Below are 471,931 nucleotides of genomic sequence, written 5' to 3' on the forward strand. Positions count from 1 at the left end.
TTATGGTCGCAAAGAGTGCAGTTATTTCGGTAGTAGAATATTTTATGCAAACTAACAAATATCCCGTCACTACAGGGTGTAAAACCAGCTCACTCTGCAGTTTAGACCTCCCCAAACATCTGAAATGATTCTTGTATTAAGTAGTTCACTCCTCTCTCCAATGATGATGTGCAATATGAACTGAACCTTGATATAAAAACATTGAATCTATCCCTAATGTGTTGGCCTAAAAATCCGCTTTGTAATCACTCCCGTCTCGTTGCAGTCGCTCTGGTTGTTCCGCAGAAGCTACATTGACCATAAAAATGTGCAGTGTCAGACAGAATGTGTTTTTATCCCCCTGATGTTGAATGAAAAGTAAATACACAAATCCAGATTTATATCAATCATATTTTTTCTGCAATCATGTGATTTAAGTGCAATATGAGAAAGACAACCCAGACCTTTCGAAATCAAATAATGAATAATAATGAGTAAAAGAAAAAAAGAAAAAAAAAAAAAAAATCCTTTATTTTTGTAAACGCCAGAGTTCATTAGTGTGGACATAGCCTTCGAGGGTTCAGTAGCAGCCTGCGATGAAGCCATGAAATGTGCCTGCTCCGGCGGCTGTTCGACCCCGTCCCGCGTCCCTGTCTGACAGTGCTGACAGTCAGTTTGTACTATACTCATGCCTTTATATATTTAAATTATTGTACCTATTTTGTAAAGTGACGACTAGCATGCTTCGGTCTCTGTTAGTGACAGTGCATTGAGTAGTACTGTACAAGTGTTGTGCTAATAGCAAGCCATTTTAAAGATTATCTGGCCTTTTAATAGGTTTTTTTCCCCTTTCACGGGAGGGGGGTTGGGGGCGAAAGATGAAACTATATTTTGTTAATTCTAATAATGTACAAAATGTAAACTTAGTCCTGTTTTGTTCGGTTTGAGAGGTTTTATCGCTATGTGTATAAAATCTGAAGTCTTTTGTAACAAGAGGCAGCTTCCTGTTGAATAAATATGTCTAAAGCATATCGCAGTGTTTGTACTCTTAAAAAAAAAAAAAATACTCCTGTGTGGCAGAATTTAAAAATATATATATAATAAAATTTAGCCCAAAGTCGATATTTTACATAATGCCTTCAAAGCTACGTTTTCATTCCATCTGTAGATTTGTTTTCTATATCTTTATAAAGTGTTTCTATTTTACTGAAGAGTAGAGGACTAGCGCCTGTGAATATAGACCAAACTAAGCTAACGGATTTGCATGTAAAACGCGCCTTGTCCCTGTGTTTTTCTGTTTATATATTGAATAATCCTGCTCTTTTGTAGCCTTTGTACTGTACAGAGAAGAGGAGCAGAGGACGGGAACAACCTGGCTTTGTGCACACGCAAGAATGAACTTGTATTTATGACTTTTCTCCTTTTGTCAGTCACATAAATGCTGTACATTTTAGCATAAGAATAAATTATGATTGACCATGTCCCCGATTCCTCTTCTTTGACTGAAATGAGAATCAAGTGGAAGTACTTCTTCTACAAAATACACATAGTACGACTTAAATTCTCCCATATACCTTGACTACTATTGCTACTGTTGCTTTACCATACGCTCAGTTAATACACTTTCTTTTGAGTATGGATATTTTAAAGTTGGCAGTTAATAACTAACATTATAGCACTATCACAGAGTAACTAACTCAACCAATATCTTTCTCAATAGGAGTAAACCACCAGCTAACAAATAAATAACTTTTGGCCAAAGATCTGGAGAGGACAATTTTCTTTAAGGTACAATAAAGAAGACATTAACTTAACTATGTGTACAATTACATGAAAGAAATCTCAATAAAACAAAGGTTTTTTGGGGGGGTTAGTATAGAAGTTGTAATAGTGTATATTGCCGATACCGTGGACACATATTCTATTATACAAAAATCTCATAAATGTATAGTAGGCCTAATTTAAAATGGACAATAATATAGGCCTAATTTAAAATGGACAATAAATATACAATCACTTCTAAAATGCAATGTTTGTAATGTGCTCTTGGTCTTATAAAGGGTCTATAATTTAAACATACCAGGCCTCGTTTGAAGTCTGGACCTGGTCAGGACTGCTCTAAGGAGGATTTGATTGGGATTGCGGAAGTGAAAGGGAGAGTCCCTTTGCGTTCATTTCCAAGCTTGTTTTAGTCATAGAATCTGGCAACCTTGGAGTGTGGGCTCATTCTGTTTGGATAATCATTTTGAGAACCAAAATAAAACATGTAAACGTATATATTTGTAATGTTTTTGTAATTTGTGCACTCAAAACCATTACACAAAACCAAGATTTGTCCTGTCTACATACAAAAATCTTACTGTATCTTTAAGTAATGAGACTAGGCCTACAATCTTTTTTTTTTTTTACATATTTAACAAACACATTTCCTTGGGTTAAAGTGACAAAATTACATTAACAGTTCTCTTTCCTAATAATATGTCTAGTTAGGAGGCACCACAGTGATCTTTGACCTGTCAGTGGTCATAATGTTTTGGCTCATCAGTTTGCTCCAGTCCCCTCTGCTGCAGCTGCATGTCCAGTTCTCGGAGCTGTTTGAGGAAGCCCCAGTTGGGAATGATGCGGCGGCGGCGCTTCACGGTTTCCACGGCATCCACCACAGTCATGCCTCGGCAGATCATGAGGTACGCCAGGAACAACGTGGCCGACCGGCTGCGGCCCATCACACAGTGCACCAGCAGCTTATCTGCGCACACAGAAATATTACACCGTGAATATTACAATCATTTATTTAATGATTAATACCACACAAAACACCACCATGACTCGCCCCAACCTTACTGAAGGGGGCTCCAACCGTTATTTATCCTATGAGCTACTTGCACAAAACAAAAATGTATTTAAGATAGACTGTGAGATAGACTTACTTTATTTTTCTTGACTTAAGTTTCCCCTTTACATTTCACCATATTTATTTGATAGGAAATTATGTTTAGAAGGTCTTGGCGAGATGGCTGAAAGGAGCAAGAGTGCACACGGCACACATTTGCTCTATGGACACATTTGAGCTTTATTTAGCCAGGAATGTCCCACTGAAATTGAATATTCTCTTTTTTAGGAAAGTATTGGCCCAGAAGTAATCTTGTTCATTATACAGTATCTGTTGTTGAAACCAGATTATGCAGGAGAAACACACAGATATATAGAGCAGGGGGTACCCAAACTTGTTGTCGCGTCCCCAAACTCACTGACAAATGTAATTTGCATTTATAATAATTTAAGGAGCTGAACCTTTAATGGGACTAGATGCAAGTTGTCCATTGTATACTCACTACTGCCACCTCAGGTCGTACGTGTAACTGCACCTTCTATATTAAGCTTGTGCATGACGGCACTTTGGACCCAAAGTAACAACTTTTTGAGTGACAGTGCAGGATTTTAGAGGCAGTTGTGGTGAACAGCTCATTCTACACATTAGAACATTGCTGGAACATAATAGGGGAGAATAATAGTCCCTTTAAAGTCTGGTTAGTTTGGATACTTAATTGTTATATTTGGTTTAATTTCACTGAAATATGCTGCTTTCAATCAGAAAATAGAAGTAGAAGAGCTTTATTTGTACAGCGCCTTTCACAGACATGATCACGGAGCGATTTACATGAGACAATTTTACATTGACTCCATACTCAGTGGTAGTAAGCCACATATGTAGCTTCTCCTGGGGGAGACTGACAGAAACGCTGTTGCGACTGCACACATCTGCCCCAACGGTCCCTCTGACCACCACCATTTATTCACGCACACATCATTCATGACCTATTGTACATGATTTAGTGGTACCCAGAGAAAACATTCGCAGACACGGGGCCAACATGCAAACTTCACACAGAAAGACCCCGTGGGAATTGAACCCGGGACCTTCTTGCTGTGAAGCACGAGCGCTAACCCCTGCACTACCATGCCGCCTAAATACATAAAAATCAGCTTGAATGTCCTGCGACCCCCACTTTGGGAACCACTGATACAATATCCAGAAAGTCCACAGTCAACCCAGGAATCAAACCTGGGACTCTTTTGCTGTGAGGTCAGAGCCCTAACTATGGGCAAGTGCAATGGTCTTTCTTTCTGTTCAGGGGTTACACAACTGAACAGTGTTAATATTATTTGTGACCTTTAGCCTCAATGTTCCGCAGTGTGGCTTTAACTGATCTTATGGTCAATATAATTACAACTTACTTTGTGGGTCACTCAGTGTTTTCTCGATGAAAGCGGCCGCTGAGTGAAAGTACTGGCTGAGGTCAAACGTCGTGGTGTCCTCCGCGACCACGCCGTAATAAACAACGTCCATGTCGCTATAGTAACCAGCTCCCGTGTCCACGTTGTTCCACGTCCCCTCGGCCGCGTTGAAAATGTGCGTGATCCCGAGCTCCTTCAGCTTGTACTTGTCTTTCGCCGTCTCCCTAAAAACAACAACCACACATTTTATTTGGAAAAGGGAGGTTTTATTTGCAAAAGCAGACAAAATAAATCTACAACTTTATTATATTCTCTTAGTGTATTTGTGTTTCCAATGACCAAATCTAGGGCAATACAAATATTAAACCAATTGTTCCAGATAAATCTGTTGTCTTTTGCGTCAACATTTTTGCTGGTTGGAAGAATTTTCAGCAGATTAAATGATTTTTGTTTTTTAATTCGGTCTACATAACAACATTATTTCATTCAAGTGATCGTTTTATCAAATGTTGTTATGCATGCGTTTTCAATGACATCACGCATAGTTCCGGCGGCCATTTTGAATACCGAAGTAGATTTATGCAGTAGGCTACTACAATATGTAACAATATCTCTACTCAGACAACTGATTGACAGTGGCATTTTTATGTACCATTGCTCAAGAAGGCAACGGTAAAAACACGGCCCCAGAGAGAATTATGTGATATAACCAGTAAATGTGGCAAATGTGACGTAGCAGCGCTGTCTGTCGAGCTACAGCAGGATTTACTAAAGATCTGCTTCACTCCTCACACTAAATTAACTTAAGTCTCAGTCTGAGTCAGTGTTTAAGCTGCTCAAGATGCTACCAGTTAGCACAGTGGTTCTCAACCTTTTGAAGCCGCGACCCCCATTATAACAGGTTAAGGGGTTCGTGACCCCCTGCCCGGGTCTTACCGTGAAAAATAGGAACATTTGCCTATATAATTCTTAAAAAACAAAGAAAAAAACAAATGGCTGAAATAAAATTCATCAAACTACGATCAAATAATGGACATGCACATGACACATGCAACAATAAAACATTTGATTATATGCTAATGAAATATGTATATTTTATCTGAATGATCTGGCGACCCCCCAAATTTGTCTCGCGACCCCCAGGTTGAGAACCACTGAGTTAGCATGCTAACAACACATGTGTGACTCACATCTATGAACACTGAGGAAATACTACAGTAACAGCTCAGCTCTGACCTCTGCCGCATGTTGTATCCAAGGCTAGATGTTTGTGGTTCAGGGCTTTCTCTTGGAGAGGTCAGAGCTAAGCTGTTGAAGCTAAACGCTAACTGGTAGCATGCTAACATCTTGGCGTAGCTGGTTTCTTCACATAAACGTGCGCTTTTCTAGGGCCATGTTTTTACTGTTACCTTCTTGAGCAATGATTATGAGTAAATAAAAATGCCACTGTCAATCAGTTGTCTTTCTTTTTCATCCTGAGTAGAGATATTGTTGCATGTTGTAGTACTGCATAATTCTATTTTGTTATTCAAAATGGCCGCCATAACAACAAAAGTCACATGACTGAAAGGCATATATACGGTATTTTGTGGAATAGATACAGAAAAGGGACAACAACAAAACAACAGACATTGAGACAAAACTGAGAAAACATTTCTTTTTTAAAGATTCCTAACTTTCCCAACATATTCGTAACATCCCAAAGTTTGTAGACAAATGTCACTACATTCAATTTTACAGAAATGCTTGAAAGCTGTAGCCCGCATGTTCTTGAGAATGAAACAAAATGCTAGAAATAAATCAGAGATAGTGCCTTTGAGTATCTGTTCAAAATTGATGTGAATTGACAATAATCTCCAGTCCCACCACCATTTCTGTCCCTTTCCTCCTGTTTGTTTTTTTCCATTGACTCGTTCTGCTCTGTTGTCAAATACTCACTCGTCTCCAATGTAGACATTGGGCCAGACCTCGTTGACGTGGGTGTAGGTCACACTGCCGCGGTTCAGAATCTTCTCCAGCTCGTATCCTCCCGGTGTGACGTACTCCTCCTCTGTCTGCTGCTCCAGGGGCGCTTTCATCTTCAGCTTAGACTTTTTGCAAGACATTTCTGACGTCACTGCAAACGTTTTTCATACTTTGTTTTCTGAAAAGTTGTAAGTAGGGTTGGTAAAGGGATAAGCTATTTGATACAGCCTGTTAATTGTGTAGGCTAAAAGATTTCTGATTTGACACTACATGTAGGCAGCTAACATGAATGAGCCAGTTTAGCCAATGCAATAAACTTTCGAGCTAAACTATTTAGAACACGGACTAAAGCTCAATCAAAATATGGCGTCGCGTCTGCTACTGTCATGTTGGATCCGTCAATCAACTTTAAAAAAAAAAAAGTATCCGTAAACAAACTACAAGCTTCCGTATAGCGAATAGCTGGTCATCGTCTTGCCATTCCTCCTCGTTCTGTGATTAGTTCCCAAATCCATGCAAAAATTTCGGCCATGGTCCCCAGGCTCGAAATGATTCGCTGTCTGGCGCTATATGGCCATGTGCTATCATCAATAGAAAAATTGATTCACAAGTTTATCTTGCAGAGTAGGCTGCATATAGTGCTTTCATTGTGAAAATCCCTTATATTAAACTCCTTTTATTGTTAAAATCCCCATTTAGTTGCATTGTAATGTAATTGTGAATGTGAGACATTCACAACACGCTCACAATCAGGATGAATCTCTTCATTCCTCTTTACAAAACTGCTGCAGTTCAGTGAGATTCAGGAGGTGTACTTACTTATTCCACGTTAGTTTAAGCAAACACTGTTTAATCATTCTTATGATTTTGACCACATTTAGTGGCCAATTTAGGCAGAAATGTGAGAAATTTCAAACGGTGTACTTACTTTTTCTTCCCACTATATATTCAACTGGACAAAGAAAGCCTTTGGAAGAGGGCTCCATGTATTCAAACCTGTTGCTTGGGTACATATACATATGTCTATTGACTCAATTAAAGCTTCTATTCTATTATACTTATTGCTGCATGTCTACATTTAAAAGCCTTACAGTCTTTTGTTCCCTCCTCTTCACTGCCTTGGTGCAGATTTTGTTTTTGTTCCGACTCAGGACACGGCCTAAAGGCTCTGGTAATATCCAGGATATCGCTGTGCTTGTATGAGAGGGGTGACGTGCAGATGGATATTTTTAGGTGCTTCCCTTCCCAGCTGACCCAAAGCCTGGGGCAGCTCGTGTCTGCTGCCTTCAGGGACCACTGTGTCAATTCCATGTTGTTTATACGATTCATGTGCGTGCAAAAAGCAATGAGCAGGCTGCCGAAAAGTAAATGATGTGCTAGTTTTTTGCCAATGTCTGTAAACAGAGAGGTAGATCAGTGTGTTGTTAGTGTCCTTCTGTCCTCTGATGCAGCTGTGAGTCCAGTTCTCTCAGCTGGTTTAGGAAGCCCACGTTCGGGAGGATGTTTCTGTGTTTTCTGACCGTCTCCACCGCCTCCATCAGAGAGAGGCCGCGTTTTATCATGAGGAAAGCCAGGACCAGAGCGGCTGAGCGGCTGATGCCCCGCGCACAGTGGACCAAAATGACTCCTAAAACGAAGCAACAGGATGAATTCACAAAAGTTCTTTATATGAACTAATTTTATGCATTACCCTTACCATTTTGAGTGAGGGCTGCGTGGATGAACTCCGCCGTTTCGCTGAAGAACGGGCTGATGTCGAAGTCTTTCCTGTCGTCCGCCTCCACGCCCAGGTACGCCACACCTGTGTCGCCATAGTAACCAGGTATAAGTCTCGCATGCGTTACCTCAAGCTACAGGCCTCGTCCCACCTGTGTCTTCGTAGTACGCAGCTCCCGTGTCGATGCGCTCCGTGCCGTGTGCCGCGTTCACCACGTGAGTCACCCCCAGAGCCAGCAGCAGGTCTTTGTCTTTGGCCACAGACCTGAAATAATATGTTCATAATGAGGATTTGCAATAATTTATGTCTGTAATTCAACTTAAAGCAGTACTAAGTAACTCATGCCCCTAGAGGCCATAAGCGCAACTGCATGTGTTGTAGCATCATGTTACGGTTTTTAACTCATTAATTGTCCATGAGAGTAAATACTACGTTGACAGAAAAGACAAACGGAGAGAGGGATATTGTACATCCACTTACACAATGGAGATAATTTTTTCCACTCAAACTTGGCTGTAAATACAGTTTTAAGTGGTTGCTCGTTAGCCTGTTCTTCTTCTTCTTTGGAATTCTATTAATGTGTATTGCGCCTCCGACCCGGTGCAGGGAAAGTTGCAATTGTGGTTTTCTGGCCAGAGACACCAAGGGGAGATGAGATACCCCCAAATCATCCCATTAACACTCTTATTACCACCAAAGAGACTATGACAAGGATTTATTAATGTAAACAAGTTACTTAGTACTGCTTTAAAATGTGAAACTATGATATAGACAGGTGGGAAGCCTTTTGTTTGTTTTAATTTAGATGATTATGGCTTGCAGCTTGTAAAAAATAAATAAATAAATCAAAATCTCTGAATATTAGAATATTACATAAAATCAATAAAAACATCATTTTAAACAGAAAAATGTTGGCCCTCTGAAAACTATAATCATGCATATTCACTGAGTACTTGGCTTGGGCCCCTTTTGCTTGAATTACTGCCTTAATACGGCGTGGCACGGATGCCATCAGCTGAGGTGTTATGGAAGACACCTCTTCTGTTTGGTTCGGTCTCATGTCTCTGATCTTTCTTTTTTCTGTGTTTTCTTAGCTGCTGTATTAAAGTGAGATATTGTCTTATCAATATTACCAGTGCGGCCAGGCGTCTTGAGCCCTGAGGAGTTGACTCACGTGTTGCTGAGGTACAGCTGGGGCCAGACCTGGTTCACCGCTCCGGTGGGACGTCTGTTCTTCAGCAGGACGTCCAGCAGGGCGGAGGTGGGCGGGGCTTCATATGACCCCTTGTCTTCTCCCTCCATTTACAAAAAACCTTATGGATATTATAATGTCATAGGCTGCAGCATGTTCAGTGTTTTTGTTGTGTATCTGCTTCAAAAGTCCCATTGGAGAGATGACAATAAGATTTAAAAAATGGCAGTCCCAAGCCAAAATAATCTAAGGGCCTATCCTATCTTGAACATTCTAAAGATAATGTCACTGCAAACCAAAAATCCATCCAGGATTTATTTTGACTGTAAAGGATATACATTAAAATAATGTAATTCCAAAGTCCAAATCTTCTTAGTCTTCCTCCACTTGTGTTTGTAAGCAGTTGAAACCGTGCTGCCATTTTGTTTTACATGCAGCGGAGAAACAGCTGAAGATGCCAGAGCAGGTCACGTGACCAAGACATATTTATTTCCCACAGTCAGGGACAGAAGCCACACTCTGCTGACTCTGCTCCGTATAAACCATCAGCAAAACCCCAATCCCACACTGGAAGTGAAGCACCCTATTTTAAATCAATTCATGAATCATTTTCTATTTCACATTTATTTATCTTCTTAAACATGCTTTGGTTATCAAGATCAGCAAAAGCAATTTACAAAGATGAAACAATTAAAGTAACAGGCAACACGGTGCTCTTATGTGCAATATGAAAAAGCAATTCACTTTTTATATCGTGCCATTTTTCTACTAAATGAAAACCAGCCCTGATTAATCTAGAGCTACAGCATGTTTGCATGGAGGAGTGCAGACTGGATGCAGAGAGCTCCCTAAATGTTTGGCATTTTGTCCTGAGGGGGGAAAACTTAAGGTTACTCACGTAACCCCGGTTCTTTGATAACAGAGTGAGGTGTTTCACTATGGGAATCGCCTCGGGCGTGACCATCCACGGAAGCTCCAATGGCACCACGTCTGTCTATGACAGACAGGATGACTGTACCTTGGGCTACGCCCCTTCTCCTAGGTACAGCCAGCCTCCTCCTTCAGTAAACATTCTAAAGCGATTTCTGACCGCCTTGCAAGGAGGGCAATGAAGGTGAAACACCTCACTCTGTTATCAAAGAACCGGGGTTACGTGAGTAACCTTAAGTTCTTTTTCTAACTTCGTTCGGTGTTTCACTATGGGAGATATGGCCTACTCCCGGATTGCAAATAAAGCTCCTGAAGCAGCAGGTCACAACGGTGACCTCAAAAGGAACCAGCAACCCTTGGCTGCAAGACTGCCAGGGCCAAAGAGGGACCAGAGACGTCCAATCTGTAAAACCGCACAAAAGTGTGTGGTGACGCCCAGCTTGCTGCAGCACATATATCTTGAACAGAGACACCTCTGAACAGGGCCCATGAGGTAGCCATACCCCTTGTGGAGTGAGCCCTCAACCCTTGTGGAGGTTGTAGGCCTCTACAGGTATAAGCCAACGAAATGGCTTCAACAATCCAGTGAGAAAGTCTCTGACTGGACACAGGCTTCCCTTTATGGGGAGTGGCCCAGGACACAAACAACTGGTTAGCCTTGCAGAAGCCAGCTGTCCTGGCCACATACTCATGTAGTGCCCGCACTGGGCACAAAGTATTAAGCCGCCGCTCCTCTCCAGAGGAAAAAGGCGGAGGATGAAAAGCCTCAAGCTCGACCGTGGAGGAGCTAAATGCAGAGTCCAATACCTTCGGCACGAAGGCTGGATTAGGACGTAAGCGGACTCTAGAAAGACCAGGGGCAAACTGTAGACATGCAGGACTAATAGATAAGGCCTGCAGTTCGCTCACACGCTTTGCTGAGGTCAAAGCCAGAAGCAACACTGTCTTGAAAGCAACATACTTCATGTCAACAGCCTCCAAGGGCTCAAAAGGATGCTGGCAAAGTGCGTCTAGCACAACCACCAGATCCCAAAGGGGTACCAGGGGTTTAACCACTGGAAGTTTGCGGCGCGCTCCTTTCATGAAGCGACATATCAGAGGGTGTTGGCCGACTGATTTGTCCCCAAAACCAACATGACAGGCCGAAATTGCGGCCAAATAGACCTTGACAGTCGAAAACGCTCTGCGCTTCTCGACTAACTCTTGCAGAAAACACAAGACGTCAGCCACAGAGCATTGAAAAGGAATGGTCTGCCTTGCCGCACACCACTCCTCAAATACGCGCCACTTACAGTCATACAAAGACCGAGTGGAAGTGGCCCTGGCACACTGAATAGTATCAATAACATGTGCAGGGAGACCGGCAGCATTTAAGTTCCACCTTTCACGGGCCAAGCCCAGAGAGCTACTCGGTCTGGGTGAGGATGATAAATTTCTCCGCCCGCCTGAGATAGGAGGTCCCTCCTCACAGGGAGGGGCCAAGGCTGTCCCCGAAGGAGCTGCATTATTTCCGCCATCCAGGGTTTGGACGTCCACCGCGGGGCAATCAGGATGAGTGAAAACCCCTGCTCCCTCACCCGAGCCAGGGTGGGTGGGATTAAACTGATCGGTGGAAAAGCATAGAGCAGGACGTCCGGCCATGGGTGGGCTAGAGCGTCCATCCCGAGGGGTGTGCCCACGTCCGTCATGGAGAAGTACAGCGGACACTTTGCGTTTTCCTGCGAGGCGAATAGATCTACGTCGGCCTGGCCGTACATCTGCCAGAGCTGCTCCACCACTTGAGGGTGGAGAACCCACTCGCCGTATAGGGGATTGCCCCGCGACAGCAAGTCCGCCCCCCTGTTCAGGACACCTGGCAGGTGTGTTGCCCGGAGAGACAGCAGCCTGGTGCTGCTCCACAGAATCAATTTCTGTGCCAGCCTGTGTAGCTGCAGAGAGCGTGTGCCGCCCTGGCGGTTGATATACGCGACAACAGTTGCATTGTCCGTTTTTACAAGGACATGCTGGCCCTGAATATACTGTAGGAAGTGTTTCAGAGCAAGGAAAACAGCCCAAAGCTCCAACATGTTGATGTGTAACAGAGCCATATGCGGACCCCATGTCCCGTTCACCGTCCTGCCGGACAGGGTGGCTCCCCACCCTGACAAGGAGGCGTCCGTTGTCAGGGTAACCCTTGCGGACACTGTGCCCAGTGGGACTCCCGCAGCCAGAGCGTGCGTGTCCTGCCATGGGCGAAGCGCCATTACGCAGCGCTTGTCCACTTCCACCCTGCGGTAAAGGTGTCGGCGGGGGCACAGACGTAACGCTGCGACCCAACGCTGAAAATCTCTCATCATTAACAGACCCAAATGAACGACAGATATTACTGACGCCATAAGACCAGCTAGGCGGAGGCATGTTCTGAACGTGACCCGTGCGCCCTGGCGAAACAATGAGAGACACTGGCTGAGAGAGCAGAGCCTCTGAGCCGTAAGAGTCACTCTGAATGAGAGGGAGTTTATGCTCAAACCCAGATACTCTGTATTCTGCGCGGGTTCTAACCGACTCTTCGTCCGGTTTATTCTGAACCCAAGAGCAGTGAGATGACAGACGACAGTGCGCGTGTCCGTGAGTGCGCGCTCGCGTGAGGCGGAGCACACCAGGTAATCGTCGATGTACGAATAGATCCTGATCCCGCTGCTCCGAAGAGGAGCCAGTGCGGACTCCACACATTTGCTGAACACCCTCGGAGCTAATGACAGCCCGAACGGAATGACTTGATATTCGTAAGCTGTCCCTCCGTGCGCAAACCGCAGATATTTCCTGTGCGCGGGGTGTATTGGAATGTGAAAATACGCATCCGACAGATCGATTGTGGTAAACCAATCCTCTCTGCGTATCGAGCGGCAGAGCACTTTGTGAGTGAGCATTCTGAACGTAAATCTCCGTAAGTGTATGTTTAATACGCGGAGATCGAGAATGGGACGTAAGGCTGAGGACCCCTTCTTCGGGACGAGGAAATAGCGGGAGTAAAACCCCTGCTGACACTCGCTGTGTGGAACAGCTCGTATTGCTTGTTTGCTCAGTAGAGATGTGATCTCGTCCGCTAGGACAAGAGCTGCATCCCCTTTCGCCACTGAAGGCAGAACCCCGTTGAAAGTGGGCGGTTTTATTGCAAACTGAAGCCTGTATCCTCGAGATATAATGGAAAGAATCCATGGATGAACTGCGCATGCGCGCCACTGCTCCAGCTGGGCAGTGAGCGGCCCCATGCAAATGCTCGGTGACGTCACTCCCCTGAGAGGAGTCTCGACGTCTGCATAGGAAGGAGCGTGAGCTCCCTCTTGTGGCGTAAGCCGGAGAGTTTTCAAATTTGATTGAGTTCTTATTTTTTGAACCAAACTCGCCCTTAGCCCATGGCCTGGATGCGAGTGTGAAAGCTTTATTTTTGAAAAATGTGCTTTGTGACTTTGACATTGCCCCCGACTCACCTCCTGCAACATATGCGGGGTGAGTGAACAGGAGAGGACGCCTGGCAAACTGCACAGGGCCTCTGAACTGGGGCTGGGGTCCAAGGACACTCTCCGTCTTTTGCATGGAGGGGCGCTGAGAGAAGACACAACTGTTAGGTTGTGCGCTTCTTCTTGCCCTCCCCGGGGTGTGAGGAGCGGTTTTTAGCTGCTGCTGCTGCAAAAGAGTGCTTGCCCCATGGTTTGGGATTTCCTGACCGCTGCTGTTCGTTCTGCTGTCCAGCCGGTTTTTGCTGCTTAGGGCCAACTCTGTAGCCCTTGGCACCGGTTGCTGCAGTGACACCTGGTCGCTGAGTTTGTGCAGGACGGGAAGGCTGCTTGCGGGGCAGGCACAAGTTGAAGGCTTCGCCCTCCTGCTTACGGAGGGTGCTTGTCTCCTTCATTTTGTCCAGTGCTGGCCCAAACAGACCCTTGGTGGGGTCATAGGTCGCGTCCATGACGTCAGCCTTCTGTGTGTCGGTCAGTCCTGAGTGGTTTAGCCATAGACCTCGCTCACCTGCCACAGCCAGTCCCATCACGTGGCCGCAGCCCTGGACTGCCCCTCGAGCTGAGCGCAAAATGAGGTCATTCACCACACAGATTTCATCCCAGAGGACCGGGTTGGGTGCCCCCGAGTCCAACTGCTGGCCCATTTCCTCAAGTATTTCCCCCTGGTAAGCGGAGAGCAGAGACACTGTGTTCAGTACACACACCGACTGAGCGGCGTATTTGTACGTCCGCTGAAAGATGGAGGATGTGACCCTCTCCATCTTGTTAGGCAGGGAGATGTTAGCTGAGGCTGAGACGGCACGGCGATTAGGGTGTAGGTGATATGCCAATGAAGGCTCCACCGCTGGGGGTTCGGCCAACCCCAGCTCCTTCATCCCATGTACTTCCAGCTTTGAGTAGCCCTGGACTGGGAGCTTGCTCTTAAGTGGGCTGGACCAGAACCGGCTCATCTCCTTCATGCATGCAGGTACAGCAGGAAGGAGCTGCTTTGGAGGTGCTTGGGCCGGTGGGAGCCGCTTGCCATCATAGAGGTCCCTTATCCCTCCTTCTGCGTCTACAGCCGCGGGCCAGGGTATGTTGAGCCTGGTGGCGGCGCGTTTGCACACTTCGTACAAACTGCTGTCCACAGGGGACGTCGTTTCTGACGCACTCGGGGGTCTGGATTGGGACAGTGGAAATGTGGAGTCCTCCTCCACATCCTCCATATCCACAGCCTCGAGGAGGTCAGAGGCAGCATCGCACTCTGCGTCCTCACTGCCTGGATCCATGTCGAGGAGGTCCTCAAACAGTGGCGGCATAGCGTCTGATACATCCAGCGCGCTGCCCCAGCTAGTGGCAGCTCGCTGATGGGTATCGGCTGTGGGCTTAGCGGTGGCCTCTGCCAGGCACGGGTCCTGAGAGTTAGCCACCGCCACTCTAAGTCTCCTTTCCAGTATTTTCTCCGGCATTGATGTACAGTGATGGCAAGAGTCACGGTCCGCCAGCGCTGTCTGAGCGTGTTTAGCGCCCATACAAGCGATGCACATCGGGTGAGGGTCCCTCCCTGAAATAGTAGCCCCGCACGACGCGGGGCAAGGGCGGGATGCAACCTCCTTGGACTTCGGGTCCGACCCTTTGGCGGGGGTAAGAGCCGAGGACATAATGCCTAAAACCGGGAAAAAAGACCAGGTATAAGTGCAGTGCTAGTCGTGTCGTGAAGTAAACACGACCGGAGAAGCCGGGACACGGGTTTCAAACCGTAGCCGGGTCCGGGAAGCCTGCTCGCCGTAACGCGTTAGCAGAACACTGCACTATCGAATCAGTCCACAAATTAATGTCAACCGATCAAAAGAGCGGGTAACAAGTAAATGTCACCCGCAAGAAGCTGCCTTGACGGTAGCCGAATGCAAAGGCTAAGTTAGTCGACAAATAAATGCTAACTAACTTGGCTTATTATAAGCTATACGGTTAGCGGTGCGTAGTAAACTAATACAAGCAGCCTAACAAGCAGCTCGCCTCGACGCGGTCGCTGCACAAACTAACCGTGTAATAGCGGTATCAAGTCCGTGAGAACTTACTCAGCGTAAACGAGCCAATGCCGGCAACTGTGCTCGTCAACGATGTCCTTTACGGCTCGTCTGTGAACAGTTAAACAGTAGCTAGCTTGCTGGCAAGAAAAGCGCTGAGGGAGCTAGAAAGATGTGGCTTCCACGCGGGAAGAAAGCGAGAATGTTTACTGAAGGAGGAGGCTGGCTGTACCTAGGAGAAGGGGCGTAGCCCAAGGTACAGTCATCCTGTCTGTCATAGACAGACGTGGTGCCATTGGAGCTTCCGTGGATGGTCACGCCCGAGGCGATTCCCATAGTGAAACACCGAACGAAGTTAGAAAAAGAACAGTTCTAAGTCACTACTGAACGTTTTATTTCAAATGATCAGCTCAATTTTTTAATCATATCTCTCTTTCTAAGCCTGAACCTTAGCCTGACCTTCGGCCATATTTCTGTTTGTCACTCGAGCCCAGCAATATTAATACTTAGTGCACTCATCAAAGACCCTATATCAGATTTGTTTTTTTTAATTGAAAGAGGAATGAAAGAGGAAGCCACTAAATTGAAATGATCGTTGTGTCCAAAGTCATTCATAACTTTTCATATCTGTAGCATCCCAATTCTTCACTGGGATGAGTTTATAGGCACATTTCACAACTTGCAGGGTCACATTTTGGGGTCACTTTCACAGAAATGCTCAAAAACTAAAGGCTATTAGTTCACAAAATTGATATGAATGCTTTATGATCAGATACACAGTGTTTTACCCACACATGTCTACTAAAAGTCAGGTATTATGCCTTTATCTAAATTAATTTAGTAAAAAATAGATACTTCAGATCACCTCCTGGAACCGGCACCTTAACGTGGTGGAGGGGTTTGAGCACCCGAATGATCCTCGGAGCTATGTTGAGGGGGGCTTCGTGCTGGGGTGTCCCAGGGCAAACAGGTCCTCGGTGATGGGTCAGACAAAGAGCGGTTCAGAAGCCCCTTATGAGAGACCAACAGGCCTGGATATAATCATGAGGCTGTCCCTCCGTGGACCCACCACCTGCAGGAGGAGCCAAAAGAGGCTGGTGCAATTTGATTTGGGCAGCTCCAACGGCTGCCCCCACGACCCAGAAACGGAAAAGTGGAAAAAAAGATACTTCAGATCCAAGCACCTTCTTGCAGGTCAAATCACAACCCTTGGAGGGAAGGATTTTGCCTCTGGGCGTCATCCCATGCACTATCATTAATGAGTTTAAAGGGACTAGATGGAGTTTAAAACAGTTAAAAGTAGAATTAGGATGAGTCCAGATACTTTGATACTTTGGGCCGAAGTATCAACATGCACAAGCTAAAAGGAATAGGCCACTGTACATACTGAGATTATGTTCTTACCTTAGCTTAGACGAGTTTATTTGTACCTGTGTGGTCTTCACGCGTGCCCTCAGTCACGCACGTTAGCATTTAGCCTCTCCTCCTCTTCTTTATAGCTCCAAACGAGGTGAAGATAGAAGCTACCAAACTCTTCCATGTTTTCCCTATTTAAATATGGTTACGTGAAGTGTTACACTATAAAGTATAATAACACAAAATTAAACAATGTGGATTTTCTAAGCGGATAAAAAGGGGAACTATATTGTAAGGGGTAACAATACCAGGAGTAGTTTGACATCCGCACGGTAATATCTTGTGCGGATTTCGAACAACCCCTGGTATTATTACGCCTTACAATATAGTAACGGTGGCCTATTCCTTTAACATAGAGACTGCAGTTATGCGTAAGACCTGAGGTGGCAGTAGCGAGTATAAAAATGACAACCTCCTTCTAGTCCCTGTAACAATAACATTTACATTTATTATTGAAATTACCACAAAATCAATACACAACAGAGTGTTAATGGACAACTCTGTGTTAAACCAAACCTATGCAGACAAAATGATCACAATTTATTTTTTACCAACATTACACTGTAATTCTGTGTAGGCTTTGGGAGAAAATCAGCCATTTTGAGACATGTTCAAGAGGCCTATACTGGCACTATTACAATTTTCTAAAACTGTATTCATACTGTGTAACCTTTTGGGGCAAGAATGGAATGGTTAAAGCTGAAGGATGTGTAATAATATTTTGACATTATTAACCCTGATAACTAGTGAAATTATTATTATTATTATTTTTAAATCAAATCTAGCTGTGTCCGTTTTGCCTGGAAGCAGCCCCGCAGCTCAGCTTCATGTCCAGGGCTCGGAGCTGCTCGAGGAAGCCCTGGTTTGGACAGACGTTTCTGTTCTCGCTCACGGCCTTCAGAGCCTGCACCAGCGTCAGGTTTTCGTGGATGATCAGGTAGGCCAGCACCAGAGAGGAGGAGCGGCTCAGGCCCATCGCGCAGTGGACCAACACCTTCCCTAAAGACAGACACGCAAAGACGTCAGGCTGAAAGCGGTAAGTTTAGTTACCTTCATTTCATACTATTAATTTTGATATTAAAGGCCCTGCACATGATATTTTTCCTGGTAGTGGAATAAAATTGGTTTCAGCCACTTTTGGTAAATTAATTCTTTTGTGTCTCTCTCTCCCTTCTGCCTTCTAGCTGCCTACTAGAAGAGAGGGCTGGTCAGGGATGGGAGAAAGTTCAGCTTCCTGCATTTTACATGAAGGAGCCTAAAAGCCTTGGTGGTCAGCCGGTAAACTTCATTAATGTACTCATATGTGTGCTTGTTTAGCCTGGCCCATACATCTGTAAGCTGTATGTGCTCTATCTACAGTTCAGCCATCCTCTCAAAGCCCTCTTTATGCCCAGTGGATGACAAAATTTCTACTAAAAACGTCTAATTTGTTACTTGTTCCTGGATTAAAACCGCTGTGTGTCACCAGAGGAGCATGTGGTGTCTTCAAAGTTTTTGTGTCTTTCTGCACACGCTAATCCCTGGTTTCCTTATCGGAGCGTGGCTTAGGAGCAGAAGGCCGAATAATTGCCAAAGTATTTCTGTGGGGATTACTGCGTGCACCCTGACTCTGCTTTGCATAACAGCCTGTCAAATGTAACAGGGTAATTTCCATGTCCAATAAAAGTGTTGCTTACAAATAGCCAGGACAATCCATTTAAACTCAATATTTTGCTGGTCTGGAGTTAAAATGCAAGAGGCTGTTACCATGGGGAGAGATATTAAGCAAAACGAAGTCTGTCTATTGCTTGATTTGAATTTAAAATGACCATTTCGGCTGCTTGGAATGGATGATCTTACAATGTGCCTTGAAGTAAACCTGATTAAATGGTTGAGAGGCAAAAGCCCTCACAGATTTATAATGCGGAGTAGGATACGCAAACCCCTGTCCTGCTTGTCTTTGGATGAAATAAACTTACTTTATTTTAGCTTCTTCCAATGAATTGATTTCAATGTAAAACGTATCATCTGCATTTGACCCTTTTTTCAATGGAGAACCCTGTCCGGTCGGGGTTCCCAAGGTTTTCGAGTCACGACCCCCCAAAATCACTTGACAAGGTGCAAAACATTAAAAAATCACGTTTGTTTCGACACTATATATTATTCTTTGATTTAATTTGTCAAAAATATGCTCTTTTCAATCAAAATACATCGAATTCAATGTCATAAATTTAAAAGATATTGTCTGGAAATAATTTTGATCCCCACCCCAGTCTCCCATAAGCCCCCTGGGGTCCCGGTCCCCCCTTTGGGAACCTCTGCTGCAATGAGCAGTGGGGATCAAGTCCAGGAGAGACATTGCTGAAGGTACAGGATATCTTCTATTGTAAATCCTCCAAATGTACTGTTGTTTTTGTTTATGGGTGGTTTTTTTACTGTATACAATCTTTCCTACTCTCGCCTAAAGTCAGCTTTGGGACAGGACTGAAACAAGATCACGGGTACAAGCGATTTCAATGAGTTTCTTACGTGGCCCGTACTTTCTTGGATAGAATTGAGGAGTTCTATCCAGCCCTGGGAGGCAACTGTTGCAGATGTCTCCCTGTGATGTGTTTCAGGCACATTGGGAGGAGACCCGGGAAATACCAAGGGCACACTGAAAGGACTGTGTCTTTCAGCTGACCTGGGAACAGCTCAGGATCCCCTCAGAAGAGCTGGATGTGTGCATGAAAAGAGGAGTCTCTACTGAAACAGCTGCCAACGTCACACGGACCCGGATAAAGAGCAAGAGGATGGAGAGGATGGACCTTTTTGAACCAAGAGAATAAGAACAAGAGTCACTTTTTCAAGGGATTCCTGGTCCCAGAGGGGAATCTTTTGTACATGTTTTTAGTGGTAGGGAAAAGGGAAAATCGGAGGAAACGCAGACACGGAGAGAACATATCCACACAAAAAGACCCCATCCAGGTGGGAATCAAACCCTGGACCTTCTAGCTGTGAAGCGCGAGCCTAATGTGTATTTATGAATCTATCATTGGCTGTGCTGATCCTCCATGAATTACCCTTGTGGTCTTTTTGTGTTACCTGTGGGTGAGCTGAGCGCACTCTTGATGAAGTTGGCCGCGGGGTAGAAGAAAGGGCTCAGGTCAAAAGTGGCCATGTCAAAGGCCTCCACTCCGAAGTACGTGATCCGCGTGTCTCTGTAGAAACTCGCCCCGGTGTTTACGTTAAATTTACCGTCCGCTGCGTTCAGGACATGAGTGATCATGTGAGACTGCAGGGCTCGCTTGTCCTTCGCTGCGTACCTGGACACAGACATCAAACTTCACCACACTGAATTACATCATTGTTGTCTTTTGTCTATGATTTAAAACTCCTGTGTGACTGAGAGCTTTTATCTTGTTATGAATTCACCTTAAAAGCGTTTGTCTCACATAGTTTCCGTGTGTAATTTTGTATATGACTGCACGGCGCTCTCACATGTCTCCGATGTATATTTGGGGGTACACTTCATCCATGTGGTTGTTGCTGCCGCCCTTTTTGGTCCACATGAGCCTGTGCAGTTCTGCGGCTGGAGGAGTCTCGTAGCGCCCGTTTTTCCCAGAGGACGCCCCATTGTCCTGGCCTCGGGGCATGTCTCTGTCCTCCTGTCAAATCGCTATCAAATAGAAATCTGAAAGAGGAAAGTCCGTTAAGACAGCTCGGCATATGGTGTGTTCTGGTTTGCAGAGGTTAAAGGAGATCTACTCTTAGCTTTTAACCATGTTATATCATTGTTCTAATACACACCGGGAGTTGCATAGAGTCTACGTTGGTTCTCACACAGGACTTTTTTGTTTTCTATTTCGACAGCTCCTTACAATATGCAAATACATTAAGGTTGACATATTGAAAAGCTTACATTTATCGGGGAGGCCGTCCTGCCGTGTAGGCCGCTGCACATGTGCTCCCTGATGATTCACTCCAAACGCTTTTTTTAACTTTTGAATTTGAGCCTGAACATACCGCGGCATCATCTTCTGCCTTTCTCTCAGTTCAAAGGCCGGACAGCAGAAAGAGAGAGAGTACAAGTATATATATATTTTTCTCATCTAAAGGGCAGGGCAAAGTAAAGAGAGTTAAGAGAAAGAACATTACACAGCTATGTAGTGGTTTATTTGCCGTACATAAAACTGGACATAAAAGATTTAGGTAAACAAACATTAAATAGACATTAGGTTTCCGTCGTCTTGATGCGAAGTCTGTACAAATGCGACAATATGACAATGTACAAGGATGAGATTTGGTCCATAATCAGAGTGAGGTGAAAAGTTTGAAGTGAAAACAATGTCCAGAAAAGTTGTGGTCACTTTTGATGTAAAACATAAATTTGCCCTAAATTTAAGGCATTCAATTTAAGTTATACCCTGCTTAAAGATATACATATGCCCCAACTTTTATGCCAGATGCCCCTTCTGATGCAACAGACCCCATTAGTTCTTTAGTCAGTGGCTAATATTGAATTACAGCTCCGTATCTGCAGTACTTGAGTATTCATGTTGTTGCTGTACTAAAATGAGAAACTGTCACTCACTACACTATTCAACAGATGTTAGTTGTTAGTTAACCTCTTAACCCCCGCCTGAACCGAGCACATTTTTCTACAGTTTGACTTTAACCAAATCTAAAAGCTTCTTGAAAAAAGTGTCAAAATAGTGACACGAAGTAAAACGAAAATGAGGATGAAAAAGACACAAAAAACAACAAAAAAGCCAGAAAAGAGCAACAGAAAAGCAACGGAAAAGTGATGAGAAAGATGTGTTGAAAAAATGACAAAAATGTGACAAAAAATGGACCAAAAAATGACAAAATGTGACCAAAAAATGACAAAAATGTGATGAAAAAATGACAAAAATGTGACCAAAAATGTGACAAAAAAATGACAAAAATGTGACAAAAAAATGACAAAAATGTGACAAAAAAATGGACAAAAAAATGACCAAATGTGACCAAAAAATGACAAAAAATGTGATTAAAAAATTACAAAAATGTGACCAAAAAATGTCAAAAATATTACCCAAAAAAATGTGACAAAAAATGACAAAGATTGTGTGATGAAAACAACAAAAATGTCAAAAAAGTGAAGACAACGTTGCAACAATGCGAGGAAAAAGAACATTCTAGACGAGTTTTTTAGGTCTTGGCTTTCAAATGAGGCATTACTCTGGCCTTTAGGCTGTAAACTCCAGGCGAGAAGCTTTTAGATTTGGGTTAAAAATAAACTGGAGAAAATGCGCTCGGTTACGGTGGGGGTTAAGAGGTTAAGCACCAACACTTTTTTTCATAAGGGGCACTTGAGATGAATAGGGTTGGGAAGATCTATAATGTATAATTCTGAGTGGGAGGGCATCTGACGTGTTTGGGCAGTGTGCAAACAATTGAAAGAATACAGTACTATTACGCTGACCGATGTTGATGGTGCTAGTCTATTTACAAAGTCCATTTAAATCCTAGTTTGATCCATGTATTCATATCAATGGTTTGATCCCGGTGGTCAGAGAATGGCGCAGGCCCGCCTCTTTTTCCTCTTCTTCATGAGCTGCAGGTCCAGGTCCAGCAACAGAGCCAGGAAGTTCCTGTTGGGGTAGATCGCCCTCTTCTGGATGACACAGCACAGCGCCTGCTTGAGCGACATGCGCTGGTAGATCATGAGGTAGGCCAAAACCAGGGAGGACGAGCGGCTCATTCCCATAATGCAATGCACCAAAACCTTCCCTGAAAAACAGAACAATTTCCCTTTTAACTTGAAACACCATTCATAGCTTCATGTCAATTCACTATTTGGCCAATGGGCGAGGAAGCCACTTTTCTTTAGTCCTCTAGGCGGGGGGGTGCTGACCTTACAGTGATATCACCCCCTAGTGGCTTAGCTTAACTCCAGAAGGGTAATATGGAATCCTATGGGGACTTACATGTCAAACACAATTTTAAAGCCTTGACTTTTATTGTTTCTAAAAATAGTTTCCTCCCATGACAACACTGAGAGGAGTATCATATTTTAAACTACACTCGTTTTTGCTTTATGGGTTTTTAAAGTTTGAGCTTTTTCCTTTGATTGACAGGCCCTGGAGCACTGAGAAGGCTTGGTGTTGCTCTGCTCGCCTCACAGGGTCGTAGATTCTCGCCTTTTTGCCCTTTTTAGGAACATGCTCTGTAGGACGAGACCGAAGTGCCAACATGGATTCTCTTGACTGGCATCATTAACACTAATGTGTAGGAGTGAGATTCAAACCCACTAAATGTGTTTTAAAACAACATTTGTGAGTGCATATTCACATTCTTCTGATTCCTCAGCCCCTGAACTTCTCAAGCTATCCCTCTTTGTGCTGTTTTAGCCATAAACCTCAACCTCTCCATCTCACCACCGGTGGTCACGTCTATCTATACGTTATAGCTGATTGCTGCACACATCGATGTGTCAGCTGCAACCAAAAAGGCCAATAAACTGTTACAATCCACTCCAGGTCACACAAGGAGCTTATTACCCACAGTGCAATTCGCCAGGACCATCACAGAAGAGGATTAGTCTTTTAATATCATACTTGACTGACTCCGGGCTAAAAATAGTTCCCCACAATTCTTTCTCTGTGCCGAGGAAGACTGTCTCTGCTCCTTGGGGTGAATTTCTGAACAGGCTCACTGTTATGTCCCAATTGGCTTTTATATTTTGTTTGAAAAAGGTAATGCAACATGGTATTTCTAACTAATGTTGACTTGACAGTGGCTGCAATTGACCTGATGTTAAGATGTTATGTAATCAGTCCTAACATCACTTTCTTGCTATAGAAGGCAAACATTTGGAAGTTCCCCGGCCGTGATTTACAGTCAGTGACTAAATATTTGCTTTTACTGACCGCCCGGAGACTTGATGGCCCTGTGGATGAAGTCCGCGGCGAGTCCGAAGTACTGGTCCAGGTCGAAGTGTGTGGAGTCCTCAGCCGGGATCCCGAGGTACACAAAGTCATTGCCGTAGTAATTCTGGTTGCCGATACTGCCCTGCTTCGTGTGGGCCGCGTTCACAATGTGAGTGATGCCCAGTCTGATCAGAGCGGTCTTGTTCTGGGCCACTGCACTGACAACACACAAACAATCATTTTATTGCAGTGTAAAGTTATACAAGTAGTAGCAACAACAACAACAACAACAACAACAACAACAGTGGCCTTTAAGTGTGTGCATCTTATATCCACAAGTTTGGCGGTTCAAACCTCGGGGCAGTTCAAATAGTTGTTGTATCCTTCAGGCAAGACACTTTACTAGGGCGGGACTATTAGCACTTTACTACAACCAGTCCTGACCATTACTTTTGTTGTGTGGGTAGAGCGCCTCATAAACCCCTGATGAGGTTCATCAGGGTTCATCAAGGTTGGCGCCTTTAGCACAACTACTGAGGTTGTAGCTGTGCTTCGTAGTTGTGCTTTGTTTCTGATAATTATATGAACATTTCAAACAATGCCTTGTAATTTTGGTTAAAATGGCCACTTTGAAGTTGTGGAAATATGTGTCTTCTTGTTTATGCATTTTGAAAATAATATAATATGTTCTTAGCTTAAAGGGACTATACGAAGTTTAAAAATGTTAAAATAATGTATTTTCCTCCCCCTACATGTTCCAGCCATGTCCTAATGTGTAGAATGAGCCCAGACCTATTAGCCAAAACTGCCTCTAAAATCCTGCACTGTCACTCAAAAAGGTGTTAATAAGTGCCGTCATGCACGTGCTTAACATAGAAGCTGCAGTTACGCATAAGGCCTGAGATGGCAGTAGTGAGTATAAAATCACAAACTTGCATCTAGCCCCTTTAAAGTGTAATAATAGTTGTCTGTTTACAATCTCATGTGACCTCCAGCTGACCTTCTGCTCACCTGAGTGACCAAGGAAATCAGGAGATTTCTAATCAGGGAATTGCAGTCGTAAACTTAGTTGCCATATACATGGCATCTGCAGGAATGTCTATTTTGGTGCCATTCTAGTAAAAATGTTTTGCTGTAGGGCTAAAAAAACATATATAAGCTGGGTGTTCTGTTAAACCCGCAGACTTCTCCTGCGGTGTCATCATGCTGTCCTTTTGGGTTAATAAAGGATTTAACAACTACTTTGCTCTTTAGTATTTTTGTTATAGCCATAATATCCACAAAGTGTAACTGATCATAATCGGGTATGTTGTGTGTATGTGTACTTGGTTCGTAGGTTCCGAAGCTTTTGCTTCGGCCCAGTCCTTTTGAGCAGAACATTTACTGCTCAAACAAGCAAATAAACAAAACCCAAAAAAATGAAATGCAGTCTCATCGTGCAGATTCATAATCCTCAGGTTAACAGTCTATTCTTTGGCACCTGATTCTGTAGTTTATGAAAAGGAATATTTTGTGTGTGTGAAAAATTATCTCGGAGTGGGAAGCATTTGTTTGTTGGAAGATCTGAAGTGTAGGCTATATATATGTTCATGAATCAGCCATCTGTATTTTTTTTTTATTATGATTTATTTATTTTTTAATTGAGATTAATCAACACAAAAGAATAAAGGTAAATGGTAAATGTAAGTGGTTGGTTGTGGTTTGAAGGGCCAACAGATTGGCAGCCTCACTTCCTCCAGGGCAACTTCCCAATTTTGAGTGTGGAGAGTGAATGAATAATGACTATAAGCGCTTTGGCAAGTGTGTCAAGCTTGTCAAATATAAGCCCTCATTTTTATTATGGGCTATTAGTATAATATAGTTCAACAGTAGGACGATCAGTGTCAGAAATCTACAGTATGTCCAGATAACAATAGTTTCTACTTGACAACAACATGGCTCGCATAGGACATAAATCTACAGATCATGCTTGTTTGACCTGCTTCGTGGTAATATTTTGTACTTACAGATTTCCTATGTAGATATTGGGCCACACTTCATCGACTTGTCCCAGATGTGACTTACAGGAGTCCAGCATTTTCTGTAAGTCCTTCACAGTGAGGTACTCTTTCCTCTTCCTTCTGTGGGACATTTTGAAGCCCGGATAAAGCTGGATTTTGGACAGGATTCAGGTCCAAATTCAGGGTCGGAGCAGTGCCCGTCTGCCGCCGGGCGATGGGTGCAAACAGGTGCTCCTCTCGCATCAGGCTGTCCCAGATTAGAACGGGGCATTGAGACTAGTCTTACAGAGAACACGGCGCTACGGACACTGATTCAGGACAGTTTCTGAGAAGATTCACGATAGAAAACTCCAGCTATTTTAAATAATCAACTTCTTTTCCACTAAGGTGCACATAGTTTAGTTTAGTCGTTTATTTATTTGAAACAGAGCATTATATAGGCATTCTTATCCTCAAGTATAAGATAAGTACAGTATTATACCAGTAGTAGCAGTAATAGTAAGTAGCAGCAGCTTAGTAGTGTCTGTGTACACTGGTGTGTGGAGTGGGAATAGTGTGAAAAGGCGCTGCATAAATAGTGACCAATAAGCACTTAGTCCTACCAATACTAATAGTAACACCAGGGCCGTTGACAAACTTGCTGGGGCCCAGGGCAACATCCCCCTCCCCCCCAAATATTCAAAAGTGAAAATGTAGTAGTGAACAAAACAAGGACAGCAACATATTTAAATAACACAGTAACATGGTTTTATGTTTATGTATAATGATAATATATAATTTGAAGCACCCAGACCTGGACATGAGCTGGTCACAGTTCAGGGGTAAATACTCTTTCAACCCCTGAGACTGAAGTGAATGAAAAACTGTTCCTCTGGGTGACTTGTGGCTGTGAAAATGAGATTCCCGTATGGAGTCACAGCCTTCCCATTTCCCCCTTACTGCCCCCTTATGGCTGGAGTTAGTATCAGCTGCGCTCACAAGCCACAGTAGTGAAGTAGTTACCATCTGTACGCTTATAACGTTGGAGTGCGTAGTTTGATGTCCAGAGCCCGGAGCTGTTTGAGGAACCCGTGGTTTGGGAAAATCCATCGTCGCTGCTTCACGGTGAGAATAGCGTCCACCAGGGGGAGCCGGTGGTACATCATGAGGAACGACAGGACGAGAGTGGCCGATCTGCTCACACCGACGGCACAGTGCACCAATACACGACCTGCAGGCAGAAGACACAGGGTTGGATGGGTTTTGTTTGTAACTCTAGACATGGTTTGGTTTTCATACCTTCCTCCACTTCCAGTGATTTGTGAATAAACTCGGCAGCGGGAGTGAAGTATTTGGAGAGATCAAAGGTTGCAGAGTCATCAGCGGGGACCCCATAATACACCACAGAGGGGCCGTAGAAGTCCGGACCGCCCTCACTGTGGGCCCGTCCGTGTGCTGCGTTCAAAACATGTGTAATCCCCAGCTTCCATACGCTGTAGCGGTCATTTGCAAATGTCCTGCAGAGAGAAGACTTTGGTACAAATGAGTGGCATTGATTGTAGAGTAATGTACGTTGGTTAATCCACAGTTAGACCCAGGTTCGTATGGTTTAGTATAGCTTTGTCCTTGTTCGTTCCATGTTAAGACCTCGAGTTTATATACAAGTTCAAAAGGTAAATACTGTGTGAGGTGGTTGCCTACTTTGTGCAACTTCAGAACTATAAAAAGCATCAGCTGTGCATAAGCAAAACACCAATGCAACTTACATGTCACTGAGGAAAAGATTGGGCCAGACTTCATTCACATGGTTCCCAAAGCGCTTCCCACTGTACACAATCTTCACCAGCTCTTTGACTGAAGGCGTGTCACACTGGTTACCTTTAATGTTTTCCATCTAATGCCAACGATGCAAATTGTTTTTTTGTGAGACTTTACTACAAACACGGTGGTACTGAGAGAGGACGGCTGGGTAACCGCTCTAAAATTACCTACAAGCGCCTTTCAAATTAAAAGTATGAAACAACACTAATCTCCTCCTTTTGCCTTTTGAACTAAATGCCAAACAGGTAAAATATTTAAATATTTAAAGAATATTTGTAGTTACTTTTTAAAACACCACCACATTTTATCAGTTTAACAGTCAGACAATTTTTTCAGAAATCAAAATCAAACAAAAATACTACAATTATTTAGTTAATATTGCTGACCACCAGTGTAGAAATCAAATCTAATCTGAAGAATTTACAACTTTCTATTATTATTTTAGAAATATAATCAGATCAGGCTATTTGAAATGTAATGTCAGATAATGCAAATTAAAATTAAAATGTGTTGAGTAAGCCTATATATTTTTACACTTAAGAAAAAAATAAAATAGAAATAAAAAGCCAAGAATGAGAGGAAATTGCAAAAGTGTAGTCTGTATCACACATTGCATTATTTAAAGGTACATTATGCAACTTTTTGTCTGATTTTATGTCATTTTTTTTAATCAGTGCGTAGCCTTTTTAAGTGTCAGGTATTCAATGGCTGTATGAGTGGTTAACATGGCGCCTTTACTTTTCATCACAGTGGCCTCTATAATGCTCCAGGATCAATAATTTTTAGAGTTACCGGTAGGTTTTCTCTGCTGAGGGACCCTCTCACCAGAAAACATATAAGACAATTGTACCTGGAGAATTGTGGAGGCCACTGTGATGGAAATTAAAGGTGCTATGCTAACCACCCATGCAGCCACTGGCGCACAAAAAGTAAATTACCCCCAAAAAAGTGACAAAAATGAGATGAAAAAAACAACTGCCCCAAAACACTTGCTCTAAAAGCTAACAATAGAGTTTGGGAATGTGATGTCATATCGCTAAGTATTTGGGATTAGCAGCAATTGTAAACTAATGGATATTTTAAAAGTTAAAATACTGTAGTTATTGTTCACATTAACTTCACAGTGTGTTAGATGTATTTACCAGCAGTAGCTCAGCAGCTAACAGAGTTGCTAGCTGCTTTTTCTCCACTTTTTATACTGTTTTTAGCTAATGTTATGGAAATGTATGCTAACAGCTGCAAAGATGGCGGATCTCCATGGTAACTGTGGAATTTCCCGAACTCATAACAAAAACACGACTAAAGATGATGAAAAAAACAACAACAACAAGAAAGCCACGAAAGAGCGTCAAAAGGTGACAAAAATGCTATGAAAAAGTCACAAAAACTTGACCAAAAAAAACATATTCTTGTTATGCTGCACCTCCACCAGCAGGGAGCGCCTTTTCCCGCATGTCAAATTCTCGGTGCGCCTCTTTTCTTAACACAGCGGCGCCGTGTTTAGCCTGTCAAGAGTGATGCTAACTAGCGCGGAACCACAGGGCGAAATGATTTCTTACGAGCCGCTGCTGTTTTTACACCAAACGCCGTCACTACAGACTGTCTCGTCATGTCACGTAGCTAGCTAACTTAAACCCCCATCCTCTGTCTCTCCCGTACTGCATTTCAGCCCTGGTACGTATTTGTTTTTGATCATAACATATGGTGTCAAGCTAGCTGGTGGCTAATGCTAACACAGTCAATAGAATGGGTAAAGGTCTGTTGTTTGGGGAATTGTTTTGATCTTTTTATGCAAATTTCTTGATATTTTCCTGCGATTCTGGATGTATTATTATTATATCGTTTATAGTTGGTGTGATGCCTTTATCATGTGCTTCATTTACATTTTTTGCCTCATAAATTTACTAAGACTTGAACAAACAGCTGAGACTCGTCTTCTTTTATTGTTATGCATTTCAGCTCATTATAAATGTGTTCAACTCTTTTTGTTACACCAGCTTAATAAAGTAAACAATCGGACTAAGTATAGTTTTGAAAAGAGAAGAAAAGTGAAAGGCTTTAGGGTTTTTTTGGGGTGTGGTTGTTTGGGGGGGATTTAAATATTTGCAAAACTCATCTTTTACATATGCGTGGTGGTTCATGGGAAGCTCTGCCCAGAGGTGGTTTCAGACTTGTATATGTTAATTGTTATTTCTTGCTCAACTCAAACTTTTGTGTTTGTTGCTTATTCAGTGGATGTGAGGAAATACTCTTGCCTACTTCTCCTCAAGTCTTAGGATTTTTAAGCACAGATAGTTGCACAATAGATGAATCAGACTCTTCTCAGAAACTTTCCATTTCTGTTTGTCTTGAGTCAGCTTGAATCGCATTATTGTGTGTTGGGTATTAACATGGGGGCTGTTATTATGTCTGGAATAATGACTACTTTTTGTATAAAACTGCTATTTATATTTATTATCATCATCATCATGTTTAACCCCCGCCTTAACAGAGCTCATTTTCTCCAGTTTGGCTTCATCCAAATCTAAAAACTTCTCGACCGTGTAATGCCTCATTTGAAAGCTAAGACTTACAAAAGTGAGCATAACTTTTTTTGTCACGTTGCCGCCGCATTTTCGTCACGTTTTTTGTCGTTTTTTTGTTGCTTTTTCATCATTTTTCATCATTTCTTTTTGTCATGTTTTTGTCACTTTTTGCTGCGTTTTCATCCTCGTTTTCATCGCTGTTTTGATGCTTAAAAAAAACAATTCAATTCTTTTTATTAAAGATTTGAACTTTTTTTTTAACATAAACAACAACAATAATAATAATAATAATAATAATAATAATAATAATAATAATAAATACATTAATTAATAAATAAATAATACATACATTAAAAAAAAATCATAATAATCATAACAATCATAAAAATAATACGAATAAAAAATAAAAAAAATACTTATTAAATAAATTAATTAAATAAACACATACATTTTGATGCTTTTTTCCCCCCTTCTTTTTTTTAAGCTTTTAGATTTGGATAAAGTCAAACTGGAGAAAATGTGCTCAGTTCAGGGCGGGCGGAGGAAGAGGTGAATGATTTGGGCTTGTTTAATAATCAACGATCAACTTAAACAATAAATAATGTATTTATAAATAATGTGTTGAAAGAGCCTCTGTTGATTTGAGAGTTTGTCCACTGATCTAAAGGTCAACAGTTCGAATCCTGACTCAGTCTCTAACTTGTCTCGCTATTTATACATTTAATGTGTGAGTGGTTGGTGGTGGTTAGTGGTGGTTGGAGGGACCGATGGCGCAGACTGACTGTGACTATAATAGTAGCTTACCAACTCAGCAGTGAATGAGTAATGATGACCTCATAACTGGTGTCTTATAGTGCTTTGAATTACCCCAGTCAAGCACAGTGCCAATATACCATTGTTACGTTTGCTCCAACAAGATATTTATTTCTCAAAACTCATTACTTTTCTGTATTTTTTCTGTCTGAAAGGTTTGGCGCCATGACTCAGCTGAGTGTGCGTCGCTGGACCACCAAACACGTGGCCAAATGGCTCAAAGACGAGGGCTTCTGCGACTACGTGGACCTGCTGTGTAACCGGCACAGACTGGACGGGACGAGCCTTTTAGCTTTGAGCGAGTATGACCTGCGCTCGCCACCGCTGGAGCTCAAAGTGCTGGGGGACATCAAACGCCTCATGGTGTCCATCCGAAAACTACAGAAACAAAACCTGGATGTCCTGGAGGAGCTGGGGCTGCCCTTTGATGGACACTCGCCCACAGGTAACACTCGACATGCCGCATATCCGCCCCATGGCTACAGCTGAGTGTGGTGTGTATACGTGCTTGGGTCTCTGGTGTGTTCGTAAACATACACTGTCCCAAACAAATAAACAAACAATCCCGCAATAACGGATATAAATCCCCCCCCCCACAGGTCCCGGTTTGGAGTGGCTGTGTAACGGAGACGGGGCGCGGGACTGCGACAGCACGGACACGGCGCCCGTCGGGGAGGAGTACCCTACAAACCAGTACACCAACGGGAAGTACAAGAGCGCCCCCCGCAGGCTGGACCCGGAGTACTGGAAGACCGTCCTGAGCGCGGTCTACGTCATGTTCGTGTTCGGGTTCACGTCCTTCGTCATGGTGATCGTTCACGAGAGGGTCCCCGACATGCGCACCTACCCCCCACTGCCAGACATCTTCCTCGACAGGTGGGTGCTCAGTCACTTTGTTTGGGTTCTTTAAAGGAAAGGATAAGAATATAATAATACAAAATCAGTTGGTTTTGTAGCATTTTAAAGGTGCAGGGGAGCATTACACAGTCCCTCCAGGATTTCGTGATGTTGCGATCGTAACTATTAATGCAACATCAAGCAAACTCCGCGAAATCAGTGCGGAGTTGCAACTTTTCCAAAAGCCCGCAACTTTCCCACAACTATTCCAATAATCCGCAATTTCCTTCGCAACTTGTCCTTAACTCCACTACTTATGCGCAACTAAAGTGAGTTTCTGATATATAAAATATATTTCACCTGTTCTATTTTCGCGTATATGCCCAGCGACTCCACTTCCTCTCACTCGCCTGGGCCTTAACAGTGTGAGCCGCTGTGTGCTTTTACCATGGATCTCTTACCACGCTCTGTCCAAGTTGCTTTTTTCTGCTACTGGATCTTTATCTCACAGATAAGCGCTGTGTGTGTGTTTAGACGCTTCTTTCCCCCGTGATGCGGTGGCGTTTGTGTGAGGGGCTGGTGCTTTTACTGCGTGAGCTTTAGGAGTCACGGTTCGGTTGAACTGGAGCCGACACTCAATGTCGACATTCGTCCTTTGGTCTGTTCTCCTCGGGTTCTCATTCATGGCTCTATCTAATCCGGTTTGTGTGGAGTCAGACCCTGCGCTCACAGAGACAGGCAGGTGCCTGTTAGCCCCGCCCACTTTCTGTATCTGAGGAGACGAGAGGGGAGGGGCACACATGGTTCTTTTTTTTTCTTTTCTTTTTCATGATGCAATTATCTAAAATAACAGATATTTTAAGTCTTTTATTTTCCCCCAGAGTCTCTTCAGGTAAAACTGATAAAAAAGTATATTGTTTTAAGCAGAAGAAAGTGGCCCACGATATCAAGCATTTTACCCCGCAACAATCACAATAAATGCCCGCCAAATCCTGGAGGGACTGAGTTTCAAAAAGGTGCTACTAGAGATTCTGGACATTAAAAAATATTGTGATGCCACAAAAACTGAGGGTGCAAACATTTCAGAATGAGGTTGCAGCACACCGTTTTGCACCTCTGTAGATTAGAGGCCCTGCCAGTTGCGAAATGTGCCTATAAACTCGTCTCTGTGAAGAATTGGTATGCAACTATACAGTACGTTTGGAAAGTTAGGAATGAGTTTGGATCACAGTTAACATTTCAGTTCTGTGGCTTCCTCTTTCATTGTTTATTATATAAAAAAATCAGGTATAGGGCCTTTACTTATCTAAACATTTTTCCCTGACACTGAAACTGTGTGAAAGAAAATGAGCAGAAAGTAATAAGCCCTGAGTTCCCAAAGCAAGTTTCTAATTTTGTTGTAACTTTTCCTGATGCACTCAGTGGGAATGTGACTTGTTGTTTGTGGCCAGACTGTCCAGATTATTTGGGATTATCAAGCGGTTTAGTTGAGATTAACTAAATAATCATATTGCTTGGCAGACATAGTTTTCACACTTCTATCTTCTATGTAATTTGGTGACGGGGTGCTTCAGAGACGTCTACAGGATTTTTTTTGTTCTCGGTCAAACAGACAGTGCAATACATTTTCTATGTAGTATATTGCAGCGTAATCTTCGTTGAGGCTTCTGAAAGTAGCAACGCAAAATGCAGCCGTCACTGAGTGGTGAAAAATGACCTGAACGAGCGTTCCTCTGCTTTAGCGCCATCTAGCGGATACAATATAACACGGATATTTATGAATCTAGTATCATTAAACGCAGCTTGAATCAAGGAACCCACAGGTGTGTTTAGTTCTTCGATAGGCCAAGTAGTTTTTGAGTTATGAATGAGTAAAGTCCACCTGCAGCGTCAAAATCGTCGATCAGTAGTCTGGACCTCGCTCGAAAAAAACACTTTTTTCATCTCGTTTTCCGCGGCACTAAATCCCGTTCCCGGACCGTGATATTTTCCAGTCAATCAGAACACGAGTAGCCGAGTCGAATGGTGCAAAAGGCATTTTCATAGCTGCTGTAGTTCCTGAGATATTGTGGAGGGAAGTCTACGCAATTGTGACTGAAAGTGTGGACATTTTTCGAAAAGCCTTCATCATGATCATAAAATATAAGAAGTATTCTTTCTTATTTGCGCTTTGGTTTGGGATATAAATGTGATTTTGACCCGCGGCTTTTTGAATGAAGTTATAAAACCTGGCCGCGCCGTCAGCGGCCGCTCTAAACCAGGGCGAGTCCGCGGTGTAGCTAGCGTTAGCTCCGCTCCGCTCCCGCGGTAACGGCCCGACTGTAGCCCAGGTCTGTGGCTGTTTCTGGCCCTGGCACATGCCCTGGAACATGCCCTGGCACACCGGGAACCAGCGGGGTCCGCAGGGCACCCGCATCAGCCACAGTGTGAGGCTACGAAGCTAGTTTCCCTTGTATAACGTGTGTCGCTCCATATCCTCTCTGCTCCGCGGTGCGCACTCACTGGCATAAAGCCACAGTGCGGAGTTTTTGAACTACAAATGAGCTCTTAAAACGATCACATGATTTATTTACCAAAATAACAGAAATGCAGTAGGACATTTTTGCTTAATTTCCACTATGAATTTACAAATTAAGTAACTAAAAAAAAAAAAAAAAAAAAATCCTAGATATATGATTTTTTTATTTTTTTTGGGTAGATTACTATTATTAGCTTATTCAAAAAACTATACAAGATATCCCAAATCCCCTCTGAGAAACTCTTCTTAATGCACCAACACTAAACTATTATTTTTTTAATTGGATTGTTGCATTATTTAGATTTCATCTGCAAAAATTATTGTAGCCTACATTTTGGCATAAAATGTCTTGCTTTTTGTATATAAACAAATATTACGGAAATACAGCAATACAGTTTTTGTTCAGATTTTTGTAAATAATAAACAGCAAAAGTTTCAAATCGATATCACCCACTTAAAATGTTTTCCCTATTCACCTGCAGTGTCTCGCCTTTATTATTTGTTAAAATATGCAAATTAGTTGCATTGGCTCAGCCCGCAATTAAAATCTGACATCATAATTGAAATCCTTGACAATTTTCCTTCTGGGATGTGAATTTTGAGAATGATATTTAGGGAGATGGGAAAGTTAGAGCACAAAGAAGCTGAAAATTGTACCACTTTTTGTGATAAATCGGTCCAGACTATATCCTATTGTTTTAATGGAGATCGATTTCACCAAAAGTGGCCGAAAATGAAAACTGAAATGTTTATAACTTTGGAAGTACTTCATGTATTTTAAAAATTCAAAAACCCTTTTCATCCTCTTGCTGACCTCTACCACCCTATGCTCTTATAAATATTGTCTACTGTTTTTCAAATTTTCATCTGGCATTGCTACTGAAAGTGCAGAGAAGGGCTGCGCGGGTTCATCAGCAACTATCATGCCAAGTTTGAAGCAAATCTCGGATGGTTGTGCAGGACTTTTATTTCCTTTTCCAGAAATGTGTTGATTTGACATCGAACGACCCTGAAGTGAAGAGCATGGATTAGCTCGTCAATAAGCCGTCTTTTATTAGTGGGTGGGTTATATGTCAGTCGGCAAGAGAATATTTTGTCCTCAAAGTTCTTGGAAGAAACAGTAAAATACAGATTTGATCGAGTTTGCCAAAAATCATAATGGCTAGACGACAGGGGCAGGGTGAATGTTAGCATCATAAAACGGCTAAGAAGTCAATGATGGGACGAATAAAACGGTGTCAGACACAAGTTTTATATGGTACACTGCCCTCCCCCTAATGTTCTCTTCTCTCTCCTCAGTGTGCCTCGTATCCCATGGGCCTTTGCAATGGCAGAAGCCTGTGGAGTCATTCTGTGTAACGTCTGGCTGCTGGTCCTGCTGCTTCACAAACACAGGTGATATTCAGCAGCTTTTTTACATACAAAAACATAAACATAAAACGTTGCACGATGGCTTCTTACACTCAAAAAAATCCATCCTGCCTTAGGTCTATCCTCCTTCGGCGCTTGTGCAGCCTGATGGGGACGGTGTTCATGCTCCGCTGCATCACCATGTTCGTCACCTCCCTCTCCGTCCCGGGACAACACCTGCAGTGCTCCGGAAAGGTAATCTCATCTTGAAAGTACAGTCACAGTATTTGAGCAAAGTTCTTTTCCTTTCATCTTGTTTCCCCGTTGACCTGCCTGCCCACTGATTTGACCCCTGTTGCGCTCAGATATACGGGGACATGTGGGCCAAGCTCCAGCGCGCCATTGCCATTTGGAGCGGGTTCGGGATGTCGCTGACCGGAGTGCACACCTGCGGAGACTACATGTTCAGCGGACACACTGTGGTCCTCACCATGCTCAACTTCTTTGTCACTGAGTGTAAGTGAAGAAGGCCTAAAACCCTTTACATCTTTACATCAGACGCATTGCACTGGCCACTATAGATATCGCCTAGTGGTGGAAAATAACAAAGCAAAAGTGCATTCACTCAACTTATTTTAGGGCTTAAAGGGACTACACAGAGTTTAAAAATGTTAAAATAATGTATTTTCCTCCCCCTAAATGTTCCAACAATGTCCTAATGTGTAGAATGTGCCCAGACCTGTTCACCACAACTGCCTCTAAAATCCTGCACTGTCACTCAAAAAGGTGTTACTTCGCGAGCTTAATATAGAAGGTGCAGTTACACATAAGACCTAAGATGGCAGTAGTGAGTATAAAATGGCCAACTTGCATCCAGCCCCTTTAATTTTGTTTTCAAAGTCTGAGAAAGTATAAGGGAAAGGCTTGAAGACGGTCTGGATGTCTTATGCAGGGCACAGTACAGATCCTGAAGATGAGACACATGTTATTATCACATAATAGAAACATAATAGTTTTCCACAAATCTATGTCAACAAGGGGAGGAGTGAATGTGACCTTGGTCTGTAGGGAATCTAAAAATTAAGGGGTGATTTGGTTTTTAATCCTGTGTCTTTGCAGTGCGCTGTACACAAGCTGTGGCTAAATCTAAAAGTAGCCGTAAACTAGTTCTCATAAAAACCATGTCACGCAATAGTTCTCAAAATCAGTTTGAAAATACTTTGGGTACTTAAAGGGACTCGATGCAAGTTGTCATTTTTATACTCACTACTGCCACCTCTGGTCTTACACATAACTGCAGTCCCTATATTAAGCTTGTGCACTTTGGACTCGAATTAACAACTTTTTGAGTGACAGTGCAGGATTTTAGAGGCAGTTGTGGAGAATTGGTCTGAGATCATTCTACACATTAAATATTAATGAGTTACTAAGATTTTTTTATTTAAATATATTGGAGTGCCTATACTTTTACAGAGAGGTACCACTGATGACATTCAAAATCAGAAATCATGTGCAAGTAGAGGCAGTTTCCTGTTTGTTTACTGCCCTCTAGTGTAACAAATCGGTAATGCAGAAAAATAACTACTGTGAACTGTAGCTTAAACCCATTCAAGTCTTCTCTAAACCCAATTTAGAGAATACTTTTTTGCCGTAATTTTAATGTCAGACCCCTCCTGGAACTGCCACCTTAAAGTGTTGGAGGGGTTTTAGAACCCGAATTATCCTGGAGCTCTGTTGTCGGGGCTTCAAGCCCTTGATAGTGTCTCTCATGGCAAACAGGTCCTGGGTGACGGGTCAGACAAAGAGCAGTTCAGAAGCCCCTTATGAGAGACCAACAGGTTAGAACCATGAGGCCGTCCTTCTGTGGACCCACCACCTGTAGGAGGCGCCATGAGGGGCTGGTGCAATGTGACCCGGATACGGACAAGTGGAAGAAAATGGATGGATGAATGAATTTTAATGTCAGAATGATCTTCAGCTCTATATCACTAAAAGACAGTATTTTATATCCACATCAGTCAATATCTCTTGCTGTTTTTTTCACCCCAGACACCCCTCGAACCTGGAACTTCATCCACACTCTGTCGTGGGTGCTGAACCTCTTCGGGATCTTCTTCATTCTGGCCGCTCACGAACACTACTCCATCGACGTATTCATAGCTTTCTACATCACCACCAGACTCTTCCTGTATTACCACACTCTGGCTAACACCCGCGCCTATCAGCAGAGCCGCCGCGCCCGAATCTGGTTCCCCATGTTCTCCTTTTTCGAGTGCAACGTCAACGGGCCCGTCCCGAACGAGTACTGCTGGCCCTTCTCCAGGCCGGCCGTCATGCGCGGTCTAATACGGTAGATCAGTTTCGTTTTATATTACTAGGTACTTATTGTAATAAACTGTAAAGCCTCAGCTCATATTACATGAACAGTGGTGGTCAAAATTGGCATAACACGTGGCACGTTTGAGAAGTTTCAGCTGTTTTTGTTCAATATAAAGTTTATCGAAGGTTTAGTAGTTTCTGCGATAGACTTCAGCTTTTCTTACACCATAGATGCACAAAGAAAATATTTCGACAGCATTTCTATTTCCTTTACACTTTTCTAGTATGTGCAAAATGTTCTTGAATTAGCAATTTTCTCAAAAACATTTTAAGCCAGTTAAACTTGCCTCGTGTTTAATTGTAATTTTGTCCACAACTTCATGACTATCTTTCTCAAGTTGCCATTGGGACTCTGATTGAAAAACCCAAAACCTAGAGCCATTCGCTTGACTTATCCCGCCAATAACTGTTATTGTGTATAAACTGCTAACCCCTTCATTAGCCTCTTTAAGAGACCCAGTCAGTTGACCGCTGCTAAGGCAATTGTCCTCTCGCAAATGAAACACTCAGACCAGTACTTTTTGTTACCGTCTTGAGACTAGAGTTGGTGTCGCAACTAGCCTTATTTCAGACTGCAGTCTTAACTTTATAGAAGAAGTAACTTTCAGAAGTGTAGGCTTTTAGTCACATTGCAATTGATGTCAACAGTACAACCCCTTTCTATGCCTACGGTAGCCTCACAGGAACATCTTCTTAGTAAAACAGTCGAGGCCAATTTTGAGCCTATAATTATACAAAAAAATTCCACTAACTTCTGTTAAAAGTGACCAATTACACTGTAAACTGCCTTTAGTTTTAATTTAACCAAACATGTGTCCTATAGATCAGTGGTTCTCCAACTGTGTTACTTGAACTTCTTCAGGTGGCATTTTTAGACTTTATTCATTTAAATTAGGAAGAATTTTTGGATTAATGCTTTAGAAATGCGTTTAGGTTAGGTGTGAGTGTGTGTGTGTGTGTGTTTTTTTTTTGTTTAGACATAGTTTACACCAAGTTTGTTCTTAATTTAGTCCAATGTAGTAGTCCTGTTGAGTCCTGATTTGATCTTGAACTAGCCCTGGTGGTACGATGAAGGTCTATTATTTTATAAAGTGGTATTTGGTGTGAAAAGTCTGAGAACCACTACTATAGTTGTCCATAATGTTCCGAGCTGTGCATTTCCAAAGCTGCAGCGCGTTGGGTGTTCCCGGTCTGCAGTGGTCAGTATTCATCAAAAAGACATGTCTGTTTTGTGCTGATGATGAGGATAATTTGCATTTCCTTGTTTCATGAAGTGAATTTTCAATACAGCCATTGTCATTATCAATGTTTAAAAAGAAAACCTTGATGTAGTTTTGAGCCAAACTGTGTGGGGTATAAAAAAGGATGTATTTGTCTTACAAATGGAGCAAATTGCCAATTACCTTGAGTGTTATATTTTTTTGTTTGCGTCTCCAATATTTCAACTTTTGGTACTTGTGAAAGTGTTTTCTATGCCATGATGCGGTGTAAATACCATTGAGAACCATACGTAGTGACTGTTTCCACGATCCCCTAAAATATCTATGTTACATGTTTGTATTTAATTTATTAATTTTTTTGTAAAAGTTGATAGGTATTTTTATATTACCAAGTGGAAGCAACATGCACAGGGAAAAAAACAAACATGTTTACAGTTGCTCTGATTGATGATTATTATTTTCTTTAAATGTGGTTTTGGTTTCAAATCTGCCTGGACATTAAAAAAAAAGTTGAAAGAAGTTATTGCCATAGCATTGAGGATGTCTTATACGTTTTTTAAGAGTATGTATGGTCTCAGTGCAGTAGTGCTTTTCTCAAGTCTTTTACCCCATTTCAATAATTCAATAAAAGAGCTGAAATCGCTTGTGTTTGTCTATTGCTTCACTCTGCTGCCATTGTGTGCGAATGGCCACATACCTTTATTATCAAACCTATTCACACTGAAAATCTACAGTGGTCTACAAACGCACAACACGCAAAAGCCTGTCTTTAGTTCTGAAATGTACAATAGTAATGTATTCAGTGTAGGAAGTATTTGAAGGCAACACTGGAACCAATAAAAGTGGACTTCTTATCCTACCAAAATATACTTCGATATCATAGGAGCAGAATATCCAGCAATAGCGTCTTTGAGTGTTTTTTTTAATTATTATTTTTGTCTAAACGATGGAATTCAATTTTATTGCCACTGTATTATTTTTAATAGTCAATAAGTGATGCCTAATATAGTTTTCCATTATCATCATTGACTATTGAAATATGATTTTTTTTTTTAAACTAAATAAACACAATTCAAGCAAGCTCATTTATTCCGTGATTCCGTGAAGTATTAATATTATTTGTATGGGTATTATTATTATTTTTTATCTTATTTTATCGCCAGAAGACATTTTTATTTTAGACAGGCACTCTACACAGGCAGCTGTATCTGGGGTCCTTTCGTTGCCGAGGTCAGCAGCTCCTCCATATCTGTGTCCTACACCGGCTTGGACAATTTACTCTGTCCCCGCTAAAGTCTGCGCTTTTAGAAACATTTACGACTCTAACCGGTGAGTAAACCTTCATGATGACTTACGTGTAAGGTAATCGCTTTGTTTCATCGCTGTGTATTTTGAAGGTGATTACAAAACGACATAACTAGCTAACTGCTACTGCTGCTGCTGCTGTGTGCGTGACGCCCCCTACCGCGGTCAGGTTCACTACTGTGCCATCACAGTTACGTAAATTACATTTTTGTCTGCCTTATTTCGCAAAATGTAAGATAGAAACAACGTAACGCGATTAGGGTCACTAACGCCAAGGTATTAGGTCGCTTAAAATGCTTTGACACAGCAGGATTGGAAAAGATCTCCAACATATTGGATTATAATGGTCCAGGCACGCACATCTGCTTAGTTTGACTTAACACAAATGACCGACTGTCCATGCTTGGCCAGTAATGCAGCACAAGTAATCGCAAGTGAATCTCACGTCAGACTGAAAGATTTTTAGATTGAATTATCCTTACTGGCAAACAGCAAAAATAGGTGGGGTCGTATTGTGTTTAAAATCGAATAACATTGTTGTTTAGATTTTAAACTACAAGGTTCTGAAATGTATGACTTTCCAGAATAATCGCAGATTTAGATAATTTCCTCTTAGTCGGTCTGTCTCAATACCTGGGGCAGTCTTCAAAATGTATATCCAGTAGGGGTGGGCCATATCGCATATCGTGATCGCGATATCATTTTTTATATCGTTATGTAGAGGGCTGTCACGATAATTACTATATCGACTAATAGTTCTATAAATAACAGATGAACGATACATTTTTGGGCTTGATATTTATCGTTTGTACATCTTTATAAAACTTTGATTTCTAATTGAAGCAAATTAGGTTATATTTCATGTTTATTGCAGCTTGCGTGGTATTGTAGGATATGATTATGTACTTTTAGAACAAAGGTTTACTGTCATTTTCATGCCTGAGAGTTGACAGTATCTAGTATCGTTAGAGTCAATAATATCGTTTATCGCGATACTTTCCTGCCTCAATATATCGAACTTCAAATTTGCTATCGTGACAGGCCTAGTTATGGCCACGATATATGTTACGCTCAGCTCCATCAGTGCAGCAGAAACACTGACTGTAGCACCTGGGGGACAGGTTCTTAAAAAGTAAAAAGAAATGAAGGATGTAAACTACTTGAGTAGATCATATTTGCGAGGAAATTAATATGCCGTAAAAAAAAAAAAAAAAAGAACATTTCAGTAAATTAATCTTCCGAATAGGCGAATGGCTGGGATTTTTAAGTCATTTGCCCATTGTCAAATATATCGTCAAATATAGCGTTATCGTGATATTTATTTTTTGTATTGTGATATAGATTGTAGGCCATATCGCGAGGGGCCTGTCACAACAACAAATTTGAAGTTTGATATATTGAGGCATGAAAGTATCGCGATAATTGCTTCAGTTAGAAATCCAAGTTTTAAAAGAAAAAATAGGGGGGAGGCTAGTACATGTACAGACGATAAACATCGAGCCCAAAAATAGTTTATCTGTTATTTATTGAGTGATAAGTCGAGTAATTATCGTGACGGCCCTCGTAGTGACCTAGCGGCTGCATGAGTGGGTAACTGTGTCGATCACAGTGGCCTCTACAACGCTCCAGAATCCCTTGTTTTCTGGGTTTTCTGGTGAAAGAGTCCATCAGCAGTGAAAACCTTCCAAGTAAAGGCGCCATGCTGACCACTCATACAGCCGCTGAGTCACTACAAAGTCAAATGATCAACTTTTTTCCCCCACATAAAAGTTGCATAATGCAGCTTTAATTAAACACTGGTCATTGAGTCATATATATATATATATATATATTAATCATTGTTTTAATCCACAGGCGTCATGGCAGTCCCTCCCGCCTTCGCAGATCTGGGCAAATCTGCAAAAGACATCTTCAGCAAGGGATACGGTAAATATTGACGATCACAATGACAGTATAGTATAACCAAACAGGCTTTAAACACCTGCTCCCTGTCTACAAAACAGTTGGTGTTTATGTTATACTGTTTTCACACAGTGTCCTGGTGGCATTAGCGGCCTTTAGCAAAATCTTTCATCTAGTCAAAACGTCTTTTAAGAAATATGCCGGGAAATACTTTTAAAACACACCCATTTTAAATCAGATATTACCTAGAACTTCTCTATCAACTCACAGGTGCCAAGAGAGAACTTTTGTGAAATGGCTGATTTTGTATTGCAACTGTTTTGTAATGCTAAATGCTACCTTTCTATAGGATTTGGTCTGATCAAGCTTGACGTGAAAACAAAGTCTTCAAATGGTGTGGTAAGCTGCATATCTTTCCTTGTTCAGCTTCTCGGTACAATATTGTCTCCTATGTTGTAAAATAAGGTGGTGTTCTCTTGCTTCAGATAGTTTTTCCCTCTGTATTTGTATTTCTCAGGAGTTCAAAACCTCGGGGTCGTCCAACACTGACACCAGTAAAGTGACCGGAGCCCTGGAGACCAAGTACAAGTGGTCTGAGTACGGCCTGACGTTCACTGAGAAGTGGACCACAGAGAACACGCTGGGCACTGAAGTCTGCATCGAAGACAAGGTTTCACGATTCTCCTACATACAAAATGAGTGAAGGCAACTTAAAATGCTATTTACATGTTCAGGGCTCCAAACGTTTTCCCCCAGGAGTGCTATAATCATGTTTTTTGTTGTTGTAAGATTAACAGTGGAGAAATTCACTTGTTACATCAGCTCTCAAGAAACACTCAGGGTGTGCAAAGTAGACAGGAAACAAAGAAACAGTGGTATCTTCTCTACAGCAGAAAGCAGAAAGTATATATATAAAAAAAAAAACAGACTATAGAATGTAGAATATCAAAATGATATGATAGGAGTCTAAGGTAAACCGAAAAGCATAATGCCCTGAAATAAAGGTGTATATCTAACTGGAAGTTAGCAAAAGTAATTTTTAGAACTGTCAAAAGTTTAATTGCGCCTTCTTCTTCATTCACATGTAGCTTGGCTATATAATTGTGGTGTCTTCTTGCATGTTTTCATGCACATTTGATTGAAGTCTGGAGCCTTGATTATTATTATTATTAACTATGCTTTGGTGCACCTACTGTATATCCAAATCTCAAAGAAAGTCAGGTTGAGGGTGAGAGACAGGCTAACGTCACTTTAAACAGTATTTACAGCCAAGTTTGAGTGAAAAAAAAAATATTTCCATTGTATAATTGGATGTACAATATCCCTCTCTCCCTTTCTTTTCTGTCAGCGTAATATTTACTCTCACGGACAATTAATAAGTAAAAAAATCGTAACTTGCTTCTACACCTGCAGTTGCGCTTATGGCCTCTAGGGGGAAGAGTTACTTAGTACTGGTTTAATCTTCCCAATAGGTGTAAGCCTGGGATTTTTAAGTAATTTGTCCATTGTCAATTATATCGTCAAATATATCATTATCATGATATTGCTTTTTTACATCGGGATATAGATTTTAGGCCGTATCGTCCTGCCCTAATCTACAGTGTGACAGAGATGACCTAATTTGTATCGTTTCTTCTGTTTCAGATCACTAAAGGCCTTAAGCTCAACTTTGAAACCACTTTTTGTCCAAACACTGGGTATGCATCTCCTTTTTCTTTTAATCTCTGTAATTTCGTGTGCCCGGCTGTCTGTGTAGTAGTATTGTAGCTGGTCGTATTTAATGTCCGCAGTAAGAAGAACGGTAAGGTGCGGGGCGCGTACAAGCGCGAGTTCCTGAACGTGGGTTTGGATGTGGACCTGGACTTCGCGGGGCCCACCATCCACGGAGCGGGCGTGGCCGGGTACGAGGGCTGGCTCGCCGGGTACCAGATGACCATCGACTCGGCCAAATCCAAAATGACCCACAGCAACATCGCCGTGGGATACCGGACCGGAGACTTTCAACTCCACACCAACGTGTAAGTTAGACGTGTGTTTTAATGAGACGGGGACTGGTAAAACGTGTTTTTATTTTAGGGTTATTGTCTGAGATGTGAGAGTGACCAGGTGTATCTGTTGTATTTTCCAGTAAAGACGGCAGTGAGTTTGGAGGCTCCATTTATCAGAAGGTGAACGATAAGTTGGAGACGGCGGTGGATTTGGCCTGGAGCGCCGGCAGCAACGGCACCTGCTTCGGCATCGCGGCCAAATACCAGCTCGACCCCGACGCTTCAATATCGGTGAGGCCCCTCTGTCCTCTTTACAGGACATTTAGATGGATATTATTGATATTACATATTACGGTACAATGCACTAAAAGCCAGATCCCTTTGTGTTATTTGTAACATAATGTACAAACATATTAATGATTAGTTTTATGTTATATAAATGTTTGCTTGTATAATTTGTCTCTTCTGACTGTTTTTTTCTTATTATTAAATGTTTGTTTTATCAGGCTAAAGTGAACAACGCCAGCCTGGTAGGAATCGGCTACAGCCAGAGCCTGAGGCCCGGTGAGTCCAAACAAACACTGACTTTGTTACATTATAAGGATTTAAGGACCTACATCGGGTCAATACAATAATTAACACGTAGAAAAATTGGGAAAACATTTGAATTAGGAGCAAAGTTGATAAAATAAAAAGTGGGAACATTTGGAGGAAAAATGTGAAAATTCCGGGAATATTGTGGGGGGGGGGGGGGGGGGGGAACACATAGAAAAATTTGGTGAAAAAATATTGTCTATATTACTCAGTGGGGGCCCAGATGTTCATTCATGGTAATTTTGGGTATATGGGTTAGTTAGTTGCTTATCTTCTGTTTAAAAAGCAATACTAAGTAACTTGTTTACCTTAATAAATCCTTTTCATAGTCCCTTTGGGGGTAATACAAGTGTTAATGGGATAATTGGAGGGTCTTTCATCTCCCCCCCTTGTGTCTCTGGCCAGAAAAGCACACTTGCAACTTGGCTGCCACCGGACCGGAGCCACCAATACACACTAATAGAATCACAAAGAAGAAACAGGCTAACAGGCAAAGCTAACTGCGGGCTAGCGCCACTTTAAACAGCATTTACAGCCAAGTTTGAGTGAAAAAAAATATTTCCATTGTGTAATTGGATGTACAATATCCCTCTCTCCCTTTCTTTTCTGTCAGCGTAGTATTTACTCTCACGGACATCGCAACTTGCTACGACACCTGCAGTTGCGCTTACGGCCTCTCGGGGCAAGAGTTACTTAGTACTGCCTTAACTAGGCCAGTGTGTCCAGAAAATAGTTTTAAAAGTGTAATATAGAGCTTAAAGGGGCTAGATGCAAGCTGGTCATTTTATACTCACTACTGCCACCTCAGGTCATACGTGTCACCGCAGGTCTATATTAAGCTCGTGCAATTCTGACCTGAATTAACACCATTTTGAGTGACAGTGCAGGATTTTAGAGGCAGTTGTGGTGAATAGATCTGGGCTCATTCTACACCATAGGACATTGTTGGAACATGTAGGGGGAGGAAAATACATAATTTTGACATTTTTAAACTCCGTATAGTCTCTTTTAAGGTTCAGACGCAAATAATAGACGCAAAAGCTCTTCGCTAAAGGGTAAAGGGAAGTATCTCATTCTGTTGAACGCTGGAGGTTATGGATGCTGAAACCGGTGCAACTGCCACCTTCATCTCCTGCTTTAGAAATATCCAAATGGAAATTCCATGTGTTGAACCTGATAATTTTACACAAAGGTTCAGTATTCATCCACTATATTTATCTGCTCCACCCGAAACACTACAGGACAGGAATGTTGTGAAATCATCTGAAATGGTTTCTGTCTCTTGAAGGCATGAAGCTGGTGCTGTCCGCTTTGGTCGACGGGAAGAACATCAACGCTGGAGGTCACAAACTGGGCCTGGGTCTCGAACTCGAGGCGTGAGGAGTTTAAGAAGAATCAAATGAAAATGGAAAACTGTCTACTGCTCTGGAAAAGTGTAGAGATCACTGCAACGTATCGTCAGCTCGAGTATTTCTTAACCAGAATGAATTTATTTGCAGATCCGATCGTCACTGACTTCTTAACTCAATGTCCAAGTATTATGTTACTCATTTTACAGATATTAAGTTTGAAATATGTAAAAGTTTCTCCAATATACTCATAGTCTCTATCAAATGTAGAGGCCTCAACAGCGAGTTCAATGGGCCTAATTTGTTATCCTTCATCATTTTGCAGTTATCTCTACTTTTCCACAGCTGTATAAACAAATGTGTCCCCCAGTTATTATTAATTGAAAACCAAAACAACACAAAAAGCCCAGTTCTCAAGCACTTTGCAGCGACTGACCGTGCCCCAGCAAAAGTCAGTCGTTCCCTCTATCTCCTTTTATTTAACCACGGCTTATTAACCCAGAGTTGTTATTTTTTGCGTTGCCGACTGGTGTGTGGCGATGACCTAGAATGTATGTAACCCACGTTTTGCACATATAGGACTTGCTTAAAGCTTTTATTTCGTTTGCACATTGTTGTTTTTTTTCCTCCCAAACTAGTAGTGGAACTTGTGTCGGAAGCGATGGCCGATTATTGCGGCGTGACATTGTGAAAGCTGACTCATTGCAACTGCTTACTATCAGGGATGGGCACTTTGAGCAAAGGTCCGATGCACGCCCTGGAACAGTATGCCAGTTCCTATGGAGTACTGAGCAGATCGTGAGCACATAAATCAATATTTTAAAGTAACTCGCTGGACAGGTTCATTGGAATAACCAGAGAACATTCAAAACTGTCTAAAAAGTGTGTGAACCCTTCACCAAATGACACTTTAACCCCGAGACAAGCGACTGACTAATGGCTAGTGCTCCATGCTGCTCATAGTAAATAATGTAGCCTATTTTAAAGCTTACACTACATCCTTCCCTGCTTCTTGAATAGTGCAACTTGTTACTCAGTTTTGCTCAAATTGCTAATCAAATCATGTCAAAGCAAGAAAAGAAAAAAAACAAGGCTAAAAACTGAACTAAATGAGGAAAATCATGACTAAAATGTAACATGCAGATTAAATTCCCATGCATTTTTGTGTCTGCAATAACAATTTGCCGATGTCTAATACCTAAGTGCGAAAATCCCTCAAGTCTGTCGCTCTATAATCAATTGGTTTACTCTTGAGTTCAAGCTACTTCCTGCCAGAATCCTACATTCTTGCTAACGTAGCGCTGACAGTGGCTAAACAAAAAAAAGAGAGAAATGCGCTGAAAGTTGCTAAAGCAAATCCCTGGTATTAAAAGGTGCTCATGAGTTTGCTGCGGGAATTTGTGGTGATTCCAGGAGAAAAGGTTGTTAATTTTCTTTGTTTCCTTTGTGTGCTAGTCTACCTGAACAAACCATCTACAAATATGAGGACTGTGAAGCAGTAAAAACAGACATCCTGAGTGTGAGTTAGTCTTTGCAATAAAGATATAAATTTCACCACATTTACTTTGGGTTGTTTATTCCTTCAAATAATTTCGAATGGTAGAAGAGAGTGGGGTAAGTTGAACCACAAAAACAATCATCTCAATAAAACTGATACATTTTTTCCCCGCTTATGTTAGTTAGTCATTTTGTTAGGTATAGAAGATGACTAATAGCTGCAAAGAAGAAAACATCGGGTAAACTGACCTCGGAACGTTGACTCTGTGCAAAACTTAAAAAATCAGAACAACGCTGCCCAAGAAGTGACTTCCTGTTTCGATCAAGCACACCAAAATAAAAGCACACAGCTCATCTCATTGATTAGTTCAGCGGGTACTTGCAACATTGCAAGAATATAATTACATACATTTTAAGTGGTTTGTCTGTTAATAGGCAGAAAGTCGAACTAATGAATAAGATGCTGCTTTTATTTTGAATGATATGAAAATATATATTTTTTTTTAGAAATAAAATTGATAATGGGAAACACAAAGATGTAAGACTTTGTGATGTTTAGTGTCAATTTCAACTTTATACTCAATACTGCCACCTCAGGTTTTAGGCGTAACTGCAGTCTCTATATTAAGCTAGTGCATGACGGCAATTCGACCCGAAGTAACAACTTTTTGAGTGACAGTGCAGGATTTTAGAGGCAGTGGTGGTGAACAGGTCTGGGCTCATTCTACACTTTAGAACATAGCTGGAACATGTAGGGGGAGGAAAATGCATAATTATTATAATAACATTTTTAAACTCTGTATAGTCCCTTTAAATCTATTTTTTTTTGTTTTAAGACCAACATCTTTGAAACCAGATATTCCACACAATTTTAAAAGATTAAAACAACTAGAAAACATCCCAAAATGTCAATAGTAAAATGTATCCATTTTATACTGTTTTGACCCAATAACCATCAAATCAAAAAGCGGCTCATCTTACCCCACCCTCCTCTACTAGAGAACATGGTGCTGTGGTCTGTCCTCACATTTTAAAGGCAGAAAAAAAAACCATATATATATATATATATAGATATAGATATATATGTTTTTGTGCAACATAACAGCAAGTAACCACAATATATGATTAAAATGGGTTTATTTCATGATTTTTGACCCTGCGCATTTCTGTAAACAAATTGTGCTGTAACAAGTTATAAAGATGGAAAATGTGTAATCCTGTACAATTATATATAGCAGAACATTACAAAAAGCACTGGCGTAGTGTAAATTAAGAAATCACAATTTAAAAATCACAGTAAATTTGTAGTTTTCAGATGACGTCACAACATCCTCTCAGCCTGATTGAGACAGACTGGAAAAATGATGAAGACGACGACTTGATTTGATCATTCAGTAATCACAGGGCCAATTCCCCTTCTGAAACAAAACACTGGCACAAAGTACAGTCCTCTCTGTCCACACACAAGTTGACTGTTTAACATTATGAATGAAATCCCTGTTACACCACATAACCAGCATTTAGTTATTGTATATAAAAGTGATTAGTATTTTCAAAGCAGCTGTTATAGTTTGATGCCGAGCGTCAGGCCGTCCCCCACGGGCAGCATGCTCAGGCTGATCCTAGTGTCCCGCAGAAGTTTCTTGTTGAGTTTGTCGATGGCGATGCTGTCCTCGTCTTTTGGATTCAAGACTTTTCCTCCCCACAAAACCTGAAAAGCACAACGCAGGGAAACTTTAAATAAAACTAGAAAATGGAATAAACCGGTGTAGACTTCTGTTGGAGTAGTAGTGTAAAGCACTTCAATAATGTGGCTTGCAATTTGTACCCATGGTAACTAGGCCCACACAGGAAGATGATGCGCCTTTTGCTGTTTACTTACGGTAATAGCAGAACAGACTTAGGTCATTCCTTTTGTTATTTATTAGCTTTTTTGTCTTCTTCATAATATGTTGCTAGTTGTAAGATCATTTGTAATGTGTAGCAGAACTACAGTAAGTAACTCATACCCCTAGAGGCCATAAGCGCCACTGCAGGTGTCATCCTGCAGTTTTGTACTCATTAATTGTCCGTGAGGGTGAATATTACTATGACAGAAAAGACAAAAGGAGAGAGGGATATTGTTCATCCAATTACACAATGAAGATAATTCTTTTCACTCAAACTTGGCTGTAAACACTGTTTAAGTTGTGCTAGCCCGCAGTTAGCTTTGCCTGTTAGCCTGTTAGCTTCTTCTTTGTGATTCTATTAGCGTGTATTGCGCCTCCGAACCGGTGTAGGGAAAGTTGCAATTGTGGTTTTCTGGCCAGAGACACCAGGGGGAGATAAAAGACCCTGCAATCATCCCATTAACACTTGCATTACAAGTTAATTAGTGCTGCTTTAACACATCGGATGTCCTTACGTTGTCAATAGCGATGACGCCTCCTTTTCTGACCAGCTTCAGCGATCGTTCGTAGTAATTGTCATAATTCCCTTTGTCTGCGTCGATGAATATAAAGTCAAAAGTTTCAGCCTCTCCAGCCTCGAGAAGCTCGTCTGAAAAAGTCAATTCAATGCAATATTAGACAGGCCAAAAACACATGGTTAACCAACACTAAACCAGGACTAGAACAAGAAGTGAGACAGTGATATACTCGGGCAAACCCAGGTCTAAACCAGGGCTAAATCTGGAACTGAACTTGTGTGAATGTTACCTAAAGTTTTCAGAGCTGGTTGTAATCGCAGGTCAATCTTTTTGTCGACTCCAGCCTAAAAAAATGATAGTACATTAATTTTCATTATGTATTATGATATAAAACCACAAAACAAGTATATATACATACAAAAGTGGATAAGCAGCAGAGTCACTTGTGCATTTTCTAGCTACAGATTTGGGTCCCTAAAACTTGAATACAAGCGGTTTCACATTGTAATTCAGGTACACCATACCCTCAAATAGCCATATACTATTTTTCAGCTTCCACTCACTGTTTAGCACCAGCCTTGACAGACCCCCTTACTATATGTATGGATTATATTTCAGACCTAAAATCATTTAATCAATGTAAATACATAAAGTCTGACCTCTTTCCAGAAAGGTTTCCCGATGCCGGTGTACTCTTCACTGATGTCACAGCCCACGATCACTCCGTCGTCTGGTAAAGCCAGCGCCATGTTCAGAGTGTTATACCCTGTGTACACACCTAAGAAACAAATAAATGACAAGAGGAAATCCATTTAATATGGAGGGCTGGAGCCGACATTGATCTACTATCAAAGGCACTATATCATGCAAGAAATCTCGAAACAGGAAAACAGTATTTCCTGGCGACCTTTTTATCTAATCGCTCACCTCACCTAAAGATTACAGGAAAACCATTATGCAGGCATCATTATAAATTATTAAATACAAATTGTTATATGATTCTGTATAAACACCCCTGTGCGCGGAGATACAAGAGGTTTTTTACCAATTTCTGCCACTTTCTTTGCTCTGATGAGCCTGGCCAGATTCACCATGAACTGGGACTGTTCACAGGCCACCATCATGATGTTCCAGCGGTCCTCCATCGTTCTCTGAAAAACAAAAAGCTTCATTACTGCTTTTAAATTAATAATGACTCTGAAGTTATTGATGTACAGTACTTAGTAGCATTTCAAATGTGTATGCATTTGTTTTTGTACCTGCTTTCCTTTGTGTGCAGCATGGCTCAATGTAGCCAAAGATATTTATGCATTATATTGCTAAGTGCAGGTCTCGCAACAGTGGAAAATATGTCAAATTAATCAAAAGGATCCGTGCCGAAATAAACAAACAAGTAGAAGCTCCAATGCTCCTATGATCCTAGATCCTATGTACATGAAGAATGCTTTTTCCATATAAAGTTTGCTTCGTGACCAAAAGGATCAAAATAGAAGCCTATTATTGGGCAAATATGCCAACGCAATAATGTTTGGCATGTAGAAAGGTCAGATCGAAACAGTTTAGGGCTGAAAGATATATCGTTATCGTATTGATATCGAGACATGAACATTCAAAATATTAAAATCGAAAAAGCAAGATATAAACAATATAGATTTTCATCAGTAAAACTGCACTCTTTTGTGGTTTTCACCTAACCCATAGTTTTATCGCATCGTATCGATATCGAGATATCTGGCATGAAGAAGATGAAGATCTTTATTTATATAGCCTTTCACAGACATGTCACAAAGCACTTTACATGAGACAATTGTACATTCACTCCATACTCGGTAGCTTCACTCATCCTGGCCTATTGTACATGTTTTTAGTGGTAGGAGGAACCTACACAGACACGGGGGGAACATGCAAACTCCACACAGAAGACCCTGTCCAGGTGGGAATCGAACCCGGGACCTTCTGCTGTGAAGCGAGAGCACTAAGCACTGCGCTACCGTGTGACCCGGTGAATATCGAGATATAAAATTTTGTCCATATATAAAACAGAGGCATGAGTAAATACTTTGAAACTATTGTTTTTATATACAATATAAAATTCTAAACACCAACTCGTAGACCAAATCAAACCCCTTGATGGTCCTGGTTTGGACGCCCTGGTTTAGTTCATTGTTATATTGTTGTATTGTTCCCCTTATGTCCCTCCGAGACTTGAGATTACATATATTTGATTTGATTGTGGCTATATCTACAAACTCAGTCGCACACAAAACAGTAATTTAATGATGATGGCGATATGAGCTTATGATTAAATTTGCCCGTCCCGTTTCTATACACTAGTGCTTCATTCAATCAATTATGTGGTGACCTCATGCAAGGCGGCGGCGCCCGGTTTAGTCCTCGACTTAGTGGATCCTTTGTTTCGTCCTTGATGGCGGTAGTTTCTTCTAATCTAGATCACCTGGATTTAGTCCTGGTATGATTTGGGTCAGAGCAGAGTCCTGGTTCAGTCCTGCACTCACCGCTCGTAGCTTCTTCAGGACCGGATGCTCCCGTAGTGAGTGATCGAGCACGTATTGCAGGAGGGGGTTGTCCTGGCCCCCGCAGTGACTTTTGGAGATGCTCATTGTGGGTTTTCTTCGGCCTGAAAGGAAAACGATGACAGTGAAGCAGTTACAGAACAAAAGCTGCATGACGCCATTTTCACGATTTAATTTGAGAGACATCAAACTGATTAGTTTTGAGTTGGAATTTAAAGTCCTTGTCCTTTCTTGTCTTAGCTCATGATTGAGGTTCTTCCATTATCCTTCTATTTAATTTACCCAGACACAGACCTCGCTTAACAGTCCTGGATCAGTTCTGACATAGTCCTGACTCTTGAATCAATCTATACAGTCTTAACGCTGATATAATCCTCGCTTTGCCCCCATTTGTTGGTTTAGTTCTAATTTAGTTCTCCTTTTAAGTACTTGGAAAAACAAATATTTTCACGGGATATGTGGACTTAGCGATACAGAGAATTGGAACATAGAAGAGAACTTTGAACTAAGTGAGTCAACAGTAAAAAGGGCAAATAAAAGTCAGTTCATTGCACAGGCCATAGGAGTCTGTTACTATTAACACTAGAAACAAGTAAGAATCGAAAGGCCAGGCTGGGATTTGTAAAGAAGTGCAGAGGTGAACCGCTAAAGTTCTGCAACAAAATCTTATGGACTGATGAGACATTAAACATAAATCTCAACCAAAGTGATGGGGAAGAACTTACAACGGCCGCTATATTTCAGTTCTCTTTGTACAGTGGATTGTGATACTGCATCTTCACCCCTGCACTGTGGAGATGTCACTTACTGATGCGTTGTTTTCTTTAATCGGGGTCTGTTGCTGAGTATACCAGTAGGTTTTCTTCTGTTTATAAGTTTTAGGGCATAAAATTGTTGAGCTAATGGCTCTGATCTATTTTCCTTCATTCCTCTGCTTCAAAATGGCTTGCTTTTCTCCAATACACAGCGCTCTGGTTGTCATGCTGGTTTACCCTCGATATATAGGCCAATATTTTAAGTCATTTAATTTGATGTAATTTTTAGCCCATAGTTAACCTGTAAACACCCACCTGAACCGAGCACATTTTCTCCAGTTTCCCAAATCTAAAAGCTTTTTAAACAAAGAATCAAAACGAGGATGAAAATACAAAAAAAAAAGACAAATCCACAAAAAACAAGCGAAAAAAACACGATTAAAAAGTGATAAAAAGAGCCACAAAAGAGTGACAAAAAATGACAAAAACAAAAGAGCAACAAGAATGTGCCAGAAAAGCAAAAATAATAATAAAAAAAACAAAACACAAAAACATGACAAAATGCTTAAAAAATGTGACATAAACGCAGTGACAAAAAAAGTTTTGTAGGTCTTAGCTTTCAAATGAGGCGTTACACTGGCCTATAGGCTGTAAGCTACAGACGAGAAGCTTTTACATTTGGGTAAATCTGGACTGGAGAAAATGCTTAAGAGGTTAAACATTATTATAGGGATGGGAATCTTAGCGCTTCACACATGAAAGAGAGGGGGGGTCATTCACTCCATGCTGATGGTGGTAAGCTACATTTGTAGCCACAGTTTTCCCCTGGGGCAGACTGACAGAAGCGAGGCTGCTCACATCTGCGTCAACGGTCCCTCTGAGCACCACCAACCACTCACACATAGGCATTGGGTGAAGTGACTTGCCCAAGGACACAACGACAGTCTGCACCTGCAGGAGCCGGGGTTTGAACCCCCGACCTTCCGATCATGAGACGACTCACTCTACAAACTGCGCCACTGTCGCCCCCCATAGTAAATGTTTCAATCATTGAAAATATAGAAATATATCTAATAGAAGTCGACCGGTGTGAGTTTTTCTATTGGGGATTTTTTTATATATATTTTGCAAATTCCATGTAACTTTAGCAAACTAAAAAATGAGTCGATATTTTCTTTGCACTAATAACTTAATAAGTAAAAAATAAGTAAGACATTTTCAGATACGTGACCAGCTGCTTCTCTGCTGGCGGTTGCCATATCGTTGAACTGTCATGTCACACGTGCCAACAGCTTAGTAAATTATTGGCATGCGCATGCACTTAAAAGATTCATTCTAGTAACCCTTATTATTATTATTATTATTATTATTATTATTATTATTATTATTATTATTATTATTATTATTATTATTATTATTATTATTATTATTATTATTATTATTATAGATTACTAGTCAACATTTGGAAGCTTCAGAGTCAATGTAAACGAAAGACGAAGTCGTCCAAGGAGACTGAATAGGATTTGGTTAAATTATAGAAAATGACAGTATTGACCATAGATCTGTTGTAGCACACTTACTCTTGACTCTAAATAAATTATTAAAGGGTCAGTTCAGTTGTTGCCTTGGCTTTAGGAGCTTGACCCACTTGCAGCAGCCTACGGTGTCCTCTATAAACTAATCTATACTATTTGCATTATTTTATTCTTACCCATGTAATACCCGGCGACAAAGACGACTCCTAGCGAGAGGCAACCCGCAAGTGCGTCCCTGGAAATAGCCTGAAGCGACATCACTTTAGTGCAGCAGGTTAAAAGTAAAAAAATATAACGCGTTTAGCCGGGTTTTGTTGCGCTTCCGGGTTCTTACCGTAATATATTACCGTAATACTCATAGTAATACACGGAGGCGGCGCCTTTTTTCCTAACTGTTGTTATGCAGATCTGTGCGGTTTACGGTCGCTTTTGTCTTGTTACAGTCGGTAAAATACGTGTAAGCGCTTGATATTTCTCCGTAAACGATAATAAAACGCTAATAAGACGTAGACGAGGCAGAAAATGAAGCAGAAAGAAGCTAGTAAAAAATGCAGCAAAGGTACAGTCGCGCGCTGCAGCGGCAAGAGGCGTTCATGCATTAAAGGTATTTGCATTATAAATATTAAAGGGTGGAATAACTTACCTAAAGGAAATCTACAGTGTGTCGAAGAGAGAAGAATTGTGGGCAGTGGGGATGTGAGCAGCAACAACAGCCTTTGTACGCGCAGGACATGTTGGTCATATGATGTGAGCACGTGTGATAGGTCCAGTAAGTTCCTACTGTACAGAGCCGAGAACAAAATAATATGCGCTAAATGCATGAACACAAAGACAACAGGCAGAGAACAAGGCTATGGGCGATTTGCCTTGATACTAAATTGGTACCTAACATGATTTGAATATATTTAAACCTTTTGACACTAAGGCATAAATCAACAAATGAAAGAGCTAATATATGGCTCTTCAAATTATGCATTATAGTGGTAGTTTAGCCTTTTATAGTGTGGGTCAGGCCTAAGGTTAAATAATAAATACCAGGACACACACCATTTGGGTACACCCATTTTCTGCCATGTCATTGTTCTGTCAGAATGACATGGCAGAAAATAATATGGCCTAATAAGATAATCATTAGTAAATACATAATAAACATGTGTAAATAATAAATGTTGAACCTTTGTCACATATTCTCGCTGACATACTCTCTGTATTGTCTTTTGATTGCAGAAAATGGGCAGTTGAAACTGGCAGGTATGAACAAAACACACTGGTCTGATAGAAAGTCTATTTTGCAAGTTTATATAAGAAGATCAAATATACTTTTTTTTTGTATTACTGCTGGAAGTCCCATAGGTCCAGGCATAGACACTGGGGCTGCCTCTTGACATGTGCACCTTTATTGACTTTGCCATTTGTCTAGATTCATTCAGACTGGTTTTTAATACTCAGTAAAGTGGTGGCATGTTATTATGCCTTACCTAATTGTTGATATAGTATTACTATTGCTCTCTTCTGATTATTTTTATTTTCACGTTACTGTTTGAAGGACCATGGTCTCCTCATGTTGTAATGGGGTGTACTTTATGGCCTATTTAATGTAGCCTATGATAAATAAATGTTGATTTATATTTTCTTTCCCTTTACATGTGTAGAGTGACCACCACATGAGCCCCTGACCTGCACTGATCTGAGTGGATTCAACATATTCTCCCAGGTCGGCATGAAAGAACATTTTATAATATTCTCTCTACAGTAACATGTCCATACTACTACTACTACTACTTACTGTGTCTTTGAGTAAATATACTGGTGCTCGTCATATAATTAGAATATCATGAAAAAGTGCATTTACTGCTGTGGGCGATTTCACAGGAAATATTAAAACTCTAAATTTACATAAGGTCTGACTCCATAAGATCATTTTAAACACATTTAAACAGTTAAGTTTAAATATTAAAGTATCAAAAAGGTCTCGCCAAGCGTGTTCGTTGATCCCAAGGTCCGAGGAGAAATCACCAGAATTCAGTAGCTTTAGTCAAAGAAGATTTATTCCCTATAACAATTACAATTCTAAACACAGATTCTCCGAGTGCTAAAGTCCCTACACTAATACACACACGGTGCTCGAGCGGGGCAGTCCCGGGAAAAAGCACCTTCTAGTCTGCGCTCTTACAATATATATTATCAAAAATGTGACGTTCACGAAGAGATAGGAAATGAGTTGAGCTTAGGCCAAGGTCACCAAGCTTTTCTCTCAGCAGTTTTCCACTAGAAGTGTCTTCCTGATGCCTTATTTGGAGTTATTTTTCACCACACTGGTGAGGGCACCTGACGTCTCCATAGATTTGAGCAAAAGAATGCAAGAGCAAGAAATGGGGTATTGTTGCAGCAATGTGCGTGTGAAAAGATTGGTTTTCAACTGAAACTTAAAGCACATAGATTAAATTCATCAAAAACATTCAATAGCATTCTAAAATGTAACATTAGCTTAAAAACATCAATTTCCCACACTGCTGTTATTCAACTTAAACTATGAAACTAATATATGACAGACTCATGCAAAGTGCAAAGCCTTTATTTGTCATCATTGTGATTAATATGGTTCACAGGTTGTAAAAACCCCAAATTAAAAATCTCACACCACAGCCAAGTAGCCCACAGGGGAATAAAATGTATTCACTTAAGATTCATTTTTCTGGGAGCTTCCTCGCCGTGTGCAGATTTTTTCTTCACACTTTTAGCTGATCTATTTTTGGGTCCACTTTTGAGCCACTTTTTTTGAACTGAAATGTGTTAATAGGTCTGCTTTATAACAATTGTAATTATCAAGCAGTTTAGTTGTACTAGTGGTAGTCCATTCAACTAATACTTTAGTTAGGTTGGAGGACTAGTATAGGAGTACTATCATACTAGCTGTGAAAGAACTGGTAGGCTACTGTTACTAGTGGCATTGCATCAGTCACATTGAGTAAAGTAAGGAAATCTGAGCAATTTGTAAAAGTGTTTATTGTAACGGATATAACAATTTCTTATATCTATGTTTGTTCTTTGGAGAAACAAAAATCAATATTTTGTGTGTTTTTTTTGGATTACATTAATAAAACACAAATCACAGGTTTACCAACAGAACTTTCTAATTTTATTTTACTTGAGGAATAGTTTCCTCTCTCCACATTTGGCTAATTTTAGCAAAAGTGGCAGCAGCAGGAGTGAAAGTCCTGGGAGAATTCTGCGCACGTAATAAACCATAATGCTGCGTCATGTTGTCATACCTCTCATCACCTTTAGAGGGCAGTGCCACTCTGTATAAAAACACCCTTTAGTCTGCAGCAGCCTACTGTGTATTTCTCCACTCGCCATCCCTTATCTAAATGCAAACGACTTCTATTATCGACGTGGAAAGTTAATATTCCCCGTTTGCCTCGTTATTTTGGTCGCTTTCGGCTCAAATGTCGTGTGCAAGGAGCGGGTGCCGTCTCACTGACACAGAGATGCTGATGCTGCATGTCCCACCGAGTTAAAGGAAGGGGATGGGATGACAAAGCATTTCCTCTGACAAAATGATAATGGCCGCCCCGCTGAATATGCTTAAAGGGATAGTTATGCGTTTCTAGATTGGACGGGCAGACAGGAGCCGAGCTAGTGTTTGTGCCTGCAATGTCCCGGCCCATTTTCACATGATCCTCGGGGACTATTCGATTATCACAACCTCCAAACTGTTTCACTGTTACACTCCTGTGTTAGATTGTGCCATTTTGAGGTAACTGTAGGGAGAGTCTATAATAAGGGGTGTATTTTTCAACACATTGGGCTTTTTGCTTGGTCTTTAGCTGGCTTTTTGTCACCATACTACCTACATACGATAATGTGAGGACATGCTTTAGCATTGTTATAATGCATTCACAACATTTCTAGACTTCGAATAAGGTTACATTCTAGTGGATTTATTAACCTGTTCTCAATTGTTTTTGAATGATTGTGGGATACCTGCGTTTGTTTTTCTGTGCCTGCCTTATAAGAGAGATAGAGATAGGGTTCTTGTTTTATATCAGCACATAATTCCCAACACAAGGCGGATCTCTATTAAAAGTCTACTCCTAAATAATTAAGCATTCTCCATTATCTCCATTTTCATATTCACCGATTCGTCCAATAGAAAAGGACGTAAAACAGTAGTGACGAGAAGACAGAATGAAAACAGTCGAGATCAATTTGGTTCTTCTGACGGCAGATCAAATCCTGGATCGGTCACGGATTTAATCTTTGTTTATGGCCCTGGATTAGTCATAGAGAAGTGCCGGTGTAAATCCTGGTTTCACTCTGGATAAATCCTGGGTTAGTTCTGATTTGGTGCTAATTTAGTCCATTCCGTTCGTTTTACAACGTCCGTTTAGTCTCTGAAAGCTCTGTGTGGCTGTGTTTGATTCACTGAAAAGCACCTTGCATATGAAAATTATCTTTCTTGTGTGACAGGGGGAGCAGTTGTGTGCGGAACGGATTACGGATTGCATGCCTCCAAATCTCTCCAAATCCAAACCAAGCGACGGGATTATTACGTAACAGGAGCATTCGTGGGGCATCCGGCGAGGCCCCGTCACAACCGGCAACTGCATGGATTACAACGCGGTTTCACTTTATCAACAGTAGGTTAATGCTAAGCACTCATGGGTTTCACTGATGCAACGATCTGTTTTGGAAGCCGTCATGAGGACTCTAAGATAATGTAAGGGCAGGCTTTTTCATTTGTCAATTAGACCCATTCCAAGTGCAATTTTGATTTGATTTATATTAAATGTGCCGTTCCAATGACAGCAGTCCTAATGTTGCAACGCTTGAAACCCAGGGATAGCTTAAATAAATGCAGATTGTTTGTTTAAGCTTATGATTTCTATTCCAGGGCTTCATTTTAGAGACGAAACGGGAACATATTTGGTGTGCAGGATAACAAAAACAGTTACCGGACGGAATACTCCTATTAAACACTTTTATGCCATTGAGGATATTTGCTGGATCCTCCAAAATGCTTCCAGGGATCGTATAGCCTGAAACAAAAAAAGAGCTGGAGAATGCAAATCAAATGATGTACCGTACAATTTAAGGCTTTGCACAAAACAAACTACTAAACCGTTTCAAAGCGGTATGTTTCATTCAACAAATTTATTTGTTTGTTTCAGCAAATGCCCAAACTAGCCTTCAAAAACACTAAATCAGGACCAAAACAAGACTAAAGGCTCTTTCATACTTCATAAGATGCAATAACTTTTTCCTTACACTGAGAGCTGCAAGAACAAAATGTAAATGTCTTCAGTTACAATACATTTCCATGGTTACAAAGCAAAGATGACTTCATTTTGTTCTTGCAGCTCTCGGTGTCATGGTGTGATGGTGGAACGAGGAAAATAAAACCCATAATGCTGGACTGCAACAAAACTGGCAACGTTTAATAAGTGATGAAAACCAAAACAACAAAATCAAGAGACGACAAAACTGAAACAAACCGGGGCTGACGTTTGACAATGACACGACGAAGGACAAGGGAAACACAGGGGTGTAAATACAGGGCACAGGTGAAACACAGCAGGGCGGGGCAGGCAAGTAACGAGGAAAGTCAAAGACCAAAAAGACAGGTCACAATAAAACACCAAGGACATGAACAGTAACAGAAAGTTGAATGTCGTGAAACTGCACCAGCCCCTCATGGCTCCTCCAGCAGGTGGTGGGTCCACAGAAGGACGGCCTCACGATTCTAACCGGGCCTGTTGGTCTCTCATAAGGGGCTTCTGAACCGCTCTTTGTCTGACCCGTCACCTAGGACCTGTTTGCCATGGGAGACCCTACCAGGGGCACGAAGCCCCCGACAACAGAGCTCCCAGGATCATTTGGGTGCTTGAACCCCTCCACCACGTTAAAGGAATAGTTCACCGTTCTTCAATACAGTGATATGTTCTTACCTGAGCTGAGACAAGTTGATACGTACCTGTCTGGTGTGTGAGCTTGGTAGCTTCTAACTTCATCCTCATTTGGAGCTATAGGAATACATTGGGAGATCCCAATTGCTAACAACATCTTTCGTCTTTTTGCGTGACTGAGTGCACGCACAAAGACCAGACAGGTACGCATCAACTCGTCTAAGCTCAGGTAAGAACATATCTCAGTATGTAAAAACTGTGAACTATTCCTTTGAGGTGGCATTTCCAGGAGGGGATAAAATGGAACAAAATTATGAAAATTATTACTAAAATTGCATGTAATTCCATGCATTTGTTTTTAAAGGGCTGAGTTTGCAAACAGTGTCAATCTCAGTCAGATGGAAAGCTTTGGTGAGTTTGCGATATATTGCGGCTTCTCGCGACATAGATGTTGCATCACCTCATATTGCAATCCTGGGGATGGGCCACAAGATTTTTCATTCCAGTGTAGATTAATATTGTGGGTTTCATCGTTATCTTAATGGGCTGCAAGCAACAGTGCTTAGTCTATGGGTTAAAGGTGTCCAAAGGAATATTTTGTTCATATAGTCACCCACCAATGTTCACAGAATTGGCTTACACTTGCTTTATTTGGCATTATACAACAGCTGTACTACGACATTTGTAATCTGCATCCGGTCTGAATCTGATCTAAACAGAGACTGCACCAGCGCTGAACTAAACCGGGACTAATCGGGTCTAAACTGGTACTGAGCAGGTCTAAGCCAGGGCCGATGCTCAGAAGGAGGAGGTGGAGGCTGCAGCAGTATGACTCGCTAAAGTGCTGCAGCGTCAGTCCCTCCTCCTACCCATCCCCCCCCTCCCCCTCTCACTCTCCCTCTCTTCCCTCTGCTCCATCCCTTACTCTCAAACTGCAACTCACCGCACGCCACATCGCAATCCACGCCTGCGACGGGACACAGACCTAAACCCTGAATTATCCACCGAAAAAAATAAATAACACATTTGCAAATAAAAGAGAGTATTAATTTCGCTTCTCGGTTTCTTTTGCACAGAAGTCCTACAATGGATGTATTTATGAAAGGGTTCTCCATGGCCAAGGAGGGGGTCGTAGCCGCCGCGGAGAAGACCAAAGCGGGCATGGAGGAGGCTGCAGCCAAAACCAAGGAAGGGGTCATGTATGTAGGTAGGTCTAAAACATTTACACTTGCCCCATTTAGGGATGCGTGGCTGTAATGAAATGGGACAGTCGCCTGGTGCAAAGCCTGGTGCAGCCCCCCTTTTAGCCTTTGGGGATGTGAATTGGTGTTTAAAATCAAGCTTGCGAAGAGAATTTGAAGGATAAACTATTTTTAGCCATTTTACAAAACCCTGCCCCATTTAAGAATATGAGTTTTCAAATCTGTGTGGGTACATCCTGATCTGGGACTGCTTTAGGAGGAAGGTGGTTGGGGTGGGTCTTTACATTTGGTGAAATATTTCAAATGTTTTATCGTAAGATGAGTCAGGGGCATGTTAGGCACATTTACACTTGCCCCATTTAGGGACACGTTTAGTATTGGGACAGCGTCATGACGCAAGGCTGTGGTGCAGACCTATAACTTGACTACTGGCGCATGCCAAAATGATTTATTATTTAGGAGCAGAAACCATAGTTGGATGCACTGGAGAAAGGGCTGCCCCGTTTAGGGATGAGGGGTTTGAACTGGATTGAAGGGGGAATTCTTATTTGGGACAGCTGATAGGCGATGACGCGTAACTGGTGCAGACCGATTCACCTGACTATTGGTGCATTTAAAAAATAATTGCAGAGTATGAACCATCGCTAAAAATACTCTACTGTAGGGATTTGGGGATTTGGGGATGTGGGGTGTACCCTGGTTTGGGACAGTTGATGGGAAATGATGCAAGACTGGTGCAGACCTTTACATTTGCCTAACAGGACCCCTCGAGGAAGACTTTGATTTATTGACGATTAAATGGAAAAATATAGATATACCAAAAAGGATTGCTCCGTGTGGGGTTTGCACGGTGAGATTTGGGTGTATCCTGGTTTGGGACAGTTGTAGGATGATGGTGCAAGTTTGGTGCAAACTAACTAGGCTCATTAAAAATGATTAATTATTTGCTATTAGAAGCAGAAAGAATAGCTACTGACACCAAATAGAACAGCCGTCCCATTTCGGGACACTGTGTTACAATCGAGCACATCCCACTTTGGGACAGTTGACAGGCAATGGTGCAAGATTGGTGCAGACCTGCACAGTGTCTATTGGTTAAGAATAGGTCACTTTGATCATCATAGGCCAATTTACTCTTGTCCCGTTTAGGAGCATCCTGATTTGGGACAGTAGGTGGATGATGCAGCAGGATGTCACTGTTACATTTTTCTCTTGGCCCCATTTAGGCCAATGAGACAAATCAGAGGAAACAATAAAGCTTTAGATTTCAATTTGGAGGGTAATCATCGCTACTCTAGCCTGGGAGAGTGGTCTGACTGTGATGCAATAGCCATCGGGACACATAATGAAACATAGGGCAATTGAAAAAGGCGGTGTTGCCCCAAAAGGGGGACGACACATTTGATACCGGGGACTGTGCATGTAACATATGCTTAGGGGAGATGAATCTATCCACGTTTGGGACTGTTAAGGGGCGTAGAAAGGCACACGAGAGGGGTCAAGGATACACTGAGGGAACACGATACTTTTCAGGACATGACAATTGCAATTTTAGCACAGAAACAATTGCGTTATGTTACATTTATATCCACGTTCGGGTCAGGGTGATGCAGCGTGACTGGCGCAGGACACATGGGTGGGGGTGCGTGAGAGCAAGAGGGATAAAAATAGTTACCAGATGCGAGCATGTTTTGGATAATTTATGCACCATCGGCTATTCCATTTCGCACAATAGCTCGTGCATTTTTGTCCCATGTCCTATGTCTCGTTAGGATGAGCTTGGACGACCCCGGATGGAGACGGGCGCTGCTGCAGTGTTGTATTGCCGCACCTGCCTACATTAATTTCGCTAATGCCTTTAGTGGGACAGGCTGCAGCGGGACGGCTCCTACGCAACCAATAGCTTCTTACTGGATAATTTCCCCGATGATGACGTTGCAATAGCTATGTTTAGAGCAGTGAAGTGGCGACATCACAACCCGAGGCCGTGTGGTCGATGTCCCGTGTGGTCCATGTCCCGCGTGGTCGATGTCCCGTGTGGTCCATGTCCCGTGTGGTCCATGTCCCGTGTGGTCCATGTCCCGTGTGGTCAATGTCCCGTGTGGAGCGCATTGCAGAAAGGAAGATGTGACTTTGTAAGGCCAAGATGATGCTTCGTGCCTTTGTTACATTCTGCTTGATGTCAGGACGTTTCATGTGTTAACCTCTTAACTCCCGCCTGAACCGAGAGGCTCTTTTTCCTTTCATCATCAGATTTTTTTCCCATCATTTTTTTGTTGGATATTCAACTCATTTTTGTAACATTTTTGTCATTTTTTGTCATTTTTTTGTTATTTTTTTGTAATTTTTTTGTCAATTTTTCATCAATTTTTTGTCATTTTTTTGTCAAATTTTGATCACATTTTTGGCATATTTTTGTAAATTTTTTGTCAAATTTTTATCAATTTTTTGTCATTTTTTCGTCAAATTTTTGTCCATTTCTTGTGACAATTTTGTGACATTTTTGCCACTTTTTCATCAATTTTTTGTCACTGTTTTCTCACTTTTTTGTCACATTTCCATCATTGTTTTCGTCTCAGTTTTGTTGCTATTTTCACAGCTTTTTTCCAGAAGCTTTTGGACTGAGGTAAAAAAGTCAAACTGGAGAAAATGTGCTCGGTTCAGGTGGGAGGTAAGGGGTTAAAGGGTGATGAAAAGGGGGAGGGTGCAGCAAAAAAAAAAAAAGAAATTACAGAAATGAATGTGTTTCAGAAAAAGAATCTTGACTTTAAAATTAGCTTTTATGTATTTCTATTATCTAATATTAAAATATCTGCTATCGAAGTGCAATCTTTACTCTTTTGGCGTAGGGCTTTAGCTGAAACAATGCTTGAAAACTTAAAACCAGTCAAACAATAGTCCAATAATTGTGCCCTTGTAAGTCAATAGGGCTGCACACTTCGCAGTCAAATCGATATCCCAAAGCCTGCAGTTATTCATGCAATACAAAATTCTGTAAAAATAACAATCTGTCCCATGTTCATTGGGACTTTTTGTGCATACCCTGTTGTTTAGGCCTTGACATAAATGCTCTGAGTCTTTTCTCAAAGGTTAACGCTCCTGGACGTGTTTTGAATGTGCTCCATGAACTGAATCTGATCTAATTACAATACTTTTCGACATTGCGGCACTAAGAATCAATATCAAGTCAAAACGATTGAGAATTAACATTATATTTCAAACACGGTCACGATGCGGTCCTAAAATAATTGTGTTCTTGTTATCCAGAAATAACATAAAACCAAAGACAATGTAACTTCAAACATAATGTCATTTCGATGGAGCGGCAGCAGAGCAATAGCTGCAGTGTTTCTAAAACTGTGGTACTGGTTCAAAAGCTCTATGTGTTGTTCTTTCTGCATTTCATGTCTTTTTCAAATCAATTTAAGCATTATTTTATTATATATGTAAAATTACAATATAATGTAACTTATAATGCGATATTTTACAAAGAACTGAAAACAATCTGAAAATCTGGTTTCCGGGATTGTACCATCGAGTCCTCTGTTCAGATTTCATCAACATGGTTCAAGCTCAGCCTGAGAACAAGCTGTCGTTGTGCCCCAGGGCAAGACACTTGACACCGTCTTTGCTCGCTCCAGTCACAGCAACGTGGTTAAAGGAAGGATGTCTGATGTGAAAATCCACCAAATCACAGCGGTGACTCTTGAATTAAACTGCTGAATTATCTGTATATTTTTAAAGCCCTGGTATTGTATGTAGAAACAAGCTCTGATTAAACGAAATGGGAGTTCAAATCATTCTGGGAGGTTTCAAAGCAAGCTCACAAGGACCCTTTGAATCAATATCTTTTGATTGTATATCAGGGATGTCACAACCATGTTATAATTTTAGTGAGGGGGGGGGAAAAAAGGAATTACTGTCAGAATAATCATGACACCGTGATCAAAGCCATCACTTTCCACCCCTATCAGCCAACCTGGCCATCATTGTTGAACATTCTGATTTAGAAATGACCACTCTTCGGCTGCAGACATTCGTATTTGTCAATTTCCATCTGAAATGTTTGCATCGCTACATTTTCCTACCTGCAGTTTGCTTTTGTGTGAACAAATTTTGTCGACAGCCCCCTCTGCTGGTGGACAGGAGAGATGCACTGCTCCACTTGTGCACTTACGTAACTCAGGCATAAGTGCGAAATCTGCACGAGAACACTTCATCTTTCATTATGTAACCCCTGTTTTAATCAGCATAGCATGGAAAGCATTAGAAAACAAAGCAAGATGGCTGACTTGTGTGGGGGGAAAAAACAAGTGGGAAATGCATTGATGTCGCAGCTAAAGGTAATCAGTCTGAATGAAGGTATATATTTTCTCTATAACCATGTGGCGAATATAAAAAGGAAATTTGACTACATTTTATTCTTTTCATATCAGTAAAAACTGCACACAGGCAGTGACTGATACATAATTAACCATTTGCAGCTATTAAATATTTTCTATTGTTTTGTGTGTCCACAGGCAACAAGACAAAGGAGGGAGTGACTGCATCAGTAAACACAGGTACGCCCATTGCAACTATAGCACTGTAACACGCAAATGCCCAATGATTAAACACCCTCTAAAAGCATAAAATGGGAATTAAGGTGGACAAAATACTCCATGAATACGCCCCTCTGTCGCCAACAGAGGGCACAAACAGCACATTCATCACCAAGGGCTGAAATGGCTGAATCACATTCAGATTTCCATTCATGAATATAACAAAATTAAGTTATCAAATATGAAATACCACTGCAAAGGTGTCTAGAATGTTTTTTTCATATAGAGGGCAGTGGGCTATGTAACTCTATGGGTAGTGCATAGTTTTTGAATGAAACCTGCAAACAAAAATATGCACATTTGTCACATTTGATCACAGATTAGGTGCACAAGACAACAGTCACACCAGTGTAAAAGAGAAATGCCTCCTTTTATTACTAAAATGGACAATACAAATTGTAGCGTAGTTGTTTTTTCTTTAAAGTGAATTGGCCCAGTAATAGTAGCTGTCTTCGGATAATCGGAAATAAAGCGTAATCTCTCTCCTTTACTTTATTTTATTGCGTTAACCTCACCCTGACTCTCGTGCTGCAGTGGCGAACAAGACCGTGGACCAGGCCAACATCGTCGCAGACACAACCGTCGCCGGGGCCAACGAGGTTTCCCAGGCAACGGTGGAGGGAGTGGAGAACGTCGCTGCCGGGATCATCAACCAGGTCTGGCACCATCAGTCAGTCACTTTTATTGGGAGCACTTTCCTTTACAGCACAGTAGTGACACAGTCAAAGGATGGAAATGTTATAACACAGTATTTGTGGTAATTACTTGATAATTACTCATGTAATTCATCCTACTTTATATTATATGGAATATGTTAATCCTAATCTTAACCCTTACCTAGAAAAAGACTATATGACATGGAAACACTGGACTTTGAATTATTTACCTTTAGACCGACATTTCAGAATTCTATTTTCAGGGGAGTCCTGGACCCCGAGGGCAGTGATACCAAGAAGTAAAAAGTAGTAACCCAAACAATTACTCAAGTACAAGCAAAAAAGTATTTGGAGTCGGAAAATGTTACTGTGAGCACCGTAACTGCTTGAGGGAAAAGTTTGCTTTATTTTCAATGACGCCATAAATTGTGTGAAACAAAACATAAAATAATGCGGAAATTGTGATATTTACAAAGGAAGTTCCAAAAAAATGGCATGAAAATACAGAAAAAACTCGATAATTCTACATCTATACATCAAAATGAAGCATTTGCCGCTTAAATATTTATTCACAGTGGTGAGTAGAAGTTAAAAGTACTACATGGTAAAACTACGGTACATGTACTTGAGTAAATGTAATTGAATACTACCCGCCTCTGGTGACACCCAGCCTTATTTTTGTCTCCCATACCCCCTGGGCCTTTCAAAGTCTAAGTACTGCCCTGCTTAGAAAGTGAAGGACTAATACTGTTATTAATGATGGCTTCTGTTCTCAAATGTTTTAAGTAACTTTTCTTTCGCCATAATGTTCAAATGTAGAATTCAGTTTTATCTTTTGTCTTTTTTATATGAAATTGTTCTGTGCTAAGCTCTAGCCCTCTAACGCCAGGGCTCTCTGAAGCCTTAACCGGGAAACACAGCCTTGGGGACCCTAGTATTGTGCTGGAGTACCCAGAGGAAATCTGCACAGACACAGAGAGAACATGTAAACTCCACACAGAAAGGCCCACACTTCCTGGAATTGACCTCCTTGTGCTCACCATTGTGCCACCGTGCCAAACATCAGGGGTTCCTTAACATTTCAGACCAGAACATCCAAATTACCATAAGAACAATTACAGTTTAAAAAAATTATTAATGCTGCCTATTTACAACTCTTTGCTGTTTTAGGAAGGATAATATTTAATACACTGTCAATATTTCTCTCTTTTTGTTTTAGCTCCTGTCCCCCACTTTGGGAACCGCTGCCATACATATCTCACAGACTTAAATTTCTGTTGTGTTGATTATCCTGGAGCTATTGTTCACTTCTTTCTTTGTTTTTAAATATATATTTCAAAAGATTCATAAATAATTCATGAATATTTCCCAAAAAACTTACTTGGAAACTTTGTCAGGATTTTCTTAGTTTGTGATAATACAGGAACATGGCTGTACACAGCATTATTCTGTGATGCCCCTCTAGTCCTTTGTGTCATCGCTGTGTTGTAAAGCAAAGTACATCTGGGTCAATCAATTCATTTGTTTTTGGGATAGTGTTGGCTCAGTGGCAAAGGGTTCACCCACATACCTGAGGGTCTGTAGTTTGATCCCATAGCACATGTAGCTGTCTCCTGAGGCAAGACACTTTCCCCATGCCTATGTTCAAATGTGTTCCTGTGACTGTGCGGTGTCAGAATGGCAGCCATGCTCTGTCATTCTGCCCCAGAACAGCCGCGGCCACCACCGGCATCTCATGTTTGTTCATGTTCATTTCTGCAGAGCATTTTTGTCGTTGTGAATCTCTTATATTCTCGTTTCTTGTGTTGTCTCCTGTTCTGATAGGAGGAGCCAGTATACGAGGTGCCTATGGGAATTTTGCATGGGCTTTAATCAATAAGGATCATAAGGCATCTTTCTATTGTGTAAAGTTTGGATGAAATCTTACAAATGGTTTCTCTGCATGCATTAACAATTTATGTAATGACATTTAAAGTCAACGTGTCCTCTTGGGCGTTGTTCTTGAGTGGTTGCAGCGGTCTGTTGTGGTATGGAATGTAATGTAAAGCTCTCGATCTACCTGTCAATCTACATTACATTATTAGGGTGTGTGGTGCCCGGTATGCTCCTCCACAGAGGAGAAGCCATTTAGGTGCTCCGGACTGCTCCCTGTTTAGGCATGTCGAGTCTGTCGGGAGATCTAGGGGGGCCCTTGGACTCGCTGGAGGGACTGGAACGCCTTGGGGCCCCGACAGGAAGTGACTGGGAGAATACACCCTGAACTTTTCATGCAAATATAAATGAAGTCCTGCTATAAATGTTCAAATTAAGACTAAACTTGAAAGTACAAAACTTTTCTTATGACGCAAGCTGCATCAGTGAGCCTATGCTGAACCTAGGCCTGTCACGATATCAAAATTCGAAGTTCGATATGCTGAGGCTGGAAAATATTGCGATAAACGATATTGTTGAGGACCCTAATCCCTTGCTCTAAAAGAGTGTATTAACATATTGCAAAAAAAGCGAAAGCGAAATGTAAATTAAGGCACTGACCCTAAATATTGAGCCCTTAATAGTATTATATATCTATTTTTCTGTCATTTATTGAACGATAAGTCGATATAGTAATTATCGTGACAGGCCTAGTTGAACCTGTACTCTCTTACTCACAGCATGTGTCATTGCGAACAACTGTTTGTAGCCTCCAGCCAGCTGAGCAAAAGCTAAACTAGGCCATTGCACACTAAACATAACATGCTGCCTGGATTTTTGGTGCCGTGAAGCTCCAGTTAACAAAGCGACTAATCTGCAAGAGCTGGACTCCACGCCATAGTATTCCTGCCAGCATGATCTGATACAGTAGATATAACATGGCCGCAGAGGAGGGTTGCTTTGGCTAACATTCAAATTGCTAGAATAACCTTTTGGGTATGTCCAAGAGTATCGTTTGCAATGTACATTATACTTATACTCTTGAGTTTTGAAGTGCTATGTGTAAATTCAACCAGGAAGACTCGCTTGTTTCTTGTCACCTCTCATGCCATTCCTGTCCACTCTTTCCTCCCTCCTTCATTGTGCCGCTTCAGCCGTAACCCTCTTCTGCCCAATCTCCACCGCAGCTGCAGAGCCATCAGCCACTTCTGACACTCTTCTTTCTCTTCTTCTTCACCCCTGATGACTATTGTATATCTTTTGTGAAGCGTTGATGCTTCATGAATTCATCTCTTAAACATTTACAAAACATTCCTACTAAATTCCTGCTTCATGATGTGTAATTATTATTGTCTATAAGTCCTTTCATCATGGACGTCTCCACCTCAATTTCCTAAGCACCGAACTTCATCTATTTCATGATCCCACTCACTTTTCTGTCTCTATTGAAGTCTCTCTTGGTTGAATTATTTTTGATGAAGGATAAAACATTGACCTCCCACCTCTGCATGGCTGTTTGGTGCTTGCAGCCTTCTCCAAAGCATTTGCCACTAACTTGTCTTCACTAAGATAAAGTCAGCTCATTGTGTGGTTTGCTAATGCGTTGTTTTTGTTCCTTCCAAACAGGGAGAGTACGGAGGAATGGAACAGGGTGGTCAAGGAGGAGAGGTAAGAAGATACAATAAGAAATATTATTATAGGCAACATAATCCTCCTGATAAACAAGGCTCTTGGTATTTATTAAAATCAATGGGTGCTACAGGGATGGGCAGGTTTTCCTGGTAACAAGAATTTTGTCTTAAAAAAATGGGGGCTTCCAACTCATTTTCAGATCTTAGTGTTTAGTATATTATTTGAAGAAAAAAAAACAACAGGGTGCCTTTGAGTCCTCTCTAGGGCTGCAACTAACGATAATTTTGGTTAACGTTTGATCGAGCGGTTATTCTTACGATTAATCGATCAATCGCTTGGCTATGAAGGGTGTATGAAAATTGTATTTTTCAAACTTCTTACCACAAAAGCCTAAAGTGACGGCACTTGAGCTTTTATTGATTGCGTAAACCTAAAGTGAATGTTTGTAAGCTTTTTGTGCCACTCTGCTTTCTGATTGGACGAGACAAAGACAGATATTTATGAAATTTATGATGTGCAGAACACTACAAACCACAACTTTAAAAACAAAGTGGGTTTTTCAAAGGATGTTTACTGGAGGGCTGATTTGGATAAATGTAATTGTATGTTGTTGGTTTTAAATGGTGTACTTTCATATTACCGTATTTTCCGGACTATAAGTCTGACTTTATTTCATAGTTCGGCTTGGGGTGCGACTTAAACTCAGGTGCGACTTATATATCAAATATATATAATTTCACGTGTTAGTTATTCTTACACTGACAGATGCTAGAGGGCACTCTAGGCTTGTGTACCACTATCTGCTACTATGAACACAAATGCCCCCAGAGAGATCTCATAGAACATCATCAGATATCATATTCTGCAAGTAGATAAATATGCCACAGCTAGAGGAACATACTGCCGGGAGAGGCTTGTCAATGGTGCACCAGGATTGCGACTTATACTCCAGAGCGACTTATATGTTTTTTTTTCTTCTTCATCATGCATTTTTTGGTGGCAGCGACTTACACTTGGGAGCGACTTATAGTCCGGAAAATATTAGCTTTGAAAAACACTCTATTCTCTGTATATTCTGCATGCGGTTCTCAAGCTGTGGTACATGACGTCGCCAGGTGCTATTCAGGGTCATTTGCACTTTCTGTTTTTATATCCATTTTTATTAGAGATCATTTGATTCATGTTTCAGCAATGTTTAGACATGGTTGTTGAACTTTTTTTTTCTCATGTGCTCATTCTAACCTTTTTCCCCCCCTCTCCTCAGGGATATTAACCCACCTCAGGACCCCCTCTTCTCCCCGTCCCGTGCTGCCCTCGCCTTGCTGTACCAGACTCCAGATGTTCAGCATATTTTTTTGTGACTCTTTATTGAACCAAATCAACAACAACAACAACAACAACAACAAAATAACAGACTTTTCTTGGCGTCGCACCTCTGCCTCTCGAATACCTCCTCCACATTACAAAACTTCAAGCCCGACACAGCAGCCGCCACCGGCCTCTCGCACTGATGTTTTCTTGCCTTTAAAAGTCATCGAATTTTATTGCAGCTTGTTGTAGCTTTGTCCCCGAATCACTGTGTGTTGTTATCCCGTTGTAATTCGCCTCACCCATGCACACTTTTGGAGACGCTTCACCGGCTAACATGCGGAAAACAATGGTGCGATAAGCAAAGTGGAAAGTCTATTGAGTAGTAAGGAAAGAAATGGCATTGAGCATGACTGGTGGCTATTTGAGAATCTATGAATCCAAGAGTAGAATATGTTTATGCATGTTATAGAGTAAATATCATTGATTAAACACTAACGAATAGTTTCTTGTCGACAGCACTCATAGTTGTAGGCTACATGTTTTGTGTTGGACCTACATAGAAAAGACTAATACAGTATAGCTAATTTCCCCCCACTTCGTCCAAAAATACAACAAGTATCACAAATGGTCGTTTTTGCTTCATATATGATCATAAACATCAACTAAACAATATATATTGATTGATTTATAGGGGCTATTGGTGACATTTTACTAGCCTCGGCAGACATCTTTTGGAAACACTAACGTAGCCTATAACCCTGTAGACACGTAGCCTTGTCTATCTATTGCAAGAAAGTTCAGGGCAAAATGTATTGTTGGTAACTGCATGTGTATGTCTAACAACCTATCTTTACAGTGGACACTTAGCTTGTTTAGGAGAGCATTGTTAGCAGCATTTACCAGTTCTTCGAAGCTAACCTAAGCTAAGCTAATGAGCAAGATTTAGGCTAATTCTTCTAGTGTGCTTTTTTATATCAATATACTAAAATTGTTAATGCCCCCTAAATAATGAACTAAAATGGTTACTGAAATAAACTAATTCAATGTAACAAGGCTAACATTCTTGAATACGATAATAAATGATACGCTAACATGCTAATATCCGTTAAAACGTAACCTCCCACTTCTACTTAGCATGAGTTGCTAATGAAGAGCTAACACAACTGACAAACAACAAGCAATAACTAGGCTATTTTGGGCCATAACAAAAAGTCTAATCCCTGAGCCAATAATTTTGATTAACTTTATTCAATAACTTTGTCAAACTTGTAGTAAAAAGTAAGCTAGTTGTAAATATGTAATTTCCAGAGCCACATAGACCCTGGTTAGAGAGTCCCCTGTGAAAGACCCCCCGATCATAGACAGTAAAATAAGGCTACACACAGAATAAATGGCAGAAAAGGCAGTGGATCGGTGACCTCAGATTACTTCTCAAATGTCAATGCCAGCAACACCATCAAAGCCCATCATTTGTTGTGGAGTAGGAATAAAACAAAAGAACAGTGGGATGTGGAATGCGTTGTGTTCAGGGTCTGCAGATGCAAACATTACCCTTTTGTGGTGAATTAGACCAAGGAAGGGTTACCCAGTGATGCATGTGTAGGATTTTCTTTGGTCATTTTTAGCTGTTGTGAAAGTGACATTTTTGTCCTTTAATGCATTGGAATGATCTTGTGAGTAGTTTAAAAAATACAGAAGGACTGAGTTTAGGACATGACAAGTGTTTGAATAGGAAGGATTATAAAAATGTGAATGAGATGTTGGATATGTTAGCTGGTGAAGCATCTCTGTTTTACTTTGAAGCCAATGGAAAGTAAAGCCTGCATGTTGCCTTATCACCTACACACTACACACTACACACAACACTAACGTCACACCACACACACGCTACACAAAGCACACACTTTTAGTTCAAAGCAGATTCCCTGATTTTATAAACTGTACCGGTCAAAATAAATTGTATTGTTCAAATCCACCAACGTTTTTCTGTGTATTTTGGGACAACATGAACAAAGTCACTTCTGTGTATGGGACTTAAGAACAAGAAACAAAACCCTAGTGTAAAAGTAAATAGCCTACTATTTGTAAGGAAAAGTAAGACCAAAACTTTCCAATTTTCTTTTTTCTTCTTTTCTTTTTTACAGCTAATTTGTTGAATGTTAGAAGAAGATAGAGAGTATGCGCTTATACATTTCAGTTCAAAACAAATCCCAACAAATCAATTTTGACACTCATTTCGCTCTGTTGCCATGTTGTTGCTAAGCTGACACATCACATGCTTTACTCATATGAGCCATTTAATTATAATCATCAAGAAGGAGTGGCTTTATCTTTACAAGCAGAAACTCCGAGGCAACATTTGTGAACTTTCACTTTCTCCAAGTTGATTTCGCAAAGGGTGTAATGTGATCTGCTCCACAAATAAAATAAAGTGGCTTGGTAGGAATTCACCAGTTCACCACTATCTACTGCATGAGAGTTCATCTGCTGTGGTCAAAGAGGACAATGAAAATACAAATGCAGTAATTTCTTGGAAAAAAAACAGGGAGGAAAAAGTGAAGGAAAAGCAGGTGAAGGGGAAAAAGTAGTAGGAGGAGATGGAGGTGATGGAGGAGAAGAAAGTGAAGAAGGAGAAGCAGGTGAAAGTGGAATAGTGGAATAGAGGACGAAGGTGAAGGAGGAGAGTGGGGCAAAATGAGGCAAATCGATAGAGCAGTGAGCAGGACCCCCTCAGAAAATTTGAAATGGGTCAACACTGTGCAACGAGAGGAGGGCTACTGAATGAAAGCACCTTTGTTTTTGCATTTGTGGTTCCCTTTTCCAAAATAATAACATTTACATGACTCTACTGATGTTGAGTGTGTGACTGATTTGTTAAGGTTTGGTGTAATAATAAATAACTTGATTCTGGGGGTGTTATTGTGCGTGAGCTGCTTTTCTCGGGGATCAAGATGTGGAAAATAAAAGAAAACAAGATTTGATCATGTTTAATTCACAGCTAATATGATTAATTTAGGATAACTCATAATCACGTGTCACTTTTCACTGTTATTACAATGTCATTATGGTATCATAAGGGAGTGTAGGGGAAAGCTGCAGACCCAGAGCCATCTACCGTGAAGCGAATCCACTGTGATAGTGCGCCCTCTGCTGGATAAGATGGATCTAGAGTGTCGATCAGCTTTTATATATATACTAGCTGAGACCCGGCCTTCGGCCGGGCCTCGCTAGTCTCCACATTTGATATACTGAGATTATGAGTGATTACAAAGAAATGTCCAACCCGTCACACAGTTCAGCTGTAGACCAGTGGTTCCCAACCCATTCCAAAAACTATGGCCACTACAAATGAGTAAAAGAATGAATGCAAAAAAAAATGTCAAACAAACTGCAATTGGAGTGTTTGATGCACCCGTACTCCTTGCTTATAAACTACAACGACAATATTTTCGCTAAACTCGGGGAACAGGATTCAAGAGACAGTGGAATAATTATGGAGAAATATTAGGGGTTCAGTTCTAACGGTTTGGTTCACGGTGCAGGACCCGTGGTTGGGTGCATCACGGTAGTGTACAATAAAAAAAATAGTGAGTAGGTGTTGAAATGAAATAGCCTAATGATCGTTGTTAGACAGTATTTATAACCTTACAATAAAATTGGCAATGCTTTCCAAGCTGCTTTAGAATAAAATGTACCTCTGGGCTCAATACGTGAAAGCAAAATAGAAAGCAAATGGTCCAGCAGCAAAGTAAAAAAAAAGATAAAAAGAAAAAAAACTACGCAGTGCAGGCCATGCGCTCGTTAAGTGGTAGTGTCATTGTCGCTTTTACGCACACGGAGGATAAATCAGTTGGAGCAGCGCGTGTGATTAGAGGCTCGTGTTTGAGCAGGTTTGGGGCGCACACGCACACGCACACACACACACACGCACACATACATACACACACGCACGAACACACACACACACGCGCACACATACAGACGAACGCACACACGCGCACACAGCGCCCTGTTGGGATGCGCACGCGCACACATACATACACACACGCACGAACACACACACATGCGCGCCCACACACATCACCCTGTTTGGATGCGCGCACACGCACGGCAGTCAGATCTCATGCACTCGCGTTGTTGTGACAGCGGGTTGTCCTCGGACAGCAGCACCGCGGTCCATAAGGACCCGTGGCCAATGCACGAGGCCGGTGGGACTCGTCACGTGGGGGCCGGCCGCGGATGTAATAACACCAACCACGCACACACGCAGTATTGTCGCCAGGCTTCCTGGTGTTCCCAAACGGTCTCTCATCCCAGTCCTAACCAGGCCCTTCCCTGCTTAGCATTCGAGGAACGGTCTCCCATCCCAGTTCTAACCAGGCACTTTCCTGCTTAGCTTCAAAGTCGGTATGGGAAATAAACATGGCGGCGCCCAGGCGGCGGCCATTGAGTTAGCGTTTTCTATAATAGATAGTTTATATATTATGAAGGTTGATGTTGATATGCTAATCTACTTAACGCACGTGTGGAATAGTTTTTTTTTTTTTTTCATTAAAAAAAATTAAACAAAAAACAGATTTGAGCTAGCTATATGTTTCAGTTGATTGATAAAGATAACATTACTTCTAACATTTAGGACCTTGTTATTTTTGTTCCTAAACAACCCTTATCCTCACAACCCTAACCTAACCTCAACCCTAATCAAAACCGGTCCCAAACCCTAATCCTAACGACCCTAAACTAACCCTAACAAAAAACATAAAATATTAACAAATAATGCTGTTGTGGATCCGCTCCTACCAGCAGAGGGCGCACTATCACGGCGGATCCACCTCACTGTAGGCCTACTGTATATTTTGGAGCAGGGTGGAGTAGTAGAAAGAATACAGTAGATTACAACAGTAAGAAGAAAAAAGCTAATGTTAAAAGTAAAATAGACCAAGATATTCGTTTTCACCCATCAGAAGAATCCATGATAGTTTAAAGTAAGACATTTCTGTTGAATCATTTATTTTTACATAGAAAAGCCAAAATTATATTTTAAATTGACCATTTTTTCCTGCTTATATGAACGAAAGTGTTGACCCCCCAAATACACATGTTTTCGTAATCTCATTATTTCCTTTTTGTGAATTGGAACAACAACAACAAAAAAAAAGACAACAACAACAAAAAAGACTAATTTGGCATAATTTCTCACAGAATTCCAAAAAGGGCCAGACAAAATTTTTAGCACCCTCACTTAACATGGATTTAGATCTGGGCTCTTTGCTGGCCACTTCAGAACTCGCCAGCGCTTACTTTTCACCCATTTCACTGCTTTTTGAGGTGTGTTTGGGGTCATTGTCATGCTAGAAGATTATAAACCCAGCATTCTGACACCAGGCCCTACATTGCGGTAATTTTGGTATATGGTAGAGTGATGGGCCTTACCAAAAAAAAAACAAAAAAAAAAAACGTTTAGCTTTGTCTCATCTGTTCAAATGTGTCTTGTTTGCATCATGCCTCAAAAGTAAACCAAACACGTATGGACTTTTAAAGAGAAATGGGTGTAAAAAAAAAAAAAAAAGAGTCACATTTAATTTGGTTTCACTTTGCTCTTTGGCACGCCTTTCAGAGTCAATGTGGCTTATTGTGATTAGACATTTCAGCTGCTTAAATCGAAAAAAAAATGAAAATACAGATAAGAGCTGCTGATTTATCAATGCAGCTGCACACAAGCTCATTCAAGCCCCATTATACTCCTGAACTGGTGTCTAGTGTTAGATTTTTGAAAACTAAAACATACAAGCATTTTTAAAACTGCAACACACAGACCACTGTTTAGATATCAATATTTTATTGGTTTTCAAAAACAATGAAAATAAAAATACAGTAATTTCTTGAAAAAAAAACTTTGTGAAGGAATTGGACGGTTACAAAGGAAAACCTGACGCAGAACCCGCTCCTCTCGACGGAGGATCAGTCGCACAAACTGAATCTTCAAAAACTTGGACTGAACTAACTTTTCTATAGACGGTTTACAAATATTACTTTTTCTTTTAATAATAAATCTGATAAATCCCTTTGATTAAATTTTAAAGTGGCTGTCTCCCTCTCAGAGCAGTCCTAATATAAGGCATCTGTAGAGCAGTGTGGACACATGCACACGGGGGGCACACTACAGTCTCACTCTCTCTAAAATAATGGATATGTAAATGAGGACGCTGAAATGAGGGGGTGGAACAGGATGCACGGCCATAAAAGAGCACGATGTGGCAGTAAACGGGGCGTGTTCAGCGGCTGACGGGGCGGGGCGGGGCGTTTATGTGAAGGTAAGTCCCGCCTCGTTGTAGACTTTGAAGACCTTCTCGATGGCGTTGACGTAGGCGGCCGTCCTCAGGTCCAGGCCCAGGTTGTACTTGCTGGCCGTACGCATGATTTGCTAAAAACAAAATAAAAACAGAAGGATGAATGGCCATGATTTTAAGCATCAATCATCTTGACAAGCATGTAGACAGGCGATATAAAGTATTGTATATATTAAATGTAGATAGCTGGTTTATACAGGAAGGGCATTCAGAATCTACATTTTATGCTGCAATAAAAACAAAACATCCTTTTAGTGACAGATGTAGATAATAGAATAATATCCATTATGGAGGCACAATGAGCTTGTCAACACAACAAAAACGTACATTGTAATCAGTGGTGGAAAATAAAGTAAAAAGTACAAATTATAGGTATTTTTACCTTACTTAAAAAGGGACTATATGGAGTTGAACAATGTTAAAATGATGTATTTTCCTTCCCCTACATGTTTCAGCAATGTCCTAATGTGTAGAATGAGCTCAGACCTGTTCACCACAACTGCCTCTAAAATCCTGCACTGTCACTCAAAAAAGTGTTACTTTCACCACGAGCTTAATATAGAAGGCGCAGTTACACGTATGACCTGAGGTGGCAGTAGCGAGCATAAAATGGCCAACTTGCATCTACTCCCTTTAAGTAAATTGTATGTACCTGTATCTGTACTTTCTACTCCACTACATTTTTAAATTGGGTTAAAAGCAAAAGTATTTTATTTTCAAAGTGACCTCTCTACGATGAATGGTCTAGTCCCAGTTTAGACTTGGTTTGATTCAAATGATTTTAAAAAATCCTGCACATTACACTCTTACTCATACTTTTTACTCTAAATATGCATTGTAAAATGTACTTTGAGTATCTGATAACATTTTTACTTAAGAACATTTTTGGTCCTGTATCTGCACTTTTACTTAAAGGGACTATACGGAGTTTAAAAATGTTAAAACTAAGTATTTTCCTTCCCTTTCATGGTCCAGCCATGTCTTAATATGTAGAATGAGCTCAGACCTGTTCACCACAACTGCCTCTAAAATCCTGCACTGTCACTCAAAAAGGTGTTACTTCGAGTCTGAAGTGCCGTCATGCACGAGCTTAATATAGAAGCTGCAGTTACGCAAAAGACCTGAGGTGGCAGTAGTGAGTATAAAATGACTAACTTTCATCTAGCCCCTTTAAGAATATTGAGTACTTCTTCCACCACTGATGGTAAAAAAAAACACCAACATTTTTTTTAGTTTTTAATGAAATACTAACCCGGGCAGATCTCTCCATGGTGTAAGCCAAACCTGAGTGAACAATGTCCTTCTCAGAAGCGCCCTGAAAATGGATAAAAGTTAAACATTATAAATAAAGCCATGAAGTCGCCACACAGAACACAGAACACAGCATTCCTACTCATGTCTGCAACCTTTTAACCAATCTGACTCTAAAGCCCTTAACAAAAACAAACACCCCCTCTCCTCTCCATCCTGCCAAATATGTGCTGCAACCCTCGATCTCCACCACAACAGCAAAACAATCGACCAAACAAACTACAGAGTGAATCATACTTACAGCCACTCGAGCCTGGAAGTCAGCGGTGGGGACGACGGGGATGGGTCCTCCCTGTTTCCCAAACTTCCTCTCCAAACTCTCCTGCACAGACACTGAGCACAACAGAGAAAACAAATCATGAATACAAGTTGTAAGGTTGTAAGGGTTTGCTTTCCACTATTAAATGTGGAAATAAACACTTGCAAGAGACAGATTAAGAAGAAAAAAATAACAGTCAAATAGCAAAAGTAAACTTGGTACAAATGCAAATATTCTTAAAATCAAGTGCAAGTGCAGAGAGAGAAAATAGAGAAGCAAAATGAAAAGGGTGTAGCTCATATTTCAGTCAGTTGACGTCACATGAACTTATCAGAACGGCTTGTAATTGGTGTCTGAATGCGCTGCTCCTCCCCAGCACAAACATACAAGAGGAAGGAATCTTTAGTTCAGGCATCAGCTTTTTTTCAGCCTTTCCTCAGAGCAACAGCTTCATCCCACTTCAGTGAGTATTTCACAACTTTTTCTTTAATCATACAAAAGAACATTCCAGAGCTTCATTCTATGTCGGGTGAAATACGCTTTTATCACTGTTTGTGTTACCAAGGGGGACGAAGACCAGCGGGCGGGGCCACATTACAACAGTTTTAAAACCAGTGACTTGGCTCTTAAAAGGTCTTTCTCATATTTCAGAACCTTTACAACCCTCGCGGTCCCTGTGCTCCTCCGGCGGCGGTCAGGCCACATACTCACGGTGAGGCATCTTTCTACATAACTCTTCTCCATGAAGCAGCAAGCCAATGTTTTGTATAAAAAAGTTTGATTGGATTTAATTGGAATTATCTGTAGGCAGACTGTATGCCATCTATACAACACTATTTATAGTGGTGAATCTTTGGTTAAGTTGAAGTCGGACTCCCTCTAACTTCACGAGCAATGACCCCAAGTTCTCTTGCAGAGACGGGGACAGAGATAGTGTCCGCTACTACTACGTGCAGAGTGATATGACAGACCTGTATAACAAGCATGAAGTGCATTGCCATTGCAGAGGCAGAGGAAGAAAATAATGACCGGTAGAACGCTGGAAAATCTCATTCAAGTCAATGGAGCGTTCTACTTGCATTGTGAAGAGCCGTATAATAAAAATTAAATAATCCACAGCATGTAATCCAACCAAAAAAGGACCTTGTAAAAGATTCAACTCTTTCTTACAGCACACAGAAGGACCACATCTGCCGTCAGTAGAAGTAAATTATCTAAATTAGATCAACATTTCCTTTAAGGGCAACACTTCAACGTCTAGGGACTAATGGAAAATCAATGAAAACCACTTAAAGGAATAGGCCACCGTTTTTACATACTGAGATATGTTCTTACCTTTGACGAGTTCTTGAGGACCTGTCTGATCTTCACCCGTGCCTTCAATCATGTAAACACAGCGCAGACGGCGTTAGCATTTAGCCTCTCCCCCTCTCCACTATAGCTCCAAAACAGGTCAAGATAGAAGCTACCAAGCTCTTCCACGTTTTCCCTATTTAAATATGGTTACGTGAAGTGTTCCACTACAAAGTATAATTACACAAAATTAAACAATGTGGATTTTCTAAGCGGATAAAAGGGGGAACTATATTGTAAGGCGTTATAATAGGAGTAGTTCGAAATCCGCGTAGTAATCTTCACTTTACTGCGCGGATGCCAAATTACTCCTGGTATTATTACGCCTTAAAATATAATCCCCCCCTTTTATCCGCTTAGAAACTCCACATTGTTTAATTTTGTGTAATTATACTTTGTAGTGTAACACTTCACGTAACCATATTTAAATAGGGAAAACGTGGAAGAGCTTGGTAGCTTCTATCTTGACCAGTTTTGGAGCTATAGTGGAGAGCAGGAGAGGCTAAATGCTAACGCCGTCTGCGCTGTGTTTACGTGACTGAAGGCACGGGTGAAGATCAGACAGGTCCTAAAGAACTCGTCAAAGCTAAGGTAAGAACATATCTCAGTATGTAAAAACGGTGGCCTATTCCTTTAAATTTTGCCTTCGCATTCAACAACAATCAGATGATGTAAATACCTTGGGTACATTGCACCTTTTTCTTTTTCTACCCAATATAGCATCTATTACTCTATCATCACACGATAGGCACGATGTTCCAATGTAACTTGTTTAAGATTTGTTAAGCAGTACAAATATGTGTGTCGCTTATTTTTTTTTATAGATGCCTGCTCGAGACTTTGACTACTCAGAAATAGAAAGAGATACAGCTCATTTTAGGAAGACAGCCCGCGATCAACAACTACGTGACAATACAGACGTTCTCTACCAAAACACAAAGCGCAATCGTCAAAGGTGCAACCTGATGTTTCAAACCGAACGCCAAGAGGAGTGGATAGACGCTTTACTGGGCTTCAGACCAGACCCACCCACTGAACAGCCAGACGGACCGGAAAACCAAGATGTGCAAATCACTGCATGTTTAGACAGAAGAAGTGGAATTTTCGTGGTGCATGGGTCAAGAGACGACTTAAACATATTTCAAGCAGCTTTTGACCACCTGCTGACGACCATTAGATTGGCAGCAATGGCTCTGGATAGAGCTCAACCAGGCCAAAGAGAGGATAGACATGATAATGATAATGATGATAGGGATGCTGATGAAGATGATCGTGATCCAGGGGTGATCACAGTGGCAATTGTGGAAGAAATAAGGTACAGAGGGGCACAAGGGAGGAAACTGAGAGCAGAAGTTAGAGCGCTAAACAGAGAACAATAAGCAGCCGCGTGTGGTTAGTTACTGGATGAAACTGTTATGTGGCGTCACATGATATATTCATGCAAGGTTTAAATTTCCAAGCTTCCAAAAATCCATCTTGAAAATAATTGAGACGTTTGCCGTAAAGACACTATACCCAATTTTTTTTTTCTAGTGGTGGAACAAATTTTGTTTTTTGTTTCTCCATCTAATTATAAAGCATTTGTTAGTTTTCAGGTATTTCTGTGACAGTGCCCAGAAAAGTGACCCTGCAAGTTGTGAAATGTGCCTATAAGAATCAGGATATTGCACATATGTTAGGAACAATGGGTGAGGAACACGTTTCTGCATGGTCCTTATGGCGTAGTCTCACCAACCAGACTCTGCTTCTTTACAGAAGAGGGTCTGGAAACACTCCATTGCGCGCTTTCAAAGGAAGTGACGCAGCGATATGGAGCCCTCTGTCTCGGGAGCGGTGATTGGCTGTGGCTGCTGGGGGGCTGTCTTGTGGGTGTCTGGATGGAGGTGTGGTGTTGTCCGGGCACCCTGTGTTGGTCCCTGTGGCTGCAGCCGAGGTGCCGCTCCCGATGCAGACGGCTCCTTGGATGGTGTTCCCTTACCTGGTTTATCTGTACCCAGCCTTATCTTAGCCTTTTGTCCATAGTCTCCACTGTTTTACCTTGAGTGTGTATTGTGTGCTTGTGTGGCGTGTCTCTGGGGAGGTGGGTGGGGGGAGTGTGAATGCGACAATGTGTCTGTATTTTTGGAAGGAGGTGGGTGTGAGAGAATGTTTTTAAAGCACTTTGTGTTACATGACATGTATGAAAAGCGCTATACAAATAAAATTGATTTGATTTGATTTGATACCGACCAATCAGAGCAGCTCCCTGAACGGACGTCACGTTGTTGCGCCTTTGTTTTGTAGTTTTTCAACACAAGCGACCACTTCACGTAATGCTCCGGTATGCTTGTATTCTTACGTTTTTCTGACATAAACGACAGAAGTCATTTACTGAACTCCGTGTGGCAGGAGCGCCATTGTTAATGTCCGAATGACTACAACTTTCTTGTCGCCGTTTCTGTCGTCACATCTGCTATGTTCTCATTGGCTGCTGCGCTTCGGTTGTCCCACATTAGTCCCGCCTCAAGCAGAAGCTTTTCTACGACAGGGTGGCCAGACTAGTCTCCTGTTTATTAATTAATAAACATCGGAGATTAGTCTGGATGCCAGGCTACTTATGGCGGGGTGCTGACATTGCTGTAATAGCACCCCCTGGTGGCCGGGACGACTTACTGGATATATTGAACAGATTTAAATCTCAAGGGACTAAATGGTATACACTGCAAAAAGTAATTTACTTGTTTTTACTTACTTATTTTGACTTGTTAAGATGTAGTTGGGCATTTAACCTAGATTATTTCACTTGTTCTGAGATGTTTCTGACTCGTTTCAATACATTTTGCTGTTATTTCAAGTAAGTTTCTAAGAAAAATGGTCTTGTCCCATTAGCAGTTTCACTTTCTTATTTCAAGCGAGATTTACCATAGAACCAGTCTGAAATGTCCTCAAACGAGCAAGATAATCTGAAAAAGGTCTGAATGAGTGAAAACCCCTCAAAACAAGATATATTTCCTCAGTTCAAGTCATTTAAGCCAAGGCTTGATATTTACTTTTTGCAGTGTAAATGGGTGTAAAAAGGAGATGTGAGTTTAGGATTTAACCAGCATATGCATTTACATGTAAGTGATTATTTGATTCTTTCATTTATCTTTTGATTTTCTTGTTTTTAACTCTAGTAGCTTTTACTGCAACAATAACCATGTAAACAAAATAAAAAGTTGTGGAAGACAAAAGGTGGAATATTGTCGTGTTGTGACTCACTGAGCAGGTGGTAGTTGGAGTCCCGCTCGTATTTGAAGGTGAGTCGGCCATAACTGACATGGTTCAGATTCTTCAGCCACTCGAAATAAGACACAGTCACACCACCAGCGTTCAGATACATGTCCTGCACACGAGAGAAAATGACTTAAAGCCACACTGCGGAACATTCCAGGTTATACATCACACCGACACACCGATTTAACTGCTGATTATCACAATAAAACATTTAGTATGGGACCTAATGGAGACAAGTTCACCTACAGGAATGACCATGACGTTGTTCTCCAGGAAGATCTTGTCGGCGTCTGGGGTCGTGGGACCGTTGGCACCTTCAGCGATGATCTACAGCCAAAACAAGATACAAATCACATGACGATTAATACTCTTCAGTGAATATACAGACTCTGATTTGAGAAAAGCGTGTGGACCTTGGCCTTGATTCTGGGGGCGTTGTTGCGCGTGAGCTGCTTCTCTCCGGCCGCGGGGATCAGGATGTGGCAGTCGGCCTCCAGGATGCTGCCCTCGTACGGCTTGGCCCCTGGGAACCCGACGATGGTGCCATGTTGCTGCAGAGACAAGACCAGACCCATTCAATTCAAGCCTGGCTAAAGTATTTTCCACTTTCTTTCATTTCTAATATGTCAACATGCACAAAAAGTAAAGCTTACGATACATACAATTTATTTAGCAGATTGGTGGGTTATATCTCAGCAATGGCTATTCACATCAAATAAAAGCTGGCACAATGTTCAGCGTCGTCTTGTTATCATTACACAGTCATTAAAAACATCTAGGTGAAACCGATGTCGTCAGGAGATAGGACTTTAAAAAGGTGCACTATGTAACTTTTTATGTGAAAAAAAGGACTTGATATTTGCGTGTATTGTGACCTTTTAGTGACTCAGTGGCGTTATGGGTGCAGCAGGACACCTTTTCTTTCCCTCACAGTGGCCTTTATGACGCTCCAGAATCAATTGTGTTTCGGTTTTGGCCAGTTTCTGATACGAACCCCTACAAACAATTGATCCTGGAGCATCATAGAGGCCACTGTGAGGGAAAGAAAAGGTGTCCTGCTGCACCCATAACGCCACTGAGTCACTAAAAGGTCACAATACACGCAAATATCAAGTCCTTTTTTTCACATAAAAAGTTGCATGGTGCACCTTTAAGCTGCAAGACTAATATAGCAAAATTGTTGACACACAATCAGATTGAGCATTTGTGGATTTTCCGCACGGCTACACCTTTCAAAAACACTGAATCAGTCCAAGTTACACTGACACCAGCCCGCTAAATGAGATTTTAACATGACATTCTAGAAAATGAGTAACAGAATAAAAATAGTGCAAGGACAGAAGCGGTTCTGACCAGTTTGTAGTCCTCCAGCTGCTTGGGGTCGATGCCGTCCGGGTTGTAGATGTTGCCGTCGATCTCGCCCACTCCCACACACTTGGCCCCGAACCTGTGCAGGTACCTCATGGAGTGGAGACCCACGTTACCAAAGCCCTGTCGAGAGAGAGAGAGTAAGAAAGACACATTAAGGCAAAAGAGGAGAGATGATATCGTTTAGTTGGAGTCAGTTACAACTAATTTAGGGTCACTTATAATCCCTTCCAGCTGGACCTAACCCACAAAAGCTACAACGTTGGAGTTTTGCCGCTTGTCAGACATTTTACTACTATCAACATATGAAAATCAAGGACAAAAAGGTTAACTTTCTTCCTTAACGTCCGCACACTTGAGCCGTTATAAGTGAAGTTATATCGGTTTGTTCGTTGGTGTAACTGGGTATGAAGATAGGCATGAAAAAAGAAAATATCTGGCGCCCTCATGTGGCCAATCAATCCTTACCAACTTGACTAAACCTTCATAATAGTAATTGCAGTCGTAAGCATTTTATCATTACCAAACTAGAAAAAAAAAAACGGCTTTACGATACAAGCTGCAGTGCTACATTTATGCCAGGTTTGAAAACAGATTTAACTATTTCAATTTTCAGTTTAAGGTCAGGAGTGAACGCTCGTCTTATTTCACATTCAGTAGTCACATGTATATAAGCAAAGTAAGCGGGCCTAACATCGATTTCATTTAAAGAACAATGTTAAGGTATTCGTTGCCGTTTCTTGGGAGTTTTCATTGTGTCTGAGATCGAGGATAAACATTTGATCTCCTCCTTTGGCTCTTAATCTTTTATGACATAAGCCACTCGTGCCACACTAAGGAGGATTACAGCTTGTAGCTTTGATTCCACACTTTGACACGCTAAGAGCTGAATGAGAAGAAGAGGCGGGAGAAAATCTCGTATAGACATTATGATAGAGGCCTTTTGTCTTTGCAGATTGTGTCCGCCATGTCCATCATTTTGCCCAAACATTTAGGTCAATATATTATTATACTTATTTCAACAAAAAAGCTCATTATCTATTCTCTTACTTATATATATCATCTTGGGTACCGAGTATCTGTGGTGTATCCTGCCTGAAGCTTTGTCAAAACATAAATAGCTCTGACTGACATTTTTATTATGTTGAAGTAGCTCACAGAAGTAAAAGATTGGAGACTCCTGCTGTAAAGACAAAAAAAAAGTGGCCAACTTGAATCTAATCTAAAAAGTTTCATTGTAATTATTTGCCTATTTTTGTTAAACAAGCAGTAATTTCTTCACTTTATGAAGTACTCTGTGGGCAAACTGCATTATTATTGTACTTCAACATTTGAATAACCCAAACGAATCCCGTTATAATCTGAGCTCTTTGGTTTCCTCTTCGTGGGCGTTCTGACCCTGGTGACCGTCTCTTTGTCCGGTCTGGACTCTGGTACCTGGACTACGAAGGTCTTGTCCTGGAAGCCCGGGGTGAGGCCCATCATGCTCATGTAGGACGCCTCGTGGATGAAGTTCTCGATGCCGTGGAACACTCCTCGTCCAGTGGCGGAGATTCGGCCGTGGATGCCGCCCTGGCTGATGGGCTTGCCGGTCACACAGGCGTGGGCGTTGATGTCCTACAACAACAACAGAAAAAAAAAGTTGACTTCTATAGTTTTAATGAGAGAAACATCAGGTAAGATCCTATGGTAGAGTTTTCCACTTTGAACATGACACTTCCAAAGTGCTGCACAAAGCTTAGTTATTTAAGTTAGTTATTTTAGTAATAATAACAAGTTAATAAGTAGCACAGATAGTGAATGATGTGAGGAAGTCATGAAAAGGGAGTTATATAAAAAAATTGCACTATGTAATTTCTCTCATTCGTTCCATTTTCTTTTCAGGGAGGACAAAATTATGCCTAAAAAACAAACCACACCAGTTCTTAACAGTCTAAACTTGTGCTAAACTAAACCAGGACTAAACCAGATTATCCTGGTCCAAATTCGGGATGCACCAGGTCTAGACAAAGCCAAAATTTGTCTTCATTGAACTTAATTGAAAATACAAGACTTTGAACACAACTCCCCCAGTAATTATTTTGTTGGCTAGTATATTTCACTTCTACTACTGTCATATCATTTGGAAATACAGTAGGCCTACTTTATGTTTGAAGTTGGCAGGAGTCTGGCAGCTGACGGGGCGTCCCGTAAACACAGCCCCCCTCTGCCCCATGTGCCCAGAGCAGGAATGTGTCACCTCATCCAAAACCATGCACAGACTATTTACTACACAGCACTGATACCAATACACTGCAATAAAACCTACTGAATGTTTGTTTGCGCTATAAATTTTTTTAACCTCCAAGATTATTCTGTCGTCTGATTTTTCTTGAAAAACATATGATTTTCTCTTCTGAATCCTATCAGCTTTGTACAAACTTAAACTTTCATCAACACATGAGAAAGGGAGCATACTTTTGCTTAGCTATACAGTTCTCACACTAGACTTTGGTCCGGACGTCTGGACTTCCTCTAATATATTTTTCACCAGATAAAAACAGCAATCCTCTGACTCGCTGCTGAATGAACTGGAAAACACAGAATAGAAGTGCATTGACTAAACGCTGTGTTGGTTTGCGAAGGGAGAGGCAGGATATCTGGAGCTGTGGCCAAGAGCTCATTCCTGGTGACTCATTCCTGCCTGTATGACCCATTTTGGAATCAAGGGGAAAAGTGCAGAAATTTGTTGGGCCATAATACAGTACAGTCTGGATTTGGGAGTGCCCTGAGAGACTCAGCCCTCCGTACGAGTAGAAACTTTTACAAATGTCGGATACAGCGATGGGGCTTAGATTTGTTTGGATAACAGTTTGCAAATCATCTGGTTTAAACTTACAAGTAAAGCTTCAAAGCATTTTAAACTTCAGTCCAGAAAAAGGTAGGACACCAACATGAACAACTGAATCCCGTGATTATGGACTCACAGTGTGTGCAATAGTGTTGGCGTAAGTGTCTGCGATCCAGGACATCTCCCTCTCTCCTGTGCTCATGTCAGGGGCAGGGACGTCGATGCCAGGCCCTGAGGAAAACAAGAAATACAAGATATCAAATTATAAATGTAGCTTTCCAGTGTGTTGGCTCCTGTGGATATGATTTGACCTTTTACTTATGGATCTTTAACTAACACTATGTAACCTACGGATCCTTTAAGAAATGCATTTACCCCCATTTTCTTTGCACTTCCTATTCATAGAGCACTGTACACGTCGAACAAAACATTATGTCACTGGATATCCCGACTTGGGTGACAGACAGGTGCAGGGAGCTAGCCTTTCAAATGTCTGAGCGACTGAGCAAGGCGTCCATGGAGGGCCTTGGATCCTGGAATGGGCTCCCAAAAACAGGCTGAGGAGCATGAAGGGTTGGTGGGGGAGGGGACGGAGCGCGGAGAAACAGTTTACAGAAGAGCCGGAGTGAATAATATGTTTGTGCCGCTCACACTCTGCTGAAAACAAGACCAAATCATGTGCAGAGAGTGCTGCAGTGTCCCGAGGGAGGAAAAATTACATTAACTTTGAGAAATCTGCTATCTTTGAGTACGCAGTAACAATCTTAATTTGAGAAGTTTTGATTTACTGTACGTTTAACAATTTACTTCACCGTTTCTTGCTTAGAAGGTTAACTTTACTGTTAATGTGGGAAATGTGTCCTCTGTGTTTGACCCTTTAATGCAGCTGGGGCCGTCTGTCAGGATCAGTGGGAGACCGCACCACCTTCACTCCTTGAGCCATGATCTCATCAGAATTAGACAATTGTGCATGTTTTGGGCTAATGGGGGAGCCCAGAGAACCGAGAGAAAACAAACTCACAAAATAAGCAAACTCCATATAGAAAAATCAAATACTTTCAGATGACATTTAAAGCAGTACTAAGTAACTCATGCCCCTAGAGGCCATAAGCGCAACTGCAGGTGTCGTAGCAAGTTGCGATTTTTTAACTTATTAATTGTCTGTGAGAGTAATCACTACGCTGACAGAAAAGGCGAAGGGAGAGAGGAATATTGTACATACAACTACACAATGGAAATATTTTTTTTCACTCAAACTTGGCTGTAAATACTGTTTAAAGTGGCGCTAGCCCGAAGTTAGCTTTGCTCGTTAGCCTGTTAGCTTCTTCTTCGTGATAGTGTGTAATGGTTGCTCCGGTCAAGTTGCAATTGTGATTTTCTGGCCACTGAGGATTAGGTTACTTAGTATTGCTTTAATTTTTTTCCACAAATCACTCAATGAACCTGAATAAATTGGCTTCTAGCTTGATTACAAGAGCAACGACTCTGAAGATAAAGGTGAAACGTCGAGTTGACAATTTGGAAATCTCTTCTACAATGGAAAATTCCTGGACGACAAAGAGCCTACACAAAGAACCATCCTCTTGGGTAAACGTAAAAAATGACTATCCACCTTTGAAATGAAGTAAATCATCCGCCAAAAGGTAAACATTGCACATATAGGGGCCCACAACCTGCCGAACCGGTGTCTCTGCCCTCACTAAACAGCTCTGACCCTCTCACCTACGAAAGATATTTTTATCTTGACAAATGTAAAAGGGAGTTGCATTTTTGTGCCCGCCCATAGCAGCCGGGCGCCAAGAGGGTCACATAATGAGTCTTACCAATGAAACCCTTCTTAGCCAGCTCAATGGTGAACCTCCTGGTGATCTTCTCCAGCTCATTGTCCTACAGCAAACACAGAACACACAATCAAGACAGTTGAAATGAAAAAAACAGTGCTAAAGATCACACCGCAGTTATCGAGATACTTTGGTTTTGGACTGAACTTATATCGACATTTGAAGAAAATTTCACACTGAGGCGATGACAGGATGATGCTTAATTCAGTCCCTTCAACCAACTATGGTATAAATCATGGATAATCAATGTTTGGGATGTTTTAATTATCTGGTAGCAATAAGAGAATACTTCACACTCATGAAACAATAGCAAACCTATCTACAAAGAGTGTCCTCAGTTTCAGTATGTGGTTACAGAGAATGATTAGAGACCTAAGCGTGTCTGTGTGTGGTCTATGGTTGTGATTGTGTCACAGTGACGGGGTGGTATTACAGGGGCTTACAGTGTAATTCTTAGGGTTGATCTTAACTCCAGCTTTGGCTCCTCCGAACGGCACATCTGGAACAAAAGGACAGAGCTTTGAACCGAGAGGCGTCACTACAGCACGTGCTTATAAATCATGTGCAAAGACGTCAGAGTAGTGTCAAGTAATGATCAAAAACTAATTGAAAAGAGGAAAAAAATGGTCTCAAGCTTATACAATTGAAAAAAACTAGATCTGCAGATGAGTGCGAGTACCATGTGGTTTACGGTTTAGTACCACTTCCTATTCCCCGTCTTCAGTACCAACTCTGGTCCCAGTTAGGCACTAGAAGAGTCATGAGACTTTACAGTTTTGAGTGGCAGATTTAGCAGTTTTCATGTAGTTTATTTACTAGACTAAAATGATTTAACTTTAAACTACTAATAAGGAGAGCTATGCTTTTTTGCAGGTGATTGGCAATATTCATATATTTTTGTTTACCTTTATTTAACCAGGAAAGTCCCACTGAGATTAAGAATGATAGGGAAACCTATTGTACATATCTTTAATCTCAAGTACATCTTTATCACTATATTTCACTTTGTAAGAAAATTCTAAATTGATTGGAATCTGCAGAAACAATAGTTTTGCTTCCTGATTTTCATCCAATCAACCCATAAGGCGCTCCCATCCCACCCATCTCCTTGCCCCCCAATTCGGCTTGGATTATGCTTTGCGAGAGATCGAGAGGTAAAGACAGTATTTCCTGGATACGTAGATACTGGTGAAGATCCAATGATCACTCAAAAGGTGTGCTCGTGGCTCGAAATACAGCTCCAGGTTTGTTTTAGATGAAAGAACAACATTGTAACATGGTAAGCTGCAACAAAGGGGAATACGTACCAACCACAGCACATTTGTAGGTCATCAGCGAGGCCAGGGCCTTCACCTCATCTACAGAAACCTCTGTGCTGTAACGGATACCTGTGAGAAAACAACAAAATACATGAATACAAATAAAAATGTGATACAAAGCTCTATCATTAAATCAGAGTTTGGCTGAAATCACATTGAAAGAGCCTGTAGGGCCCATGACTCAAAACATATTAAATACTGAGCTTAAATGAATGGAAATCCTACTACAAGCTCTGCATAATGATAGAGCATTGGCCGCGAAACCACAGAAACATCCCTTGTATCTCAACCAATCACAGCTGAGCGTCGCAACCACAGCCCGCGCTCACTTCCTGTTATGAGGAGGGGGAGCCGAGTTGAGCTGCGTTACCGTGGCAACCTGCGTGGGCAGACCATAGGACGAACGTGAGCGTGCCAGCGAGGCATGCCACTCCCCTGCACTCTGCACAACATCGTCCCGACCGAAAATAGCCGCTCTAGAGTCGCCTTACACACCACGAGGAGAGGGTCCAAGGGCAAAAGGCACAAGAGGGGGAAACATTTCAGGCCGAAAACGGGGCAATTAATCGAGAAAGTACAAGGAAACCCCGCCCATAGTCACAAGCTGTTTATCAGACTTCAAAGCTGTGAGGGGTTTCCAGGATTCTGTCACCATAGCATTGCGGTGGATAGTTTTGAAGCACATGGCAACAAGAAACCGCTAACAAACGATCTTTTTAGAGGTTATAATCAGATCAAGATGGAGATTTACATCTTTTCAGTAGTTTTGACTTTTTTTTCTTATTCAAACTTGAACACTTCTTTTGTCGTATTGTACAGCTCCAGTTGGATAAATTGTTTTGTGATTCAAGGTTAAGCTATAAAAAGATAGTACAACAAGTACAACTCAAATATACAATGTTATTTTGCAGTAGGTTTATAATTCAAAACTTAAATAGCACAATAGTAAATCCTTAAGTCATGCAGCATGCACACATTTGTTTTTGGTTTCAGAGAAGGGCCAATGTTGCGCAGACAAGGCACAAAAAGCTAGCTTAGAAATAAAATTATACTCGTGATTCATGAAAGCCTGGCCGGACAACCCCACCCCCATCCTGCAATCGATTTATTCACCCAACCACAGCAGCGTTCAATGGAAAAAGAGACTATCCTCACAAAATGGACCAAGGAGAAGTGGGCAGAAGTTTTTTTGGAATGCGTCAGCTCCAAAACTACAATCAGTATTAACTTATATTTGTTTAAATGTTTTAGGATCTGCTGGATTTTGTCAGAAGGTGAAGCAAACTCTAAGCTGATCCAGTGTCATAACGGAACTAAAAGTGGAAATGTGTCAGCAACAATATGGGCTCGGTTTTATAAAGAGGCAGGAAACAAATACACTCTAAAGTCATTCCCCACATGTGTTCATTAATGTTTCAAATAAATCTAATAAACGTATACTGACGGTGTTGTCTGCATGACCCTAAAGATTTTCACATTTACAAACTTAAAAATAGTTTGCAAGTGTCTCAACCTGTGAACTATAATTCCACTTTGCACCACTAAATGGAGGGAAGAGCTGCATTATCAGTGTGGCAGAGAAAATAATGTTTACTTTAGACAGATTAGATATTTTGTTTAGGAATATAGCTGCTCGATTGGACATCAAGAATGGAAACGATGATGCAGTTAGCATAGCATGTACCATTCTGTCGGCATGCATTAGGAACTCTAAAAAAGGATAAACCTATATTTGTAACAATTGTTTTGCACATGCTTACACGGTAGGCACTGATATGGCTCAGTCTTGTGTTCAGCATTATTATAATAGCAGAGATTGTACTTTTATGACATGCTGCACATTCATTGATCTGTGATAAAAGCTGTTCAGGTATCTCTGATCTCTGCGAGGAGGTTCTTGTCCAAACCGGCAGATGCTGCTTGTTGCTTTGTGCTCATAATAACCTTTGTATTTTAACCCAATGAGGACAGCGAGGGTCTATGAACCGCATCAATGATTAATCGACAAAAAAAACCAGACTGGAGTGGCGGAGAAGTGGAGTTTGCACATTAAACTGTAGAGAGGAATTTAGACCCAACGAACCACAGAGTTCAGCAACGGACAGAGCTGATACGAGCAGTTTTACTTTCATCATTTGTCGTCCCACTGAAGAAGCGATATCTGTCCGTAGAGATTTCATCCATTTTGTATTGTCATTATAACAGAAGCACAAGAACCTTATGAACAATAAATGGTCTTTAGGACTCCAAAAGCAACACTAGCTTTCCACCATCAGGCGAGGAATCAATGTTGACTACACTGTGGAGAAGCTTGTCAATAGAAATCTAACCTTTTCACAATAATCAAACACCCTTTACTATGACTATTTACTTTAATGCAAGTAAATGACCAACATTAGCAGAGGCTGCCCATCATTGAAGAAGATAAAGTTTGAGATTGATTTTATGTCAAGAAACGAATCAATGCACCACTAATGACGTCTGTAGATGATTGAGCCTAGAATTTATTTAGTTCTCCCATGGAAGGAAAAGTTATTCATGCTCCACGATCATGGCACATCAAGTCCAACAAAAGGGGGAACTGAACGTGATGCTGTGAGGTTTTACATTTGAAGCAGGTGCCAAATGTTTTTTACAGCCAAGAAAAACGCCGTCATTCCCTCCATACATTCACCACCGTTCACTGCAGGCTCCTCATAATACGCCGCCGGGCCCTCCCCCACCTGTCACCACGCTGACAAATAGGAGAGCCTGGAAATACCACCTCCTCCTGCCCTCCCGCAGACGTCACACACAGTGCAGCGTGAGCCGTGAAGCAGATGATTCGACCCTTGGACAAAGAACATACTCCTCTGTCACTTTGTGTATTTGCTTAAAAGCACACACGCTCAAACGCTGTGAGGACTGAAAGGCAATGGTCATGTTCCAACGAGGGCCAAGTCAAGTCTGTGTAAACAAGTCACCTAAAGACCTGCACGTGCACACTCTGAACACGTGTGAATGGGCCCTAAAGGACCACTGAAGGGACGGCTGCCTGTTCAGTTTGAATGGGAATATAGATTTTTAGTTAGAAGGCGATCTAGGGAGTCAAAGGTCACAAAAACATGCAGCGATGGTATAAAAAAAAAAGGACAGCATATTTAGCAATGCAACCAAAAATACTGATTCAGAGCTAAGCTGCAAAAAATGGCATTATGGCACATCATACTTTTTGCCTCTTAAATGATCATACACATCTAACTATGCTGGTCAAGTAGTTACATTTTTCCATAAGTTGCTTGACAAAACATTAAAACATCATCATCACTGAGCAGAACATCAGTGAAATTTTCAAAACTACTAGATGTAATAATAGTAAAGGGACTTTTGCATAGGAAAAGGCGGTCTGTGCATCTATAGTTGAGCTGGGGAGTCAAAGGTCACAGGTAAATGAGAATCGGAGTGACGCTGGAATGAATCAGCCATTTGGGGTTAACTGGATATGACATTGCGCACAGAGCTTGACATCAAGTTTCCATCAAATGTTATTGGTCCCAGTGCTGTTTAGCCACAATGTAACTGTTGATTGAAGTGGATAAGTCTATGCAAACAAAACATGGTGACTGTTGGCCTAGGACACATGTATCTGCGTAGTTGTCTTGTTGTGCACAAAATCAGATCTTGATATTTACACACTAAACAGGCCTGAGTGGCTGGTGACGGTGGCAGTTTGGCTGCTTGTCAAGCCCTGATTGTGCAGCTGTGCCAGTTTGTAAATAGCTAATGATGGAGCTAACTAAAGCTAAAGCAGACGCTAGCTATCAGGACACGGCTCGTTGTGCCCAGCTGGCCTCGTCTCTCTTACCTCCTTTGCAGGGCGTCCTGTGCTGGCTGTGCTGGGCACGGTAGCCCTCGATCACCTCCCATTCCCCGTTGTCCCTCCTGATGGGGAAAGACACGCTGAGGACGTGATTGCAGGGCTTGATGATGCGGAGGATTCCCCGCACCCGGTTCCTCTTCTGCTCGGGAGTCTCTCTGGTCCTCAGATCCTCCACCAGCTTGTCCTCCACGATGGAAGCGCCGCGGTCGAAGAAGCCCTCCACCATGCGGAAGAAGTTTGGGTCGTCGGGCTTGTCAGCGGCGTCCGCATAGTGTCTCACCCGCATGAGGGACGAGGACACCGGGAGAGCGGAGTCCACGCATCCCGAGGCCAGTGCGCTCCCAGCGGAGCGGCTCAACAGCTCCCCGAAGTAACGATACATGACTGGGACTGAGCTAACCGTGCACAAACAAACTAAACGACAAGGACAATGGGGGTGACGACGGGAGAGGGGTGGGTGACCGACACAGCAGCTCTTCACTGTGTGCCGTCCTCAGGCCGAGTGAGGAACGACATCCCGGGAGTGTTCTTTAAACGCACCCAGTGCGCACGGAAGAGGAGGACCGCTATCGCGCGCTCCCGGACATGACACTGACAGCGCGCGCTCCCGGCTGAGGAGTCAAGGGGACCGTGAAGGGGACCCCGAAAAATGCACAGCAATATAAAGGAAACTACTGCGTTGGAAGCTTTTCAAGAATGGAGCATGTTGACTCGCACAGAAAACAGTGAATCTTATTTTTCATGTTTGGTTCCAACTGACCATGGCGCTGACGTTTGGCTTTAACTTTTGGCTGGCTGTAAAAGTGTTTAAATGTTTTACAAATGTAATAGTTTGTGTATAATTGACCTTCTGGGCCTGCAATTTGATGCAACAGAAGTAATAGCCCTAGGCTATTTAATTATTATATTTTCTGAAGTCCCTCCTTTTGCTGATCTCAGCAAGTATCTGAATCCCCGATGCCATAACTTCTACAGATGAGACAAGTTTTCCAGTGATTAATTAAATATCTTACAGACTATCACTTTAATAAATCAGTTTGAGCCTGTTAGAGCAGCTGACTACAAAGCATAACTTTTTAGATGGCCAGTGTCCATGACATAATAATAATAAGAACAATTTAGGGTTTTAGAGGATAATAGTTAAAATATTCAGTGTCTATTGGCTCTGTGTAAACTACACATTATCAAATTAAGGGAAAGTTTCAATGAAGGTAAAAGGTAGCTTAAGTATATGTTCATTCTCAGTAACTCCTGCTCTTCATTAACTGGCTTCATATGCACAATGGCCCCTGTTGACACAGGAGGCCTATTCACTCTTGTTCAGTGTCATACAGTGTGGGCCAGCTGCAATCAGCAACACCTTATTTGGTCAATGAGTGACATCAATATGGGCATTGCCTACTACACCAATGGTTTTCAAAGGCACTGGTGGTTCCTGGGCCACATTTTAGGTTCCCTTGTAAGATTCACTGGATGGTACTTTGAAGGACACCACTTTTGTCACTGCAAATCACTGTTTTCTTGGTGATTTTTTTATATTCTCTTAAAGATTGAAAAGAAATGATGAGCCTAATATTGAATACAGGAATAGCCTCATACCTCCTGCACATTCTCATAAATATATCAGAAATGTGGCAGAAGGTCTCAAACCACCTTCATTTCTTGGTGCATGATGATTTTGTGTTCTATTGCAATTTCTGATTCAGAATCAGACATGCTGTGTGTTCAAGTTCTTAAGCACTGGATCTGCTCCAATGTCTCCACCTGGTCAACATATGTGTCTGCTCTGTTATGTAACTACACTCATAGCGCCGTCCCATGATGTCTTACAGGCTGCAACAAAGTGGAACCAGACTTCTCATATAGGTGCCGGTTCTCAAGCTGTGGTATGCACATTTCAAGTGGAGTCCAGATCTGCTGTAGGGTTTCTCAGGTATCACTGGTGGTACATGGGCTGCAGTCTGGCTCTGCCGGTCTTTGTTTGAGACAGTTGAACATTAGATTTTAAGAGTGCATTCTCATGTGTCGCGTAAGAGAAACTGTCAAGTTATCGCCTTTTTGTATGTTACTTTTATGTGTGCCTTAAAGATGCATTATGCAGCTTTTATGCAAAAACAAAAAGGATATTTGTGTGTATTTGACCTTGTAGTGACCCGTGTAGCCACGCCTACTTAAGGACACACCCCTCTGCACACTTCGTGGCCAGTATGCCGTTTGTCTGTGTTGCTTTTTGGAATGTTCACTTTCATGTGACTTGAAATGAACACTCGCTTGTTTAGACATGACTTTGTTTGCAATATATGTTAGGCCTAATTGTGTTGTTCGTATGTTTGGTTTGTGATTTGTTTAGGTTGGAACCTGTTTATTGGTCTTGTTTGCACACCATGTTACTCCCCTTTGTTTACATTTACGTTTTGCATTTCTTTAACTAAATTACAACTTTATTTTGCCACTTTAATGTCTTGGATTTTGCCATACCTAGCTGAGCCTGGTTATAACTCAGACCCTGGTACACTTCCTGCGAAAGCCACTGGTTTTGAATCAAACTTGCATAAACACAGAGTTCTGGAGCCAACAAGTGTGAGCAGTTTGGTCCCGGTATAGTCTTGATTCATTGTTGCAGCTTGATTCCGTCCTGGGGTGTTCACGCAGTGTATTGTAGTAGCTCAGTGGGCCTATGTTTAGTCCTCCTGTCCAGATGTAGTCACAAATTAGTCCTGTTTAGTCCTTTATTTCGAATCATCTCTCGTCTCGTGTTTCCTTTGGACCCACCAGAGAAACATAATGCTGACTTTGTCTTATTAAACATCATGACCTGTACTTGCACCTATGGACTATGCCCCAAAGATAAGATTAGATCATCCCATGTAGGCCACTGCATCCTATATGTTCAACAATATGGTAGACAAAACAACAGTTTAAATGAATATTTTATAAACATATGCAGCTATTGATTGCACATGAACTAAATGTGTACAGGACGTTGGGAGCTTTTCTTGTTTTGTGACTTTGGCCCATAAGCGGTAGTAATGTTATCTGCAAATAATAACTGTCAAGGCAATGTTTGAGTATTAACGCAGCAATAAAACTAGAGCTTATCATCTATTGTTCGGCTGTTCAATTGGGTTTGTTGTCTCTAAAGGTGAAAGACAATGATAAAGATCAGTCTTGTTGCTCAAAGACATGAAATGAAGCTGTACATTATAGGGCTGAACGAATCCGATGTTGAAAAATAAAAGGTTTCTGTCTTGTGATATGAACATTCAGCTGACTGTGCACACTGGAGTATTAATGTTTGAGAGAATGTATATGCATATGAACTATAGCACTTAGCAGGGTTGTAGATGAGGCATTAGTTACTCTCCCATTGATTTTGTTACTTGCATATTACACATTTTTTACATTTTTGATACAGTTGCTACTGATCTTGAAGCCCCACTGGAAATCTGAAATGTGTTTTCAAACAAATATATCAGTTTTAGATAGTTTGGAAACTTTTCAGCTCAAAATAAATGTAAGTGTTTCATTGTAAATACTCACCAGTGAATATGATGTGGGCGATGGTGCAGATGGTAGAGTGGGTCATCTCATGATTGGAAGGTCGACGGGTTCGAATCCCGCCTCCTGAAGCTACCCGCTGTTGTTGTGTCCTTGGGCAAGAAACTTCACCTGTCTTGCCTCCAGTGTCTGAATACATTGGTGTAATAATAATGCATCGGTTTTATATAGCGCTTTTCTGAACACTCAAAGATGCTTTATTCATTCACTCCATACTTGGTGGTGGTAAGCTACTATTGTAGCCACAGCTGCCCTGGGGTAGACTGACGGAAGCAAGGCAACCAGTCTGCACCATCGGTCCCTCCGACCACCACCAACCACTCACTCACACACTACATTCTCCCAGCCAAGTTTCGACCAGACTTCCCTGCTTAGCTTCCAAGGTCTGACGGGATTGGGCAGAGCAAAGGCGGTATGGCCACATGAGAGTGTGAATGGGTGAGTGGATCCTTGCTGTAAAGCGCTTTGAGTGCCTGATGTAGGTGGAAAAGCGCTAAATAAGTCGAGACCATTTACCATCTACCATCACGGTCACTCCATTTGAGGAGCTTGTCACTTTATATAGCAAAAACAAGTTTATTACAACAGGCATTCACTGTGGCATTGTTTCAAAAAGCCTCTGCAATGTCAAAAGATCCAGTGTTTCATTCATTTTTCACTAAGCTCTTGCACTGATGATAGGAGAGTGTGATCACTGTGCAAAGCCTTCTCCCGCACATCCCAAAGATTCTCAATGGGCTTAAGTCTGGACTCTGTGGCAGCCAATTCCCGTGTGATAATAATGTCTCATGCTGCATCCTGGCGTTGTCATCTTGGAGTATACCCGTGCCATCAGGGAAGAAGAAATCCTGGTGATCTCATTATTTGGGCACATAGTGTTACTGAACCTGGACCTGAACTGTAGCAACCCCAGATCATAACAGTCAGATAGTGTAGAAAACACTGTTAACACTGGCTCATATTCTGTTTTATATTATGATTGGTGGTTTCTTTTTTGTATTCATTTAGTGATGACTCTGTGAAAGCCCGTTTTCTTAGTCTGTGTTGTGCCTGTTGTTGATACCGAGCTGCAGGTCATTGACGTAGCTCTCACTGATACAGCTGTTTTTATTCCTGGAAGTACAAACACTGTGAAAGATTGACCACATGTTGTCAATATAACAAACTAAGTATGACAAAGGGCTGTGCAGACGTGTCCAAACTTCTCCAATCAAGGTTCCCACTTTGGAAAAAAATATCTAGAGTAAAGGAACACAGACATACTTCATCATAAGTTACATTTGGATTTGACTCTTTCAGACTTGGAATCTCCAAACACTACCACGCTATTTGTGCCTGTAAATGAGATTTTGCAATTAAAGGTACACATTTCAGGAAACAGGCCAGCAAGAATTGTAGTGTGGGCCGCATTAGAAAGAAAAGTTGTAATTAGGATAAATACATAACCTATTATTCATATATTTTCAGCCAAATGCAGGCTTGTATCGGGAAGCTGTTCCTTGATAAGACTTCTGCAAAGCACTAACATGTGCACGCACGCAAGAGTTCATAATATGATTTGCTCTCTCAGGCAAAAGAAAATACAATTGCATCTTTAGCTTTAGCTCATCCACAGAAGTGTTACAAGAGGAGAATTCCAGTTCCTTAAACATAGATTTATCTGAAGGGAAAAAAAAAACACCCTGCTCCCTTTATGGCTGGGCATAGTAATAACCACAGGGCAATAACCATCATTCATTGTTAGTGTCGTGGTCACGTGACGGGGGGCGCTGGAGGTTAGACTGAAGCTGATTGGACCGGACTATCCCACGCCCCTCTGATTGGGTGGGAGTTGTCACCGGGTCGGCCAATAGGATCCCAAAGAGGCCCATGTTGTGAAAAGGAGTAGAGATAATGGAGTGAGAGTGGACAGAGGAGTGCACAGTGAGTCTTCTCGAGCCTGTTCTGTTTCATACTCCATATTAGAGGTCAGTGAAGTGTCTTGCCCAAGGACACAACGGCAGCTGACTTGCTCTACCATATTACTGAGCATCTTGTGTACAAATAATTTCCAGAGGATCAATAAAGATGGACAGTTAACACAGACTTGATGAAGAAAACAGAAAATGAATGTGAATTGCACTCAGAGGTTGGTAGAAAAGCCCACATTGTTCACAAGTTCTTATCAAAGCATCGTCTAAGTTTTTGTTAATATCTAATGCTGATGTGGTCTTACAATATATACAACACAACACACTCATTTTCACACATTTTCAATATTTAAAGCAAAAGGCATTAAGGCAACACTGAAAGCTTGTAAAATTTTAAATGAACAACTTTTGGAAAGACAATGTACTGAAAACGTAACACGAATGTAACTTAATAAACATAGCATTTAGTCTTGAACTATGTCGGAGCTTCATAACTGGATCAAACTTAAAGTGACACATTAGACACAGTTATTTGCTAAAATATAGTTAACAAAATTATATTGTGATGTTTATAGTTTCAATTCCTTATTGGACACTGACAAGAAGTGACATAGAAAAAGGTAAACTATTTTAAGCTGTTGCCGTGACAGCCATGTTAAGTCAATAGGGTTAGGGTTAGGGTTAGGGTTAGCATCTCTGGAATCGCCCATATATGGTCATGTTTGAAAACAGTTAAGGGGGAAGACAATTTTCAGGATGAAAATGAAAGTATGAACTGATTGACAGTGGCATTTTTAAGTACAGTTAGAACATGACCTCTGAGAGCGCACGTTTATGTGAAGAAACCAGTAAGTCAGTGTTTAAGATGCTAGCATGCTACCGGTTAGCATATAGCTTCACCAGCTCTGCTCTAACCTCTCCACTGTTATCTTCTTGAGTAATGATTACAAGTAAAGAAAAAAAATGTCGAAAAATACTCACCAGATAGTGGTGGGAGGAAGATGTTTTAAAGCAGACCAAGCAGAAGAACTCTTCTTTGATAAAGAAACTCTCGTCTCTGTCTGAGGGGCGCGGTTGTGTTGCTGCTTTTCTTTTTGCAGAAAACAAACCTTTACTGTTACATCCTGAAGCTGAAGAAATTAAAGAGGGGGTATTATGCTTTTTTCAATCACATAGCAACAGTCTATAGCACACTACTGATGACGAAACCTTTTGTTGGTCTGTAAATGCAGTAAATTAGAATAACTGCCTCGTATAAAAATTGCTCTCTCAAAATGGCTGTAGCAAATGTCTTGAAATAGGCCTCTGTCTCTTTAAGAACCTCTGACCCTTTCCAACACGCCCCCTCCACACGCTGTCTGTGGCATCAGTGGGGAGGGGGTTCTGCTGAGGAGCAGTGATTGGTTACTCGGCTGGTGATGAAAGCTCGGAGGCGTCTCCAGGAGGTGGGGGCGTTCCTAGGAGGACTCGGGCAAACTTATCCCTAAAATGGCTGCCATCAGAGTTTTTACAGATTACTCAGAAATACGTGAATGTGCCAAGGCAACACTTCAGGCATGTTTTTAATGAGGGAATGACATAATAACATGATGTAAAGCTTGAAAAAGTCGATTTTGCATAATACCCCCCTTTAATTAATTTAATTAATTTAGTTTCAAGTACCTGGGTGTTCACCTCAACAATAAACTGGACTGGTCCCATAACACCAACTCCCTGTACAAGAAGGGCCAAAGTTGCCTCCACCTTCTGAGGAGACTGAGGTCCTTCGGAGTGAGCAGGCCTCTGCTCAGGACTTTCTATGACTCTGTGGTATCCTCTGCTCTCCACTACGCTGCCGTGTGCTGGGCCCCGGGCAGCACAGAGCGGGACAAAAATAGACTGAACAAGCTGGTCTGGAGGGCCAGCTCCGTCCTGGGCTCCCCCCTGGACTCTGTGGAGGAGGTGAGGTGTTAGCCAAGCTCACCTCCATCATGGACAACACCTCTCACCCACTGCACGGACTGTAGAAGAGCTGTGCAGCTCTCTCAGTGGCAGACTGAGACACCCTCAGTGCAGGACGGAGCGCTACCGCAAAGCCTTCATCCCCACTGCTGTCAGACTGTACAATAAGACTGTAAAGTAACATGTGCAATAATCTCTGTATCAGCTGCACTTTATTAACTCTACGCCAACTGTAGCAAGTGAATTTCTCCTTTGTGAGATCAATAAAGGTTTATCTTATCTTATCTTAACGGAATTACTAGATACATCATGTACAATGAATAAAATATCAGCATATATTTAGTAATAATCGCAACTCTAGACTTGTAGCCAATAAATATGAATGAGCACTGCAGACTATGTGGGGGACCAAGATAAAGATGAGGAATGTTTATTATTTGATTAGGAATAGATCAAGTCTTATACTACAAAATACTTCTGCTGCTACTACAGATACTATCCCATACTAGGCCGTGCTACTGCAAGAAAACTGGTTTAATACACAGAGAGATCCAGCTCTTCCTTTCATGTGACAGTTCAAAGTGGAAACCGTCCTGTTGTTACTATTTGAGTCTCTTGACTAATTTGACCTTTGTCCACTTCCTGTGAGCTGAACTTTGCACTTACGAGCCCCCAAAGTCACCTTGAACACCAGCGAAAGCCGAAACAGCCGACCGCAAGTAAATACAGATACGGCTGCAATACGGAGCGGTCAAAGTCTTTCTGGGCATAAAATAGCCATAAATTGTCACTTGAACCTCTCATATATTTCTTTTATTCCCATGGGACTGCCTGGTAAAATAAAGATTCAATTAGAAGTAAAAATAAAAAGCGACTAAAGTAGATCGAGATTCATGGAATTTAAAAGAATGATGTGATGATTGAGGAATGTGCGTTCAAGTTTGAAATACTTTATTTAAACCACAAACAAACAGAGACAATAATAAGAAGAATACAAAAAAAAGAAAGGAAGAAAGGAAGAAAGAAAGAAAGAAAGAAAGAAAGAAAGAAAGAAAGAAAGAAAGAAAGAAAGAAAGAAAGTTGTATAAGAAATAAAAGCATTTGATGTTCTGGGATGAATTAAGCAGTTGGCAATGTTCCATATAATACAATATAATAAAAAAATAAAACTCTCGTCAAAACTCTCGTCTCTGTCTGAGGGGAGGGGTTATGTTGCTACTTTTATTTTTGCAGAAAACAAAACTTTACTGTTACATCCTGAAGCAGAAGAAATTAACAGAATTACTGACATACATCATGTACAATTAATAAAATATCAGCATATATTTAGTAATAATTGTAACTCTAGACTTGTAGCCAATAAATATTTAAAAAAAAGATAAGAAAGATAAGAAATAACGGTATTTGATGTTCTGGGATGGAAACCCCCTCCCCCCAAAAAAGCGCAAGAATAAAATGGGGGAAATGGGGGGACTGCAGTTACACACTGGCGGTAACTATAGCAAGAAATGCACAAAGATGCAAAGGCTGTGTCCAAACCGCAACAAAATGAATCCATATCAGGGTAAACTCAGGGTAAAGGACAGTACAAACAGAGTGGGAGCCAGAGTGCTTCCTTGAGGCACTGCTGAGTGAACAGGACGCATTTCTTTCAAAATATTGTTGATTTTCACAGCCTGCTGTCTGTCCGTAAGGTAATTTACAATCCAATGAAAGAGATTTCCACTGTCCAGCCTTTATTTCATCCACGGCTGAGCCTTAAACTTTGCCAGGACTTTGTGAATCATGTAGAAGATTGGCCATGTGGTTCGGTGCGTGCTGCTCAGTCTTTGCCTCTTTGGAGAACTTGGTCCAACAGTTTCTGCAAAGAAGACAGCCAAATGCACATTGTTAGGTTGATAAATTACATAAATTACATGAATTAAGAGAATTTGTGTTTGGACAATCTTGAAATGTGACTGCCAGTAGAATGAGTATTGTACCGAGAGAAATGACATTTACACTTTGGCAGTCTCACAGGTTTAAATAACTAATAATAGTTCTTTGGCGGGTCACAGCAATGTTCACAAGCAGAGCATTGCTTTCTTTGCTCTGTAAAAAATATGTTATTTTAAAGCACAAAATAATGAATAAATTGGAATAAATCAGCTGTGTGTGCACCATTCACCAAAACGGAAATAAGCAACAACGATCCCCTCTATTTCAGGATTTGCCTAAGCCTTATAAAAGACTAGTTGTCTTAATCCAAGCAGGTTTAAGTCACTTCTCTGATTTAACCTCTTAACTCTCCTCTCCCGTTTGGCTTTACCCAAATCTCCTGGTAAGAAAGAGTCAAAATAGGAGGAAAACACAACAAAACAAGTGTCCATTTTGAATACTGAAGTAGAATTATGCAGTACTACAACCAGACTGCAACATGTAACAATATCTCTACTCATGATATAAAAGAAAGACAACTGATGGACAGTGGCATTTTTATGTACTCATAATCATTGCACAAGAAGATTATAGTAGAAACACGGCCCCAGAGGCGCACATTTATGTGAAGAAACCAGTAAGTGAAGAACACAAGAATCAGTGTTCAAGATGCTAGCATGCTACTGGTTAGCATTTAGCTTCAACAGCTCAGCTCCGACCTCTCCAAGAGAAAGCCCTGAACCACACTCCAAACCTTGGCTACAAGATGTGACAGAGGTCAGAGCTGAGCTGTTACTGTAGTATTTCCTCAGTGTTCATGGATGTGAGCCACACGTGTGTTTATCGTGTTGAAGCCATTGATAGTTGGTTGACAGTTGCTAACCGGTAGCATGCCAACATCATGAACAGCTTAAACACTGACTCAGACTGAGACTGTTGACATGGAAAAAATGTAAAAATCACAGATAAAAGTTTTCTGTTTCTTCTTTGATGTGTTAAGTTAGTCTGAGGAGTGAAGCAGATGTTTAGTAAATCTTGCTGTAGCTCGACAGACAGAGCTGCTACGTCTGTGCCACATTTTCTGGTTATATCACATAAACGTGCGCTCTTTGGGGCCGTGTTTGGGACCTTCAGTCAGTTGACTTTCATTTGCATCCTGAGAAGAGATATTGTTACATGTTGTAGTACAGCATAATACTACTTCTGTATTCAAAATGGCCTCCGGAACAATGCGTGATGTCATTGGAAACGCATGTATAACACAATAAAAAGTAACAAAAAGATGTCAAAAACGTGACGAGAATGCGACAAAAAAGCATTAATAGAAGAGACAAAAATGAGACGAAAACACTTAAAAATGTGACATAAACACTGCAATAATGCAACAAAAAAGTAACAATCAGTTTTGTGTGTAGCTTTCAAATGAGGCGTTACACTGGGCAAAAGGCTGTGAACTCCAGTCAAGAAGAAGGAGGTTGAGAAGATAATTTTTACATGACGAGCCAAGGTGGGAGCAGTGTCTTGCCCAAGGGAGTCAACAACAGTATCGGTTGGAAGGATCTATATTGCTAATCTCTGTACCACTGCCACCTCTGCTTATATCTAAACTGTACAGCCTTTAACAAATTGAGATCTGAAACCACTGTGCAAAACTTAAACGCCAGGGCATGTGTCATGATAAAATGGGATTGTGGAAAACACTGTTGTCATCCCCGTCAGCAGCAGCAGTGGCGGTGAGCGGCAGCGGCCTGGAGGAACCCCCGGCCTGAGTCCTTTGTTCCCCTCAGAACACTGGGCTCATAGACTCGCTGCACAACGGGTTCACAGTTTAAACTCCGATGAGAGCGACGGACTCTAACTTAGACATGAATTACATGAAGCAGCAGTCTTATCCCACCTCCTGACAGTGCACATTGTCGTTGTGTCCTTGGGCAAGACACTTCACCCACATTGCCCCCAGTGGCTGCGTACATTGGTGTATGAATGAGAGTATGAATGGGTGAGTGGATCCTTGCTGTAAAGCGCTTTGAGTGCCTAATGTAGGTGGAAAAGCGCTATATAAGTTGAGACCATTTACAATTTATAAATGTGAAGGAAACACGTTTGAGACTACGGAAACTCATTGCTGCCAATGTGAGTGAAACATTTTTGACTGTGCTTTCTCGTTCGAACGTAATACCATCTCGTTCGAACGAGTTGCCAATGTCGTTCGAACGAGTTGCCAATGTCGTTCGAACGAGTTGCCAAAAGCCCAACGCACACCAGAGCGCAGCGGCACATCATCTGACGCGCGTCCATTTCGGCACAGGCGGCGCGTCAGGGCACTTCAGTTCAGAGGCTTTTCCTCAGACGCGGTGCCGCGGGGTAAACACCTAGGCCTACGTTTTTGACCTGCTGCAGAGGCACAGACGGGTCTCGGCTGTGACAAACAGGGAGACCGCCGTACACTTTGTTTAAGGGGATGATAGAAGCAGCGGAGACAGAACCATCATCAGGGTTCAGGTGGAGCATGTTAAACTCACCAGCCCCCTTTTAACCTGCAAAAGAGAGCCACGTTTTCTCTCTCTCTCTCTCTCTCGCAACACGGACATACGTGTCTTATTTTATTAATGATAAATGTATGAACTACGCGTTTAAAGCACCACATGGTTTGAGGAAAAGCCTCTGAACTGAAGTGCCCTGACGCGCCGCCTGTGCCGAAATGGACGCGCGTCAGATGATGTGCCGCTGCGCTCTGGTGCGCGTTGGGCTTTTGGCAACTCGTTCGAACGACATTGGCAACTCGTTCGAACGACATTGGCAACTCGTTCGAACGACATTGGCAACTCGTTAGAACGAGATGGTATTACGTTCGAACGAGATGGTATTACGTTCGAACGAGATGGTATTACGTTCGAACGAGAAAGCGCAGTCAAAAATGTTTCACTCACATTGGCAGCAATGAGTTTCCGTATGAGACAGCTTCAATGGACACTGGAATGTGCGATCATTGGCTTATAGTGACATCTAGTGGTGTTACAAGTGAACTACACCATAGAGAATGAGGATTACGTAGTACAGATAATAAGTTAGAAATTATTTTCTTGTAAAGATCATGTAGTCATTGCTCATAATATAAGACACTAGATCATACTTGAAGTTTTGATGTACTGCTTCCAAATTTTGGGTCAGCACGGCATGGGCTCAAATTTGGCAGATTATATTTGAGTTACATGATAAAATACACTATTCAAAAAAAACAAAACAAAAAAAACTCTTCTTCACCCTCCGCGGGCGGTCTCTTTTTCCTCCTGCTCGGGTCCTCTACCAGAGGCCTGGGAGCTTGAGGGTTCTGCGCAGTATCTTTGCTGTTCCTAGGACTGCACTTTTCTGGACTGAGATGTCTGATGTATTTCCTGGGATCTGCTGGAGCCACTTCTCCAGTTTGGGAGTCACTGCCCCGAGTGCCCCAACGACCACGGGCACCACTGATGCCTTCACCCTCTAGGTTTTCTCCAGCTCTTCTCTGAGCCCCTGGTATTTCTCTTTCTCGTGTTCCTTTTTCCTGATGTTGAAGTCGCTTGATATTGCTATGTCGACCACAATGGCTTTCCTCTGCTCTTTGTCCACCACCACAATGTCCGGTTGGTTCGCCATTACCATTTTGTCCGTCTGTATCTGGAAGTCTCACAGGATCTTGGCTCGGTCATTCTCGACCACCTTTGGAGGTGTTTCCCAATTCATATAAATATATATATATATATATATATATATATATAAATTACTGAATTACTTGCATGACATGACCCTTAGTTCCACCATTTTGAATACCAAAGTAGAATTATGCAGTACTACAACATGTAACAATATCTCTACTCAGGATGAAAATGAAAGACAACTGTGTGTATATATATATATATATATATATATATATATATATATATATATATATATATATATATATATATATATATATATATATAAAATAAAATAAAACATATATATTTAAAAATATATATAAAATAAAAACAAATCTTGATGCATGCAGCAACAACAGTAAGGGAGACTGGGGCTGTTTGTCACATTGCTTTTTATAGCCACACTCGGGGACAATGTGACTTGGTATTGTTATTGATATCAAGTTTAACATCCTGATTCTCCTGCTGTAATGTTTTCATTCTTCTAAAAAAAAATAAAAAAAAAAATAAATAAAAAATGAGGAGATGATTTGTCTTTTTGGGAGGTCTGGCCAATATTTCAACTGTCTGATATGTTTGTGTTGAAAACCCAAAGGTGATTAGATTCAGAAAAATCTAACATCAAGTAAAAAGCTTTAGATCATAGTTTTGAATTTAACAGAAATTGAACTTTCAAGCCAAAGTCAGATGGGGCTGGTTGTCACATGGAGTTTAAATGGAGACAATGTTTTTGTGTCCCTTTGTTTTTAAGATTATCTAGTCACTAGCATTTGTTGAGCACATATTTTTCTGCATGGGGTGATTTCCTAGATTTTTAAACTCATTACAGAGGATTTAGTTGAAATGTAATATTCATATTAGTGAGAAAGACACTTCAGGCATTTATTGGTGAGTATTTTTTTTTTTAAAAAGCATATATTTTTTAAATGTTACACATTATTTCATGTTAGCACCAAAAACACTAGGGACAACCGACCCCACAAATAGTGACAACATGGGGCACATTGTCACAGTTGATTTTCCTGTCTTTGTCAGTTAGTAACTAGTAAATGCCATAAGATATAACGAAGGAAGCAAGACTTACTTCAAGCCAAGGGTTAAAGCTTTCATCTAATGTAAGTGTGGCTCTAGTGGAATGTTGTGTTGATGAGCGATGGACCCTACAAAAAAAAGTGTGACAACCAGCCCCGGTCTCTCCTATATTGGGATTTCGGATGTTGAATATAGACTATAACCTTGAAGCTACAAGTTAGCTATGCCTGCATTTCTTCATGGGTGTAGGCTATCCATTGTGGAAATATCTGTGTTAAAACCACAAACCTTCTTAAACAGCTCCGCCCGTTGCCTGTTGTTCAAACTAATGTCTCTCCTGGCCTCTTCTTCCTGTCTCCTCTTCACCTCTGTGGGCCTGTCGGGGCAAGCAGCAAAATCAACAAACTTTACACAACGGAGATTTCTAGGAACATTCTGCTTCACATTCATATTTCTTGAAACAGCTACTAACTCTGACTTTAAAAAGAACAGAGTCACAGAGTTTAGGTTATACTGGACACGAAAAGGCATCTACATAGCTTTTCTTAATAGTGATCTGTGAATGAACTCACTGTTTGGAGGTGACCTGCATGTCTTTTCTCATGGGTGTGGAGAGTTTATCTGGAAGATGTACGCAAAACACAATTATTAAACTTTTGTATAAACACATTATGGCATTGGAGTAAAATAAGTTGTTGTTATTAACTCTAAAAATAGAGAAATCCTCCAATTAATGCAAGAATGTAGGAATTTCATTGCCCTGTACTTGAGAGTAACAACCACTAGAGGGCAGAGTAAACTATAACATAACTTCAATTCTCTTTTTTTTTTATCCCAAGTCCTCGTCATCATCTTATGCAAAAAAAAAGGTGGTTTTACTTATTTTTTAATACTATGGACCAGGATTCTGTGTCCTTAATAAAGCTTAAATGAAGGAATGAATAGATTTGACCAAAAAAGATATGAAAAATCCCATCTTAAAATCAATTTCATCAAATGTATTCCTTGGAATGTAGGCATTCTTAAGACCGTTCTTAAGACTATAATGCCTATTAATGCATATTTTTTTCTTAAATGTACCTATGTCAATAATCTACAGGAAAAGTTTCAAAGGCATATCTATAATCAATCAAAGTTTATTTCTAGAGCACTTTACAGCAACACTTTCACACTATATTTGAAAGATAAACATAATACTTTCTACTCCACTACATTTCTAAAGCTCTAACGTAAAAAGTATAAAGTTGGCCTTGTAATGCACACTCCGGAACAGATGGTAGCGCTGTACTGTCAATACCACAGTCTCACAACAGGGAAAAAGGTTTGTCCCCGTTGTGTTGCCGTACAGGTGTTGTTGTTTTCGGTTCGTTTGATTTTTGTGTTTTGCAGATTTGTAGATAGACTTTGAATACGTACATTTTACAGCAATTATGTCAGTACTAGTAGTTATAATAAAGTGGATAATAGACTAATAAATTGAATCATAAACTAATGAGGATTAAGCACTGCGCGCACAGTACAAGTAATTCAATTAAACTGCCCAGCATACTGTATTGATTAGTGCAATAAAAGTTTGGAATCAATGCCAGATCAAAACAATGTGACATGGATTAAACGAGTATTGAACAACCACAAACCTCTTGTCCTGTGATTGCTGCAGTTTTTGGGCTGCGCTGAGCGGGTCGTGCCCCTCCTCCTCTCCTGGGCTCTATGCTCCAGCTCCTGAGTCCTGCGCTGGGACCGGCTGATGAAGTCCGGGCGAGACCTCTCCAGCGCTTCCTGCCACAGCGGGACGTCCCATCAGAATCTTACATAACTGTATGGAGCTGCTTAAAACGAGCCACCAAATGCACTCCTGCAGTGGCTTCGAGATTTATTTTTTTCATACAGATTTCGACTTTCATAGTGCAAAATGGAAAGTTTTCTGTGACTGAACTGTGTTGTTTGGATGCTAACATAAATATAGAAGTAAACTTTAAGTAATTATATTGTATAATTATAATTTTATATGTTGAAAATGTTTGCTGAAAGTCTGAGGTTGATCTCTTCAAACCAGTGGTTCCACAAACTACTGAGGAGGCCATGTACTGTATCTAAAACCAGATTTACAATGGAACATCTGACAGTAACTGTACAAACTGTAATTGTCACTGTACAAGTAGCCTTTTGATCATTTGAGGTAAACCAAAGCCTGAGTAATACTTTTTGAACTGTGGTCCGTAAACCCTCTCGCCTTTTTTATTCTTGCTCAAAAGCTACTCACCCGTAGAGACATACTCTGCGTCGACCTTTGAATGTCGTCGCTCAGAGGCACAAATGTAGCGCCGAATGTTTTGGCTGAGCTGTTACCGTCCTTCACACCGTCCTGGGCAGCAGTCTCTATGTGGCCACAACACAGTACAAATAAACTGTTTATGTTTCATACGCACACGCCTGAGCGCTTCACACCACAGTCTCAGTAAATTCACCCAGCACCCATGAGCTTATAAAGTACCAATGGAAATGATGCTATGGTATTAATTGTATTGATGCACTCATAAAACAGTTGGCTAAATTGTTGAGCAAGCCTTTTGGGAAAGAATGGGCGAGTAAAAATATCAAAATGACTTAAAACAACACCTCCTATTATTAACATCTGTGTAAGACTGTAATTTAATGGACTGAGTGAGGGTGGCTTTCCCCATAGTGTTCAGCACGGGCAAACTGATGCTCATTCATGCTAGCAGTGTTCTTGGTTTTTGGAGCCAGTTCCATTATTTAGAATGGTGCGAAATTAAGAATAGCGAATGGAAAAAAACCTGGACTCTATTGCGGGTGTTAAGACAGACATATGGAGGTAAGAATGACAAGTCTATGTTCAATAATGAATCTGGTTCAGGGATTCTTGCAGGTTCCGGTTCAGCTTCAGCACGGCCCGAGTTCCCGTATTGTTTGTGGATTTTTTATTTATTATTGACTGATATTGACACAGGGATTGCACATTTATAGCTTCTCTCAAAGTGAAGTAAGATAAGTTACTTCGACTTGGACGTCAACAACCTATGTTCCAGGCGCCGATTGCGGTTAGCCAGTGAGCTAACTTAGCTATCACTAGCCGACTAGCTAACCGAGCTGTTGATGAGATGTTATTGATCTAACATGGGGCAGCCGAAGAGAACCATTGCTTCAGAGGAGGGTGATTTAGATTAATTAAAAACTTCACTGAATGCTTTGACCAAAGAGAAGTAAGAAATGTCAATATAACAACAAAGTTTATTGGACATGGGAAGTGAAAGAGCTAAGGATACAAAATGATGAAAAGGACAAGAAAATCATGGCTCTGGAAAATCGCCTGACGGACCTGGAGCAGTACACTCGCTTGAATGACCTTATCATGACAGGTCTTGAAGTAAAGCATGTACCTATGCTGTAGCTCGGGTGGACACAGACGGAGAGCCAAGCAAAAAAAGAGGGGAAAAAGTTTCAATGGAAAGTCCATTAGAGCAAGCAACGTCTGAAGCCTCCCCCCATTTCCCAATGGCTTCAGGAAGAAGAAGTCCATTCTTAAATACAGTCTATGGTGATACAATGGTATTGAAAACACAATTATATAAAGAAACGCTACCTATTTTATCCTGGGATGAAGACGCAGAGTCTGTCTCAGTTTGACCGTTTGGCGTTTTCCTCTTACTCATTTGTCGCTGCAGCTTGATGTTTGCAATGATGGCAGCGGCGTTCAAAGCCAGCACTTCTTCTGGGCTTTGGTGAGTATCTGAAAACACAAATATAGCATGAAACAGCTCACAACTCTGAGACCGAGCCAGCACCAGTGCCCAATTATCCGCCGTAGCCTAAAACCCACACATTTTCTAGTCCATATTTCTAACAAGCCTGTCAATAATAAATCTTGGGCCAGTGCTCTATGACCTGTTCCTCTTTCTACAGTGAGGCAGACCGCATCAAAGCTTAATAAATGACGCGCCTCGGGCCTCAGTAATTAATTGATGAAACTCTTAATGAATGAGATTAAAGAATAATGAATAATTTCACACATAGAAACCACTGTATGAAGAAATCAAATATGGGGTGTACGGATAAAAGGTCTCCGCTTACTTTTTGAATGCTAATTACAGTCAAGATCAAGACCATCTGACTCTGAAGCTGTTCTGAAAATACACAATTTACACTATAACTATCGACTAATTGCTGTAATTATTCTAAAAAAATTTCACATATGTGGAGACTACAAAGTAAATTGGCAGCATAGTGGTTGAACAAGACGGTTGTGTTTCCCAGATCGTGTGGGGTCTATTAGTATGGGGTCTGCACAGTCTCTCTGTGTCTGAATGAGCTTCCTTTGGGTGTTCCAATTTCACCCATCAACCAAAACTTGCTAGATACATCTGAACAAACCTAGCTAAATGGCATAGCAAGTTTCCCCATTCCCCATGAGAACCAAAAATGTATGTGTAAGGCTTTTTGAAGTCAATAAAAACTGTTTTAAAGCAGAACTAAGTAACTCATGCCCCTAGAGGCCATAAGCGCCACTGTAGGTGTCGTGGCATTTTTTATACTCATTAATTGTCCGTGAGAGTAAATACTACGCTGACAGAAAAGACAAAGGGAGAGAGAGGGATATTGTACATCCCATTACACAAAGGAGACATTTGTTTTTCACTCGAACTTGGTGGTAAATACTGTTTAAGTGGTGCTAGCCCGCAGATAGCTTTGCCCATTAGCCTGTTAGCTTCTTCTTTGTGATTTTATTAGTGTGTATTAGTGACTCCAACCCAGTGGCAGGGAAGTTGCATTGTGATTTTCTGGACAGGCACCAGGGGGAGATGAAAGACCCCCCAATCATCCCATTAAGACTTGTATTACCCCCAGAAGAACTACGGAAAGGATTTATTAAGGTAAACATGTTACTTAGTACTGCTTTAAAGTAAATAATCTTTTGCATGGTCGTGCAGGACGACACTGAGCAACAACTTTTTTGCTAGTAATACAGATCACAATAACTATTAAAATCTCACACAAAGTATTGTATTTTCTTTGTAGAGTTTAGTGCCCCGCATTAAGATTTGTCATCAACCAGTCCCTCAGTACGACCTGTGGCAGCGGGGACCCACGATGCAGCAGTGTTTTTTGGGTTGATAGAGGAAACCAGAGATCTCATAGGAAATCCACTGAGGCAAGGGGAAAACATGACAACTGCACACAGAGAAGCCGACTCAGCTCGGCAATTTAACCAGGGACTTTCTTGTCTGTCTGCTGTGAGGCAAGAACACCAATCGTTGCAGCACCACCAGTTGTTCTACCCCTTGAGCCAAACTGAAACTTCTTTTAGTTTAATAAAATTGTGCTATAAAATAGTTCTTTATTAGGATCAGTTCGTGTAATTAGTTCCTTTGCATCCATTTCTTTTTCAGTTTGAATCCAAACACTTCAATTACTTAATCAATTTACTTGTACAGCAGTTATCATACATAAAATGCAGCTCTAAGTGCTTCACACAACAATTTGAAACAGACAACCAACCCTCCCACTGTCTTACATTGTAAAATCATCACAAAGCTTGTGAGGTAATGCTGAAAAATTTAAATATCTGCCAAACCAATATAGCAATCATTAAAAGTAAATGAGTAAGACCTGTCACTCCTCGATATTCCTTCACGGTGCTTCCCGATTTTCCCAGCTAATTTAACCAGGAACCCCACTCATCTCTGCATGTTCATTCGACCCTCCCTATATGTTCAAACTCTCTCTACGGGCTCGAACGTAGAGGAAAGGGTGTCAGTCTGCCCGGTGACCTACGAAGACAGAGCCCACCCGTTGTCTCATGTCACCCTTTGTCAATGTCGCTAATGAATATTTCAAATCTATTCTGTTGTGGCGCGGTCCTTGCTTAAGGTTAAAAATATTCAAGGTTCGGACTCGCAAAAAACTGAATGAAGCCTCACTATGAGTTTTACTTCGGTCTCTTGGGACAGATTAAAAAAAAAAAATGACAGAGGACCTTAAGGGGCTAATGAAAACAAGTCAGATAAATAACCATTAAGAGCTTTCCAAACCAGGGGCTTTAAAATCTGAAGTCCCTTAAGTGCTTCGCTTGTGTTGACACTTTCTGCATTTGACAAATTACATACGGATGACACCAGCAAACAGGGTCAGAAGAACTAGCCCCAACCCACTGTAGGTCATTCAAAACATGCTACAAAGGGGGAAAATAGGTTTCAGAGATCACTACAACAACACTCTCCACTCTCCTGACAATCCCCTGTATGTAATATCACTACCATGACCTGTTAGGCCTTTGTGGAAGATATGGACAAGCTCATGTTGTGGAGATGCGATTTGAAGTCCCCCGAAACATACTTCGTGACATTAGCACACAAAAAATACTGTCTGGAAATAGTCTTTCTCCTCTGCTTGTGTCATCCGCTTCTTCCCTGAATATATTATACATGCAGTAAGTCAAGTGGGAGATGAACAAGGAAATGCCTCCGTGCCAATGGGTTGCAAGGAAATAGGATTTTGGTGTCAATTCGCTCGATGCAATCTTGTGATGTCTTCCACAGCACATCAAAGCAGAGACAATATCAGGCATAAGGGAACAGAGGAATGCTAAGTTCGCAAAGGGAAAGAAGCAACAGCAAAATATGAAAGTGTATATTTAGACAGTCTCTCAAAACCGCAGCTTTCTGTTCAATAACAGGAGCCTAAACTTTAGTGGAAATTCGACAAAGCAATCTTTAGACACTGACATAAATGGACTCTCAGTTTCGTGTATTTTCTTGAGCAAATGTAAAAAGTAATTGTCTGTTTCTTTGAGTTGGAGATGTTTTCCTCTCACCTCGTAGCCTTGTCAGTCCCGAAGTTCCCTGAAATGGATGTTTTGTACAATAGACATACTGTAGATCTGGATAACTTGCTAAACGGTGTTTCCATGGATGTATTACGGAGAATAGGATATGGGTACAGCCCTCTATGATTTAATGTTGATTTGATCAAATTAATGGGAAATGAAAGCTCGTGATCGGCTGACTCCCAAAAAGGTCAGATTTGAATGCAATTAAATTATTATTTATTTTATTCTAACAACGTTTCTCCCTTCAAAATCTTTCAGTCGCATAAAAAAGCCCATTGAGCACAGGCTATTGAAATCAATGGGCAGCTTTTTGTGGTTGCACCATTTAGATTTCCATCCATCCATCTTCTTTTCCGTTGCCGGGTCGTGGGGGCAGTTGTTGGAGCTGCTCAAATCACATTGCACCAGCCCCCTATGGCTCCTCCTGCAGGTCCATGGAAGGACAGCCTCATGGTTATAACCGAGTCCTGTTGATCTCTCATTAGGGGCTTCTGAACCGCTCTTTATCTGACCCGTCACCTAGGACCCGTCACCTAGGACCCCCCCCCACGTTAAGGTAGCGGGTCCTTGAGGAGACCCTTTAGATTTATATTTTATACAAGATTTATGGTTGTCACACTCATTTAACCATGTGAGATGACTAGATTACGACACATTTCATTGATTCCGTGGTTAACAAAACGGCTACTGCAACAACAGTTAGCTAATTCGATGCTCATGTTATGAATGTTTGTATGAACGTTTCTCCACTCTAGATAAAACTCAAAACATGCTTGGCTGTGACCAAACGTAATGTTCACTTGACTGATTGCGGTGGTTTTGTTACATTTTTATTACTAGTAGAACCGCCATTGCTGTCTTCATTTCGTATCTGAACTTGGAGCAGTCTGGACATCTCCGAGTTTACAAGTTCTAAATACCAGTTCGAGCAGTGTTCAAGCAAGACATTTTTCCAAATGGGAATTTGGAAATTGACCAGTTGCCTGGAGCGCACCATTTAGTTTGTTGACAAAAATATAACTCAGACTGAATGAATGAAAGTATGAGTGGCCTATCAAAATCACAAACAATCAATCTAGTTTTAGTCAGCAAAAACGTCTTTACTTTGACAAAAATTATGATGATTATGATGTGAGGCTTACAATGACTTACCAGGAGTCCTGATGAGCGTCAGAGGCGGTGCCGTCTCTTCACTGTTATTCACCGGTGTTTCCACTCCATTCACTCTTTTCATATTCAAACCCCGATCAGAATTCATGACACCATTGCTCTCTGTCGAACCAAGACTGAATTTCCTGGTTACAGACTGCGCCTGTCTCTCTTCAATCGCCTCTGAATTGCTAAAAACGTTCCCGTAGCAGCTTGACGGTCTTTGCGGCCTGTTTGACCTTTCAATCCTCTCTGATCGAGACGGCGGGGCTTCGATCGCAGGTGGAGTGGTCACCATCAGGTTCAACGTAGATCTGTGCATTGGCTTTGAATCTATGGGTGGAGGCGTATTTTGCATGGCCTGATTTCCTTGCGACCAGATGCTATTTTCTTTGTACAATCCTTCACTATAACTATGCCTGTACTCGTTTTTCTTTTGCTGGGGGCTTGCATTGCCGTGTGTGAAGCTCTCCCTGTGTTCTGTGACTTTTATTATTGTAGCTTTTCGCCGATGGACCACGGTATCCAAAGCGTGGCTCGCAAGCTTATTTTGATCGGCGTTTTGAACCCCATTTCGGATCGGCCCGGTCGTGGTCGTAGTTTGCTGGGTTACTTTCACTATGGTAGCTTTCCTTTGCACCATGACTTTATGGGAGTTTGAGTCCATAGATTCGTGAGAGAGAGGAAGGCTGGCTGATCGGCAGACTTTCTTGGATGAGATCGTGATTGAGGAAAATCCAGCTTTGTTCTCTGGGATTAAAGTTTTCGTCGCTGAAGTCGTCTCGATGTGTGATGCCTTGATGGGCTGCACGCTGGAAGTCCTACGCAGCGGGGCTTTGTATGCTAGAATATCTTTGGATTGGTTGGGTAAAGTTCTGCTGTGAAGTGAATCGGGCTTGTCTTGCTGTACAGTGGGGGGTCGTGTGAAGGCTTTGGGGTCTGCACGGTCTAGGTTGGTCCCTGTGGGAGTCTTGTTAGTCGAACTCGATCCCGGGAGGGCTAAAACCTTGTTGAATCGCCAGCCACGCTTCAGGGCCTGCCAGCTGACAGTTGCGTCACTAGCAGCAGGGACACGCTTCTCTGGAACCTATGGGGAATTGGAAAGAGGAGTTTTACCAATGAGTTTAAATTATGCATACAACAGTAAAGACATATCGCAGTAGGTAGGCATGTGTTTCACTGTGAACGAGAATCACTGTGAGGCACATGGACATTAGCACAAGATATTTGAGAATACTTCAAAGCAGAACTAAGTAACTCATGCCCCTAGAGGCCATAAGCGCCACTGCAGGTATCGTAGCATATTGCAGTTTTTTACTCATTAATTGTCCGTGAGAGTAAATGCTGCGCTGATAGAAATGACAAAGGGAGAGAGGGATATTGTACATCCGATTACACAATGGAGATATTTTTTTCACTCAAACTTGGCTGTAGATACTGTTTCAGTGATGTAAGCCTGCAGTTAGCGTCTTGTTTGTGATTCCATTAGTGTTATTGGTGGCTCCAACCGGGAGGCAGCAAAGTTGCAATTGTGGTTTTCTGGCCAGAGACACCCAGGGGAGATGAAAGAGCCCCCCAATCATCCCATTAACACTTGTCTTACCCCCAGAGGGACTATGTAAATGATTTATTAAGGTAAACAAGTTACAGGACACGCTGGTGGGACTATGTCTCCGAACTGGCCTGGTGTCGCCTCGGGGTCCCCCCAGAACAGACGGAGGAGAAATGCGTGGATCGGGAAGTTTGGGCATCTCTGCTGAGACTGCTGCCCCCGCGACCTGGCCCCGGATAAACCGGAAGAAAAAGAATGGATGGATGGATGGATGGATGGATGGATGGATGGAAGTTACTTAGTACTCCTTTGAAGGGACTGGATGGAGTTTAAAAATGTTAAAATTATACATTTTCCTCCCCCTACATGTTCCAGCAATGTCACTTGCACTCAACCTGGCTATTGTACATGTTTTTAATGGTAGGGAAAACCGGAGGAAACCTATTCAGACACAGGGAGAACATGCAAACTCCATACATACAGGCTGCAGGACTTGACCTTAAGATGCTATAGTGGCCTCACTATACATCCACACTGCTTTAAGACATGTGATCCAATCTTTGTTATCGTCCAATCAAGCTACTACTCCTGTACTACTACTACAATTACTACTGCGATTATCACGGTCAAAAAGAGTCAAAAGAATTCCAAATGGAAAATGCTCCTTGTGTTATAATAACCATACTGTTCCTAGTAAAACAATAAAAACAGTACAATATATCAATCTTCTTCTTGAACGTCGACTGTAACAAGTGAATTTCTCCTTTGTGAGATCAATAAAGGTTTATCTTATCTTATCTTATCTTATCTTATCTTATCTTATCAATCTTGTAATACAAAACAGTGAAATGCAAAACACACCATCCCATATTGTCTGTCTTTCTGCCTGAATGACGTTTTTCTCCCTCCACAGCAGGTCATCTGAACATTTCTTTTTCCTCTAAGGGCTAGATCTGTGTTTGTTTTTTTGGTCAGATGACACTCCTCATGCATGACGCCGCCACTGCCCGGGCCGGTATAACACTGAAGGCAGCACACAGCGTGACTTATCCATCTCTGAATAACAATGTGCGCCTGTATCTGGGAAACTATGACCCGCAGGAGAGAGAGAGACAGAGAGAGGGGAGTGGGATATTTCAGATTATGCTCCACGCGGCACGGGGATATACAATGATAGGCCCCACTTTGCTGAAGCTAAGAGGCGTGAAATGCTCGGAAACAGATTCAAAGCAAAGCGTGAGTTCATTAAGTGTTTGAATGAGTCCCATGACACGAAATGGCTTGGAGATGTTTGGGGTTTTAATGTTGAAAGATCGAAAAGTAACAGCAACTGATAGAGATTTGTTTTTTGCACAAGGGAGCTCTTGTCATTGAATATTTATGATTCCAGGACATCAAGACATGCATTAGTTTTACAGTCTATCTTAAATGTCAATAATACAACACAAAACACTGTCTCATTGGCTTTTAGATCAATGACTTATACAGCTTCTCTATCACACTTTTTGTGTAATAATATCCTGATTGGATTATCAACAGCAACCATATGTTCTCCCCTAACTAAACAAACACTCATATAATGTTTAAAAGTCATCGTCATAATCACAGGTCATGTATAACAGTTGTATTTACCTGTTTGTCACTGGGAGAGCGTTGGTTCAGAGCTTGCCACGCCGTCCTCACGCCTTCTGCGCACGGTTTGGACTGGCTCCTCTGCACCTCCTCATCTGTGTGTCAATGAAAAACAGTTTAAACACACACGTCTTCCCCAGTTAGGCAAGCACTGACTTTCCTCCATCCTCTCTAATGTTGACAGTGCAAACAATGTTAGGACAAAGCAAAAAGACAGCCCGCAGCTACGTACTGTATGTACTAACGCTTATTCTGGACAAGGAAAGGCTTTTTTTTTAATTATTGACAAGCGCATTTTGATACAATTTAGAGGTACACTGGAAAAATTAGCATCTTAAATGAGATAAATTGCTTGAATCAAAGAACATTTTTGTTGAATTTCAGTTGGTTTGAACTAATAAGATAAAAATGCCATTTGGAACAAGCAGAAATCCCACTTGCAATCAGACAAATTAGCTTTTACATCTTAAAAAAATTCTTAATTTTTCACTTGAAATGATACAAAATAATCTGAATTAAGGAGAAAATTGCTTGTTCCATTGGTAAAAAGAGGTTTATCTCATCTAAGACTAGACCAAATCTCATATTCAAGTTAATATGTTATTTCTTCCTTAAAGCAGAACTTTGTAACTCATGCCCCTAGAGGCCAAAAGCGCCACTGTAGGTGTTGTAGCACGCTGCGTTTTTTTACTCATTAATTGTCCATGAGAGTAAATACTACACTGACAGAACAGACAAAGGGAGAGAGGGATATTGTACATCCAATTACACAATGGAGATATTTTTTTTCACTCAAACTTGTTTAGCTTCGTTAGCTTCTTCTTCGTGATTCCATTAGTGTGTATTGGGGCCTCAGACAATTGTGTGTTTTTGGCCAGAGACACCAGGGGAGATGAAAGACGCCTATTATCGCAAGAGGGACTACGGAAAGGATTTATTAAGGTAAACAAGTTACTTATTTAAAGCAGTACTAACTTGTTTACCTTAATACATACTTTTCATAGTCCTTCTGGGCGTAATACAAGTGTTAATGGGATGATTGGAGGGCCTTTCATCTCTCCCTGGTGTCTCTGTCCAGAAAACCACAATTGCAACTTGCCTGCCACCAGACTGGAGCAACAAAAACACACTAACTAAATCACGAAGAAGAAGCTAACAGGCTAACGGGCAGCTAACTTCGAGCTAACGCAACTTAAACAGTATTTACAGCCAAGTTTGAGTGAAAAAAATTATTTCCATTGTGTAATTGGATGTACAATATCCCTCTCTCCCTTTGTCTTTTCTGTCAGCGTAGTATTTACTTTCACGGACAATTAAGTAAAAAACTTGCTACAATACCTGCAGTTGCACTTATGGCCTCTAGGAGCAAGACTTAAATTTTAGACATTTTAGACTTTCACAGGCTCTATATTAAGCACTCAAATTGCTTCTATAGTAAGCCTATTTGTTCATTCTGCCGAGTCGGACGTCTCAGTATCAAACACAAGAGAGACAAAAATGCAGGAAATATGAGCATTTGATCATGTGAGGAAAAACCCACTCACAGAATAAACCGACTGATATGAAACTGCTCCATTCTGTCACGACTTCCAATTGATTTTGTTCAAATTTGAGCCACTTTAAAGTCTGACCTTGCTTCCCAATTGACATTAAAACCACAAACCCTTAAGCAAAGGACTCATTCATTCAAATCCCCGCCCGCCTCATTTCTCCTTTGTCCGCTTAAGTGTTATCTAAATAATGTGGACGGACTCAGAATTGGCTCGGCCTGTCCAAATACACACAGAGCCACTGCGCACCAGAACCAATTCTATTTCCATTCGCTCATTAACATTGGGACACTTTGAGTTTGTTAAATGTGACTTTTATGGAGAGAGAGAGAGAGAGATGGGGGGTGGTCCAGTCTGATTAAAGTGATTGTAGCCAAAGCCGGTCACGATCCGCCACAGAGACTGAAAGGAATAATTTGCTCTTGCGAAACGGAGTAAAGCGTGGGTAAAGACATTTATTATGCCGGACAGATGGAGTTGTTGAAAGATTTGTCCTTGTCAGTTTCAAACCGTTCTCTCAAGTAACTCTGAGGACTTGATTGGATCATAGATGTGGTCTATTGTTGCCAGATTGGAAGGTTCCCCCCGATTGGGCGACTGTTCGTCTTTTCTACAATGAAATGCCTGGGCACAAAACATCAAGGTCTAACCCTGTAGAGCTGCTTTATGTGATAACACCACATTTTGTAATAACAGTTCAAAATGCACCGGTAATCAAATTTGAACCTAATTGTGCAATAAAACCACGTTATGTAATAATGTGCCACAATTTTTGAGCACTATAATGCCGTAAAACATATGGAAAACAGAATTAAAGTGCGTATGACTGTGACACATTATACACAATTTTTGATACACATAGTTATATTTCAGATTTTGTTAAAAGTTATATCATAGTTTCACTTCCTTATTGGATGCTGACAGGAAGTGACATAGATAGAGGCAAACGTGTACTAGCAGACAGGCAAATATGTGAGAAAATAACATAAAAAACTCCTAAAAACAAGCATCAATATTTCTGAAACTCAGTGGAGAGTTACTTAACCTACTTATTTCTCAGACTCGCGCCGTTAGCATTTATGTACCGATTTTGGTAAATATTACTTTTATAGCAGTAGGTACATTATTTTTGGCTAATGGGTCTGATAAATAAGTATGTTCAGTAACTCTCCGTTGAGTTTCAGAAATATTGATTGTGTTACTAAAGATAATTTTTTGTAGTTTCTCGCACAAGTAGAGCTGTGAGGTCACCACTTAACAAACGTATTTTACACAGTTGCCGTGAAAACCATGCTACCTCAATGATAAATGAGTCAAACTGCTATGGAACTTTACCTATGTACCTACCTATCTATGTCACTTCCTGTCAGTAGCTTAAACATTCAAATAATAAAAAACGTCCAACATTTCTTCATTTAAATTGCTGCTTCCCTGAAATAAAATGAAAATTATTATTTTCAAAAGATGTGATCCATCCAATACTGTTGGAGAAATGCGGCATAAGATTAAAACATTTGTTATTCATTCAACATTTGTTATTCATTCATTCCTTCATTCAATCAATCAATCAATCTTTATTGACACAAGTGAGAACATTATCCATATTTATGTTTAAAAGAAAAATATTAAAATACTGCAGATAATTGCAGCAACACAACAAGGTACCAGCAATTCTCTAGCTGCCACTCACATAAAGACACGAGCGCCAACGAATCTCATTGAGCTGATCTCAGGACACACCAGAGTCCGTATACTGTTACTGTTATAAACGTATTTATCACTATTTAGGAAATCCAAAAAAGTGTCTTAAAGGGGCTAGATGCAAGTTAGTCATTTTGTGCTCACTACTGCCACCTCAGGCCATATTTGTAACTGCACCTTCTATATTAAGCTTGTGCATGTCGGCACTTTGCACCCGAAGTGACACCTTTTTGAGTGACAGGGCAGAATTCTAGAGGCAGTTGTGGTGAACAGGTCTGAGCTCATTCTACACATTAGGACATGGCTGGAACATGTAGGGCAGGGGTGTCCAAATGCGGCCCTCAGACCAATTTATGGTGGCCCTTGGCCTCTTGCTGTATCGGTACACATCACCAGAGATGGACCTTTTTATTTGAAATGTAATAATTCTATACAATTCTAACCTAAAAACTAACATTTCGTTGTGAGACAGAGCTGGCATGAAGGTTTTAAGCTTAAATAGAGGTGGGGCACAACTTAAACCTCTGCTAGTCGAAGGTTTTGCGGCACTAACTACTGATCTACGGCCCTTCACCCTGTGTACACTTCAATATGCGGCCCCCCATGAAAAAAGTTTGGACACCCCTGATGTAGGGGGAGGGAAATACTTAGTTTTAACCTTTTAAAACTCTGTATAGTCCCTTTAAAGTTTGTGTTTTTGAGGAGAGACGGATCAGTAATTATTAAAAGTGAAGCACTGCAGAGATAGATGTCTCTCTTGTCGTTTTGACCTGTTTTTCTCATAATGTTGTGCAACATGAAGCTGAAGTTTAATGACTGCGATGTATTCCTTTGATTGTATTCTAGATACTCTCAAATGTAACTGTACCTGAATACGGTTACTCCAAATAAACATTCTAAATACATGTGTTCTTTTACTACCAAACACTGCCTATGATTGTTTCTGTCAACCCCACAGCAGCTAGAGAGTGCATAAAATAATCAAGCGTCTGGAAATGTACTTTAGACTATTACCTTATTGTTCCATTAAGTGGTTTAAAACACAGCCGTTGCAAACTGTCATATGAGCTAAAGCACTCATGGTAAAGTGGTGCAACAGTGCCTTCAATTTATTTAAACGGTCTTCAAATGCAATACTAAAACAAATGTGTTGAAGGTATGCATCACTATTATGCAAAGTTAGTCTCCATCTCTCTCACCGACAGGCTCAGACAGTTTCCAGGTTAATCTATGAATGAACAAGGACAAGGCTTAAGATCAAACCTCAGATCAAACTGGAGCGGAGCGAGTGTGGCATGTTCACAGATTCAAAGATTAGCTTCACTCCTGCTCCAATCAGCCCCATCTCCACTTATCCCAAAGTCTGAGCCCCTGTTTGTCTCCGCCAAGCCAAAAAGTGCCTGATACAATCTAAATATTTAGTTTGTGTGTATGCGCTCAAGCGGAGACACTGCAGGCAAAACCTACAAGCTCCCGAGTACAAATGCCTATTTCATTTTTTGGCCAAAGTGAGATATAAGTTTCATAATCAGACGGCTATTTACAACCAAAAGACATCTTAAGTTATTTCTATGAGGATTCAAGAGTGTCTATTCCGCCCAAAACCTCAAAAATAATAATAATAATAATTCAATGTTGCTCCATAGATTTACAGAAAACTTCAAAGGCATTTTTCAACTTTTGTTTTTGACATTGTGGCAACGTTTTATTCTTATATGACGGTAATACAGGAACATTTTCAAACTGATCTCATCTATTGGCTCTAGCCAATTTGGTTCTCTTGGCAAAACACCACATAGAAAGAAAAAACATAAAGCCTTTTCTGAAATTTCTTGACCCAATATGGAAAAGCCTATTTAGGTCGGTCGGTCGGTCGGTCGGTCGGTCGGTCGGTCGGTCTGTCGGTCTGTCGGTCTGACGGTCTGTCGGTCTGTTGGTCTGTCGGTCTGTCTGTCTGTCTGTCAGTCTTATAATTATTTTATTTATTATTTGTTATTTATTTTGCATTATTTATTTATTCTTTATGTTTTTTTATTTATTTTATTTTATTTTTTATTTATCATTATTATTGTATTTATTTACTATTTTATGTATTTATTATTATTTTTTAATTTGTATTATTATTATTATTTTATTTTTATTATTATTATTATTATTATTTTTTTATTTTATTTTTTTATATATAATTATTATTATTATGGACTTGTCTGAAACCTGGAAATCATCAGATCTAACATTATTACGTAATTAAAAAGATAATTATTTGCAAGCTGTCATTGCTGTGGTTGTATCAGACTCTTTTTAACTCTTCACTTTCTATCTGCAATCAATACTTTCGGGAGTAGACTTCACTATGCCAGCGCTCAAGGCAAGATTTGTACATGAAATCGAAAACTAAAAGATGGTACAAGGGATTCCTACCATTGCAGCTCTTTGCAGATGACGCCGCGTTCTTCAATAGTGTTGGAGTTATGGGCTGCTTCAGTTTTACCTGGAAAAAAAAGCAGACTGAACTTTTACAACGTCTACCACTGACAAAGAATACAGTGTTGCTTACTGGGGCCTGAGAAGAAGTACCCCACATTACATATACAGTACCTTAAAATACATTTATCTTAGCAGGAATACCAATATGTTTTTGCGATACTTTGAAAAATGGTCTTCCTATTATTGACGTGCAACACAAGTCTCTCTCTTTCCAACTTTAAATCCCCACTTTACATTCCAACAAAGTCAGATCAATGCGCATTTTGCAAAAAACGCCATCCCATCTCCGGTACCGCTCCAAAACATATTGATCTCTGAAGCTGCGTTGTCAATTCGGACCCGCTAATACTCCCCTTTGAATTCTGCTGTTTGCACATTGACTTGCATCCTCCGTGGACACAGAAAAGGTTTAATCGAGACCGCGGCGGTTCTGAGTGAGTGGTTGTAAATGGTCTGAGAGGGAGAGGGAGAATCTTGCACAGTAAGCCGTTCTCGTGCTGAGTAACTGAGCGCTGACTACAAATGGGTCTCCCTGGTGCTGTGTGGGTGTGCGGCGCAGGCCTGTACCATGCGCCATCGCCCTCTCTTCACATCAGATAGTAGCTCTGGGCGTCTCTGCTCATTCTTGAAGCTAAAGTAAGATCCTATTCCAGTTTTTAGTATTGCAATGGAGCTATAAGAGGAGTGAGATAACATTATGGTTGGCCTGAAAAAAATAAAAACATCAGTAAAAACATCAGTAAATAGCAGTAGTAGCTTTTATACAGTCCATTGATGTTTTTGTAAATGGGCCTTCAAGTCAATATATACCACAGAAAGGCTTAGATTAAAAAGGTGCTCCTTCTTTTAACCCGTGAAGTATTTTTACATACCAAAAATTGCATGGGACTATGTTTAAAAGCACTATGCCTGATTTCTAGTAGTGGAGCGAAATGTGTCTGCCTGCCTTAATGGGACTATATGGAGTTTAAAAATGTTAAAACTAAGTATTTTCATCCTCCTACATGTTCCAGCCATGTCCTAAGGTGTCGAATAAGCTCAACTGCTGTCACTCAAAAAGTTGTTATTTCGGGTCCGAAGTGCCGTCATGCACAAGCTTAATATAGAAGCTGCAGTTACATATATGACCTGAGGTGGCAGTATTGAGTATAAAATGGCCAACTTGCATCTAGTCTCTTCAAGTGTATTTAAAAAAAAAAACCCACACACTTTGAATTTACTGGCTTCCTCTTTCATTGATTGTTAAATATAAAAATCAAAAAAATCAGGTGTAGGTCCATCCATCCATTTTCTTCCGCTTTATCCGGGCCAGACTTCCCGATCCACAAACACCTCCTCCAGCTTTTCTGGGGGGGACCTCGAGGGGATACCAGGCCAGGTCGGAGACATAGTCCCATCAGGGTGTCCTGGGTCTTCCACCTGGGAAGACCCGAGGGAGACGGCCAGGAGGCATCCGGAACAGATGCCCGAGCCACCTCAGCTGGCTCCTTTCGACGTGAAGGAGCAGCGACTCTACTCCGAGCTCCTCCCCGGTAACTGAGCTCCTCACCCGATCTCGAAGGATGCGCCCAGCCACCCTGCGAAGGAAACTCATTTCGGCCGCTTGTATCCACGATCTTGTCCTTTCGGTCATTACCCAGATCTAATGACCATATGTGAGGGTGGGAATGTAGACTGATGCCGACGCCGCATCAAACCGTCTGTCGATCTCTCAGGTGTAGGTATAACTGTGCACACTTAAGGTCAACCCCTGGAGAGAAAGTGTACTCTGTGTACTTTACAAAAATCACCCAAAAGTTTTCAGATTGTGTTGATTACGTTCAGAGCCAAGAGAAAATGCAGACATGAGCGCTCCTTGGAAAGAATTGGAGAGCTACTTGTGCGACTGGTTACGAATCATGACAAGCAGAATTCCGCTCATTGGGAAATGCTGATCGCCCTCGAAGCGGAGGCCATTTTACAGTGAAAATATGAATTGCGAGAGTTTACAAAAAAGGAGAAAATGGGGAGCGCATCATGGATCTTTTGGGTGTGAATAAAAAGCAAAATAGATCTGTCAGAAGCTCAGAGGCGATAATTTCTTCTGCTTCAATTGAAATAAGAGATGCGGTTGACCTGATGGATAAAAGCAGACAAAAAAGAAAGAAAGAAGAAAACCCCTGAGGCACTCCAATGATACAGAGTTAAAAAGCCTTTATTGTAGCATGGCCTTCTCCACTAAAAAGGTTGTCTGCTTTAATTCCTCAGGCAGACCACGCCACAACCTTTATTTGACTGCGAGTTTATATGTGACGTTAAGGCTGATAAAACTGTATTTGTATGACAAAATATACGCATTACCTGTCCTGTAGTATCTGTACTTCGTCCCTGGTCGCCCACCATGGTCACCTTCCTCCTGATGGGCAGCCACCCGATTTTCACCGGCGTCAGAAAGCTCACCCTGGTCTGCTCTTTCTTCGGCACTTGGCTCATTCGTGCCCTCTCCCAGCTGTCCTTTCTCTCCTGGGGTAACGGTGCCCCGGTTTGTAGGGACTCCTGACTCCCCAAAGAGCTACCACAGAGGCTCGTCCCACCAGAGGACGATCCCCTGCTGGATGAGACGCCGCCCTTTGTCCTCCAAATGGGATAGGGCACTTCCTGATCCACCGAAAGCTCTCCAAGAGGTCCGACTTCTTTATTGGAAACAGTCCGTTGTATCCTCTGCAGGTGCTTGAGCCACCCGTCGAGCTGGCCCCCTTCGATGGCACTCTGGGGGCGAGGTCTGCCAACGGGACAGGAGGCCGAGGTGCCCTGTGTAAGGCTGTCCCAGTAGGACTCGTCCCCAGATCGCCTCCAGGTTTTGGGTTTGGTCGGAGGGGCAGGTGGTCTACGGAGAGACATTATAGCCCCGTGGTGATCAGGTAACGGGTGGAGTCAGGTTACGGGGGCAGGGAGAGGGCCTTTACATTGAGGTATTAATGAGACTGTCTCAGATTAACGGGGATCTCACTCCCGGCCAGTCGTCAAGGCAACTGAAAAAAAAAAAGTATAAATATATTAAATGTCATTAAACGAAAAGGAGAAAAGTTACTAATACTGCTACAACATCAACTAACAAACTACTGCTACTATTTCCAACTACTACAACTACTACTACTACTACTACTTCCAACTACTACTACTACTACTATTACTATCACAACTAACTACTACTACTTCTTCCAACAACAACTACTAGTACTACCAACTACTACTAACTACTACTACTACTACTACTACTACTACTACTACTACTGACAACAACTACTAGTACTACTACTAACTCCTACGACTACTACTCCTAACTAACTAGCTAACTAACTAGTCAACTAATTAACCAACTAACTAACCAACAAACCAACTACTAGTACTACTACTGCTGCTAATACGACTACTACCACTAACTAACTACTGGAAACTACTACCACTTATATTAACTAACGAACTACTACTAACTACGTCGAACTAACTACTGGGCACTACTACTTCTACTACTAACTAACTACTACTACTACTAACAACAACTACTAGTACTACTGGCAACTACTACTACTACCTGTAACTACTACTTCTACTACTACTATCTGCTACTACAATTACTACAACTACTACTTATAGTACTACTAACTAACTACTACTACTACTACCACTAGCTACTAAAATTATGAAATAACTACTACTAATACCAACTACTACTAACTACCACAAACACCTAGTACTACTACCACCACTACTAACTAACTACTACTGCAACAACAACTACTTTCTACAACTAACACCAACTATTACAACTACAACTAACTACTTCTACCATCACCACCACTAAATACTACTATTACTAAATAATTACTACTAACTACCACTATTACTACCAACTACTACAACTTCAACTAACTAACTACTACAACTACTACACTACTACCAACTACTACTACTTACTAATACTACTTCTACAAACTGCTACTTCTACTACTAGCTACTACAGACAACTAACTAACTATTACTAATAAATGCTGACATGAAGTGCTTGTACCTTTAAATACAGGTAATGAAAGTAAAATGGCCGACACAGGAGCAAAGAAAGTCCACGGAATGATTTGAACATGACTTGACAACTTTGGAAACGTGGAAAAAATTAAATATATATTTCTATGAAGAACTGACTGAGCTGTTGTTTCCAAACAAGGTCAAACACCACAGAATGAATGTGCCTGTGGTGTTAAATGACTTTATTATTGTTGATGTTTCTGATCAGAACTAATTTACCACAACTTTTTATTCACTTACAGCTCATCTACTTGGAGGTCAAGGCAACAAATAAATGCATGAATAAATGTGCAAAATCAAGGCAAAACGTCGGGGAAAATATGTTTGACTTTGACCTGCTCTAAGATAAGCAGAAGTAGAAGAAAAACAGTTGAGTAAAAAGAATAAAATAAAAATATAAATCATTCTATGCAAGTTTCTCTTTGCATAGCAGTGTTTTTTTTTTTATTACCAGGTCTCTTTCAGTGCCATGAAAATATAAAGTTCAATCAAATTCATGCAGCTTTAGTTTAAGCGCTTAAAGCTGCAGATCAGGACACAAGCACGAGTTTGAAAGCTAAGAACCTCCTGAATTCAGTCAGTGAGCTTGAAGCTGCACAAGCACTGACCAGCTTCAGGCCAGGTGCTGGGATTGTGGAGGAAGGGGAGAGTTCATTTCAAACACTGGTTTCATCTGTAGAGTACAGCAATCCAGAACAATTCTGGAAAAAATAAAAACGAGGATCTGCTTTTGCAAATGAACTCACTGTAAATGATAATTAGTATTTACAATAAAAGGAATAACAATGACGCATGAGAATATTTTTTTATATATATATTTAAAGTTACAATAAAAACGTGGACTTACAGAATCCGCTCACGGCTTTCCCCAGTGCTTCCCCCTCTTGTCAACATCCACTTTGTCCGGACTGCTGGTACCGTCTCCACTCAGCCATGGAGCAGTGAGAGGTGCTTTGTCCTGACAGAGGAGTTACTCAGATGCACAAGCCCAGAGAAGAGGAGACAGAGAGGGGAAGGGTGAGAGGAGGGCCCGGGGCAAAAGCCGAACAAACACTTTCTAGTGCACTGCCTTTATGCTATTTTTGTGCCACCATTTAACTCTGTAATGACCAATTAAAGACAAGACAGAGTTTAAAAGGGGGGTTGTTATAACTGAGGAAAGACTAGGCAGGTCTAAATGAGGTCTAAGGCGGGGGAAAAGAACAAAATCTGGTCTAAATTAGGCAATACCAGTGAAGAACAAAAATAGTTTAAAGTGATAGTCTGTAAGTTTGCAAAGTGAGGAAAGATGGAGTGAAATGTGAAAGTTAACAATCAAATTCCTCCCCACTTTAACCAGAAAGCCCTTCTTTGTTTGTAAAATGAGGAGAGCAGGAACCAAATTTTCAAAAGTAAACTATCAAGCTCCTCCCCCACCTCTCCTGACCTGACTGGCTGGTTCACAGGAAGAGCTCGTCTCATTGGTCAACGTGGGAGGATACAAAATTTGTTGCTGCTGAGATTAGGGAAGGAGGGACTTTACAAATAATAACATATATATATATATTATTACTTACTTAAAGGTACGATACAGAGTTTAAAAATGTTAAAATTAAGTATTTTCCTCCCCCTACGTGTTCCAGCCATGTCCTAATGTGTAGAATGAGCCCAGACCTGTTCACCACAACTGTCTCTAAAATCCTGCACTGTCACTAAAAACGATGTTACTTCGGGTCCGAATTGCCGTTATGCACGAGCTTCATATAGAAGCTGCAGTTACACACATGACCTGAGGTGGCAGTAGTGAGTATAAAATGGCTAACTTGCGTCTAGCCCCTTTAACATCAAAAAGCAAGACCTGGTAATCAATTTTGCATATTTTATGAAATGTGTAATACATTTAGACTTCCACACTATCACTTTAAAGTGATAGTAAAAGTAACACGTAAATCAATCAACATCGTTCTACTAACTATAGAAGGCTCTCTACAGGGAATGTTGCATTTTCATGTACGGTATCAAAAAGAGAGTAAAGTATAAAAGTGTGTCAAGTAATTTTTTCATTCAAATAAGTTCAAGCTTTGGTGCTATTTTAAAATAACATAGAAATCAAACAGACATGAATCAGTCTCCCGCTGCAACATTCACGCATAGAGCCTTAAAAGCGGATTCTAGTTTGTGGTGCAGCGAGAGGGGAATTGAACTGGCCATTTTGCCCAGAATGGCTGAAACCTGCCCCCGCCCCGCAGTTTGGGAACCCCCTGACATCATGGGCATCACTAATGAGCGGATTAGGCCCGCCCCTGTCAGAAGTGCTGTGTGTCGAACTCTCTCATCTTCCTTGTGATCTCGTGGTGCCTGTTTTTGAGTCTTCTCTGTCCTCATGTGACTACAGCGAGACTGGCCCAGCGCCTGTTAGATAACACACTGTTGTCACCCACATGATCTGACTGCAAGACGACGGAAATGTGAAAACGAGGTCAAAAACAAAAACGGCACATGTGTTTTGTGAATAAGAAATAGGTTAGCATATGTGAGCGTTATCATAGGAATAGGTCTCTAATAGGCACCACAGCTACATCTGAACTCGGGCTGCCTTAAAGGAACAGGTCACCGTTTTGCCATACTGAGACATGTTCTTACCTGAGCTTAGACCAGTTGATACATACCTGTTTGGTCTTTGTACGTGCCCGTGGAAAAGCTTGGTCGCTTCTAACTTCACCCCGTTTGGAGCTATAGGAATATGCTGGGAGAGGCCCAATGCTAACAACATCTTTGGTCATTGTGTGTGACTGAGGGCACACACAAAGACCAGACAGGTACGTATCAACTCGTTTAAGCTCAAGTAAGAACATATTCAGTATGTAAAAACGGCGGCCTGTTCCTTTAAACTTCAGATGAGGACACAAGCACAAGTTTGAAAGCTAAGAACCTCCTGAATTCAGTCAGTGAGCCTGAAACTGCACAAGCACTGACCATGCAGCTTGAGGACAGGTGGAAGAAGGAGAGAGTTCATTTCCACACTGGTTTTAGCCGTGTGGCCTTATGCTTTTGTCCTGAGAACACACAAAAAACAAAAAAAAAACACTTTAACATCAAGTAAAATGTTATACAGTTGTGAATTCAACATTATACATGTAATCAGTCATCAATATTTGTTATATTTCTGAAAGTTGCTGTGTATCTTGAACACTTTCCCTAAAATCAAAATGATTAAAAAAGCATGATCTTGTAAAGTTATATAATGCACAGTTTATGGTGAAAGGAAAGCATTATTTATTACGTGGTAATAGTCAAAATGTGTTTTCTCACATAGAGATTAGTCGTATGGTTTGAGAGGATTTGGGAACTTTATAGTTCTAATAGCAAGATCTACCAGGAGAAGCTTTTCTATGTCTGTATATGGTGTTAAGTTGTGGAACAGTCAGTTTTAAATTTCCTCTACAAACAGAATGTTTGGTCCATACCAAGACAATAAGGTTTAATCATATTCATGTTGTGTTAGCAGGTGGAATATATGGAAATATCTGTGTATTTTATGAGTAAACATTCTCCATCAAAGGTTTGGAAATGCTTTTTAATGTATCAGCTTTATTATTATTATTATTATTATTATTATTATTATTATTATTATTATTATTATTATTATTATTATTATTATTATTATTATTATTATTATTATTACCATTAATAGCATTATTTACATTGTGTGATTGGAGACATTAAACTATGACTAAAATCAGGACGGCTGCGATGTGCACACACAGGTTGGCAGGCACTGTTCGCTCCCCACCAAGTCATCTAAACAATTTGCCTTTGGCTGGTATTCCCTGCTGTATGTCTCTACTATTTTCGTTCTTTTTACAAGGCACCAGTATCTTCAAAAGAAAAACAACTGTGCCACTTTGTCAACCTCACAAAGCTAAAACACCATTTATTCCAAACTTCTCAACGATGGGAAAGCTACAAGCTCCGCAGAAATGCACAAGAAAGTGGAGTCCCCAAAACTTTTCACAGGACAAATGGAACTAGTGTTAGTGGTATTACTGGCCGGCTACTATGTCTTATATATTAAATTCTTTAAAATTGCCATCCTTTATTCTTTTTACATTTTCTCAATGAGCTTCATACGGTCGTCCCCTGAAAGGGTTTCCAACAGTCTGTGAAGTCAAAACCGCTTTTGGTGACTTCAGAAGCCCATTGAGAAAATATCAAAAATGTGCAAAACAGAAATCAAAGCAAAAGAAGAATTTACTTAGAAGGAACAGGCCACCGTTTTTCCATATACTGTGATATGTTCTTACCTGAGCTCAGACGAGTTGATGTGTACCTGTCTGGTCTTTCTGTGTGCCCATGGAATAGTGTGGTAGCTTCCAACTTCATCCCCATTTGGAGCCATAGGAATACATTGGGAGAGGCCAAATGCTAACAACATCTTTGGTCGTTTTGCGTGACTGAGGGCACGCACAAAGACCAGACAGGTATGCATGAACTCATATAAGCTCAGGCAAGAACATATCTCAATATGTAAAAATGGTGGTCTGTTCCTCTTAAACTTTTTTTTTTTTTTTTTTTTTTTTACCTCATACCATAAATGAATGCCTTCAGTGAGAATCTACATTGTAAATAGTCTTGAAATTAAATAAAATAAAACAATGCATAAAAAACTATGTACTGTATATGTGGTTCTGCACATGTGCAACTATAACACTGTTTGTAATAAGGAAGCAGCTAGTTTTGTTTTTCTCTGAAAGTATTTCAGTATTTCGAGCATCAGTGAAATGGAGAGGGTGTAAGTGATTATTATTGTGTCGCTAAGCTGTTTCTGCTTGTTTTGTTCTTGGCACAATACTTGGTCAAAATAGATTATGTTTACAAAAATCTTGCATACGCTACCTTTAATGATGACCTTTAAACACCAATTAGCAGTGGTGGAAGTTGCTTGTTTACTGTCACTTGAAACATCGCAGCGAAAGGGTGAATAATGTGCATCAACAACAACCCTAAAACTGAAACTCCATCAGAACAGAATAATGACTTACACGGTTGACAAGCATCTCAATCCGGTTGCACGCACATGCTTGGTGGTATGACATGCTGAACAGACGGCATCTTGTCATAGAAGGGGGCGTGGCCTTGCTGAGGGGGAAAATAGAATCTTTTGGGAAACACAATTTTTCACAATTTTTAGCCATTTTCTGGAAAAATGTGAACTTATTTATCCCATACAAATAAAGTCAGGTGTAAATCGGGTCCACATGGATATTTTCTCACAGCAGATTGTTCTGTAGAAGTGAAAAAAAAACAGCAGTCATAGCAGGCACTGGCTAGTATTAGCATTAGCACGATGCTAACATGTAGCATCATGTTTTATGTATTTATGGGCTGTTGAACCACTTTGCTCCTCTCCATGTCTGTATATGTATGTATAATGTATATTTATATAGTAGAGAACTATGTTCATAATTCAGCGTTTGTTAAAGTAGTTTTGGAATAATTAGAAAGTTTGGAATTTTCTCAAAAATGTTTTCCCCCTTTTTGACATAGGGCCTCATTTGCTAGTTATCCAGAGTGTTGCTGATACCTGGAGATATTTTTTTTTTGTAATTCATGCAGTTCTTATGTTTGAAGAGTTTCAAATATTTTTTGGAATGTAACTGACCTTGCATCACATGAATGATCGCATTTTGAGGGACTATTTTCTAGCAGATCACTCCGCCGCTGCGTAGCTTATACAACCACGAAGCTGATGCTGCTCAAATATAAGTTATTTTAAATGCAAAATGGTTAAAATTATTCTATCGACACATACATTTATATTGTTAGTCTGGCGTTATAAGTGATTTGCCTCAGGTGCTCTGTGGAGTGTGTAAGACTGTTTTTAGTGCAGGCTAGCTGATAATGTAGAAATGTGCAAGCCTTGCATTAGCCTAGCGCCACGAAACTCTTCAAATATAAGAACTGCATGAATTAAAAAGAAAATATCTCCAGGTACCAGCAACACTCTGGATAACTAGGAAATGAGGTCCTATGTTAAAAATCCTGAAACATCCCTTTAACTGCTTTCAAACATAACCATGGGCGAGTCCAGAGATGCCATCTGAAGCCACAGCTGCCCTGGGATGAACTACAGAAAGAGTAACTGCCAACGCATTTTGCACCAGTCACTCACTTAACTATCACAGTCATGCCCAAGGCAACAAGGTCAGTATAAACCAGACAGAGACGAGATTTGAACCACTGACTTTTGAATCTGTGGACAAACCAATACACTCAAAGAAAAAGAGGGGAGTAAAGGGGAGATGTATCTTTCGTGATTCATCCTATTCCAAATGCTTAATGCATCGCTTTAACCTTCACCACGAAAGCGTTTCTCAAAGCAAACTGAACTTCTTGGTAAATATTACTTTGCGCACACCGACCAAAAGCAGAGATAATACACGTTATCTTAAACATCAATTTCAGGGACCTGCTTCAAAGCACCTTATCTCACCATCACAGCCACGATTTAAATGAATGTGTAATGATGTAGATAGATTAGCATTTTGCCTGCGCCGTTGAAGAGATAACATCGGAGCAGAAGTGGAAATACATTTTGAACGGATGAGTTTGCAGAGCAGTTCAAACAGACAGGACTTGTTGAAAATATCAATGTAAAGTAGAAAGATAGCACCCTCTACAGGCGGGGATGTAAACGGAATAGTCAAAGAGGCAAAAGTTCATATTTGTGTTGAGACAATACCGTACACAAAACACTGGTAAAGAGCAAAGGGGAATACATTTGTGTTGCCAGTAACTAAAACTTACCTAATAAGTATAATGTCATATTTCATTCAAGCATAGCCTCAAAACTTTGATTTAAAGGAACAGGCCACCGTTTTTACATACAGAGATACGTTCTTATCTGAGCTTAGACGAGTTGATACGTACCTGTCTGGTCATTGTGCGTGCACTAAGTCACACAAAAAGACCAAAGCTGTTGTTAGCATATGGCCTTTCCCAGCATATTCCTATGGCTCCAAATGGGGTGAAGTTAGAAGTGACCAAGCTCTTCCATGGGCACGCACAAAGACAAAACGGGTACGCATCAACTCGTCTAAGCTCAGGTAAGAACATATCTCAGTATGGAAAAACGGTGTGCCCTCAGTCAGGCAAAATGACCAAAGATGTTGTTAGCATTTGGCCTCTCACAGCATGTTTCTATGGCTCCAAACGGGGTGAAGTTAGAAGCGACCAAGCTCTTCCACGGGCACGCACAAAGACAAGACGGGTACGCATCAACTCGTCTAAGCTCAGGTAAGAACATATCTCAGTATGGAAACTCGGTGGCCTGTTCCTTTAACACTGACTATTCATATTCCACCTTCATAAAAAAAAAAAAATACAATTTTCCCCAAAACTAAAATGGTGTGTGCTTCTTCTGCTGGTAGGCCATGGACTCCGGTGTTAAATGTGTAATTCTTATCAAGAACCTCATAGTGTTGTCCCATTTTATACTTGGTTTAGCTCAATGTTTAACCTCTTAACCCCCACCTTAACCAAGCACATTTTCTCCAGTTCTGCTCTATCCAAATCTAAAAGCTTCTTGACTGGACTTGCCTACAGCCTATAGGCCAGAGCAACGCCTCATGTGTCGTCACTTTTTAAGTTGTATTTTTGACATTTTTGTTTAATTTTTTGAACTGTTTTGTCACTTTGTCTGTGTTTTCGACGCTTATAATGGTGATTTTTCCAAGAAGCTTTCAGATTTGGGTAAAGCGGTATAATCCTTTGATGGAAAGCCAGATATTTCCTCAAGTGGCAGAGCTGCTTGGGTGAGAAAAGTTTGAAAACCACTGCACTAGAACCAATGACACTTTGGGCAGCAGTGGGAGTTTCTTTTTACTCGCCTTGGTTGGAAGTACTTGAAAAAGCAATCGCTGCAGTTTTTTTTTTTTTTTTTTTTGCAAGGCTACTACGACGAGTCACCCTTGCCCCTCCAGACTCCAGGCTCCAGAGTCGCCTCCTGCTGCCCTGCGTCACCGCCTACACGCGCCCAAAAACCACTGTCCTGCGCTGCGCTCGCTGGCTCCCCCTCGCGGCGCGTCTTGGCACACGGTGGAAAAATGGCTGCTCGCTGTGGCACTCCAAAGCGCAGCAGCCCAAAGTAATCTGTGAACTCTACTTTCGCAACAACGGCGGCTCGCTTCTGGACCTTATTACGCAGCGAAGGCAACGAGTCGGGGACGCGCCGACACCACCGACCATGACGCGCTGGGTGCCCACGAAGAAGGAAAAGTACGGCGTCGGTGCGTAACAAAACTTCTTCCAACACGCTCCATCGCTAGCTCTCTCCTAGCCTCCTCTGCCGCTGCTGTTGCTGTCTTTATAAGTTTGGAAAGGGTTTGGATTTTGGTTTTCTGGCACTTGTATTGCCTGACACAGTTTTTACCCGCGCATTTGACTTACACGATGAAGAGAACGGTGTCTTTGCCCGCTACTTTACATAAAAATGCAAACATGGAATCTGTTTCTATTGTGAGGGGGGGAGAGAGAGAGAGAGCGCTGTGGGGATTGGGAATTGTTAGGCGCGCCTAGTAGTCACAGCGCTGTTTCCTGTCTATGGGGCCTCCCTCCGCTACTAAATAACGAGTAACTGGCTGGACATTCGCTTTTAACACCGCTGTATCAATGCTAAGTCAGAGATCAGCTTTGACAAGAAAAATCTCATAGTTTGATCAGTGTTTTTAAGTTTAGCATCCGGACTGAACGTAGTGTCATATCTGGAGTCCGCTTTCTATGAGTTTTGCTTTAAGTATTATATGGATTAAAAGTAGCCTGAAAGTGTGTTTTAGGGATGGCTGTATCAGTGTTGATGGTTTTATGTCACGTGGGTGTTTTCAAATCCAAATCCAAAATGGCATAGTGCAGCTTTTGTACGAGTAGGTTTTTTTTTATGCAAGTGGCATCCTATAATGTAAACACTGGCTCAGTTCAGCGATGTCATATTAGATGTTTGTGTTCATGCGCGTTCTTTATTGTTTTTATTAAAGATTTTGAGCTTTTTAACGGAACAAACAAAAGTGATAGTATTGAAAACGTTCAAAAAACAAATTCAAAATTCCACCCATCCATTCATTTCCATTCACACATCTGCCTGCTTGAACCCCTCAAAGTACCCCAGAAACTGATCCCAAAATCATCCACCTTCCCTTTCAATTCAAATGTGATTTTGTTTTCCGTGGTTCGTAACATCATTTAACAAATTAGTAGGGTCTCACCGATATGGATTTTCGGGGTCCGATACCGATACCAAAATGAAGGGGGTCGGTCTGGCTGATAGCTGATACAAAGGCCGATATTTTAAGTAATTTAATTTGTTTGTGCTGTTTTTTAAATCACTCAAATAGCCTAAAATTAAGCATTTATTATTATAGCAAAGGTTTCAATCATTAAAACATATAGAAATATCGGTCGACCGGTGTGGGGATTACAGATGGAAATTGGCATAGTGCTAAATCTTTTTAATCTTTTTAATATAGTGTTTTAATGTAAACAATTATCGGGTATTTTGATTGGCCGATGCCGGTGTGCACCACTGACATTTTTGGCCCCATTTTAGAATTGTCTATAATCCTGTGCATGATGCTTCTAAATGTGTCAGTGTTGAACTGTGACAGCAGGGGGCGCTGAAGGTACTTAGTAGGTACTTCAGTAGTAGTTTAGTAGTTACTGGCCGATAGCCGATATTGAAAACATGCTAATATCGGCCGGCTGATATATCGGTTGGGCCCTTCATACTGGTATAGGTTGGAGGGTTTTTCTTATTCCAATTTAGTAAACTCAGTCTTCTAGATAGCACTGAAATAACAACCGTTTTCTGCTTGTTAATAAGATTAGCCGTTATTGGGGGTTCTCCAAAAAACGCAAGCACCGGGTCAGTGTGTAACTGTGTTCCACAAATATGACACGTCAATTCAAACACTGTAGTCCAGTAAGCTGGCATTTCATTTTTGAACATAGAGGACGTGCAGATGATGTCACAGCATGGCAACAGAAGCCAGACGGGTGTTGAAGTTGAGTTATTATTTGTTTAGACGCTCCAAACCCTCTTGGCAATGTAGCTTAAGTAAAGCAAATTGGTTTATGTTAATAGGATTTATTTTTCTTTTGTCGATAAGAGAAATCCACGATGTGTTTTTAAACTCGCTGCCTGTTTTACTGCCTTTTATTATGTGCGACGTATACGTACATTTATGAATAAATGAGGACCTGCTTATAGTGTCATCAATTGATTCTTTCACTGCAGTGCCATTTACTCCCAGTATTTGCTGTTTATTCTTTTTTTCCGACGTCTGAACTCCACTCTAACTTCATTTCATTGTATAGTTTGATTAATTCACTTAAAAAGCAAATGCAGCAGCAGCATTTAGCATATGAATGAGAAGGAGCAGAAAAAAGGGAATAACTTATAATGTCTGCCCCCGTATATCGACACAAAATCAGTGATTGTTTTATGTGTTGAATAAAAGGAAACGCAGAGTTGTGGCGGTAGGGTGAATTTACCCCAAAAGTCCACATTTTGGGCTCTTTATAAGCCAAAAAGAGGATGAGTTACAGTGATGATGCTCTTTCTAGGCAGGTGGCCTGTTGTTTTTTCAAGGAAGGAGCAGGTGTTGCTATTATTGAATTTATGCATCTTCATTGGTGCTTTGAAATAGTATTTGTTATAGTGGCCTTACTCGGGAATTGTTCGCCACACCTGAGCAAAAAAAAAACACCCCCTGCTACCTTTCATCGGGCCAAATTTATGCAGAACCTCTCCTAAAATGGATTGCGTTTTCCAGACTGATGCCTTATCGCAACAAGCAATTACTTTGTGCCGTTCTGCTCAGCTTGCGGGGCTTCCATAAAAGTCTGAAATCTTCTTCACTTTGAGTCGAAGTATAATGGATGAGTCAGAGTCATTATGCATAAGTGAATGTCTTAGACTAGACCAAAGATGTCAGACTTTTAATATATATTTTTTTGTATTGACCAAGTGGCACTAATGAGCCCTGTTCTAGCCCCCTTTACACCCACAGCAGCAGACTCCAAGGAGCAATTCTGCTCTGCAAGTTTTGTCATAAATGGCCCACTGCTTTGTTCTGTACACCATAGATACGTCACAAGTAATAACGGAGGACTTGAACTTGCAATTTGAATGTTCGTTCCTTTGCCTCGAGACAAGTTTGCAAACATTAGACCTCCGCAAACGTGATCTGAAATACATGGCAAGTCTCGTATTTGTTCATATTTCAGGCTTCTCTCAAAAGTGAACGCTCCCGGACGTGTTTAAAATGTGTGCAAGGAACTGGATCTCAGTTTGAACACATAAATTGCAGGTCTAATTGCAGACGGAAAACCATACGGCTCTCCCTGGGATGCAAGATTGTGAACTACAAAATAAACAACACAACTGTAATCCAAGCCTTAAGTGGGTCTGAACCAGTGGTGCAGACTAAATAAAGTCGCGAAGAACACGGACGCCGTGCCTACATATCAACAGGAATCTCTTTGATATTTCATGAAGTTAGACAGTGAATGTAAAAGGTCACGGAGAAATGTGAATAAATGCATTTTGAGGTCATTCTTTCAAAACCGTGAATGCGTCTTGGTTCACAGATAAGAGACGCCCACTCGGAGCATCACAGAAACGGTTCATTCATAAGAACTGGTGTCAGGTTTAAGCGTGTCAGAGAAGATCTTCTGCCGGAGAAAGTCCTCTATAGATTCACTGTGATTCACATGTTTTCCAATTAGCCTTGTTGGGTTTGATGAAACGGCCTTTTGAATAGCTGCTGTGAAGGCTAACTAAAATCTCTCTTTTAACCTCAGTCATGTAAAGAAATGCATTTCAGCACTCAAATTGCCCTTACATCACATGTCTTACTCATACTGTAGTTGGCCTGTATTGCAGTCTTCATTGGAAAATATGTCTGTGGATTTCTTGTATTGAATTTTCTTATGTGTCGCAGTTGATCTCCGTGGTAACGCAGGACAGTCAGTGTCATATTGGAGGATAGCAGACAGCTTTACATGGACTTTTTGCAGGCAGAAATCTCTGGAAGTTTGATATTGCATCATTAAAACAAATGGCCTTTTTGTCCAGCATCACTTCCATACACATTGAACGTTTCAAACATTTACACGCCATCTTTCTTTTTTTATATTGCCTTATGCTAGACCTGTAAGTTAAACGCAATTGCTAATCATTAATTAGCATTTTAGGCAAAGTACTTCACAATACTGCTACTTTTATGCTGTAAGATATCGTAACATTTTGTGCAGCACCCCGTAGTTGTAGTAATTCCTGTTTAATCTTTGTAAAATATTGACAAAGGCAGGAAAAATGAGATTAAGATTGACATTATTTGCATTAGAAACATTATCCAATATGGTGGCATTTTTGTCACGCGACTCTCAAAACCCTCCGATCATACTGATTCATAAGGTCTAGCCATTCATGCCAAAGGGCGTGTGTGATGCAAAATCAACTTTTCTAATCTGGGATAATCTTCTATCCTTGTCACAAACAATCCTGGAGCGGTGTTTCAGCGCCAGCCCACACTCTGCTATTCGTCACACCAAGTAGCTATTGAAGTTCCTCTCACCAAACTTGTCCTTTTTCATGGCAAAGTTCTCTTCTCTGTGCTTATTAATGTCTAACCTCCATCATTGCTATTTCCTTCATTTGAGCCACTTACCTTTTCACTGTGGCAGTATAGGATTTTGTTTTACGCCCACTCTTTTTATGTGAAAGTACATTTTATACCTTCATAGCTTGTCTAGACACATACAGTTCATTATTTGAAGTTGTACAAAAGCATCAAGGCAAAGATGTACTTTGAAAAGTCAGAATGAAGTACAGTGCAAGAGCTTTGTTGATGTCAGGCTTTGTACAGAATTCCCATCATCCTTTTCACTCTTGTTGTTACAATTACAATATGTCCTGGTCTGAACACATCCCTGAAGGCAGCCTTTCCTTCTTAACAATGCTTCCTGTCCCAGTGGCACGTCCAGAATGCAGCCTCTCAGCCCAGATGTAACTCAGCTGATCTGTCCCATTGATTAAGTCCGTTGGCATTCCTCCCACATCCACAGTGAACTATTGAACCTCTCCAAATGGACAGTCAAGCGTTTTGGGCTCCGGTCCCAGCTTTCTCCCTCCACTCCACGTTAATATCATAAAAAAGACAAATTGTGCTTTAGACATTTGAAAGTCTTACCTCTGTCGACCTCGAGCTAATTTCATTTCACTCTTCTTACTTTGTCAAATGCCAAACGGCCCGGTAAATCACAGCTGCCGAAGGCGGGCGTCTTAGTCATTGGGCATCTGACAAATTTTGGAATTGCTTTTAGAATTGCCACTTTTGAGAGAAGGTTTAAGTGTGAACTTCTAAAATCACATGCATTTAAGAATATGGCAGACTCAGGTGGACCCGGTTACATATAAAGAGCAAAGGAGATGGGGAATTGTGTTGCTTGGACATTCAGTTTTTCGATCTATGAGGAAATTTGAGTACAAAAGTGCTGGTTTTATGAGAATACCTATTTGATTTCTTTTTTTGTTGCTCCAGAAAGGAAACAAAAAGCACTTTGGCTTTGTGAAGTAGTGTTGTATTGTCTTAGTTATGTTCTACCATAGACTGTACAATTAAGAATGGACTGAGTGAGCGAGGCTAGCTGAAGCCCGTTCATGCTAGCGCTTTGACTGCGTTTTTGGAGCCAGCCCTGTTATTCAGAATAGGGCGAAAATGAAAAAAAGTAAAAGGATAAAATTAGGATTATGTTGCACTTGTTAACACATTGAGTGCCGCGCTGTTTTGGGGATTTAGCTGTAGAGTGCCAACAACCCAGACAATTTTACATGATATTTGTAGCACCACAGTGTATTCTATGTTATAGCTATAGACACATGCTATGGCTCGTATGAAAGATGAGACTCTAAGCTCTCCGTAGGTGAAAACAGTTCAATTCTACGTGCCTCGGTTCCTGAGAAATCTAAGCTAAACAGAGGCTAGTTTTGATCAAAATCACAGATTTTTTTTCGAGAAACTGAGATATTGCCTGTTTTATGAAACAAAACTGTCTCCCTCATTTCACTCTCTTCACTGGGCTGTAATTGAAAACAGGGGCTTCAGAAAAGAACATCGACTATTGAGAATGTCTGGGCGTGAGTTCCATGTTGTTTTAAGAGAACATAGAGCTGAAATATTGTGATCTTGTGGGTTACTTTTAGATCATACAAAACTATCGGCTTGTTTTTCGTTTTTGGCACTCAATGTGTCAAGTCAAACACATGGAGGACAGAATGACAAGCCAGTGTTCAATAATAAGCTTAAGAGGGGCAAATATGGTTAAATCGAAAGTCCACATGAGCCAGGAACTTCCGAAACCTTACAGTTACAGGAAGAAGTAGGCCACAATATATTCTTAATTTTGCAGTCTACGTGCGCTGCCCAATATATGAAATTTCTGGAATATTGCGATAAGGATAGGTTATGTATAAACGTAAATCTCAGATGGACATTGCGTCACACGATTTTGATGGATTCCCGCATCCGTTCTTCGTCGACTTTTCATGCTCTCCCTGGCAGTATACAGTCGATTATTTCATATCTCCCTGCTCCGCACACCCTGTTGAAATCTCTCCCAGACGCAGTAAGCTAACAAATATGGTGGCAATTAAAGCAGAGTCTGACGGGGGGGAACTCAATAAATTCAACGTGTGATATAAATTCTCAGCTCAGCATTTTACCACCTCCATCCTTAAAACTATGAATTATGATATGTTTTATGGTCAAAGTTGGCTTTATGTGCAGGAGAGATTGTATTTCATTTTGAAGGTGTACTTTTCAGAGGGGCAGAGACTGTGACTTTTTACCATGAGGACAGTTTTTTGCTGTCCGATAGGAGTTGCCTCGCCAAGGATTTAATCTTTTTTTTTATCAGTTCGCTCGAAATAGTGATTAAAATTTTATGCATTAAGCTGTAAAATAGTATAGCAAAGTATAATAAGACCACACTACCGCTAAAACCAGGTCTAAAAGGGTTTGAGAACCACTGCTCTTCAGCTCATTCCCAGATCAAAAGTTGGAAAGGAAAACTGTGAGTCTTGTTAACGGCGCTTTTACAAGATGGACAAATTGCCAACTTGCAAAGCTTTGTACCAATATTAAAGAAAAAAAAAACAGTCAAGGATGAAGGAACTTTTTATTTTTACTTTTTCCCGCAGATAACAAGCCGTCTCGTCTGTTTGTAATCAGCATGTCACCACTGTCTGTAAATAATAGCTGTGAATTGCTTTCCTTTTCGCGGCGGCAGGAAGCCAGAATTTATCGATGCTCTCGGGGCCCAGCGAGTATTCACAACGTCGAGTGTTTATTTTGGGACTTCCTTTCATCTTTAAACTGACCAATATCTGCGCTGTTGCTTTTAGTCACAAGAGGCGCTCCGTGAGAAGTGTGTGAAACCAATACGACTCGTTTTCAGACAACTGCGACGTCTATTTTTTTTTAAACTGCTGCTCCGTCTTTGCTGCAGCTTTACTCTTGTGAGAAGGATGTATGTTTTATAGGAAGAGTAAACTGTTCTTCCTCTTCCCGGTCAGCGGATTCAGTCTTGTGGCTTCTGCTAAGCCTGAGTGATTGAAAGACAGTTCCGCTTGTTGAATATAGATTTGAAATGAAGAAGTGAAAGTACCTGACGGTAATGGTGTTAAGTGATAACCTTTGGTAATAATGAGGTTGTAAACTGAACCGCTGCAATGGATCATAAATTAAAAAAGTGTTATGTATTATCGGTGCCTTTTACCTTTACCATTGTTGTGACTGACACAACCGAGTTACTCTCTTGGGTGATGTCTCAAGACAACGTGGCAAAAGGTAGATTGCAAATATCAAGAGCACAGCAATGTCAGTCTGGCTTCAGTTTAAATCGTTCAGGAAGAGAATGGACTTCTATTGGGGCGTTTGCTGCTGAGTGATCAAGCAAACCTCGTTTCAGCCAATTACATTTAAGTCTGTAGCTAAACTACATAGCACTGAAGTAATTGGATAATTCGTTTTTAAAAATATTGTTTGAGTTTGTAAGTACGTAGGAGCCTTTCGGATTTGAGCCCGAGCATCAACCCGAGCCTTTCGAGATGGAATTTATGGTTCATAGTTCCCAACTTTGTATCCTTGAAGTCCCCCAAGCACGTGATGTAGTTGGGCCGCGCCCCCCAACAAAACATGAAGCATAATTGCTAGTATTTATTTTAAACAAATATTAAAATTGGAGTGTTTAATGCACCTGTAAATTTGTCCTTTCTCAGTCATATTTGATGAACGTTAACCATATAATTTAAAGCAGTACTAAATAACTCATGCCCCTAAAGGCCGTAAGCATGTTGCAGTTTTTTACTCATTAATTGTCCGTGAGAGTAAATACTACGCTGACAGAAAAAACAGAGGGAGAGAGAGATATTGTACATTCATTTACACAATGGAGATCAATTTTTTTCATTCAATCTTGGCTGTGAATACTGTTTAAGTGGCGCTAGCCCGCAGTAAGCTTTGCCCGTTAGCCTGTTAGCTTCTTCTTCGTGATTCCATTAGTGTGTATTGGTGCTCTGACCCGGAGGCAGCAAAGTTGCAAGAGAGGTTTTCGCGACAGAGAGACACCAGGAGGAGATGAAAGACCCCCCAATCATCCCATTAACGCTTGTATTACCCGCAGAGGGACTATGGAAAGGATTTATTAAGGGTAACACGTTACTTAGGTCTGCTTTAACTCAACTATTATCACTTATGACCTGACCATCTGACCGCTCAAGTCAAACTACAAGGTGAAATACGCACAAATGTCAACTTTTTTCTCACATAAAAAGTCGCATAATGCACCTTTTTAAGCAAACACAAACTGAAAGAAAAATTTAAATTGCCCGCGAGGTCTTTCTTGTGTTCAATACTTTACTACATTTGCTACAATTAATAGCTTAGTGAAATATTAATTTAACTATCTATAATTTGTCTCTCATCTTTCACCTCGTCTTTGAAGGTCAGCGCGACTTTTCCATTGCTCATTCTGAATTACACCCGAACCGCAGCGTGTTGCTCGGCGAGGCAGTCCTAATGGCGCGGCTCCCGGTGGTTTGCTCCGAGACTGTGGCTGAGACGAATGACATCCACAGCCAGTGTTTAATCACCTCACAGCTCAGAGGTTCCACACTGTTCCTCTCGTAAACTGAAGATGAGTAAAGGAACACTTTTTACTGCTTGTTCTTCTTTGGCTGCCAAGGAAAAAAAAAAAAAGTTGGGAGCGAAACGATGAGGCGCCGGAGACAGATTTTTCATTAGACCATATCGGATTTTGGGTTGTGTTCCGACATTTGTGATGAATAAATGAGATGGGATGGTTCGTGTGTAAGTTCTTTCCCTTTTTCGTAGTTTCACTTTCTCTGTCAAGAAGTCTGAAAACAATGCAGTAGCTGTGTGAAAGCCTAAACTGGGGCGTTCAAAAGATTTTTATTTTTTTTTCTTCTTCCCCCCTTTAGATCTTTCAATAAGAGAATCCAAAAGTGGGCCATGCTAAAAATGTGTAGTGAGTCAGGGGTGAGTCAGCCGCCATGTGCCGTCACTGTCGAGCTCAGATGTTTGTGTTTACGTAGAAAAAGCACGGAGGAACCTTTGGGCTTTAAACAAGTCGATAAACACACGACAAGAAATAAAAATGCAACATGAAAGAAATTGAGTGTGCTTAGATCTGTCCGTCTCGGCACAAGTCACCATTAAAGCAGACTTTGAACATCGTACAGTGCAAAGGAATTGGGGACATGGTGATCATTTATTGGCTTCAACTAGAGGCGGGTAGTACTCAGTTACATTTGCTCAAGTACATGTATTTCAGCAACGTTTTGAAGTTTAAAAAAATAATAAAGAAAAATAGTGGCTCGTTCCACATTCAGTAAAGTGGCAAAAGCTTCATGTGATACATACAATAGATGTGGTTTGTGCTTCATGTAGTTTATTCTTCTTTTCTGGCATTTCCTTTGGAAGTACTAGGATTGTTACGACCTTTCGTTTTTGGTTCTCATCATTTGTTACTCAGTTTCTCACAGTATTCAAGTAGCATTTCGCCCAGGTCCTTTTTCAATCTTAAAGGTGCATTATGCAACTTTTATGTGAAAAATAAAGTCGGCATTAGTGCGTATATGACCTTTAAGTGACCCATTGGCTGTATGAGTGGTCAGCATGGCGCTTTCACACTTTCCATCACAGTGGTCTCTACAAAGCTCCAGGATCAATTGTTTTGTAGGTTTTCTAGTGAGAGGGTCCGTCAGCAGTGAAAACCTACAAAACAATTCATCCTGGAGTATTGTAGAGACCACTGTGATGGAAAGTAAAGGTGGCATGCTGACCACTCATACAGCCAATGGGTCACTTAAAGGTCAAATAAGTACTAATGTCGACTTTATTTTTCACATAAAAGTTGCATAATGCACCTTTAAGCCACTCATTTCTTTGATCACTACTTTTGAGTGAAGTTCTTTCAAAGTAAAGTTATTCTTATTTGAGTAAATATTTTAGTGACTCTGCCCACGTCTTGTTTTAACTAGGGTTGGGCGATGTCCCCTTAATTGGCCGTTGACGATGTTTACAGTGAACCATCGTGATGGACGATGATATCGTCCATTTCTCATTATAAGCATTTTTTTTTCTCAAGTCTGAGAGGAGAACGACTTATTCAGAGCGTGAACTCCAAGGCTCTTATCACTCTAATACAAATGTAAATCGGAGCTTATTATTTGCATTTGCTCAATTTTAACGTAATGTTTAAGAAACAGTGGGTGAACGGGACAATATTTTGAAGTTTGCGTCGTAGCTACATGTTTGAAGCCGCTCCACGCGCCGCCCGGTCCCGTGTGCTCTAACCTCTTAACTCCTGCTGCACCGCGCCTTTCTCTCTCCTCTCTCTTTCCTCTCTCGGTCCTTCGTGAGAATAGTCCACGCGCTCAGCTAGCTCCGATGTGAGCGCCATCTCATTTTAAAACGGTTTAAGTTTCAATACGCAGCAAAGCAAAGCAAAACCACGCGCTGTTAAACTCTGAGCTGCAGAGAGAGAGAGAGAGCCCCGCGCGTCATAAACAGAGCAGCTGCGTCTTTACGTTAATAATTACGGCCAACACATCGTGGCTTCTGCCAGGCTACTGACGCTAGCGCGCATATTAGTTACATCAGTGATTTAATTTACAGTGCAATCCCTGCAAAGTTTGTAGGTTTGCAAGGCCTACAGAGGACCAGTGCGTGTTTTTGACGGGAGGGGGCGTGGCATCACGATGGTGGCGCTCCATCGTGATGTTGCTCATCCATCGCCGATGGACGATGACATCGTCCATCGGCACAACCCTAGTTTTAACCCATAGCAATGGGCCCGGTATGAACATGTATACAACTTTTTAACAATTTAGACAAAATGACTTTATAAAAGCAAACACCTTTTTGTCACATAATAACATAGAGCAGTGTTTTGGTGCGCATTTCTGATTAAGTTCTTGATTTTTTTTAATGCTTCAATCGCTTTACAGTGCCACATCTACTTCAACATCTAACAAAGCAAATATCCATACTGACTGCAACTTCTGGATATTTTGAAGGACGGGACTAAAAGCGCTCAGAAGTGTTCCGTGGGCCTTGTTTTCTCTTACATGTCCCTGCAGTGTGCGTCGACGGACTCCTCCAGTATTGATCGGAGCAGATTGAAGCTTTGTTCGGGCAGACTCCTGCTGCGCCGCTCTGTGCTCTCTGACAGATGGCTAATGGAGCCCAACACTTGAATGTGAAACAAAGGTTACCACTGTGGACACACATTTGTTATTACAGGAATTAGACACGGCTGGATTAAATGAATACATCAGGCCTCCACTGTCACATTACATTATAGGGACATGCCTCCTTATCAGATCTCTGCTTAAGATACACATTTGCTCTTACTGTTTCACATGGTAATATAAAATACAAGTACCACATGCATATTGGAATGGATTTTGTGTGTGAGTAATTAATATTTGAAGAAACACTTTAAACAGTTGCATTGTGTGGATTGGAGTTGCTTGTAATTGTGGGTTAGGGGCTGTGAAGTGACAGCCACGTGCAGAGAGTGGCGGCCTTTCAGCTCCGTTGGCATCCGATGAAGGGGGCCCCTGTTATGGCTTTCTCTCCGCGAGTGTGTGCTTAAATTACTACTCCAAGACTGGGCTCACTTACTCAAATTTAAAATGCACAGCCTCTAAAACCTAAATCAATATTGCCTCTGCTATAATTGCAAACTTTGCCACCCTCTGAAGCGGCCTGAACTCTGCGGCGGCTAATCCGTGGGTGAAAATGAGGCGTTATGCTCCCTGAACTTCCCTTTCGCTCACTTTGTTTCTGAGCTCTATCATGGCATTGTCATCTTGGACAGGAATATGAACATCAGAGAAGAATATTGATGGAATATCCTGGTCATTCGCTATATTCGGGTATTGTTCAGCTTAAATTAATGTTTTAACCTAAGAAGCTCCTGCTAATTTCTTTTCGATATTTAAGCGATGTTTTTTGTAACTCAGTAATTCTGCCATGTGAAAGATGGTGCAACTAGGTCAAACAATCATCTCTCTCTTGGTCAGATAGGCTTCATACATTCCCTGTTCTATAGATACAGACGGCATCTCTGGAATAACCCATATGGTCATGTTTGAAAACAGAATCTAAACTTTCTCTTATTATTCAAAAACTACTTTAACAAATGCTGAATTATGTATATAGTTTTCTACTAAACAAATATACAAAGACATGGAGAGGAGCAAAGTGATTCAACAGCCCATGAATACATAAATAATATGGTTAGCTAGCGCCAGCTACAACTGCTGTTTTTTCACTTCTACTGAACAATCTGATTTGATTTATTTATCTGCTGTGAGAAAATATCTATATGGGCCCGATTTACACTTGACTTTATTTATGTGTGATAAATAAGTTCATATTTCACCACAAAATGGCTAAAAAGAGTGGAAAAGTATGTTTCTCTAAAGATTCTATGTTCCCCCTCGGCGAAGCCACGCCCCCTTCTATGACGAGATGCCGTCTGTATCCATACAGAGATGTACAGGCTGGAACCCAGTGCTATTTCTGTGAGTGCTGATGAATGCGATTGACAGGTGCGCTTAAAAGATGTTCATCAGGGTGCCATGGATTTGCCAGCATGCTGTTAGCTGCGAGCGGAGGCTTGTTTTCAAAGTATTTTGTCAGTCCAATCAGAAAAATGTGTGATGTAAAGGACAGGGTGTACTGACAAAAGTGAATACCTCAATATTTTTGGGGACTTGTGTAATGTGCAAACAAGTTCCGTTACTCAAAAAGATAATTGTCCTGAACAGACAACAAAAGGGCAGAAAAAAACATTTTTCCTTACATTTCTTTGCCAATTTCCCTGCCCTTTTCCTCCTATTTTCCCCCACATCAGCCTAATTTTTTCATAATATTTCTCCCCATTTTCCCCCATTTTAAACAATTTATTCCACATTGCTTGACATTGGAGATGTAATCAATATTGTAAATTTGCATCTTCCAAAACAGCAATTCTGACAATATCTTGTAGACGATATATTGCCCACGTCTAATAATGTGTCCGTATCAAAACAAACATGCCGGCTTACGCAAGTCCGAGGACAAAGAACTAATTATACAAATCTCACAGAGGATAGGGAAACAGCGCCATCTTCTGCCAAATCATCAGGCAAAGTGATAAACTTATTTAACTAGAGGTGAGAGAAGTTCTAAACTAGAGGTCTGCGCGGTACAGATTTTTCAGTCCCGCGCCGCGCCCGCCCCCGCATGGTGCCGTACCGCTCCCGCCCGCATCCCGCAAAGGATTGTAATTTTTATTCCCGCTCCCGCCCGCATCTGCGTTGTTTTGTCCCGCTCCTGCCCGCAAAAATCCTGCAATATGCAATATGGGGACATTTGCACTGCAGGAGTCATGACCAGTGCAGGAAGACGTTTGGACAGACCGCGCACACTGGGGCAGAGCAGGGACGTCTCGCTCCGCCCTGCTCTCCCCTGACTCACTGGACTCTTGCCAAATCGGGTTACACAAAAAGAAAGTAGACCAGCTCAGGCCTGTCCATATAGCCTTGTGTATAACATAGGTTTTTCACGGTGTATGGGACAGACACACCAGTTCAACCCCTAACTAAGTTGCTCCTGTCACTGTGTAGCATCAAACATCAAGACAAACCCATCAAGAAACGCACACGCTTCATGTCAGACAAGTCGTACATTAAGGGCCGACTTTACTCCACACAATAAGCATAAAAACACTACACTCACTGTGTACTCGATCTTCTGGGGATCCGTCGTAGAACTTGCTGCTCTTAAACCTCTTTATCCAATGATTCTTACTCGTCTGGTCAGCCCTCAGCTCCATTTGGAAAAACTTCATAATCCACAAAAACAGGCGCCTGTCTACACCTGTAGCTACTGTTGTTTTGGTCTGTGGAGGCAGCGTGAGAGATGCATCCAGGGACCGTGAGAAGTGCGGGAAAGGCGCACTTCTTACTGTCCCTTTTATCCACAAACGTGCAGAAAATCTGGACAAATATGTAACAGTGGGGTTCTCCAGCGGGGGGGCAATCGGGATGGCAGAAACTGACTCCCAAACATCAGGAGGAACGACCGCAGGAGGAGGAGAAGCCTGCGGAACAACTTCAGCACCGGAGGAGCGGCGGGAGAAGTGCGCACTTCTTACGGTCCATGAATGCATCTCTCACGCTGCCTTGCACAACAACAACAACAACGCGTGGTTACAGTAGCCACACCATGGATAAGTTAAGGCTTATTTACAACTTTTGACATGTAAAACAAGCTGTGATGGGCGCGGGGCAGGTGAAGACCGGCCTGTTGTTGTGGATTATGCAAAAGAAGTTTTTCCAAATGGCGCTAATGACCGACACGACGAGAGAGAATCATTGGATAAAGACGTGAAGAGCAGCAAGTTCTTCGACGGATCCCCAGAAGATCGAGTGCACAGTGAGTGTAGTGTTTTTATGCTTATTCTGTGGAGTAAAGTCTGGCTGAATCCCATGTTGCACTAACTCATTGCGCGTGCGTTTGTTGTGTTTGACTTGATAGATCCAGTCTGCGTTTGTCCGTGTTACGCAGTGACTGGAGCCTATAACTGTTTCTATCAATTTTGAGCATGGACACAGTGATTCTGCGGTACTAATGCTCTCGTTATCAAAATAGAATGAACAAATGAAATGAAAATGAAAAATTATTTAGTTTGCGGGACAGCAGTTTATCGTCCCACCCGCCCGCTCCCACACTCTGCCGTCCCGCCCCCCTCCCGAGCCCGCAATGTGCTTTAAAAATCTCAGGGCTGCAGGGCTCTATTCTAAACTTCAATCTGATGTGATATTTCTGAGAGAGTCTTCTGCATTTGAGTGGCGCATTACAAATTGCATCAGTGGTTGAATGAAAAAAAAAAAACTCTATTTCTGAAAGAATTTCTCACAGTGTTGGTGATTTTCTGTGTTCTACTACTCCTTTGATACTTCAATATTTTAGCGTTACCTTCTTTCTCATCATTTTCGGCATGACTTGCATGTTTAGACAAAAATGGCACCATGCCTATCAGCAGCGGTTGCCTTTTGAATATAAATAGACCACAGAAGCCACAGTCGAGGGATTTCCTGTTGTGCACTTGTTGCTATGAAGATGCAGAAGCGGCAAATGCGGTACTGGAGGTCGACCAAAGACACAGTTTTTTCTTTTTCTTTTTTCTTTTTTTTGGCAAGAACACACTTCAAAGTAAACTTGCAGAGTCCATTGTAGACTTTGCTCAAATATTTTAAGCTAATTACGAGGCCATCGGTATTCCTATCACGGCAGATGCAGCACGGGGGCAGCCAGTAATTAGCCTGTCTCACAGTGCAAAGGCTAATCTGAGCGGGTTCCAGCTACCGTGCAGGGCTTAATCCCTCGAATAATGTATCAGTAAATGGATCAAAGTAATGACGACCTTCTGAACTGGGCTTTATGATGATAAGAGCTGAGAGATGCAGCAAAGGAAATGTATATGCCTGTGCTGTAGAGAGTTCTGTGCGACAAAGGTGCCTGCATTTTATCTGATTTTGTGAGAACATGCAAGTCGGATTTGAGGGGGTTAAGCAAATAGAAAAGCAGGCGCATCGTAGATATTATTTTGCTCTTGCATTTTGAGTATTCAGTCCATCTTCTCAAACACGGTTTCCCTAGCTGATGTCATGCGATGGTTGCTTTTAGCCTTATGTAAACAACTTCACCCCAGCTTATTTGTATGGCCAAAATGATGTTCTGTGTGGCCTAAAATGAGTAGAGGAGAACGAGGTGGTTTGGGCCGTGGGGAGGGTCGGGTCTCGCAGTGTTTTAGAGCTCTGTCCTCTTCTGAAACCAGGCTAAACTGAACATACCGACTTTTGAAAACTTTTGATTGTCAAGCCCCTCCTGGTACCGACACCTTAACGTGGTGGAGGGGTTTGAGCACCCAGATGATCCTGGGAGCTCTGTTGTCGGGGTTTTCGTGCCCCTGGTAGGGTCTCCCATGGCAAACAGGGCCTAGTTGACGGGTCAGACATAGAGCGGTTCAGACGCCCCTTATGAGAGACCAACAAGCTCGGTTTGAATCGTGAGGCCGTCCATCCGTGCACCCACCGACTGCAGAAGGAACCATAGGGGGCTGGTGCAATGTGATTTGACCCGCCTTTGGACAAGTGGAAGAAGATGGATGGATGGATGGATGGATGGTTGTCAAGTGTGAGTCAGCTTTCACACTGAAGAGCTTGGACTTTCATTTATCATTTACAAGGATAAATAGTCATAATCTAAAGACTAATCTTACTCATTGACTAATTGACTAAATGGCGTGTGTGTGTGTGTGTGTGTGTGTGTGTGTGTGTGTGTGTATGTGTGCGAGGAGGGTTGGGTCACACAGAAGGCACTGATGTCCCAAGCCTTTCATCCTTGACACCTAGTAAACATGTTTTGGGGAAATCCCTAACTCTGAGGTGTGATTGAAGAAGTGGTGGATGGTCCTTTATTGCAGATCTTCTGTTTTGTTTGCAAACCACATTTTCTAACTTGTACCAAATAAGCAATAACAATTCTATAAGATCTCATCCTGTCATAGAAAATTGTATTCTTCTGTTTCTAGTGCATATTAAAGCCTCATGATTCAGAGCTGTCTACTCCTTGGCAAAATGTTGAAAGCCTTGGCAGCATAGCTAAGAAATGTCTTATGTGACCCAACTGTCTTCTTTTTAGTTTTCCCGATAGCCTAGCGATGCAAAGATGTCGCAGAATGTTCATGTACATATTGCCGTATTGACAATTGCAAATATAAAATGATTTGTGATGTAGTGGTGTTTGGAAATGGGGCATGCTATATTGGTTGCATGCTTTCATTTCAAAACAGTGAGTCATAGAGAAACCATGTGCGGAGAGTTCCTTCCTGAAAGCCTTTGTGAGGTGTGTGTAAAGTGCAGGTCTGCTCTGCAGAGTCTTAATACTTTCATCCGAGCAGCACCGGAGAAGCTGAACCGCAACAATAAAAACTCCCTCTGTTTTCATATAACGATCCAAACGTCGGTCCCATCTGAAACGGAAAGACGGTTTTCAATTAAAGCCATAACTCCGCTCTATGGAGGCCAAGCAATCACTGGATTACATAGCACCCTGAGGTCCGCGTCAGAGTAGTGTGTGCCAAAAGATATTACTGCCGTTTGGCATTGAGCGCTGGCAACAAACTGGTTCTTCTACACCTTTGTTATTGGTTTGTAATTTTTGTTTGAATCAGTTGAGTGCATCTTTAGGCACTGACACTGGAATTAAACATTACTGGTGTGGTGTTCTCCCAATCTTAAAGGAACAGGCCACCGTTTTTCCATACTGAGATATGTTCTTACCTGAGCTTAGACGAGGTGATGTGTACCCGTCTGGTCTTTGTGCGTGCACTCAGTCACACACATTGACCAAAGATGTGGTTAGCATTTGGCCTCTCCCAGTGTCTTCCTGTAGCTCCAAACTGGGGTGAAGTTGGAAGCTACCACGCTCTTTCATGGGCAGGCACAAAGACCAGACAGGTACGTATCAACTCGTCTAAGCTCAGGTAAGAACATATCTCAGTATGGAAAAACGGTGGCCTGTTCCTTTAAGATTATTCTTGAAGTGTTGATTTGGTTTTCAACACCAGTGAATATATTGTTTGATGGCACCTAATGTAAAACCACATGATTGATCTGATACTCCAGTGTATTCAAGGCCTTACAAGACAGATTTTTGTGAGATTGAAGACTCAAATCTTACAACAATCCACCATGCCAGGCAGGATAACTGAGTTCCTGAAGTAGTGGTATCCCACAGGGCATATCATTCATTCAAACTACAATATCCCTCTTATATAATCCGGCAACTCCATGAAATGATCTTGAGATCCAGAATTCGGACCCCGCGGTTTGGACTCCCAAGTTTGAGAACTGTCCTAAAGTATGACTACAACGCCAACATATGCTTTCCTTGCATTTTATCGTTGTTCAATTTCCTCCTTGGCTCTTGCGTGAGGCGTCTCTATTGCAATACAGCCAGATTTAAGGTGGTATTTCCGCTCCATTTCCCAGAAGACTCGAGGACGAGGACACAAGGTTTAGTTGGTCAAGGCTTTGCTGTCTTTACTCCGCTCCTGTGTTAATCTCAGGTTAATTACAATGGCATTAGCTTCTCGTTTTCCCACCGCAGATAAAGCTGTAAGCTGTTGGATGTAATTGGTTTAAGAGGAAAAGATTGTGTTGCAATCTTGCGTGTTAATCCCAGTGTCTAACCTCTTATTAAAGCCAATTAGACAAGGACTTACAAATAATTACCATTTCCCCTGTGTGTATTTGTTTGGATAGTAGGGTTGCAAACATTGACACTACTAAACCAGGATAGAAAGTTTCATAAGAACACGGTAAGAAGCAGTAAACTTGAAGTGTAAGGAAAATGGTATTGCAATTTTTGCTGAAGAGTTTACACCCAATACATTGTGTTTGTTTTTAACCAGTAACTGCACTGGTCCGATTTGGCTATTCAGAGAAGAAAACCACCTTTGCCGGTTTCAGAAAAGCTTGGTAGCACTAGGAAGATGACCAAATGCTCAAATGAATCCACTTTTTCGAGGCTATGGATGAAATGTCATTGTCTATGTTCCAGTATCTGATTTGGCCTGTGACCACCAGTTTGAACATGTGATTGATTTATAAATGAAACAAGTGCTGGACGTAGCAGAATCATATTGACACCACACACGGGGAGAGTGCCACAACACGACACCAAATGATCGAGATTTGGAAGAGGAGAATCCGGCCTAAACTCAAGCCACAAATCTTCCCGTGTGTCTCTGGCTTTCGATTGATCCAGTGCGGTATTTTCTGCTGAAGGATTCTCCGCGTGGGTCTTGTTTTCGCAGCATCCATCTGCATGATGATCCGTCTCAAAGATGTCCACGCAGGAGAAAGCTCTGTCTGGGATTTCCTGCTGGTGCTGGTCCCAGGGAGTCCTATGTACTCAACCTGAAGAGTGTCTGCCATTCAGCTTCCTACACACTTCACCGTCATATGTTCTCCTCAGATTGGATTAGTGAAGTTCAGCAGAAATACAGAAGCATTTAGCAGAGGAAGCATTGATACACTGCCTGACCTAGAATGACATTGGACAAAGAAAATCATGTTCTGGTTTTTGTTTTAATGCCTAGTGCACCAGTGAGTCCTTAGATTGTCTTATCAGAGACTGCGTGCTAACTAGGGATGTGTACCGTTAGCCGATAGCAGTATGGTATCAAAATAAAAGTTTAGTTTCTACTGGTATCAGAAAAATAAAAGTATCGAAAGTCGGAGTTAGAAAAATAATATCTTTGGAGACCAAGTTTTGATGCTGTTGGTTCAGGGGCAGCATTAAAGGAAGTGACTTGGTTGTTTCAGCTCAAATAAATGAAACACATTTGAAAATTCAATGCTTTTTAAAGCCATTGTAACGCATATAATTTATTTTTAATGGCACAAATCCCAAAAATCTTGGGATATTTAGCTTTGTATAATTTGTAAAACATTCGGACAGAGGAATGAGGGAAATGTTGATATTCAAAGCCAAATTGGACGCAACAGGAAACTTTTGAGCAAAATAGTGTGTAAAGAATTGGTCTTAAACCACAGTTTTCGTGTCTTTTGATGAATGAATTTGATGAAGAGAAAATATTTGAGCAATGTCACTGAGTGTGTTCCGTCTCTGAGGAAAATTATATTATAAGAAAATTGGATATAATGCCAGTTTGAATCTAATATATGGCTTTTTAAATTACCTTTTAAAGGTGCCTTATGTAACGTTTGAAAAAAATGATATATGTGTATATTTGACCTTTTAGTGACCCAGTGGCGTTATGAGTGCAGCATGGCACCTTTGCTTTCCCTCACAGTGGCCTCTATGATGCTTCAGAATCAATTGTTTTTGCGTTTCTGGTCATTTTCTGGTACGAACCCCTAAAAACGATTGATCCTGGAGCGTCATAAGGGTCACTGTGAGGGAAAGCAAAGGTGCCATGCTGCATTCATAAAGCCACTGAGTCACGGAAAGATCAAATATGCACAGATATCCACACATTTTTTTTTCACATTAAAAGTTGCATAGTGCACCTTTTGAGGACCTAAATATTGTTGTTCAGGTATTGGTATCGGAAAAAAATGTTACTCAGCCCTAGTGCAAACTTTGTCCTGCAGAGGCAAAGACAAACCACACAGTACACAACATGCCCATCTCACCCCTCACCTTCCCCACTGCACAACATAAACATCTGCAAAGGAGCCACAATGTAAGTGGAAATGTTTGAAGTGAGTCAGCAGCAGGCATTAGTGCACTCACACAGGGTGTAACTCGCATTATGAAGTGCTTTTATGTACGGATTTCCTTTATAAACATCTGTGAACTGACTGACTTGTGTTAATCATTTTTTTATAACATTTTTTATGATGTATTATGGTGTACATTTCATATATATTGTTCAATTACGCCAGTGCTACACTCAAACAGTCGGTGCTCAAGTTGTTTTTGGGCAATCGGGCAAAAAAAAAAGTCCATGATTTTGATAAATCTCAATTTTCTGTTTTATTTTATTTTCATATTAAAAAAACAACAAAAATCTTTTTTCTTACATGACCTTGAGAATAAACCGCAGCTCAAACAAAATTGAAAAATGTTCAACCCAGTGCCATTTAAAACAAAAACATTTCATTTTACGCCTCCACATTTCATGTCTTAACCTGACGGTTACAAGACGTCCATGACAGTAATTGAGATTGATGATGACATTGTGATTTCGATTACATTTTACAGAACTGTCAGCCCTGCTTGAGAAGTTATTTATATCACTGCTTTTTTCTTCATCTCCTTGAGCCAAATTAATAATAATAATTAAAAAAACAATACTCTTATAGGTGCTCGTCATATAATTAGAATATCATGAAAAAGTTCATTTATTTCTGTAATTCAACTTAAAATGTGAAACTAATATATGATATTATAGACTCATTACATGCAAAGGGACATATGTCAAGCCTTTATTTGTTATAATTTTGATGATTATGGCTTACAGTCCATTTTCAAAATATTAACATTTTCTGAGATTTTTAATTTGGGGTTTTTGCAAGCTGAGCCATAATAATCAAAGGCTATACATATCTCACTCTGAATGAGTCTATCAAATATTAGTTTCACAGTTTGACTTGAATAACAGAAGTGAATGCACTTTTTCATGATATTGTAATTATATGACGAGCACCTGTACTTAACCTGTTGTAACAGTGGCAGAAAGGGGACATGTTATTTCTTGCCTAGTTTTTCCTCACTGATTTGAACTTGGGAGTTGTCGGTTCTCTCCATGATATGATTCCTGACCCTTATCCTCCGGTGACAGTGCCGTGCCCTCCGCCTTATGCAAGAGGTTGTGTGGTTATGAGCTCGGGGCAAAATGAGCGCTCTGTTTATACCTCGTCCAGAAATTCATTTGTGCTTAGGGGCTCCTGGGAAAACATGGTCCACTTCCTCTGCCTCCTCGTCTGCTCCCGATGCTTCCCCTCTCCTTCACAGCGTCCGACCTGACTCGGGTTTACCGTCTGAAAAAGGCAAATTCACCTTTGCGAGTAATCAGAGGTGCAGGGTTCTTGCAGCGTGACGGGAATCTCACTGACTTTTCTATACATTGCTGTATTTTTGAATTATATTTCTCCCTTGCGGTGCTCTCCTCTATGAAGTGCACTTCTGTTTTGGCACTCAAATTGCAGAAGCCCGTCTTATGAATAACTAGCAGCTTTTATTCTCGACTGTTGCACTTAGGTCATTTTCATTCAAACACACAACAACACTCATTTGACTTCGACTGTGACATAATCTGAATACCCTCTGTGTACTGCTTTACCTCTCTGTTGGCATTTCAATAAGTCTCGGGCCTTTAATAAATTCATATAAGAGGGAAATGAGATGCATAGTACAGGGCTGGCTGTCGTCTGTGCATCCAAAGTGGATTATTAAAACGGTTCACCTGCAAATGACATCCGAGGTTGTCTTATGTAAAAGTGGAAAATTGGGTGAAAGATGAGATTTCAATCCCATTTCTATCTCATATCATGCATTTCTTTAAGGCGAGTGGGGCTGTGCTCAATATATCGTATCAGCAATATATCGTTTCGGAGAACCAGACAGTACGCGTATCGTATGGAGGCACCTGTGTCTTGTTAGGCAAGTGTTTAAAAAAAATCTTTTTAAAGCAGTACTAAGTAACTTGTTAACCTTTTTATAAATCCTTTTTGTAGTCCCTCTGGGGGTAATACAAGTGTTAATGGGAAGAAGAAGCTAACAGGCAAAGCTAACTACGGGCTAGCGCCACTTAAACAGTACTGACAGCCACGTTTGAGTGAAAAAGATGATCTCCATTGTGTAATTGGATGTACAATATCCCTCTCTCCCTTTGTCTTTTCTCTCAGTGTAGTATTCACTCTCACGGACAATTAACGAGTAAAAAAACGCAACATGCTACGACATCTGCAGTGGCTCTTATGGCCTCTAGGGGCACGAGTTACTTCATACTGCTTTAATATGCCTGTTTCACCCCAGGCTTTAATCATAACGTATTACAACACGCACGCAAGTACAATATAAGGTCTTTACTTGCTGAGCACATTCAGCATAAAAAAACTCCTTTCAGTGCACCTGTAAGAGCATTTTCCTTAAGTTTTATCGGAATATGTACTGTCCTCTGGTCTCTGTGTCCGGATATGTATCATTTTGTGAAGCTGTTGGCAATTCCCATCGGCCGTGGAGACGTGTGAGAGGGACTGGTTTATGGAGGTGAAAGATGAGCTTATTAAAAATGACCCAGACAGCAAGAGTCCGAGTCACTCCGCATGTCCGCGATAAGACTTTTCTCTTTTTTTAATTAACAGAATGGACGCTGTAGTTAAGCAACACTGCTTTCAGAGAGAGATAAAAGTCCGGCCAAGACAGAGTTGGATGAGAATTTAAAGCTTAGTTTTTAGTATCTTGGGGCTTCTGTTGGAATTCATTGAATGTGTGCCCTGAAATCTGGTCATACTGACAACCTTTACTAAAGTGTTTCTGAATTACTTCACCAACAATCTTAAAATCTGCTGCTCATCACAGTGATTCAATATTGTTCCATTGTTGTGACTTATCAAAAATTGTTTTTATCCAACATCTGTTAATGGGATGACAGGATGGGGGTCTTTCATTTCCCTCTGGTGTCTCTGGCCAGAAAACCACAACTGCAACTTTCCCTGCTCCGACTCGGAGACCCAATACACACTAATAGAATCACGAAGAAGAAGCTAGCAGCGGGCTAGCGCTTTCTCCCTTCCTCTCTCCCTTTGTCTTTTCTGTCAGCGTAGTATTTACCCTCAATAATTAATGAGAAAAAAACCTGCAACATTCTACGACACCTGCAGTTGCGCTTATGGCCTCTAGGGGCATGAGTGACCAACAGTGACAAAGTTGATCCCTTTGTCACTGTTTAAAAAAAAAATCAAATACTATACCTGACCTCCTGTACTCCCATACACAACCAAACATCACTGTAACATAATCGCTTTACCTCAAATGAAACCGCTGCAGTGTATTTTTGTATCCCGGCGTTTCCTGCCGCTTGTTCTTTCTTTCAAAGTTGTGTGAAATCGGGCCTCTCTTTGGTTTGTCGCCAGCTATAATCCTCCCTGTTCCTGTTGTTGAGTGGGTGGACATCCCGTTTGATGCCCGTTGTTACGTATCGCACTGGCAGACAATTAGTGCCACTGGGGAGCGCACTTTCTAAATTGGCTGTTTTTTCTTCTCTTTGATAATATCCTGTTTCCTTACTTCATCTCTCTCTTTCATTTTCTTCCCCAGCGATCTATAACTACGACGCCCGGGGAGAGGAGGAGCTGTCTCTGCAGATTGGGGACACAGTGCACATACTTGAGACATATGAAGGTGAGGGGAGCCTTAACAAACGGCCGCTGTGATCCAAAGTGACATGATGCATTGCTGCTGTCCGCGCACTCACCCATTGTGTTTTGTCAGCCCTGCTCCTCCTGGTTGATGAGAAATGTGTTAGAAGTAAGAGACTTAAATGTTTATTTAGTGCTGTTGGCAGGGACCGCATTGACCTGACATAGGAGGAGTTCATAAACAACAGAACCCAAAGACCTGCACATAATTGTACACACACAAATGTAATACTGGGATATATCTCAATACTAGGTTAATTTTTTGTAGTCCCTCTGGGGGTAATACAAGTGTTAATGGGATGATTGGGGGGGTCTTTCATCTCCCCCTGGTGTCTCTCTGTCCAGTAAACCACACTTACAACTTCCTTGCCTCTGGGCCAGAGGCGCAATACACACTAATAGAATCATAAAGAAGTAGCTAGGTCCTAGGTTTTCCCCGAGGCCTCCTACCAGTGGCAGGCGGCTGGAGCTGGCTCCTCTCGACATTAAGAACAGGAAGGAGCTCCTCAGGATGTGCCCTACCACCCTGCGAAGGAAACACATTTTGACCACTTGTCCTTTTGGTCAAGACCCAGATCTCATGACCATAGGTGAGAGCAGGAACTTAGATCATCTGGTAAATACAGAACTTTTCCCCCCTGATGGATGGAGAGTAAGATTGTCAACTTAAACTCAAAGAAATCATTTAAAACAGACTGAATACAGCATTAAACAACAGCATTCAATTACACTTAGCACACAGACCTATCGTTCTCAAGACGATTCTGAGAAACATGATTACACAAAGCAGAGAACCTCGTAGTGAAGCTTAAATCATCAACTTAAATCATCAATCGTCAACCACACACTGTCCAGTCGATGATTTAAGCTTCCTGGACGAATGAGAGCCTTCACAAACACAAATCGGAGAGTACTTTAACATTTTTAGATTTAAACTGCTCTTAAAATGTGAGAAATACTGTAAATGACTTCAACATTTCCAAACAGAACACCCAATTAGGTCACATATTATGTACAGCAGTGTTTCCAAACTGGGGGCGTTCACTTAGCAGGGGGTACTTGGAGCTGTTTCAGATCGAAAAAGAAGTCAAAACTGGACAGTATTTCAATATTATTTTAAAAGGAAACTTCTTTTTAATGGTCATTTGCAGTAGTGGTTTTGCTTTGTTGTAACACTGCTAAATACCAATAAAGTTTAGCAGATCATTTTCTAAATAATTGGCTGCACCTTAGCATTATGGGGGTACTTTGAGGAAGAACTCAAGGGGTATGCGAGACACAAAGCTTGGGAACCACTCATGTACAGCACTGTCATTTATAGAAAGTGGTGCTTTACTTTGGGCTAAAATTGGCAGGTTCGGCCCTTGGTCTTTTGACAATAAAGAAAATCGGCCCTGCACCAACCAAAAGCTTACCTACCCCTGTGCTAGAGGCTCCAATCACGGGGTTGGCCTGTTATTTGAGAAAGCCTTGATTAAAATGTGTTGTGACAATTAAAATGATAAAATGAAAACTCATATTTAGTGCTTAGTGGTGAATTAAGCACTGTTTTGGTGTTTTTCAGTTGAAATGACTAAATAACTAACTATAACAAAGGGCACTTTGTACCAAATTCAATGAATCTGATGAATGAGTGATTGGTGGTGATCAGAGTTGGCAGCAGATTTCCTACTGTCAGCCCCAGGGCAGTTTCGACTACACTGACTGAATATTGGCCTGCTTTGGACCTCTGAGAGGCTTGTAAAGGTCAAAATTAACTATTTAATTCCTACTGTTTAAAAGTGATACGTTAATATAAGTATAATGTGTGCGAGCTGTAACTGTTCATGCTGATTTAAGAACCCAATAAAAATCTAAATCGAAGCTGTAAAACACGACAAACAAGCACTGCTCGTAAAACCATTAAACAGTTGTATTTATAATAAATTCAACTGTTTAATGGTATATGAAGATTGAACATTGAAAATGGTTTTGAATATTGTTTTAGGAAGAAGAAAAACGCAATTCAGACTAAAATGTCTTCCTTCAAACCGTGACAGTACTTTTTACATACAATGAGTGACATTTCTGATTCCTTTTGTGCTGTTTCAGACTGGTACAGAGGGCATCGGTTAAGAAGGAAATCCAAAAAGGTAAGCCTCACTCATAACCCTGTTCGTGCGGTATTTTTGTCTCATTTATCCTCGCTCTGACGGTTTGTTTGTGCTCTTATCTCGCTCTCGTCCAGGGCGTATTTCCAGCGTGTTACATCCATCTAAAGGACGCCACTGTTGAAGGCAGCGGGTGAGTATTTCCTGTTTAAAATATGTCTTTGTACTTTTCCTACAGCTTCACTTTTGCTCGGGGAAGGGCTTTTTCTATTGCTGCCTGGGTTAGCCCTGGGTTTGCTTTACTGGAATAGAATTCACTATTATGCAGCTATATTCTATGTACTTTTAATACCTACGGACAAGTTAATATACCTTATTGTGTACTTATTATACTATTTAAAGGGGCTAGATGCAAGTTGGCCATTGTATACTCACCACTGCCACCTCAGGTCATACGTGTAACTGCAGCTTCTATATTAAGCTCGTGCAGGACGGCACTTCGGACCCGAATTAACAGCTTTTTGAGTGACAGTGCAGGATTTTAGAGGCAGTTGTGGTGAACAGATCTGAGCTCATTCTACAGGACATTGCTGGAACATGTAAGGGGAGGAAAATACTACAAAAATCATGGCCTAGTCTTGTCATTCAGGACCACATTTGAGCTTTCAGGAATATGAGTGACTTATCAAGTAGGCGCCGTCTTGGAATATTGTACGCTTTAGCAAAGGTTGTCATCTACACTGGTTTGTTGAGAGTTGAATCCGAGAAACCTCCTGAGTTCTGAGCATCTCTGGAGGAGGCAAATTGAATCGCAACACCCCCATTTCTGTTCGGTGAGGGATTCTGTTTCTCCACGAAGATGGCCTCTTTCACTCCGCTCCTCAAGCCGTATTTTCTCCGTGTCTATGATTTCACCCTCACTGTTCTGGGAATCTGTTGCCCTGATAGATGACACCTAGAAGAGTGAGAGCTTACAGTTTTTTCTTGGAATGGCAAAGAGTTCTTTAATTAATCATAGAATTGACCTACCTAATCATTGACCGTGCCAACCTTTTGAGACAATGGTTCAAATACACACTGTAAAACTGATGCCTGGGAAGGTGACTTTGCTAAATCTTTCCAAATCTTTGCGACTTGCAGGCAAAAGGAGACGATCATCCCCACAGAGCTGCCCCTGGTCCAGGAGGTGACGACTACGCTGCGGGAGTGGGCTTCTATATGGAGGGACTTATACGTGGTGAGACAGGCATTAGGTTTAATCCAACCTGACGTTTTTTACTGTCGCTAAAGGGACTCTCTGTCCTTCTCTACTTATTGGCGATTTTGCCATTGGAGATTGTGTGAATGCTATTGATTTCAGTCCAGCACAAATAGAAGAATCCAAGGTGACGGCAAAGTTGAGTCAACACATTTTTTCATCTTAAAAGATTTTTCTTCTTTCACAGGTAAAAATATAGTGTCTGGGTATGAAACATGGATGAATGCATTTTTTTATTTAGGTGTCATGGACGCCCAGCCTATGTGTTTGTACTGTATGAAACTATCACCAATATACAAAAATACCATAATTTATGTATCCATAGGCATATGTTTATTGGTGAATTAGTTCCGTGAGATGAATCCTTTCGTTTTCAAGGGAGTCCTCAGAATAATGGCACGACCGATATTATCGGCTGATATTAGGGTGTTTTCAATATCGGCAATCGGCTGATAAAAAGGCAGATATCTCCGGGACCAAAAGTGATAGAGACTTCCTCAGTCAGAGCTTTAAAATGAGCCCTCACACAACTTCCTAAGCCTCAGGGGAGCGGAGAAACATCGCAGTGAAAATTGTTGGTACATCTATTTTACTTCATTTAGTTTATACATTTTTGAGTATAATTTTGGATAGATAGAAATACAATTTCGGAGATAAAGACTTACCGTTTTTTGTTTTGGAATCTACTGATTTTTGCCTTTCAAACAAGCTCCCTCTGAAGCATCTTCTAAACATGAATATTCATATTATTCTTTACAATGCTACCGTTTCAATCTCCACACTTCCTCCACAAAACGAAACATATAGTTTATGAATAACTAATTTAACAAATTGCCTTCATACAGCCAGAACCTTCTCAACAGATCAAATCACAATTCATTATATTATGGACAATAAAGTACTGAATTCATCTTCAGCTGCACCCAAATCACACAGAGCACTCACCAGGAAGGGGCCCCTGCCTAAAATCCTCATACAGCAGTTCTAAGTAACTTGTTTACCTTAATTCTTTTCTAGTCCCTCTGGGGGTAATACATGTGTTGATGGGATGATTGTGGGGTCTTTCATCTCCCCCTTGTGTCTCTGGCCAGAAAACCACAATTGCAGCTTTCCTGCCTACGGGTTGGAGTCACCAAACACACTAATAGAATCACAAAGAAGAAGCTAACAGGCTAACGGGCAAAGCTAGCTGTGGGTTAGCGCCACTTAAACAGTATTTACAGCCAAGTTTGACTGAAAAAAAATATCTCCATTGTGTAATTGGGTGTATAATATCCCTCTCTCCCTTTGTCTTTTCTGTCAGTGTAGTATTTACTCTCACGGACAATTAATGAGTAAAAAAACTGCAACATGTTACGACACCTGCAGTGGCGCTTATGGCCTCTAGGGGCATGATGCTTTAACTGCTTCTCGGTGCCAGTGACTTGCTTTTGTTGTGTTCTTCAGCCAGACGGGAATGGTGTTGTCTTAAAACCTGCAAAATGATCCTGCATCTGGTGTGCCCTATCGAAACAGAAAATAAAAATAACATACAGTTCTCCCACTTTATTTCCGGCGCTCCTTGTCTTGTTTCCTTTCACTCACTCTTTTCCCTCTGCTCCGTGGCAGGGCGACAAGCGGGAGATGTTCAACACGGTGCGGGACATGATTTACGACCTGATCGAGTGGCGCTCCCAGATCCTGTCCGGCACCCTGCCCCAAGACGAACTCTCCGAGCTCAAGCAGAAAGTCACCTCCAAGATCGACTACGGCAACAAGTGAGCAGCCTGTTTTATAGACGGAACTGTATTGTACCGGAAGGTGCACCGAGGATTGGACAGGCTTATGGGAAAACGCTAAAATGAAAGATTTATGAATGTAGAAATTGAGATGGAAAGTAGAGTAAAAATAGAGAATTCAACTTGTGTTCAGGACTGTGTATAGTATTTCAGGTTTTGCAGAAAGACTTTGGGTAACGAAAGTCTTACACATAGAGAAAATAGCAAAAATCATCAAACTAGCTGCTCAGGTGATGCTTTATGATAACTAAGCAATGAAATTCAATGTAAGGTCAGTGTTTCCGTCTTGTGATATTATCTGTATGGTATTGAATGGTGAGTATCTGACACTAGTACCATCCACCCCTTTGTCCCAAATCACACAGGAAAGACGTAGCTCTAGTTGGAACAGGTCAGTGGTGACAGTCAATATAAAGTGACAGGTGATCATTTAGCTTGGAGGAAATAGTGGAAGGATTCTTCTCTGGCACGGACTCTTGCCGTCCATCACACAGTGGCAGGTCCTGCTGTGTCGGCAACTCAATATCAGGTGAAAATGAAAGAATGAAGATCCATTCAGGCCTGATGAAACTTTCAAGTTTTAGCCGGGGCCTTTTGAGAAATGATTTTTTGAGTTGGTATCCAAGTATCCACAATCTTCCCGATTCCTTTCTATGCTCGCCGCCTGCTGTTATCTGCGCTCATTCGAACTAGAAGAAGAAAACTCCTCGAAAAAGAAAATCAGGAGCAGAGGGGGGATATTGCTTTAGTAATAAAACAAGCCAATGAGAACACACACTGTGCACTTGCAGAAAGTCTTGGTTCGTTTTGTTTTTTAACATTTTGTGCCATGCAGTGATAAAAGATAATAGTGCTATGATTGGACAGTTTTGTCCTGATTTCTCTGCTTGTCTAATCAAGTCCAAAAATATGTTCTCGAACTCAAGAGTCATCCAAAGTACTTTTTTTTTTAACCTTCAGAGAAAATGAAAAACACTACAAAATTGAAATTGCGATATGTTCAAGGGGTGATGAAGCGAGATCTGACTAGCATTGGATGTAACTCAGTGGCGTGATTGAGACGGTGAAAACATTAAAGCAAAAACATTGTTCTCGGTTCACATTGAAATAATGCCTGTGCAAAGAAATAGATCATACTAAGGAGTGAGAGACCAGTCAGAACTTCAAATTGGCCCGGAGCCCCCTCTCCAGACAATGGTGGGAATTGCATGTAAGCGAAAGTGTCTACTGCGAAAACAAGCTTTCACTTTCAGCTAATGACATGCTACCAAATCGTGTTAATGGCGCCACGATGAATACACTTTGAGCGCTGAACGGTCTAATCATGGATTATGGGTTTCAAAATGTGTTGCAAATGAAGTATTGAAGTATTGAAAGCATTTACTGAAAATGAATATAAAAGTTATTATGCTGTTTGCTTTTATTTATTTTTTTTTAAGTTGAAAAATTTGGGGTAAATTTAGGAAGAAATGGTGGGAAAAAAACAACAACAAAAAGAATTGTTTTGCGAAAATTGGGAAAAAACACGTAGAAAAATTGGGAAAAAAACGTTAAACACATGGGAAAAATTTAGGGAAACAATATGGAAAATTTCAGATTTTTTTTTTTAAAAATGGGAGAAAAAATAAGAAAAACTTTTGTAGTTATAAGAAGTTTCTTGGTTGTTTCACCTCAAACAAATGATACAAATGCAAAAGAAATTAAATAGAAGGAAAAAGAATGTATGAACATTATTTTCATCTGTTTTATGGTTCTATATGAAACATATTTTAGTTTATGTAACAGAAAAGGTTCAAGTATCGGTATCGAAAGCCAAGTATCATTAAAGTACCGGTATCGAAAAAGATGTAGCGGTACCCAGCCCTAAACAGCATAGTTTAAACACTCAATAAAGTAGATTTGGCTTGATGTGTCTCTTTTAATTTGTAAATATGGGATGTCGTGAAAACATAGAAGGAAATAATTTTTTTGAATCATTTTCAGATACCTTGGCCTTGATCTGGTGGTCCGAGACAAAGATGGAAACATTTTGGATCCGGATGTCACAAGCACCATCAGCCTTTTCAGAGCCCACGAAGCCGCCTCCAAACAGATTGAAGACCGCATTCAAGAGGAAAAGGTAAGGCAGAGAACCTTTGATGTAGTTAAAAAAGTGAGAAATACTAGCAAAAAAACCCATCTTAATCATTGGGATGAAATGAATTTTATATGAAGGTTATTTTTATGCAGTAGATCTACAGTAAATGTTATTGCTTCATACCACACCTGGGATATATGAACTAAAGGTATGACTATTACTAAGCGAATATACAGATTTTAGCTTGAGTTTCTATAATTTCTTTGCTCTTTAAACACTGTAGCCTTCTTGTCAGTCCCGTGTGGATAGCAGGGAGCGAGATGCTAAATGGCCCGCAGTTATGTGGTCTCATCTTCTCTGACCTTTTCCCTCCTGGGGTCTTCACTGCATATGCATGACCAATAAAAAAGTGTCCGGGTCACGCCGATAAATATTAATGTTTTTTGCCGTGACACATTTTCAAAGGGCGTCCGGTGAATTGCTAAGACAGGTGGCTTTTTTATTTTTTACTACGAGCACATTCCTGGACGCCGCAGATGTAAAGGTAAAGGTGGTGTTTTATTTCAATGTAGAAGAGGCTTTATTGGGATTGTTAAATATCACCTGCGGGAGCAATATGTCACTGGCTCAGATAATCACAATAACCTTTGAGTTTTTTGTGCTGATGCAGTTTTTTGCACCCTGCTGTTTTTTTTTTTTAAGTCGAGATTCTAAGTGACTTGTTTATCATAATGTCCAGCAGTGCCCACATTTCTTTAAAGCTAATTTCTCTGGAACCCAAAGTGATAGAGACTTCCCGTTTTTTGCATTGGAAAGAATTTGGTCAGAATTTTGAGAAAATGAGCTCACAACTTCCTTGGCCACAGGGGGAAGTGAGAAACATCGCAATGATAATCGTTTTTTATACACCTCGGATTGTATGTTGCACTGTATATTTTACTTTGCAGACTTTTGCTTATAGTTTTGGAACCATAAGAGACTTACCGTTTTTTTAGTTTGGAATCTGCTGATTTTCAACTTTAAACAACCTCTGAAGCAACTACTAAATAGGAATGTCTTGAATAAATCGGCCTGATGTCCCCGGTAAAGCGCCTCTGCTGTCACAGTCCAACACTAACACATTTCATTATTTTTTATTTTATTTATTTATTTATGTAATTGAAAAGGGACAGTGCACATTAATCAGCATTATACAATGTAAATATACCTGAGTCAGCAGCGAATGCTAATTTTCATCATTAGTCCCTTTGGCAGATATCAAAGCCAGCCTAAAAAAGACAGAATTAAAATCACACAGCAATTTACAAAATACAGTATAGTTACATACATACATAGTACATACGCATTACAGTTTAGAAGCTTCATACACACGATCATAGATAATACATTTGGAAAAATAAGGGCAAGAATATCGGCATTGGCCTTAGAAAACCCATACCGGTTGACCTCTATTCTTCACAATGGACAGTAGTGGTGCCGATGTACAATAATGATCTCCCTGGGTCCAGAATATTTAAGTGAAAGAGATTCTGAAATCTCTTTCAGAATCTCTTTCACAGGCTTTTGTGGTTCAACGAGGGTCAAAATACACAGCTCAAAAAATGAAAGGGAACACGTGAACATTTTATATATTACACAATGTAACTCCAAGGACACTTGGAGTTACATTGTGTTGTTCAAGTGTTCCCTTTATTTTTTGAGCAGTGTATTTAAAAGTGCACTCCCATTTATTTATTTGACAGGGACACTGTACATTAAAAACATTTCTGTAAATGTACCGGAATTAGCCAAAGGGCTTTTTTTCCCCCCCACAGTCCTTGGACAGATGTACTCTCTGAGACAATAGAACATGCAAGGTCAGAGCAATAGCGGGAAGGTTTTTCAAATGTATCCTCAACTTGCTGTCCATTGCAAACTTCAAATAGGTGACTTCGAATCACGTGGAACTCTCTTTGACTCTCATTCACTTCTGCAAACTTTACTTTCCACATGGCTGTTTTTATTCAGTTGGTACAATACTTTATTGTCAGACCAGTGTGGAAGATTTCTTTTTGACATGCTTAGAAGTATAAAAAAAAGATAAGTGTTGTTGAAGTCCAAAATGTCTACTTTTCCCTAAAAAAGAAACCTTTTTGTCTTCTTGTCTCATGCAGTCTCAGAAGCAGAATATCGATCTGAGCAGACAGGCCAAGTTTGCCTCGACGCCAGCCTTCGCGCTCTTTGTGACTCTGAAGAATGTGGTGTGTAAGATCGGGGAGGACGCGGAGGTGCTCATGTCCCTGTACGACCCAGTGGAGTCCAAGTTTATCAGGTATCGCCGAAGTGTCCCTGTCATACAGTTCTACAAACTTTTGTTATCTCTGCTCAGACTTTTCATATCAGTTGTGTAGGATTCAGGAAGTGTAGCTCGGAAGCTATTTTATAGATCAGTTTGATCAAGTACAATTAAGTAATGTTATTGGAAACCGTTCTGTTTCTTTACTTCTCTTTTCACTGATTAAATCCGTAAGTGACCGACGCTTTCTGCTGACACGTCACATGATGATAAAGCTCGAGTTTATAGCACCATATCTTAAAGGGATATTTCAGGCTACCATTTTGCATTTAAAATACCTTATATTTGAGACATTTATATCGTTAATCTGGCGTTATAAGTGATTTGCCTCAGGTGCACTGTGGAGCGGGTAAGACTGTTTTTAATACACGCTAGCTGATATCGTAGAAATGCGCTAGCCTTGCATTAGCCTAGCGCCACAAAACTTTTCAAACATAAGAACTGCATGAATTACAAAAAAATATCGCCATGTACCAGCAACACTCTGGATAACTAGGAAATGAGGCCCTATGTCAAAAATCCTGAAATATCCCTTTAAGAATTATTTCCTTATTCTAATTTTTATCTTTGGTCATAGCATAATGTTCTTTGTTACTTTTCTGTTGGATTGTGTCACCAAGCAAGTTCTGTGATATCATCTTTTCGTCTGTTTTTTTTTACTTCTGCTCTTATAATGATAATATACAAAGTTATAACTATGTGTTTGCACTCTTGATATCCTTTCAATAACAAGCTTTCCGAATGTGTGTTTTTGCTATGATTTTTGTTGATCACCCTAGTTGAATTTCCGTCTCATCCCCAGAATGGTAAAGTGCAGTAGTTTTGGGATGCCTTTTACGCTTTTTTAGTCAACTTGCAACAACAGTCATGAGTTGATGATCTTCCTAATTTCGACCCATCTCTCTTGCAGTGAGAACTACCTGGTGAAATGGTCCAGCTCCGGTCTGGTAAAGGACATTGACCAACTCCACAACCTCCGCTCTGTCTTCACGGTGAGTGCAGGGATTTTCCACTTTTTTCTTCTGCATCTCCGCCTGATGGTGTAGCTCTACATCTTTTTACTTTCCAAGCAGCATAATACATAATTTCTAAACCATATCTACACTAAAACTATGCAAGAAAGCTCTAATGATGTGTAAATAGTCCATAGTTTGTACAAAAAAATATCAAACAGAGCAAAATGACTACTCTTTCTATCTGACATTTATTATATGGGCAGGATTCTCCCTTTTACCTCAAACGTGCTCATACAAAATGCATAACAGGGGAAAAACATGGAATGCAGTCGATTTCTAACACCGCTGTACACCAACTACTGCAGCAAAACCGTTTTACCTTTTAGGGAAGAAAACTAAGAAACTATTAGGTCTAAGCCCGTCAGTACAAATTGCTTCTGCGCCGATTACGATAGTGTCTACAAATCCATTTCCCTGGGGCATTCCCGGTCCGTCCGCCGCAGAGTGCTTCCCTGGCGGTGGGCGAGCGATGACCTCTCCGCCCTTGGGTTTTCATTAGACAGAGGTGACTGGCTCAGTAAATACATACAGCTGTGATAGGGCTTAACACATAGCGCTTCTGCAAACAGTCCACCTGGCATTTTACAAACATGCCACATTTTGAGCACTAGACGCCAGTAGTTCTGTCCTTGTTAAGTTTCCCCCCCTTTTAGCCGTTTTCTGGCGGACTATAAACGTATTCATCACACATTAAAGCAATACTAAATTTACCTAAATAAATCCTTTTCGTTGTCCCTCTGGGGGTAATAAAAGTGTTAATGGGTGTCTCTGGCCAGAAAACCACAATTGCAACTACGCTGCCACCGGGTCCGAGGCCCCAATACACACTAATAGAATCATGAAGAAGAAGCTAACAGGCTAACGGGCAAAGCTAACGGCGGGCTAGCACCACTTAAACAGTATTTACAGCCAAGTTTGAGTGAAAAAAGTTATCTCCATTGTGTAATTGGATGTGCAATATCCCTCTCTCCCTTCGCCTTTTCTGTCAGCATAGTATTTACTCTCACGGACAATTAATTAAAGTTTAAAAATTGCAACATGCTACGACAACTGCAGTGGCGCTTATGGCCTCTAGGGGCAAGAGTTACTTAGTTCTGTTTTAATAAAGTCAAGTCAAAATCCAGTCCATATGGATATTTTTTCCCAGCAAATTTGTTCAGTAGAAGAAAAAAAGTGACTAGCGTTAGCATGTAGCATGATGCTAACATGAAGCATCCTGTTAGCATTCTCTGTTATTCATGTATATTTATGGACTGTTGAACCACTTTGTTCCTCTCCATGTCTTTGTATCTTTATTGGGTAGAAAACTATATTGAGAATTTAGAATTTATTATAGTTGTTTTGGAGTAATTTTAGAAAATTTAGATTTTTTTCCCCTTTTGTTTACCGCCATGACCATATATGGCTGATTCCAGGGATGCCGTCTGTGTCTATAGATTTGGCAAAGGCCCTGACCACAGACACTTTGTGAATGAAGACGATGCCGCATATACTGCTAAATCATAGATTGGTCAGACCTGGGACATCAAAGCTTTGACCCATTCATCCCTTTGTTTTCTTGCGCAGGACTTGGGCAGCGAGGATCTAAAAAGAGAGAAAATCAGCTTTGTGTGTCAGATCGTGCGAGTGGGGCGGATGGAGCTGCGGGACAACAACACCAAGAAGCTGACGTCAGGACTGAGGAGACCCTTTGGAGTGGCAGGTAAACAACCATATACTTAAATGCTTTTGACACGGAAAATTGCCGTAACATTTACTTGACGGCACAGTAAAAGCATGGTAAGAGAGTGTGAATAGTTCGGTAATGGTATTAGCACGGGTAATGCATTTTGCAGCCCTGTTTATTATTACCAGTAAATTAGAATGGCAGATGAATGTCCTGTTTCTATGAGTAATAGCCAAGTAATTACCATAATAGCCATAATAGCCAGTTGTCCAGGGCTGATGCATCATAGGAGAGGTTTTCAAACGAGGATGTTTCGCTTCTGTCTTCAAAAGCTTCTCGCTCTTGTAGTCAGAATATAAGACTAGTTAGCGCATAAGCTAGAGGTCAGGACCGCCATAATCCCAACTGAACAGGTTTTTCTTTCCTTCTTAACATAATTTTGACTAGAGCAGGATACCTGATACCTGAACAATACGCTTTTTGTTATCTGTACTAAAATATTTGTCATCTAGAACCAGAAAACAGTTAACAATTATGTTGATGTATTTAATTAAAGACTATGGGCCCAATCTTCAGCCTGCTGCAAGGACAGTGTTGCTCTAAATGAGACAGTGCAGCGCTGCTCATATGCAAGATGACCATGTGACCATAGCGAGAGGCCGTCGCTGCCTCATGTCCTTCCTTCAGCATTATGTGCTTTTATAAGCTCTATCAGGTCAAACTGAAAACTTTATTTATCCCACCGTGATTTAAACACTGTCCGATGTCCTGAGAGAAAGAGATGTACAGCCGCCACATGGCCGAAACGCGATCCAGACAAAAGCAGGTGTTCACTCCCAGTCCCGCACCACCCCTCTCCCTTGCCGTCGCCTTACCGGCTGCGGAAAGAGTTTAGTGGGAAGAAAAAGGTTGTTCGACATAACATCGCCATTGATCATGTGTGTCTGTCCAGCCCACTAAGCGGCGAAGTCTACACTATAGTCTGCACTTTTGAAACGCAAGATCGGGCCCCATTTCTTTTAAATTTGAGCTGAAACAACCAATTAGCCTAATTGCCTTTATTGCTGTCCCTGGATCAAACAGGGATCAAAACCTGGTCTCTAAAGATATAATATAATTTTCATGGCGATGTTTCGATACCATGCTGGTGTAGTTTAACAGTACCCAGCCCTAATGTTGACTAATAAATGTATGGCTCTTTACTGGCCCCATCCTGTTTCTGAAAGAGTAATGTCTTCACGTTTTAAAGCGGGACCTGCCTTCCAAAGTTGTAGAAAACTTTAAATAAACTTGATCTTTTGACCCAGGCTTGAGAAATCACCTGTGCTCTCATTTTTACAGTTCAGAGTAAGTTTCGGGCCAAGTGTCTGGATGAATAAATACATTTGGCCGGAGCGGAGAGTTTTCAAACTAAAGTGTAGAAAAGAAATTAGTCTGGCTTATCTCTTCTTCTTGGCCATTTACCAAGACTTCTTTCTTTCGCTGATACATGAATTGCTTGTAAATGACGAGCTGAATTATCGTTGAATATCTGTAGACATCATCATCAGCTCCACTCAGTCACGGTGAAGAGAATAATTCGAGAGATTGGCTTGTTTTTGGTCACGGGGTTTAACAGGTTTTCCTGCCTTTGATGTGCTGCCTGCCGGGGATCAGCGCATGAGGTGTGCACAAGCCCCAAAGGAAAGAATTGCAGCTTGCTTTTTGGAACAGGGGCTACAGTGGGGATCAAGACATTTGTAAAAAAAGAGTTGGAAGGGATTTGAGATGTGTGTGAATAAAACTTATTTAAACTGTCAATGCAAGGAGAATATACTGCAGTAAAGTTTGTATTGTTTACATTAGCAATACACACAATGCTCAATGTATAGGCACAGTTGGTGCTAAATAAAAACATGTAGGGCAGGGGTGTCGAAGTCGTTTGGGCCGAGGGGGAGTAAGTTACTATTGTAGCCAAAGCCGCAATGGGGCAGACTGTCCATTTACCACGTGGCTATAATATGCTGTTTATATCCTGATCTCTTATTATGTCAGTGCCCTCTGCTGGACACGTGTGGAATTCTTTCCTTTTTTAATTTAAGCCGCCCCCTAGTTGCTGGAGTGACCAAACTAGTTACTTCGTTAAAAATCCATAACCCGCACAGGAATGGCCTAGAGACTTACTTTTTTTTTTACATGCTCAGGAATTTATGTTCCTCAAAGGACCACATTAAATCATCTCGCGGGCCGCATGTGGCCCACGAGCCTTGACCTTGACATATGTGATATCAATGGGAAGTGCAGGGGAAACTCAATGGTAGTAGACTTAAAAGACACATAGCTTTGGAAAGTAGCTTTTGTGGGCATGTTTCACCTAATTCATCAATTTAGATTGTGTGTATTACAGTATTAGGACCCCAAATATGATATGTAAACAAGATAATGCTACATGCGTAAATAAAAGAAGAAGAAGAAAAAAAAAAGGCACTGATCAGTTTTTGCAGGTGCCACTTGTTTTGTAGTAGCTGGAGTAGTAGATTGCTTCATTCAGTTTCTACTGTCGCAGCGCTCCAATCTGTACTTCCAGGATTTATTTTTGTAGTTTTGCATTTAATAAAGTAGGTTCATCACGGCGCCAATTGATTGACTAGCATGCCATTAGTTTGCCATAGTTTGTTTTCACTTGTCTATTATATGTAATTTCCACTACTACCTGCAGAGGGCGCTGGTGGCCAATTTGAGTCCCAACCAGCCCAGTCTTTTACTTCTGACTGTCTGTGCATATTTTTTCAAGTTGAAAGAGTCAAACATCAACACCGAAGTACCTACACAAATGTTTTTAAGCCTCAAGTCTGCATGTATGTCCCCTTTTTAAGAAAAGAAAATATTTTACACAGTGGCTGAGGGGTTGACACTCTTTACACAGCTTTAATCCTAATTATTCTTCACCCATTGAAAGACATGCTAATTCATAGATTTGCTGTTGCGTTTGTCACTTTCCATCCCTTCTAAGGCTCACAGTTTGCTTCACAGTAAAGATTTTTTCTTTTGATAGAGCCAATTCGTATTATGCACTCACATATTCCCTTGGTTCATCATTTATTCCTCTCTCCAAGGGTCTTAATTTAAATTCTGTGAAAAGCCCATGAAGATGTGAAATAACCACTTATGTGTTTTACTTGTCAGCCCGACTTGTACATTAAGTATAAACACTGTAACATTCAATCTGAATTTCCCACATACCCACTTTATGCTTTTTCAACATTTTCACACACTCCAGATGAGCCCGGACCCATTTATTTATTCACACAGTAATTATGGCATTTATATAACCTGGATAATGTGGTGTTGGTCTTTTTTCATGAAAAACGCAGAGCCATATACTGATTTATTTTATATTATGTTGTTTTCTTTCAGTAATGGACGTCACTGACATAATCACTGGCAAAATGGACGATGAGGACAAACAGCACTTTATTCCCTTTCAACCGTAAGTGCATTGCTCAAAGGCACACGGGCAACACAGCCGTTCTTATATGACCTTGCATATTCTTGTACTACATTGGGTAAAAAGTGTTGGGTGCCTCATGTGACAAAAGATAGTAGAAATGCACAGTATTTTCTGCAGGATTGTTTTTAATTTGATTATCTTTTTTTTTTTACACAGCATCTAAATCTTATCGTAAAACACACAAAACACCCACAAGCTTCCATTATTCCAACCTTGTTCACAATTGTACCTCTCTTCTCTTCGTAATGATCGGGAGTCCTTGACACCTGATTAGCAGTGGTTTAAAGACAGTAGCGACCCCGACTGTTCCCCATTGACTCAATTAAGACAACCTCATTAAGTTCTGCCATTCGCGCCGGAGTAGCCTTTTTACTTAACGTGATTTCTTTTATAATTGGAAATGCCTCCGAATCGGGCAGTTTGAGCCGACAGCTCACCTCGGTTAACGACTTTATCCGCGGGCGTAAATCAGGAAAAATTAGAGGCCAATGAATGGTCCAGCAAAGGGTTAATTAAGTTTTTTTTGTGGATTTGCAAATTAATTTAAACTTGAGGATGTTCTGTCAAGACGCGCATCTCTATCCCACGTGAGAATCCATAAGGCATAATAACTAATAGCATTTAGACAAGTCCTGTCAGAGCTTTTAATAACGTTTCCCGTATGACTTTATATTATGGGGAAGCGAAACAAATCGTTCTCCGTAATTAGATATTTTTGCAGAATTATTCACCCTGTGTTAAAAGTTGATATGTTTTCTCCATTTCTTAAGCTACATTCATTGACTTGGAATTAATTCAAGAGCCTTCCAGACCATATGTATCTGTAAAAAAAAAAAAACTTTGCACGTGTTAGAACTAATAAGCATGGTTGGAAGGGTTTTATGTCTTTATTATTTGTGGAAAAGCAGGTAACTTCATACATCATGACCGGTGTGTTAGAAAGAGATAACTCATAACTCAAACCTTCACCAGAGGGGGGAAAAAAACCAGCACACCGTGAATCCTTGCACCAAAAAACAACTGTATTTAAATGTGGAAGATGATAGGTTGTTCCTTTGCTGTCTTATCACATAATGCTTTTGCAAGGATTCACTTAAAGCAGTGCTAAGTAACTCTACTTTTTTACCTTAATAAATCCTTTTCGAAGTCCCTCTGGGGGTAATACAAGTGTTAATGGGACGATTGGGGGGTCTTTCATCTCCCTTTGGTGTCTCTGGCCAGAAAACCACAATTGCAACTTCGCTGCCATCGGGTCGGAGGCTCCAATACACACTAATTGAATCACGAAGAAGAAGATAAACAGGCTAACGGGCAAAGCTAACTGCGGGCTAGCACCATTTAAGCAATATTTACAGCCAAGTTTGAATGAAAAAAATGATCTCCATTGTGTGATTGGATGTACAATATCCCTATTAGTATTTACTCTAACGGACAATTAATGAGTAAAAAAACGTAGCATGCTTTTAGCCTCCAGGGGCATGAGTTACTTAGTACTGCTTTAAGTGGATTTTTTTTCTGTCTGTGTAACCATTTAGAAATCTAAAATCCAAGTGTTTGTGTCTTCTAGTGAAAGCACTATATCATCCAATTTACCTTTTTATAATCATTGTATAATGTAATGCAGCATGCTATTTGGGCCTACATTCCCCTATCATTGCACATTTCACTCATTCACTTGTAATGGCATCAGAATCACTATTAACCTGGTCACTTTGTCTCATGTAAAGCTACTTTCCCCGAGGCTTAAAACATTTAGGACTGGAGTGAAATTTATAAAATTATTTTTTGACTTAAATCTGATTTAAAAATTGGCACCAGCCCTAACAATCCGCCTCGCTGGGAAAGCTTTTTGTCTACTAAATGCATTTTTTCGGCGCAACAGCCGGGGAGTATTGTTTCTGCTTGGGTTGCACAGCGGGCAGGCCAAACTTCTCCAGCTGCTATTGCTCCAAAAATGCAGACCAAGCATCACCAAAGCATCGTCATTTTCCTAAACAATTATTTCTCTGTGTCTCTGTCAATACCCATCCTGCCTCTCTGTGAACTGCTAACAAGTGCCTTTGTGTCTGGTATTGGCATCACTCCTCTATGTCCCTCTCTCTCTCTTTCCCTCTCCGTCACATGTTGGTCCCTCTCTCCACCTCTCTCCTCCCTTGTTTGGCTGTCTCGCCCGCCTTGTGCGTACTGCAGGCTAGCGCTGGATGACGCCATACGCCACAAGCAGCTCAACATCTCCCGTTTTTCACCCAGGGTGGCAGGGGAGAGCGACTTCCTGCAGAGCGTCATCAACAAAGTCATCACGGCCAAAGAGGTCAACCACAAGGGACAAGGTAAAGCTTTTTTAGAGAGGCACAGTGTTGTTAATAGATCTGATGCAGTTCAGGTAATGTTGTAACTGAGCATGAGTCACAAGCACATTTCCACAACACAATGTCACCTCTTCATTGCAGCATCCATACTCAATACAACATTGCAATAATGAGGAACTAGCAACGCCCACTAAGATACAATATGTGAGTGCGTACAATATTTTAATTAAAATAGTGAATTACAATCACTGTGTCACTCCCCCAGGCCACTGGCCATTGTGACAGGTCTGTAAGGGGGCATTGCTCCCTCATTATGAAATATGTGCCCTCATCAGTTTTAGTTTTAGGTCACAGATCAATGCTAGTTTTAATGGTGTGCATCTTTTCTATGCAACTTTTGAAACTCTGTCAGTTCGTTCCAGAACCTGAGGTACTATCCAGCCACTTTCTGCTTTTTAATATATTTCATAGCCATAGTAAATAGAAAAGTCTTGAGAGGCCTGCAAGTGAAAACATAATCATTGCAAGGGGAAGTAATGTTTCATTTTTTCCCCCTAAAAAATAATATTTGCATTTTCATGTAGAATACAAGTAATAAAAATAATGAATATCATCTCGGGTTGACAAGTGAACAGGCAACTTACTGAACTGTTGAATGAATGCATGAATATGAATAATTTCACATCCATTAGTTTGACTACATTCAGTACAAGGTTTCTATGTGACATTTTTGTTGAAATTAACTTCACATATTGTTGTTCCCTGACCTGTTCTGTACATTATATTAGTTTTTTTATGAGCAAAAATATATTACCCATTTTGTTCTATAAGTGGTCAAACCTTTAAACCTAAATATCTCAGAATGCAAATTGAACCTTCTAAGGGGACAAAATGTCAATTTAAATTAAAAATATACTGAGAGGTGAGTGCTTCAAATGGCTCTTGAGTAATCGAAAAACTGTCGGCAAAGGGTCCTAAAGTAGAAAAAAAGCTTGCTAAAACCATACCATGACTGTGGACGGCAGGAAAATCCGAGGCACACTGTGTACAAAAATAGTGGACTAAAACCATGCTAACGCGTTTTGACTATTATAGCATCTTCATCAGGGCAGGGCTCTGATCTGTGCCTTTTTCTGCTTTAGTTCAATTAGAAATGCTTTATTATCTGGGAGTGATATATCAGGTCTCTGAGTATAACTAACATTTTTTGTGAGGACTAAGTTATATCACAGCTCTTTGTTTTTATTTTGTGTCTCTTGAGATGGGGCTTGGGAGTTCAGTTTGACTTTCTATCCAACCCCGTATGTGGTCCCAAAATATGTGAGTCATTACAGGAAGTAATGTTCCCATTACTTAACCACCGTCTTCTCTAGGGCACGACTGTATATTATCAATGATTTGACAAGTGAGCTTCAACATGAACCAAAGGAGGGCATTTCGAGGGTGGCATCAACAGTGACAGATTGTGTAGATACAGTTGGGTAAATGTCAGATGAGCCGCGGCCCACACTGAGAGGAACAGCAGACGCCTGGGGTGGCTGCCGCGGTCACAGTCACATATCAAAAGGCTACCAGCACGAGCCCTGTCTGTCAGAACACTAGGGGACAGTGCAGGGAGTTGATGAAAAGTTTAAAGAATCATGAGCTACATCTTGATCAGTGGTTCACAGACTTTTCACTCCAATTAACACCTTATAAAATATTTGGTTTTCTAAGTACTACCAAAGCCGTGTGTAACACTGTCGTCTGCTGCAAGATGTGACTCATCGTGAGGACAACTGTATATCACAGCTAAAAAAAACCTGCCGCAGTGTGAGATGTATCGTAGCCACAATGGAAACTGTGAGAAATGAAAGAATAAACAAAACACCATCAGAGTTAATTTAAGAGCATTAAGCATTTCACTTCTCTACTGAAGTAAGCATTGCTAGCAAGCTACGCTAGATTAAGCTTAACACATGCTGTGTCTCAAGTCTCAAAATTGCTCTGACTTACTGCCAGGATTTATTTTCTAAAATGTTGCACATTTCATAAAAATGCAGGCTTAATATTATGCATTTGCCACTGTGATATTTAGGACTATGTCTGTCTGGTCCAGCGTATACTAACATAGGCCCATCAATGATCTATATCAGTGGTTCTCAACTGGTATGGCATTGGGACCAATGGCCGCTGGCTGCTCTGCTTTGTGACGACGACACAAGGGGCCGCCATTGCTTTGCCATTGCTTTAGTACGGGCCTACTCAATAGGTGGCCCGTGGGCCAGTTCCGGCCCACCAACCAATTAAATCTGGCCTGCGCCTCATTTTCTATAAATATATATATTTTTTGCCATTATCTGGGTCGCGTTCGTGGCAGATGACAACATGTTTCCCTGTCGTCTTCATCGTTACAAAGGGCTTGACCTGGTAAGGAACACCAGTTCAGTTGTGGATGTTTGTAAAGCGGACGATGAAGCTGATGGTGCGTGACTTTTGGAAACTGCTCTGCACCGACAGCGCTCGCGTTCAACCGGTCAACACGCTAAACCTCACTGTCTGGGCTCTACCATAACTAAATAACATGGGAATCATTAATCTGACAGGTGCATTTTTCTCCTTTTCTCCCCTGACTTCATTCGATACATCTTTGTGGGAAAAGTACAAGCGCAGAGATGCTCTTTGCTAAGTTAACAAGGAAGGTAGGGTAAAAGAGAGAGGCTGTATATGTGGCTGAGCACGCCATCTCCAAGGAGCGCTTCTTTCACTTTTCTCATAAAGCGCGAGGTCTGGACAGAACAGCGGCTCAGAGGTTTGGTCAGTGTATGTCCCCTAAGCTGAGAGGAGCAGTGGCTGAGCAGGAGTTAGTCATGTTGTTTGAGATGAACTGGTCTCACATGTAACTCTCTTATTCTGTATTAGGCCTTTGGTCTTGTTTATGGGATTTAGTCCTGCCATAGCCCTAATAGATCATGTTTTGGCCTGATTTAATCTTGGTTTAGTTCTGAGTTGTCCTAGTTTATTATTAGGCTCTTCATTATTCTGTATTAATATGTTATTTGAATGTTTTTCAAAGCCTTAAAAGGCTGGAATATAATACAACTATTGTGTTTAGGCCCAATTCTATTCTATTCAAGAATTGATGGTAATGAAATTCTCATTTATTTATCCCAAAAATATGAATATGTTTGCTGGCGGTGGTAGGCTCACCGATTGACCGGCCCAGTGGCCAACGACCTCCGACAACTCTGGCCCAGTGAAAAAAGTAATGGGGCTTGCGAGCCACTGTAATCGGTTCCACAACCCACTTTTGTGTCACAGCCCACCACTTGAGAACCGCTGATCTATATCTTGTCCAATAATGGTTAAACTCATCCAGTCTAATCCAGAACAATCCCCATCTTTAAAGCAGGATTGCCATCTAAATAGAATTGCTTCTAATTCAAAATAAAAGTAGCTGTAATGATGATGGCTGGCATGGTTCTCAAAGCGCCATTGTAGAATTGTAGAACCCATTGAACCATCCAGGGAACCCCACGTACCACAGCTTCAGCACCCAGCCTTTCCAATCCATGCACACTGCTCCAGCTCCTCCATTGTGAGCTCTTGGAGTTCCCAGGCCATGACCAGGGCTTCGCTTGTATCTTGTGCTTTTGATGGTCCCAGCTTGTGTAAAGACCTTTTAGCGGTCTTTAACCGATCTAAGCCCCCCCTCAATAGATTTTCTGGTAAAAATCATTTTAGCATCTCCACATTTTCTTTTAAACCATACACTGCCACTCCAGTCTGAAGCCTTGAAAGGACAGTTTCAACAATCCGCTTCATCGCTGAACAACACTGGTTCAAAAGCCAAGAGGGAGCATCTTTCTGTGTCTTTGTGTGTGTCTCGTGAGAGTTTTTCGGGCGAGAAACAGCAGTCGTTTTTTTTAGAGCAGGAACCGGCACATCAGGAGGCGCGCTCAATAAACAGGAAAAAAAACGATCTTTTCCTCCCTCTGAAGTGGAGCCGCTCTGCTGACGTTAAACTGCACAGAAATATGACCCAAGAAAGTCCTTTTGTTTCACATTTATTCACATCCATATTGTGCGCTCTCAGCCATCGTTTCCCCTTTTTCACACCAATTATTCAACTCCGGGAGCTCAAGCACAGCTTAAAGATACTCTAGAAATGAAAGAATTGTTAGATGGTGGGGATTTCATAAAGCAGATTTATATTTTCTGTGACAGGATTTGTAGCGGTGGCAGTATCTTTGTGCTTGCAAACAATAGAACAATGCTAATGCCTTCTTATGTGTTTTATGTTCAATCATATGGTGAGAAACATCAGACGCTGTGTATAAATTCAATAAGTTATGTTCTTATGATATCATTACCAATTTCCATGTGCACTGAATGTCTGGTGCAGTGTTTTATGAAAGAACAATATTACTACAGTGTATACAGGGGCCTCTTGCTATCTCCCACTGGCACAGAGAGACATATGAGGATCTTCCGAAGGAGCTCGTCTGTGACCTCATAAAGAGTGAATCAAAGAGCCCTTAAAAACATGGCAACCTGTCCGGACGCCTTCCGGCTCGGGACTTGACGAACTTGCTTTGTAGGGGAGGGGAGCACTTTGTCTTCAAACACGACTAACAGAAAAGCTGTGCTGTTTGTTTCGTTCTGTGTTGTGAATTCAGGTTTAACAGAAAATTACTTTCTTTGATAAAGCATTTGTTTCTCTCTCTCTCTCTCTCTCTCTCTCTCTCTCTCTCAGGTCTGTGGGTGACTCTGAAGCTCCTTCCTGGAGACATTCATCAGATCAGGAAGGACTTTCCTCACCTGGTCGACCGGTCCACCGCTGTGGCTCGCAAGATGGGCTTTCCTGAGATCATTATGCCAGGTACGCCAATGTTCTGCACTCTTAACTTGAATTAAATCTCAAATACTGAATTGACAAGATATTTCCACCAAAAATGGCCTTAAAGAACTGTATTAGGGATGCCAGATAGGAATGTGGTAAGAAATAAATGAGCTAATTCACTTATTTAGTGTTTCCTTATAGGATAATGTTTAATGTATTGCATTTTGTATTTTGTAGAGATATCCCTCTTCCGTAAAGGATACATTTGAAATCTCCCTTTCTTCTATTCCCTGTAGGGGACGTGAGGAATGACATCTACGTGACTCTGGTCCAGGGGGACTTTGACAAAGGGAGCAAAACGACCCCTAAGAACGTGGAGGTGACCATGACTGTTTATGACGAGGACGGCAAGAGACTGGAGGTACAGAACTGCACATCTGTGAGGGTTTAACTGACAGCGGATGTCTTCAGCCATATGAACTTTCTCATTGTTTCCTGCGGAGAAAGTCAGTCTGGTACCGCTTTGTTTGCATCCAAATTGCAATTTTGATTTGATTGTGGATGTGCAGCTCTAACAAAGATACATAATCGCAACAGATTATCTATAGAGTCATGCTACCTTTGTTGTTATAGTGGACATATGTTTTGTTGAGGCATTATTTTGGCCTTTTAAATTCTGAAATGTAGCGAAAAGATGTAAAATGTGGAGGACAGCCTTTGTAACCTCTATAATCAATGTACGTTTTTGCTGAGGGTGCATTCAGAAAATGTCCTAGTACAGCTTAGACGGCTTCAAACTCTGCACAAAGTCATTTCTTCCTAGTTAAGCTTCAGCTTCTTCTCCCCTTGACATCACGTCGCTCCCAGGTGGACCATTCTCACCTGCGGCCAGTCCTAGATATTTTATTTCATTTTGTCCCATCTGAGCCTCCTTCAATCTCGACATAATGTGCTTGGGGCGTCGCTACCACCTGCCCTCCAGTCCGGAGAGGCATTATGGGGGAACTGCTGCCTGTTATTTCTCATAATTGGTGGTTGTCAGATTCTATTAGCGGCACAGTCTTTCAGTAGCTACAACTAGGAAACACAGCGAGAGGAAAAGAAGAGAGAAAGAGACGGCTCCGCACGTTGATTGACAGGGAACGCTAGATGTGTTCTTACCCGTGTCACTTTGTCCCTGGAGGCAAAGTTTGTAGTCGAGGAACCTGCTATAAAACATGACACTGTGAAAGGAAGATAAACCATTGATTTAAATAAAAAAAAACAAAAAACATTATAATGAACAGAAAAGAAACAACACGTTGACATTTTTTAACATATGGCAAAGTAAAGAAACAGGAGATTCAGAATTTCTGTTTTCCAGAAGATTTATTGATAGATTCCGGCATTGCATTCTGTTGTTGTGGCCTTAAGCAAAGCACTTTACCCTGATAAGTGTAATCAAGGTGATGAATTTAGGATCTTGAAAAAAAGGGGCTACATCTAATTTTACAGCAGCAGCATTTCAAACATAGGACTGGAATAGGAAAAAAGAAATCCGACTTGTCCGGGTCTAAAACAAAATCTAATATTGGCCTCATCTAGGACTAAATCACAACATGTCAAATTAATGTATAGTAAATTAAAAAACAACAGAAGGCTCTGAGTAACATCTGAAGATGGCAATGTTATTTGTTTGGCACAATTTGCACACAAAGTAGTTCAGTGTTCAGTAAAATAAGTAAATAAGTGTGTGGGCCAACCTGACCAGCATGTTTTTGGAGGTCGGGGAAACCAGAGTACCGCCTTCAGCACTCCTCTGAAATGGTGCACCACCTCCTGGGTTTGTCCCTGTTTCAGAGCGTGGTGTCCTGCACTGATCAGCTCCTGAGATACCTCCTCCTTCCTCTTTCTCCTGTGCAGCTCCCTCCGCTCCACAACAGTCTTTCACCATCTTCCTGGAAAAGCGTAGCAGTTCATCTGTTTTATTCTCCAGTGAACGTCCTTTAGCCAGAACAACAGAAGGCCTGTGTGGCTTAGCTGTGAGTCTTGCCCGTATATCTCCGCGTTAGTCCCTTTTTTTTGTTGCCTGTAGCGTCTCTTGTGACGCCTCTACTGTGCTTCCTCTACTGTGCTGCAGGTGTGGGGGGCTCTTTGTGCCTCTTCAGTGTCTCAGAAGAAGACATTTTTAGGTCTCAACTGTCATTAGCTCATAAGCTAGCTGTTTGTTTCCTTTTGAAAAGCAAGAAAAGAAAAATCTACCAAACCCCCAAAACATGTCAAAGAAACAATGTGGAACACAGAAACCAAAAATACAGTTCGCAGAATAAAGAAAAAAACACAGCTGCACCAAGAGAGAGGGAGGTTGCTGCTTGTTTACGCTTTGCCAACACACAATAATAATTAAAAAAATAAATTAAAAACAGACGAGTGCAGGCAAAATGCATTCAGCTGCCATGCACCGCTGACTATGAGTAAATATTTGCCCATAGATCTGAGAGGCAGATGGAAGCATAGCATTAAACCTGAAATTTGCATGATTCAACATTTTGTGCATCGGGTTGTACAGTGTGTGACCTGTTGGAGGCACATTTGGGCTGCCTGCAGAGACTAATTTCAGTGGCCGTTTCTCCCACCAGCAGCTGCTCCTGGCTGCGCTCCAAATCTCTCACTGTAGCCTAGGAGCCACTACTACCCCGCACTCTTTAAATTTTTAATCGGTAATTTATTTCTTATTTCCGCAACGGTGTCATGAGACCAGCAGCCAACGCGCAGCTGTGCGTGCATAAAGTAATGTTTGCTTAGATTAGTTTTATAGATACTTTGAATCAGTGGTTTCCCCAAGTCATCCGAGTACAAAGCCAGCGCTGAGTTCAGCCGTGGAAAAATGGTGTGTGTGCGTGGACTGGAGTTTGCGCGCTATTCCTCTGGCAGGGTTTCCTTTGGGCGCTTTGATTTTTCAGCCATAATATGCAGAATAGGCTTTTTCTCCAGCTACGTTGTTCTGACCAAGATCCCCATGCAAAATATTTATATTTTTTGGGGGTAGCCGTGTTGCAGAGTTGCTCATCAAAAAAGTACCTGGAGTTCCATTTCGCTTCAGTCATAGATTTCCAGTATGTCTTCTACATTTCCAGAACCGATAACCCCATTGATTACTGCCCCATTGATTTGTTAGCATGCCGTTGGCTCGTTACACAAACAGGCAACAAGACACAATTTTTTATCCAAGTGGTCAAGAGGAAAGGAGAAGCAGAGCATATCTTGGTTAACCTCTTAACTCCCACCTGAACATGTTTTCTCCTGTTCTCCAAATCCTCCAAATCTAAAAGCTTCTTCAAAATAGCGACAAAAACCCCCAACAAAAAATAGCGACAAAAAACGAGAGGAAATTAGGATGTAAATTGACAAAAATGACAAGAATCCAGCAAAAAAAAAAAGGCAAAAATCCAGCAAAAAAAGACAAAAACCCAGCAAAAAAGTGACAAAAATCCAGATAAAAGTGACAAAAATCCAACAAAAAAGTGACAAAAGAGCAGCAAAGAATGTGACAAAACAGCAACAAAAAAATTACAATAATCCAACAAAAAAGTGTCAATAATCCAGCAAAAAAAAGTGACAATAATCCAGCAAAAAAAGTAACAAAAGTGCCATAAAAAAGTGACAAAAACACATAAGGGAAATAAAAAGTGACGACAATGGCAAAGAGGAGAGAATGCATTTGGTTTTGGCGGGTGGTAGGAGATTAATCCCTCCTGCTCCTCTTTTTCCATACACTGACATACAGTTAAATGATAAAACGTGAAATGTCAACGCTGAGGTGATTTCTGCCAAAAAAAAACATGACACTTTCCCTCATTTGCTTTTCTGTAGAGTGTCATTTTTCCCGGGGCTGGAGATGACGGCATCAATGAGTACAAGTCTGTCATCTACTACCAAGTGAAGCAGCCGCGCTGGTTTGAAACTATCAAGGTGAGGATCTGTTTTTGCAAATGTTCTTTCTGACAACACTCGCTTACTACTGCTAATACTGTACGTGTATCATGTTTACTATGTCATCGTGCTTCTGAAATATACGTGTCATTCTGTCCTTGAATTGTAATAGATCATTCAAGTCGTAAAAAGTGACAGTGACAGTAGTTCTGGGAGTGTGTGTGTGAAGCTTTTGGAAAGGGAAGTATCCAAGTGCAAAACCTAGAGGCTGTTGCACATGGAACTAACAGTACTAAGATTGGTCATTACAACTACAAAGTATAGAAATTGCGAAAAAATAATATATGAATCAGGTTGTATCGAATTTTAGAGAAAATAATGGGCTTTTTTCATAGCTCTTGGCCCTTATCATAACCACTGAATGATTTGTGTCTTAGGTTGCCATTCCAATTGAAGACGTGAACCGTAGCCACCTGCGCTTCACCTTTCGCCACCGCTCGTCTCAGGACTGTGAGTACAAATATGAAGGGTCAGAAGCAGAAACTGTTTCTCAAATGGGCCACATGAATCTCAATTTAAAGATAATGATCATTTATATACATTAAAGGTATATTTCAGGATTTTTGACATAGGGCCACATTTCCTAGTTATCCAGAGTGTTGCTGATTTCTGGAGATATTTTTTTTGTAATTCATGCAGTTCTTATATTTGAAGAGTTACATGGCGCTAGGCTTGTGCAAGGCTAGTGCATTTCTATGGTGTTAGCTAGCCTGCATTAAAAACAGTCTGACCCGCTCCACAGTGCACCTGAGGCAAATCACTTAGAACACCAGATTAATGACATAAATGCTTCCATCATATGAATCATCGCATTTTGAGGGACTATTTTCCAGCAGATCACTCCGCCGCTGCGTAGCTTATACAACCACGAAGCTGATAGTGCTCAAATATAAGTTATTTTAAATGCAAAATGGTTGAAATTACTCTATCGACACAGGTTAGTCTGGCGTTATAAGTGATTTGCCTCAGGTGCACTGTGGAGCGGGTCAGACTGTTTTTAATGCAGGCTAGTTGATATCGTAGACGTCACTCTTCAAATATAAGAATTGCTTGAATTACTAAAAAAAATATCTCCAGAAATCAGCAACACTCTGGATAACTAAGAAATGAGGCCCTATGTCAAAAATCCTGAATTATCCCTTTAATATCCGAAGTTTTTTAGTTTCCGGACTATTAGCCGGTCCTTTTTCCCTCCTTTTCAAGCATGTGGCTTATACAACAGCGCGCCTAATTTATAGATTTTTATGGTCTAACTGAATATTGTGTCATGTGTCACCGTCTTCATTCGCATCTGTCCGCGGTGTTTACTGCACACTGGAGCGCGGACAGCAGGAGGCTCTCCCGCGCTATAGCTAACATGGCTTCGAGTGCAAAATAAATGCGTTTAATTCTCTCACCGCTGAAATATTATTAAGGGTCCAGCGATGCGCGGGTATGAAAAGCCAGCCTTGAGCGATTCACCACAGACCCAGCTCAGAGCAGCTGCGAACACTGACTTGACTGAACACACCAAAACATACTGTAGTTCTCTGATCAGGACTCAAAAACAGGAGGCATGTTGCTATATCTTATTTTTTTCTTGCTGTAGGGTCCTTCAAAACATTTTCGAAACAAACTAAACAAAAAAAAAGAAGACATTTCGGGCACGGTGAATCTAATTATGAAGGACTTTTCAGCATCAATCTTTGTTGTTTACATTACCGTGACAGTATTGCTTCCTGAAAGTCGTGAAACGTTCTTATTATCGCATCCCTGTGAAATACTGGGTTGTCAGAAGTGTGGTGGGAAAGTGAGGAGTAGGTTTTGGACCACAGCCAACTATTTAAAATGCGTGCACTGCATTTTTCGTTATTTGCAAGCGGATAAATTTATGCTTAGTTAACTTTTATACTTCGTTTACTGTGTTCGCATAACTCACTCAAATTCCTGTGTTTTGAATTGATCAGACTTTTGGGCTACGCTCCCAGTTGACAGATTCGTGACGGGGCTTGTCAATGGCCACAGCTGGGAGGCGACTAATTCCTGGAGTGACTCGCTTGTTAATTAGAACCAATAGTCTCGCTCGGAGTAGCCAGCACTGTGATGTCCTTCTGTTTTGTAATATGCTTTATAAAATCTTGGCAGCTGAGAGGGCAGTGCGGCCCTGGCTGCTCCTGCCTCTCCTTCCCACCCATCTGCTAACCACCTTGTTGCCACTATATTTAATGGTTCGCCACTGAAAAGCAGCGAGTTGTGTTTTTTTTATGTGCCTCTCTGCTTACACCACAGGCATAATACACAGGTGATTCAAAGCATCAATTCGCCATCGAGAAAATGTCCCCAAAAAACGAGAAATGACTCAAATCATTGTATCCGTTAAAATCTATACTAATCAGTTCAATAATTAGTTCAAAATGTAATCTTATTTTGATGAATGAGTGTGACTCCAAGCAGCATTCTGTCGAGATTACCATTCTTTCAGTGCTTTTGTGATTGGTAAACTTCCTCAACTCCGGCGGTTCAAAAGGCCGCACTCTAGGTCTCCGTCTTTCCAATTGCATTTAGAGGTAATTTATATCATTTTGTCTCAACCCTGTGGAAATCAAACTCACTTTAGCAACAAACGGACCGATTCTGGCAAAGAATAGTAAGAATAAGAACAGACTGTCAAGCTACGGATAACATTAGATTGAATGCGATTGTTAAAAATGCTTGATTCTAATGGTCCTGATATCAATTTTTTCGTGTTCAGTGTTGCCAGTGTGGTAAGATTGAGTGCACATTGGAGCCTTTTAAACATTTCAAGGAGAAGCGTAAAAATACTGAACACAAAATACACAAAATACTGAACACAAATACTGAATACTTAACTACAGGTTTTCAGGACTTGACTTGATCAAAACCGGAAGGATTTGGTTATTATACTATATATACTTGCGACAATGCCATTTCTGTTTAGGTGCGATAAGTCTTTTGGCCCACCATATTTATTGATTAGTTACAACAACATTTTTCTAGTTAAAGTCTTTTATGTTTGCTTACTTGGGCTGGGACGATCCACTTTTGTCACGATCCGATACGTATCACGATACTCAGGGGCCGATACGATACGTGTTGCGATATAATGAGTAATTATGATAAGTAATGTGCTATGTAACTGTTACTGGAAAACAATGGAGTGTGTGATAAAAATGCCTCCAAACACAAGTATTGAAAGTATTGTGATACTTATATGATACTATCAAGTATCGATTCTTGGTATTGCAATCCAAGTCCGATCCGATATTTTGTCCCAGCCCTAATGTTCACATAAAATCCACATGAGTTTTCCATCGTAGACAAAGGAAGTTACCGTTTGTTAAAAGGTTGTTTTAGCGTTGAGGACTTTTTGCCTCTCACTCCGTCACGATACAGTATATTGTATGCATAACATGTAGTCCAGTCTGCTGCTAAAAGATTGTTAGTTGCTGACAACCTAGTACAGATAAAGGTTTGAGAACCTTGGTCCAAAATTCAGCATACTTATTTTACATCTGTCATCTGCAATGTCGTTTACTGTAATTTTTCGTCCTCGTGGCAAAATCTTCCATATCCTTCTCCTCCTACTTTGGACCATCCAGATGTTTGGGCCAGGTCTGAGGGCTCCGGGGGCTCAGACCTGGGCTGATAATCCTGTTGGAGAGCCCTCTTGTCATGCTCGGCACCTCAGTCCTGCACAGTCTAACGCTGTTACGGAGTGCGCCTTTGAAACCCGCCAAGCCGCTGTTATCTATCTGTAATGGTTGCTTTAGAAACTGGCTCACCTTACGTGACTGGAGGACTGCAGAGGCATGCTGATGATGCTGCCAAACTCCGGCTTGTCAACGACTCCTAATAGATATGCCACTGATGTACGAAGGCTGCAGAGATTATTGTTTGCCCTGTTCTTTCCCCCTTAATTCAAGTAATCATAGCAATTTCACACACTGATTAAGAATAACCTCAATATTTCCCAATTAGAGAGGCGCCCCCATTGTCTTAATTTTCTCTCCTGTAGTCCAAAACAAGCTAAACAATAAGTTGGTCATGCACTTTTATATTTATATTGATTTTAATGTGGTTGAAATGTCTGTCAGGTTTTGTATTTATAACCTGATGGCAATAGACAATGTATGATATAGGCTACACTTGTCACAGAAAGGAAATGTGCTGAAATTAACTACTTTGCAGTTATGCGAAAACATATCATCGAGATGTTTAGAGAAAGCACATAAAAGAGATACTGTTGTTTTGTCCTGACCAGACCTCCCTTTCTAAATGGAAGCCATTCTATTGAACCACACTCATGGGGCATATTTGTGCTGCAATGTTTGGTTCCCGCCATAAACCTCTCCCGCAGACCTACATCAGCAGTTTTCTTAATTGTGGTGTCGGCATTATTTTTGAACGGGCTTGTGACTAGTAAAACAAGAGAGTATAAATAGAAATGCTATTTGTATGAATGATGCACTGTTCCATTGGGTGGATATAGACCGGCACTGAAATAGACTTATTATCCACAAGAAAAAAGCTATTTAGATAAAGCTGCCAAGTTCTGCCAGGACTAGTGGTTTTCAAATGGTGTAGCTTCAGGGCACATGTTTAACCTATTACGGCAAGCTACAACCAATGGCCCGCTGGCAGCTCTGCTATATGCCCACGACACTGGGGGCCGCCATTGCTGTAGTACCTCCATATCGGCGCTAGTGCCCCATTGAAAAGCATTGGAGTTTAGAGTTTACATTTTTTCAACACTAGACAAGGCTAGATATTCCTCCTGAGATAACGCTGGGTTAGTCACAGGTTGGCTGGGTTAGTCACAGGTTGATTTTCGTAAGAAGAATTTTAGAAATCTCGTACTTAATGAGGGTCGGACTGTTAGCATTGTAGCAGCGCGAGCTACACGTCACGCAAGGGCCAAGTCTACAGTGAAGATCCCGCCCGTATGCCCTTTTTAGGAACATGCTTCGTCAGAGCTGGGGAGGGGGAGTCTGTAAATCCACCATGACTTCCCCCACGACCGTAGTCATTATAGTAAACGGGGAGGAGTGAGCAGAAGCTGTCCATTTATATATACAGTCTATGGCTACAACCCGAATGCAAGTAATCCTTTCCAAGATTGTAGTTTGACCTGTAGACCAAAGTGCTGTACACAATGGGAAATACTAAAACCACAAACCAAAAATCCCCGTTTATAATCCTCCTGCACCTTGGTAGATTGCAAAGCTCATCCCAGACCCAGATTGGCTTTCATGTCCTCGGCTTTTCAATGGGCCGCCTCTGAATCAGCTCCAACAAAGAGCCTCAGTCCGCTCCTCTTCACCGCTGTCACTGATGGATCCTATCACCGAAAACCGCGGCAGCTGTAACAGGGACACCCGCCATTCTGGCTCTTGTGCCGCATCGGTCATTATGCCAGTGTACCTGCAAGTGTGGCTGGGCTTTACAATGCGGCGAGGACATTTATCTGAAGTGACAGCTCACCCTTAGAGAGGAGAGGTTTTGGATAGGCATGACTTTGACTGACTGCTGTCCGGAAAGTGACCTTTTCTCCGAGCCAGATGCATCATTTGGGGCAATGGAAGTTTTGTTTTTTTCTCCCCCTTGACACTGTGGGTAGTTGTAAAAAAAGCGGAAATCAGGGCTCACTGAATTGAATGTTTTTTTTTATCAATCGAACCAAGCCAAAACTTACCTGAACCCAGTTGTACTGCAATTTAAAGACAACACAAGCTTGTCTAAAACGGGCACTTTTGCTTCACACTCCACAGCACCAACTACACAAACATGTTTTGCTACCTGGCTGTATTGTAGCTTGGCGAGACAGCCACTTCAGAGCAACTTCTTTTACCTACAATTACCAGTGTTTAGTGCTACAAAATTCTCGAGATGGGTTCCTCAGCTCTCGACAGGTCGCGCAGAAATGTTCGTTGATCAAATGCAGAGGTCACAACTGTAGAATCCGATGCTGGTTGAAGTGATAGCAAGACAAACCTAACCTTTATGTGCACTGAAATAGGAGAAAAATGTATCCAAGTTGTATTTTTTTTACTCACACATTTTCCATCAATAGTTCCTTCACCACACTTTGACAAATAGCGTTTTTCGAACTCTGCAATTCACTTCTTTTCACACGGCTGGTGCTGCTCTCCCTTCACCGTCTCTTTCTCTACCCCAGTCCCTGTAATTATTCAGCAGCGAAGGCCACGGGCAGCAAACCAATGAGGGGATTTATGGAGAGCGAATGCGCGAGATGTGACAATGAATCATGACCAGGCGCGCGTAAATTTCAGCTTGTTGATCCGCTGTGATGATGTACGTGCTCCTGTTCAAACACTTGCATACAGGACATAGACACAAGTGTCCTTATTGTTTTTATGCCAGGGCTGTGCCAGGTTGTGACCTTCAGACCCACTTTTGCTGGCGCTCAGGCTTCTTGCAGGGTTGGCACACACATTGTAACAGATGGTCGGGTTGTGCAATTAATCGAAATTCAATTACAATTTTGATTATTATGCTAGACGATTACAAAAATCGAGAAAAGACGATTATCAAGGATGCCTGCCTGGAACTGTTGTATTTGTAGTTTTTATATGTAGCTCTTGAGATAACCCGCTGACCTCACCTTTAGCTGAAAGGAGAACAGCTGTTTAGAAGCCTCTATGTCCTTTGCCCAGGTGCTGGTTATGTGGGGCAGAGTCTAAAACTCTTCAGGAGCTGATCGCACAAACAGAGCTTAAAGCAAACTCGTATTATTTCATGAAGCTGGGATAATTTTCTGTTCCCTTCGGATCTCACTTGCTACTGGCAAATGCTTCGGTCTGACATAAACGGCGCTGTGTGACGATGTCATCAGTCCGCGGCTCGGTTTGCTTGCGCAGGTGTGAGGACTGGCCAGCAGGAGGCAGGTGAGGATTAGTTTAGCAACATGATTATTCAAAGAAGATATTTATTATAGGTGTTTCTAAAGGCAACAAATAATCGTTAGAATAATTGTGATTTTAATTATGATTTTTTTTCTATAATGGAGCAGCTCTAAGGGATGGTACTTTTTTAATCAAGTTTTATAGTTCTTAACGATTACGTCTCATTTTAGTGTGAGACGGAGCTGTTATCTTAGTTACTTACTTGCTTATCCTGAATAAAGGTGTAGTTGCACGGTTAAAGACCTCAGCCGTATGGGTTCGAGTCCTAGCTCCAACAAATTACTGAATTAAGGATGTTTTTGGAAAGACTTCCTGCCGCTTGTTGCTGCGACGTATCTAGCGTTGCTCTGATTGGTTGATACTGTCTGTCAATCACGCCCACCAGGAAATCGTTGAGCTCATGCTTGCTCCCAGACTATTTGTCTTTGAAATATCTATGAAAAAACATGTAGTTTGGCAGGCCAGGCAAACTTGTTTGTGGACCACAATGAGAAAAGAATGAAATAAACCTCTTTCTTCAATACAGTTGAAGATCATGTTGGATGTTGTATTTGAATAACATTGAATGTGATGTACTGTATAATGCAAGACCAACTTGGAGCTTTTAACCATGTTTTTCAACATTCCCTCGCCAACAGTGCGAGTAATCCTGTCCGCTTTGGTTGTTTTATGCATCTGTGTTTGTTGAATTTTGTTCCATAATAGAACAATGTTTCTGGTGGGTTTGGACCCAGAAGTGTGTGGAAGCATTTATGTACAGGGAACATCTATATAAAACGTACACAAAACACCAGATTCAGTTAAAATTACTGCAGATTTTTTTTTTTTTATCACAAAAGCACACAAAAGAGTACAATCCATGCCCTTCCTAACCAAACTCAGAGTATGTGCACCTGTAAGTCAGTCCAGCTATTTCACAGTCAATCGGAGGTAGATAAAGGCTTCATAAAAAGCAGAGGACATGGTCGTTTGGTCTTTTGTGTCGACTAATTATGTTGTTGAATATGTGCGATGACTACGGCTTTTAAGTCATGTACAAAAGAGGACACCGTTTTATGCAATTCAATGCAAGCAGTAGTTCAATCTGAAGCACATATTGGGTAACCTTCGATCTTGAACTGGCTTGTAGGAAATGGAATATGCAATTTCATATTATGGAGCAGTATTATTACTAATTGTTCCATTTTGTTTATTTCATCTTAGACCTCTTGTTACTTAGTGTTGTCCCTGATAACCAATAGTATCCCATTTCCCATTTCTGAAAATAAAGAAATGTTTGCAACTTGTTATTTTATGTAACGTCTCCCTGTCGAATTTGTCTGTCTTGCCCCCACAGCTAAAGACAAATCGGAGAAGATCTTTGCCCTGTCTTTTGTGAAGCTGATGAGATACGACGGCACGACGCTGAGGGACGGTGAACACGACCTGATTGTGTACAAGGTAACTTTAACTTTCTGAAAGTGAGCTGGGGAAATGGAATTCTGCTTTTCTGCATAATTTTGAGGAAGGTCTTTTGTTTAGTTCTGGTTTAGCACTGATTATGCTTAACCAGAACATTTATTAAACACTAATTAAAATTTGCCACAGCACTTTACAGAGTTTTTTTGGGGGGAGGGGATCAAAAAGGCTGCATAGCAATGCCCTATGTGTGTTCCTCAAAGATTAGAGCTGTGGTTCCCAGCCTTTCTTGTTTCTCGTATCCCTTGAGTGTTTCATTTATACTCCGAGTACACCGTACCACGAGGATGCTGTCATTAGGGCTGCCAAAATTGGTTAGCTGCAAATTTGACTGAAGTTAGTTCGTTTCACTGAACCTCAGTCAATGCTACACGCTGCATGTCATTTTGAAGCACAGAACCTGGAGAATTTAATCGCAGAGTTAGTTTTAAACTCCCCAATTGTATTTTTTGAGCGTTGTGCAAAATGCTGCGGCTAGCAACAGCATGCTAATGCTAATGGCGACTAATCGAAGCTGGGACAGAAACTATGATTGAATCAAGGCAAGGCAACTCTATTTATACTGCACATTTCTTACACAAATCAATGCGCTTAAATCACCTAAAGGAATACAATAAAGTTGGCCTCTGCTGGATTGGCCAAGTATTTATGTTTTTTGCAGGATTATAGATCAGACATTTGGAAAAATCTGCCAAATATATCGGTCCAAAATATCGGCCGAGCATAATCCGCATCAAAAATCGCCATCAGACTTAGAAAAACCCATATCGGTCGACCTCTAATTTTAATATTTGGTGCTTTTCAAACAAAACTATACTCATATTTTTAAGCTCTAGAGTTAGTTTCTATGGCATTTGATGGTCTTCAATAATATCGTTTATCGCCTTGCTGTCAATTATTTAGAAAGTGCTCGATTAAACTCAGATTGATTAATATGTAGTTGTGCGCTCTGGTCAGCATTGCAATACTATTCATTACCTTATTTCATAATCTGTGAAGATGTGATTAGATCATTTTGAAAGTGTCAGTTCAGCATAAATTCTTTTTATGAGTCAATTTTTACCACGTACCTTTGTATCAACCTTTGCAATAAAAGTTGGAAAACTGGGAAAGTCGATGTGCTACGAGGCTCTGATAAACACTGAACGACAACAGTGTTTCCCTAACATTCCGGGAGGGGCGAAACAGCACCCCCAATTTTGCAAAAAGTGTACTGCCTCCATACTGTAAGGGCTTTCCATTGAGAATGAATGGGCTAAAGCGGCATATTTTAATTTGAATAATTTAGTTTGGCTTAGAATTGACATCAAACCCACTCGTTTCTTATCGTAACCATTAGGAACACGGTGAGAAGTCGTCCTGAGTTCGTAGGTGCTGTAATCACGGCTGCTGTGGAGACTTGGGTATTGAGAACAGCTCTGCCCCCACAGTGAAAATTCATTTATTTCCAATTAAAAAAGGCTTGTATAATACCTGTGCGATGCTGAGCACATTTATGTTAATTAAAAAGTTATTAGCAGCAGGTCTACCCTCATTAGCCTCATTAAGAATTTTGTGTTTGAGCGTCATTTGTAATTTTAGTGAGGTGGATCCGTCTTACGGGAGCTGTCGTTGAAAGCATTAGAATACCATTTTAAAGACAAAACTAAATGTGTTTTTTTGTCGTTGTTGAATTAGGCAGAGGCTAAGAGGTTTGAAGACTCGTCGCTGTACTTGAACCTTCCTGCCACGAAGATGGAGATGGAGGAGAAGGGTTACTCGACGACCGGGAAAAACACCCAAAACCTGGGCAACTGCAGCATCAGCAAGGACTCCTTCCAGATCGCCACCTTGGTCTGCTCCACCAAGCTCACACAAAACGGTAATGCACAGCTCACTGTCCTTCACCCGACCTCCTGGTGTATTAGCGTTATTTCAGCTTTAAAGATTGTAGAGGTATTTGCAGGGGCGATGACTTTCACCTAACAGCCAGAACTAGAGGCGCTAGGTCTGCAAAATATCGTTATATCGTTTTACAGCAGGGGTAGGCAACGTCAGGCTTGGGGGCCAAAACCGGCCCTCCATCATCAAACACTGGCCCTTGAGATGATTTTGAGAAATATTATGACTCAAATCAGAGATCAAATGCCTGTTAAAGTACTCTAGAAATGTGAAAAATACTGTCAATTCCTTAAAATGTCTTAACAGAGCACCCTTTTAGGTCATAATCCTAAAAGAATAATCATCTAAAGGAAGAAATGACTTACATCTGCTTTAATTAAGAGATTAAATCTAAAGTTTGAGTAGATTTGGTCTGGCCCTAGAGCAGATAAACCTATTATGGAACAAGCATGTTTTTTCTTAATTCAGATTATTTTGTATATTTTCAAGTGATAAATAAATAATTTTTACAGTAAAAGTTAATTTGTCTGTTTCCAGTGGGATTTCTATTTGTTCGACTGGCATTAGCGTTTTTATCTGATCTTTGATGAGTTCAAACCAACTCAAATTTATTCAAGCGATTTTAAGTAATTTATCTTATTTAAGATGGACATTTTCCCAGTGTATATAATGTACAACACTGGCATATGTAGAAAGTGATGCTTTACGTCAATTGCTTCAATTGGAAGGTCCGGCCCTTGGTCTTTTAACGATGAAGGAAACCGGCCCTCCAACGAGCAAACTTGCCGACCCCTGTTTTACAGCATCCTTATGGTGAGAAGCCATAATATATTGCAACATCACTAAAGGCTTCATCAGACTGAGATCAACAGATTTTTTTTGCAAACTCCGTCGAAAAATTTACTGAATTTATAAATGTCAGGGCTATCACCAGGATTTTTTTTCACAGTGTAGGGGGTCCCGGGGCAACCCCCCCCCCCCAAAAAAAAAAAAATGTTGTGGGTCAAATTTGTGTTTCTTGTGCCAAGCCCAAAGGCGATGTAATCTTAAAAAAGAAATTGAAATCAGGTATTGTTTCGATGGTATCGATTCAAAAAGGAAAAAAAAAAAACAGAAAATCCCCCCTACGTTGGTTGAAACACAGTGTAGGGGGCGAAATCGCTGTGTAAAAGTTCTAGTAAAAGTTTTAGTTAAACATCTCCTAATGTTGTTCAATTTTAGTCTTGTTGTGGCGCTGTAGTGTTTTTTAAGTCTTGTTTTGACACAATTTGCTGAATAACTAGTTACTAACAATTTGTGTTTAATTAGAAAGGAACATATTGTGTTGAAATGGTTTAGTGAAATATCGCAATAATATCGTTGTCGCGATATTGCACAGTGGTATCGCATATCGCAAGTTACTTCAATATCGTGCAGCCCTAATTATTACCTATTCGCTCATAACTCTTGGTGCATCGGGAATCAAGTGCTCCGAGGGGTGTTGGAGGATTTGGCATTTACAGAATTGGCGTCACTGTATTCTCAATGCAGTTGATACAAAATGATGTTATATTCAATGAGAACGGTAAGATGGAAGGAAGATGAATTCTAGAAAATGGAAATGTATGTCAATGTGACTGAAGATGCACTGAGCAGTGTCTGTGCTGCACAGGCATCAACAGACAAATCGTAGTAAATTCATCAGCAAACAGAAGTCTATGTGCACTGACAAAGCATTGTGTGGTGTTCTCTGGTGAAAAACAAAAAACAGGAAGGCGCTAAGAGAGAGTGGGGAACATGCGTCTATAAGTTGATGTATATTAAGAAGGTGCAGGGTTTGCTTGCTGGACTGGACACAATGTTATTCTATTGAGTTTGCATGTTTCCCTCACAACTCTGAAAGTTTCCTCCAAGTACCATGCTCCCCTACCTTGTTTACTTTGACTTTAACCTTTACCTTTGCCCTGCCCTGCCTCAGGACCATAGTTATTTGGATTCACTCAGCAATTTAGAACAGACAAAATATTGATCTGTAACCCCAAAACTGGACCGAGTTCTTTTGCAGTTTCGTTTAAGGTATTAAAAAACATTAAATGAATAGTGCCAAAACTGAAGTAATTGAAAAATATATTTAACTGTATCCACACCTGCACTGAGTTACTTAACTTACTTGGACTTTCTCTAAAATGTTTACTGCATTCGACCACAGTTTTCGGCTGGAATGATACACAATTTGCTTTTGAATTTCGGAATTCCCCCTCATTCCACAGATATGCCTTGAAAATCATTACATTTGACTTGCCCTAAACCCTACATTACCAAAGCTCTGAAAATCTGGACTTGTTGATATTTCTTCAAGCTCAAGGGCTCTCCATTTATCCACTTGAGTCCTAATCTACATCCTCTCTTTCTCTTCTGTCACTCAAGCCTCATTCACCCCATCTTGTCTGACAGCGTGACTCTGTTTACGGCCTGTCAGTCCGCTCCATGCATTTTTTCACCCGCTTTATATCCTCCCTTCCTTCGGTGCCGAGAAGAGCGCCACTTATTAAACGGAGAAAGCCCTGTCTGTGCCCTCTGGCCTCAGGATTAAGCTGCTGCAGCCTCTTGCTTGACATTGACACATGTTTACAAATCCCATCATGGCACTAAACCCTCTAACACTTGTCCTCAATTCCACATAAGCATTACATCATTGTTGTCTTATTTGTAAAAGCTTAGCGACTTGTGTGAGGCCAAATCCTCCTTTTGTGCGACATTACAAAGTCGGGCTAAAGGTTGATTTGATCATCTAGTATTACTGTGCAAGGCTGGACTTGTACATGTTGTCATAACCCAGGCATTAAGACTGTAATTTATGGCAAGAGGCTACTGATGAATAATGGTGACATGAACTGGCTAATACATCAGGCCCTCTTCCAAATGCTTTCCTTTTGGATAACCTGTTCCAAAAAACAGTGTCGCTGGTGTTTAGCTCATCTTTGAAAACGTGTGGCATGATTGTGAGAAACTGCTTTATGTAGATGAGCGCATCTGGCTGCAAACTCAAGATAACTGCGAGAGTCTCAATAGAGGTTCATGCAAATAGTTCAGTCAATTTTATGAAACCGTGCCATCCTAGCCTCTAAGGTTTTCTATGAAGCAGTGCATGAACTGTGCCACAACTGGCAACACCTGTGGCTGTTCTCACAAAGGTACTGTTTTATGATAATTGTGTTACTCTTTTGACATGACAAATTATACCGTAGGGAAATCAAGATTGACTGGTTTTGCGATTACCACGATCATAAAAGGGAGCAGTGGATTAACCGTAAGTATTTTAGAAGCCACAGTTTGCCGCTGAAATCTCTTGTGTGAGTTGTAGTTGAAGTTTATTGAGCAGTTAACGTTTCTTTTTTTCTTCTTCTCAAAATTTCACAATCATACTGTTATGGAAGCTAAGTGCCTACCCCTTGTTCATGTAAATGACATCAGATGTAAACAATTCTTCCTGAGTATACTTAAACAGGTTCAAAACACAACTATATACATGTGTTTCTGAGTTAACTTTTATCCCAACGTAGTTACAAATATCCATATGTGTAAGTTTTAATAACATAAAGCCTAGCCCAGACTAGATTGCCTATAATAATTAGAATTTATAGTAAAGTAATAATTTTATAATAATTTTGGTAAAGTTCAAATTGTTTTGTATTATTCAATGTATTCTTTAAATACAAGAGTCTTGAATCCTTTATATTTTTCAAATTCATGTATTAAAAAATGTGTGCCTTGAATCGTAAAATTGCAATGTTTTCTCTCACAATATTAATCATGATTCAAAAATTATTTCATAGAAATCTGTAACATTTTTACTCCTAATGACAAAATAAGTTTGACAGCCAATAACAGTTACTGTCTGCTGTTTTGAAGTTTTTCTTTTGCAGTGCTTGTTGTAATGTTCAATAATTTGATGGCTTATGTCTTTAGCAATTTATAGGCCTGTCACGATAACAAATTTGAAGTTCGATATATTGAGGCAGGAAAGTATCGCGATAAACAACAACAAACAACTAACCCTAACCCTAACCCCTAACCCCTAACCCAGGCATAAAAATGACAGTAAACCTTTGTTCTAAAAGTGCATAATCATATCCTAAAATACCACACAAGCAGCAATAAACATGGAATATAATGCAACTCAATTTGCTTCAACTTTGCTTCAAGAAAAAATAGGGGCAAAATGCTAATAAATGTACAGACGATAAATATCGAGCACAGAAATGTATCGTTTATCTGTTATTTAGTCGATATAGTTATTATCTTGACAGCCCTGCAACTTAGAAGCCATACAATATAATATAAACTCCTCCTCCTGACTCCAAGCCTGTATGAGGTTAATCTGACTACACAGACACGGTTTGTTAGTTGTTTTAAATTACCAAAACAAATATACTGTATTGAGCCAGCTTACATCTTCCAAACCCACATATTGTAGATCAGATTGTGTCAGGAAGGGCATCTGTCATAAATACCAGAAACACCAGATAGACAGACACATTTACATGAACAATGATCATAATGAAATCAAATTGCAGCAGGGATAAAGGATCCCCAAAAGCGCTCAGTCCTGCAGCACATGGGAAGGAAACGATCAGTCCCATGCAGAGGGTGCCTGGTGTGGCTCAGGGTGGCCTGGGCCCCTTTCTCCCCATGCACCTCTCAACCATTACCTCGACCTCCCAATCCGCTGACCAATATGTAAATCACTGCAGGCTCAGGGGAAGATAATTTTATGTGGCATTTCTGTGAGGAAAAGTAAATCATTGACTTCTCAGCTCGAAACCTGCTTGGAAATCTGCATGCACGACTGCACTAGGACTTTTAATTAAACCAATCCTCCCTTATTTTCTTTTTTTCCTCCTTTTTCTCGGACACAGTTGGATGGAGAGCAAAGAAGTGACACCACTGCAGGCCAACATTGACTGGAATTGAAATTAATTGTTTTACTCGCCCAAAGCACCAGTCTGTTTGAATAAAGGGTGCATTATACGCTAATGTTTCTGTTCTGATTAGGCCACGGAAAATAACCAGGAAAGGGCATGGCTACAGGATATGGCTCTTGTGAATTGCTCCGACAAATCTGTTCTGTTTGCTCTCATTTTAATTATGCGCTAACTTGGATGAAATAAATGAAGTGCATATATATAGTTCATTTTTCTATGTAGGCTAGAATATTACAGTATCATGCCTGGCATTTTCAAAGCTTCAAAGCATTACACGAAGCTATGTCATTGAGTAACTCAAAACAAAAACATTTATGCCAATGGTAAATGGAATTTTCAAGTGTGCCTTATGTGTTTTAACCTCATGTCAAATCAAAGCTGCAAAGTCAGGTGGTGGAAAAGGCGTGCCAAATCACAGCAAGACTGATTTTAAGAGGTATTTTTCACCAAACAAAACCCTGCAATGATATTAAATCTAGTATTGTATTTTATGCCTCATGTGTCCACCGTCCTTAGACCCTCCTATGCGGAGGAAAACTAATAAACCCAGTGGGAGAAAAGGGAAACCTCTGGGAGTACCACAGGAAGGGGACATCCACTCCCATGGATGGACAGGAAGAACATGCAGTCCTTGTTGAAGCTTCAGTTCTTGTTGTCCAGTCCTTGTTGGATGGGTGAGAGAATAAACCGTTGTGGTCACGTCTGAAAGCTAGCAACTATGAGCAAAAAGGAGGTTAAAGGGATATTTCTGATTTTTTGACATAGGGCCTCATTTCCTAGTTATCCAGAGTGTTGTTGATTTCTGGGGATTTTTTCTTTTTTTTTTTTTAAATTCATGCAGTCCTTATATTTGTAGAGTTTAGTGGTGCTAGGTTAGTGCTCGGCTAGCGCATGTCTATGGTAACTAGTAGCCTGCATTAAAACCTCTTCAAAATCATAGGTAGTCCTCCAAACGTTACCATATCTGATTTGTAGAAAGCTCCTTTGTGAATTCCACGTGTAGTAATGCCGGCCGCAGGTAAACAAACTACTGTAGATCCGGTAACCGAGCAGATCACTCCGCCGCTGCGTAGCTTCCAACCAGGAAGCTGATGCTGCTCAAATATAAGTTCTTTTAAATGCAAAATTGTTAGATTTCAAAAATTATTCAGTCAACACAGACATTTATATTGGTAGTCTGGTGTTTTAAGTGATTTGCCTCAGGTCCACTGTGCTTGGGTCAGACTGTTTTTAATGCAGGCTACTAGTTACCATAGACATGCGCTAGCCTAGCACTAGCCTAGCACCACTAAACTCTGCAAATATAAGGACTATATGAATCCAAAAAATCTATGTATATATCTCCAAAACTCAACAACACTCTGGATAACTAGGAAACAAGGCCCTATGTCAAAAATCCTGAAATATCCCATCAACCTCCTTTTCAGTAGTTGTTAGCTTTCAGACGTGACCACAACGGTTTATTCTTTTAAATGTGTCTTGTTTATTGAGTAGGTCTGACTAGCAACACTTCCCCCTGTACTCCTCGTCCATTTGGTAAGAGGAATTCTCAAGCTAACCCAAGGTCCACAGGAAAATTCAGCTGCATTTGTAGCCTTATACCCAATGGCCGACAAAAGGCACCTTATCGTGTAAACGCTGTCACATTGAGGTGTATTAAGGCTAGGTGCAAATGGCCCAACTATGTTAACCAGAGCTTGGTAATGAGGTCACTGTGGACAACGTTTTACGGGGGAGTGTCGCCTACAAATTGCATCTGTGGACTTTCCCGTTACGTTTAAGGGTGCTCTCGTTTAATGTTCCCTATGAGACTTATTAGCTTAGTCTTGTCCTTTTAGAAAACAGCGATGTGTAGCCTCCCACTAGTCTCTGTAGGAGGTATTGTCAACTCCGGAGCACATGGGCCCACACTGATTAGCATTAATGCACTCTGCCACTCAACTTCCTCCGCCTATTTCCAAGTCAAGTTTTATAAGGGCATCTCCAGCGCCCTGTAACGGATATTATTAAGGATATTAAAATCGTGATATTAAGATTTAATTCTGCTTAAGATATCAAGAAATGGGTGTAGGAGTCAGAGACTATGCAGAACCATAACTGTAACCCATCGAGACATGCAGTCGCTTCTACTTTATTTATGAAAGCAGAAGGACATGTTTTTTGCCGGCCTCATATCTTTCTGACAGAACTGCAGGAGGGTTTTCTCAGGCCTTTCTGGGATTTTTACTTGTTCTACTGCTTGTTTAATTTATTTTCTTTTTCAAATGAATGGGTGATGCAGTTCTCTGATTGGTTAATCTGCCTGTCAATCACGCCCATTGGAACTCAATCAATAAAGGAGTAAAGTTGAGGATTCATACTGTGTAGCAGGAAAAGCGGGTGATTTTGGATAGGCTACCTACTACAGTCAACTGTCTTTGAAATGCAGCTAGTTTGATCAAAGACATGATTTGTTCCAACTAATAGTAATAATGCTTTATTGTCATTATTGTTAATAGTTCACAAATGTTTATTGGTCCAAAACATGGCTATACTAGTAACTGTACGTCCATCCATTCTAATTTTATTTTTTTATTTCAATTGCAAACATACTGTAGTATTTGTTTGGCCTGTCAATATAACAAAATCTTAAGTTAGATATATCGAGGTTGGAAACTATCACGAAAAACGATGTTATTGCAGACCTTATGATGCAACAGAAACGAACTCTAAAGTAGGGACGAACGATATTGAAGGAACTTGCGATATGCAATGGTTTTTGTAAGATTTTTTTTTAGAAATCTTGTACTAATGAGGGCCAGACTGTTAGCATTGGAGCAGCGTGAACTACACATCACGCAGGGGCCGAGTCTACAGTGAAGATCCCGCCCTTATGCCCTTTTTAGGAACATGCTTCGTCAGAGCTGGGGAGGAGGAATCTGTAAATCCGCCATGATTCCCCCCTCGAACGTGGTCATTGTGGTAAACGGGGGGAGTGAGGAGGAGCTGTCTATTATTTTTTACAGTCTATGCTCAACACAAGAACATACAGTCACACACAAAAGGCTATAGTCACTAGTGGCCGCAATGAGAGCCGTCGGAAAGATGTTTCACCACAGTCTTTTTAAAACGCCCTTGTGACTGTATGGTTCTTATAGTGAGGGGGATCCTGGTGAGCTCACAGAAAAATTCATTTTGTCCGGGTAGGATTTGGGTTGTGGTGGATCTGGTTGACCGCTTGGATTGAGAGCTGGGTCTTGGGACCAGAGCAGACAGTGAGGCCGATGGGCAGTTGTTGAGCATCACATACATTGAAATACATGTCTTATTATCCTTGTGTAAAACCAGCCTCATTTGGGCTTTGCAGATGAATACATAATTTATGTCCATCAATTTTACCCTATGAAATTCAATAATATTTATACGCACAATTCATTCATAATAATTTAGAGTTCTTCACAAATGTATACAAGTTTGTGGGTATAATTTAGTGTATGATGGGTATGGGTCAATGCCAGTGCAGTAACTCTACTTTCCATTTTAACAGCCTGCCAACCCTGACTGAACAAGCACTCCCTCGAGCCAAGTGAAATACATCCTGACTCATCTTTTTGCATCCATATTCATTTTACATGATCATGGACTCGGTGCGAAGACTTTTTAATACAGGAAATAAATTGAACTAAGCTTTGAACATCTTTTGCAGCCACTCGACGTCTCTTCAAACTCTACAGTTCAAATTAATTTAGTGCACTGTGTGAAGACTTTTCTCTGTTTGTTTTAGTGGATCTTCTGGGTTTGCTGAAATGGCGGTCCAACACGAGCCTCCTACAACAAAACCTGCGGCAACTCATGAAGGTGGAAGGTGGAGAAGTCGTCAAGGTATATCTTTTATATTAAACAAGTAAACATTTTAATTTAGGAATAACAGTAAATGGTTGTCATCGATTTTGCCATTTTTGGTGACTTTAAAGGCAGAGCATTTCCAAAACTGCAGCTCTTGTGGGGTTTTCCCATTCTGCTGTTGTCAAAGTCTATTAAAAATGCTTTGGATCTGCTTTAGGCCTAGTTTTGATCTAGTTTAGTCCTGGTTCTTTTGCAGCCCTTGTGAGATGTCATAGGTTCTAATTTCTGATATAACTTTTTATAGCTCACTTAATTATGAACTGCTAAACTAATGCTGCGTTCCAGACAACAGGTAACTGCTCAATTTCGGACGTCCAGCTAGGAAAATTGCCTTGAACTGGTTGTTACAACATGTCAACTCGGAGATTATTGGAATGGTCCGAGTTCAGATATGAAATGAAGACGGCAATGGCGGCCCCCAGTGGAGAGATGGAGCTAATGATAAAACTTTAACAAACACTGCATCTGTTATGTGAACAGTATTTTTGGTCACAGCCTTCGATGCAACGTTATTTAGCATGTCCATCCATCCATCCATTTTCTTCCGCTTTATCCGGGGCCGGGTCGCGGGGGCAGCAGTCTCAGCAGAGATGCCCAAACTTCCCGATCCACACACACCTCCTCCAGCTGTTCTGGGGGGACCCCGAGGCGACACCAGGCCAGCTCGGAGACATAGTCCCACCACCGTGTCCTGGGTCTTCCACGAGGCCTTGTCCCACTAGGACATGCCTGGAACACCTCCCGCGGGAGGCGACCAGGAGGCATCCGGAACAGATGCCCGAGCCACCTCAGCTGGCTCCTTTCGACGTGAAGGAGCAGCGACTCTACTCCGAGCTCCTCCCGGGTAGCTGAGCTCCTCACCCGATCTCGGAGGGTGCGCCCAGCCACCCTGCGAAGGAAACTCATTTCGGCCGCTTGTATTCGCGATCTTGTCCTTTCGGTCATTACCCAAATCTCATGACCATAGGTGAGGGTGGGAACGTAGATCGATCGGTAAATCGAGAGCTTTGCCCTCCGACTCAGCTCCCTCTTCACCACGACAGACCGATACAGCGACCGCATCACTGCTGACGCCGCACCGATCCGTCTGTCGATCTCACGCTCCATCCGTCCCTCACTCGTGAACAAGATCCCGAGATACTTGAACTCCTCCACTTGAGGCAAGGACTCCCCACCGACCTGAAGAGGGGAAGCCACCTTTTTCCGGTGGAGAACCATGGCCTCGGATTTGGAGGTGCTGATTCTCATCCCGGCCGCTACACACTCGGCTGCAAACCGCCCCAGAGCGTGCTGGAGGTCCTGGTTCGTTGAAGCCATCAGAACAACATCGTCCGCAAACAGCAGAGATGAGACTCTGAGGCTCCCAAACCGGACACCCTCCGGCCCCTGGCTGCGCCTAGAAATTCTGTCCATAAAAGTAATGAACAGAACCGGTGACAAAGGGCAGCCCTGGCGGAGACCAACACGCACCGGGAACAGGTCTGACTTACTGCCGGCAATGCGAACCAAGCTCCTGCTGCGGTCATACAGGGAACGGACAGCCCTTAACAGAGGGCCCCGGACCCCATACTCCCGGAGCACCCCCCACAGGGCACCACGAGGGACACGGTCGAACGCCTTCTCCAGGTCCACAAAACACATGTGGACTGGTTGGGCGAACTCCCATGAACCCTCAAGCACCCGACGGAGGGTATAGAGTTGGTCCAGTGTGCCACGACCAGGACGAAAACCGCATTGTTCCTCCTGGATCCGAGGTTCAACTATCGGCCGGATCCTCCTCTCCAGCACCCTGGAGTAGACCTTACCGGGGAGGCTAAGGAGGGTGATTCCTCTGTAATTGGAACACACCCTCCGATCCCCCTTCTTAAAGAGAGGGACCACCACCCCGGTCTGCCAATCCAGGGGCACTGTCCCCGACCGCCACGCGATGTTGCAGAGACGTGTCAGCCAAGACAGTCCTACAACATCCAGAGACTTAAGGTACTCAGGGCGAATCTCATCCACCCCCGGAGCCTTGCCACCGAGGAGCTTTCTCACCACCTCGGTGACTTCAGCCCCGGTGATGGGCGAGCCCACCTCCGAGCCCCCAGCCTCTGCTTCCTCATTGGAAGACGTGACGACGGGATTGAGGAGGTCCTCGAAGTACTCCTTCCACCGCCCGACGACATCCCCAGTCGAGGTCAGCAGCCCCCCACCCGCACTGTAAACAGTGTTGGTGAAGCACTGCTTCCCCCTCCTGAGGCGCCGGATGGTTTGCCAGAATCTCTTCGAGGCCGACCGATAGTCTTCCTCCATGGCCTCCCCGAACTCCTCCCAGACACGAGTTTTTGCCTCTGCGACCGCCCGAGCCGCAGCACGCTTGGCCTGCCGGTACCTCTCAGCTGCCTCAGGAGTCCCACAAGCCAACAAGGCCAGGTAGGACTCCTTCTTCAGCTTGACGGCATCCCTTACTTCCGGGCGCCACCACCGGGTTCGGGGATTGCCGCCGCGACAGGCACCAGAGACCTTACGGCCACAACTACGAGCAGCCGCATCGACAATGGAGGAGGAGAACAGAGTCCACTCTGACTCCATGTCCCCCGCCTCCCCCGGAATCTGGGTGAAGCTCTTCCGGAGGTGGGAGTTGAAGACCCCACTGACAGAGGGATCCGCCAGACGTTCCCAGCAGACCCTCACGACACGCTTGGGCCTGCCAGGTCTGACCGGCTTCCTCCCCTGCCAGCGGATCCAGCTCACCACCAGGTGGTGATCGGTTGACAGCTCAGCCCCTCTCTTCACCCGAGTGTCCGAGACACGCGGCCGGAGATCAGATGACACAACTACAAAGTCGATCATCGACCTCCTGCCTAGGGTGTCCTGGTGCCACGTGCACTTATGGACACCCTTGTGCTCGAACATGGTGTTCGTTATGGACAAACCGTGACTAGCACAGAAGTCCAATAACAGAACACCACTCGGGTTCAGATCGGGGAGGCCGTTCCTCCCAATCACTCCCTCCCAGGTCTCACTGTCGTTACCCACGTGGGCGTTGAAGTCCCCCAGCAGAACAGTGGAGTCCCCAGTCGGAGCACTATCTAGTACCCCTCCCAGGGACTCCAAGAAGGCCGGGTACTCTGCACCGATGTTGGGCCCGTAGGCCGAGACAACGGTGAGAGACCTGTCCCCGACCCGAAGGCGTAGGGACGCGACCCTCTCGTCCACCGGGGTGAACTCCAACACGTGACGGCTGAGCTGGGGGGATATGAGCAAACCCACCCCAGCCCGCCGCCTCTCCCCGCGGGCAACTCCAGAAAAATGGAGAGTCCAGCCTCTCTCCAGGAGTTGGGATCCGGAACCCAAGCTGTGCGTGGAGGTGAGCCCGACTATATCTAGCCGGTATCTCTCAACCTCCCGCACAAGCTCAGGCTCCTTCCCCCCCAGCGAGGTGACGTTCCATGTCCCGAACGCCAGAAGCTGCGCATGTGGACCAGGTCGTCGAGGCACCCGGCCTCGACTGCCACCCAGTCCTCTCTGCACCCGACCCCTACGGATCCCTCTGCGGGTGGTGAGTCCACAGGAGGGCGGGCCCACGCCGTCTCTTCGGGCTGTACCCGGCCGGGCCCCGTGGGCAAAGGCCCGGCCACCAGGCGCTCGAGTTCGAGCCCCAACCCCAGGCCTGGCTCCAGGGTGGGGCCCCGGCTGCGCCATGCCGGGCGGCGTCACGGTCCTTGTTCTTTCATTGTCCATAGGAGTCTTGTGAGCTGCTCTTCGTCTGACCCGTCTCCTCGGACCTGTTTGCCATGGGAGACCCTACCAGGGGCATAAAGCCCCAGACAACATAGCTCCTCGGGTCATTCGGGTACTCAAACAACCCCACCACGTTAAGGTGGCAGCTCATGGGGGTTATTTAGCATGTATTGAATTATATCTGGTGTGACAAAAAACATTGGAATCGGTTTATATTGAGGTGTTTGTGAAGAATTATTAAGGTATTAATAAGCCTTAAAAGGACTATACGGAGTATATAAATGTTACAATTATGTATTTTCCTCCCCCTACATGTTCCAACAATGTCCTAATGTGTAGAATGAGCCCAGATCTGTTCACCACAACCGCCTCTAAAATCTTGCACTGTCACTCAAAAAGGGGTTAATTCGGGTCCGAAGTGCCGTCATGCACGAGCTTAATATAGAAGGTGCAGTTACATGTATGACCTGAGGTGGCAGTAGTGAGTATAACATGACCAACTTTCATCTAGCCCCTTTAATAATATGCTTGCAATGCATTAATAAGCTGCTTATTATACTTTCATATGTTAACATACTAGTTGGCCATTAATAATGTGCTTACAAAGATCTTAATAGGCCGATTATTGTATTGTTATCAGCTACAATGCTAATAGGCCATGCATAATATGCTTATTTTTATCCAACCCTAATCCTAACCCTCAACTGAATCCTATAACTCTAAGCCTAACTCTTACCCTAACCCTAAAAAGATTCCTAATGCGTATTAATCTAACTTAATCTAAAGTGATACTGAAACATTCATATGACGTTAGCATCTAACTTGTAGTATTATTAGCTTGTAAGTCCTAATTTTCAGGTGGGAAAAAAAATCCAGTTGCCTGAATTGCAGCATAATACATGAAACCCATGAATTTCAGAGCATGTTTGAAGAGGTCTATCAGGCTTAGGTGGGAGGTGGGTGCTAAATTCTGTACATGAACACCTCTTGATTATTATCAAGTTGTCACCACCAACATGAGAACTCAATTAAAGGCATTGCAGATTCAGCTGAACTGCGGCCGAACAAGGGTTTAAACGAGGTCTATGAATGGCACAGCATCAAGATACCGCCCAAAACTCAGTCAGTACAGCAAACCCCTGGGCCTAGTACATTTTATACATCGTAGGGCTGCATGTGAATGAGATATTTGTTCTTCTGCTGGCGGCATTATAATTGCATTCTTTGTAATTAGGTAACTGACGCTATTTTAATTGCGGTTTTGACTCGATTACGATTCATCTTGCAAGCCGGCCCTTTGTTTATTGCAGTTTTGGACCGGCTTCGCCTTCTCCTCCGCTTGTTTTGTCTGACATCACAATCCTGAATTTAGATGATAGAGATGGGTTCCAACATCTGGTGACACAAACAATGCAGTCAAACAAAACCATTACCGCCCCCCTAAAAGCTACAGATCCTTGGCAGCAATTTCACAAATGATTTCACACCTGCCTGGTGGTTGGTTGGTTGTTGTTTTACCAATCACATTTCATCCTCCTCTCTGGGTTGCTTTGTTCTTCCACATTCCACCTGGTATTTATTCAAGTAGAAAGTCTTTATTTGAAAATGGAATTATTGAAGAAAAAATAATAATCTGAAAACACCTTGTTGTACTGTTTATTTTTTGTGTGTGTGTGGAAAAGAAAGCACAATCTGTCTCTCCGGTCACAGTGTGGCAAGTTGTAGCAGGAAGAACACCTGTTCAAACTCTTAACCTTCTGACACATTTATTATTTGTGTTACTTACAATTGCTATCCGAGAAAGATATATATATATTTTTATATATATAATTGTAATTAAAAAGTACAGTAATATAGAAATAAATATCGCAACAAAATGCAATGATCCAGGTTATATTTGACTAAACACAAATCCCATTAGAATATTATATGAAAGTGTATAGAGTTATGAGTTTAAAGGGATATTTCAGGATTTCTGACATAGGGCCTCATTTCCTAGTTATCCAGAGTGTTGTTGATTTCTGGAATCATCGGGAGAAATCATCGGGTTGTCCTCCAAACGTTGCCATATCTGATTTGTAAAAAATCAGATTTCTGTTGTTTTTTCATGCAGTCCTTATATTTGAAGAGTTTAGTGGTGCTAGGCTAGCACTAGGCTAGCGCATGTCTATGGTAACTAGTAGCCTGCATTAAAAACCTCTTCAAAATCATGGGGTAGTCCTCCAAACGTTGCCATATCTGATTTGTAAAAAGCTCCTTTGTGAATCCCACGTGTAGTAATGCCGGCCGCAGGTAAACAAACTACTGGAGATCAGGCAACTGAGCAGATCGCTCCGCCACTGTGTAGCTTACAACCAGGAAGCTGATGCTGCTCAAATATAAGTTCTTTTAAATGCAAAATGGTGATGTTTTAAACATTATTCAGTCCGCACAGACATTTATATCGGTAATCTGGTGTTATAAGTGATTTGCCTCAGGTGCACTGTGCTTGGGTCAGACTGTTTTAAATGCAGGCTACTAGTTACCATAGACATGCACTAGCCTAGCACTAGCCTAGCATCACTAAACTCTTCAAATACAAAAAAAAAAATATATATATAGCTCCGGAAATCAACAACACTCTGGATAACTATGAAATGAGGCCCTATGTCAAACATCCTGAAATATCCCTTTAAGTTGCCATTGTAAGGCATATACAGAGAGCTAATTTTACCTTACTGCCTCTCGGCCGCCTGAGCCATTGTCAACTGTAGAAACATGTAAAATCCACTGTAGCGTGACTCCTTTGAGCTAGACATTTTCCGTTTCTCGGAATAACTCATCTTGTCTGTTTCAGTTCTTGCAGGACACCCTGGATGCCCTCTTCAACATCATGATGGAGAACTCAGACAGCGACACCTTTGATACTCTGGTCTTTGACGCCTTGGTAAGATATAAGGTTATGTGCCCCTGCTCCTGTCAAAACACTTACAGCCGCGATAAAATGCAATAAGTTGTCAGATCTTGAGCTGCTGTCTGGCCTCTTTGAGTTGGCCTTTTTGGATTTGATTTGGCCTGAATATTTCTGAGGTGTGAGAGTGACTTATTTGTGTTAGAAAAGCGAAGACTTTAGGGGAAGGGTTAAAACGACTGACATATCTAGTTTTTGATAAATAGAAATGGATGCCTCGGGAAGTGATACTGTATTGGAGTGGCTGCTTTAAGTACTTTATAGATTTTGCGATCTTACAAGAAATGTTTGTCTTTTGTCCCCCCCAAAATTCCTCACAATAAACTTAGGGGTACAGTATGTATTGAATAAAAGCAGTGTTTAATTAAATCAGTTGTTCAGCTAAACATAAATACCGCCACCTTACTTAACCTCTGAAAATTGCAGTATTGATACAAAGCCACCCACAACAGCGCTTGAAAAACTCTAATCACATCTGCGCTGAATTCGCCCATTTGCTATAGCTATAATTTTATTCTTCCGTGAGGTTGTTGCTCGAACATTGCATTAGATCAAAATAGTCCCATGCGGTTCTCGAATGAAACATGCCCTATTATTTTCTGATCATTTTCTATTTCGCACAAAACTACTTTTGTTTATCTGCGGTAACCTCTTGCACAAGGGTAGCATTTTGAAATTGTTTTTTGGTCTTATATTAAATGTCCTCTTTTGTTTTCCGGAGTTCAACAAAACAAATTGTATCACTAAAGTTTCTATTACACAACTTGCTCTGCGTTTTTAAGTCGTTACTTGCGGTTCATCACCGTACGTCTTGGGGCCAATTGAAAAAGACTTTCTTTCTCTCAGTTAAATGAACTAAAATTATGTTGTTCGATGTCCTAGATTATCTGCTAGTTCGAGAATTGAGAGGCGAGGGCGTCCAGCGCCAACGCAATCTTGTTTAATTTCCCAGTCTGTTTCGGCAGATTGAATAATGCCGGCAGACTTCTGTATGTTGAATTGTGAGGCTTGTGGTTTTTCACGTCTCTGCTCCCTTTGGCAGGTGTTCATAATTGGGCTGATAGCGGATAGAAAGTTTCAGCATTTCAACCCAGTGCTGGAGACCTACATCCGCAAACACTTCAGTGCGACTCTGGCTTACACGTGAGTTACATGTTACTGCAGTTCTTATCATGTCAATGTAATTAATGGTGGTTTACCTCCGAGCTACTTCATCTCCAGACATGTTAAGGTAGATAAATGAAAAAAATGACTTGTTTAAAGGCACAGGCCACCGTTTTTCCATGTACTTACCTGAGCTTAGACTAGTCGATACGCACCTGTCTGGTCTTTGTGCGAGCCCGTGGAAGAGCGTGGTAGCTTCCAAATTCACCCCGTTTGGAGCTATAGGAATACATTGGGAGAGGCCAAATGCTAACAACATCTTTGGTCGTTTTGCGTGACTGAGGGCACGCACGAAGACCAGACAGGTACGCATCAACTCGTCTAAGCTCGGGTAAAAACATATCTCAGTATGGAAAAACAGTGGTCTGTTCCTTCAAGCTTTTAACCACGTTCAATATGCCTGTGGTTATCTTGAACTTCCTTTGACAATCCCTTATTTGTTAGTCATTTCATCTTCTACATTCAGTTGAAGCACTCCAATCTCTAATTCTTGAATTTGCATAATTAGATAGACTTGGAAATTGACATTTTAATCCATCACTGGACCTATTCTGGGCTCAAAGCATGCCGTTTGCTGAAAGAGAAAGCATATTTCCACTGTCATTTGCACTACTGCCTGTTGAGGGCACTTCAGGCCAATTCGAAATTTTAACCAGCCCAGCCTTTACTGCTTATTGTCTATACTTAATATACTGTAGACATTATTTCACAGCATAAAACGGAGGTACCAAAAATTATGTTTTTCAATTCAATTTTGGTTCAGCGTGTTCATAAACGTACAAACCCTGCATGCTTCACAGTATTTTTTTTATTTTACTATTTTAAATTATTGGATTGGAGAAAATATTAGCCTTTATAGGATCTTGGCAAAGTACATTTTTCTATTTCCTTTGAGTAGCTGCTGCATTTATGAATGGTACTCCTCTGTACATACGCAGGTTCTCCTCTTGAGTCCATTATTATTGACACTTATGTTTTCTTTCATGCCCTGCAACTTGTCCAGGCTTTACTCGGTTCAATGCCCATAGCTCTTGAGATGCATTGCTGAACATAGTGCATTTTTTCACAGGAAGCTGACCAAGGTTTTGAAGAACTACGTTGACAACGCGGATAAGCTCACGGAGCAGCTGCTGAAGGCCATGAAGGCTCTGGAGTACATCTTTAAGTTCATCGTCCGCTCCAGGGTCCTCTTTAACCAGTGAGTGCCCGCCCGTTTGTGGTATTTAATATTGCATTAACAGAGCCCCACTATAAGTAAGTGAGTGCTTTATTGAACAATTTTACAACGAAAATTGAGTTCAGGTGTTCAGTTAGTCCTGAGCCGCTGCGACTGAGTGCACTGCCATTGTGGGCCAACCTGACCAACATGTTTCCGGCAGTAGGGGAAAAATAGGCCATCTTATTCTCCAGTGAAGGCAAGACTTGTGTGGCTAGTCTTGCCTGGATACCTCCTCGTTTGCCCCTTTGTACATATGCACATCAAGGCTATTACCTGGGGCAGAGTGATGTAGCCATGTATATTACTTTGCTGCCCCCACAATCCGGCAACAGATAAATGGAAGAAGATGAAACCATGGATGGATGCTAATAATCCCACAACCCCCAGCTCTGACAACCACTTTGGGAACCCCCAATTGTTAGTTGCTGCCGCATTCCCTACTTCAAAAAGTTTGCTTCGAAGCTAACACAAAAGCTTTATTGGCTCGAGGCGGTTTCGAGTGCCACTACAGGCGTGTGCCAGGACCACATCAGCAGGCTTTTCTTTGTGGGGCCTTGTGGAACATTTCTATAAAGCGCTGGAGTAAGCACTGTGTCGCTTAGTGAGAGAGACTCGTCTGGCCGTCCCGGGATAACACCCCTTCACCCGCCCCCACCCCCCTTCTCGCGCGTCCAGTCACAGGCCTCTCTTCCCCTCCGCCGCGTCAGGTGTGAGGCACATTTTTCGGTAATTGTTGTGGTGGAGCTTTGAGACGGATCCCTCTAATCCTAAACCCTTTGCCAGTCACTGTCCCGGACAATGGGGCAACGGGGGAAACACCAGCAACACAAAAGGAATGCTGTCTGAAAACGCAATTGAATCCTTGTTGAAATCATTCAACCTCAGAGTCACAAGATTTTTCATTTGTAAATTTGTGAAAATGTCTTGTTATTGTCATACCAAACTGTAGTCCCAGAAAGCTCAGATTCAGGATACGGGATGATGTTTTCGACTCTCAGCCTCCACTCTTGACGAGTGTCGGTCTCCTGTATAAAATGCTTGCTTTTATGTCTTAATGCGTGAATGTTTTGCCGTATTACAGTGCAGAGAAGACAGACAGCGTTGCTCATTTACAGTTAATTCCCTGTTTGAGCGAGTAAAATAAAAAGCGTGCATCTGGAGGGATTACGGTCGAAACGCAGCATTGTGCTCCCATGCATTCGAAATAGTCGGGCTTTTAACAACAACACTGAGCTTCGGTGACACTTGTTTTTCAAAGCCTAAAGAGAATACCAAGTCAAAGAGCTGTTCAGTGACATTTCGGTGCTGTAATTTGCATAGTTTAATAATTTTGCAGATTTTCGTTCCACGCCAACAATGCCGGCAGGTGCGTTGGGATCTTGTCACGTTTGTTTTAAATGCTAATCGAGCTGGCAGCGAGAATGATGTCTGTGTTTTTTCATCCGAGTCTATTTCAATTGGCTTCATCGTCTGTCTGAGTTTCAATGATTTGACACACAGCCCCCACTGCCACAAGCTCTAGTCCAGTGATTCTCAAATTTTACAACTTCAAGGGCCTTTTCCAAACATGGAGAAAACAGGAGCTAAACGAGGTCCAAACTGGCTCCAAAATCACGATTATAGTTAACAAAACAAAACATTCGTCCAACTATTGTCATCCTTAAGAGCCTGTTTTGTTAAAAGGAGATTTTCATTACACTCTTGCAACAACATCTCCACTTTAGCAGCTCATAACGACACCAAATTATCCAGTATTGTAATGTGTTTTTTTCAGTGATGATGACTATCTTATTCAAAAGCTAAACAGGATTGCATCTAAAAGGTTCAGATTTGGTCATTTTTACACATAAAATGCCTTATTTCTAAATGAAAACATGAAATTAGGGCTGGGCGATTTCGGATTATTTCACCCATATTGATCAATATCCATTTTTGACTGGATATTGTTTGTTTTAATGGTAAAAACAATAAATGGGTCCAAATACAGCGATAGTTTTCCTCTTCAAAGGTAAGCTTTTCATCTGCGTGCAGTGGCCAGGTCTTTTGATAGCTTCTTGCGTGTGTTTCTGTTTTGCCCATTGAACGAGTTAACGCAATTTTACTGGTAGCTGATTTCACTCTTAACCAGATCCTCGCTGTCGCAGTGCCGCCTGTGACCTCCTGTCTGTTAGAATATTCCTTGGGCTTGATCTGACAGGCGCTGCAGCATCACGGCGCCCAGATTTTTATTTTTTTTCCAGAATGCGACAATGGACAATTCTCCTGTCGATTAAAACGCACCACGTGATTATCGAGATCGGCCTTTTTTAAAATTGCGATTAGATATTCGATTAGTTGCCCAGCCCTACATGAAATGAAAGAAAACGCTTTTTTGTTTCTAGTTTATATCTCTAAATTATATTTTTTTTAGAGACAGTAGAAACAGCAATATGACTGATTGCTCTAGGAATGTATTCCGAAAGTTTGTATAGGTGCTCTTGGGAAAGGGATCTAAATTGCAACAAAAGAAGCAAACCCGGGCGCTCCAAACAAATACGAGCAAATATGATTTTCCTCTTTTTCCCTTCAGTGTCTCGCCTTACGCCGACCAGAAGATCAATCAACATTTTTAACGAAGTATCATCCAGAACCAAATCATGACTTGACTTGAGCCTAACCAGGGTCTAACTAGGACCTATGTAACTAGCTCTTAAAGCTGTTCAATCCAGGACCAGAAAACCGGACTTAAATGGTTGACATCTAGATCTGTCTTCACTTCCTGCTTTGATTGCAATGAAACAAATAAACATGTCATTGTGTATTTAAAAAACTTCACTCTTTCCTGTATTCCTAGGCTGTACGAGAACAAAGGAGAGGCAGACTTCATGGAGTCCTTGCGTCACCTCTTCACGTCTTTTAACAACATGATGAACAGCAGCTCTGAGAACACTGGCATGGTGAAGGTTGGTACCACGCTGCCAAGAAACATCTCCCTCGCTTTCTGTCTCGCTCTCTCTCGCGCGCTCTCTGCTACAGCGTGAGCAGTAAACAGCTGATGGCAGGCTTAAGGGAGTAGTAAATAAAATCTGCTGTGATTTGAGCTTTGGCTGACTGTGCTGGATCTGAAAACACACCCACATGCCTGTAAGATGTAAAATTAAGCCTGTTAGATCATGTTGTTTAGGTAGTGTCAGGGATTTTGTCTGCATTGTGTGCCTTTGTGTTCATATCTGCCGTTTTATTATTGCCTTTGTAAGCACGTCAGCGCAGACTCATCTCTGTGGCATTGTCGGTGGCCCAGTGCTCTCTCGCCTTGCAGCAAAATCATCCTAGTTTTTATTTATACTGTAGACTTTCTGTGTCAAATTTGCATGTTGTCCCTATGTCTGGCAGGACTTCCTCGGAGTGCTCTTTTTTCCCCTTTGCAAGGCTAAAAACCCAATCCTAGTCTGTAATCTTGAGCACCCAGAAAGTGTCCAGAAAGTTGGAAATGGACAATGACATGGACTGCAGAGGTCTCATTGCACTACCCGGACAATATAATATACCGTAGTTCTTTCCTTGTCCATAATCTGCTTTGCTGGATAATTCCCATTTAAAGCAGAACTAAGTAACTTCTGCCCCTAGAGGCCACAAGCACCACCGCAGCTGTCGTGGCATTTTGGCATTAATTGTCCGTTAGCCCACAGTTAGCTTTGCCCGTTAGCCTGTTAGCTTCTTTTGATCGTGATAAAGCAAACAACAACGTTTTACAAACTGTTCATCAACAAACTGAAAGCTGTAGACAGAATACAGTCAGGACTTGCCTTTCCGCCATTTCATAAACCTCAGAAATGCGAGTCAAAAGTGATTTTGTAGACAACTGAGAGCAGCGAGGGCGATGTTTTCCATCAGTGTGTATTGGAGAGACACTGGGAGGAGATAAAAGACCCCCCATTCATCCAATTAACACTTTTATCACCCTCTGAGGGACTACGAAAAGGATTTATTAAGGTAAAAAAGTTGCTTAGTTCTGCTTTAAGTTAAGGTTGTTGATATCCGACAGAGAAGACTCCAGCATCAAATTACAATGATTCCCTTGTATTGTCAGAACTAGATCTTGCCAGAAGATGCTACTGTAAGCCTGAAATACTTTATAGAGAACACTGAAAACAGCCAAAGCTTCCCAAAGCGCAGCACAGTCAAAGAGCAAGTAAAAATCTGCACAATACATACATTTGCAATGCCCAGATCTCATTAACTGGTAGCAAAAGCCTGAGAGAAAAGGTGCGGTTTTATTGAAGATTTAAAATGCTCAAGCTCAATGTGCATATAAATGAGACAATAATTCTGAACACATTTATGAACTAAAACATTCTGCCAAAGAGTGTTATTGGATTTGCAGTTTCATTCTCTCTGTGCAGCTTTTCTTGTCCCAACCTGTTGTTTGTCACATTTCTCTGTCTTCTCTTTTGTGTTTCCTTCACCCTGCCCTTGACTGTCCTGTGTCCTCCGGCTGTTGCTATGGCCTCTCTCCTCTTTAGCTGCTCCTGAAGGTACTTTCCTCACTGTCTGTTTGGCTTTCCCTCTCCCCTCATATCACTAATTAAACTACTACCTTTTTTTTTGGGGGGGGGGGGGGGGGGGGGGGCGTCGCGATAATTGCATCTATTCCGCTGCATGCTCTACCTATGCCCGCACAGATAACATAATCGCGGGGTAGCTGAACCCTAGCAGACCCACTGCACAGCCATAAGGAGCTCAGGAGTCAATTAGGAGGCAGTTGCTGTGTAATTGGGTGCGATATTAGCTTTAATGTCGGGGAATTAAAAATTGATCTTGAGGAACGGGCGAGGAGGCACAGCAACTTAAGTTTGTTTGGAAGTAAGTGACAGATACCGGCTAAAGTTATCAAAAAGTGCTGACAATACGAAAGTTATTTATAGACTTCTAAAAACATGGTGAAATGCATGTTTATTGAATTAGTTTACTCTTCTCTCAAAGGTTGCTTCTCCAGGACATGATTTTATGATATGAATATTGAGTAGTATTGCTACAGATCAGGGGTGCCCAATGTGTGGCCCGAGGGCTAAATTTGGCCCGCCAAATTGGGGGCACTGTTTCACTCCTTTCGCCAAGTTAAGGAAACACTGTTGTGATGTCTTGGTGTTTATCACTGAGCGTTTTAGCACATCAACTTTCCCTAGTTTTCCAACTTTTATTTCAAAGGTTGTTGACATCAACAAAGGTACATGTTAAAAATTGACTTAACATAAATGGTAAAGTCATTGTAGGCACTGCAGATACAGGTGTAGTTGTTGTTTACATTCTGCACTATATTGCTACAGTTGTTGATTTTGTTCGACTAAAACTAGGCTTTTGCCATAGTTAATATTTGTATCAATGTAGCATGTTATTTGCATAGATAGAATCAAATGCAAATGTATACCGAAAACTGAAGTAATAATAATAATAATAATAATAATAATAATGCATTGGTTTTATATAGCGCTTTTCTGGACACTCAAAGACGCTTTACATTGCACTATTCGTTCACTCCATACTCGGTGGTGGTAAGCTACTATTGTAGCCACAGCTGCCCTGGGGTAGACTGACGGAAGCGAGGCAACCAGTCTGCGCCATCGGCCCCTCCGACCACCACCAACCACTCACTAACACACTACATTTGCTAGGCTTCCTGGTGTTACCAAACGGTCTCCCATCCAAGTACCGACCAGGCCCTTCCCTGCTTAGCTTCCAAGGTCTGACGGGATTGGGCATCGCAAAGGCGGTATGACCACCAAAAAGTAACTATTATTATTTGCAGTTATAGATTGACGTTGCGGTGTTTGGCCCGCGACCTACAGGACCTTTTTCATTTTGGCCCTCTGAGACACAAAGTTTGGGCACCCCTGCCACAGAGAGCATAATAAGCCACAGAAAACAGCTGGCATTGGCATCGTGTGAACTACAAAGTTGAGCAATATCTAAAAATATCTACACAATGGGGAGATGCAAAACTCTACATCTGTGGTATGAACAAGTATCATCATAAACACTTTTCCTATACATATATAGTCGAGTAATAATGCATGCCCCTAAGCCTGACCTTGTATTCAAAGTCAATGTTCCCTTGCCTCCACTGTGCATCTGCATAAGTTATTTTCCTCATTATCGCAAAGCGCCCGGGAATCCGGAAACGTCCTTTTTTTAAGAGAGTTTGCCGAACCTTTTACTTGAAAAAGTAAATCTAACCTTTCCTTTTGTCGGCGGACCAAACTAATAACGCGACAGAGCACATCCGCGCAGACAGGTGGGAGTTTGTCTGTCTCTCAGCAAAAAAAAAAATAAAGCCTTTATGAAATCTCTCCACAAAACATCTTTTCAGGCGGCAAACTTGCAGTACCCTTCATGTGGATACTTCTGACACTTGACACAGGGATGAGTGCCATCTCTGGAACCCTTAGTGTTGTGAAGGTCACCAAAATGTATGCAAAATGGACTTTAAACCATGTTATAAGTTGTTTCATAGCATCTCTTTATTCATGTGGGTGGAGTAATCCTGTTTACTGAGGCCACTTCTTCTCAGCTCTTCGCTCAGTGTGTGTTCATTACGGCACCACTGATTTGCTAGCATGACCTTACCAAAAAAAAACAAAAAAAACAGTATTTCTGGTTCTTATTCCCACTGCTTCCTACAGAAGGCGCTGCAGGACTATTCGAAATCCAGACAAATAGGCCTGTCACAATAACACAACCTGAACTTTGGTATATTGAGGCTGGAAAATACCACGATAAATAATAATATTACATACGATCATGCCTCACTGAAACTATAACCCTAAAGCATAAACATCACAGTATTTCTTGTTCTGAATGTACTTATTAATCACATCACATGCAGTATATTTATTAACACATGAGATTAAATAAATATGAAGCACAATTGACTTCCTTGAAAATGAAATATATATAGAAAAAATGACTAATGAATGCATTGACGATAAACATTCAGCTCAGAAAATATATAGTTCATCTGTCATTTATTGAATAATAAGTCGATATAGTAATAACTGTGACAGGCCTAACAAACTAAAATATATGTACAGTCAGCAGATATTTTGTATTAAATGGGTGGGAAATAAATTGAATCGTAAATTGTATACATTTTTAACAAATTGCCCAGTTCTAGGAAGGACATATATTGTCAATCACATCTGGTCTCATAGTTTCTATGTTGATTTTCTGGTTATTCAAAACTTTATTGAATTGCTCTTATCTAATCCATTATTCCATTACTTTCACTGATGCGTAAACAGATGATTAATGTGCTTTTGGAAGAACTGCCAGGTCCTTCATATGCCAGACAAGTAGCTTCGCCTTGTCCGCTGCCTTAATGCTAACACAAAGAAAGACCATGTGCAGTATTTCCTAGATTGTTCTGTTGTGCAGCTTATCAATGTTGAAGGCCGATGAGCTTTTCATCAGGGCTGGTTAAGGGGTTCTTGTTATTATCATAAAACCATTGTGGCTCATACTTGCGTCTAGTGTTTACGGTCCGTTTTTCCACTTTCCACTAAATCTAGATAGATAGATAAACGGTTACTTGCAACCTATAAAAAAAAAAGTACCTGCATAGGAATAATAATAAAACAAAGCAGTACCAAACTTCAAATTCAACATACAAATTTAGTTTTTGTACCTGCCTACCCTATCATTTGGCTTCACCTGATCTGTAATCAGCATTCTCTGAGCATCCTGGCACCGTTGGTAATGCGCCCAGATGCTGGATCCCTCCTCCAGCTCGGCCGGTGTTTACAGAAGGCATTTAGAGGGAAGTGGCTGTCTTCATCTTTTTGTAATGTTTACTCAGAAGACTCGGGATGTACCAAAATGTGAACAGCACTAAACCTAATGCTTTTGTAAGTCTTTCTGGGATGATCATGAATGCATCAAATAGGCCAATATTTACGAGTGTGCGGATGTGTTTTATTCAGCTCATATACTAACATCATTAATAATAACATGCTAGCGTGTGTGTTTTGTGTTTGCCCTTGTTTTTATTATTAATAGAAGTGAGAAGTAAGTGAATTATTTATCGGTGCACTTGCTGAAAGAAAATGAGTTCTGATTCCAAACTAATTTTAGATATTTTAGTGCTTTGATGCAATTTTATGTAAATACTGTAGTCTGTCATTTTTCCGTTACTAAGTATCGTAATCGGGATGGGCTTTCAAATTTGGATTTGACTCTTTGACAACCTCCCATTTTGGAGAGATTGTTGTATTGCCAATCAGAGCTTCTCAGATGACACAGACTTTCCACCAGCTCCTCCTCCCATTGGACATTCTCTGCCATGCTGTGAGTGACCATTAAGAGGCGCAGCTGCATAAGACAAAGCGACCAACAAAAAGTCCCCAAAAGATAGAATATCTAAATAATAATCAGAAATGAACTGTCTAAAGCGGGGTTGTCCAAACTACGGCCCGCGGGCCAACTGCGGCCCTCGGCACACTTTTAATTGGCCCGCTGCAAATTCTAAAAAATCTGATTTATAAATTTTTTTAAATATATAATTGAATATGTCCCGCAAATGAAACAAGCGCTTGACTGTATGTAATTCTCAGTATTACTGCTTGGTGGCGCGGCTGCCTTGAACAAGGCACAAGATGGCAGAGAAAAAGAAACGCAAGATTGAACACGAGGGCCGAAAATTTCATCCACAGTGAGGAAAGGATTTTTTCTTCATAGCGTTCAAAAGCATAGTTAACATTTTATTGATTTTGCTAACTTTAATACAATAGAGGTGAAGTTATATATCTGACCTCTACTGAGTGCGGCCCAGTTGTTGTATAAAAGTTTGGACACCCCTGGTCTAAAGTGTTTCTCAGATTGTGGTACACACGCTGCTTAAAGGGACAAGATGCAAGTTGGTCATTTTACACTCGCTACTGCCACCTCAGGTCTTATACGTAACAGCAGCTTCTATATTAAGCTCGTGCATGACGCCACTTCGGACCCAAATTAACAACTCTTAGAGTGACGGTGCAGGATTATAGAGGCAGTTGTGGCCTAACATTTGAACATTTTTAAAGTCTGTGTAATCCCTTTAATGGTCCAGTCTTGGTTTAATATAGAAGCACTTTTACCCATGTTCTTACCGTGAAAAACATGAATGAACATAGCATTTCCCTTAGCTGCGGGAAGCCTAATGGGCTAAATGAGTGCTCCGAAGTTACTTCCTTGAATAGTCAATGGACTTTCCATTTTAACATTTCTCTTCAAGTCATTGCCGAACTCAATCTTGCCATTTTGTCTTAACAAGCTCTACATCATTTCCCCCTTTTGTTATTTTTATTTCCGACCTTTTATACGCACACATATGAGTCGGTTAGCCCATGCTGAATAAGTGAAGCCACCCCCACTTTGTCTATATTTCTTTACATGATTCTCAATGTCAACATTTTGGGAACTACTGCTGTAATGCAAATGCTGTGCCAAATACCTAGTAGCTAGTGGGTTTAAAAGCATTTTTTTTTTTCAAAATATGCCAGCACTGTTGTTATCATTTTCTCAAATCAATGCTTTTAAGAAACTAACTGAGCCTCCTCGTTGTGCTTTTCCTTTCCCAGGGCGCTGCACTGAAGTATCTCCCCACTATTGTCAATGACGTCAAGCTTGTTTTCGATCCCAAAGAACTGAGGTAGGTTTGCATTCAGTGCAGTACATAGTGTGCAATTGTCTTTTGCACCCACATCAAATTAAAATTCAATAATGGATGCCGGCTTTTTAATATTGTTCCTCATATTTTCACTTAAGCTTTTTGCAGGCTGTTTTCACTAGATAAATGCACTCGTAGACCTTTCATTGCTATGGACACCTGCAGCAGCCAATTTATAATTAAAAAAAAGTAGTAGTCTGTGAAAAATCTCTGTGGCAACTATGTATTCAGGACAGAGTGAAGCCACATTTTGAAACAAGATTATATTATATAAAGCACACAAAGAATGTACAGCGCTATGGAGGATTCTTTTGTTAATGCTATAAATGAGTGCACATTTAGCTTGGCCTTCACCAACCAACAAGGTGCCTGTCAATTGCTTTGTACATTCTCTGCGCTGACGATACTGAGGTCTCTCCAAAACTGGAAGCTTTCAGGATTTGTTTTGGACTAGATTTGCAACAACAACAACAACAAAAAAAAAAAAAAGAGTTCTTCTTCCAACATAAATGTTAACAAGGTTATTCTTCAGCTTACTCCTTATGAGCTTTTCTGTGTACCTTGTTCAATCATTGTGTAAGGCATAAGTGGTCCCTGCTTATTTTCTACACAAGAAGCTCAAATGAACGAAAACATGAATGAAAGAACATCAAGATATTCACATTTTGTTGGGGAAGTCACTGTTCATTTCTTTTATTTCAATTTTCAAATGAAAAGGAGATTTTTAATGATAACATCAAGCTTTAAAGGATCTGTATCATGCTATTTTAGCCATCCCAAAGTAAAGTATAGGCATTTATATGATATATTATACCTTTTTTTTTTTTTATTCTTCTGTTGTAGCACTTTGAGGTTTCGCTGAAATGTAAAGTGCAATATAAATAAAATTTATTATTATTATTATTATTATTACCTCTACTGCTATGGAGTACCATTTTTTTGTTAGAAATATTTAAGTAAGTAGTATAAATATTTTCTGGGGGTATTTTGCAAACCTGGAAGACAAGACGCTTCGATTCAGTTAACTCCGCCCCCTCTCTCCGAGCGGATCTGCCCATGCATTATTAGCAGTAAAATAAATATAGATATTACTGCTATAAGTGAAGTTACTTCACAATACAGTTATAAGGAGTTGACATCTGCAACACGGCTTCATAAATGGCTAACACACATGTTAACACACAAGCTAACACGCGGCTTGACTCACCACCGCTCCTGGCCTCTCCATCACATCAGGGACTCGCGTTGGTTATAAAAGTTAATCCACTTTGAGAAGATTCACCAAACATCCATCAGAGACAGTCACGGAAAAACACTATTTTGGCTGATAGTCACTGAATCCCAGAAAGAAATTCCAACTTCTGGCGAGTGTCCTCTTTAGGAAGGTTGAAAAAAGTCCTGCACCTCTCGTAGCCAGACGTGCTTTTCTTAGTGGTTTTCCAGCAGAGGGCGGAGCACCTGTTTAGAGAGCAGGATTCAGGAGGATTGCTGAGAACTGTGTGAATGAAGCCACAAACCACTCTGGGGGCATTTTTGATAAGGAAATAGCATAAAAACATGGCTAAAAGCTCCAAAAAGTCGATTTTGCATAGACCCTTTAAAATGGAAATGGAACGGACTACAGCTGACAATGGAACACCAGTATCAGTAGCAGTCTCCAATTCTGAAAAAAGTGTTTCCCAGGAGTCCGTGGGAAGTCTCTTGTTATTTTCACACATGTGCAGCTCCCCCTCCAAAACATATTTTTGCTCACATTGACTAAATGTGTTGAATTTGTAGACTTGGGTTAATTGGCTCTAACAACATAATGCTACAAAAAGTCCTTTAAAGATGGGAGCTTTCTTAAGCAGAGAAACAATGTTCCTTTAGATCTCCGCTTGAAGCTGGAGGACTCTCACTCCCACGCAGATGCCTCGTGCTTTTGGGCTGATTATACTCTTCTCATTAGACGAGTGGGTTTATCCTTAACTTAGGTACTTCTGCGTTTGTTCCGCCACCACGGATAACATGTCCCGTTTATATGCTTTAAATTGCAAAGCAGCTAGATTTTCATACTAATTACTCAAGTGCGAAAGTGAGACTTGTCAAATTCATGCTCTCTGTGCTGTGACTTTTTTCTTACTCCTTCCTCGATCATTGCCCTGCGTTGTATCCACTCACCCAGGCCCCTGTCCTCACATCACATTGACATTTCTAACCGTGATTCTCCCGGGGATGTGTCGGTGTCTTTGCAGTAAGCTGTTCACTGAGTTCATCCTGAAGGTTCCTCTGGGTCGCCTGGTCAAGCAGAAGCTGGACTGCATGATTGACATTGTCCACAGCGATCTCTTCAGTCATCACGGTAAGACACATTTTGCACTCTTATATGGCCATCCACACACCCCCCCCACACCGGACTCCCATGGGTGCCCCAGGATAAGGTCACTGGACAGGCACAGTGGAAGTGTTTTCTGGTGTGTCAGTATTTTTTTTTTATATAACATTGTGGAATTTTACTGCACTGTTGGAATTGGCAGCCGGTGGTTCACGATCACCATTCGAATCAAAGCTAGTACATTTTTTTTATAATCATTACGGGAGACGTTATATCCTCTCCCCAAACAAAGTTAACTGAATCACCCACATTGCCCACTCCAGGCCTTTTTGTGTTGCAGTTTTGTGGATGCAAATGCTGATCGGATACACTCACACTTGTCTATTCAAACTTCTACACCCAAGCTTGGAAATCCCCACGTTTGGCTGGAGCAGGTTTAGCAAAACTGTGCCCAAACATGGCACACTTAAGAGCCTAGCATTTGGAGCAGGTCGGATGAAGCGCGAAATGGTTTCTCACATATGCACTCCCTGCAGTCCATCTCATAGTAGAAAGGTGATGAAAATGTATGTGTGTGTGTATATATATAAGTCTTGTGTCAATGCCAAGATTCTGCGCTGACCTTCTCTCATGAACGAAGACAGAAAACAGCGACAGTAGCTCTGAAATCTCAGAACTACTGCTTCTTGTGTGCAGTTCAGTCCAAAACATGAGTCATCTCGCCAAAAACACTCAACTAAGGTTCACATTACTTACCGCTGTGCTTACTTTGCTCTCTCCTGGTCGAGCGCTAGTGTGTTCCCATCCGTAATGAAGAATTTTCTTGTTAGTTGTTTATATTCCTCCAACCCGGCATTTGGTGATGCTATGTATAGAGACTGTAACCAAGCATCTTGCCCAGTTCTGCTGAAAATCTGAAAAATGTGGTTATATTTGCAAATTGCCATCAACTGTTGTTTTATTTAAGTTCAAGGTCAAGGTCAAGTTTACTTCTATAGCACATTTACAACAACCACGGCTGCCCAAAGTGCTTCACAACACAAACAAATGAGAAAAACTAGGAATACAAATACAAACAAGGCATGATAAACATTGCATCAATTTAAACAAAAAATACAATGGCGAAACAGTGTAACATATTAAAAAGCCTGTGTAAAGAGGTGAGTTTTAAGAGAGGACTTAAAACTGCTTAGAGTCGGGGCCAAACGGATGTTGAGGGGCAGACCGTTCCACAGTCGGGGGGCAGCAGCGGAAAAAGCTCTGTCTCCTCTGGTTTTCATGTGCGTTTTGGGCACATCCAGAAGGAGCAGGTCAGCTGAGCGAAGTGCTCTGGACGGGGCATGGACAGAGAGTAGCTCAGACAGATACAGAGGTGCCAAGCCATTTAAACATTTAAAAACAATTAAAAGAATCTTAAAATTGATTCTGTGACAGACAGGAAGCCAGCGCAGACGGGCGAGCACAGGTGTAAAGTGCTCACGTCGCCTGGTGCCGGTCAGCAAGCGGGCCGCTGCGTTTTGGACCATTTGTAGCCTCTTAATGGACGCTTTGTCCAAACCACAGTACAAAGCATTACAGTAGTCTAGACGAGTGGTAATGAGTGCATGTACTGCTTTTTCAAGTTCGTTTGGAGGAATGTAGGATTTAACTTTACTTAAAAGGCGCATCTGGAAAAAGCTAGTTTGGATAACTGAACTAATTTGCTTGTGTAGTTTAAAAGAGCTGTCCAACATGACGCCAAGATTCCTCACAGATGGGCGAACATAAGGAGCAAGTGGGCCAAGCAGAGCAATATCTGCAGCGTTAAAATTACCAAATAATGCCATCTCTGTTTTCTTTTCAGTTCAATATTTTGGAAAAGTTTGTGATAATTGTGCATCGCATGAATATTGAAGTTTTGACTATTTTGCAATTGTTTGATTTGGACAATGGCAAGTTCGGTCTAGCTGGCTTGGAGATCATTTTTAAACTTCCATCTCGAGGAGAAGGGGCAGGGTAGCTTGCAGGGTAGCTTACTACCACTGAGTATCGCGTAAGTGAATCATGACAACAGAGTGACGCAGAGTGAGTTGTAAAGTGCAGTACAACTACCAACTACCATGATGGTGAAAATCTGAGCTTGAAAGACAGCATTGACAAGACAGCATCATTGCTACTGCTGATTTGGGAAACGGCAAGCCTGGACTGCACTGATCTTGCGCTGGGATGGCAAAACTGTGGATGACTTGACTGGTCCTGGACAAGAGCGTGTCGATCGTCTTCCAATTCTGGTCTCAGGGCAGATTGTGCTGAAGCTGCAGTCGTTTCCAAAACTTCACGACGGAACGGCAGCTACCATTCACAGGCAGAGACAGAAAGCATAGATGAGTGGGGCATGTGCTTTGATACTACAGCTACAAACGCTGGAACAAAAGGTGGACATTTTTTCAGATTAGAAGAGTTCCTGTAGTCTTATCCTAGTGAATGAGGATACCGGGAGACATATAAATTGAGTCAAAGGTTGCTCGGTCTGTGAGGGTATAGTCAACGACCGTGACAAAATAAAGACACATTCAGGTGGATTGGGCAAGTGCTAAATATAATTTCATGCTATGGTATGTTTTTTTATTTAGACAGGGACAGTGCACAATTTAACATTGACCAAAAGGAAAGATGCAATTTCCACCTGTGGTCCCTGGGCAGGTTGATGTTGCAGTACAAAAACTGATTTTAAATGTAGATGAATACTTGACCATGGATTTATACGTTTTGACATCATTAAAAGCATACATTTAATTTAAACAAGATTGGAACATTAGAACATTCATCATACTTTTAATACAGCCTATTTACAGCCTCTAGAATGCAAGAGAAGGTTGGTCAGTACATTCACTGTTCAAGTTTTTTAGGAACATCTTATCGAGCACGTTTTGGAAAAGCAACCCTCATACTTGTCGACTTGGTGGCCATCTTGCCCTGAGGCATGTTGTTCATGTGTTCCGGCCTCGCTCAAACTGTTGACTGAGATTTTAGCCTCTGGCAAGAAAGGTCTTAGAAATACCATTACACCTTTTCTCACTCCGACAGTAGGGGAACTCAAATATCCTAATTTGCCACTGATATAGTGACCTGACATGACAGTTTATTGATCATGTATTATTTTCTAACACCCTTTATTCTCTCCTAAAGGGCACGACTCTTTGGAGCCTGTGGTTATTTTGTTGACCTTCTTGTGTTATTGTTGACACTTGGACCTCCCTCTTGCTTCCGAAAAGGTCTTCACTGCAGAAAATTAGTTTTGCGTTGACTGATCTTTAGCGCTCACAAAACCCATTTCCAAACAGCGCCAGAAACTTACTAATAAACCTTAATTAAACATCAAGAATGGATACTTTCTAACCTTTATTGCACATAATGACAGCTTTGATGAGCAAATGAGTCAGTCAGGCAGCAGTAAAACAGCTTTTATGGAACGCTTTCTGATCCCCAGGCGGTCCAGAATAAAAAGAGCTATCTGTCAGTCAGTGCAATGCTAAAATGCAGTGTAATAGCTTATAATGTACCTTAAAACACACAAAAATGTCCAAAAATATGATTAAGCTGTCATCTGTGATGGGTTGTTCTTGTGTTAAGGACATTTTTTTCTTTCACCTCAAGGGGCTTCATGAGCGTTAATAACTCTAAGTGCAGGTTGAGTACATCCCGGGTCAGCACAATAGAGAGGCAAGAGGAGGATTATGCAAATTGACTTTTTAGAGCTCATTTCCATGTTACAATGTTGTTATCTCATCATAAACATACCTGGAGTTGTGTTTTGAGCCACTAGCGCATGTTTGGGTAGTTTTTGGACCTTCAAGCTTAATCCCATCATCGCAAAGTAAAATCACTTGCGATAGCTTCACGACAGCCTCAGAGGCACTAACCCAAGTTTTGTTTCCCCCTCTCTCTTTATTGAAACCGCTGTGCAGTGAAGGGGAGCAAGAGAAGGGGGGGTGGGAGGGGCTTTGGGGAGAAAATCAGGAAGTGAAACTACTTGATATTTTGTTTCATCTGATCAATATTGTATTTTCTAACCAGCAAAGTGTAAGTCTAAACCTAGTAATTGATAGCATTACTCACTATACACTAGTGTTTTTTAAATACGTTGACAGTAGCTTTTTAGAATAAAGATTTGTGGCACCAATAACAAGGTAATGCTCCCTGTGGAATAACATATAATCAGCCTGCTGCTAAAAGATCATTAGTTTGGCAAAGCCTGATTAGGAAAGAGGTGAATGTCCTCACTGCTGAAACAACCCAGTACCTTTTTGTCTGTGATGGAAAACTTCTAAACAAGTCACAAATTAACAAATAAAGGACAGAAATTGTGGGGACTAAATTAAAATGCACCGCAGCTGCTCTATGATGGAAGTGTTTGCTTTCCTGTAGGCTGCGTTGTCATTACCATAATAACAGTTTTGTGTAGAGACATGTCTTAAAATTGGTCCCCCATGGATTCGTTTCAGGGGTTGAAAATGACCTCGCAGACAGTAACATGACATTAATTTTCCATGCTTTTCTCCTGTTGATCGAAAACGGAATTGTTTTTTGTGTGGCAATGTGATTGGTATGCACGATTGGCCACTGCGTTTGTAGATAAAAACTTAATGAAGCCAGAGAAATTGGAGGTGGCGTGTTACTTTTTTTTCCTCCAAATTTTCGCAAGCCACAACAGTGTGTCACCTGCATTGTTGATAGTGTGATGGGAGCATAAATCACTTGTAAAGTAGATTTTTTCCAAGGGGATGGGTAAAAGGACAAGTATGCCAGTGCTTCTGTGTTTTTGGTAAAGGGAGAAATCACTGCATAAACACCTGTTTGCCAAACGCCAGGAGTTTTTGGCGAGGCTTTTTAGTCGGGGCTCGATGGTTCCAGTTGACCTGCCCCACACAAAGCACGTGCCTTCACATGTTTTGGATAATCATGTGTTGCCAAAAGAGGCGAAAGTGAAAATCTTGAGCCTTTGCGTCACCAGCACTTTACATACAGAATGTAACGATCCAGGATGTTAAGGCTGGGGAACAAACGGAAAGAATTGTGATCTGATAACTGTGGTATTACTGAGATATTATACTTTCAACACAGGACATGAGCAATTAAAAATATTGTGTCCAAAAAAAATAAAAATAAAATACAAATCAGAACCCAAAATAAGGCAAATATAAATTGAATAGGAACAATTATGATAAAACCAAACTTTTGCATATTTTTTGGGGCTGTGAGAGCAAAAAAAAGGGAAGTTCCAGCAGATGGGAAGACCCTTTGATGACATTTTGCTTCCTTTAGTGTTATATCTGCTTGCGATACAGGACATGCAATGGCTGATGGTTGGGGGCAGACATGGCTCAGGTACATCCATATAGGGGCGTCAAAACAAGCTAGTTTTCCATTAGAAAGCATTGCACTTTATGCACGTTCTAAACAACTGTAAAGTCATTTTTTCAAAAAAATCTACAGCTAGATATTACTCCTGTGATAATGCTGGGTTAGTTACATTTAAAGGGACCAGGTGGGTTTTCGTCAGGAACATTTTAGAAATCTTGTATACTAATGAGGGCCAGACTTTGATTGACAGGCCGTTAGCATCAGTGCTAATGCCGCGGCTATGACCGAACTGCATGTCACATTAGGGCCGAGTCTACTGTGAAGATCCCGCCTTTTGCCCTTTCTAGGAACATGCTCGGTCAGAGCAGGGTAGGAGGAGTCTGTAAATCCATCATGATTTCCTCTTCGATCGTGGTCATTATGGTAAACTGAGTGGAGTGAGCAGGAGCTGTCTATTAATTCTATAGTCTATGGGTGCACGTGCTGGTGTTTTGATCACATTTCTGCCCTGCATGGCGCTCCTCAATACAAGAGCCCAGCCCTCTTCTCTTCTCAGCTCTGTTCTCATTTTTTCGGGACACGGCAAATGATGAACTCACAGTGCTATAAAGTTTGTAGGATGGCTTGGCTTGAAAATGCTGCATGAAGTACACGAGGCCGCACGATGTTGTTGTAAAGATGAGGAGAGAGAAGGGGAAGAAGCAACAAGCACTCGTTGCAGTCACACCACACATCAGTCGACCCCGTCTTTCTAAGCCACGCCCCGTGCCCTGGCCATGTAAACACTAGCGCACGTTAGCTTTCACATAGGATGTCACACTAGTCTGTGCTAATGTGCTTTTTTTACACCCATAACTAATGCGACTGATACAAATTCTCCTACCAAAATGCACACACTTTAAAGTGTCATTATGTCTCCTGTAAAGTGAGGGCTTTTGATCTTGCTTTATGTTGATCCGCATTGTGTTCATGTTCTCTCTCCAAGCTCTACCATTGCGCTGTGTGCGTAATAGGATTAACACAAGTATTTAATATCAGGTCTTTGAGCGATGTAATACACGCTAAGACGCTTTAGTGTTTGAAACAGATGCAGCAATCGCCACACTTCAGTCACTCCTGAAGCTATTTTCATGACAATCTTAATCTGTCTCTATTGGTGATTAAACTTTATACTATATTTGTCAACCAGTGCCTTGGCAACCTTTCAGGAATAGTGGACAGCATATGTGGGCAATGGAGTACCTACGTCGAGTACCCAGCAGGAGGACTGTGCTTGCATTGGGTGTTGTGAATATATGGGCAGAAGGATGATGAGGCGAGAGCTGCCAGGAAAACGAGAAGAGGTTTTTGACGTGGCGAGGGAGGGCATGAAATTACCTGGCATGAGGCAGAAGCATACAGATAATTTGTATTTGTGGATACTTGTTTTGCTGGCTTGTGTTATTTGGTTGTTAAATCCGCGTTTTCAATCATTTTCAAAGCAATTCGTCGCATTGATTGGGTTTGCTTTCAATACAGCATCACATTGTTTATGAAGAGGCTCCGATAGGCCAGACCATTCTTTACTGTTTACATCAGGTAGTTTATCTCTCAACTATCGGCATTGCTATTTGTGCGCATGTGTCTGTCTATAGATGCGTTGGTGAGTAATGGCGTCAGGTTATTATTTCTTTTCTTCCCAGCCGTTGAGTGGGTTATTAAAGCTGTAACGCCCTCTTTCAAGCCATGACGGAATATTGATTCAAAACTGAAATCAATAAATGTAGTTGTTAAGAAGGGCGTCGTCTCTCTGTGAATGGCAATAGAATGAAAGATGGGTATGTGAAGAAAGCTTACAGTTAGTTGGAGGACTTTAGTAATCCATTTTTATGCTTGCATTGCATTTGTCCTCCGCACAACAGGGTTCCCTTTGTGCTACACCTCATGTCTCATACTTTTGTCTTTTTATGTCTATATTATCTTATCTTGAAGGCAGGATTTTATCACAAAGAGTCAGACGTTTCTGGTTAACCTACGTTTAAAAAATCCTCCCATAAACCCTTTCCATAACCGTCTACAAGCTGCCAAAAATCCATCTACATGTCCTTCCAACATGGCAGAACACACACAATGCTCCCGCGATGACTATCGAGGGATTTAATAAAAATATGATAATCTCCTGGCCTTGAGGCGTGGGTTTACCTTCCTCCTTGGAACTCTGACTTTGTGCCTTATCTGCGCTGTCCTCCGTTTCAAATAACCACACGCATTCTCCACCTTAGGCCAATGCAAATTCAATATTTGTTGTTACAGACAGCCTTGGAATGGTTTTCTTTAGAAAGGCATATTCCATTATTAACAAGTCTCAAAGTGTAGGGCAGAGAGGCTAAGGGGAAAATGGCCTTTTCGAGTCACTGTGGAAACTTGTTTGCCAAGTCATGCATACCTTAGCTTGTTCATAATAGTCTAATATAATCAAAAGTAAAATTGATTGAGAACACAGAAAATCAAGCAAAGCTTCAGCAGTCCTCATTTTTATTTGCCCGCCAGGCTTCACATTAATCTTTGAAAGAAGCCAATCTTTATTGAGTCTTAGTCTATTAAATATACCATGTTTATACATTTTCTTATTATGGAGTTCTATTTTAATTAAAGTACGTCTTCGTATGAGCAACATTTATCTTCTGGCTACTACTGCCTCTGAACGCCTCTCGTGCTGCATTTCCTCTTTGTCTTTGCATTATTGTTTGTTTTTTTAAAGACAGTTTTCATTTCAACCTGAAAAGACTCACAGAAACGGAATGACGGTATGAGTGTTTTATTAACGAACATGAATCATTATTGGGGCTCAGACCCCGGCGGCAGACTGAACGAACGATATGGAATGCATGGCTTTGACGAATGATGGCCATGATCTTCCCCGGAGCCTGGACCCTGGTGGAAGAGACCTGGGTTGGCCACTTGATGAGCGGAGCCCAGGAGGAGCCAGGCGGAGAAAGGGGTGGAGGAGGGTCGTAGCACGGCTGGCAGACGGCTGAGTGATTGACCAGGGAGCTTAAAAAGGGGATCCTGAGCGATGAGCGGCTTGTGAGGGGATGAGCAGCTGCGGTGATTGGCTGTTGTGAAGGTGCGGCTTGAGCGGGGTCCGTGATTGGATGATTGGAGTGTGCTGCCGGTGATGAGGTGGTGAATGAATGCAGCTGGTAGATCTTGCAGGTTGAATTTGCGCATAAGCTTCATTACGATGTATATTTGTAATCTTTGATTTTTTTTTACTTAGGCCAGTGTTTTTCAACCACTGTGCCGTGGCACACTAGTGTGCCGTGAGATATTGTCTGGTGTGCCTTGGGAAATTATGCAATTTCACCTAGTTGTCTTTTTTAAAATACATCCATTATTATCCGCAAATAATGTACAGTTTTCGAATGTCTGTGCCCTCTAGTGTCATGGCAGAGTAACCATGTAATACTCTTCCATATCAGTAAGTGTCCGCAGGTAGCTCATTTGTGATGATCAATGGCATTGTGGCTCGCGAGACTATATGGTGTTCCTATTCAAGACACTTTGATGAGAACGACTGAGTATAGGCTACAGAGTTACATTTTTTTCACATTTTCTGCTGGTGGTGTGCCTCGTGCCTTGGCTCAAAATAGGTTGAAAAGTACTGACTTAGGCACATCACTGGGCCTTGAGGACCGAATTTGTGAATTTCGTGTTTTTATGGCATGTTTGAATGACAAAACCTTAAATCTTAAACCTTACTGCACAACGACAATTCCCCATGATTATATTGTGTATAGGAGAGGGAAAGGAAGGAATGCTTTTTTATAAATGAATAGAAAATAAATCTTTACAAATCGCTTAATCCAACCAAAGAGTCAATCGATGGAGACAGTCTACATACTGTGCCTGCGCCAAGCCTGGATAAACAGATGAAGTTTCAGAGAGTGGATCAGTCTTAAGACATATTTTGCATAGTAATACAGAGCACACTGCTAACTGGGGCTGGGCAATATGGCCAAAAAATAAAATCTTGATTATTATTATTATTTTTTTTACTTTACTTTGACTTTTTATACTGTTGCTTCAGCTCCAAAATCTCTATCAGTTTAGTCGGAAAAGGAGTCCGTAACTCCTTTGTGCGATGTAATTATTGATTTCTTCATATTTGTCAAGCATATTCCTAATTGCCGTTCACATTGTGTCCTAAATGAATGGTTTCTCACCACTGCCTCTGTCAGAACTCCTTAGTGACTTTTGGCAGCCACACTGCTGCATTGCTGATTGCCTAAGCAGCTCATTTTAATTGATAGACTAATTGTTTACTCTGTTGTATTGTGGCTCTGGGATGCTGGAGGGCAGCGCATATGTTACCCAGGCATTTTGGTTTGGTGGGAAGATCCATCATCATCTCAGTTTCAATAGTTATCTCTCAATCAATAGTTTCTCTCCTCTTCCATCCCACTGCTGCCCACTATTATTTACATACATATTTTGATGATAACTACGTTTTGCACAGGGTTTAGGCAACATTTTGCTTTTGTATGTGGTAGAGTTGACAATCATGCTTTGAGAATTACTGATGTAATGCGTTGAACAGTCTTATGTAAAACAAATTTTGCACTTATAACATGTTCATGCAATTCACAAGATCAATGTAGCAAAAACACTTTATAGTTATTCAAAATACATTGTGAAGTGAATATTGATCATCTGAACACAACCGTAATGTAAAAAATGTCATAAATTGCATTTATTTAATTTCCCAAGTCTCCCAATTAAATTCAAATGCTAGTATCCGAGACTAACTCCAGGCAAATACATGTGAAGTAATGTGTACTTGTATAAACAGCCCTGTTGTTTGGATCGCACTGATTGCATGCTGTGGGCTTTTCTCTAGACTGCAGAGAGATCCTTTTGCCGCTGATGACGGAGCAGCTGAAGTTTCACCTGGAGAAGAGAGACGAGATGAAGAGAGAGGAGCTGAGCGCGTGCTGCCAACTGCTCAGCGACGTCCTGGAGGTGCTGTACAGGAAAGACGTGGTAAGAGATTACTGCAACTAAACGGCTGTATTATTATGTTAGTCACACTCCCCATCTCATTAAATCAGAGAAATATTATTTTTACTTGGTCCACATTTTTAAATTGTGTCTGACATCTCGCCAAATGCTTGAAATAAATGAATGCACATTAGAAAGACGTCCATGTTTGAACATTGTGCTGACTCTGCACAACAACACAGATTCCATAAAGACTTCAGATAAAGAAATATAGTTTGTGACATCCGTTTGAACATCCGTCAATTGCATTTCCAAACTACATAGTGGATTATTTCTTTCCGGTGTAGCTCTATTTGTACTGTGATTGCGTGAAGCTACAGTCCCGTTTGCACGGGCACAGCGTTAGTGGACTGAGTCGGAATTGAAATGAGAAAGGCGTGCGTTGGAAACGGTTATGAACATTTCAATCTGCTGTTTGTACTTCAGTGGAGCTGGCCCTGGCCCTCACACACTTCTGCGCACGGGAGATCCAGAGCTGTGGGTTTGATCAGGATCCATGGCACGACTCCTGATGCCCTCCCTCAGGCCTGACCGCCTCCCTCCCTAAAAGTTCCCTCTCCCTGCCATCTCTCTCTCTCATTGATCTGTAGCTCTCAGCCTTCGACTCTTGGCTCTGTCAGGGATTATCCAGCTCTACCGCCGGCCGCGCTGCCTTTCACACCACCGTCGACTGTAGAGTCTCCCTGATGATAACACACTTTTTCTATTTCACACTAATGGGTGTTTTTAAACTCGGTAATGTAAACACATGGATCAAAGACACTACCCTGCTGGAGAAAATCCTGTATTTTATGAATGGTTGCTGCCAGCCAATAATGCAAGATTGTATTGGTCCGGGTTCTGTGTGGATTTTGCAGGTGCTCCCTGTGTCTGGGAAGGTTTCCTCTGGGTGCTCCAGTTTACTTAAAAAATATTCAATGTCTACCTAGATTTGATCGTTCAGTTCATCCTCTACACTGCCTGACAAAAAAAAAGTGGCCCCCTGGATCTGGGGTTGCTGGATTTGATCAAGTTTAGCCTCAGTAACACTATGTTGCCCAAAGAATGAGATCAGCTGACGACCTGAACATCCTGAAGGGCCAACTTATTTCATCAATTGGTCATCATTTTCACACATGGATTGGACACCACAGAGTCCAGATCTTAACTCCACTGAGAATCTTTGGGATGTTCATAGTCATGCAGTAACATTCTTAGTTTGAGACAGTGAATTATATACTGTTATATGTTTTAATTATTTATTTGTTGATTTATTGGTTTATTTGGTCAGGACAGTGCATGTTAATATACATGGGTCACATGCATGTAAACATGCCACACCGGATTTCCATCTGTCATCCCCCACAAACAGTCTCATGCGTACCCTCAATCATCCTGGCCTATTGTTCATGCTTTTAGTGGCAGGGGAAACCGGCGCACCCAGACGAAACCTGCGTAGACATGGGGAGAACAAACTCCACACAGAAAGGCCCCGTCTAGGTGGGAATTGAATCTGGGACCTCCGAGCTGTGAAGCATGAGCGCTAACTGCTGTACTACTGTGCATGATTAATATTAAAAATAGAAGATGACAACTGATTTGTAATTGTTATCTGGAGATTCCAACACATAACATGTGCCTACAGAGAAGAGGTCTACATCAATACAGAACCAAAACCAAAACAGTACAAGTAAAATATATAATTAGTGATTTTAATCACAAACTCTCCATTATGAAGTCCTCAGGCATGATCGATTTGTTTTTTGTTATCAATACAAACGCACCTGTTTATCCCATTGTTAATCAGTCCAATCAGCAGAATCATATAATCTGCACATTATCGTTGTAACCCGATTACTTATCAACATTTCATACACAGAAGCTAGAGTTATCCACATTATATTCTGTTCACGGCCATATTCAGTTACAAGCAAAGAGTAACCACTATAGAAATCCTTTCATGTCTTTCACATTTCACACACTGTACTTTTCTCTTCTGTATACCTAACTCTGGTGTCTCATGTACAAGCTTGTATTTCCATGGCCTCGGTGGGAATCTCAGCAAACTTGCGTCACACTTGATGCTTTGGAAAGCTCGATCTGAAACTCCCTTTGCAGATTCTTCTCTGGGTGATTGTGAGCATGCTCCTTTGCTCACTCTCTCTCGTACCGCTGCTGCCCGGGACTGTGTGAATTATTGAAAGTTTGCGTAGCTGCTGCAGAGCTGTAGACTGCTCCGAGGATTCCTACCACAGATGGATGCAGGCGCCCTTATGCTTCTCACTCTCACTAATGATATCCACTGAAAATCTATCCACTTAGAACTTCATGAAGCCCCACGGTGTTTACTCTCCAAAGCAAAGCAGTCTGCTGCAGAAGACGCACCTGTTGCAACATTTGGCACAACCTGCTATGATTTCTCTTCCGAGGGAATGACACAAAAAGTAGTGAAATAGCATTTTAAGATATGGGCTATTCATGGCTTTTTGTGATAAATTCCTATTTGGGGATTGTGAAATCTTCCAATTGTGTCTTCTAAACCAGTGGTTAACAACAAGATGGCTTTGTTTTGTAAACTACAATGTGAAATATTAACATTTTGCACCGTTGACAAGCCTCTCCCGGCACCTCCGCTTTTCGCCAGTCCCTCACAAGTTTCTCACTCACTCCAAACTACTCTGGCGGCTGTCAGTGTGAAAATAACAAACATTGTGGGATTATATATTTAGATTTAAATTGCATTGAGTATAAATCGCAGGGCAAGGCAAACTATGAGATTTTTTCCAGGAAAGGCTAATGACCCACTAAAAAAGATTTCGTGATCCACTTTTGGGTCCCAACCAACCAGTTGAGAACCACTGTTCAACACACAAACAACCATTGATATTTATATTGATCTTTAGTGAGCTTTTGACCGTTAAAGCAGTGATAAAAAATATTTGACTCTTGATCTTTTTTATATTTATATGCCTTTTATATACACTACATCTATATTTCTGCCACAGGGTCCGACTCAGTGGCACATGCAGATCGTCATGGAGAAACTTCTGAGGACCGTGAACCAGACTGTCATCTCAATGGGACATGACTCGCCTTTCATTGTAAGTCGACCACATTTTTATTATCCTCAAGCGCTGGGTCACTACTGCAGCTTCTGTGTCACTCCAAAGCCATTAGTGCTACCTTTGAGTTGTTCCAATCGTCTGCTATGGCTTGTCTTCATCTTTGTGTTGTCATCGCTAATGCATTATATTATTTTATGTTTTTTCCTCGTACATTGCCATTAGCGTCCCTTTAGTGCCAACTAGCAATTAATTCCCATCAAACACAGTAAATATAACGTGGCAGATGTTTTGCAAAGAAGCCTTCAGCCTTTTTTTTATGGGTGCATATTTATTATTATCGATATGGACAAAGCATTTTGTTTTGCTGTGATCGCACCGTTTGCTGGAGCAGACAGCACTTAACGGCTTACGACTTTGGAAGTTGAACTCTTCTGGTAATAAGCGTATGTACTTTTTATGTGTGGTTTTATGGAGAAGATCATTTCTCTCCGGGCTCTGGGATCGACATAATTTACATCCTGCTTTTAGTGAAGCAAGACATCTTTATTTAACTTGTCTTCGCAGAGATGAGAGAGAGAAAAAAAAGATAACCCAGTTCACTCATTTTTTTTTTCACCATGTCTTTTTCACTACCTTTTCAACCAGTGGGTCATGGAGCTTGAACTTGGACTTACAATGCAATGGCAGTGCATTCTGCAGTACAATCAAAAATCTGATTTCACTTTTGAACCTGTAAATCTGCACCTTTTTGCAACGATACATGGGCCTACTGGCGTGAATGGCTTTCCTAACTTAACACAAGAACAATTTGATAGGATTTTATTGATCTCACAATGAAGAAATTCACTTGTTACATCAGCTCTCAAGCACACTCTGGGGGTGCATATAGACCGGAAAATGTGCAATCACGTAATAGTTACTAGAGGTATCTTGGCAAGCATTCTTTCTTTGATCAAAGGTCCCCTGAGTGAAACCTGGTTCCCAACCTTGGTCAGAGGATCAGATCATCAAAAATATTTTCGACACATGAATGATGATTCAAAAACAGTGTTGTTTATTTGCCTGGAATGCTTGAATTTTATGGGCCTCGGTTTGTTTGTTTGTTTGTTTGTTTGTTTTTATACTTTATTGTCCCCGTAGTTTGTCCTCTGCATTTCTAGGAACAGGCCACAGTTTTTACATACTGAGATATGTTCTTACCTGAGCTTAGACTAGGTGATACGTACCTGTCTGGTCTTTGTGTGTGCCCTCAGTCAGGCAAAACGACCAAAGATGTTGTTAGCAATTGGCCTCTCCCAACATATTCCTATAGCTCCAAACGGGGGTGAAGTTGGAAGCGACCATGCTCTTCCATGGGCACGCACAGATACCAGACAGGTACAAATCAACTCGTCTAAGCTCACAGTAAGTAAGGTCACAGCATGGAAAATCGGTGGCCTGTTCCTTTAACCCATCCATCGATGCCGCTGGGGCAACCCGTACAGAGCAGTGGTCGACGGCAGTGCCGCGCCCGGGGACCCATCTCCATGATGTGGAGCCAGGCTAGTGGTCAGAATCACTTTGCTGGAGGATTCACCTATTGCACATGTTTTTAGTGGCAGGGGAAACCGGAGTACCCGGAGGAAACCTATGCAGACACGGGGAGAACATGCAAACTCCACTAGTGGGAATCGAACACGGGACAGAGGCACTAATCGCTGCGCTACCATGCCGGTTTGGGCTTGGGGAGAACTTATCTCCCGTACAAACTGTTTTTTTAGGTTTCAAGGAAAAGTTTTCAGGATGCACTGCGTATCACTGGTCATAAGACAGAAAAGAACAAAAATCACAGTGCAACTGCTGAATAAATCTGGACTTTCTGTTATATTACAGCCTCTTTTCTGTGTTTTTACATCCACTCTACTCTGTCTCATTGTTAAACAGTATTTTCACCCCTTTCTTGTCCAGAGGAGTTGTTTTATTGAGCCAAGCTAATCATGTACTTGGGGAGCCCTGGGTTGTGCTACAGATCTCCTGTGTTGGATAATGAACCTGACTGTCCGTTGCTCTTTTTCCCTTTTTCGCACAAATAATGCTTTTTTTTCTTTTCTTTTTTTAAATCTGCTGTTGTTAGGTTTCGTGAGACTTTTTAAAAAGCAATTTACGTCTGCAAATTCCAAATCTGCGCCGTCACTTGATTGAAAACCTATTACCATGTGTGCAAAATGAAGAAAATGGATCCAATTAGGGAGCGCAGCTCATCAGAGGGACGGTCCTGAGATGGTTTGGACATGTGAGATCAATAAAGTATTATCTTACAACCGAAGGAACAGAATGGACAGAGACTGGAAAATGAGATCCATGCATGTCAGTAAATAACTTCTTTACTCGGTGTGAGAGAAATGGATGCAGATGATTGGATATTCTTGTCACGTCCGGCGTCACTTGAGCTGCGATATTATTTACATGTGTTTGACGTCAGTGTTCTGAAAGTCTAAGGTTAAATAGCCTTTCTTTGTGCGTCACTCCATCGCCGCTGCTTTGATCATGTAATGCACTTATGGGACCTGACTACTCTGGCTGAAAGGCTATCAGTGCTCCTGGGCCCTACTTTTGTTCTATTATCCTAAGTGCATCAATTTGAGCCCCCCATAAAAGAAGCTAAAACCTTATTTTCCTCTGACTTCTGAAGCGCACAGGCACACTTTGGCAATGTTTGACAAAAGAAATGTGTGTAGGTTGTACTAGTACTAAACCAGATGACGTCGTACTCCTTTTTTTAGCCTCATTTTGAATATTTACTAGTTACACTGCTCTAGCCGAGTGTTCAGTCTGGTGTGTATTTGCCACAGTTATGATTAAACCAAGCTACTCATTGTTTTAAAGTTGAGGCGAGGCTTTGTTCAAAGATGTTATGTGTGCCACAGCCGTCTTTGCCTACAGCGTCCCTCTTGACCCGGCTCGTGACAGTGAACCTGGCTGCACTGTACTTGACTGCAGTGACATTTCCAAGTAGCTGTTTAACATTTACTGCGTGTCTCCGGACGCCGAGAGACCGAGAGGGCAGCGCTGACACTGTCCTCTGTCTAATAGGAAAGGAAAAGCTGTATGTTTTTAAAGTGAAAAGGCTTCAGCCGCTTTCCCGAGGTTTTCAGACACAATATTTAGCAGAAAGCAGAACTCATGCTGTTAAGAGCCCTTGAAACGAGACTTTTGCAAATCTCAATGGGTCTTTCCTGGTTATATAATGGTAAGATTTATCATTTGAATAACAAAGTGCTATTTTTCATTATGCTCAATATTGGACTCTTTCTACTGCCTCTGCAGTATAAAATAATCCAGCAACAATGCCTTTGTTTTTGAAATTGAATCTGACAAAAGTAAGGCTCTAACAATACCTTGTACTGCTTAAAATAAAATAAAGCTTAATAAAATAAAATAAAGCACCTCAACTCCTTTTAGTACACATCATTATAATCATGAATCAATCATGAATCAATCTGTTCTTACTATACTTGAACAGATTATGGGTATGTTATGCATCAATCAAGCACTTTATAAATACTGTGTGGGTTGTGATGATTTTATAATGAATGATAACAGTAATATTAACAGGGTGATATATTGGGTGTAGGAGTGAATAACTATACACTTATAAAGTGTAGCATTTTGTGAGTGTTGACTTAATGTTCTCTCATGTTTACATGTAACTAACTTCATTGTTTTATTACTACAACGAACAAGGACGAAACTAAGTTAGTGCAGCAACCACATTATTTAAATTCTTTAAATAATGGGGGTGGGAGTAAATAAGTTTGTCTTTTTCCCACTCCTTTTTGTGCTAAAATGTTATTTATTTTATTTTGTTGGCCAATTATAGGGGCAAAAGAAGTTGTTTGTAAGGAAAGGTTAAGATCTTGGACAGATGCGGCTTGTGCCCTTGTCTCTGTATTTGTTCTTGAACACTGTCTGTGTAGTTTGGCTCGAAATAAAATATTCAGTTTAATTCAACTTTAACATTCTTTGTGGAATTGTTTCAAAAAGATTTATTTCTGTCCAGTGTTACATAAATCTTCCACCAACATCTTGCATTGATGATGGGAGAGTCGGACCACTGTGCAATGTCTTCTCCAGCACATCCTGATTCTTCACAATGGGGTTAAGGTCTCGACTCTGCCATGGCCAATTTATGTGTGAAAAATAGTAATTGTTGCTCCCTGAACCACTCTTTCACGATTTGAGCCCAATTAATCCTAGCATTGTCATCTTGGAATATGCAGGTGCCATCGGGGAAGACAAAGAAAAGATATTTTGATGAATTTTTATACATTTGTATTCGTCTTCATTCTTTGGCCTCATATAATGTTGCTAATCCTGTCTAACTGCTGTCAAGATTACTTTCTTTTAAGCTTTTGCACAGACAGTATGAGGCCTGTATCGATTCCTCCTCTCCAATTTGTTTTTGTGGCACATCAGCATATGTTTGCTAAACCACTGATTCCCTTAGAGCTGTAGAATGCCTTCATACTCGAGTGAGGCTCTTCTCGCGGCGACTCACTATTTCATGATCAATATTGCATTGTTGTTGTTTTTTTTCCTGCAGCGAGACCGAGCTAGAGCTAATGCCGTACTCATGTCTCTCCCACTGTTGTTTGGCGCCTCTCGGTTTCTACCTTTAGGCAGCATCACAGCCCGCAGCAGCCCATCCCAACCTTTCTTGCGAGTGGCAGGAGCCGTGCATGTACATTTATGCATTACCCCAGGACTCTCTCACACTCTCCCTCTCCCCCCCTGGACTGCGCTGGACACTGAATATAGATGAGCAGGATCACAGCGCTGGCTCGAAGGGTGACTGCTTTTTGTTGTCACTGCTCAGATTTGCCTGTTAGGGCTGCACACAAACACACATACATTAGCGTGTGTTTTGTATGCTGGTCCGGGCTCACACCGGCTCCCATTTACATTCGGATTGTTGCTGGAGCATTTTTAGCTGTCTGCGCTGAATAAACTGCTTTTCGCCCTTGAACATTTCCTTGTTTTGCTTCACTTTGACGACAGTCTGAATGCATGCCTTTTGTGCATATGCAAACTACATTCAGAGGAGAAGTGATGAATCAGACTTTCTAAATAACAGAACTACTATTATTTTAATTTCACTGGGAATATTTTGAATACACCCAGGGGCTAGAATATTTCAAAGAATAATACATAAGAATATACATTTTATACAAGCAATAAATGCTTATCTGAATATGTCTCGAGTGATATAAAATACAGGAATGATTTTATACTAGAGGACACTGTAATACCTAAATAATTATGTTCACTTTGGATTCTATTCAATTACGCCTACTGCATGGTGATTAGTATGCAGAGTGCACTCTCTGACTGCTCTCAAGCACAGGTAAATGTGTCCTAAACAGTATCTGTGTTAAATATAATTGCCTTTCACTGCTGCTCACCCAGAGAATGGTTTACTTTGGTGAGCTTAACAGTAGAAACCCAAGCGAAATATAAAAAAAATAAAGGTTTATGTCTCCACATAAACCCACATAAACTACTCTGATTATACTACTTTTTTCTCAACCCCAGGTGCACCATGGTGACTGAGAAGTAGCTGCCATTCTGAGAAGTGGCTGCCATTCTGTACAAATGGCCTCCAACCTCCAATCACAGTCTCTCAAGCCATTCAGGAGAGCAATATTCGCCTTATTCCATGGCGCCGCTATGAATTGTGCCCGCCCCTTCACTCGTATTAGTTTTACATAGGACTGCAGATGTCAGGAAATAATCCTCTACTACACAGACACAAAGCCATTTTCAGGCCACCCAGAGAAACAGTGCAGCGTTGACTTGTTGGTGCAAATGAACATTGGACATTTTACACAAATCGATCTACTTAATAATCATATTATAGCTGCAAACATTTTCCCTCGATCTCTACTTGGTGAACGGTCTTCACGCTCTACCGGAAGTGTCAAGACAGTGCCGATCTGTGGCAAAAAGAGGCAAAAGTGGGCGTGGCGGAATAAGCTCAATATTCTGTCAGAGTTTCATCAAGGCAAACTAAACAGGATTAAGAAGAGCTCTTAAAGATGGTGTATTAGGCTGTTTGCAGGATTTAGGTCATAAGTGTCATTATATTACACTTTGTCGGTTTCGAAAATGTAATATTGATCTACAAAATGCTAGTTTCACTTCCTGGTCCTCCTGAGCTACCATCGGCTCAAGAGAAATATACCACTCGGCCTCTCGTGGATGCGGTGGAGTTTTTGAGAGTGTTTTGACTCCGCAATGAGAGAATTAAGCTTAGCAAGAGATGGAGAGGTGAGGAGAGCATATCCTGGATCCTTTTAGGAGCTGTCACCGCAATGATAAGATAAAATAAGAACTTTATTAATCCATTAGGAACTTAATTTGTGGAACAGCATCACTCCCATGAAAAAAAGTAAAAAGTAAAAGTAAATAAAAGATCAAGGGACAACAATAAACAGTCAAACAACAGTCACAGACAAGCAAATGACCAGCCAGCAGGGGGCATTATTGATCACTGAGTTCAGTTGCCTAATAGAGGTGGGTGTGGGTGTGTGATGTCTGTGGCCATCTGTTGCAAAGAATAGTTAAGATCCAAAGCTTACTCAAAGATGCACAAGTGGCTCGAAACACAACTTTGCTGAGAGAACAACACTGTAACATGGTGTAAAGCTCTAAAAAGTTGATTTTGCTTAAAACCCACCTTTAAGAATCGGCAGAAGCTACAGTAAAATGAGTTGTTCAAGTTAACGCTGCGACTTGTGCTTGAAGTTGCCTTGGGCGCCTCGTCTTCTTGCTCTTTAAGTTATTAGTCTGGCACCTTCTGCACCCTGACATTTGCATATAATTATTGTTTATGCATATGTTTATTACTTCTGTCTGACAGCTCTGAAATGTCATGAATTATCCAGAGATATGTAGCTGCGCCGTTGTAATGCTAATAATACTGGCTTGGTGCACCTGTCCTCTTTGGTTCTTCCGTGGCTCATAGAAATGTCAGCTGTGAAGAGTCTAGACTAGAGCAAAAATAACTTGGTCCGGGGGCATTGTCGTGTCACCGGTAAGAGTTTGTTAAGCTATGGGTCAAAATGCACTTATATCTCCGGAAGAAAACTAAAGAAAAGTTGTCGACTATGAATTTGTCTTGGGTTCCTCAGTATTGATACTTAACGCTTTCCAAATTTCAACATATGTGTGAAATAAAGAGTGAGAAACCGGGCCGGTCAGGAATTTGAATTGGCCTGGAGCTAACGACACGCTAGCAAATCCATGGAGCTGTGATGAACACACTTGGAGCGCAGTGCTGCTCAGAACACGCCCACTGATGGATTATAGGTTTTTACAAATGTGGATGACAGGAAATACAAATCGCAGTGCTTCAGCAGTAGCAGAAGAAACTTAACAAAGTATACAGGGTACTCAAACTACGAGAATGAAGCTGAATTAAGCACGTACAGTATCTCTTGTTGAGGAGGGTTACCACGGTTCTCTGTTGTGTCTCTTTTACTCATTGAGTGTAAATGAGAGAATTGAAATACAGTACATTAATTGAAAGGAATTTTTAACTACTCAAGGGAATAAATCAATCCTGTTTGCTGACAGACGTGGATTTGATGCTCATCTCTGATCTCCATTTCACCTCTCATAAAATCGCATTGTGTTTTTGAGCACTAGTCAGGAATTGGTCCAAGCTCGCGTTGGAAAAAATTCGTCAAGTTGAGAGTGTTAGTACTTGTTTAAAAGCTGGCTGTATCTATTCTAACTCATCCTATAAAGGAAGCGTATGGTCAATTTAGTACCATGTTTGTTTGTATAGACATGCTGTATTACTTCAAATGTTAAATTTCCATTTTGCTTATAGGGGAAAATATCAGTATGAAGAACATTTTTATTATTTTTTTTCACAGATAAATTAGGGATTTAAAGCAGAACTAAGTAACTCATGCCCCGAGAGGCCATAAGCGCCACTGCAGGTGTTGTAGCATGTTGCGTTTTTTACTCATTAATTGTCCATGAGAGTAAATTCTACACTGACTGAAAAGACAAAGGGAGAGCGGCATATTGTACATCCAATTACACAATGGAGATGTTTTTTTTTTCACTCAAACTTGGCTGTAAATACTGCAAGTGGAGCTAGCCCGCAGTTAGCTTTGCCCGTTAGCCTGTTAGTTTCTTCTTCGGGATTCCATTATGGTGAATTGCAATTGTGGTTTTCTGGCTTGAGACACCCCCAGAGGGACTGCGATAAGGATTTATTACGGTAAACAAGTCAAAATTACTATATGTCAAATTACTAAAATGTATTCGTTCTATATGAAAGTACATGTTTAGAGGCCAATCTGACCCCGGATGTAGCACACTTTTATTCCATGCAGGAGTTTTTACTGGAATAAATCATGAGCTTTTTTGTTTTGTTTTTGCAGGCAAAGCATTATAGCAAATTGATAAAGTGCGTTGTGTATAAAAGTGACATTGCTAAGTTTACATCCATTACGCCTTACTGTAGTGGTCATTCGGGCTGCAGTGTTCTGCCTGTTGATGTTTCTGCAGTGGGGAGCGCTGCAGGGGAAGTGAGCTGCTGATATTGATTGACAGTATGGGGCTGAGTCGCTATAGGCGCATGGCCGTGTACTGACCGAACACAAGAGCGCCGCTATTTTACTTTCATTCATATCGGGACGCAGTGTTTATCTGAAGCTTTTATTGCACACTTTATTTTTTATCTGTCTTTCCCAACAAATCGTCCTCTCACTGTCAGTTTTGCTATCTCTCTCTTCTCTCTCTCGCTTTGCTGCAGTGCTCTTAGGGAGAAAAGCAGCGTAGTGAGATATGGCACTGCATCGTAATGGCCCAAATGCGCGTTTATCAGTCGGACGGATTCCTCCTTTTGTGTCGTCTCAAAGCCACCAAACTTTGACTGAGCGCTTCTTTGTGTAAACCGACCCCATGGCAATTCAATCATGCCGCAAACTCGTGCTGGCATGTGTCACCTTCAGAATCTCAGAAAGAATACAAATGCTCGGGCTCGGAGAGATGCGGTGGCGATAGGACAAGCGTAGCGTTTTGTAGTGCTGATGAGCGAGGCTTGGACTCGGGCACAAATTGGTACAACTCGTGGCCGCGGAGTCCGGATCTTAACCACATTGAGAATCTTTGGAATGTGCTGGAGAAGAATTTGCATAGTGGTTGCACTCTCCCATCATCAATAGAAGATCTTGTGAACGCCACAGTGCATGGGGCGTGGGCAAAGGCATAGTTTTGAGGATTATATTATTACACAAATAAGAGATCAGATGCCTGTTTACCCCTGACCCCCCACCGTAACCATGGACCCAAATTTAAAAGCTTCTTGACCTGGGAGTTTACAGACTATAGGCCAGGGTAAAGCCTCATCAATCCGTCCACCTGATTTTTTTTATTTTTTTTAATTGGTTTATTTGGTCGGGACAGTGCATGCTAATGAACATACATGGGTCTCATTCACGTAAAGACGCCACGCCGGATTGTAGGATGGGCTAATTTCCATCCATTGTCCCCCATGCGCCCCCTCAAACACACATTCACAACTCCACACAGAAAGGCCCCGTCCCTGGTGGGAATCCAGCCCGGACATTCTGGCTGTGAAGCACAAGCCCATAACGGAGGTCAGTTGTGAAGATCCGGACCCTCTGTACGAAATGAAATCGTACAAATAGTAGTAGAAAAAGTACGAGGGACCAGGCTAAGGCGGGGGTTAAGGGGTGAAAGTATTTAAAAAATGTGTGAAATGCAGTAAATGTTTCCAAACAGAAAAACCCAATTAGGTCATACATATTTTTAGTGGTAGGGGAAACCAAAGTACCTAGAGGAAACCTACATAGAGACACAGAAAGGCCCCGTCCAGGCGGGAGTCGAACTCGGGACCTTTTTGCTGTGAAGCACCGTTCCGCTGAAATTTGTAGAAATTTGTTCTTTACTTTGGGTTAAAATTGGCAATCGCCTGCCTCGCTATAGCGAATGTTGCAGTGATCAAACCACAAATATTAGAGCGTGTAACCTTTTTTTTGTGGCGTCCTTTTTTTTTTTATCAGGCCTTGTAAATGACTCGAGTTTCACCACACCTCGGAACTAAGAGTATTATAATTTCCAGCTTGCGTGTCGCCCAGTGTTATCATAATCATGCAACTGAAATGCAAGAAGCCTCTTGAGAATAGAGATGAAATGTCCTCGACGCAAACAACTCAGTCCAGTTAACTTTAAAATTCAATTTCAGGGTGAGTCAAATGCACAGGTCAAATTCTCCTATTGGTGCTAATTAAGTGCACACTAACCTTAGCCTCATCTACGATAATAAACTCTTGTCATTTATAACATTTCTTCTCATCAATAACGTAATAATAATGAAAGTTGTATAGCGTGATCTTTGAAGTGTGGATACGCAGCGACAAATGCACTTCATCGACTCTCACAGGGCACCAGCTCATATCCCTCGGGGCTGTGTGTGTTTGTGTGTGTGTCCAAGGCTGTTTTACCTTGTCCTCGCTTCACCTCCGCTCACTTTAGCCCCGTGAATGCACAAACACTCCTCGCCGCTGCTGCTGCATCCTTTTAAACCTGCGAGAGGCCAATATCTGCTGCCCCCGTATCAAAAGGCCCGTTTCACGAAAGGCACCTAAAAACTCCTCCACTTTTTGATTTCCGCGTGCTGTGTTCGTGTCCCGTGCCGTCACGCTGAATAAAAAGACGGATTTCAGGTTTATTTTGTTAAAACTCCACTCCGGTGTTTTTCTTTTCATGTGAGGACTTGCTTGTTTGCATAGAGAAATTGTCCTTCTGGCCCTTGTGAAGTGCGAGGGAAGGGGAAGGGAAAGGACCGCGGCAGGACTTTATTAAAAAAATAAATTCTGGTTATGGTTCTGTGACATGGCGCTTAGGGTTTACACGACGCTGATTGTGCATGTGCGGAAGTGAGCCGGATGGAGTGAATGAGCTGTCGAGTCTCAAATACTTTGCGGCAAATTGCTGGGTTTGCGATTTAAATGTGAATGGCATTGGGGTTTCGCCGTCTTCCTCAAAAGGAATGTGCAGGTAAACTAAAATATGAGAATACATCCCACCTTATAGCCTCTCAATCCCGCCATTTAACGCCTTAACTGAGCACATTTTCTCCAGTTCAGCTTTAGCCAAATCTAAAAGCATCTTACAGCTTCTAGGCCAGAGTAAGGCTAAGACCTATAAAACTGATGTTTTTCCTCTATGTCACATTTTTATTGCGTTTTTGTCGTCTGTCTTGTTACTTTTTCATCACTTATTGTAGGGCTGGGCAATATGGAAAAAACAAAAAGTAGTATCAATTATAGTATCCTCATGCGGCATTGTTACTATGGCTCCTAGCCGTAGAGCTGCACGTGGGCGCAGGTTATTCAACTCATTGTTTCAATACATTTTAAAGCTTCTAATTGACCGAAAATGTTTGTTGAATTTGCAGCATTAGGAGGTCCTAATTAATCCTCCATCTTGAAGTCCAATTCCGGTGGTAACATGTGAGTGAGACAGCAGCGCGTCGGGCTCCAGTAAAACCCAACTAAAAGTAAGGCACGCGTAAAAACTAAAAGACCACGCCTGAAGTAAAAACATATGAAAACGTACAGAACACGCCGTATGGATAAAAAAGGAAAAACAGGCAAAAATAATGAAGAAATACAGAGCACGGCCACCGTGGAGGGAGCAACCGAAACCACGGGTGCAGGAGACACGGAGAGCACGCGTGAGTTGGAGATACTTGCCGAAATTAAAAGCTTGAGGCAAGAACATATGAAAGCCGCAAGTGACAACGAACAGACATTAAACCGACTGGAAACGAGTCTGAAGGACATCACGGACAAAATAACCACGATAGAACAACGAACAACCACGGTAGAGGAGAGACTCGGGGACACGGAAGACAGAACAGCGCGACTGGAGGAGGCAGTACTTTTTCTACTTGACAGAGAAGCAATGCTAGCCACGCAATGTGACGATCTAGAGGCAAGATCCAGACGAAATAATATCAGGATACACGGAGTCAAGGAGAAAAGTGATGAGAAGAATACGACAGGAATTGTTAAAGATCTCATTGGAGCTTGTTTAAAATTGCCCACGGGCATAGACCTGCAAATTGAGAGGGCACATCGCACACCTGTGCACAAAGCTACGAATCCTACCCACCCGCGCGTAATTGTTGCACGGTTTCTGAATTACGCAGTGAAAGATCTTATCTTGCAAGAGGCATGGAAACAAAAACCAACGTACGAGGGTCGCGCAGTATACTTCAATCAAGATTATACAACCGGTACTGTCAAGAAGAGGAAACGGGTGCGAGAGGTAATAAAACTTTTGAAAGAGAAAAATATAAAAGCTTATTGCCTGTACCCCGCGCAGCTGAGGATTATTTTGGAGGACAACACTACAGAGACTTTTGCGACACTGGCTGCAGCTGCACCAACACTAAAACATTTCAAAATTCATGTCGAGGAGGAAGAAGACACTGCGGGAACAATTAAGAAGACATTAACGAGCGGGATGTGGTCTACTGTGGCTGGACGAAGAAAGACGGGTCGCCCTGTCGTGGAAGAAGATCCTTCCTAGGCTTAATGCTATAAAGGTACAAACATTAAGACTGTGATCTAACTAAATCAGGCAGTAATGTTATAGAATGGAGCCTTTACTACTTTAGAAAGACATGATTTTGGGTCAAAGTTTATTAAATAGTTGGGATTACTGGTGCTTTGATGCGCTAAAAGTTGAGTTTTTGTTTTTGTCAAACAGGCGACTATTGGTACGCCTTTTTTCATCCGACATATGGATGAGCATAACAATTTTTTTGATCGGAAGAGACTTGTTTTTTTCAGTATTTTCGGTGTAGGTACACGTGTTTTTTTTGTGTTTTATAAATGCGAGAGCCAACTACAATATTTGCTTGAATTAAAATACATTAAAAAGATGGTTAAGTATTTAATCGCAAAGTTAAGTGGTGAAATTACACTTTGGGACTATGTGTGATTTAAAAATTATTTCATGGAACGTGAATGGGATTAATAATGAAGTAAAGAGAAAATCTATATTGTTGTATCTGGACAGAGAAGGTGGTGATATACTCTTCCTCCAAGAAACACATTTAAAAAAATATGGTAGTCAAAAACTAAAGAAGGACATAAAGGGTCAATTATTCTATAGTGCTTTAGAAACATCCAGAAGAGGAGTAGCAATTATTATTAAACCCAATATCAATTTTGAAAAAGAAGAAATATGGATCGATAAAGAAGGCCGCTATGTGATGGTTATTGGTAAAATCGAAACTATTCAAGTAACACTACTGAATGTATACTACCCACCTGAACAGGATGCAACCTTCATGAAACAAGTGATTGATTTGTTGGTAACAAAAAGTAAAGGAGTAGTGATAGCAGGGGGTGATTTAAATCTTACAATGAATCCAAAATTGGATTCGTCAAAAGCAAAGCTACACCGGGCAGAAAAAGTGGCAGATATGTTACGGAAAGCATGTTCTGAATTAGGACTTACCTCCAGAGTGAAAACAAATGGGACGCTATCCAGATGTTTCACAATCCAAAGGGGAATACGCCAGGGCGATCCTCTCTCATCGTTATTATTTGTAATGTATATAGAAGTGCTGGCAGCAGCAATTAGACAAAATGAAAGTGTAACGGGGATACAGATTGGGAATGAGGTACATAAATTAGCGTTATATGCTGACGATCTCATAATGTATCTCACGAAACCTGAAGATTCGCTTCCAAAATTAATGGACATGATTAAAGAATTTAGTACACAATCTGGATTTAAACTCAATGAAAGTAAATGTGAAGCGTTGACAATAGGTAATCCCATTTGTCAAACTCTGAAAGACAACTATAAATTCCACTGGGATGTTTCAAAACTGAAATATTTAGGGGTGTATATCGCCAATAATTTAGGGGACCTTTTTGAGTTGAATTATGGTATACTGGAAAAAAAGTTAAGAATGGATATGAATAGATGGAAATTGTTTTCACTGGGATTACTAAGCAGAATCGAAATTATTAAAATGATGGTCCTACCTCAGTACCTATTTTTATTTCAAGCAATTCCAATATCATTGTCGAAAACAAATTTTTACTCTTGGAATAGGATGATTGCAGACTTTATTTGGAACAACAGAAAACATAGAATTAAATTTAAACTCCTGTTAAAATCCAAAGAGGAGGGTGGACTAGGATTACCAAATTTACAAAATTATTTCTACGCAACCCAATTACTTATAATAATGAAATGGAGGAATGTAAAAAGTGAATCAAAATGGATTATTACCGAAAGGGCAATGGTAGATATACCTTTAGCAACACTCCCCTTTCTGGAAAAAAATCAATGGAAAAGATATCAAGGACAGAGCTTTTGTGTTTTAAATACATTAAAAATCTGGAAAGACATCTGTAGAGTAGCACAAATTGACAATGGATTGTCTCTGCTTAGAGAAATGAGAAATGATCCTGATTTTACTGCAAATAAGATGGACAGAATCCTTGAGGATTGGGCAGATAAAGGGCTGACAACATACACCCAGATGATAACAAAAAATACCATAGACTCTTTTGAAATGGTTGTATCTAAATTTAAAATTGACAAGAAGCATTTCTTTAAATATTTGCAAATAAGAAGCTACTTAATGAAACATTTGAAACACAACAAGAATAGATTAACAAAATATCTTGTCAATAAAAATAAAGGGAAATTATGTGAAATGTATAAACTATTACAAGAATATATGATAGTGGAAAATAAAACTAAGTGTAAATGGGAGAAAGAATTGAACACCACAATAGAACAAGAAGATTGGGATAAATCGGTAAAAGAAAACTTAGGAGTAACTCACTCAAAATTTTGGCGCGAATTTGCCTGGAAAGTGTGTGTGAGGTATTTTATCAGCCCAGCAGAGAGCGGAAAATATCTACCCAAAGGAGAGACAAAATGCTGGAGAGGGTGTGGGGAACAAGAGGCACATCTTACTCATATGTTATTTACCTGTCCAGTAGTTTCACCTTTTTGGGAACAAGTAAAACATATGATAAAAAGACTACTGTGTATAAGAGGAAATTTGGAGACCAAAAATCTACTGGGGCTAGACATTATGGATAAAATCGGAAGATTAGACACCCCAGTTTTCAACATTATGAGAATAGTTGCTATTAAACAAATTACCAAAATATGGAAAGGAAATGTAACCCCAACCTTGCAATCTTGGAAAATAGCTCTCCAAAATGTATTGGAGATGGAGAAAGTGATGTACACCATTCGAGACAAAAATGAAATTTTCAAAAAATTATATAATCACACTCTTTGCATATTAAATAATATCGACGAATAGAAGAGAAATAAATAGTAAAAATAAAGGAAACGAAGAAACTTAGTGGATACTCGCTTATTCAATCTAATTTTTAATTTGTATTATTAGTTTTTCATCCTTGTTATTAATTATTATTATTTTTTTTTTTTTTTTAATATATATATTTTTTTCTCATGGGGAAGGTGGTATGTCTGTACGTAGAGTTGTATATATATTTGTTGTAGCAGCATGAAAAGACATAAGTACATGGCAGGTGAAGGAATTTATATGGTAAGTATATACACTTGGTATGTATATGTGTACATGTATTGTATAAATGTAGACCGTCGGCTACCACTTTATATGTGTATGAATGTTTGCTGTTGCTTGACTATGTACACATAGGTAGTCCTACAAAAAGAGAGGGAAGAGAGAAAAGAAAAAGATATATGCATGTGTGTATGTTTGTGTGAGTGTTTATATATATATATGTGTACATGGGTGTGCGTATGTGCATATGTACATGTATACAATAAAAATTAGGCTGACAGTGATGTAGTGGTGTGACGGTGGTGACGGCTCACTGGCGTAGTCTGAGTGTATTGCGTGTGGGTGAGTGTGGGTGTGGGTGTGTGGGCGTATATGGGTACGCTTAAAGTACGGGTAAATTAAAAACAAATAAATAAAAACAAACTTTCAGCGTAGGGTAAGCGGGTGCGGGGTGGCTCTGGGAGACCACGCTTCTCTCAACAGTTACCCCGCATACCTTGCTTTTTTAATGCACCATACAGTACAGGGCCCAGCACAAACATACATACACATCAGTACAGGGTGAGCAGGAGTGGCTGAATGTCAGGGGTGTAGCACCCCTGGACCTCCGCTAACGCCTGTTGTTTTAAACACACCACCTACCTTAGGGCATAACACGATCAAACATTAAGGAAGGGTAAGCGGGTGCCGGGCAGCTGGGAGAGGTCACACCTTTCGACAGCTGCCCGCTCAAACCTTGCTTTACTTTTAATGCAACACAAAGCATAGGGTCCATCACAAATGCCCCCACACTACTCTTCCCCTTTGTGTATACGCTGTGGGTGTACCTGTGTACGCCTTGTACGCGCATGTTTGTAGGTATATGTGAATGGTGGGTGTTCCGATGGCATCACCGGTGCCTCTGTCGACGCGGTTGTCACCACTACATCACTGTAACCCATGTAGAATTAACAAAATAGTACTGAAAATGAAAGAATTTCTTTGGATTTAAAAAGGGAAAGAAAAGGGAAGAGAGAGAAAGGGAAAAGGAAGGGAATGGCTGAGATGTATGTGGATAAGTATGTGGGGGTGTACGTGCGTATGTGTGCATGTGTGTACATGTGCACGGGTAGACTTATATATGTGTCTATATGTGCTTGTATGCCTTAGCTATTATTAATATTGGTACTATTATTGTTTTATGTTTATTTTTTTATAATTATTATAATTGTTACCATTTATTTGCTGTTTCTGCACTGGGTGTAAAAAACAAAACAAAAAACATTTGTGTTAATTCTGACACGCTAACTGTGTAAATTGTAAAAATGAAACTTATGGCACAATAAAGTAATAAAAAAAAAAAAAAAAAAAAAAAAAGGAGGTCCTAATTACTGAAATCAAAAGGTATTTCAATCAAAATTGTCCAAAGCTTCTCAATAGGGGTTGAGGTCAGGATATGATCGGGTCCACATCATGAGCCTCTCCTGGCCATTCACCAACCATCCACCACTCTATCCATCTGACGATCCAGGGTCACACACCACTCATCAGTGAGCAAGACTGAAAACGAGTCTTCATGTATTTCTGAGCCACTGCAGCCGTCTCTCATCGTGAGCTTTCAATTAACAGTTTAGGGGAGGCCAGACAGAAGGTTTATGCACGACTGCAAGCGTCTGGAGGGTCCCCCACCCCGATGCTCGGGAATGCTCGGGAGACTCCAGAGGCACCAGCAGCCTCAAATACCTGCGTGCTGCCTTGTAGCAGCTGTTCTCTTAATCGGATATGCCCATATTGTGCCCTTATCTGCACAAACCCGTGTGTGCTTTGAATCAGCCACAATTCTCTTAACAGTACGATGATTAAGCTTAATCTTTCATGAAATATCGAAGGTTTTCATTCCTAGTCCAAGGCATTCAACTATTTCACGCGTTTCATCAGCAAAAAGATCCTTTTTCTTTTCCATATTGCTTGAAAATGGTGGTCTGCTTAATAAAGTGGAACATCCTTTTTCCGTAGCTTTTCCCTTAAGTGGGCTTAACCTGACAACTAATCATCCCAGGCGCCTGAGATTGATGTCAGTGATTCAAAGAGCCCTGATACACAATACCATCCATGAGTTTCACTGAAAAACTTTTTTGACACTGGAGCACAGTGTATGTCTATATGAAAATAAAGCACAATCACATCCAGCTTTTCAAATGTTAATAAGAAAATAAGTATAATTTATTCATTCTTTACTCCAAAGTTATTTCAAGGAGACATTTATAGCCGTGGTTAGAAAGTAGATTGTAAAGTCCAATAAATAGTTTGTCTTTCAAGCTAATTTTCTCTTTTTTTTAAATAATATTATGAAAGTCTTCTTCATATCTGCCGTGGTTGGGATTCCCAAGTGTAATTGTCAAAATCCTGTGAGAAAATGCATCCTGAACAGTGTTAGTTGTGCTTTGTGGCTTATTGTTGGAGTACTTCCGCTAAACCTCACCGGGAGGTCGAGGCAAAGAAGCAAAAAAACAAAAAAAAAGTATGTCCCATTGGAATAGAAATATGACAGTCGTTGAATAATTAGCTTTAAATAGGACTCTAGAAGAAGCTAGAAAAATATATGCAAATAGATTGAAATCAAGTTTGTCTTTGCACCTTGCTGATCTTCCAGTGCGTCACCCAGGTGTGATTTCACAGCCTGTTTGCTGAAATTAATTTTTAAAAAAAAGAAAAGATCTCCCAAATCCATTTTTGGTAAGCATGACATTGCAAATCCCTCCACGCAGAGTTCGTATTAAAACATCCTACCAGAAGTCCAATGCACTCCGGTCCATAAAAAGCCATGGCGATGCGAGATAAGTGATAAAATATTGACGACACACAAATGCATAAATCCAGTAACGTGGCGGAGAAGGTGCAGGACGAGGGGGCGGTGATGGTCGGCGGGGTGAGCGGGGGCCGCGGACAGTCAGAGGAACCAGAGTCTCCAGCGCGCGTGCTTCTTGGACTCGTGTTTGGACTTGCGCTTGGGGGTGGAGGAGTAGGCCGTGTCCTGGGTGTAAGGCAGAGCCGGGAGGTGGGACTCCTCGGTGGGACACAGGCGCTTCATCAACGGCTGCAGCTTGTCCTCCTGCAGCTTGAAGTCCAGCTCCACACTGCGGAAAACAAACGACAGAATAAAACGGGTTTAGTATTACGTTCCTTAAGACCAGATACTGCTTTTGCTAAATCTGCCTTCTCTTTAATCGCAATGGGTCAGCGGAACACACTGCCAACAGAGATTATTGCATGTACTACATTTAAACCACTTGTGCATTTAAAGCAGTACTAAGTAACGTGTTTACCTTAATAAATCCTTTTCGTAGTCCCTGTGGGGGTAATGCAAGTGTTTATGGGATGATTGGGGGGTCTTTCATCTCTCCCTGGTGTCTCTGACCAGAAAACCATGTTTGCAACTAGACTGCCACCGGTGCGGAGAAAGCAATACACACTAATGGAATCACGAAGAAGAAGCTAACATGCTAACGGGCAAAGCTAACTGCGGGCTAACGTCACTTTAAACAGTATTTACAGCCAGGTTTGAGCGAAAAAAAATATTTCCATTGTATAATTGGATGCACAGTAACCCTCTCTCCCTTCGCCTTTCCTGTCAGTGTAGTATTCACTCTCCAAGACAATTAATAAGTTAAAAAATCGTAACTTGCTACTACACCAGCAGTTGCGCTTATGGCCTCTAGGGGGAAGAGTTACTTAGTACTGCTTTAACTGAAAAATGGCTTCTAGAAAATCAAACTTGCACTCATGATCAGTAACCCCGTTCACCTGGATTGGTGGGAAATTTTATAATGTTTCAAACTTATTTTAATGATGATGTGTATAAATAAATGTATAAATCCATGGTCACATATACATCAACATTTAAAATCATTTTTTGTGCTGTAACATCAACCAGTCCCTCCAGGAAAATGCCTGATTTCGCGGGCCATCTTTCCAAAAGTTGCGACAAAAAGTTGCGATTTTTCTTCTTCTTCAGAAACTCATTTTAGTTGTGCATAAGTTGCGGCGTCAAGGAAAAGTTGCGACGGAAATTGCGGATTATTGGAATAGTCACGGGAAAGGTGCAGGCTTTTGGAATAGTTGCAACTCTGCACCGATTTCGCAGAGTTTGCTTGAAGTTGCATTAATAGTTGTGACCGTAACATCACGAAATCCTGGAGGGACTGATCAACCTGCCCAGGGACTACGGGTGGAAGTAGTTTCATTTTTGCTATAACCTGGTACAATGCATCTTTCCTTTTGGTCAATATTAAATTGTGCACTGTCAAAAAAACACACCATACCATGTCATATTTTGTTTGATATACATTATTTGTTATAAAGGTTTATTTGGGAAATGTCTTAATTTTTTTAATTAGCTACAAAATCTGTACATTTCACCTTGTTTTTTGCGGTTCCAAGCTCAATAAAAAAATATTGAGTAAAAGACTGGAACTTTTCGAGTCTATACGAGCAAGTAGAGATGACTTTGATAAAAAAAAAATCTGACAGTGGCGATTTTCTGTGTTCTACTACTTTGATACTTCAATATTTTTGGCCTTACCTACTTTCTCATCATTTTCAGTATGACTTGCATGTTTAGAGAAAAGCAGCACCGTGCCTTCAGCAGCGGTTGCCTTTTGAATATAAATAGACCCACAGAAGCCACAGTCGAGGGATTTCCTGCTGTGCACTTGTTGCTATGAAGATGCAGTAGCCATGTGCCGGTATTTCCTCCGTGTTTATGGCCACGGCTTTCTCCTGGAAAGGAAATGACCACATATTGATTACAGTGTCATCTCAGACTTGTCAATATTTGTGAATGGATGTGCATGGGAAACCGGCCGGTGCGATGTTCTGGTTATTTACGGGAAATCTCCAGCTTGCTGTGACAAAACATCATAAAATAAGCATCGCAAAGAGTTGTTTTTGTCTCTTTGTAAACACTTGACAGTAAAAGTAGGATGTTAAGAGAGAAAGCTATGACCACTGTGTGAAAAAAATCGATGTTAGCACTTAGAGGCCACCGTGAAGTCAGTCACAGAAACAAACTCAAAGTAGTCATGTATATTCACATTCCCATGTTGAGAAGGAACATTTCTTTCTATATAAAATGTCAAATTTGTGAAGTGGCTTTATTCATTCTCCACGTGGCTTTATTCTCAAGCATAAAAGAAGCATTTCCTAAAAGCAACGCTCCTTTGCGACTTTTCTTCAGTCATAAAACACTTCAGATTTGACAGAGATTCAACCCTTTGAGCTCAGATTGTAAATGCCACAAACAATGGGAATAATAAAACTGCACTCTTTAAGATGCAAGTCGTGCATAACTCGATATGACAACAGACCTCCACAATCGATTCGTCATGAAAACCTCCCCAACTGTTCAAAGCTGAAAAATGAAATAAAGCCTTCTTGTCAAAGCCCAGACTACCGTTTAATATCATGATTCGTTCTCTCGCCAACGTTTTGACACGGCTCACTTTGTACTCGACGTCGGAAAGTACCAGGTTGCCCCTCGCTCCCCTCCTGGGCTCTCTTTTAATCCTGACATGTTTTGACTGCCACATGACCCTCGAAACCAAATTAAGCAGCTACGCCACGGCCCGGACCCACTTGACCCCTGCTACCGGCATCTGTCACAGTGCACTGCTCTGCTCCGGCAAAGTGACCTAGTTTTTTTCCCCACCCCGTCTCTATCTCTTCCGCCTTGTTCCTGCGATGCAAAAACCACCCCTAATTTCGACCCGATCGCTCACCGTTGTTGCGATTTAACATCCTTTTGAAGTCGATTCTGGGCAAATATGCCATTGCAATTTGTCTGACAGGTATTGCAGGGAGAATTAGGCTTGCTATAGCTTTTCATAACCTAGATTCCATTCACTTGAAGAGACTTTGAACGAGCCGAAGAGCATTAACATGTACGAGAAGCATACACAGTGTGTTTCATTAAATACATTCTACATCTACAGGACCAAAACAAGGTTAAACGGAACTGGAGTAAGACAATTATGACCAAAATGTGTGCTTACAGTGGGAGGAAAAGTGAGTACATCATTTCTCACATTTTTGCCTAAATTGCTCATAAAGTGTGGCTTGATCTTTATTAAAATAACAAGAATGAGTAAACAGTGTCTTATTAAACTAATACCACCCAAACTCTACAGTTTGTCATATTTTTATTGGCCATAGCATGTAAAAATTCCCAGGACAGCATGGAATAAGTAAGTACACCCCCTGAATCTCGCTGAACTGCAGCAGTTTTGTAAAGAGGAATGGTCCAAGATTCATTCTGATCGTTGTGAGCGTCTAATCTGCAGCAGATTTTTGGCAACGAGATTCAGGGGGTGTACTTACTTATTCCACACTGTCCTGGGAATGTTTACCATGGGTTTTAGTGGTAGACTGTGTGAGCAAAAAAGAGACTTTCCACCATGTTGTGGCTTATATAGAGATAAAGATTCTAAGTAAAATGACTGCATTACAATAAAACGGGATGTGTTGCTTGTCTGAATCATTGCAGTCTTTATAAACATATAAATTTAGTTTTTTTTATCGGATCTCAGCTATTCTTGCAGCGCTAATCGCAACCCATTTTCCAACTGAACAAGGATTTTGGGATACTTTTCCAGTCGTCTGCATAACAGGGTGGATTATTCTAGACTAGCACGCTTGTAATCCCACGCCCGCGCACATCTGACAGCTATAGTTTAAGAGAAATTCAGATTAAATTTAAGTGTAGAGTGGTTAATCCCCTCAGGCTTGCGTAATGGCTTCGGTATCATAATAAAGGTGACGGTAATCAAGTCGGTGAGCGTATGCTGCCCCAGAAACCCGACGTTTATCTGTCCACCCGTCGGCAGCAAGCAAAGAACACTGCGCTCTTCACGGGGCGACTGATTACGGTTTATGCACACGGCAATGCAGATGTGAATGGAAACCGCAAATTTGTATTCATGAAATATGCGTTAATCTCCCGTGAACTCATTTTAGATTACAGAAAATCACTTGTATTACTGTGCGCCACTGAAAGGTTATGCCACAAACTGATGGATAAAATACAAGCCTTTGAAATATATGATATTCAAAAGCAGTCACACAGGAGTTAAAACATGAATTGGGAAAGTCTAAAAGAAGATTTAGAACTAGAAGGCTACATTTTTAGTTCTTTGACTGGAGTGAGAAGGAAAGGAAGTATTACAATAGTATAATATGGCAAAAAACATAATCCCAATATCCCAATTTCTCACATTGATCAATTTCAATTTTATTCATATGTGTCGTTGATTCATGGACTCAGACCAATGGGCGAGGAACGTGCTTCTGTATGGTCCTCATGACGGGGAGCTGACATTGCTGTAGAGGCTCCGCCCTCCCCATGAGCGCAGGGCTTCCCGCCTTTTTGCCCTTTTAAGGAACAGGCTGCGTAGGAGGAGATAGAGCGGCCATGAAGGTTCACACACGACTCGGGGACCTTTTCTATGAATGGGGCTGAATAGGTATTAATCTATCTGTAATTATTATATCTATGACTCAGACACACCTTTTACACAAGCCTCAGCTCAAACCAAATCAAACCCTTTCCTACAGTATCATATAACCTGTTACTGATCAGGGGGTCAGGGTTAGTCTTAGAGTCAGGGATTAGGGTTATGATTAGGGTGAGGAATGGCAAATGTGATGCAAGTCGCGTTTCACACAGATATTACACATATTTTTAGAAACTAGAAGGTCGTGGCTTTCAACTGAGGTATCACACGAGCACTATAGGCTGTAAGCTCTCCTGCCGATGTGCTTTAAGATTTGAATATGCATAATTGCTAACCCTAACTCTAAACCTAAACCTAACCCTAAGGTCATCCAAACTCCAAAACTAGGAGCCGTTTCTGCCAAAGAAATGGCTTTAAACCTGATTATTATCAAGTCCGATGACAATTATTGAGATTGGCCAAAGTAGAGTTTGCAATTTCGATTAAAATTTCCTATATTGCCCAGCCCTAAATCTTGGCGTCTGCATTTTGTTCCGAGTAAAGAATATCGTTAGCAGCAAGTTCCTCTTTTCCAAATGCACGGGCAACAACAGAAAATCCCAAAGTCACATAAAATTCCAATCAGTGTTTTTGCCATTTGTCAAGTTTACTTTGCCCTTTCAAAAGTTTGCTGAAATCTCCACCTCAGCTCCACTCTGCCGCCGTGTTATTTTTCCCCCCCTCCAGCTCTTGAGGCAACAACATCGGACCAGTTAACATGTCGCTGTAAAACTAGACAGCTTTAATGGCTCGCGCCGAAGTCTTGAGACATTTATTTGAACAGAACAGACATAAATGTGGCAAAGTGACAGCGAGTCGGTGCAGACGACGGGGGCGCGCGAACCCAACACTCAGCGTTTTATTTATTTATTTATTTTCAGTTTGACTCAGGCTTTTTTTTACACCGGGGCCAGGAACACTGCAGCTATTTGCAATAAATCACGGCCTCCGGGTCGTTAATTACAATGATGTAAGCATTCGCAGTTTGGGAAGCCTGTCGCCGATGTTGTGTGTAGTAGTTTGTCGAGTCACCTTTAACCCCAAAATCTCTCCCCCAAAAGCAGTGCAAATTTGTTTTATTAATGAAAATGTGAACTCACTGGCCAACTTTAGTTTAGCAATGTCTTTACGTCCTACAAGACCTTTTCTTTTACATGATGTTGTGTTTACATCAACACAAACATCTTCAGTGGTGTTGAAAGGGGCTAAAAGCAGAACTAAGTAACTTGTTTAACTTAATAAATCCTTTACGTAGTCCCTCTGGAGGTAATGCAATTGTTAATGGGATGATTGGGGGGGGGGGTCTTTCAACTCCCCCTGGTGTCTCTTGCCAGAAAACCTCAACTTTCTTGCCTCTGACCCAGCAGCCCCAATACACACTAATAGAATTACGAAGAAGAAGCTTACAGGCTAACGGGCAAAGTTAGCTGTGGATTGTGGCACATTGTGCAATGTCCCTCTCTCCCTTTGTCTTTTCTCTCAGCGTAGTATTTACTCTCACCAACAATAAAAAAAAACACAACATGCTACGACACCTGCAGTGGCGCTCATGGTCTCTCGGGGCAAAAGTTACTTAGTTCTGCTTTAAAATGCTGGTAAAAAGTCTTTCCCAACTTTAGTTTTTCTCCCGTGTTTACTCATACACGACATCGACTCAACATCGGCAAAACACGTATACCTGAAGTGGAGAATTGCTGGTTGTTTACTTGCATTCGACATGATGCAACACAGAGAGAGCCTATCCACTAAAAAAAAGTTGCCACATGCTTCTGCTTCTGGATTGAAATCGTGTAATTTTCCAGAAAAAAAATAATAAAACACATGTGAAAGGATAATCAGCCCATCTCTGAAACCCACTTAAAAGGTCTTTTTAATGAAATATGAATCATAGTCCCCGTTATCACAACAGAGCTGTCACAGGGCCGTGCCGCGCCGCTCTGAATGCAGCTTTTCAGCCCAGAGCCAAAAGTGAGCGGAGTTGGCATTTCGTTGTCCCCTGACCGCGCTTCCCCCGAGTTGGTCTCAGGCTCAGAACAAATTGAGGAAGGCACTATGGACCTTGTCAGTCTTTAACCTCCATTCTCGTGGCTTTTGCTTTGTCGGGCCATGTTTGCCTCCAGTTATAGTCTTCCAAAAGAGTAGAAAATCCAACCTAAAATAGCAATGTTATATAACGTTTCTCCTCTTTTTGTCACATCTGTGGTGAAAGTGTGGCATCCTGCTAAATTTGCTTCCATTAGTTTGCATAAGACAGGCGGGAATTGCATGAACAAAAGTTGTGAGAAAGTTGGCGTTTTGAAAGAATACCATAGTCCACAAATAAACCTGGGACTCAATCATGTTGCCCGTCTGGACTCTATGCATTATTTTCTTATACATAATGTTGGACTGAGTGTCAAACACTGTGACATCCCCTTCATACTGTCTTTAACAGTTATGCAAAGTTTACTTCTAATGTGCCCATGTCCATTTAAAGGAACAGGCCACCGTTTTTCCATACTGTGATATGTTCTTACCTGAGCTTAGACAAGTTGATGTGTACCTGTCTGGTCTTTACGTGTGCCCTCAGTCCCGCAGAACGACCAAAGATGTTGTTAGCATTTGGCCTCTTCCAAAGTAGTCCTATAGCTCCAAACGGGGGTGAAGTTGGAAGCTACCACGCTCTTCCACGGTCACGCACAAAAACCAGACGTATCAACTCGTCTGAGCTCAGGTCAGAACATATCTCAGTGTGGAAAAACTGTGGCCTGTTCCTTTAAGAAAGGAAGTAATGAATATCCTAAAATAAGTGTCAAACGTTACTAGACATTTACAGAAAAGAAGTCTAAACGAAGACTTTGACTAAAACCAAGTTCAAATGTGTTAAAGTGAACACAAACCAAGCTTCTACTTCTTTTCTAGGTGACCACAATCTTCTCAAATCACCTCTTATCCTGCCTAATGCCACCTCTTCATGGCCGAGCACATCCACCTTCCCTTTCACAGCTTCTGCCGCCCTCCAGGATCCCAATCTTAGTATCCTTGCCACCTACCCTCCTCGCATGTTCCCACCTTGCCTTTTTTTTTTTGCTGGTTCTTATCGTTCTCGCCGGCGTGAAAGTGTCCTCCCTGTCCTATACCGGCGATCACTTCTGTAGCTATGGAAACCGGCGTGCCTCCCTGTTAGAAAACCTCATTATGCCCTGTGCACAAAAAAGAGATATCTTCCCCCGGTACAGTCGTGCTGCAGGACGGAAAATCTGCCTGCTCGCTCATTTCCATACGTTATGATGTAATTGGCTCTGGGGCTTTGCCAATGTTTAATTGATTCTTTCACAACAGATTTGAGATTCCGTAAAAATAGCCATACTTTTGTTTGTTGTTTTATTTTTTTTTGTTGTTCCCTTGAGGGTGTCTAACAGTGAGTCAGTTTGTTAAGAGTTGAAACCTCACGCTTTTGTGGGTGAGGATTAACAAATTTGCCCAATTCGACCAATTGTGGAAATAACACATCATCAAACAGTTAGGGAGCAGATGCTTCGCACATCTTTTTCAAACAACCGGTGCGTTAGAGAGGTCGTGCGTAATGTTCGTAAAACTTAAAAGAATCTCCCACACACTGTCTGTCTCGCTTAAAGTGAGATTTATTTACCGATGCAACATTTCGGCTTGACAATCTCACTTTTTCCAGGTGTGGACAGTGTGCCGGATATTCTTTTCTTTTAAGTTAAACATCATAAAACAGTAAAGTAAAACAATCACATTAAGCTAGCGGTATGCTACCAAATCAAAGGCACTGTGATGAACACATTTTGAGCAAAGAAGTGCGTAGAACCGGTCCGGTCATGGACTATGGGCTTTAAAAAATGAAGCAGCAAAATCCAGGAATAACCACAGTTAACAGGATTACTTTTGCCAGTGTGAATGAAGCAAAAATACTACTACTACTATGAGGTGTTTTGGACATTCATGGGAGCATTGTTGTAACATGGTTAACCTCTTGACCCCCGCCTTAAAGGGCCACAATTTTTACACTCTGAGATATGTTCTTATCTTGGCTTAGACGAGTTCATTTGTACCTGTCTGGTCTTCACGCCTGCCCTCAGTCACGTAAACACAGCACAGTTAGCTTTTAGCCTCTCCTCCTCTCCACTATAGCTCCAAACGAGGTGAAGATAGAAGCTACCAAGCTCTTCCACGTTTTCCCTATTTAAACATGGTTACGTGAAGTGTTGCATGATAAAGTATAGTTACACAAACCATGTGGATTAAGTAAGCGGATAAAAAGGGGAACTATATTGTAAGGCGTAATAATAACAGGAGTACTATTTAATATCTTCACTTTACTGCGCGGACGCCGTCTGTGCTGTGTTTACGTGACTGAGGGCACGCGTGAAGACCAGACCGGTACAAATGAACTTGTCTAAGCTAAGGTAAAAACATCTCTCAGTATGTAAAAACGGTGGCCTATTCCTTTAATCAAGTGCATTTACTCCAGGTCGGCTTTACCCAAATCTAAAAGCTTCTGGACTGGAGAGCAACAGTGTAATGCCTCCTTTGACAGCTAAGACCTATAAAGACCTTTGTTGTTGCTCGCGTTTTTGTCAAGTTTTCATGCATTTTCATCCTCGTTTTCGTCGCCATTTTGTTCAGTTGGGGGTTAAGAGATGAAATGCTCAAAAAATGCTAGCACAGTGAGAAGCGAGAATCTACCCACAGGTGCCAGAGGTGTGGTTTAGTGCTCCTGACCAAGATCACACACATTTCTTGTCCCAATGCGTGGCGAGGCCGATGGCAGTAGCTTAGAAATGTCCAGGAATCTCTGCAGAAGAACCGGGTGATGCCAAATAATCCCAAATGTTAGAGTTCCCTACCTTATATTTTCATGCCCCCCCCTCACCTATTACTGCCATTCATTTGTTATACAACCAGATCACCCTAATCATCCCTGCTTCCTCATTTTGATTAAATGTACCGCAGTTTGGCTTAATAATACACGTGCTGCGGTGGGAAATATTGCCATCTCGTCGCGAACAATGATATTTCTCTGGTGGGGACCTCCCTCGATCGACTTTCTTAATCACAGCCACTTAAATCTATCTGTGTGTTTGATCGGCGCATTAGCTTGCCTAAACGCATCGCGGGGAAAATGAGATTACTGCGTTTCTGCATGAAGACTTAATGCTCTTGAAATAAATGGGGGATGCATTTCAAATCCCCGGCTTTGCACCGCACCATCCTGTCTGTCTCACTCTGTTCCCTTCCAGCGTTTCAGCTCCACATCTTTTATTATTTTTTCTGTTTTTTTTTTTCTTTTCTTTTTTTTTCATCTCCTCTCTCTCTCTCCCCTTGCTCTCTCACTCTCCTCCTCCTTTCTCCCACATTACATCACCTGGCACAGGCACGATGAACTGCAATAATCTCTTTGAGTTCTTATTCTGTCTCAATGTCACGCACCATGTACAAAGTGTCACATTCCCAAAGTTCATTTCCCGCATACGCAGCAAGATAACACTTTTTCGCAGAGAGGAGAATAGAAGGGGAGAGGCTGAAACAGTTGCTGAGATTGAAAACGGCTAAAATGATTTTGCATAGTTCACGATCAAAGTACTATCGAAGAGGATTCCTCATCTTTGTGACAATGCCGACTTCTTGGACTTACAACAAAAGAGGCCAAACAATGTGATGGGATTGGGCCTTTTGACTCTGAGTTATACACCCAAAGCAAGTATTGTTTTGCCAGTTCCAAGCCTGCGTAAGAAGTTGCAATAGCTACACAACTATGACATTTGAGATTTAAGTTGGATCTTTAATCGGATGGAAATGGGTGAGTAAAAAAAATGGGATCCTTTGCTTAATGAGTGAGGCACTGTATGCAAATGTCATGCTGGTGCCTTTGTTCTTTGTTTTGCGATAAGGGGATAAGTTAATGTTACAATGGGAAAAAAAATAAAAGCATACACCAGTCTGACAAGTACAAGACAAGACGACTTGATTGTGCTAACTCATCCAATTAGGAGACATCATCCTGTGTCCTTTTCTCCTTGAGAGAAGTCTATAAGAACAACTGAAACCATAGTGAAGATATTAAACTATTAAACGACTCTACTGAAGCTCTGTCTGTTGTTACATGTTAGGTTATTACTTGTGTCACTTTAATTGTGATTTACATTTTAAACTACCCTCTTCAAGCCAGTATCATTCAGGAGAGGAGTAGAGTGTTGCATGTGGAAAGGCTTAAAGGCACTATACCTGGAACGGAATTTGCCTTGCCCTCCTTTAAGGGACTATACAGAGTCTAAAAATGTTAAAACTAAGTATTTTCATCCCCCTACATGTTCCTAATGTGTATATTGAAGCCAGACCTATTCACTACAACTGCCTCTATAATCCTGCACTGTCACTCAAAACGTTACTTCGGGTCCGACGTGCCATCATGCATGAGTTTAATATAGAAGCTGCAGTTACGCATAAGACCTGAGGTGGCAGTAGTGAGTATAATATGACCAACTTGCATCTAGTCTCTTTAAGTATATTGTAAACTCGGACATTTTCATTTTCAACAATTTCATGAATTAGTTGTCTTGCATTCCTACGAAAATGACCCTGCAAGTTGTGAAATGTGCCTTTAAACTTGTCCATGTGAAGAACTGGGATGCTACAGATGTATTAGGAAAGCCAGAAAAAGGGTTTGGACCACAACTAACATTTAAATTGCGTGGCTTCCTTGTTTGTTATCAATGTTTTTTAGACATGTTATACAAAAGATGTACCTGGAGAAGGTTTTATCTTCATTTGCACTGTTTTAAATATACGGTCACCCATATAGGTCACCCATTCTCTTATGTCATTTCATCTTTTGCTGAAGTGCTCAGCTCTTCCTTGACCCAAAACTGTCCTCCATAAGCACATGATATACAGTATGATCCGACGTGTCCTTTGCTCAAAGTGTGATTTGCTAGCATGCCGTTAAATGAAAGTGAAAGCTTTTATTTTTTTGCTGTTTTATAATGTGTCATTCCCACTACTGCCTGTAGAGTGCGATCCACACCATTTCAAGCAAAGTCCTGACCATCCCTGTCTCTGAACCTTTATTGTCTTTTTCTTACAGACATTATTCCTATGTTCAATGTCATCAATTTATTTAAAAATGTAAATATCAATCAAGAATAATGTTCTTTATCTTAACCCTCATTTATCTATGTCCAATGTTTTTTTTCTTTTATATCCTGAACAGCTAACTTTTCAGCATCACATAACATTTTCAAAATTCCCTTTGACTGATATTGATTTCATGTAGTGTTTAGTTTGATTGAACACACTGCCCTTAGTGCTTTAGAGTCAGGAGTTTTAATTCTGTTGTTTTGTTCATATTGGCAATGTATCTAATCTTCTCAAGAAAGTTTTCAATGGCTTTTGACCGCAGAAAGAAAATGCCAATAGCAAAGAAAACTTTATAGATAGCCCCTTTTCAAAAATCGAAATTGGTAGAATTTTTAAAGAGTGGAAACCCACAACAAATTAAATGCAACATCAAGGTCAGACTCGCCAAAAATCTTTTGATATTGTGTTTAATAACTCCCTCTCTGTATTGATCCGATGCTATTGTTATGCTAAGGACAGACTTTGGAGTTAAAGCCACATCGTCCTGGATAAATTGATTATGCTGAAGAGTGCACAACTGGCTCCTCAATGTGCCGCATCGCCAAGATTTATTAGCCCATATGTCCGCAGCGGTCAAAGCACCAACTTCATCATAAACGCCAGAGTTAGGAGCTTGACCCTGGCTCAAGACCAGCAAGTTCCAACATTATTTTTCAACACCTAGTAAGTCATTCAGGCCCTGCTTGCTCATACCGTCCTCCACGGTTGACATGGCTTGCTCCGCTTCTTATTACCTCCCATTTCCTCCATAGAGATTGTTTTCACGGAGATCTCTGTAATTAGATTGACATTTAATCCAGCTGGCTGTATGAAATATTACGGCTATATTTGAGTCTGTGTCCAATCGACGCAATTTGCAGCGCCAAGTGAGCCGCCGCGGGAAGAAACCTGGGTTAATTTGGCAGATATCTGAGACCTTTAATTATTATTTTTGTTGTTGAAACCAAACCAAGAGTTATTTACCAAAAAACACACACAAAAAACTAGCTGCTGTATCTCTTGTATTACATTTTCTACATATCATTGTGTGATACCTACTAAACTGCACATTTCTCCTTTCTTTCACATTGAGTAATTGGACTACATCCATAAAACTCCTCTTCGATCTTCTATACCTCCTGTTTCCTGGCAGGTCTTACTTAAGCATTCTTCTACCCATATTTTCACTATCGCCAAGTCATCTCAGTATGAACACGGTCGGCTTTATCACCCAAACATTCAACATGTGTTACCGGACAGGAAATCCCATCCATCAGATTCGTTATTAACCCTTTATTAGTTTGCTCAACCATTTGGTAGAGCAAGTTTTATCGAATCCAATGTCGTTCTTAATCTGCCTATCATTCGGTTCTGGTGTGGACTGGTTTTGAGCGGGTTTGGACCAGTTTAGACCTGTTTTGGGCTGGTTTATACCTGTTTGGACCGGTTTAAACCTGGTTTGGACAGGTTTAGACCTGGTTTGGACTGGTATAGACCTGTTTTGGGCTGGTTTAGACCTGTTTGGACCGGTTTAGACCTGGTGTGGACCGGTTTAGACCTGTTTTGGACCGGTTTAGACCTGGTTTTGACTGGTTTATACCTGTTTGGACCGGTTTAGACCTGGTTTGGACTGGTATAGACCTGTTTTGGGCTGGTTTAGACCTGTTTTGGGCTGGTTTAGACCTGTTTTGGGCTGGTTTGGACCTGTTTGGACCGGTTTAGATCTGTTTGGGCTGATGCTGGTTTTGACAGGTTTTGCCTGATGTAGACCTGGTTTTTACTGGTTTAGAGGAAGTCTGGATGGGTTTTATGCTTATTTAGATCTTGTTAGGACTGGTTTAGAGCAGATAACTGCGATGTCTATAAAAAAATAAATAAAAAAAAACATTGTTTGTCCCCCATATGGTTTGAAAATAATAATAAAAAAAACGTGTAGGGAGTAACATTAAAGGGTTAACGTCTTAACTGCTGAGTAGTGTTGTCTTGTCAGCAGCAGATGCATCAGGAGAGGTCTTCATTCCGAGAACCCACGTATATACTGTATATAAATTCATTTTTGACCCACCAGGAAAGGCCCATTTCAGAATCTCTCTTCTTTTTTTCGGAGTCCTGGCCCCATTGTACATGTCTTTAGAGGCAGGAGAAACTGGAGCACCTGAAGGAAACCTATTCGCAGGCATGTGGAGAACATGCAAATTAATCTCAGAGAGGCTCCATCCGACCAGGGATCAAACCTTCTGGACCTTCTCCCTGTCAACCCAGAGTACTAACCGCTGTGCCAAGTCAAAACTAGTGAATGCATTTGAGAGCACATATATTTCTCTATAGCCATGGCTGCTATAGGGCTAACGATGATGGAAACCTGGCCACCAGTCTGTGCCAACAGCCTGTCCAGCTGCGGCAATCAATCACTGCCACGCACACCGCATTCACACTGGCATGTAGGGTGAATTTTCTTACTCAAGGACACAACACCATGAACTGACTAGAACAGATCTAAACGCCAATGTTCTGCCCCATTTCAATCAAGAAAGGTGTTATTATGTCACATTTTATGGCACTTTTACTCAAATATATCAACAGTTCTATCAGATTTACTGGTTTGATGCAACCCACATGCAATCCAGTCTCATGCCTCCTCCTCTCAGCTGTGAAATTCACTGCTCTAGTGTTCTTCTATCTCTTCAAACGGCGTATTAGAAAAGTCTATAGGCTCCATATAGGTGTCTACTTGTCCTTATAGCCTCCCCAATCTTCCCGCCTTGATAGAGTCCGAGCCGATCAATAAAATCTCTTTCATTGCGCAGGCGGTAGCTCCACTGCATGGCATTTCAACTCTCCAAACTGCCATCTGCCATTTTATCCATCACTGTCAATATTTTCACGAGCCCCAAGCCAAACTTCAATCATGTGCTAGAAGGACACCGCTACACTCGCTCTGTCTATTAGGTTGACTAAACTGTTTTACATTGGTCGAGCCCAGGGGTGGTCGACAACAAGAGAGGGGCGTCTCCACAACGCTTTGTCAGGGAGATGGAGCGAGGTGCGCCCGAGTTATGGCATTGACGGCAAGGACACGATAAGATTACGGCGCGAGATGAGGGGATTAAGAGGCTAGACCAGCTGGGGGTAAGGTTAAAGAAAGGCTAAAAGCTGACATACTGAGAAGTTAAGGAAGTAATCTTTGTCGAAACTGCAATTTGCGAGAAAACAAAAACGACTGCAGTGAATTAGTCTGTCTCTCGGATTGTTCCTCACCTTTGCAACACAATGGAAATGACCAGCTTGTTTTGAAATGTATCTCAATCACTTCAAAAAGTTAGTGACATCCACAGTTTTGCATATTTTTTATGTTAAACCTGGAGATTGGCTTCTAAACATAATTTTGGCAGTTCAGTCTGCCCCCCCAAGGGCTGCATTGGCTGTATCATTCAATTAATGTAATATTATGACCTGGATTTCCCGAAATACAGCAGTGTAGGAGGCAGCGGCAAAAGCTATGATTTTGACATTTTCGACACTGCCATATAAAAGGCACTTATAACATACATGAGGGGAGTATTTTGGGATCAGAAAGTTTAAAATCTGAATACATCATTATCCTTATCAGTTATTCATGACGGCCACGCCTCTGTCTGAGATATGAACTCTTTTTTTTTTTTATGGACGTGTCGAAGCAGAGGCGAGCTAACAACCTGAGCAGTTTTTGGCTGAGCACATCTGCGCTGTCGTGTCAAGCACATCAAACTGAATCTATGAGTGCGCACGCTCTGTTGGCACGGTAACGCCACACACACACACACACACACACACACACAAATATACACACACGGACGTTTCCTGATGTTTTGACGGTAATTAATTTCACCTCCGCTACCCATTGCTCATGCCATCTTACAGGACTTTTAACAGCCGGCCCCCGATGCCTTTGTGAGGAGCTTTGTCCCCTAAGTACTCTCTGACAGAGGCAGGGGGTGAGACGTGGAAGGCGAAAGTTCCAACAGAGATGCAAGCATATTAACACACCCAAACGCCGACTGTTTTTCCTTTTTAGTTTTTCCTTGCTGTGAAGGGAGGTCTAAGGACGAGGGACGCCTTGGGCAACTATCCATCTGCTGCTTTACTGCTGTTCATTGGGTGACGTCACATAATTTCCCTTGCATCTTGTAAACTGGCTTTATATTCAATAGCAATCTATAAGATGGTGATGTATTAATGTCTTTGAGTACCCTTCCAATAAAACTAGCCTGATTCTAAGGGCATATCAATAGCAGAGAAAACCACAGGTCACGGATGCATTTGCCGGCTAATGCGAAGTCCTCTATAGGAAATGCTTTGCTGGGCTTCTTTTCATTGCAGCCATATTGTTTGCAAGGACTAAAAGCCACTCAGCGTCTTCTCCCAGAGATAAAAATGTGAAGCTCCATTTGCCAAAGAGGACGGAGATGTATTGAAATAAATGCGTAAATGTCACTCGCCCCTATATGCTCATTAGCAGCTCACCCATGTCAGTCCATATATATATGTATATTTACACTCTGCATTTCCCCTCCTGGTGAAAACATATTCAAGGTTCATAGGGATCATGGCGTCTTTGAAAAGAAATGGCCACTCACCTGTAAATAATGCATGCGCTGTTCCGGCACGTGTCGCAGTTGGCCGTGTCCTGCCCGGTGCGATAGGAGAGTCTGGGGAGGGAAGAAGAAGACATTGAATGAGTAATTACAGCAGCGCAGGTTGAGCTGCAGGGCACACATTCATGCTCCTTCTATAGGTTTTCAGGCAGAAGGAATCACAGCAGTAATTAGTCGGCTTCATGGACAAAACCGAAAAAAAAACGTATTTTCAATAAAAGTAGGGCTGTTTTTCTTTACATTAATTGATCTCAATTTGATCTAAATCTCAAAAAGATTACTTTTGCGAATATGGTAGTAAAGATTTTCAAATATTGTCAACTGGACTGGCTTGGAGTAGAAAATGTGTCGCGGGCCAGAGTTTATATATACTTTAGGCCTCTAGCTTGTGTCATTACCATCTTTACATCTTAAAGAGCAAGACGAAGTTTTTTTTTAAATGGAAGTGACACATCCCCCAACTCAACACAGTCCAGTTGACAATATTTGAAAATATCTACAACAATTGGTAATTCTTTGGTGACTGAGAGCCTGCACAAATGTATTTTAGTCATATGGTTTTACCGTATTTTCCGGACTATAAGTCGCACATCATTTGGCTGGGGGTGCGACTTATACTCTGGTGAGACTTATATATCAAAATGTATAAATTCACTTTTTTTTGGTTTTCATACTGACAGCTGTGTGAGGGCGCTCTGGGCTTGTACCACCAAAATAAAAAAAAAACACTAATCAAGCAGCAGAAAGAAAGTGTGGAGTGGGTGAGAAACTTGTGAGAGACTGGCAAAAAGCGGAGTTTGTTCTTACTGCAATGAAGAAAACACAAAAAGCTAATCGCAGGCTAAAAGCTCGATGGCCATAGCTAGAGGAAAGAGTTTGCAAAGTGGTGCTTGAACAACGTGCTGCCGGGAGAGGCTTGTCAACGGAGCAGTTACGCCTCCATGCCCAGGTAGTTGCCAAGGCTGGTGCGACTTATAATCCGAAGCAATTTATAGTCCGGAAAATACGGTAAACAAAGGGGTGGGGGGGGGGGGGGGAACCCATTGTATGCCACTTGCTGTTGCTGCCACAGAATTAGCTATAGACCTGTCCATTGAAGCTACTCACTGAGATTTGATATGATCATGAATAAAATTGCATTAATCGTGCAGCTCTGTAAATAAGATCAAATCACTTTGTCGGTCATTGGTTCTCAATCTCTGGTGCCCTTCATGAGCCACTGTTTGTGCAGATTCTTGTGGCGCTTTTGAAACCTGCTGATGCAGAGTCATGCCGCTCTCCCTCCTGAGTCTCCCACTCAAACTGATCACAGCTCACATTAGACAAACCAGACGAGCTCCCAGGTAAGATGCATATCAAGAGCCGGGTTCACTGTGTCCTGGAGAGTGTGGCTGAGTGGCCCAATTATTTTGATGTCATTTTAATTAATTTAGATTCTAATTATCTCTGATTAGGCTGTAAAATGTCAGAAAAGAGGCTCTAAATGTCATGATTTTCTGCAGGATTCCTCTTGCCTGTAGGCTAGTTATGAACAAGAATGTTATATGTGTAATTAAGCTTATTAATGGCAAAAAAGGAAGAAAGAAAAAGATGAGCATTACGTGAACAAAAATGACATTTGAGTGTCAATATCAACCAATACATTTTCCACATTATGCGCCCCTGTATGTACCTGAACTCAACATTGCTAATACTGTATGTATCTTTTTTAATTCCTGAAGTCAGCAAAACAAACTCTTCCAGGGGATTCATAAATGGCCACATAACGGGAACCAATTATCACATTTTGCAGAAACCCGCAGCTATTCAACAACTTTAACTGAATGTTATTAAAAGTATAATTACTGAAGATTTATGCAAATTTAAATTGGTTCAACTCTAACATATCCATTCTTAGTAAAGCTGTCTTGGAGAGTCCAAAAAAGCACTGTACAAGGTTGTCATATTATAGTTATTAATTTAGATTCTATTCTTCTAATCTTTGATGCAATTTTCGTCTCATTTTGTTGATATTTTTTGTACGGTTTAACATTGTGCAGATTGATGTTATATAAACCGATTGTTTCATGCTTTTGTGTGCACTTACATTGGCAAAATTTACCAATGAGCATCCAAACAGGGCTTTGCATGACTGAAGTGGCCAATAATACAATTCAACTGCTTTACATTGCTTTATTTTATATACGTCTTTCTATCATAAAGATAATGGAAAAACAGACAAATTCTACACTTTAGTAGTCAGTATAAGCCGATAAAATCAATAAAAACTTTCAAATTTGTGATGCGATTGCTGGGTCTGGTTGATTTATGCCAAATGGTCTCGCTTTACTGTATCTCTCTCATACAATCGCATAGATACCGATAATTCTGAAGGTATCAAGTTTATAAACAAGTCTGCAGATTCCTCATAGTTGCCACAGCGGTGACATTTTCAATCCTCTTTCCTTTTGTCAAGCTGCCCACAAGCAATAAAAATTAACCCTCCATCATAAATTTCGCCTTCCTTTGTGCGTTGTGAGCTGACGGTTACTTTTTACAAGCGTTGAAACCCGTGATTTTTATTTACTGTTGGAGCCAGGTGACGTAGTGCCAGTGCTAACGGGCTTTGGGGGACTGACATTTACCCCGGCTTGTAATCATTAGAGCGACTTTGTTGTTATTTTATGGTGTGGGCGCTCTTTTAGAGACTTGTTCAATGTCAAAGGAGGGATTGGGAAACCCTTTTGCTAACGGGCTGATCCCTCAACTGTGCCTCTAATGGTGTGGTATACAGAAACAAAATGTATTTGGTTGTTTTGTGAGGATTGCACAGTAAATAACGCAGCAATGATTATCTTATGATTAATACCCGGATCTGCAAAAGGACGTGAGGTTCTTGCTGAAGGAGAAGCTCCAGAGAGTGCAGGATTTTAACTCCCGATCCTTCAGTCACAGGTCGAGGGCTTTAACTGAGCCACTTTCGCCTTTTGAGAAATGGACAATGTCAGTAATGCTTTCACAATGTCTATTGTATCGCATTACTTTTTTTATTATTTCAGCTTTTTACATTGCGCAGATCATTGAGAATATTGAGACTATCAATATGAAGTAGTGTCAATTTTGAGGTTGACCGATATGGGTTTTACTAAGGCCGATGCTGATTTTGGGGGGGGTTTGTTGGCTGATTTTTCCAAATGTCTGGTCTGTAATCCTGTAAAAACATAAGTACTTGGCCAGCTCAGCAGTGTGCCAATTTTATTGCATTGCTTAAGGTGATTCAATCATAGTTTCTGTCCCAGCTTTGATTAGTTGCCGCTAGAATTAGCATGCTGCCGTTAGCGACATTTTGCGCAGCGAGAGAACACATTTTTATCGGGAAGTCTCTACCACCGGAGATATCTTTTTATCGCCACTAGCTCGGCCGATAGCTGATATTGTAAAACCCCCAAATATCGGCCCGATCGACTTCTAGTCATTTTAACTGCTTCTGATAATTTTACAGTTTCTTTTACTATTGCTACTGCTCAAACTACTCTTCAAGTTTCAAGTCCAGAAATAAAATCAATGACCTAACACATGGTTATCAAAATATAAAAACTGCTTCTCTGTTTTTCGTATAAAATCATGAAATATATATTTGCTTAAAACGCAAAACTCCTCAACAGGCCAGTGTCAGTCATCCAGATCATCGTGCCCCACCAACTCTTTACAACTCTGAACCAACTTTTCACCGCAGACAGTACCTTTGGCCATTCGTTTTTACTGACAGAAAAGGCCATTACTGGAGAGGAGACAGCAGGGTCCAGTCTAGAAGGTCAGTCCCACCTTGTGTAGCTTTTCCCCTGATGAACAAATCAATAGGCCACTGATAGAAAACACCGACCACTGCCACAAAACTACCACCCTTTAGTCTTATCTGCCTGGGCTTCCATTCGCACCCCAATCTCTGGTCCAACCTTTTGATAAGAGAAAAAGAGTGGAGCTAATTTCTGAAGACCTCCCCGGGGAGAACCAAGCCAAAAGTACCATTAACGGTATATTTATAAACCCTTCTCCTTCATACTCGAGTAAGGACACTTAGTGCGTGTCCGTTCCAAGGCATAAAAAGCCAAGTCGTGCTAATAGGCATCGCAAGTTGCAACAGCTTCCTAAGTATGATCAATAAGGGCTGTGTGCTTTCTTGATAATGCACCAAAGCAATTTCTAAGCTTTTGGATGCTATGGTAGCTGTAAGATTCACAATACTCTCCGTATACAGTGTGCCATGTCTTACGTCTATAAATCTAGCCTTCTATTTATATTGCAGTTTTACAAAAATACCCTGCAGTCAAGCAAGGCGTGAAATATAAAAAGTTAACAAGGAGTGACAGATTCATATATTTTTCACTGCTGTCAATTATGGAAATAACGGCTACTAACCAAACTTTGACCCGCAAACTAATTGGGAGCATTGTGTGGGACATCTTCAGGTCAACTGCTTTTGCTGCTGTAGAAAAAAACGACATTATTGTGAATAGATTATTGGATGGGCCTGGACATAAATACACTTCTGATGCATATTTTAATAGTCTATTCCTGCTTGCCTGTCTTAAGAAGTAGGGCTCGGCGATACTAGACAAAAAACTTTCTTGATAATGATGATGAAGTGATGTTTTTGCAAACCATCAGTAGGTAAAGTAGGTCAAAATGTCCTGGCCAACATCTTAATTTACAATGCTTTGTCGTTCAAAAAGGTATTTGTCCTGAACTGACTACTTCTTTCCACTTTTCCCACATTTCTTGAAGATCTCGATATCGTAAATGTGCTTAATCTTCCAAACAGCAAATTTGACATTATCATTTAGACGATAAATTTCCCACCTCGACTGAGAAGCTGCATCATTTTTCCCCAAATACTGCCACACTTTTTATATTTCTTACACAATCCATTATCCGTAAAACCAGGCTGACAGCGGGACATGGTCAATGACAAATGCACTTCCGCAGTAACATTTCCGCAGTAAAAATTGCATCAAAAGCATGCGCACTAAACATCAGGAGTAATTGCTCTGACAATTCACCTATAGCCTGTGGCCAGTGCCATTTGTTGTGCGACTGACATTTATTTACAATATTGTGAGGCAGACATTTTTGCTTGGCTGGCGAAAAGTTTAAAATTGGCAAAGTAAAGCGTGGAAGTTAAAACGGATTTCATGACTGTTATCGCCTTAGGTTTGATGCTATGAAAACACAATATTGTTGTTGAAAAGTGATATTTGGGGCCATATTTACAGGAAAGGTTAAGGCAAAACTGCAGTCTTATGGAACGGGGAAGCTTCATGGTCACTAACATGACTGGAAACTAATTGAAGTTTGTTGAATTAACAGGCATATTTTCTGATTTAATTTAATCATTTTATCAGGCAGTAGTAGTTTACAAATGTAAAAAAAAAAAAAACTATTACTGTTTTTTTTGTACCTTTAAATGCACACAACCAGTATTAAATCCACCAGGGGTCTCATTTAAAACACTGTGCCAGAGACTATAAGAGTATGTATGAACAAAAGTTCACATACACGCAGCACCACTTAATCTCCTCTTCTCCCCCAGAGTCGGCCCCGACAGCTGAGGCTGTGGATCTTTACTCATGTTATCACTGTCTCTGATCACAAGTATTGGCACCGTGCAGTCAATCAATTAAACTTGTGTAAATACACGTTTAGAGCGTAAAGAAGAGCCATTTAGGCAGGTGATTGTGATATGTGCCAGTGCTGTTTGCGGAGCTCAAACTTCCTGAAACTACATTATGTGGTCGTTGGGCTCAGATAGTGTTTCTTGAGCATGCTGTACATGCAGTCGGGGCTTTGTGTTGGATGAAGCAGCGGTTCGCTTTGGGTGGCGTGAATGAGGAGCAGTGTCCGGGAGGTGTGCTAGAGAGAGGGAGCTTATGAAGCTGCAGAGCGTAATTATGCAGCGTGAATGGATTTGTGCCTTGGACCAGCCCTCAGCGTGGCCTCTGCAGGAGTTGTTCAGACTATGGTTAAAGCACAGAGTTGTTCTGCTGGGATCTGTCCGTACATGAGCGTGCACGAGCGTGCACGTCTTTGAGCGTCACAGATGACTGCAGTATTTTTGTCAAAGTAAGCTAAACGAAAGATTTAAACACTTTACACAAAGCCTATGGTTCTCATGTTTTATGTTTTTAATACCATAGTCATTTTCGAGCTAAATACAAAAGAAATAAGCAGTGCACAAACTGACTTCCCCTTGTTGCTTTTCCTCGAGACTTCTCGCGTCTGTGCAGCGTTCTGTTTCATGTTAATTTCTATGAATCCCACCTTTGGGACAGAACAGAAGGTTTTGGCCTCCTTTTGTCCGTACGTGAGCTTGTATAAATGAGCCCCTCGGTCTATAACAACACTAAACTAGCACTTTTAACTCTTAAGACTCTTAACACATTGAGTGCCGCGCTGTTTGGGGGATTTAGCTGTTGAGTGCCAACAATCCAGACCAGTTTTCATGATATTTGTAGCACCACAGCGTATTGAATCTAAGCTCTCTGTAGGTGACAGTTCAATTCTACGTGCCTCGGTTCCTTAGAAAACCTAAGCTAGACAGAGGCTAGTTTTGATCAAAATCACAGATTTTTTTCTAGATTTGGAGATTATTAGTGTTTTATCAAACACTCTGCTTTCTGACTAACTCCTCTCTGCTCCTCTCTCCACCTCTTTGCTCTGGCACTAAAGTTATGAGAAGAGGCAAATGCCTAAATACATTTGTTTCAAGTCAATTTCCAATGACAACATTGTTGACACGTATTGAAACACTGTGTGTTGCCGCAGATCGATCGCTTTGGTTCTCAGATTCAAGTCTTAACCCGGATGTTTCTCAGCCGTCCATGGACAGATTTTGACCATTTAAAAACTCAGAGAAACGTTTAAATCTCAACTGATCAGTTCATGGGAAACCGCTGCTTTGTCAAACGCGCTCCAGAGATCGAGAGAGAAATGTCGGGTGTACAGCTGTTAGCTACGCAACACCACGCCCCCACTGACAAAAAAGAAGAAAAGAAGAAAAGAAACGCAATACTGCATATGAAATGTCCAGATCTTGACTTTTTACAAGATTTGATCATCATTTATTTCACTTCTGTTCATCACTGAGCTACCAAAATCACACATAAGGTGTATTAGAGCAGTGTTTTTCAACCTTTGTTGAGCCAAGGCACATTTTTTTCATTGAAATAATCACGAGGCACACCACCAGCAGAAAATGTTCTCATCAAAGTGTCTTGAATAGGACCACCGTATAGTCTCACTAGCCACAATGCCTCAATACATCACTAATTCTCTTGTCTCAAAGAAATTAACTACCTGATATGGAAGAGTATAATACTCTGCCGATCACTAGACAGCATAGACACTCGAAAACGGTACATTATGTGTGGACAGTGGTTGAAAAACACTGTATTACAGTGTCTAGTTTTGTAATTAGAAAACTAGTTTATCTGTTTTTGGCACTCAATGTGTTAAGTACCAGGAGTTTGAGAATCAGTCATTCATGGTACCAGTTATTTCGTCGATCTTTTTTGTGTTATTTTTTTTTTTTTGTGTTAACAAAAAATAACAGTGGTTCAAAGCTCAGCGGTCTCCTCCTTAGACCTGCAATCAGAACAATCAGTTCGGTTTGTGTTCCAAGTCTTGATAAATGTCTTGGGCACAGTTAAAGAGGGGGTATTATGCTTTTTTCAGCCACATAGCACCAGTCTATGGCACACTACAATGATGACGAAACCTTCTGTTGGTCTGTAAATGCAGTAAATTAGAATAACTGCCTTGTATAAAATTGCTCTTTCAAAATGGCGGTAGCGAAAGACTTGAAATAGGCCCCTGTCTCTTTAAGAACCTCTGACCCTTTCCGACACGCCCCCTCCACACGCTGTCTGTGGCATCACAACAACACTGCGCTCGTTGTCTCAACTGTATTGAAACTACGATCGGTGCATTTTAATTTTTATTGTTGGAAAGGAGCTACTGTTTATCACTTTGTGAACAATGGCCACACAGGATATTATTTGGAGACAAACCTTCCACACCGGACGCTTGGAAGGGGCTCTTGCCTGAAAAATAACTTCTGTTTGGAGGCTATCTCTTTGCATCTGCCATGCCCTATGGATCTCTAACTATACCCCCATGGACGACACCATGATCTGCAGGAGCCCATACGATTCAAAGACGGACATTATCTGTGCAGGTGGACAGTGGTTTTTCGAGGTTACACCGTTAGCTTGTTATAATCGACTACAGCTCATTGTTGATGAAAAGTCTGCAATAAACCACAAATGTGTAAAGCCAGGCTCATTGTGTGATCATCGTAAAGGCTGCTTCAAGTAGTTGCCTGCTTTATTGACGTTATTTGTGCATAATATGCTGCCTGTTTTCAATGAATGTTGTGAAGGTGAAGGTTGTTAGCTTGTCGTGGCTAATAGTGCCTTAGCTCCGGGAGAAAACCACTCGGCTAAGACTCACTGTAGATGAAATGTGAGCAATAAACTACACAATCAACAAGCCAGGCTCCGTGTGTGATCATTGTTAAACGGTTCTTTATGTGTGTGGTGGTTTTATTGACTTCATGTGTGCATATTTCTCGTTTCCACGTGATGACTCGAGGTTTAGCTTAGCATTAGCTTTCTCCGGAGGCTCTGTGCATCATCAAGGCCCAGCGCAGAACCAGACACTGAAATAAGTGTTCTTGTCACCGGTTTTAATCCTGGGTGTTTCGGTAACAGAAACACTGATGTGTCTTTGTAAAAGTCTGCTGTAACTCCGGTTCACAACACATGAAGCTAATCCTCCATGATGACTCTGTTTACATCTTAGGGCTAGACACTGCGGGGAGGGGGTTCTGCTGAGGGACAGTGGTTGGTTACTCGGCTGGTGACGAAAGGTTGGAGGCGTATCCTGGAGGTCGGAGGCGTTTCCTGAAGGAATCAGGCGTTTTATCCCTAAAATGGCTGCCATCGGAGTTTTTACAGATTACTCGAAAATACGTGAATGTGCTAAGGCAACACTTCAGGCATGTTTTTAATGAGGGAATGACTTAATAACATGATGTAAAGCTTGAAAAAGTCGATTTTGCATAATACCCCCCCTTTAAGACCTCTCTGAAATGGCCCTCAATGCCTTCCGAACTTAAATATGCGCTCCCTCGATGAAAGAGGTTTGATACTATACCATCAAAACAATAACATCTTAATCATGTTCACCTCTCCCTCTCCTGCACCTGCTCCTTCGTCAGATCTGAGGAGACGAATAACTGCCGCTGCTTTGCCACATGTTCGCTTCCTTTTAGTCTTAACATTACACTTTTAAGAGGCCTGTGATAAGGAGATTAAAGCTTCCTTGTTGTCGCAGTAAGGTAAAAATAATTGGCTGCGCAGATGCCGTAAACTCTTAAAAAGACTATTCAAAGCTTAGTGCGAAATCATTTGGTTTCGTCAAGTTGTTCTTTGCTTGTTCTATCTCTGTTGCTGCTTGTAAATCCCCACGGACTTGGATTGGGTGGGCTGGAGGCGTAGCTTCTCAGTTTTCTTCGTGCCACTACAGAAAATGTTCGGCCTGTGAAGTACCGTCTTTAATCGTCAGAAAGGGCTGCATTTTGGGAAAAACGAACGCTCACATGAAAGGACAAATGGATAATGCTGTACCAATGGTTTCAAACATCTCGGACGGTCTATAAAAAGTCCACAAAACGGCATCTGGCAGTAAAACGACAGACCAGTGTTGATTTAGACCCTGCTGAATACAAAAACACAAATCCTTCATGCCATCATTGTTACCTGTACCGTGTTTTGAAAACCAGTGTATAACGCTTTCATATTTCATACTTCACTGATCAAAGCCGATAGAGATCTGAGCTCTGGTGGATCTTCTCAATAAATTGGCCAGTTTGTTTGCCTCATGTGTTCAGATATAAACAGTCCTGGACTTCAGCTGCATGCCGCTATCTCCCGCCCTTCTCTACAGTCTCCATCCACTGGGCAGTAAATGTATTTTCCACAAGCAGTGACTTTTCAAGGCCCCTGGTCTCGCAATAGGTTAACAAGAGGCAGTGAGCTATTAAATGACCTAAGATGGGGCATGAAGTGTAATAATAAACCGAGAACTCCAGATAACTTTAAAGCTTGTAAGAAAGCAAAATAGATGAACGGTTTGCAGATTTGTTTTTCTATCAGGATTTTTTATTTTTTGTATTTTTTTCAGAAACAGTGCATGTTTTCTGCCTCTAGCCACCCTCAGTTTTGTGATTAAAGATGACATCCCCGCAGCCTCATACGTCTCGGAGCCATGGGTCATCAACCCTTCTGGGCGAAATGGAGCGAGATTGGTCCGTGCATTAGTTCTGCAGCCTTGCCTGGCTTTAATATCTGCAGGACAGTCATCACAGAAGTCGGTGTGATGCGATAGCGCTGCGGGGTATGTCAGGTGAAACTACAGCACTGGCAATGTGGTCTTTATCTTCTACTCGGGTTAACAGAAGTAAATAGGATACTCGATAGCTTCCTGTTTTTTTGATGAATTCTACAACACGCATTAATCATGTCACAATATTGAAACAGCAGCGAGCTATATTAAACAGTGCTGAGAGTGAGTCTTACCCCTCTCGGTGGGCCTCCCCCTTCTCCAGCTCCTGAATCACCCCCAGCAGGACTTTGATGGTCTCTTGGCTGGAGCTGATGAGGTTCTCCATGGCCTGGAGCTGTGCTTTTACTTCCCCGTCCTGGTTCATAGGCACTATTTGCTTACAGACGTCCTGCGTGGAGTCGGGCGAGAGGGAGGACAGAGGAGGCGCAGACAGGCGTCCCGAGTGGCACTGTGCCTGTGTCGTACACCCCCCAGCCCGGGGCAGTGTCTCGGACTGCAGCCCGTTGAGCTGTAAGGCTTTCTTCCTCTTGCTCCGCACTGAAGGACTGTCCAAACACTCCACCTGTGTGAGAGAGTTCCAGGCGAGGGGGCCCGTCACCTTGGAGGCCCTGTCCGGCAGGGTCTGGGATGAGCCCTCCTCCAGGTGCAGCAGTTTGTCGGCCTGATTTAACCCAGTCCGTGTTTTGGGGAGGCTGCAGAGCTGGTAGCCCTGAGCATCCGGGAGGCAGTCTGAATCCGCAGTACAGCTGAGCTGCAGCTCCGAGCCCAGGCCGTCCGGCGCTGTGTGCTGCTCATTCGTATGCAGCAGAGCCCTGGTCCTGCGAACTCCACTGCCCCCACACGCACCCTCCTCCTCCTCGTCATCCAAGTCCCCATCTGTCTGCGAGTGCTTCCCGTCCACCATCACCCCGTTGTTCTGACCCCTATACGTTTCCACTGCGGCCACATGTTTAAACGTGTGGCCCTTCTTCCTCTCGAACGGAAAAGTCTGGTATCTCTTTTTCAGATCCGGAGACGTCTGGACTCCAGTGCTTTTCGTCACATTGGGTATAGACCTCCGCGCCGGCACGGTCATGTACTTGCGGTAGGCCACTTTGTAGGAGATGGGCTTGCCAGCTTTCCTCGCCGCCTGCAGCTCAGCCTCCCTCTGCTCGTTCTGCGCCTCACAAATATCCTTGAAGCGAACTTGCAGCGCCTTGTTCCTCTTCCGCACCTGTCGCGTCGCGTCCAGGGAATACTTCTGCAGTGCCAGGGCGGTGGAGGGCACTGGGGCCGCCTCCGAGTCCGACTCTGAGTTGGTGAGCATGCATTTGCCTCCCTCCTTGCTCACCATGTTTCCTGAGAAGCACAGAAAAAAACACGGGTTAATCGGTGCCAATGAAATACTCTTACAAAGATCCTCGGCACTTTTATTTTTACATCCCACTGAGTCAAATGTTCAAGTGACTGAGGGTTCTTAGACGACAGCCATTTATTTCATTCATCAATTGAGTGCTAATATGTGGTTCCTTGTCACTGTTCAGCATAATAGACGGGTTGGCTTTCATGATTTTAAAGATATGGCAGGATAGGACCAGAGTCACCTTCCCAAACTGGCAGATTAGCATATTTGACATTTCTATTAGTACTTATCCTTCCGATTTTACTGCTATCCTTTGTTCAAGGTGCTGCAACACAGAAGGTTAAACGCGAAGATAGAACTTGGTTGTTTTCACAGTGGAGAAATGGAAGAAAAATCGAGAGGCGCATCTGCACAGAAAAGGAAATGGCAAACCAGGCAGACCACACCCGTTCATTAACAACAGCGTACTGACAAACCTTTTTTCCGTTCTCATATCACAAGTGCCGCTCCTGCCCTTAAGCTTTGAAACTCTGATCTCAGACAATGAACTCGCTCCAAAACACAACTGATAGCGGCATCACGACTCCTCAATTTAGCTGCGAGGGCCTGACAGAGAGATCACTCCCCCTGCATGCTGATTTCAAAATGAGCAGCGCGCTCTCATATAGATGCTGATTCAGATAGGACAATTATCCGCCCGCGCTTATCTGCCATGATTGCCTTCTGTCAACAGGGACTTGGCTGTCTGTGTGTACTTACCTGGGAGCTACCGAGTGGACATTTTGTCTGGCCAATCTACTCCAGCGTATTATCAGCACCTCATCCTCTGTTTTATTAAATTAAAGCACCTTTTATGAGGGCAGAGCAAGGCGCCTGTGGACACTATCTTGGCCTACTGCATTGACTAATAATATAATAGCCTGTCCATGAATGTCCTTTGATAAGGATCTTTAAACTTTTTGATCAGAAACCACAGGCTCATTTTGGTTTTCAAAGTTAGAGCTGCGAAATTAATCGAGTAATTGAGTTTTGACCAGCGTATTGGCATTATTAGGGTGTAGAAACTGCGTGATAATAATCAACACTGCTGTCGATAGGTGAGAAAGACGGATGGTTTTCATTCAGCAAGTCATAAAGAGCAGCAACATTATTGACAAGCAGTAATAATGTCAAGTCTAAACCCAGTTCTGAACAGTGGCTAAACCAGGATTGAGCTTTGTCTGAACGGCAACAAATTGAGAATCGAACCAGATCAGTTGAGTTTGCTTTTTAAGAAGTGGACTGAACCGGAATATCTAACACAAGTTACATATCATTACCAATGCCGCTAAAAGAACAAAATGCTCCAATCTTTTTCTCTTTAATTCGGCCTATTTAATTCAACTGGGAAGATTATTTGAGGACACCGAAGTCATTAAATTCCTCTCAAGGATTTTGTCTTAACCAGCTAAAACTAGAGCATTGATATTGGAACAGAACTTGCTGCAAAGAAACATACTTGAACCAGATCATTTAAACGATTGACTTACTATGATGTAAATATACAAAAGCGTACTTGCAAATTAAATCACTTTCCTAAAACAGTGTGGGTTGATGAGGCGATCCAAAGACTGACAATTAGAAAATCTGAATTCTCTACTATCATTATTTTAAAGAGGGACTGCGGGCTACACAAATGTCTTGATTTATACCGAATACCACCTGTGCGTGAAATGTGGAGGCTCACTTTGACTCATCACGAAAGGATGGACTGACACTACTCGTGATTTCCATCTTTTATCATCGTCTCATTGTCAAGTAATCTCCTCTGACCTTTTCACCTCAGCGGGAGCAAGGACACTTAACAAAATCTCAGCTCATGCAATGCAGCTCAATGCGCTAATTTTCCTATTACGGCCCCCACTGTGCACCAGCGTGATGTCGAATACGCCCTTGGCTTTGCCCCTGGATGAACTGGGGCCATAATGAATGAATAAAAAAATCAAATTGAGACAGTTGTAACTTGCCAAGATTATTGACATTTCTGTGGCTATATGGGGTTCTAATTTTAAGTACCAATGCCTTAAGTCAAGGCAATTTCATTTAACCTAGCAATGTTATTCCTTCCATTCTGCAGCTTTACTCTCCTTACATCCCCAATGCAATGCAGTGGACTCCACACCGCCATTTTAACTTGTGAAATTGGATGCTTTTTGACATGTTTTCACTCGAGGCCAAATGATGTGTCCCTGGCTCCCCAGATCTGAGTCCTTATCCATTGGGTTCAGCTCGGGTTAACGGTAGCAGTGGTTGCTTGCTTGCTTCCTTTTGGCTGTAACACGACCTCTGGCTCGCACCAAAAAAAAACAGAAAATAAGTAAAAACACCGTGACTCAGCAACACTCAAAGTAGTGTTAATTTAATCCAGGCCAGGCGAGTTAGTCATCAGGCTGACCGACTATATTTGTGCCAGAAGGTTAAGCAAACCCAAAATATAACTTGGGTCGACTTGTGTTGCTTAATTTGAATACGGTGGATATAGTTCACGTTTTAGTTTTGTATATTTCGTTATTTTTGCGTGTTTTATGGTCCAGTTGTATGTTACAGGATGAAATGATATTGTGTATTATTTATTTTGACCATATTTTGATAAGTACGGGCTACTGCAGATGGCAACCCCTGGCAAAAGGTTGAATGGGGCTTTTTTTGGTACAACTTAATGCACTGATGAAATGGCTCAATCTACTTCTAGAGGAGAATGCAATATGTAGAACTGCTTTTGGTAAAACAGCCTTATCTGCAATGAGTCGGTGGAACACATTGCTGACAGAGGTTATTGGATATACTACATTCAAAACATTTGAACATTTAAAAAATGGCTTGCGTGATGAGAGGGATAACATTTCGATCTCATTTAAAGTAGCACTAAGTAGCGTGTTTACCTAAATAGATCCTTTTCGTAGTCCCTCTGGGGGTAATACAAGTGTTAATGGGATGATTGAGAGGTCTTTCATCTTCCCCTGGTGTCTCTGGCCAGAAAAACACGCTTGCAAAACCCCTGCCTACAGGTCGGAGGTCCCAATACACACTAATAGAATCATGAAGAAGAAGCTACCAGGCTAACGGGCAAAGCTAATTGCTGGCTAGCGTCACTTAAACAGTATTTACAACCGAGTTTGAGTGAAAAAAATGACCTCCATTCTGTAATTAGATGTACAATATCCCTCTCTCCCTTTGTCTCCTCTGTCAGCGTTGTATTCACTCGCACGGACAATTAATGAGTAAAAAAACGCAACATGCTACGACACCTGCAGTGGTGCTTATGGCCTCTAGGGGCATGAGTTACTTAGTTCTGCTTTATATGATGAAAATGTATAAATCCATGGTCATGTACCCTACATTTAGAAGACATTTAGTTTTGTACTGTAACGTCAGCCTGTCCAGACACTAGCATTTTTGCCATAACCCAGTACAAAGCATCTTTCCCTTTTGGTCAGTGTTAAGTTGTACACTGTCCCTGTTTAAATAAAACAAAGCAAAAATCAATTATTTATGCCCCCTTCCCCAAAATAAAGACAAAAGTGCTACCGCTGGGTCCCCGGACTCTGAACTGGTCACTTGAAGGATGACCCATTCTGTGGAGGACAAATTTCCCCAAGGAGACATGAAAATCGACAAACGAACATGTGACATGTTATTGCCAACAGTCAATTAGCTGCTCATTCGACTAAACACTATTCCCGACTCCAGCTAATCCTTGAAGTTACCCTTTGCCTTTCAATGCTCTCTCTTGATCTACCACTCACTTATGCAATACAACACTCTACAAACTCCCGACTCAGCAGTTTGTTGAATGTCACTCACCTAATCAAAATTCCAGTCGCCAGAAGGCACCATTTTGAAATTTAGTGTCCTGAGATAACACTCTTGGCTGTTTACCATTACGTAGAGCCTGACTAATTCTATTTTATCACCTCGGCGCCACCAGAGGGAGAAGTCATTAATAAAGTATATGCATCACAAGCCAAGTGGATTGATTTAACGCATGAAATGTGGTCAAACATGTCAACTGGAAATGGCACTCTCAACCTGGCATGATATGGAATGGATAGCACGTTAATCCGTCATGACCATATTTTTCCTCTCCCAAGCGATTTCATTTGTGTAATGCATTTTTCTGTACTAATTTGAAGCCGTAATAAACATATCTCACTTTGACTATTCCAACTTCAAATCTAATAAATGGCAGACCTGATTTTCAGGGCATTTCTCATGTCATGTTTATAAATGTTACAGAGTTGAGTTATAAGGGCTTTGACTTTAAAGGGGCTGGATGCAAGTTGGCCATGTTATACTCACTACTGCCACCTCAGGTCATACGTGTAACTGCACCTTCTATATGTGACAGTGCAGGATTTTAGAGGCAGTTGTGGTGAATAGGTCTGGACTCATTCTACACATTAGGGCATTGCTGGAACATGTAGGGGGGGGAAAATGCATAATTTTAAACATTGTATAGTCCCTTTAAATCAGGGTATCCAAAGTGCGGCCAAATGTGTTCCTCACTGTTCTTGAAGAAAGGATTCAATCGCCAGGGTACTTTTTACTGCAGGTGTAATAATCCCACACAATTAAAACCTCAAAAACACACACATTTAATTGTCAGACAGAGCAGGCATTATAGTTCCAAGCCTAAATAAAGGAGTGAGAAACTGTTTAAACCTCTTGAACCGTGAATCCACCCACCTCTAATACTGTGGTTCTCAACTCAAATGCTGTCAGGACTAGGAGTGTGACAATATATCGATTTTCCGATATATCAAAATATTTTGCCGGACAATACCTATACTTTTTTCTGATATCAATACGTTTAATGATGTCATGAACATTAATGAGAAACATCATGCATGTTAATGAGGTAGCAGTGTTCCACAGTTTTCACAGTCAATAGAGGCCAATAATGATCAAGAATTCAGTCAGAACAGAGGGCAGCGCTACAGTTTGAAGCACTTGGACCAAACACTCACACAAATATATTACTTTCAATGATTGTTTTTATAATTATAAAGACTTACTATAATTATAGTCAGACTAGTTGGGGTTGATTTATTCCTTTTGAATTTTATATAAATGAAGTGATGCCTCTGAGAGATCTATAGACCCATCTTAAGTGTGTTAGTAAACGATTTATCGTAAACCATGTATCGAATCGTGAGGTACCCAGAGGTTCCCACCTGCAGGACCCATCCGTAATGCTAGAATGACAAGCTGTGACTCAAATTAGTATTGAATTTCCTACATATCACATAAAGCACTGTATTTACCCCATACATTACTGTTGAATAAGCATAAAATAAACCTAAAGCTGAAATTATGCCTAAAACTACTGTAATTTTTTACAAAGTCTAAGAGTCTACCTTTCATAGCAGATAATTATTGAAATAATGTACCCTGAAAAAGGCTCACAACCCACTGAAAATGAGTGTGATGCTTCATCAGTTAAGAACTGCTTTAAAAGACTAATAACAAATACAAAAGATTTCACAATAGTATTATATTCACATAGTCATAGTATTTTTTGCAATTCTAGTACTGATGCAAAATGCTGACACCTAATGTTTAGAAATAAGCAATTATTTGCTCAAATTGGATGAATTGATTGACAGCAGGAAGAAACCCAACATTTTTAGCAATATAAATGTAATTGTTCAGTCTATCCAGACATATTTATTTTGATTTATTCTTTAATCATACTGGTTTGTCGCTTGACCTCTTTCAAACATGCTGCCATTATTGTGCATGTTTTACTTTGGTGAACTATGGTCTTTACAGTTCCATAAACACACCGCAATAAAGTCTGGCTCAATCCTAATCCCGGTCATTCAAACACCAAACCATACTCCGTAATCCGTCTTAATCTCTCCTTGTTTTGTTTCGCACTTCTCTGTCCACTGTTCATCATCCAGTCGTAATTACTCCAGGCTTAGCTCTTGTTTGGAGAAGTCTTTGATCTGTTTCTCTCATGAACACTGAACTCTCGGGTTATTGCTGAGGGAGACGTCCTGACTTGTACTTGACTTCAAATTGCAGTGCCAGAAGGTCATTTGTTGGCGTTGTCTGCCTCATAGCTTGAAGTTTGTTCGAGATGTTCAGACGCCACAGAGCTGATCAACGTGCAGTGAGACTCCCTGTTCAGTTTCTATGTGGAGTTGTGTATTTGCTCGCTGTGCCTGCGTGGGAAGGCAATCATCAAGCACAATACTCATGCCCAAGGTCCTCTGACACTGTGCGCTGGCACCCAGTGCTATTTGAAGGTTTTCAAGCGGCATTCATGTTTTAACCAAATACAGTTCACAAATATCATTACTGGGAAGAAGTGGCTCGGTTGTAGAGGCTTTGGCCACAAAATCATAAAAAGCGTTTGTTGGTTCAATCTATAATCTCTGTTCAGTGCATGCAGTTGTGGGGTTTTGCACGACATACTGTAAATGATAAAAGGTTGAGTCAACTTAAAGAAGGTAAAACAAATGGCTGTACATCTTTTTATGAGTTTATTCAACTGTTAAGGTTTTTATAGAGCCAAATCTTATGCAGAAGTTGGGGAAAAAAATGCTTGGTGTGTTTTATGCCAACTTCATTCAATAATGACAAAGAGATACGAACTTTAAGTCAGTCCAACTAAGAAGAATTACTTTACCAAACTCATTAACTTGAGCTTGATAATTGAAAGTTTGCTGGACTTAAAATAGGAAGTTTTGTCAAATATTAATAGTTACTTTCTCAGGAAAAAAAATAAAAATAAAGTAAGAGCCAAGTTTCTCACTTAAGTTGGCCCAACTACCTTCTTGGTTAAGTTGAGTGAACTCAAAAAAAACCTTTTGCTGTCAGTTGCTTTTCTATTGTAGGTTGAGTCAATTGTTTAAAGCCAGTGCTAAAAATAAGCATTTGCAAGTACAGTACAGCGTGTCCAGAGTTGCATCTTCCAAAAAACATGATGTCAGCATGGTGTAGTTGTTTGGGATCCTGAAGATGACCAGTCTATTGTGATACATTTGAGCGTCCAGTCTGCACAATGCGTTTTCAAAAAGAAACGATCCAGTATTACCTGAAAGATGCATCTCTGCACATCAATCAAGGTATGGATGTAAATTAGTGGTTGGTGCTGGTCAGAACATTAGGCTACTCCTGAAACTGCACGGAAAGTTTTCAACATCAAGGTGAATATCTCTAGCATTCTTACGGCTGACTATAGCAAAGAAACGGTAACGCTTTCACCCAAAATGAAGCTGTGCCACTGTGCCACCGAGTACGTCTGCACTGTATGTCTGAATGATTGACCGTGCACGTCAGGACTAGGATAACGGCGGTTCAACGCGTCAATCCGACACCCAACGCGGCAAATCCTTTGTCGGTTAATGGTAGCTTAACGCCCAGAGACGTGGGGCTACTGGAAAGCGCAGGATTTGAGAGGATTCTCTCTAGTAATTGTAGCTGAGTCCTCACGAGACGCTGCCCCTTGTTGCCATGCAGCTTTTAAAAGATTTACTGGAGACTACGCTTGGAATTATTGGAATTATGGCGAAATAAGATTAGACGGGGACTTTTTTTTTTACATTCTTTACAGCTTGATTAAACTCACAAATAGTTACAGTTAAAGCTATGTTAAAAGATTGGAACATTTGACCTTGTAAACATGTTGAAATGCCATACATTTCTTCCTCCTTCTCCTTCGAACTGATACAATTGTACGCAGAGCTCTTTGTAGCAAATGATGATTAGAATGAATTGAGATGTATTGGGAGTCAACAGACCTGCAGTGTGTGAATTTAATCATTTATACAACTGTCTCTGCTGGTGCCTTTCATAATGTTTCTTCTAATTATATCAAGTTTTCAACCAGAGGGGTTTGACATGGCAGTATAAAATACAGTACAATGGTGATGTGTGAAAGTCTGATCCAGCAATTTGAATAAATCAAATCATCTTAATTCAGTAGTTTTCTATTAGTGCTCAAGCACACGCCGTGTTCATTTCCTCACACACACTCCCCCATTGATTTTTCCCTGCCATACTATGAGTAAGTACAGGTGAATTTAACCAATCATAGCTAACTGTGAACTCTCTCAAGAAGAATGAAATTTGGTTAAATGAGGAGGGCAAGAAGGCACTACCAATTGAGCATGAATCATGACTGAATCTAAATTTGAGTGAGAGAGTGTTGCCAACCCCTTATTGCAATTGCCTCCACATTACACCAATTATTTTCTTAAATCTTTCCCCCAGTGCAGCTGTAGCCTATCTATTTAAGAAAGCACGCAGTCAACAGTTCAATTTTTTTGGTTCTTTTTTGCACAGTCTTACTTGTGTCTTATGCTGCTTGTTGTGTGGGCTGCAAACAATACGTAGTAGTGCTGTGGGCTGAAGGAATTCTCCTGCATGTGTCATTCTTGGCTTCAGCTCTGTGGATCCCACCTCAGCATTGTTTATACTGAAAAGCAAGGTTATGCGTTTTTTCTTGGCTAACTGCATTGTTGAGCGAACAATCCACTGACGTCCAATGATTATCTCGTCTTCCTTCTTCATAGAATTTCATGCAGAGCTATGGTATAAATGGAAATACGTTAAAGGGCAAATGGTTGTAGCTTGGAAGGGCCTGGAAGTGCGGGAGGTGAGAGGGGCATAAGATATTAGAGCTACTGATGTATACTCATCATATACGACCGATTAAAGAGTATATGTGCAGCAGACAATACTCAAGTTCCTGTTTATTTCTATTTAAATCCCTATGGCCCATTATTTGTTTGTATAGTGCCAGGTGGGGCTTCAAGGGAGAAAGTTCAGGAACCATTGATCAATTTCGGAGGAAGATTTGGAAAATAGCGACTTCTCTTTTCTACAATGATAAATGTATTTCAGCCTCAGTGACAGTTCAATGAACACATCAGGGGCATTGATAAGACTTGTGCCCAAAACAGCTGTTGCTTTTGGTTTGCCGTCACACTGGATCCTGCAACGAGGGTTCTATCCAAGAAAATAACGCCTAATTTACAATTTACAAGGATTAGCTTTGCATCTACTCGTGATCTGAAATGAAATAACTTTTCAAACTGTGGCTTTACTTCTCTTCTACCATAACTGTTCTGTGTTTTTTGACTGAACGTGTTAGAAAGCGTTTATTGCGTTTCAGGAAAAAAGGCCAAAGTCGCAGTCTGGAAAACTTTTATTATAATATAATGTAAAAGTATTCCCTCGTCTCAAGCATTCACGAGTAGTATTTTTGCTTCATTCACGCAGTTCTGGGTAACACAACCTTTTTTTGCAACAAGCCACAGCCCAAGCTTTAAAAGGGCTGGATGTATGTGGCCATTTTATACTCACTACTGCCACCTCAGGTCATATGTGTAACTGCACCTTCTATATCTGACAGTGCAGGATTTTAGAAGCAGTTGTGGTGAACAGGTCTGGGCTCATTCTACACATCAGGACATTGTTGGAACATGTAGGGGGAGGAAAATACTTATTTTTAACATTTTAAAACTCTGTATAGTCCCTTTAAGAAAACGGCTTGTCTCTTTGGCGCCTAATCGTTAACAAAAATCTCCCAATCATGCGACTGTGCCAAGACATAAGACGATAGCGATTAACTGCCTTCAAAGTTGTTTATCTTTGGAGTTTTGTTGACGGCATTTACTCCATGTCACCTTGGGACAGACAAATGGTGACTGGCATTTCTTTGCAAATTTCCTGACACTTCCATCAACCGAGTGATGAAGCATTTGATTAATTGTTAGAAATCCGCAGCTGCACCCCTGAGCATCCTAAAAACCTCTCCCTACTGTTTTCAGAAACGCCATTTATTCCTCTTTCTCAAACTTGAATCCCTTCTTGGCTTCAGTTATTTGCAGCCTCGGGCAACAGTAGTGACCCGAGCGGAGATGAGAGCGCTGCCCGTCCTCCAAGGTGCGCTCAAGAACAAAATGTCTTCCTTTTTGAGACGCTGAAAACGGTTTACACAATCTCCCACTGCTTTGGACACCTATCCTCTCCACACGCTGCGCCATAGTGAGAAATTATAGCGTTAATGAATCACCCGGTTAGCACACGAAGGGTAACATCTGGCTTGTTTCAAAAGAAGCCGTTCTTTGAGAGGAGGGGCAATTTGTTCGGTGGATGAAGAGGCCGCCTCATTCTCTCGGCGAGTGAGGCCATAAGAGGTGACAGAGCGCTCCACTTAAACCTACACTTGAGTTTGTAGCGGCAGGTGGTCGGCATTGACACCCTAACCTGAGATAATTCATTGAAAAGACTTTACATCCATTGGAGTGTAATTTTTTTTTTTTCATGCATTCTGTATCACATGCTTCGCTCTTTCTCTTACCAGGCCTCGAGACACTTGTACGCATTTACTGACTATCCCTCTATGTGTGGCTTTCTTCCGATTTGAGCTTCACTCCGGCAAATCAGCAGGATAATAACTTTATCTAAACTTGTACATCAACTCACTCTTTCCATTTCCTATTCACTTGTGTACAGGCATTAGGTTTGCTGGGATGTTATTCGTCTTCTGAGTTCTTAAGTGCAGTCCTTGACTTGACACTTTGGTGCTGAGGTTTTTTTGGGAAATAAGAGGTTCGATTTAATTCTCCTCTGACTTTAAAATTATCCAAAAATCTTCACGAATAAGGCTTTATTTATTAAGTATCCTGGATCACTCACCTCTTTTTGTGCAGTAATTTGTAGACTGCGTGTTTGCCGCTCATTGGGGTCTGGTTGACCTACCTAACTCAATTAGACTCACTATTTCTGGTTTGGTCTGGCATGGTCACCGCATCATTTTTGTGATGTCCATTCCTCATTGTATAAACAAAGATACGGTGGCTCAGTGGTTTGTTCCCGTCTGTGTGGAGTTGCTTTTATTTTTCTGTTTTTTTTATTTGGTCGGGACAGTCCATGGTAATTGACTGGAGTCATGAGTTGATTTGCATGTATTGTCCAATGGGCGCTGGCTGCTCTGCTTTATGACCACGACACTGGGGGCCGCCATTGCTGTAGTACCTCCATATCGCCACTAGGCCCCCATTGGAAAGCATTGGAGTTTAGACACCTTAAAAACAACTTTAACGCCTGGTTTAAATTTTTTCAACACTAGACTAGGCTAGATATTCCTCCTGAGATAACGCTGGGCTAATCACAATATATGAAACCAGGCTGGTTTTCGTAAAAAGAATTTTTGAAATCTCGTACTTAATGAGGCTCGGACTGTTAGCATTGGAGCAGCGCGAGCTACACGTCACGCAAGGGCCGAGTCTACGGTGAAAATCCCGCCCGTATGTCCTTTTTAGGAACATGCTTCGTCAGAGCTGGGGAGGGGGAGTCTGTAAATCCGGCATGAATTCCCCCACGACTGTGGTCATTATGGTAAACGGGGAGGAGTGAGCATAAGACGTCCATTTTTTTTTTACAGTCTATGGTATTGTCCCACAGTTGCACACACATACACATTCTCATTCATCCTGGCCAATTGTAAATGTTTTTAGTGTTTGGGGAACCAGAGAACCAGCAGGGGAGAACATACAAACTCCACACAGAAAGGCCACACCCAGCCCAGCGATCAAACTCTGTCAGGACTATTACTTTAGTTTAGTTATTGATGAACTGCATTTTCAGTTCATTTTTTGCGTGTCCTGTTCAGAACTCAAAAGAAAACAAGCACTGTGTACTCGTTCGACCATGATAAGGCAATGGGAATACCTATTTGGTTTTGGTAATCCGATCACTGCAGTATTATCCCCCTTTTTGCTTTACAGTGGATAGACTCCTTCACACTATCTATTTCCATTGATCTTTCTCCCCTGCGCGGCCTTTCCAGCTCATCTGCGGGACGTGGGGTTGAGTTAAAGGGAGAGATCGTATCCCGGTGTTGATTGGAGATGGGATTTTCAGCGGGAGCAGCGAAAGATGGAAAATGGTCGGGGGGGGGGGACGAGAGAAGGATGCGATGTTTGTCAAGGGAACTGAAGGACACGTCTGAAGGTCCTTTGGCTTTGATGCAACTGGCGACACAGTTTCAGTGGAGGTTTGTCTGAAAACCGAACAGCAAAGAAACGGTCACATTTCGGGTTGACATTCGTGTCGAGGCACTTGCTTGTGTGAATTTGTGTGTGTGAATGATTGGTTGGGGTCAGAGAGGTCATTGGTGCAAGATCACAGCCTGACACTCAGCCCCATGGCAGCTCCACAAATAGTCAACCACCAAGCCGTGAATGAGTTAAAACCTATAGCAGTGCTTTGAGCGTTTGTCGAACTTGAAAAGATAGATTGATGGTTGGTGGGTTCTGGTTATAAAAGCAATGAGTGACCGGGTGACTTGTCCGACATTGAGTTAAGCTTTCTTTTAAGAGCATTACAGATCAGAATTTGATTTGCGCCTGGGCACTCTATCTCTTCCATTGTGAGATAAGACGAGTGCCTTGGCAGGGGTCTACTTATCCCTGCATTTCTAATGTTTATAGACTCACCTTTTGTACCCCACACAACCTGCCTTAAGACTTTGCACTGTATTGAACATTCACACGCCGTGCCCTAATAATTTGTAAGGACACTCCAGTGCATTAATCTACATTAGGCTCTAGTTAAAGGCTCCTCATTCAGAAGCAGCCAAAGTCTAATTACCGATTCCCCTCCACGCCACACGCTCCCTGTCCTCATATCTCATCAGCGAACAGACACGGGGCTACAGCTCCAATCACAACTTTAACAGACTGTAAATTACCTGCGAGTTTCAAGTTGACCCCAAACAATGAAAGACCATCAGAAATGCAACATTATGCGAGCCATCTTCTTACTTTGATCCGCTCAGCCTTGCCGCATCATGTTGGTTTTTTTATCTCTTAACTTTTCTAGAAGCTACCCACTCACAAACACAACTGCAATCTCTTCAACCTATTCACCATTTACAAAGCCATCGCATCAGTCCTCGATATGTTCTGTCTAGTTGATATTTGATCGGGCGAATCTTCGGTGAAAACATTCCTCCTGGTTTATCCCAAGGCTCAATGTAGAGTAAGCTTAGATCCCGAGGAAATTCCCCCCTCGCTCTTCAAAGAGGTGATTGGACTTTTAAGGTGAAATGGAGGACTTACTCACCACAGTCTACGACTTAGTGACTGGAAGCTGGCAGTAGCTTGCACTCCTTGTTTTGGCCGTCCATTCCCTCGCAAATAAGGGTTATGCCATGCCAGAAGTTAAGAGGACATCAACATAGCAAGAGAGAGGCAAGAGGTTGGTTCAGACAGGAGGACTTGTGGATCCGGGGGGCATACGTTCCCGCTAAGCCTCCCGACAGCTTGTGAGAAAAGGAAAGAAAGAAAAAAAAAAGAGAAAAGAATCTTCACCTCCGCGCCGGCTTGCGTGGTCCGTGTCGGCGGAATATCCCCATGGCTGTGTGTGTGCGCCACTGACTACCGCTGGTGCTGCTGCTGATCTCTCGCCTTCTCTTCGCTCTGTGCGCTTGGATGTGTGTGTGTGTGTGTGTGAGAGAGAGAGAGAGAGAGAGAGAGAGAGAGATTAAGGCAAAGGGGGCGGAGAGCGGTGGAGGGATAGAGAGGAGAGAGAAAGTACAGCTTCACTTTTGGCTACATCAGGGAGGTTAATGCATCATCAGCCAGAGCTCTTCTGTCATACACTTCACCCCCGTTTAGACCAGCCGCTCGTCAGGCTTGCTTTAATGGGAACAGTAGCAGAGGAATTCAATTAGGGCTACTATAAACAGTGTCGGGTGCTACGGGGTCGTGGAAGCCTCTTAAGTGTGAACATCTAACATTTTTTTAATACCTGTGTATACAAGCCCAAGTCATAGCCAAGCTCATGTAAGGCAGTTTCGTTCATGCTCGCTACAAGAGAAAGATGCATTACTTTGGTTGCTATGAGACAAAGATTATAGACTATAATAAGGACAAACCCTAACCTTTAAGCCATCACCTGGTTGTTTTAGTGTTGGGAATATCTCAAGTTTCAAGTTTCAAGTTTAACGGTTTTGTATAGCCCAATATCACAACAGAAGTCGCCTCACAGGGCTGCACCAAACATTAAGGCAATAAAACAGAGCAATAAATATGACAATTAAAAGTTCAGGTGAATCCAGGCAAATATAATGTCCAATAGGAGGTACTGACGAGCGGCGTGGGTGTCCCCCGTCCTTAGACTCTCCAGCACGGCAAGGAAAAACTCAAAAACCTGGCAGGAGAAAAGAGAAACCTTGGAGAGAACCACAGAAGGAGAGATCCACTCCCATGGACGGACAGGCTATAGAGACCAGGGGCCGAAGGATCCCTCAGCAGACGGGCCAAGATTGCAGACCGTCCAGTCCTCAGATTCCAGAATGCAAGGTTCCTCTGTTCACCCAGGTTCCTCCGTTCGATCATATCTCACACCAAGAGGCTTCTGCAGAAACTAACGGTCTTTAGGCAGCAGGCTGGGATCTAGTAGCCTGGCCAAAGACCTAAGGATAGAAGGAGTGATTAGCAACAGATTTTTTGGGGGAGAATTCAACACAAATGCAGCTGTTTCAATCAATGTGCATTTGGAAGGGGATGGAAATCTTTCGATGGATATTAACAAGAAGAGACTCCCGTTAGAGAAGATGAAGCAGGTACATTCTTGTAAAGCACAGTATTTTGCTAGTGGTGTGATTCAGTCTTCCTGTCGTGACAACGTGCTCTGTGATCGGATCGATAGAAAGCGTTTCGAGATTTGATTGGCTGTTAGCAAAGTTCCAGACGGTCCTGCCTTTGAACAGATACAAAAAGCAGGATGGCTGGCCAGACAAGCGATCTAGCAGGAACGGGTTTACCTCCGTCGTACTTTGCATCTTTATTCTAAAAAAAACTGCTCTTGAGTGTCTTTTTAAAGTAGGGATGCAGTAGCAAGTTTAGTCAATCCCAGTAAAATGGTAACTGTCTGGCTGTAGAACTTTTTAAAGCTTTTTAGTTGGTGATGGGGTGGCATGCACTGTCCCGACCAAATAAGCCAATAAATGAATAAAAATGTTAAAATAAACTGAAGTTCAAAATCTCTTTTACAAGAGCGACCTAGCCAAGGCTGCAGCCAGTTTAGTCAGTACAATGTTGAGTGTTATTTTCCTTGGCTTTTCTGACACAAAGCCAACTACACAAACTTTATCCACAGGATGTGAGCAAAATAATTTATTTGAAATGTGCTGAACAATTACCCTTGAACTATTATTTATGAATTCATTTGTTTAAAATGGAATTGTGCTCGCTTTGATTATTTTTACTGTTGTCAGTAAGAGTGTCATTCAAGAACACATTGGACCAAAAAATGAAAAGGAACAATCATTAAAAATAATTTTGCCTCTTTTATCCTTGAAGCTTTTTAAATATAGATTTTTTTTCCCCCCTTCGCCAAAAACACTCTTGTTTGATATTTGATTCCATTAATTACTTATGAAAGAGATTATTTTGGACCTTGCTTCTTTGATCGCGTCGCGCTCATGTTGCATCGTCTCAGGCCTTTTGTGTGGGAAGCCCCATCCATCTGCCGGTCCCATCTCTCCTCTGCCCTCTCTCTGTTTCCATCTGTCACAAGCTAGTTAGCAGTTAACACTATTTGTTCAGGGGGGAAAAAAAGAAAACTTATCATCGCCTTTCATCTCTGCAGACCTAATTGGAGTTCTTTGTAATCCATTGTATTTTTATAATGAGCCAGATATGAAAGAAATAGACACATACTCAAATTGTTATGACTGCAATGGAGGGTTGTTTTTGGGATGCGTTTTGTCTTTGGGAAAGCAGGCTTTGCCCTCAGCCCGGGGTAACATGCTAATTAGCTGAGACGTAGATCGTAACATCTGCTGATGCCCTATGTGTTTGTACGCTAACATTAAGTAAGCTTGAGAGGATTAGTTGGTGAGTGTTTCAAGTTGTCAGACAGGGGACATAGTAATATCTTGGCGTCCCCAAAAAAATGCTTTGTTATGCATTGTTTTTATGAATGTTATACTGGGGCTTTGCTTATTGTCCAGAATAAAACACTCGAATAAGGCCAACTACTCAAACTTATAGTAAATGCTTTACTACCTTAACTTGGCCCAAAGCACTTTACAGCAAGGATCCACGCTCATTCATACACCTGTGTACGCAGACACTGGTGGGCAAGACACTGTACACACCCAAGGACACAACAACAGTGTGCAGGAGCTGGGATTGAACCCTTGACCTTCCAATCTTGAGACGACCTGCTCTACCAACTGCGACACTGTCGCCCCTTAAGTTAAGCCACAAGGTGTTTGTAAAGGAGCCAGGATGATTTGTGGAATTTCTATACTCGTCTTTATAGAGCAAAGTTAAAAGCTTAAAACATACAACAGAAGGAAAAACAATTCCACATACACAAAACATGCACAGTTGTGCCGATAGGTTTACACACCCTGGTGGTTTATTCAAAGAACATGAGTGAAAACACACAAGCTTTTTTTCTCTCATGGTCAGTGATGTTGTGAACCCATTTATTGTGAGAAAAAAAATGTGCATAACAAAATTAAATACCGAAATGGAAAAGTTTACCCACCCCAACTCCTAATACCGAGTATTGCCCCCTTTAGCATCAATGACAGCTTGGACTCTTTTGTAGTAGTGGTGGGGAAGGTTCTGTATATAATCTAATGGTAAAGCGGGCCATTGTTCTCCAGTTCTCCCGTTCCTGAAAAAAAACAAAAAAAAAACACCAGGGTGTGTAACCTTATTGGCACAACTGTACATCATATTGTTATGTATGTAATATGGTAAATGGTCTCAACATAGCACTTTTCTACCTTCATCAGGCCCAAAGCGCTTTACAGCTAGGAACCAGTCACCCATTGACACTCTCATTCATACACCAATGTACACAGACACTGGAGGCAAGGAGGGTGAAGTGTCTTGCTCAAAGACACAACAACAGTGAGCATCTTCAGGAGCTGGGATTCAAACCTTCCACCTTCCAATCGTGAGACGACCGTCGCATTTGTAGAAACTAGATGTGAAAAAGTCTAGAATTTGAAATTTCAAAATACCCATTGAGGTCTCAAGGTGATGAAGTTCAGGTCGTGAGTTTCATAATTAAGAAGCATAGAAGGGCATTCTATGAAGATTCACCATGTTTAGTCTGTACTCTTGGAAACTACCTGCAGGATAGCCAGCGGGTCATGGCAGCTCACTGTGTTTGAGGCCAACACTAACCACTTCATACAATAAAGTTCACTGTAACAACAAGGGCATCGTCCCTCTCGCCTGTGTGAAAAATGTCAGCTTTTTACATTCCCCTTTCATAAGTGTTCCTTGTTCATTGGGAGGAAAAGTAACTGAGAAGCATTTTCACATTTGAATACAGCTCTATTCCTGTGGTTTAGTCTTTAGCGCTCAGAGCAGGAAGGTCCCAGATCCTATTTTTGAACCACACATGGCTTTCCTGTGATGAGTTTGCCAGTTCTCTCTGTGTCTGCTGATTTCATGTGTGTGCTTCGATTCGCTTCCCTTATTAACACGCTTAGTTTATAAGGGATAAATGAGGGAAATAATGTCATCAGTTCTTATTAACTCATCAAGCCAAAGACGCACATCGATCATTTATTCAACCTATAACTTACAAACTATGCAATGAAGTCTTTGCTTATGCGAGGCTGATGGAAAGCTTTTCTACTTCCAGGCAGCAGAAGTGACATATCAGTGCAACTGGGACTGAATAAGGAATGAGACACGACTCAGGCTTGCTTCGCTTTGATTTTCTCATCAGTAAAAGAGAGAAGGAAGGGGGAAGAAAAAAAAAGATGGAAAGAGAGATCCAATCATGTTCGCTTGGGGGACTACCTGACAGCTGTGCGACTGCTAAATACGCAGCTATGTTGTGGCCAGCGGGACACTGCCTCCATCGGCGTCACGGAATCCAAAATGCTTTTCTAAAAAAAAAAGAAAAGTGCGCTTGATTTCACAGCTAGTTTGAGGCATCTGCTTCGCACCTCCAGCCATTCAGGCGCCCTCCTCTCGTCGCAACGTTGTCAGCGCTAACCCTTTCGCAACATGGTGGACAAGAGTTTTATGTTTTCTTATCTTTTTTTTTTTTTTTCTTTCATCTCGCGCCTCTGCAAAGTGCCATTAAGGGAGCACTCGCAGTTTTGAGGCTTGTTTCAGAGCGGTGACAGTAACACGTCGCCTATACTGTAGTGATGCATACTCGTCTAGACAAGAGTGGTGAGGCGAAGCTGTCTTCTCGCAAAAGAAGTATGCTAATGAACGAGCAGGAATTACTTGAGCAGTGTGAATACTAAGTAAATACCTCAAGGTCGCCGTGTGTCACAAACAAAACATTTTATGATGTCAAGTACGCCGTGTGTCGCTTTGTTCTACATACTTGGCACTAATGGAGTTTTCCTACCACTGTTATTACTCTCACTACGAAACTTCTGCTCCGGTCAGTGGTGTCAAGGTCAGTAATGGCATGCACAAGATGGGGAAAATGGGGGGAAGCGAGATGGAGCGCTTTTGGATGCGACTTGGGGCTGAGACGGCTAATTGATTAATCAACAACAAAGCGATTATTGAAACTGTTGAAAGCAGAATTAGCTCCGCTCCTTTTGTCGCCAGATCCTGTCGTTTAAACTCCCTCACTTTCTCCATCCTGGCTCCTTTCCCCCGCGTGCTTGGGCTCATGTGCAGCTTTGAGCAAGCCGAGTTCAGTTAACAGCCTCCTGCAAACATTTACTTTAAGTTTACTTCGTCCACGTGTCGTTAAGCGGCTTTAGCTTTAGGTGGTGATGAGGTTGGAAAGTTTTCATGCGCCTTTCACAGCCAAGTGAATCAATGACCAAAGTAATCGCTCGTTGCAGCCCTAATGCAAATTAATGCGGAGTACTATTTATTTTTCAGTAATGCAATAAAAATCCGATACTGGCACCATTGCTTTTCCCCAAAAAATAACCGAGGCCACCGTCTCAGGCTGCTCATCTGCTTAAACTGGATCTCCTATTAACAAAGCGCTAATCCTGCAATTATACTGACTTTAACACTTTTGTTACAGTCTGTTTGCTTAATTATTTACTGTTTATACTTTTTCCCCCACAAAGTCCTTGGTAGTCATTGTACATAAGATACCACTATTTTAATATTTTGTTGTTTTTTGTTTATTTTTCCCACATTTTCTGCCTATTCGCACACCCTGAGTGTTTCTAAGAACTGAAGGCTATCTTATCTTATCTTATTTGAAATTAGCAGAAATACCAAAAATCTATAAACCACTTTAAGCAGATCTAACTCTTGCACCTAGAGGCCATAAGCGTCAGTGCAGGTGTCGTAGCATGTTGCTTTTTTTTTTAACTATTTGTCTGTGAGAGTAAATACTACTTTGACAGAAAAGACAAAGGGACAGAGGGATATTGTACATCCAATTACACAATGAAGATATTTTTTTTTCACTCAAACTTGGATGTAAATACTGTTTAAGTGGCGCTAGCCCGCTGTTAGCTTTTATCGTTTGCCTGTTAGCTTCTTCTTCGCGATTCCATTAGTGTGTATTGGTGGCTCCTACCCGGAGGCAGGAAAGTTGCAATTGTGGTTTTCTGGCCAGAGACACCAGGGGGAGATGAAAGACCCCCCAATCATTCCATTAACACTTGTATTACCCCCAGAGGAACTACGGAAAGGATTTATAACAGTAAACCAGTTACTTAGTACTGCTTTAATATATTTGATTTAAAACATTTCTTTTTTTCCCCAGTGTTGATCTTTAGACACAATGCTGGATACTGTCAATGCTTTGATATTTTGACATCTTGATTTCTCCAGGACCATCATCCTCCTATCTGTGTAAAATAGGCAACATGTCTAAAAATCAGAAAATTTTTTCTCCACTTTTTTCCCCGTGTAATGCTGCTCCTGTGTTTCCACACTTCAGAAAATGACAACAGTTTAATGGTTTTGTTTCTTCTGGGAGAAGCTGTCCGCTCTTCGTGCTGTACAAATAGGCTTTGTGGCTTCGTTCTTATTGGAATCTCCTCAGCAATCTGCGTGTGTAAGCAAACGGGGTCTCCGATGGCTACTCCTGCGGCGATTGGACAAAGAGCGAAGCCAGTGTGCTATTGATTTTATTAGCTCTAAGCCCGAGCCCCCAGGGACCCCGGCCTCGTGTCCTTGTCTCCGCGGTGTGACATGACGTTATCATTGGTCAATCTATATCTACATTGTCCCGAGGTTTGACCCGGCACTATTCAGGAGTAAAGCGGTCTCCAACGATAGTCAGTCACCACAAAGTCAATATGGGGCATTGTGGGGCAATATGGGGTGACACTTCAATGGCGATAAAACATGATTTGTGAGTAAAAAAAAAACATGGTTATGGCTGGGACATACAGTATGTTATTGAATAAGCAGATCACATTAGTGAGTCGATGGACGGGTATTGATAGAAAATGTCGTTATTGTAATCCCTGTAAAGACAAGCTTGTTGGTGACGAGTTCCATTTGCTGTGTGAATGTTTGAATGCTGAAGTTATCGGGGCGTAGAGAACAAATATTTGCCTAAATTATATGCAAGACACCCATTTATGCATAAATCTATATAACTTATGCAAAACAAAAATCAAAGAAAGATAAACAGGGAGAGGGAGAAATAGAAAGAGAGAACGATAGAGGAAAGAACTAGAAATGCAATGGCTGCGCCATTGCGATTGACTGCGGAATTGCGGGAAGCGAATGCAGAAATTGCATAAACTGTTTAAATTCCATAAAGTGGTAAATTTGCATAATCTTTTTTTTGCACAAACTGGTAAAATGCATAAAATGTCATGTTGCATAAACTGTATAAACTGCATAAAGTGGTAAAATGCATGAATGGGTTAATTTGCATAAATTACGTAAATTGCATAAACTCTTTAAAATTCATAAATCCTAAATGGCATAAACTCTTAAGTTGCATAAACGGTTTAAAATGCATAAAGTGGTTACTTTGCATTATTGTTAATATTGCATAAACTTTTAAATTTCATAAACTGGTCAAACTGTTGAAAGTGCTTGATTGGCAGAAGCTGCACAAATGGCTGAAAGGCCTGGAGTCTCCCCGATTGGCTGGATTCCCCCATACACACCAATGCAAAAATTTCAAACTCTCGTATAAAAAAACTGGAAAACTGCAGAAGGCCAATTTTTTCTCAAAACCCACAAGTTGCATAAGCTGAACATGCACAAAGTGCAGAAATTGCATAAAATGCAGAAAAAAGTGCAGAAAAGCATGGATTTGCGGCAGCCCCATTATAAGTCAATGGGAAAAATCTCCGACATTTTGGCCGATTGCGGAAAAAACGTAAGTTGCAGAAGTCCCAAAAGTAATAGCACCCTTCTCCTCAACATGCGGAACATTTTGATGCATAACTTGCATAAATTGCACAAAGCATGAAGGTGCTGAAAGCTCTAGAAAATCGGGAAAAAGATGGAAGAGGAATAATAATAAAGAACATGAAAACCAATAATTGACTGCGGAAGAATTCCGCAGTCAATCAATGAAAGAGAAAATAAAGAAAGAGAGAATAAGAGAAAGAAAGAGAAAGACACAAGGGAAGAAAGAGAAGAAAACAAACAAGGGAAGAAAGAGAAAGAAACAAGGGAAGAAAGAGAAAAGAGAGAGGAAAGAGTGAGAGAAAAATAAAGAAAGAGAAAGAAACAAAGGAAGAAATAGTAAAGACAGACAGAGGTAAGAGAGAGAAAAAAACATGAAGAAAGAGAATAAGAGAAAGAAACATGGGAAGAAAGAGGAAAGACAGAAAGAAGAGAGAGAAAAAGAAAGACAAATAAAGAGAAAGAGAGAATAAGAGAAAGAAACAAGGAAAGAAAGAGTAAAGAAAGAAAGAAAAATGAAAGAGAGGAAGACAAAGAGAACAAGAGAGTAAGAGAAGAGTAAGAGAAGAGAGTAAGAGAAAGAAAAAGAAAGAACTTATATGAAAATATACATTTTCTCTTTTTCACAAGACATTAATATATATGATATTAAAAAGCTCTCTATATTATTTCAAATTAAAAAAAATGTTTTGGGGGGATTACATTTATTAATTTGAAGGGAAATGCCTAATCAACATACATTAATCAACATACCGATGTAAAAATGCCAGAATTAACCAATGGCTTCTTTCCATCTGTAGTCCTTGGTAGATGAAGAGATTATACAATACTATAATGGCAAAAGGTCATCACAAATATCCTCCACATAACCCAACACTCAACTTTTAAGTTATTTTTCCCTGCTTTGTGTTTTATTGCAATTATGATCCATTTAGGAACACGCCGCGTCTCCCGAGTTTCAAAACGAGGCCTAACCGCCATCGTGCCATCTCACTGCCTCCGCCTCAATTGAAACCTTTTCCATGTCAAGGCCGCTGCAAACAAATCACTGCTTTTCAATTTGCCCGTCTCCATTTGTGTTGTCGTGAATGGGCTTTAGACACGTTATAGTGGGGTGTTTACAATTGTACTGACACCAAACAGATTTGTCCAAAGTTGGCGCCGTCGCTCGCTCCAGAGAAGTCTTTTCAGTAGCGAGTAAAATGCTAAATTATATATAAGAATTGTAAGGTCATTGTAGGGTCATTACTATACTCATACTCATAACATGTTATCTCACGACCAAATAAGCAAGTTAACAAAGGATATGCATGTTTTTGCCCACTGCATATTAGACTGCAGTTGTAAAGAGAATTTCAAAGTTAAAAAAAAAAGTATTTCCCTGCCACATTTTCTTTCCTTTTTTGCACTGTGGTTGTGCGTGACGAAGTTTAGCAGAGTGATTTTCAGCTGATGAGGCGATAGAAGGATGTCTCTGCCTTTGCCTGCCCGAGTGTCTGAGTGAGAAGCGGAGACTGTAAAAAGAGTTTCACAAATATCTCTGCTCTGGTTTGTCCTCATCTGCTCTCGGTCTTTTCATCATCGCCATATAGAAAACCCGTTTTTCCAAAAACTAACAAAAGTAGTGTTGCCATGGGTCAACTTAAAGTTATTGGCTCAAACATGCTTAATCTGTTTAAAGCAGAACTACGTGACACATGCCCCCAGCAGCCATAAGCACCGCTGCAGGTATTGTAGCACGTTTTTATTTATTTTTTTAATCATTAATTGTCCGTGAGAGTAAATACTACGTTGACAGAAAAGACAAAGGGACAGAGGGATATTGTACATCAAATTACACAATGGAGATCATTTTTTTCACTCAAACTTGGCTGTAAACACTGCAAAAGTGGAGCTAGCCCACAGTTAGCTTTGCCCATTAGCCTGCTAGCTTCTTCTTCGTGATTCTATTAGTGTGTTTAGTTGCAAGGGTGGTTTTCTGGCCAGAGACACCGGGGGAGATGAAAGACCCCCCCAATCATCCCATTAACACTTGTATTACCCCGAAAAGGATATATTATGGTGAACAAGTTCTTTAAAGGCACACCGTGTAGAATTTTACTTATAAATGTAATTGAAATACTAGCATATATTTTATGATGGATCATTTCATCATTGGAAAAAGACCTTATAAATGTACAAACAAACATGTGTTTTTGCTGTGAGCGGCTCAGCTCTCCTCAGACATGACTGTAACTTTATCGGGTGTGGGTGCGTCTCCAACTCGTCTCCATGGAGATGTGGCTAAAGTCAGTAGAATTTGAGATTAAAATACATTAGGTCCTCATCCAAATCCATTCTTTGATTATTCCCTGCAGTAATAGTATTTTTCTGTGTCGAGCTGGTCAGTAGGAGCATGTTTGGCAACAGTATAGTCCAAGATGCTGCGCAATGTCCCTTTAAATCTAGCATAGTATTGATAGGTTTTCAGTTAACATCACAGTCCTGGGGAGTATAAAGGGTCTGTATCATGCTGTATGTTTTTGATGAAGATCTATACCTGGAGTGGTGTTTAATTTCATTTCTGCATGTTTGTGTAATCCTGCATAACTTTTCTTAAACTATGGCTGATCCTGTCTATGAGCAAACCCTCTTCCTCGCGCTGATAAGTATGTTTTCCGGTTATTTTTTTTTATAATTTCCATTTTTGCACTTCTGCCCAGGGCACCAGTGTACAAAAGGAGGAAGTGCACTCCCTGCTGGCATTTAGCATAACTGCATTTTATAATTGTAGCAAACCATACAATGTATTCATGACCTTTATACAACCAAAATAGTGAAAAAAGTTGTCGTAAAAGTCTGAATAAAGCCAAGTTAAATGGATCATCCTGTAATATCTGCTACACATGCCCGTCTTTCCATCTGACAGAGAAACATCACCGCATTCTAGAATCGTAAAACAGTCAACTTCATTACCCAGCATCACTAAAGTCCCCGTTGTATTAAACTAATATAAACCCCCGTATGTGGGAAGCTTCGTCAGTCGTGTCAGACGTGGGTTTTGACGATCTGGTCCTTGTCCCGTTCAAATGTCAGCCGCCTGATTCGGCAGCGCTGCCTGCGGCTGATTGACCACCGAGGGCTAATTCACAACGTGCACTGTACCCAACCCTTCACTATTTAAAGCTGGTTCTGACCTTTTCTAACGGGGACTCTGCTGTGGGCCGGGCCTCAGAGCCTGGACGACAGGTTAGGGAAGAGCATGATTACAGAGGTCTTATCTTACCATTGTCGGGACCAGACTATTGTCGCAAATGTTGAGCCATTTCATATAAGACATGAGCCTGTGTGCACTTTCTGAAGCAAAAGTGCATGCTTTGGAAGATGAAACAATACTTAATACAAATTTTATGGGAATGTGTTTGTACACCTCAGAGAAAACCTCAGGAACAGGTCTCCTGCTGGTGCCTAGAAACGAGACTAAACACGAGTGAGAGTGCGTTTCGGTTCATGCTGCTAAGACAAGTCTCAACTCTGGCAATGTTCAAATCCAGGCTGAGAGCAGTGTGCATTCTCATACATCATAGACAACGGAAATAGCTTTATCTGCTCTCTTTGCTTTAATATAATGTTATACAGATTCTTTAGTATGCTTAATCAATTTCTGTTTGTTGCTTGTATTATTGCATGTTTGTGTCCTGCTCATTGCACTCCATGGTTAAATGGACATTATCATCAGGATAGACACATTAAATCCATATGCAAATCACTGCACACTGAGGCCACACCGCTCTCTTCCTTTATGCACTTGACCTTGAACAAATGGACCTTTTTACATAATATCCTGTTTAACAATGTCTCTGATTAAGGACATTGTTGATGTACGTATTACCGGGTAAAAGTGCCTCTTGAAGTCCGAGTCTGTTTTTGAATGAATGGCACAATGAGTCGCTCTTTTCCGCGCTTATTATCAAACCTCCTCGTGTAAAGTGCCGAAAAATCCACACATTTAGATGTTTTTGTTGTCGTTCTTTTGTGGTCGGGGAAACAATTATATTTAGCCTCAAAATCTCTTTATTATTAGCAAATGTCCCGAGTTGGTGCGTGGATGAAACACAACTCTTTACATGCTTTTTACAATTGCTCATCATTGTTTTTGGCTAAAGAGAGCTATTAAAACTTTTTCTGTATTTGGTTGCAACAGTGCATGTTCGATAAGTGAGACATTTTTTGCTACGTTTTTCAGTAGGGTGGTTCACAATGGTGCTTCCAAATTTTGCCAGTTTGCATTATATCTTGTTCTTATTGACATTTTGAACATCTGTACCAAAAATGTAACCAATAAGACGGCAAATAAGGGTGGCACAGTTTTTCACATTTGTTTTTATTGCTCTAGGCCGGCCTAAGAATGCATAACTTGAACGATACAAAGATAAGTATGGTCATTAATAATCACTCTCATTCTTATACTACTTGTGTAAGAACATTAGAACTGTTCAAACACTATTGATGTTCGATGCATGACGACTTTGTTCTCTTTGATACTTTATCTCTGTGCAACACGGAGCAAACGCTGCTTTGCTCTTCATTTCGTACAGCTTGTTGAGAGCATTTAATAAGGCCAATGCCTCTCTCCGGGCTCATTGATGACCTTCAGGGAATGAACTTTTTGTCTCAGATTCTCATCTGCGAGAATGGACCTCACATCGTCATCAACTTTATTTGTCTTTCAGTAAAACCTTCAAAGAAGAAGATTGAGCAGCGAGTGACGAGGCTAGACGTGGTAGTTGTACTGCTCTTGTGGAAGAAAGACTTGGCATCAAGTCTTTTGAGCTTCTTCCCAGGGTGATGTTTTTGTTTTACTCACGGGGAGACTTCACAGGCTGGCAGATGGAAGCTCCGCTCACTCAGCGCTGTCATACTGTTCATTTTCTGTATTTAGGCACATGCGCAGGTGTCGTGCATCTATCGAGTCGAAAAATTGTCCTATTATTATTTTACTTATCGAGCAATAAGTCGAAACATTAATTATTGCAACAGGACTAAAGTTAATAATGGCATCCTCATAAAAAAACGTTTGCCACCCCTAAATGTACAGCAATTATCGCACTTTTCGGGAAAGATGCTTACAATGACGAGGCAAAAAAAACAATCTGGCTTTAGTTAACTTTGTGGACTACCCTACTTTGCAGTTTGATGTTTCTTTACATTACTGGCTCTATCAAATGTGGCACTGGGTGGTGTTTATGTTTCGTGACTGGCAGAAAATCGACCGGACTCATTTAGTGTTTGTTTGTTTGTCTTCTCCCAAAATGCAGGGGAAGCTCCACAGAAACAAAAACAGATGATACTGAAATGTGAATGACCCCATCTCTGCTTGTGTGTGTGTGTGTGTGCCTCCTCCTCCTCCTCCTCTGTAGGGCTGTATTGGGGCCAAATGGCTGTGCGGGGATAGTTCTGGGGCAGTGGCCAAAGCGGCTTGCCTCTGTCAGCTCTGCCTCTCTCTGACAAGCTCCTGTGAAAAGTGTTCAAGTGGCGCAGCCTCTCCAGCTCATTTGGTCCTCTGGTGTATGATAGTCAACAAGCAGACAGAGACAGATGGAGTCCTCTGGTACAAAAAGCGCGGGAGACAATAGGAGAGCCGTGATGGAAGAATTAAAAAAGAAGAATAGAGTGTGTAAGCATTTGGCTGGCGTTAGAAACTTCCCTTAAGCTTTGATAAACAGAGCTGGGTGCTTTGCTTCTTGACTTGGCAGAAGTCGGCCATGTTTCTCACTCCTCTATGTAAGTGTATTCATTCTTCTTGCTAAAGTAAGCTTTTGTTATGATACAGATGGAGCAAGCGTTTCTCTGATTGGTTAACCCACATGTCAATCTCATTCATCTGCAGACCCAGACGACTCATGAAAAACTTTGCCTCTGGGCTCTGTTTTTCTTTTTTTATAGGAGGGGGGGGGCAATCCTTCCCTTCTCAAACAAACATTAATTTTCCCTTTTCGCTGTCAGAGGCTAAAGTGAGATGAATTATCGAACGTGGTGAGAGGAGCTGCTTATGATTGATACGGCCCTGCCCCCTAATCACCGCTTTTTCATTTCCGCTAAGATTCTGCCTCATTTGCCTCGAGCGGGAGACGGATACGGAGACCACGCGCCTGACAGACATTTTGATGGATCATATTTTTAAAATCTTGAGTTTATTGTTGTTTAGCATGTAATTGATCCACTAGGTCTTGGAATGTGATTAATGGAAGTCTCTGAATCCATCTCTTTGGCCTGTTGAGGTGTCTAACCACAAAATTCAGTGATTACATATAGTAGGCCCTGACCTTTTATATGCACAGATTGGGGTCACAAAGTCAATCGGTGTGAGCCACGGAGATTTATCATAATCGCAGCAGAGGCATAGTAGTTTATGTCTATTATGAGCAGTATTTGTCTATTATGGATAAAGATCATTTGAAAGAGGAAGAATAATAGTTCCCGCCTGTGTAAATGTACAATTATGATGCTATATTGCTTTACAAAGTCTGATGAATCGAGACAGCTGGATCTCCATCTTCAATGTTCCAGGTCTAAACACATCTCTTCCTCACAGCTGAAGGTCCAGCTGTCTCAATTCATCTGCATGTATGCATGTAGCGTGTCCATAGCATTTTGAACCTGGAACAGTAAGGAAGCCAAATCTGCTTAAGCTACTTTTTCTTTCTCATAGTAGTCATCAGTTTCGTCGCTCAAAATGAGAAGTGGTATACCCTCAAGAGTTAATTTCCGTCGTTCAAATCGTTTTGTGGATGGTGACAGGTTATGTGTCTTCATAAAACTGAAGATGTGAGATTGTGAACTGCGATAATAAAGCTCAACCTATGACATTTTTTGAACTGAATTGATTGGTGCTGTTTCAGACATAGATTGGTGCATTCAACTGTTAGGGTTACTCCTATAATATCTTATCACTTTATCCTCTATAAATATCCACTAAATGTACACAGCTATTTGGCATGGGTAGCTTTTTGTCCAACTTATGTTCTGGCAGTTATACTTTAAAGAGTTGTTTTTGGCAGGTTACCTTTTATATGAGCTGAAGTTTAGCCAGGGATATTTGTTGAAAAAAATCCAATTGTAAAGTTTTTGGCATGTATTGGATTAGATTTGTAATTATAAAAGCGACATGCATTTCAGAAATTGATCATCCATCCATCCATTTTCTTCCACTTGTCCGTTGCCGGGTCGTGGGGGCAGCTGTTGGAGCTGCCCAAATATCATTGCACCAGCCCCTTATGGCTCCTCCTGCAGGTGGTGGGTCCACAGAAGGACGGCTTCATGATTCTAACCGGGCCTGTTGGTCTCTCATAAGGGGCTTCTGAACCGCTCTTTGTCTGACCCGTCACCGAGGACCTGTTTGCCCTGGGAGACCCTACCAGGAGCACGAAGCCCCCGACAACAGAGCTCCTAGGATCATTCGGGCGCTCCACCCCCTCCACTACGTTAAGGTGGCGGTTCCAGGAAGGGATAAATTGATCATATATGTCTAAACTACAAAGCCTATGGAGACGAGGATGTCCTTGAAAAACTTGAGTCTTTGCAAATTGTGTCTGTGGCAGTGATTCAGTGGCGGAGGCCCGTTGGCTACAATCCAGTTTAGCGTGCTCATCAATACTGTCCAAATAAACAAGTAAATAAGATAGGAACATTCGCTCGTCTAAATGTCTATAGTTCAAAGCCCAGTTCTGGCCAGATCGCATCGTCATTGTGTCCTTGGGCAAGACACTTCACACGCCGCCCCACCAAATAAACAAATACTCTGATCTGTCTTTCAAGCTTGCTCCCTTAGCCGCAGTACTAATGGAAACGCAGACATATTTTGCCTCGTGCGCGGGCAGAAACTGTGCCAGCTTAATATATGCTCACTGACTCTTACTCGCAAATCCTACTGTTTGTAAAATCATCTCTTTAGGCGGTGTTCTTCAAATATTCATTCATGCAGCTGAGGATGACGTAGAGCGACGCAGAAGGAGCCAGTCATGCATGCTATGTCCTCCGGCTCGGCTCGTCTGCATGCTGAAGGCAGAGTTGTGTAACAGAAACGGGGCGACTTCTAAGACTGCAGCCGCTTTGAAGCCTTTGCCGCCTTTATTAATTAATTGAGTGCCCGGCGAGGAGGGGATTGCGATCACAAATGTCTGTCCCTCACACGAGATGCACTGAAATGGATCCGAAATATGAGCTTGCAGACAAGGCTGGAATCTATATATCCACAATTTTTTTTTGGGTAGTTCAGAAATGGCCAGTCATCTTGCACATAATGAGCTGCTTCAGTAGCACCAGTTATGTTACGGGTGCCAAAGTATGACTCAGCTGGGGGAAGGGGGCCATCGTTGGTGAACGGAGATTACAAACAAGGAAGTTTTCTTTGGCGGAATAGTGCAATCATGGAACATAGATTGACAGTAATCATGTAAGGCATCCATCCATCCATCCATCCATCCATCCATCCATCCATCCATCCATCCATCCATCCATCCATCTATCCATCTATCCATCTATCTTCCACTTTTCCGTTTCCGGTTTGTGGGAGAAGCTGTTGGAGCTGCCCAGATCACATTGGACCCACACCTTCTGACTCCCCCTGCAGGTGGTGGGTCCACAGAAGGACGGCCTCAGGATTCAAACCAGGCCTGTTGGTCTCTCATAAGGGGCTTCTGATCCGCTCTTTGTCTGACCCGTCACCAAGGACCTGTTTGCCAAGCACACAACATAGCTCCCAGGATCATTTGGGTGCTCCTCAAACCCCTCCACCACGTTAAGGTGGCGGTTCCAGGAGGGGATCATGTATTGCATGTAATATAAAATCATCCACAGAAATCGTATTTATTTAGGTCATATTTGTCGCTTCTATGCAGCTATATTTGTATCCTTTCCAATTGGCCCTTTATTTGAAAGAAATTTGACAATTGATATATATACAAAGAGAAAATGATTTGTTTTATCTATTTGATGAGTTATTTCCACTTGCTTTTGTTAGTCTGTCTGATGAATGCCTTGGAAAATGTGTGAATCAAAGCCAAAGGCAGTTACCACAAAGAAGTCTATAAAGGCAAATGATGCTTTCAGTATGTGTTAGTAATCGAATAGACTTTGAGATATAACGTCCCCTCATATATGCACTCACACTTCCAAATGCCTTCTTAAGTGGGATCTTCATCTGTAATGCCGGGGGTAACCTAACATGTCCTGAAAGATGAAAAGTTTTCTCGGTCTGTGCGCCGTGGAAAAGCGGAAAAGCTTTACTTGATTAATAATTCATGAATCTCAGAAATATGTGCGCAGCATTAGAAAGCGCGAAGTCAAACGGTTATCAACTTCTATTTTTTATTTTTTTTAACCCACAAGACAAGAGAAAACGGGAAGACGACATAAATAATAGATGTTAGTTTTAGGATTTGTTGCATATGGTCTGCCGTTGCTTTTTGAGGGCGGCACTTCTCATACAAGGCGAACAGAGAAGTCTTAATGCAGGAAGCCGGACTGCAACAAACACATCGATAAAGCAAAGAGGCGTGAGTGAAGAGTGCGCTTTCTGCTCTCCGCTGCCTTTGGATTAGAGCTAATTACAGGAGAAGAGTGGTGCTCCAGACAGAACTGCTGCCTTTTCAGCTTCAAACCACCACTGGAGTTGACTTATTGTATTCAAAGCAGGAGTCCACTTCGCCATGGTCTGACAAATGGTATATTGGAAGACATTATACATGCAATTTCCATAATTACATTTTCAGAAGCTATTTCCATCCTATAGCCATGCTATACTGTGCTGTAAATACTGTGTTTTTAGTTTCTTTGTCTGGAATTGTGCTTTTCTGATGGCGGATGGACAATGGAGGCAAGGCTGGCTTATCCATTAGTTAGCAAGCGGATACCAATTCAGAGCAAACAAGGGTGGAAGCCAATAAAGCCCCCTGGCACAACAATCAGGCCATTTATCAAGGTGAAAGCAAAATTTAGAGTTGGCAAGGTGGAGTCAATGGCAAGTCTAACTCTTTCCCACTGATGGGTACAGGCCCAAATGAAGTTTTGGATGTGAGGCAAAACGTCTGAGAACACGGTACAAGAGACCATTTCCTTTGATGTCCTGCCCAAGGACACAACAACTGTAGTCACTGGCTGTTGCTGTGATCAAATCCAGGACATTTAGTGATTGACTAATCCCTGGCAGCATATTGCAACTCTCACAGAAAAAGGCACAGCAATAGTACACAAACTTTGGAGGTTCTCTGTAGCATTTATTCAGTAACATTTTATGAACAATTCTCAACAATCAAGTGATGTAACAGATGAATATTATGGACTATATGTCCACACTTGTCCTTATGCTGCGTTCCAGATGACTTGTTAACCGGAACTTTTCACACTTAAAAATGATGACTTACGACCTCCGACTGTTCGAGCTAAATAAACGTGTACATAAATCCTTATCGTACAGCTAATGCTACATCAGTTAGCTAGTAATATGCTAACGTTTCATGAATGTTTCTCCACACTAGATACAAACATGCTGCATAACATTATATTGAAGGCTGATGCTTTTTATAGTTTTATCATTAGCTGCACGTCTCCACTGGGGGCGGCCCAATGGGCGAGGAAAGCACTTCTCTTTGGTCCTCATGTCGGGGAGCTGACATTGCTGTAATACCACCCCCAAAGGAGTTTTTCTTTTCCTAAAATTAGCTATAGCCCAAGTGACAACGTTGGGATAGCTGTCATATTTTTAACCACGCTGGTTTTTGTACATCAGCAATTTAAAGTGGAAGCCTAAATATATGATTCCCGTCTTGACACCTTTTAGGTCCTTTTAAAGAACAGGCTTTGTAGAAGGAGATGGAGCTGCCATGTTAAATTCACAGGCCACACGGGATCATTACTATGAATGGGGCTGAATGGGACACCGGTTATCTCTTGTGTGTATATCTATGGGGCTGCCATTGCTGTCTTCATATCATATCTGAACTCGGACCACTCTGATCATCTCCGAGTTTACATGTTGTAATTACCACTTCAAGTGGCGTTTCAAGGCATTTTTCCAAGTGGGAGGTTAGAAATTTACCAGTTGCCTGGAATGCAGCATTAATAAAGACTGATTGAAAAATGAGTACTGTAGATCATTTTGTTGATTATCTAACTTGCTCCAATTGAACTAGACCCATCTCGAAAGCTAATTTATAAAGTCAGCAGCCATATGGTGAAGGCGACATTGGTGTGACCTTTTTCGAGTTAAGCCGTAGATTATCAGTCACCTGTAGCACTTGTGCATCTAAATCCTTATCAGACCAATGGCTTATTAATCTGCCTGCCTGCGAGTCTATGCATCTGTTACAATACACTTTTAATTGCTTTCCTTATCTCTCTCGACAACTCATTCTTTGATGAGTGAGTTGGGGTGATGTGGATACAGACCCGCATGCCAATATGTATTCACATTATGTAACTTCAATTTTATCATTCCACCTGCCTTTTGTTCTTCATAGCTCAGTTTGTGTACCTCTCTGCCTCGTTTGATATATCTCTGAAAGCTGTTATGCTTGAATTTCAATGAACTTGCTCCCTTCTTGACAGATAATGGAAAAGGCTTTGAATAAAGCCATCAGTGTTGCATGTCACTGTGGATTCTGGCGTTGTATGTGTCAGACCTTGTCCAGACATTGACTGACACTTGAGTGGCTGTCCTCAACTTTATTTCACCCTCCACACATCCATACCCACTCAGGATGGAGACACTGACTACATTTACATGGTCCAACAAATCAGATAACTGGAGAAATCAGATAACCCAATAATAAGATCATTTACATTCTCTTCAGAAATAGGAGAATCTCTGGGTTCTACATGAGCCAGTGCAGATTTGGATTTTTGAGATCTGAGATTTATTTCATAGATAACTTTTGTGATTATTCATTTTTTCATAAAACATGTCTTTAGTATTGTACTATGTATATTTTCATCTTTGTATTTTTGACATGATTTTGGCCTTTTTGCTGTATTTTCATAGTTAGTTTAGGCACACAAGTTGGGTTATTTCAATATCAAATAATGCATAGTAGATTATGTATATCAGATTATGCTGTTTACATGTCTCTTCATTAATCTGAGAACTCCAGAAATCAGATTATGATCAGATTTTTGATCTCCATGTAAACGTGGCCACTGAAGCCAAGTAATGGCAAGATACCCAGTCCTTCAAAACGTACATTTGCGGAGTCTAAAACTAAGTGACTGAATTCTCCAGATTACAGTTTTGCATGTCCATACTCACTTGGATTAAGTTGGCAAAAACTTTAACACGGTGAGAGCCAAAACTGCATTATTATTTGGTATATCCTTGATAACAGATCCAGCATTTTTCCCGGACCGGTATCAGATCGGTGCATCCAAGATTTCCTTTCTATGAATGTGTGGTCTGGTGAAAATTTGTCTTTCTGACATGCTATAAATGCCTACCTCAACAGTGGCTCACCAAGCCAGTATTTTTGCTTTGACGGTCGGTCATTTTTTTGATTAGCGGTTCATCGGTTTGATCAAATAACATTCTTTTGTACAACCATGTGCTCGGCTGTTGTATTATTGGCCGACCCAGAAATCAGTCCAGTTGAATTGATGACTTGTAGACAGCGGGGTCAGAGCATCTCCAAAGCTGCACCTTGGTTGTTCCCAGTCTGCGGTGGTCGACATCTATCAGAGATGGATACAGCGCTTGTTTAGACCTGGATTAGATTCCTGATTTAGAGCTGCCCTTGTTGGATATTTACGGTCTGCTTTGGTCGGTATTCATCAAAAGTTGTCCAAGGAATGGGCAACCGAACATGAATCAAAAAGCAAAAGAAGTTATCGCAGGTTCTAATCTAAAGTTTTCCAAAAAACACATTGCAAACCGTCCAATTACACGTAGCATGCTGTCATAAACATAGCCAGATAATGAAGCCAACACTAGGGTTAGTCATCGTCACACAAATACGGAATCTGGAAATGAGCATTCTGAAATGTAATCTCTTGGCTGCACTTTTTGTAACAGCATATCTCTTTTGTTGCTTTCTGTTTTTCTCCAGGGAAGCTTTGTGGCCGCCATGACAGCTACTCTGAGGCAGATGGACGACTATCATTACAGCCATCTGATCAGCACCTTCGGGAAGATAAGGAGCGATGTGGTGGTGAGTTCAGCCTTATCGGGGAGTCAATGTCGGAAGCATGCAAAAGCGATATCCCTTCCACATGCGCGCCGCTGCCGGGGGACACCTCCACTGGATATTCAGAGACACCGCGGGGAACGATTTCACCTCGAATGCCCTTTGTTGCGCGGTTGCAGTGCAAGATTGTTGGTCGTGTCCCATTGGTTCTTAGGGATGACTAAGAAGTTCATATGCAAATTGAATGGCACGAGTGAAATGCATGCAAAATGTGTGTGGCTGTAAAGTTTTTGTTCAAAAAGCCGTGACCGCATGAGGGAGACGAGAATGCCCGATCTCAGGGTTCATTCACGGCCCCCTCTTGGTCCGAATCCTGGCCCGTTAGCTCGGATAGTGCGGTTCGCTTGAGGTGTTGTGAACGCGCAAAAGGACTCTGATCCGAAGAAGCGAACCCTGGTCCGGCTGAAAACCTGGGTCTCGGTCCGGTTAAGACGAACTCCGAATCGGATCATTTGGTTTGTGAACGCGACTGAGCCAGAGACCGGAACAAAACCAGGAAGCGAAAGTTGCGGGGCGTTCTGGGTAATATACTATAACCAAAACAAACAAACGAGTAACGCAAAGACAGAAGTGAGTGGAGAGATGCATTACGGAATTTGTGGGCTCTACTTAAAATTAAAACACATGTGCAGACCCTCTATATTTAGAGATAACAGTTAATACGAATTTTTCACCAAAACATAGCCATGACTAAATATTAGGCAGAAACCTTTGAGGAAACCCCTGATTAGATCCTTTGAATTACCTTGTTCCGCTTCTCTTTCCCTCGGACAGTCTGTGGTTTTCGATATCTCTGCCCGGAACCTTCGCAGTTGTCTCATGTGAAGAAAACATTATCTCCGTGGTCCACTAGCCCCGTGTTAGTCCTACTTTGGTCCTGGTTTTAGTCCCAGTTTTGCCCCGTCTGCTGCTCGGCTTATTTCTGCTCCCATTTCGTCCGTAAAAACATCCATGTGTTCCGAGCGTAATTACTGTCACTGCCGTATTAAAAATTCCGACAAGAAAAACCAACACAACCACAGTCTGATATCGCTCCATTTTGTAAACAGAGACGGAAAAGGAAGTGGAGTTTAATTGACCAATCAGAGAAGCGTGTTACTTTCCTGTGGAAAGTTTTGATACAGCGCCCCCGCAGGTGTGCAGAGGATTTCTGCTTTTAGAATGATGATTCAACTGACATAAAAATGGTGTGAACGCAAACCACGCGGGTTGGAAAGATGAAAAATGTTGCAGTTTTGGTCCCCAATCGAGCCGAGTCTCAGGTGTGAATGCGACCTGTGTTTATCTTGGATGCTAAGAACAAGTTTGGTCCGGTTAGTACCAGAATTAGACTTCTTGAAGCGCGTTATTCTTATCAATATAGCCACGTTTACTAGTCGTTTATTTGACTCGTATACTGTATATTACTGAATCCAACTGTGTCTGAGAAAGTTATCTGGTTTACTCAAACCTGCTTGAATGAAACTAGCAGGTATGTTTTTTTTATAAGGGAACAGTCACATGGTCAAAAGCCCCAAAACGTTGATTTTGCATGCCATGTCCCCTTTAAATGTTTCAATGTCAAGGAACTCCCATCTGTGTCATTTCCACAAATCAAAAGCGAGATTAGTTCTGTTAGTGATACATTTCTCCCCTTCACAATGTGCTGTGAAATTGAATTGGAGTTAGTCATACTTGCCCTGAGCCTGTAGCATGCTCTCAGTGATAGCGGCTCCCATGGGACTCACATCAGTCGCTTCCAACAACAACAAGTGGTGGTGGAGGAGGATAAATCCCATTCATGTTCCAAGTCTTCCCTTAAAGCAGTATTTTATAGTACGCTGGCAGATTAGCGGAAGGGTGCTCTTCGCTGACATCTGCAAATCCCAAAGCAAACGCCTTTAAAAAAGAAAGAGAAAAAAAATGTTAACTTTTTCTAAGGACGAGTTGACTCAAGCAAATACTTGGGTCAAGGATGCATGTGTATTGGATTTGTTCACCAAAGATAAACTATTAATGGATCACAGATAACATGCATTTTTTGTGAAGGAACCAGCATGAAAGTGAACATGACAAAACAGAGTTAAACCCATTATTTAAGACATGATCAAGTCTTAATTCTGTCCTTGCATTATGTAATCCTCTCTCTTCCAAAGTAATTTAATCTAAAACAGTGGCTCTCAAACTGTGGGACTTGGGTGTCCTCAGGTGGTACTCGGGGTCATCTGCAGTGTTACAGACATCATATGGTCAATCTTAGGTCTGTTTTATGAGGTAGTCCTTGGAAGGTATTTAAACTTTTAATCTATTCTTTTCATAATTGCCACTTCACTGGTAGATAATTAATACTCACCGCCGGCGTTATTCCATCAAACTAAGAAATAATTAGAAAAAGTTGAAAACCTGTCATAGGCACTTTATCTCTTGAGTCAGATTATCGGGTTTACTCAATATCCCATTTTTATGGCTCTGCCTGTAAGGCCACAACAAAGGAGCAGAGCAGGATCCAGAAAAAGGTTTATTGTCAAATATAAAATAAAATGAAATAAAGCACCCTTCCAGGTCACCTCAATAGGACACAATCTTTAATGAACTCCAAAAAACAGTCCCCTCGTGCCCAGCTAGTCACACCATTTCCGAACCAATGCTATGTTACCTCAGTAGTAGCACTTTGGGGTGGCAGAGACTCAATGGCAAAGCATTTCAATCCCATCTCAGACCAATTCTGTTGTTGTGTCCTTGTCCTACTGAATATGAAAGACTGGTGGTCGTTGTCGACTCACTGGACATAATTTATTCTCTATCGATAGATTGCTACTGGATTGCTTCGGGATTTGTGAGTTTACAAAATCATAAAAGTCCGTCGGGTGCAGCTCCTATTCAGCCATTGACAGTCACATTCACAATTTTGCTGTGGTTCTGCGACAACCATAAGCTCCTATACCAAGAATTGTTAAAGTAGTTCTAAGTAACTTGTTTACCTTAACAAACCCTTTTCATAGTCCCTCTGGGGGACTGTTAATGGGATATTTGGGGGGTCTTTCATCTCCCCCTGGTGTCTCTGGCCAGAAAACCACAATTGTCGAAGGCCCCAATACACACAAATGCAATCACGAAAAAGAAGCTAACAGGCTAACGAGCAAAGCTAAATGTGGACTAGCGCCACTTAAACAGTATTTACAGCCAAGTTTGAGTGAAAAAAATGATCTCCATTGTGTAATTGGATGTACAATATCCCTCTCTCCCTTTGTCTTTTTTGTCAGCGTAGTATTTACTCTCACGGACAATTAATGAGTAAAAAAACGCAACATGCTACGACACCTGCAGTGGCGCTTATGGCCTCTAGGGGTACGAGTTACTTTAACGACACTGTGGAAATAGATCAGAAATGAAGATATGCTGCTGCACATTTACAATACAATGACATTTCTAGATTTTAAGCCTTTCCTTTTGCTTTTTTGACTGTTCCCAAGCCATGGAGATGTGGAGAAGACATAAAAATACTGCAGATCATCCATTTGCTTCAACTTTTCACTCTAAGTTCCACCTCGTGTAGATGTCGTGTAGATGATCAACTGGCGCGTTCCTAATCCGACAGATAAATTCTCGGTTTTAGACATTGATTGCGATTGTGATTCTTGTGGCTTTGTTTAAATGTATGGAACAATTTTGAAACAGACTTTGATTTAAGTGACTACAGTTTTGTCAAGGCTGCTTTGAAGGAAAAAAAAAATGCTGTCAGACAATGTGCTTTTTTTGAACAATACCTTTCACTGTGGATATGAAAGGAAAAGACGGCTCCAAAGAGTGCGTGAGTACACTTTGCTCAGCGGTGCAAAACATAAAGATGACAAGGTGCACATTTAAATACTTTTCCTCTCCACCTGTCACCTTTTAGTTATACAGTACAAACAGAGGGAGGATTTAATACAGCATTTGTTTTTCCTTTTTCCTTTGACCATATTACAGTGTCGTACCTGCATCAAAGACGTGTTTGATGGATCTTTGAATGTTCGAAATGCTGCGACATCTGCCAAATTCAGTTCTCCCCCAGTTTCATCCAAGCTCCTCTCATGCCCTACATAACCAGGAAGCGCTGCCCAGCTTCCTCTTTTCAGCGCTGCCCTCTAATGTGTCCCAACCCGCAATTTTGAGTCCTAATAGCAATTTTCATGAACTCTTTTTTTTTCCCGAAAATGCTGTATAGAATCCAATTTACGTTAGCTTAATAATTCAAAGAAGATCCATTACACGACCCGCAAACTGATGTATTTGAGTGGACAAAGATCCTGCATCACTACTTTATACATGTTATATTCAGTGCATGAGTCACCTTGGCCAGTTTCTGTCTGAGAGCTACAAACTCCCCTTATCTTTGAAGTCAAAATAAGTAACCGCTTTGATTTTTTTCTTTTGCTCTTTCTTGCAGGATTTTCTCATGGAAACCTTCATCATGTTCAAGAACCTGATCGGAGAGAACGTCTATCCCTCGGACTGGATCATTATGAACATGATGCAAAACAAGTAAGACACAGTCACTATGTTTTATGATATAACGATAATGCGTTTTTAGTTGAATTTGATTAATCAAGTTTAGATGAATTGTGGTCAGCATTCAATTTGGCCACGGTCAGAACATTTGAGCCAAGCTACTGGCAATTCATAGTATCTTAGTGTCATTGGGCAGCAGGATATCAAATGCATTACAGTGATTCAAGTTCATATAACACTAGTTTTCTCTAATTTCTGCCGTTACGCCAGTCTTTTAATTGGTTTTAACCTTTATCCCTCACCTGAACCGAGCACATTTTTTCCGGTTTGGCTTTGACCAAATCTAAAAGCTTCTTGAAGTGTCAAAATAGAACAGAAAATGAGACAAAAACGAGGATGAAAAATCAACACAAAAGCCTATGGCTGGGCAATTAATCGAATTTGAATCTAATCGTGATTTTAATAAAGGTCGATCACGATAATCACGTGGTGTGTTTTAATCGAGGAGAATTGGCCAGTCCTGTCGCATTCTGGAAAAAAATATGGATGGCGCCTGTCAGGTCAATCCCAGGGAAACACTCGGCCCAAACAAACAGGAAGCACATAATGGCACATGCGGAAGCCAAAGGAGAGGACCTGGGGATTTTTCGTGTAAAATCAGCGACAAAGTTGAGCTAATTCATCTAAAGGGCAAAACAGAAACACGTGGGGAGCCTCAGAGGAACGGGACACATTTTTTAGTAACTTTTTACTAATAAATGTGTGGTTTACTCATTTCTTTACGTAAATATTAAAGCAGTACTAAGTAACTCATGCTAGAGGCCATAAGCGCAACTGCAGGTGTCGTAGCAAGTTGAGATTTTTTTAACTTATTAATTGTCTTGGAGAATAAATACTACGCTGACATAAAAGGCGAAGGAGAGAGGGATATTGTGCATCCGATTATACAATGGAAATCATTTTTTTCACTCAAACTTGGCTGTAAATACTGTTTAAAGTGACGTTAGCCCGCAGTTAGCTTTGCCCGTTAGCATGCTAGCTTCTTCTTCGTGATTCTATTAGTGTGTATTGGTGGCTCCGGTCCGGTGGCAGTCAAGTTGCAAACATGGGTTTCTGGCCAGAGACACCAGGGAGAGATGAAAGACCCTCTAATCATCCCATAAACTCTTGTATTACCCCAACAGTGACTACGGAAAGGATTTACATTTGTTATTTTTTTTCTTTTAAACTAAAAAATCGAATAAAAATTGAGATCGATCAATATGGGGAGAATAATCTTGATTATTTTTTTCCCCCAGCCATGCAAAATCCACAACAGAGCACAGAAAGGTGACAAAAAAGCCACAGCAAAGTAACATGTTTTTTTTTTGCAACAACAACGTGAGGTAAAAGCTCTATTTAGATACATTTTGTAGGTCTTAGCTTTCAAATGAGGCATGAAAGTTGCCTATAGGCTGTGACCTGAACTGGAGAAAATGCACTCTGTTAAGGCGGGGGTTAAGAGGTCAAAAGCTTTGTGCTGCACGTTACTTGTACCTGACATTATTTGGAAAAGGATTTATTTTTAACAATTCTAGTTTTGTTTATTATATATATAAAAAAATTGACTTGTTTTACCTAATTTGAGCATAAAGTTTGAATAGACCAACAGTAACTTTTTTCAGTGCTTTTGTCTGAATCATTGTAAAATAATCGTAATATTCTATACACCTTCCTTTCCCCCCGCGATCATAAAGCGAGTGGTATTGGTGCTTAGAGCTGTCCACAGTTGTTGCTTAGGAACTGCAGCAAAGAGTGACTAGGTATTTTCAAATGCTATTCTCTACATGCAAATATCGGAACAAGGCCTCAGCAGTGCAGCAATCAGAGGAGCAGTCAGCACAAACAATCCCATGAATTATAGATGCTGCTGTGCTACGCGGTGTGCTAATCTACAAACTTACTCTCAGCATCTCTCTTTATTGTGCGCCTTGTCGAGCCGCTCCGGTCGTCATGTTTTATTGATGGTAGGCTCACCGGAAATCAATTCCTCTTTTTGTAAATATGATAACGACGATGTCCTCTTTGCATGTCTAGAGTTGGTGTCACACGAAGTTAAGAGATTCAAAAATGTCGTTTTTTGTTGTTGGTTTTTTTTTTCTTCTGGTGGCTTGCTCAAGCTTTTTGAACAGGCTGTTACTCCTGATGTAAGATGTTCGGCTCTCAGTCGGGCTAAAGTTTTCCCTTATCAAGAAGGATTGTTCAAGTCTTTATCTGCACTGGCTGTTCAGAGAATTGGAAGTTTTGCATTTCAGGTTTCAAGGCAACACTGAAAGCAAGGCTAGGTTATTGTGAAGAGGGAGTCTAAGCAGGATGAGTTATGTTATAATACCAGCTATTTACAGCAGCGTTTTCCGACCCAATTTCAGCATCACCTTTGGAGTAACCCTGCTTTAGGAGCTGTGGTGCTTTAGAAGAGCCTATAGATTACTTTTACTGCCTGCTTTTCTTTAAAATTATATTGTTGTTGCTGCCTGTAATTGTTTATGTTCTTTATTCTGAAACACTGCATGACCTAAGAGTACAATGCCACTTGTTCTGCTGTCTTTCAGTACATTGCATTAAAGACATTTGTGGAAAAGTAAAAGAGTAGTTTTTAGTAGTATTACCACAACATTTAAAACAGTCATAGTTGTGGAAAGTGCTCATTAAACTAATCTCTGTGAGGAATTTGAATGTTACAAAAATGCAGAAAGTTAGGTTTTGACTAGAGGTCGACCGATATGGGTTTTTCTAAGGCCGATGCCGATTTTTGGGGATTTTTATTGGCTAATGCCAATAATAATAAGCTCGGACGATATTTTTTACCAATATTATTGGCCGATGATTTTGAAATGTTTGGTCTGTCTTTTAAAAACATAAATACTTCGCCACTACAGCAGAGGCCAATTATTTTTCAACTTTAGGTCAGGGGTCCCCAACTAAATCAGCTCGAGGTCCGCAAACTTTACTTTCGTGACTTTTGACATATGTCCAGGGTCCAGACATATGCATCCATTCTCTTAAAAGGTTGTCTAATTACATAATGAATCAATAATTTTGCCATTACATTTTATTTTATATAAAAGTTATTGCAGTTGTTCAGAAAATTGTTAATTCAGCCTTAGATATGTATTGAGAGGATAAAAAGGTTTTGGGGTCCGGACTAAAGCCTCTGGAGATCCGGATCTGGACCCAGGTCCGCCAGTTGGGGACTCCTGCTTTAGGTGATTCAATCATACTTTCTGTCCCAGCTTTGATTAGCTGCCTTTAGCAGTAGCATACTGTTGCTAGCCGCAGCATTTTCCGTGGTGATCTAAAATAAAATTGTGGAGGTTAAAGCTAACTCAGCGATTTAATTCTCCAGGTTCTGTGCTTCAAAATGGCATGCAGCGTGTCCATATTGACTGAGGTTTAGTGAAACTTATATTAAACAAACTTGTAGCAAAGTTTCTCTGTTCTTTGTAGGAAGTTGTGGGATAAAAATATATAATGAAAATGAAAAATTTAAATATTGTAAAATCCCCAAATATATCGGCTGGCTGATATACGTCTACTTTAAACCCTTACTAAGAGTCTAAATTTTCCTCACTTTTTTCATTACTTATAGACAAAAAGTGGGGTAGCCTACAAGGCCTTAGGTTTTATTAGATTTTGCTTCTTGCTTACACAGTTAATGTTACATGTTGTGATGATTGATGGTATTCTTTCTATAGCCCCGGATAGCACACATTTTATATAGGCCTAAAGAAAGCTGGCCGTATAGATCTGCTAAGCATCCACACACACACACACGCACCATACTCCATTACAGTGTTTGTTATCTCAACCTCTTGAGTTCATAGTCCCTCATTGTCGCTGCTGCCAAATGCATCAGTCAGACTTGGCTTGTTCAAACTTACTTGTACTTTTTGGATAAGCTTTTGGGGACACAATTAGTCCATCCAAGGATTATTTAGCTGAAATCTTCAGTCTGCTGCGTCATATCCAGACCTCAGCACTATCGCCTCTCTGTAAACTTTGTGTCCTATATTTACCTGACAGCCCAAGAGATTAATTGCTTATTCCAGTGGGCGCATTCTCTCCCGCTGGATGCTAAAGTAGCCGTTGTTTAACTTCAAAAAGCACCCTGTCAAAACCTGACTCTTATTACAGCTGCTCTTTGTATTAGTAGTCTGTTTAAATATTGTAGGCGTTTGCATAGCTTCCCGACTAATTGGCCTAACTCCTGCATGTTTGATCAGACGTCGGCTTCTTCCATAGTGACAGCACAAGGTAACTCACCACGGCTCACTGGGAGGTTTTGTATCTCTAAGTGCTTTGCATGAATAAAATAAGACAAAGAAATGACTGTTTTATCTGCACCCTCGCCAGTGTCAAAGCTTCAGAGCGTGGGGAAATTATAGTCAGCATATTCTCTGAGTTAAAGGTGGCATTTGTCTTACATTTTCTCATGTGCATCCAGTACCTCATCAACCTATGTAAACCTATATCAAGGCACTGGTTGAAGAATCTGTTGAAGGTCGGGTCAACTGCACTGGAAAAATGTCAGGTAACGCTTTATATTAACACATTGAGTGCAAAAAAACAGAAAAACTCTATTTTTTATTACGAAACTAGGCACTCTAATACACCTTATGTGTGATTTTGGTAGTTCTGTGAGGAACAGAAGTGAAATACATGACGATCAAAAACTTCGGGACTTGTCATTTTATTATTGCGTTTCTTTTCTTTCTTTTTTTAGTCCGAGGGGGCGTGGTGTTGCGTAGCGAACAGCTCTAAAGCCGACACTTCTCTCTCTGTTTGACAAAGCAGAGCGGCTTTCCATGAAAAGAGTGAAACAGTTGAGATTTTGACATTTCTCTGAGTTTTTAAATGGTCAAAATCGGTCTAAGGACGGCTGAGAAACATCCGGGTTAAGTCTTCAATCCGAGAACCATGCTGTTTAAATGCACATGTGGAGATTAGCGAAAGCGAACGATTACAACGCGGTGTCTCAAAACGTGTCAACAATGTTGTCCTTGAAAATTGTCTTGAAACAGAGATATTTAGGCATTTGCCTCTTCCCATAACGTTAGTGTCCGTCCAGAGAGGAGAGGGGAGTTAATCAGAAAGGGAAGTGTTGCATAAAACCCCGGTTATCTCTGTTTCTAGAAAAAAAATCAGTGATTTTGATCAAAACTAGCCTCTGTTTAGCTTAGACTTCTCAGGAGCCGAGGCACGTAGACATGACAAGAAAATTGTGGGGGGAAAAAAAGATGAGAACACAACAAAAATGTGAAAACAAAAAACAAAATGCATGGTGGCAACAAAGTTACTCGCTTTTGTTGGTCTTAGCTTTCAAATGAGTCGTTACACTGTTGCTCTCCAGTCCAGAAGCTTTTAGATTTGGGTGACTGGAGAAAATGTGCTCAGTTAAGGCAGGGAGAGGTTTATAAGCATTAATAATCTTTTTTTACGGATTAGTGTTAGAGTAAGGGTCGGCCTGAAGAGCATATTATTATTCATGGCCTATTAGCATGGCAGATAATAGTATAATGAGCAGCTTATTGATATCTTTAAGCATGTTATTCACATTACTAATGCTTTTTAATACCTTTAAAACCTGTTACTTAAAGGTGCATTATGCAACTTTTGACGGATAAAAAGTTAGCTTGGCGCCTCTTTGCTTTCCATCCCGGTGGCCTATAGGAAGCTCCAGGAGCAATTGTTGTTGTTTTTTAGGGTTCCTGATAGGTTTTCTTGATAGGATGTATTATGTAACCATGGGCAGCCGCTGGGTCATTGAACGGTCAAATACACACTAAAATGCAAAGAGCACACGTTAATATAAAGCTTTGTGAAGTTTCCTTACATGTACGAATATATTTTGATATTGGCTCCCAATCTCGAAACGGTATTGAAAATGGGAGTCAAAAGTGTGTGATGGATGGACAAAGTTTATCATCTTTTGTCAGCTCAAACAGACTCAGGTGTAATTATATTTTTCTCTATACAAAAAAAAAAAAATCACAAAGAGAGAAACATCTAGACTTTCATGTATTTTCTCTCCACCGCCATCCAACGCTAGAGGATGAATTAGACCTTTGCCTTCTCATCGGTAAATGTAGAAAAGAATGCAGCCTTTGGTATTACTTGTGATATTACAGTGATCTCTTAGTGATAGTTCTTTTTGCCTGCTTTTAAGTTGAGATGGATTGGGCTTGTGTGGAGGGGTATAGGGTATAGCAATTAAGGGTAGAAGTATGCTGAGGCCAGGAAAAGGAGACGAAGAGTAATAGCAAAGAGGAATGCCTTAGTATAAGGGCACTGAAGCTGGATGGCTCCTGACCACTCACCATCGCAACCCCATAAAACAAACTTTTTGACGCAAGAATCGCTTCTGTACTTGCTCGCGTGTTCATGTTGTTTTATTTTGCCCTGCCTTCAAATGATATAAAAAACAAGTTTGTTCGCACTCGGCCGTAACGTTGTTCAGTGGCTTTATTCGAGGTTATTTGTTGAAATGTCTGCTTCGCTGTTGGAGTCCCTCTTGGTGACAGCAATTTGCAGCACAAGTCCACTTAACCACTTCATGGAGTGCACTGCCTGTGGGCCACCGGCCGACTTTACTCCTGCGCGGCTCCTCTAATGCGATTTGTTCTGCTCACATTTGATTTGCGTTTTATAAGTACAATGGCGTAATTGCTGCCCTTGACAAGGCCTAATTCAAACTGTTAAACTGTCATGACTTGTGCGACATACTTGCGTCAAGAACTTTAAACATTTTTATTTCCTTTTCACATTCATCAGTGCTTGTGGATACATGCATCAAATATCTTTATTCTAGCGAGGGTGTTTGTGTGTGTGAGGACAATATTTGGGAAAAGACAAATAGCTCTGTCACGATAATTACTATATCGACTTATCGTTCAAAAAATAACAGATAAACGATGCATTTTTAGGCTCGATATTTATCGTCTGTACCATGATTAGCATAAACCCCCTATTATTTCTTTGTAAAAGTTTGATTTCTAACTGAAGCAAATTGTGTTACATTATAATATTATGTGACTCAATTGTTTCATGTTTATTGCAGCTTGTGTGCTATTTTAGGATATGATTAAGCACTTTTAGAACTAAAGTTTACCGTCATTTTTATGCCGGAGAGTTGACAGTATCGTTAGAGTCAATACCCCTTCGATACGATATGCGATACATGGCTTACGATAATGATTATCTCGCGATACGCCGACGCTGCGATATATTGCACAAAAATAACCTACGATACATCACGATAACATGCTACTTTTAACCTTTATTTTAACATACTACACTTTATTCATCATATACATTTCTTTTCATTTGCTTTGTACCTTTTTTTTTATGTGTCTATAAATGATCCCTGACTTACACACTGAAAATGGGTCTATTCATCTGTCAGTGACGTCATTTACATTCAAATAAACAAGAAACCACAGTCCTATCAACCCCAGTCATTAAAAGCAATTTATTTGTGTGTCAGTTTGGTCCAAGTGCAAAAAAACTGTAGTGCTGCCCCCTGCTGTCCTGACTGAATTCTTGATCATTGTTGGCCTCTTGACTGTGAAATCAGTGAAGCACTGCTGCCTCATTAATATGCATGACATCGCTCATTAATATGCGCGATGTCAACAAAAGCAACAATATCAGAATAAAAAGTATCGTATCATCCCACAAAATATCACGATACATCGGAAAATCGCTATATTGTCACGTTCCTTGTCAATAATATCTTTTATCGCGATACTTTCCTGCCTCAATATATTGAGCTTCAAATGTGTTAACGTGAGAGGCCTAAAGACAAAGTGAATGTTTAAAGAGTCCAGTGAAAGTTCTGCCTTTAAGAGATAAAGTTTTTATATTACAGTACATTACAGAAAGCCTTTTCTCTTTGCCGACTGAGGAAACATGGAACTGCCAGTGTGTGTCATGTGGATCGACCCATTATATCAGCAATATTATTTATAACCAGGTCAAAACACCTGCATTTTGACTGTTCTCTGGCTTATATGCTGGATTTCCTCCCCTCAATATTAAACTAAAGGCTCTTCAGAACGGTGTGATGTCACGTAAATGCAACCTACTCTATGCAAGCTCCCAAATTACGTCACTTCAGAAAATCCCCTCAGACTTTCCCAGTGTTTAGGAGCCGCTTGCCACACCGTGCACCCGCCCACGTACAGTTGTTTCATGTCCACGCGTTATGATGGCTTCACTAATGAGACAGGCATCCACGGTAGCAGCAGTCGAGCTCGCTCCCTCCCACGCGCTCTCCTCCACCCCTCGCCGCTGACTTCCTCCCGGTTGTAAACTGATTTATAGGCTCTAATTGCTCCGGGGACAGCGGCATCGGGCTGGTTAACCACTACCGGTGTGTTGCCCATCGCCAACTCGGTGACCCCGGCTTTGCAAAGACGGCTAATTGGAAGACGAAATGGGCTACAGGTCATGATGGAGGATGGATTTAAGTTAACGGCTGAGTGATAACTAGGTAACTTTACTTTGGTCGTTATTATGAGAGGGCTCCACCGGGAGACATTTCAGTGATGTAGCATGTTTGGTGTGAAGCATTTGTTCATGCTTGGGGCAGGAAAGTGTCCTGAAGGAAGAGGTAGAGACTATATTACTGAGCTGGACAGTTGGCAGAGTCTGTAGCATTTTGATCTCCAATCCAATCTCATGCCTGAAATAATTTGCAATAAGCCAAAACAGACCCTCATTGATCTAGAACAGTTTCAAACAGTTTTTCATTTCAATTTTCATTCATTTCAACACTTCAATACAAAGAGAGCAGAGAAAGTCGGCCTACTGACGACAGCAATTTTTACAGAACGATAAACTCTAGCTGTTGAGCTAAAGTTAGCATCTGATCTGTTGTAAAAAACAAAACAAAACAATAGACGATAATAAGGTTTTTCACTGAAACACTGATCCATGGGACAAATGGGTAGAACTGTTTGTAAATACCAACTTTTTATTATTGCAGACACTTGGGCTGCACTTTCTAACTGAGCGCAACAGGAGCGATGTGGGCGAGGGAGGGAGTGGCCTGATGTTATGTGTCGACAAGTGAATAGACTTGGAGATTATAATATGTGTTGAATGTAGTCAGACATAGAGAGAGTCCCTGCCTGTGTGTGGATAACACTGTTCTGTTTATTGCAGCAGCAGCAGCAGCAGTTGTGCACTAATGCTGAGACGAGCTGTGTCTCTGCTTTTAATCAGGAATTGCTCCACAGCCCCAAAAAAATCTCACTCCGTAACCCACCTTTGGAATGCGACTCTTTAGTTATTTACAGATATCCCAGTACCTGTTCCCAATCAAGTTCAGATAAATACTTGTAAAGGGGTTCATAATGTGGAGCTCGTCAAGTGGCTTTAAAGTTTTAAAATGAGGAACTATTTTCAAAATGCCAACCACTCTTCCAAACTACCCCAGATCCCCGACACTCGGTTGAGGGTTGCACACCTTTAATCACTTTGAAGGGTTGTTGAAGGTATGATGTAAAATGTCTGCCGGTGCTGAGCAATCGGTCCTGCTCTTGGTCCTTTGAAGCCTGTTCTTTCCCCGCGATGAAAAAAATGGTCTGACATTTGTCAGAGACAACAGCTGCTGGCTGCTCTGTACAGTCAGCTAAATAGCAGCGGGTAAAGATGTGCATACTGTATCTGTTAACTGCGGGCGCTCCCTGCTCTTTAGCCTCACTGTTCAAGATCTGCTGAATCACTGCGTAATAAGTGCACCCATCATCAGCCGCGGCATGAACAATGATCATTGGCAACACTTTGATTTTCTGTAAGCAGACTAAGCATTAATATACTTTGACATCTGCTGGGGCGAAGGAAAATGTCAACAGCTTCACAAATCATTTTCAAATTAATCACCAAATGAGAGGGAAGTGTCCTAAAACTTCAACAAAAACGTGGAGAGTTTACCGCTCCATACTCTCTTTCCCTTTTGTATAGGGCCTTTCACAGACACGGCACAAAATTGTAAATGTATAATATCAACGCTGAAGTCCCTTTTCTTAAGACTCAGTTATGCATGATATGTCATTTTTTATGGAGAGTGAACCCAGTGGTCCATAGTGTTGTTAATTATAGGTAAGAAGAATGGTAAGTGTTTTGTTGAGCTGGGAAGATGAAAGCGTGTAGGTGCATCAGAGAGGCAGCGGTTCTTCCCTCTCAGACTCATTAAAGCCGGCTTCACACAGGCGCATGTTCGATGGCATCTGTTTAGAGCTCTCTTTCGGGCTAATCCTCCTCCTTCAGGATAGGACGGAGAGGCAGGAGAGCTCCTACTGCGTGCAGAGACTGACAACAGGGCTGAAACATTAATGGCAATAGAATCGGGAATCGCAATTGTCGCTTCACCTTGGAGCCCGTGTACTAATATTGCTCTTCCAAAGCCAAGACTTCCAGCACTAATTTCAAGCTCCTTGTAGATGGTCCATGTTGAAGATTCGTTTCATGTTGCCCCCTCACAGCTTCTCAGAGTGTGGAGTGAGTCAAAAAAAAAAAAAAAACACTGACCTTTTCTCGTCAGTTCTCAGCAGTGGAGCTGTTAATGCGCCGAGAGTTCCCTGGACACTTCCCTGAGTGCTGCTCTGTTTGTATTCTCAATCCCTGGTCACTGGTAGATAATATGGACAAGATTAAGGCTTCGTTTTGAAAGAGTCCCGGGACCGCAGTCGAAATGATTGGTGCCGCGGGGTCATGCCAGGGTGCTGTCCGAAGGCAAGAGGCAACCATTTTTTAAAGGTTAGACGCCTTCAAGCACTTTATATGCAGCCGTTAAATTGAAATATGCTCACTGTAAGATGAAACTGCTTTTGTTTTTTTTGGGGGGGATAAATCACATATGTGGACTTTTTACTATGAATTCCCCTCATTCAGAGACTCACTATGAGCGCCCCCATCTTGTATTCATGGCCAAACTGCAGGCCTGATTTGAGCAGACACTGGCTTTGATTGTACATGTCGAAATAACATGTAACATTTTCAACAAACCACTGTGTAAATATATTGATCGCCTTCGGTCCTTTAGTTCCTCACTGCCAATTGGCCAATTAGAGTGACAACAGGAAGTAATGGAAAAAACCCTCTTAAATGAGATGAATGACTTTTAATTGCTTGAATAAAAGTTCTTTATGTTAAGATCTATAATCCTGTGAAAACATAAATACTTGGCCACTGCAGCAGTTTATACTTTAGGTGATTCAATCATAGTTTCTGTCCCAGCTTGGATTAGTAGCATTAGCTGACTGTTGGTAGCCGATTGTAACTGTGAAGGTTAAAACTAACTCAGCGATTAAATTCTCCTGGTTCTGTGCTTCATGTCCATGCAGAATGTTTGTATTGATGGAGGTTTAGTGAAACTTGTATTTAACAAACTCAAATACAAACTTAAATTTTCATCTCAATGTTTCTCTATTCTGCTGAGGCCGAGGGAGTAGAACGCCCGATAGCCGATATTGTAAAATCTCCAAATATCGGTCAACCGCTTCTAAATTATGGAAAAAAAATACTTGTTCCATTGGCAACAGGAGGTTTTATCTTATCAGTGCAAAACTCAAACTTAAGATTTAATCCCTTAATTCAACTAGATTTATGTAATTTCTTCAAGATGATTATTATTTTTTCCAGTGTACCATTTAGTATAATATAATAATATATATTTCTTGCCATCTTCCCACTCTGTTATCTGCCGGAGATAAGGCGAACTCATGTCCTTTTGCGTTTTTTCCACGACTTTTTCGTTTAGTCCCAATTTATTTTCTTCTCTCTCTTCCATTGACATCAATGGGTTTCCCCGCTCACAGAAAGTGCTCACAGGAAGAGGCAATGCTTCATTAGGGTGTGGCCACAAAGCTTCCCCTCCAACTATATCTAAATCCCCCTTTTTTTTATAGGAAGCATGTTTACAAAGATCAGTGATTGCACGCTAAATATTGATTTTAATTAAACCAAATCACATATATTTAATTCCAAACTCAGTGTGAATGATGTGTTGACAACCTTGAGCTAACCTTGATTGTGTAGTCGAAATCTATTTGTTGAGAGAAATGATTGTCATCTGTTTAATTTTTTTAAGTGAGTAGTCCCCGTAGTTGCCGCCGTAGTCACAGCGGTTACAGCAGCAGCCGTGGGAGCTGCATATTGGCTGTGATCTCGTCTTGTCAGCTGCTTTTTAATGTGCTCCTCTCAAGAGTGATAAGATCAGAGGTGAGTGTCACAATCTCTCTTCAAAGTCATTATCGCTCTGCAGCTGGGAGGAAGGATCTGTCGCCCCGGACATGATCCAGTCCGCGCTGCTCAAAACAAATACTGCACCAGACCAAACCACGGCCCGTGAACCTGGTGAACTGTAAAGCCCCGAGGTCCAGTCAATACTGCTTAGAATAACTGGTCATGTTACAGTGTGGAGCATTGTGTAAATTGATTTTGGCTGCAGTGAGATAATAGACGATGCATTCTGTGTTTATATTTATGGATATAGATTGTCCTTCCTGAGCTAGTGTTGGAATTCCCATTGTCTATTAAGGTTTGTGAGCTCGGACTGTACATTCTCTCGTTTTGCCTGCATTTGCGATAGAGAGTGTGCAGATGATGTCAGAGCATGGCAACAGAAGAGTGTCAAAGTTGAGCTATGAAATGTGTTATTTGCTTTAATACACGAAACATAGAGGGTTCTGTTTATTAAAGTGCATACTCTCTTCTTGCCGATGTTTACCAAGAACTAGTCTGTGTAAGCGCTTTTTTTTCTTCTTCTCTATTTACCGATAACGCAAACATTTTCTGAATAATTGTATGTAATATCAGCGTATTCAACCTTTGAGTCATGTTTTTACAATAATATTCATATTTGCGACCATGATCCGATACAATCCATCTTTATTTTTCTACCACAAACAAACAAAATGACTAGAATAGCATTGAGGATAAAAAAAATAAGGTAGATACTTTGGTAGCACTTGATAATATTGGTACATGAGTTCAACTTATGCATGAATTAATGCATGAGGGCATGAATGCTATAAACATGATTACACGTTGATGCATGGATGACTTCATCCCTGACTTCATCCCTGAAAAAAATGTGTAACGAATGTACATGAAAATCTAAATAATTCATCAGGATCATGAGGATCACATACGAATACCATGAATTCACTATAACGGCAATGAAATGACAATAGAATTATCAACCAATCATGATCATGAGGATCATGCATGCACATCATGACTCATATGGCAGAAATCTACTTGCAAATTATGGACAGAACACAAAGTATAACTTTATAGGACAAAAATTACAGCAGTCATAATGTTGTCATTTGCTAATCCTTAATTCATTATGATTATGGCCCCTCAACTAAAGTGGTGCATTATCCTAAACTTTTTAACCTGTTAAAGACCAGCTCTGGAGATTTTATTTGGTTTTGCTGTACTTGTAATAATTTGTAGTAGTTGTAGCAAGTTTTTTAATTTTTTCTTTTTTTTCACACACAAATTGCACCACTTTAGTTAAGGAACTCATGTACCATTATTATAAAATGTTACCTAAAATAGTCAAAGACATCCAATCAAATCAATAGAAGACAGTCATGACCACACAATTCTGATGCCAAAACATGTCCCATCTGACACAAAAGCTGGTGCTATTTCTCTTGAAGCTTTTGTACACATCTCACCACTTGACCCGCGCTTTCATGACGGACGAGTGAAGTGACATTTACATTTGTTTTGTCCTTTTGGGAACACGTACATCAGTAACTTGCTCAACCAAAACGATAAGACATCACTCTCTGTTTCCGCTCGTTTCCCCTAAGCAGTGCTGACATGTTTGCTGCCACAGACCCGATGCCGCTTTCACTCTGATAACTCACTTACTCTTATTTTTTAGATTAACTCTGTGTCAAAGGAATTGCACTAAGTTCCACTTTGCATATATCAGATGTATAAATGTATTTATTCTGCATTTCATCCCCGCATTTGTAGTTTAATTTTCACTCACACGCTCCTGTTGGACGCATTTCGTAAACAGTGATTTCATTACTTTATTTGCTCTTGTATGTTCTTGGTTTGGCCTGCCGTTTAGAATAAAAATCCACCAACATAACTGTGCATTTTCTCTTGATAGGACCTGATTTTTGAATACATTTCCACACCGATTATTTCACTGGTTGGCGTGAAGACGGAAGCAAATATGTGCATTAAACAGGTTTATGTTGGTTTTCATCTCAATTCGGCTTTGATTACCACACGCTTCAATGCTTGACACGATTCTCACCAGAACGCACACCGCCACTCGACCCGTCTCTCCCCTGCTCGCCTGAATTTGCACTCCTGTCTCCAAACTAAGCCGCCTCATTAGTAACCCGGCGAGCCTCTTCAGTAACTTCTGCATCAAACCGGCCTTCCCTGTCACGATTGCATTTTTTGATCTCTGTTCTGCAGCTTTCCGTCCATTTGGGGCGTCATGCTGCATCGTGTTGCCAAAGTTAAAAGATCGGCAGTCCTTTCAGTCTGACGCGCAGACACCAGCTGCTGAGGTCACTACAAAATGATAATGCTTTTCACAGTTTAGTCCATTGGAGGCTCACCTAATTATTATAGGATAGTGTGGTTGCCAGATTGACTTTAGTGATGGATCTCTGTCTGTATTACTGTTTCCTGCTGTGAGGGCAGTCCCAAGTGTTTGAAGGGTTATCAAAATCTCAGTTGGAGCTGTACTTGAAAGCATTTTCTATGAAGTTATGTCTGTCTTTCATGAATACACACATTTGTTTATTTAAGCAAACAAATTGAACACTTCCATTTTTTCAGTGACATTAATCGGACAGCAAAAGTAGTTTTATTTAGATCAGGCGCAACATTTGGCTTTGACATTCAGCTTCTTGTATAGTTGAAGTAATTGAATGAACAGGTGCGGAAAATATAAGTATTTTGACCTTGCTTATCGCTAAACGGCAGCACTTCTGCAATATTATGCAAATCGATCGCAATCATTATCTCAGATGATCTCTGAACTCAATTAGCAAGTATGATCCACTGATAACTTTACATTAGCATACACTGGCTACAACAAAGAGCTTTGAATCTAAAAATAAGTTGAAATAAAGTTAAAAATAAAAATCTTTAGCTCTTGTTTCTCTGCTTGGAAAAAAAAGAAGTCGTCACCTGGATTTAACTGTTAAGATCAGGGTCGATGGTTTCGTAATTATGGTAAATTCCACTTGCCTAGTGGAAAATTGGACATAAATGCCTCTTCATCGCATATTGTCCACTGCACTAATGGAAATCATTTTGATTCCCGAGATGAGATAACATTTGACCTTTCGACAATGTCTTTTTGGGTCTGTGGACAGACCTGTCTAGAGGGGAGGAGAGAGGAGTTTATCAGAAAGGAGAGTGTTTCATAAAACACAGAATATCTCAGTTTCTAGAAAAAAAAATCTGTGATTTTGATATAAACTAGCCTCTATTACAGCTAGGATTTCTCAGGAACCGAGGGACGTAAAATTAAAAGGTTTTCACCTACGAAGAGCTTAGAGTCTCGTCTTTCAAACGAGCCATAGCATTTGTCCATACCTATAACATAGAGTACGCTAATCCCACTTAATCCCACTCAATGTGTTAACCACTGAGACTCTTTGGAAGCCACATCTTTGTTTGTTTCAACTTCTCAACTTCCATTTATCATTCATCGATACAGATAAAACATTTTTGACAGACTATGTTTGTTATAATAATTGCTGTAATGCAATAGGTCAACATGCTTCCCCTTGTTCCGCCTAATTAAAAAGTGAAAGTGTCGCAAAGTTTGATTTTTGTCAGGCGAAGCAGAAAAGGGAGCGCCCCTGATATCCAGAGATCATTAGCTGGTTGCTCTGCTTCTCCACTTGATCCGAAATCACAGCGCGGCGAGAAAACAAGTTGTTTTCTGGTGCTCCCAGAACTGCTCTGCTCGCTCTGGGAAACTAATGCAGAACGTGGCATGAATTGACGTTTTTATTGCAGCAGTTAAACACCATTCATTTGACTTGTTGGGAGCAATATAGATAAACTAAAGGCCTGTTTGTTCTGGCATTGAAGTCTAATATTAACAAAGAGTTATCTAGAATGCATTTCCTTCATATATAGTATAGTAGTCATGAAAGCCAGGGATTTGGTAGGTCATCTTGTATGAATACTAAGCAACATCTTCTGCTCTAGATCCGTTTGATACAATACAACTTGTTAGTGTCTTCTTTGCAGTAAAATACGTATTTACCTTAAAATGGGTGTGTTGAAAGAAAACAGCCTTTATTTTAATTGCTGTTTGTCTAAAACCATGTTGCCAAATAAAAATAATGGTTGATAAATCAGGCAAAGGAGCTCATGTGGTAGAGTGTTGTGTGAGGGTGTGAGGTTAGAATCCTGTCTATATATTGGTGTGTAATTGGGTAAGCGGTTCTTTGATGTAAAGCGCTCTATAAATGAAGACCATTTACCATAGCATCTCATAAATGCCTTTAAGAGTAAAACTATAGGGTTTGTATCTGTGTATTCAAATATACGGCAAAATATATATAAGATGCCCTCCCTTAGTGTTAAAGTCAATCTAAAATGACCTTATCTTATGCCCAAATCAAAGAAATATTTGCCAAGAACAATCATTGTTGAGTCAATAAGTTGCATTACTGTTAAAAGGAAATCACTCCCTGTGCTCTGTTCCCATTAAATGAATGAAAAATATATACCTGCAGTAATAACCTCTGTATGATGACTCACTGGGCTTAGTTAGATTTTGACATTTAGAGTGTCATTTTAAGCACATATCACATCTTAGTTAATCATCGTGATCATTTTTAGTATCCCACCTGATTAGCATTTTAACAGACACTTTTACTACTTAGAAGCTTTATAATCTTATCATTTTTTTTTCACTGCTTTAGCCCACAGTTAACGCTATTTTTATCAGCCTCATTAAGATTTTCGCTGTAATTAATGGCGGGACGTTCTCGTAGAGAGACTGCCCTGGCTGTTCATTAGAGCACAGCATTCTGCTACTAATAGGCTGTTCAGAAGCTTGAGTGGAATGAACAAGCATGTATGGATAATGGATAGAAATGTGATAGTACTGAGCTCAACTTGACCCGGTAACCAATTTAGACACCACTCATATTGCAAATGCTGTCCTACAATTTGCGGAATAGGCATAAATATGGAAATAATAGGTGGGTAAACAAAAGCCATGATGCAACGTTGTAAAAAAATCTGAAAATCTCTGAGGTGTGTAATGGCATAGCTTTGCAAGATAATGAGCTGGCAAAAAGTTTGGAAGTAATTGTGGGAAGTCTTTGTTTTAGCAAGGTTCATTTGTTAAAACAGATTTGTCTTGTTTGCTTCTTCATTCTCCGGTGTAACATTAGGATGAACCGCGTATAGAATGACAACAAACACATTTCCCCAACCCGAAAGCTGATATTTTCGTGCTCACAGATGCGGTAAGGAGAAACCCATTTTAGCGTTAGCCTGGTTTTAAGTGTATCAGCCATATTGGCATGTTCAGCGCTGCAGAAAATTGAGAGAGGAGCGGGAGCCGGGCGCTAGCGGAAAGACAGGTCGCTGGTAATAGGCTGTCAACAGACCTGAAACGCACATGCTCTGGCTAACCAAAGCTCCTCAATGACAGTTAACCTGCTGCTGAAGTGACGAGAAACCACCTGGCCCCGAGAACCCGTTTATTTATGCGCCGAAGACACAAAATGTAGGGCACGACGCGAGTTTTCGAAAATCCCATTTGTGTCTTCTCTTGCTGGTTGAGGCAGTAGAGAAGGGAAACCCCCAGTCTGTACAAATGTCTGAGTTGGCTTAAAACTAGGGAGCTGCAGTACTTAAAGCAATGCAGTAAAAAAAAAAAGAATGGTTTCCTGGATGTTTTTGAGGTCAGGTGCCTTGTGATATAAGCTGTAGAGGGCAAGAAGTCATAACCGTTTAAGTATAGCAGATATTAAAGTGCTCTTTATGTGTTTGCTTTGAGTTTGCCACTGACCTTTAAAGTCAACAGGAGAATGTGCCTGGGTAACGCTGTACAAGGGGTGTACAGCGACTGATATACTGAATGATTTTATGCCACATATTCCCAATGATATACAAGTCACTGTCGTAGTTTGGAGTGATGGAGTGATGGATGGATGGATGGATGGATGGATGGATGGATGGATGGATGGATGGATGGATGGATGGATGGATGGATGGATGGATGGATGGAGTGATGGATGGATGGATGGATGGGAGCGTTGCATGAATGGATGGATGGTGCGCCAGATGGATGGAGCGATGGCTACTCTATTGTTTTGTTGCACCTTTAGGTGACCAGATCAGACACAGGGAGAACGTTTTACACCACAGTACCATAGCCACCTTTCATTGGATAAACGCAGTGACACTTTTTTTTTCATCCTTTCGACAAATCTTGAATATCAATCGATCCCCACAAAATCCCAGCCAATTCCAATATGATCGTCTAAAGTGGTCCACTGCAAACGGCCAGCCCTCCAGATGTCTCCACACCTGCCACTGTCGGTTACATAAGCTTTACATCTTAATGCTGCTTTATCGGCCGCCCATGAAACTCTCACGCTATTTACTCAAGTGGCATAACAATTGTCCTTGGTTCACCTTGCCATCTTTACTGCTCGTTTCCACGTACTTTACATGCTGTCATGAGTAATTGCCATTGACTTTATATATTGTAAATGATAATGCAACCAGGAGCGTTTTTATAGGCTTGTATTTATGATGACACGCTGTAATTCTTTGGGTATACATATTGTTTCAAGCCTGTCTAAGCCAATGACCAACAAGCTAAGCTTGCACAGACCTCAGGCTTTTAGGATTACATGAATGTGGTCCCTTTGAGAGCTAAAGTCACTTCAGATATTAACATTTCATGCTCAAGCTGGTTCTACCCATTAAAGTCTGCACCATTATGATGTCATTTTTTATGTATTTATGTCGCTATTGTCAGGCTATGTCGCTGTGATGTTACTTCATAGTTTAAATTGTCCTTAGTGCAAGGTCAAAAGAAGAATATATTGACAGCTGATGAGATCTGAGAGTTGGCACCTCACATACTCATCAACTATCAACAATGACTCTGCTTTAATTTGATGTCAAGTGCAGTAATTATGAACATTCACAGAGTGGTTACTTCTTGACAATTAGGCTGTGGCTCTGATTAGAGCTACAGCCTAATGAAATGGTTTCAATTATCTAGATAATACTGTATAATGTTGCGCGCAAGCAATTGGAAATCCAATCTTTTGAGATTCACACATGATTTTAGCAGTTTCTATCTCCATGTTCTCTCAAACGTTAAAGCTCCTGGGCATGCTGTGTTTACCTGCCTAAGGCTTAAAGCAACTGGGTTGTTCGGCTGTACTTCTATTCTTACTCTGTCGACGAAAGTGCTGTTGCCACTGCTGCACTACGGCTGCCTTCCAACCCACCAAATGTAAGACAAAAATTACTTCTATGTACGAAGAAAAGTCCAGAGGCTGCTCCTGACACAAGTTCAAATGTTTTGTTTCCAGCCATTGTTTACTGCCTCTGACTGCTGCCCCATGGACTCTGGGTTAAAAGGCACAAACGTCTAAAATGTTGTTTTGTGCTTTTTATTTTGCCATAGAGTTCACCCTGAAGTTTGACTGAAAAGAAAAGCTGCTCAAAGAGTTTGGTACCGTAGAAGTGCTTTTTGAAGGTAGTCGAGGGTATGCACTTTTCATCCATTTAGATCTAAACCGTCTATCCAAGACAAATTTCAAACGTGTTCTTGGGTGAAAGATGAAGATGAAAAGTCAAAAAAGAAAGAATTTAAATAAGCTTGTCCAGATGGATTTATATTACTATTGCTCCTATAAAATGTTCAAGCTACAGCCCTAAAGCCATCTCTACTTTCAGTTTCCTTTTGCTTAATGATGTATATGTGCGTAGGCCTAGCACTGAGCAAAAAATCACTACCTCTGACGTTTATTAGTAAAGATTTAACACACACCGGAGAATATGACAAGCCCGCTGCTGCTGTGTGGGCGCCTCCTAACAAGCAAACTTCTGCCCGCGAGAGCCGGGGTGTCTTAGAGTGGCCTTGAAGCAGAGTATAATCAACTCTACGAGATAAATGCTTTACATCGGAGGGCGCCATATATCTACCGAGGAGTGACACTTTCCACTTTTCTTTACAGAGTCTTCCTACGGGCCATTAATCAGTATGCAGCGGTGCTCAGCAAGAAGTTCCTGGATCAGACCAGCTTTGAGCTACAGGTAAGAATGCCTTTCAAAATACATGTATGAGGGCATTTATTTCCAAGTATAGATCATCAAAGGTAGCATATGGGAAAAATTGATGTTTTATTTCAATATATTATCTACTGTATCTATCTTCAGCAAAGTTGTTGCTTCGATCCATCTTCCAAGATTCCGAAATGTATAGGCCCTCAATCAGTCGTACGTTTTACATACTAGACTGAGCTGCTAAAAGTCCTTTTGTGCTGATGAAGCTTCTTACAAGAGAACTTTTTTTTTTCTCATCAAAGACCTACCCTGGAGTTGTTAATCGAGCCGCCAGCGCTGTCACGATTTTTTTCTTTCTCGTATCGATCGATTTCAATTCGATTTAGTCAGAATAGTAGCTGATTCTTGAACTTAGACACACCTTTTAAACAAACAGCCCAAACAAAACAAATGCTTTCCTTCAGTATCATTTAACACACAAAAATCTCCCTCTGTCTCGTCCAAACTATCGAGATTGACCAAAGTAGAGATTAAGATTTCAAATACATTTTGATTAGTTGTCCAGCCCTAGGCCTTTCTTTGCATCGTGGCAACAGCTCCCTAAAAGCTTCTCCTTTTTTCCCCAAAAGCCAATCCTGAAATCCAACAATCCAGCAAGCATAGGAGAGAATGGGAGGGGCTTATTTTAGCTCGCTCAGAAGTGAAACTACTAGATATTTTGTTTTCTAACTGCTTTCTAATCAGCAAAGTGTAAAATAGTTAAATATGTGTTTGAGATTATTACCAAATACCTGGAAGAGGCATAATACTCGCTCTTTAAGAACTGATTCTTGTGTTGCTTTTTACTGATTTAAACACTTTCATATAATCAGTTACCAAACAAAGCAGTTTTCTCCCACACTTTGTTCAAGCTATAAGTCTTTGGTTGACAACTAACAAAAAAATTGTCAAACATACAGCATAAAATGTATGTTTTAAGGGCTATTTATACTCCACAAGACGCAAGAACTTTGTTCGTGGTCTTGAGGCAAAAAGAACAAGAACAAAGTTTGTCTGGGCTCTGACATTTCATACTCCACAAGACGTGTTGCTGCCGAATTGCCACGCCCCCCATTTCAGCAGCCAAAACAAACAGAAAACAGAAATGAAATGAGCCATTTGAGTTCAAACTATTATAAAATGTATCAGTCATGGTATTGCAAACATTTTGAAGATTGACTTCATGTTTAGCACAGATCTTCCGCTGGTATATTTAAAGCTTCCTCCGTTTCACTCAGTAAAATCATGTTTGCGTCCTTGTAAGCTCTCAGTCAGGCGTTGTCCATCCAAGAACCTTCCTTGAACATGTTGGTTGAGGTTTCCCGGTGTTTGATGAAATGTACAAGCCTGGTATCCCTCTGTCCACGAGCCTGAGCACTTTATTTTTATCACTCGCGTCTTTGCCCTGGGGAACTTGTCCCGCAGATAATGCCCGGCCTTCTGCTTTCCTCTTTGTCCTTGCCCAAAACATCTGCGTGTTTCTCGTTAGGAATTTTTTGTAATTTGTGTGCCCTTGTAATCCTTCAGCAAAGTATTTTACTGCCACGAGCGGTGCCTCAAAACTATCCATGTTGTCTCCCGTCTTAAGGCACCAGTGTGGAAGTAAACATTGGATTCTTGTTTCCAGGTTCTGGCAAAAAAAACCCTGCCCATTCTCTGTCATACTCTTGTGGAGTATGAACAAGCCTATAGGCAAATTTTGCTCAAGAAGAGTACCGTTTGTTTAACCTGACACTAAAGAACGGTGTACCAACTGTGTGTACTGTATTAACTGTGGTAGAAGTGATTTATGTGGAGGCCATATTTGAGCTTACATGACAACTACATTATGCTGCTCTATCTGTATAGTTGGGCCATTTTGTTGCACTTTTTGGGGGGGAAAAAGCAGTGAGCGTTGTAAAACCAGTAATTGTATTCTTAAATGGAGCGTTGCTGGACCTTGTGAACATTGAAAAGCATGACAAAAGCTGCAGACGAAGAAATTGCGCAAAGAGAACATCGATTATCTTAATAGTCATCACTTTACTGTGCATTTCTGGATACTTTAACCTTCTCCACCGAACACAAGAGCTTTTATACAAGTTTTTGTCCAGTTGCATGGCGTGCAAAAGTAGTTACATTTGCAGAGCTTTTCAAAATCTATTATGAACAATTTCTCGGAATCTTTCCTCAATTAGCCTTTATACTGTAATGGCAGTAGGCTCCTAACAAAAGGCACGGACAGCTCTGTGTGGAGGAGCAGACTATGGCACAGAAACCATGCACCGCTATATTTCTAGTTACTTAACCGATGAATATATTGTCAAATGACTGCTTGTTCTAATCAATGTTAAGTTTATAACTACAATTTGGAAACTGACTATGCAGAATGTAGTGATAGAAGTTGCCGAAGAACATTTAGTGCAGGAAAACAAAAGATACCTTGGAACTTGTGCACCAAATATATGGCTATAGCTGTCTACTCCACCCAGAGGTAGTCTATATTATGAGTGCATCTAGTCCTACGCTGCGGTTTTATATGTAGCAATCATCTGTGTATTCTGAAATGACCTCTTCTTATAAATAATAAAGTAGTTAAGGTGATTATGGTGCACCTGTAGAACATTTTGACCTACAATGCCACTGGGGCAGCATGTCAGGAGCAGTCTTACAGCCTCCAGGGATCTCTAGATCATGAGCTAGATTTTGTTTGAGTGCCTTTTGTATTCGTTTTTGCATGATTGGGGAGACACCTAGGCACCAGGAGAACATTCAAACTACACAGTAATTTGAGCAACATCGCAGATTTGAATGTGAGGAGCATTTCTTTGTGGTCTTTGTATCTTTGTATGCATTTGTACCCATGCACCCCTTTCTCCCTCATTAAAAACATGTACAATCCTTTTGGGGCCATTACTCTGCAGTAAAAACAAAACAAAATGAAGAATTAAGTTCTTAATGAATATTGAATGAGTATTTTTTATTAAAGTGTCATGCACGTATGTGCCCAGCCCACATGGGCTTATAAGACACTATAAACATAATTTAGAAGATGACCGTCTTAATATCTTCGATGTACAATATACATTTCACTGTAGAATCAGGAATTTGGATACAAAGATTTCAGTCTCATTGTCCATGCTTTCTCCACATATCTCGCAAAGCAAAATAATAATAATTCTAAATTAAAGCCGCGCGCGGCGATAAAGGCCCTCGCCCCTGGCGCACTCCCCGCTCGCTCTCGTCTCTTACGACCACCCGCTCGCTCTCGTCCCTTGCTACCACCTCCGCTCTCGTCCCTTGCGACCACTCTTCATCACACTAGGTCCTTGCGAGCCCCATGATTGAACTCGCTCATTTTGATGCGAAAATCCCTATTAAGTTGCATTATTCTGCTTTATATGTGAAAAATCCTATCAAGTTGCATTACAGTGCATTATATGCGAAAGTCTCTTTAAGTTGCATTACAGTGCATTATATGCGAAAGTCTCTTTAAGTTGCAATACAGTGCATTATATGCGAAAGTCTCTTTAAGTTGCATTACAGTGCATTATATGCGAAAGTCTCTTTAAGTTGCAATACAGTGCATTATATGCGAAAGTCTCTTTAAGTTGCATTACTGTGCATTATATGCGAAAGTCTCTTTAATTGCATTATAGTGCTATTGTGAAAATCCCTATGTAGTGGCATAATTGTGTTCCCTATTTTGTTGCAGAAACTGTAAAAACTGTTGAAATTGCAGAAACTCTTAAAACTGTATAAACTGTTAAAATCACAGACAGACTTCACTGTATCATAATCCTATTAAATTGCCGGCAAGAAAAGAGAAAGCATTAGAAAAGTGTCACAGCCATATTTGAACCAGCAACCTCCTACACCAAAGACAAGCTCACTATCACTGAGCTGTAGCTCCATAGTAATTTGATACTGATGTGCGCTACTTTTGTCTATGTTATCGAGCAGAAGTTAGTTCCCAGCATCCCACTGGAGGAGAGAGGTAGCTTCAAGTCATGCCTCCCCCATATATTTCCCCGATTGTTTTCAACATTTTCCCTAGTGTTGCCTCAATTGTTTTCCTACGATCTCCCCATTTCTAGCTCTTTAGTGTCGCATATGAAAGCGTTTTTCATGAGAGTGGGACCGTAGGTGCGGTTAAAAAAAAAAAAAGAGCAAAGGTCAAAATTGACCCAGCAATCTCATGGTTGGAAATCCAATGCACAAGCAATAACGCTACACGGGCACAGCAAATCTTATGAAACGTGCTGTACTCATGTGACAATGTGTGCAGTGGCCCATGTAAAAGGTGAAAGCAATAGAAAAGTGTCAAGGCTGTGTTTGGACTAGCAACCTCCTTCACTTGAAACATGGGCCTGATGACTGCTTGGGTTTTCTAAATTCACAGGCAGAAATTTGATCTCAGCAACACACTGGAGGGATCATTTCCCTGTTTTTAATGAGTGTGGAACCATCGGCGACGATGCATGTTCCTCCCAGAAAGTGCTGAGTCCAAAAGAAAAAAAAATGAAAAAGAGTCAAGGTCAGGATTTGATCCAGCAACCTCCTGTACACTAACCCAGCTCTCTACCAACGGAGCTACTTCGGCTGAGAAAAAAACAGCGGATGTGAAATAAATGTCACGAGAGACTGTGCACTTGTGTGTTTGCAGGAAACGGATTAACAGTTTAGAAAATAATATATTGTATCATTTTGTAATTGGGGTAAATTCCTGGCTGCCCAAAGAGTCGCTGAGAGGGGGTTTCAGCCCTGCAGCACCCTCGATGTTGAAGCAATTATTTGGTAAAACCCATATAGTATGAGGAACACACAGAGAGACGGACAGGAAGCAGTCGAATTGAACTTCCTGTTATTGTACAGTTGAGAAAAACGTGAATTTGGAGGCAAAAACGTCCAAATTAAAGCTGATGTCTGTGACAGAGGGGTAGTATAAGTATATACAAGTCCAAAAGTGTAGTTTTTGTGAAGAAAGGGGGAAATTTGGAAAACTGGCGAATTTCAGGAGAAACCTCTGACAGAAGCCAGCATGCTGCCAGGCTAAGACCTCTGGCGATTTTCACGGAGGATGGGCGGGCCACTTACAAGCCACTTAAAAGACATTTAAAGGACTTTTTGGCGCTAGCGGCTGCGTGTGCACAGCATTAGGTCCAGGTGGGGAATGTGCACGCGCGCCGGATTGGGTCCGTTCCAATCCGGCCGAGTCTGTGAAAGTTATGAGGCTTTAAAATTTGCTAAAAATGGCCTCTCAGTTGCGGCCTTGTCATGACCACGCCCAATAGTTTAGAAAAAATGTAGTTGATGACTTTGAAAGCCACATGGGTTTGGGACATGTTGGCCAAAATTGGAGGCGTTCCATCGAAAACTCGGGGATCAGGGGCCAGAAGTTCAAGAGGTACGATTTTGAAGGTTTGAGGTTCGGGCCAAGATGGCCGACTTCCTGTAGCATTTAGGGCGGGGTCATAATATCATTTTTGACATGTCCTGACGTGGTCTATGTCCCTGGCCAATGTCACTTTTGTACGATGATTTTTTTTGCGACCGCTCCGCCATTGGGTCAATGTAAACTGCCTGTTTGAGGGGGCGCCACAGAGCCAACTTTTACTATTCTCTCTCGCGAACCCCACCCAAAATTAGAGCTTGCGGAGCACTACGTTTTGATCCCTGTTACTTGCATATCAGTTCACGTTTGCTACGTGAATTCTTGCGTTTTCGTCCCCCGTTAACGGTTTTAATGAGTCCCTCGCGGGACACTGCGTGTCCGTTGCTCGGGCCTAATTATAAAAGAATAAAGCGAGATAGAGGCATGTTGTGATTGACTTTTTTGATCAGTGTGACATGGAGAATCAGAATATGGACTTTGTTTTCACTTTCGTGAAACTAATTTTTTCCCGTCCATGTAATGTGCACAGGGGGCGCCGTTGGGCCCTTTCTTTCGCAGACTTGAAAATAGTAAATTTTACACCAACTTTGATCATTTGGTCAAATAAAATTGACTTTTCGTTAATGTTCAGGGGGTCAAAATCGAGATTAAAGACGTAATAATAATAATAATAATGGAAACGATTTTTCGGCCATTATTTATCTCCCACAAAGACATTACTCAGAGAGCCGTGGTTTTGATATGTTGTTCCCCATCACAGACAAGGTCAGTATGATTTTTTCCACACCTCCATACCATCACGTTTTTTTAATACAAATTTTTAAAATCCAAATTTTGAGGGGGCGCCAGTGAGTCATTTTTGGCGCTAGCGGCTGCGTGTGCACAGCATTAGGTCCAGGTGGGGAATGTGCACGCGCGCCGGATTGGGTCCGTTCCAATCCGGCCGAGTCTGTGAAAGTTATGAGGCTTTAAAATTTGCTAAAAATGGCCTCTCAGTTGCGGCCTTGTCATGACCACGCCCAATAGTTTAGAAAAAATGTAGTTGATGACTTTGAAAGCCACATGGGTTTGGGACATGTTGGCCAAAATTGGAGGCGTTCCATCGAAAACTCGGGGATCAGGGGCCAGAAGTTCAAGAGGTACGATTTTGAAGGTTTGAGGTTCGGGCCAAGATGGCCGACTTCCTGTAGCATTTAGGGCGGGGTCATAATATCATTTTTGACATGTCCTGACGTGGTCTATGTCCCTGGCCAATGTCACTTTTGTACGATGATTTTTTTTGCGACCGCTCCGCCATTGGGTCAATGTAAACTGCCTGTTTGAGGGGGCGCCACAGAGCCAACTTTTACTATTCTCTCTCGCGAACCCCACCCAAAATTAGAGCTTGCGGAGCACTACGTTTTGATCCCTGTTACTTGCATATCAGTTCACGTTTGCTACGTGAATTCTTGCGTTTTCGTCCCCCGTTAACGGTTTTAATGAGTCCCTCGCGGGACACTGCGTGTCCGTTGCTCGGGCCTAATTATAAAAGAATAAAGCGAGATAGAGGCATGTTGTGATTGACTTTTTTGATCAGTGTGACATGGAGAATCAGAATATGGACTTTGTTTTCACTTTCGTGAAACTAATTTTTTCCCGTCCATGTAATGTGCACAGGGGGCGCCGTTGGGCCCTTTCTTTCGCAGACTTGAAAATAGTAAATTTTACACCAACTTTGATCATTTGGTCAAATAAAATTGACTTTTCGTTAATGTTCAGGGGGTCAAAATCGAGATTAAAGACGTAATAATAATAATAATAATGGAAACGATTTTTCGGCCATTATTTATCTCCCACAAAGACATTACTCAGAGAGCCGTGGTTTTGATATGTTGTTCCCCATCACAGACAAGGTCAGTATGATTTTTTCCACACCTCCATACCATCACGTTTTTTTAATACAAATTTTTAAAATCCAAATTTTGAGGGGGCGCCAGTGAGTCATTTTTGGCGCTAGCGGCTTCGTGTGCCCACCATTAGGTCCAGGTGGGGAATGTGCACGCGCGCCGGATTGGGTCCGTTCCAATCCGGCCGAGTCTGTGAAAGTTATGAGGCTTTAAAATTTGCTAAAAATGGCCTCTCAGTTGCGGCCTTGTCATGACCACGCCCAATAGTTTAGAAAAAATGTAGTTGATGACTTTGAAAGCCACATGGGTTTGGGACATGTTGGCCAAAATTGGAGGCGTTCCATCGAAAACTCGGGGATCAGGGGCCAGAAGTTCAAGAGGTACGATTTTGAAGGTTTGAGGTTCGGGCCAAGATGGCCGACTTCCTGTAGCATTTAGGGCGGGGTCATAATATCATTTTTGACATGTCCTGACGTGGTCTATGTCCCTGGCCAATGTCACTTTTGTACGATGATTTTTTTTGCGACCGCTCCGCCATTGGGTCAATGTAAACTGCCTGTTTGAGGGGGCGCCACAGAGCCAACTTTTACTATTCTCTCTCGCGAACCCCACCCAAAATTAGAGCTTGCGGAGCACTACGTTTTGATCCCTGTTACTTGCATATCAGTTCACGTTTGCTACGTGAATTCTTGCGTTTTCGTCCCCCGTTAACGGTTTTAATGAGTCCCTCGCGGGACACTGCGTGTCCGTTGCTCGGGCCTAATTATAAAAGAATAAAGCGAGATAGAGGCATGTTGTGATTGACTTTTTTGATCAGTGTGACATGGAGAATCAGAATATGGACTTTGTTTTCACTTTCGTGAAACTAATTTTTTCCCGTCCATGTAATGTGCACAGGGGGCGCCGTTGGGCCCTTTCTTTCGCAGACTTGAAAATAGTAAATTTTACACCAACTTTGATCATTTGGTCAAATAAAATTGACTTTTCGTTAATGTTCAGGGGGTCAAAATCGAGATTAAAGACGTAATAATAATAATAATAATGGAAACGATTTTTCGGCCATTATTTATCTCCCACAAAGACATTACTCAGAGAGCCGTGGTTTTGATATGTTGTTCCCCATCACAGACAAGGTCAGTATGATTTTTTCCACACCTCCATACCATCACGTTTTTTTAATACAAATTTTTAAAATCCAAATTTTGAGGGGGCGCCAGTGAGTCATTTTTGGCGCTAGCGGCTGCGTGTGCACAGCATTAGGTCCAGGTGGGGAATGTGCACGCGCGCCGGATTGGGTCCGTTCCAATCCGGCCGAGTCTGTGAAAGTTATGAGGCTTTAAAATTTGCTAAAAATGGCCTCTCAGTTGCGGCCTTGTCATGACCACGCCCAATAGTTTAGAAAAAATGTAGTTGATGACTTTGAAAGCCACATGGGTTTGGGACATGTTGGCCAAAATTGGAGGCGTTCCATCGAAAACTCGGGGATCAGGGGCCAGAAGTTCAAGAGGTACGATTTTGAAGGTTTGAGGTTCGGGCCAAGATGGCCGACTTCCTGTAGCATTTAGGGCGGGGTCATAATATCATTTTTGACATGTCCTGACGTGGTCTATGTCCCTGGCCAATGTCACTTTTGTACGATGATTTTTTTTGCGACCGCTCCGCCATTGGGTCAATGTAAACTGCCTGTTTGAGGGGGCGCCACAGAGCCAACTTTTACTATTCTCTCTCGCGAACCCCACCCAAAATTAGAGCTTGCGGAGCACTACGTTTTGATCCCTGTTACTTGCATATCAGTTCACGTTTGCTACGTGAATTCTTGCGTTTTCGTCCCCCGTTAACGGTTTTAATGAGTCCCTCGCGGGACACTGCGTGTCCGTTGCTCGGGCCTAATTATAAAAGAATAAAGCGAGATAGAGGCATGTTGTGATTGACTTTTTTGATCAGTGTGACATGGAGAATCAGAATATGGACTTTGTTTTCACTTTCGTGAAACTAATTTTTTCCCGTCCATGTAATGTGCACAGGGGGCGCCGTTGGGCCCTTTCTTTCGCAGACTTGAAAATAGTAAATTTTACACCAACTTTGATCATTTGGTCAAATAAAATTGACTTTTCGTTAATGTTCAGGGGGTCAAAATCGAGATTAAAGACGTAATAATAATAATAATAATGGAAACGATTTTTCGGCCATTATTTATCTCCCACAAAGACATTACTCAGAGAGCCGTGGTTTTGATATGTTGTTCCCCATCACAGACAAGGTCAGTATGATTTTTTCCACACCTCCATACCATCACGTTTTTTTAATACAAATTTTTAAAATCCAAATTTTGAGGGGGCGCCAGTGAGTCATTTTTGGCGCTAGCGGCTTCGTGTGCCCACCATTAGGTCCAGGTGGGGAATGTGCACGCGCGCCGGATTGGGTCCGTTCCAATCCGGCCGAGTCTGTGAAAGTTATGAGGCTTTAAAATTTGCTAAAAATGGCCTCTCAGTTGCGGCCTTGTCATGACCACGCCCAATAGTTTAGAAAAAATGTAGTTGATGACTTTGAAAGCCACATGGGTTTGGGACATGTTGGCCAAAATTGGAGGCGTTCCATCGAAAACTCGGGGATCAGGGGCCAGAAGTTCAAGAGGTACGATTTTGAAGGTTTGAGGTTCGGGCCAAGATGGCCGACTTCCTGTAGCATTTAGGGCGGGGTCATAATATCATTTTTGACATGTCCTGACGTGGTCTATGTCCCTGGCCAATGTCACTTTTGTACGATGATTTTTTTTGCGACCGCTCCGCCATTGGGTCAATGTAAACTGCCTGTTTGAGGGGGCGCCACAGAGCCAACTTTTACTATTCTCTCTCGCGAACCCCACCCAAAATTAGAGCTTGCGGAGCACTACGTTTTGATCCCTGTTACTTGCATATCAGTTCACGTTTGCTACGTGAATTCTTGCGTTTTCGTCCCCCGTTAACGGTTTTAATGAGTCCCTCGCGGGACACTGCGTGTCCGTTGCTCGGGCCTAATAACCAACTCAACATATCACCTTATGCCAACCAAAATAAATCAGGATTATTACAATCAACTTTTTTCAAACAAAGCAGTTCTTAAATCATTATACAATGGGCAATAAAACATAAAGTGGAATTCATCCTCCCCCAAACATAAGTCACAAACATTACAGAGTCTGTTCTCTTCAGAAACCCCTCTGTAACGACCCACCTCCACCTCTACAGGCAGCGCTCCTGCTCTGAGCTGAGCACACAAAGACCTCTGTCCTCTTTTAGATTACATTTAACATAAATCTCTGTTGAAAAACATTCTTTAATGTGAATGTAAGTTCTCAATTTCGGTTTGCTTAGTGATTCAATTTTTCACTGCTCCTTACAATGATCAAATTATATCTGCCTGTGGTTTGTTCTTTTATATTGTAAATTATTCCAAAGCAATGATTGTGAATGCATCTTTGTAAATATTTGAAGGACCTCCTGAGACCAAGGGCATTAATGAGTTTTGTCCCAATTAAAGACTTTCGTAGTGAGTCTACCCTCAGCTAATTGAACAAGACGGTTCTAAAGTCTTAACATTTCAACCCATTGCTTCACCACTCAGGGTTCCCAGCCCATGTCTCCCTCTATGGCTACCTTAGGGGTGAACTTGTGGACGCCAAGGAAAAACCTCATAGCTCTGCTTTAATCTTAAATAAAAGCTAATTAACTGGATTATGACTTTTATCAGTGATCAGCTAAATCCTTTCCAATTGCCTTTTTGATGTAAATGACCAAAAACAGAATAAAGATCTGCTCAGTATTGGTGCTTTACTTACTTGTGTTTTCAGACAGCCAGCTTCCCTGTGTTGTGCATTCCTCCTGTATATTTTTTGCAGTCTGTCTTGTTTACACCCTATAGGCAACTCTATCGTCCCGCGCCTGATTTCTTATTTCTCTTGTTTTTTTCCGGATCAGCTGTGGAACAACTACTTCCACCTCGCCGTCGCCTTCCTCACCCAGGAGTCCCTGCAGCTCGAAAACTTCTCAAGCGATAAAAGAGCCAAGATCTTCCACAAGTGAGTGCTTAATAACACCCAAACTTTGACACAGCATGGCGTCCTCTCCCCACTGCATGCCACGAAATACCCCACTACCAGACTGACAAAGGCTCTCAAGGAATCTCGATAAACTCCTCGATAGGCTGTTGTGAACAAAGCCACCACTTGGGACAAAGAAACAGATCGTTTCTGTGTTTCTAAGTTTGGGAACCCCTCTCTGGAATTGTAGTCAACACAGATAAAGGCTAGAGTGTTCAAAACTTATTTTTTTTTCCCACATGGTTTTGCTTGAAATCCCAGAGCAGTTTCTTGTTAACGCCTAAGCCAGGTCTAGAATAGGACTAAGCCAAAACAGGCAAAATGTGTGAAAGAAAATGGCATTGAAATTTAGACAGAGACCTGCACAAGACCCTAACCACTCTAATCTAATTTAGTACACAGAAGTTATGCTGGAATGATACACTGGAGTGCTGTAACTGCATGTGAATGTATGGTTTCTACTGGATACAAGCTTGTACGGTAACAGAGTGCAGATTTGGTATCCAAGCAAATTGTCCTGCATTTCCTTTCTTATGCTCATCTAATTTTAGAGCCCAACTTAATTACAAGGTCTTTGTAAGGCTAGCAATTTTAACATTGCATTGTGAAAGCAAGAAGGCAGTACCATGTGCATGCTGTTGTCTTCGAAGAGTTCTTTGAGTAGGTAGAGGAGCACTTTTAAACCCAAAAGGACGATTTATTTCTATGTTCTGAGCCAAAACAGTCCACAGCAGCAGAGGATTGAACCGAGCCAGCCATATCATTCTGGTTTAGGTTCTGTTTGTCATTAAAGTTTTAAACTTTGCTTATGTTGAAATACATTCACCCATATGAAATTACCAGTTTTGGAATCAGTATCGACAAAAATGTATCGGTATCATATCTGTTCCAAAAAAGTGGTATCGCCCTTCACTAGTATATAGTTTGTGGCTTGTACAATTATGCATTTTCATGAAAGGCGTCAAATGAAATGGGATGAAAATGAAAAAAACTGTACTATCTAGACCAGGAGTTAAAGTAAGTTAAAGAGACTAGATGCAAGTTGGTCATTTTATGCTCACTACTGCCACCTCAGGTCTTACTGCAGTCTCTATATTAAACTGGGTTCATTCTACTCATTAGGACATTGCGGGAACATGTAGGGGGATGAAAATACTTTTAAAATCCATATAGTCCCTTTAATGCTTTTATGCTTCTTACTGTAATGTCGCTCTGACATTTCTTCAATCCTTATTATCAAATGTTTGGTCAGAACACTGTGCTAGAAATGTATTAATCAATTAATATCAGAAACCTCAGTTTATCCAGAGTTAGCACTGACACAAAGAGTTATTCTGCTTGTATCTTAGTGCTAGATTTTTAGATTGCTCTTGCATTTCAAAATACTGAACTGTCAAACCATCACAATAAAATGTGGTTATGTATTGTTAATGAAAATAAATTTGAACATATTCTAGCGTGTGTGCGTCTTGGCAATCCGTAAAACTCCACAGACCACGTATAACAATATTGACTCCTCAGTGTGAAAAGCTTTTGTCAGTAGCCCATACATCACACTGTTTTTTTTTTCTCGCGGACAGTGTTGCTCTTGTTTGTCCGTTGTTTTATTAGCTCTCCCTGATAACCTCCTACACAATGACAGTAAACAGACTCGCCTCCCCGTTCCCCACTCGCCATTTTTCCGCCTGTCATCCTCTCCCCCCCATTTTGCAAAACACAAACACACTCTGGCACCGGAAAAGGCTGATGTTTGCTTTATGCTATTTCCAGCCTGCTTATTTGACGTCCCCAAATATGCCATTCAGATACACCCGGGCCGCATCCAAGTTCTAACACGAATTTATCAAGGTCTCTCTCTCACCTCCGCTACTCCCTTGTCTATTTCTGACTTCACCTCGCTCACTTTGCATGGCGTTTTTGCTTTGTACAGGCATTCGAACTGTCAGCACTGCGAGCAATACCAATTATAGCACCTAGCTAGCTCCGTAGCGAGGATCATAGGTGCGGAATCCGAGTCGGGGGAAGCATCAAAGCGCCCCGTGAACTGGTTTATTTAGGGTGACGCAAATATGGCAGCTTGGCAAAGTTTCGGGCCATTACAGGTGTTCTTGTGAAGTGCGTCTCGCTCAACCAGGGGTTCTTAGATGTGCGTGACAAAGTGATCAAGACCCGACTGCTTTAGTAGCTTTATTTTTGAGCATTGAAGTTGGGGCCAAATGTTGTGAAAGTGCTTTGTAATAAATAGAGAAATATAACTGTGTTGTAGCAGTGCCTTATCTTGTGTTTACACTCTTCACAATTGTTTGGGAAGGAAAAAATAGTCTGCGCATTGCTATGGAGAGAGACGTTTGCAACGCAATCTACAAATGTAATCAATCAATTTAAAATGTATGCTATTATCACAAATGAGCAACCAAGTAAAACGCAAAAGTGCATCATAAAATCCTTGACGTCTTATGTAGGGTACATTTATTGCCATCATTGTGAGACCCGCAAAACATGAATGATCGTGTGTATTATTGAAATCCAAGAGAAAACATAAGAAACCTTAAGAGCCAAGGTTTTGACTGGACCAGACAGATGGCAATCCCAACCGTGGAGCAGCGCCAATAGAGAAACAACTAATTATTTTTTTAAGTGAAAGCAGAACTAAAAAATAAATAAAAATAAAATCTGAGTTACAGAAATCTTGGCAAATCCACATCCAAATTTGAAAAATTTAAAAAACAAATTACACTGTTTTTACATCAAAAGATCTCTAGATTATCACGTGTAAATCTGGACAGTTAAGTGGAAGAGTTGTGCAGAGTCATCCATGTGTGTAGTTATAATTTGAGCTATTTAAAAGGTATATTTTGATTAGAAAAAGCACTGACCCTCTCTTCCCTTCATTACCTTCAAAAGCCTGTTCCAGTCAATGGCCGCTGGTTGCCCTGCTTCAAGACCACAACGCTAGTTTTCCATTAGAATGCATTGCACACGTTATAAACAACTGTAAAGCCTGGTTTCTGACTTTCTTAAACTTTCTACTGCTAAATTTGGCTCCTGTGATAACGCTGGGTTAGTTACAATTCAAGAAACCAGGCTGGTTTCATTAATGAACATTTTAGAAATCGTGTATACTAATGATGGCCGGAGTTTGATTGACAGGCTGTTAGCTTTAGAGCTAATCCCTGTGAGGGCCAAGTCTACAGTAAAGATCCCGGCCTTTTTAGAAACCTGCTCCGTCCGAGCTGGGTAGGAGGAATCTGTAAATCTGCCATGGATTCCCGTTCGAACATGGTCATCATGGCAAACGGGGAAGAGTGAGAATACGGAGTCTATTATTGATTATGTCTATTGTCCCAGTAAGGTAGCAAGCTAGTTTCTGCATCAAAGTTTGCTATATTGACAATTCAGCAGGGCTTGATCAAGATGAAACGTGTACAGTGGGAGCAAGTTTGGTGTTTCAAATTCATAATGTTGAGTGTAGTTTTTGCTATCACCAACCAAGGCTTTTTGAGTTTAACCTTCCCTTTAATTGCATTATGTTTAAGTAAGAGGTTGCGACTGTGATTAAGCGGTCATTTCCCCGAACACACTCAGACCTCCCACTCTTTTCTTTTAGCGAGCTCCGATGATTTGCATGTCCCGGAGCCAGTGTTTTGACACGCACGTCTCACGGTTGACAGGCAGAAGGCAGTGTCATTGTCAATTTCCCCGACGGAGTCTCAGTTAACATACCTCGCCTGTTAACTGCAGGCTTTGATGGCATCTCAGGCCTGGCTGCTGCTTGTCAATCATCCTTCTCTTTACTTCCGTATGTCATATTTTTACAGTAGAAGACCATCGAGCTGTCACGAGTATCATATCAGATAATGACTGGGTATTTTATACAGCCGGAACTTTGTAGATACAGTTTGTGTAAGCTCTCGTTCGTGCAGGAATTTTCCATTTTCGACGATGGTTGTTCAAATCCCCATAAAAGTGTATCCATGCATTTACATTGACTGCTTTTCTGTTTAGTTTACACCAGTTTAGGAATAAGTTAGTCCAACTTAGATATGTTTGACTCCCTATTTAGCCCTGGTTTCATCTTGATCAAGGCCTGCTCGTACTTGAAAGGTCAATGAAGTGGTAATTAGTGTGAAAAAATTAAAGCAGAACTAGCTCATACCCCTAGAGGCCATTAGCGCCACTGCAGGTGTCGTAGCATGTTGCGTTTTTTTTTTTTTTTTTACTCAGTAGTTGTCCGTGAGGGTAAATACTATAGAAGACAATGGGAAAGGGGGATATTGTACATTGTGCCACAACTCAATGACACAATGGAGAAAAAAAAATCACTCAAACTGGCTGTAAACACTGCTAAAGTGGCACTAGCCCGCAGTTAGCTTTGCCCGTTAGCCTGCTAGCATCTTCTTCGTGATTCTATTAGTATGTATTGCGCCTCCGACCCGGAGGCAAGGAAGTTCCAAGGGTGGTTTTCTGGACAGAGACATCAGGGGGTGATGAAAGACCCCCCAATCATCCCATTTACACTTGTATTACCCCCAGAGGGACTACAAAAAATGATTTATTCAGGTAAAAAAGTTACTTAGTAATTCTTTAAGAGTCACTGGCATAAGCATCTAAATTAAGCCCAATCAAGATTTAAAATTCTTTAGATTTTGAGTTGTGGTGCCTATTTTGCTTGTTTTACTTTTTTTTTTTACGTGACCAAATGTAGAAACTGCTATTCTAAAACATGCAAATAAGATGTCTGGCCATTTCTACAACTTCTGCCCTTTCACCTTTTGACTTCCCAAGCTTCGCCGTGCCCTTTCTAAGCCCGTCTCTCGTCTTACTCCTCGTTAACCTCTCGTGGCGCGTTGACGGGAGCGTTAACTGCTTCCTGTCAGCTTTTAAACACTGCAGCCGCTGTGATGCCCGAAGAAGACAGGACAGCGCTCTGCAGCCCGTCTTTACGTTGACAAGGACATGCCACGGACCGCAACCCCATCCGCATGAACATTATGTGCCGAAAGAAAACAACGAGCAGCATGTCACATAGAAACGTAGATGTAACAAGGTAGTGGATGACTGAGCCTGAAAAAGTCCAAATGTTTGTAATGTTTCTGTTGTTGTTGCTGCCTTTTAAACTAACCAATTAAATAGGCTTAGGCGGCGTTGTTAGGGAAGTGATGCAACTTGTTTTCGACTCTCTTCGCTTTATGTCAAAACATATTAGTTCGTCTTTGTGAATTATTGGCAAGAGCTATCGACCGCCTTTGCTCTGGGCTGGCGAGGCTCGGACATGTCAGGAAGGTTAAAAGGGAGCCTAAGTGTATTCATTAGTGTGCTATGTTTAGATGCTTTCACTTTTTTCTCCCCCGTCCTTCCAATGTCAGAGCAAAGTTTGAAGCGGCTGGAGTGTTATGAGGAAGTGGCGAGGCGCGTGGCCCGTCGCACTAACAGCTGGGAGAGGGATATTAAAACCCCCGGGGGGCGTAAAGTTTTTGATGGTGTTTGCCACATAAAATTACAAAACATGTCGCTCGATGTTGTTGACGTTCAAATTTGTTGCAATTATCTGAAACTTTGACAATGTTTGATGGAGTTGTGTACAATTCACAAGGCATATGTTAGTTAAGACTGTTCAGTTCATGTAGTCTCTCTCAAAGTTAAGTCATTTTTTGGAATTTAATGTGACCAATTTGAGATTTATGCATGGATCTAATCTGTTTTTTTTTCATGTTTATGCTGGGGAAATGAGGTTTGCTCATAGTAAGTCCCAGAGTTTTAAAGAGCGGCTGGAGAAGTTAAATCACCATTCGTACGGGACCTGGAGACATGAACTCATGAGTCATGACACATTGGGGTTAGCATAGGCGCTGTTGACTGAAGGTTTTTTAACTACCGTATTTTCCGGACTATGAGTCGCTCCGGAGTACAAGTTATATAGTATAAGCACCAGCTTTGGCAGCTACTCGAGCATGGAGGCGTAGCTGCACCTGTGACAAGCCTCTTCCGGCAGCGCGTTTTTCAAGCACCCCTTTGTGAACTCATTCCTGTAGCTGTGGAAATCTAGCTTTTAGCCCGCGATTAGCTTTCTTTGTTTTCTTCATTGCAGTACGAGTAACCTCTGCTTTACACCAGTCCCGACCCTCACAAACGTAACCGTTGTCATTGACAACCATACAGGAGTAGCAGACACTGGTACACAAGTTGTGTGAAAATAACATACGTGAAATGATATATTTTGATATAAGTCGCACCATATAAGTTGCACCCCCAGCCAAACTATGAAAAAAGTGTGACTTATAGTCCAGAAAATAGGTAACTTTCTGTTGGCCAGTGGAGGATAAAGACTACTTCCTGTCCACATCTTAAATTAGATTTTAAAGACAGAAGAAAATTTAAGTAAATGTCATGCTGAGTGTGTACCATAACATTTTGTCTGTAGCTTCAAGGCTAGAACAGCTAAGTAAAGTTTTAAACATAAGTAATTAATTATCCCAACAGTAGTTTGTTTTCTTCCACATAGATATATATTTCTGCGAGACATGGCTAACTGTCCATAGGAATAAAACACTGGCAGGAAACAGTCTTTGCCCAGAGGTTTAAAAGTGGAGACGCCCAGAAAGCCCAGAATGTCATTAAGGGATAACTTAGCCAAGGCATATTGATAATGGCTTAACATAAGGCTTCTGAAACTTAATGTTATGCAAAGGGGATGTCCATGTTCTAAAGTCCGTCTTAAGAAACCCTATTCTTCCATTAAAATGAAGACGCAGATAAGTGACCTTCAGCACGTTGATGGACTAGAGCAGAATCAAATAAAGGGGATAATTATTTTGTGGAGCACATTTATTAAAAGTGCTGCACTTATATTGTTTTATTATTCTTTAAGGTCAGACAGACTGCTTCCAAAGCTCGAGATCATCCCATCGATACATGATTGCGCAAGCAGATTTTGGCGTGCGGCAAGCGGACATAGGCGGAAGTGAATGACGCTCAGTGTTACTTGGCGCTGTATTCTTTCTTTGGAAGCAATTCTACCCCCAAAGTTACTTCTCTTATCAAATGCACAATTCATTTTTAGAGCTAAAGCTATATATATTTCTATTATTGGTTCTTCAGATCTGCTCTGACTCTTTGACCTTGCTGTGTTTTGTTTTTTTCGCTTTGAATTTCGCTTTATTTATTTATTTCAGTTCTCCTTCCATTTCTTTTCATCCTCTGCCTGCGCTGGTGGAGTCTGTGCGCTCAGATGGACAGGCTGCCGGCTGCTTGTGATTGGTTCGTGACCTCGACGTGACAGCGTTGTTCAGCCCAGGGGTCAAAGTGCCAATGATCTTTCCCCTTCCCTTTTCTATGAAACCTGTAAGAACAATGGAAGATGTCCCAGGACGGCCAGACGTGCTCCGTGTGCTTATTTAGTGCGAATAAATCTCATGGCTGAAGCCTGTGGCCGTGAGCTGGATGTGTGAGACTATTGGAGAGGCTGTGCGAGCAGTAATATTTCTTACATCAATATTCAATCCATTTCTGTGGTGAAAACATAAAAGACTTTTCTGATTAAAGTGCAGAGTTTTGCATAATGATTTGCTGCTTCTGTAAGTGCTTAAGACAGGCACAAAGTAATCTGTTCAAATTTGACTAGAAGAATCTAAAATGCACCGGATAATATGAAATAACCATGAGCGATACTTTTAGCAGGGGCATTAAAAGCAGTATAAGTCACTACATGAATTGTGCCAAAATTAAAGCCTGTAATGTCATTAAAATAATAACTCAAATGGACTCTATCTGGCAATGAATCGACATTGATTGGAAAATAATGATATTGCTCAGCCAAGTTTATTTTACATGTTTATCGAAAACACAACAACTATTCACCCAAACCCATTCAGCTGCAGTTTTGGAAGAAATTGTAAATAATTTATTGCTCAAACGTTTCCCACTGTGTCTAATTTACTTTGAAATATCAGCGTTTCCCCTCACTGTTTGATGCAATGTTGTGCAAATCTCAAAAATTAAATACACACAGATTTTTGGCCACTGAGGCATTAAAATGCATTTGATTTTAAAGGGTAAAATACTGTAATTCTTGTTCACATTAAAACATTTGGGAGCCACAGTGTGCTAGATGTGTTTATCAGTTGTGACTCAGCAGCTAACGGAGTTGTTCCATGGCTTTTTCCACTTTAGCTAATGGTCTATGTGAGGCCTTCTCAAACTCCGGACTCGGGTCAGATGTGGACCTCGAGGTGATTTGGTCCGGACCCCAGAGGCGCCTCTGGGCAGTGAATTTTATTGCCGTAGCAGAGCTTATTGCATTCCCATAAGTGCAGTTGCAGCTTTGGCCTGTAGGGGTAAATGAAATGAGGCTTATGAATGAAGTGCACAGTCTGATATTCTTTCATCACCCTTCACTGATTAAGGGTAGAGCTGTTTTCCAGGTGTTGAAGACATAAAGCTCCTCTTATTGGAAAGTGAATGCTCTCTTTTGAAATATAGTGATGTAAAACAAGAAATGGGCTATTCATCCAACCTCACTGTCATAAGGCTCAGCAAAAAATACATTATGATCATTGATTTAAAGTTTGAGAACCCCTGGTCTATGTCTATGGCCAATGTATTTACGCCTGAACCTAGAAACATGGCGGATTTCCATGGCAACAGCGAATTTATAACATTGCACCCCATCCTCTATAAGCCCTGTTCCCTGATCTTCATGGGTGAAGAGACTGAAGCCCCCCAAATGCCTCTATCTCGTATCGAGGGTATGCAACAGACACTACATGAGTTATTAAACAAATTTGTCCTGATCCTGTTTAGCATGTAGATGATGTGAGTCCGTTTTGCTGGTATAACGTCATTTAACCTATCTTCTTTATGTATTTTCTTATAAGCATTTCACTTCCTTGTGTTTCAGATACCAGGACATGAGAAGACAGATCGGCTTTGAAATCCGAGACATGTGGTACAACCTAGGTAAGACGTGTCTGTTTTTCTCCCCCCCCCTTTCATTTGAACCCAGTCATCACACTTACTTCACACTTCACCCCCCTGTTTCCCCATACACATTTTACTGTGTTTATTTTAGTCTCTCCGTCCCCTCGCTGCCATCACCTCCTCGTGCTCCCTCTCAGCCCGAAATAGCAGCTATACATCTGTTAATTGGTTTTATGGGGCGTGAAAGTGCTTTAGTAAAGTGAGACTTGGGATGCTTCCTTGCTCCAAACCCGCACCGCGAGATCCTTCAATTGCACATTTAAACACTATTAATTTAAGCTGCAGTGTAATTAGCCCTATGCTATATTTACCAGTGTAATTATAGTTTGCTACTTTATTTATATTAGATGATAAACACAATGCTATTCACAAGATTGCTTTCTTTTTTCGGCCTGAGTTGTTGCACATTTTATTATTCATTTATAATGGCTATTCTAATGAGTGAAAGTGTAAACAGATGGGGTTATGGCGATCTTGAGGGTTGGACAGACAAGTAAGTGGCGTGCAAGAGTTCGATAGGACGTGAGATGAATGGATTAGCCCTGAAAAGTGATGACAGAAACCACAATTGAAACCACAGCATGATATAGTAAATGAGAGAAAAATGTATAATCTATGTGTGTAAAATAAACACTATTTACAGTATATACAAGGGCAAATAAGAGTACATGGCGATCTTGACCGCTTCTCCAAGGAGCGGGCCAGAAGTTAAACAGACCTCTGGATTGTGTGTGGAGTCAGGCTTATGTGTGTTACATTTTCAGTGTAAGAGCAAGAAGAAGCTTTAAAGATACCAAGCAATATTTAAAATCTGCACTTCCTTGTAGGATTTTGTAAATATTTTATTAAAACGACCTATCTCCTAATATGAAGTGAATATCAAATCTAATGGGGATTTACAGATACAGAATTAGCCCAATACCTCGTGTTGCCACATCCTACAGCTAAAATTAACAATGAGATTCTCTCTTGTTGCAAGAATCCCACAACAGTGCTAGGTCAGCCTCATGTTGTTAAAGCTAAGTGACTGAACTTATGCTCTTCGCTTTAAAATGAGGAATGACATTATCACATATTGTCCAACATGTGCCCTCATCTGCTGCCTAAAAGCAGACTACGCAGCATTTTGGATTATACCGTTGCAAAACATGGGTGTTAACAAGGTTCTGATTTATGTTGAATTTTGTGTGTGTCATTAATGTATCAAAAGTATTATTTCGTTTTTACCCTAGTTTCACTTTCCATTCCCATAATATCTATATGAAGAGTCCCAGCAATGGCCTAGCAACCAATCAGCATTCACCTCCTATAATCCTGGTTTTGTATTTTGGGTTGGTTATCACTGTTGTTATAATGCTTCTTTTGAATGTTGGCTCAGCTATCTCTTATTTATGCCATTTTACACTTTGGAGAATTTATTATTTAGACAGAAAGTAGCTATTCATATTTCCTATTATTGCATTTCCTTTATTGTTTTCACCAGCCTCAATAATCATCACTCATTATTCTTTTATTATGTTTGTTTATAGAAACCATGAACATGAACCATTGTTATTATTGTTCTGACCGAACAACCTGGGGAGATTGAAGATTTTGAATCAGTCCTAGATACAGTCCTTATCTGAGGTCACAAGTTTGGGTCTCCTTCCCGAAACCTCCTTTACAATGGGTCTAATGATGTAATTTTACAGTGGGTAATAATGAATGTATTTGGATGAGAACCTCACCTATTTAAGTGTCAGATTTAGCTGCAATAATAAACATCTCCATGGAAGCGAGCTGGAGACGTCCCCGCACCCAGTAAAGTTATAGTCAGGTCTTAGGAGAGGTGAGCTGCTCTCAGCAAACACATGTTACTTCATTTTTTAGGTGTTTTTCAACAATAAAGAGAATAAATATAATATGGATGAAAATGTTCAGTTCAGTTGTAGCCCCATTTCGTGACTCCCTACAACTACATGTTCCACAAACATTATCATTACAGTAAATCACTTCTGAATCAGGAACATTTATTCTTCAGGAAAAACAAAGCCTATTATCTAATGCATGTTTTTTTTTGTTTTGTTTACTTCCTGTAGGACCACACAAGATCAAGTTCATCCCTGAAATGGTGGGTCCGATCCTGGAGATGACGCTGGTGCCAGAGATCGAACTGCGCAAGGCCACTATCCCCATCTTCTTCGACATGATGCAGTGTGAATCCCACTCCACCTGCAGCTTCCACCACGTACGTTCAAATAATATTAACGACAATAATGATAATAATCCCTCACACTTATATAGCGCCTTTGAGGAAACATTGTATTATGTCAAAACACCACAAATGGTAAAGAAGTTATGGACACATTTGCTCATTACTGCATATTTCTAGATATTTTGCACAAAAGGGGAACATAACACCACGAGATTGCTTTTTAAATAACTGTTTATTGTAATAGGACATAAACTTTCATGGCTGTAAGATGTAATTCTCCAAATCTCATTGTGTTGTTGCTGTGATTATCAGCAGCCACTGTTAGCAGAATTTAATGTTATGCCTTGTCACTGCAAAATTAAGCCTCTTTCCACACAAGGAAATTTGCTCCGGCTCAAAAATGTGTCGAGCTGCTTGCAGGTGGAAGATATGCATGTTTTTATATAATAGCGAAAAGATTGGTAGAACAGGGAAATCATCCTCATAGTTCAAAACAATTCACTCGAGGAGGAGGAAATGTCATATTAAGAAAAAGCAGTTGGATGGAAAAAAAGCAATGGCATCAGGTGGTGAGATTTCAATGTAAGTTTAAAGTTTTTGGAAAAAAATTAAGACTTTTAAGAACTTTACCTCAATCAATCCTTTCTGTAGTCCCTCTGGGGGTAATACAAGTGTTAATGGGATGACTGTTTTTTTTTTCATCTCCCCCTGGTGTCTCTGGCTAGAAAACTACAACTGCAACTTTCCTGCCTCAGGGTCGGAGCCACCAATACACACTTGTGGAATCAGGAAGAAGAAGCTAACAGGCTAACGGGCAAAGCTAACTGTGGGCTAGCACCACTTAAACCACATGTGTCAAGGTCAAGGCCCGCGAGCCGCATGTGGTGATTAATGTGATTTAATGAGCATGAATTCCTGAGCATGTCAAAAAAGAAAGTAAGTCTCTAGCCCATTCCTGTGCAGAGTTATGGACTTTTAAAGAAATAATCGGCTTGCTCACTCCAGCCACTAGGGGGCAGCATAAATTAGAAAAAGGACAGAATTCCACACGTGTCCAGCAGAGGGTACTGACATAATAAGAGATCAGGATATAAGCATATTACAGCCATGTGGTAAATGGTCAGTCCCCACTGCCATCAAATGTGGAGTGAATGAATAATGACTTTATGTAGCACCTTGAGAAACATGTGACACAGGCTGAATGAAGCACAATCACTGAAAGACCGTGACCCGCTGTGGGGACTGAATTCCGGCTTCGACCCAAACGACTTCGACGCCCCTGACTTAAACAGTATTCACAGCCAAGTTTGAGTGATAAAAATGATCTCTTATTGTGTAATTGGATGGACAATATCCCTCTGCCCTGTTGTCTTTTCTGTCAGCGTAGTATTTAAAGTAAAAAAACGTAACATGTTGCGACACCTGCAGTGGCGCTTATGGCCTGTAGGGGCATGAGTTACTTAGTTCTGCTTTAAAAGGAAGAGTAGCTAAAATGTACTCAAATGCTGCATACGGTGCAGGGACTGTCAGGGCAGCATTAGTATTGTTACTTCAACATTTGCAAGGTTGTCTTTGCAAATGAGCTTTTTTTTTCATCTATTGTCAGGGCAAAGAAAATACAAAGTAGTTGTTATTTCAAAAGACTGAAGGATTTTTTTTGGGGGGGGGGAATTTTGATTTTTCTGACAAATCAGTGAATATATTTAGTTACAAAATCAAGGTTCCGTTCGCAGTGCACATCTGTGAAAGGACTGAAGTGAGAAACATGCATTTCAGTGTATGTAGACGTCTAAACTACAGGGATAGCAGGTTTTTATATGTGTTTAGACCTTTTTGGAGACGTGATTACCTACACAGGACTTTACATTACGTAAAGAATTACAGAAATTGGCTAAATGCGACCACTCAAGTTGTAATTCCGATTCGATTGTGGATAATCTGTCAGCACTTTTCCCAAAGTTACTCAAGTAAGAGCAACTAATTACTACCCACTTGTGATTGTCCCTTACCTCTAAATGGGGTCCCATCCGAGTGTGCGCTGTCGAGGTAGAAGTGGAGCCTTATTGCATTGACTCAGCACTAATAGCCCTCACTGTTTACTGTGGAACTAGAAGCTAATTATGTCAATATGTCACTCAGGACTGGGCTTATTACAAGTGAATGCTTCTGCAGCCTCCTACACTGCACGAAGTACAATCAATTCCACTCTGGGCTACCTCCTTTTTACTGTAAACTCTTTGGTGCACCTCTGCGCACCTCTGTTATAAATCCTTGGCTTAAAACCGGGGCATTTATAGCTTTTCTGGCTTGGCTGTTATCCCGTCTGCTGTTACCTATCTTGTACGATTTTGCCAAGTCAGGGAATTTGGGATTTAGCTTGCAGTTTTATATTCTTCTAGCACTATAAAGATTCAAAATAGGGTATTGCATTAAAGCTGAGTGGTTGTATTTTTCAATATGGCATGAAATTAAAGGAGGATGGGGGAAAGAAATAGAATTTATAAAGGCATTAATGTCAACTGTTGGAAAATGCTCTGTGTAGATGCATCAGGAATTCAGATAGAAATGTATCATTACATTATGCAAAAAATGTGCACTGTTCACTCTGAATGTGGAGGTTTTTCCTCTAAAATACAGTTATCAAAGCTGTAAAAGTGTATCCAGTCCAACATTGATGAATTACTAGGCATGGTCATTGCATAAAGGCCTTCAAGGCTTTGCTCATAACTAGATATGTTACTCATGGTGGCCGACAGTGAACTTCTCAAAGCCTTGGGATGTATTCTCTAAAGGAAAATATGTTTCCCAATTCCAATATCTTTCGATTGTTCAAAATGCAAATGATGTGTTCATTGCAGAACAACTTTTGAATCCCCTCTCCTCTCCTCAGCAACTATAAACAGGCCACGGCAATAAACTTGGATGTAATGATGAGAGAAAACAGCCGCATTTAGCCAGCTGGGTTCAAATTGCAGTCACGATCGCGGCCCTCCTCAGAGCCCTGATGTGAGGAGAGGGAGAACGATGTGGAGAAGCTGTTAATGAATTGAAAAATTAGCCTGGCAGATTATTTACGCCTGCTCTTGTCTTAATTGCAGTTTGAAAACGAGATCATCACCAAGCTGGATCACGAGGTGGAGGGCGGCCGCGGGGACGAGCAGTACAAAGTCCTCTTCCAGAAAATGTAAGTGCTGAGTCACACACACGCACGCACGCACGCACACACACACAATGTAATCTGAGGTCCGGGGATGTTCATGGTTAATCGGTTAATTATTACATAACCGGTAATGAGCCCTTTACCCGGTTAACTGAGAGATTTTCACGTGGCGACTCTGCGTGAATTTCTGATATATCTCAGCCCAGGAGTGGTTCCTTCATACAAGTTTACTCTTATATGGCGATAAGGTCAAAAAATAGAATCTCGATTTTTTTTTTTTTTCTCAGTTTGGATTGATTACGATTTTAATCGTTTTTATTTGATATAAACTTTAAAAAGTCTCCTGATCTTTCATATGAAGAAAACTGCTCAGAGTCCTGCTCATTAATATTTCATAATGTAGCTACAATTAGGCCCATTAAGATAACATAACCCTTTATTTAAAAATTGTTTTTTTCTGTTTTAGATGTTCCTTGTCTGCTCTCAAAAGTAAAACCTCTTAATAAGCCATGGAGTTTTCAAAAGTGTTTTAGTTTTATCGTCTTCATGCCTCTGCTGTGATTGACAACCGTCTCCATAGAGACTCAAGGGAAAGGGGCGGAGTTAAATGGTCCGCTCAGAGCCGAGTGGGAGAAAGGCACAGGAGCAGACCGGAGGAAAGTGGGAAACTCTACTGCGCACTCTTAAAACACAACACTCGGCCTTTGTGAAGCAGTGGAGATCGACGTCTTCTCCTCTGGTGTCATTTTGCTATGGAGCGCCTAAAACGCTGCTAAATTGGCCGCACGTTGGGGGGGACATGGAGCGGCGAACTCAATTTTACGATTTAGCTATTTTCCAAATCATCTGTTTTTAAAAACATGAATTAATTGAATTAATTTGATTTATGGCCCAGCCCTGCTTCTACATAACATTATTGTAGCTTTTTCACAAGATTTCCAAAGTTTGGTGAATCTTTTACTCTTATCCGCGGACACTTTTGTTGTCATCTCCTCCACGCTCCGCACACAGCGCAAGTACACGCCAATTGTTTTTAACACAGCACAGTTAACTGGATCTTCTTAGTGTTTCCACAAAATCCTTTATTGTTTTGTCTTCACGGGCTCTATCCTTGGCCATATATTTTCTAACACTGCCTACCTGTTTACATTTAATTTCTTCTAGCTCTGCAAAAAAGCAATGAAAAAAGAAACATCTTAGTTGGATTCAATTATCCAATGAAGTTTAAATATTATTGTGTTTTTAAATGGTTTTCTGGTTTGGGCCATTGATTTGTATCTAATCCATCACAAGGCTAAGCTGAAGTCTCTGTTTGCAGTATCTATGGGGCTCACAACAGTTTGGACCCTAATCTCACACTAAACAGCTCCGTATCGTACACGCGGGATTACAGTCTTGACTTTCTCGCACACGCACAGGGATTTGCGGTGAATGCTAATTGCGACGTGGCACTTCCCCAAAACGTTTCGCCGCGTGTCGGTGATCACACGGCTCGTTGTCTCAGCAGGCGCCGCGCCGCTATTTGCTTCGGCGCAGTCGGGGGCTAACTGTGACTTAATGGGGAAAGGAGGAAATGGGTCCAATCTAAAATGGAAATCTGCGATGGTCAAAGACTGGCTAATTGTGCTGAGGAACTCGCAGCTCGACTTGGCGATCGTGGGGGACGGCGTGCTTCAAAATTGGACGCAAGTGAAAGTGCCGTCACTTTAAAATGGGTATTATGCGTAATTGCAATTTTCATGATTTTAATTGAAAGTTATGATTCTTTAGCGACCACTTATTTCTACAATGTTTTTGCTCCTTAACCAGTGCTACTTTCCAGAGCTGTTACCACTGTTGGCTATATTTTTTCGGCCATTAACACTCATGTCATTTTATTGCTCTACTAGGTGGAATAGGACTTGTTCTGTGCTCAAAGTGTGTTCATCGCAGGGCCATTGATTTGTTAGCATGCTGTTGGTAAAAGTGGAAGCTTGTATTTATTATTATATATTGTATTTATCTTGTTGAACCGCGTGTCATTCCGACTGATGCATGCAGAGGGTGCTCCTGGTCATTCCAAAATGTCGATCAACTCACTCACTCTAAACTTTCTTCTCCATTACACGATTTTACCCTCTTAAAACCCACCTGAACCGAGCACATTTACTCCAGTTCTCCAGCATTACCCAAATTAGGGATGCACCGATACCAGTATCGGGCATCGGGCCGATACCACTGGTTTGTACTCATACTTGCACTCATTGATGAGGTCCCGATACCAGAAACTGATACCACTTGACAAGCGGCCGGCACTCCGACGGTTCGCACCTCTCAGCTGAGGAGAGAAGATGGCAACAAAATAGAGAATTCTTAAGTTGAAATACAATATTCGATATAGAGCTGACTTTATTACAGACGACACTCCCTTTATCAGAGTCTGTGCTGGATTTAACCAGAGCTAAATGTTGTTAGTGCTGCAGCGTGGAGTCTGCAGTGTTTACAGGATACAGGCTAATGTTGCTAACTCGCGATTCTTACGCCATTTTATGCCCATTGATTTATTCATCTGAAAAACAAAAAAGTCCTCAGAAAATCCAAATTAAAGAGATACAGCATGTCCATATTGAACGAAAATGAGCAGCAGCAAAACAATCAGTCTGTAGGCTACTGGCTAAGTTGCTATAAACACATGAGAAAATAGTAAGTAGACTTTGCTTAAGGAAATGTAAATTAGTAAATGAACTAATTACTAACCAATCTGCTGTGAAAAAGTCAGTCTTTAAACCGTCTATTCACTTCAAAAAGTATGTTGAAGAAAATGCCTTGTACCCGTATTGGTTTTAGAAAAAGTGGTATCGGTGCATCCATAACCCAAATCTAAAAGCTTCTTGTAAAAAGCGTCAAAATAGTAACACAAACAAGGATGAAAAAGTGATGAAAAATGCAACAACAATAAAAGCCACAAAGAAGCAACAAAAACGTGTCAGAAAACAACAATAACACAATTAAAAAAGCGACAAAAACACGATAAAAAAGCAACAACAAAAGAAAAAAGTGGCGACGACGCAACAAAAAAGTTACGATCAGTTGTGTAGGTCTTAGCTTTCAAATGAGGCTGGTCTATAGGCTGTAAGCTCCTTTCGAAAAGCTTAAAGATTTGGGTAAAGCTGAACTGGAGAAAATGTGCTTGGTTAAATATCAATGCTGAATGTTTTAGAGCTACAATTATGCTTGATGTAAACTTTAACATTTCTGACTCAAGTTTTCTTTCTTTCCGTATCTGTGAGGTCCAGTTCACCTTTGAGAACTATCTTAGTACACATCATTTAATTGTTAAAAGTTTAGCTGGGATGGATATCTAACGGCCACATCACTACTGTTTTCTGCGCACACAAAAAAACGTCGGAAACCCTCATTACGCTTTAACGCTAACTGTTGCTCTCCCCTCCGTCTCCGCAGTCTGTTGGAGCATTGCAGGAAGCACAAGTACTTGTCGAAAACCGGGGAGAACTTCGTGACTTTGGTGGTGCGACTTCTGGAGAGGCTGCTGGACTACAGGACCATCATGCATGACGAGAACAAGGAGAACCGCATGAGCTGCACTGTCAATGTCCTGGTGCGTACGAAAGATGAAATAAAGTTTGGGATGCTTTGAATTATAGAAAGGATTGGGGAAACCATTCCAAATGTGTTTTCACTTTGAGATGATGCTCTATAGTTTGTATAATGTGCCACTTTCCATATATATGATCATAATGCTGCTACTTGTGTTCAACCATGAACCATTGACCTTTTCGAGATGAATATTTACTAACTTGCTGCTTTGTTCAAAATGGCGCTTACTGCTCTGTGCTGTGTGTTATGCAGCTTGGCATAAACTGATGCCATTGCTTGGGTAAACGAAGAGCTCCCTACTGGGAAGCGATTCGGGAATAAAGTCTTTGCCAATTTAATATTCAAATAACTGCCTGCTCCAGGAGGCTGAAGATTTATTCATACGAGCTAGATTACGAGACAAGTTTCTGGTGGCCCTCAGGCTTCTTGTTGAATTCGCACTTATTGCCAGAGATGCTTTTTACTGCAAGAACAATTAAAACCCTATAACCTAACATTTTGTTGTGGGAGAGAGCCGGCATTGTTGTTTCAAGCCCAGTGTGCAGAATTCACCGTCCACATTCCCCTAATCTATTGAAATGATTTAACCTTATCATCTCTCTGGCTAACAGCTCATTTTTGTCTTCTAAACGCCCATAATGCCAGTGGACGGCCGTGCAGACAGGAAACAGGAGCCTTTGCCGCTGTTTGTCACACAGCATTAAGATAAAATCTGCACTGAGCTCACCTGAGACAGCGCCTCTCCCGCAAAAAGAGCATTTCATCTGGGAGCACGAAATGTCAGATTTCTCTCTCACGACAGAGGCAGGAGAAGGAGCCGGTGGCCTGGATTCAGTCTGAGTCATGCTTTATTTCCTCTGCGTTTTCTGCTTGTTTTGTAAAGAGGGATTAAGCCTGTGCAGCGTGTTGGCAGCGTCACACTGTCATGGAGCCAACATTGATGTTTACATTGAGCTTAGCGATTTAAATTGGTCTGTGTGTGTTCTCTGTTTCAGAATTTTTACAAAGAAATTGACAGAGAGGAGATGTACATCAGGTAAGAAAACAAGAACTACTGTCTGTGGCCGTATGGGTTGGCAATTGTTAAAATTCAGAATTTGTAATTAGTGGCGGACTATTTTGCCGGACGGTGAATTTATTACACAAGCCACATTTTTATATGAGATAAAATGCCTATCATGATTATAGAGAAACACACGAGACATGTGGTCTGCAACCTTTGTCATGCTAGGGTCTGGTACAAGACCTGAATATTTTCTGCAGCCTGGTGCACAGGGGACACTTAGGAATTAGACTGTGGGTCATGTTTTTGAAGCATGGAGCGCAGCCGTTCCTCTTTGGTCTTCGTGGTGGGGAGTTAACATTTCTGCAGTCCCCCCCCTGGTGGCCAAGGGCGACTCCAAAATAAACTTTGTAAACAGGATTCCAATGGAGTCTTTACACCTCCCTTACACAGCTCTAAAGCCTGGCTCCAAAGAGTACATGTTTTTGTAAAAAATAAAATATAACAAAAATATTATGACCCATTTGACAATGCTGGGCTGGGTATCACATTTTCAACCATGCTGCTTTTTGTGCCGCAGAATTAAAAAGTTTAAGCCCAAGTCTTTGATTGACAGGCTCTTGACCATTGTAGAGTCTCTTTTAAAGCAGTATTAAGTAACTCGTGCCCCTAGAGGCCCTAAGCGCCACCAGGTGTTGTAGCAAGTTGCGTATTTTTACTCATTAATTGTCCGTGAGAGTAAATACTACGCTGACAGAAAAGGCAAAGGGTGAGAGGGATATTGTACATCCAATTACACAATGAAGACCATTTTTTTCACTCAAACCTGGCTGTAAATACTGTTTAAGTGGCGCAAGCCGGCAGTTAGCTTTGCCCGTTAGCCTGTTAGCTTCTTCTCTAGGGACTACGAAAAGGATTTGTTAAGGTAAACAAGTTGCTTAGTACTGCTTTAAGGAACATTAAGGAGGCGTTATTAAGTTATTTTCACAAACAACACGGGACCATTATCATGATTGGTAAGGGGGTCCTCATGTTTAGGACCCCCTTGTAAACGAGATGCTACATCTCAAGGGGCTTTTCCTATTAATAAATAAATACAAATGATGGGGGGAGGGGGTTTATATTATACCTATGAACACAGCGCGCTACAGCAGGACCATGGTACATTCTCTCTTCTCTCAGGACTGTTTCATTCACTGAGGGATAAAAACAACGCTTTGTCCTATGAAAGGATGTGAAAGGACGTGAATGCAAATAAAAGCATTTGCATGAGGCTGCAACACTAGGGAGAGTTTTGGAGAGACGAGAGCTGAGGGACAATGCGAAGGGGTGGGAACTAGAGGTGGGAGCAGCAACACATTAAGCTGCTAGCCTAATCACATCCCAGATCAAATGTTAGTGCGGGGTCATTTCAGGTCAGGTAATGGTTCGGACAGTCCATGGCCCGGTCGTGAGCCGTGGCCCGAAGGTTACGGACTCCCGCAGTAGAGAGACTAGACCATAGTAACAGATATTCTATCATATACTGTATATCAGAACTTCAATGATGGATTAAAAATGGGTAAAACAAAAAGGCACATACACATAAAATCAATAAAATAATAAATAAAAGCAGTGCAGAGCTGTCAAATGCAGTGAGTGTAGTTTTTTCTAAGAATAAATGTGTTAATGCATTGAACACTTTCCATTTCAGCCTTCAGCATAATAGCATAGGAATAAGTGAAGGAGACGCAAAACTCTCTTAGCCCATTGTTTATCACCAATTTCATCTGTCAGCCATAGAGGTGGTCGAAAAGTCTAGAGCCCTTTGTTACCCCATTGTACTATGCTTAAGTGCTGCACAGACGTCACCCATAAATCACTGCACTTTTCCCAGGTACCTGTACAAGCTGTGCGACCTTCACAAAGAGTGCGACAACTACACAGAGGCAGCCTACACGCTCCTGCTCCACGCTAAACTGCTCAAGGTACGTAAAAATCCTCAAAAAGTCTTCTGAACTCCATAAAATATGTCCCTTCAAAGCCCAGAAATCCCATCAAAGCCAGATATAGATTGGCTTTAAACATGAAACGTGGATGTGAGAATTTGTCCAGACGTTCGTGATGGGTTTTTCCTATTACTCCAACAAAGTGAGAACGATGAAAAGTCTATTTCAATTCAGTCCATTATGTATTTGATCTGTTTTCAAAGATACCGGGCTAGACCTTGATTAAAGCGCTTTTTTTCCCTTGCATATTAGTATGAATAATCTATAACTTTCTTCTAATATATTTATAAAGGAAGTCTTGGTTTGTTTAATTTGTACAGAGAATCTCACCAGAACCCAACACCTAAGTATCAAAATAGAAAATGTGCTCTCAAAAACTTCTGCACAAACTAAGTGCAATGCGACATAACACCTTTTGCTAATTTAAGCCTGAGCAGTGTATTTGCGACTGGAGAAACACTTTCCACCAACTCAGCCTCTTTAAAAATAATCATGTGGCGTGTCTCCATCACTTTTGGTACACTCCGTTCTCTTTATCCAACGTGGTGGCTCCCAACCTCTCTGGAGTATTTCCATAAGTGGGTCCCAGTGTTTTCCTTTGTACAGATCCCGCACAGACGGGAGCGGGATGGGAGTCCTTGTTTTCCTCACAGACCCGCCACAGATTTGCATTGTTCTGTTATTTTTCGTTTTAGCACTTTTTAGTTGTCTAGGCCAAGCTCCAAGTTGAACTTCATAAAGTCTTCTATTGCGTAAAGTGTACACCGTGAGGTTTACAAGACCGGCGTAATTTAGTTTTCATGCCACCAGAGCTTGACCTGACTTTTTTTGCTTGTAGATGTTTCAAGCCACTTTATGTGTTTACTCACCACGTTTTAATTTGTAAAGGCTTTTTATCTCATTCGTATAAGCCTTTTGATGGTTATATGTTGATTTAACTCTAAAACACAGCAAGAAATGTGTAATTAGATTAGATCAACTTAATTGTCCACCTCAGGGGAACTTGTTCTCACAGTTGCAAAATCACATCGTCGTGACAAATCAGGACGGATGGAAATAATACATAGCACAGAAAATCAATTAAAGGGATACTTAAGGATTTTTGACATAGGGCCTCATTATCCAGAGTGTTGTTGATTTCTGGATTTATATATATTTTTTAATTCATGCAGTCCTTATGTTTGAAGCGGTTAGTGGTGCTAGGCTAGTGCTAGGCTAGCGCATGTCTATGGTAACTAGTAGCCTGCATTAAAAACTTCATCATCGGGTAGTCCTCCAAACGTTGCCATGTCTGATCTGTAGAAAGCTCTTTGTGAATTCCACGTGTAGTAATGCTGGCCCGCAGGTAAACAAACTACTGTAGATCCAGTAACCAAGCAGATCACTCCGCCGCTGCGTAGTTTACAACCAGGAAGCTGATGCTGCTCGAATATAAGTTATTTTAAATGCAAAACGGTTATATTTCAGAAATTATTCAGTCAACACAGACATTTAAATAGGTAGTCTGGTGTTTTCCTGAGGTGCACTGTGCTTGGGTCAGACTGTTTTTAATGCAGGCTACTAGTTACCATAGACATGCACTAGCCTAGCACTAGCCTTGCACCACTAAACTCAACAAATATAAAGACAGCATGAATAAAACATATATATCTCTCTCTCCAGAAATCAACAACACTCACAACTAGGAAATGAGGCCCTATGTCAAAAATCCTAAAATATCCCTTTAACAATTTAATGAGTCCTTCCAGGATTTCGTGGCATATTTTGTGATTATTTCAGGCTGAAATGCCTCATGCCGTTTTTCCAAAAGTTGCGACGAAAAGTTGCAACAAAAAAAACTTCTCTTTGTTACTGCTTTTGGACAATGTACTGAGTTTTGATTGTTTTAAAATACATGTAAATATAATGGCAACGTAATGTCTGCCTTAGTGTTTTAAATCATAAGTGCTGATTTTCTTTTGCCTCAGTAGATTGTTAATAGCTGTGTTTGGTTTAGACATTGCTTCCTTCCACCCCAGTGATGTCTTTTCTGTTGTGTTTTTGCTTCAGTGGTCAGACGAGGCGTGTGCAGCCCACCTGACGCAGAGGGACGGGTGCCAGGCCTCCACACAGGCACAGCTCAAGGCCCAGCTCTACCAGCAGATCATCAACTACTTCGACAAGGGAAAGGTAACGGTGCCGGCTTTTTAAGACTGTAGCAAAACAGAAAATATATCAACCTGCAGTTTCGAAAGCTCTTGCTTGAATAGTGTGTAGATTCCACGACCCATGTTGCTGATCTTGCTGCTTCATGTAGCTTAAAACGTATTGTAAAGGTATAAAGCTGAATGTCCTGAAATGAAGGTTTCATTGTGATATTGATAAGAAACATGCTGGAGAATCTTGCTGTCTTGGCAACAACAGCTTTTGACATTTTTGAAATAACAGACCTTCAATTTCATTGCATTTACTAATGTTTTTTTCATAGAAATGCTTTTAATATGGCATCCTTTGGTCACAAATTTCTACTGAATCACACCAGTAAATTAATCTCATTCTGAGCCACTGCAAAGCAACTTTTTACAAGTGTGTAGTCCTATGCGAAGCACGTGGACTTTTAAACTGACTCTTATGTGCTACTCAACATTTCTCTTGTTGTTTCTTCACAATGTTCCCCACCCGCTGCTTTCCTCTCTGTTCCTTTGAGTGTGATACTGTATGTAGAAAAGAGTAACCAATACTCATTCTCGCACTGTTCCCTACAGCGCTTTGGAGAGCCTGTTTCGGCATTATATAAAACATCTACAGGCTCATGGTTTGTGCTAAGTAGGTGCCCGCTTCTGTCGCCACATCGCCATGTTGAGCAGACAATTTACAATCTTCAATATGACTGGGCAGCTGTTGTCTTCGGGGGATTAGCCAGAGAGAATAGAAATGTTGACTGTCACGGCGTTGAAGGGAGAGAAAATTGGGCGGGCACCATCTGACAGATTGCTTTTTTTGTTTTATTAAGGATCTGCTTTGCTGCTCGAATCAGTGCTTAGAGGCAGTGAGTACCACACTGTTTGTCCATCGCTCCCAATCTCCCACTTGAAGGTTTATTTCGCGCAGTGTCTTGGAATTTCAAGTCAGTAGAATGTGATTCGTATTTGGGGACAGATGTTCAAAGAAAAAAATGTGTGTATTTTGCTTATGTCAAGGGGTTCTGACATTTGATAAGTGTACTTATACATGCGTTTCCAATGACATCACATCAGTACTACAACATGTACTGGTATCTCTACTCATGAAAATGACAAATGACAACTGATTGACAGTGGCATTTTTATGTACTGATAAAACCGGCATGTGGCACAGACGTAGCAGCGCTGTCTGTCGAGCAGGATTTACTAAAGATCTGCTTCAGTCAAACTTAATTAACCCATCAAAGAGGAAACAGAAAACCTTCTCTGTGATTTTTATAGCTTGTCATGTCGACAGAGTCTCAGTCTGAGTCAGCTGCTCAAGACGTTAGCATGCTACCAGTTAGCAACTGTCAGCAATCAACTGTCAATGGCTTCAACCCGATAAACACATATGTGGTTCACATCTATGAACACTGAGGAAAAACTACAGTAACAGCTCAGCTCTGACCTCTGTCACATGTTGTATCCAAGGCTAGACGTTTGGAGTGTGGTTCAGGGCTTTCTATTGGAGAGGCTTATCAAGTTGAAACTGAATGCTAACCGGTAGCATGCTAACGTCTTGAGCAGCTTAACACTGACTCACTGGTTTCTCTCTGGGGCTGTGTTTTTACTCTTATCTTCTTGAGCAATGCTACTGTCAATCAGTTGTCTTATATTTTCATCCTGATTAGAGATATTGTTACATGTTGTAGGACTGCATAATTCTACTTCCGTAATCAAAATGGCCGCCATAACACAACAAAAGTCACTTGATTGAATGGCATGTATTAGTGTTCGCCGATGACTCGAAGTGCAGCAACAAAGCCTCTCAATCAGCTTCAGTCCTGGTTTTGATGAGTGTAAAGCTGCAAGTATTCCCAACTCCATCACCCAATTACAACATGATAAAGTATAGAAAGGTTCTGTCTTCGTAGATTTCTCTAAAGTAATTACGTTCCCTGTGTCAAATGCATGACCTTGATGCATCAAAGCTCAAACTTATTCAGGTCTAGAATCGTAATTTCGTGATTGGAAAGTAACGTGGTGGCTTTGGAAAGATGTAAACACTCGGAGCAGACGTTGACTTCAGAACACAAAGCAGCGCAGAGTTTGGACGATCGAGTCTGTCATAGTCCCACTCAAAGCGCCGTTGGAGTGCATAGCATCTGAATGACACCACTCCACCGCTCTGAAGAGGCGTCACTGGCATCAATGAGTAAAATGCAACTTCATAAATGCAAGTTGCGCTTGAAACCATGAACGCATCAAGTGGTTTGTTTGGCTCCAGCTACTCATTGTGTCGAAGAATAACATCAACATCGTCTGTGTCTCCATTAGATGTGGGAAGAAGCCATCATTTTGGGGAAGGAGCTGGCCGAACAGTATGAAAATGAGATGTTCGACTACGAGCAGCTCAGCGCATCTTTGGTAAGTGTTTTGTATGTAAAACAGTCGCCAATGCCCCACAACAACACAACACTATGCCAAAAAGGAGAGGAGTGACTCATTCCATACTGAAACATAGAAGTAGAAATAAAGTTGCATATGCCACAGTGCAATTTTGTGTTTACATGTATCTGTTTTGTCTTAACAGAGGAAGCAGGCCCAGTTCTATGAGAACATAGTGAAGGTGATTCGACCTAAACCAGACTACTTCGCAGTGGGATACTACGGCATGGGCTTCCCCTCCTTCATCCGTGTAAGAAGCACACACTGCTATGTCATGCATTCTTAGTTTACTCCTAAAATATAATATGTTACACGTCCTATGTTGTGTACTTGTATACTAGTACTTGTGTTTAAGGCTTTGTTTACTGCCAGAAAAGTAAGTGTGAAGCATTTCTACACACAATCCTGTCTTCTATATTGCAAATAACCGGCATAACCTTTACAGTTCTTTCCCAAACAGAGGCATTTAAATCCAACCAAACGCGTTTCTCTGTTTATCACTGGTGTTGACTCCTCACATAAACTCGGCCACTCCAGGACATAGCAATATAAAACCCTGACAGTGGAGGCTTGATGAATGACCACAAAGGCAACCAAATCGTGTTTGTCCCATCAGAGCTGTGATTGCGTCGCAAACACTGGCTTTAAATTCTATTACTCGGACCTGCGCCGGACACCCATTTCTCTGCTCTCCAACCGTGGGCTGCATAACAATACTGACCAGCAGCTTTTGTACTGTTACATTGTGCGCTCCATAGAGTAAGAGGGAGGAAGAGGGAAATCGGTGTTGCAAAAGTCTTTGACCCTGAGATGTAGATTTAAGTCATTTAAAATCCTTCATCTGTCAGAACTGTAATGTTATGCAAGTGTGTTATGCAAAATCGACTATTTAGCACATTTTCCCATGTTACAATGTTGTTCCCTGATCAAAATTATACGCAGACTTGTTTTTTGAGCTTCTAGCACATCTTTGAGTAATCTTTGGATCTTCACAAGTAGCTAATCTTAACATTGCAGCGGCAGCTCCCAAAAAGTTCCTCCTCTGGTCTTACGTATCCAGGGAGTGCTTTCCTTGCCTCTCGATCTCTTGCAAAGCTCAATCTTCTCGTCGCGAAGTGAAAGCACTCAGAGGACCAGGAAGTGAAACTACAGGATATTTTTGTTGCCGCTGTTTTGGATCAACATTGCATTTTCTGAGTGTAAGATAGTGATAAAGATATGTTTGACATTATTAACAACCAATTAGCAATAAGATCTTTAAAATATAACCTCACAATATCCAGATTTTTTTTATTCACCTAGTGCGATAACCAGAAAAATTGAGAGAAAAATGGCATAAGCAACATTTTTACATGTTTTCCACACTACACCGTCAGCTCAAATGAAAAGAAGGAGCCAATCTAAGTGGAAAAAATGTACTATTTTTAAAGACATCGTTTCTATGCAGATGATACAGTAATGTACTGTGCTGCCCCCACTCCAGTGCAAGCAATTCAGCAGTTACAAATCGCTTCAAGCACATTTTAAAGCTTACTTCAAATTCGGACAAAACTAAATTTATGCTATAATCAAAATCCACAACACTCCCATGGAAATCTTCGTCAGTTTCCACCCTTCATGGCTCACAAATTGAAAAAATAGATCGGTATAAGTAGCTTGGCTTGTGGATTGAGAGCTCTCTGTCATCCACGTTTCATATTCAACAGCTCGAATTTTTCGAATTCGAGCCTGTCTCTCTTTTGAGGCCAGATAAAAGCTTGTGGAAGCCACTTTCACGTCGGTGTTAGACTACGGTGACTTCTGCTCAAAGTCTGCGAGCTCTGGACACTGCTGATCATGGAGCCTTGAGGTTCATCAGTGGCCTCGGAGCGCTCACGCACCATTGTGAGCTGTACACTCGTGTTGGCCGGACGTCTCTGGCCACCCGAAGGCTTAGGCACTTGCACTTAATCATTTCTAAATGATTCGTATCTGCAGAGGTACACCGTGCAAAGGGATGCAGCAGCTTTTAAACTTCGCTCATAAGATGCTCTTTTATTATTAGTACCAAGGGTCAGATCCGAAAGAAAGGAAAGAAGGCCTTTCAGTTTTCTGCTCCAGCTGCATGGAACACTTTGCAGAATGTTTTGAAGTTGAAGGAACGGGTCTCGGTAGAGTCTTTTAAGAGAATTTTGATGATTAATTATTTGGAAAATTAATTATATATTAACAATATTTACCTTTACTACTGCACTTTTCAGTCATTTCCTCCATAACGTATTGAAAATTATTCTCCAAAGAAAACACTGCATGTACTTTGTCAGTCAATTTTAAAAAATATATTAAACTGGAACAGATCATATAGTTGCATTGAACTCTAAGAAAAGTCATTTGTTGTACACTTCAACATATGATCTTCAAATGGAATTGAAGAAGGCCCAAAAATGACCTAATGTTTTGATCACACTTGTGCCTGATAAAAGTATGATCAGTGTTAGAGCAAAAACAAGACATCTTTTTATCTGTTCATTTAAAGCCTTGAGAGTTTAGTGTCCCTCTGCCGTAAATTCAGCCTAAAATCCTGTGCGGTGCTTTGTCACCGGTGATTTAATTCGTCCTCCGCACCATTCGCCCTTTTGGACATGTTTATTTGCCGGGCTGATTCTCTTCTTCAGAGCAATCCCTTCCACACACATCCTCCATGACCCCACAGCCACCACCGCATTACATAATCTGAGTTTAAGGATCGCCGACCTCCTGGATTGGACCATTTATATTTTATGAAGGCTTTTTGTGCCTATGTCTCGCAATCCTTTTTGCTCCTCCTGGACTATTCCTGCTAAAAGACTGTGGACTCTATTACGATGGGGTCAAACTGTGCAGGCCTGTTCTTTACCGGCTGTTTAAACACCAAATGAGAAATCGCACAATTCTCTCTTATCAGTTTGAACAATAAAAACAATGACAAAAGCACAAAACTGTATACTTCCGATAAGAATAATATACTTTAAGTTATCCGAGACATTTTAGTTTCCAGTTTTCAAGTGTAGCACAAAACTTTAAACAAAGCAAAACCATACCGGTAATAGTCGGGGCGTTTGCAGTTTTGATCATTTGTTCTTTATTTTAGCAAACAGCTGCATGTTAAGAGATATTTTGGTACGGAAAAAACACAATTCTCTGTAACACTTTTAGTAAGGACAGTGGTACTTATTGTGGTACTTACAGTGGTAATTCTAGGTTCTTATTGTGGTAGGGTTAGGGAGGCACAGAGTTACCACTGTATCTCTAGGTTGTACTTCTATTTTGGTACCATAAGGGATAGCTTCTAGTAGTTACAGTGATACATCTATGGTACTTATTGGTAATTCAAGGATACTACAGCAGCAATTCATAGGTAGTAAATGTGGTACTTCTACATCTAGGATTGTGTGACTATAAAACAACATAAAACAGCATTAGGGAAAACAAGAAGTACAACCTTCATTACTAAGAGCTACCACTTTATCTAGAAGTACATACCTTGTAATTGTCACTAAAGTATCCTTTAAGTACCACAATAAGTACCTAGAATTACCTCTGTAATTACCACCATAAGAACCACTGTATGTACCACTATAATTACCATGTAAGTACCTCTGTAAGTACCACAATAAGTATCCAGAATTACCATTGTCAGTACCAAGGACTTAATGGCCCGTAATGTAAAGCGCTACCCTTGGTTGTCCCAGCTCAAATCAATATGGATAATGATTGAAGCAACATACAGAAAAAGCACCATTGAAGTACCGGTAAATTATTAGTTTAGATATGATTCAATTAGTGTCTTCTATGGCGAACTGTTGAATACTGTTTTAACCAACGTTATTCAATTTCTCACATCATCGCAGCAGGTAAAACATCACTGCGTGCTCTACTGATGAAGATAAATTCCTTTAGCGTTGCACGATCGCAGAGCCAATTGCGTGAGAAAATCTATACTTCCATGAAGACTGTTTGTAAACAGTTGTCACGGGAATGGATCTTATGCCACACTCCTTAATTTAGTTTATATAAATCAGTGGCTGCGAGATGAATGAGGCACTTAACTATAGCAATGTAATTAGGAAAACTGCCCAATTTAATAACGTTCCTGTAATAATGTCTTTTTTTTCTTTTCGTGCCAAGAAATTTAGCTTAACGAGTCCCTAACTTTCCTGTTAAGTAACGAAGCTAAAATTGTCCGTGTCGGGAAAATGTGCTCTCTGCATATGACCCATCCTTCAAAGCTGCTGGGGCAATCTGCCAGGAGCCGTCATGGATGTATTAAAAGAACTGAATAGGTTACCGCCCCCCCGCAGACTTGTTGCCAATTCGATTAGTGACTGGTCCGTGGCGCTGCAGCGGGATCAGCCACTGGGCTTAGAAGGGTTTCTTTTCTATAGAGCACCTTTTTGTGTTTTTACTTTTGTGTTCGGCTGACAGGGCACCTACACACCTCACCTTTCAGATGGATCGGATTTCACAGTCTTTTATCTCCTTTCGACCGTTTTCTTGCAGTTTTCTGTGCATGTGGAGAACGCGGAAGAAGATGTGGAAGAATATGCAGAGGCAATGATTCCTTTTGTCGAGCCCATGAGCACAGGCCTTTGAAATGGATACATGTCATAATTAGATTCACACAAATGTCTGTTTTATAGATGTGTGCTTTTAGAACATGTTGAATGACAAAGTAATTTAAATTGGATACAGGGCCTTTAACTGCTTAACCCCTGCCTTAAAGGGACTATACAGAGTTTAAAAATGTTAAAATAAGTATTTTCCTCCCCGTACATGTTTCAGCAGTGTCCTAATGTGTAGAATGAGCCCAGACCTGTTCACCACAACTGCCTCTAAAATCCTGCACTGTCACTCAAAAAGTTGTTACTTCGGGTCTAAAGTGCCGTCATGCACGAGCTTAATATAGAACCTGCAGTTACACTTAAGACCTGTGGTGGCAGTAGTGAGTATAGAAATGACCAAATTGCATTTAGCCCCTTTTAACCGAGCACATTTTCTCCAGTTTGACAAATCTAAAGGCTTTTTGAAAAAAAGTGTCAAAATAGCAACGTAAATGAGAGAAGATGAAAATGCAGCCAATAAGAGCATCAAAGAGTGACAAAAAAATGATGAAAAAGCAACAAAAACGCAACAAAACAGGCGACTAAAAAAGTGATGACAAAGCACCAAAAAGGTGACAAAACAGGTGATCAAAAAGGGATGAAAAACAATAAACACGTAACAAAGCAAGCAACCGAAAAGTGATGAAAAAGCAACACAAAAGCAACATAACATGCGACTGAAAAGTGATGACAAAGCAACAAAAAGGTGACAAAAGCGCAGGAAAACAGGCAAGAAAAAAGTGATGACAAAGCAACAAAAAGGTGACAAAAGCGCAGGAAAACAGGCAAGAAAAAAGTGATGAAAAAGCAACAATAGTGACGAAAATCTGAGATCAGTTTTGTAGGTCTTAGCTTTCAAATGAGGCGTTCAAATGGCCTGTAGGCTGTAATCTACAGTTTTTAGTTTTGGGTGAAGCTGAACTGGAGAATATGTGCTTGGTTAAAGGAGCAGGCCACCGTTTTTCATTCTGAGATATGTTCTTACCTGAGCATAGACGAGTTGATGTGTACCAACTTCACCCCCTGTCTGGAGCTATAGGAATATACTGGGAGAGGCCAAATCCTTTGTGAGTGACTGAGGGCACGCACAAAGACCAGGCAGGTAAACTCTAAGCTCAGGTAAGAACATATCTAAGTATGTAAAAAATGGTGGCCTGTTCCTTTAAGGCGGGGGTTCAGGGGTTAACAAACTGTTGCCTATGGACCTTGAAAGGATCCTACAGCCAATGTTCCCACTAATAGGCAAAAGTTTCTCGTTCAGCTTTGACGCTTATTTCGACGCATCACTTCTCCTCTGATTCATTTCACCATCAGCTCTCTTTCTCAGCCCATCAGCCCCGAACTCCGGACTTAATCCCGCATTGGGTTTTCCGAGCGCGCCGTCGTTTTGAAAAAGGGCCGTGGAGGGTTGAGCGGAGGTGCGTTTGAAATATGCATCTGTACGCGCCACATGTGAAGCAGAGGATATGAGCTGTCATGTCCTATCACTCAAGCCGCTCCTGGTACAGCGCCCAGGGCACTCTCCGGGAGATGAAGGGATGTTTCGCGCCTCATGCATTTTTAGGGGAGCGCTCCTCCGGCCGCCTTCTCCCTGAATATATTTTTTTGTTTTGGGGGGATAAAGTCTCCGCAAAGTAGTGTGGGCGTGCCAATGAGCGGATGGGAAACATCATTCAGTGTGACTATATTACAATACCAGTTTATCTCCCCATCCTTTTGCTTGCTATAATGTGAAGCCTAATTGGAGAAATAGAGGATTGTCCCATTTCTATGTGCAGTGTTTTCTGCCTTACCATTCAGAACTTTGTTTAGAGGCATTAGGAGGGGCAAGGATGAGGGGTCTTGACCTGATTTTTTTTATTTTATTTTTTTTATTTGCTAAATATTTGTTCTTAGCTTGCATATTCACCAACTCCAGACTATTTTACTACAGTACAATCCATTAACGTCTTAACCCCCACCTGAACCGAGCACATTTTCTCCAGTTTGGCTTTACCCAAAACATATAAGCTTAAAGAAAAGCATCAAGTAGCGCCCAAAACGAGGATTAATTCGGAGCAAAAAAAGTGACAAACCAAGGCAAAAACATGACAAAAAAGTAATTGAAAAAGCAACAAAAAAGCCACAATAACATGACAAAATCATGAAAAAAGCTATGAAAAAGCAACAAAAAACATGACAATAAAGTGACATGAAAACGCAACAAAAAGCGACAAAAAAAGCAATGAAAAGGTAATAAAAACGCTTCAAAAATGTGACAAAAACCTGGGGCCAATGTGACAACAAAGTTACGATAGCTTTTCTAGGTCTTAGCTTTCAAATGAAGCACTGCACTGTTGCTCTCCAGTAGCGTGAAACAAGCCAGACTGATCCTCCATGTTAAGAGATACATGGGGACGCAGTCTGGTGTTGTGCTATTTGAATTTTTTTACTCCAATCATACAGCCAATCATAGCACGGGAGGCGGGAGCTAATGGTTAGTCATCTTCCGCACAAGGATTTCGCATAAAACACACCAGTGCTCCTCTCATAACCAAAACAGTGAAGATGGCGGCAAGCGGCAATCTTTTACCAGTGCCCTTTCTTCTGTTTGAAATGAGCTGAACATGTCCTTAAAACCACAGCAAGAAGCTGCTCTGAGGGCTTTCACCAGAACATTTACTCGACTGCACATGTGGACTATAAAACAATCATAGCAGAGGACGTAAACACAAAACTCACTTTCGCTCATAAGGACCACAATCTCAGATATGATGTACAAAAACGTTTATTGAGAACGGGTTTTGGGGCTTTGGTGAGGGAAGCTCACGGGCTCGCGTCCCCCTACCTGTAGGAAAAGCAGAAGAGTAAAAGGGAGGGAGGGGCCGGAAATAAAGGTTAAATAAAGGTCAATAAAATAAATAAATAAAATAAACAAAACAAGGCTAAAATTAAATAAAAGAAATCATGACTAGATCAGATCTTTTGCACATCTTAAGTTCCCCTACATTATTGTTGTAGCTGTGTCAGCAAAACAAATAATAAACCATAGTCAGTGATTTTACAATAGATTATGGCTTCTTGTGATATGGATATTGCATCACTTAAAAATGCAAAAACTATTATTATTGTGCAGGAAAAGAAATCCCCGGCAAGTATTCTTTTTAGGCAATGTTCCCCGCTACACCAAACTCACCCCCTGATGGTGACAACATCAATGTTGTGCCAGGATGCTATTCATTTATTCCTCTTATTTCTTTTGACGCCGGTGAGAGCCGGATTGAGCCTAGAGTGTGATGTGATTTCATTAAAAGTTTTGTTTCCAACCGAGAAAAATGTAATATCTTCATGATTAAAGCTGCGTGACTCCACCAGTTGACTATGCTGTTTTGGAAAATAATAACAACTGATGCTGCCGCACTTACTGTGGTTTCTTCTTTCCACTTCGGATAATTAAGAAATGATCATGTTTCCGCCCAGGCACTCATGATCGCATTTCTGGAAGAAAGAGAGGACTGTGGCTTTGTGCTGGCTCTTAAACAACATTGTAGCAAATTTAAAAAATGAAAGAAGGTAGTTTTCATAGATTATTCACTTAGATTCAATCTAAAGTAATGGCAAAGTCACAAACTAAATCAACGTAACTGGAATAGAATTGATTGAACTGCCTGGATTATATTTGTTGCTCAATCTCAATCACATATCGTTGCCAAATTAGATTGTTATGCCATACAAAACGTTCACCTAAGAAACCCTTTCCCCTGTATGTAGGTCGGGGAGGGAAACGAGTCAGTCATAAGAAACCTTGGCAGCATGAGTTTTCAGTATTTACCCAAGTTTATAAAGCCCAAATTGCTCCAAATGCCATGCTCTGATTAGGGCTCATTTAGACCTCTGCAGTGCCTTTCAGAGTAAATAAGGAACACAGTGGTGGATGGTGGTGGGGGGCTTGTCGGTCTCCAGTGTAGATAAACTTACTTTGCTGCTGGGATGAGGACATTTTCACTGCTGTGTTTTAACTTCATGAGTGCTGCCATTATTTCTTCTTTCAGCTGAGAGGCTGAAAGTGGTTTGTCACAGTCTCCTTCAGAACTAAGATGCACCAAATTGTGGATATATGGGGGGTTTCTTTATCAGTTAAAGGTGCCTATGTTTTCTATGCGATACAGTATTTCAGACTTCAGTTCAAACTTTGTAGAATTGTAGACTCCACAAATAACAAAATATCTTTCCATTGAGGTCTTGTAGTGTTGACATGTTCTGAAATGCATGGGATTCTTATATTGGTTTAGCTGTTGATATTCCAGTCGTCTTTCAAATGCTAATACCTCTGGTGACTTTTTAAAGATGTGCATTGCGAGTCTTGTTTGATAACTGCAAGTCTAATCGTTACAGTATTCAGGGAAAAAGCAAAACGGAAGCTGGACATGTTCCCCGTAAATGTTCAGCCCTCGCACTCGCTCGCACACACTCACCCTTCTGTTTTTCTGTTTGTTGTTTCTCCTCCTGCAGAATAAAATGTTCATATACCGGGGGAAGGAGTATGAGCGGAGGGAGGACTTTGAAGCTCGACTGCTCACACAGTTTCCCAACGCAGAGAAGATGAAGACCACCACTCCACCCAGCGAGGAGACCAAGTGCTCCGCGGGACAATGTATCCTCATTTCAGTGGCCAAAACAAAACAACGCCAAGTCTGCCCACAAGTTTTATTTCCGTTTGGTCACCATTCTTTCAATTGGAGGTCTTATGGTGGTATTGTTCAGATACAGCTGAATGGATGATGTCTCTTACTTATTGTTGACCCATTAGGGCTCGGAATTAGACTTTAGTTCTGACTTGATAATAGGTTTTTTTATATTCTGAGGCTACTATAGCTTGGGTTTTAGCCCTATCTAAGTTATATGGTTAGTCATTAGCTGTTGATTTTTGACCTTTTGAGGAGGGGTTAGTTTGAAGCTGCATACACGGCTTTCAGAAAGAAAAAAAAAGCTGTGTTCTCTTTTGAAATTAATTTGTAATTTATAATTTATATGGTCATAATCCTCTCAGGCTCCTATAATTGGTGTTCCCCAACGCAACAATAATTTGTATTTTGACCCTCTATAGGTCTTCTCTATATCCTCTTGGACAGGGGTCTCCAAGTAAATTTCGCTGGGGGCCAAAATATATCGGGAGTGTATTGTCGGGGTCTATAAACAAAAGCTCCAGTAAAATGTTTTTATTGGGGAAATATTATTGAGGAAACTTTTTCAATAGATGAATAACAAGGAGCCTGACTGGAATGTAACCTCAACCGACACTGTAGTCATTATTCATTCACTCAGCACTTTGTGATATTGTAGCCACAGCCGCTCAGGGGCAGACTGTCCATTTACCGTCCTAATGATGATTCTAATGTGTTGTTTTTATCCTGATCTCTTCTTAGCCAGTTCCCTCTGCTGGACACATGCAGCATTCTTTCCTTTCTTCATTTTATGCTGCCCTCTAGTGGTTAGAGTGAGCATTTCCTCCGCACAGGAATGGGGTAGAGACTTTTTTTTTTTTTTGACTCAGGAGTTTGTGCTCTACAAGTCAGGAGCCTGGTTGAATCATCTCACAGGCCACATATGGACCGCCTGTTGGAGACCCCTGCTCTAGGGCATCAGACGCTGGTGAAATGATTTGTATTTAATTAACAAAGTGAATGGTCTGGTCTGGGTTTTACCAAGTTGTTTCTCCTCTCATTTCGAAAACAATTTGGAGAAATGTGCAATATATCTGGGGAAGTTCTGAGGATGCTTAAAATCATAGTTTAAACAGACAAACAAACTGTTGTAACATGAATAATTGAAGGGGAATTAGAGCTTCTAGCCTGGCGTAGCCTCAGGGAAGTCTCATTTTCACTTGGCTCCCTTTAGGTTTGGCCCAGTTAAATTAGTTTTGTGTGCCCGCTGTGTTTATGAGCACATTTTTCTTGACCGATTTTTTTGCCAAAGACATTCAGTGTTTCATCGCGAAGCCCATCCTCGACCTTCCGGCCAAATTCCAAAACAAGTCGGTGTCGGAGCAAATATTAAGGTGAGTCACGTTACACCGCCGTCATCAACACATCCATATCTTTTTATCGCGCACTAAACCTTGAAGCAAAATGCCCTTCTATGTCAGGACAAGAGGAGCCATTGCCTAAATCTGGGCATCACGGTCCCCTTTTCAACCCAGGGATTACATAAGGGCCCCCATAATGACACCGCTTTAAAATAGAAATAAACAAATACATTTAAAGCAGGCTACCACTACTGACTGTAGGCAGTGAATTAAGAATGGCCCACTACTCCACTTTAATTGCAATAACCATTTTAAAGGAACAGGCCACTGTTTTTCCATACTGAGATATGTTCTTACCTGAGCTTAGACGAGTTGATGTGTAACTGTCTGGTCTTTACACGTGCGCTCAGTCACGCAAAAAGACCAAAGATGTTGGCATATAGCCTCTTCTCCACCACCCTATGGGGCCAAACGGGGCTGAAGTTAGAAGCGACCAAGCTCTTCCATGTTTTCCCTATTTAAATACAGTTACGTGAGCAGTTACATGATCCAAGTATAGTCACACTAATCATGTCGATTTTCTAAGCGGAAAAAAAGAGTTACTATATTGTCCATCCATCCATTTTCTTCCACTTGTCCGTTGCCGGGTCGTGGGAACAGCTGTTGGAGCTGCCCAAATCACATAGCACCAGCCCCAATGGCTCCTCCTGCAGGTGGTGGATCCACGGAAGGACGGCCTCCCGATTCTCAGGCCTGTTGGTCTCTCATAAAGGACTTCTGAACCGCTCTTTGTCTGACCCATCAACTAGAACCTCAGGGGCACCGAGCCCCCGACAACAGAGCTCCCAGGATCATTTGGGCGCTCAAACCCCTCCCAGGAGGGGTTACTATATTGTTAGGCATAATAATACCTTAGGAGCACTGCGACTTCCGTGCAGTAAAGTCAACGTTGCTTCTATACTTCTGAGAACATATCTCAGTATGGAAAAACAATGGCCTATTCCTTAAACACTTCTTGAAGGTGACTCAATCTTGCTGTACATGGATTACTGCTCCTAACAAGCCCAGGTTGACCTCTGGCCCTTTAGCAAATTCTCCCAGCCATCTGCCATTAGCCGCCGTGCCAAGTATAACATTGTTTCTCCTTGCGTTATGAATACGTTGTGTGTTGCACCGTGCGCCCTCCGCCCCTTCCCCCTCCCCTCTCTCCCGCTTGTTTGCCCATCCCGCTGCACTCCGCTCGCTCGGCTGTGCAAATTCACTTAGCTGTGCCACACGATGCATCAATGGACATGATTAAAACGAGACGTTTGACTCAGAAAATCCTTTAGGCAAATATATACCTGGGCGCCGATGTTATCACAGGCTTCACAGCATTGGTCACGCCTCCCTGCTTTTATCTATCGCCGTGTTTGCTTACGCTGCTTGATTGCAATATGTAACTTGTATAATAACCGTGATTAGTTGGTGAATGTGCCACTTTAAAGCATTTTTTTTTTTCCTCCATTGCCGACGCTTGCCTCAGAATGTCTATCTGCTGGTGGAAGTGCATGATTTCAATTTAGTTCTTCGGCTTCTTTGAATTGATGCCCGGCAAAGGAAAAGACAGGAAGTCAGTGGAAATGTCTTGTTTTGGTTTTTTTCAAGGTCACTCAACTTACTCAATTTAATGTATCAAATAATGAACTCACTTTTGTGAATACTTAAGCTCATTTGACAATATCTCAACAATACTACTTTTACATCTACGCCCTTAAAGAATACGTTTGGGAAACCGACAAATCCCAACCTAGATCAAACTATGCCTTATGAAGTACAGTGGGAAGAAAAAGCAAGTACACCGTTTGGAATTTCTCACATTTCTGCTTAAATTGGTCATAAAATAAGGTCTGATCTTCATCAAATTCATAAGAATCATTAAACAGTGTCTGCTTAAACTAATACCACCCAAACATTTACATTTTATCATTTGTTATTGGCCATTACATGTAAAGATTCACAGGACAGCGCGGAATAAGTAAGTACACCGCCTGAATCTCACTGAACCTGCAGCGGCAACAAAACAGCCCAACACTCTGAGTCTCCTGCTCCGTACTTCACAGTGAGCATAGGGTTTTGATGTTGATGTGCTGCTCCATTTTCCCTCCACACATGACGTTGTGTGTTCCTCCCAAACTCTTCAACTTTGGTTTGCGAAAGAGCTCTTGGATGCTTCACAGCACTACTGGCAAAATATACTGTGGACTGATAGACCCAAAGTTGATTTTTTTTTTGAGCGGAACACACAAGCAGACACGGTTTACTCATTCTTATGATTTTGATGGCGATCAGACCACATGTTATGATCAATTTAGGTTGAAATGTGAGAAATTCCAAACAGAATTTCTCTTTTTCTTCCCCTTGTATAAAGAACGATCAATCGAAGCCGGTGGACTTTTGTGACTCAAAAAAGTAAATGTTTCATGTCACTTCAATAGGGCTGTGTTGGCGACTGAAGTAAATAGATATTTTAGGATCCCTCTTTGTTTGATTCAATTAGAATTTATCAGAGATTTCTTGGTAACTGTACCATTTGTCACGCGTCATAGATACATCTTGTTGAGTGTAGTCACCAGCACAGCCCTGATTAAGTGACTTGGCTATTATGAAACTTTTCAAGAAGGTCCCGCTGTTTGATCAAGCATTATAACCATTGTAGTTAAAATTGCATCCATTCTGTTTTCATTTTTAGCAGTGTGATGATGAATGCTACCTGTATTCATTATAAAGATAGCAAAGGACTGGAGAACGTGCTTTGTATTTCGCTGTTAATAATTACAAACATCATGCAGGCCAGGCAACAACAAATTCATCATCCCTCATTATCTCCCATTATGCTCTTGAAAACCGTATCGTTTTCAGAAATGGACTAAAATCCGTGTCGTCGTGTTGCTTTGGAAGTACAAACCAGCAGTGCATCCATATCAGCCTCACTCAGTCTCACTCTCGCTGTGACCTTGCTGTGTCCAAATTTACCACGGTCCGTATAGCCTCCCAGCTAATAACATGTTAGAGGCTTAATTACAGCCTATTTAAATCTGCTTTATTAATGTGTTTGTTAAGTCTCCGGACCTCTGAGGATTGGTTTTCCATGGCTCATGCGTTCGGCTAATTCAACCGTCTGTCTTAGTGTCCTCATTATGAAGTTTATTGTGCCCTCTGACCAAAGGAATGGAGAGAGCTGCCAATTTTTAACAATTATTTCAACAGATGTGCTGGCCATGGCTCGCTCTGGATAACCTAAAAGCAGAGAACTGTAGCCGGGCTCACATTGACTACTGAGCGGCTCCTGCATGTATTCCTTAATATTGACTACAGTTTTGTGTACGGCTTGTGTACGGTGTGAAGCCCTCGCAAGACCACGACTTCACTGGGTTTCACGCAATAACTTTGCACATAAAGAAATACAAGTAAACAGAGTATTTATGTTGAAAAAAGGCATACAACTTACAATTCACTGTAAAAAGTCCAGGTAATCCACTCCATTTGGATTCCCGCCCTCAGAAATCCACATGATCCAAATACAGCAATAGTTGTTGACCTCCAAGGTGAAGCTGACTGCTTGCGTGCACAAATATCCTCTGTGATCCTCTGACAGCTCCTCTGTGGCCGTGTGAGTCTGCTTTAAAATCAACATTGATTTGAATGACTTTTGATTTCTCGCGGAGGCTGCACTGCAACTGTTCAGGATTCAGTGTGAGTGTGTGTTTTTCTATCCACATTGAAATGTAATATCTGTGTTTTTTCCACCATCATATAAGGATGATGCTTAGGCAAGGCAAGGCAAGTTTATTTGTAGAGCACAATTCATACACAAGGCAATTCAAAGTGCTTCACATTTGCATAAAATTACAAGAGAACAGATAAAATCAATCAAATTAATTGATTACAGTAAAAGGCAAGAGTGCAGATACTACTTAATTCTTTCAGTTTCCATATGCACAAGTCTCACATCCTCGTGAAGACTGTTTCAGTTTTTAGCTGCATGAAACTGAAACGCAGCCTCAACGTGTTTATTATTGAGACCCCTCCCTGAAGTTCTCAGGGCCCGAGATGGTTCATACGGCTGTAACATGTCAGAGATGTACTTTGGTGCTAAACCATGAAAAGACTTGTAACAAGCAGAGCTGTTTTAAATTCAATTCTCTGAGTAACAGAAGCCAGTGAAGAGACTGGAGCGCTGGACTAATATGGTCATATTTCCTGGTTCTTGTCAGGACTCGAGCAGCAGCGTTCTGGATGTACTGCAGCTCTAACAGTGAGCAGGCCGTTACAGTCGTCTAGCCTCCTGGAGACAAATGCATGGATAAGTCTCTCTAAGTCTGGTTTCCACACTATTCCTCTGATCTAAGCAATGTTTTTCAGATGGTAAAAAGCTGCTGATGTTATTGCCTTGATGTGGCTGTTTAAGTTCAGGTCTGAGTCCATGATTACTCCTAGATTACAAATAGCAGAAACCTAGCACAATATGATTAGCGGTTAGTTTAGAAGCCATTTTTAGAAGCTTATTCTGATCTCGCGTAATAAAAGGTCTGTACATTCATTCATGATTTAGGCTTTGGTCTCACCTAAATGTGGTAGATGAGTTGACTACAGCTGAAAACATCTAGATCTTTCAAAATTAATGATGTTTGATGGCTAAAAGCTGACGGCCATAGGAACAATACGTTTTCTCTGACTTAATTTCCACAAAATGAGACAAACCAACCTACATCAGGCAAGTCACATTATATGTCAGCGATAAAAAGTCCCCCGGAGAGAATTTTCCATATTGGCACCTGTAAAACGACATGCAATATGGTGATGGCATGTATAGTGTGGTAGCTGCTCCAGTGCGATGAACTCCGGGCGTGGAAAGTCTATTAACCCACGTTGCCTCTCGCTGTCTGCTGTGGGGATGCCAGAGTCACATATGCCCCAAACAGAACGACCCTATCTACCACATAGATGAGGCCGACATGCAGATCCCTCTCCGAGCAGCTGGCCTGTCCTGTGCTTGACCTAAAGCAAAGCAATCAACCTTTAAATCAAGTTTCAGATTGCCCATAACATTTTAATTTACTTCTCCTCTCTCTTTCCTGCTCTCTCTCTCTCTGCAGTTTCTACACGGTGAATGAAGTCCATAAATTCCAGTACTCGCGGCCGGTGAGGAAAGGGAAGAACGACCCTGACAACGAGTTTGCGGTAATTATCCAGCCCCCGATCAGTCACCTTGGATGCCATAGTTGTTTAACATATGCTATCATTTAATTAAGTGGTTGACATCGCCAGAAAGCCACCGGGATATGTTTTCTTTCTCAAATTACAGTCACATTTTGAAGGTAGTGTATATAAAAGGAGTGGCAAAGTGGATGCAAGTCAGATTTCTGCCATTTCTTGTCATTTTGAACTGACCCCTTATATTTACCCGACCAAATACCCCCAAATAATTGCTTGTTTTTAACACTTATTGATAGTGAGTTCATTATTTAACTTTATACCATGGTCTGGGTGAATACTCGATTCTGATTGGCTGGTGGGGGCTAACAAGCGTGCATTATTTTCCTATAACTGCACACGTAGTCCGGTAGTTAAATCACTGGGATATCACTCCGCTGTGGGCATCGCCATAGCAACGCATGACACAGCTGAATCAGATGAACACGTAATTAGTGACTGACAGGAACGTATGAGATGGATTTTGTTTAATTTCAACGTTTTTGGCCAAAACAAAATGTTTGATAAATGTGAAGTAGAGGAGAGTGAGCAGCTAGGTTAGCCAACTGTTAATAAAATATGAGCTTTCCATTTCTATTGAAAACGGTTAAGGCACTATTCATGATTTTCAGGCGTACATAAAATGATCTCTGCATTTAAACATATTTGGCTGGATTAGTAAAGTCATAAAAGTTTCAGTTCGTGGAGGTGTAAGCGGACTCCACCGCAGCTGTTTCCATAAACAGTTGAGCTGGTTGAGCTAGCTAGCTAGCTTCAGGTTAAACAGTGTAAAAGTGAAATAACTCCTGCCCACGAGTGCCGCACATCGGTGTTTACTTCCACGGAAAAGTGCCGGGTTAGTCCTGTTGTGTTGTGATTCTGGCGATGCAGCGTGTGCTTATGTTGTTTGGTTGCGCCTGACTGAGATCCTCGTAATAGCTGCGGAGAATGACTCGCCCTGAGACGAGCCTTCAGTGACCGGCTAATAACCCTCATAAAATAGTCCCGGTGGTCTGGCATATTTAGTGACTTTAGTAAATGAAACAAATATTTATTATAAATGTTACGTTTGTGGGACCATGGTATAAGCGGATTAACACCACTCCGCTGCGCGTTGTGGTGTTCTTGACTCCGCGTCGTGCATTATAACCGTCTAATGCACGGCTCCTCGTTGTTTAATCCTTACTAAGTGCATTGTAGATACGTCTTAGTTCACTTCCTGACCAAGAAAAAAAGAAAAGGAACGAAAGAAAATGTCAAGAGATCCATCCATCCATCCATCCATCCATCCAAGATCGTGCATGGATGATGGGAGAGTGCCACCGTGTAAAGCCTTCCCCAGCACATCCCAAAGATTCTCAATGGGGTTAACATCTGGACCTTGCGGTGGCCAATCCATGCGTGAAAATAATGTCTCATGCTCCCTGAACCACTCTTTCACAATAAGAGCCCGATGGATCCTGGCATCGTCATCTTAGAAATGCCCGTTGTCATCTGGGCAGAAGATATTCATTGACGGTTAAACCTGGTCTTTCTTCTTTGGGTACATGTTGTTGCTGAAACTCAACCTAACCAGCTGCAGCAACCCCAAATCAGAACAGTGAGTTAAATCCAGGAGGCAACTTTATTTTGGGGTCAGACAGTGTATGAAGTGCAGTTTTTATTTTGTTATAACAAAATGTGTTGGTGAAATGGAAGTGAGCTAAAATAATAATAACAGGAATGTAAGAATTGTCACATAGCACATTTCCCTATATTCATATGTCTTGATCCGTCTTCATTTTGACAAATAATTTCTATGTAGAACATTACTTCATGGCTCTCTATTGGATAAACTTCAATATGTATGTCTGCTGTTGCAACCTGAGCACACCGACTCCTAATTCCCCTTTTTGTTTGCAAATGTTTACAGAACGTTCTTATTACTTTGATCGTTAGTTACATTAATACCTGTATAACAATAAGGAGAGCACAGAGTTTGTTGAAAATCTATTCCCTGCTGCTCCCCAGAGGATTTCTCCTCTAATGAACCACTGCATTCAACAAGAACAAGAGCTGCATACGAATACTACAGAGAAAATAGTCATTTATTTTCCAGTGTTTTTCGCAATAGACAGAATAATGATTAAATCCCATGTATGCAGCGTGCGTCAGAAGGGGATTGTGGCTTTTTGTGCTTTGTATTTTTGCTTCATTTCTCATGGTTAGGTCTGTATCAGTTCACTTGGAGCAGAACAGTGCAGTAAGGCTGCATGATCAAATCAAAACCTTTTACTGATTGCAATTTGCATATGACAATGAGCCTCAAAATTGTACAGTACGAACCTGCAGTTGTTATAAGTGAAGTGGAAAATTATTGATTTCACATCAACTGTAGTCATTACGGTTATTTATAGATATCGACCGATATATGGGGCCAATATTTGGGGATTTTACAATATCGGCTATCGGCCGATCTAGCGCCGAAAAAAGGCGATATCTCCAGGACCGGAAGTGATAGAGACTTCCCGTTTTTTGCATTTGGAAACTCCCTAAGCCTCTGGGGAACAGAGAAACATTGCGATTAAAGTTGCTACAAGTTTGTTAAAGGGAATGTATGGAGTTTAGAAATGTAAAAATTTTGCATTTTCCTCCCTCTACACGTTCTAGCCATGACCTAATGTGTAGAATGAGGCCAGAGCTGTTCACCACAACTGCCTCTAAAATCCTGCACTCAAAAAGTTGTTAATTCGGGTCCGAAGTGCCGTCATGCATGAGCTTAATATAGAAGGTGCAGTTACACGTATGACCTGATGTGGCAGTAGTGAGTATAACATTGCCAACTTGCATCTAGCCCCTTTAAACATAAGTTTCACTAAACCTTGACCAATATGGAAATGCTGCATGTCATTTCGAAGAACAGAACCTGCACAATTCAATCGCTGAGTTGATCGCTGGCTAGCAACAGTATGCTAATGCTAACGGCAACTAATCAAAGCTGCGACAGAAACTATGATTGAATCACCTAAAGTAATGAAGTAAAATCGGCCACTGCTGGATTGGCCAAGTATTTACTGTTATACAGGATTTTAGACCAGATATTTGGAAAAATCTGCCAAAAATATCGGCCAAGCTTATCGTCATCGGACAATAGAAGTCCCAAAAAATCGGCATCAGCTTTAGAAAAACCCATATTGGTTGACCTCTAGTTATGTTGCTACAGTTGGTCAGGTCTAGGTTCAGCATCCCTATGTGCCCAAAGAATGAGATCAGCTGATGACCTGAACGTCCTGAATGCCCAGTTTATTCAATCAGTAGATTTCTTCTTCCCTGATTGCACGGGCTTATTCTACAAGGACAATCCCAGGATCCCAGGAGGGCTCAAATGAAAGAGTCTTTCAGGATGCATGAGTCATCATCACCGCAAGAGTCCAGATCATAACCCCACTGAGAATCTTTTGGATGTGCTGAAGAAGACTATGCATGGTGTGTCAGACTCTCCCATCATCAGTACAATATCTTGGTGAAAAATGAATGCAACACTGAACCTTTTAACATTGCAGAAGCTTATTGAAACAATGCCACAGCGGATTTGTGCTGTCATCAAAGCTAAAGGCCACCCAGCAAAATATTAGAGGGTGTGACCTTTTTGTGGCCAGGCAGTATAATCCTCATCCTCCTGTATATTATTTTCAGGTGATCAATGCGTTCTAATGCTCATTGATCTTGGTGGATAGCTTTTATCTGTGGTTAGCGATTCGTAAGCCAAAACTGCCTGCAAACTGCGCTGAACACAGCAAAAATGAAACACTTTGCTTCGTAAATGTTTGCTCAAGGTTGCTTCGTTTGGCAAACAGCGCTAACTACCACACTGCTGCTTCCCCCCGTGCAAATGTGCTCTTCATAAGTGTTTTGTAAGTCACCAAAACACATTAGCGTAGACATAAATCACTTCATGTTCTGCAGCCGTTTCGCAAAAATTACACACTTAAATCCACCGCAATTAAGCTTTTCTCATGCTTTGTGCCTCCCAGCATCTTGTTTACCGCCGTATCTGCTGCTCCCATCTCTGTCCACACGCTGAAAAAGACCAAAGCACATTTTAAACACGAGTTGGAAATCTTTCCAAACCGAGCCTTTTTACATTGATTTAAATTGCACATCTCATTATATGGGGGCATTTGAGGTTATTCGCCGAACGGGTGCTTGTAGAATATTCATTGCTTCTATTACCCATAATGCCAGTGCTACATTAAATGCGGGGTGGGGGGGTTTCAAACTGCAGGCTAACTTTTCCCTGTGACAAAAACATTCAAATATTTAAACCCCTTTTTTGCAAACTATCCCTGGGTTTTGTTTTATGTGCGGTCATAGTTCACGCTGTAAAGGGGTTGTCTCATTATTTCAGCTCCGTTTAGTGTCAGAAGGGAAATGATTTGGAGTTGCTGTGAGTTGGGTCTTAATTACCGTCTTTACAGAGGAGCAGGTATAATGAGGAGTGCAGTGTTTCAAAGGGCCATAAGCTTTAGAGTTCACAAGTAAGTTTTTAAAGCATGTTTTTGCACCGAAAAATACTGTATGTTCAGATTTGGGCCTTGCTTTACATGTTTGATGATGTACAAAGTAGTTCATATGGGATTTCTTTGACGGAAGTGTCTTCGACCAAAGTCAGTATTATAAGTTTTGAGATGTTTTTTATTTATTTTGCTGATTCAGCTTTCTTCAACAGATTTGAATGAAAATGTATCTTAGCTTGTAACTTGTTAAATTACATCTTTTCGACTTAAAGCTCCTAATCGACAGCAATCATCATCTTAAGAAGAAATTACATAAATCTAGTTTATTCAAGCTTAAGTATAAAGTTTGAGTAGATTTGGTCTCTTCTTAGATGAGATAAAACCTCTTGTTCTCAGTGGAACAAGTAATTCTTTTTACTTTGTCTTATTTCTTGTGAAAAAGACACCTTTTTAAAAGTAAAAGTGAATTTGTCTGGTTTGAACTGGGATTTGTGCTTGTGTTCCATCAGCATTAGCGTTTATACCTTATCTTAGATTAGTTCAAACCAACTCAGATTCAACATTAAGAGCTTGAATACAAGCGATTTGAAGTCATTTATCTCTTTGAAGAGCAGCACGGTAGCGCAACGGATAGCGTGCTCGCTTCACAGCAAGACAGTCCTAGGTTCAATTCCCAGTCTTTGTGGAGTTTGTATGTTCTCCCCGTGTCTGCGTAGGTTTCCTCTGGGTACTCCGGTTTCCCCTACCACTACAAACATGTACAATAGGCCAGGATGAATGATTATGTGTGTGAATGAATGATGGTGGTCATGATGATGGAGGAGCCGTTGGCACAGACGTGTGCAGTCGCGACAGCTCTTCTGTCAGTCTCCCCCAGAGGAAACTGAAACTACATACGCAGCAGAAGCTGCGTGACTTGTAGAGAGCTAGCAGAGAACAGTTGAAGAAGCGTCAAGTTTTAGCCGATAGCTCTCTGTTACTACTGCACGTACTACAAGTCACGCAGCTTCTATTGACGGAAGTGAGCGGGGGAAGTCTTTAGGAGTTACTGCACGGACGTTGTGCTCCTCGTATCATTATGCCTCACAATATAGTACCCCTTTTTATCTGCTTATAAAATCGACATTTTACATTTCTGTGTAAATATACTTCGCATGAAAACACTTCACGTAACTTTATTTAAATAGGGAACACGTGGAAGAGCTTGGTAGCTTCTATCGTGAGCTTTTTTGGAGCTATATGACATGTGGGAGAGGCTGCGTATGTGCTCCGTTTGCCTGGCAGAGCGCACGGACAAAGACCAGACGGGTATATATTAACTCGTCTAAGGTTAGGTAAGAACATATCTCAGTATGTAAAAACGGTGGCCTATTCCTTTAACTCTTAAATTAAGAACAAACATCAACAACAAAGTTACTTAAAGTACATTTAGATTCTTGTTTTTATTTTTGAATGCAATGAGACCTTTTTTTGGGGGGGGGGAGTGTGAAAGACTTGCCCTATGGATTTTATTATTTATTGAAATTCCTTACTTTAAAAAAATGTAGAATGTATGTAGAAATGTTAGTAACCATTTTCTTTTCTTGTACTTGAAGTTTCAAATCAGTATCTGTAATTTTATCCCCTCTCCATCTGCAGTGACTTAGAGTTTTTCTCATTCTTATCTCTCCATTACTCAACAGAACATGTGGCTGGAGCGAACCACTTACACCACAGCGTACAAACTCCCAGGGATCCTGCGCTGGTTCGAAGTCAAGTCCGTCTCGACAGTGAGTATTAACCAGACCGCCCCGAATCCAACTGGGACCTGCTCCTGTAGACTGCAGGCTACTGATGCGATTTGTCCACTTAAAAAGTATCGTGCAGCATTCTCAAAATAACTACTCACGCGGTGTCTCTCGCTGCCAGGAGCTCACTATCGATTCACAGCCCAGTCTTTAAACCATTTCCCCAGTACAGTGGCATTTGTGGAGGAAGTGCAACAATTTTAGTCTTTACTAAGTAAGTCACTGTGTACTGTTACTATTACAACTTATTTATGACATCACGCCAGAGTAGTAGACAACTCCATGGTTAACAATGCTTTTACTTGCCCACAATGTGTGTATTATATGTTCAAAAAGGTGGGACACGTACTCGTAAACACTCAACCACAGAAAAGCAAAGTAAAATAATCTAAAAACATCAATATTACCCCTTTGGAAGTTTAAATGACTTGCCGCAACCTCTTAAGTCCCAGCTAATAACAAGCACATTTTCTCCAGCTTGGGTTCTTCTAAAAGCTAAATAAGCGACAAAAGATGTGACAAATAAGCAGCAAAAATTCAACAAAAATATGACAAAAAGCAGCAAAAATTCCAAAAAATGTGACAAAAAAGTACAAAAAATGTGACAAAAAAGTACAAAAAAATTGACAAAAAAGCAGCAAAAATTCAACAAAAACAAGACAGAAAAGCAGCAAAAATTCAACAAAAACGAGACAAAAAAGCAGCAAAAATTTAAAAAGAACAAGGCAAAAAAGCAGCAAAAATTAAAAAAGAACGAGACCAAAAAGTGGCAAAAAATAAACAAAAATGTGACGACAAAAGTGGCAAGAAAACGTGGCAAAAAAGCGACATAAAAGTGGCATAAATGTATCAAAAATGTGCCAAATATTCAACAAAAAAAGTGACAAAAATGCAACAAAAATGTGACAAAAAAGCTGCAAAAATTCAACAAAAACAATACAAAAATACCGCACAAAAAAAAGACGGCGCAGTAACAACGCGGTCAGTGCGGTCTTAGCTTTCAAATGAGGCTGGAATGAGGCATTGTCTATGATGTGGATAAAACAATAAGAATACAGATCCTTATGTGGTTTTTAATTCTTTCAGCTGTACATTCTCCAGCGATGAAGTCACCCTCTCCTCCTGTATACACATTTAGATTCCAATCCTTTTTGCTTGATCAGTGCAACATTGTTTAATAGTTTTAATTCCTGCATTGTTTTATCTTGTTCCTGTTAATTACCCCGGCCGCTCTGCACTCTTCTGTCTCCACTTGTGAACGGGCTGCTAAAAGGACACTCGTATTCCTCCCTCGCGCTCTCGCTCTCAGCCGGTATCACCCGTCATTGTTGTGCCAGTGTTTATCTTTACCCGGGGAGCTCGCCGTGGCCTGTATTCACAGCTGTCAAAAGGCGCCCTGTGAGCCGCCCACACGGTTCTCGCGTCTCGGGCAGTTAGCTTTACACAATGGCTTTTTTTTCTGCCCACTGCAACCTCTCTCAAAATGATAGCGGTCGCTCGGTACAACAGACGACATCTCTGCTAAGACCGGTCACTGTAGAATGTTAGTGTCATGAAGAACTGGAGAACATACGACACTTAAACCTTAAAAGAAAATGGTTTTGTTCCAATTTTAGATGCAAACTTTGCTCTGGTGTAGCTTGGGGTTTACTTGAGCGCGGTGCATCGAGTGTCTTGCTCGAGGATCACAGTATATGCACTGGCTGGGTTCGAACCACCAACCATTCTGTTATAGCAGGGTTTCTTTAGGCAGCAACAAGTAAGATTCATGTCTAGATACTATATTTTTAGTGCCACAAATGCAAAAAAGAAAATCTGGACATAATTCAACGAAAATGAGGGCAAATGTTGATGTTCAAAACTAAATTTGACACAACGGCCAACTTTTCAGCGAAAGTTGTGTAAAGTTTCAGACACGGCTGCAGCTGAATTTGTCTTAGGCCATAGTTTATATTTTTTAATTTAAAAAAACAACAACATAGAAATAGTCAAGCAATGAGTATGCTCTGTCTCTAAGGAATAAAATATATAGAAATGTAGATTTTGTAATGACTTTTTAAAGCCTTTATTTTGGCACAATTCATTTAAAGTAGTACTAAGTAACTTGTTTACCTTAATAAATCCTTTTCGTAGTCCCTCTGGGGGTAATACAAGTGTTAATGGGATGATTGGGGGGGGGCTTTCATCTCCCCCTGGTGTCTCTGGCCAGAAAACCACAATTGCAACTTGGCTGCCACCAGGTCGGAGGTCCCAATACACGCTAATGGAATCACAAAGAAGAAGCTGACAGGCTAACGAGCAAAGCTAACTGTGGGCTAGCGGCACTTAAACAGTATTTACAGCCAAGTTTGAGTAAAAATAATAATCTCCATTGTGTAGTTGGATGTACAATATCCCTCTCTCCCTTTGTCGTTTCTGTCAGTGTAGTATTTACTCTCACAAACAATTAATGAGTAAAAAACCATAACATGCTACAACACCTGCAGTGGCACTTATGGCCTCTGGGGCATGAGTTACTTAGTACTGCTTTAATAACTTTTTATTATTTTTAATGCCCCGCGGAAACCCTGTATAGACTGACCTGCATCTCTCAACCGGGGTAAAAGCTTAAAAACATAAAGAAAGCTAATGAGAAATGTGTTTGTGTACCTCATGACCATAAACATTCAATTGCTATAAGATTTATCTTAAGCCTTGTCAACTTTCTGTTTGTTTGTATAGTCTTTCGCTGGAAGATTTGTGTGCCGGTCAGTAATTGCCTCATGACCTGATTAGCCTCTGTTGAGTTTTTCTATTTTGTGGAAAATTAGGATTTTCTCTCCTTGAACCCAGTGTCGTGAATGTTAAGATCCATCACTAACCGTAATATAGAAAATATTGCTACAGTTAATTTTACTGTCATGAAATCTGCTTTCAGACTTTTAGATGTACATTCCCTCCGGCCCTTGGTTTCCATTTGCCTTTCCTGTTAAGTTGAATTAAATCTCCCGCATCAGCGCACTATCTGTCTTCATTTGACAGACAGAGCTTCATGCGTGAGCCATGAAAAATTATGCATTGGCGCTCTCCCCTCCATGATTTATGCGTGGTGTTCGGGGACCCTCCGTCGATTTAGCTACTCCCTATCAATGTCAGTAAACACACCATTTATCCTTGTATTTGCACGTATACTGGGTGATGTATTCCCAATGTTGCTATGATGAAATGCATTACTGACTGTGTTTATTGCCTCTGGTTCGCAGGTAGAAATAAGTCCACTAGACTACGCCATAGAAACGATGCAGTCGGCCAACGATAAAATTAGCAGCGTGGTCCAGCGGCATTTGAGCGATCCAAATTTACCCATCAACCCCCTGTCCATGCTGCTCAACGGCATCGTGGATCCAGCTGTGATGGGAGGCTTTGCCAACTATGAGAAGGTGAACTCTCATTTTATGTGCTCTTGATTTCGAGCTTTATTGAATCGGTTTATTGGGGCCACTTGATGTGAAAACTGAAATCTGTTTTCTAGGCTTTTTTTATTGAGCAGTACATGCAGGAGTACCCAGACGACCTGGAGAAGATTGGCAAGCTCAAGGACCTCATCGCTTGGCAGGTAAGTCAGCCTGAAAGCAAAGGAAGTATTGCCTGTCTGCGTGTTGCGTTCACTACACTAATACTTTCTATATATGGCCTTTAATCGTGGAAAGAGAGGAGTTCTGTGGTCAGTATGAAAGCAGCTGTTGTTTTTGATATTTCTCTATGCTTGGTACAGTAACGAAAAGGATCGTATCCCTTTGTACCTGTATCCCCTCTCTTTCAACCCGCAAAAAGAGATTCCAAGCGATCTAAATTGCAGCCTGTATGAAGGCTGTGATTGAAGAGCGCTATATCTGTACAGTACAGATGCAGACATGGGAACAGAAAACAATCTATAAAAGACCGTATGATGCATTATGGAAATGTTGTGAAAAAAAAAATACTAATACTAGAGACTAATACTAGAGACACTGCAGGTGAATAGGGGAAAGAATTTAATTTAGAGATATCAATTTGAAACCTTTGCTGAAAATTACTGAAGAAAATGTATCGCAAGTGTTCTGCCATTTTATGTTTTCATATGAAAAATAAGGCATTTTGTGCATACAAATGGCCAAAATTGCCTATATTTTCAGCGAAAAAATCTAAATGATGGACAGACCTAGATTTTTATTGACATATCGGTCACAAAGATTTTTTCAGAGGTGAATTTGGATCTTGTTTAGTTTTTGGATAAGCTAAACAAAAGTGAAAAAAATTGGAAAAAACTTTGCCTTTGGAATTATATATGAAAAAAATCCTTCTGAAACAACCTTGTTAAATCCAAGTTTGGAGTTCGTGGGATCTACTATCGTGGCTAACTTGTTGCATGAGAGGAACAATAAACTAATTTAGAGATAAACAGCCCCAAGTGGCACATTTCTCCGCTGATCAGAATCGTGCGTCTCACAGAAGGAACAATATCATATTTGGATTATATATTATATTATTATCACGGACACCCCTCGCAGGACACGTGGATGTCGAATCTGTCAATATTTGTGAATGAACACCCGTGGGAAATACGGCTTTGTGAAGCGACATAGTTGCTACTTCCGGGTTTTCTCCTCCTCGCCAGCAGACAGAATGTCATAAAATAAGCATTGTATGGGGTAAGTTTTGTCATTTCTATACTCAGACATGAAAACTGTCTTAAAATCTCCACTTCGACCACTGAAAAATCAATACTTTCGCCTGCCGTGTCTCGCCTTAATGCATCTTTGACCTTTAAGTGACCAAGCAGTCGTATGAGTGGTTAGCACGGTGCCTTTACTGTCCATCACAATGGCCTCTATGACGCTCCAGGATCAACTGCTAACCACTCATCGAGCTGTTGTACCATAAGGTCAAGCATGCATTCATATCAAGGTTTCATTTTACCCAAAATGTTCCATAATGTACCTTTAAAGTCAGCCCATGTCTTTTAAGGGCATTTGCCAGACACCTTGTCCCCTCCGCAAAGTGCAGAAATCCCCCTTAAAGGTTGGGGGCGGCGAGTGTGATATCACTTAGAGAACTGGGTGAGAAGCGAGCCGGGGAGATCCGTGTGAAAGTCTTTGCCGAGATAATTTGCTGAACTCGGAGCTCGCCGCCTGCTGCATGTCGAGAGCCAGAGATCAGGATTGGGCTCGGCGGAAGTGCACACACAGCAAGACGCGAAATTGCCCTGACACACACTCCGGGTAGACCACTGCACCTAACCCACTCTGTTTAAACTGCTTATTATGAGGATAAACGTATAGGAACAAGTGCTTAGTCTTTGATTAATAAAAGCTCGAGTGGTAGCTTTGTTATCCTCCACAGGGATTTAAAATGCTGATGCCTTGTTTTCTTCCTGCTCTTAAAAGTGCTTGTTTAACTTTAAGGGTTAGTAAAGGACAGAAAGAAGCTCGCTGTGGCAGAGTGATTAACATTTCTCAGGAAATAACAACGTCCATATGGGTCAGTTTTACAGACGTCATTCATAGTTAATTTAATGTTTGTGTTTCCCCCTTCGCTGCAGTGGAGCTGTAAAATAGGTCATCTTTGTGTGTCGCAGAAACTCCCCTGGACTTGCACAGATCTGTCTTGTGTGAACGGGAAGCCTGTTTGCGCTCAGAACGTTTCACCCATTTTCTTTTCTTTCACCGCTGTTAACCTTGAAACGTTATTACCCTGCTAGTCGTTTCTCTATTTTTATCTTTTAGTTTAAAATTTTTCTAGATTGTTTCTATTCTTGACACTACAGAGATTGATAAAGCAATATAAGAACTAGAGATGCCCCGATCCAGCTTTTTTGATACTGATACCGATTCTGGGGTTTGAGTATCTGCTGATATCCGATATTTACCGATATCAAGCAGCTGTCTGTGAGTGAATTTAACTGACTCTTTTCTCCATTTTAAGATCAATAAAGTCATATTTTAGTGTTATGTTGCATATCAATTATCAATGATATCTATTGTTAAACTCTTGGATAAACTTAAGTATCACTGGATATCCTTGGGTATATGACTTTGGGTTACATTAATATAAACAACTCACATGAAGTGATCTGATCTTTACAATATGTTAGATCAGTTATTTCTTAAACTAAAATACAGACACTTTGAAGTGGTCGATTTTATTTTTTTATGGCTACTTTTGGTGTTTCTATAATAGTTTCTGACCCAGCCTAGTTGCCGTTAGCACTAGCATGCTCCTGCTTGCTTTAGCCTACTGATGCTAACCGTAGCATTGTGTGCGCCGATCAAAATACAATTGGGGAGGTTAAAGCTAACTCAGCGATTGCATTTCCCAGTCTCTCATCTTCAAAATGATATACAGCCAAAACTGATATTGGTTCAGTATCAGATATTTGTAGCTGATGCCCAACATCATGTTTTTTCCAGTATCGGTTCCGGTATCCGATACCAGTATTGGATCAGTGAATTCCTAATAAGAACCCATGCTACATAAGATACTCTGTAAATCAAGGCTGCAATTAATCACTATTGCATCAAATAGAATTAGCAAATTGCAATGGCTGTGATTATTTAGAAGTTAAGTTGTAATGTTCTCTGAAAACAAGATGGTCAGTCTCCATTGGAATTTACTCTTCATAAGACCAACTCAGCCCAATATCACAAAACCAGCTGTTGACTACACCAAATAGAAGAACAGTTTGGAAAATCGCAATGGCTGAGACATCAAAGAGTGAAACAGCCAAACAAATGCAGCAGGAAAAACTAAAACAAAACAAAAAACTTCTAAAGAGAGAAGACCAATCTCGAGGAGAACCACATTGAAGGAGACACCCAACTCCCATGGATGGGCTGGCTATAGATAGGCCAGGGACTTATGAGAGATTTGGCTAAAGACTGTGGAGCTAACGTCCAGTCTTGGATCTATAAAGCTGGATCTATAAACATGAATTACAGGTGATTAGTGATTAGTGGAGGAGTTCAAGTATCTCGGGGTCTTGTTCACGAGTGGGGGACGGATGGAGCGTGAGATCGATAGACGGATCGGTGCGGCGTCAGCAGTGATGCGGTCGCTGTATCGGTCTGTCGTGGTGAAGAGGGAGCTGAGTCGGGGGGCAAAGCTCTCGATTTACCGATCGATCTACGTTCCCACCCTCACCTATGGTCATGAGATTTGGGTCATGACCGAAAGGACAAGATCGCGAATACAAGCGGCCGAAATGAGTTTCCTTCGCAGGGTGGCTGGGCGCACCCTCCGAGATCGGGTGAGGAGCTCAGTTACCCGGGAGGAGCTCGGAGTAGAGTCGCTGCTCCTTCACGTCGAAAGGAGCCAGCTGAGGTGGCTCGGGCATCTGTTTCGGATGCCTCCTGGTCGCCTCCCGCGGGAGGTGTTCCAGGCATGTCCTAGTGGGACAAGGCCGCGTGGAAGGCCCAGGACACGGTGGTGGGACTATGTCTCCGAGCTGGCCTGGTGTCGCCTCGGGGTCCCCCCAGAACAGCTGGAGGAGGTGTGTGTGGATCGGGAAGTTTGGGCATCGCTGCTGAGACTGCTGCCCCCGCGACCCGGCCCCGGATAAAGCGGAAGAAAATGGATGGATGGATGGATACAGGTGATTATTGTATTAGTTTTGCATTTAACTTTTATTGTTCGCTGTGAACTCGATCTTGATTTGAAAAACATACATCTGATCATCTAATCACAATCGTCATACTCTTTAACAATGCAGCTCTACGATAAATAAAGTGTGATTAGAATGCGAGCGAACAGTAAAAGGGCAGGGGCATCTGGGAGTGTTGTGTTCCCGACGTACAGTTTGCTGCTGCCCATGCCAGAGTCAGGGCGCTTGTTTGTCTTGTCTTGTCGGGGTTTAAATGAGATAAATGAACTCGAGGCTGCTCCAGTGAACAAATCAAACAGGGGGGCAGAGGCAGCGCCCCGTGTCTCTCAAACGCCCCCCCGCCTCGCTTTGGTAATTACAGCAATTGAACTACTGACGATCAGGACATTAGCGAATGTAAACAATCCCTGTAAATACAAGGGAGGACAATTTATTCAGACAATGAGGACACATGGAGAAACATCGCTCTATCACGCAGAGGTGGAAGACTTTTTTTTTTTTTTTACACTAGAGCAGGGGCGCCCAAACTTTTTGTCTCTGAGGGCCAAAATGAAAAAGTGTCAGGGCCAAACACTGTGATGTGAAAAGCATGGAGCACATATAGCTACACATAATAATAGTTACTTTATTTTCTTTTTTGGTATACATTTGCATTTAATTCTATCTATGCAAATAGCATGCTACAAAAGCCTAGTTTTAGTAGAACAAAATCAATTATTGTAGCAATATAGTGCAAAATGTAAACAACAACACCACCGGTACCTGCAGTACCTACAGTACCTACAGTGACTTTGCCTCATTTATTTCTTTAAGTCAAAGAAAAGGCCATATTAGACCAATTTGAAAGTGTCATTTCAGCATAAATTCTTTTATAAGGCCTAGATGTCAACGACCTTTGCAATAAAGTATTATGGAAAAATGGGAAAGTTGATGCTACGACGCTCTATGACAGAGAAATACCAAGACACCAGAGCCGTGTTTCCTTAACTTTGTGAAAGGAGTGAAACAGCGCCCCCAGTTTGCCGCCGGTGGCCAAAAAGTGTCCATATTTGCCATTGAGAATGAATGGGAAAGAGTTAGTATTAACCAGATGTGCCGCAAAAGTAGGTCACTCTCTGGCGGGCCAACCAAATTGTTCCGGCGGGCCAAATTCGGCTCGCGGGCCCCACTTTGGGCACCCCTGCACTAGAGTATGTTACTTACTCCTAAACATGCTAACCAGTCACATGATTTGCAGAGACTTGTGCTATTAGTTGTAATTCTGTGGTATCTTCGTGGACTGGAGAGCCTGGTTTGGCTAGAACTGGGTTAGCGGAAAAAATTTAACGAAGACAAAGTGCTTGTTGATGCAGTGTGGCAGACAACAGGAAGGTTTACAAACTGGAGATATCTGAGCCAGACCAGCAGCTATTCCACACAGACCGCCCGTCCTTCCATGCAGTGCTCATCATCCGCTCTTTGGGCACCGAACTGGACTCATCCGTGCTTAGTGGATTGTGTAAGTCTGTTGTGATTTGGCTGAACAACTATCTAGGCAAACCCCAATTTGCTCAGCTTTCCTTGAGTCGTTGTTTTTAATCCTTTATTTGAGCTGCACCAAATGACCTCTCTCCGGTTTCTTTTAGCGATACCCTGCCCTGATGATAACCCATGGTCGTGTCCCAAAGGCGTGTACTTACGTGTTGCATTATTCCTACTCTGGCTGCTTTGCCTTTCTTAGCACGCCATTTCCGCATTTCCACGTTTTCCGCTTTAACCCCAGCCCTTGAAAAATAATGAGCTCTTTTCTCTCCGCGGTCGCCCTGTTGGGGTTGTCACGACCATGACATTTTAGTCCGGAATTAATTGTCTGGTAGATAATTGCAATTGTCGATTTTATTCCTTTGCTTCCTCCTGGCCTCGTGCAAATCAAGCTAATTGGGAGGAGTGTTGAAAACTGCAAACACACCGACTACATCACACAGCTTTGTCGCGGATGATCACATGAAGTAATATTTCACTATTGTGTGAGCAGCTAATTAGCGCTTTCTTGTACAATGGTATGGAAAATGATGCCATTATGCAAGGTAATGTAGCAAGTCTTAAGTACATTCTTCAATTAAAGCATGAGCCCAATTAGGTTTATTCAAAGGTATGTGTTACTATAGCCGGAAAAAGGCTTATCGTATTCAAGTTATTGCATTATTGTTTTAAGTTATGACTATGTTAAGTATGTTGACCCTATGAAATCAATCTACTGCTGCAGGGTGAAGTACTTGATCTTTATATGGTGGTTCTCAGGCTTCTACGCAGTTTTAACATTTTTTTTTACAATATTAGCTCTGCTTTTGTGTTGCACGGTTTGACCTCATCTTAGCTTAGACCCATTTATTCCATGATTTAGTCCAAGTCAAAGTCAATATTGGCCCATTTTCAAACCTGGTTTAATCTGAATTTGCTCTTAAATCTAAATTCCTACAACATATTTTATAAACACGGATCATTTCAAAGCGCTCTCATCGTTTGTCATACGTCTTGGTCTATTCCTGGTAGCACTTTGAGTGTTAGATGATTTAATACTTGTGAAAAGTGTGAGAATTGTAGGTGTAGCGGTGTGGAAGAATTGCAAATTGGTATTGATACAAGGGGATTTTCAAAAATTCAAATTCGTAAATGAAATAATCCTCCAATAATACCATAGTCATGTGTGTGGTGTGTCCATCTCTGAAGTCCACAGCCATCAGTGTGACCTTCCACTGTGTTGTTGTGTTGCCAGGTCTCTGCCTCTCATTCAATCAGCCGCTCTATAGAAATATGTTGTTTTTTCCTGGGAGAGCTCTTCATTTGCTTTTTTAAATGTATTTTATTGTTGCTTCATAAGTTCATCGGAAGTACAAACATTACGGTCCAAAACAGTGTTTCTCAACTGGCAGGACCCAATTATAAGTTGCTCAACCATTTCCACTTCATTGCAAGCCTTTACAAAAGAGCATTTCTTTCAACATTTTGTCAACTTGAATATACATACTATTCAGTCAGTTAAAATGAATCAGTTTATTGTCAGAAAGTAGTATATTCAACATTATTTAAAGTTTTTAGGCTTTGGATCAATAATCTTTTGGCTGAAGTTCTACGAATTTTTTTGCTGAAACGTTGCCTGTTGTGTCTAATTTGCCTAATTTCTCTGTTTGATGGAATGTTTGCAATTTTGTTTTTGTTTTTTAACTGCAAATGGCCAATAGAATGAATCTGAATCTGAAAATAAATGTGCACTTGTGGCATTAAAACTATTAACCTCTTAACTCCCACCTGAACATGTTTTCTCCTGATCTCCAAATTCTCCAAATCTAAAAGCTTCTTCAAAATAGCGCCAAAAACGAGAAGAAAATGAGGACGTAAAATGACAAAAATCCAGCAAATAATGGCAAAAATCCAGCAAAAAAAAGGCAAAATCCAGCAAAAAAAAAAGACAAAAATCCACCAAAAATGACAAAAATCCAGCAAAAAATGTGACAAAAATGCATCAAAAAAGTAACAAAAGTGCCATAAAAAAGTGACAAAAACACATAAGGGAAATAAAAAGTGACGACAATGGCAAAGAGGAGAGAATGCATTTGGTTTTGGCGGGTGGTAAGAGGTTAAAAAAGCATTACATTTGACTTGCTGCTATCTAACCTTGTTTATGAACCAAAGTCACACACATCTAAAAAGAAGGTACTTTCAGAATATTGATTGCATATTGATTGATTTGCAACTCCTGGAATGTTGTTTCAGAATGAATAAACAGAATTATTTGGTGGAGTATTGGACCTGTCAAAACACTCAAATAAAGAGTCTATTTTTTGCTGCGTCCCCACTCCTCCTCCTCCTCTTCCCCCTCCTCTTCTCTCTCCCCGGGCCACCACTCCGAACAGTCCCTGTGGTGATGATGGAGGGCCTCAATATAAGGCGACTCCTTGGGGGCTGTGTGTAACATGCCTTCATTTATCTACTCACTCCAGGACTTTAAATTTGAGTCCAGCGAGAGCTCCTCACAAGTGCATTCATGATCATCGACGTTACCACGAACCGGTCCCACAGTAATCTGCCAGACATCCTCACTAAAGTATTAACCACACATATAGTAACTGGTCTCGGGTGATGTTTGAACAGCTGACTCGCTAGTTACTGGCCGATCACCATGAATAATTGAACTGGAATCAAGTCGAAGCAGATCTGATGAATGCTTGCAATCAGATTTGGCTAAATGCTGCTTATCGTGTTGTACCCTGAAGCTGGAGCCGTGAATTATAAATGGATTCCTAATGCTCTGTTTGCGCTGTGACGCTAATGTCGACACCAGACAACTTTTATCCAACTGATTTGTTGCACCAGTCTTGTAGACCAGGTGCTGCGTGCGAGAAGGAAGTCCATTAGTGCTGCAAAATATGAGAATAAAGCACACTGTGTTCAATAATACCCAGACCTAACATCATTAATATTTCAGTTTAGCCGTATTTATGATAGATGTCACAAAATGATTTTTTGAGAGCAGGGCCCTCTACAAATGCTTCAGTACTGGCTTGTTACTTTAAAGGCCGTGAGAAGTTAAAAGCTGCAAACATGCTGCACAGAGTTGACCTGTAGTTTCTTTGCGTTGCATCACGGAGCGTGTGGTGCTGCCTTCAGGGATGTCAGATGTTGTTGGGGTATTTTGACGAGGGCAGTTGGACCGGGGGGGGCACGGAAGAAAGGAAAACAGTCTCATGGGGAAAAGGCTTGAGGAGATCAGAGGGTTTGAGAGCCGACATATGGTTCAGAGTGGAAAGCTTTTCCATACTATGTAACATGTGAAGGGTCTTTTAGGTCTGTATGTGGGTTTATAAGAGCTTCATTTTAGGTCATATAATGTCCTTGGCAGATACTATTCAGTTTTTCTATACGTACTATTTTTCTATGAATTCTGTTCAAGTCTTCCTGTTACCTTGGGAAAGAACATATCCATTGTGTCTTCTGGCAGTAGCGCTTTTGCCTGCAATGTTGTGCTGTTTTCTCTGCTTTGCTTCACTCCCTTAAGTGACACGTCGCCGAATTTCTGTAGCGTTTTATTCACCTGTGATTTCAGCCAGCACCACGGACAGCTCTTGGGTTTTGCTCCGTCTCAGGCATTTAATACATTTTTACATTGCATTCGACAGTGTTCTCTTCCCTGAATCCTCCTCTGCTGTCTGCATATGGGCTGTTGTTTGGACTGCATAATGTGCCTACCACATGGAGAGCTTGTCAAGAGGAACTGTCGAGTCCCTGCAGATGTAATAACCATTAGGGATACACATTGCATGGTGTTTTAGTCCTTCTATTGTAAAGAATTGTACTTGCACTGAAAGGTGTAGGTTGCTTGTCATAGAAAACCATAGCAACAGGCTTTCTTGTTACTTTAGTTGAATGAAATTACAGTGGTAGGTCTCAGTCACATGTCCAAACCATCTCTCTGGAAGCTTTTCTCATCTAAGGTGTGGCAGAGTGGGGTTCATTCACCACTGAGCCTCAATGACCTCTGATTCCTTAACTCTCTCTGTAAATCATTGGACTTGATACTGGTGCGTCACACAAGCTTCACGTGTTCTCTCTCCAGATGATTTATCGTTACACTAAAGTCCCCACACTTCTCACGACAGCGCTGGGTTAAGGAGCGAGGCTCAATTCAGTACCAGCCGGCCCGGGAAATCTACCCAACTGTCCCAATGGCCGCTTCCCCTCTGCACACAAACATAAAACATGAGCTGTCCCTATAACGTTCTCCTTTCGCAGTCTTTCCCAGACAAACTTCTTCAACTCCTGTCTCCTCCTTTGTGCCTCTCTCTAAACCTTTGCTTTCGGTGAGTGAAAACAATGGTTTCTATTCCTGTGCTGCACTAGATCCCGCACCTGGCTGAAGGCGTCCGGATCCACGGGGAGAAAGTGACAGAAGCGCTCAGACCGTTTCACGACCGGCTGGAGGCCTGCTTCAAACAGCTTCGAGAGAAAGTGGAGAAGCAGTACGGGGTCAGGCACTTGGTAAGCAGTTCGAACTTTAATATTATTGAGACTATTTCAATAGAAATAAATTAAAACCGCTTTCAGGATTCTGTTCAATTCCCGTTATTGCACTGGACAGGGAGAATCTCTTCTCACTCAGACGACCACAGTCCCCGAGCGCCAGACTTTTGGCTGAAGTCAGCTCCAGTGGCGTCCACCTCTCTCCTCTCTTAGAGATTTCATTGTTGCTTGGCCAGGCTTTTTCCCTCTTCAGTGCTGCCTGCGGTAAAAAGGGGGGCATAGCTCTATTTAAAGGGAGAGTATGGTGACCTTTCAGAGGAGAGAAAACCCATCAATTCCCGGTGTGTGATAATAAGGTTATCCCTATCAGCCGTGTGATAGCTCTATTCTCTGCACAAAAAGACTTTTAAAATGCGTGAGGCTTCATTTTGTCAGAGCCGCTGTTCGGACATTTCCCTCCTCCTGCAGTTTCTTTGTTAAATAGATCATGCAATAATAACATGAGTTTTTCTGCTTTAAATTAGTTTCTCTTTATATTCCGGTGGATAGTGGGGGCTATAACCTTCATTCACAATTGAGAGACTGAAGAAAAAATGATCATGTCCTTATTATCAAGTTCTTTACGCAGTGAAAATGTGAAATTGAGTACACTTTCACTTTTCGTATTCACCTATTCTTTATATTCCATCGCAGTAGGAATAGGGCCTGACCGATATATCCGGCCGATATTCGGGTATTTTTTCTATCGGCCAATCGCAAATCACCGAAAGTGATAGAGACTTCCCTGGAAAGGACTTTAAACAAGCCCTCCCACAACTTCCTAGGCCTCAGGGGAGCAGAGAAATTCCGCGGTGAATATCGGTCACCAGTTTGTTATTTTATGTTGTAGACCTTCGTGTATAATTTTGGAACCATAAGAGATAGAGACTTGCCGTTTTTGTTTTGGAATCTGCTGATTTTTGTCCTTCGAACAAGCTCCCGCTGAAGTACCTACTAAACATAAATATACAGCGCCCCCTCCTGTCACAGTTCAACACTGACACGTTCAGAAGCTTCATACACAGGATTATAGACCAGACATTCTTAGAAATATTAGCCAAAAATATCAGTGGTGTATATCAGCATCGGCCAATCAAAATCCCCCCAAAATTGGCATCGGCCCCAGAAAAACCCACAGTACATCAAATTACTTAAAATATCAGCTATCGGCCATGCCAACTCCCTTCATACACATCGGACCCCGAAATCCATATCAGTCGGGCCCTATTTAGGAATATATTGAACTACATTTTGTTGTCAGCAACTAGGAGTCATTTTTCCACAGTCGATTGCCTTCAAACAATGTACAAGAAATGTGCTATAGGCTGTAATTCAAAAGTCCGAAAGCTTTGTGTTTGCTGTGTTCTCCTGGAGAGTCCCATTACAGCAAAGGCTTTTGTATTTGTCTGTCCGTCTGTCTATCTTTTGTTTTGTGTCATCTCAGAAAAATGCTTTTCTTTCCAGTAAATGTATGTTATTGTATGTTTGATTCTGCTGTTGGTTTGTAGTGCAAACCTGTCACATCCATCATCTGTTTCCCTGAACTATACAAAAATCACATATCAACCCATTTGAATTGACAACAACCAGTATGGAAACCAGTTTTTGCAATAAAACCGTGCAGAATACGTGTCAGGTCTTGTTCTGGGGATTTGTTGTGCAAATCCGGCACATCCCGCAGTGAAGCTAACCCCGGCACCTCTTTAATATTCATGATCTGTCTCTGCCTCGTCAGCCTCCCGCGAACGAGCGGCGCAGAGGGTCCCGGCCTCACTCTATGGTGCGCTCCTTCACCATGCCCTCATCGCAGCGCCCCCTGTCTGTGGCCTCCGTCACCTCCATCTCCTCTGACAACTCCCCTTCCAGGCCTGGCTCTGACGGGTAAGCAACCTTGTGCTGTTCATTCACATCTGCAACTTCTCACACAAACTTTCTGGCTAGATTTTTGTTGTAAAACCAGGATTCATTTCACTGTGGACGTTTTGTATGATCAAATTCAGTTCTACACCTCTTTGGGATTTTCATATCTATTATTCCATGACTTTTGCAGACGATTGCTATGTGTAATATCATCCAGAGATTTAATTTACTTTTAATCCCAGGAGGATTTATAAAGATCAGCTCTATTTTTTTTAATCATTGCTTGCACTTTCTCTGCACAACCCGATCCTTAAATTCTCATGCCCTTGTTACCGTTAATCCCGCAGGTTCACACTAGAGCCGCTCCTCCCGAAGAAACTGCACACTAAGTCTCAGGACAAACTGGACCGGGAGGAGCCTGAGAGGGACAGGAAGGACAAGAAGAAAGAAAAGCGCAACAGCAAACACCAGGAAATGTTCGACAAAGAGCTGAAGACGTCAGAAATCCCCGTACAGCCTGCGGAAGCGGTCATACTCTCGGAAACGGTACAAGTCACACTACAGCAGAAAAATGTTCATTATGTGTTCTTGTTTATATGGTTCTTTTTAGAAACACACTAGGTATATTGGAAATTTACTCAGAGGCAGCTTCAGACGTGCATGATGTGTCTCTCATCAGCTGTTGTTGTCGTGGCCACACTGACAGTTTTATTTGTTCTGTCAGTTCGGCCACGCCCGCCGTCGTGTGGTGGTCACTGGAGAAGTGAATTCTCAGAGTAAAGGCGCCTTTGTCTCTGTTGATGGATCTTATTCCTCGCTTTCTTGTCTCCATTGCCTCCAGGGCTTGTGTTTGTGCTTTTCCGTCCCTACAAAACTCAGCCCGTCCCATTTCATGATTCTCTCTCAGAACAACAGCTTATAAGAGACGCATCATGCACGTCTGGTAGGGCTGGGCGATTATGGGGAAAAAATAATCACGATTATTTTCCCCATATTGATCGATCTCGATTTTCGATTCGATTTATTTATTTATTTTAAGAAAAAACAAACAATAAATGTGTTTTTTTCCTGGACGAGCATGTAAACAGATGCCGTGGCCAAGATCAAAACTGCAGCAAACTCAGAAGCAAAAACAAACTTCTAGAGTCACATTACGACATCCCCATGTCACCCCTTCACCTGCCAAGCAACACACAAACATCTGCAAAGACGACGCCAAAAAAAATTATGTTTGAAGAATGTCAAGGGTGCGGAGCCTCAAAAGGCCACGACGCCACAGAGTGAAACGCTAACAACTTACTAAGTGCACAAAGAAATGAGTAAACCGCACATATATTAGTAAAAAAAAAAAAACCGTACAATTCACTGTTAGAAGTCCAGCTATGTCACCATTGCAGGCTCAAAACAAAACCACATGGTCCAAATAGAGGAACCATGTGGTCCGCTTTTTGGTTGACTCTCGTAACTTTGTAGCTGATTTTACACGTAAAATCACCAGGTCCTCTCCTCTGGCTGCCGCATGTGCCATCCTCTGCTTCCTGTTTGTTTGGGCCGAGTGTTTCCCTGGGATTGACCTGACAGGTGCTGCAGCATTGCACAATCCATACAGGACTGGCCAATTCTCCTAGATTAGAACGCACCATGCGACTATCGTGATTGACCTGTATTAAAACCACGATAAGATTAAAATTCGATAAATAACGTCTGGAGACGCCTCGGCGGAAGATGGAAGTCAATTTCTACTCCATCGTATTTAAAAAAAAAAAAAAAAAGCTGTTTTACCTAATGTCTTTCTAAATGAACTTTGAAAACAATTACATGTAGAGCTTTAAAGGTGTATATTGTATTGAGGGGACAGTGGCTCAGATGGTAATGCAGGTTGTCCAATAACCAAGGTTGTATGGGATATGGATGAAAACTGACTACAATGTAGCACTTTAGGAAACTTGAGACACAGGCTTGTAAAGTGCAATACTAGTGTAAGCCATAATTAATTGTTTTAAAGTCGTTTTATGACACGGTAGCTTCTACTGAAGTAAAACAAAAAAGAAAAAAGGCTTAGGCTACAAGGGAGTAAAGTTTGGTCATGACATTAGAACAAAAGGCCACCACATAAATCAGACTTTTACACACTTTTATACTTTGGATGTGTGTCATTACAAGTACATTTCACTACTTCTCCCCAAGTTAAAGTATTTTGAAGTCACTCTCACTATGGCGGCAGCTCGTCAGAAGTAGGTAAGACTAACTTGTCTCACTCCAGTGGTTTTAAAAGTATTTAGTTTTGTGCACATTATTTTCAAAACTTCTTTTTTTCAATGAAGCACGAGAAGTTCCTATAGTTGTTAAAAAAAAATACATCTTGCTGTTCAGCAGTCTACAATGACTCAGATCTTTTCTCGATAAGTGGCGATTCAAAATGGTTGACGCAGACATAGACTATATGACTACATTTCATTATTTATTGAAAAGTCTGTTTATTTCACGAGCTCAATTCAAAAAGTTTCAAGGCATTCTTAAACTCATCTCACTCCTCTTTTAAAGCTACATCAATACATTTACATCAAAAGAGTTTCCATTTTCACCAAGGTGCACACTCCATTCTGCATTAGCCTTTCTTGTATTCTTCCCAGGGTGCATTACGTTGTTTGAGACCACTCCACGTGTCTGTCTGCATCCTAATGGCTCTCATCACTGTGGCCATTAAGGCAGTGATATATGGCTGTACGCTGCTGTGAGCCCATTGGGAGTTGTATGGCTAACGGCGCTAAGATAAGACTGGGCACTGGAGAAGTTTCTTATTTGATTGGGATTTTTTTCTTTCTTCTAATTCTCGTTATAACACAGTCCAGATCACATCACATTCCCTCGTCAAAAACATACCTACTTTACTTCCTTCTCACAGCTTTGGTCGTTCCGTCTTCTACTGCTGAAGTGATCAGATCTGGGGGGGGGGTTTGTCAATGGTTCCCAAAGTGGGGGTATGGAGCACCTGGACCTACAAGAGGATTTTGAGACAATGTTTTTTTTTTTGCATTTCTGACATTGAATTTTGTGTGTTTTTGATTGAAAACTGTATATTTAATTGTCCTAATGTGTAGAATGACCTATTCACCACAACTGCCTCTAAAATCCTGCACTGTCTCTCAAAAAGTTGTTAATTCGGGTCCAAAGTGCCGTCATGCACGAGCTGAATATAGAAGCTGCAGTTACGCGCAAGACCTGAGGTGTCAGCAGTGAGTCTAAAAATGAGCAACTTGCATCTAGTCTCTTTAAATTACTATCAATGTTGGGAACCCCTATCATAGAGGGAGGGCATGTGAAACAACATTTTTAAACCCCCTGATCCATCATCGGACCCGTCTTGAGCAGTTCTGTGGTCAAAGCGTGTTCATCCTGGGGCCTTTATTTTGATAACATGCCATTTGCTTGAAGTGAAAGCTTGTTTTTTTTTTTTTTTTTTTTTAAATAATTTTCTAAAATTGCATGATGTGTCATTCCCACTACTGCCTGTAGATGGCACTCCAGGCCACTTTCAAACCTGACCAGCCTAATCTCTCACTCTCTTACTCACTCTCTCACTTTTTCACTTTGAAAACCTAAAATATGGTAGCCAAAATGGGGCTGTAAGGCTTAATTTTCACATTGGGATCTTTGGACGATTTACATTTTGGATAAACGTCTTGCGTCTGTAAATAATTCGCCATATTTTATTTGGCAAAAGGCTGGTATAACGCCTGGATCTTTTGTCTTTTGTGAACATTGCTAGCGTCATTCTTTGGCATCGTTCTTAAAAAAAACATCTCCGAAAGCATCATCTTTAAATAAAATGTGCGTTAGTTTCATTTCTCCCTCGTGGCGCTCTGCTTAAGTCAGACCAATTATAAAGTTGGTTGTTAATGTGGCTTACAGAGCGCTCCAGGCCCCAGGACGTGTCTTTTTATATTCAAATTCCAGTCATCATAATAACAAAGCTAGCTACAGGAGCGCACTCTTCCATGCAGACAATTACTGGGAACCACAAATTGTAACTTCATATAAACACATTTCCCCAATGGGCTCCTTCTTGACGAATGCAAATCGCCAGTTTAAATATCAGGATGCAGCCACTGTGGCCTCCGCTAGATCTTGCATTGAACTTTTCTGATTGATCGTGAAGGCAACACGGTGGCTAAGGAGTTATCCCTTTTTTTTTATTCGTGGACCATGTAGGCGGGGCTTGTGGGTGTGATTACTCTTCCAAATTTGAGTAAATCTACAAAAGCCACACACTAAAGCACCTTTTTTTTTTTACTTATACTTAGGTGCAGTTTATACAGCAACAAAACAGTGGTACATTTGGATCTGCTGGTTTAGAGCAGGTTCTTGCCTGTTCCGACCTAATTTGGACCGGTTTAGAGCAGTTTTGTACTGGTTTGGACCAGGTTTGGACCAGTTTAGAGCAGTTTTAGAGTGGTTTAGGCCAAGTATGGACCAGGTTTGGACTAGTTTAGACCTGGTTTGGACCGATAGAGCAGTTTTAGACTGGTTTAGACCTCGTTTGGACTGGCTTAGACCAGGTTTGGACTGGTTTATGCTAGTTTTGACAGGTTTAGAGCTGTTTTTCACTGGTTTAGAGGAGGTTTCCATTGGTTTCGACAAGGTTTGAATCAGGTCTGGCTGGACTGGTGTGTGCTGGTTTCGATCAGGTTTGGGCTGGTTTAAGGCAGGTAACTCAGAGGTCTATCAATGAAATAAACATGAACTAGTAACATTGATGTTTGTCCTCCAAATGCTTAGAAAATACCAAAAAAGGGTGTAGGGAGTAACATTAAAGGGTCGAGAGAGGACGAGACTGCTGCGTTTAACTGGGAGTCTCTTCCGTGTAGAAGGCACCTTATTCGGTTAACTTTTTACTTCTAATTGAGTAAACAATTTAAAAGTTCCACAGCTCCTACTTGGTAAAATGTAAATAAATTCAAAGTCTCCGCCAAACTCTCTTCTTTGTCCAAGTTTCGAGCATCTCTGTTTCTCTCTCCCAGATAAGTCCATTGCGTCCTCAGAGACCCAAGAGCCAGATCCTGTCCCAGCTGACAGGAGACCGGCGCCTGTCTGTGTCCCCCGGTCCTCCCTCCGCCTCCTCCAACTCCTCGGGCTCTCCGGGACCCCCACCCATCACCCCACGCACCAAGCTCTCCTTCAGCCTGCTCAGCGGATCTAGTAAGGAAAATATACACCTCTGTAAATATCAAAAACAAAGCCAACTTAGGGCTGTATGTTGCGTGTCATCCAATGATAAACGGAAAGACCCGTCCAAGCCGTTCCAGTATTCCGCTCCGTAACTTTGTGTCTTTGCTTCCTCTGTTCAGAAGGTGTTATTGCATTTCTTTACATTGGTGTCTGCAACACTGTCAGCCCCATTGACAACCCCAGATGGTCCCAGAGGTGCAATTGCGCCTTGCAGCAGTCTAAAAGTGGTTAGATTTTCTTTGGAAATGGTGCTAATTGATGTCAAAGGGATTCTATTTGTGTCTTTGTTTCAGCGGCACAACTTTTAGGACAGAATGTAGAGATAGTTCTTGCCTCGTGACTAATTTGCGGTGATGAATGTGGATGATAAGCCTGACAAAAACCTCTCAATTGTTTTTTGGCTTTGGAGATGTAATGAAAACAAGTAAACCTTATTTATTTACCCACACCAAGTGCAGGTTTGTTACACATTTTGCTCCTCTAAGTCCTCAAAATTATTTATGGATATCCTATTGAATCCATTCCCACCCAAAATTCTTTCATGTTTCCACAGTTAATATGGTTATTTTGTGGGGATTACCGGATTTGAGCTAATTGGGCCAGCGGATCTATTTTCGGCGCCGGCCTTGGATCCGCTCGGGTGGAATGACTCTGTGATTGATACTACATGTCCTCCGCCTCCTCCGTCTTTCGCACAGGTTTGGAGCTAAACGGGACGAGCGGCCTGGACAAAAACGACATCCCACCCCCCCTGCCTGTCAAGAGCAGCACTGCGGACTACGGGAACCTGTTTGAGAACTCGGACATGAGCCCCTCCACGCCGCCTCCGCCCCCGCCTCATCACAGGGTAGGTGTAGTAATTAAGACTAGGCTCTTAATGGTGTGTCGTTACTTCTAATGAAACGACTTGTGCTTGACACGCGGGGCATTGGTACGTGGGGGGGGAAGTACATTGTGTTCCTTATAGGCAATTAATGGGTAAATGAAGCTACACTGGATGTTGGGAGGACATGGAATAATATGTGAGCTTTGTTGTAACTAATTTGAAGAAGAAAAAGAAGAAGGAGAAGGAGGAAGAGAAGAAAGAGAAGGAGAAGGAGACAGAGAAGAAGGAAAAAAAGCAAGAGAAGAAAGAAAAGAAGGGGAAGAGAAGGACAAGAAGAAGGAAGAGAAGAAGAAGGAAAAGGAGAAGAAGGAAGAGAAAGAAGTGAAGGAAAAGATGGAAGAGAAGTAGACGAAGGAATTCAAGAAAGAGAAGGAGAAGGGATAGGATGAGAAGAAAGAGAAGAAAAAGATTTGAGGAAACCTACTTAGACTCGGGGAGAGCATGCAATCTCCACAAAGAAAGGCCCCGTCCAGGTGGGAATCAAACCCGCAGCCACCACCAATTTTGTTATAAGTAATCTTCATTCACTGTCTTATAAGTCCATGAAAACTTTATCGAAACAAGTGAAGTTCCGGGCCGCTCTTGAAGTGGAGAGCAGAATTAATGGCTTGGCATTTGAGAATAAACTTCCCTGTTTTCGCCTGTCAGCTGTGGTGCAGGTGATTGATGCCACTGTGTCTCTATGGTAAATAACAAAACTATCAATAACTTAAAACTTTGATCAACTTCCCTCCAGTCTCCGGTGTCCACTCTTTGGAGGGAACTTATTTAGTGACATCCTTCACACCCTCGCTGAGTTAGACCGTTTGATTTATCCTGGCTTTGGACTGACATCAGATTTTACAGGCTGTAAATACATTTCCTTTGTTTAAAGGAAGAGGCCACCGTTTTTCCATATTGAGATATGTTATGTTGTCTTACCTGAGCTTAGACGAGTTGATGTGTACCTGTCTGGTCTTTACGCGTGCGCTCAGTCACGCAAAAAGACCAAAGATGTTGTTAGCATTTAGCATCTCCTCCTCTCCTCTATGGACTCAAACAGAGCTGAAGTTGGAAGCGACCAAGCTAAATGAAACCATTTTCTCAGAGGATATAAAGGTACTATATTGTAAGGCGTAATAACACTTTAGGAGCACTTTGACGTCTGCGCAGTAATATCTTCAGTATTCTTTAGGAATACTGAATACGCGCTTCTCTATGGTCCTCATGGTAGGGGCTGACATTGCTGTAATACCACCCCCTGCTGGTGGTGCATTGACTGACTCCATAGCCTGTCAATCAAGCTCTGTGGAGGCTCCGCCCGACCCGCGAGCGCAGCGCTTCCCGCCCTTTTTGCCCTTTTAAGTAACAGGCTGCGTAGGAGACAGAGTGGCCATTAAGTTTCACACACGTCTGGGGAACCTTTACAATGATTGGGGCTGAATGAAACCGGCCCAACTGTATTATATTATATCTATGAACTATACAGAGGATTGTTACTACTCACGTAACCATATTTAAATAGGGAAAATGTGGATGAGCTTGGTCGCTTCTAACTTCACCCTGTTTGGCCCCATAGAGGACAGGAGGAGAGGCTGAATGCTAACAACATCTTTGGTCTTTTTGTGTGACGAAGTGCCGTACAAAGACCAGACAGTTACGCATCAACTCGTCTTGGCTCAGATAAGAACACATCTCATTATGGAAAAACATAGGCCTGTTCTTTTAAATGAGATACCCGGTTTGTGATGCTCAAAACAATGAGGAATTTAAAATGTACAGCAGACAAACATATACTCATACTTTTCAAACTCACTGCACTTAAAGAAGCAGATGATAATTTGCGATGATGAATGTATGCTTTTGGGATGTGAAGCGGTTATACAGGCCCTATACCCTTTTTTTTCTCTAGCAGTGGAATATTTTTTTGGTCTTTCAGAATAAAATAGAATGGATGTTATTGTCTGCCACGTAGACAAACTTTTTATTATTATTATTATTATTATTGATTGTGAACCAGTATGCTAGTTGTTCTTGTTTATTTGTTAACATTACTGTGACAGTTATATCAATGCTATAAATGTTATAAAATGGTGCTTATTAGATCCTGGATTGCAATGAATAACGTAATATACACTCCCTCTGTCTTTCTTTGTGTCTTTCTTTCTTTCTTTCTTTCTTTCTTTGTAAAACAGGTACAGGACCTTTAACTTTTTTGTCAGTGGAGTTAAATCACTATTCTAATGTGTGTTATATAGGTACATTTAGAGGAAACTTGATGGGAATGTCGCTCCCAAAACAGAAAGCAAACAATTTCTCTCATTTCCATACACTCTCCTGTATCCTTTGCCCTTGACGCTAACATCCTGCTCCTCCTCCTCTCTCCTTGTGTTTTGCAGCACTTGCCGCCTCCTCTGCCCAGCAAGACCCCTCCACCGCCCCCTCCGAAAACCACCAGGAAGCAGACCTCCATAGACTCGGGCATCGGGCAGTGAACAAAGACTGAGGGACCAGACCACGACCACGCACTGACAGCCAAACAAAACAAGACACCACGCTAGCGTTCCCGCTATTTTTATTTTTGTACCATTCCTTGCTCAGCTTGACAAGATGAATACCTCCCCTCTCTCTCGTCTCCTATTGTGTTTTCTTTCTTTTCTTTTTTTTTATTTCATTCAGGAAAGATGCACCAAATTTGTGTATGGTTGTAAGTCAAATTTAAAGACAGATAAAGCTACAGGACCAATGTCTTTTTTTTTTTCAGAAACTGACCCAAGTGTAGAACGTATATCCCATTAAAACCATAACGCCTATTTCCACTATGTACATAGGCCTGTATATATATTTTATTGCATTTTCTATGTGAAATTAATTGTTTGTATTAACGGACAGTATATTCAGATTATGTGGCATTTAAACCAGCCGGCCATAACGTTGCGACCATCTGCCTAATATGCAACCCCATACATTGCTTTCTGAATTCTGGCATGTACATTTCAGAACCGGCATTGCTTTTTCCACAGTTTGACCTCCTATAGATCGCCTATAGTGCATCACCTGTTACAGAGTCACCGCTGTTCCTTTCCTTCGACCACTTTTGATAGATACAGACCACCAGAGCAGCACTAAACCGGGACTAATGCGCCTCTAATAGATTCTGACCACTTCACACCAAGAACTCCCCACAAGAGCTGCACTCAGCCGGGAATAAACTAGGTCTAACACGGGACTAAACCAGGCCGCTATTCACACTCCACGATTTCGTAGATTCCCTGACCCAGTGCCTTGTCAAATTCACCAAAATCCCAATGTTTCATGCTTCTAGCACGTCAACTTTGGGGACAACATGCTATCTATCTGACATGTATCCCCCGCACTAACAAGGGTCATGATGGGAAGGACTTTTACTTCAGGTGTTCGTGGTCGCAATGTTATACAGATTGGTTGATTATGAGAACAAAAAGGGCTTGGAGGCGTGGATTTTAAAGCTTTTTCATTGGCCGAACGGGTTTTGTTTTTGGAGTGCACATACGACTAACTCCGCATTGTCCACATCTTACTAGACGGCTGTAAACGTTGAAATCCAAATATCATGGACTGTCGCCATTTTCACTACTGACTTCTGAATAAACTTTCAATTGTATGTATTTTTATGAAAAGGGAGATATCTGCCTCGTTATTTCGTCAGCCACAGCGAGAGCCCATGCTGAGAATAGATGCGTGTGTTTTTTCTACATTTGCAAAAGTCTAAACAACTGAACGTATGCACTCAGAGTAACGACGTGCGGCGAGTGGCAGGCGTCATGGCGATTGAGTTCTCCACATCTCATTTACATGATGCGTCTGTCTGCGATGCAGCAGCATAAAGAAAAGGTCGGGGGGTTAAATTCATGGACTTTGTGCGGAGAATGCATGTTAGGATGGTTTGGGGCGGCAGTCGCTCACCTTGTATGGAAGATTTATTGTGTTATCAGAATGTGAATTTTAAATGTCTGTGAATTATTTTACACTGAAATGACATGTTTGAATATTTTTTGTCCTAGAATTTCAGACACTGAATATTCAACGTATAATTCAGAGTGTTTCAAATTCAAAATGAAAAATTCACATTGAAAATATACACTGTATTGTTTTTAAATATTTCAAATTCAACAGTCTAAATTCAGAGTGAAAAATTTGCTGTAGAAAAAAATTCACCCTTAAAATATTCATTTTTTTTTGAAAAATCAAGCCCTTAAATTCAACAGTAGAAATTCAGAGTGTGAAAGTGTGAAACATCCTGGACACCAAGGCCTGAGCAATCGATCCAGAGCGAGTCCAAATTCTGGTTCATGAGCAAACGATGCAAGGGACCAATCAAAATTCTTAGATTTGACTCTGACTCTTTTGAATCTGTAAGTCCCGCCCACTAAAGACACAAACCAATAGGAAACATCCTGCGTCTCAGCTCTCAGTCATCCAGGACTGATTGCTCATGCCTTGAGGTCCAGGATGTTCTGTGTGTGCGAATTTCTACAGTTGAATTCTTTTAAATACTGAATAATTTAAGGGTGAATTTTTCCATTTGAAAAATTCTACTAAAAATTTGACACTCCGAATTTAACTGTTGAATTTTCTTCTTTTTTTTTTTACATTGAATATTCTAAGGGTAAATTCATGTATTTGATTTTTTTATTGCAAATTTTACTCTGAATTTAGACTGCTGAATTGAATGTTTTGAAAAATAATACAGCGAATATTTAAAAGGTGCATTTTTCATTTTCAATTTAAAACCCTTCAAAAATGAGCAGTGAAAATTCAGTGACTGAAAAAAAAATCAAACATGTTATTTCAATGTTAAAAAGATTCAAAGCATACATTTCTCAGACCTTTAAAATTCAAATTTTGATGAGACAAAAAATCTTCCATACACTTGGGAGACTGTTCACCTCCTGATCCAAAAGTCATGGACTGATCCCTGCGCCTGACACTGCACTTTGGTGTGTGATTACATTAGTGTATGAAAAGTGTGGATGGATGAATGATCACTTGATGTAAAGTGCTACATAAATGTGATCATTGATTATGTTCCTTCAGTGTCGGTGCCATGAATGCGCCAGTTTTCACCATCAATCTAAAGCATATGCAATAACAATTGGCTCTGTATTCCTCACTTAACAGTAGTGTTTGAGAGTGGGCTTATATGCACCGATCAGCCACACTTGTCTCTGTCTGTGTTGCCAGATAAGATGATATACATCCACTTTGAGGTTCAAGTAGTTGACACCCAAACGTCTGAACACGGCATTATAAGGAGAGGGCAGATGGTGTCTTAACCCGCCCCCTTCATGTTTAGAGAGGGCTTCTTCACTTTCACATTCATCTTTTACAGCCCTCTCAAAGCACCTCTCCTCCCTGTTCAGTATGTTTAATGTTTCTGCAGATGCTGAGCTGGGGCGTCTGTCTTGGTACATACAGTACCCATCAAAAGTTTGGAAATGTTTTTTTTTATACGTTGGTTTTTCTTTTATTTCAAGACCATTTACATTGTAGATTCTGACTGAGGGGATTCATTTATGAAGGAACACATATGGGATTATGTTTAAAGAAAGCTGACATAAATTCTTCAAAATAGCCATTGTTTGGTTTGATTACTGCTTTGCAAACTTTTGACATTTTCTCATTTTCTCAAATGGTTTCCATTCCACAGACTGTTGAAAACCCTTTAGACTCACTGCCTTATGAGGCTCATAGAGACAATGCCAAATAGGATTTACTTTAAATTAAAGTTACAAGTTACACTTTAATTGAACACATTTTGGTTCGACTTGCAGAAGGACAATTGGAGACATGACATGTAAACGTGTGCGGTGCCACCAAGGTATAACCTGGCTAACGCCATGCTGCTGTGTGCGCTCGAATCATTTCGAACTGCACAGCAGCCTGGGGACCATGGCCGAAATTTTCGCATGGATTTGGGAACCAATCACAGAACAAGGAGGGACGGCAAGACGATGACGAGCTATTCGACATACGGAAGCTTGTAGTTTACGACGCTATTTTTCAATCAAGCTTTAGGCCGTGTTCTAAATAGTTTAGCTCAAAAGTTTACAGCGGGTACGTCATACGTCATCGGATACGATGATATGATTGGCTGTGGCTACGTGCAGACGCATTAGAGACATTTGTAGCGCCCAATAAACGGCTATGGATGATCGTAAACCACACCTCTCCTACGAGAAAATAAATTGGTGGTCCCCAGACTAAATATCACTTGGGATTTTAGTCTGGCGTTAGCCAGGCTAACCATTATATTCACACATAACCTGAACGGTAGGTTTAAGGAGGTGTTGATGCAGTCCACCACTCAAAGTCGACAAATGCAAAAAGGTCTTTGCATAAAAAACTACCGGACACACAGGTCCACGTACCCAGAGCCCTGGACATGGTGGGACTGGACAAGTTGAAAGGACAAAAGAGTGACCGCACCGTTAGGGAGGCTGACAAATATTCATGGAGTGTTACCGCTACAAAGATACACAGAGGCCCCAAGACTGGGTTCTGGCAACCTGGCCTGTACGTACAAATACTTGCACAACAAATGCCAAACTATGATGGCAGTGTGGAAACTTGATGCATACAGTTAACATCAAGAATAAAGGGAGGCAAATTTGAAATCTAAAACATATTTTGAGTTATTTTACCCTTTCCTGTTTCTTCATAATCCCATCTGTTCATTGTTTAATGAACAGATGGGATCGTGCAATGTTAATGATGTAGTGTTGAAAATAAAGAAATGCCAATACACAAAAGGTTTTCCCAAACTTTTGATGGGTACTGTGCGCTTGTGCAGAGGCTGCTTCGTCTCCACACTCCTCACTGTCCTGGACGGCGCACTCAACATCACTCTGGAGGTGTTTGGGAGAGCCGTCTTTTAGATGTACCGACTGCTGTCTCAGTGTGGCATAGGCTTAAAATATACAGGGATTTAAGTTTTGCGAGGGCTCTTCTGAAGTTTTCTTAAGCCACAGAAACACATGCTTCCTATTGCATATAGTACAGAGACCTGCCTAAACAAAGGAAGCCTTTGTCCTTTGACTATTCAACGTACAATATTGCTTCAGCTGTTGTAAGAGATACTGAAAAAAACCTTCTTTGTTTCAAATTCGAAGCCCAACCCAATTCCCCCTGCCTTTGTTTGCCCGCATAACAATGTAGTCATATATGACTGACAGGTATCGCTCTCTGCGGCTCTTCATTACAGACTTCAATTTAAATGGTTACCTCTTCGAATAAGCTCTGTGTGTAGCCAACGCGTTCTCATTTACATAATGCATCCGCTGAGTGCGCCATCATCGCTCTCTCGCAAAGCCCTCGGCCTCTCTCTGGAATGAGGCCCATTTTTAAAGAATATAGATCAGTGGCACAGTGGAGCCGGCAGAAACACAGGCCACGGCGGTTCGTCTCATGAAATCTTAATTTAGTTTAGTTTATTAATGATCTTAATGGCGAGTGATTGGAAAGTTTGATCGTGATGTTCAAAAGCAGAACAATGCTACAATACATGTTCTTCTCTCGACTGCATATGGCACAGAATTGGACCCACAGTGTGTTGAAATAAATTTAAATTAGCTAAATTAACTGCCCTCATTTTGACCCTGCTTTGCATTCCATCCATTTCTTTCATCTTCACAAAACAATACAGCTACGAGTGACCCCGCACAACCCCAACTTTTTCAATGAAATTTCGCACAGAGCAGCTAATGCAGTCATGAGCCATTGTGGTAAGCTTTTAATTACTTTTATTGAATGTGTCTGAAACGGCGGTCCCCAAACTCTGATGGATCCAATATATTTTGACGAGACGAGATTTTGAACCAGTAAAACACTCCATAATCTGTTTTGCAGCCGCCTCTGAATTAATCACGGTTTAATTTGGATCATAAAACGGCCATTTGTTGCGGAGTCGGCGGGAGAAGTCGTCACCGAAAGTGGCAGTGTTGGAAGTCTTAACAGAATAATGCAGTTAGCTTTTGTCATCGCCACGTTTTCATGGGGATCTCATCAACGCTAAGCGCATTATCGGTCTGTGAGGTTGATCGCTTCAAATTCCCGTCTTTTCCTCCTACGCGGCAGCACTCGCAGGCTGAGGTGTAATGGGATGCTAATCGACTAAACCAACCTTTACTCAAGCAAAACCAAAACGTGTAACTGGAAGTGTTCAACAATGGAACAATTATACTTACCATGCTACTACTATTTCTCAAACCTACCTACAACCTACATGATACAAGTTTTCACAAACAATTACTGGAATTAAAACTTTATACACGTACAGAATTGTTATCTTTTTTCCTTCAAAAATGACTTGTAACACCACGCCACCACCACTGTTTATACAACAATAAAGTAGGGTTGCATCATATTTTACCCTAACCTTGATACATTGTGCCAAGTACGATGTAACTATGATATGGTACATACACAGTGGAATAATGTGTATTTGTAGGTGCATGGTGTAATAGATCCTGACCTTAAACCCTAACTCTAAGGCTCTTATATCTTGTCTCATTATGTATTCCGTTGTGTTTATTATACGGCTCTTCACAATGCAAGTAGACCGCTCCATTGACTTGAATGGGATTTTCCAACGTTTTACCGGTCATTATTTTCTGATTCTCTGAAAAAAAATATTGGCTAAGGCAACGGAGTTCGTGCTTGTAATACTGGTCTTTCATATCACACCGCACGTATGTAGTCGAGGACACTATCTCTGTCCCCGTCTGACCCAGAGATTCACCACCAGTGAATAGGCCATTCACTAGCCTTGCTGCTACTAGCCTAGCCAAACGTTGCCAAGCAACACGCAAACTTTTGGGAACAATTTGCTGCAGAATTCATTAAATAAACATTTCGGCCTTCATAAAAGTGTATGAAGTTTATGTTGTGTGTGTTCAGTTGGCAAACAGTGGGCGAAACAAGACCCCTCCGGCCTCCGCTTCACGTCGGGGTCCGGTTCACCCTGTCGTACTTATTTTCCCGATAGTGACCAGCGTTCTATGCGTCATCCCTTACATATTACATGGAAGACCTGGTTTTGAGCAGTTATCAGCTAAGACATTTTAGACATACACATTTCTTCTTCCTTAACACTGAAGTGGGACCAAGAGCCCCCCACACCTGCAGCACAGTGGAGGCGTCACAAGGAGGTATTTGGGCAAGCCTCACAGCTAAGCCACACAAATCGTTTATCTCTACTATTGTTCCGACTAACGTTTGCTACGCTCTTCCCAGAAGATGGTGAAAGACTGTTGTGGAACTGAGAGAGCTGTGGCAGAGGAAGGAGGAGGTGGAGGAGCTGATCAGTGCAGGACACCACGCTCTGAGACAGAGACAAACCCAGGAGGTGGTGCACCGTTTCCCCTACCTCCAAAAACATGCTGGTCAGGTAGCCTCACAATGGCGGCGCGCTCAGTTGCAGTGGCTTAGGACTAACCCAACACCAGGATGCCATTGCACTATTGTAGAATGAGAAATACAGTACTTACTCAGTCATTACTTGCTCATTTACTAATACATTGTGTTAGCTCTCTGTTCTTTGGCCTCCATCTTAGTGTTGGACATTTTGCCTCTCATCCAGCAAGGTTGTTCTAATGTTACTTTAAAGGTGGGTCGTACTATTACAAGTCAAACCCCTCCCACTTGTCTTTAATAATCTGCCTGGTGCCAAGACTAAGATCATCAGTGCTGCTGACTTGGACGAGAGGGGAAACATCCAACGCTTATTAAACTACAAAGTACAGATGACAGTTAAGAACCTTTGTCTGTGATGACTACTCATCATGAATGCTATTACTGTAAGAGATTAAAATACTCAAATATCATTATCTCATTATATTCCACCACTGCTTTCTCCTTCTCTCTGTTGTTCCTCGCGGCCCCATTTAATAGCTGTACTGTATTTACTCACACCCCTCAGTCTTCTGGGACCTTTTAAAGTCCTGCCCCAGCGGCTCAAGCTCCAACTCTTCTTTCTGCTGACACACTGTGCGAATGTGAGTGGGCGTCTGCCTCGAGAGCATAGAATGGAAAATGGAAAGGAAAATTACACCTTTCAGATCGTATAGGACAACTGTGTAAGAAGGGAAGACAAGAGTGACCCTGCAGAAATGTTTATGGAAGAGTGGTTCAGGATTGAAAAATATACCCGTATACAGCATAATGGGTTACTCTTGCAGGCTTTTGTATTCTCCTCCCGGTCTCCTAGCCAATCACACACCGCCGCCTTTGGCTCTCAACCAATTACCTCTTAATCTGCTCATATGAATGCACTCTCAGCACTCCTCTCCTATTATCTTGCCATTTTATCCATCTCCTTCACATCATGAGCCATCAGAGCCCTCAGCCTCTCCATCTCCTCCAATATTTTATTCCTATACACTTCCTTGGTCATGGTACACAAATAGTTTTTGTTAAGAACTTAATCCACTGCATTTGAAAGAGAAATATAACACTTTTTGCTCCACTACATTTCTATAAAGGCTCCAAAGTTGCATTATGTAACTTTATCACTCGATCACGCTCTAGGATCAATTGTTTTTTAGGGTTTCTGGTAGGGTTTCTCTTTTCCTCTAGTAATTAAATCAAGGACTTTGACCTCCACTGCTACTCAATTACTACAAGTTACTCCACCTCTGGTCCATGTGTGTCCATTTGAAAGGGAACTTTTTGCATTCCCCTGCGTTGTGGTGAGCTGATTGCACATTAGTGACACAAAAAGGAGGAATGTTTAGCCTCAGAGGTAATGACCCTTCACTGAAGCACCGCCAATGCTCGGAGAGAGAAACTAAACAAAGGGGAAAACTGCGCTGTTGTAAAACGAAGCATTTTGATAGAACATTTCCCAAACAATTTCTCTGCGCAACACTATACTATTCATCATGTGGACAGATGGCATACGATCGCCATTTCATACCCGATAGCGTGAACATGTTTACAATACAAAGCTCCCTTTAGCATTCAATAAGCCTTTACTTGTTTTAAGGCTTGCACATATGAGGACCAAGGGAGAGTAGTCCCGCAACATAAAGCAAAATTGATTCTACCGTGTGGGATAAATGGGTTTTTATGGATTTTGCAGGAACATAACAAATAACATGATGTGTTTGGAACTTAATGCCTCCAGTGAACTTCTCCTATTCAGTAAAAATATCCCAAACCAATTTATATCTTTTACATTATCACCTCACATTTGTTTGTCATTGTTTGTTATGTATTCTTTCGCATAGAATTCTGGGTTTGAATGTAGGATTTAGACCTTGTAGCTTTGACTGAACTTCATCAATGATCTGGTGCAAGCCATTTGAAAGTGCATTAACATACCAAATCCGGTATGTGATTGAGTAAAAATGTTGCATGAGTAAAAAAATAATGCTGCTGATCCATTTTTGCTTGGTAAATAACCTCCTTAATGTTTTCTTAATGGAGTTTGAAATCATAAGCAGACGCTTAACCTACTGCCACCATCACACCGTTTCTCTCTTTTTTGGTTTTCTAACTCAAAGTCTTCAAAGTTCCTCTCTCTCGGTCTTTATATTTCTATAATAAAAAGGAGTTCCGCTTGGGGATGGATAAAGTATTTTTGATTTTGCTCAATAAATGCAATAAAACATGCATTAAACGTGTCTTTTTTAAAGGTGAAAAGTACCTTTAAAACAGGCTTTTTACTGTGGGCGAGTTCTTCTTTCAATAGACCTGACCCACAACTTTGCCGAGAGTGGGACATCGCCAGCTCCTCTCCAGAGAGATATTGCTTTGACTACAGTCATTTACAGTTATTAAATGAAAGCGTGTCTGGATGTGATATCTTATACTCCGTTGTCCCCCTAAATATGCCAGAGTATCCTTTAATTGTTCTTAATACAAGGGTCGATGGCTAAATTGCCATGGCAAATAAAAACGGCGATAAAGGACAACCCTGACTAGTCAATTCCTAGAGAGAAAAAAGATGATTTCACATTATTAGTTTAAGCAATACATTTAAATATATCAGGTCCTCTTGCAAATGCTTTATTTTGATAACCCACTGAAAATTGGCATTATTTGTATTTAGCTGAACATTTGGTCTATGCATTTGGAGTTTTGCTAGTTTAGTTGCGACATTTTACTGTATAACCTGGTATGTTGCGCAGTGTGGCTTTTTAGTCAAGACACAAAAACCTTGATCAACATTATAAATTTACCTACCAACCCGCGCTTTCATTGCGGAGCCCATGTGATTTCAATGGCAGCATTTAATCACCTGTAATATTACACCAAAGCCTCTTCAGCAGCCTCTGTGATTTGTGCTCGGGCCCTAGTTCCTCGCAGCGCTCGATGTATAGAAAAAGCACGGCCCTAATTGCCAGCATGTTGGCCCTGATTAGAAGGCTCTGCATTGCTTCTCTTCCACAAATGTATTTACACCGCACTCACATCAATTTCCCACGTCCAGACACACTTTAATTTACTGCAGAGTCCGCAAATGTACAACATGGCTGCCCAATTGCATGATAAAAAGGCGAGCGTTTTCATAAATCAAGCTGCAAGCGTGCCTCCGATTGCTGCTCCCGTATCTGTAATAGAATTGTAGTGCCACACCAGCCGCCGTAAACCAGTTTAGGTCAATAGTGTGGGTTCAACATGGGCTTGACTCATGGTTTGGTCTCTCCGGGGATGTTTACAGACACATTCTGCGGATGGCTTCAGTTTAACAGGTTGAGTAAGGACAAGTGAGTAGCGTTTCTTTGAATAGGGTGATTCAGACAGGCTATGAATTTCGTCATTGAGCACCAGACCTTATGTTCCAATCCAAACCTGTATCAAGGCTGAAAAAGCCTGAAAATCCGCGCTCCCTCTGTCTGTTGTCACAGTTGAGTCTCCGCTCAAACTGACAGAATGAGGAAGTGTTGTATCTGTCACTGACCAATCACAGGCCTCCTCTAGTTTCTTGTTGTAAATACAGAGTGACTGACAGGCCGCATTGTGTTCACGACGAAGCAAAAACCACTGCTTCAGAGGTGGTTGCTTCACTCTGCTGTGCACGAGCCTATGGGAAGTATTAGACCAAAATCGGACGTCAAGCGGCTTCTTCCTACAACCAATATGAGAGTGATCAATATCGCTTTACATGGTGAACATCTATTCTGATTGCATTTTTTAATATATGGTGCTTAGACAAAATGTACAATTGTGCAGGCCAACACTGTCATTAATCCGCATGGACTTTTAAAAAAAAAAAAGAACATTTTTAGGCTCGCCAACCGGTCTATACTTTTTCCTATTCACAATGAAGATTTGGTTCCTCTGTACTTAGACAAACCTGGCGGCTTAACGGTTAACCAACTAAAAGAAGTGGAAAAATAAGTAATAAAACTCACACAGAAGACTGAGAAACACCATGATCTTCTTCTATATAGTCTATAATAACAGTGGTGTTAGGAAAGTTTTATTGGACATGACTCGTAATTGGGGCTCAGACCCCGGCAGAAGATTCCCATGGCAAACAGGTCCGAGGTGACGGGTCAGACAAAGAGCGGTTCAGAAGCCCCTCATGAGAGACCAACAGGCCCGGTTTGGAACCATGAGGCCGTCCTAGCCATAGGGGCTGGTGCAATGTGATATGGGCAGCTCCAACGGCTGCCCCCACAACCAGGAATCAGACAAGTGGAAGAAAATGGATGGATGGATATGAAATACTACATGGTGATGATGAATGATTGACAGAATCTCCCCCCTGAGGCTGGACACTGGTGGTGGTAGAGGATGAGATCCAGGGCGGCCAGTTGACAACGACGAGCAGAGCCGAGGAGAAGCCAGGCAGAGGAGGGACGCAGCACAGAAGAAGGGGATCCTGGGCGATGAACGGCTGAAGCAGGAATGAGCAGCTGCAGTGATTGGCTGTCGCGAATGTGCAGCTTGAGATGGGACTGTGATTGGATGATTGTTGAAGGGCAGCCAGTGATGAGGCAATGAATGAATGCTGCAGGTAGGTCTTCCAGGTTGAATTTGCACTTAAGCTTCACTACAAGTTTTTTTGTACGAAAACTGGGATTGGATTGATACAAGATTAATTAATTAATTCATAATCTTATGTATTAAACATAACTGCAGTCTCATTACAATATTGAGTTTAGGAAGTGGCTTTGAAGCTGTACTTTGTCTGTGAGTGACCACTTCAGTGCTTTTATCTGCACTGCTTCCACCTCCTCTCAGTCCGCCACTCTCTCCATCACTGCCTTATCACGAGCTCCTGTCACGAGCCGTTTTAGGAAGTTCAGAGAGCATCCCTTCAGGAAACAGAAAGGAAAAAAAACTCCAATAGAACTTCCAAATCTAATACGCTTTTCCCATCGCGCCGCATCGAGACCGCAGATGTTTGTCGTCAAGTATGCCAAAGGAAAAGAGCCTTGCGGAGGTGATCTATATTAGCCCGACGTCGCTGCTGCTGCTGCTGCCGCCGCTGCTGTTATTATGAGGGTTTTCCCGGCCGCGCGGCGAGGTGTGTTGCCATGGAAACCGCAGATCGGGGGTGGATGAGGAGGCCGATCCTAGACATATGCCGTCTCACAAGGAAAGACCTGAAATATCAAACAGCAACAGAGCCATACCACTGCTGGGCATAAAAGAACTTTCGCCATACTTTTCTTTTTCTGTTCATCTATGCATGTAGTCTTTATTTATCTACGCATCCATCCTGTGATCAACATGTCAACCTTTTTCTACCTGAATATGGGGCAAAGTCATCTGCCTATAAAAGTGAGGACATGGTGATCCCGGCATGTTGTTCCAACCTGATGAACATCTGTATTATTTATTTCAGTGGGGTAATAGATGAAATATAATATTAGTTTAGAGTGGACCTCTTGTTTTACTGAAGCTCTGCCTCCGAAGTTAGTAATGACTTTCTTTTATTGGACAGAATTGTAGACACACAATCCCGTCTTTTCCAAGTTATGTTTCATGCCATACACTATCAATGAATTGTCGTCCTATGCACCACGCCTTGAGTTATTTCCTCTGATTGCTAAATGGCAACTTCTGATGTATGAGCTGTTTAGATCCGTGATTAAAATCCACAGGCATCCTGTTGACCTTTTCAACAAACACGCGTATTACAACATTATTCTATTACAGCGGCGCGCCTTTAATGAGAAAAGAACCAATGAACACAGTTGGGGGGCTGGCAATTTTCATTCCTTCACTTAACATTAAACAATGAACCAGCGATATTGTCACTTTCGATTCGAACTGTCTCTCACTTCACTGAGGCTGATGGATTTCTGGCTTGGGGTAAAAAAGTGCAATCCCTACAGCAATACTGCCCCCATCTGGGCTCCCATGGCAGTGCGCTCTCAACTGTTACTTCTGTTCACATTGTTTTGACTAAAAATGAACCCTGTGGATTTGGATATTGCATTGAAGTACTCTTTAATCATTTCTCCATCAGCACATTGAAGCTAAACAGAATACTGTGAAAGGATTCTATAATTTAGGATTATGAAAAATAGATTAAACAGAATCCCTGTCTGGGCTCTTTAAAGCCAACTACACCTCTTTACAAACATCTTCCAGAATGCATATACACCTCTTCGTTTCGCAGACTTCTCTCAAATATTAACCCTCCAAAAAAGAGTGCTTTATCTCAACCTATACTGATTGCTTATACACACATACTGTATTTTTACTGAGTCCTGGTGCTCTCAGTAGCTACACTGAAACTCTCTTATAGCCCCACACGCTGCAGTTATTCCTAGATATAAAACCCATTTTTTTATTGGACTATGCAGGATGTGAAAGTGCACAGCTCCTTCTACTTCCACTACATTCCTTTTATGAGCCGCATCTTGGGTATTGTTAAATCCTCCTCGATGCGGCGAGTTTACACAGTCCAGTGGCTTTGGATTCTAAAGTTTAGAGGCAAAGTGTGATTGTAAAGCAATAAATAAATCTCTACCTGGGATGTATCAGACTATTGGGCCAAAAAGCAGGTGCACGGTGAATGGAAATTACACACCGTGGTAGTTAAAAGAGTCTAATTATCTTTTATATATTGCTGCCGTTAGGTGATTGTGCGCACTCAAGCTGAACCTAAATTATCCTAACTGCCTTTGAACTGGGGCTTGTTGCTTTAGATTTGTGGACTTTACTGTGAATGTTACAAAACGCTAGTTACGTTATTTGAGCTTTGTCCAGTACAATGCTTTAAAATGAACGCTGTCATCACAAGAATTTAATGTTGTTGTTTTCTTGTTACTATTTCCCAAATCTAAAAGCTACTCGACTGGAGAGGAGCCTCAGTTTTTGTCAGTTTTTGTTGTGTTTTTATCATGTTTTTTGTTGCGGTTTTGTCAGTGCGGCGTCAGCAGTGATGCGGTCGCTGTATCGGTCTGTCGTGGTGAAGAGGGAGCTGAGTCGGGAGGCAAAGCTCTCGATTTACCGATCGATCTACGTTCCCACTCTCACCTATGGTCATGAGATTTGGGTAATGACCGAAAGGACAAGATCGCGAATACAAGCGGCCGAAATGAGTTTCCTTCGCAGGGTGGCTGGGCGCACCCTCCGAGATCGGGTGAGGAGCTCAGTTACCCGAGAGGAGCTCGGAGTAGAGTCGCTGCTCCTTCACGTCGAAAGGAGCCAGCTGAGGTGGCTCGGGCATCTGTTTCGGATGCCTCCTGGTCGCCTCCCGCGGGAGGTGTTCCAGGCATGTCCTAGTGGGACAAGGCCTCGTGGAAGACCCAGGACACGGTGGTGGGACTATGTCTCCGAGCTGGCCTGGTGTCGCCTCGGGGTCCCCCCAGAACAGCTGGAGGAGGTGTGTGTGGACCGGGAAGTTTGGGCATCTCTGCTGAGACTGCTGCCCCCGCGACCCGGCCCCGGATAAAGCGGAAGAAAATGGATGGATGGATGGATGGTTTTGTCACGTTTTTGTTGCTTTTTCATCTCTTTTTTTTAAGCTTTTAGAATTGGGTAATGCCAAACTGGAGAAAAATGTGCTCGGTTCAGGTGGGGGGTGGGCAAGAGGTTAACAGGAGAGATATCCGCATTGTTATTTCCACGTTTGGACAAATTGTATTCCAAGGAAAGCAGCAGGTGGATTGGTTTTGTATGTGTGTGTGTGGTTGATAGTAGAAACCAGAGCACCCAAGGGAACCCACAAAGTCCAAGTGGGTTGGACTGCAGACGATGATGATGCAGTGTCTGGTAGTGTACACTGGTGTATGAATGAGAGAGAGTGAATGGGTGACTGGTTCCTCACTGTAAAGCTCTTTGGGCCTGATAAAGGTAGAAAAGCGCTATATAGGTCGAGTCCATTTACCATGATTCACTAATACTTTCTGTGCACCTCTCTTCCACTAGATGGGGACGTTGAATGAATAGCGTTTCTAAAACTCCTCTCCCAGCCTCCTTTGCTGTTTTCATCCACTAGAGGGCGGCACCGATGTGGGTCATCTCCAAAAACGGGACAGTGTAGATTCCACAATGTCAATGACGCTTTCTGCTCGGGACCTCTCGTGACTTTATTTGCTTTGATTGTTTTATGCCAATTACTCCCACGCAATAGAGCAAATACAAATCACACATTATTAAAATTACTACAATGAGGGATTGAGAGTGATTTATTCAATTTTTTACTTGCAAAGAATGAAATTTGGGCTGCGTAAATTCTATTGTCCAGTTCAAGCTCGCTCCTAACTTCCATAAAGCAGTTGTAATACGAATTCTTCACAGGAATGAAGCATGTTTCACACACTTTCAAGGGGCCAATTCTGTACTGCCTAACGCGTTCCTGATCTTTGCATTAATTAATCGACCTGTGACCATTGAAGAGCTGGAGGAAACAAGAGGAACACTGACAAGAAAGAGTAGCAATAGCGCAGTTTCTCCCTCAGACCGCAGCTATGGACAAGTCTGAGTTTTGGATTTACAGTGACAGGGAGGCTAAAGATTGTGCACAAGAAGATTAGTACGCACTTGGCCCTATACCTTGAAGTGCAATGGGAGTAAGTGTAGGCTACCACTCTGCACCAAACGTTTTACTCTGAGCCGTATGAAACCTTGAGAAAACAAAAAGCACTTTACTGTGTGAGGTATTTCAGAATAAAAATGAAATATGAGCCATTCTAGTTCAGTAAATTTACATAAGTTCATAGGCCTTAAACCAGAGCGTAATTGAGTCTTGACGAAGAACGAATAAGATAACTAAATTGATTAGAGATTGAAAAAAAGGGGAAAAAAGAAACACATATAATAATGAAAATAATAATAATGTTTTTCTTTTTTTAAAATCTTTTTTTAATTCAGCAATAACCGAAATGTCTCTTTTGCATTGTGTATGTGTGTGCCAAAAGATTTACGCACATGCCCAAGATGCCGAGGGCAGACCTCTGTTAGATTTTGACTTTTTTGGGGGTTTTTTTGTGCAGACTTGGGGCAGTCATCGGTGATTAGCTTTTGCTGTTGATGCACGTCTTGCAGGTTGTGTTGTTTTCTCGCGGAGGTCAACATGGCACTTTCCCCGCAGAGAACTGAGCGCGCCACCGCTGTTCGCTATACCCCGAGTCTGTGCACGGCACAACGCCTCGGAGCCAAACTATTAACAAGGTCATGGAGCTGGGGAATGTGTTGGAGATTAATCCAGTGAGTCCACTGGTTCTTGTGGGGCTACGCACCACATGGCGCACAAACAGGACCAGAAGTGGCCCCACATTTGTAACATGTCTGAACGTATCCATAGGCCTCTCAAGTGACACCCAAATCAGCCATTAAACTAGCATCTGAATAGGCTAATTATCATTTACCTTTTGAAGTAACTTTTTTTTTAAATGACAAATAGACCATAACATAAATATGTGTCACGATGTACAACAAGTAAAAATGGATTTCAGTACATTATACATGTTTTTCTTATAGGCTAAACAATAATTGTATTTATTTATTCAGTCCTCTCTTGCGCATCTGCTATTTCATGTGCATGCTGAACTCTTCAGCTATGAATGGACGCCCTTATCATTAAAATAACTCAGATCTCGAGACATTCTTCAACGAGTCTTTGTTGACACTAAACTTGTCCCACTTGTCCTGAGTGTTTATTACAAACGCATAAAGTGGCATTGAGGCGCGCGGGGAGCGCTCTGTGTTTGGGTTTGACACTTCGCCGCGAAAGGATCATTAAGAGCCTGGCTTAATGCGCCAATTATATGTTTACGATCCTCCTCATTAGAACACTTAAACCAAATTTACTATAAAGAAAACAGGCTCATTGCCACTGTTAGAATCAGAAAACCACAAGCTAATAAATAAGTTAAGGAATTAATACATAGTAAAGTAACACTATAACTGCACATTTTTGATGTGGTTATTTTCTTTGGAGCCACTAAGGAAAATGTTTATTGCTGAAATGAAATTAGGATCTAATAATGTGTAAAGAGACCTGTGTTATTTAAAAAATAATTAAAACAATAAATAAAAAGCAGAGACTTAGATTGGATGTAGACCATTAATAAAGTGTAAAAGGATGAATGTCAGACTGTAGTCACCTTGACATAGTGAACGCATACTGCATTATCTGCAGGCCTACTTCTGCATTTTCAATGGTCTTTGATTGGTTTTATAGGCAATAGGCTTTGCGTTAACGTGACAACGTGTGTGCGTAATTACGCGCAGACAACGCACATGCAGAGTTGTGCTGTCCGTTTGTTAACTCAGGACAGCATCTGTGCCCATTGGGAGGGTGTGTGAGCGCCTGTGGTGTTGACAGGGAGGGGGGGGCCGCCTCTGTGGCAGACAGACAGACAGGCGGAGGCGGGGTGTGTGTCTGTGGGGAGTTTTCTTGAATGGGCTACCTGCGGCGCACCGGTATAAATTCTCCTACCTCAGTGCCAAAGGCCAGTCCTGAGAGACACGCTCTCACTGCCCTCTTGTCTTTTGGGAGTCTCTATTCGGGATTATTATGAACGCGTTTAGCCACCACCCGGCGCCCAGCACGCAACAGGGCAGCCCCATGCAGCACCACAGCGCGCAGGACATACTGGACATGGCGGTGTACTGCGATAACTACGGCGTATACCAACAGAACCTGCATCATCACCAGAGGCCCGCCGCCACCTCTGGATACGGCCTGGGAGACTACACCACCTCTCCCTCCGTGACCCCGTACCTGTGGCTCAACGGCACAGGCATCAACTCCTCAGCGTACCTGCCCGGGAACAACTCGCCCTCCTACATCCCGTCCGGATACGGGTCCAACCAGCGGCAGTTCCTCGCGCCCCCCGCGGGATTCGGAGGCGCGGATCTCGGCTGGCTCTCCATCTCCAGCCAACAGGAGCTCTTCAAGATGGTGCGGCCGCCGTACTCCTACTCCGCGCTCATCGCCATGGCGATTCAGAACACCGCGGACAAGAAGCTGACCCTGAGCCAGATCTACCAGTATGTGGCGGACAACTTCCCGTTCTACAAGAAAAGCAAAGCGGGCTGGCAAAACTCCATTCGCCACAACCTGTCACTCAACGACTGCTTCAAGAAAGTGGCCCGGGACGAGGATGACCCAGGTGAGCTTGTTTTTTGTTGTATTATTATTGTTGAATGATATTATTAATTACAATAAAGCCAACAATACTAAGACACTCTGTAAATTGTTTATTTTTAATCAAATCCCATGCGTAAAGTTGTGCGTAAAATGAGTCTAGGCTGCGCTTCAACAACATAGACTGACTTTCCCCCCATTTTTTTTTCCTTCCAGGAAAGGGAAACTACTGGACGCTGGACCCAAACTGCGAGAAGATGTTCGACAACGGCAACTTCCGCAGAAAGAGAAAGAGGCGCTCGGACATCGCGGGAGCCGACAGCACCGCCGCCTCCCCGCCGCTCAAGTCCGGAGACACCCCGCCGCCGCTGCCCCACAAGCTCTCCGACACGGCCAGCCTCATGAGCGCCTCCCCGCAGAGCATGCACGGCTCCCCGGCCTCCACGGAGTCCAAGTCCTCGCCGTCTCCCCCCGCGGCGGAACACAGCCCGTGCTTCAGCCACTTCGCGTCCAGCCTCAGTTCCTTTTACGAGGAGCACCAGAGCGGCAGGAGCAGCGCGCCGCTGGAACGGGACTATAGCGCGGGGGGGACGGGGCAGCATCTCGCGGCGGGACAGTCCCAAAGCAGAGAGGGCATGTCAGGACTCGGCTCCTACTCGCCCACGTTAATCCCCTCTCCTCTGAACTCTGAGAACAACAGAATGAACTATTACTCCTCGGTACAAAGCCTGTCCAATCATTTCAGCGTCAACAACCTCATATACAACAGAGAAGGCACCGAGGTCTAGACTCTACTGACGAATTAACTTTTATTTTTTTATCTTCTCCACATTGTGCCATATTTAATCCAATTTGAGTGCCTTTTACAATGATTATTAAAGGGAACCCTTTATGTACAGATATTATATTTTCCAATTGTGTTAAAAAGTGTTGTTTCTGTAGGCCCTATTTAAGAATCTCCACTGTTGAATAAAAGTCTCTTGTTTTTTAATTTAATTCTGTTGTCAGAGTATGTGTCCTTCACAATCTTCTCTTATAGGTCTTAAAAAGAAAGCTATGGTCAAGTAATGAATTCCAGTTTTGCGCAATGGCCCAAACGCATTGGTTACATGTTCGTCCATATCAATCACGCATTTGCGCACACTCTCGAAATTGAATGTTGCCGACCCATCAACAGTTAGGCAACATACAAACGCTCCCTGCAGTTGTTCCGATGAAGTTATCGTGTGTTTAAGTGATACATAAACGGCCGTAAATACTTCGCCACAGTCCTATAATCCACGCTCCATTATAGCTGTAAGTAGTGAAGTGCGCGGGACAGAGACATTTTCCGCTTGTCACTTCCAATCGGGCCGTCTCGGCGCGCGCACTCAGACCTTTACCTCTCCTCCGCAGGTTCACAAGTTCAGCTTTTTGTCTGGCCTGGTTTTGGGACCCTCGCGCTGTTTGAATTGCTTCAATTTTCTGCATCTGTCTCCATCCATTCACCGAATCCCGCAGCACAGATCCCCCCATATTGTGCGCCTTTGTAATTCACTTTTGTGCTTGGGATATTTTGCATCCCGGGTTTATTTATACAGTTTGTTTTACACCATTGATACAATTGGGTTGTACCTGCCACATTTAGTACAATGTAATGTGCTTTGTAACAATGTGTAATAACTTGTACCTATGTGTTACATACACATTGGAATAATATATTTGTTGTTTGGAGGTATAAGACATAAGACCCAAACTCTAACCCAAACCCAAGGGGTCTTATGTCTTATAAGCTTATGTACCTCCAAAGTACAAATACACATTATTCCATTGTGCATGTACAACATAGGTACAAGTTATTATACATTGTTACATAGCACATTACATTGTACTAAATTTAGTTAAATAATAAGTGTGTAAGTGATATGTAAGTAAGTGAGTAAGTAAGTGTTATCGCACCCCGCTTTAAATAATGTGTGTTCTACAGCAGCATGATACTAATGTATTTTCGTTTGAAACATGAAGTTGGTATTAACAAATATATAGCCGGTAACACTTTATTTTACCCCTGATACATTGTACCTAGCTAAATTTAGTACAATGTAATGTGCTTTGTAACAATGTGTAATAACTTGTACCTATGGGTTAGATAAACAATGGAATAATATGTATTTGTAGTATGTAGGTAGGTACATAATGTAATAATTCTAACCCTAACCTTATGCCCTAACCCTAAGGGTCTGGTGTTCTATTACATTGTGTTCTTACAAAGTATTAATACAAGTTATTCCATTGTGTACGTACTACAGGTACAAGTTGTTACAGATTGTTACAGAGCACATTACATTGTATTCAATTTAGGTACAATGTATCAGGGGTAAAATAAAGTGTTACCGGTTTGTTAATACTAATTTCATGTTTGAAACGAAAATACATCAAGGCAGTGTAAAATAAAGTGATACCATATAGCCTATATAAAAAAGATAACCCAGAAACAGTCATTGCTCTCAATAATAGTTGAGTCTATGTTAATGTGTTTGCCCATGATGCAGAACGTAGTGCCTCCATATAAGTTGGAGCATATTTCTAAAGAACATTTTCATGAAATAACTTCACCATAATGACACAGAAACAAATAGATTGGCACGATTACTTCCTGTTTATTAGATACTGTACCGGGAAGCCTCTTGCGTGCAATGTGCTTATGGGTTGGAAGCCAGCAAACGTTAACAAGTGTTATAGCACCCTGTTCGTCGCAAATCTGGAAACGCAAAAATCAAAGTGTGTAAATACAGGGAAACACCTCCTAATTGGTTCATAATTGAATCCACTCAAGCGCTCCGCGCTCCGAATAATGGGATGTTTAATTGACAAGACTTTCGTGCCCCTGGTTGGGAGTGCACAATGGGGATTTGGCATCTCCAGGGCTCCCCTCCTGAGCTCGAATGAAAATATTGCCATCTGAAAATCTGGGAACACATTTGGCTCTATTATCTCTGCAGCATGTGATCACACAAAGGGGATTCTTGTTACTCGCAATCCGGTTCTCACACTAGCAAAGTTTCCCGGTGAAATACGCATCACCGGGGGAGCGAGATGCCCAAAATATGTCCTGTGATCCCAAAACCAGAGATCATTATTTGTCCTTGGGTTTTTCTTTTCTGTAAAACTCACTCTTTCAGTGCACATGTGACAAGTTATTGATTGCATCTGAATTCCCGCTTGAGATTTTCCTCTTTTGTTGTTGGCATTGATTCATCCCAACCATCTGTTTAACTTTTGGCAGCAACAAATCCCCCCACATTCCTCCATTAAGTCCTAAGTTCCTGTTTCTCCAAGTTCGGTCCATTCCCAGCCATCTCACCTCTCCCAAAGGTAACGCTCCATCGCCCAAACCCTCCAGGCCACTGTCCCACATGAATATCAGTCAGCCAGTCCCCCATCTCGCTACCAGAGCCCCCTGCACCCCCCCTTTACCTTTATTCTACGGGCCACTACTACTGCTGCTGCTGCTGCCTGTGGGCCCCCTCAGCTGCAGGCCACTAGGCTGGAGACCCCCCCTGCACACCGGTGGCCCCGATGCTGACATGCGCCTGTTGGGCTAAACCTATAATGATGGGTTCGCTCCTCAAAGGGTCACGCAGCAAAGGCGAGGCCGGGCTATAATTGAAGGAGACAGCGTTTCAGATGATTTTAATCCCCTTTCTGAAGAGACAGGTACAGCACTAAGTCACTCCATGCTGTTGTGAATCCTGACATACAGCGAGTGCGTAAATGCATCTCAAAGCCACACACAATTATTACAGATAGTTTTATAGTTGACTGTAGCTTTACTGGGAGAGGGGACGTCTCCTGCTCGTCTCCATGGAGACGTTGACTAAAGGCAGCCAAATCCATACTTTGATTACCTCCCTCAAAGTACAAACACAGCCTTTTCTGTGTCCAGCTGGTCTGTAGGAGCATGTTTTGATGGCAGTTTAAACAGAATACTTCAAAATGTTGTGCAATGTGCCTTTTAATGGGGAAAGACTGCAATCATATAGTGATTTACAAGACTTAGCTTAAGACTTAAGACAAGCTTAATATATACAGGATTTCTACAAGTCAAATTTAATGCCATTAAAAAAGATTCTTGAAACTTTACGGACCCTTGCACCCAAGGGATTAAATGAGGAGCTTGTTTTGAATGTCTTTCTATAGAGATCCCAATGTCATGTAATGTTCACAGGCTGTGTTGACAAGAACAAAGACAAACGAGGAGATGGTGAAAGACTGTTGTGGAGCGGAGGGAGCTGTGGGAAGAGGAGGCAGGAGGTGGGGAAGCTGACCATTGCAGGACACCACGCTTTGAAACAGGGACAAACTCAGGAGGCGTTTAGAGGATCAGAGGAGACAGAGAGCAACCAGCCAGGTTTGTGCCGAGTGCTACAGTTTCCCCGACCTCCGAGGTCATACGGGTCAGGCTGACACACAGTGGCAGCGCAGCTATGTTTTGCCATAGGCCTTTATGACAGCATCCTGTGATACAGCAGTCCACAGCCTATGTAAGGATGGCTTTTCATTCATAAAAAAAACATTTTGCCTGACGAAGGCCACTGGCCGAAACATTACATTGAATAAAGAAGCACTGGTGTTGCAAGTAGACAGAGATTTTTCCTGTTCTACGTTCTCCTTTATGCCTTCTCTTACAAACCTGTTTCAAACAAGAGATGTGCGAATTAAATCGTAAAATTGGTAAAGATAGATTGGACACAACAGGAACTTGTGAGCCAAAGATTGTGTAAAATTTCAGTGAGAACGGCTGTTGAATTTGTTTTAGATCATAGATCAAACATATGCAGTAAAATAGTTGAGCAGGGCCATTGTTGAGGGTTCTGTCTCTCAGAAATTACATTTTCTAAGAAACTTTGATACAATGACGGTTTGAATCTGATTTAATGCTTTTTAATGACTTATAATGCTTTTTCATAAATTTATTATACGTTTTTGTCGCTCTTTTGATCCTCATTTCCATCTTGTATTGGGGTCACTATACTAATACACCCAATGTGTAGGAACATAGGACTCTATGTGAAACGTGATGATTAGATGATTGGTATATAGACGAACTAATTGAACTGAAACAGATTATAAAGTAACATAATTGCATTGCTGAGTCCTTCATTGAAAGCTCCAAAACATCCAATAAACCTGAACCTTGTGTGCACACTGGTCATGTTAGTTCACGTAACACGCCGTCTTCCTACAAGACAGGCTTTGAGTCTAATAATTCTAATAATTCTCCACAGCCCATATAACAGAGCCTTACAGACAAATCTCAGGGATAAACTGCCTGACCCTGGACTTTAACCCGATATCTGGACATAAAGCGATAAAGCCATTATACGTTACCTTGAAATTTCACATCTGTTAGTAGCAGTCAGCACGCATTACCGGGGACCAGCTCTAATATCAGCGCTCAATCTCTGGAGGAAGTCCGACGTTTAAAGCGGACAATCTGATGACAGCTACCGGGGGAATCCTCACCTCTTTTTTCAGGACTTTAAAAGGAACTTGGGCTGCACCCGATAGCTGAGGAGAATGCCTATCAATTGGCGTGACGTGATTTGGTTTCGCGGCGCTGTAAAAAGTGAAATGTATGGGCCAATAACGGCATGGGATCCCCGCGTTGGACGGCGGGACATATGGAAGGTCTTTATACAGAACATAAAGAGCTGAAGTGTGAATCGCTCAGGTGTTGGGAACGTGAGAAATCTGCACTCAAACCACTTGTCATTTTCAACATAAGTGGCTGCTGCGGTGGAAACTGGGCAGACATGTGGACAGTCTGAACAGAGGGACAATCACAGGAAAATATTACAGTATTTGTATTTCGGAATAAGTATCAGGTATTCATTCAAACCCATTTGTTTTTTTGTTTGTCTCGTTTATATTTATCAGCTAAATTATTGCATATTGTACATTGTCACTGTTCAAATAGGTGTGTGCCCATCAGTGTTAGTTTGAAGCCTCTTCCTGACCAGTGTACAAAAGTATCGGGTTACAAAAATATATGACTTTTTCAGTAACTAAGGAATATAACATATAACATTAACAAAATACGGGAAAATATAAGTCATTACATTTCAAGTAACTTGAGTTACAAGTGCATTTAAATGTGTGGACAAGAAAAAGCCAAACTCCCCCATTTATAATGCAGCATCACAAATCAAGTTGGATACTGGTGTATAAGATCTGCAGTCTGTGGTTAATAAAACAAAACTTGAGAGAATGGGGGAAAGCGAAGGAAAAGGAAATCTTTGACTGCACTTTTGCTTGGTGGCTTTATTACTATTTTCAGTTTATATTTTAAAGTACCTCAAAGAACAGTAACTCAGCTTCATTTTTGAAACAGTAATATGGAATACAAACATATTACATTTTTAAAGCTGTAATAACTCATTTGGAATATATTACAATTTTTAAGTAACTTGCCCCATACAGTATCTCTTCCATGATGCCAACGTGATGGCCAGTCCTGCTCACTTTGATTTTTCATTCCTTCATATATTCTATAGGCTTTTCAATGAGTCCTTTTTTTTCCCTATTCTATGATCCTGTTGCCTGCCGTTAGGGTTAGTTAACAATTAAGGTTAAGAACGGCAAATGTGACGCAAGTTGCTTCTCATAAGCATGTTTTGCTTCTCATAATTTATGTCACAACTGAAACATAAATCAAACTTTTACGCTCAAACAGTTGCTCCCAGTACTCTCCAAGTTTTTCTTTTACTTGATTAGTTATTTGGGTCACTACTTTTTACTTATATGAGTAAAGTTATTTTAAAGTAACGTTACTCTTAGTAAATACTCTACACACCTCTGAAAAGCGTAACGTTTTAATTCTAACATTTACGCTCCTTTGTCTCATGCACCTGCTATTACATTATTATCAGTTCTTGAGTATTTTAATGGTAATTGAACTTTCTGAACCAGAGCATGTTTGAGGTGGGCGGGACAGGAATGAAACAAAACACATGTGAATGAGTAGCTGTTTACTCAATAATTTCCGCAGGCTAATTTGAATAACAGCGGCACAGTGTGGAGACCCAGGTCACCGAGGTCCTCAGCTGAGGCTCCTGTTGAAACCCTCAAAGAGGATCAAGGATTAGCCGAGTAGAAGGATCTGAATGCTCCGTCACACTGGCCTGTCTTCACGCTGTCTGTCTGTCTGGAGAACCTGTCCCACTCTGGGTAACTCGATACAGCGCTCGCTGCACCGGCCCACTGTATTTTGACACAGTCTTTGTTCTCACATTAGGAGACTGTAGGCAGACCATTTGTTACCCCTGACCTGTGTCATAACAAACCATGAAAGTGCTGAGAAGACGGAGAGGCCTGTGCATCAGCTGCGAGCACAAGAACTGCCTCCAAATCTTCTACTTTTAACCATCATCCAATATTTAATCCAGAAGAATATTGAGCAGCCATAGCCAGCAGGAAAAGCCATTTCTGATCCGTATCTGAAGCAGACACCTCTCCTGCCTCGTCTGGATGCATTTCAGATTGTGTGTTAGGTGACTTTTGGAGTTTGTAGGCACTGAGTGGTTACTGTATCTCTGCAAGACAAAACCATCTTGTTGATCTTGCTTATCCTGTAAACGTTGCACTGTCAAAGTTGACATTTTGATATTTTATATTCTGTTGTAATTTATTGTTAGGGTGGTACGGTGACACAGTGGTTAGCGCTTGTGCTTCACAGCTTGAAGGTCCAGGTTGGATTCCCACCATGACGGGGCCTTTCTGTGTGGAGTTTGCATGTTCTCCCCGTGTCTGCGTGGGTTTCCTCCGGTTTCCCCTACAACTAAAAACATGTACAATAGGCCAGGATGAATGAGAGTGTGTTTGAGAGTGCACATAGGGCGACGACAGATGGAAATGAGCCCATGGTTGCAATCCAGTGTGGCTTGTTCCTTTAACATGCACTGTACCTGCCAAATAAACCAAGAAACTAAACTCATTTATTCATATTTCTATGCCCCTTTTAAAGTTTTGAATTCATTGTACATAATCTCTATTTACTATTCCTCATTTGCACATTATCCTGTTCTTCTTTGATTGCACATTTTCCTGACCATTTGCACCCCCCAAGTGTTAGAGCAGCATTTTTCCATTGTGAGGTCAATAAAGTATATCTTATCTTATTTGATCTCATCTTGTCTTGGGGCTGTCACAACTACACAAAATACAAAGTATTGCATTGGATATCACCAAATTATTATTATCATCACATTAAGTCACATATAATCAATCAGATTTAGTCAAAATGTTCCTAATTTGGTTCAATTTGAACCTTGTTTTGGTCCTGGTGTGTTATTCTGACACAATAAAAAAAAAAAAAAGACATATCGGGGGGATTGCTGTTATTATTGGAAAAATCACAGATCTTTTTACAGAAGCAATAGTGTGTTAGAAATGGTTCAATAAAATGTCGCAATAATATCATTGTGGTTATGGAATATTGCTTCTTTTCCGCATATGGCATTGTTAAATTACAAAGCAGTATTTGCAATCTACTTTTATAAATATACGTATTGCTCCTTTCTCACGGGCCAACCTGTCAATGATCAAATCACAACATTAAACTCCCAACATGATCCACGTGAAGTTAAACCTGCCTCGTCCTAACCCGGTGTGTCCCTGATCACAGCCCTGCTCCTGAGGACAGCGTTTACACGAGTGGCAGAATGGCATGTCTTGTTTGTCTGAGCCCTTGGGAGATACCACCCGCCACGCAACACCTGCGAGCTGTCAGTGCCTACCCCTCACACACAGGAAGTGCTGACAGACGACACAGGAAGTACTTCGCCAGAGGGGGATCCATGTTACCTCACCGCTATCTTCACCCGCGACGCTCTAAGGAAGGAAGGAAGGAAGTGAGATAGCGTTGAGTTCTCCAGGGACCCTGAAAATGGGTACCCTTGGAGAGCTTGTCCGTCAGTGGCTGAGGAGGCTGGAGGAGGAAGCGTCCCGGCGCAGACAGCGATGACGTGGATGTTGTGAAATGACTCGGCCCACCTGGAGCTCTCCACATGCGAGGGGCAGATGAAACAGATGTCAGCCTGAGTGGAGGTTATTTCAATGGGACAAACATTCATTATGACCATGTGCGGTACAAGGAGGGAAACCCAGTCTCACAGAAAAATGACATGGCAACAATATGGCACTCATGACAATGCATCAATTTCACAGTTTAACCTGTGTCAGTGTCACAATAATGTGTTCTATTCATTTATACTGGAGTTACTTAAAGGAACAGGCCACTGTTTTTCCATACTGTGATATGTTCTTACCTGAGCATAGACGAGTTGATGCGTACCTCTCTGGTCTGTTTGGAAGAGCGTGGTAGCTTTTAACTTCACCCTGTTTGGAGCTATAGGAATATACTGGGAGAGGCCAAATGCTAACAACTGCGGTCGTTTTACGTGACTGAGGGCACGCATAAAGACCAGACAGGTACGTATCAATAGCCTGGCATCAGACTAATCTCCAATGTTTATTAATTAATAAACAGGAGACTAGTCTGGCGACCCTGTCGTAGAAAAGCTACTGCTTGAGGCGGGACTAATGTGGGACAACCGAAGCGCATAGCAGCCAATGAGAACATAGCAGATGTGACGACAGAAACGGCAACAAGAAAGTTGTATCACATTAACAATGGCGCTCCTGCCACACGGAGTTCAGTAAATGACTTTTGTCGTTTATGTCAGAAAAACTTAAGAATACGAGCATACGGAGCACTACGTGAAGTGGTTGCTTGTGTTAAAAAACTACAAAACAAAGGCGCAACAACGTGACGCCCGTTCAGGGAGCTGCTCTGATTGGTCGGTAGGCTCCATATCGCTGCGTCACTTCCTTTGAAAGCGCGCAATGGAGTGTTGCCAGACCCTCTTCTGTAAAGAAGCGGAGTCTGGTTGGCGAGACTAACGTATCAACTCATCTAAGCTCAGGTAAGAACATATCTCAGTATGGAAAAACCATGGCCTGTTTGTTAGAAATCAAAATTCAAGTTCAAACAATGTTTTGTAACATTTCTAGTGAGAAATACAGGTTTATGACGTCGCTGTCATGAGCTTGAGAGACTTTCCCCCATTTGTTCATAAAATATGAAATAATCACAAATTGGCACTTTTTACAATACACACACTCACATTATCTATCTATAGATAAGTAGGCTGAAACTAGAAAGCTTATATACGCCTACCCCGTAATCAATGTAAACATTTCCAGTTATACCGCACAATTACAGAAAATATCCATCCATCCATCCATCCATCCTTCCCGATCCACACACACCTCCTCCAGCTGTTCTGGGGGGACCTCAAGGCGACACCAGGCCAGCTTGGAGACATAGTCCCACCAACGTGTCCTGGACCTTCCACAAGGCCTTCTCCCAATAGGACAGAAAATAATGAATTCTTAATAATGAATTATTGAATGACTTGTTTTCTGTATCCAAAATAAGAATTCAGAACATGTTTGATTCCAGAGGCAGGTAGTACTCAGTTACATTTACTCAAGTACATGTACTTCTGGAAGAAATTTTACCTCTTACAGTAGCTTTTCCATACAGTACTTTTTTTCTACTTGAGTAAAATTACAATGTAGTATCTGTACTCTTACATTTTCCACTGTGAATAATAATTTAAGCAAATGCTCTCTGGATCTGTTAAACAGATGTTATTGATCTCCTGCACCTTTTCCTTTAGAATTATTTTACTTTTCAGTTTTTTTCCATACATTTTTGCAGACACTGGTGGGCATAATACTGCCACCTACAGATCACAGTTAAATTCTTTAAATTTCTCATCAACAACAAAAACACTCTCACTTTCTTTCTTTCTTTCTTTCTTAGGTTTCTTTTCTTAGGTTGTCTGCAAAGTGTTTCTCACAATGTGGCATTTTGATTTGTAGTGCCGCAGGAAGTGAAATGAACTGAACAGAACGTAAAGAAACGTAAGAAAAAACGTAATTCAATAATAATAATTTTAATCTTTGATCTCCATTTGGTTGAGATTTTCTTATCAGTACATGTTTTCAGAGAGTAAAAATGAATGTTATACAATGTGATTTTTACACCCCACTCTGCCACTCTGCACCCGTCCCGTGCTGGTGCATCTGCCCTGAGCAATTCACAATGTCACCAAAAAAAAAGCCCACCCTCTCGCCCCTCTAATGAGACCCCCTGCCTCTCCATGTCTATTAGGGCCAATGCATACCAATGGAGAGACAGTGCAGAGGAGACAGTCCCGCCAGCCCTCCAGAATCAAACGCGCCCCTCACCGAGACCCACAGCGCAGAGGCCTTGATCAGCCTCTGCCTGGGCTTTGCGCCTTGTAAGCTGTGGCTCATCTGAAGCTAAAGGCTCTAATGATACAGTCCTTTCAAAGGGACCAGGAGCACCCCCCTGGTTTCCCCTGTGTTGGTCCCGCTAATCTCAAACTGTATTTCAAGGATCACTTCAGAGGAGGCTGCTATCTTCACACAGAGAATGGGAGCACATAGAAACGTCTTTAATCGACAGCTAATCAGCTTATGATTGTCATGGTTTGATAAGCTCAGCTTCACTGAAAGTGGCTCAAGTTACGGCTTCTCAGCAAAAAGACAGAATGGATTCTCTCTCAGCAAAGGAGGAAAGAATGTGTCAAAGGGGTAGTTTCATGGGAGTGTTTTTTGATCAAGTGTATACATTTTCTTTCAAACTTGTTTTTCCAGTGTATCTATTTTGTCGACAGTTTTGGGGCCCCCCTGCTGTGTCTCTAAGCAGGGTTGCCAGGTCCGCGGTTAAACAGCGGAATTGGGCGTTTTTTTAAGCTATTCCGCGGGTGAATAAAGCTGTCCGCAGGTTTTTTGCCTTGCAGCAGTCAATGTCAAATTGTCTATTTGTATCTTATTTTTGATCCAAATCACTATTTCGAATGACAAACTCTCAAATCCAAGGCTATGTGAGCTGCTTTTTCAATAAGGGAGGGAGGTAGGGGCAGTTTCTCCTCGTAGCAGGAGCGCATGGGCTCTGTTAACTAGTAAACAATATTGAAAATTCCAGCTGCGCCGTATGTCCGCGGGTTTTCCGGTTTTCAGATATTTTTGGGTGGGTCTCTAAGGCCCACCAGAGGGCCCCGGACCTAACTTTGAGAACCACAACTTAAAATAAAGTTGAACTGAACGTAGGTCTTTAGCTTCTTTTCCTGATTCAAGATCAGTCTGGTTTAAAGAATTGAATCCACAATGACAACGTTTTTAAAGCTTTAGTGTAGTTCATTGTGGTGCTCCCTGTGGTCGCCTCTGCTCTCCACTACGCTGCCGTGTGCTGGGCCCCGAGCAGCACAGAGCCGGACAAGAACAGACTGAACAAGCTGGTCAGGAGGGCCAGCTCCGTCCTGGGCTGCCCCCTGGACTCTGTGGAGGAGGTGAGGGACAGGAGGGTGTTAGCCAAGCTCACCTCCATCATGGACAACACCTCCCACCCACTGCACGGGACTGTAGAGGAGCTGAGCAGCTCTTTCAGTGGCCAGACTGAGACACCCTCAGTGCAAGAAGGAGCGCTACCACAAGACCTTCATCCCCACTGCTGTCAGACTGTACAACAAGACTGTAAAGTAACATGTGCACTAATACATGCAATAATCCCTGTGTTTACATCACTTACCTGCTCCACTTTATCAACCACTTGCACTATGATGTAAACCTGCACTGCTAACACTGACTATAACATTTTTGTTAAAGTCTGTGTACTTTATTATTTACTGTTTACACTTTTTGTCCCTGCAAAGTCCTTGGTCGTCCTTGTATATAAGATACCACTATTTTACCACTTAATTGTTTTTTCCCCCTCACATTTCCTGCCTATTTGCACACAGTTTCTAAGAGCTGAATGTAACAAGTACATTTCTCCATTGTGAGATCAATAAAGGCTATCTTATCTTATCTTATCTTATGTTAGTAGAAGTTAGTTATAATTTCAAGTTATAATTGGACCTGCATCACTTCAGGAATCCTGCAATTATACTTTTAGGAGCATTAACATTTGGTAGAAGACTGCACTGTGAACAACTAGTGTAAGACGTACATGCATGTGAGGCTCTTTTTGCAGTTAAGTTGAAAAGTATGAACGTATGAATGAGTGACTGTGATGGAAAGTCTTTATAGAGCAGTACTATAGTTCAAACAGAGCAGACGTTTTGTGTGTTGACTTTGGTACTGAAGTCCATCAACCCCCAACATCTCTGTGTCAACTATAAACACTGGACCTGCTGCGCGCCCCTGTCCTGTCCATCACCCCGAATCAAGTTCAGAGCCATCCGCTAATGACTCTTCGGTTAAAGTCGTGTGATACGGATGCTGTGCCTTTTACATTTGCAAGTTACACAAAACTGACTTACATTGATTTTTCTTTATAAGGAGCGCCATGAGTGGAGGCACTGACACCTCCATTACGTCCCCTTATGCTGTCCCGGGACGGCATACCAGCACAGTGACATCATGAGGGGTGCCTTCTCATCAGACACCAGAGAGTGCCCACATGCCCAGACCTGACAATAAAGGCTTTTTATTCAGTGTAAGGAGAAATTGGTTTGTCTCCATTCTGGAAAATCAGAGAGAGACTTCTAACATGCATAAATATGGCACATTTATGATCTTTTAAAAATAGATACAAAAAATACATAATTTCAACTTAAGAATGTTATTGGGGACATAACACAAGTTTAGTTCTGTTGTAACATTTTCCTTTTTTTTTCCAGTATCATGCAGAAAATCAATGTGAGTGAACTTACCATTACCGTTCCATTGCCCTTAAAGGGGCTGGATGCAAGTTGGCCATTTTATACTCACTACTGCCACCTCAGGCCATATGTGTAACTGCACCTTCTATATTAAGCTCGTGCATGACGGCAATTCGGGCCGAAGTGACACATTTTTGAGTGACCGTACAGGATTTTAGAGGCAGTTGTGGTGAACAGGTCTGAGCTCATTCTACACATTAGGACATGGCTGGAACATGTAGGGGGAGGAAAATACATAATTTTAACATTTTAAAACTCCCTATAGTCCCTTTAAGTGGTAAAAAAAAATACAAAAGGTGTATATGTAAATAAAATATACAAAAAAGTAGTTGCAGGTCTTAGGGGTGCTGGTATTCAGGAGGTGTTTTGTAATATTGATGTTTGAATGATCACACCTGTCATAGGCAAGAGTTTCTGTAATGTGATTGTGCTTTAGTGGGCGGGGTCAGTCACCTCTGGTATTATTTGACTAAACCTTTGCCTAAAAATAACCTTTTGGCAACATAAAAACATTCATATCAACAGTCCTATGGTTTATGTGTATAGAAGCATGAATTATAGGTGCAACGGACATGTCTAAATTATGGACAAAACTTATTAACCTTAGGTTTAAGTGAACAGGGCGTATGATCAAATGTGGTGTCTGCTTTTTTCATGCTGTAATTTGACTCATTTTACTTCATCCTCCAAAACCAACACATATATCATCACTTAGCACAATCATTCACCAATAAAATGTGTGAGTTGCATCAACTTACCATGATTGGTTTTCAAGTGATGTAAAGAAATGTACCATGAATTTAGCCAGACTTGGGTCTTTTTCAAGCTTCAGAGAAAACAGGAAGTTGAGAGCACGACCGATCTCTGCTGATTGGTCAGTAGTGGGATCTGTGATGTGGGGTGATCTCTTCTGATTGGCTGAGTGAGGACTACATGCTTCTTAACTGATGTGCAGCAGGGAGGCCATATGTAAAGTGCAGAAATTACCAAACGTATCACTATGAAGGGTTGAGAAATCAGATAAAACAAAATCAATTATAAATCCACACATCATTAGTGTCTTTTCCTGAAGTTTAATGAGTGGGTATTAACACATTAGAGACTATCTAAGAGTGCCCCCCTTGGCCATTTTATGTTAGTTGGTATTGAGGGAGCCCTGTGTTGTTTTAACCCCCACTGTGCTCTGCAGGAGCAGCCTTTTAGCTCCGTGTACCTACAAGCACTGACCAGTCCTTACCCCAGCTCAGACATGAATACAGAGGGATATACATGGGTTTCTGCTGGGAGCCATTGCCGTAAGGGGAGAAACCTGGTGCCAAGACATGTGGCTGCAGGCGGTGTCCGTCTGATGCAGAACATTTTCAAATTCCATATATCTGCAAACTGGAATATACTCTGTAAAATGACTTTACACGCTCATTGGAAGGAAATCTCTGTACATAAAGTCTACAAATGCTGATGGATAAAAGTCCTATATAAATAAAGATCTTCTTCTTCTTCCTTCACACCATGACAGAGCACTCAAAAGGATAAAACTATAACAGCTTAACTAACCCATCAATTTAAATGGCGCGTCAACACAGATATATTATAATTAGATGGCATATATGTCTTTTAAAAAAATAACTGTTAAGTTATTCTTTGATGTTATCAGCAGCTCTTTGATCAACTCTCCATTCATTTTTATTATTTTACACATTGTTCAGCCCTACTCTAATGCAAAAATAATGATCATTTTAAGGAAGACATTTCATAAATCTACTTGAATTAAGGGATTAAATCTAAAATGTATTTATTTGGTCTAGTCTTAGATGAGATTAAACATCTTATTGCCAATGGAACATTGGAAGTACATTCAGATTATTTGGCAGCCTGGCTACCCCAGACTAAAATCACAAGTGATATTTAGTCTGGGGACCACCAATTCATTTTCTCGTAGGAGTGGTGCGGTTTACGATCATCCATAGCCGTTTATTGGGCGCTACAAATGTCTATCATGCGTCTGCACGAGGCCACAGCCAATCGCATCATCGTATCCCATGACGTATGACGTACCCGCTGTAAACGTTCGAGCTAAACTATTTAGAACACGGCCTAAAGCTTGATCGAAAAATAACGTCACGTCTGCTGCTGTCATGTTTGATCCATAAATAAACTTTTTTTGTTTTTAATCAGTAAATAAACTACAAGCTTCCGTATATCGAATAGCTCGTCATCATCTTGCCGCTCCTCCTCGTTCTGTGATTGGTTCCTAAATCCATGCAAAAATTTCGCCCATGGTCCCCAGGCTGCTGTGCAGTTCGAAATGATTCGAGCGCACACAGCAGCATGGCGTTAGCCAGGTTAATTATTTTGTACAATTTCAAGAAAAAAAAAAAGAAACATTTTAAATGTAAAAGTTAATTTATCTGATTTTTTCCCCCTCAGATTTAAATGACCTATTTATAGATATGCAACCTGGATAGACTCAGACAAATGCAGTGATTAGGAAGATTTATTGACATATATTTTAATTTTTGACGATCAGACCCCGGCGGTAGACATCGATGTATGAAAGTCAGTATGGATGAACAGCTTGGGGTTACCGATGTCTGCCCCCGGAGCCTGGACATTGGTGGTGGTATAGGTGACCCGTGAAGATGCAGCAGGGAGAAGCCGTGGACAGAAGAGGCGGAGGTGGGTCGCGGCACAACTGGGAAGCGAACAAACCATGATTGCTGGGGCTTACAAGCGGGACCGAGGGCGATGATTGGCTGATGGCTGAGGTGTGGCCCTCTCAGAAGCAATCATTGGCTGGAGGTATGTGATGCTGAAATAAGTCTACCAGGTTGAATTAACGCCTAGGCTTCATTAGACCAGAACTGGCGGAAAGCTGAGTATTTTCGGGGCAGTGCTATGTGTCAAAATTTTGCGAAAAGACCGTAATGACAGGGCTACTGCAAGTTAACTTATGGTTCAATAAACTAAATTACATCCAAATAAAAGTCAGCAGCCAAGCCAAATCAGCAGACCTGTTGTTATCATGAAATCCTGTCCTAAGTCTGTGGAGCAAAGTGCCTCTTCCCCTGTTGGTCTGAATGTATGGCGTCCTAATGGGCCAATTCAGAGAGCTGTTTGCAGAATCGTTGACACACACTTTTAATTTAGCTAATACAAGCTCGCATCGACACCTTCACCAAGATGGATGGGCCTCGGTCGTAATGAGATGGGGCAGATAGCCTCATGCCCCCCCGACCTCAATGTGTGTCATTATCTCACTCATTTACCTGGGCTACCTGAATTCAAAGGACGGTGTTTCTATCTTATCATTATGCTGATGAGCCAACAGCTAAATCTCAATAAAGGAGAGAGATGGGGGTGGGGGCACAGGATCAGTCAGCCGGTCAGGGACGTCCCAGAGGTGACGGGTTGTGACACGTCCTTCAGGGGATACCGAGGCGCTCAGACCAGTAGGCAGCCTAAGATGGGACAGCTGCCTTGGGACATGTCGCGTACCCCCCACCTCTCCAGACGAAGGGTCATTTGAATTTGATTACCCCTTAATGACCTTTACATTAGGTGCTTGTGACTGTCCCGGGACATGTCCGCGAGTGGGGTGGACATGTACGGTCGGATCTAAGTCTTCGCTTGAGATGAGTGTGAAAAAATAAATGAATTTGAAAATGCAAGATCATAACAGGGTGTGAATTTCAGTTGTAACATTTACTTTTGATGCAGCTTTTTAGGCTCATCTAATGCTTTTTCAACAATAATTTGTGTGGAAAATACAGTATTGCATTATATTAGACTAAATGCATCTTTATTAGGGTCACAACTCTTTTCATCAAGATGATGGGAGAGTGTGACCACTGCACAAATCCTTCTCCAGGACGTCCCACTCTACAATATAGAGAGAATATCAATCTTGTTTTGAGCAGTTTTGAGCTTATTTATGCATTTGTACCTGAGCTGACCAATACTCGGCCCCACCCTCTTTTCCATCTATATGCTCCCCCTGGGCCACATCATCAGCAGGCATGGAGTTGCCTTCCACTGCTATGCTGATGATACTCAGCTCTATGTCAGGTTGGACCCCAAATCTCCCACATCATCACTCCCCGCATTAACTGCTTGCCGGGAGGAGACAAGGGCATGGATGACTGACAACTTCCTTCAGTTAAACAGCTCTAAAACAGAAGGTCTCCTCATTGGGACCCCACACCAACTTCGATTTGACCCCCACCTATCATTTAAAGGAATAGGCCACCGTTTTTACATACTGAGATATGTTCTTACCTTAGCTTTGACGAGTTCTTTAGGACCTGTCTGGTCTTCCCCCGTGCCTTCAATCACGTAAACACAGCGCAGACGGCGTTAGCATTTAGCCTCTCCCCCTCTCCACTATAGCTCCAAAACAGGTCAAGATAGAAGCTGCCAAGCTCTTCCACGTTTTCCCTATTTAAATATGGTTACGTGAAGTGTTCCACTACAAAGTATAATTACACAAATTTAAACAATGTGGATTTTCTAAGCGGATAAAAGGGGGGACTATATTGTAAGGTGTAATAATACCAGGAGTAGTTCGAAATCCGCGCAGTAATCTTCACTTTACTGTGCGGATGTCACTAACACACACCAAAAAAAAGCTCTGACCAACACCGCCTTTCGGATTTTACAGCACACTCAACGTCAATCCGCAAGTTTGTCTGGTGAGTTGTTTTGAGTAGTCAAAACAATTCAAACTGAAGTATTGGGCTCAATTTGAGACATTTAAACTAATCCAGATATATATTATTTGGAGTGCAAAGATTCCTCAAACACGACCCCCAGATGACACACTGCCTTTTGTGTACATGTCAACATCACAGCATAAACACAATGACCACTTTTGGCTACTTTTCAGGGATAATGTACTGTATGCTTTACTGTGGATTTTAAGTCATATAAAACAGAAATTAATGAATTATGGGGACAATACGTTTTGTAATAAGGATAATAATAACAAGGGAATAACTAAAGAAGACAACTTGATGGAACAACAAAAAAACGTCCTCCATGAAGCATCTCTATCTCCTCAGTGCACAACAGCGATTCACATCAGGTCGATCCAATAAACATAATGAGTGTGAATCAGAGAGTGGCTGTTATAATGGGGCTAGCGCTGACAGGATAATGGCTTTAGCTCCATTTACTTTTTCATTAGACGCTGCTCAGGCCCGTTCGGAACACTATATTTAACCTGCGCGGGGCCCTCGTCCTCCATATTACTGTGGGCCTTTGATGAACATGCGGTAAAGAGGTTTAATAAAAAAGAGCCACCTGCGCAAGCGGACGGCAGACAGAGGATGACCACGGATGAGGAGCAGTGGTGGAAGTGCAAGTTCACAATGGCATTATTCTTTTCCTGAATGTGATCAGCTTCTTCTGTTGTGCATAAGTCAGGGCCGACTGACTGAAATGTGCGACTAGTCAGTGGTGCCAAGTCATTTACCGAGCACGTAAGCCACTGCCTCTCAAACTCATGAAAAGGAAAAAAAAAAAAAAATCAAGGTGGCTTTGTTACAGCATTGCATGTTTGAGTCGCAGTTTGCCGAATGTCATGCGAAACTAGCAGAGCAATTTTTGCCAAAAATCTACATTGCGATTTTTTTTCAGTCACTATTATCATTGCAATTTCTTTTTCTCATTTGCCAATAAATAACTTTTTCTTGCAGAGAACTAAAATATAGCCTAAACTGAGATAACATTATTGCTCATGAAATATTTACAACTGACTAACAACCATCTGTTTAGTCCTTTAGAATAATTTGAAATATACAGTTTTTCAATATAGCCCACATGGTTATTTATTTAATTTCAACTAACCTTGTAATTTAATAAGTAGTATTTTGTGTTAATAGCCTAAATAATTTCTTGTTATTTGCTCTTAATCAGTGTTGGGCACGTTACTTGAAAATTGTAATATATTCTATATTTTATAGTAATAATACCAGCAAGCAAAAGTGCAGTCAGAGATTTCCTTTTCCTTTGCTTTCCCCATTCTCTTGGGGTTTGTTTTGAGGACATTGACTACCCTTCTCACCCTTGGCACGGACTATTCACCCCTCTCCCCTCAGGCAGGAGGCTACGGTCTATCCAGACCCATAAACAGCTTTTCCCCCTCCGCCATCAGACTCATGAACAAAAACAAGACCCAAAAGCTAGTTCCAGACTCATGGATGCAACATACATCACTGTATCACTTTATCACTTTAAAACTTTATACACCTACACATCTGTAAAAGTATCGTTATACCATATTTTACTTCTTATCTTATTTATTTTAATATTCTTTATGCATGCCCCTAAACCTCTATAGTATAAAGTTTTATAGCAAATTTGTTTTAATCTAATTCTGTTTTATATGTTTTATGTTGCACGTCTGCACTGAGAAAAAGTCCTAGTTCATGAACGTGTTCTCAAACAATGGCAATAAAAAGCATTCTGATTCTGATACATACTACTGCAGCTCTTATACACCACTGTCCAACTTGAGCATGCTGAGTTTGGCATTATTTTGGCCATACTTTTAAATGCACTTGTAACTCGAGTTACTTGAATTGCAATGACAGATATATTTCTTTCTGTGTAAGTAGTATGTTATATTCCTTAGTTACTGGAAAAGGAAATATATTTTTGCAATAATAAGTAATACGTTACCCCCAACACTGCTCTTAATTGTGTTTTAGTACTCGAGAGAAAAGTTTATCTTTATCCAAAATATTCCCAAACATAAGCCACCTTTTAGATCCCAACTGAGCTGCAAACAACTCCTGACTCTACACAAGCAGCACATGCCTCACATTCATCTCAGGTCAATCCAGTGGAGGTTAGTTTATTGACACGACAGGAGTCTCCCACCGCTCC

The 471,931-nt window shown here is 41.4% G+C and overlaps 13 protein-coding genes across 17 annotated transcripts; 5 read left to right on the forward strand and 8 right to left on the reverse strand.

Annotated features, from left to right (window-relative positions):
* Positions 1–2,389: 2,389 nt before the first annotated feature.
* On the reverse strand, positions 2,390–6,320 carry LOC306978641 (dual specificity phosphatase 29-like; the record flags this gene model as incomplete). Its single annotated transcript, XM_079577295.1, has 3 exons — positions 2,390–2,725; positions 4,216–4,439; positions 6,154–6,320. 3 exons carry the CDS (start codon positions 6,318–6,320, stop codon positions 2,496–2,498), a joined length of 621 nt encoding a protein of 206 aa, XP_079433421.1. The 3' UTR covers positions 2,390–2,495.
* Positions 6,321–17,719: 11,399 nt separating this feature from the next.
* On the reverse strand, positions 17,720–20,552 carry LOC306978252 (dual specificity protein phosphatase 13B-like; the record flags this gene model as incomplete). Its single annotated transcript, XM_079576776.1, has 3 exons — positions 17,720–17,937; positions 20,002–20,222; positions 20,398–20,552. 3 exons carry the CDS (start codon positions 20,550–20,552, stop codon positions 17,720–17,722), a joined length of 594 nt encoding a protein of 197 aa, XP_079432902.1.
* Positions 20,553–22,450: 1,898 nt separating this feature from the next.
* LOC306978462 (dual specificity protein phosphatase 13A-like) lies at positions 22,451–25,941 on the reverse strand (the record flags this gene model as incomplete). The annotated part of the gene is made up of 3 exons (XM_079576996.1): positions 22,451–22,671; positions 23,811–24,028; positions 25,817–25,941. The coding sequence occupies 3 exons, from the start codon at positions 25,939–25,941 to the stop codon at positions 22,451–22,453; spliced, it is 564 nt and encodes a 187-aa protein (XP_079433122.1).
* Positions 25,942–26,709: 768 nt separating this feature from the next.
* On the reverse strand, positions 26,710–27,683 carry LOC306978253 (dual specificity protein phosphatase 13A-like; the record flags this gene model as incomplete). The annotated part of the gene is made up of 3 exons (XM_079576777.1): positions 26,710–27,020; positions 27,089–27,306; positions 27,556–27,683. 3 exons carry the CDS (start codon positions 27,681–27,683, stop codon positions 26,824–26,826), a joined length of 543 nt encoding a protein of 180 aa, XP_079432903.1. The 3' UTR covers positions 26,710–26,823.
* Positions 27,684–29,090: 1,407 nt separating this feature from the next.
* Positions 29,091–272,827, forward strand: samd8 (sterile alpha motif domain containing 8). Of its 2 annotated transcripts, XR_013793902.1 has the most exons (8): positions 29,091–29,284; positions 31,104–31,393; positions 31,548–31,824; positions 35,603–35,698; positions 35,791–35,908; positions 36,019–36,169; positions 37,703–38,158; positions 272,817–272,827. XR_013793902.1 is itself a non-coding variant. In XM_079577234.1 (7 exons), the coding sequence occupies exons 2-7, from the start codon at positions 31,114–31,116 to the stop codon at positions 38,005–38,007; spliced, it is 1,227 nt and encodes a 408-aa protein (XP_079433360.1). In that variant the 5' UTR covers positions 29,091–29,284; positions 31,104–31,113; the 3' UTR covers positions 38,008–38,907. The 2 variants fall into 2 exon arrangements, 1 of the variants encoding a protein (XP_079433360.1); XM_079577234.1 differs by lacking the exon at positions 272,817–272,827 and having other exon boundaries at positions 37,703–38,907.
* LOC306978626 (non-selective voltage-gated ion channel VDAC2-like) lies at positions 40,462–47,723 on the forward strand. The gene is made up of 9 exons (XM_079577276.1): positions 40,462–40,581; positions 42,412–42,483; positions 42,809–42,858; positions 42,977–43,129; positions 44,104–44,156; positions 44,250–44,477; positions 44,588–44,738; positions 44,954–45,011; positions 46,330–47,723. Exons 2-9 carry the CDS (start codon positions 42,417–42,419, stop codon positions 46,419–46,421), a joined length of 852 nt encoding a protein of 283 aa, XP_079433402.1. The 5' UTR covers positions 40,462–40,581; positions 42,412–42,416; the 3' UTR covers positions 46,422–47,723.
* On the reverse strand, positions 49,397–55,888 carry LOC306978630 (catechol O-methyltransferase domain-containing protein 1-like). 2 transcript variants are annotated; one of them, XM_079577281.1, is made up of 7 exons: positions 55,762–55,888; positions 52,811–52,932; positions 51,340–51,445; positions 50,954–51,072; positions 50,584–50,638; positions 50,292–50,425; positions 49,397–49,598 (listed from the first exon to the last, which is right to left on the reverse strand). In XM_079577281.1, exons 2-7 carry the CDS (start codon positions 52,913–52,915, stop codon positions 49,452–49,454), a joined length of 666 nt encoding a protein of 221 aa, XP_079433407.1. In that variant the 5' UTR covers positions 52,916–52,932; positions 55,762–55,888; the 3' UTR covers positions 49,397–49,451. The 2 variants fall into 2 exon arrangements, with proteins under 2 accessions (XP_079433407.1, XP_079433406.1); XM_079577280.1 differs by lacking the exon at positions 55,762–55,888 and adding an exon at positions 55,295–55,446.
* Positions 61,943–72,720, forward strand: sncgb (synuclein, gamma b (breast cancer-specific protein 1)). Of its 2 annotated transcripts, XM_079577305.1 has the most exons (6): positions 61,943–62,234; positions 66,750–66,791; positions 67,365–67,486; positions 69,311–69,328; positions 71,024–71,065; positions 72,294–72,720. In XM_079577305.1, the coding sequence occupies exons 1-6, from the start codon at positions 62,114–62,116 to the stop codon at positions 72,300–72,302; spliced, it is 354 nt and encodes a 117-aa protein (XP_079433431.1). In that variant the 5' UTR covers positions 61,943–62,113; the 3' UTR covers positions 72,303–72,720. The 2 variants fall into 2 exon arrangements, with proteins under 2 accessions (XP_079433431.1, XP_079433432.1); XM_079577306.1 differs by lacking the exon at positions 69,311–69,328 and having other exon boundaries at positions 61,947–62,234.
* On the reverse strand, positions 78,193–96,644 carry LOC306978569 (glutamate dehydrogenase, mitochondrial). Its single transcript, XM_079577204.1, has 13 exons — positions 96,071–96,644; positions 92,215–92,295; positions 91,351–91,406; positions 90,890–90,953; positions 89,203–89,297; positions 87,674–87,853; positions 86,222–86,359; positions 85,282–85,419; positions 85,115–85,195; positions 84,854–84,977; positions 80,243–80,334; positions 79,943–80,005; positions 78,193–78,764 (listed from the first exon to the last, which is right to left on the reverse strand). The coding sequence occupies exons 1-13, from the start codon at positions 96,465–96,467 to the stop codon at positions 78,645–78,647; spliced, it is 1,629 nt and encodes a 542-aa protein (XP_079433330.1). The 5' UTR covers positions 96,468–96,644; the 3' UTR covers positions 78,193–78,644.
* cUnh10orf90 (chromosome Un C10orf90 homolog) lies at positions 107,127–132,096 on the reverse strand (the record flags this gene model as incomplete). The annotated part of the gene is made up of 11 exons (XM_079576778.1): positions 131,951–132,096; positions 129,379–130,049; positions 126,973–127,042; positions 121,301–121,395; positions 118,120–119,203; positions 113,725–113,871; positions 112,384–112,499; positions 111,758–111,899; positions 110,693–110,741; positions 110,409–110,496; positions 107,127–107,219 (listed from the first exon to the last, which is right to left on the reverse strand). Exons 2-11 carry the CDS (start codon positions 129,916–129,918, stop codon positions 107,127–107,129), a joined length of 2,424 nt encoding a protein of 807 aa, XP_079432904.1. The 5' UTR covers positions 129,919–130,049; positions 131,951–132,096.
* Positions 139,167–433,682, forward strand: dock1 (dedicator of cytokinesis 1). Of its 2 annotated transcripts, XM_079577082.1 has the most exons (53): positions 139,167–139,370; positions 163,578–163,661; positions 165,770–165,810; positions 165,906–165,961; positions 166,909–167,005; positions 168,635–168,783; positions 170,788–170,923; positions 173,035–173,192; positions 174,127–174,208; positions 175,799–175,934; positions 179,295–179,367; positions 181,639–181,718; positions 186,433–186,558; positions 186,816–186,940; positions 190,372–190,470; positions 190,869–190,941; positions 198,751–198,854; positions 200,550–200,733; positions 209,481–209,578; positions 216,165–216,254; positions 217,321–217,421; positions 218,512–218,640; positions 221,495–221,603; positions 223,164–223,175; positions 228,252–228,322; positions 230,575–230,681; positions 240,877–241,019; positions 244,022–244,117; positions 325,143–325,244; positions 329,689–329,783; positions 350,021–350,099; positions 361,325–361,425; positions 370,343–370,401; positions 372,501–372,649; positions 375,715–375,800; positions 379,218–379,374; positions 380,369–380,409; positions 382,253–382,343; positions 384,414–384,533; positions 386,846–386,935; positions 387,102–387,206; positions 396,067–396,208; positions 397,531–397,612; positions 402,718–402,802; positions 408,993–409,079; positions 412,340–412,516; positions 412,609–412,692; positions 422,593–422,730; positions 424,487–424,632; positions 424,959–425,157; positions 429,633–429,810; positions 430,539–430,687; positions 433,105–433,682. In XM_079577082.1, the coding sequence occupies exons 1-53, from the start codon at positions 139,328–139,330 to the stop codon at positions 433,198–433,200; spliced, it is 5,640 nt and encodes a 1,879-aa protein (XP_079433208.1). In that variant the 5' UTR covers positions 139,167–139,327; the 3' UTR covers positions 433,201–433,682. The 2 variants fall into 2 exon arrangements, with proteins under 2 accessions (XP_079433208.1, XP_079433209.1); XM_079577083.1 differs by lacking the exon at positions 223,164–223,175.
* On the reverse strand, positions 261,916–304,286 carry insyn2a (inhibitory synaptic factor 2A). Its single transcript, XM_079577215.1, has 4 exons — positions 303,836–304,286; positions 289,602–290,706; positions 278,968–279,039; positions 261,916–262,819 (listed from the first exon to the last, which is right to left on the reverse strand). The coding sequence occupies exons 2-4, from the start codon at positions 290,699–290,701 to the stop codon at positions 262,633–262,635; spliced, it is 1,359 nt and encodes a 452-aa protein (XP_079433341.1). The 5' UTR covers positions 290,702–290,706; positions 303,836–304,286; the 3' UTR covers positions 261,916–262,632.
* Positions 433,683–450,674: 16,992 nt separating the features above from the next.
* Positions 450,675–452,035, forward strand: foxi1 (forkhead box i1; the record flags this gene model as incomplete). Its single annotated transcript, XM_079577749.1, has 2 exons — positions 450,675–451,272; positions 451,464–452,035. 2 exons carry the CDS (start codon positions 450,675–450,677, stop codon positions 452,033–452,035), a joined length of 1,170 nt encoding a protein of 389 aa, XP_079433875.1.
* Positions 452,036–471,931: the final 19,896 nt, after the last annotated feature.

Source organism: Gobius niger (genome assembly GCF_951799975.1).
Source record: "Gobius niger genome assembly, chromosome: 19".
NCBI lineage: Eukaryota > Metazoa > Chordata > Actinopteri > Gobiiformes > Gobiidae > Gobius > Gobius niger.

Excerpts from the sequence above, each read along its gene's own strand:
- dock1 (XM_079577082.1), top strand. The coding sequence starts at position 139,328 with ATGACGCGCTGGGTGCCCACGAAGAAGGAAAAGTACGGCGTCG. Across the intron at positions 230,682-240,876 it reads CGATCTCTTCAGTCATCACG|ACTGCAGAGAGATCCTTTTG; the intron begins GTAAGACACATT and ends GCTTTTCTCTAG. Across the intron at positions 409,080-412,339 it reads AAGTCAAGTCCGTCTCGACA|GTAGAAATAAGTCCACTAGA; the intron begins GTGAGTATTAAC and ends TCTGGTTCGCAG.
- LOC306978630 (XM_079577280.1), bottom strand. The coding sequence starts at position 55,376 with ATGTCGCTTCAGGCTATTTCCAGGGACGCACTTGCGGGTTGCCTCTCG. Across the intron at positions 52,933-55,294 it reads TGTCGCCGGGTATTACATGG|GCCGAAGAAAACCCACAATG; the intron begins GTAAGAATAAAA and ends TTTTCCTTTCAG. Across the intron at positions 50,426-50,583 it reads ACCAGCTCTGAAAACTTTAG|ACGAGCTTCTCGAGGCTGGA; the intron begins GTAACATTCACA and ends TGACTTTTTCAG.
- LOC306978626 (XM_079577276.1), top strand. The coding sequence starts at position 42,417 with ATGGCAGTCCCTCCCGCCTTCGCAGATCTGGGCAAATCTGCAAAAGAC. Across the intron at positions 44,478-44,587 it reads TTTCAACTCCACACCAACGT|TAAAGACGGCAGTGAGTTTG; the intron begins GTAAGTTAGACG and ends TGTATTTTCCAG. Across the intron at positions 44,739-44,953 it reads ACCCCGACGCTTCAATATCG|GCTAAAGTGAACAACGCCAG; the intron begins GTGAGGCCCCTC and ends TTGTTTTATCAG.
- insyn2a (XM_079577215.1), bottom strand. The coding sequence starts at position 290,701 with ATGGTGAGCAAGGAGGGAGGCAAATGCATGCTCACCAACTCAGAGTCG. Across the intron at positions 279,040-289,601 it reads GGGGAGGCCCACCGAGAGGG|ACTCTCCTATCGCACCGGGC; the intron begins GTAAGACTCACT and ends TTCCCTCCCCAG. Across the intron at positions 262,820-278,967 it reads AGCGCATGCATTATTTACAG|TGTGGAGCTGGACTTCAAGC; the intron begins GTGAGTGGCCAT and ends TGTTTTCCGCAG.
- sncgb (XM_079577305.1), top strand. The coding sequence starts at position 62,114 with ATGGATGTATTTATGAAAGGGTTCTCCATGGCCAAGGAGGGGGTCGTA. Across the intron at positions 62,235-66,749 it reads GGAAGGGGTCATGTATGTAG|GCAACAAGACAAAGGAGGGA; the intron begins GTAGGTCTAAAA and ends GTGTGTCCACAG. Across the intron at positions 66,792-67,364 it reads GACTGCATCAGTAAACACAG|TGGCGAACAAGACCGTGGAC; the intron begins GTACGCCCATTG and ends CTCGTGCTGCAG.
- LOC306978569 (XM_079577204.1), bottom strand. The coding sequence starts at position 96,467 with ATGTATCGTTACTTCGGGGAGCTGTTGAGCCGCTCCGCTGGGAGCGCA. Across the intron at positions 84,978-85,114 it reads ACAACGTCATGGTCATTCCT|GACATGTATCTGAACGCTGG; the intron begins GTAGGTGAACTT and ends TCTCGTGTGCAG. Across the intron at positions 78,765-79,942 it reads CCATGGAGAGATCTGCCCGG|CAAATCATGCGTACGGCCAG; the intron begins GTTAGTATTTCA and ends TTTTGTTTTTAG.
- samd8 (XM_079577234.1), top strand. The coding sequence starts at position 31,114 with ATGACTCAGCTGAGTGTGCGTCGCTGGACCACCAAACACGTGGCCAAA. Across the intron at positions 31,825-35,602 it reads CCAGACATCTTCCTCGACAG|TGTGCCTCGTATCCCATGGG; the intron begins GTGGGTGCTCAG and ends CTCTCTCCTCAG. Across the intron at positions 35,699-35,790 it reads CTGCTGCTTCACAAACACAG|GTCTATCCTCCTTCGGCGCT; the intron begins GTGATATTCAGC and ends ATCCTGCCTTAG.